Source organism: Triturus cristatus, chromosome 1_2 (genome assembly GCF_964204655.1).
Source record: "Triturus cristatus chromosome 1_2, aTriCri1.1, whole genome shotgun sequence".
Lineage (NCBI taxonomy): Eukaryota > Metazoa > Chordata > Amphibia > Caudata > Salamandridae > Triturus > Triturus cristatus.
This window is the reverse complement of record NC_140580.1, coordinates 1,141,955,775-1,142,532,490: the sequence shown is the minus strand read 5'-3', so window position 1 is coordinate 1,142,532,490 and position 576,716 is coordinate 1,141,955,775. Positions and strand designations below refer to the sequence as shown.

General features: G+C 49.0%; 2 protein-coding genes across 10 annotated transcripts; one reads left to right on the top strand and one right to left on the bottom strand.

Annotated features, from left to right (window-relative positions):
* Window positions 1–37,591: 37,591 nt before the first annotated feature.
* LOC146868871 (bile salt-activated lipase-like) lies at window positions 37,592–112,888 on the top strand. The gene is made up of 11 exons (XM_085613897.1): window positions 37,592–37,705; window positions 44,152–44,305; window positions 61,300–61,422; window positions 62,524–62,721; window positions 75,255–75,385; window positions 90,523–90,630; window positions 92,714–92,831; window positions 96,134–96,320; window positions 97,509–97,712; window positions 102,337–102,534; window positions 112,540–112,888. The coding sequence occupies exons 1-11, from the start codon at window positions 37,640–37,642 to the stop codon at window positions 112,730–112,732; spliced, it is 1,680 nt and encodes a 559-aa protein (XP_085470023.1). The 5' UTR covers window positions 37,592–37,639; the 3' UTR covers window positions 112,733–112,888.
* Window positions 112,889–170,408: 57,520 nt separating this feature from the next.
* On the bottom strand, window positions 170,409–570,498 carry RALGDS (ral guanine nucleotide dissociation stimulator). Of its 9 annotated transcripts, none has more exons than XM_085613896.1 (18): window positions 570,362–570,498; window positions 207,368–207,478; window positions 203,614–203,807; window positions 202,167–202,241; window positions 201,762–201,955; window positions 200,365–200,486; window positions 199,145–199,360; window positions 193,241–193,344; window positions 191,318–191,402; window positions 188,484–188,561; window positions 186,322–186,408; window positions 184,727–184,759; window positions 183,895–184,016; window positions 178,372–178,467; window positions 176,036–176,297; window positions 175,241–175,486; window positions 174,744–174,858; window positions 170,409–173,365 (listed from the first exon to the last, which is right to left on the bottom strand). In XM_085613896.1, the coding sequence occupies exons 1-18, from the start codon at window positions 570,377–570,379 to the stop codon at window positions 173,190–173,192; spliced, it is 2,334 nt and encodes a 777-aa protein (XP_085470022.1). In that variant the 5' UTR covers window positions 570,380–570,498; the 3' UTR covers window positions 170,409–173,189. The 9 variants fall into 9 exon arrangements, with proteins under 9 accessions (XP_085470022.1, XP_085470020.1, XP_085470018.1 ...); XM_085613894.1 differs by lacking the exon at window positions 570,362–570,498 and adding an exon at window positions 454,929–455,429 and having other exon boundaries at window positions 176,096–176,297; XM_085613892.1 differs by lacking the exon at window positions 570,362–570,498 and adding an exon at window positions 454,929–455,114.
* Window positions 570,499–576,716: the final 6,218 nt, after the last annotated feature.

The following is a 576,716-nucleotide window of genomic DNA, read 5'->3' as shown; positions in this document are numbered from 1 at the left end:
TTCAGAGAGGGAACATTGCCTCTTTGCCAGCAGGAGTTTTATCAGCCCTGTGACTTGGATTCTTCACTCTGCCCACACAGCCCTCTCATTGCCTCTTTCTCTCTGACCTCCAGCAGATGCTCTGCTTTGGTGATGGTTTAAATAGAGTCTGATTGTTGGATCTGCACATCTGGGACTTTTCATGGTGGTAGAAATGAGTATAGGATGTGACCTCGTTACGGACCTCTGTTCATGATCACACTTCATGCCCTCCATCACCACCCTCTTTAACTTCACCCACCTGTACCAGCCACACTGCTTTGTGCCAGTGCTGCTGCAAGGACGCTGGTCCCGGTGCTGCTGATTTTTTCATCCTTTTGCAGCCTGAAGCATATCATCCATCGCAACGACGGCGTGGAGGCCGAATGCACCGAGCGCGATGGCTGGTGTCTCCCGAAGACGAGTGACGAGCTGAGAGACAACATGTCCTCCATGATCAGACAGATTATACGATCCAAGCGGGAGGGTGAGCACAGCATGGTGTGCCCGAGCCCACTTCAGCTGGGCAAGAATTCAGGAGAGAGAACTCTTTCTGAGCCAAGGGGCGATGGCACGCAGGTGGCCGCCTCCAACTCCCCTTAACTCAGGCACTTGGTATCTGAGTTATAAATGCATAGGAGCTTCGGGAGTCTGAGCCAAGGGGCGATGGCGCGCAGGTGGCCGCCTCCAACTCCCCTTAACTCAGGCACCGAGTACCTGAGTTATAAATACATAAGAGCTTCGAGAGTCTGAGCCAAGGGGCGATGGCGTGCAGGTGGCTGCCTCCAACTCCCCTGAACTCAGGCACTTGGTATCTGAGTTATAAATGCATAGGAGCTTCGGGAGTCTGAGCCAAGGGGCGATGGCGCGCAGGTGGCCGCCTCCAACTCCCCTTAACTCAGGCACTTGGTATCTGAGTTATAAATGCATAGGAGCTTCGAGACTCTGAGCCAAGGGGCGATGGCGTGCAGGTGGCCGCCTCCAACTCCCCTTAACTCAGGCACTTGGTATCTGAGTTATAAATGCATAGGAGCTTCGGGAGTCTGAGCCAAGGGGCGATGGTGCGCAGGTGGCCGCCTCCAACTCCCCTTAACTCAGGCACTTGGTATCTGAGTTATAAATGCATAGGAGGTTCGGGAGTCTGCGCCAAGGGGCGATGGCGCGCAGGTGGCCGCCTCCAACTCCCCTTAACTCAGGCACTTGGTATCTGAGTTATAAATGCATAGGAGCTTCGGGAGTCTGAGCCAAGGGGCGATGGCGCACAGGTGGCCGCCTCCAACTCCCCTTAACTAAGGCACTTGGTATCTGAGTTATAAATGCATAGGAGCTTCGGGAGTCTGAGCAAAGGGTCGATGGCGCGCAGGTGGCCGCCTCTAACTCCCCTTAACTCAGGCACTTGGTATCTGAGTTATAAATGCATAGGAGCTTCGGGAGTCTGAGCCAAGGGGCGATGGTGCGCAGGTGGCCGCCTCCAACTCCCCTTAACTCAGGCACTTGGTATCTGAGTTATAAATGCATAGGAGCTTCGGGAGTCTGAGCCAAGGGGCGATGGCGCGCAGGTGGCCGCCTCCAACTCCCCTTAACTCAGGCACCGAGTACCTGAGTTATAAATGCATAAGAGCTTCGAGAGTCTGAGCCAAGGGGCGATGGCGCACAGGTGGCCGCCTCCAACTCCCCTTAACTCAGGCACAGAGTACCTGAGTTATAAATGCATAAGAGCTTCGAGAGTCTGAGCCAAGGAGCGATGGCGCGCAGGTGGCCGCCTCCAACTCCCCTTAACTCAGGCACTTGGTATCTGAGTTATAAATGCATAGGAGCTTCAAGACTCTGAGCCAAGGGGGATGGCGTGCAGGTGGCCGCCTCCAACTCCCCTTAACTCAGGCACTTGGTATCTGAGTTATAAATGCATAGGAGCTTCGAGACTCTGAGCCAAGGGGCGATGGCGTGCAGGTGGCCGCCTCCAACTCCCCTTAACTCAGGCACTTGGTATCTGAGTTATAAATGCATAGGAGCTTCGGGAGTCTGAGCCAAGGGGCGATGGCGCGCAGGTGGCCGCCTCCAACTCCCCTTAACTCAGGCACTTGGTATCTGAGTTATAAATGCATAGGAGCTTCGAGACTCTGAGCCAAGGGGCAATGGCGCGCAGGTGGCCGCCTCCAACTCCCCTTAACTCAGGCACTTGGTATCTGAGTTATAAATGCATAGGAGCTTTGAGACTCTGAGCCAAGGGGCGATGGCGCGCAGGTGGCCGCCTCCAACTCCCCTTATCTCAGGCACTTGGTATCTGAGTTATAAATGCATAGGAGCTTCGAGACTCTGAGCCAAGGGGCGATGGCGTGCAGGTGGCCGCCTCCAACTCCCCTTAACTCAGGCACATGGTATCTGAGTTATAAATGCATAGGAGCTTCGAGACTCTGAGCCAAGGGGCGATGGCGTGCAGGTGGCCGCCTCCAACTCCCCTTAACTCAGGCACTTGGTATCTGAGTTATAAATGCATAGGAGCTTCGGGAGTCTGAGCCAAGGGGCGATGGCGCGCAGGTGGCCGCCTCCAACTCCCCTTAACTCAGGCACTTGGTATCTGAGTTATAAATGCATAGGAGCTTCGGGAGTCTGAGCCAAGGGGCGATGGCGTGCAGGTGGCCGCCTCCAACTCCCCTTAACTCAGGCACTTGGTATCTGAGTTATAAATTCATAGGAGCTTCCAGACTCTGAGCCAAGGGGCGATGGCACGCAGGTGGCCGCCTCCAACTCCCCTTAACTCAGGCACTTGGTATCTGAGTTATAAATGCATAGGAGCTTCGAGACTCTGAGCAAAGGGGCGATGGCGTGCAGGTGGCCGCCTCCAACTCCCCTTAACTCAGGCACTTGGTATCTGAGTTATAAATGCATAGGAGCTTAGGGAGTCTGAGCCAAGGGGCGATGGCGCGCAGGTGGCTGCCTCCAACTCCCCTTAACTCAGGCACTTGGTATCTGAGTTATAAATGCATAAGAGCTTCGAGACTCTGAGCCAAGGGGCGATGGCGCGCAGATGGCCGCCTCCAACTCCCCTTAACTCAGGCACTTGATATCTGAGTTATAAATGCATAGGAGCTTCGGGAGTCTGAGCCAAGGGGCGATTGCGCGCAGGTGGCCGCCTCCAACTCCCCTTAACTCAGGCACTTGGTATCTGAGTTATAAATGCATAGGAGCTTCGGGAGTCTGAGCCAAGGGGCGATTGCGCGCAGGTGGCCGCCTCCAACTCCCCTTAACTCAGGCACTTGGTATCTGAGTTATAAATGCATAGGAGCTTCGAGACTCTGAGCCAAGGGGCGATGGCGCGCAGATGGCAAGCTGTTGACAATAGGATTTGATGTCTAAGCGTTGGTTTTAATTTAGCCACCTCCAACTCCCCTTAACTCAGGCACTGGGTGCTCGAGTTAAGCGGATAAAGTAGGCCCTGCTAAAGATATGCATAGGAGCTTCGGGAGTCAGAGCCAAGGGGAGACATCATGCACAATAGTGGATATGACAACAGGGTCGGGTGGGTCTGTCTCTGCCAAGGGGAAATAAATATACTTTCCAATTCAGTGGGTGTTTGTGTGTGGGGGGAAGACTAGCGCTGCTGAGGATGCGAGAGAACGCTGTCTATGTGCAGTGAGTCAGAGGGCCTGTCAGGAGCATAGAGTCAGAGGGCCTGTCGAAAGCACAGAGTCAGAGGGCCTGTCGGGAGCATAGAGTCAGAGGGCCTGTCGGGAGCATAGAGTCAGAGGACTTGTCAGGAGCATAGAGTCAGAGGGCCTGTCGGGAGCATAGAGTCAGAGGGCCTGTCGGGAGCACAGAGATAGGGTCAGAGGGCCTGTCAGTAGTACAGAGACAGAGGGCCTGACAGTGGCATAGAGTCAGAGGGCCTGTCGGGAGCACAGAGTCAGAGGGCCTGTCGGGAGCACAGAGTCAGAGGCCCTGTCGGGAGCATAGAGTCAGAGGGCCTGACAGTGGCATAGAGTCAGAGGGCCTCTCGGGAGCACAGAGTCAGAGGGCCTGTTGGGAGCACAGAGTCAGAGGGCCTGTCAGGAGCATAGAGTCAGAGGGCCTGTCGAAAGCACAGAGTCAGAGGGCCTGTCGGGAGCATAGAGTCAGAGGGCCTGTCAGTAGCACAGAGACAGAGGGCCTGTCGGGAGCATAGAGTCAGAGGGCCTGTCGGGAGCATAGAGTCAGAGGACTTGTCAGGAGCATAGAGTCAGAGGGCCTGTCGGGAGCATAGAGTCAGAGGGCCTGTCGGGAGCACAGAGATAGGGTCAGAGGGCCTGTCAGTAGTACAGAGACAGAGGGCCTGACAGTGGCATAGAGTCAGAGGGCCTGTCGGGAGCACAGAGTCAGAGGGCCTGTCGGGAGCACAGAGTCAGAGGCCCTGTCGGGAGCATAGAGTCAGAGGGCCTGACAGTGGCATAGAGTCAGAGGGCCTCTCGGGAGCACAGAGTCAGAGGGCCTGTTGGGAGCACAGAGTCAGAGGGCCTGTCAGGAGCATAGAGTCAGAGGGCCTGTCGGGAGCACAGAGTCAGAGGGCTTGTCGGGAGCATAGAGTCAGAGGGCCTGTCGGGAGCTTAGAGACAGAGTCAGAGGGCCTGTCGTGAGCACAGAGTCAGAGAGCCTGTCGGGAGCATAGAGTCAGAGGGCCTGTCAGGAGCACAGAGACAGAGTCAGAGGGCCTGTCGGGAGCACAGAGTCAGAGGGCCTGTCGGGAGCACAGAGTCAGAGGGCCTGTCGGGAGCATAGAGTCAAAGGGCTTGTCGGGAGCATAGAGTCAGGGGGCCTGTCGGGAGCATAGAGTCAGAGGGCCTGCCGGGAGCACAGAGTCAGAGGGCCTGTCGGAAGCATAGAGTCAGAGGGCCTGTCGGAAGCATAGAGTCAGAGGGCCTGTCGGAAGCATAGTCAGAGGGCCTGTGGGTAGCACAGAGTCAGAGGGCCTGTCGGGAGCACAGAGTCAGAGGGCCTGTCGGGAGCATAGAGTCAGAGGGTCTGTCGGAAGCACAGAGTCAGAGGGCCTGTCGGTAGCACAGAGACAGAGTCAGAGGGCCTGTCGGGAGCATAGAGTCAGAGGGCTTGTCAGGATCACAGAGTCAGAGGGCCTGTCGGGAGCACAGAGTCAGAGGACCTGTCGGGAGCATAGAGTCAGAGGGCTTGTCGGGAGCACAGAGTCAGAGGGCCTGTCGGGAGCATGTGTGGAGGACACTGTATGCAAGGGCCAGCGGGGGCCCTGCAAGGAGCATCATACAGTGCACTGAGTGCCCAAGGTCACTTGAGACGCAGCCACTACCAATAACAAGGCTGACATCCTGAAGCGACCCAGTCCACAGGTCGAGAACAGCCAAGTGTCTCAGCAAGAACAAAGTGGTCCAAACCCAGGCGAGGGGCACTCAGGGCACAAGAACTGGCAACAGAGCCCACCACGAGAAGGCAGGAGATGCTAGAACTTTACCAGCATTGAGTTCTTGAAGATGGCATAAGAGGAGGCTATGGGAAGGACTTTGTGTGTCGAGGACTCCAGCATGGGTCTGGGTAAGAACACCGCGTGCCTGGGACCACCCGCAGAAGGGCACCTGGAAGGGACAGGTTGTGTCCAGGTGATGCAGTTATGGTGCCCCTACTGATAGTGTCTGAGTGATGGCATTACTTTAGGTTCTTTAGATGCCATTTCCTGATGGCTTGAGTTTGGGTTCTAGGCATAGATTCTGGTGCCAGGATGGGAGGTTGGTTCCATCCATAAATTAATAGATTTTGCTGATCACATAACATTTATTCTAGCTATAAATTCTGGTGATGGCTTGGGCGGTTGAATTATTGGTGTAAACTGATTGTGGCACGTGGTTCATTTCTAGATACTCCTTCTGCTTGCTGATGGCACGTGGACTTGGTTGTAGGTCCAGAGCTTTTGAAGGCATGATCCGCGGGCAGTGTTGATAGATTCTGTTGGCTGCACGGAAGTTGAGTCCTAGATACAGATCATTTAGATGGCATGGGAGGCTAAGCTCTAGGTGTGGATTCTCCTAGTAACATGGTGTAGGAAAGTGGCTCTGTATATACTGTTCCCAAATAGGTACAGTGTACACAGAGTCCACAGCCCCCAGAGGTTTGGCAGAGGCGAAAGTTATATATAACCTTACTCTCTAAAGTGGTAGCTTGGTCGAGCAGTAAGGCAGTATCAGAGGACAGTGTTACGCATTTGTTGTACACACTCAGTCAGCAAATGGTCTCACACACTCAAGAACTGAACTCTAGGCCAATGGTTTGTATAAAAAATATATGGTTGTTTTATTTTAGAACCAACAATAGGTATCACAATATACTTTCTCAGAATGAGATGCTTTAGATAAATACTTTCAATAGGCAATAGACTTTTGAATGCAATAGTTACAGTTGTTGCAATTGGCAACACAATTCAAACACAATCATAACATTGAGCTCAATGGGACTTTTTAAGTAAATGCAATTTTAGTTACTTTACGAATGATTTTCGTACTCGGGTTGGATCCTGGATTCAACCCAGGTGCATTTCCTGTAAATAGTTGAAAGAAATTGTTTTTGTTACACAGGCGATTTTTAAAGAATATTTGTAAGTTTGAAAAATCGACACAGAAGAATTTCTGGCAAAAACCAGGAAATGTTATCCTATGGAGGAAAATCAGGTTATAGGTAAGTATGGTTGTAATTACTTTTCAGGGTCAGTGCTGGGCACCAAGATCCAGCACTGGGATCTCTCCTGATAGCAGGTGAGTAATTTTGTTTTCGTTGATCGGCTGATTTTTAGTGAATATTTTAAAGTTTCAAAACTCGACACTTGGAAGAATTTCCAAGTGAAACCAGTCAATGTTACCCTATGGAAGAAAAGTGAGTTATCGGCTTTTGGGTAAGTACTCGACTGGCAGAGTTAAGGTTCTGGGCATAGACTCAGGGGTCTCCCAGGGTCAGGTAGGTACAGTTGATACACCCTCAGCGGCACAGGGGCAGCCGGGTGCAGAGAGAGTTAGGCCCAATGTTATCCTATGGGAGGCAGGGGGCCTTTGGTTGGTGGCTGCTGGCAAGCAGGCCACGCGGTTGTGGGAGCTGGGCTCCTGGTCTCTTACTCAGGGCAAGTGGGGAAGTAGATTAGGATAGATGTTGCACTGCCAGGGGCACTCAGGTGGCTGGGTGCAGGGTGCTTTTGAGCCGTCGGGCGCTCAATGGATTTCAATGGAGAAGCTCAGTGACGAACAAAGGCTGCAAGCTCGGGGACGAAGATTCTTCAGGTGCGACCACCACTTCGAGAGGTAAGTTGGGAAGCTGTGGGTTAGGTTGGCACCCAGGAGCTAGGCACAGGGGGCCGCAGTGCGCTGGGTGCTGGGGTGTCTTTTCGCGTCGGGAAATCTTACCCTCAGCTGGTCGTGGTTGGGGGGTCTCTGGTTTTGAGGCTGCAGGCGTTGTCAGGAGCGTCGAGGAGGGTCCATGGGTGCTGGATTCAGGGTCAAAGTCACCAGGGGGACGTCCTCGTGGTCTTTGTCCACTCCAGCACAGGCCAGGCTTGGCGGGTGCAGAGTGTGCAGGAGTCACGGTTCCAGGCTGATGCCAGGGGCTTGTTACTTGCTTTGAGCAGAACCACTGCTCGTGGAGGTCCCAGTTGTTTAGAGTCACAAGGCAGTCAGGTCCTCCGGGGTTTGTGAGGTTGCTGACCACTGGAGACACCGGGGTATTAGCAGGAGCAGGTTCGAGGGTCGACAGACCTGTAGGGCTGGGGCCAAATCAGTTGGTGTCTTCTTCTTGTTAGCAGCTGCACAGCAGGTCTTCTTTCTTCTTGTTCTTCCTGCTTGTTTCGGAATCTGGATCTGAGGAAGGAAGGTTCAGGATGCCCCTAAATACTAAATTTAGGGGCGTTACAGGTAGGTAAAGGGCAAGGACCAATGGGTCCCTTCCCTGGGGTGGGTACACCCCCTATCCTGCCACTCTCCTGTGGGAGGTGGCAGTAGTCTAGTCCTGATTGGGCAGGGCTCCCCATCTTCAAGATGGCGAGAGCCCGTAGTTGTGCTTCACCTCGTCTCCCCCACCTGAGGGGTGGGGTTGGCAGAGGCTGGCACACCCCCTTTCCTCCCTTGGGGTTTCCCGCCAGTCTTCCTGCCACAGTGGGGGTCAGAACCGGTGGGGACCAGTTGCTGAGTACAGCAAGTGGCCTGGAGAAGCTTACAAAGGCGGCATGCCTTTGAAGCTTCCCCTGCCCATCCTGGGGGAAGAGACCTAGAACCTCGCCCAGGATGTGCATTGTTGCAGGCCCAGGAGAGCAGATGGCTCTCTACCCAGGGGTCCAGCAACATGTCTGCTATGCGGCAGCCTAGGCAGCCCCTCAGACAGGACGTGGATTGTAGGTTAGGTTCAGGGGGCAACTCTAAGTTGCCCTCTGTCGTGCATCTTACAATAAATCCCACACTGGCATCAGTGCAGGTTTAATGTGCTGAGAAGTTTGATACCAAACTTCTCAGTCTTCAGTGTAGCCATCATGGTGCTGTGGAGTTCGTGTTGACGATCTCCCAGCACTATATACTCTTAAATGGCAGCACTGCACTTACAGTGCCCAGGAATGGACCTGGGTACTGTAGGGGCACAGGGCTCATGCACCTGTACCCACACCACTGGCATAGGACACCCAGCTAGAGGGGTGACTGAGGTATGCCAGGGCAGTGTGTGTTGTGGGCATGGCACACAGGGATGTGTGCCATGTCGACTCTGTTTTGTTCTGCACCAAGACACTCAGCCTGCAAAGGCAGTGTGTGTGTGTCAGGGTACAGGGCCTATAAGGGTGGCACAATAAGTGCTGCAGCTCTTAGGGGCCTTCTCTGGTCACAAGGCCCTGGGTACCTAGGGTACCATTTACCAGGGGCTGACATGTGGCCAGAGATGCCAATTGGGTTTAGGCTTCATGCAGTTTTAGGGAAGGAACATAGACCATGGGTACCTGATTGGCAGGAGCCCAGGGCACACCCAGTCAAAGTACATCAGCAATTCAGCAAAAAGTGGGGGCATACCATGCAAGAAAGATGGCACTTTCTCACACATGGGTTCCAGGTGCACATACTCCTGATGGCAGCGGGTGATGGATTGAGGCTATGGTTCTGGCGAGGAATTTGAGGCTAGATGCTCTGTTTATATTTTTCTGATGCACAAGAGGTTAGATTTCATTTATAGATTCTTCTGATGGTATGAGAAGTTTAATCCCGCTATAGAGTCTTTTGATAGGACAAGAGGGTAGATTCACTGTGTAGAGTTTTTTTTATTACGTAAGAGGTTAGATTTCATCATGGATTCCTCTGATGGCGTGTGATGTTAGGTTGTCTGTATGGGCTCTTCTAATGGCATCAGAGGCTAGATCACTGGTACAGATTATTTTCAATAATAAGAGGGTAAATTCTCCTCATAGGATGTTGAGATGATTGAAAGGTTAGATGCTCTCTACAGATTCTTCTAATGTATAAGAGGTTATAGTTTCTATATAGGCTATTCTGATGAGATGAAATATTAGCTTATCTGTTTGGATTCGTTAGATGCTGTCAGAGGTTGCAGTATAGGTTCTTCTGATGTCATGAGACATTAGACTTTTGGCCCTGGATCTGGTTAGCAGTAGCGCCAAGAAACCGCAGGTGTACGAGCGCTTTACAAGTATTTTAAAACTCAAACTTAGATTCTGTTGAGAGATTCTGAGTTATGGCATTGGTGGTGGAGGCCAGAAATAGAGGCTGCTGGTGATCTAGGGTGGAGGCTAGCATTAGAGGCTGCTCGTAATCTAGGGTGGAGGCTAGCAATAGAGGCTGTTGGTGATCTAGGGTGGAGGTTAGTGATCGAGGCTGCTGGTGATCTATGGTGGAGGCTAGTGATTGAAGCTGCTGGTGATCTAGAGTGGAGGCTAGTGAAAGAGGCTGCTGGTGATCTAGGGTGGAGGCTAGCAATAGAGGATGTTGGTGATCTAGAGTGGAGGCTAGTAATCAAGGCTGCTGGTGATCTAGGGTGGAGGCCAGCAATAGAGGCTGCTGGTGATCTAGGGTGGAGGCTAGCGATAGAGGCTGCTGGTGATCTAGGGTGGAGACTAGCAAAAGAGGCTGCTGGTGATCTAGGATGGAAGTCAGCGATAGAGATTACTGGTGATCTAGGGTGTAGGCCATCGATAGAGGCTGCTGGTGATCTAGGGTGGAAGCAAGCAATGGAGGCTGCTGGTGATCTAGGGTGGAGGCTAGCGAAAGAGGCTGTTGGTGATCTAGGGTGGAGACTAGCAATAGAGGATGTTGGTGATCGAGAGTGGAGGCTAGTAATCAAGGCTGTTGGTGATCTAGGGTGGAGGCTAGCGAAAGAGGCTGCTGATGATTCAGGGTGGAGCCTAGCAATAGAGGCTGCTGGTGATATAGGGTGGAGGCTAGAGATAGAGGCTGCTGGTTATCCAGGATGGAGGTCAGCAATAGAGGCTGCTGGTGATCTAGGATGGAGGTCAGCGATCGAGGCCGCTGATAATCTAGGGTGGAGGCTAGCGATAGAGGCTGCTGGTGATCTAGGGTGTAGGCTAGCGATTGTGACTGCTGGTGATTGAGGTTGGAGGGCAGCACTAGAGGCTGCTGCGATCTAGGTTCGCGGCCAGCAATAGAGGCTGCTGGTGATCTAGGGTGCAGGCTAGTGAAAGAGGCTGCTGATGATTCAGGGTGGGGGCTACTGATAGAGGCTGCTGGTGATCTAGGGTGAAGGCTAGTGATAGAGGCTGCTGGTGATCTAAGATGGATGCTAGCGATAGAGGCTTCTGGTGATCTAAGATGGATGCTAGTGATAGAGGCTGCTGGTGATCTTGGGTGGAGGCTAGCGATAGAGGCTTTTGGTGATCTAGGGTGGAGTCTAGTGATCAAGGCTGCTGGTGATCTATGGCGGAGGCCTGTGCTGGAGGCTGCTGGTGATCCAGGGTCGAGGCTAGTGATCGAAGCTGCTGGTGATGTAGGGTGGAGGCTAGCAATAGAGACTGCTGGTGATGTAGGGTGGAGGCTTGCAGAAGAGGCTGCTGGTGATCTAGGCTGGAGGCTAGCAAAAGAGGCTGCTGGAACTCTAGGGTGGAGGCAAGCAAAAGAGGCTGCTGGTGATCTAGGGTGGAGGCTAGTTATAGAGGCTGTTGGTGATCTAGGGTGGAGGCCAGCGATAGAGGCTGCTGGTGATCTAGGGTGGAGACGAGCCATAGAGGCTGCTGGTGATATAGGTTGGAGGCTAGCGATAGAGGCTGTTGGTGATCTAGGGTGGAGGCTAGCGATAGAGACTGCTGGTGATCTAGGGTGGAGGCCAGCGATAAAGGCTGCTGGTGATCTAGGGTGGAGGCTAGTAATAGAGGCTGCTGGTAATCTAGGTTGGAGGCTAGTGATCGAGGCTGCTGGTGATCTAGGGTATAGGCCAGCAATAGAGTCTGCTGGTGATCTAGGGTGGAGGCTAGTGATAAAGGCTGCCGGTGACCTAGGGTGGAGACTACCAATAGAGGCTGCTGATGAGCTAGAGTGGAGACTAGCAATAGAGGCTGCTGATGATCTAGGGTGGAGGCTAGCGATAGAGGCTGCCAGAAATATAGGTTGGAGGCTTACGTAGAGGCTGCTGGTGATCTAGGGTGGAGGCTAGAGATAGAGACTGTTGGTGATCTAGGGTGGAGGCTAGCGATCGAAGATGCTTGTGAGATAAGGTGGAGGATAGCGATAGAGGCTGCTGGTGATTTAGGTTGAAGTCTAGCGATAGAGGCTGCTGGTGATCTAGGGTTGAGGCTAGTGATAGAGACTGCTGGTGATCTAGGGTGGAGGCTAGCAATTGAGGCTGCTGGTGAGCCTGGATGGAGGCTAGCGATAGAGTGTGCTGGTGATATAGATTGGAGACTAGTGATCAAGGCTGCTGATGATTTAGGGTGGAGGCTAGCGATAGAGGCTGCTGGTGATCTAGGGAGGAGGCTAGTGATAGAGGCTGCTGGTGATCTAGGTTGGAGGCTAGTGATCGAGGCTGCTGGTGATCTCGGGTAGAGGCCAGCAATAGAGTCTGCTGGTGATCTACGGTGGAGGCTAGTGATAGAGGCTGCCGGTGATCTAGGGTGGAGACTATCGATAGAGGCTGCTGGTGATATAGGTTGGAGGCCAGTGATTGAGGCTGCTGGTGATCTAAGGTGGAGGCTAGCGATCAAGGCTGCTGGTGATCTAGGGTGGAAGCTAGCGATCAATGCTGCTGGTGATCTAGGGTGGAGGTTGGCAATCAAGGCTGTTGGTGGTCAAGGGTGGAGGCTAGCAATCGAGGTTGCTGGTGAACTAGGGTCGAGGCTAGCGATCAAGGTTGGTGGTGATCTAGTGTGGAGGCTAGTGATCGAGGTTGCTGGTGATCTAGGGTGGGGACTATCGATAGAGGCTGCTGGTGATATAGGTTGGAGGCCAGTGATTGAGGCTGCTGGTGATCTAAGGTGGAGGCTAGCGATCAAGGCTGCTGGTGATCTAGGGTGGAAGCTAGCGATCAAGGCTGCTGGTGATCTAGGGTGGAGGTTGGCAATCAAGGCTGTTGGTGATCAAGGGTGGAGGCTAGCGATCGAGGTTGCTGGTGAACTAGGGTCGAGGCTAGCGATCAAGGTTGCTGGTGATCTAGGGTGGAGGCTAGCGATCGAGGTTGCTGGTGATCTAGGGTGGAGGCCAGCGATCAAGGCTGCTGGTGATCTAGGGTGGAGGCTAGCGATCAAGGTTGCTGGTGATCCAGGGTGGAGGCCAGCGATCGAGGCTGCTGGTGATCTAGGGTGGAGGCTAGCGATCGAGGCTGCTGGTGATCTAGGGTGGAGGCTAGCGATCGAGGCTGCTGGTGATCTAGGGATCTATAGACTCTTTCCATGCATGAGAGTTTATAGCAATGCTCTTCAAGCTGTTTAATGCTGCACACCCCTTGCCTACAAAAACCAATTTTCAAAGCCTCCAAAATCACAAACTTATTTTCTCTTAATTAATCTATAAACCTGGCTGCTCTGAACAGATTTAGCAATCTAAACATACACTGCAGTTATGCTGTTATGCCTTCTTCAGATGCATTCATATCTTGCCTGCCTTGGATAGTGGCAGCCTGAACTCTCTAAAAGAGTAAAATTAATAATATGATGATCCTTCATCAGAAATTAACTGTGAGGGTTGTTTGGAGTCCCCCATTTTGCCCACCCAACTTTGACACCTACTCCCAGCCAGCACAAGTGTAAAAAGACATTCCACATTGCCTTTTGTTCTACTAAAGGCACAGCACTCTTTTAAGCATAAAGATTGTCCCTGTCCCCGAGGGGGCATAATGAATACTCCTCTTGTCTAGGGCCTGGCGCCCCTCCTGGGATACATTCTGACCCCTCCTGCGCTCAGAGGTGTGGGGCTAGGAGCCGTGGGGGTTGTGAGCCTAGTATGAAACCCTTTGGATTGCAGTCTCCATGTAGACTCTCACTAGAGATAGGTCAGATATATGAGAGGCCAAGTCCTCCATGTCGATTCGTCTCTGCGTGGTCTCTGCTCATAGCATTGAGTCTAGGCGCTACCCTTGGCTTGAAAGGTTGGCTTCTGCCAAAAGATTCTGAACGATGGCATTACAGTGGGTTCTTGGGATAGTCATCTGTTGGTACTGGGCTAGGAATTGACTAATCTTGAGTCATGGCGAGGATGGGACCTAGGTGTGGGTTTTGGGATTGGCAGAACAGAAAGATTCAGTGGTACAGTGAGAAGTTTGGTGCCAGGCTGAGACTCTGAGAATGCCTCTAGAGATTGCCTTTGTGGAATGGTTTCCTCTGGTGCATTTTCTAACCCTGTTTCTCTCTTGGCTAGCCCTGTTTTCCAGCACCCCTGAGGCTGCTAGCACTGCCAGCAAGGAGCCGCAAGCATACGAGTCAGGGATGAGGATGGTGAAGAAGAAGGGGAAGACGAGGTTGTATTCCAGCCTTCGGTTGGCAGCGACACTGAAATGGAAACAGAGATCTCTGCCTATGCATGAAGGGTGTGTTGCCTACAACCTGAATTGCGGCAGCAGGACTTTTACAGACGGTCAGGAGATGACGCAGACATTGACCAGTGCATTCCTGATGCTGCCCACGGTTACTCAGCATCCATTCAGCCATCCATCCAACGTGCGTTTTTTATGCAAGAAACCCGTCAGCGCATCCCCCACCCCACAAATGTTTGTTTTCAAGACTGATTTGAATAACCTCCTTTGGTGTCCTGATCAGTGTGTTCCATACTTAGTTTACGCTCTTTTTGTTCTTTCTCTGTAGCGGTGCATATCAAGAGCATGTCTGGCTGCCTGAGTTATGACCTCAAGAAGTGCTGGGTAAGTAAGATAATGTTGGGTCAACTAAACCACACTCATACTCATGTGTCTGCCTTTTCAGGAATTTAAGGCAAAGAGTAAATTATTTTGTCACCCTCAGCCCGTTACTAAAGGCATGTCCAAAAAACACATCTGGATACAGGCTTACCACAGTACTCTGGATTCATGTTACGGATTCCTGACCTGACTTCAACTAGTTAATTTCTCTTTAATAAAAATGTGGCATGTTGAGTGTCACATGCAAGAGTGGAAGAAACGTCCAACACGTTTGCCATATTGGCACAAGTTAATAGGAATTCTGCTCTGTTAGTGCAACCGGAAGTTCTGTGTTCATGAAAGATCTAGGGGCATATTTACTAGCCCCTATCGCCACCACAACGTTACTTTTCTTGACGTTGCGGTGGCGATAGGAGCTTTCCCTTATTCAAAAGGCGGCATTAAGCCACTTTATGTGTCTTAACGCCGCCTTGTGATTAAGGCACCCTTTCACGCTATACTTAGCAAGAAAGAGGCGGGCAATGGGTGTTGTAGTGGGCATTCCACTGCAACACCCATTGGTTTTGACGCTGTCCCATATTTACAAGGGTGGCGTAAATAGGAGGCAGCGCCAAAATGAAGACCCAGGGAAAACCTGGTCTTACCCTGGCACAACAAGGAGAAATGTTTAATTTTTCCTCATTTTTGCTGTTTCCATGTGCTCTACGTTGTACAGCACACATAGAAACAGCAAAACGTCATGGATTGTTTATGTGCAGGAAGCCTGCACATAAACAATCAATGGTATGTTGCTGTTTCAAGTGTGCTGCGCAACGTAGCGCTCACTCGCCTCAACGCAGGCACCCTTGCACTCTGGTGCAAAGGTGCCTGCATTGGCACTAGGCAGCTAAATTTAAAACCTGCGCAGGGGGAAATGCTGGACTGCACCGTCTTCTTGTAAATACGGTGCAGCTCTGCGTTTCAGAAGTGGCAGAGCGTGGCGTTAAGCCAAGGAGGCTAACGCCACGCTCCGCCACTTCCTTGTAAATATGCCCCTAGTGAGCTTAATATATCTACCCTGTGCACATGCTCACATGGCAGTCTGGGGCCTGAGGCCAGATGTATCAGGGCCTCGGCCTTCAAACAGCGACAGAGGCAGCGTGTAGTAAAGTTCAGCAAGGTAAATCTATGCCACGTTCATTGAGGTACCACCCTCGTGCCATGGCTGTCTGCTCTGTTGACCTGTTCTGAAATCATGAGATGTCTCAGCTGCAGGGCTCTGACACTGACCTGTCACAACACAGGCTGCTCCTGTGGGTTTTATAAAGACCTGTGGGGAGAGGTTAGATTGCCTCGTTGGAACCAGTTTGGACAACTAGACATCGTCGTCTCCCTGCCGGCTGCCATGAATATCTACACCTCCCTTAGGCGCTTCTGCTCCTCGGTGTCTACATCATGACTGTTTTAATGAATTATTTTAAAATAATTGGCCCTGAGATGTGCAGTTATAGGTGCCCTTGTACAGAGGAATTGCCAGAGTATTGAGTTTGAAAATCGTTTGTAATTTTCAGGTTCACTCCCCCCGCATGCGGTGTGTGATGGGCTTTGTCCTTCCACGCCTGGCTGTACTGTCAGAAGGTTGACATTTTTAAATTGGCAAAAGTCTAAAGCCAGAAAAAATAGCTTTTTCATCTGTGGCCACATGCATTGGACATGTCAACAAACACCAAACACCTTTCGGCCATATGGAATGGATGCCACTGGCATTGCGCCGTACGCGCTGGTCGTGGTGGCGCGCCAGGTCAGAGAGTTCTGCAGACGGTAGAGCTGCCAGGTACTGACTGACGCCAAAGACCATGCTAGGTGAAGGACGGGGGAGTCCAGGTGACTTGTTCCCATTGGCAGACAAGTGCGGGGCGTGGACATTATCAGTGAGCCTCATTGGCTGCTTCATATCACTGTTAAGCGCTGCTTTCTGGACATTAATCGTTCCATTGCAGCAAGTGAATAGATACAAACTGCTCCTGTTCATTTTTTCTGACATTTTCAAAAGAAATGTAATAAAGTATTTATTTTAAAGAAAAACCATTTCCTCTTGTTTACAATGCATTTTTTAATTGGCCTGCCTCAGATAAAGTGCGAGGTAAATATTCCTGTCAAATACTTTCCAAGACCCATGCTCCCCAGATTCCTGGCTACAGTGGTGTTGAAAATATACTTTTAATTCTACACCGCATTATCTTGACACATCTTCCGACTGATCCTGGAAACTAAGAACCGCCCCACCCCCAACAGCTTTTCAACTGTTCCCCCATTTACCCCAGAGCGTGTTGCTGTTACTAACACGGACATTTTGGGACAATCTGTTAGGAGCCTTCGCTGAGTTCAGGACAAGGCACGGTGGGGCTGCTTGTTCTATCCGAGGTCAGAGGCTTTCTACAGAAGGAGTTGAATATAAACAGGAGAGTATCCGAAGGGTGGGAGGAAAGCTGGACAACATCCGGCGAGAACAAGCAATGGACAGGAGATTGGAAGTCTGCAGGGGAAACTATGACGTTAACGCCAGGACAAACAACAGAAAGGGGAAATCGGGAAGACAATGGACAAGCGGTCAAAAGTGATAGTTTGTCTCCTGCCCCTCGGGTGTGATCTCCCTGCGAGGTGCAAAAGATCGTGCACGAGGCAAGGAGCAGATTACTCTCACAGGGTTCGAGAGACACCCCCAGTTCCCTTAGAGAAGGAGTCCTGGGTGCTTCTCTGTGCTAAAGGTACACGCCTTGGAGTCAGACTGGCAGCCTTGGGAACAACGAAGCAGGAAAAGAAGATAAACACGCAGGAGACAAAACAAAGCAGTGGAGGGGATTCAGAAATAGGAACTGGGCTCTGGGAAAATATGCAATGGAATAAGGGTCTGGAACAGGAGTGGAATACAAAAAACTGGATGCACCGGAAACCTGCACACTAACTAGGACAGGAGTATGCAGTCACAACAGGAAGACATAAATACGAGACAAGGAATCTGCATATGGAAGACAGGTCTGGATGTATGCTGTCAGAACTGAAAACAAGGCGAACACAGGAACCAGGAGGCAGGATAAAGAAGAAAAAGGCAACAGACAACAACTAATGGGAATAGGAACATGGAATCAAACAACAATGAAAACAGAAATCAAAAGGCAAGCCTGTAACAGTAGGAGGATCAAACAGAGCGCAGAGAGACTCGGCAGGAGGGCGAGTTGCGAGCCGAGCCGCTGCACCCTGGGCTCACCAGGCAGAAATAGCAGGAGGCCCAGGAGAGGAGCACAGGACAGGGAGAGAGACAGATGCAAGGAACCAACCAGGTGCAAAGAACCAGGGAACCACAGATGAAGGGAAGAAGAACTGGGACTTGGAAAGGGAAAGACCAGAGGAACCAGCAGAAACAAGACAGGACATGGGAAATCCAGGAATGGATTATGGATCAGAGGCAAGAGAGAGAACAGTTCAGAAGGCAGATGTAAAGAGGTCAGAAAAGCCATAGGATCCAGGAATGAAGACAGATAATAAAGTACCACCACCAGGGTGTGATTGGGGCAGGGCATGGAGAAAAGGCAGAGACTATGATGCATTAGGAAGGTGGTGCAGAACCCTGGACTGGAATGTGAAGTGTATCTGGAAATACATGTATGCAATCTTATTCAGGGCTAAAGGAAGAACCCCAGAGGACCTTGAGCACCACCTAGAGGCCAGGTTGTAAACTCCTAACAGTTAAGTACTTTGGCTGGAGCTGACATAACTTAACAAAAAAATGTTTAAACTATTAAAATGATTAGCTGAGGCATTAATAGAATCCACACTCCAAGCTCCTGTTTTATGCTGTATCTAAAACAACATGATGCTCATTCAGGAAACTACAAACGCACTAAACCCACTGTACGAAACAGAGCCTTCCAGCCATGAGTTTTAGTCTCACACCAATCTGTGTGGGCATCTGCAGAAATGTGTAATTGTTCAGTGGTACTCAGTGTTCAGATACAGATGTTAATATTTCCTGACCCTAAAGTTCACCAAGATAGCTTTGCAAATTTGTTTCCCATTCTCAAGGAAGCTGATGAGTAGTTGATGGTATCATGGGTTCACTTAAACCTGCCCGCCTCCTTCCGAAAGACCTCTCCAGGCAGGCCCCCAACTGACCTCAGTCAAGCTGCGGCTGCTGTCAAGGCGAGAAGCCCCTTGGACCGGTGAACCCCACAGAGCAGAACAGGTCTGGGTGTGAATTGTTTGGAGGTGATGCCAGGAGCCAAGATTGTTCGATGTCTTTTGGGTGTGCTCATATTTTTTGGGGGTGCTTACGGAGATAGCACCTATTGGTATAGTTGAATTTAGGATGTCGATCCTGCAGCGGTTTGAGGATAGTAAGCCCACCGGTGGCTTGATTCAGTGCTGTGGGTGAACACAGTTTGATTAGAAGTTGATCTTAAGAAGCCCAGTCAATGTCTATGCGTTTTGGATCGATTTATTAAAACATGCACCTAGAAATAACACCATAATCAGAATAGACAGTTAGACCAACATCAAAAGGGGGAGGCAGAGGGAAAATGATGACTCATCCTCAAAATGCATGTTGTAGTACCCAAAAAGGAGTTACTCTTTCTCAGATATACATATTCTCAAAACCTCGTATTGGATTTTTTTTTTTTTACGTATAATAAACCCCCACTCCTATACACTTTTGCCATATGGATACGTACAAATCTACCAGTGCTCCCATGTATCCATCGGTCACAGCACGCCCCTTTCTGTAGAGGGTTAGGGAAGAACCCGATGAAGCATGCCACCAAGGGGCAACCCTAGTGGGTGAGGGTTATTTAAATAATTTTTTTTACAAACCCTGTGCACTGCTGGAACTCCACTTTTTGTGATGTTCCAGTGGCGCACGGGGCTTAGCCATATCTGCAAGGCCACATAAAGCCACCCTGCATGGCCTTTTGTGGCTTTGTAGATATTGAGTGAGGCCATGCAGTGCAGCGCAAGGCGTTGCTTTGCCCCGCACTGAAATTTTGGAGGCATCCCATGGGCGTTACGGTGGGTGTTCCCATGTAACACCCATGGCATTTGATACATTCCCAGATTTACAACAAGGTGTAAGCCTGTGAATGCTTCAAAAGACTACGCCTCCCCCCCCCCACCAGGAGTGGCATAGGGGGTAAACAGTCAAAATATCGAAAATAAAATTTCGACCTACACTAATATCGAGTTTTAAATATCGAAGGGACAGAATATCGATGTCAATATCATCTATGGACAGAATATCGACCCTAAGGTAAGTATTTTTATATCGATGTTAGTAATATCGAAGTTAGTAATATCGATATCAAATATATCGATGTTACTAATCTTGATGTTACTAATATCGATATTTATATTATTGTTATGTATTTTATTATGTATTTAATATGCATGTGTTATATGTTTTTTGTTAAGTGTTTTACTGGTTTTAAAATATATGTATACAATTTGTATATGTTAATAATGTTTTTTTAAGTCAATTTCGTGTTTTAGTACTGTAGCGGGTTGTGGGTTTATAGGGGAATAGGGTGGGAAGTAATTTAATTATATGAAATTAATTATACATTTTTAGGAATTATAAATTAATTTTAAATAATTTTTACGTTTAAGTTCTGTAGCGGGTTGTGGGTTTATAGGGGAATAGGGTGGGAAGTAATTTAATTGTAATTAAGTAATAATTTATTGTCATTTATTGGTATTGATAATTATATTATTGTTAATTAAGTATTAATTGGTAATTAATTTGTATTAATTGGTAATTAGTTTTTATTAATTGATTAATTGCTAATTATGTTAAGTGTATTATTTTATTATTGTTGTGTGTTGTGCGTTTATAGGGGAATAGTCTTGGAAGTAATTGAAATCTTATTAAGTAATTATTAAATTTGTTGTTGGGTGTTGATAATTAATTAATTGGACATTAATTATTAATTGGTAAATATTTTAAATTATAAAATTTTGGTTATGAAAAATAATTTGTTGTTGATCAATCATTAATTGTGAATTAAATATGATTAAATATAGAGTATTGATATTTCTAATTAATATATGAATAAGTGATTATTAATTGGTAATTAATGTTTCATTATTATTTTGTGGTATAAGTTTTATTAATTGTTCTTTTTTTTTTTTTACATTTTTTTTTATTGAAACTGAAAGGTGTCATACAACATTAAAGTTCAATACAGAAAATATAAAATTACAAAAACCAAACATCTCTCATACAACGAACCAACGTCCATCTAAAATAACAAGAACAGTTTTAAAATACCATAAGTGAAAAGAGGGTCAAAAAAAGTTTCCCCAAATTTTTTCACATTTTCTCCCCCCTCCAATCCTCGCCGCGTAGTTACACTCACTAATCTTAACTCTTCGCATTTTACGTAGCCATTCATGGAAAGATGGTGTCTGAATAGTACGCCAATTCTGGAGTAACAATGATCTGGCCACTGCCATGCAGATGAATAGCAATTTAGCGAGTGAGACAGAAAGATTAAGATTCTGATCAAAGCCATAAAGCATCAATTTAACATTTATAGATATCTGGATATGAAAGATAAAACATAAGAAACCAAAAATGTCTGCCCAGAACTCTTTGACCATACTGCATTCAACTATGACGTGTGTCCAATTAGCTGGGGCGAAATTTCGACAACGAAAGCAGATCGGTATATAATTACTGAACATTTTAGCGATTGCCGCCGGGGTATAATACAGGAGCCATTTTCCAAAAAATAGCATTCTGCGCCAATTGGCTCCCCTTAATGTGGAAAAATTAAATTTATTAATAGTCTGCCACGTCGTTAATGATAAAACATGTTTTTCTTGTTCCCACCATTTTTTGACTGCTTTGAAACCTAGATCGTCTTGTTTAGACTGGGCAAGATGACGTTTCCACTCACCAGGTTTCCTTATTAAAGTACTGTTGAAAAAAAGATTGTTATTTAAAGGGGAAGTCTGAGTAAAGGAAGTGGGAGCATACTGCTGCAAAAGTTTATAAATTATATTATAAGACCCGGCTAACAAAACATTTCCTGAAATTAGTAAACGCATCTCGGGCGGAGTTAACCACCTGGAATAATGTAAAAAATCGCCCACTTTGCTAAAGCCGGCCTTAATCCAATAGCTCATTAAATCCGAGCTTACCCCCTGCCCTCTTGATGAGAGTAAATTAGTCAGCAAGGAGGAGGTATTAAAAAGAGAGAGAGAGTATCTGCTAATCATGGCCGAACGCTTCCTAAAAAACCATGCTATTATTTTATACCTGACCAATTTTGGAGATTTAGGTACTTGAAGAGGGGAAGGTATTTGACTCTCTGAAAAAATTAAGTCGAAGAAAAAACTAATATAATCATTTGGGTTCGGAGTTGGGACCTTGAATCGAGTCAGGTACTGAGCAAAATAGGCATTATAATAATCTCTAATGTTTGGAAGTGCAAGGCCACCATTATCTAAACCATCATAAAGAGTAGTCATCGCAATACGAGGCTTTTTATGTGACCACAGAAAGCTTGAAAATAAGGATTCTATTTTCGAAAAATATGAACCTTGAAGAAAACACGGAATTGTAGAGAACAAAAAATTAAATAATGGTAAAATAGACATTTTAATCAGGGCGACTCTACCCAAAATTGATAAAGGTAATTTGTTCCAGAGAGTTAGCATTGAGCGAACCCTTTGAAGAAGGGGAACAAAATTCAAACCGAAAAGATCTTTAACTGAAGATGAAAAAAACACCCCCAAATATCTTTTAGGTTTATTATTAATACAGCCACGTAAATCCGGATATAATTCGGGAATGTGATTGCCACAAATCAGTATTTCGGTCTTTTTTTTATTGATCCGGTAACCCCCAAAAGTCTCAAATTGCTCAAAAATCTGAAATGCCTGAGCTTGAGACTGCAAATCGGATTTGATAAGTAACATAATATCATCTGCATAAAGTTTTATCTTCGACATAAATAGAATCGGGGGTGAGATCTCTGCAGACTTCCGAATAGCTATTGCGAGGGGTTCGATAAAAAAAGCAAAGAGAATCGGTGATAAGGGACAGCCCTGACGGGTTCCGCGATTGACTGAAACTGATCCAACCGAATGTGAATTAATAATAATATTAGCTTTAGCACCCGAATAAAGATTACGAATAAAGTTAATAATGTTAGATGGAATATGAAAGTGCTGCAAAATAATAAAAAGTGTCTCCCAAACCACCAAATCAAAAGCTTTTTCCGCATCAAATAACAAAATAAGTGCAGGGATCCTCTGTGTCTCAAAGTAATCCAAAGCTTCTGCCAGATAATGAGTATTAGTCATGAGCTGTCTACCGGTAATAAAACCGTTTTGGTCTTTATGAATCAGATCCGAAGAAATTCGATTAAATCGAATAGCCAATAATTTAGTGACGATCTTGTAATCCGCATTCAAGAGAGTAATGGGACGATATGAATTAGGATCGGTAGCATCTTTCCCCTTCTTCAAAAAGCTAACCACAGTGCCCTCGCGGAAAGAGTCTGGAATTGAGGCTCCTGCCAACATACAGTTAAGCAATAATAGAAACAAATTTGAAAAAGAGGGAAAAAAAACTTTAAAAAACTCTGCGGGTAGCCCATCCAGACCGGAGGCTTTCCCTGATGGAAGATCTTTCACCACCGCCTCTATCTCTTCCAAAGAAAATCCATCTGCCATGGTTAATTCTTCGGAGTGGAAAAGAGAAGGGATCACAGCCTGCCGCAAAAAAGAATTTAATTTGGACTGGTTAATTTTAAGCTGATGAGAATATATATTTTGATAATGACAATGCATTATCTCACCTATCTTATCTGGATCAGTTGTAGATTGATGCGAGACCGGACATTTTAACTCCCGAATTAAATTGGATGCTGCTTGTTCCTTAGCCTGCCAGGCCAAGAATCTCCCAGTAAAATTACTTTCTTTGTATATTTTCTGATATTGAATACGAAAAAATGCCTCGCCCTGCTCATATAAAAATGTGGTGTATTTTTGTTTAGCTTCGTTTAATTGATCTTTAACCAATCGTGAGGGATTTTGTTGCCTTTGAACACTAAGTGTATGTATACAAAATTCCAATAGTTTTATTTCAGCCCTAGATGCAGTTAAAATGGCCGCATCTTTCCCTATGATGATTCCGCGAATATAGGCCTTTAAAGCATCCCAAATAATACTTATAGAGGCAGTGCCAGTATTAAGAGTTATAAAGTATTTGATCTCGTTTTTTAATTCAGAGACCCATTTATCGTCATTAAGAAGAGCTTTATTGAGAACCCATCTTTTAGGGGATCTTTTAGTATCCCCAAAAATGAATTCCCTAATAAGCATAGCATGGTCGGAAAATACGTTGAACACCGTATTGTGAAAGCCAAGCTTGAGGTTACGTGAAGCTAGAATAAAATCAATACGGGATGAGGATTTGAATCGACCAGCAAGTATATTCTCTTTTAGAGGGGTTATCTACCCGCCAATGATCGGAGAGATCGAATAGTTTGATATAATGTGAGATGGTTTGAAAAACTTTCGGTTTAAGTTGTTTTGATGATTGAGATGATGAATCCAAATGAGGATCCATCAGCACATTAAAATCCCCACCCATCACAATATCTCCTGACACCATTAATAGAGATTGAAACAAATCTTCATACAAACTAGCATCGTCTGTTAGAGGCCCATAACAACATACAAAAATAAAAGGTCTCTGCCTAGTTTTAACTCTACATGAGACCCAGCACCAACGTCCTGAGCCTCCCTGTTCTGATTGAATAATATCAGCGCATAAGTTCTTATTTAAGAATATTGCCACCCCTCGCTGAGATTCATCGCCTGATGCAAAACACCGAAACGAAGCCCAAGATTTGAGCATTGAAAACCCATCTAACTTGGAAGAGGGAATATGAGTCTCCTGTAGCAAAATAACAGAGGGATTCTCAGCCTTTAACCAAACTTCCATAGCACGCTTTTTCTTAAGATTGTTTAAGCCATTGACATTGAGAGAAAGCAACTTCAGACTCTCCTTATTAGACATTGAGATCTAAATTAAATTGACTGAAGAGAATTATCACCAAACCACTCCTTACCCCTTGAATACATTGAATACATTGAATACATACTGACAAATAGAAAAATAATTGAAAATAATCAGACACCATCAATTTCTTTTTTGTTTCAACCCACCCACCACCACCAACAGCCCAACCCACCTCAGCACCACCCCCACCACCCCCCCGAACCCCACCCTCCAATGGCCCAGCTACCTCCCTCCACGCTGACCATAGGATCCTGACCAACTTCATTGGGGCGACCTGTTAACACCCCCTAGGCCGCCTGAGTTGCGGACTCCCGCAGGCTCATCTGACCCCCCCCAGCCCCCAGACCCACTTCTAGGATAAGACTATTAGCATCCGGGGCGCAAATAGACACCCCCTACAAAACAAAGAAAAGGGGAAAAAAAACTTAATTTAGGAGGGTGAAATCTCCTTAAGCAGATCCTGTGCCGCACATATATCGGAAATCATAAAAAATTTGCCTTTAACTAACACTTTAAGCTTGGACTGCTGTGCTATCGTAGCTTGTGCCCCTTTAGCTTTAAACAGCCCCAACATTTGAACAAACTCTTTTCTTCTCCGAGCAGCGGAGGCAGACATATCTGAAAAAATACGACATTTGACAGTCTCAGTAACAAAAAATTGTCTTTTCTGAATTGCCGTTGAAAGAATAGTCTCTTTGACCCGTATATCCGAAAAATTAAGTAACATTGTTTGAGGAAGGGAGGAATTTGGAAAGGGCTGAGCAGGAACGCGGTGAGCACGTGTAATAGTTAAATCGCCTTCATAGTTGGGGATCACTTTAGATTTTAAAAAGGATGTTGCCCATTGCAGCGTATTAGAGCCTTCAAGGCCTTCTGGAACCCCCACAATCCGAAGGTTCGCTCTGCGATTATAGTTTTCCAAATCATCCAATTTATTTTCAAACGAACGTGTACACACAGAAAGATGTTTTACATCTTTTTTGACCTCCGTCATTTGATCCTCCAAACTTGAAATACGCGTTTCGGCCTCTTGGAGACGAACCGGGAATGTAGAAAAGAGAGCCTCCATTGTCTCCAGTCGTTGCTTAATCGAAGCTAGCTCTGCCCTTTGAACCCTCTTTAATTCTCGAACTTCATCAAGAATTAGATTTAGCATGTCTTTAACTGACATCTGGATCTCCCCTACAGTCTTGGTGTCGAGATCTAGCAAGGGACTAAAGGAACTAGGGGGACTCACATTAGAGACAAAATCAGCAGGAGTGTCTAGCAGCTTGTCGGTCAATAATGGAGCTGTAGCCGTACTTTCCAAAGGAATAGCCTCTTTCAGACTATCTTTATGAGGGTGCGTCGAAGAGTTCTCTTTCTCTTTCAATAAGGATGATGAAAATGTTGAAAGTGCTGAAGGATTGAGCTTATTCGGCAAATCTGAGGATTGAGAAGAGGAAGTTTGGAATATAGTATCTAAAGAAAGCACTGGATTTTTTTTGTCGAAAAGAGGAAATGGTTTGGTCCCCTTTAACACATCCGTGGCTCTATCTTGCTTATCTTGCTTAGATATACGGTCTTGAATGAGGGTTAAAGGAGCCTCCTCTGCACTATGCGCGAGCTCTGCATCCAGTGTCAAAGATTCCACCAAAGATGCCTCCAACTCCTCTGAGCTCCCAGAGCTGTTAATTTTCTCCCTTGCATCCCCCTCATCAAAACTTACACTTTTATCAGCACTATTGCTCAATAATTTGGCTGCGTTTTTGGCTTCTCTAGCCTGGAGGTGGAGAACTTTTGCCTTGCGTGTGTTGAGTAGTTTTCCCATATTGAGCGAAGGAAGACGGCAAAAAAAAAAAAAGAAAAAGAATTTAAAGAATGAAACCAGCTAGAGTTCAGCTAGAGTTAGGGGTCCGCTCTTTCTGCCCTCCTCTCCCGAAATGAAAATCCCCGAAAGTCTCTGAATCCAAAGGATAAAGTACCGTGGATGACGCCTTCCCCCGGCAGGGCTACTTCCCAGCAACAAGCCACGAACCAGCTGCGCTAACTATCCAAAAAACAGGAATAATTCAAAGATGTCCAACTCACCACGTGCTTTTGTTAATTGTTCGATATTTTTTAATTGGTAATTACTTTTTAATAATTCATATGTTTTTAGTTATGAAAAATATTTTAGTGTTTAATATTTATTATTGGGTAATTAATATTTATTAGTTATTTTTATTGGTATTTATTATTAATTTATTGTTAATTAATTATTACTTCGTAGTTATGTTTGTAATCATAATTTATTGGTATTTGTAAATAATTTTGAGTTATTTAATAATTAAAGCACTAATTATTTTAAATAATTATGTTATTTATAAGTATGTTATTTTTAACTTCTACGCTATCCAACACTTTCCCTACTGTTGCACTCTCTGGAGTTGGAATAGTAATTTTTATCCCTACGCTATCCAGCACTTTCTGTACTGTTGCACTCTCTGGAGTTGAAATAGTAATTTTGACCCTTACGCTATCCAACACTTTCCCTACTGTTGCACTCTCTGGAGTTGGAATAGTAATTTTTACCCCAACGCTATCCAACACTTTCCCTAATGTTGCACTCTCTGGAGTGGGAATAGTAATTTTTACCCCTACGCTATCCAACACTTTCTCTACTGTTGCACTCTCTGGAGTTGGAATAGTAATTTTTCCCCCTACGCTATCCCCCTTGCTATCCAACATTTTCCTTACTTTAGTTTTTTTTGGAGCTGGAGTAGTAGTTTTATTGTCTGTGCTATTTAATATTTTTTGTATTATTTTAGCTAATGTAATATATAATTAATTTTAACAATATTCAAATTAAATGTATGGAGTCTGAAAGCAGTCGGAAATCACGGCTGGCAGCTACTTAGAACGGACAGTGAGTATACTATCACCGCCACCGTGGGGATTAACTCAAGTAAGACGCTGAGAGTTTAGCGCTTTCATGTGACGGACATTCTCAGCTTCAGACTTCGTTCTTGTACCTGTTTCAGATAACGAAACACTTTGGAATCTTCTGTAATTTGGAAACCGCGTTATCAGCACGCAACCGGAGAAAGTCAAATACGAGCTCGAAAAGCCTCGAGCTATTTATTTTGTGTTTGTTTTTTTTTCTCCTTTAGTCAAGTACGGAGTACACGGAAAACGCGTGGTGGACTTCTACGTTTCTTGAGACAGGAAGGACAGAAATAACAGCGGCGCTTCTTGTTCAGTTAATTGGAAGCATCTTTAACCCTGCACCACGGAACTTGTACTTTCATTTTTGATTATTTGAGGAGTCCTTGTTTCTGTTCCTTATTTTTTACATATTCGAGAGACCAAAAGACTTTAGCCCTCAAACCACTTTCCCAATATTCTCGGATAAGCAATCTGTTCTCTTCTTAAAGGGACATACACCTTCTTGTGTCTTGAGGAACATTCAAGTATACATCATCCTACTCCTCTATTATTCCATGCTGACTATTCCCCTGACGTCAGTGCCTATACTCGATGATGTTTATTCATACTCAATCCTGATTGCTTCTTGCCTGGGATTGCTGGGATCGCTGTGCCCTGTGGACTGCGCATTCGGGGAGGTCGCTGCTTGACATCGCTATCCGGGACTGCGAGGACCAGGGTGCTCGTTGGTCTTTGATCGAGCACACCTGTGAACTCTTCGTGCTCCTCCCCCTTTCTTAACATTTGCACAGCATAAGAGCCCCGCCCCTACGCGCCAGCGGAACGCGTCCGGAGCGAAGACCGGGCAAAGAGCGGGCCCTCTGAGGCACGAGGAGACCGGACCGGGGGAACCCCTTCTTCCTGCCAGTAATCGTGAGTTCCGATTCAGTTGATTGCATTATTCATCATGGCCGAGACTCTGTCCACAAACACGCCCATAATTACTGGTGGTATAAACAAAGGTACACTGGACGATTATTTTATTAAGGCTGCTGCGGCCATTGGAAAGGAGACTATGTTAGCTGAACGGAGGGCTGAGCGACGTCGGTCCATAGAATGTATAAAAAATAGGATGCCTATGGATAACCTGCTTCCTACTACCCCTCTTGAGCTAAGTCCTCCCACTCTTACTCAGGAGGCATTAGCCATTGACAATGTTCCTATGTTGCTCCGAGACACTGAATCTCCACCTGATAAACTTAACTGTCCGTATGTTTCCACTGATTTACTTCCCTCTAGCACTTCTACTAAGGAAACCGATACGATCATTGTCCCTTCTCAATCCGGGGTTAAAGTCACTAAAAAGAAGGTGGGGAGGGTTGCGGTGCCTAAGGCTCCAAGGCCCCCTCCCACCAAAAGAAGAAAGAGGTTAGGTGATCCGCCAAGGGATAAGATTAATCATTCTGATTTTGGCAAAGGACCCATTCATACTCAAGAATCTGTATCCTTGCCAAAGGTAACATCCATTTTATCCACAGCACACACCATGGCCGCAAGTACCTCTACTTTATCGGTACCTTCCTTTTCTGACCCGATCTGTCCCCCGCATTGCCTAACCAACGAAGGTTCGATGGTAGCCCCTCTTCAGGGCATCGAACAACTGATAAGGTCACTCGTTTTACCTTTAATTGAAAGATTAAAAAATATTGAGCAACGCCTAGGGGATTTAGAATCGGCTATCACTAAACACGCGGGGGTATTCAAAGACTACGTACACCCAGTCCTGCCCCCCCCCGCGGTACCAGCGTCACCCTCTATCTATATCAGGAAAAACGATTTGGTTGGTCTTGATAGCCAGTCTATGGCCAAATCTTCTAATGTAGCCCATTATCACCAAGTACAAAATGATGCGGGTGAAACGATAAAGGAAGTACCAGACCCTACCCCAGGAATGATTCCAAATGTTAGGGGTGGTATTCATCCTCTAGTTAGGGCAAGAGATGGACCAAGGCATCAAGTTGACTTACCCCCAGAAGCAGTCCCATATGTGGTAGTGCTCACGAGAGTCCCGCTTCTGGCAAAGGGTAAAAAGGAAGGCTTCCATGAGGTTAAAAATAAAACCATGCATTGGCTCATGCTAAATAGGCCCCTTCCCCTTAACGTCAACGGGGAGATATTACATGTCCGGAGACTCCCTTGGTTGGGTTGTAGAACTAAGGATATCGAGGGGGACATAATTATCATTAATTTTAGAGACCCCAGAGCAGTTACCCACATCCTTGATTATCCACTGGGTAATACTTGTGGGCCCATTAAACCCCGGGAACTGTCATACTTTTATCCAAGACCTCCAGTCTTTCACAACGCACATCCCAGGGCCCTGGCCCGAATGCCGACATACCCCCTTGCATTCTCTGTACCCTTTGTTAACCATCATTATACTTATGCACCCATTCCCGCGGTCCACGAAAACGTACCAGATTGGGTTACAGTGCCGCTCGGGAGCCATCGTCATGGCCCTAGGAGGGTCAACTACAGTTCACCATTTACCCCCCTGGAAGTCGTAAACAGATTCGATGCCCTATCAGGAGTTGATGATTGCGATTGACAGAGGAGTCTCTCTAATAACAGGTCCAGTACTGTGGAGCACCAGGTTGTGGATACTGATCTGACTCCCCCACTGCAGATTGCTTCCCCGCAACAATCTACTCCCTCTGGGCTAGCTCTACTTTCACCTGACCCCTATGTATTGCCCCATGAACATGTTTCTGTGTTAGCAGAGGGACCAGCTACAAATCTACCCAGTCCCGTATTCGGGGGGGAGAGGAAAAATGCGGTGGGTGGGCGCTTACTAAGACAGATCCTCCCGACACAGGTTGTCCCAGCCAGGGAACGCTCTGATACCGAGGTTCGGGCCCCCTCAGGGCCAGCACAAAGTATTCCTGACGAGATTGTTATAAGTACACCTAAGGATCTGAGGTCGCTAGAAATCCTATCTTGGAACATTGCTGGGTTACCCAACAAGTTAGATTGCGGTGAATGGGCAACCTTCATAAAGAAATATGATATATGCATGTTCCAGGAGACGTGGGCTAGAGAGAACTATTGCTACCCTGGGTTTGCAACCTTCAATGTCTTAGCCAGATGGGGAGGGAAGGGACGCCCGTCCGGTGGCTTGTCAATATGGATTGGCTCCCATCTTGGCTGCAAGGCCGAGATTGTAGAAACCAATTCAGTTGACATCTTGTGTGTGGCTTTACGTTGGCCCACTGGGATGGGCCTAACACTGGTAAACGTATATTCCAGACCGGTTGGAGTTGCGGGCACTTCAGGGACAATGGAGGACTTGGTGACATTCCTTGATTCTCTCTCTAGTTCAGTAACACTCCTGGTTGGAGGTGACTTCAACACCCAGTACGAACCATTCCCGACTCATTTAGATGGGGTTAGTAGCGAGGAGGATGATCTCTGGGATATTCCAAGTATTGCGGGTCCGCCGGTTAGGTCATGCTCACCACTCCTACTCCAAATAATAACAATGACCCTTGCAAACTCACTTAGAGCTTGCAATGGCAGGTTCAAAGGGGACACACCTCCGCAACCAACCTTCAACAGATTAGGCCAGGAGTCCCGGATAGATTATATATTGATCAAACTTCAGGACTGGAAACTAGTTCTAGATTTCAAAATAGCCCCCAGGCTGGACAGTGACCACAATGGCCTGACCCTCTCCCTGGCTGCTGACGGTTTTCTAAATGCTGCTGCCGCAGAAAATAGAGTATTCGCTCCAAGTCTATCCTTATCTAGCAATAGGCGAAGAATAAGGTGGGACAAACTCCTAGAAAAACCAAACTGCATTAGGACTATCTATGAGCTAGTGGCATCAGCTCTTGAAAAGGTGGGAAGACTTCTCCCACTACTGCCCTCGCCCGATGGGTGCCTCTCTCTTGGGGACATTCATCTGAACCTGTGCAATAACCTCGCTGAGGTATTGAATCCTGTGGCCCGGGACAGGAAAGTGAGGAGAGAAAGAGCCTCATGGTTCAATGCTAGCTGTAGGAAAGCTAAGGCAGACCTTCTCCAGGCATTTAAAAGTAAGGAGGCCTCATTGGTGATTAGGGAAAAGCGGGCTGCTTACAAGCTCCTTCTTGAAAATGCAAAAATAGATTGGGATTGGGAGAATTGGTCAGAAATGATATCTGCACTCAATGTCAGAGACCCCAGGAAATTCTGGCAAATAGTCAAACATGGCTCAGTCGAGCCTGTTATGGCTATAGAGGGAAACATCGCGCCTGAAGTGTGGGAGGAACATTTTTCATCGCTCTACAGTGCAGCTGGGCTGGATCACCTAGGAACTCAGGCTGGGGCAATAGACTCCTTAACCACTGACAACCCTTCAGCGATGGGAGACTTCAATATGGAGGAATTGGAAATGGCAATTACTCGCCTTTCCTCGGGAAAAGCGCCAGGTCTTGATAAGCTCCCAGGCGACCTTCTAAAGCACGAGGTTAGAATCTGGGCCCCCTACCTCCTGGTATTGTTCAATGCCATCGCCCACGGTATGGCGGTCCCCCCCACTTGGCTTGGGGCGGAGATCGTGCCTATTTTTAAAAGGGGCTCACCTCTACTCCCGGTTAATTATAGACCGATCAGTCTGATAGACGTCCCTCAGAAGCTTTTTGCAAGGCTTCTGTTGGATCGTCTCTTGGACTGGAACGAAGATAGGGACATTTTGAGCCCCCTCCAGGCCGGGTTTCGGCAAAAGACTTCTACCATAGACCAGGTCTTCAGGCTGTCCCTTTTATATTGGAAAACAATACAGTTGGAGGGTGGCAGCCTCTATACTGTATTTGTGGACCTAAGGGCGGCCTTCGACCTGGTTCCACGTGGTAAGCTGTGGGAAGTGCTGGCTAGAGCCGGGGTGCCAGGTGATCTTCTGTCAATGATCATCCGTCTCCATACCAACACCTATGCTCAAGTGAGGTGTGGTAGGCATGGTGCCTTATCAAACAAGTTTCCCGTTGACAGAGGGGTAAGACAGGGGTGTGTACTTGCACCGACCCTGTTCTGCCTCTTTGTCAACGGGGTCATTGATCACCTTAACGAGGTCCCCAATTCCGACGTCCCAAAGCTGGCGGGAAGGAGGGTTCCTGCAATTATGTTTGCGGACGATACCCTCCTCCTCTCCAAGTCGCCGATGGGAATTCAGCGTGTGCTAGATGGCTTTGGGGACTTCTGTAGAGAGCACGGTTTGGAGATTAACACTCTAAAGACCAAATTTATGGCCTTCAATCCGCCACCCAGGTTTCACCGTATCCCACGCATAGGGAATAACATGCTAGAACGAGTTAACACCTTTGAATATCTTGGTGTAACCCTTAATGAGAAAATGGGGTGGGGTTCGCACCAGGAGAAAGCAAGGCTGAAACTAGCGCAACACGTGGGTGGGATACTAAGGTTGGCGGGGAAGAATAGGTCGACCCTCAAACCCATAGGCCCTCCACTCCACATTTACAGGGTGCAAGCCAGAGGAGCCGTTATTTATGGCAGCGAACTATGGGGTCATAAAGTCTTGCCAAGTCTGACAAAAGAGGAGAATAGGTTTCTTAGGTGCCTAGTAGCCCTCCCACCCAGCACACCCCTAGTGCCATTAAGACTCGACCTAGGCATTAGATCCCTGGAAGAAGAACTGGCGCTCCGCCCTCTGATCTACTGGCGTAGATTGTGGGCGGTGCCCGAATTGATTCACTATAGACAGGGCTTGCAGGAAGTCCTTAGTCTTCCAAATTCGGGGAACATCGCCTGGTTCAAATTTGTAAGGAACAGTCTGGTGGGCTTAGGCCTTGATGCTCTCTGGAACGACCCCCTGGACGCTTGTCCTAGGCTCTCAAAAAAGGTCCTAACTAAATTGCACTACAACTCCAAGGCTCCCATATCCCGACCTTCCACAACCCTAGGGACCCTAACGGATCAATTTCTCTGTATTAAAAATGTCTACAGTTTGGAACTAACTCTAGACAATATTTACCCTGTATTAATTAGGAAGCTCTATCTACAATGGAGGCACGGGTCCCTGCCAATACGTGCACTCACTAGTCATTGGTCTGCGCCTACACCCAGCACTTGCCCGGCATGCAGAGTAAGCGACGAAACTGAGCTGCACATTATATTTTTTTGTCCGGGCTACAGTGAGGCGCGCAGAAAATGGATCATTCCCATTTGTAGGAATTTGGGTTTTACCAGGTGTCATGAAGCCTTCAGAATCCTTAAGAGTGAAATGGCTGCTCACATTGTGTTTGCTGTGGCCAAATTTCTGGGGGCTTTCTGGCATACGAGAAAACGGTACCTGAAAATGCTTACCTGATCAAACTTGCACTGGGCTAAATTGCACATGATTTTTTTGTATTTAGTGGACATATAGCAATCCTGGTGTTTTTAATGTTGCAATCATCTTTTAACTATCCAATGTCTGTTTTTAAACGTTTTATATTCTTATCTTATGTACCTTTTATGGAGACTTTCTCCGAAATAAAGTTTTTTTGACTGATTTGAAATGTAATTTTTTAAATGTGTTATATATAATTATTTAATTTTTATTCATGTTATTGTTTTATGTGTATGATGTATTTGTAATTTATAATAATTGTTAATAATTTATAAGTTATTAAAACAATTATTAAAACTGATGAAGTATATATATTATATATGATATGTATATGTTTAATTAATGTTTTATTAAATTATATATATAAATTATTAATTTTAAACATTATAAAATATATTTGATTATGTTTATTTTATTTATAAGTATTATTTGGTTTATTTAACATATTTTTTTTAAACAAAAAAATACCCTATATTTTTAAAAACTATATTTTTGACATTCGATATTTTATTTTCGATATTTTTGTACTTACCATGTTGTAGATAGAATGTCGATATTCTTGACATCGATATTTTAGCTCCGATATTTTTGTAGGTCGATTTTTTGACCTTCGATATTTTGTCAGTGATCCGCATAGGGGAGGTGCAATGCAGAGCAATAACATTATTTCTTCTTGTTTTTTTCTGCAGTACACATAGAAAGAGGAAATCACCTCCATTGATTGTTTTTGTGCAAGTAGGTGTCCCTTCCTGCACAAAAACAATTATCCCTTACATCGCAGAAACCCTTGCCCCATGGTGCAAGGGTGCTGCGTTGGCACACTGCAGCCCATTGAGCGCCAGTGCAGGGAAAGAGGACAAGAATGATAGATACGGTGCACTCCTGCCCTTTTCCTTTGCAGCAGGGCAGTGCAGCACGAAGGCTCGTGGTGCTGCTGTACGGCAAAATATTGTAAATAAGACCATTCATGTTTTTCCACATCCTTCTGACAATTAATATTTACATTTATTAAGGTTGTCTGATTAACAGGTAGTGGTATCCTTAAAATCATTAAATGCATACAGTGTGTTATTTTACCAGGTTGACTTGTAACCCCTCTGAGAAGAGAAAGTATGAGCCTTTTGCTTTGGGGGCAAGTTATTCAGTTAAAGGTTTTACCCAAACCAAGTCCATAGACCACCTGTCTCTTCCCATCAACTCAAAGTAGAAGTCTGTACATGTGAGGATCTGGATGCAGTATATGTAATGGTTGTTGGGCCTTATCGTGGAGTACACTCACAGATACCGTCCTGGATCCAGTCAATATAATTTACTTAACCTTAGCTCAACCCTGGGTAGCTGTGGCTATGAGCAGTAAGGCTTGGCAAGAGAATTTAGTGCAAACAATTTAACAGCACCAAACAAAAGAATAAAAAAATCACACACCAATAAAGAGACACGCCAACAATTTATAAAAATAGAGCATATTTTAATGAATTTTTACAGACCTTGCTAACCAACATCCACTGAAGGAGGGTTCTTGAGACACAGATTTTAAAAGTTTTTATCACTTTTAAATGCAACAACAAACAAGCATTGGTCAATAAAGAGTTTGTAAACTTTTCAAAAGTTTGAAAGAGTTAGTGCGAGTACTCCGGCTCAGGTTGGGTGACAGACTTCAACAGGGAAAAGAACTACAGGGTCAGAAAGGATACTTTGGACAGTTACCTGGCCACCTGAGGGTTTTTGAAGCAAGTTTAAAACTTTAAAGGATGACCGCCATAGACATCAATGGAGTGGGCCTGATACTGAGGATACAGGCAAAAATGATCAATTGCTATGGGTGTGGTACGGCCAACAGGGGTGTCTCTGAGGAACTTCCTCGGTCCACAGGTAATGTGGGATGACTTGGACCACAGAGATTGGGGTCCCTTGAAGTCCCCTATGTTGCAGTAGTCAAACAGCCTATGCTGCACTACTGGTCTTGTTGCACCGCAGATGCAGTCAAACACTTTCTGGGGTCTTTCGAATATGATGAATCTGGACTTGGATAACACTCCTGGGTCCGACAGACATGGATGCAACTTTTGGCTATCTCAGATTTGTCTCTTGTTGCGCCCTGCGACTGGTAGTGGTAAAACGTCTGTGGTGGCTACAAGCATGTCGGTTTGGGCTCTTTCAGCTCTTGTAACCCTGCTGGTTACTGGAGATAAGCTGAATGATCCTTGGAGTCACTGCTGTGAGTGAAGGTGGGAAATCAACTTTTGCCCGTGTCAGGAGCTGCGGGCACAGCTCCAATCTCACTAGCCCAAAGGTTCAGCAGGTACAGTCCTCTCAATGGTGCAGCCTCTATTCGTGAGGGTTAAGAGCAGTAGGGTGGTCCTTCTTCAGTCCTGTCTTTGGTTCCAGTATGAACTGAGGGGCAAGGTGCCAGGGGTGCCATATTTATTTCAGGATGCCATCACAAGCCAATTGGCTACTGAGACACCTCCAAACTAGTGATGAGTTTCCTGTGATGTGTAACATCTAGCTATCCCGGAGTGCCCCATTCTTGCCCCTTTTAAAATGGAGCAACCCTTCCTTGGTTGTAAGGAGCACGGTACCCCACCCTAGAGGTGTGGCTACCAGTGGGCTTCCCTGACTCTGTCTCGTAATTGGCTGCAGGAACAAAAGGCATCCTGCTCAGGGGTCTTGTCGCAGTCGGCCCTTCAAAAGCTGATCCCCTTTGAAGCTCGCCTTTTGGGCTAGCACCCTGAGTGCCATCCTGGGACAGGAGGTCTCACCCTGCTGTGCGGCAACTGCCTATGTTTCTGGGCCTGGGAGTTGTTCACACATATCCCTAGGTGCTCAGAAATCTGTCTATGTGTCACGGCCTTTGTGATGCCACTGGAACAGCTGCAGTGCAGAGTGGCAACTTTCTTAAAGTTGATAACTTTAATAAAGATTTTAAAACTCGTCTGGGCATCAGGTCGGATTTAAGGCCATGATTAGTTTGATAACTAACTCAACCTTGTCAGGCAGTCCCATTCAGAGGATAGCCACGCTGAGATGCCAGACGGCAACTCTGTGTTAGTCTATGGGGCTACTAACCTTTCCACAGCAAATTTACTATTTGGAAGTGCTGCTGATAAGACATATACAATTCATATGTCCTACTTAATAATATATAGCTAGCTGCCATCGGGGTTCATAGGCCTTCCTCAGGGGGGACTTCCATTAATCGTTAAGGGAAGTGCTGGCTTTGTCATTAGGTGTAATGGCAAAGTTGGACTAGCAGTGTAAACGCTGCCCTTTCAGTCTGCAGTGGCGGGCAGGGGTCCTGTTTGTCTTTGTCACATGCAGGGTGGCAGAAACCGTGCTGCAGCCCTGGGTGAACACCTGGCCTTACATGCCCTGGGTACCAAATACTAGGGACCTATAAGTAAGTTGTTGCCAATTGGATGTATCCGATTTAACATACTATTCTATAGGGTTAGAACACTGGCACTGAGGTCTGGTTAGCAGCCTCAGTGCACTCTTAGAGTCAAAAAACCTTCAGCATCAGTCCAGAAATGTGGGGTGAACATGCAAAAAGAGGCATTTCCTTCCAGTACAGATTTACCCTAACTCCCCCCTCAACTTCCCTCCCCATACGGATTTCCATTTCAAAAGAAGTTCTTCCAGCGTTTGTTGTGAACAGTAATACTCCTCCCGCCAATGGGATGCCAAGTGTTGGTAATAGAAGTGGTTCAAAATAGACCTGGCTTCCTCTGGACAAGAACTTGGCCCGCCGCCTCCAATAACTGAAACGGCAGCAGCTGGCGGCCTCCTGGGATCTTCCCAGCCCTGAGATTGATGGACGGCTCCAGATAGGTAAATCGCGAGCCCTATTTATCTGGAGTGGGCGTGGTTATTTCCCCGATGATGCTAAGCGTAAGCCGTGGAAGTGTATAAAAGTGTCGTCTGTAGGTCACATCTTGGGAGTTGGTTGTCAAGCAGTCGTCATGGTCACCTGGGGGATGCGAGCTGTGGCACTAGCCTGCTGCCTGGCAGCAGTGCAGGCCACCACGGTAAGTCTATGGAAGGGGCTCCACACAGAGTTGATTTGTTCTCAGGGGTCTTTGGGTGTCCATGGCACAAGCCTGTAGAATTTGCAAAGCCAGCTGGGCAGGGTGCCTTGGATTGACTGGTTACTCCTGCATTCCTGTGCCACTTCCAAATCTAGAAGGACAGCACGAGTTGGGTAGGTAAGGGAAGAAGAAACGGGTCATGAGGTGTCATTGGGGTTGAGCATCAGCCACCCTACGTTTGAAGCCCTTGATCCCAACTAACTTACGATTGCATATGATTGGATGCTTCCTATCAGTGGGTGAGGGCCACTCGCCCCCACCTCACTCTACCATATCCCAATAATTCCCGGTTCCAGGGGTTACTGCCGATGGCACAGAGGTTAGAAGGCAAACGCTTCACTACGTCAGAAAAAGTCTAGAGTCCACTTGGTGTCACTTGAGTGTTTACTCGACTGGCAGGACCTTTTCGATTCGCTAAAGCTACTCTTACATGTGGAGTACTTAGCGCACGTTGTTTTGTCAGTTCTCTCTAATGTATGTCCTGACTCACTAATCCCAGCCTACATTCCAAGTCCACATACAGACATATGTAGCTGGCGCTCTGTTTACATTTGACCAGTACAGGGAGTAAGATCTTCATTGTACTGGAGCAATGTGTAGCCCCATGCAGTATTGTACAAACCTAGGCCCCTATTTACAAAATATTCATGCAACGCAATGCAGCAAGCCACCTTGCTGTGCTGTGTGACGGAGAAAGAGCAGGAATGCACTGTATTTGCCATTATCTGGTGCATTCCTGTCCTTTCCTAGCACTGGCATACTTTTGGCTGCATAGTGCCAATGTAAGTACCCTTGTGTCATGTTGCAAGGGTGCCTGTGTTGCAGACAGGACTGGTTATGTACAGGAAGGGGCACCTTGCTGCACAAAAACAACCCTGAGAGGAATGTTCCTCTCTCTGCCTGTGCTGCAGAATGCAGCACACTAAGATAGAGGAAACAACAATGAGAAATGAAAATATTTCTTCTCGTTGCGCCTCAGGTGGGGAGGCGTACCATTGTGACGCATTCTCAAGTCTTCAAGTGTTGGTAAATCTGGGAATGTATCAGAATCCATTGGTGGATGTGTGGGAACACCCACGCTCCACCCATGGAACGCCTCTCAAGGGCAGAGTAATGCAAGGCAGCGATTGGTGTCTTGTGTTCCTCTAGATTTATCAAGCCACGTAGGGCCACCCAAGGTGGCGTTGCGTGGCTTGATAAATCTCATTTAAGTATTACGTTGCCCTTGTGCCCCTTGCGTGGTGCAAGGGCATTGCAAAACCTTGATAAATCTGCCCCCTAGACTGGCTGCCCATACACAATAATAAGCCTGAACTCACGTTCTATAGCCACAAGGGCCTTCAGTCCTTCTCCGTTGTTTGTTAATCTCTTCTTCAATCTCTGAGGCAGGTGACAACTTGTAGCTCGTCTTAGGTACAGACATGTCTCTTCCTCTAGATTGGAGCCGTCGCATCTAGTTGTGGTTTCCAGCTCCGCAAGTCAAGGTGGACCCTTCTTTTCCCATCTAAATCCTACAAGGTGTTGGAATTGGGCAGCATTGCATGCTAGCGCTTAGACTATTGCTACTCTCTCTAGTCTGGTTTGTGTATGCACCTTAGGCAGGAACTGCTGCAAACCCAGGATGCTGCAGTTTGGAAGCCGTTCTAATGAAAGATGTACACTAGATCCAAATTTAGGAGGGTCCAAAGGGCTTGCAACTTACTAAAGCGGACATCCTTAGCAGGAGCACATTCTCACTCTGGCTAGAGACCATTCATCGCCACAGACCTGAACCAGACTCCTGTCTGTGAGCAAATCCAGAGCCACTCCACACAATCCAGAACAGACCACATACATGGTGAAAGTCGCAGAATATATGTTTTTTCAGGATGGCCACCTCACAAGCACGTCTACTTTCTCCGTGTCCAAATCGTGAGCAAGTATCCTTCAGTGCAGCGTCTTCTTATGAGGAGTCAAAAAGGATCACCACTGCAGGGGGTCTTTCCTCTTCTCAGAAGATCTCCCCTGTCTCAACCTCTTCAGCCCCCTCTGCCTCTCACAGTTGCTGCTCTCATGCCCAGGCCATGCATTCCCCCAAACAACCACATGTTGAGTTGCTGTAGACACACAAACACCAATCAGGGGCCAGGGATTACCATAATCCAATCACCCAGCCACACCAGTTTACACCTGGACAGGACAGAGCTTACGTCAGCGTCTTCCATGTGCTCATGCAGCTTCTGAGATCGGGATTTACACATCCGTTGTACACCCACCCCACACGGACTACCCTCCAGAGGTAACCCGTGACAGTAAAATTATAAGCACAACTTATTTAGGCTTCCAGGCGAGCACACCAATAATGGTTTATTTTTATAATCACTGAATGAATAACAGGAACAAAATAGAATAACATTAAAGAAGCTGCCACAGAGAAAACTCACTCTAAGACCATGCATTGTGGATGGAGGGGGCATGCAGCCACCCCACACCTTGGTACCCGCCAGCAGGATATTGGGGCCATTCGTGGAACCAGCGCCTTCAGCACTACTTAAAGAACCCTAGTCAGCCAACACCAGCAGGACATTGACGGTCAATCTTTCATGCTCCCCTTGCAAAGGAAGATCTTCCTCTCAAACCTCCTTTGTGGACCCAGAAATCTCTGCAGAATAATAAGTATCCCCTGACCCAGAAACGTCTCAAAAGCGTCATTGAATCCTTCCACAACAGAGACCTGCTCCTCCACAGCCTTCCCTCCTCCACATTCCACAGACCCACCACCCCAAAACCTCTCTAAACACCACCTTTTCCGCACAGCAGACCCTCTCTAGCAGGTGTTGGCACCTTGGTCATCAAACCAACCTGACAGGCGGCACCCTCTCGCTCTTTTTTTACACAGGAATAAACCACTCTGCCTGCTTCTTTATATAAACTAACAGCTCACCAAAGCCACAACCAGCAAGAACAAGCCTTCCTCAGTTGTGCTAAGCTCATGCAGCACACTTCGCATCACAGATGTAGATTAAACTCCAAAACACCCAGAGCCACAAGAATATATCTTGGACTGGCTGTGGCCCGGACCACCTCCTCCCCGTCTACCTGTTTCCAGATCCTAAGAATATGACAGCATCCCTTCTGGACTCATCCAATGATGTCCAGAGGGGATATTGCCATCTACTTACTGTTTATACTCAGACCCTACTTTAACTTACTGGGTTACCCTTGATTTTCGCCCTTTTTTTAAATCGCCTCTAAACCATATAGTTGGTAAAGCGTCAGCAGCAAATTCAACCCACCAGACGAGCTGACTCCCTTAAGCCACCAGCAGTAAACTAATGGCAACATGTCGCTCTCCGGCAGCACAAAAAACAAACCCAAACCCTTACAGAATGGCCCCGTGACCCTGTGACCTGGAAGCACTGGACTCTTACACATAGCACTGTCAGGCTCCTTAACACCTGTGATTCAAACAAACACACCAGAGACCCAGAGATATATCTCAAGACCTCAGTACCACAAACACAACAGAATGCATGAACCCCACCAACACCGCCTACTCATGCAAGCATCGGAGCAAAACACCACACCCCACTCATCCTGATGGAACTCCATTGGCTCCCCTTGCGGCCCGCACCATCTTCAAGACCAGCTGCATCATTTACAAAGCCATCGTGACCTGCACCCCGCTTATCTTACAGACCATCTCCCCATATGTGGTGGTTCTTGGCACACCGCAGCCAGGCACCATCAGGCTGCAGACGAAGATGTGTAAAAAATTTAAAAACAAGACAACAGTTGTTTTTCTTCTATACACCCCAGATCCTGAACAACATCGCCATACCCATCAAGACCGCCCCAACGCTGCTCCAACTTGGGAAAATTGAAGATTCACCTCTTTAAAGGACAGTACATCACAATGCATCAGCCGTCTACAAACCAGCTACCTCTCCTATCACTCGCCGACTTTAGACTTATCTTTGCCCCTGAACAGGCTCCGCCACCTTTTGGCTAGGTTGGCTCTAGAAGTTCCGTATAGATTCATGCATTCAGTATTGTGGAGTGAGGGGGGTTGGCAGTGTGTTTGCTGTCATTACTTTCTTCTTTGGGGTTATTTCCCACAAAGGCAATGATTGGAGTTAGGAATTTTAAATTTACTTTTATTTGGTTTTATTCCCTATTGAAAGAGAATTGACAAGCTTTTTTCAGGTGGGTAAGAGATGGTATGGCACGTGAAAGTATGGCCACTCTGCTCTACTTCACAATATCTACTACTCATATAAGTTTTAGTTTCTCCAAGTCCCACTGGCTGGCCTGCTCTGCTCTCAGATGCCTCTTGTTTGGTGCCACTTCATGCTCTGATTGCTAAATGGACTGTTCCATTCTTGTGGGGGTGGTTGTGTGTTCCCCCTGGGGGACTCCTATTCATTGAGGCCATTGTGAGCCCTGTATGTCCTGGCTCAGATGTGAATAGGACTACCTTTTCTCCAGCTTGCAGGGGTGATAAACCTAAACACCCATAACAAATTCCATCTTTTTAAGGGCTTCCCTACATTTTGAAGTATTTGGTCCAAAAGAGGCAAAGCTTTATTCGGATTGCAGCGTGTTGGACACTGCAAAGGCATGTTTTGGGCAGTTCACTGCACTGTGTCTCATGACTGCCCCATCCCTCAAAATGATAGGCAGCAGTATCACTGTCACCCATCCAGATATTCCCCCAGTTCATCAAGTGGTTTCTCTGGTTGTATGACGGAACAACGCACGGAAATACTCTGCACGCCTTTACCACACATTTTTTTCCCCACATTTTTTTGGAACGCACATTCTTTTACAACGAATGCTTTTACCACGCATTGTTTATATATATATTTATATGCAGCTCGCATGTGAGCAAGGCCACTGTCAGTGGCCGAAACGTGCATGGACATAAGTCAAGACAAGTAATAAACACCTATACACCATAATATCTTGGTGTCTGTGCTCGGTTTACTGGAGAGACGGTTTCGGGATTTGCTATTCTATACATATTTATATATATAAACAATGCATTTTTGGGGGGAGACCCCCCAAACTTACCATAAATGTGTGGTAAAAGCATACGTTAGAAAAGCATATGCGTTCTAAAAATATTCGTGGTAAAAAATGCGTGGTAAAGGTACAACATGGTAAAAACCACGTTGTAAAGAGTATTTCCCAGTTTCTCCCTACACCTCCCCTTCAGATTGCTGCTCATCAGGACCCCCCTTAAATACACCCACTCATCTGGTCACTGCTCCACTCTCATCATATATATACAGCTCTCTCAGCTACTACTGCTTCTTTTAAATGCACACCGATGCCTTTGCTGAATATGCACAGCTCATTATGTTAGCACCCACTGCACAGACAGCTACAGCTCATCAGGTCTCTTCAAATGCACCCTGTTATTTAGGCTAATTTGGGTGTTGGAAGTCCTGGGATTATTATTCTGAAGATGGTGGCCTAGTGCCTGGAATTGAAAGTCAGTTCCAGAAGATTTACAGATCAGGGCTAGGAATAATCAAACACTTCCGAATGGGAGGAAGCCAAGAAGTGGAATTGGGTGTAGGAAGGATGGCATTGACTCTAGTGTAAGCAAGGGGAATTGGCCACTGACCCATCTTTAGGTAGTAAACTACAGCAGTAATCATATTTCAATTGGTCTCTCTGGGCCCTGGTGCCAATGCACTTGCTGCACCATTGATGGCTAACCCCTAAGCACGGACCACCGGAAACATTCCATTGTGTGTCCAGGATGAAGTAATGGGGAATATTTAAAATGAGTGATGGTGTCATCCAACCTTTTGATTGTTGTTTTTGGCTTCCCCCTGCAATTGTAGCCTTCAGAAATATATGAAGAGTCCAGAATGTGTGTGGAACGTTGGACTTTAAATAGGACAGGGATCCAACATAGGTCAAAAGCGTTGGATCCATGCCACGTTTTTAAGGTATCCACATAAGTTACCCACCCCTCATTCCCAGCCTGGCATGTCCTTCTTGGGAGGGTGTTGGTTAACAGTGGGTGGATGGAGGTGGAACTGTGAGGCAAACACTGAACTGCAATAAGTTATTACAGTAGAGAAGGGGTGTCCTTTTCTCCTCAAAGGTGAGTAGCAATGTCACAACTAAACGTTAACAAGGAATTGTGTGCAGGTCTTAGCACGTGTATTTCCAACATTTATGTTTAATAATAAGGATTTTTATATTATCAACAATAATACACATTTGAGAGGGAGTTGTCTGCTTCCATCCTGCAGCATGAAGTCCCATCACTGCCGCCTGATACTACTCTAGGGGCTGGTGTATCAAAGTGGCTCACCCAATCTGTGACCATGGGAAAATGTGTTAGTACACATGGGTCTAAATCTCTCTTTTCCGCCCACTGTACTTAGCTTGGAGTCGTATACACTGAAGGAGGCATGGTCGAGGGGACCAACAAGAAGCTCGGACTCCTATTCGCCGACTACGTTGATATTTTTAAAGGAATTCCCTTTGCTGCTCCTACTAAGACCTTTGAGAAGCCGGAGCCGCACCCTGGCTGGCAAGGTAAGAAATTCCCACCTACCTGACATATTATCCAGGGCTTAGCCCCTTTTCACCTTCTCCTCAAAGCTGCACCCTAGCTGGAAAGGTAAACAGACCCCAATCTGTCGACACCTTCTAAAGGGTTGATCCCTTTTTGTAGTCTCTTACATGGGAACATCCCAGCTGGAAAGGTAAGAGCCGGCCACCAACCCAGCACCTTCCCCGGGGCATGGGTTCCTGTTCACTGTCTCCTCAGACCTGCAGCCCAGCTAGAAAGGTAAGAAATGCCCACCTACCTAGCACCTTCCCCAGGGCATGGGTTCCTGTTCACTGACTCCTCAGACCTGCAGCCTAGCTAGAAAGGTAAGAAATGCCCACCTACCCAGCACCTTCCCCGGGGCATGGGTTCCTGTTCACAGTCTCCTCAGACCTGCAGCCCAGCTAGAAAGGTAAGGAATGCCCACCTACCCAGCACGTTCCCCCGGGGCATGGGTTCCTGTTCACTGACTCCTCAGACCTGCAGCCCAGCTAGAAAGGTAAGAGATGACCACATATAAAGCACCTTCCCCAGGGTATGGGTTCCTGTTCCCCACTCTCCTCAGCTGCAGCACAGCTAGAAAGGTAAGAAATACCCGCCTATCTAGCACCTTCTCCAGGGCTTGGCCCCTTTTTTCCATCTCCTTAGACTTGCCACCCAGTTGAAAAATAAGAGATGCCAGTCTAATTAGCACCTTCTCCTTGGCCTGGTCTCCTCTCGCCCTCTCAACTCCTGTGAGCTTCATTCTGGCTGGAAAAGTAAGAGATGTCCTTCTAATTAGGGCTTTCTCCTCGACCTGGCACCGTTTCCCCTTCTCAGAGCCCTTTGCTTTATTGTTCGGTGGATATAGTCGACATTTGTCAGGCTCCCAAGAGGATGGCAGCATTCACTTAAAACTAAATGTGGAGAATAAAAATATGAGGCCCAGAAATGACCAACTCTTTGTGTAAGGTGACAGCTACAAAATATTTGACTCTGGTGGATTTTATATTAGCGCATGGATCTTGGTGACACGTCTCCCTCACATTCTAAACTCTCTGGCTGGCATCCTTCCGTGGAGGCTTGGCTCTAGGTCCATCAAGTTCTTTCTTGCCAAATCTCTCCACCCCACAACACTGAACTTTCACTGCCTTCATTCTTAGGTGGAGCCTTGATTCGCAATGTCCTAGAGTTCCCCTCTACCCACCCCATGACTTCTAAATATCTTCTGCCTGAAGTCCCCTGATGGCTCCATTATCTCTACTCGCTTTCCCTTATTTTAATCACGAATATAAGGATCTAAATTTGCTGAACTGAAAACTCGACGAATATCTCCTATACTTGGCTGGAGTGTCTTGCTTTATCCCTATAGTTTTCCCGCTTGTAGTGTCCTCCAGGTGTGGCTCTCAAGTGTCTGAGTTGCCTCTGTTCCACTCAAAAACTCTATCTCGGAACCCTATGAAATTCCCTAACATAACTCACTCATTCCTAAGAGACCTGATGCGCAGTGTTGGCTGCTAGGAAATGGTGGTGGGTTAGATTACTTACTTGCTGGTCGCCAGTCGACTCCTCTTCTCTGTTCTCCCTGTGTTCCTGGCTCTCTGCAGCTCCTAGACTCCCCTAAGCCAATCACAACGCTGCTATCACCAGAATGACAGCAGCGTCATGATTGGTCTGAACGACCTGTTGGGCTGCTCAGGCAGTGCCTGGGACAGTTCTCCACTAGCTGTGCAGCACAGCCAGGTGGAGGAATGGTAAGTGCGCATGACGGTTTGGCTGGCCCAAGACGGCCGGCCAAACCACCATGCGCACTTAGAGAGTGCCCACCACTCGTCCTCCCTCTAACAAGAACCCAGCCCAGCCCCGCCCAAACCTGGCTTCATACTCAAAATAAAATGATAATAATGCTGTGTTGTCATTTTATTTTTCCTTTGACGCTTCTCTTTCTTAGCGGAGCAGCCGGACGCTGCATGCACCAAGGAAAGACCAGCATAGAGAACAAGTCAATGCGAGCAGACGTAAAGCCTCTTTGTGCATTAGGTTCTCTCTGCTGCAGTTTTATGCAGAAAATCACAACTGCATCAAAATGAAAGGAAGGTGAAAAAGGGCCGGTCCATGCTAAGAATGTTTAGAAGAGCTTAACTCCAGCGAGAGAAGGTCCCCCCTTCCACAGTGAAGCCGCCGCCCCGTCAAGGTCTCCAGAAGGATTTGGAAGCAGCAGCAGTCGCATGCTCAGGGCTGACACTAACACCCCCTTGTTTAGCAGAGACCCTAGAGACATCCAGCAAACGTCACGTGAGGACCGGGGCTTTCAAGAGTAGAAATCAGGGGGCAAGAACCCCCATGAATGAAAGAAAGTGATATGTTGTTACAATGAAAGTCCAGTAACCATGGCGTAGGTTATAGGTGATGACTTCTTGGCCTTATTTGCTGGTAAGAATATTTATAGCTTCTTAGCTTAGTCCTTAAGATAGCTCCACCAGGAGCAGCCTCCCTGCTGCTCAGCCCATACTCCAACAGGCACCCGAGCAGTCCATTGTATCACAATGCACAGCAGCATTCCACGCAGCACATTCACACTGGCTGAGCGGCAAGCACCAGAGCACCAGGGAACATGCATAGTAAAGTTCCCAAGACATAACACATGTGCAGGAGCATAGAATGTGGCCAAGTCGGGAGTCAAAATCAGACACCACCGGCCATGAAGCCTCCTCTCGAGCACGCGCCGACCCCCAAGCGATCTGCTCACAGACCAGATGCCACTGTCCCACAAAGTGCACCAATCACTGATGCCGGATGAGGGCGCAGTGCTTCCAAGGAAGGCCTTATAGGAGACTCTTGAGTGCCATCTCCACCCAAGGACTTCAGCGTTATTTTCACACAGGGCGAGTCTGTAGTTTAATAATAACAAAGGATGTTCCTATAGTTCCTCAGAGATAGAGTAATATCAACACGAAGGCTGTGGTGGATTAATGCACCATATAGACCTTAAAGAAAATCCATATGTCGGATTTAAATGCCCTCACACACCCTTGCAGGTGTCATGCTTCATCATTTGGGCTGCTCCTCGCCGGGCCGGCGGTGCAATGCCTAGCGGGCTCCCTAAAAAGTGGCACTTTAGCGGAGATCTTTTATCCGACTGCCGTATAGGTGAAGTGCGGGTGTGGGGCCTGGTTAATGTAGATATAGAGCAGTGAGATTAAAATAAGGTTGGGAGTACCTGGTGAAAGTGAGTTTTATTCTGACGGCCTCCTATCTTAATTTAAAAACGTGTGTACATGGCACTTATACGAGTGTAATGTCTCATGTTAAGGTGGCATGTAATTTACAAAAGTTGGTCAACATGTTTCTCGCTTGGAGCAATTATGCTCGCGATTCTTCAGGACCTTAATGAAAAAAAGACTATCTACATTCAAAAACCTACTTAGGTTAGGGTTATATGTCAATCTACGTCTTTGCGTCCAGATTCAATACCTGTTAGTGTCAGGAGCTACCCTAATCAGTCACTATCCTGGCATCAACAGTACTCGGTGGGCTTATACACGAGTCGGACTTCCTCAAATTAATAGGAACGTCTTCTCCCCGTGTATCGTAAGTCGACCTACCCTCTCCACCGAGTCCGGTCCTGAAGAATCGCGAGCATAATTGCTCCAAGCGAGAAACATGTTGACCAACTTTTGTAAATTACATGCCACCTTAACATGAGACATTACACTCGTATAAGTGCCATGTACACACGTTTTTAAATTAAGATAGGAGGCCGTCAGAATAAAACTCACTTTCACCAGGCACTCCTAACCTTATTTTAATCTCACTGTTTTATATCTACATTAACCAAGCCCCACACCCGCACTTCACCTATACGGCAGTCGGATAAAAGATCTCTGCTAAAGTGCCCCTTTTTAGGGAGCCTGCTAGGCATTGCACCGCCGGCCCGGCGAGGAGCAGCCCAAATGATGAAGCATGACACCTGCAAGGGTGTGTGAGGGCACTTAAATCCGACATATGGATTTTCTTTAAGGTCTATATGGTGCATTAATCCACCACAGCCTTCGTGTTGATATTACTCTATCTCTGAGGAACTATAGGAACATCCTTTGTTATTATTGTACTAGGGGCCCTTGTTCCTACTGGACCTCCCATTCCTTTGTGAGTGGAAAACGGCCTCGTCAGTCCCTCCTTTTGTCTCTTCGAGTCTGAAGTTTACACACAGGGAGTAGGGAATAGCACAGCCTTTATGTATTAACCACAATATGTGGCTTGAGGCTGGCTACCTGCCAGGGTTTGTTTACCACTCCCTTCCTTCTCCACACCGCTTCCCTTCGAGAGGGACTGTGCCGAGAGGGAGCACTCCTGGGCTGAGGGAGTACCAGCAGGCACAGGCACCTCCGTGCTCCTCTGACCGCCTTCTCTCTCCCTCCAGACACCCCCTCTTATACATAGGGTATACCCTGCCCCCCCCCCTCGCTTCGGATAGGATGCATAACGCAGCGATGCACAGCCGCGGCCCCGGCAAACATTGCTCTTTCATTCCCAAGAGAGCACCAGACCTTCTTTGCAACCCTACAACTTGTCCAAATATTATTAACGTAAGAGATTGTTCACTGACAAATTAATAAAACAAAGCATTTGCTAACAGATGATGATTGCCTTTAAAATGCCAGTAGGGTTCCCAACAGGGAGGGACGTCCATCAACTGGCTTGCAAAGTAGTTTGCTGGCCAGGAGCGTCAGTGCACCCTGGGCTGCCCCCGCTGACGTAGAGATATGTTGGTGCGCACGCGCACCACTCCTCCCCTACCTACTAAGGGGCATATCAACAACAACCGGCGATAATTATCTCTAAGCGCACTTAGCGCTAGGATAATTATCGCCGGCTAGCGTGGATTTTTATTGCTAAGATAGCGTGCTATTAGCAACGCTTATCTCAATAGCGATAAAAATCCTCACGCTAAGTGGCTAACGTGAGATTATCGCTGGAAACCCAGCGATAATCTCACGTTAGCTTGTTGATAGGGACAGGCAAACTTAGCCATGATATCCTCCTTCCATAGGATATCATGGCTAAGTCAGAAAAATACCAGACGTAAAAAAGCAGCGTTAACCACGGTTAGCGCTGCTTTTTTTGTCTCTAACAGGATTAGCGATATTCTTGATAATAGGAGAAATGTCGCTTAGCAACATTTCTCCTATTATTTTACTCTGTAATGCCCCCTTTGCATCTCATTAGAGATGCAAGGGGAAGCGTAGAGTAAAAGGGTGCTAACATGCGAATTTGCATGTTAGCACCCTGTTGTTGATAGGGTGCTGTAATGTGCTGGGTGCCTGGCTATATGTAGCTTTCCCCCAAAGACTCGCAGGAAACGTTCTGCAGGTAGGAAGAACCTTTATTACACATTTGGATCACTTTCCGAGAGAGCGCCGGGCAACACGCTCCGATCGCGTCTCTCGCTCGTGCGCTATGGCTCGCGCATGCGCAGTAGCGTCCAAACGGCCGCTACGCTCATCCCCGTCACCACGTAGTGCACGCGTCCACTAGACCGCGACACTACATATCTCCCCCTTTTCATATCACACACTCACAGTCCCCGACCCGGAGGTCAGTCCATTTCAAAGTCTCTGAACTTGGATGGTCTCACCACTGCTCTTCCCCCCCGGGTGTGTCTTACCGGAGTGGAATGTCCTTCTCGGCTTCCCTCTGCGACCGGGCCTCCGTCGGTACCTTTCAGAGTGCCCTGGCTCTCTCTCTCTTTTACCTCGCCATCTTCTCTAGTGGTCTCCCCCAAGGGTCTTCCCCCAGAGTTGTCTCTCTCTCTCTCTTGTTCACCGCTCATGTTCTCTCCGTGGCCTCCCTCGGATGAGTCTGTGTCCTTTATCGGCCCTTCTGCCGGGGTTTCCCCTTCCGTGTACTCTCGGGGCCACTGTAAGATCTCATTGCATTTGGCCATGCGCTCGTGTGACCACACGTTACCGTCGCTGAGCAGTGCCGCCCGGTCATACACTTCTTCTACTCTGAGGGGTGGGGAGTACTTGCTTTCTCCTTTCCGCTTAAGGACTGCCAGCTTCACTCTGACCCACTCCCCTTTTTCCAACGCCGTCTCTTTTGTCCTCTTGTGGCGGTTGTAGTGTTCTGTATAGATGCGTTGTGCCTTCTGCAGGTTGTGCTGCACCACTGCTGGAGACCATTTGCTGGTGATGGTCTTCTCCTGCCACGCCACATTGTCTCTGGTGAAGGGTTGCCTTCCCCGTAAGATCTGGAAGGGACTGTACCCCGTACCGGTGGGGGTGATGCGGTACGCCCATATCGTGCTGAGCACTTCTTTCTCCCAGTCTTTGCCTCTTGTGATGGCCGCCTGTATGGAGCCCATCAGCACCCTGTTAAACCTCTCTACTTGTCCATTGCTGGATGGGTGGTATATCGAGGTGTGTCTGAGTATTATGCCGTTCCTGTTTGCAAGCGTGACCCATTTGTCGGAGATGAACTGGGGGCCATTGTCGCTGATAATGCTCCTGGGTATGCCTTCCCGGAGGAACACCGCCTTGAGGAAGCGTAGTATCTCATCCGTGTCCATGATCTCGTTGATGTGTACTTCTGGCCATTTCGAGTATTTATCCACTAGTACACATAGGTATTTGGGGATCCCCTGGTCGTCCAGTATTGGCCCCAGGATGTCCACTGCTACCTCTTCCCATGGGTTGCTGGGGTTTGTGAATTTCCCTAAGGGTGGTCTCATGGGTTTGAGTGTCTTGTCCGCCCCTAGGCACTGCGCACAGTCTCTCACGTGCCTCTCTACATGCGTGTCCATCCCTGGCCACCAGTAGGTTTGTTTTGTCCTGGCCTTTGTCTTCACAATTCCCAGGTGGCCTTCGTGCAGTATGGCTAGCAGGGTAGGTACGATGTTCTCCGGTGGCACCACCCTGTCACCTCTGTAGACAAACACTCCATCGTTGCCCACCGACAGCTCTTCTCTGACTTCGTAAAACTGCCTGATTTTTGATCTTTGTCTCCTTCTTTCTGGCCATCCCCGCACGATGTACGCCTTGATGTCCTCCATGTCACCATCCGCCTCATACGCGTTTTTCCATTCCTGCCTGCTGATGGCTTTTTCCGGATCGTCCGTCAGGGCCACCATCTCATCCCCGTCTTCCCTGTCATTGGAGGCGCTGTCCATCGCAGATGCCCTGCTGAGGTAGTCCGCTATTTTGTTTCTGGAGCCCGGGATGTACTCCACGTCGTACCTGTACTCAAGGAGTTTCAGTGTCATTTTCGCAATCCGGGGCGTGGCGCTGGCATGGCAGTCCGATGTCAGTACCTTCACGAGAGGCTTGTGATCTGTCTTCACCTGGAATCTGGTTCCCCACAGGAACTGACGGTACTTTGCCATGGCCCACACTACCGCTAGCATCTCTTTCTCAATCACACTGAACTTTTGTTCCGACGCTGTCAGCGTCCGGGACGCGAAGCTGATCGTCTCCGTTCCGCCTTCTGGTCTTTCCTGCATGAGCACCGCTCCCAGCCCCTTTTCACTCGCGTCCGTCATCAATATTGACTGCCCCTGGGGATCGAATCCTTGCAACGGGATCGCTCCGCCAATTTCCCGTTTCACTGTGTCGAACTCCTCTTGCGTCTCCTCTGTCCATATGAACGCCGTCTTGTCCCTCGTGAGTTGCCTCATGTGGTGGGTTTTTGTGGCAAAGTGGTGGACGAATTTACTATAGTACTCTGCCATCCCTAGAAATGACCGTACTTCTTCCTTGGAGGTGGGCGGCGGTGCTTCGCAGATGGCCTTCACGTTCCCTCTCTTCGGCGTTATTCCTTGCGCCCCTATCTCGTGCCCCAGGTAGGTGACTGACGTCATTCCAAAATGACACTTCTCCCACTCTGCTGTTAGGCCCTTCTCTTCCAGGATCTTCAATACTGCAGACAGCTTCCTGTCATGGTCCTCCAGCTCCGTCCCCATCACTAGGATGTCGTCCTGGAAGTATTGCACTCCCTCAATGTCCTTGAATAGGCGGGCCATTAGCTTCTGGAACACCGCCGCTGCCGAGGCGAGACCAAAGGGCATGCGGCAGAATTGGTAGCAGCCGAACGGCGTGATGAACGACGTCAATTTTTTGCTTGTCGGATGTAGCGCTACCTGGTGGTATGCCGATTGCAAGTCAATGGTGGAGAACCATTTCACTCCTTTCGTGCGGGCCAACATTTCCTCTATGCGTGGCAAGGGGAACCTTTCCACCACTATGCACTTGTTCAACTCCCTGAGGTCCACACAGAGGCGCACTTTGCCTGACGGTTTCATGGCCACCACCAAAGGCGCCAACCACTCCGCACTGTCGATGGGCTCGATGATTCCCCCTTCTTCCAGTCGGAGGAGTTCCTGTTGCACCGCCTCCCTCACCGCAATTGGGATGTTCCGTACCTTGTGCGCTACCGGCCGGGCGTTTTCTTTGAGGACGATTTTGTGGGAGAACTTCTCCAGTCTCCCAATCTTCCCGCCGAAGACCTTCGGGTGCCCGCTCCGCCATTTTTCTGCCGTCGACTCCTCTCCGTCCAGAGTCACCATCACCTGGGTGTCCCCTCCTGGGTTCAGCTGTATTCCCAACACTCCTTGGTCCATCCAGCCCAGGACTGACGGTCCCTTCTCCGCGACGTACAGCTTGCAGAGCGCACTCCGCTCCTTGAACTGGAACTTCATTGTCTTGAACCCTACCATCGGGATTGGGTCCCCTGTGTAGGTGACGGGTCGAATGTCGGGGGGTTCTAGTTGTGCGCCCCACGTGGGTCTGAACCTCTCGTTCCATACTGAACGTTGAATGATCGTGTAAGGAGATCCTGAGTCCGCCACGATGGTGATGGGTATTCCTCCTATGATCATGTCGCACTGGGGTTTGCGCATTCTTCTCCCCTCTATGCCCAGTACCTGGTCTTCAATACACAGGACTTCTTCGTCTTCTTCACGGCCTTCTACTTCTTCCCCCTCGTCCTGTGCCACGAACTTCACCGCCTGCTGTCTTCCTTTTCTGCGGCATACTTTTTCGTAATGACCAACTAGGCCGCAGAACGCACACTTGGCTCTGAATGCGGGGCACCGTTTGTCGTGCGCTGCATGGTTCGAGCTTCCGCACCTGTAGCATCTCATGGCCTCGCCTTTTTCTTGTTTCCATGTCTGTCCGGGTCTTGGCTTCCCTTTGGCCGCTCCTCTGTACTCCCCCGTCGTTTGTTTTCCCCGCGTCTGGTGGTCCGCGTCGTCCACCTTGTTGACTGTGAGTCTGGGGGCCGGTTCTCTCTTGGCCGCTTCCGCACAGTGTTTTGTTAGCTCCGCTCTTTTCACTATGGCGATCACCTCGTTCAGCGTCGCATCTCCATTCGCCCATAGTTTGTCCTGTACTGACTTGCTTGTCGTGTGCATGACGATCTGGTCCTTGATGAATTCGTCCTGCAGTCCGCCATATCTGCACGTCATCGCCAGTTTCCGCAGCGCCGCCACGTAGTCATCTACGGATTCCCCCGCTTCTTGCTTCCTCTGCTGGAAGTTATAGCGGTCGATGGAGGTGCACACTGCTGGCCGATAGTGGTTGTCCAAATCTTCTATGGCGTGGGTGAACACGTCTGTGTCCCCTACTGGTCTGGTGGTCGGTGTGAGATTTTGAAACACCCGTATCCCTTCTGGTCCTAGGTTGTGTAGAAGTATCCTCTTCCTCCTGGCACTAGAGAACGCCTCCTCGTTCTCATCTTCTAGCGCTTCCAGGTAGTTTTTGAAGTACTCCCTCCAGTCTTCCCACTTCATTATGGGTTCTCCCGGGCGTGGTAGGAATGGAATCGGTGTCGTCAGAGTCGATGACTGTGCACTCATTTTGGCGTCCACTTGCTTCCTTGGGCTACCTGGTGCGTCTGTCCCCGCTCCCCTGCTTCGGGTACCTGGGACTGCGTTCGAGCTGGCTGCTCCGTCGTCCCCTGACTCCGCCAGGATCTCCTCTGCGGTTCCGCTGTCCGCCTGCGATATCCTCTACCTCGTGGCTGGCTCCTCTGCTGCCCACGTGCCACTCCCCGGCTTCTATCTGCCTCTGCCGCGCTCTCCCGGTGTGTAGGTGTCTGCCCTCGGCCCCTCCGGTCTTCTTACCGCGTAGGGTGGTATCTCTCCTGGTGGGCTTCTTCTCTGATGCAGGTTGGGGGGCACCTTCCACCTGTTGCACATAGGGTTCTCCTTGTCCCAGTCTCGTCGCCACTGTAATGTGCTGGGTGCCTGGCTATATGTAGCTTTCCCCCAAAGACTCGCAGGAAACGTTCTGCAGGTAGGAAGAACCTTTATTACACATTTGGATCACTTTCCGAGAGAGCGCCGGGCAACACTCTCCGATCGCGTCTCTCGCTCGTGCGCTATGGCTCGCGCATGCGCAGTAGCGTCCAAACGGCCGCTACGCTCATCCCCGTCACCACGTAGTGCGCACGTCCACTAGACTGCGACACTACAGGTGCTAGTTTTATCTCTGCTTTTTTGGCTTTTAAAGCCAAAAAAGCAGAGATAAAGCCCTTGTTGATATGGCCCTAAGTTCGGGGCTCCCTTCTCGAAACTTCGTAGTCTGGTTAAAGGCAGCGCCAGGCACATGTCAGGCAGTCAGTGACAGCCTCCTCACTCTGTTCCATTTTCAGAGACACTCAGAAAATCTTTACAACAAAAAAAACACTTTCGTCAGCGGTACAGCTTAAATTAGTGCACGCACACCTTCTGGAAGATTCTGTGGCCTGTGAACTGTTTTCCTTCCAATGTTCACCTGTATGCTCCAGACCAGAGAAATGCCATTGGTCAGAGCCCTGGAGTCAATACTGTCCTAGTACAACTATAAGAATTATTTAGCAATGTCAACAAAAAATGTATAAATGTAATTTGGAAAGTCCAACACATTTCCAAAACAATGCCTAGACGGAATAACCTCAAGGATCTATCCACCACTAAAACAAGCATTAGCAATGTCAACGCGTCTGGCTTGCATTGCAATGTGTGCCTGTAATGCTCACAGGCACAGGGTGGCGCCATTGTTCTATGCATGCAAAACTGTGACAGAGACAACGACTGTAGGAACCTCTTGGACCGTGAGTAAATATCTGTGATGTTCTATTGCCCTGTATTGGTAACATTAGCACTCGCAGATGACAGCCAAAGCAGTTTGAGGCCAGACTCCGAAAAGGGGGCATCCCCCACAGTAGTGTCCTGTACTAAGAAATAATCATAAGGGCAAGAGAGTGGGGCTTTCCCCAATCTGTTCATGGGACTGCACACCAATGGCAGGTGTAAATGCCTGGCGACCACAGCACGTGCGCTAGTCAAGAGTGACTGTAGTGTCTGCCTGTCTGTCTCTCTTCCTGGACACGTCATTCACTCCAAGCAGCTGCCTCTGTGAGGATGTATTCCCAATGTGTAGAGGCGGCCAGGACACCAGAACAAGGGCTGCTTTTCTAATAACCCCAATTGCTGCAAATTGTACACATTACACTGCCATAGTTTTCTTTTTATGCTGTAAATTTTTTTTAATCTGCCCAGCCTCATCTTGGAGGGGCCCAAAAAATGAAAACAAAATCGACAGCCAAATGGTGACATAGCTGCAGTGGAAAGATATTGCAAAATTGAAATCTTCTAGTCACGTTTTCAATTGTATCTAGGGGTGGGCGGAATTTGCGTAGTTGCCAAATTATCGCAAAATTGCTCAAAATCTCCGCGAGCACGCAGAACTTTCGCGAAGACGCGGAGATTGCTTTTCCCGCCGGCGAATGCAGGGATCCGGTTAGTCGCTACGGCGCGCGCTAGAATGCATTTTTAAAGCGCGAACAAGAAAATACTTCCGCTTTCGCAGCGGATCGCGGAAGTTTCGACATCTCCGCGTTCTCTGCGGAATGCGGAAATGCCAAAACTTTGCAACTTCCGCGAGCGGAACAAAAATTTTCGCCCAGGCCTAATCGTGATAGACACGAGTGTTTCACTTGTCTTCGGTAGGAGGGGGTCCGGTCTGTTCTGTTGTGTCCTGGTCAGTCTACCATGAGGGATGCACCCAGCATGGTCTCAGGCTTGGCCTAGTGTCCCCTCCACTCCTCTTGGGCCCCTCCTCAGGTCCTCACCAACCTATAGGGACCCTTCCAAGGCCAGGGACACCCCACAAGGTGCCTCTTACTGGCCCTGCTAAAGGCGGCTGCACGCTCCAGTTCCAAACTAACCTATTCTCACCAGAACATACAATACAAAGTATTTTATTGCATTACAAGACAGCCAAGTAATCCCAAAGTAATCATGTAATATACGTTAACTATTACCCTGCGTCCAGCAGCAGTGGATTCAGTTTCTAGGCTGCGTTGAAGCCATGTTTTACGCACGGTGTCTTTTTTGGTGACATGCACCATTGCGCTTTGCTTTCATAAGCATTGTGGTTCAGTGGGCTTCTGGGAGCCCCGCGCGCCCACCTGGCCAATACATCACTCACTAGGCACATTGGGCGGCCAAGCCCTGCTCAGTGTCGGACTGGGACAGACAATAGTCCAGGAATTTAAATAAAAAGAGGCCTCAGCTTGTGAGTCGAGTAGTCACACTAGTGGCCACACTTGAAAATCGAGGCAACTCTGAATGTTTCAGGCATGTTGTTGAGATGGCCTGTGAGGAGGGAACCCCAAGCACTAGTGGTAACATTAGGGACATACAGTAGTGACATTCACTATTCTCTGTGTTGTATTTATCCGGTTACTTACTGCCTAGCTGCTCAGCCAGTGTGAATGTGATGCATGGAATGTAGGTGGGAGAGCCTTTAGTGGAACGTTTGGGTGCCTGGATGCTTGAGTGTGGCAGTTGGAGTATAGGGCTGAGCAGCAGGCAGACTGCTCCTGGCGGGATTGTATCTCTACTACCTATCTACCTGTAACTGGTCTCAATAAATCTACCTAAAACTACATCCTGGCTGTGGACTTCATCACTACAGAATTTTGGCGACGATTCTTGAAACAAATCTACGCGTGTTTTAAAAAAACGAAGGACTCTGAAACAAGAAATCTCTAAAGGAAACCTACTGAAACTAAGAATAAATCTCTACTTAGAAATATAAGGGACGCCAGCCACACCAGTGTCTTTTTCATCAGACAGCCAATTCCTGCTTGTACTTCATTGTGTCAAATGGTTGGTTTTCCTTCTACTTTGACAGCTGGTGTGATCCTCAGTACCTGTCAGCGTACTGCCCGGTCTGGACATGCTCCTTAGGTTTAATTGAATTGTTCTATGCTAGTGAACGCTTACTAAAATGAAATGTCAGCTACAAGATACAGTTTTCCACTATGGAGCATCTGTGCGTGAAGAGAGCGCAAAGTGGTTGCACAGAATAGATTATGGATACATTTTACTTTTCCTAGTGGAAAGTTACACTCTCAGTTTGAGGACGTCAATGGAGCCACACAAGAGTGTAAGCATGTTTATTTCATCTCTTTAAAGTCTGCACCATTGGTACAATGACTGTCAAGCTCGAGGGTCTGTAACTTTTTATTTTCTGGCAACCCATGGAGTACGGAAGCGCTGGGGTTACAGAGTGTCCGAGGTGAGACATATTTGGTTCATTCCTGTATTTTAACTTTGAACCCTGTCTCTAGTGTGGGCCGTTTGGTGCACGTACTGTACTTTCAAAAGGTGCTACAAGTCAGTTACAGCACGCGCAATCTTACCTGCACCTTGTAGCCGCGCGATCCATCTCGAGGATTTTCTATTACGGAGTGTACCAATGACGTATCCAACCTCTCCCAAGGGACGCTCTTCAGCTCAGACGCGCCTAGAGCCATCCAGCACTGCGTCTATTACGTGACGCCATTTTCTTTGTTGTGACAGCTCCTAGTTCTCGGGGCTGCGCTGTGCTCCGCTTCGTTCGGCTGGTTGGTGGTTTGTTCGGCCAGTCCACGAGTAGTGTGGTCAGCTGGGACTTGCATCGACTACTTGCTGGGAGACCCAGATTTCAGGTGACTGGGTGCAGACTTTGTTGGGAAAGATTCTTCACCAGTCCTCACTACAGCTCGAGCCTGGAGCTAGGTGAGAATTAATGTTTTGTGTGCCTTGCGTTCCTATGCTACCAAGCTGCAGCGTAAGGGATATTTATCTTGTACAAGCCGCAGGACACGCATCATTGGACGCCCGGTGCCGGATCTTCTCATTCTCTCACTTTTGGTTGGGAGCTTGCTGCCACACTGCCCCGCATTTGTATTTGATGAAGCATTTTTTACGACTCGTAGGTCTCACTCAAACTCTGTGTTCCTGGGAAAAACTGCAGCAACATGGCGGTGTTGTGCACTCTTCGTGTCCTATTGTGTGTTCATCTCTCTCATGGTTGATCATTGCAAGTTGTTCGCGTGAGACGTCGCTCACAGGTGGTTTTGCTGGTTTTGGTCTGACTACAGTTTAAAAAAAAAAATAACTCAAGAAACAAAGTTAATGTGTTTACATATTTTGGTTAGAGTTCTTATTGGTGTTTTAGTCATCAATTGCATGTGTTTTAGTGATGTGTAAGTACTACAAGTTTCTTACGTCAATGTTTATGGCGAAACACCAATTCAACAAATGTTCAACAATTTTACATGTTACACTATGCATGATTTTAGTATGTCATATTTTCAAGTTTTTGCTACAGGTATGTTGACATTAGGGATCACGTAATGGATGTTGGTAGCCAACAAGACTAGGGTGTTCCCATGGTAGTAAAACATGGGTTAGAGGCCGCACACCGGCAAAGGGTCAGTTTAAAGGATTGTAATACGAGAGACATAGACAGTTACGGCCTTATTTACAAGCCTCTTGCGCCGCCAGTGCGTCACTTTTAATATGGGGAAAAGTGACGTACCTGCGGCGCAAGGGGCTTGTAAATAAGCCCGTTAGTCTTTACTCTTGCATCAAGGGTGTTTTAAGGGGTGTCTCTCCCTTTTCAATGTTGATGGGTTTTGTCCCTTTCAACTATGGTGTAGTCACCTTTGGCTTCACACTTTGTTTTTGTAGTAGGTGTCAGTCCCATCTACGCAGTCTATAGTGGGTCTTAGTCCCATCTACTTAGTTCTTATGGGTACAAGTCCCATGTTTTGTAGTGGGTTTTAGTCCCATCTACGCAATTTGTAGTGGGTTTTAGTCCCATCTACGTGTTTCTAATGGGTACGAGTCCCATGTGTTATATTGTTCTGTGCAGGGGTTCTAATGGGTACTAGTCCCACGTGTTTTTGTGTTCTGTGCACGTAAATAACCTCCACACAGGGGTTCTAATGGGTTTGAGTCACATGTGTTCAATTATATGTTTACACCACTTACCTTCACATAGTGGTTCTAATGGTGTCTAGTCCCATGTGTTTTATTGTTCATTACCTTTTCTAACCTTCATTTAGAGGTTCTAATGGGTTTGAGTCCCATGTGTTTCATTGTTTGTGTGTACTTTGTGTACACTCATTGGTTGTCTGCCTCTAGGCCTGATTAGCTGTATGGTTGGCAGTCAGTTTGGGTGTCAGTCACCCATTTCTATTGTTTCTTTAAAATAAAATTTTGGAGGATGATGGGTGGGTGATATATATATTATGTATATTTATCTTTGCATCTCCCTCTACTTTGTTTATTCTTATTTCTCCTGTACTTACTCTTGCTTATTCTTTGGTGATTTTCTTCTTTGCTCACACTTGATTTTCTTGGTATCTTTGCTATGATCTCTTCACATTTGGGTTCACTTTCTTCTTGCTTTTTCTCTACTTTTCCATTTTTCTATTTCCTGGGGTTCTCCTTGTTTGAAACTTCCTCTTCTTGGAGGTTGCTATTTTTATTTTGTAGAAGAAGGGAAGGTATGTAGTAACCTGTGTTATATGTATCTGGTTACTTACTCCCTAGCTGCTCAGTCAGTGTGACTGAGATGCATGGAATGTTGGTGTGAGAGTCTTGAGTGGAATGCTTGGGTGCCTGGATGCTTGAGTGTGTCAGTTGGAGTATGGGCTGAGCAGCAGGCAGACTGCTCCTGGTGGGGCTGTATCTCTACTACCTATCTACATGTAACTGGTCTCAATAAATCTACGTAAAACTACATCCTGGCTGTGGACTTCCTCACTACACATTGCCTGCACTGTGCCGTCTGCTGCTGCATTCTAGTTATTATAAAGAGCTGTGCAGAACAGTCACAGAACTGGCCCTTCACACCATAAAACTGGCCCCTGCTCATCCTCAAAAGTGGCCCACAGACTCCCTGGTCACACAGGTCCTTCTCCCACTGCCAGACTGACCTATAGGCTAGTCTGAGCCTGGCATTCCTTAGCAGGCCCTTTTGACTACGGGTGTACACATAATTCTGCACCACTGATGGAGTTAGCGGAGTTTTGTCCACTCCGCGTTCCGCTTGGAACGCTGGGTTCCAGCAGAACTCCACCAACTGCTGTGTGACAGAGTTTTTCTTGCTCACGGCTCACTAACTTAAGGTTGGCAATCGCGAGCGAGAATTTGCATCCCCTAGCATTTTTGGGTGCTAGGACACCTACCGGTAAAACTTCTCAACGCGGGTGGTTGCGGCAGGCTGCGACCTTTTGCGTTGAAAAAGCTGCTGCTCAAGTATAAAATCTACTTGAACGACAGAAGGACTCAACATCCTCTGGCGCACCATGTGGTGCCATTCGCGCTGATGACACAGCGTGGAACAAGCACCTGCTGCTATCAATCAGTGCAAGTAAAGCGAAGTGCCAAATTTTACCTTCTCACCGAACTCTGCGGAATCTCGCAGAGTTTTTATGTAACAACGCTACTTCTTACCTCCTTCACGTACCTACCAGTAGCCTCAGCCCAGATGTGAAATGAACAGCAGCACCCTACAGAGACCACAGGGAGCAGAGACTATGGGTTTTTGTACGGACTGGGGTGGAGTCAATCACAAGTTTTTCAGCCTGGAAACATTGGATGAAGGGACATGGAAAGAGGTCTTTAAAAGTGTAGTCGTCGTTTTCATTTGTCCTTGTCTTTTTGTTCTTTTTTCAGGAACACTGAAGACCCAGAAATTCAAACCCCGCTGTTTGCAGGCTAAGATAGACCAGTCCGATGCGTTTGGGAGCACCGACTGCCTGTACCTGAACATCTGGATCCCACAGTCCAGAAAAGGAAGTAAGTGGGGGATGGGGATCACCTGGCAAGGACTATGGCCCCTGGATCCAGGCCTTTAAAGACCACTGCCTCTATCTCTATGCTGGGAAGGACTCCAGAGTCCAGGCTGACACCGGATGTGGCTTCCCGATTCAGAGCCCATGCTCTCTGGATCCAGACTCACACAGCCCATGTTCTCGGGCTCCAGGCTCACACAGCCCATGTTCTCTGCATGGTTCATGGCAAGCTAGCTTTCTCATGATATATTATGGTATGACAGATTGTAGCACCAAGTAGGTGTGAAGTGTATTTGAGGATGCAGAGCGTGTGAAGTCGCCACACCCTGCAGTCATTGTATTATGTGGAATCAGGGAGTCGGGTCCTTGGTCCTGAAGAGAGCCACGGGGAAGGGCGACTTGAAACATGTAGACCTTATAGAGGGAAGAGTCATTAAACCCTCAAATTCCTTCTATTTTTCTTCCCTTTTTAATCATACGGTCTGGAGGATGTAACAAAGCATAGCTGTAGTACCCGGCAGGTATTTTAACGCACTACAAATTAAGCCCCTGCAACGCCTATCTATTCATCATTTGGTATTTACCGTTCATTGCGCCTGTGTCTTCCACCGGTAGCAGCATGTCCTGTTTTGCATCAGGACCGGATGAAGCATGCCACCAAGGGGTAACCCTGGTGGGTGAGGGCTTTACTAAAAAGCCTTGCACTTTTCCCATCTGTACGAGGTTTAGCACTAAGCAACGTGTAGGGAACATCTTCTGTTCTCTCCCACAGTCTACACCCTCATGCCCCACCTGCAGGGGGCGCTGGCACATACTCTTCTCTCCCGCAGCCTGCACCCTCATGCCCCACCTCTAGGGGGAGCTGGCACATACTCTTCTCTCCCACAGTCTCTCTGCACATGCCCCACCTGCAGGGGGTGCTGGCTGCGTCTCTTCCACAATCTCCACCCACATGCCCCACCTGCAGGGGGCGCTGGCTCCTCCTCCCCCACAGTCTCCACGCACATGCCCCACCTGCAGGGGGCGCTGGCTCCTTCTCCCCCACAGTCTCCATGCACATGCCCTAAGTGCAGGGGGCACTGACACCTTCTCTTCTCTCCTACAGTTTCCACCCACATGCCCGTCATGGTCTGGATCTATGGGGGAGCCTTCATCCTGGGGGCGAGTCAGGGAGCCAACTTCTTGGACAACTACTTGTACGACGGTGAAGAGCTGGCAGTGCGCGGCAACGTCATCGTGGTGACCTTCAACTACCGCGTGGGTCCCCTGGGGTTCTTGAGCACCGGAGATGCTAACGCTCCAGGTAAGGGTCACCGTTCACAGTGTACCACAACGCGTGCGACAGTCACTACTGATGCCTGTGGGGAGTGAAGGCTGGGAGATGCTGGGGTGTGGGTGTGGGGGGGCAGAGCAGGTATTGGACAGCTGGAGGAAAGTCCAAGACACCTGCCACCTCTGCAGCATTGATCTCTGGTGGTTCTCGCCTCTAAATAAATTCATGAAACGCTGCAGGAGTGATGGATCTTGAAGGTGCAGCATCATGAACTGCAAAGCACCCTGGAAGCTGCCTCAAAGCGCTGAACTGTTGTCTGGCGCGAGCAAGTGCGGGCAGAGCCTTGTAGACAGAATGATCTTCCTCAAATGATAGTCTTCACAGACTGAGCTAAAGTGCTTTGTGGGTATTTACAGCCGGCCACAGGCATCTGGTTCACAAGTTAAGGGAGCGGAGAGGCAAGTAGAGACCATGGGCGAGGAACACAGGAACGAGAGAGGTGAGAACATAGATATCAGAAAGAGGAGACATCTGAGGGACCAGGCTGGCCGGGATGTGGAAGATCACAGTAACCTGTGGGAGAGATACTGGTGCACCACAGAAGGAGCTCCTCTTCTCCCACAAAGCCTGCAGTTGTCCTCTTTCATTCTACCTCCCCCTGTTAGACGCATTTACCCCTGACTCACAGCATGGACCTCAATAAAGAGTGACCAGGGGTAGTGGCTGCTGCCCCAGGTAGCCCTTTAGTGCCCCTGGGATAGCCCCTGGCTTAGCCATTGCTACTCCTGGCAAGAAGATTTAACTCAGCACTATGTACATGCATATATCACTTAAGTCCTTTGACAATCCCATCGTACGCATGCTCAATTAATATTTTGATTGCGGCTACAATCAAAATCAATTTTACATGAATCCTAGATGCATAGAGGGTTTACATATGAACCAAATATTGGACTATTGCATACTTTCTTAACTGAAGGTGCATATGATGTTATTGTCAAGGTACTTAAGTGAGATATGCCTTATCTGTGCGGTTTATTGCTATTCTGCACCAGCCATGGTTTGTAAATTGGTGGCTACCCCTGGCCTCCGGACTCATGAAGGCAGTGGCATGAACCAGAAGTAAACACAGCTGTAAGAACCACACTTAAGTTTCTGTAGTTTCACTCCCAGTCTTTCCCCTGAGCAATTCAGCACCTTTCTGATGGCGAACGGTCACGACAGCCCGCGACCGCCTGCATTGCGGGAATCTCGCCAGGTGCACTTCTAGTCACTAAAATTGCACTAGGGGACGCCAAATTTCGCTCGCACCCACCAACTTACTGATGGCAAGCTGCACACGAGAAAATACTGTGCCATGCCGTGTCTGTAACACTGAGTGGCCAAACTCTGCCATCAGGGCTAAATTTATCGCCCACCCCTAACCTAAACGTACTACTAAAAGATGACTCCTCAACCAACGACCTTTATCTATAGCTATGCACAAACGTAGTAACTATTACTGGACCAATTGGATAGCACTTTGCGGTTTCATCAAGAGGTGGGAAGGTGTTTTAGAAATGCTACATTACACTAGGTTGCCCAGGTACCCGCTTGGGTGCATAATAGCTCGTGCATGTCAAGTTCTGGGTTGTACATTTAGTGTACACGATGTCAAAGGAAACACACTCATGTCTGTTTCACTTAAAGATGCGCAGGACGACAGGTCTTGATTTTTGTGGCCTGCGGCCATGGCACAGTAATGCAGAGCCTGGCTTTGGTAGATATATCTCATGCTTCATCTCCAGGCGCAAACCCAATACTGCTTGGGCAGCGCTTCACCCCTCCCCTTTCGCATAAGGAACATGTTCACCTGCTGCCTAGGGATCTCCTGCTGTCCAGGCCTCCCGAAAACTCTCTCGGGCTTGCCTTGGCAGCCTCTTGCAGAAGAGCAGCCCCCTCACACCCTGTGCACATAAGGAACATGTTCACCTGCTGCCTAGGGATCTCCTGCCTGTCTATGCCTCCCGAAAACTCTCCCAGGCGTTCGCAAAAGAGCAGCCCCCGTCACGCCCTGTGCACGTAAGGAACCTTCTCACCTACTGCCTACTACCTGTCCATGCCTCCAAAGGACTCTCCTAGTCTGCCTTGGAAACCTCTCACAGGAGAGCAGGCCCACCCTGAAGTGGGATGGCAGAGGGGCTGGGCATAATTTAGGGATCAGTGGGGGTAGGCTGCAGGGGCAGCTCCTCCATGTGGGCGGAGGAGCGTCCCCCCACTGCTTTCTCGCAGTGCGAGAAGACGAAACATAAAATGGCATTATAAATACCATTTTATGTTTCTGCTTCTCACACTGCGAGAAAGGAAAAGGGTTTGGTTGGGGCGGGCGGGTGGGTGGGTCTAAGCAAGGGCAGGGGAGGAGTGGCTTGCCCAATGCTGTGGTCCCTGACTGTTCACAACCAGTCATGCGCACTCTCCATTTTCTCCATGTCGGCTGCATGCAGCCCTCATGGATAAAATGATACCAAAGGGGATGATGGACGGAGCGTTAGAGCAAATCAAATCAGAGAGGACCTGACCTGGCAGTTCGGGCTGGACTGTTCCCATTGGGCACAGGGTCAAGACTGATTTGCATAAGGCTGGGTCCAAACTGGAATGGCCTGGTGAGCAAAAAAACGATGGATTTAGGCCCAGATCTCTGTACTGGGGTGCATGTATGACATTGTTCTGCATTCTGTCCATCAATAGTTCTTTTTGCAAAACATGGATACAATGGCCTCCCCATAAAAGCCTGTATGGTCAGCATCCCGACCAATCACAACGCTGCCATTGCAGCGTTGTGATTGGCTTAGGGGAGGGGAGGGAGGCTGTCTGCTTCCTGTTCCTGTGGAGGCAGGAAAGCAGGTGAAAACGCGGGTCCCGGGTAAGGTATGTTTTATTTTTATTATTTATATTATTTAATCGCCTCCTCTTCCCCACGTGATCCCCCCCTTCCCTCGCGACCACTTGCTGGTCCCCTGCAACCACTTGCCTGTACTCCCAGCCCGCGCGACCTGCACCCCTCCCCCCGTGAGCCATGCCGGCCGCAACTGGTGGGCAGGACAGCAAATGGAGCTGGGGTTATCTGGGCTGTTGAGTTTGTCCTCAGAGGAGTGTTTCATTGTCAAGGCTAACAGGTCAGGGAGTGAGGGGAGGGCCTGCTTAGATCGGTGGGGGAGGGGTTAGTGGTGAATTGAGATGTCGGGTACAGGGGCAGCACGTACCCTTCTGGAAGGGGCAGGTAAGGCAGAATCATGACGGGTTGAGGTTAGTTTAAGAGTTTAGAGAACAACAGGCACCTTATAATAATCAGCACTGTCAGGCTTCCAAAGAGCATCAGACACCCCAACAAAAGTAACACTATTAATACCAATAAACAGAGAGCAACAAAAACCACCAGAGACCCGGAGGTTTTGACACCAGACGTCACCCATAGGTGATGAACACTATCTGACACCCAGACAAAAGTAACACTGTCAGCTACCAATAGACAGAGAGTAACAGACATAACTAGAGATCCGGGGAGGTTAACACCTGAAGTCACTAAGAGATAATAAACACAGTCAGACACCCAGAGATAATTAACACTGTCAGACACCCTGAGATAATGATCACTGTTAGACACCCAGAAATAATGCACACTATCAGGCACCCAGAGACAATGAGCACTGTCAGACCGAAGAGATAATGAACACATTCAGACACCCAGGTATAAAGAACACTAATAAACACCCAAAGATAATGAACAGTGTCAGACACTCAGAGATAATGAACAATGTCAGACACCAAGAGATAATGCACACTATCAGACACCCAGAGATAATGAACACTGTCAGATACCCAGAGATAATGAACACTGTCAGACACCCAGAGATAATTAACACTGTCAGACACCCTGAGATAATGATCACTGTTAGACACCCAGAAATAATGCACACTATCAGGCACCCTGAGACAATGAGAACTGTCAGACAGAAGAGATAATGAACACATTCAGACACCCAGGTATAAAGAACACTAATAAACACCCAAAGATAATGAACAGTGTCAGACACTCAGAGATAATGAACAATGTCAGACACCCAGAGATAATGCACACTATCAGACACCCAGAGATAATTAACACTGTCAGATACCCAGAGATAATGAACACTGTCAGACACCCAGAGATAATTAACACTGTCAGACACCCTGAGATAATGATCACTGTTAGACACCCAGAAATAATGCACACTATCAGGCACCCTGAGACAATGAGCACTGTCAGACCGAAGAGATAATGAACACAGTCAGACACCCAGGTATCAAGAACACTAATAAAAACCCAAAGATAATGAACAGTGTCAGACACTCAGAGATAATGAACAATGTCAGACACCCAGAGATAACGCACACTATCAGACACCCAGAGATAATGCACACTTTCAGACACCAGAGATCAACATAGAGACAAATATAATGATGGGAATCAGACACTTGTGCCACCGTAGTGTCACTTTTTTTGATGCTCCGGCAGCGCACACCTCTCAATCATATCTATGAGGCCTCGCAAAGCAACTTTGTGTGGCTTCGCGTGGTGTCATTGATATGGAGTAAGACAAAGCAGTACAAGTCGCTGTGTTGCCTCCCTCTGTGCTCGGGCGGTGTTCCATGAGAGTTGTGGTGGGTTTTCCCATGCAACACCCGTGGATTTTAATGCTGTCCCGCATTTACTTAATCACGTAAACCTGGGGCAGCACCAAAACCTTATCCCTCCCCAGAGCAGGCGTAACGAGGAGAAATATTTTTATTTATCCTTGTTTTTTCCTCTTTCCATGTGTGACACATTCTGCAGCGCACATGGAAAGAGGAAAATGGCTCTGAGAAAGGCGCACTTTCCTGCACGAAAACAATCCTGCATGTAACGCAGACATTCTTGCACAATGGTGCAATGGTGCCTGTGTTGGCGCTAGGCAGCAAATTGTGCACCAACGCAGGGGGAAAGGACAAAAATGCATCATATTTCATAAATACGGTATATTCCTGGACTTTCTAATTGGTGTAGGGCAGCGCAGCAAGAAGCCTTGTGAAGCTGCCTTTCGCCAATTGCCCAACAATGAAGGCCTTAGGGGCTTGTTTATCAAAGCCCTGCATCACTTTAGCACCACGTAAAGTGGTACATGCATGATGCAGGGCTCTCCTACGCGGTTCTGGAGGAGACCAAGACGATGAGCCGGCCCACAGTTAGACCACGGGTGGTTAACAGCGCAAGGGAGAATGGGGGGATCGTAAGCACAACCGTAGGAGAGGAAGATGGGGGGCAGGGGGAGAGAAGCTGAGCAATTGCAAGAGTGCGCAGAGAACACACACCTATAGATCAAGGCTCATTGAGATTAATGACTGGGGGGGGAGCACACTGGTGGGGAGGGTAGGGGTGGGTAGAAATAGTAGTTCTGGATTTCGGCAGGGTTGTGGGGAAAAGGGCGTAAGGGGGATAGTAGCGCGGAAGTTGGCGAATAATAGGCAACGAGACCGTGGGTACTAATGTAAATCATTGTGATTGCATAATCTGACAGCTATGTGGGGATGAAGGGTGGAGCACAATCTTCCTGAATGATGCCTACAACAACTGTGTAATAGATGATGAGAAGATGGAAATGGAAAATAATAAAAAATGTATTTCTAAAAAAAAAAAAAATGATGCAGGGCTCTCCTAAAGATTTATGAAGCCATGGAAAGATGTCTTGTGTGGCTTTGAGAGGCCTCACAAATCATGAGGAAGGTAACGTGGCGCAAATCGCTGCATCCCCTTACTCTGCACCTGGGAGGAGTTGTGGTGGGTTTTCTCATGCAACACCCATGGAATTTGATGCTGCCCCAGATTTACAAAGTGATGTAAATGCATACGCCTCCCGGGGTGAGGCGTAACAAGGAGAAATATGTTTATTTCTCCTCGTTTTTTCCTCTTTCCATGTGTGCTGCATTCCGCAGCAAACTTGGAAATGGGAAAACGCCTCTTAGGATTGTTTTTGTGTCGGAAGGTGCCCCTTCCTGCGCAAAAACAATCCTGCCGTCAACGGACGAACCCTTGCACTATGGTACAAGGATGCCTGCATTGGTGCTAGGCTGGCAGAAAGGACAGAAACGCACCGTATTGCTTAAATACAGTGCATTCCTGCCTTTCGCGTTGGCATAGGGCAGTGCAGCAAGGTGCCTTTCTGCAGTGCCCTACGCCAAAATGCCGACAACAGAGAGCAGCTCCACTGCGGAATATTTTAGTTGCATTTGCAAACAACCACACATGTGTTGAGGACACAAACAGTTGCACACCATGCAGGCCAGTTCGTAACTTGAGTCAGGGGACGGTGGCATTGGTTCCCATCAGTCAAACTGGTAGCTACTGGGGGTGATGGTGAAACTATGGCTTTGGTGCTTTTGGGCCTTGCAGTGACCTTGGACACAGTAGCCCATCAGCTGTTACTCATCCGACTTACACATACGGTCACCTGTGATATACTTCAAGGACCTCATTTACTAGTTTTTGACGCAGGACAGCAGGGCAGCTTCAAGCACTGCCCATCTTTTTAATTGGTTCCTCTTACTGTCCGTCGTAAATTCTGGCCTTTGTTTGGTGAAATAGTTTACTAGTCCCTCCTTTTGGACTTTTGTAACCTCCCATATGGACTTACCCTGTTACATGTGCTCTTACTTTTCATGATATTTACGATACTTTCAGAGCACTCTTTTTTGTTACTTTTTCGTAGCTCGTTTGCGAGCTATGAGAATAACGCACATCCCACTTAATGCACACCCACTCACACCAAAGGGGATCAACAGCCGCCATGCAGCAGAAACATCATGTGACCCACGATCTCCTTGCAACATGCACACAACTCCGTTCCAGGCGCCATTACAAACAGAAGCATTTCTTACTTTCCCTCGTGCGCCACTGCTCAGGCGCCTCTCACTGCCTGCAAGCAGGCTCCTCCAGCGGAAGCATGCAAATCTCAGCCCCAGTTAACCATGGGAGATGCAGCAACCGCCGCCGCTGCTCAGGCACTTCTCCCCACCCGCAAGCAGGCTCCTCCAGCGGAAGCATGCGACTCCGAGCCCCAGTGAACCATTGGTGCTGGGGGACGCTGCAGCCACCGCCACTGCTCAGGTGCCTCTACCCGCCCGTAAGAGGCTCCTCCAGTGGCAGAATGCAAATCCGAGCCGTGTTTACAGGTCACCTGTGTGCTTTCTTATCCAGATGATTACTAATTATATTATAAATAAATACTTGACACGTGACATTCTGTCCATTTGGCCGGCCTCTCTTTGTGGTGCTTTCACTTACATAAACTGTTTGAAACTAAATGGCAACTGATCTCACATTTAGTTGTAAAGCAAAATGTTTTTAGGGTTGTGATTCTGTTTTGTCTGTTCAGTTTCTCCTGTTACTGTTAAGTTAAGCGTAAAACTTACATAATAGATGTGTCACAGGTTTCTTTCATGTGTACATTCAGATTCTTCAGCTTGTCTGCAATTTACGTTGCATGGTTGCTTGCGCATACAAAATTCAACCTTAAACTAAATGGTGATTGGTTACATATGTAGTTGTGAATGTTGATGTAACACTAGTTGGGTAATTTTTGGATGTTTGGGGCACAGAACATGCAAATCTATTATCCTCTCTGCAAGTATGCTCAATTTCTAGGGTATGCTGGTGCTGCATAAGTGTTATGGAGGCAGGCTCCTCTCCTAGTACGTCACAAATAGTGCACTAGCAACGGCATAAACACAACTCCGCGTCAGCATGCTCATCAGACTGAAACTATACGTTACAGGTTTCACTATTTTGCTCATGTATTTATCTTTTTAAAATCACATAAGGAGACATAATATACAAAGTTCTTCCGCTTTTGTCCATAGAGTGCCATCAAACAGTAGTTACGACACTTACTATGTCCAGGTTGGATTACTATAATAGTCTATATCTCAACATCCAGGAAGGAATAATGAATAAACTGCAATTATTGCAGAATGCCGCTGCTAGGCTTATATCAGGGATCCCCAAGTATGCCTCAGTCTCAAATGAGATACGGAGGCTTCATTGGCTCCCTATAAGAAAACGCACCCAATTTAAGGCATTATGTTTGGTGTTTAAAGCGGTTCACGGAACAGGTTCAGCATACTTAAAAGAGCGATGAGTATGGTATATTCCTGCCCGAACGCTTAGGTCAGGTGCCGCAAAACTAGTCTGTGTTCCTCGTGCTAAAAAAGCCTCCTGGGGGGCAGAAGCTTTGTAGTGAACGCATCCAAAGCGTGGAATAAGCTCCCCCTACACGTAAGAGAGCTCACTAATCTCTTGGCTTTTCGTAAAGCCTGAAAAACGTGACTATTTGCGGAATAATCTCTCCTGTCTGATGCTGAGTCTCTTTGTTGTATTTTACACAGCACCAGGACACCCTCGGGTAACCGCAGCGCTTTTTAAGTGTTAAAAATAAATAATAAATAAATCACACCTGCTGTTGAAACCTATGTTTATGCTGCAAGCCACTAATTTGTGTCAAGACTCTCTGGTCTAGTGGAGCTCTCAGTACCTTCAAATCTAGGTATGTGTGCGCTGAGCATGGACTTGGAAGTCCTAGTGCTGACTATTCAGATACAAGGCTGTTCAGCTTCACGTCTGCAGAATAGTTAAGGTGGCCGCCTGCTTCCAGGAGACTATACTTCCGTATAGATGACAGAAATATAGCGACCACTGCCTGTTACCAGCACCACTGTTAGAAGCTACTGATACCCTGGTGGAGACAAATAACCTTAACATTAGAACAGGCTAAATATTTTGTAATTTTTTTAAAATCAATTTATAAGCACAAAACTTCAAGCGCACACACTTAAAAAATTGTCCAGCGCAACTTTTGCTGTTACACAAAATGTGACAGGTTGCTCTGTCTATTTTATAATCTTTAAAAACTCTCAGTTTGTGTGTTGTATGGCTAAATACATATAAGGCCCTAAAGACGAGACCTATTGGCTATGCCAATGCTTGTTTGAAGTTTGCTGACAGCACCCACTTTTTTAGAGGTTCCTCGTAGCAATCAAAGGAGGGTGTTTAAAAATTGATTAATATCAAACCTCAGCAAAAATAGAAATGCTGCTCTCACCAAGTCTCACCACTCTGCTCTCCTCATTTCCGGGCTGGCTCCTTTCCACCTGACACCATTGACATCCCTGGGGTACCCATTGAGGCCTCAGTTCTGTTGCAGGGCCCTGCTTCTGTTTTCAGCTCATTCTGAAAGGGGGCCTGCACTTGTTTGCTCATCACATCAGTTTCATTTGCCAATGCCTTCATTTCACCTCTGTTTGACTACTTTAAAGCAGTTTACGTAGGTTTGTCCAAGAAATTCATAATTAGGTCTCCCGGTTTTATGGTATTTATTTTTTCAACATTTCCGTCATATTTATCCATGTTTATGTTTTGCTCAGTATTTCTGTATTTATCCATTTTTATTTGATGTTTTCTGTATAAATGGAGCTGCAATGTGTATTTTCCCACATTTATTTAACTGATAAGTGTATACTCGCATTTGAATGTCAAAAAGGTTTTAGCAGTAAACAGTGCAATAGTGTTATCTGAAAACACTTGCATTGCAGAATAGCATAAATAACTGTAGATCTGCACTTAATTGAGCTTAATTAGGAAACCTATTATCTTTTTTCATCTCTCCTACCTCTCAGTCTGAACACCTACTGACCTGGCACTCATGACTGACAGTAGAAAAAAATCATTCAAAGAAGCCCTATTTCCTGTATTTTTCTGTATTTAAAAATAAATACAGACAGGAAAATAAATAGTTTTCTGTCTGTATTTATCTGTAAAAATCAGTAAAAATGGAAAACAGGGAGCCCTATTCATAATGCTTCTTGCAGAGTATACTGAGTTTTAAGAAAGCCTGACTATTCCAGATAGGGGCTGCAGGCCCCTGCCGAGCTGGGGGGCGCACCTTTCAGGGGCCCCAATCATCCCAAGTCCTATGAGTAGTAGTGAGATAGAGCGTCCTCCCCAGAAAGACCCACATCACACCCCACCTCAAGAAGCTTCACTGGCTCCTGATCAAGAAAAGAATCCAGTTCAAGATGTTGTCCCGTGCGTACAAAGCCCGGCACAATGAAGGACGAGCACACATCAACAAATGCATGACCTTCCACCAACCGGCCAGACACCTACTATCCGCCTCCCTCTTCCTCGCAGATCCCCCCGGATCCGCCGTGCCGACAGCAGAGGACGCTCCTTCTCGCACCTGGTGGCCAAAGTTTGGAACAACCTTCCCCTGCACCTCAGGACGGCCCCACGCTCCTGTCATTCAGGAAAGGACTCAAGACCTGGCTGTCCAAATGAACAAATCACCAGGCAGCAGATAGCAAATCGAGCGCCTTGAAACCCACACTGGTGATTTGTTGTGCTTTATAAATATTTGATTTATACTCTTATTTCCTGAAATAACATGAGGCAGCCACACAGACCTGCGAGTTTTTAGTTAAATGAGCAACTTCAAAAGCAACAAGAATATTTGAATTGCTCGTTTGGGCTACTTGCTCCAGTATTTATCTTCGAAAATCTCACTTGTAAGCTTGTGCTCCAAGGCTGGCCTGGCCCCATGGGACACAAGCTGGGCGAGAAGAGATCTGTTAGTGAGGACACCGAGGAAAGAGAGTTTGCAAAGTCAAGTAGTGAGTTTATGAGAATTCACATCAATGGTGATTGGTATTTCAGGGTGCGGGGGTGAAAGGCATCGTGAGAGGAGGATGTGATAGGGGTTTCCACACTTCTCCAAGCTAGCCCCACCAAAGCAGGAAACAACACAAGAGTGACCCGCTGAAGCTTGTATTGAAAGGTTGTCCCACGGTGAAAGGTAAGGTGGAGGGAGTGTGGGGTGCAGCACAGACAGGTCAGCACTGCGCATGCGGGCCTTTACCATGGTAAGTAAACAGACACTACCTCTAACATCGTATGAGTGATGAGGCGAAACGTTAGTACATGTGGGCCATTAATTTCATATATCACAAGCCATTCAGGCGAGGTCTGTAATACGTCATCTTGATGGTGATTTTGTCCATGTGTCATCAGCAGCCAGAGATATGAGGATGTGGTCGCTGATCAGACAAGGGGCGAAATTAGATATGAAGACATACAAGTGACAGGAAACATGTAGGAGGAACACTGTTACTTGACTGGACACAGACCAGGGTGGTGTCCGTTTGCTTGAGCGGTTTTCTAGAAAGGAGGTGACTTATAAGAGAGTGTAGCCGGTCCGATGTCTGCCTATCGAGGCAGCCACATGAGGTCGATAGTTTCATATGTGGCTCTAGGGCTCGCTAGGAGACATGCGGCACTCTTGTAAGAAGCTTTGAAGTCATTTCAGATTTTGAGCACGGCGGTCTCATTTGATTGTTGTAGCGGAGGCCTTAAGTAGGGACTAAAAGAGAGAGGGGCCTCTTTAGGAGAATGTCACTCAGTGCAGTGCAGTGCCTGCGTGATCAGCAAGGGGCAGGAATGCACTGTATTTAAGGCAATCTGGCACATTCCTGCCTTGCACTGGTGCCCTTTTGACAACCTAGCGCCAACACAGGCACCGTTGCACCATGATGCAGGGGTACCTGCGTTGCATGCAGGATTGTTTGCATGCAGGAAGGCACGCCTTCCTGCACAAAAACAATCCTGATCGGCATATTCCTCTATCTGTGCTGCAGAATGCAGCACACAGAAAAAGAGGAAGGCATGAGGAGAAATAAAGATGTTTCTCCTTGTTACGCCTCTCCTGGGCGGTGTCTCTTTTTGGAACATTCCCAAGTCTTCCAGTTCTGTTAAGTCTGGGAATGCGTCAGAATCCATGGGAGTCGCGAGGGATCACCCACGCAACACCCATGGAACGCCTTCCCAGGGCAGAGTAAGGCAACGCAGCAATTTGCGCTGTGCGGCCTTACTCCAGATTTATGGAGTCACTCAGCGGCCTTCCGTGTCTTCATAAATCACATTTATGGTTTGTATCGGTCTTGCACCATGACGCAAACCCACTCATAAATAGCCCCAGAGTGTGAACACTGAAAAAGGACTGGAGTTGATCTACCAAAGTTTGCTCCAGAACATTCAACGTTTCAAGTCGATTGGAGAATTTTGAGTAAAGGAGTGAAAATAGCTCATTGAAGTGAGGCCCAGCAAGTCCAGTATTTCAAAGTCTTTTTTCAATAAAGTTCATGACAGGTGGGGATAGCATGCCAGTGCCCGGTTTGATGATTCTTCTGTTGTGGTAAGATCATGAAGATGGCCAAGGTTGCGCCTGCAAGAATTGGGGCTTCTTCAGGGCAGGTGCAAAGCTGGAGGTGAAAAGTCTCTCAGTAGATGTGATCTACTGCTTTCAGTGCCTGTCTCTTCTAGTTTTCCTAGTGAGGAGGGGCCGGACTGTAACGTAATAAGGTGTTTATTTTTTCTCAGTCAGACCAGTGCTTTTGAAAGTCTGGTCAGGTTGGGCTGAGGCACTCCTGTTTTCGAGTTTGAAATACCTTTGTTTTTTAATCAGGTAACTATGGACTGTGGGACCAGCACATGGCCATTTCCTGGGTGAAGAGAAACATTGTAGCCTTTGGGGGTGATCCGGATAACATCACCCTCTTCGGGGAGTCTGCTGGGGGAGCCAGTGTCAGTCTACAGGTAAGAAATCTGCGGATTCCTTCCACTGGCGATAGACCTGATAGGAATGAGTCGTGACGAGCTTCCTCCGTTGCCATTTGAAAGCCGAGTACACTACTGGGGTGTGGTGTAAAGAGTACACTACGGTGGTGTGGTGTAAAGAGTACACTACTGTGGTGTGGTATAAAGAGTACTCTATGGTGATGTGGTGTAAAGAGTACACTACTGCGGTGTGGTGTAAAGAGTACTCTAAGGTGATGTGGTGTAAAGAGTACACTACGGTGGTGTGGTGTAAAGAGTACACTACTGTGGTGTGGTGTAAACAGTACTCTACGGTGATGTGGTGTAAAGAGTACATTACTGTGGTGTGGTGTAAAGAGTACACTACTGTGGTGTGGTGTAAAGAGTACTCTACTGTGGTGTGGTGTAAAGAGTACACTACGGTGGTGTGGTGTAAAGAGTACACTACTGTGGCGTGTTGTAAAGAGTACACTACTGTGGCGTGGTGTAAAGAGTACACTACTGTGGCGAGGTGTAAAGAGTACACTACTGTGGCGTGGTGTAAAGAGTACTCTACTGTGGCGTGGTGTAAAGAGTACACTACTGTGGCGTGGTGTAAAGAGTACACTACTGTGGCGTGGTGTAAAGAGTACACTACTGTGGCGTGGTGTAAAGCGTACTCTACTGTGGCGTGGTGTAAAGAGTACACTACGGTGGTGTGGTGTAAAGAGTACACTGCTGTGGTGTGGTGTAAAGAGTACACTACTGTGGTGTGGTGTAAAGAGTACACTACTGTGGTGTGGTGTAAAGAGTACTCTACCGTGGTGTAAAGAGTACTCTACTGTGGCATGGTGTAAAGAGTACACTACTGTGGCGTGGTGTAAAGAGTACTCTACTGTGGCGTGGTGTAAAGAGTACACTACGGTGGTGTGGTGTAAAGAGTACACTGCTGTGGTGTGGTGTAAAGAGTACACTACTGTGGTGTTGTGGTGTGTTGTAAAGAGTACACTACTGTGGTGTGGTGTAAAGAGTACTCTTCTGTGGCGTGGTGTAAAGAGTACTCTACTGTGGCGTGGTGTAAAGAGTACACTACTGTGGTGTGGTGTAAAGAGTACACTACTGTGGCGTGGTGTAAAGAGTACACTACTGTGGCGTGGTGTAAAGAGTACTCTACTGTGGAGTGGTGTAAAGAGTACACTACGATGGTGTGGTGTAAAGAGTACACTGCTGTGGTGTGGTGTAAAGAGTACTCTACTGTGGTGTGGTGTAAAGAGTACACAACTGTGGTGTGGTGTAAAGAGTACTCTACGGTGGTGTGGTGTAAAGAGTACACTGCTGTGGTGTGGTGTGAGACGTGAAGGTCAAGCGGTGCTTGTAGGGCATCAATTCTCCAAAATGCCAGGGGTCGCGGAAATGACATCACACACTTTACTTTACTTTGTCTCACACACACACACATGCTTAAACATACACTCACATTTACACACACTCTCAGATAAGCACACTTACCTACAGGCATACATACAGCATACATTTGAAAGCATTTTTTTCTTACCTTAGTTGTCAGATAGGGTCAATTTTCAGCTAATTATACTCCATTTTTATTACAATAATAGAATAAAAATTTGACAGCAAACCATGAAACTGGAGCTCCAAACGACGTCCATAAGGTAGAGCTGCTCCTGTGTTCCAGGCACTGATTTTGCCACCTCTGAGGCCAGGGGTCACAAAGGTAGTGCCAGGGGTAGCAAAGGGAACGTGAGGGGTCGCAGCTGCAACCCCTGGCGACCCTTAAATGACGTCCATGGGTTCTTGTATGTATGTTTAAGTATACATAGGTATTTGTTGAATGCAAGCGTACCTGGAAAGCAACAGAGCGCACTGAACAAGGGCGGGAGCCCTCAGTGGTGGTTCAGGGGTGTCTACAATGAAGCCGGATGTTTGTAGGCGGGGATTCCTATCAAGCTGAGCTGTGTTGTTCTCTGAAGCAGCAGTGGATGTTCAGCTCCTTCTGAGCTGCAGTGGGGCTGGTGACGTTTTGATGGTGATTGATATGTTGACTCGGATCCCAGGAGCACAGATGGAGAAGTCTTGTCTTTTGGCTTTCCCTATTTTTTGCAGTGTTTTCTGTCTAGTCTGGTGATGTCCTGGTTTCTAGCTTGGCGCTGTAAAGCTACCTCAGCAGAGCTGGAACAATGCTCTGTGGTCCTGGCTGATGCCAGGCTCTCAATCAAACATTCATTTCTGGATTTCTCGTCCTTTGTTGTACCTGAGCGGTTACTGGTTCTCCTGCGAATGAGGATCAGTTTGATGGGAACCTATCTGCAGGCAGCACCTGTGGATAGTATGTACACCAGCACCCGCCCATTACACCTGCTGGCAGGAACCAATCACGGGTTCACAAGCTGTGCGCTTCCGGGCCAGCCAAGATGGCGCCCACACTGGCGAGCTGCGCCTTTTCAACTGTAGCGGGGCCAGCCGGGTCTTACTTTTCTGTAGCGGCCGAGAAAGAAGTTTCATTCACAAAGAATTATGATTTGGCTAGATTCTGGACTGAAAGACACCAGAGCAGCCAGAAAATACACACCTGACCCTATTTCCAAGCACATACAGAATGCTTCAGGTCGATAAATATATGGAAAGAGACAGAGTGCTGGGTGGTTGGAATTATATAGAATGGGGATCAGGGCTTTAAGTGGGAAAAAGTCGCAGATCCCCAAAAGGGGCGTAGCCTATGTAATTGTGGGCGTGTCTTAAACATGTAAAGTAAAAATCTATGCTTTGCTGGTGGTTTGGTGCCTCTCTGGGCTTTCTGTTATTGCGTCCAGATACATAACACAACTGACATACACTTAAAACAAGGCAGGGCTATTGGCTTTGTTAGCTGTTTAAGTTAAATAAGTAACAACAATGATTTTATTGTAAATGATTAATATTTAAACTGTTTCAATTTTGAAATGATGAGACTGGTAATAAACCATTACTAAGGTCTGTGGAAGGGTATTCAGTGCGTCTCAGTCATTCTTGTCACTCCCTTCACACGACTGTCTTCTGCAGTCTGTCACTCTCTTACACACACAAGCCTTTTTTCTCCCACTAACTATCTGAAACCTCAGTTTGCAAATCTCACAGCTCATCTCTTTCACCTTCACACCCTAGTTTGGATTTTCTTGAATCCCTTCCTCTTATCTTAGGAAGTGTATACCTCATTCACACACAGGGCAGAGTTTAGAGCATTTCTGGTTTCGAGAAGACTTCCGGTCCCATTCGTTGGCATTCGTCGATGACAATCAGCGTACTCGCTGGGTCAGAATTGCCCTGAAGTGGTTATATCAAAGGGTCTTCATTCGAGACCTTTTGCCACCCCATGAACCCTCAGCTCACCGACACAGCTGGGACGGAATTAGAACTGGTTTTGAGTGAAGCACACACTTGCCTCCACCACAGGGACCCACACTCAGGACCCTTGATTCTTGCGGATTACATCCATTCCTTTCGACAAGCCGGTAACGGAAGTACAACCGGCTTGGAGTATCAAGATATCTTCTTGATATTGCCTCATAGCCCTGAAGAAGTCTTGGGGTACTTTCCCAGACGAAACACGTGTTGGCTGGGCAACCGTTCGGCAGTAAAAGAAGAACACAACACTCAAGATTGTTCAGGTTGTCTTTATTTTCTTTCGACTATACAGTGATTGTTGAATTATTAAGTCTTGAAAGAAGGAGTACTTACTCTGCACTTTACTTTGACACGTGAACAGGCCTGCAGCAACTCATTCACACACATTTGCATAGAATCCAAACTGTAACTAGCATGCATGCTCATTCCTCTGAGCACTTTACAGAGAGGCCAAAGATTGGATGACCAATTATTCTGAACACCTTTTTGAACCACTGACTGGCACTGCAAGGAACTCGCACTGCCTTCAGCCTCAGTTTTAGAGCTCTTAATTGTGGCCTGGTATAAATACTTGGAAGTGACGCAATTCGAAGTAAGAGTAATATACTGCCCGAAAAAGAAGAAAAATCATAACAAAACTTCCTGGAGAAAGTAAACACTGTTAGGGAATCCAAGATTAAGTAAAACATGAAATATGAACAGGAGTGACACAGAATACCCTAACCAGGAGAACGACCTTTACAACGCGGTCGTTACACCGCAGTATGTTTACAACGCGGGCATTACAACGCAAGTCGTTACAATGACTTGCGCTGGATGGCGCTCTAAGCTAAGGAATAGTATGATTTACTATTCCAGCACCTTCCGAACTGTAACGTAGGCTGGAGTTGGAATAGTAAATCAGACTATTCCTAAGTCCAGCGCTCTCCAGCGCAAGTCGTTGTAACGACTTGGGTTGTAACGAACGCGATGTAAAATACCGCGTTGGTAATGTATGCGTTGTAACATACATTCTTCTAACCATCTTTTTTTCCCAAGCTTTATTTACCATTAGTACATCATAGCGATACAGGTATAGTTGTTCACTGTCATTGTCATTACAATTGAGAAAGGTAATATGGAGCATAGAACGTCAATACACCAGTCGACACAACATGCCTGCTAGCCCCCCAGACCAATCTGATAAGGTGTGAACGCAGCGTCAAAAAGAAACTGTTCGGGAGGGGTACGGGAATGTTGTTAAAAAGATATAAACATTTGGGGAGAACCACCATCTTAATAACCGCAATTCTGCAGGCGATAGACAATGGCAACCGCAACCATCTTTCCACTTGAGCTTCGAGGGCGCGGATTGCTTGCCCATAATTGAGGCAAAGGATCTGGGCAGTATCAAGATGGATGTGAATGCCCAAATACTTAAGGGAGTCAGAGCACCATTCGAGGGGGAATTCACATTCCCATGGAGTCGTACTGGAGGTTAAGGGGAAAATAACCGACTTGTGCCATTTGATGCCCAGGCCGGAGTGTTGACCAAATCGGAGAATCTCTCTAATGAACGGCTCTAAGTTCACCTGGGGTTCTCTGACATAGAGGATGGTGTCGTCTGCGTAGAGCGAGACCAGGAGGGGCCATTGTTGAATTGTAGGCCTCTCTGCAGATGCCTTTCCTGGAAATGTCGAATTAAGGAGTCCATGGCAAGGAGGAACAATAAGGGGGACAGATGAGAGCCCTGTCGGGTGCCGCGGGATAGAGAGAAGGGTCGGTAGAGTGTGCTGTTCAGGCGAAGTCTCGCCGTGGGGCCACAATATAATAGTGTGGTGGTGGCAATGAATCCCACAGGCATTCCCATACGGTGCATAACCGACATGAAAAAAGGTCACTCTAACGAATCAAAGGCCTTCTCAGTGTCCAATAGGATTGCGGCGGTGGGGACCTCGGGATTAATCCTGTGGAGGACCGAAAAGAGCGTCCTGAGATTCAATGAGGTCGATCGACGGGGAACAAAGCCGGATTGGGCCGGCAAGATAATAAATTCCATCAATTGGGACAGGCGATTGGCGATGATCTTAGCTAGAATTTTATCATCCAAATTAAGTAGGGACAAAGGTCTGTAGGACCCACATAACAATGGGTCTTTGCCCGGTTTGAGGAAGAGTATGACGACCGATTCACGAAGTGTGGCGGGAAGAATTTGTTTCTCGAGGGCCTCTGCATACACTTCAATTAGCTGCGGCGCCAGTAGATTTTTGTACGCCTTGTAAAACTCCCTCGTAAAGCCATCTAGCCCAAGGGCAGAAGAGCATCGAATGGTGCCAATGGTTCCGAGGACATCGGCCTTGGAGATTGGCTCCGCTAAAAAGTCCTGCATATTTTTTTCCAGTTAGACCAATGCGATCTCAGTTAAATAAGATTCCTGCGCCGTGGGATTGCTTCCTACTTTGGAGGTGTAGAGAGATGTAAAAAAATCAAGGAATTTGTCGTGAATCTCCGAGATACCGGTGAGCACCTGGTTTGTGGAAGTACGCAGCTTGGTAACATAGGCTTTGCTGTATGGGGCCCGAAGCATCTGAGCCAGCACCCGGCCAGGACGCTCGCCTTCGCCGTATCGCCGAGCGGTTTGATATTTTCCTAAAAAAAGTATCTCGCGATCTGCATTATCCCTGTATTTGGTGAGGAGGGCAAAACGTTTCCCCGTCGTATCAAGGTTAGAAGTCTGTGTCATTGCGTTGTCCAGTTCTGCCAGGTCGCGTTCTAAGCGTGAGAGCGTGTTACAGAGATCCTTGAGCACCCCAGCAAGCTTGGTAACGCAAACGCCCCTGATGTATGCCTTGCAACCCTCTCACAGAACCGCCTAAGTGTCGACCGAGCCAGTATTGATGATGAAGTATTTTTCAATTCAGTGTGGAAAAGGTCATCTTTGAGGGTGCGACTTGGGAGGCGCCATTGCCGTTCGAACCCTTCAGGTAGGGGAATCCTAAGGAGAAGCTTAACAGGGGAGTGGTCAGAGTATGTTCTCGGTAGAGTCACGAGTGAATGGAACCAGCTGGAGATGCCAGAGGAAACAAGCCAATAATCGATTCTAGTCCAGGTGTTGTGTTGGCCATCATAATGCATGTATTCCGTGTGGGATGGGTTGCTCATGCGCCAGATGTCTAGGAGAGATAATTGCTCGCAAAGATCAAGAAGAGCTTGATGCGCGCGCGTGCGGTTTAGTGCCGGGGGAGTCGGCGATGCCATCTAATGCGGGATTGAGGAGCAGATTGAAATTCCCCCCCACCAATAATAGGATAGGATCTATCTTTGAAAGCTGGGCATGCAGGGTATGAAAGAATTCTGGGGCGTCAGTGTTTGGGTCGTATATACACACCAAAGCTGCACTGTGACCCATTAGTGACCAGTGACAATGAGGTATCTACCCTCGCTGTCCTTTACAACTGAGCGGACGCAGAAGGGGACCCTTTTGTGAATAAGAATGGCCATGCCCCTAGCATAATTGGCGAAGTTGGTAAAATACCTGTGCGTGCCCCAGCTTAAAGCGAAACGAGCGGAGTCGGATTTAGGTAAATGCGTTTCCTGCAGAAAGGCAATGTCCATGTTGTGTCGAATTAGATAATGGACAATATGTCTTCTCTTACGATTATCATTGAGACCCCTGACATTCCAGGACATCAAGGACAGGCCAAAGGGACCTTCAATATTACCCAGCTGAGCCATCTGTTAGTCGTGGCATGGATGACAAACACAAGCTCCAACAGTTAAATGCTAACCGTGACAGTGTACCAAACAGAAAATAACCACAAGTGGCAATACAATAGCAGTTGTCCCTCCCCCTTCCACCCTCACTACGAAAAAAGCAAGGCAGACCCATAACAGATAACAATATGTGAAGTACCAATTGGCTTTACAGTGGAATGAGAAAACCCTGGAAATGGTACATTCGTGTAACCAGAAAGAAACCCAAGGTGTACACCATGAGGGGTGGCAACGCCACGTCAGTTGATCAGCTTCTTGAAACATTTTGGTTTGATGAATAACATTATCCCAATACAGTCCTGCTAGAATGGAGAAGGAACAACGTGGCAGCGTCAGCCAGTCCCGGCACCAGAAGAGTTCCATGCTTGCGTCGGAGCCACTGTGTGGAGGAGAGGGCCTACCACCGTCTGGACCCGCCTGAGTGTTGGTCTGCTTATATGCATGGCAGAATTCCTGTACCTCAGAGGGGTTATCAAAAATGCGAGGTCGGCCATTAACATCACTTCTCAATCTGGCAGGGTATAACATACTGTATTTCAAACCGAAGTTCCTGAGGGTGGCCTTGACCCCATTATATTTGCGACGGACCTCTTGCACCATGATGGTAAAGTCCCGGTAGAAGGAAAGTTTGGAGCCCTGCCACGTAGTGTCTCCGTGTTCTCTGGCGAGGCGTAGTGCAGTGTCACTGTTCTGAAAGTTCATGATGGTGGCGATAATAGATCTTAGAGGGCAGAACAGGTTGGGCCAGGGTCCCAAGGTTCAGTTAGCGCGCCACACTACAAATCTGGGGGGAAAGGATTCTTTCCCAAACATGTCGGCCAGTAAAGTCTCAACAAAGAGGTCAAGGCGGCCCGTGGAGGTGGTCTCCGGAACTCCCAGTATACGGATGTTGTTGTGCCTGCTGCGCTCTTCGAGGTCCTCGCCACATCCTTGCGGATGTGCTCCACACGCTCTAGCCTTTTAAGGGACTGCACAGTTGCATCCTCAATGTCCGAGATGTGTGCCTCAGCCACGGCCAGGTGTCTGTCGTGAACTTGAATTTTGGCCCCCAAGCTCGCAAGTCTCTTGTCTAGGGTGTCAAACCGCCCATCCAGTGCTCTGAAGCCCGCTCTCATCTCCTGCAACAGAGATGTGGATGGGGCAGAGTGTCAGAGTACGCTCCACGGAATCCAGCGGCGGCAGAAAAAAGGCTCCACCTCCTGATATCACCAACACCCTGGAGCAATAAACAGGGTGTTCGAGGGATCAGGCGAGGGAAGGGTAAGGGAAGGAACAGCAAGGGAGTTAGGATCTGCAACAACAAAAACAACAAAGAAACAATGGCATTAGACAAGTACGTACATCCCTACTCTCATGAATTCTCGCTAAAGGATATTCGTGATACCTGGAATGATGAAAGAAGAAAACTCCCCCATGAAGTCTTCAGGGCCTTTATACCGTTCTGTAACACAATAGCACAAGCATTAAGGGTATTCTCTTCCCCACCTTCAGACACTCTGCACCAGCACTGTTTTACACCACACGTACCACAGGCAAAGACCTCCTATGCCTTGCTTGGGGGAAATGCATGTTCCTTGTAAACTCAGGAAAAACAAAAGAAAGGTGTAGCATCCATGAAGTCCCCTCCTGGGGTTCTAAGAGTCAATACAGGTGTTGTACCCGCAAATCACAGTTCACATGGGTTCATAGGGGTTCAGTCCGAGCTCCTTGTATCCCAAAGGTATCCAAACCCTGATAAAACAAATGTCACGAAATTCAACACACACGGTAGCGAGCAGTCGAACTCACCGCCCCGCTCCGCTGCGCTTCCCAACTCCAAGAAAAAAACACAACAAACAAAAGTCTCTGCTTCCTAATACCCCAGACGTAGAACCGGAACCTTACTTCGGATTCCGTTACCCAGGGGTTTCCAAAGTAAACCAAGTCCCGAAACCGCGAGAGCTAACCTGCTCTGTTGCGGTACTCACGATTTGCAGCTAATCCGGCCTTGAAAGTCCTCGCCGGTGCTCCTCACAACCAACCTCCTCCGAAAGCAGCGCTGGCGTCCTCGCCGGACACAACGGAAGCAAGAAGCAGAATTACGCGCGCCGGCTCTCGTCATCCAAGCGCCTTTATTCACATTTCCGCATTGGCCTCATGGGAAATGTAGTTTTTGCCTCGGGAATCAGCGAGGTAGGCGCCGCTGTGCCCGATTCCTGACACAGAGGGGTCGTCGATATGGTCTGCACCCTTCCCACACTCTGCCATGCTGGCGCAGTCCTCTGGGATCTTTTCCACAAGCTTCTCGAATGGGAGGGTTTTCTTCTTAGGATCTTTGCGGCCCATGCCGCAGCACAACGAAACAAACGAAGCGGAAGTAGAGCGATCCCTGTAGTTGGTTGCGGAAAGAGTACAGGTCAAGGCCAGGAACCATTAGTTGAAAGAGAGGAGGGATCAGCGCACAGGACCCTGGGTGTTGATGGAGCAGACGATATTCACCCCTGGCCAGCTCGGCATTAAAAATTGCGGGCGCCCCAGGAAGCGAGCACGTAGGTTGGGACGTCCAGATGCAATGCAATGTGCAGGTGCAAGGTTTGGCATTAGGGGAGGAAGAAGCCCCTGTGGAGGCGTGCACAGGGCCAGCGGCAGATGGTACAAGGGGCGCAAGCAAAAGTTCCCAGGGAGCTAGCGCGCAGGACAGGACGCCCAAGTGCGGTACAATGTCCAGGCTCACAGCGAGGCGTGTAGGGGTGATGGAGCCCCTATGGAGGCTTGTAGGGTGACGGTGGCAGGCAATGTGTGGGGCGCTGATACTTGAATGGAGGCCCCGGCACCAGAGTGGATGCTTGCCTTCGCTTCCAAGAGATACGGGGGCGGTGGCAGCAATTTACGGGTCCCCCGCTGTAGGTGATGGCAAAGCGTTGGGCCCTATGGCCCAGGCCTCGTGCAGGGCAGGCTACGAGGAGGCAGAATTTACGCTGGAATGCAACCGGGCGCAGGGAACAACGGGCCGTCTCCAGCTCCCCCCTGCTCCCCGCCTCTCAGCGACCGGGTGGCTGCCGCCCACGCTCACCCGCAGGCCCTGTCCCCGCGGGGCCTCAGGGAAGTAGCGGGAGCATGTAATGCGGACCGGGGAAGCCAGGCACGGCCGTGACCCAACCGAACTGCAAAGGCCTGATGGGGGGAGAGCTCACAAGCAGACCCTCGCCCGGTGCACTCACCGCTACGATGGATCTCCTCTCCAGTCGGGCGCCAGCCGCCGTTTGTCTCCGCTCCCTCGCCGCACCGAGTGGAAGGGGTTCAGGCCGCCGCCGCCACACGTTCAGCCACTCAGTTCAACGGCTACCGGGCACCCACTACGGAGACACCACTCCGCGATCAAGACCGATCGCCATGATCAGCACATATACGGCGATTTAGCGGCGTTGAGCTCGGGGTGACTACTGCCATGTATGTATGGGGGTTAAGCTCAGGAGGGGAGCGGTCTGTGTGGTGTTCTTGGTGGTTTATCGGCCACCTTGGGCGTCGTCTGACTTCCCCACTCTCTTTGTAAGACTGGTCCAGGACCTGTGTACAAGATATGATAAAATGGTGATCGTTGGGGACTTCAACTATCATTGGGAAAAATCCCCTAAAGAAGGACAAGCACTACAGATCGAGGAGGCGGTCTCCTCCTTAGGTCTTACCCAACAGGTCAAGGGACCGACACATGAGAAAGGTCATGTGCTCGACTTAGTCTGGACCACCATGCCAGCCCAGGGTATCACGGAAATTCTTCCCTGTGCTTGGTCTGACCATTTTCTAATAAAGGGTAGACTTATATTGAGGGGCCCCCTGTCCAAACCTGGGGAGGGCTGGAAAACGGCCCGTAAATGGAGAAACCTTGATGGGGAAAAACTGGTCCACCTCTTAGAACACCACCCTTCAGCCAAAGAGCAGGATGCCAACGTTGATGCTCTATGTGGACACCTCCAGCATCAACTGGGAAGTGCCATTGATGTGGTGGCACCTCTTCGCAGGATGAAGAAGGTGGCGAGAGGAGCCGGGGCGCCTTGGTATAATGATTCCCTTAGGGAGATGAAACGCGGGGTGAGGAAGAAAGAACGGGCATGGCGTAAAAAATACGACGCCATCTCCAAACAAGAATATGTTTCATCCTTAGCCCAGTACAAACTAGCCATACAATCAAGGAAGGCTGCTTTCTTTGAGGAAAGAATAACTACTGCAAGAAATCCGCAAAAAGAAATTTTTCGGGTCCTGGCGGAGCTCAGGGTGAACAAGGAGCAAAGTCCCGAGTTCACCCAGGAGGACTGTCAGAGGTTCCAGGATTTCTTCGTAAAGAAGATATCTGATATCTTGGACGAAATTGCGGAAACCGCACCCCTCGAATGTCCGCGCATACCGGACCTTATTGCCCCGCTAAACATTCCACCATTAGCTGAGTTATCCCCTATTTCCAAACAGGAATTACTTAAAATCACAGGCCGAGTTAAATCAGGTTCCTTAGTGGACCCTTGCCCTCCTGACATATTCAAGATGGCAATGCCAGGAATAGAGGAAGAGGTTCTGCACCTATTGAACACCTCTCTTCATACAGGACAGATCCCTTTAGTTTTTAAAGAGGCTCGCCTGATCCCCTTACTGAAGAAACCTGGAGCAGACACAAAATGTCTGAAAAATTTCCGGCCCATCTCCCAGCTGCCTTTCCTTGCTAAGGTACTTGAGCAGCACGTGTTAGCTCTATTATCGGGCCATCTAGAGAGTAACAACCTGCTGGAGACCAATCAGGCAGGGTTCCGTGCTAATCACAGCACGGAACTAGTTATGTTATCCATTCTAGATGAGCTAAGGATGCGAGCTGACGTAAAAACACCGAGCGCCCTGGTACTACTGGATCTCTCCGCGGCGTTTGACACCGTGTGTCATAAACAGCTTCTGTCGCGGTTGAGATCCTTTGGCGTCGTGGGTACAGCACATGCATGGCTCACATCATTTTTGCAGGGTAGGACACAACGAGTGCAGCTGGGGGATCTTTTTTCCACCCCTGCTCCAATCACCTGCGGGGTCCCACAGGGCTCTGCCTTGTCCCCCCTACTTTTCAACATCTACCTGCAGCCACTAATTGCTCTCCTGAACAGGATGGACTGCCTACTGTACAACTATGCCGATGACACCCAGATAATCATCCGGCTGGATGATGGTCCAGGAGCATCCACTAGGTTACAGGACATATTGAAAACTACAGTCAATTGGATGTCCGAGAACTCCTTGAAAGTTAATCCGGATAAGACGGAAGTATTGCCCATTTCCATCTCGGGTAACCCTTGGAGTGAGAAATTTTGGCCTAGGGAGCTGGGCGCACCACCAAAACCGGCAGCTGCAGTCAAAAGCTTAGGCCTATATGTGGATAATAAATTATCCATGGAAAAACAAGTTGCCACTGTAGTAGGCACCAGTATAGGCCTCTTAAGACAACTAAGGAAGATCTCTGCCCTACTCTCATTCCCTACTTTGAGACACGTGGTCTCAGCCACAATTCTGGCTAGGCTGGACTACGGGAACTCCCTTTATTTAGGTTTGCCACAGCGGCTGCTGGACAAACTACAGGGAGTTATGAACGATGCAGCTAGGCTGATATTTAAAAAACCCAGGACTGCCCATGCCTCTCCCCTGATGCAGGAGCTGCACTGGCTGCCAATTCGTCAGAGAATTGTCTTCAAAGGACTGTGTATCGCTCACAAGGCTCAGTATGGCAAAGCACCAAAATACCTGAAATCCCGACTATCCCCCTACACACCGGGTAGGACTTTGCGTTCGTCGGTCGCCACTCTTCTGTCTCAGTCCCGCTTTAAATTGACCACGGTGGGGGGCCGTGCTTTTTCCAACACGCTCCCAGCTTTATGGAACAAATTGGATCCAGAGCTCAGGAAGGAAAGTAACTTACTTTCCTTCAGAAAAAAACTAAAAACGGTACTGTTCAAACAAGCATGGAGCAGATCTTAGGTGCACAGCTGGTTTCAAGTGAATGTAACATCTTTCACGTAAATCTGGTCAGACAGCGCTTAGAGACCCCTGTGGTTATAACGCGCCATATAAATTAAATAAATAAATAAATAAATAAGTATGTAGGGGATATTAAAGCATAGCTGGGACAGCTGGCGGAGCTTCAATGCCGCGCGGCCAGCTTGGTCGGCAGCTTGGCCACGCCCCCTTCCCCTAACCATCTTTAAAATCATTGCTCAGCAATCGATCTGTGTTTTTGTGCTAAGGAGATGAATACAGGGCCTGAAAACAACACAATTCAATGTCCGTTTTTAATTACTACCGGGACTGAGACCCGGAGAGACCCGGCCCATTTAAAGCCCTGATGGAAACCGTCACTAGTATGTTTTGAAAATGTCCTCATATGGATGTTCTTTTGGGGATCCAAATAACTTTTTGTTGCCTTGAAGTTCGGTTTTCTTTGGTAACAAAATTTGTCTGTTAGCTGCATTAAGTCTGAATAAATCAACCGCTGTCCAGAAATAAGTGCGGGGGACGCTTCCCCAGCATGGACAAGTAGGTGGACGCGTTTTATTTTTTTAGTGGCACCAGAGCCGTGGGTCACAGCTGCTTGTAATTGGGGAATTTGTGTGGGAATAATCTTTCTGCAAAGTTTATCAGATATCTTTGTCGTTACTGGTGGCAGACCGACACATTATGTCCATGTTGTGATGTGACATCACAGATATGGAGGCATTGACATCGCATTATTCCAAATCAGTGATTCTTAACCTTTTGACTTCTGTGGACCCCCACTTAATCACTACTGGCTCTGGGACCCCCATTGAATCATTATTGGAATTCAAGGACCCCCAGTGAATCATCACTGGAAGCCGGAGACCCCCACTGAGTTATTACTGGAAGCATCGGGACTCCCACTGAGTTATTACTGGAAGCCGGGGAACCCCACTGAGTCATTACTGGAGGCCGTAGACCTCCACTGACTCATTTCTGGAAGCCGGGCACCCCCACTGAGTCATTAATGGAAGCTGGGGACCCCACTGAGTCCTTACTGGAAGCCGGGGACCCCCACTGAGTCATTACTGGAAGCCGGGGACCCCCACTGAGTCATTACTGGAATCATCAGGACCCCCACTGAGTCATACCTAGAAGACGGGGACCGCAGCCTGCGCATTTTGCCATGATTTGAGCTGCAAAACAACACACATAAAATACAGACACAAGAATTCATCAAACAAATACACAAATGATGCATTTTTTAATAAATTCACAAATAAATATAAAAAATCAAATGTTTAATTTTAGTGGGAAGGTTGGAGCTTTTCTAAATTCAATCGAGGCCTCTCATCGCCCGTTCTGTATCTTGTTTGATGCACATTCACTGCTCTCACGAACCAATCTGAGGCTACTAACTTCATTTTTGGCCTCAAATTTTACATTTTGTATCTTTATTTATATACACCTTATTTATCTGTTAATGTTATTTAATTTTCTAAGCAGTCACAGACCCCCTGTGTAGGCTTTGCAGGTCCCAGGGGTCCCCGGACTAGGCCCATATTCAGAAAGAATGACACCCCCTCTGCTGCTCCGAGTCTGGTCTGAATGTCCCGGGCTAGCCTTCCTGACTCCTGGGCACTTGTCCTCATGCTGCAGAGCCATGGCAGATCAGAGATAGCTCAAGCGTACTGCAGTGTGGGCGTTTGAAGGATGCCAAGCCATGCCCCTCAGAAACTGAACACACCCCACAATGTGACCAGAAATGTTCTTATTGGGAGCCTTTTCAGTAGGTGGAGTCTTCTGGGATGAGACACTTTGGTCAAAAATAAGTCTTTGCAAGAAAAAAACAGAAATTTTGAAAGTAGGGTAATAATCAAAAAAGACCAAAGGCAAACATGGCGAAATGAGATGACTAAACACTTTATTGTCTTTAAAAGGGACCATATTTCTGTGTTTTGTAGGATGAGCAGAGAAATACTTACAATCCGTAAACACTCTTGTCTTTTGTCCCTCTCTGGACGCCGTAGACACTGACACCATACAACGTGGGCAAGTTCAAGCGAGCCATCAGCCAGAGCGGCGTCGGCGTGTGCCCCTTTGCCATCCAAAAGGACCCTCTTTTCTGGGCTACAAAGGTAAAGACACACTAAGTCAAGCGGTTTGGGCCATGCAAGTGGTAAGAAAGTGCTGTGTAAATACCAACACAATGTTACACCAGGAGCGGAGACCAATAGTTTGTCAAATAAAGCAGGCCAGATATGTGGGTGTTAAGTGTTGCGGTCCTTCCCCGTGCTGGCTCAGTATGTGACATGTGTGAAGCTCCTGCTTGAAAAGTGTCATTTTCAGGTTTTTAAAAAGTCTGGAGTTGTTTGAGTTATTCGTCTAGGATTATTTAACTACAAGATATCTGCAGGGGGGCAGGGTTGTGGCAACCCTAAGATGACACTTGGACCCGAGCCCTAGTTGGACTGATGCACGGTACACAGGGCTTTGGTCTGGAATCCATGTGTAACCAGGAGCTGGTGTGTTTTATTCCCCATTCCATTCCACGTGTTTGTGCTTTTTTTCAGTTGATGCTCATTGTGGCGGATTGTTTTGACAAAACAAGTGTGAAAATGGCATTCACACTTCCGATATTTTGTCGATATTCCTGTATCAATTGAACCACAGGAACGTTGTAACTGTCTCTTTACGCAGTCATCACCATTAAAAGTCATACATTTGTGTTTTACTCCATTTATTAACCGTGGGGCCTGTTCGCAGACTGAACTTTGACATACCTCTAGTCATACTACAATACTACTACAAAATGCTATTCACAAACCTACAAGTGTAAATCTCCTGTCCTATCTGTGGGGAGATCCTCACACATGTAAGTTTACTACTTAGTACATGTGGGAGTGGCTGGAAAAAGGGGCACACTTACTACTAAACGGGAGGGGATTTTGGAGTAGTAAGGAGTAGTTTAAGGATTGGTAGGGAGGTGTTTACGGAGAGGCATGCACCCTCCCATAAAAGAGTAAGCACAAACTGCACTTTTAAAGTTACTACAGTGAAAAAGGGACCCAAAACAGTTGTAAATTACTCCAGCTCAGAGCTGAAGTAAGTCCAGCATCACACATGACCAACCTCTGGTAGTACAACACCGTCCCATAGAAAATAATGGAGGTAGTGCCTTACAATTTTTTTTAAAACATGGAAAATAATGCTAAATTACGTTCATTAAAATAGTTTGAAATATTAATAATTATAACTGAATGTTAAAAATATCTAACTATGAAAACATATTTATTAATTGATTATGAAAATATTTCAACAACCTTTTTTGAATCTATAAATGTAACATTAATTTCAAAATATCATTACATTACTTTTAACTAATTATTTACATCACTTGCAATAATAAATGCATACTAAATAAAAAAATAGTTTTCTTTTAGGTTAGGTGGGAAATTACCTTTTAATTTAAACTTCAGACAAATATTTTTTGTTTAGTTTAATGTATTTAAATTAATTAAAGATGTAATTAAAAGTAAGTTAATTATGTTGAAGATCTTTTATTTTGTTCTACAATTAAAATAAATATCTATTATTAATTTATGTTAATATTTCTTATAAATTATTTTTTCACATTTATTTCAACTGAAACGTTTTTTTTACTGTTGCCTACACTTTACCATAGGGCGACTCTACTCCCTCCCTATGGTAAAATATAGTGAAAATTTAAAAAGTTTATTCAACCTTTTAATAAATCAGTAAAATATTTTAATATTAAAGTAATGTAAACATTATTTTCAATTGGGTTTCATTTTGAATCCCTATCTCTATTATTTTCTATAGAATGGTTTTGAAGTATTAGTGGCTGACCATGTGTGATGCAAGACTTACTACTGGTTCTGTTTTTGCAGTAGTAACTCACACTCATTAATTTGTCTCCATCCCATTTTTCAGGGGGCGAAGAAGGGTTAGTTTAGAGTTTTGAGTAACTTTATACTCAGATTTTGTGAATAGCCAAAATCAGTAAAGTTATTTGAAAGTGTAAGAGTATATTACATATGTAAATTACTCACAAGTGTACGTAACCTTTGTGAGTGGCTCAAACGTGTTTAGTCGCCTCATCAAATGAACAAAAAAATAGACTACCTCTCTATAGTGACACACCAGTGCAAGACCACCATGCCTTTGACTTGTCTGTGACATGTTTTTTGCTATTTTCAGCTAGCAGAGAAAGTGGGGTGCCCAGTGAGCGACAACGAGGCCATGGTGAACTGCATAAAGTCCATAGACCCACGAGCCATCACCATGGCGTACCATCTGGTCCTTGTTGGCCTGCAGTGTAAGTCTCTCCTCCCAAACCATCTCCTTGGTTTAGAAGAACATGCCTATTTCACGCATGTGGTTAGTTTATATCCCTACTTTCTTCCTTTGACACTTTTTTCCTATTTTCCTTTTTCTCGATCTTTCTTCCTTTTATGCTCCCTCCCTCACGCTGTCTCTCTCTGTCTGTCTTGCTCTGGATTAATCTCTCATGATGAAACATTAATCCTGCTCCCCCAAAATGAGCGTCAGTCCGCCCCAACGGCAACCACCAGCACAAATGAAGCCATGGGAGACAAGTGAGTGTGGCCGTGAGTTGCCTAACGGAGGCCGACATGGTCAGATGTGCACTTATTTCATTCAGTGGGTGGAGCTACTTCTGTTAGTAAAGTGGAGCCAGATATAGAGGGAAGCTGCAAGTTTAGTAGGTCAGGGAACTCTGTGCTTGCATAAAACCCCAGGCTAAAATCACAGAGGGCATCCTTCCGTCATGAAGACGCTGCTCAACTGATTATGAGTACATTGGGCAATCATGAGCCACCTGGAGCCAAGAGCACAATTGGGGTTAACACCTGTTTCTGTTCTCTAAAGGCAGTTTTGTATGTAGTATCAGTAGAAAATGAAATGCCTGCACAGTGGCAAAGGGCGTTATCAACATGGAGGGGGGGGGAGGGGTGACAACATGCAAATGAGGGCACCCTTTCTGCTTGTGCGCTTGTTCCATGATATAAAGTGAGCGCAGAAACAAAAAGCCTACCGTGGATTCGCTTAATGTGTGTAAATTAGCCTACCACCAACTCTTCACCCGTCCCCCCCTGTCCTTATGGAGGGGCAAGGATGGTTCCAGAAACCCTCACTCGGGTGTCCTTCCCACAGAGGTCAGAGTGGGCGGGATTGGACGGGCACGACGTGCCCATACTTTTTTTAAATTAAGTAAAACAGTTCCCCTACTTTTTGTGAAAAGATACCTCTCCTGGGCTGTTAATTCTGACTGTTGAAATGGTTCAGCTGCAGTGTAAGGCAGAGAGTCTCCTGTGTTGTGAAACCGTGGGAGGGGCAGACAGCTAAACAAGCCTTCTTGCCAGGGTGCCTGCTGCCTGAAAGAAATGTAAATGTGCGCAACTGGTCAGTCTGCAAGTGTAATGGGTGCTCAGAAACTGGTATTGGCTTTAAAATTGATGGAAGCACCTGAAGCTTCCTGATGACATAGAATTATTCTTTTTGAGTGGTATTACAAGGGAGTTACTAGCTGAGCTGAGAAGTATGTGCTTTTAATGGATATATACATATTTTTTACTATGTACACTCTGGGTATTACTAAAATCTATATTTTTGCAAACCCTTTTTTATCTTAAGCCTTTTTGAGCATTTTTGTGCAGCCTATCTTCGACTGTGTGTAATGTAAGTTTAATATAAGGCCTTGCATACTCCCAGTGCTTTCTGTCACAGACTGGGACCTCGTAGCACTAAACGTACACAAGTCACTATTCTAAAGCCAAAAACTCCAAAGAGCCAACGGCGGACCTCAGATCCTGCACCTCTTTCCACGTTAGCAAAAATTTGAGGTCCCGTGCACTGCAATTCCTGTAACTGCCATTGATCGATACCTCTGCTGCGCAGATAGAAGATACTTATTGGAATGAATGGTGCACCGGGAAAATATCTCATTTTCCAATAAACTTCAAGACGATGTATCCTTGTGGTAACAAGTTCATTCGTTTATTTTCTCCATTGTTATAAACATATATGCACAAAAGTCGACAATCCAACGTGTTTCGTTCAGGAAAAAGAGTTTCCTGAACTTCCTCAGGGCTCTTCAATATCCATTAAATTACTCAAATTGACGCATAATCCGTGGGGAATATTATCCCATCCAATCCGCCCGTAATGTGCAATTCACCCTCCACGGGATTCCGAATATACGCGCATGGGTCTGGGAGAGAATAAAGGAATTAATTTGTTACCACAAGGATACGTCATCTTGAATTTTATTGGAAAGTGAGATATTTTCCCAGTGCAGCATTCCATTCCAATAAGTACAAGTCACTATTCTCTACTGCACCAGCCAGGATTCAGTTCTGTGGCTCTCTGGTTACAGACACAGACCTCTGCACTGCACCAACTAATAGTGGTTTCATGATGCATGATAGTGCATTTCCCACTGATTAACTTAACTTGCATTTATTTTTAATTTAAGGTGTGCTTTATTTTATATGAACTTACTGGAAGGTGAAAGACCGAAAAAAAGATGCAGAATATTTAGTTTTTTTTAGCTACGCCTTTGACCCCGCGACCATGCTCAACCCGCTCCCATTTATGTGCAGCATCACGGCCCATACTTGTTTTAATGCACTTCGACCGGTGCCTTTGCAAAGGGTCTCAGGCTGAGCTCTCTCAGAAGGTTCTTGGTCCCCTTCAAGAGGACTGGAGGTCCCTTGAGCAGAGACGTCGGTATCTGCGCGGCTTCTAAGGGGGTGTGGCTAAGAAGACCACCACAGTAGTGGGTGCAGCCTTTTAAACCACTCACCCACGTGGCATCCTTCAGTGGGCCCCTTATTGGTTTGGGGTTCAGCACACAAACATTAAGCGGTGGGTGTGTTTCTGTGCTCCACTGGGTTCTGCCCACATGCAAACTCCTTGAGTAGCACATGCTGTGAGTTGGACTTTGGCTCTCCTGAGCAAAATGCACACAAAAAAGTTTGCTTCCCCCCTCTATTAATAATCGAATTATGTGTTTAACAGCACAACCAAGGTTTGAGACTTGGGCAACAACTGCTATTTAAAAAGTAAGTTAATGTTCTGTTAATGCAGGAATACTTACTAATTTCTTTTTTTTAAATGGTTTCCCGTTGTCTTTAAAAATCGCAAACCAGCTATTCATCAAACTCAACAGGAGTTACAAAGCTTGGTATACTTGCCACTAGTAACAGCAAAAAGGCCCCACCTCTCCTTAAATCCACCATTTAACTTACCTCTCTCTTTCTTTGTGTTCATTGTCAGCTGGCATTCTAAAAACAAGCACAACTTCCTGTGAAAAGACGCTAAATAGGGGAAAAAAAATAAGCCCAATTGAATTATCACACATTTGAGTAGTAAAGAGGGGAGTGAGCATGAAATGACGATTTTTTTGCTATAAACCCATTGACACCCTTAGCGGCAGCCGAGGGAGCGGGGTAATAAGCTAATAGGCTATACTAAGGTTTAACACTGCCAAAGCGTTGAACCAAGTTAAGCCAATCGCTTTACCAAGTTCCAGTGTTTCTTTCTGGCCTTCTTCTATTTACCCCCCTCACCCCTGCTCCTGGTATTTCTTTCCGGCAGATCCCATGATATATTATATGGCCTTCTCCCCTGTCATCGATGGCGACTTCATCCCCGCGGAGCCAGAGACCCTCTTCAAGAACGCAGCCAATGTGGACTACTTGGCGGGAGTGAACAACATGGACGGCCACCTCTTCGCCGGCATCGACGTGCCTCAAATTAACCAGCCCCTTCAGAAGATCAACCCGTAAGGAGATGAACCCGTGTGCGGGTGGGGGAGGTACTGTCACCCTAAGGATTTTGGGGCCCTGGGCAAGACACATTTTTGGGGGCCCCTGTATGGTACTAATTATTTTTACCCATTCCATCCTAATTCAAGCCTGCATGATGCCAAACTATTACAAATAATAGGTTAAACTTTAACAGGCTCGCAGAAAAACAGTTGTAATATGTCTTGCCCAGGACCCTAAAAATCCTTAAAATGACACTAGAGAGAGTCAGAGGTAGATACGTGGAGAGAGTGAGAGGTTTAGATAAAGGAATATGATAGTGGGTGGTCAAATAAAGAGAAAGTTCTCTTTCTCAGGGGCCCCTGTGGAAAGATGGGGCCCTGGGTACTTGCCCACTTTGCCTATGACTTAAAACATCTCTGGTGGGATGTACTATGCGTGCCACAGCATCTAGGTGCGCAGTGTGGTCCCAAGAGAGGGCGCTGCCATGTCAGAGGTAGCATTTTTAATTCAGGTAATGTGCAAAGGTGAAGTAAGGGCCCTGTGGCCTGTGCATATCAGTTTCTGATGCATGGCTACCTTTATTTACTATCCGCTGCACAGAATCACAAGTCTGGCCCATCAAGTCTGACAAATGTATTGCAATACTATAGACTCTACTTATCCGCACATCTCGCTTTAGAGGCAAACTCCAGTTTGCGCCTAAAACAGGATTACAAATTGGGCACAAAATGCACCTGAATCAAGGATTTGTCGCTGCAATTTGCAGCGGGAAAACATCTGCTGGAAATCAAGGGAGCAACGTGTGCAAAACCGCGCTTTGCACACACAGCAGTGGGTGGATTCATGCACAAATCTAGCATGATTTCCAACTCCTTGGATGTGCAAACTGTAATCTGGCACAAATTTGAGCACCCCGTGCTAACACAATCCAGCAGGTATACAGTTTGCACCTGTATTTTGGGGCTCATTGCAGTCAGGGGCTGTGTGTGGTGCTGTTTGCTGGTACAATAGAGGGACTCAAAGGATTATACGGTTACTATAGACACTAAAGTTTCCATTCGACTATTACAAAATGGGTTACTCATTTGTCACCCTCTTATAAATATGTACCCTGAGGGCATCTGTTCTGTTTGAAATGACTCTTAGGCGCCCACTCCCAACAGCACCCATTTCCGTGTTTTACTCTCTCTTTATGTTTGCAGGGACACTGTGTTAAAGCTGGTGGAAGGGCTGACAATAGAGAAGGGGGTTCAGGGTGCCAATATGGCCTACAACTTGTACACTCAGGCCTGGCCCGTGTCACCCGACCAGGAGACCATGAAAAGGACTGTTGTGGACGTGGAAACTGACTATATGTTCCTGGTTCCGACCCAAAAAGCCCTGGCCCTGCACCACCGCAACGCCCAGTGAGTATCAAGTTATTCATAAAGGTCGATTGTGTACGTCATGTGAATGTGAATGTATGTCTGTGCTTTTGCCAGATCCAGTGAGTTGTAGGGGGCATCTTTTTGTAATCCTGGAGTAATCTGAGTAATTTCTCTTTACTCTTGTAATGTGAAATTAACAATGATGTGATTACACACTCCTGCCTGTGTAATTCAGAATAATTTGGGACATAAATGGCTACCGTAAGAGCACAGGAACATTTAGCTCTATTTTCTCAGCACAAAATGCCTCCCCTGGTCCCTTTTGCATGCAAGGGTGCATTTTGCTCTAAGGAAATAGCAATAAATGCTGGGTTACGTTCTTCGTGTAATTCTGAATAATCTAGCATAATTTCGCTGTAATTTCGCATTGCTCCGAAGCAAATGGTGCAAGTTACCCCCACTCTTAGATTTTTCCACTGGCACATGGTTAAGCACAACATGTTTACTCTGACTCAAGTAAAAATACCCCCTGCTGCACTTTTCCTCCTCTGTGCTCCTTCCCTCACATTCATGTACAACTTTTCTCTCTCTCCATTGCCTTCTCGCCTTTTCTTGGTCACTCCTGCTCTTCCCTAAAACCTTCTTCCACTATCTCATACTCATCAACTTTCTTAGGCTTCATGGCTTAGGAATTCAAAGCCCGGTCCTGCTGTGGGTTACATCCTACTGCTCTGAACAGGTGCCTCACTACGAGTCTTCACCCCTTTTCCTTTGCAGCGTTGAATCCCTTCAATGGGTATTTCTCAACACTCAATCATGACTCCGTTACTGTCCAACATCTTCCTTATTCAACCACCTTGCTTGAAACTCTCCTTTAATCTCAACCCCTGTAACTACGCTGATGAAACGCAAATCATTCCAAACTTCTTCTGATCTTGGTACCACGCTACATGGAAATTCCAAAAAGCAATGATCTCATGATGTTTGGAACCACCTCAAGGGCAAAAAAATGGAGATTCCAACCTGTGACCCCTGGACGGACCACCATATAAAGTAGGCAACACTGCAGCTGTGCAAGGAAAAACTTTATTGAGGACAACATAACGTGTGTCTGGCACAAACCCTGCCATACAATCAATGACCGTTAACCGTCTGTCCCCACTTCCACCATCAAAACTTCCAACCAACTATTGTCTTGTGCAGAGTACTGCATGGAGACAACAACCACACTTCTCCTACCTTTACACCGCACAAAACTAAACAAGTTAACTACAGCTAAATAATCTTACTCCTACATGAATTATACATATAACTCCATTCAATATTCTATAACTAAACAGTACAAGAGCTATTGTGCATACAACAAAACTCTTCAGCATACACATAAGATGAACATTCCATGATTAAATATTCAGCTTACAACAAAATTCTTCAATTTCTCTGGTGGTACAAGTGCTCTCCCACTTCTGGTAACCTTTCTTGGGGGAATAGATTTATGACCTACAGCATTATTCATGTCAAAACACTTGGAAATCTCCTCCTGTCCCAACCTCAGACACAGCTTCCTCTAGTACATCAACAATGCTTTCACTCTCACTTCTTAATGCCACTCTATCTATCAGACACAAATTTCAGACCCTTATCACTCAGCAATACTTCCCTTCTCTAAGGAAAACCTTCTCCAGAAAAGATATCGCAGCTTGGAATCCATGTTAGACCAAGTCTATTTCTGGTCACTACGAAAACAAATCAACTAGTGCCACTAAATACTTAGGAGTAATATAGAAATCTAAAACAGGTCCCAGAATGTCAACAGGCAGAAACTCCCATGGACCTTTCAGACACTCCATAAGACAAAGTGGCAGTCTTCACACGTTTCAGCTTTTGTCTGCATTGGTACGTCGAATACAATCAAACACAAACCTCTCTATCTCAAGGTCAAGATCAGGCTACCAATATGAAGCCTTAGCCCTCAATTTGGATTTGATTACTCCAAGATGCCCCTTGTGTATTAAATTTAAAATCTCAACGTTCAGACTGCAACGTGGACCTGTCCTTCCACCTCTTAAAATAAAACCACGTTTATCCAAAGAAAGTTAATTACTCCCTTCCCAGAATTTCTAAAAATCCCCATCCATTAAACTTTTCTTAGGCCACCAAACTCTGATGTACCCTTTAATTTTATTCAAAACATGGTTGTCATTATACTCTACATTCCAATGTTCTTCCAAAATTGCACTTGCAACAGAATAGCTGACATCCAACAATGCCACACCGTGCTCATCTCATCCATTATGCGCATTCTGTTCCATGGGCACCAGAGACCTACTCAGGAAATCTGCAAACTAGTTGTATGTTCCTGGATTATACTCAACAGCATAGTTACCTCCAAGCAACATAAATGACATCCTTGCTATGCCTGGAGATGCTTTAAAAATACCAGAAGTTTTGAGTGTCTTGGTGAGTGGTTTATGATCTGTGTGCAGTGTGAATTCCAAACCCCACACATACTGTCTGAATATCCATAGTCCACACGCATGCAAACATTTCCTGCTCAATTACTGAAAATCTCTCTTTGGAAGGGGAAATGAGATCGTGAAGCAATGGACAGGGTGCATTCCTCACCATTTTCCATAACATGCGAAAGCAAAGCACCCAACCCCTTTCCACTGGCATCAGTCAAAATCACTGAGTGCGCAGAACAGTCAGCATATTGCGAGGGACTAGCCTACCCAATGTCATTTTTGATAGACTCAAACTCCTTTTGTAATATCTCATCCCACTGGAATACTTGTTGATGCTTGATTAACTGCCTTAGCCCATAAGTCTTGCTAGCAAGGTCCTTCACAAACTTAACTCTGCCAACACAAAAAAAGATCTAATTTCATCTTTACTCGTGGGGGATGAAGCTTTTCTTATAGAGTTGAAAGTCTCCATCTTGGGTTTAATGCCCAATTCACTTACATCATGGCCAAGATACGTGACAGACTTTACAGCAAATTTGCAGTTTTTAACTTCTGTATTCGACCCTCTCTCCTTTGGAATACCCAAAACGCTCCTTAAGTTTCTGTCATGATTTTCCTTGCTCTTTCCCATAACAAGTATATCATCCTGGAAAAAGAATACCCCTTTAACTTCATTGAATAGTTTGAACATCATGCCCTGGAATGCCGCTGCTGTGGAGGCTAACCCAAAGGGCATCTGTACAAATCTAAAGTAACCAAAAGAGGTAACAAAGACAGTAAGACTTCTACTTTTGGCATGTAGAACTATCTGATTGAATGGCGAGGTCAGATCTATTGTGGAAATCATTTCACACCACTGGTCTCTGCCAACATCTCATTTATCTTAGGCAGTAAACTTGTCAATGATAATATTCCTATTAAGGTCTCTAAGATTAACGTATAACCTCATCTGTCCACTCGCTTTGCAGACAACAACCAAAGGGGCCAACCATTCTGTACTATTTACAGACTCTATAATACCTTTCTTCAACAATTTGTTTAATTTCGACTGAACCATTTCTAACACCCTCTGATACATCCATTCCAACACAGATGGTCCATATTCAGATACATACAAGTTATACCTACGCGGGCTACTGTTAAATACAACCTTTTTAACTAATTGTTTGCACAAACATGGAGAATTTACAACTACTGCCAATTGTGGAAAGCATTGAAACATGGCCATATACAAAGAATAAGCAGAATATGAAATACAGACCTTGGGATGTATCTACTCACAGAGTTGTCTCTCTTACTACTCTCCCTATCACAGAACACTAATGCATTGCATATGTGGAACATAGCTTTAAACTTCAAGTAACCCAGTCCACAACTCCCCCAAGGAACATACTGAATCCAATATTCTACCAACCATTCCCTCTGAAAAGGGTGCTCAGGAACCCGTGGAAATCAGAATGTTTTGTAAGCAACAGGTTATTTACCAAAAGTTTGCTGCTTGATGCACAGCAGATGAATCTAGATAAAGTGCATTCTGTTAAATAATTGGGACTCCTACAGGTGTGGCTCTTTTATCTAGAAGGATGGGTACTTCCACCCCAGCTGCCCCTAATCCTAAATATTCTATTGCATCATTTCTATAGTGCTTTTCTACCCCTGTTAAGGCCTCACAGCTTTCTGGGAGTACATGTAAAGGAGCTGCTCAGTTTGCTGTGCATGGCTGGTAGAGTGTTGGCTTCCGGTATGATCTGGGAGTAGAATTCTTTACTGTAGTGTGTAAGGTCCCTAGGTGTGCTCCACCATGTCGCAGCGTGTGTTTGGATGCACCAGAGAGGGGGTAAGGTCCGTATTGCCTGTACATTGGTAACCAGCTGCCTGATGCTTGTGTTCTACAGAAACAGTACGGTCTTTATGCGTTTGTGGAATTCTAGATAGATGTGGATTATCCCGATTTCTGATGGGAGGATGTTTTAAAACTCTGCGGTTTGTACATAGAAAGGTCTTACCTCCCCACACTCCAATCTCCAAGTGATTTTTTCACAATTTTAATCCTAAATTGCAGTTCAAAGAAGATCATTTGGCAACAGCTTTGTCATCGCCTCAGATTGATGCAGACATGGTGCTCATAATTAATGTTTTTGATGATGTTGAACCCTGTGTTTGATTCTGTTCTCAGTTCCTCTTAAACTTTATTATAGGAACGCTAAGACCTACAGTTACCTGTTCTCCCACGCCTCGCGAATGCCCATCTATCCCAGCTGGATAGGGGCGGACCACGCAGATGATCTCCAGTACATCTACGGCAAGCCCTTCACCACCCCCCTTGCCTACCGGCCTAAGGACCGAGATGTCGCAAAATACATGATCGCATACTGGACGAACTTTGCAAAAACGGGGTAAGTACGCAGACCACTGCTCAAGCTCCCGGACATCAGGGAGCTGCTACCTTAGGGCAAGTGTAAAAAAACTCCGTCTACATGCACTGACCTTCTACTGTATGTGAATCAGTAATCCTGTAGTGCATATATATGTATATCTATGGAATGGCATGGAATGACATTTATAAAGCGCGATGGCTACCCGTAGGCCTCCCAGCACTGTGAACAGACAGGCAAACAACAGTAGACAAAGAAGAAAACTATGACAGCCAAGTTTTTAATAGCCTGCGGAAAGATAGAACGTTAGATTCTCTCCGTAGTTTAAGCAGAAGAGCATTCCAACCAGTGGCACCATTATATGAAAACGATCGGCCACAACATCTGGCCCTCCTTATTCTGGGTTGAAGGGCAAGAAAAGATGCAGATGACCGAAGGTCTCTCTTCGGATGATAAGGGGTAATCAACGACTGAAGAATGGGAGGGTCATTCTTCCAGAAAGCTTTGTGGACCAAACACATAGCTTTAAACTGGATCCTTTCTTTGATAGGCAGCCAGTGCAAGCTCTTTAATGCCTGTTTGGCAGAATGCCAACGGGGAATCTGAAGAAGTCTACGGGCAGCACAATTCTGAATAACTTGGAGCTTAATAATGGTATACTGCGGGGCTCCCAGATATAAAGCATTTCCATAATCCAGGCGAGAGAGGATCAGGGCTTGTACCATGATCCTTCTAGCGTGGAAAGGGAGAAGGGGAAGAATCTTATGCAGCATCCTTAGTAGCCCGAAGCAGGTTGCAGAGAGTTTTGCTGCCTGGTGACTGAACGTAAGGGAATGATCAATCCAGATGCCCAGGCTCTTGATTTGATCTTTAGGGGCCGGAGCCGGGCCTAGGCAGTCTGGCCAGAGAAAGGCCGGACCGGAGACAGGAGAGTTGCCCAGGAGCATAAGCTCCGTATTATCCCCATTAAGTTTAAGGCACGTCCGTTCCATCCACTTGGCAACCTCCTCTATCTATCTATCTATCTATCTATCTATCTATCTATCTATCTATCTATCTATCTATCTATGTGTATATCTATATAGATATATCATATATATATGATATATATATATATATATATATATATATATATATATATATATATATATATTCACTGAAAAAACCATAGGTTTCACACACGTTATAGTTACGAATTAGAATTTAAAAAACCTTGCAAATTCACTTAAAAAACCATAAGTTTCACACATGTTATAGTTAGCTGGACATTTCGCTTGTAAAAAAACAATGAAATTCCCCCGTTATAGTTACTGCAGGCAACTATAACTCACGCGACCGCAATCCTCTTCTGATGACGCCAGATATTACATCACTGTATTTAGACACTTATTTACCCATGTCTTCTTCCATTAATCTTTAGCTATACATATATTACAAATATTTATTTTTCATAAAGACACATATGTCATCAGTGATGTAATATCTGACGTCATCAGCAGAGGATTGCGGTCGCGTGAGTTATAGTTGCCAGCACTAACTATAACGGGGCAATTTCATTGGTTTTTTATCAGTAAAATTTCCGCTAACTATAACATGTGTGAAACCTATGGTTTTTTCAGTGAATTTGCAAGGTTTTTTAAATGCTAATTCCTAACTATAACGTGTGTGAAACCTATGGTTTTTTCAGTGAATATATATATATATATATATGATGCAGAAAAATAAATATAAATATGAAGATATAGATATTTATATATATGATGCAGAGAAAATAAATGTGGCCAATAACATGGTATTTAGAGCACCTGTATCAATAAACACTTTCACTCTATTGCTACCACAATGCAAACTCCAAATTTTAGTTTATTGACAAAGTAGAGCAAACTTCACATGAGAAAATAGCGTATTACATTCTGTGCACCAACATACAGGGCCAGATTTACCAATTGCTCACGCACCGCAGTGCAGCAGCCGTATATGCTGTGCTGCGCGAGGAGAGAGCAGGAGAGTGCTATACTTACTGAAATATGGCACTCTCTTCCCCTCTCCCTAGCTCCGGGGCTAAAATTAGCTGCCATGTGCCACAGAGATACCTTTGTGCGATAGTGCAAGGGTGTCTCCGTGAGTCAAGCATAGGTTTTGTACTGGAAGCTAAACCCTGTCTACTTTATTTAATAAATTGTGTTTAGCGTCAGAAACCTGGGGTGGTTGCATGGGAATGCCCATGCACCACCCATGGTACTTCCCCTTGGCTCTAAGTAATGCAAAATTTGCGTTACTTTCACAATATTTCCAGCACTAAGCAAGTTTAGCGCTTGAAAGAAACTCGGACAAAAAGATTTTGTGCCGATTTGCATCATTTTAGTGGCCCAAACATGGCGTAAAACCTTAGTAAATTTGCCTCATAATATTTATGCTGTGGTATTTTTCCATGTTTGCTTTTAAAAAGATAATTAACCAAAGCCAGGGCGCAATGGATTCAATTAGTACAGTAACGTAAACTCATATTTAACAGGTCACTTGACCATAATGAGAGTTATTTTCATGTGCAAAGCAATTACAATATACAATCGATGAGGCAGTAAATAGTGATTTATAAATATTGTTGAGGGAGGAGAGGGGCATCAGGACCCACTCAAGACTTTGCGTCTCGTGAGTCATGGCCCCTCCCTATCAGAGGCGGCAGTCACCGATTGGGGGTGGCGAGGCAGAGACGAGGGGGGTGTAAAACAATGAATAAATAAATAAATAACTTCCCTTATTGCCGTTGCATCCCTCCTCCGTGTCAGGACTCCGCCAAACAGGAACCACGAAGCACCCAGGATCCCCATACCAATCACAACGGTGCAATGCAGCATTGTGATTGGTCTGAGCGCCGTGGTTCGGCGCTCTGACGGAGACTGGGGGCCTGGGCATGTTCTCCACTCAGGCTGTAATGCAGTCTGGGTGGGGAATATGCAAAGTGTGCATGACTGTTTGGCCGGCCCCAGAGGTCCAGCCAGTCATTGCGCACTTTGAGTGGACAAACCACTCTTCCCTTGCTCTGATCCGAGAGCAGAGCTGCCCCACCCACCTGCCCGCCCGCAAACCAACAGGAAACATAAAATTATAATAACTTTGTGATTATCATTTTATGTTTCCTTTTTACACTGCTTAAAAGCAGTGAGGAGGAACCGCCACTGCTCCCTATGCTCCACAATGGTAGTAAATAGCATATTGCGCTCTGTGTATGACAATATGATAACCATTGTATAGTTATGGTCCGGTCAGGGCTCCCATTGAAAGGCATTTTAGGATTCCTTCCTTACTTTTGCAACATCTGATGAATCTGCACAAAACTCTGGTTCGGTGAACTTCCTATAACTCATGCACCATCCACTCACTGCTCAGGAGCCCACATCTGCTTCCACTGGTGACGTTAAATGGCATCAGTGTGACGTGATTGATGACCTCATCAATAATGACCTATCAATATATTAACTTTTGGTTAAGAAACTTATTATGATATAACTAACATTGACTGTGCTATTCCAATATCCAAACTAATCACGCATTCATTGCAGAAAGATGACACCACATAACCTGCCTGTCAATGCACCGCATAATAAAACAAGCACTGCTACACAAACATAATTCTTTCATGCATGAATACACCTACATTCATATTAAAAATTATTTCTAATAAAACACATACAACATTTTAAGTAATAGAGCAAGAGTTATTATAAACCACTCTATAAAAGTCAGCAGACACCGACTATTACTGCCAATACATCCACCGTCTCAACATGAAATAAATCATATACCACTAAATTACTGTAACAATTAAAACACTTCTTATACAACTTCAACGCACCTACCATACTATACCAACACAGCCAAGTAATACAACCATACCGCCATATTCACTGTGGAATTCAACCACAAAAAACAACAGGGAGACATTCAAGTACCTGCATGAACAGCCAGAGAGACAGTACCACCGTCTAACAGAGTCACACACCTGCTGCCATACAGCCTCCAAGGTGCTGACATAGACCCGCTCAATCACAGAAACAAATGATCTCACAATGCATATAACTACAATTTAAAAGGTTTCTTGCAGCTTTCTTTTCTGCATATTATGTGTTTATTGGTAATGTATGGTCCACCGCATGGGGGCACTGGGGTAGAGGGCACCTGGAGTCGGGTATGTCTAGGGAATCTCGAGAGGGGGAAATCAAGAGTCAGACATGAAAGGAAAGACATAAAATGATGTCTTGCCAACATGGGGACAATGTGATAGGAGCACGTAGAAATTAAATCCAGAATTGGAACACGTTCCTTTGCAGACTATTTCAAAACTTGTCAGTGGTGCTTCATTCCCTGTAAACAGCCTTACATCTGTTCTGCTATTTTTCTAAAGAAGAAATGCACCAAAACCAGTAGTTCCCCATCAACTGCTGAGTTACTCAAGCGAACAAATTAAAAGAAATTGGAGTAAAGAAATTCAAACAAGCATTGATATAGCCAGTACATATCACCCATGACACCGGGTGGCAGATTTATTGGACTTAACAACCTCTTTTTAGTTTGGCCCTTGTTTACTATGGCAGGATCCATTGTAAACCATTGTAAGATGGTCACCCATTTGTGCGTATGCACGGTGCCCATCTAATAATGTTTTTTCTTAAAGCAAAAGAAAATTAATATAGCCAATCATATGCGCACACACCGAGTCCACCCTGAAACCTTGAAAACTTTTTACACAAAAAGAAAAAGAATTCCAAGATGGCCCCCATGAGCATGTATAGACATAGGGGCCATCTTTGAATGGTTGAAAAAAAACATTCTGTGATGGCCACCCGCCGATATAGCAGTTGGCAGCGGGCTCAGCATAGACTAAAAGAGAGGGTGGAGGATCAAACGGGTGCTGGGTGAGACAATTATTTAAATGCAGCGAGGTTTGGGAAAGGGGATGTGGAACATGTAGGGCAAAGAGTGTGAGAGGAAATAGTCCCTCGTGCAGTTCATTGCAAGAACTTGACTTCAGTGGTGGAATGATGCAACTCCTCCAATCAAAACAACGAGACTGGAACACTCTTTGGACGGAACAAACACTAGAATACAGAGGAAATCAATTGAGTCAGAAGCAGAGAACTGAGACAGAAGAATAGAATTGAATCATTGGCTAGCAACAGACCCCAAGACCGACCCCTCTAAGTCTGTAACGAACATAAGAGGTCTATTGCCAACAGGCAGCTGAAGTGGTCTGTAGGCAAGACCTAAAAAGCAAAACACATTCTTTAGGGGTATCTTTCTTATAGTGGACGGTGCATTAAATGGAAATTGAAAAGTGTAGGTACTTTCTACTGAGAAATGTTGGTACTCTTCCATTAAAAGCATTGCCCCTCCTCTGAGAAGTGCAGGTACTCGCCCCTTCAGATTAAAGTGGTGCTAGTACTCAGCACCTGCCCACTTAAACCACTGCACTGATGGTGGAGTAAAACATCTCAAAACGTTGTCTGAGGTGGAGTTTAACTTCACCGACCCATATCCCTTACACCTGCATTGTTTCATCCAGGAGGGACAGTAATTCAAGAAGCAAGGAAATAGCTGCTGAACAGAAGCAGAGGCGAGTAGGTGCCTTGCGGCAGCCGCTTTCACACCATCCCCTGCAGCCAGACCTCTAGGTGGGGTTGGGAGGGAAGAGGTGTAAACTTCTGGAACCCGGGAACCGAGCTGTCATGGAAGACAGAATTCGATAGTTGAATGTAAGTAGCAGTTGCGACACACTTTCTGCCCTGAGGAGAAAGATCATTATGCTCTCTCCCGCACGACCTATTTTCTTTTAGGACTTGGTGTTGCAAAGTCATCCTGTGCTGTGGGCACCCCCAAACCTATGCTGACTGGTACTGGTGGTAACTGACTCTGACTGACCCTGGGCTCTGCCTAACCAGGCCCAGGGCCAGTGCTATGCTGAAAGAGACACATTTAGAATACAGTGAAAACACCTACATATACTAGGGGAACACTATGGTGTGGGGTACCCCTGTGATTGGCATGACCTACCCCATAGGGCCCTAGTACACAATAGGACAGGGGGATTGAAACTACATCTAAGTCCCTAGTATATAATAGGGCATGGCAGTTTAGAGGCCTGCAGCCCTTTCTGCACTTTCATGCGTGCACTGCTGAAGCCTGAGGTCAGTTTGAAAGCAGCGCTGGGTGGCAGGACTGCTTTTAAAAAACGTAAATTGTGCCCAAACTCGACTTTGGTGTCTGGGGCACTTAGAAATGTATAACCTACAATGTTTGGGCATATTCGGTACCCCCAATGTCTCCCCTAGGTGTCCCAGGGGTGGGGGTCAGGTACTTATAAGGAGGACCTTATAAAATGACTAGTATATGCCCTGGGTTAAGTGAAATTGCACCTTTGTCTCCCCACATTGTGATAAAGTGCTGCACAAAATCGATAAATCCAACAATATGATATAGTTGAATTTCTCCTAAAATAAGAAGTTATAAGATTTTCGTGTCTGTAAGCCCAGATTCAGCCTTCCAGTGGTCTGTCCTGATTGGTCAGAGTTGGGTGGATTAGCCAGGCTGCCTTGAAGAGGTGATAAAGAGCCCCTGGGGTTAAGCAGCTCTGCTGGGCGGGCAGTGTTCTGTTGCACAGGAATGCCAGAGCAGGGGGAGGAGCAGTAAACAATGGACTTCAAGAGAAGGGGAAGACACCAGTGTCATTTACAACTATACTCTTTTGAACCCAGCCAGATGCTAGGCTTAAGGAAGGAATTAGCTGATGCAAGGGGAGAGAGACTATGGAGATTAGCCATCCTTGGGGTCTGTTTAGCCAGCTCTTCTATCCCTGCTGGAAAATCAGCCATGATGAATTTGGAAGAATTGGTGCACTCTAGGACAAAATAGTGCCACGCTATGCAGGATGTGGTCATACCTTGGGGTGTTACCCTGCCCTCCATTGGACAAGAGTACCCTCCTGCTTGACCCAGAGAACTTGGAATAAGTATCTGAAAGGAGCATAGCCGCTCAGATCTGCTGCTTGAAACCTACGAAAGCAAGAAGGGCCATGCTGAGAAGTTTGATGGGCATTGCCGAAGGCCTGCACTCTGAAGACTGCGCTTTCTGAACCATCTAGAACTACAGCCCTGTGAACTACCTTGTTTTAAAAGGACTAAAGAGTGGACTCCCTGCAAGCTACAGGTTAACAGAGCTCACCCAGAACATCACCACCAAGAATCCTCAACCTGGAGCACTACCAGTGGGTTTGTAGGGGTTTTGTCCAAGTGGATTGTAGGAACTGAAATCCTCAACTTTCAAGGACCATCTTGTAGCTTCCAGACCCTTGGAGCAAGTTTGAAACACTTTGGGACCCTTTGGGGAACTTCAAGAAGATGTTCCAAGAGTTTGGAACAACTTTGGAAAAAAGCTCCGTAAGTGGACCGACTCAACCTGGCCAGCCAAGCCGCCTGCCTTCAACTGCGAGTCGGCCTGCCATCCAGGTTCGTCCCGCTGAAAAGCTCCATAGGTCTGACTTCCAGAGTTTGACCGGGAGTATGCGAAATCCGAGGCCAACGAACCCTCACCGAATCCGGCCTGGTGAAGAGCATCGAGGGACCCTGCAAGAAAAAGCTCCGTAAAAGTTTCTAAGTCCGAACCAAGAAAAGGTGACCGGTAGCAATCGCGAGACCAAGCAGCCTGCTTTCAGCCATGAGCTGGCCTGGATCCTTGGTTCGTCCCGCTGGAACGCTCCGGAGGTCGGACTTCCATAAGTTAAGGTAATCCGGCGAACCCTCACCAAATCCTGACTGGCTGAGAGCTTCGAGAGACCCCGTGAAGAAAAGCTCCAGAAAAGTTTCTAAGTCAGAAGGTAAAAACTTTGACCGAGACCTACCGTGAGGTGTAGCCGCGCAGGGCTCCATCGCGGTCAGCCTGAAACTTTGTCTTTGACCCAGTCTATCATGACCTGATGTCTCGATAAGGCGCTATAGGTTTCTATGTGCTATATGATGCTAAATCTTTAAAAAATCATATCTCCGGTTTCCTATATTGGATTTTTGTTGTTTTGGTGTCATTTTAAAGATATAAATATTTCCTATTTTTTTAAATTGGTGTTGGAATTTTATTGTGCATTGTGTCTTAATTATTTACTGAATTGGTGTTTTTAAATGCTTTACATACTTGTCTTTGAAGTTAAGCCTGCCTGCTCGCAGCCAAGTTACCAAGGGTTGGGCATGGGAATAATTAAGTCCTATTCTGAGCCCTATACTGTTAGTGGCCTTATTGCCAGTGGCAGATATGCATCTGCCCCTACTAATAATCCACTTGCCAACACTTGGCTAGACATAGCATGCATTGTCTCACAGAGACAAGTCGTTTTCAATCTGTGGGCTTCAGCCTGCCCATAGGCTTACCATTTGCTCGCTCCATTGTCACTCTCATTACCTTGGTCCTCTTTTGTCCATGGCATGCATGCTTCATGCCTTTTCTTGTTGTTATCCCTCCACCTGAGCATAAATGTAAATGTAAATTTGATACTTGTATAGCGCACTCCTCACCCGCAAGGGTCTCAAGGCGATTGTACGAATACCGCTGGGGAACCCATCCTGGCTTTCCCTGTGAGGCGTCCACTCCTGGGCAGCCCCCAAGGTGGAGGCCAGGCATCCTTAGCGTTGTGGGGGCCGTTGTGGAGATTAAGCAAGCTATTGCCCAGAGTTGCAGAGTGGGACTCCATGATTGGAATAGGCACCGAGGCGAGAATTATCAGGTCCGTGGAATTTTTGAGCCCAAGACCCGCCGAGGCGGGGAATTGAACCCTGGTCCCGGGCTAGACCTCTGCATCAGGGTCTGCCGCTCTAATCATTGAGCCACACTTCTCCATAGACCAAGTACCTGTGTCCATCCACTGCTCCCTTTTTAAGAGCTACTTTTTTCTGTGTTTGAGGGCTCCACACCAGTGCTCGTGTTTATACAAGCTCCGTCTCTTCTCATCAGGACTTCATTTAAACTGCTCCTGTGTTAAGAGCTACTATTTTCTTTGTGTGTGAGTACTCCACACAAGTGCTTGTGTTTTTGCAAGCTTTGTCTCCTCCACCTGGGCTTCATTTTGAACAAAACAGTTATTAGGAATCTGAGCACAAAGGCTCCTTTAAAAAGGAAGGAATGATTAAACACTCTGCTGTTGATCAGTTTAAATAACTTTGCGCAAAGATAGTTTTCAAAGGATTTTTTTTGGCTGAGATGTCGAAGCATCATTTTAAACATGCATGAAGGGGCATTATGCCGCTCTGTCATTTCAATTCGAGGTTAGTTTTACAGTGTGGTGGGTCCCCCTAGCGTTCGAAAACAGAATATCTCTTCACATTCTATTTGCGTTATACAGTGCAGGCTGGGTCATGGCGCTTTTGTACATGAGTTTCAGCCATGCTGAACAGCGACCGTGCTGCTATTCAACATGGCTAAAAGACATTGACAACGCCAATAACTCTCGGATTGCTGAGACCTATTGGCGTTGCTTGTTTTTACTTTGCAAGCTGTGCGCTACACAAAACTAGCAAAGCTTTAAAAAAGAATTTGCAAAGTTGGGACGAATTGAACTGCACACATTCCAAAACTTGCTGCACAGCGTCATCATCTTGAACTCTGATACTTTGTCAAGGGGAGAAGGTGGCCACAAAGGCAGAACACATGGGCTCAGGGATAGTTCACAGGTCCTAGCCACAGGTACAAACTGTGTAAAATGAAAGCAAGAAAGCAAATACCACGCACACATGGGATGTCTGCAAAGTAGAGGTGCGGGGTAACAAATATCAGTAATCTGAGAATAAAAAAAAATGATTCTCATACAGTTGTTGTGCATCTTCCCACATCTGTGCCGCTGGTCTGGATATCCCATTTTTTTACTTGAGTTTCAAAGAGATACACCCCTTTGGCATTGATCATGGCGCACTGCACTCTGCGAATGTTCATAACTGCTCACCTGACTCCTCTTCCCACCTAACCTGTAGTCTTTCTTCATTCTTACAGCGACCCCAACAAGGGAGATTCCAAGGTTCCGACGCCTTGGCTGCCATACTCCCCAGAGTACCAGCAATATTTAGAAATCACTCACAAAATCAACCTGCAGTCCATGAAGCAGAACCTGAGAAAGGACTTTGTGCATTTCTGGGCACAATCCTACCAGAACCTGCCCAGCGCGTCCACGCCAGAACCCTACTAAAAATCACCCACAAAATCAACCACCAATCAATGAAGCAGAACCTGAGGAGGGACTTTGTGAGGTTCTGGGTGCAACCCTACCAGAACCTGCCCAGCGCGTCCTAGCCAGGACCATACTAATGTTAGATACAAAGCTTCAATAAAGGCATTTAAGGCACCAACGCTCTCTTGCGGTTTATTCCCTCCAGAGTGCCGGGCAGACACAGGGAACTTTGAAATATTCCTTCTGTGATGTATCTCTTGTGATATGTTTCCTCGCGACTGCCGCGAGGACATGGCAGGTTTGAAATATCCCTTCTGTGATGCACCATGGGGAAGAAAGGGGTGAGGTACTTGTGCCCTGGTCATTAATATGTAGATACGTGGCACGCAGTGCACTGGCAGCAGGGGGTGCTGGAGGCCAGGGTCTACACTGGCAGAGCTCGCTTCAGGTCAGGAGCACTGGCGTAACGAAACTCAAGGGGCCTCCCTGCAAGGCACATGGAGGGGCCCCCTCCGGGCTCAATCAGGAGCTCTGCAGCCCGAGTGCTGTGCTGAGTAGACCCCCTGGAGCTTGGGGGCCCCTCTGCACTGTGGGGGCTCCGCGGGGGCTCCGCGGGCCTGTGTTACACCACTGGTCAGGAGCATCGGCTGTACTGTGTGCAAGGGAGTAACCAGAATATCAAAATACCCCTAATTCGAACCAAAGCTCTTATGGCACCAAGCAGACAACGCAAGTCTTCACGATCCTCCCCAGAAGAGCTCTCCTGTGTCTTCCATCCGAGTATCTATCCATTTATCCTTCCATCCTTCCATCCACCTGCTGATATCCACAATTTCACCTTTACATTCAACCATCCAATCACTCTTTCATCTATCATTCAGACTTGCACCATTCTGTCTGTCCTCACATCCATATGCAAATCTATCCATCAAACATTTCCATCCATCGAGTGGCGTGGCTACGACTACATTGGATGAAGACCTGTTTGGGTAGAGCTCTGCCAGAGGCTCCTCAGAACAGGCCCTGCTCTACGTATGTAGCCGCTTGTAGAGACTCTCACCAAGTGCAGCCCGGACGAGATGACATCCTGAAGCGCCGCTGCCGATTTCATGTTGATAGCGCCCTGCTGCGCGAACCCGCTCGGGCGGCCTGCCCAACGCGCGAATCCTGGATGGCCGGCTTTAACCACGCGAGCCCGGGGCTCAGCTCCGCCCACTGGGCCGCACAAGATGGCGCAGCGGTAATAAGCTGCCGGCGGTGGACTGCGGTTGTGTCCCTCGCTGCGGCCCAGCTACGCAACTCCTGCAGGAAGACGTGGTGGGGTTGAAGCCCCCGCTGCCTCGCTCTCTGCTATTTGGACCTCGCTGTTTGCAGACTGTAGCGGCGGGCGGAAGCGGCTTCTGCCTGGGCTGCTGCCTCCATGAATGCGGGGCCGCGACTGAGCGCCTTGTTCTGATGCGCTCACCCACTGGAGGGCGGCGACCCCCGCAGGACTGCCAGGACCTCTCTCGGTGGTGATGCCCCCCAGACTGACTGTGGCTGACACAGAGGATGCTGCCTGGACTGCATATGCCCCTGCAGCAGGATCGTGGTGAGTGAGCCCCCTGCTGCTATCACTGAACTGTAGCTGCATGCTATGCAAATGTCCCTATGAACACCTACTGATGGAGGTCTAGACATGTCCGGGCCCCCTAATGAAGCATTAATGGTGACAAGGTGACGTAAATAGGTGAGGCCGCTTCCTTGGCAGCCAGCACCGCCAATGCCCACGCAGCACGATTTGAACGGAGTGGGCCCCCTAATGTGAGACTGCTTGCTGTACACTACAGGATCTTGTCCAACGCTGTCTGATACACTGAAGACCACGGTGAGGGCGCACTCAATATTATCTGTGGCTGGGTGACATAAAGCGGACTGCCGGTACTTTTGTGTAAGCTGAGTGGCAAACCAAGAGTGCAACCCAAACCTATCCCGTCTGCTGCCTGAAACCTGTGAAGTTGGTGGTCTCCCAGAGCTGACGCTACCTATATATGGCGAAGGAGCCCTACATTTGCTGATGCCTTGAGCAGTATCGAGGCTCTAGACTGCGACCAGCTGACGTTGCAGTGAATTGGGCTGGGGCGCTCATGCCCTAGTGATGACACGTTTGGGGGTTTTTACCACTGGCGACACGACGCGGAGGTACAGACGCAGCGACCCATGTCGGGAGGTACCCGGGTACGGACTGGAACGGGGTGGGGGACACAGGTTGTGCCGACACCCTCCAAGCCTAAAGCAGACAAAATGGCGAAACAGGGCCACTTGGACCAAACCGCAAACAAACTGGACGCGGTGCTTGCTGCGGTGGAACGGCTGGAGGAAACCATCAATCAGACCCGCACCTCTCTGGAATCGAAAATTGATAAGGTGGCCATAGATCTCACCCACCTGCATGCAGATCATCGGAAGCTGACGGATCGCACCACTGTCCTGGAATCCTCGCTCACTGAAATTAAACCGCAGGTGGCTAAGGCAGACAAACTTGTACGAGAATTGCAGAACCGTGTGGAGCTCCTAGAAGACAGAGCTGAGGATGCTGAAGGGCGAGCTCGACGCAACAATATGCGCATAGTGGGTGTACTGGAACAATGGGAAGGAAGGGAACCTACCCTGCACATGGAAAAATGGCTTAGAGATCTACTGCCCGAGGGTTCCCTCTCCTCGCACTTTGTCATAGAGAGCGCACATAGAGTTCCAGCAAGACCCCCTCCCACAGGGACGAACCCGTGGCCCTTGCTTCTTTGGCTCCTCAATTACCGAGACAGAGACTCCATCCTGCTGGAAAACAGAAAGCTGCAAGATATACATATAGACAATCATAAAATAATGTTTTGCCCGGATTATACCATCCAGGTGCAGAGGCAGAGATTTTCTTTCATGGCGGTGAAAATACGCCTTCGGCAAAACAACCTGAAATATTCTCTGCTCTTCCCAGCACGCCTGCGTGTGGTTGCGAGTGACAAGACACACTTCTTTACCACACCGGAAGAAGCGGAGGACTGGTTAGACACCTTTGGTACTGCGAGACCCCGAGAAGTGGCTGTGGTGGCAGTATTCCCGAAATTGAGGGGTCCATTCCGCCGCCGACGGAGGGAGCGTAGGTTGACGGAGGTACGCACACCACCTTCGCCGAATATGGGACTGGACTCGGATCTGATTCTCAGCGGGCAACAAGATGCACTGCAGGCAGTGGCGGAGATCAGCGGCTCTTTGGTGGCTGAAGATGCATCCACTTCCAGTCAGCGTGACGTATCTAGCGATGATGAGCAAATATATGGCCTACAGAACTCACAAGACTCTACTGAACAGCCAGATGTCACCCCTCAGACGGCCGATATTATAATATGAACATTGCGAGACCCTTCCTCTAATTGGACTGCAGTTTGAGGTATTGTGACGTATAAATGGGAGTGTGCGGCAGTTAATAGTTTAACCATATGGGATAGACACTGCTAGACGTTATGCACCTACACGAGGTCGGGGGGGGTCGCTGTGCTGTGGGGAGGGAAGGGAGGGGTCTGATCATGCGCATCATTATCAAAATGTGAGAATTAGCATATATTATTTACTTGGTGGGTGTTCTTGAATTGAAGTGCACAGATTGCCTTTTGACTTTCGTTGGTTGCCTGCAGATGGGGAGCCTCTGAGACACTGAGTACGTGTACTGTAGACTACTTAAAAGTTACACGCAGGGCACCCCCAGCTCATAGCTTATTTTGCACTGTTATCTCTAATGAGAGTTTGGACGATTGCTAGTTGCATTTTCGCCCTTTTGGTATTGCTTATGATTATGTTTTTAATCTGGTTATATTGCGAGATATCATTTATAGTGTGTCGTTTCGTACAGCATAATATGCCTCGAGTTAGGATGCCAGTGAAGCCATGTACTGCCAGGTCATATATACCGTATTTGTCTGCTAGGCCGTTGCAAACATATGGCCATTCAGCTTGTAGCAGGAAGAATGTCAGCATTTAAAATTGGTACGTGGAATGTAAGGGGTATACATTCACCATCGCGAAGATACCAGGTATATTCCTACCTCAAACGGCACCATGTACAAATGGCATTACTGCAAGAGACACATTTGGCCAAAACAGAAGTTCAGCGTCTGCACCGCCGCTGGTGAGGTCAATTACATGCCACTGGATACTCGGCCTTTGCGAGAGGTGCGCTAATCTTGGTACGACCAGGGGTCCCATTCAAAATTGCACAAACACTAGTAGACACGGAAGGCAGATATGTTATAGTTAAGGGCATACTGGATGGCAGGCTGATTATCCTTGCGTCGCTATATGCTCCCAACACAGAACAGGTTGCCTTTTTTGACTGTATCTCACGCATCCTGGCGCCGTGGCATGGTGTGCCTGTGATCCTAGGGGGAGATTATAATGGTGTACTTGACATAGCCTTAGATCGCTCCTTTCCGCCCCTGCCGGGCACGGGCACACATAACGCAATGAAAGCGTTAACCAACTGGGCAACACAATGGCGTCTGAAGGACGCCTGTAGGCATCGTCATCCCCGGGATAGGGTATATTCCTATTACTCCGGTGCTCATAATTTGCATGTATGGTTGGACCGCTATATGCTCTCGGAGGAGCTGCTCCCGCATGTAGCTGCAGTTTATTACTTAGGCAGAACACACTCAGATCATAAACCACATATATTAGAAATGCTATGGGAGCAGCCCCGCCCGCCAATTCCAACCTGGCGGCTGCAACCAGACGTGCTGCTGGACGCGCCCTTTCGTGATCTACTAGCAACTAACATCACTCAATACTTTGCGGAAAACGCTGTCACGGCTACGACGCCTCAGGTAGAATGGGATGCGTTTAAGGTGGTGATCAGGGGCGATTGCCTTTGTGTGCAAGCGGGTATGCGGAGACAGTTAGAGGCCGACATCACACGTCTTGAAAGCGAATTGCTTCAAAGGGAGGGCGATGCGTTAGGGGGCAATACCAGAACCTTAGAGCAAAGCAGAGAAGAACACACCAGATTGTTATACCGACTCCGTAATCTGAACTACTTAGCACACTCAGCGCGCACTCATCAGACAGGGGACAAGCCCGGTAAACTGTTGTCATGGCTGATACAGCAAGATACAGTTGTTACGCCCGTAACATCCATACAGAATGCACAGGGAGTAACGGTACATACCCAGAGTGACATACACCATGCTTTTGTGGAATATTATTCCATAATGTACAGGTCTTGCTTGCTAGTCACAGATACAGTAATACAGGAATTTCTAGCGGCCCTGACACTGCCGCGATTGGCAGAACATCAACAGGACAACTTGGGGGCTCCTCTATTGCCAGAGGAAATAAGGGACAGTATTTTCTCCCTCTCCAATGGTAAATCTCCGGGTCCAGACGGACTACCGGCAGAATTTTACAAGGCCTATTCGGATATATTGATACCGGAACTGTTACGGGTATATGCGGCAGCTCTCGATGACTCAATGCTCACAGCCACGCAAAATGAAGCAATGCTGATTTCCCTGTTAAAAACCGGGTAGAGACCCTGAACTCCTGGGGTCCTACCGTCCATTGGCCCTGTTGAACACAGACTGTAAAATACTTGCCTCCACCCTAGCTCAGCGTATAGCCCCATTGGTGCCATACATACTGATAAAAACGGATTTGTCCCAGCTAGGAGCACCTCTCTTAATATTCGGAGATTTTTCAGAATTCATAAATACGCAACGAAGATATGGCCACGATCTGGCTGTCTGGTGTTGGATCTGGAGAAGGCCTTTAATTCACTGGAATGGCCCTATCTCGTGGCTGTTCTACGCAAGTATGAGCTAGGGGACGGATATTTGCAACTGGTACAACTATTGTATCGGCGCCCCACAATACGGGCTCGCACAGGGAGGATTATCTCTGATACAATTAGAGTTCGACGAGGAACCAGACAAGGATGCCCCTTGTCTCCACTGCTCTTTTCCCTTGCAATGGAGCCCTTGGCGGTTCTCCTCCGTGAGAGCGGAACTGAATGGGGTATCCCATTGAATGATGGACTCCACGCAGTGTCTTTGTATGCAGATGACTTACTACTGTACATAAGAGACTTGCACGCTGTACCGCCAGCCATATCTGCACTGTTCCAAAGTTTCGAAGACGTGTCCGGCCTAAAGGTAAACTGGGCTAAATCAGGCACTTACTCTTTTCACGAAGACGTGGCGGAAACGGATATAGCTATTAATGGGACTGCACTTACTTGGTATCCGACTACGTTCAGATATCTAGGATTATACATTTACAGATCCCCGACAGATATATTGGAAGGCAACTTAATGCGTGCCATTTCTTCCATAAGGGCGCAGGAGCACTTCTGGAGGACTCTGCCGCACAACGTGATGAGCCGTATTACCTTAACCAAAATGATAGTGCTGCCAAGGCTGCTGTATTATTTCGCCAACCTTCCGATTTACGTTCCAGTAAGATTATTTAGGGAACTGGAAGGATTGACCCGAAGCCTGATCTGGAATGCAGGGAGACCTAGGATAGCATTGCAGAAACTGTATGCGCCATCGGAATGCGGAGGCTTGGCAGTCCCTCACTTGGAATGATATTACTTGGCTGCGCAGCTACAATGGGTCACCAAGTGGCTGAGTGGTAGGAGTCTGGCAGACACGGCGACCGAGGCGTCCACATGGACACAGACGCAGATTTTTAGCTTGTTTTATCCGTTGGCGAAACTTCCCCGCCCGACGCAGATACATATTGAACTAGCGCACAGATGTTACAAAAGGAGACTTCAGCTCACGAAAGATACGGTCCCCTATGCCCCAATATTGCCACTAATCGGGATGCCTAGAGGTAGAAATACTTTAACAGAGGTGACACTCATGTCCTGGACTGAGGCCGGGGTAGAGACGCTGGGAGACTTATATGCCGATGGTGCCCTCCTACCTTTTGCGACTTTGACGGCTGAAAATGGCTTGCCAGTGGGCCAGTTCCTTATGCATGCAGCTTTTATACGAACACTGACGCTAGCGTGGGGGGACGTGACAAATGAGCCGCCGACACATCAGCTAATGCAGTATTTGCATGTAATGGGAGACGGGTCACACATAATCCACTGGTTGGTACAGGCCCTGCTCTCTCAGGTGTTAAAGCCGCTGCAGAGCCTCCGCGTGCATTGGACTACAGACAGAGGTCATCCCTGGACCGATAAGGAATGGGAACGTGTCCTAGCCAGTGCCACGCATATACCACGCAATTCCCGGTTTAAACTTAAACAAATATATATATTGCACAGGGCTTATCTCTCACCGGACAAATATAATAAATATTTTAACATCGACACCTCCGAATGTCCGAGATGCCTCCTCCCTGGTGCTGACTTATTACATATGTTATGGTCCTGCCCCCTGCTTTTACCCTATTGGCGCACGGTCACAGAAACACTCACGAATTGCACCAACACTGAAGTGCCAGCTACATGGGAGGTCTGTATCCTGGGGTTTTATAAACAAACCAAAGCTAACAAGGTCAGCTCTAGATTTAATGACCTAGGCTTCATAACCGCAAAACGATTGATTACAAAGAGGTGGAAACATACAGACCCTCCAGCAGCACACTGTAGTACATGTTCTGGGTTTTTCTCCTTGTTGAGCATTCTCTGGGCTTGTGGAATGTTCCTATCACTATGTTCTATGTTGCTTCATGGTTCTGTGTTCTCTCCGTTGGCAGTTGCGTTTGGCTTCTGCTGTGGAGAGTCCGCTCTTGTGTTTCCTGTGTAACTTAATAAAGCAACTTAAGAAGAAAGCCGTTGTGGACCTCCTTCTATCTACAACAATTTTGGCGACGATTTCTTTCATCAACCCACGCTTGGCACTACTGCCTTCAAGTCTTCATTACAAGAGCGGAACATCTCTACACTTCCACCCTCCAATATCGATCCTACTGTGCTGCCGTTTGGCTTGGTGAATACTAACAGATGAGCTTTCCTGCGCGATCAGCTCTCCGCCTTCGTTAGTCAACCCACGGATCGTTTTACGCGTCAAGCGCGAGGGAGAGCCAAACCTGTAAGAAACGATTCGCTTTGGAGAAGGTATGCACTGAGTCTAACTTGTGTAGAAACACTCGCGACTCACCTTTGGGCCTGGTTCTGGTTGCGGTGACCATCGGCGTGGGAGTGACAGTTGGTGCGGCAGGAGCTCCGCTACTTGCGAAGGTTGCCCTCCTCTGATGACATCATGGAATCTTCGACGCTGAGTGGTTCACGGCAAGAATCCTCTGACTCACAGTAGAAGTTTCCTGCTTTGCTCAGCTGTCGTCAAGCGTCTAGTTACGCTCCCACGTCTCTGCGTCATCGGCGTGGCGGCCATCTTTGTTTAGTACTGTTTCCATGACAACACCTTCTCTGTCAGCCACCGAGCTACGGAACTCGGTTTTCATGCGGATTTGGCCAGCGTTTTGTTCCAAGAAGTGACGCACATGTCGTGTGACCCATCCTACTTTCCACTTACCTGGTGTGCTCAGGATTTGCTCTGATTCAGGTACTGTCTTGCTGCCTTGCAGTGTTTTTCTCTCTCTTTACAGACTTCAGTTCATCTAGCCGAACTCTCTGTTTTTGTAGAGGGCTCAGTGCGGACAGCCATGACAAATGAGAATCCCTCCATAGTTCTCCCTCCTAGGTTTTTGGCCCTTCCAGGACAACCTAGCATCTCTTGGGATGATTGGTTTCCGATGTTCGACAACTATTTAGATGCTTTAGATGCGCAAGAATATTCTGCAAAACGGAAAAAAGCACTCTTACTGGGTTCTTTGGGCAAAGAAGGTCAACGCATTTTTCGCTATTTACCTCAAGCACTACAAGCTAATGGGCAACCTGTTCCTGACGAGTATAAAGAGGCCATTTGTAGGCTTGAGGTAAGATATGCGAAGGAGGAGAACTTAGTCATGAATAGATACAGATTCTACACAAAGAGCCAGAGAACAGGAGAATCAATCGATGACTTTGTTGCCAGGTTGAGAGAGATGTCAGTGAAATGCAAGTTTGGTGGAATGACGGATGAACTTATTAGGGATCAACTTATTGTACAGTGCAATAACAAGAAGATCCAAGAACGTCTTTGGGCGGCGAAAAATCCTAACCTACCGACAGCAATAGAATTAGCTAAAATTGTAGAGGAGTCTCAAGGGTGTATGAAGGAACTTGAAAAGAAGAGTTCTGGTGACGTCAATGAAATTTCCTGTCAAGAATGCTCAGAACAAACTTACTCTTCTGGAGAGCAGGTTGACATAGCTGCGGTGAAAAACAAGAAGTTTGTCAAAAAAGTTCCTTTCGTCAAAAATCCCACTACACAGAAGTCGCCTGTAACGCGCATGTGCAATAGGTGCGGCAGCACTGTTCATCCTTCAGACTCCAAGTTTTGTTTTGCAGCTTAACAAGAATGTTTGAAGTGTGGTCGGGTGGGCCACTATGCGAGAGTTTGTCGTAGCAAACCTCGTTCTTCTGTAGCTTCTGTGGACAATAGTGTATTATTGGATGAAGAAGGCCACAAAATTCTGGTCGTTGATGGTGACTCATCTATGGTGTTGAGTGACAAACGCAAAGTCAGGCCTAAGGCACTTTTCACCATAGATGGCAAAGAAATTCACTTAATGGTGGATACAGGCTCAAGGTACACCATTATCCCACATGATCTTTTCTTCCTCAATTGGGGTACTAGGCATCTTTTACCTAAAGACATTTCCCCGGGTGGATATCAGGGCGAGACCATTGATATTTTGGGGTACTTCAATGCATACATTGTTTTCTCTTACAGGAACATACAAGGAAAAATTTATGTTTCTAGGTCTGGCCCGGCAATTCTGGGTTGGGTTCACCAGTATGACTTGGCAATTATTGTCAACCCCCGTGCTTCACCACAGGTGATGATAATTGAAGATAATGAGTTGGAGAAGATTTTGGGGGATGCTAGTGCTGTATTTAGGGAAAGCTTAGGTCAACTCAGAGGTATTCTCATCGAATTGTTCTGAGGGAGCATTCCATCCCAGTGCAGCACAAGGTCAGGCGAGTCCCAATCGTTGTTAGACAAGAGATTAAGAACATGATCGATGAGATGTTAGCTTCTGGAGTAATTGAACCAGTTGAAGCCTCACCCTGGGTTTCTCCCATAGTCGTCACAAAGAAATCGGACGGCAAGCTCCGTTTTTGTGTTGATTTGAGGTCTTTGAATGATTGTGTGGTTGCGGACACCTTTCCCCTTCCCAACATATCTGAGTTGGTCACTACTCTACATGGCGCTAAAGTATTTTCTAAGTTGGATCTCAGAAGTGCTTACCACCAGATTAACTTACATAAGGACTCTAAGCATTTAACTGCCTTCATTACACCTTTTGGCACGTTTCAATTTACCCGCTTGCCTTTTAGGCTCAATTCAGCTGCCAGTGTATTTCAAAGGATGGTCTCCGACCTCCTTGAGGGAGTAGGAAATACTGTCTACTTTCAAGATGACATTTTGATCTATGGGCAATCAGTGGAGCAACATAATGTCACTCTTAAGATAGTGTTAGACAGGCTTTTGGTGGCTGGTTTGACATTGTGCAAAGATAAATGCAAATTTTTGTCAGAGCGTGTAGACTACTTAGGGTACACCATTAGTGCAAGTGGGGTGAGTCCGAAAGAGGATCTGTGTAGGGCGATTCGCTCTGCTCCACAATCTCGGGATAAAGATCAGTTGCGGTCCTTCATGGGGCTTATCGAATATTATGCTAAGTTTGTCAAGAATTTTTCCGACAAGACTTCATGCTTGAGGTCACTGTTGAAGAGAGGTGTTGGCTTTGTGTGGTCTACTGAGGTACAAGAATCTTTCGAAGCTATTAAAAGAGAGATTTGTGAGGCAAAGGTTCTTACCCCGTTTGACATTAAGAAGAGTTCTGTGGTGACGGTGGATGCCAGTGCCACCGGTCTAGGGGCTATGCTTTCGCAAATCTCTGGTCAGGATGAGCGTACTGTTGCTTTTGCGTCACGAACTTTAACCGAGGCTGAGAAGAATTACTCAGTTATCGAAAGGGAGGCTCTGGCAGCTTCATGGGCAGTCGAACATTTTCGAACCTACCTGTGGGGCTTAAAGTTCGTGCTCAAAACCGACCACAAGCCTCTCATTAAGATTCTCTCTCCGGGGGGGACGGGTAAAGGCTCGGCTAGATTAGCTAGGCTTGCTTCCAAGCTTCAGGAATTCCAATACACTGTCCAATATATTCAGGGATGGAGGAACACACAGGCTGATTGCCTTTCGAGGTTGTCGCTTGATTGGAAGACTGTGGGAGCTCCGCCCTCAACTGAGGATGATATTGCGGTTGCTTCTATTGAAGATGCTGTGTTTGTCGGGGAAGGCGTTTTTCAGGCTGTTGATTGGGAGCGTGAAATGTCTGCTGATGTTACGTTACAAGAAGTCATTAAGCTTATCAAGCTTGGTTCTAGGAGGGAGAGTACTGTTTCAGTTTCGGTACGTCCTTTTCTAAAAGTTTTGGAGGATCTTTCTCTTATTACGGATAATTTAATTGTCAAAGGCGAAAGGTTTGTACCTCCCGGTGGTTTTTAGAAGGAAGTTGTTGGCTCTGGCCCATGAGGGCCATTTGGGCCAAACTCTCACACAACGTCGGTTGAGAGATAATTTCTGGTGGCCGGGTATGGATGCACAGGTGGTGGACTGGGTGGTGAATTGTTCTACTTGTAAGGAGGGCGAAAAGAGACTTAAGGTTGGTCCCAGCTCCTCACAAACTCACATACAAAACCCTGGTTCACCGTGGCACAGTATTTGTTTGGACTTTATTGGTCCAATGGGTGAACTTCATGAGAAGGACAGGTATGCCATTGTGGTTGTTGATGTGTACTCAAAGTGGTTGGTGGTGGAATTCACTAACAACATTACTACTGAAAGGACTATTGGATTTTTGGGTGGTTTGTTTAGAGATGAGGGTCTTCCGTCGGTGCTCATCACGGACAATGGTACCCAACTCACCTCTTTGGAAATGCAGTCTTTCCTTAAGGGTTGCGGTATTGCTCATCATCGTACCTCCTTGTACAACCCTCAGGGCAATGGGATTTGTGAAAGGGCTAACAGAGTGGTGAAGGGCATTATTCAAATGGCTTCTTCTGAGGGTCTCATTGTAAGGAAGATGGTTGATGAGATGTTGTGGGCCTATCGCACTACATCCTTGGTAGAGGGGCATCAGTCACCTTTCCAACTGATGAGAGGGCGCACGCCTGGTTCCAAACTTGTTCCTGCTTGGATGAAGCGGGTGGTGTCTTTGCAAAAGAACCCCTCTTCTGTTGTTTCTTCGTTCACTCGGCGTCCTTTCCGGGTGGGTGATTTGGTTACGGTCAAGAGTGGTAGAATTGCAAGAGGGTTGTCTAAGTTCAAGGGGCCTTTTACTGTGAAGAAGGTCTTGGATCATTGTGTCATCCTGAACAATGGGGAGTGCTGGAACTTTAGACGAGAAGCTCTTTATGAGAGGGGGGTGTCTCTGGCCAGCGGGTGTGAACCTTCTTCAGCGGAAGATAACAGTGGTTATCTTTTGGCGCCCTTGCCACACGAATCTAGCTCGGTGCCTCCTGCTTCCCATGTGGTTGGTGGGTGGGGGGATTCAAGATGTTCCGGTGTTCACTCTGCTCCAGATTCTATTCCTCTTCCTTTGCCTTTGCCACAGAGTCGGGTTCAAAGGTTTAGAAGGGCTCCAGCATATTTGCAAGATTTTGTGTGTTGAGGTGTTTTTTTTTTCTTTTTATTAGAAAGAAAGAAGATGTGTAGTACATGTTCTGGGTTTTTCTCCTTGTTGAGCATTCTCTGGGCTTGTGGAATGTTCCTATCACTATGTTCTATGTTGCTTCATGGTTCTGTGTTCTCTCTGTTGGCAGTTGCGTTTGGCTTCTGCTGTGGAGAGTCCGCTCTTGTGTTTCCTGTGTAACTTAATAAAGCAACTTAAGAAGAAAGCCGTTGTGGACCTCCTTCTATCTACAACACACACCACTGGTTGAAATCCTTGGAGGTCTGGGCACGGGCTGAAAGCACAATCCTACATAGTGAAGAAACAGCGGGGTTGCGGAAATATCCCATAGCACAGCCCTGGGACGATGGCCCTCAAAGCACTGGTGCAGTCTAGTGCCCCATTGGACACACCCCCTGGGCAACAGGCGGTTAACACTACCTGATAAGTCTCTTGAGCAGAGCTGGCACGCTGCGCTTGCAGAGCACCTTGGCCACGGCAGTTGGGTTGGATAATGACCTAGCATTCCTTATACACAGTTAAAGAACACGACTCCTACAATAAGATACACTAGTGTCCATACACCAATACATAGGACAGATACGGCAACTCGCATTCACTACGGTTATACAAACATAGGCGTGACTGAACTCGGATGGCATTATACACACTGGCTACATATTCCAATTGATAATTGATGTCTTTTTATTTTTTTATTTTTTTATTTTGGTGAGTTCCCACTGGTTGTGGTTTAATGTTTGTAGACATAAAAAAAAATATATAATAAAAATAAAAATAAAAATAAAAACAGGGAACAGGGGAAAACACATAAGAGACGAAAAATAGCAGAAAAGACAGAAAAGAAGAAACGAAATGTACGTAACTGGTAAACAGGTCGCGGTACTCACACACTTTCCTGTTCAGAAATAACTGTGTGAAGATTTCACTGTTGGAGCTGAGGCAGACAAGCTAAAGTACTATAGATTGCAATACGGAACGGGCGCATTTGACTGATATGTCCAGCTACTTAATGCTGAGACGGCAGGACAGGGGGGCAGATACTGCCTATGATACTTTACAAACGCACGACAATCCCTGCGAAGTTAACATGCACTATGTCATAATTCTGTGATTGAAATAATTGGATTGATGTAACTGCGACATAATATCAAGGATGTTGTTATAAATGGAATATGTGCTGATACTTAGTACCTATGTAACAGGAAAGATAAAAATGCAATAAAGATATTTTAAAAAAATAAAAATCAAACGTTTCCATCCATCTTCCTACCGATTTATCCACCCTATCACGCATTCTTCCATCCTTTCGGTCATTCACCCATCCATTAAGCCACCCTTTCATTCCATCCATCTATGTATCCACCCTTTCACTCCATCCATTCATCCTCCCTTTCACTCTTCCATCTATCCATCCAGTTACCTTTTCACTAATCCTTCCAACCTTCTACCCATCTTCCACTCACTCACCCATCCATCCTTTCACTCATCCATCTGTCCATCTTCCCTTTCACTTATCTCATCCACCCTTTCTTTCACTCAGCTATCCATCCACTCAGCTGTCCATCCTTCCCCTCATTCATCAATCTATCTACCCCTCCACGCTTTCACTCACCCATTCACCCTTTCATTCACACATCCATCCATCCGTCCTTTTACTCACTCAACCGTTTCATATTATTTATGTATTTGTCTGCCGAGCTGCAGACAGAAGAGGCCCATGAAGAACTCTACCCCCCCTGTAGCTGCTAAAGCGGCGGAGAGAGGGGGGGGGGGGTGGTTGATGACGCCCATGTACCTCTAATACCGGTGGAATACCACGGGGTGTTGCTGGCCAGGGTTGAACTGCCAGCGGTGTGAGGAAGTATAAACTGTGGGTCCTAAAGAAATCATGAAAAGACCCCCCAACCCGTTAGCCCCCCCCCCCCCCCCTCAGAATCCCTAAGCTCACACCCCCTCTCATCAGTGTCCCACATTACAATCTGCGAATTTTGAATAAAGGGGGCAAAAGAGTGCTTTTTACAGCACAATGTGTCAGAGAAATGGGCAAACGGTCGTGGTATTACTGGCAGTTCAAAAGCAGCAGCCATGACATATGTTATTGCATGTTTTATGGCTGGGAACCTACTTGGAAAGATTGGCAGGATTGGAAAGGTAAAGCTCGCTCAGATCCTGCAAGGTGAGGCCTTCGAGAACAGAGCCTGGGCTTGACAGGCAGACCAGGCAGCACAGGCAGCAGGCACAGCCCTTAAATTACACCCGTTTCACAGGCAGGGTAGGGACAGCAGAGATACCATGCAAAGCAGGTCATAAAAGGCATCGGTAAAGGCCCTGAAAGGCTCCATAGACTCATGAACTGACCACCACACCAGGTACAAAGTTTTACTGGGCTGCCAGGGAGAGAGTCCAGACCATCAGGAGTGAGTGTCCCCCTCTGAATGAATTACTCGTGCCAGCAGAAATATTTTGGAAGTCCACTAATTTAGTCCCAAACAAAACAGTTTTTCAGTTTCAGTAAATGCGCTCAATTTGTCAAGTGGCAGCTTTTCATTTTCGGTATATAACCTCTTGGAACCATGCATAGTTCCATGTGTCTGGTTCGCGGAAACTACTAGTTAGTTTCCTGGACCACTCGATTTTGCAGTGTGAACTTCTTCTAGATTTACGTGTTGCTTTATTCCGCCATCTAGTGGTTGGGTCTGGAAATCCTGAGTTAGTGTAAAGTTTTTTAGGTCTCGCCTACGCAGCGCGCAAGCGCTTCATAGGAGGGGACCTCTTGAAATCGATCACCACTTTTGTCTAAACGCGTGCATGTTTTGCATTGCTTTGTATTGCAACGCGTGCACGTTTGGCATTTTCCTTGCAGGAGCGAGCAGCAGCGCCATCTGTTAGCAATTATCGCCCTGCCGCTGCCTGCTCCTGTAAGGTAAACGCCAAACGTGCACGATTGGCAAAACAACCCATTGCAAGACATGCACGCGTTTAAGCAAAAGTAAACGCTGTGCGTGTCTGGTCCCTGTTACCATGCAGAGACTGCTTGTTTCTTTTCTTTGTGAGCCACTCTCACTGCAGGCACAACGTGCTTTTTTTTATTAACGGAGCATTGCGCTTTAATGCGCTTACATTTTTTTTTATTAACGGAGCATTGTGCTTTAATGCGCTTTAAATTTTAAATGCACTACTGGGCTGTACAGAGCCCTCATTGCTCCGCGCGCGCTACATGAACGGATATAATACGCTCTTGCTCTACAGGGTCTGCTGGCTGTTTGTTTAGCAAATTCATACAGCTCAAACTGAACTCAAGCGTGGTAGAGACCTTTACAAGACACCCAGTTACATTACATGAGCAACTCTCACTGAAGGCACGGCGTGTTTTTTTTTATTAACGGAGCCTTGCGTTTCAATGCGCTTTAAATTTTAAATGCAGTACTGGGCTGTACAGAGCGATCATCATGTGTGATTAATTAATTCATCTCCCCATGGTCCCCCTGTTTACTAAAAACGGGGTGCTAAGGAACATTCACATGCGCTATAAGAAGGGACCAGCCCGTTAAATCTGTTTCGTGGTCTATCTACTTGCTGTTTTTTGTTTCTAATATTTAGCCTCTTTCTGCTCTCCCATGTGCCCCTTCGAGATCCTCCTCTCCTTCCGCATTCTGCCAGCACCCTCCTACCCAATAGTCGTCCACCACCACGTCCACCACCACCACATCTACCACCACCATGTCCACCACCACCACTATGTCCACCACCACCACCACATCCACCACCACCACCACGTCCACCACCACCACCACGTCCACCATGTCCACCACCACCATCATGTCCACCATGCCCACCACCACATCCACCACCACCACGTCCACCACCAACACCACCACCACGTCCACCACCACCACATCCACCACCACCACCACCACCATGTCCACCACCACCACCATGTCCACCACCACCACCCCCACGTCCACCAACACCACATACACCACCACCACATCCACCGCCAACACCACCTCGGCCGCCACCAACACCACCTCGGCCGCCACCACCATGTCCACCACGTCCACCACCACGTCCACCACCACCATGTCCACTACCACGTCCACCACCACCATGTCCACCACCACCATGTCTACCACCACATTCACCACCACCACATCCACCACCATGTCCACCATCACCACGTCCACCACCACCACCAAATCCACCACCACCATGTCCACCACCACCACCATGTCCACCACCACCACCACATCCACCACCACCACCTCCACCATGTCCACCACCACCACGTCCACCAACCACCGCATCCACCACCACCACGTCCACATCCACCACCACCACATTCACCACCACCACGTGCACCACCACCATGTGCACCACCACCATGTCCACCACCACCACGTCCACCACCACCACGTCCACCACCACCACATCCACCACCATGTCCACCACCACCACCTCCACCACCACCACCTCCACCACCACCACATCCACCACCACCACACCCACCATGTCCACCACCACATCCACCACCACGTCTACCACCACCACCACCATGTCACCACATCCTCCACCACCAACACATCCACCACCACCACCACCACGTCCACCACCACCACATCCACCACCACCATGTCCACCATGTCCACCATGTCCATCACCACCACCACCACGTCCACCACCACCACCACCACGTCCACCACCACCACCACCACCACCACCACTTCCACCACCACCATGTCCACCACCACCATGCCCACCACCACCATGTCCACCACCACCACGTCCACCACCACCACATCCACCACCACGGTCACCACCACCAAGTCCATCACCAACACATCCATCACCACCACCACCACCATGTCAACCACCCCCACCACGTCTACCATCACCATGTCCATGTCCACCACCACCACCACATCCACCATGTCCACCACCACCACCACCACCATGTCCACAACCACCACCACCACCACCACCATGTCCACAACCACCACCACATCCACCACTACCACCACCACCATGTCCACCATCACCACATCCACCACCACCACCAAGTCCACCACCACCAAGTCCACCACCACCATGTCCACCACCACCAGGTCCACCACCACCACACCCACCACCACGTCCACCACCACCACCACCACCATGTCCACCACCACCACCACCACGTCCACCACCACCACCACCACCACCACCACCACCACCACGTCCACCACCACCACCACCACGTCCACCACCACATCCACCACCACCCGTGACAGGTAAAGTGTCACTGGAGGGCAGGGGTAATAGGAGTGTCCACCCCGGCTGAACATGGGACATTTAAGGATGCATTGGGTGTGAGAAGACGGGAATAGGGGCTAGAAGTATTACACCAGACCCAAGATACATTTTGAAAGAGGCACAATGTCACAGGGGCTCCTGTAAAAGCACTCGCAGCATCTTTAACTCACATTGGGCATACCTGCACGAGCCACTCACTCAAAACAAGCATTGGCATAGCCAATAGGTCTCGCTTTTGGGACCTTATAAGTATTTAGCCATGCAACACTTGATGCTGTTGCACCAAAGATATTGCGCTGGATAACTAAACACTTATAAAGTCCCAAAGGCGAGACCTATTGGCTATGCCAATGCTTGTTCTTTTTGGGCATGGACAGTAGGCGGTGTGTAGACCGTCAAGCGAAAGCCCAAGGGGCTCCGGTGAGTTGTCTTCTTTTTCTACTTATTTTTTCTTCTTCAGATACGAGTTTTATTACCTGGCCCCTTCACCAGGGAGAGGTGGGGGTGGGATAACTTTCTAGAAAAGGTCCATGCTGTGTAAATATTTCCACAGGCAAGTTAATCGTTTCTTATATATCGAAAACTCTAGAGGGGGTTACCATTTTTTTGCATCCAACATAGGGCTGCAAGCAAAGTTGCTGCTTTACTGTGTGTAAAAAGAAGAGAGGAGAAATGTTCCTTATTTACAAATATATGGAGCCTTTCTGCTCTCTCCTTGGGCTGCCTAGGACCAATGCAAGCACCTTTGCACCATGGTACTTGTGTGTCTGCGTTACGTGCAGGATTGTGCTTGTGCAGTAACAGTAAGGGATACCTTCCTGCACCAAATTAATCCTTAAAGGCTGTGCGCTGTCTTGCGTTACTTTTTGGAAAAAATCCCACGCAAAGCCACACAAATCTGATTTGCGTTGCTTTGTAAGTCACAACTTTTTTGCGTCGTGGCTGCATCAAAAGAGTGGTGCAACCATGGCACAAAGTGTTAGTAAGTCAGGGCCTAGATGCACAGACTTTGTGTAGTTTATTCAGCAGATTCCCCTCCTCAGCGAGGTGCCTGTGAAGGGCGATGTGCGTCATCGCTGATTGTCCCATGTGCTCACCTTCCTTGCCTGGATGCCTACACAATAATGTGTGTAAAGGTGTGTGCGGAAGACCATGTTGCTGCAGTGCAATTATCTATTAACAAGATTTCCCATGTACCCCTGCGCTGCTCTTTCTTCCTTGTAGAATGTGCTACTGGTTTAAACTCAAATGTTTTCTTGACATTGAGTAGCACGGTTGTCCTATCCATCAGGCTAAAGAAACACTGGTTGCTCCTTTGCTTGGGTTTTCCTAATGCACTTTGTAGCTGATACTTAAAACAAGATGGCTCTCCTGATGCCTAGTGTGGAATAACTTTTCTGCCTGCATTTTGGGGTTTTGGAAATACCCTGGCACTTGGCTGTTTTGGTTAACGTGAAAGCTGGACCCTACTTTGGGCGTGGCTTTAGTGTTTGTTCTCATCACAATATTGTCTTTGTCTACCTCAGGACACGGATATTGTATGGTCATGGCTTTTATCTCCCTTGCGCTTCTGAATGGGGAGATTGCTACCAGAAAGGCTGTTTTTAGTGTCAGGTTTTTTAAGTCTGCCTGAAGCAGGGGTTCCAAGCGTTGTTTTAGCAGTTGAGTTAGAACCTTTGGTGTTGGGCTAGACCTTGGTGGGTTTCTTTTCTTTGCCACTTCTAGAAATCATTTACTGGCTGGTGTTTGTTTTTAAATTATTTGCTATCCTGACCCCTTGTGCATTCTACTGTTGTCAACAAATGGCCCTTCCGCGGTGTGTGCCCTACTTTGCCATCCAGCTGCTGCGTTAAGTAGCATCTGATGTTACTCTTACTAGACTGGCCATCTGTGTGTTTTTTCTGTTGATTCCAGTTGAGAAGCCGTAGCCATGTCACTGCAGTGCGCTTGCGCAGTCTCTTTGCTCCTTAGTGACTGGCTGACACCTTTCTGGGATAAAAAGGAGGGTGAACTAAGCCTTTAGGAGTCAAACCAGGAGGTATCATTGGTCTGGCTAGAATGTCTTCCCTCCCCTCTCGTTGATCACAGGTTTCAGAGTTTTGGTAGACGTCAGACGGTCCCGTGGACATTGGTATTAAGTGGAAGAAGCGTGATTGTCTTGCTCACATTAAGGCTATGATAGGTGTTCTTTCTCTTCTGAAGATGAAGATGGCTTCTCAGACTTGGTTCAGTCCCACATGGGATATGCCTCTCTGCTTAGTCTGTCTGCTTCCTTCCAGGGGTGTAACATAGGCCGCTGCAGCACAAGAGGGTTGGGGTGGATGGGCATACCTCCAAAAGGCCCCCAATCCTTCATAAGGCACCCCCATTCAGCCCAAAGAAAATGTATATCTGTGTGATAAGGGTGGCTACAGGGTCCCTCATCACATTCTGCGGGGGGCGGGCATCATTTTGCATTATGCCACTGTTTCTTTATTTATCTGTCCAGTGCTTAATTTGTGAAAAGAATAATTGCCGGGCCCTCGTCAGGAGACCACCGCAGATTGCGCCAAACATTGCCACTGTACTTACACTACGAACCATCACACGCTACAAGTGTGACAATTCAGATTGTTAGAGCCCACCAAAGCTTTAAGAATTGCGTGGTTGGCAGGTATTAGTTGTTTTTAATGTTTATTGAATTAACAATCAGCTGTTTTTCTGCTCATCTTTAAATTGCACAGACAGCGCCACCATGTGGCAGCTATCATAAGTGAAGGTTCTACGGTAAAGTGCTGGTGCCGAGCACAGGAAACCACCGGCTCAAATTAAGCACTGCATCCGTCCCACCACAGTGACGACTGTGATCTCCTGTGCTAGCTTTGCAAGGGTGTGTCATTTTGTTTCTCTTTGTTGATTTAGAAAGAACATGACTGTAGTGCTAACTGCATTAATGGTTCCTTGCCTTTGGAAATTTTTTGCTCTAGGAAGATGGTCTAACTCTAATATGTTTATATGTGGGACCACTTCCTCCATGCTCCGCTAGCCACTTATCTGGAGTGTTTTCATGTAGGCACCCCACCATGTGGGTGATGCATCCGTTCTTACAGAGGGAGGTGGTGCCCTGAAAGGCCTGCTTCTTACTATATTCTCAGTCGTTCTGTGGTGTAACATTAACCCCCACAGCCCCGCGGTGCAGGGGGCCCAAGCTCCAGGGGGCCTAATCACCACAATACACTGACTGGGTCTGGGACCAAACTAGTAGGTGTTGAGCCGGGGGGTGGAGGGGTGGGACTCCATGTACTTTTCGGGGGGGGGGGGCTCATGTTTTGTTACGTTACTGCTCTCGTTCACCACTTTAGCGCTTTGAATTTGCATTTTGACAACCACTAGATCATCCCACTTCCCTCTGTTTTGTGATCATGGACTCGCTAACCACGCCTGCAGTGTCCCCGTATGCAGTCTGGCATGGAGTATAATACCCGTGCTGGTGCTTGTCTGGCATTGGAGGAAGGGATTCTCCCTCCATAACCAGGCATCCAGATAGGGGCTAGGATGTTCAGAGAAGCTATCTTATCTCCGAGATGAGCTACAACTACTACAAGACATTTTGTGGACACGCTTGGGGTAGGGCACTGACTCTGTAATGATTTCTCCCAAGAACACATGAGGTATTTGTGATGGTGTTTCATTGGTATGCGACAGCAGGCGTGTTTTAAGTCTGACAATTGGAAGGTGGTCTCCGTTCTCCATCAAGCGAATGACGGCCTCTAACATTGTTTTAAACATTTGTGCTTTTATGAATTTGTTTAGCAGCCTGGGGTCTTGGATCAGCCTCCGTGCCCGGTCTTGTTCCTGTGAGGAGGTAAGTGCCGTGACTGTGGCACTGCCTCTGGTATTCTTTTCTACAAGGTCTTGCACTTCTTCTGTGAGTGCTTCTCTTTGTTTCTGGTTGTAGTTCTCTCTCTTTGGCACACATGGTCTTGGTGTACCTTCTAGTTCTATGCAGAATCACTGGTAGAAAATATTTTAAACCCATTTGTCAGTTGTGCTTCTTCCCCTTTCTTGAAGGACATCTTGGGGTCTGCACCCTACCGCTGTTAGATGCTCTGCGGGCGGCCAGATCCAGTCACGGTGTGCACTTCTTGCGGTGGAACCCCCTCTACCTCTCACTCTAACCTAAAAGGAGTGACGTGCAGGTGAACTTTGCTGCCTTTGAGTGCTGTGCATTTGGTTCTGCACTGATTGTGACTGCGTGACGAGGGTGTACTGCCTCCCTTTCCTCTCCTGGAGCATGATCTCCTCTACGGAGGCCCCCCCCCCGTCATTGGAAGGCTCCCACGACCCAAGCAGTATCTGTTTACACTTACATTTTCTCCAAGGCTTCGTCTACACTGTTCCCTACATTACCTGTGTGCTAAATGGGTTGTTAATGACGGATGTTTGCACCTCTGGTTTGAGTTCCAAGATTCTGACCCCTCACAGGAGCACGCTCCTACACCGTGCCTATCGGTGATATCTGCTGAATCCAGGGACGAGTCATGGTCTCACCCTCTGCTATGATGCTCTCTGTCCTTTTATGAAATTGTTCAGAGACTTGTTGCATGAGCGATTCAAGTTTGGGCTACTGCTAGTAGGAGCACTGTAGGGGTTGCATCACAGTTTGAGATCTTAAATTGTGCCGATGCCGCTCTTCTCTCCCGCTACATCTGGGGTGATACAGGCCCTGCATGGTGGTGGTCCAGGAGTGGCTGTATTACTTTCCTTTGATTGATTCTTGGTGCAGGTCAGTGTAGAGGTGCATCGTAAGTGTCCTGTGATGGATGCTCGGTGCAGGTCAGTATAGAGGTGCATCGTAAGTGTCCTGTGATGGATGCTTGGTGCAGGTCAGTATAGAGGTGCATCGTGAGTGTCCTGTGATGGATGCTCGGTGCAGGTCAGTATAGAGGTGCATCGTGAGTGTCCTTTGATTGATTCTTGGTGCAGGTCAGTATAGAGGTGCATCTGAGTGTCCTGTGATCGATGCTTGGTGCAGGTCAGTACAGAGGTGCATCGTGAGTGTCTTCTGATCGATGCTTGGTGCAGGTCAGTATAGAGGTGCATCGTAAGTGTCCTGTGATGGATGCTTGGTGCAGGTCAGTATAGAGGTGCATCTGAGTGTCCTGTGATCGATGCTTGGTGCAGGTCAGTACAGAGGTGCATCGTGTGTGTCCTTTGATCAATGCTTGGTGCAGGTCAGTATAGAGGTGCATCGCGAGTGTCCTGTGATGGATGCTTGGTGCAGGTCAGTATAGAGGTGCATCGTGAGTGTGCTGTGATCAATGCTTGGTGCAGGTCAGTACAGAGGTGCATCGTGTGTGTCCTTTGATCAATGCTTGGTGCAGGTCAGTACAGAGGTGCATCGTGTGTGTCCTTTGATCAATGCTTGGTGTAGGTCAGTACAGAGGTGTATTGTGAGTGTCCTGTAAATGTCACAGTGATAGTATATCGATCAAGTGTGGACAGTGAACTCTACTCTGCCTGCAGAGTATGCAGAGTTTTGCCCATTCCACGCTCCACTGGTATCATGGAGTTGGGCAAAAAAACTCTGATTCCACCGCGTGACGGAGTGTGCACCCACCACCCACCCCTACTGTGTACATAGTGCCTTGCTGGCAGTGTCTAGAGCCTGCCTGGTACCCTTACCCTGTCTATGGGCCTCCAAGGGTGCTTATGTGATTGGTACATATTGGCCTAAAGGCACGAAGATCAGGCACAATACAGTGTTCTTCAAACGTCAATCTCTACCTGACCTAAAGATGGCCGCGGCTAGCGAGCCAGTCCAGCACTGCCACTTTTAAGGTCAGGCAGAGACGGAGCACCGCGATAGGTGCGCGGATGATCTCTGGTTATTTGGCAGGAGGTGGGAGAGCACAGAGTGCCTTCCTGTGTCTGGACAAGGTCAGGGACCGTTTGGCTACTCCAGTCAAAATTTAGCTCTGGCACGGGGGTGGACCCAGAGCACACCCTGATCCAGGGAGTGAGTGCACTTCTGTGCTACCTATGCCTCGCAGAGTTGCCTGATCCCTGCACTGGGATTGGGAATGTAATCCCTTCTGGAGGCTCCATGAAGACAAATTCCCACAAACTGGCAGCAGAGCGCACAGAGATGTCCATAGGAAGAAGCGCAACCCCCGGCTGATCAAGCGTGAGTACCTGCCCACGCCGGGGGTGCCTGGGGCTGGGAGGAGAGAAGTTAGTGCACCCTGTAAACAAGTAGGATAGGACAGCATTAATAAAGTGCACTTATACCCAAGGGTGTCAAGGGGCAAAGCGAACAGGGAGAGTGAGAACACCAACATCCAGCTAGGAGGCAAATAACCAGGTCTGCAAAAGTTTCCTGAAGACCGGAAGCGAGTCCGCCTAAAAAGTAAAACGTACCTGCTCCTCAGGATATGGTCTATTGGGAGTGAGGTCAGTGCATGGTTTGGGGGCAGAGGGTCGGTGCATGGGGTGGGGGAAGGTAAGTTGGTGCATGGAGTGGGAGGGAAACATGTAGGGTACGCTATAGGGAATTGTGGAGTTTGCTCTTTAAACAGTGAACTATATCACACGTTCTCGGTTGTTGCAATCAATTTATATTCATTCTGGTGGCATACTAATATAATATTCGATAATCACGCATTTATATAGGAGTTACATGCCACTGGAATAGCCTCAGTGTGCAGGAGCGCTTGTGCAAACCCTCTCCCTTTGTTCCTTATCGTGGCATCAGCCAAGGGTGATAAACTAGGCGTGCTTCAGAAGCACAATGTATTATTGTAGGGCAGAGCAAAACTCCACAGAATTCCACGGAGTTTTTATGCAACTCTGCGGAATTCCACGGAGTTTTTATGCACTTCTGTGCAATTCTGTGTAGTGCAACTCTGCAAACTCTGCCCACCCCTAATATTGATGCTTGGTGCAGGTCAGTATAGAGGTGCATCATTAGTGTCCTGTGATCGATGCTTGGTGCAGGTCAGTATAGAGGTGCATCATTAGTGTCTGTGATCGATGCTTGGTGCAGGTCAGTATAGAGGTGCATTGTGAGTGTCCTGTGATGGATGCTTGGTGCAGGTCAGTATAGATGTGCATCGTCAGCATCCTGTGATCGATGCTTAGTGCAGGTCAGTATAGAGGTGCATCGTGAGTGTCCTGTGATCGATGCTTGGTGCAGGTCAGTACAGAGGTGCATCGTGAGTGTCCTGTGATGGATGCTTGGTGCAGGTCAGTATAGAGGTGCATCGTGAGTGTGCTGTGATCGATGGTTGGTGCAGGTCAGTATAGAGGTGCATCGTGAGTGTCCTGTGATCGATGCTTGGTGCAGGTAAGTATTGAGGTGCATCGCAAGTGTCCTGTGATCGATGCTTGGTGCAGGTCAGTACAGAGGTGCATCGTGAGTGTCCTGTGATCGATGCTTGGTGCAGGTCAGTACAGAGGCGCATCGTGAGTGTCCTGTGATCGATGCTTAGTGCAGGTCAGTATAGAGGTGCATCATTAGTGTCCTGTGATCGATGCTTGGTGCAGGTCAGTACAGAGGTGCATCGTGAGTGTCCTGTGATAGATGCTTAGTGCAGGTCAGTACAGAGGTGCATCGTGAGTGTCCTGTGATCGATGCTTGGTTCAGGTCAGTATAGAGGTGCACCGTGAGTGTCCTGTGATCGATGCTTGGTGCAGGTCAGTACAGAGGTGCATCGTCAGTGTCCTGTGATCGATGCTTGGTGCAGGTCAGTACAGAGGTGCATTGCGAGTGTCCTGTGATGGATGCTTGGTGCAGGTCAGTATAGAGGTGCATCATTAGTGTCCTGTGATGGATGCTTGGTGCAGGTCAGTATAGAGGTGCATCATGAGTGTGCTGTGATCGATGCTCGGTGCAGGTCAGTATAGAGGTGCATTGTGAGCATCCTTTGATTGATTCTTGGTGCAGGTCAGTGTAGAGGTGCACCGTATGTGTCCTTTGATCAATGCTGGTGCAGGTCAGTATAGAGGTGCATCGTGAGTGTGCTGTGATCGATGGTTGGTGCAGGTCAGTATAGAGGTGCATCGTGAGTGTCCTGTGATCGATGCTTGGTGCAGGTCAGTACAGAGGCGCATCATTAGTGTCCTGTGATCGATGCTTGGTGCAGGTCAGTACAGAGGCGCATCATTAGTGTCCTGTGATCGATGCTTGGTGCAGGTCAGTATAGAGGTGCATCATTAGTGTCCTGTGATCGATGCTTGGTGCAGGTCAGTACAGAGGTGCATCGTGAGTGTCCTGTGATAGATGCTTAGTGCAGGTCAGTACAGAGGTGCATCGTGAGTGTCCTGTGATCGATGCTTGGTTCAGGTCAGTATAGAGGTGCATTGTGAGTGTCCTGTGATCGATGCTTGGTGCAGGTCAGTACAGAGGTGCATTGCGAGTGTCCTGTGATGGATGCTTGGTGCAGGTCAGTATAGAGGTGCATCATTAGTGTCCTGTGATGGATGCTTGGTGCAGGTCAGTATAGAGGTGCATCATGAGTGTGCTGTGATCGATGCTCGGTGCAGGTCAGTATAGAGGTGCATCATTAGTGTCCTGTGATCGATGCTTGGTGCAGGTCAGTACAGAGGTGCATTGTGAGTGTGCTGTGATCAATGGTTGGTGCAGGTCAGTAATGAGGTGCATCGCGAGTGTCCTGTGATGGATGCTTGGTGCAGGTCAGTATAGAGGTGCACCGCGAGTGTCCTGTGATCGATGCTTGGTGCAGGTCAGTACAGAGGTGCATCGTGAGTGTCCTGTGATCAATGCTTAGTGCAGGTCAGTATAGAGGTGCACCGCGAGTGTCCTGTGATCGATGGTTGGTGCAGGTCAGTATAGAGGTGCATCATTAGTGTCCTGTGATCGATGCTTGGTGCAGGTCAGTATAGAGGTGCATCGTCAGCGTCCTGTGATCGATGCTTAGTGCAGGTCAGTATAGAGGTGCATCGTGAGTGTCCTGTGATGGATACTTGGTGCAGGTCAGTACAGAGGTGCATCGTGAGTGTCCTGTGATGGATGCTTGGTGCAGGTCAGTACAGAGGTGCACCGTGAGTGTCCTGTGATCGATGCTTGGTGCAGGTCAGTACAGAGGTGCATCGTCAGTGTCCTGTGATCGATGCTTGGTGCAGGTCAGTACAGAGGTGCATCGTGAGTGTCCTGTGATGGATGCTTGGTGCAGGTCAGTACCGAGGTGCACCGTGAGTGTCCTGTGATGGATGCTTGGTGCAGGTCAGTACAGAGGTGCATCGTGAGTGTCCTGTGATGGATGCTTGGTGCAGGTCAGTATAGAGGTGCACCGCGAGTGTCCTGTGATCGATGCTTGGTGCAGGTCAGTACAGAGGTGCATCGTGAGTGTCCTGTGATCAATGCTTAGTGCAGGTCAGTATAGAGGTGCACCGCGAGTGTCCTGTGATCGATGGTTGGTGCAGGTCAGTATAGAGGTGCATCATTAGTGTCCTGTGATCGATGCTTGGTGCAGGTCAGTATAGAGGTGCATCGTCAGCGTCCTGTGATCGATGCTTAGTGCAGGTCAGTATAGAGGTGCATCGTGAGTGTCCTGTGATGGATACTTGGTGCAGGTCAGTACAGAGGTGCATCGTGAGTGTCCTGTGATGGATGCTTGGTGCAGGTCAGTACAGAGGTGCACCGTGAGTGTCCTGTGATCGATGCTTGGTGCAGGTCAGTATAGAGGTGCATTGTGAGCATCCTTTGATTGATTCTTGGTGCAGGTCAGTGTAGAGGTGCACCGTATGTGTCCTTTGATCAATGCTGGTGCAGGTCAGTATAGAGGTTCATCATGTGTCCTGTGATGGATGCTTGGTGCAGGTCAGTATAGAGGTGCACCGTATGTGTCCTGTGATGGATGCTTGGTGCAGGTCAGTATAGAGGAGCATCGTGAATGTCCTGTGACTCTCCCAGTGATGGAATATCGATGATGCTGCAGGTCTACAGCAGTGCCTCGAGAGAATCTTGTGAATGTCTCAGCACTGGGCTATCAGTGTAAGGAGTGAGCTAGAAAACAGGGGTATTTGACGAGCTGCCTGTACGGTGCCTCAGTGCTGGGCACCAAAGACTGCAGAGGGGCATTGTGAAAGCTTGGTGGATGCCATTGGGTGAAGATCAGGGTAGGAGAACATGTGCTTCCTGTGTACTTTAGATTTAAACGCCATCCTGTGAATGATGTCACAATAGGACTTACCTCCCAACCAGATATCAAACAAAGGGACATTCTGGAACCCCAGTTGTTGGTGATTGCTGATGAGGTAAGATTGGGTAAGTGGACTAGGTTTTTTATTTTCACCGGATGGTCCCTTTAAACCAGGAATATGACTATTCATGAGGACAAGACAGCCAGAGGTGAACAGGAGTTGGTGTTTTAATCTCTGAAAATCCATCAAGCCACCTTCTCTTTCAGAGCAACTCAACCCACACTCATGACACATTGATGACTCACAAGGCACCCACAATTCTGGCTTTTAATAGACACCAAAGGAATGTCAACAATCCCAGGAGATCATTTTGAGTCACTTTTGGGGGGCAGGGCACTTCCTATCACACTTGCCACTGCTCCTCAAAGGCAGTGAGTGGATAGGGTTGCAGCTCTGTTTTTATTAACATTGGCACTTTATTTAATTCAAGGCCTGAATAAAATGAAAAAGATGAGTAGGAATTTATGCTTATTTTTCTTCAAAATATAATCTTACAGATAATACAAGACAGATATTGGAAATGTATCTTATAGTTGTCTGAGCGCAGCTTAAACATGTTACTTACTTTGTAAGCTTCTGTTCGTAGCATGCAGGGCTGAAGAGTCACATGATTTGCATACTCCTGCCCTCTAGCGTTGGGTCCGGACATTACAAGTTGGTTTCCTTCAAAGAAGTCACAGTCACAAGGTGTTCTGTGACTCTTAACTTTTCCGCAATGCACATGGGCCTCGGTGCAACCCTTAGACCGCTTTCTGTCCAGCGGGGTCAAAAGGATAGTGAGCAAGAATGTAAATGAACATAGGTACTTATAGGTGGATACCCATGCATTGTAAGGGTTACATAATAGAGAAAAAACATATGCAGACACTGCCCACGTATGGGGTGTTGAGAAGGTGCATGCGAATGTACAGCACAACAGATGCGTGCAGGGTAAGTAACCTATTAAGTTTGTAGCGTGAGTTGCTGTCGCGACACACCATTTGCATAGACGGTAAAGCTGCCTTCTCTATACAGTTGTGACAGCCATAGCTCGCTGTTGTGCTACTATAGCCACACACTGAGGGTTAGTGAAGGTGTGCAGTGTTGACCATGTTGCTGCCTTACATCTGTCCACCATGAGATTGTGATCTACAAAGGCCATAGCAGGGCCCTTTTTATGTGTTGATGGTATCCAGAGCACTTTGTTTGCTTATGCATAACATGTTTGAATACAATTTACCATCCATCTTGCAGTCCCGGCAGTCTTGAAGCTGCATGCCCTCTCTGTGGTGTTGCATATGCAACAAACCGCCAGTCAGTCTTCCTGAATGCTTATGTCCTATCAAAGTAGTACATAAGCACTCTCTTAACACCCAACCTATGCAAAGCTCTTTATGCCACAGAATCTGGTTGGGGAAAACACTTGTAATTCTATTGACTGATTTAAATGAAATGGAGAGATTACTTTTGGTATTTAAACTTTGGTTTCATTTTTAAAACCACCCAATCTTTATAAACTTGAATTAAAGCTTCTTCAATACTGAGGGTGCACAGCTCACAGACTCTTCTTAAAGAGGTAATAACCACTAAGAAGAGAATCTTCCTTGTTAAAAATTGAAAATCCAGAGTGTAAAGGTTCAAATGGTCAGCCCGTAAATCGTGCGAGTACTATAAGTTCTACACTGGGCTGGAGGCGAACTAGGTGGTATTATCTATTTAAGGCCCTCCATAAAGCATTTATTACTGGTGTTGAAGTTAGCAACAAACTTTCAGTATATATGCTGCTATAGCTGCCAGGAGTCGTATAGATGTGTATGCTAACTCTGCATTTTGTATGTGCAGGAAGTAGGCGACTAGGTCTTACACTGTTACCTAAATGGCTTGAGGTCGTTATTGAGACAATAGCCAATGAAACGCTTTCATTAATCAGCATAGCATGCACCCCCCCCCCCCCCCAAAGGACTGCCATGCATGCATCTGAAAGTGTTCAGTAACTGCACTTTAAGACCTCAGTTGCCAAACTGCAAGATTGAACTCTCTGCTGCGTGAGAAGATGCACTCTGAGTGGAAGTCTCGAGAGGCGAGATGGACATCGGTAGTAGAGTTGAGTAACCAGTGGGCCTCACCAAGTTGGTGCCAGTAGAATAAGCCTCATTGTGTGTTGTTGCATCTTCCTGACTCCATATGGGATGAGTGGGAGGGACAAAAATCCATATGAAAATATTCCTGTCCAACTCATCCATTGTGCATTGCCTATGGACTGTGGGTGTGGACACAGGAGGTGAAGGTGTGATCTTTAGCATTTTCCATGGTTACAAAAAGGTCTACTGTTGGGAGTACCCCCTTTTTGAAAGTACGTGTGTAACACTCGAGGGTGTAGTTCCCACACATATACTTGTTGGTGCATTCTGCTTCCGAGGTCTGAAGATTCACAGTCTGCTCCTGGGAGGTGCATGTTGAGGAATAGCCTAATGCCACATCTGTTGGGCTAGTTTGGAGAGCGGAAGGTCACACGCGTTCGCCCCTTTTTGTAAATATAACACATTGCAGTCATGTTGTCGGTTTTGATCAGGACTGTGCTGTTCACAATCATTGCGCAGACGGCTTTGAGTGCTAGTGAGGTGGCTACGCGCTCTCGATAGATGATACGTTTGGGCTCTTGTGATGAATTCCATTGACCGGGTACAGTTTAGTTCCAAAGGTGCGCGTCCCATCCCGTTGGAGAGACGAGTCTGTGGTAATGGTTACCCGAGGAAGAGGAGCCATAAAAGCCCTGCCCAGTAACAGGTTGTTAGTGCACCACCAGGGCAGAGCACATCGTGCGCTGGCCTTTATGTTATGTTATGTTAGGAGCTTTTATATTGCGCACAGCTGCCCCAGCTAAGGGGCGTCCTGGCGCATGACCGGCAAAACACAACTAACACTGAACAGAAATAAAAATAGAGCCGAAAAAGGGGAGCGGTATTTAAAACAAGAGCGTTTTTATAGCTTTCCGAAACAGAAAGATCATCCATCACACGAATCTCAAGCGGAAGCGAGTTCCAGAGCACCGCTGCTTTTACCCTAAAGGCTCGGCCACCAACTCGACTGAGCTTAAATCTTGGAACTACAGCCAGCGCTTGGCCCATTGATCTTAAAGAACGGGTCAGAGTGTAACAGGTTAAAAGACTCGAAAGGATCTGGGGGGCTAATCCCCTCATAATCTTAAAAGCAAGGCATAAGACTTTGAATTGGATTCTAGATTTGACCGGCAACCAGTGTAGCGATCGAAGAGTGCTTGAGACCGAGCAGGATCTAGGCAAGCCAACTACGGCTCTTGCTGCGGCATTTTGAACTCGCTGAAGGCGGATGATTTCTGCCTGGTTTGTCCCTATCAGGAGCGCGGTGGCATAGTCCAGACGAGATATGACTGTTGCCTGAACCACCAGCTGCCTGGTAGGGGGGTCGAAAAACTTCAGGATAGGTCTTAAACCCCGAAGGACCCCGAAGCAACACGCTGCAGTTTTCTTGGTATGCCCAGCAAAGCTCAAAGAGGAGTCCAACCACACTCCCAAATTTCGCAACTCCGTAACCGGAGTTGGAGACGGCCCAAGTTCCGGAGGCCACCATCTCTCCCCCCAGAGTTCCTTATCCCTCCCTACCACCATGACCTCAGTATTCTTCGCGTTGAGCTGGAGAGAGTTGGCATTCAACCAGTTTGCCACCGCTCTCAGACCATTCTGGAACCGAGGGGCGTCCACATCCGCATCCCCGCTGATAGTAACCGCCAGCTGAGTGTCGTCCGCATATGAAACCATATACATGCCCCACTGCTTGGCGACATCAGCCAGCGGTCTCACGTAAAGATTGAATAACGTGGGACTCAGCGAGGAACCCTGCGGCACCCCTAGGTCCAGAGGATGGAATTTGGACTGATACGGAGGTATAGCAACGCAGAAAGACCGGTCGGCAAGAAAGGAACGGAACCACTGAAGGGCTAGCCCACCAATGCCAATCTCCTTCAGGCGATGTAAAAGGATACGGTGGGAGACAGTATCGAAGGCATCGCTCAGATCTAATAATACTAGCGCCGCCGTCTGTCCCCCATCCAATACCGAGCGCAGATGTTCAACCATGGCAAGGAGGGCTGTCTCCGTGCTGTGCCCAGCTCGGAACCCATTCTGGGTAGCATCCAGAATATTAGCACGGGTGAGATGGTCTGCCAGAACCTGGTTGACATGGGCCTCCACCAGTTTTGCCGGCCAAGGAAGCAAAGAAATGGGCCGGTAGCTCTCCAGCCTTAACGGATCCAAAGATGGTTTCTTCAGGATAGGAGAGACTACTGCACGCTTCCATTTAGCAGGAACGATACCCGTAGCCAGCGAGATGTTAATCAGAGCGCAAATCGAGGACCGACCCACAAAAGACTGATCCCTAAAAAGGGCAGAACTTGCCTGGTCCAGAGGAGATCCAGATTTAACCTTCTGGGCCAATTTATCAAAAACCTCAGGGAGGAGCGGAGGAAAAGAATCCAACAAATGAGAGGCGGGAGTAGTGACCAACGACTCCGGGGGAGACTCCGTGCAGCGAAAGGCCTAATAAATGCCCTGCACTTTTTCCAAGAAAAAGGATGCCAAAGCCTCACAGTGAGAAATAGAAGCTATAACCGGAGAAGAAATTCGTTTTGACAGAAGATCTTTAAGAGCCTTGAATATGGTTTTAGATGGATTCATGCTGTTGCGGAATTCCAAAGAGTAGAACGCCGCACGAGCTCTGCAGATGGCACGATGATAGATCTTCACGGAGGCCAAATACACCGCTTTCTTAGCCGTGTCATAAGACTTCCGGCATTCCCTCTCAGCCCGCCTGCAATTCCCCTTCAAAGCACGTAAGGCGCTGTCATACCAGGGATTCGACCTTCTAGGGCTCAATTTACTTGTAGTGATCGGAATCAAAGAGTCAAGCGCCCTGGTCAGCCATTGACAAAACCGGTCATAACCCACTTCAGCGTCATCCAGGGATCCTAGCGGATCGATAGCCAAAAGATGGTGCAGGTCCTCTAACCTGAGTTTACTCCAATGCCTTCTAGGGACTGATCTAACCAGAGGAGTGAAGGGACTAACAGGCAAGGAGGCCCGAATTTCCACAAGGAAATGATCAGTCCATCCTACAGGTGAAATGGAGAAGACTGTGGCTTCAGTTAGATTCGTAAAAAAGGGGTCCAGTGTATGGCCTCCTATATGGGTAGCTTGTGCTACTTTTTGAACCAACTGAAAGGCCTCGAGATCCGCTAGGAAAGTAGAGACCGCCGGGGAACTATGAGTATCAAAGTGGAGATTAAGATCTCCCAGGATTGAGAAATTAGCACAGCCACAAACCAGGGAACTTACGGCATCAGGGAAGGCGTCTCTAAACGCAGCATCGTTGCCTGGAGGTCGATATACCACCATCCCTGAAATCGAGAATTGAGGGCTGATCCTGATGTTAAAAGAGGCACTTTCGCACCCAACGATACTTAAAACATTCCAGCTGCAGGGAAAAGTAGATTTGACAGCAAGGGCAATGCCCCCTCCTCTAGTAGATCGATTAAGCGTGAAGATGGAATATTCAGAGGGAAATGCCAGATTGATAATGGCTGCATCATCCTCCTGCAGCCAGGTTTCCGTGATGGCGAATACATCAGGGGACTCAGCCTGCAAAAGGTCCAAGATGTCTTGATGGTGTTGCACCAAGGACCTAACATTCAGGCTAAATATTCGAAGAGTACGCTCCGAGCCTTTACTTCTGGCACCGAGAGATGAAGGCTTCTGCCGGGTATGGGCCGGAGAGGCAAGAGCCCAACGTTTGCAGGCACACCGATATGGGCCGCTTAAGGGATAGATATTTACCTGATCACAAGTAGGAATGGACAGGCCAATGGTCCGCAGCGTCTCGTTGGTGTATACAATCATCGCGTCACAAAGACAGAAAGTGCAAACAGAGCAACCCGCTGCGCCCCGAGCGACCTAAGCGCGGACGGGCGCAGACGGGCAGGACTCTGGCACGACTCCGGCTAAGCGACGGCGTCCCGCTGCGCGGGAGAGAGCGACTTTAAGTAGGCGTCCCGCGAGGCAAAGCGAGCGTAATCACGCTCAAAATAGCGCCCGCCGGAGGAAACAGTGCCCAAGCCAAGATGGCGCCCAAACTAAAGAACCCTCGAGACCCGGACCCACCTAAATGGCTTGAGGTCGTTATTGAGACAATAGCCAATGAAACGCTTTCATTAATCAGCATAGCATGCCCATGTGGTAGGTCTTTGCACTTCCCAAGGACTGCCATGCATGCATCTGAAAGTGTTCAGTAACTGCACTTTAAGACCTCAGTTGCCAAACTGCAAGATTGAACTCTCTGCTGCGTGAGAAGATGCACTCTGAGTGGAAGTCTCGAGAGGCGAGATGGACATCGGTAGTAGAGTTGAGTAACCAGTGGGCCTCACCAAGTTGGTGCCAGTAGAATAAGCCTCATTGTGTGTTGTTGCATCTTCCTGACTCCATATGGGATGAGTGGGAGGGACAAAAATCCATATGAAAATATTCCTGTCCAACTCATCCATTGTGCATTGCCTATGGACTGTGGGTGTGGACACAGGAGGTGAAGGTGTGATCTTTAGCATTTTCCATGGTCTACTGTTGGGAGTACCCCCTTTTTGAAAGTACGTGTGTAACACTCGAGGGTGTAGTTCCCACACATATACTTGTTGGTGCATTCTGCTTCCGAGGTCTGAAGATTCACAGTCTGCTCCTGGGAGGTGCATGTTGAGGAATAGCCTAATGCCATCTCTGTTGGGCTAGTTTGGAGAGCGGAAGGGCACACGCGTTCGCCCCTTTTTGTAAATATAACACATTGCAGTCATGTTGTCGGTTTTGATCAGGACTGTGCTGTTCACAATCATGGGAGGCAGCCCATCTGTCTGGACGTCGGCATGGTGGCCACCTTGTCTAGGTGAGGCCCCCACACCTCGGAAAGAAGTCAGAAATCTCGGGGTCTGGCTAGATATCGATCTGTCTTTCGGACCACAGATCAACAGGGTGACGGGCATTTGCTTCAGTATTCTAAAAACTCTGCGGAAGGTCTTAACTTTTCTTCCTACGACCGCCCGCAGAACACTGGTGCATGCCCTTGTCACCTCACGCCTAGACTTTGGCAACCTACTGTATCTAGGAGCTACCTGTAAAGCGATAAATCGACTTCAGGTGCTACAGAATGCTGCAGCCCGCCTTATCTTAAACCTCCCAAAAAGATCTAACTCCAAGGACGCCCTCCAGACACTCCACTGGTTGCCGGTGAGGAGCAGAGTTGAATTTAAGTCCCTCTGCACCTGCCATCGTATCCTCGCTAAGAAGGCGCCAGCACCACTCCTGAACCTCATCTCAAGGTATGCACCAACCCGTGCATTGCGCTCCTCGCAAGGAGGCTTGCTTAAGGTTCCTAAGGTGAAAAAGGCCCGTATGGGAGGTAGATCCTTCCGATACCTGGCGGCAAAAAGCTGGAACAACTTACCTCTTAACCTCCGACTGGACCCCTCCGAATCCAGTTTCCGGAGAAAATTAAAAACCTACCTCTTCTCAAAATAGTGGGCTCCTCCCCTACTTCTCTCTCGGAGTGTTTCAGTTCAGCGCGGGGACACGCAGTTTGCGTAACCAGGCGCTCTATAAATGCCCCTTAATAATAATAATAAATCATTGCGCAGACGGCTTTGAGTGCTAGTGAGGTGGCTACGAGCTCTCGATAGATGATACGTTTGGTCTCTTGCGATGAATTCCATTGACCGGGTACAGGTTAGTTTCAAAGGTGCGCGTCCCATCCCGTTGGAGAGACGAGTCTGTGGTAATGGTTACCCGAGGAAGAGGAGCCATAAAAGCCCTGCCCAGTAACAGGTTGTTAGTGCACCACCAGGGCAGAGCACATCGTGCGCTGGCCTTTATCAACACTAGATGTTTGAGCTGACCCTCCGCTTGCGACCACTGACTGGCCAAGCATTGCTGGAGCGGGCGCAAGTCCAATCTAGTGTGTGGGCCATCATTCCAAGCAGTCTCATTCCAGTTCTCACTGGTCTTGGGCGAGTAGACAGAGAGGTGATAGCTGCTGAAAGGACATCACGCTCTGCTCATTGGAGGGTGCGTCCCCGTGACAGCATAAAGTGCAGATATAAGAAACGACCATGTATTTTGAGGATGGAGGTGAGACTTTACACTAACCTGAGTTATAAACTGGGTGCCGCTAAGCGTGTCCTAAGCATTGCTGTTCTGTTTCCTTACCTACAGCTGTGTAAGTAAGGAAACATGTGGATGCCCCCTCTTCTGAGGAGAGCAGCAACCACTGATACCATTGTTTAAAGACCCTTGGGGTATTGTGACCCCAAAAGGGGATACTGTGAACTGGTAGTGTTGACACTTATCATGAATCTTTGGAATCAATAACAAGCAGGATGAATAGGCTTATCAAAGTATGCGTCTTTGAAATGCAACACCATCATGAAATCGCCCCCGCGACTCGTGTTCAGTGCCTTCAGAGGGGTGGGGAAGTTTGGGGGCAGGACGTGATGCATCTGAGCTTGGTGTTCCCTTGGGGAAACTCTCTTTTCTCCTTCCACTGGTACCTCAATAACTTACCCTTGAAAAACTCCTGGGGCCGAAATACGAATACCGCGTACTTTCCTTCTTTGCAGCACGGTGCACCTTTCAGAAGGTGCGCTCTGATCAAGGTAAGAAAGTGCCCCATATTAAAATGAATGTGCTGCCCTTAGGGCAGTCGTGAACTCGTGCTGCCCCAGGGGTGGCGCATTTAGGTGAAATACAGAGCAACTGTTTAACAGCTGCTCCGTGTTTCACTTGGCAAGTGGCAACCTATCTGTACTTTTAAGGGGCATTATAGATCCCCATGCAGACAGACGCAGTGAGTGACTACAGCTGGCTGCAGGGGGATGTCTGAGGTGTCCATGACACCCTCTTTCTCCCCCCTCCCCAGACAGCTGCATTTAGGAGGCACACACTTTTGTTGTGCCTCTTAAATGCATGTTTGTTTCTGTGCCCACATTGGTAAAATGGCACAGAGGCAAAGTGATTCCCTCATTTGCATGGGCCAGGCCCCTATGCAGATGAGGGAGTGCCCTCTCATCATAATGCTGGCGCAAATGTGCACCAGCGCTATCTGTATTATAGAAGGGGAGGCACAAGCGTCTGTGGCTCCTTCTGTAATACCATTGCGCCCCTGGGGTGCTCAAAGCAGCCGCACACATCCATTGCGCCCCAGGGCACAATGTACAATATGGGCCCTAGTGTTTCTAGATGCTGAAATGCTTGTAGTTTCCTTTGATAGGTGTAGGTACACAAGCTTTGACCTGCTTTGTGTGAGCCTTTTGGGTATGGCCTACGAAACCAAGACTGAGGTGATTTCTCTTCTGCCACAAATGCTACTTACCAGTATGCATCTGTTCTTGGCATGTAGAGCTGCAGAGATTCACAATCTGTGCATAGATTGCCATCTGGTGTTGGGCTCGGATGCTTGCACCTTGTTGTCCTGGAAGAAGTCTTTTGTAGTCACAAGATAGGTGACGCCTCCCTTGGACAATAGTGCGTATGGGAGTCTTTTCACCTTTTCCAAATGGATTATGTTATATACCTTGAAGCCAATGCCACAGAACTGGAGATGCACCAGCGGGTTGATGCACCTACAGTAACTTTTTTGCCTAATGCATCTATACACTTGCTCTCTTTATCCAGGGGTGCTGCATATTCGGTTATTTGTATAGATATCCACTTCCTGGCTCTATGTACCACTACAGAGCCAGGCAGAACCTACAACCATACACAAATAGGTTCTTCTAGGCAAGTGTTTGTTTTCTACCCGTGGTGTAACTGCTCTGACCCTGAATGGTATTTTAAAGTTATAAGGAGCATACATCAGCCCCTTTAACATTACTAGAAAATGGAACACTACGCTCAGTTTTTGATAGGGTCTCTATGATGGAGTATGTTATTTACTTTGTAAGCATCTATTCGTAGCATGTAGTGCTGCAGAGTCACATGCTATGCACACTCCTAACATCTAGTGTTGGGTTCGGACTCTACAACTTGTTTTTCTCAAAGAGTCTTTTGTTGCTGACGTGGCACCAAGGCTCCTCCTCTTCGAAAGAATGCACATGCTCAACAGCTCCATTGTTCGATTGTTCATTTTTTCCCAACATTATGGTGAGTGAGGATGGAGCTACTAAAATTATGGAAAATATCAAGCACTATATGTGTAAGACTAAAATATATGTGCATATCTGCATATTCAATGTATTATACATTAAATCTGACACCAGTGAACGCCTGCCAGGGAGGTGGGAGAGTCTGCAGCACTACAAGCTATGAATCGATGCTTACAAGGTAAGTAACATACTCCATGCGTAGCATGTGTTGGATGCAGATACACATGCATGTAAAGCAGTTCTCTCGCTGTGGCTCTAGGCATGAGATGGTGAAGATGTCTGGAATAATGTTCTTAATACTGTTTGTCCAACAAGAGCTTGTTGTCTTGGACATCCACACAATAATGTTTAGTAAAAGTGTGTCGATTTGTCGTTTCAGTTGTCTAGCAAGTGTCAGCTAAATGAACATTACCAAGAAAAGCCATAGAAGCATCTTTCTTCTTAGTAAAATGTGTCCATGGGACTGTGGTTAATGTTCTTTTGGCTTTAATATAGCATATTTGTTTACATAGGACTATCCAGCTAGCAATGCCTACTTTGGGAATTGTGTTTCATTTTCTAGGATTGGTAAAGACCAACTGCTGTGTTTTCCTACACGATTTAGTCCTGTCGATATAATACATTACCACTCTTTTGGCATCAAGCATATTAAGTGTTCTTTCTCTGGCTGTGGAATGAAGACTGGCAGATCAATTGTCTGGTTAAGGTGAAAAGTCTTTAAGAAGAAACTTTGGGCCTTTCCTCAGTCGTACCTTTTTTAGGTAAAACTCGAACGCAAGTTTTTTACCGTAAGAGGATGTATTTTACTAACCCTTCTAAGCGAAGTGATAGCTACAAGGGAAACAAACTTAAGTGATAACAATAGTAATGGACAGGAATGTAATGGCTCTAAGGGCATTAATATTAGCCTGACGAGTATAATATGTAAATTCCATGACTGGACCGGTGGTGCTTTTGGAGGAATTATCCTTTTAACTCTTCCATAAAGGCTTTAATGACTGGTAAATGGAAAAGGGGCCGGAGTTTTCCGTTTTGCAATAGCGGTGAGATCAGGCCTAGGCATAGCTCATGGAGTTTTGCTACGCAGAACTCTGTGAAGTTACAAAAAAAAACTCCGTGGAGTTCCGCAAGTGGCGGCGTGCAGTGTGAACTGTCATTCGCACTGGTCTTCCTGCTGCTTGGGTAGAAATGGAATGAGTTGGCAAAACGGAAACGCTTAGGCAAATATCCCTGATCATTCATCCATAGCACATTGCCCATGGACTCTGGGTGTTGATATCTGTAGGCAAAGTTCTGGCATTTTGCATTTTCTGCAGCGGCAAAGAAGTCCACACCCGGCATTTCCAGATGCCGGAAACAGCAATGGAGGACTCCGATGCAGTCCCTACTCATGGACTTGTTGCTGTGTCATGCTGGACGGGTCTGCCACAGACTTGTTCTCTCTGGGCAGATATTCTGACAGGAGGAGGATGTGATGACGCGTTGGCTAGGTCCAGATCTCTTGTGCTAACTAAGACAGCTGGGTAGAGTGTGTCTCCCCGCTTCGGAGTGTAATGCATGGCAGTCATGTTGTCTGTTTTGAGGAGGACGACCTTGTGGGAAATGTTTGCACTAAAGCCTTCACAGCTAACGGAATTGCCATGAGCGCTAACACATTGATGTGTAGTATTTGTTGGTGACTGGTACACAAACCCTGAACCATCATGTCTCCCACCTGCACTCCCCCATCCAGCGAGTGTTGCACCTGGAGTGATAATCACCTGCGGAATTGGGTCCATAAATGGTCTGCCTTTGTGGGGATTGTCTGTGCCCCACCATTGTGACGAGTGATGAACCGTGGGTGAAATCAACACTAGATCCTCTAAATAGCACACTGCTTGTGACCACTGAGATGCCAGACACTACTGCAGTGAGCACATGTGATGCTGGACATGTGGGACAATAACTATGCATGAAACTTTCATGCCCAGGAAACGCATCGCCATTCTAACTTGCAAGTGATGGTGTTGCTGAAAAAGAGCCAGTCGGTTCTGGAGATTGAGAACCCTGCGTATTGGGGTACACTTCATGACAGAATTCAGAGTTGCTCTCAGATATGGCTGAATCAGGAGAGGCTACAAGTGGAATTTGGTGGCATCGATTGTGAATCCCAAATTGTGTAACAGAATGATGGTGGTTTTCGAGTCCTGTATACACCTATGTCTATAATAATATAATAACCACAAAACAACCTGGGTCTGTGCAGAATCAAAAAGATAAAACAGGAGACAATACTCACAGCTGTTCTGACATCTCTTTAGGAGAGAAACCCTTCTAGAACAGGACCCATCATTCACAGAAGGTGATTATTTGTCATCATTTGGGTCTGTGATTCTCAGAGTGACGAACCTAGTCTAGACATATTGACCAGGGAGCGCACAGAGAGAACGCAAAAAAGGGGGTTGCTGTCAGATCTCAATATGTGTCAAAACGACAGTGTACCCAAAGGTTGTGAAGGGGATCCTAGAAAAAGCAGCCCTAAATAATAATTGGTGAAGATAAAAATGACTAGAGGAAATCAAATGTTCTTTATTAGCAGAGTGCCCCTGTCATAATTAAAAAGCAGTATGGCAACTTAGCAAAAATTCTTTATCATTATGCTATTGTCCATCTCCACTTTTTTTGGTTTACACCCATGTCTGCCTGGAATCTCCATCGGCCCGTCCTCCGGGTACGGGAAGACATGAATGTTGGGTCTTCTTAAATGTGTGGCCATGACTGCCAGACATTTGGTAAATATACCCATGGTGCTGTTGTCACCCCCAAACGGCAAAACCTTGAACTGGTAATGACGTCCATTTAACACCAACTTCTGGTAACGGCGATTGTCTAGATGTGAAAGCAAGCGTCCTTTAAGTCAAGCGCCACCATGAAGTCGCCTTCCTGTAGCAGTGGAACCACATCCTGCGTGCTACCACGTGGAAGTATTTTGACAAAATGGAATAGTCGAAGAACTAGTATCGGCCTCAGTGCCCCATCCTTTTTTGGTATTGGAACGTAAGGGCATATACCCCTCTGCCCTGGTGATACTTTGGAATTGGCTCTATGGCTCCTTTTAAAATCAGCGTTTTACCTTCTCTTTGAGAAGATGGAGGTGGTGAAGGCGGAGGCTCTGTCAGCGTGGAGGTATGTTTAGAGGGTTTGACAGTATCTTTGCTGAACATTGGACAGCACACACTGATCCGAAGTTATTTCTGGAAATTGATGGTGAAACTGCTGTAGTCTCCTCTCAAAAGGGGTTTTGTGACTGGGGGAGAATTGTGAAGCGAGTCACTGCTTTGAGGCAGCGGGTCCCTTTCCCGAGGTACCTCTACCTTCAACTCTCTGGTTTCCACCCTTGTATACTCTCCTGTAATAACCCTTTCCTCCCTGTTGGTTTTAGGTTCGGGGTTGCCTCTGGTAGGACTGGTTGTCAGTAGGAGCAGTTTTGGCTGCACTTATGACCCAATTCCCACGAAAAGCCTGCTGCCTAGGGGCTGTTGCCTGCAATGCACCCATGGAGTGCGCGGTCTCAATGTGGTTTATGATCTTTTGCATCTGCCTCCGTGCCAACGAGGCGTCCTCATCAAACAGGGCATTGGGGAGGAGTCGTCGCAACTCCGGTTTAATCCCGGCAATATGCAGCCAAGCGCGCCTGCGTAATTGAATGGCGTTATTAGTCCCTCATGCAGGGATGTCGGCCTTGTCCTGGCACATCTAATGGTGGTGTTTGAGATGTGTTTACCCTCATTCATCAGGTCTGCTCTACGTTTCCTCTGTTGTTCAGGAGGGTGCTGTAGCAGCTGTTCTGTATTATCCCAGGTAGCTTTATTGTAATGGGAGAGCAAGCCCGCCGAACTGGCAACGTGCCAATGATTAGCATGGACAACTGCCAGGCACTTGCCCGCCATGTCAACACGCTGGCTTTCTTCATCTGTGGGAGGGGCCTCACCTGCACTCAGGGAAACTGCCCTTCTAGCTGTGATGGCCACTAAGGAACCCGCTACAGGATGTCCCCCAACGTAAAGGGGATCAGTAGGGGAAGGCTTACATTTGTGCTAAATACAGGGAGTACCCTTGGCTTGACTGGCGCTTTGAACATCTCAGTCAAGACTTTCAGCATTGACATGATGACGGGTAAGTATTGGGCTGCGGCCACAAGTAGAGGTTGCAGACATCATGTTGGTCTGAATAGGGATTTTCTGTTCTGCAGTGTGGGCAATTTCTGAAAAGTCTCTCCTTCCCTTCCATCACCTGGAGCCGTGCATCCTTGTTGATAGAGGAGGGAAGGTGTGCACACAAGGTGGTCACTTTGATCAAGGAAGTGGAATTTGCTTGAAAAGTTGGACAGTCGATGTTAAGTAAGTACCGGGAGGTATAAATGGCTCCGTGTTTGTTCTGCGTCGAGAAGATGTAAGAGCACCGAAGTCTCACAGAGCTCGGGTACTATCCTTCTGAACCTGATGGCACAAAAAAACAATCTAAGGATGGAGCCATTGATCATTCACATTCACAAAGAGGAGGAATGTCGACACCATGTCAGCAATAAAAGACTAAGAAAAACTAATTGTAGCATCCAAGCCCAACATTAGATGACAGGAGTGTTCATACCATGTGTATCGGCAACCAACTCATTCTACAAATCTAGTTTTTATCTTCCATAACATGCATAGAGACATTGTGTCATCGAGCCACTCTCTGAATTACAGCATCGTATGTGGTTGGATCATCCAAATGTACTGGGTAAGGCTCAACGTCCTGATTCTCGGGGAGATGTAGGTTTTAGTCCTTCCTTAAATCATGCCCCGCTCCAACTGGCTGATCACACAGGCTTCCCTTCCCCATATGTCCGACTCAGAGAAGGCATGAGTAGATCCTTCCAGAGACTGTGAGGGAGGCAGTGGTGGAAGAGGCGGTGAGGTTTGTGGTGGTGGTGATGATGATGAAGGAGGTGGCAATGTGCAGATGGTGGTGTTGGCTTTGGTGTGGTAGGTGGAGGAACAGGCTCCTTCTGCCTCTTATGTCATGAATGTGGAGGAGCATCGTATTCCAGTTCTTCCTTGAACGTGAGCTTCCTTTTCTTCGCGATAAGCAGAAGCTTGGAGATTGGTGATTTTTTTGTGAAGGTTTTCTCAGGATTTTACCTGTGTCCAAATGAAAGAAAAGACATTCTCATGAGCATCGAGCTCTTCCACTAATCTTTCCAAGTTAGTGTCTCCGAAGTGGGCATCGAAAGTCCCTTTCATTTCTACACAGAGAAGCCTTGTTTCGGCTTCAAAGTCAATGGTGCTGGTTTTGACATGAAAGGCAGAGATTTTTGGCTCTCTGGGAGTGTTGGTGCCCTGGGCCTGAGAGTCTGAAGTTCTGACTGCACTTGCATTTATTTTCTTACCTGCAGTGGTATAACATAATCGGATGGCTTGGACTATCCATTGTGAAATGTTCGCTTTTGTGACAGGCGTCCCTGTTTTTGTATGTGCGTAAGCAACAGACAGCTGTTTGCGAGTTTGTTCTGTTCTCTGTAGATAGTACAGTAGAGCTCTCCTTACATCCAGGGTATGGCGACTTCTTTTCCCTCTGGTTTGTGGGTCTTTGAAAAAGACTGGGAGGAGAATGCTTTGATTCAGGTGATACTTGGATACAGTCATTATTCGTCTCTTGAGTACCATGTTTTTCTGGCCAATTGTGGAGCAATGAGAATTAGGTTTGTCCCCGGCTGTCTTGCTTTTTCTAGTCCTCTTTGGATTAGGGGTATTGGTGGAAAAGCGTATGCAAATGTCCCTGACCAATTTAGTGACCGGGCGTTCCCCTTCGACAGGTGGTGAGGAAACCTCGAAGCAAAGAACTGGCATTTCTTGTTCTGTATTATTGGAAACAGGTCTATCACTGGTGTTGCCCAAGTAATTGATGTGTTTTATGGAGTCTTGGTCGTTCCACTGGCCTTGTACTTTCAGTTGTTTGAATTGCGCTCCCCATCCGTTGAGGCATGCATCTGTATGGATTGTCACAGAAGGAGTTGAATTTTTGAAAGGTTTACCTTGTGTTATGTTCTTAGATGCCCACCATTGTATTGCTGCTTGCAGATTGTGATTAACAACCACCAGATCCTCCCAACTTCCAGGGGCCTGTGACCAGTTGTTGGAAGGCCTTTCCTGGAAGCGGCACATATGTAGACGGGCATGTGGAATACATCATGCCCATTAGTTTCATGACTCTCCTCACTTTCAGAGATTGACTCTTCTGGTGAAGACCCCTCTCTTGCTTGATGGCTTGTACCTCTTTAGCGTTGGGTAAGCACATGCGAGTTTTGAGTGGAGTCTTGTACCTGAGAAGGATTTTCTCTTTCTGGCTTTGTCGAGGATTTATTAAGAAACCTAATTTTGGAGTGTGGGGATCACTGTTTGACCATGGCTGAGACATTTTTGTTTTGTGTCTGCTCTTATAAGCCAGTCGTCTAGGTAAGGGTAGACATGTATTCCATCTTTTCACAGGTGCACTGCGACAGCAGCTAGGCACTTGAAGACACGTGGTGCTGATTTTATTCCGAAAGGGAGCACTTTGAACTGGTAGTGTGTTCCCTTGTGTAGGAACGAATAGTTTACCTGTCGGTGTAGTTTTGCAGCGTGAATCTTTCTGGATTGACTATGCTGTGCATTATTCCGCGATCTTGTGGTTGGGTCCGGATTCGTAGTCTTTTTTTTTTGTAGCCCAGGTGGGCGGTGACGACCACCATTTGGTGCACCTTCCGTGACGTCGTCGTGCTTCCTGCGGAAGTCCCACCTTTGGGGCGCCATCTTCGGGTTCTTTTTTCCTTTCCCTTTTTTTTTTTTTAACCCTAGGCGATTGATTAATCCTTCTTGTCCATTTCTCTGTACGTTTTCATTTCTTTGATCTTCTCCATTTCACCCTTCTTCCTCCAGCCTCATCTTCCTGGCGGAGGTGGGTGGGTTCGCTAGTGAATCCAGAAAGATCTTCAAGCTGCAAAACTACACCGACAGGTAAGAAACTATTCGTTTTGCAGCGTGAATCTTTCTGGATTCACTATGCTGTGCATAGATTTTGTAGCGGTTTTCCTAATTTTGTGGCGGCTGGGTGGAAGATGCGCGTTGGTCGTTGAAAATGTGTTGAAGCACCTTCTGTCCAACCTGTGCTTCCTTATTCATCTGAATGTCCACGCAGTAGTGTTTCGTGAACGTGTGCACAGATGCCCAAGTTGCCGCGAGACAAATGTCCTTGATGGGCGTGTTCGCCAGGAAGGCAACGGTGGCCCCCTTCTTCCTTGTGGAGTGAGCTTGGGGCCCCTCCGCTAGCTCCTGTCCAGCCTGTTTGTGGCAGAATTGAATAGTGAGGGCAATCCACCTTGCGATGGTGCCCTTAGTCACTGGTCTACCCATGAAGCTAGTAGCAAAGGACACAAACAGCTGCTTCGACTTCCTGAGTTCCTTGGTTCTCTCAATGTAGTGCATCACCGCTCTTCTGGCATCGAGGGTGTGCAGGCCTTTTCTGCGTTTGAAGTCGGGTTTTGGAAGAAACTTGGTATCTGGATACTCTGATTCATGTGGAACGCCGACACCACCTTGGGCATGAAGTGTGGGTCCGTCCTCAGGACTACCCTGTCCTTGTGAATCTGAATGTAGGGTTCCTGTAGCGTTAGTGCTTGAAGCTCGCTCACCCTGCGTAGTGAGGTTATGGCCACTAGAAAGGCCGTTTTCATCGTCAACATTTGCAGTGTGGCCTTGTGAATGGGTTCAAACGGCGCCTTCATGAGCTCCGTCAGAACCACGTTTAGATTCCATGCCGGCGGCGGCAACCTTTTCGGAGGGGCCATTCTTTTGGCTCCTTCCATGAATCTCTTCACCACCTGCGAAGTGAAGAAACTTCCACCCTTTTCACCTCTGGTGTAGGCAACGATCGCCGCTAGGTGTACCCTTAGGGAGCTTGAGCAGAGGTTACTCTTTAGAAGGTGTGTGAGAGGTACCTCAGCACTGTTGAGTCTCTTGTCATTCTGTTTTGCAGGCCTTTTTTCCTGCACCACACAGTGAATCTCCTCCATTTTGCGCTGTAGCATTTACGTGTAGTTGGCTTCCTCGCCTCCCGTAGCACTCGCATAGTGCTCTGGGGCAATCTTAGGTGTGCGAACTCTAGGTCTTCAGGAGCCATGCCGCCAGGATGAGGGTCTCTGGCTCTGGGTGCAGGACCTCTCCGTTTTGCATTGAGAGCAGGTCTTTTCTCCTCTCGAACCTGTATGGATTGCCTTGTGCCATTTCTTGAATTTGTGAGAACCATGTCTGCCTTGCCCACTGCGGAGCCACTAGGATCAGAGTCATGTTGCTGGTTCTGCACTTGTCGAGCACTCTGTGCAACAGGGGTATCGGTGGAAAGGCGTAGGCAAATGTCCTCGACCAGCTTATCCATAGGGCATTTCCCTGGGACTGCTGGTCTGGTTGCCTGGATACGAAGCTTTGGCATTTCGCATTTTGGCATGTTGCAAATAGGTCTATTGTGGGAGTTCCCCATCTGGGGAAAAGCTTCTCCGTTTCCTGGCCATTGAGCTCCCACTCATGCGATGCAGAGGTCTGCCTGCTTAGCCAGTCTGCCTCCACATTGTCCTTCCCCGGTAGGTGAATTGCCGGTAGATCTATCCTGAGAGGTATGGCCCATCTCCAAATCTCCTGAGCCAGAGAGGAGAGAGGGAACGAATGTGTCCCCCCTTGTTTGTTGATGTAGAACATTGCCGTGGTGTTGTCTGTTTGAACCAACACCCTCTGGTTGTACAGGTGCCTCTGGAATGCCTTCAGGGCTAGCAGGATTGTCTTCAACTCGAGGTAATTGATATGGCGAACCGCATCTGCTGGAGCCCACAGACCCCTCACTCTGAGGTTGTCCATGTGTGCTCCCCATCCTTTCTGCGATGCGTCCGTGGTAATGGTCATTGTTGGGTTTGGTGGTGTCAGGCTTCTCCCTGCTGTCATGTTGTCTCTGATCCACCAAGCTATCTCCTCCTGCACTGCGTGCGTAACAACCACTAGATCCTCCCAACTTCCGTTTGCTTGTGACCATTGCTGTTGTAGCCATTCCTGGAATGGTCTCATGTGCAGGCGTACATTCGGCACCAGCTGGATACACGACGCCATCATCCCCATTATCTTGCTCACTGACCTCACTGTCAGAGCTCGCCCCTTCTGGTAGAGCCGCGTCTCCTTCAGTAGGGCATCTGTCCTCCTGTCGCTGGGCACTACTGTACTGTTGAGGGAGTTGATTTTTGCCCCCAGGAAAATCTTCACCTGCTCCGGTTCCAGCGACGACTTCCCCCAGTGAATTGAGAACCCCAGGTTCGTGAGAGTGTCTGTTACGCGTTTTGCGTGCCTCTCGCACTTCTCGCGTGAGTTTGCCTTGACCAGCCAGTCGTCTAAGTAGGGGTAGACGTGTATCCCTTGCCTTCGTAGGTGGGCCGCGACCGCCGACAGGCATTTTGTAAAAACCCTTGGCGCTGATTTTAATCCAAAGGCCAGGGTTGTGAACTGGTAGTGTTCCTGGTCGATGTTGAACCTTAGAAGTCCCTTGTGTCTTCTGTTTATTGGGATGTGCAGGTAGGCATCCCTGAGGTCCACGGTGACCATGAAGTCCCCGTGTCTTATTTGGGGCAGTACCTCCTGCAGCGAAGTCATTTTGAACCTTTGTGTTCTGATGAACTTGTTTAGGTATCGCAGGCCCAGGATGGGTCTGAGGTTTCCGTCTACTTTCGGGACCACGAAGTAGTTTGAGTAGACCCCCTTGTTGCGTTCTCTGAACGGCACTGCCTCTATGGCTCTCTTTTCTAGAAGTTCCCGTGTTTCTTCTCTGAGTAGGGTCAGTTCTTGAGCCGATCTTAGCCTTCCCTTGGGCTTCCTGTTTGGCGGTTTTTTCTCCAAATCTACGCAGTATCCGTACTGCATGATGTTTAGTATCCACTTGTCTGTGGTTATACACCACCACTCGTGAAGGTAGAACCTCAGCCTTCCGCCTACTGGAGTTGTATGCTCGTAGGCTTTGATCCTTCTCTCCCCCCTGATGTTACTGTTTTGCGCCTCACCCTTGGGGGCACGTCGAGGGTAGGCGTCCTCTTGCGTGCTGAGTCACTTTGTGAGGGCTGGTCTCCCCCTCTCCTTCTCTGGCCACGTCCGTTCCCTCTCCCGCGAAAGGACTGGCCCCGAGGTTGGTACTGCCAGTTTTGCTTCTGTTGACCTTGTCCGTGACCTTCACCCTGCTGACCCTGCTGGAATGTCTGGTGCGACGCCCCCTGCTGGTTTCCTCCCCTACCGTAGGGTCTCCTCGAGGGATTGCCTCGCCTCATTCCCGTCAGCTGTAGGGCCCCCATGGACCTCGCCGTTTCGTTTTCTTTTTTCAGCTGGGTGAGCTTCTCGTCAACTGTTGCTCCAAACAGTGTCTCTCCGTTGAAGGGGGTGCTAAGGATGTTGTTCTGCACCTCCGGTTTGAATCCCGAGATTCTTAGCCATGCATGCCTTCTCTCAGTGACCCCTATGGCCATGAGTCTTGCTGAAGTCTCTGCCCCGTCCAATGCCGTCTTTATACAGGAGTTGGCGATGTTTTTGCCTTCATCTACCAGGTGTGAGGCTCTCTGGTGGTATTCTTCGGGGAGGTGCTTTACTAGCTCCCCCATCTCGTCCCACTGCTGGTACTGGTGTCTATTGAGGAGTGCATTGGAATTCGCCATGCGCCAGTGCATTGCGGCGTTCCTCTCGACCTTTCTTCCTGTGAGGTCTATCCTCCTGCTCTCTTTATCAGGTGGTGGGCCTGAGGTTGCTGGTACATTGGCCCTTCTACTGGCCGTGGAAGCTATGATGGAGTCGGCGGTCACGCTACCTTTGATGTAAGGGGGGTCCAGGGAAGAGTGCTTATACTTCTTCTCAGTCCTGGGCGTGATCGACCGGCAGGTCGCTGGTTCCTTGAAGGCTTCTCTCCCCTGATTCATCACACTTTGTAGCATGGGGAGGAACTGGCTCCTCGTCTGGATGGGGAGCAGGGTCTCGAGGAGAAAATTGGCTTTCGGCTTCTCTTCGTCGAGTTTGACGCCAAAGGCTGTCGCTGCGCTCCTGACCACCATATTGTACACCCCGATGTCGTCGGGTGGCGAAGGCCTCGAAGGGTACGTGTCCACGGGCTCCTCCGGGTTTTCGGTGTCGAGATCATGCCATTCGATCTCGTGGCTGGTAGATGGTGCCGAGCCGTAGACCGACTGTTGGTCTTCTTCCTCGTCATAATAGGTCTCGTCTTCCTCTTCGAGATCCCTCGTCAGGCCCTCTGTGTCGAATTCGTCCTCGACCTCGACGACGTCCGTCAATGAAACCGTTGGAATCTTGAATTCCTTTATCTTGGCGTCGAACTCCTTCTTCCTTTGAAGGATGTTCTCCATTTCGGCCTCGAGCCGCCTCTTCTTTTTCTCCATCTCGGAGATGCTTTCGGCGTCGACCGCGGGTCTTTTTGCCGAAACTTGCGTCGACGTCGACCGTTCTTTCTGCGTCGATCGCCCCGATTCCTGGGTTGTCCTTGACGACCCTTGCTTTTCGGCGTCTTTCGGCACCAGGGAGTCCTTTTCGAAGGATCCGCTCGGCCTCTTGTCCATGGTTCCCCCTTTGGTCGTCGAAGTTTTCGGCGCCGGGGCTCCCTTCGTGGACTTTGACTCTGATTTTTTCGAGTCACCCTCGTGTTTGAGGTATTTTCTGTTTTGCGCTCGACGATTCTCTTACCTAGTCTTCTTTTTTCTTGTCGGTCTCTACGACCGCGAAGTTTTCGGCTGTCTCGGCGATGTTGTCCTCATCGTCCGTGGAGAGGCCCAGGTCGTAGAGAGACGGGGCCTTACCCTTGCCATCCATGCTGGCGTTGGCTCTTCTCTGCCGCTCCCTCACCCGGAGCGTCTTCGGCGCGAAGGCTGAGCAGGCGTTGCAGTCCTTACTCTGGTGTTCGACTGGCAGGCAGAGGTTGCAGACTGGATGCTGGTCCTTCTGCGCGAACTTGTGGTGGCAGTTTGGGCAGAACTTGAATGGCGTCTTGTCCATTGCGCTCAGGGCCTCTGAGTGCGCATTCTCCAAGGTCGTCGAAGAAAAGGGCGCTGAACCTCCTTTCTTCGCGCTCCTGATGAAATATCTTCCTTTCCTGTGATATCTCTAGTATTTTTCGACGAAACTCGCTTTTCTTTCTTCTTCCTTCGGTTGTAACTCTGGAGCTTCTCGATGACGATCCAGACCCAACGGCGGAAAAAAGAATCTGAAGATGGCGCCCCAAAGGTGGGACTTCCGCAGGAAGCACGACGACGTCACGGAAGGTGCACCAAATGGTGGTGGTCGCCGCCCACCTGGGCTACAAAAAAAACAAAAAAAAAACAAAGAAAAGACTACGAATCCGGACCCAACCACAAGATCGCGGAATAATGCACAGTATAGTGAATCCAGAAAGATTCACGCTGCAAAACCGCAGATATTTTCAGTGGCTCTTGTTCATGGGAATGTGTAAATAGGCATCTTTTAGATCTATTGTTGCCATGTAATCTCCCTTTTGAATATGGGGTATTACTTCTTGGGAGTGTAGTCATCTTGAAATGTTGAGTCAGAATGAATTTGTTTATGAACCTTAGGCCTAGGGTTGGTCTTAGCGAGAGGTGCTTCTTGGGGACTAGGAAATATGGGGAGTAGTTTCCTTTGAAAAGCTGTTTTGGTACCAATTCTAGTGCCTGTTTTTGAAGAAGTGCTCTGATTTCTGAATTTAACTGAATGAGTTCTGATTTGAGGAACCTTCTTATCTATGGGGGATTTGTTGGTGGGGTCTGTCAGTTCTATGCCATACCCGTATATTATCAACTTTAATATCCAACTGTCTGTGGTAATATTTTCCACTGTTGAAGGTATTGTGATATTCTGCCACCTACTGGTGTTGGGTGTGGGTCTTTTTCTGTGCAGAAGTCAATTTGAGCCATTTCCTCTTCCTCTAGAGGATTGCCCTCTGCCTTTGGCTCTCCCTCGATAGGGTTGCTTTGGCTGCTGTTGCCAGGTTTGGTATCCTGCTTGTTGGTTTGTTTGTTGGCTGCTGTTGCCAGTTTTGGTATCCTGCTTGTTGGTTTGTTTGTTGGCCATTCCCCTTGCCCTGTTGATGAAACATTTGCTGTCCTTGAACAAAGGCTACTCATCTTGTGGGTTTTCTCCCGTTAAACCCTCCTCTTTTGAAGGATACCCTCTCTGTTGAAGGGCCCCCATGGCTTTTGCAGTTTCGCTGTCTTTTTTAATTTGCTGGAGAGATTCATCTAGCTCCTTTCCAAATAGTGCCTCCCCTGTAAATGGCCTGTTAATGATGGAGGTTTGCACCTCTTGTTTAAAACCAGATATTCTAAGCCAGGCTTGCCGCCTTAGTGTGGTACCTGTGCCCATTTGTCAGCTGGCCGTGTCTGCAGCGTTGAGTGCTAATTTAAGGCATGAGTTAGCGATCTTCTTGGACAATAGATTTTGCCCTTTTCTGGTCTTTTTCTGTTAGCTTGTTGATGACCTCCTCGATGTGATCCTCCTGTTCTGCCGGGCATTAGAGTTTGCGGAGCCCCATTGTGTTGCTGCTTCTTTTTTCATTTTTCTGCCTGCCATATCCATCCGTTTGCTCTCCTTTTCTGGCGGTGGTCCAGTGTTAGAGGGGGCGTTTGCTCTACTCCTGGCCGTGGTGACAATGATGGAGTCAGGCACTGTGTTGCCCTGGATATATTTTGGGTCCTAGGAATAGGGTTTGTACTTCTTTTTGACCCTTTGTGTTACACCCTTGCTTGAGGCTGGCTCTTTGAAGGCTCCTTTGCCTTGATCTAGGATGCTTGGTAGCATAGTTAGATATTGTGTCCCCTTGTTGGCTGGGGCTAGTGTCTCTAAGAGGAAGCATGTGTGCTCTTTCTCCTCGTCGAGGGCAACTCCAAGGGCGTCTGCTGCTCTCTTCACCAGGCCGTTGTAGAAGGCTGTCATCTGGTGTTGAAGCCTTCGAAGGATAACAGCATATCTCCCCCTCTGTGTTTTCTGGGTTGAAGTCATTCTATTGGTCCTTGAATGTTTGAGGCTTACTCATCTTCGGGTGCCTCAATGTATTCAAGGTCTTCATCGCGTGGTTCGGATGTTGGAGGTGACTGGAGGATCTCCTCTACTTCTCCCTCAGTGCTTCTGTCCCTCCGGCGACAGGAATTTTAGGAATCCGGACTTCCTTGAGTGAAGCGTCGAACTCTTTTTCCGGAGAAGCATTGCCATTTCGAGTTTGAGTCATTTCATTCACTTCAAGAGCCCTCTCGGTGCCAGAGACCAGGGATTTTCTTTTCTTGTTCGCACTTGCTTGTGTCCTCGAGGGTGGCGTAGTTCCCTTCGAGGGTTTGTGTTCGACCCTTGATTTAGGCGCCTTAGGCGATCTTCCCTCGTCGGCATCCCTTGGTGGGGTTCCGTGGGGTTCTTTGGATCACGGCTGGCTCTCAATCAGCTTTTTCTTCAGCGTTGGGGCTGCCTTGTGCTGTGCCTTATCATCGTGGCCCTTCGGTGCCAGCGGTTGGTATGGTGTCTTACCTTATCGGTCTTCTTCTCAAAGTCCTTTACCATCTTCTTATGGGTGTGTGTTTTTCGGAGTCTCTGTCCATAATTTCGATGTCCAATCCTTTGTACGTCGAGTCTGCGGGATCTCTTCGGTCTTCTTCACTGCTGGAGAGGCCTAGGTCCTTCAAGGAAGGTTTCTTCTGTGCCTAGGACATTGTTGCGTATTAGGCCTCTCTATGATTTCGGCGTGTCCTGAGGGTTTTCAGCAGGAACACCGTGCAGGCCTCACAGTCCTAGTCCTTGGGCAGGCAGAGGTTGCACACGTCATGTCGGTTGCGTTGTGTGAATTTGTGGAGGCACTCGGGCAGAATTTGAAAGGGGTATTTTCCATGGCCCCTACCTCACCATTTGTCGACCCTTGATGTTCTTGGTATTGGAGGCGTTGGTCCCGGGGTGAAGTTGTGTTCTCCGGTTGCGAGGTCGATGTTCAATGCTTGTTTTTATTCAAAATCAAGCTTTTTTTTTTTCCAGTCCAGGGACCCAATGGCAGAAAAAATAATCTGAAGATGGCTACCATGCACAACAAGCCCCAGGGCACCGTCTGACGTCACCCAATGGTGGTCGACGCCTCCCAAAAAGAATAAAAAAAACAAAGACTATTCCGGATCCAACCACTAGATAGCAGAATAATGCACAGCACGAGAATACAGAAAAGGATTCACGCTGCAAAACTGCACTTTGACTCCTTGTGGTTTGGAGAGCGGCAGAGGTTACAAACGTCGTGCCTGTCGAAGTAGGGATACTTGTAATAACAATATGGGCAGAAACAAAACATAGTCTGTCCATCTGACTATATTCTCTAAGTCCTCAGTATTTTGTATGATCTGTTTCAGTTGAAGTCACCGCTAATAAGAATCTGACATAGTTGATCGTAGAACTCCCCTGGAATCAATGAAGCTAAGCAGGGTCCGAATGAATAACATATTTATTGTTACCCAACTCAATGGTACTCATTTTATTAACCTCACATGGATGAAAGGCTGAGTGGACCCGCCGGGATTTGAACCTGTGACTATGAGGTGAAACACAGGCCCCTGCAGTGGATGCATTAGTCCACTGAGCCACCAGACCCGGCAACAATCTGAGCATGGAGCGGAGGCCCATGCGCAAAGTGGAAGAAAAGATGAGTCACTCTAACCCTTATGGCTTGTCACTTCCCAGAAGAAAAACTGCTTGTAATGTCCGGACACAACACTAGATGGCTGGAGATTGCAAAGCATGTGCATCTACAACACCACATGCTCCGCACATTATTATATGTTAGTGCTGAATTGCTGTTAATAAAGACTGCAGAGGAATGCTCCTGTCCCTTCCAGAATCCTTAAACAAGTGGCTGCTATTTTTGCAGAGAAAGGTGACAACCCTATTGGAGTGGAGCTGCAGAGCTTGGGCTGACACTAATCACAATGCTGATGTAAGCTTGTGGCCAAGTATGCAGCATCAGGGGGTTCTCACTAGTTTAATCAGTGTCCCCAGGAATAAGAAGGTGGGGGAAGAGGGGTGGAGGGCAAGAGGCTGTCCTGACTGAGATTGAGCAGTGTGGGGCATCGTAGTGCAAAAGCAGAGGGTATAGAAAGCCAATGACGGAGACAAACTGCCAAAGACTGGTCTGGAAAAGCAGGGTCAGCTGGGAAGGATGTGTGCAGTGCAATGGGAGAGTTGTGTGGCCCATTACTGGAATAGCAGGGGTGCAGTGGTTCAGGGCTGACGTGCACTGGAAGAGTTGTGTGGCCCATTACTGGAATAGCAGGGGCTGCAGTGGTTGAGGTGCGCTGGAAGAGCAATGCCGAGTAGCCGGTCTGCATCGCTCCTGAATAGAACAGTTGTGAGCAATCCATAGTTACCAATATCACAATAAATTGAAGAACAAATGACGGTGACAGAAGAACAACACACACACAGCAGCGTTGAAAGTGTTGGGATTTATTGCCAATACCAGTGACAGATCATTGAATGTGCAGCTTTTTACAGCATTGGCCTGCCTACGAGCCAGGCCGTGAAATCGGACATCCCTCCAGACACGCACACTGCTCTCACACATGTGTACACACACACACACACACCTCTTAACGGCCATACAACAGCACACCTATACATGCATTCCAATACAGACTCAGCCTTACTGCGCCACGTCCAGAGGGGACACCATAGTGAACGTACATACATGTGACAGTGCAGGCTCATTGCACAGAGATGTGTGACTGCAAACCCACTCAGATTACATACCAGCCATCAAAGCACCAAGTGCATACACACACACAAAAACTGAACACCATCAATCAAATTGTTCTTAAGAGGAAAAAAATAGAACTGGCTCTTTGTAGAACGAACACCAATAGGAGCTGAATGCTGGAATGATAAAATTCTCATCAATTAAACTCAAAGGCTGTCTGGTGAAATGCAGAGTGGCGGTCTGCAGAAGGCCTCATAGTGTTGCTCATTTGCCTACGATAGCAGTCAAATAATTCTGGTGCAAAATAATTCCGGGGCCTTCTTTACATGCACCTGGTCATTTCACACACTAAACTGCATGACTGAGCTGCAGCTGTGCAGACACTGCACAGCCAACAGACCATTCTCGGTGTTGGGGAGAGCCGACGAGTCGGGGTAGGCCACCATCTGGGACAACCGATGAGTCGAGAATGAATGCCATCAATGGAAGCAGACGAGTCAAGACTGACCACCATCTCAGACATTCGAAGTCATCCAGGCTGACCCCCCCCTCCGCTGTCTGGGACAGACGACGAGACCACCCCCCTCTGGGACGGCCAACGAGTACAGACTGGCCCCATCTGGGACAGCCAACCTGTCTACACTGCCTCCTGTCTGGGATGGCAGAGTCTAGACTGCCCCCCCCTGTCTGGGATGGCCAATGAGTCTAGACTGCTCCCTGTCTAAGACAGCAGAGTCTAGACTGAATACCATCAGTGGAAGCAGACGAGTCGAGATTGACCACCATCTCAGACAGCCATAGTCATCCAGACTGACCCCCGTTTGGGACAGCGGTAGAGTCCACACTGGCTGCCATCTCTGCCAGCTGATTTGGGACTGTCCACTGTCTGGGGCAGCAGAGAAATCCAGATTCACTGTCCTATCGGGCATCCGACAGCTGTCTGGGGCAGCTGATGACTTGTGACAGACCACAGTGCGGGTCAGCCGAGGAGTCCTGGCTGACCACCAACTCAGAAAGCCGAGTTGTTCAGACAGACTGTCATCCTGGACAGCAGAGTCAGACAGGGTACCAGGTAGGAGAGATGCCTGCTTAGCAGCCTTGTCGCTTTTGCCTTAGTGTTTCCATTTTCTCTTTACAAAAAAGCTTCACATGTAAACACATTTAATACTGATAGGAGCCCTGCAACTTTTGGTAGTGTTTAGTATGAACCCGAGGGACGATTGACAGAGAAAATACGGGTCAAGGCTGCAGCCACATATCAGTCAGTAACTAAAGTCTGAAACCCTCCCTCGAGTAGTGCCATTTTGGGGGCAGAGAGCCCTCCAGAGAGGGAGTGGGTGCTGGGAGGGGGCTTGAGAGGACTTGGAGGGTCTCACATTGCCCATTCACAGAGTATCACCAACAGGCGATTCCTCAAGGACAACGCCCATCTCACCCTCCTAGGCCGTAGAGGACCCCCCTCAAATCTCTAAGGGCTGCAGCAACTGGAAAATTCATGCCAAAAACCCGGTTTGAATTGGGATTAAAAAATGCGAAATCAACATGTTATTACAGGGGCGCACCCTGTGTCCTAACTCTTGTTGGCAAGGAACTAGAAATTCTAAGCAGAGGACTCAAAACACAAACACACAGAGCACAAAACACACATCACACCCTTCAGATTAGGCCAACCAGACTGGCTGCCGTCACAATGTTGCAGACGCCATTCGCCAGGAGCAGGTCCATGAAAAAAGGACAAAGAAACTGAAAATAAGCCAATGCCACGATCAACACTGTCCAGAGCACGCCAATCCACGAGCAACCAGACAGAGTCAAGGCAGGCTGGACAGACCCCACACGACTTGCCACAATAGTGTCCTAGCCACGGATGCAGCTGGTGCACTAGCAACCAAGGTCCAAAGCTCCTCACTTGTGCTCGCTCACGCGACAGAGTGGAGGCCCTGCACCACCAGGGGCTGCGCTCTGTATCATCTTCAGACCGTCTTCACGGGATTTGGAATCAAGGTCCAAAGATGGCAGAGGATACCCCTCTTTGTTCAAGCTGCGGCAGGATCATGGGGTGATGTAAACATATGTTTTCATTATTTCTTTTTACCCCAGTGTGCCTCTCCCTTAAGGAAGGCAGGAGTGGAAATAAGGGAAGAAGTGGGGGTAGTCCTGAGACGTTTGCAACTAGAAAGCAACGAATGAGCCAGTCAAACACCGCCAAAGCCTAAATACGGGTGAAGTTTCGAAATATTGCAGTGGAGCAAGAGGTGTCTGGCAAATTCAGGAACAGACTTGCTCCTGTTTTAATTAATATTTAGAGACAGCACAACTGTATTACAAGGGATACTTAAGGGTCCTAGCATCTTTCAAGGAGAAGAGGTATGGACAGAGAGAATGACAAGCAGACCACAAAGTATTTTGGTTCCACAAAGCCATCCCCCAGTTCAATTTTTTTTTTTTTTTTTTTACTTTTGTTTAGAACCTTTAAATTATTTTACAAAACCTTTTGGTGGAGAATGAAGGTCTTAAAAATGCATAATTATCCCTCATTAAAACAGGACACCGAGAAGGACCACTGAATATTTCAACGTATGCACAGGGTCCGCCAAGCTTGCTTGAAGAAATAGGCTATTGCTTCTTTCGAATGGTTTGCTCCGTCATATTGACCGGGAGAGGGAAGGGGCTTGCTGGCTCATACAAACTGGTTCCAGAGCAAAATTAGATTTCTTGAGCAGTAGCGGCTGGTGTCAGGGTAGAGTGGCAGGGCTGGGGGGGGGGGGGGAATCAGCCTGAGCACCCTGGATTTGCACTCCTAGATAGCCTAGGAGCCTGTGCCTGCGGTCTTCAACCCAGAAACGCAGCTCAGGTTGGAGACATCTCAGTGCGCATGTCGGTGTGGCAGTCCTAAGACGTCCAAACGGACATGCGCACTGACAGCAGTGCCAACCACTCCCCCTCAGTGACTGTAAACAGGTTGGTGGACGGGGCTTGAAAAGACAGAACTTTGACTGTATGAAGGTTTATCACGTGCAGGGTTAAACTTCGACACTAATTAGATTTCATGAATTCGAATAAGAGACCCTAGAAGACATTACGGTATGGAGGGCACATGATTGTTAAAGAGTCACAATGGACGATTGCTCTAGACTGCATCCTGTCGTGCTCAAATTGAATTTGGTAGATTTGGAAGATTTGGTTTTTAGTTTTATTTTGAGAAGTTTGAAAATGGCCATTAATTCGGAGGCCGCCTCTTCCCTACATTACACTACAAAATCCTTCTCAATGTTGAATATTTGGAGATTTTTTGTTTTTATTCAATGAGTTTAGGGTTTCATTCAGTTTTTTTGTCCTTTTTCAGTGACATTGCTCCCCTTACAAAACAAGTACAACTGAAAACACAAAAAGCAAACGAGACACCAGCAGGCATGACCAACACTTTAAATAAGAAAAACAGGAAAAAATACAGCGTTCGGTTGTTCAACTGACGAAGCAGGGGTGACCTGGTAACTGTACACGTAGGCTTTCGAAGGTAGTCTATTTACAACTAATAAATATTGAAAAAAAGTTAAAAACGTTTGTACAAAAACCGAAAATCATACGTTTTCTTCTCCAACCCCGTTCAACGTTGTAGTAAAAAGCATTCTTTTTCACAGTCATCCTTAAAGGTGAGAAGTTTTTTTTTTTCATTATAAATCAAAGGCTTTCTGTTTTCAAAGAGGGGTGTGTGTGTGTGACATTTTGCATATTTACAACAGCCACCCCACTCTTCATTCAAGACGCACAAATGTCCGTCCACCCCCTCCACACAAAAAAACACCTCACGAATATGAATTTTGCATGTAGTTGGGGACTGTCGCCAGATCTGGGCAGCCCTGAGGCCCGTCAATATCTTTCCACCTGTATGCTGGAGTTCCTATTTGTCTTTTTAAGGATCTTTGGTGTAGTTTGGAAAGCTGGGCACGATTGCCCACTCCAGGGCTACGAGCTGGCTAGCATTTGACCAAAAAAATGTAGTGCGGGTGAACAGTGGGGCTGGCAAGGGTGAAAGAATGACCTCTCAAGCCCGCTGCACCCACCATTCTTGCCAATCAATATTCAAAATTAACCACCCTCCCCCCCAAAAAAATGGAGAAAAAAAAAGTGCTTGCATTACATTTGTTACAAAAAAGGGAGAGGGAGCGGGGGGGGGGGGAATACCCCTAGGAAAGTCTTGTGAAAGGTTTCACGATTCCAAAATCTGAGTTTTAGGGAACTTCATAGTATTTCATTACACTTTTTCCAGTTTTTTTTCCCCCCACTTGTAAGATTGTGTGGGGGTAAGGGTGATGAAAGTGCAGCACATCACAGGGATGGGATTCGGGGTGGCATCCCAAACAAATGTCCGCCTCTACCCTCACACATGCCACCCAAGGCCTTTAGGTGTCCAAAACATTACAGTGAGAGCTTGGCAACGGGTGGCGCCTGCAGCCCACACGGACCACTTCTCTTCCAGTCTTCGGACATAATACTGGCTTCACCTCCTTCCTGCCACCACCTGGCCAACAGCCTGCCGAAGACCTCTTCAACAGTGGTAGTACGCCGCCACCTTGAGTAACCCTGTATGGGTCGCAGCGGTGTCATTCTGGCTGGGCTAGGGGCGGTTTGGCAGTGAGAAATTGGCATAGTCCTGTCTTGGAACAAAGCCCTCTGGAAGGGTACCAAAAGGCACTGAGACGATGGGGGGAGTATCCCGGCAACCGAATGAAAAGTCCAAGGCCTGGGACACCTTCAACCAGGCAACAGTGAAGAAGGACTGCCCGGTACTTTCGGAGGCAGTGCAGGCTTGAGTCCACATGGAAAGTGGTTTCGACTGGGCAAGGCCTCGTGAGGCCTGGCATCTCGACCTCTCCAGAGGGAGGTAAAGGCGGCCCCAGGGACATCCCAGCAAGTGTTGACATTTCCGCCTTGTCCGTCCTCATGGTTAGTGTGATTGACGCATCACCCTCCGATTGGCCGCATGTTCGGATTCCCGCCGATTGTCCAATCCAAGGGCATAGCAGTCACCTTGCGCCACTGGAGACCAGGCCTTAAGTGCTATCGGAGGGTCCACCATGAGATCTGCCCACCGCCCTGGTGGCAGGGGGCGGGCCTTCCTTGGCCAAGAAGGGGATTCTGTTGCAGTTGCCCCCTTCGTAGAGCTGTTGGCATGTTGCCCCTGCTAGTCCTCCACAACTGGCAGAAATTGGGGTCTCAGAAAATGCCCTTCGCTATCTTCAGTCCTTTCTGTTTCATGCGTGGCAGCGTGGAGCTTGAGCCGTGCTTCACTTTTGCCACTTTGGGGAAGCCGCGCTTCTTCAGCACAAAGTCATAGTTGGCACCAGAGTTCATGGCATAGAAGACGTTGGCATTGTCTGGGATTTTCAATTCTGAAATAAAAAAAGAGTTTGAAAGTTAGGGCATTTCAGTAAGGTTAAATTATGCCACCCTCCCGCCACACTGCACCAGTGAGGGTCATTCTCTCAAAACCTTCAGCTCTTTAGAGGGGTGCGTATATAAATAGGTCTATGCCCCGATTGTGCTAAAGACTGGTCACAGTTTGTGACCAGTATTTTTTTGGTCATTGTAGTATTTTGCAAACCAACCCATGTACTAATAGGTCGTAAGAAAAACATGGAATCCTAATTGCTCACAATTCGACCTACCTCTTGAATATTAATGAGGTAGGTCCCAAATTTTGACCCAGTAGGATTTGCTTCCACCATAGAGATGGTGGTCTGCTGGGGTCAGCAGACGACCATGTTGGCAATTGTTTTTAAATAAAGCATACTTTTTAAAACAAACAATTATATATATGTATCCTGTTTGTCTTCGAGGAAAATGGAATGCATTAAAAAATACAAAAATTAAATAGTTCAACATTTTGCCTACTCTTTAAAAATGGGTTTCTCAGAATTGGGAAGGGGTTACCAGGGGACCCTTTTTCGTTATAGGGTGGTATCCCACTAACTTTCAGTAGCCAGTAAAATATTAATGTTTCGCAACCAGATTTCATTTGTTAAACGTGAACACATCCATTTCGAATCGCTATTTGGAGGAGATTCCCTAAACATGCCCCCTTTCAAATACCGATTCGGTGTGTAACGTTCTACTGAATATCAATTTGAGTTCGGTACAGGCAAAGAGACTATTCTGGGGTTGCAAATGCTCTGATTTTGTGAATTGGACTCTTGGCGACCACAAAAAGCCTTCGTAAAGGTGGCCCTATGCGCTGCCATCACTGCTTAGAGGGCGTGTTGGGGGGGGGGGGCTATGGAGAGATGGGAGAATTTTTAAATCCTCCCCATCTGTGTATTTAGCTGCCCTGGGACTGAGTACTGAAGCTTCTGGTGGCAGATGACGGCTCTTCTATTCAGTCCACTCAGTGGATGCTGGTGGGCAGTTCTCCTAACACCTTAAACCTGCCAGCGGTTGATACGTTTCCTCACCCAAGTCCTACAAGTGGTGGGGTTTGAAAAAGACTTTAGCTGCTGGTCCGCTATATCTAGTGGGCAGAGTCTTGATTCTGGTCCCGTAGAGAGGGAGCAGTGGGCAGAGCATCTCCTCTGAGTAGGTAGTTGTTAGTAGACTGTCTCTATAATTGTCCCGCTGCTTATGGCAGATTGAGGGATTCCAGATTGATCATCGTGAGATGACGCTGATACCTAGATGGTCAGTGATGGTGGTCGGTAAAGTCGAAGTAATAAAGTGACGCAAGGAACAGAGGCTGCGGATCTAGGGAAGGGCTGGTAGAGCAAGATCACACACCTCTCTCTTCAGACAATATCTGTACAAGTTCATACTCCTCAGGGCGGTCGCTGTCCAGGTTGTGCTTGGCCATCGCTTTCCGAATCACAACCGGTGTCTTGTCTTGACTCGTGACCTGCAAAGAACGCACCCATCATTATTAGCTTAGGCACAGGAATCCAACTCAAGAAGCGATCGTAAACAGACAGAAAGGAATAACGAGAGGGTGCAAAAGAGAAAGCAGAGCGTGAACTGCTTCCAGAGGGAGGCAGGAAAGGAAGGATGTCATGAAGTAGGTTAAACCCTAGGAGTAGGAGGAAGAGGAGACAGAGAAGCATGCCTGGTGAGAAGGAAGGAAGGATGCTGTAACCTGTACAGAACTCACTCACAAACGAAAACTGCCAACAGTGTAAGACTCATTCAAAAGGATCTGCCCCACTCCACCCATCCAAGGTGCACAGCCGCATCTACCGTCTCGCTTCTCAAACCCAGGTCTCCGCCACTGCAGTCTCACTCACCAGAATGCTTTTGTACATGTTGCCGTTGTCAACGTCCAAGCTGACCCGGATGATGCAACAGTCCCCGATCTGCTGGTTGTAGAGGGGCAAGGAGAGGGAAGAGTAGCTGGAGATGCCGGACACAGACCGCTTGTGGCTGCGTGATGCCGAGACAGGAGTGGACGACACAGACGACGAAGAGGCGCTGCTGGAGCCGGAGCCGATCCCTGATGTGTCGAGTGAAGACAGTGACGTGGACTCCCAGAACTGGCAAGAGAGTAGAGGATGAAAAATCTAGAACCAACGAATATTTAACGTCGCAGCTTCAGAACCCAGACAGTCATGCGACCCAAGAACTACTCAAAAAACCCATTGCAAATTAACCACACACGGGCTCTGTTTCCACATTCAGAGCTCTACAACCAGCTCAGAAGCAGATGACAGGCAGCTTCCAATAACACAGCACTTTGGGCTCTGGAACCACCTAGAAGGATTCATTGGAGCTTGACCGAAAGCACTTTCCTTTCTGTTAGAGTGGTTAGATACCAGCATACAATATCAGAACTCCACAACTATTACTGGTCCAGACCAAAGTTTTGGGGATTCACACCCTAAGCAGTGTGTGTAACTTTTTTTTATCATAATGGCTCCATCATGAGCCTGACGTTCCACAATAAGTAACATTTTTCACTAACTTGGAAACACAAGAATAATTTGTCAATTTGATTAGAGTTTTTTGCCACCGCCCCATTTCTGACCAGTCACGCCACGCTATATGCATTCGAAAACAGAAGGGCCAAAAAGCAGCGCACTGACCCCATCACGAAAGCTGCGTTCGTTTGTCCGCCGCCACGACTGCGCTGGCGCCCCGCGTACCTTCTTCTCCTGGCAGTCCGGGGACTCTGGAATGAAGCTGATGTTGATCTCTTCCACGTCGGAGCTGCTGGAGCCGGCCGAGGTGACGCTCACGGAGTCCGTGGTGTCCGCGCTGCCCAGGTAAGGGCTGCACTTGAGCTGGTCGAAGGATTTGGAGTGAGAGCTACCCGTGGCACAAGGGTCGGAGCTCGGCACCTGCCTGCTGCAAAACCAGATAAGATACAGAGAGGTTAAATGCAACACCCTTAACAGTGTAGAAACATAACTTACTTCGAACCGGTCATCTAACAGTTTCCAGCAATCGTTTCTCAGTGAGGGTGTTTAATGACGCTGCAGAACCAGAGGGGCTCAGAGGGACTTTGAGAAGTGTAAACATAAGCCGAAGAGTCTCTTTTGAAGGTAAACTACCCTTTCATAGCTTAGCACATCTTCCCAATATCTCCACTAATTCTCCTATAAAATATAGTGACATCACACGCTTGTAGTGTCAAAAGTCCAATGTAGTACGATTATTTGTTAAATGCGCCTTTTGGGGGTAGCAAATTTGCACAGTAACTCATTCAAGATTTATTTAGAGATGCAGTAAAAAAAAAAAAAAAAAACTCTTTACAACCAGGTGGTTTCCTTAGTAAAATGAGACAGACAGTGATTATGTGTACACACTGGAAGTACACGCATTAACTGACAGCACCGCCATGTTACATGATGTGCGAGTCAAGTTTACCAAACTCTGTCAAACTCATCATTCAACCCTGCACAGAAAAAAAAAATTACTTCATGTTTAAAAAATACAAGTTGTGGTTTCTAAAAGAAGCAAGGTGATGTGTGTTAGAGAGTGAAACTGGATAGGCTCTGTAGAACATAGGCAGGGGGTGGAATTTACAGCAGTGCCAAATGGGAGGGAAATTTGGCAATATTGAGATAAGAAAAATTTAGATAGCACCTAAATTCATTTCTAGGAGAACAGAGAAGATCAGAGAGTCCACAAACACTGAGCTAGGCGGGTAGGGGGATGTGCAGCACAAAAATACAGCTAAAGGGGTTGAGTGAAAAAAAGACATGAAAGCTATGAAACGGCAGTAAGAGAGACAATGTGCAAAAAGTAAGGATGTGCGTGGGAGGGGAAAATAATCTGAAAAAGAAAAGCCAGAAAAAGCCATAGATTAGCTTGGGGAGGACAAAGAGTAACATGGAGCACACATGGCGGCAGGTAACGGAGGTGGAAAGGAGAACACGAGGAAGGGTCAGAAAGTGCACATACATACACACGCGTGGAAATCAGAGTTAAAAAGAAAAAAGTAGTTCCCTGAATGTGAGCAGTGGAAGAATACAAGTCATCCTATCAAAAGGATAGTAATGAAGCTACGCTCATGCTGAGGGACAAATACAAGAAGGGGAAAGAACGACTGAGTTTGAAACAAGCAAACGAGGATGACAAGACGATCAGCCAATGGTAAGCAATGGGCAAGCTGTAAACATTTCTGGTATGTCTATAAGAGGCCCTCCGACAAACCGCTAAACGCAGTCTGAAGGCGAGACCTAAGAACTGAGGTACAAGGGAGAGCAAAAAAAATGCAAGAGTAATCTCACATCAAAAGAATTGGGGATTAGTCATCCTTTCTATGTCCCTTTAAATTAAAGCAGGTGCACCTTCATGCACTGCTGTGCATTGACAGACTGATTGCGAAGCTTCCAGAGGGAAGACAGTAACACAAGATCCCAAGGAGAAGGGACATGGGGCTCAGATCAGTTTTCTGATGATGTATCCAGCATCACACACACGGAAATACACAATAAATTGATTGATTAAACTCTGTAGATCGATCGGGAGTGTTCACCCAGGAATTGAGTCGCGATGCACAGATATGCTGCGTTTCTTTGGCAAACCGTCATTTTTGTTTCTCTAGCCCAGGGTCAAAATTTAGAAGAACTTCAGGAAATAACAGGGCAGTCTTTAAAAACAAAAATGCATACGCGACCCTTCGGATTGTGCTTCAATCCTGGGGTAAAAATGTGCGCTACAAGTTGATTTAGGGTGGTGAGTGAGCACGATTTTGAAGGCCTCACTGATTCATGGAAAGGTGGAGGTCTGGGCTCTCCTTTTCAAAGTTGCCAAAGGAACAAGATAGCTGTATATTGTGTCCCTTGGTGACAAGAAGTACCAACACCAGCGTCCATGAGGTAAAGCAGCAGTTTTGGACCGGGGTGGTCCACAGACTGCAGACCACTTTAGTATTTTCTGTGGGACTGAGTGAAAAGATGGCTTCTAGACTTACTCGCTCCAGCGTTTGATGATGGCCGTGTTCTTCTTGGCTTTCAAGGTGTTGCTGGCAGACTCGGACAGAGGTTCAATCTCACACGAGAAGTTATAACTGAAATCAGAAGAACAGAGTTTATTATCAAAAAGCAGAAAACAACCGCCCTGCACTCTAGATGAAATGACCCGACTACGTGCCAACTAAGACAGCCAAGAAGCCCGTTACGAGTATCTTTGGCTTTGCACACATTACAGCTTTATGCGGCCATCTCCCCTCCAAGGCAAGATGGCCGCTGCAGGGTCAGGATGACCTCAGACACACCCATCCGGAGGACTGTGGGGCCTGTTCTGTGGGGCCCGGGGCTTTTCAGGAGGGGGCAGAAGCAGCACCTTTGATTGGCTTTTCTGAGCCAGGTTAATTATTGGTTCTGATAAAAGATACGCCGAGTTCATTGATGATTGCTGCAATGTGTTTATCAACTGACTAAAATTGTCAGGTATTTACATCACGTGTTTATAGGTCCTTTATGTATGAAGTAAAATGTTTTGCATGCATAAACTGTAACAATATTTCATAGTATTGAATGCACTGCAGCTGTAGTTGGTCCACAACAGGGTCCTTTCTGGGTTTGCTCTTGTGCACATCCCAGTGAGGTGATGTGCACAAGCGCTTTCTCACTGGTGATGTCAAACGCTTGTTACTGGTACTGAAATGTGCTTAAATGGCGCACTGCTTGACGGATGCTCGTAAAGGCTCTCAGGCACGTATCAAGCACGTATCTGGCACCTCTTTGAGCGTTAGTGTCTCTATAAAGACTACTGAAAGCCACATTCCTTTTAAGTGCAATTTAAAAGTGGTTTGTTTCTCCCAGTTTACATTCACAGATTACATGCCAATGCAAAACAATTCCACCGGTTACATCCCTGAAACCGTGAATGAAAAGTTGAATTGGACTTAAACTTTCAACTTCTCTCCCATATGTTTTTTGAACGCCCCTCTCCTTCCCTTCTATGTGCCTCTTGTGTATGTGACTGCTCTAAATCGCATGCCTGTCTTAATCTCTTCCTTCGAAACCATATGCTTCCAACCCAACACTAATTATGCATTCCATCAACCATCTGCTTCTCACAGAACTCCCTCCAATGATCACCCCCAAGTCACTAATGTACCAGAAATAAATGGAGGTAGATTCTTGGAGTGGTTTCTTTGAGAGCACAAGACTAATTCCGATAACCTATAGATTGCCCACTAACTTTGGGCTTCAGGGTGGCGTGCTGCTCATTGTAAAGTGCTTCAACTATTCATCACGGGTAGTAGGCTCTATAGAAACGGCATTTCAATTCAATATCTATGCGTTGCATTCTTGCGCCATCTAGTGGTTTGTTAGAAAAGTGCAAGGTGAAAGTGTTTTCCTCTGTGGCTGTCGGTCAGTAAGTATGCATGCACCGAGACTTTCCACAGAGAACGGACAAGGGCTTCACAAGCCCCACGCCTGCGGGTTCTTGAATATAGAGAAGAAAACTAAGTTCTAATGTTCCACATCAGGGCAAAGGAGGCCACGCTGCTGGTGGATTGGAGCCAGGTCTCCAAGCTGCAGTTGTAATTGGTACAAGTCACTTCTCTATTGTAGCATGGACCCTTCTAGAATCACATACCTTACATAGCAAGTAGCATTTACGCCGGGATAGCAATGCTTCTTGGCTTCCCGCGACCCCGTCTTGGAGTGCCAGACTGATTTCCAAATCCTTGTTGTACAGACACAAATACAAGTTGCGGCTTCTCATTTACACGACAGAGGAGCGCTTTTCGTGCAAAATAGTTGTTGCACGTTGAGGCCTAGAGATTGTGCTCCACGTTTGACTAGTAATGTCTGACATGCCTTCTCGGAGCTTGTCTAGATGCGGTGAATAATCCTTCTGGATAAGACGGTCTTGCAGACTGTGCTGCATTATTCTTGTTTTCATGAGATACGAGCAATGTTTGGTCATTTGTCGGTTTTTAAAAGATTTAAATAACAGATCAAAGCCCTGTGGACATCCAATGGGTGGAGGGATTGCTCTGGCTGATGAATGCGTTGATTGGCATGTAATGGGGGATCACTTTCGGTAAGACTCAGTGATGTGGATGGGGGGGTGAGGGGGGGAAGGCGTACCACGTTTATCTGAAGGGGTGACTGATCTACAACTAGTCAACATCGTAAGTCATACTTACTCCCCCCTGTGTTGGGCAAACGAAACCAGTTACCTTTCAACAGGATTTTCTGGACCCAACAAGTAGATGGCGGTAAATTGTACATGTGAATCATGAATCCAAAATGAACAGCGTGAGTTCAAAGTGTGAAGGGTGTGAATCGCGAACCCAAGACGTAGGGTGTGAATCGTGAATCCAAGATGCAGTGTGTGAATAGAGTCTAGGACTGTATATTTCAATCAAAAATAGGGAAGTAGAAGAAGCTGTGATCCCGTCGGCTTCCGGCTAGTCAGTTATAATCAAAGGGAATGGATCACTTGTAGCTGGCACCAGGGTTCGGGTGATTGTTTCCGATATTTGGTAAAAAACCCTCATTCACGTAAGGCAGTTCGTGGGCGGTATATCTTGATTCTCCGCCTTGATATCTAAATACGTGACAGCATCATCATTGGGTTTTTCCCATGCTTCCTCCAACCCGGAGGGAACCACTGGATGTTCCAGTAGTGATCAGGGAAAAAAAAAAAAAATAGAAAAGTGAGAAGTGCTCAAGTGAGGTGATTGGATATGATAAAAAATTCCTCGAGCTACCTATATTCAAATTTTTTTTTTCTATTAGATGCAGGGAAAAAGTTAAAAACAGCTAATTGCAGAGTGGACATATGATGAATCCACTGCAGTGTTAATCTAAGTGGTCGGTCGACATGTTTCAGCCCCAAGAGTGCCCAAAAGGGTCGGGGGGCTTTCTTCAGGACCTCAGGTGAAAAATGAAGTGAAATTGGGATATTGTCCAATGTCAAATGGAAGTTCCAATAGTATTCACAAGAACTTCATCAAGGGTAGTACCTTCGGTGCTCCAACTTAGAAGTCCGTACGGCAGATAAGTCAGCGGTATTACGCGATTCCTGTGCAGCTACGACTTGTGCTGAACCGGAAGACAGTGCCAGCACAAGTCGTAGCTGCACAGGAATCGCGTAATACCGCTGACTTGTCCGCCGTACGGAGTTCTAAGTTGGAGCACCGAAGGTACTACCCTTGATGAAGTTCTTGTGAATAGTATTGGAACTTCCATTTGACATTGGACAATATCCCAATTTCACTTCATTTTTCACCTGAGGTCCTGAAGAAAGCCCCCAGACCCTTTTGGGCACTCTTAGGGCTGAAACACGTCGACCGACCACTTAGATTAACACTGCAGTGGATTCATCATATGTCCACTCTGCAATTAGCTGTTTTTAACTTTTTCCCTGCACCTAATAGAATAAAAAAAAATTTGAATATAGGTAGCTCGAGGAATTTTTTATCATATCCAATCACCTCACTTGAGCACTTCTCACTTTTCTATTTTATTATTTTTTTTCCCTGTTCACTACTGGAACATCCAGTGGTTCCCTCCGGGTTGGAGGAAGCATGGGGAAAAACCCAATGATGATGCTGTCACGTATTTAGATATCAAGGCGGAGAATCAAGATATACCGCCCACGAACTGCCTTACGTGAATGAGGGTTTTTTACCAAATATCGGAAACAATCACCCGAACCCTGGTGCCAGCTACAAGTGATCCATTCCCTTTGATTATAACAAATAGAGTCTAGGACTGGACAGAACTCTGCTGTACCAGAGCCGAGACTCTGCCAGGCGAGTGCTGCTCGCGCTTCGACCAAGAACTCGTCCTCCTCCATGGCAAGCTCAATGTTCCGCGGTTCCGCCTGCAAGGTTCCCTGATTTCCAGAGGTTGTTCCATCTCCACGGAGGCTTCGCCTCCATCGTGGTCCCCTCTGGTCTCCATTAAACGTCTTAACCGAGCTCCCTACTCTAGAAGCACCATAGCTCTTCTTCCATGTCCAGGTAACTTTAGGACCGTGCAGCCTAATTTGAGGTCTAGATGCAGCTGGTCTCTTCATTCTCCTCAAGAGTTCTTCTAGGATCGAAACCCCATGGAGAGGATTCTAGACCTTCGTCTGAAGTCATTTTGGCCTTTCTCGGCTTCAGATGTAACTATTGCCTTTTGGGGACGATTCCACCCCAAGTGCTTGGGTGTAGTTCGAGGTAGGAAAGCTTTGCGTGGTCACAGTGCCCTTGTTCTCAAACTGAGAGAAGCACCCTATCTCTGGCAACAGGGACTCTTGCTACCAGAACTGCCTGCATCTTGGAGTACGTCTTCTTTTGGGAGCTGCTGAATCTTTGAGGGCTTAGATTTCAGAGTCTTCCACCGAGCAGAAGATCCCTCTGACTGTAGCTGCATCGACTCCAACATTTCTGTGGGGCGACTGATGGGGCTCTACTCAACCAGGACAAGCTGCAGTCACTTTAAAGAAACGTACAAGTTTCTGTGCTATAGCATGCGACATGTATCCCTCACGGTAAATGTTAAGATCCAGGGTGCGACAACCTCATCGCTGTGATTCACCACTCAGGCAGAGCCTACAGTACGCATGTGCACACAGTCACATCGAAGTCTATAAGACCCCTCCCCGAACACTTCAAAATTACACGATCACAGATATAATACTCGCCGAAACGGCATGCCTGTATCTCCCCGAAACCTGCCCGCACCAAGATGGTGGACTGTGCAGTCATGAAACTCTGGCTATTGAATATGTGACCACTGTGCCAACACCACTAGCAGATTTAAAAAAAAAATCAAATCCTACAGGCAGACTAAGAATTTGTGACTGAGGCACAAATCAACAGCACAAATTCTTCTTTCAAGAAAACCTGGGAAGTAAAAATAAATGGAATTTGAGGAGATGGCATGTTAGATTTGGGAACTGGGCATAGAGGTGCTGCCCCGAATCTTTCCTCCCATCTTCGCTGCTTGGCATCAATGGGCGGTGGGCACAGGCGTTTTATTGCAAGGGGAAAGATGGGCTATTGCCCAGGGCCCCCACCTTCGAAAGGGCCCCCGTGCAATACGTTTATCTCTGTTTGACCTCTGTCTATTCTATTCCATCTCTCTCTCTCTCTCTAATCTTCTCTCCATCTGCCATCCTCTTCCCCTGACTCAGTCTCTCTACCCACTGTCATCCTAAGGAGTTTTGGGTCCCAGGCAAGACATATTACAACTATCGTATGACACTGATGAAGTTAATCATATAATTTGGTACTTTTTGGCATCACGGAGAGCATGAATTATCAGGAAATCGGTAAAAAAATTTATATCTGTTCCACACAGGGGTCCCCAAAAAATGCCCTGTTTGAGGGGTCCCCAAAGTCCTTGAAATTATACTGGTGGGGGATAGGCGGGATGGGAGGAGGTGGCAATCTGGAGTTTTTGATGTTGCAGTCTCAGGGCAGAGGACTCACTTCATTGGTGTAAACGTCACAGGTCAAAACTTGCCCAAGAGCACTCACCTCTCTGCCTCGCTGAGCCGCTCCACGCTGTGGAACCACTCCACGAACGGGGTCTCCTGCTTGAAGCTGTAGTTGTTGCACGCGGACTGCAGCAGCTTAATCTGAGCGATGACCTCAAACTCCTGATGGGAACAAGATGGGGGGACCAGACATGGTGAGAAGGAGCATACTCTGCAATGCACACCTCTTCTCGCACTGTGATGTCACTTCCTGTCGAGGGTACAAGCTCTTTCCCAGTAATGAATAACATCGCCCTCCCGGCTCCCTCTCCCAAACACTGAAACCCTTCAGTTGAACTTCTGCTAAATGTAAACGACTGAGGAGGCTTAATCTAGTTGACTATTTTCAAATATTTAGTTTGAAATCAATGAGTGAGAAAACTTTAGTTTGAAACTGTAAATGGAGCATGTATTTTACAGCCAGCTTAGAAACTAGTAGTTAAAAAAATTTTGAAAAAATATCTCCAACCTTATGCAGTGTTTATGTTGTCGTGCCTTTAATTTAACCGGGTAGGTTTACCATACCAACGTGAATGCTAACCAGTCCGAGCTCTGGAGCCCAACCATAGGTAGTAATGGAAAACAACTTCCTAGTGAAACTTCTTTTCCAAAATGAATGCCTTTTAAAGAGTTTTTCAAACTAAAAATGTTATACTAAGTGCTTTCCCAGCTTCAATGTGTTAAGCTATTTGACTTAAACTCCTTTCTATACTAACAAAGGGCCGTGAAATTGGCTATAGAAAAGCTAGCCACCTTCCTTAGCCCGATCAGTGTCTTCAAAGCCACAAACCAACTTATCATAAGTTTCCGTTGGGACAACCGTGCAAACTCACCTTCCGTCTCTTCTCAAAGTTGATCAAACCTCCCTGGAAGAAAACAAAAACAGCCAGAGTTGAATCACCATATGCAGTGGAATCTATGAAAACACCAGAGCAAGTGAGTCCCTTAGACCAGCCGCCACTTTGGAAAGAAAAATACCGCTGGGCATAAACCAGGGCGCCAGTTCCAAGAGGGCTCAGAGCAGCCTCTTGCTCTGTCAGAGGGCAGGGATGGCAAAGAGGGGCATGCAAACACTTGCACATAATGAGAGAAAAATACAGTCTCTAGTGACAGTACAGACTAGTGACAGAGAAGCAAGTGAGAGAAAAAGGGTGAAAGGCAAAGGAGAAAAAAGGATGCGAGAGGCACAACAGGAAAAGAGACCAGTGGGAAAAAACATAAGGTAAAAAACTGGAAGAGAAACAAAGAAAGATTTGTGAGCAAGTGAGAATAAAAACCATGAAGAGTGTATGTGAGTGCACGACCAAATGATCGATGCACAAAAGAAAGGAGAAAAAGTCGAGTATCATCTCCTCAAAGGACAAGGATAATAAAGCCACAAGCAGCAATCAACTACCCCCCAAAGAACAGAAGCGCAACTCCACAATCAACTACCCCCCAAAGAACAGAAGCGTACCTCCACAATCAACAACCCCCAAAGAGCAGAAGCGTACCTGCACAACCAACAACCCCCAAAGAACAGAAGCGTACCTCCACAATCAACAACCCCCAAAGAGCAGAAGCGTACCTGCACAACCAACAACCCCCAAAGAGCAGCAGAGTACCTCCACAATCAACCCCCAAACAGAAACGTACCACCACAATCAACAACCCCGAAAGAACAGAAGCGTACCTGCACAATCAACCACCCCCGAACAGAAGCGCACCTGCACAATCAACAACCCCCAAAGAACAGAAGCGCACCTCCACAATCAACAATCCCAAAGAGCAGAAGCGTACCTCCACAATCAACAACCCCCAAAGAACAGAAGCGCACCTCCACAATCAACAATCCCAAAGAGCAGAAGCGTACCTCCACAATCAACAACCCCCAAAGAGCAGAAGCGCACCTGCACAATCAACAACCCCCAAAGAACAGAAGCGTACCTGCACAATCAACAACCCCCAAAGAACAGAAGCGTACCTCCACAATCAACAATCCCAAAGAACAGAAGCGTACCTCCACAATCAACCCCCAAACAGAAGCGTACCTGCACAATCAACAACCCCCAAAGAACAGAAGCGTACCTCCACAATCAACCCCCAAACAGAAGCGCACCTGCACAATCAACAACCCCCGAACAGAAGCGCACCTGCACAATCAACAACCCCCAAAGAGCAGAAGCGTACCTCCACAATCAACAACCCCCAAAGAGCAGAAGCATACCTCCACAATCAACAACCCCCAAAGAGCAGAAGCGTACCTCCACAATCAACAACCCTCAAACAGCAGAAGCGTACCTGCACAATCAACAACCCCCAAAGAGCAGAAGCGTACCTCCACAATCAACAACCCCCAAAGAGCAGAAGTGTACCTCCACAATCAACAACCCCCAAAGAGCAGAAGCGTACCTCCACAATCAACAACCCCCAAAGAGCAGAAGCGTACCTCCAAGTAATCCTTCATGGCCGTGTCCAGCATCACCAGGTCTGTGAGGAAGGTCCCCAGGTAGGGGATCGTCCCTTGCATCACCCCCTAAAAAAAGAGGAAAAGACAAGATTAAAGACACCTCCCCTGCCCACCTGCACATTGCGCGTATTGGACGCTTCCACGCGACACAGTGGTCACCGCCTCACCACAGCCCATCTATACATGCAGAGTAGTCACCGCCTCCCCCAGCCCACCTCTTGACAGCAGAGCGGTCACCATCTCCTCACTGCATGCCTCCACACAGTGCAGAATCATCACTGACACCCCCCCAGCCCACCTCCACACTGCAGAATTGTCACCGCTTTCTCACAGCCCATCTTCTCACAGCCCACCAACACCCAGCCCCCCTTCTCACAGCCCACCTCCACACTGCAGAGTGATCACTGCCTCCCCCCAGCCGGCTCCTCACAGCCCACCCCTACACTGCAGTGGTCACTGCCTCCTCACTGTTCTTTGCCACACTGCAGAATATTCACCGCCTCCTCACCGCACTGCAGTGATGACTGCCACCTCGGAGCCCACCTCCACACAGCAGAGTGGTCAGTGCCTCGGCACCGTCCACCCCCTAACTGCAGTGGTCACTGCCTCCTCACTGTTTTTCGCCACACTGCAGAACAGTCACTGCCTCTCCACTGCAGTGGTAGCTGCCTTCTGACCGCATGACTTCACTGCAGTGTGATCATCGCCGCCCCACTGTGTGTTTTCACACTGCAGGTGCATGGTGGGCTAGCCAATGATCCCCAAGGTGGGCCATCTAGCAAGACACTCAAACCTTCACTGGCACCTGCTCACCAACTGTATGAGGAACTTACTGAGTCCTCAAAACCACGGTACAGACAGACTCGTTAGCACCAGGAGACAGCAACCAACCTCCTTAGATCACAAGAAAGTTCAGAGCCCCTTACAAGAGAGACAGTCGACGCCCTGGTGTCGCGGTGACTCCATTTATACTCCACCCCCCCACCCCCTCCTTGCAAAGGATTCATGCTTTGCCTTAGCGGATGGCAGGTCAAGCGCTATGGCAGGACACTGGAAACATTTCTCTGGTGACGTTATTTCACCCATAAGACTGTTGAATATATTCAGTAGGCCTGGGCAGTGAACTTCGCTCCGTTCGCGGAATTTTCTGCACTCCGCGGAGCGCAGAAATCTCCGCCTCACGTTGTGCAGCGGAGTGCAAAATAGTCCGCTTCGTGTTGTGCAGTGGAGTGTTTTCCCCCACTCGTGAGAGCGCGAGCTCCCGCTCGTGTAGAATTTCTACCCGAGCGGCAGGAATACCCGCACAAACTGCAGTTCGCACTGTACTCTGCCTCTCGCGGAACTTCGCTGAGTTTTTTTGTAATTTCGCGGAGTTCTGCATAGCAAAACTCTGCGTACTACACCCAGGCCTATGTTCAGTAGGCATTGCCACCTCAGGTGTTCCAACTCCCCGTGACCACCAGAGGGCACCTCTTACCCATGATACAATCCCATTCACACTCCCCAACAGAGCTCGATCGTCATTCACAGCATGCTTCCGTCATTCACAGCATGCTTCCGTCATTCACAGCATGCTTCCATCACCCCCAGAGAGAGCCCTCCCTTTGGAAAGACTCCCATCTGCTAAGACTGCTAGAGAGGCCCAATATGTTTCCGCCATCACCATAGGGTGTATGACATCTATTCAACCCCTTGTGCGCTCATGACTGAACCACGCCGTCATGAGCCACGGGCGGCGTGTGCTCATGACGGCGTGGTTCCGTCATGCTGCGGCCGTTGGCGGCCGCATCTCCCACGCGGCACTAATTCCCCGCCTGTGCGTGCGAATTAGACAGTGGGCGGAGTCGTGACGGAACCACGCCGTCATGAGCACAGCTCGCCCGTGACTCATGACGGCGTGGTTCCGTCATGAGCATGGCGGTGCCGCGCTCACCCCTCACCCCCCCCCCCAGCGCTGCGGCGGAATTCGCGCCGCAGTGAGGGGGTTAAGAGTGCAATTGCCCGCCACCACTAGAGGGCAGTATACACCTGTGATACTCACTCATCATTACCAACAGGGGGCGCCTCTCACTCACAAGATTACCCCTCACCGCCAGAGGGCGCCCCAGGCTGCGCTGTCCTTCTTTGCCCATCGCACTCACCAGTTCCCGCTGTTGCTGCTGCCTCTTCTGTGCCCTTTTCGGGTTGATTTCCAACGTGGCAAATTTCGAGGTCCCTTCCTGCGCGAGAGGGAAGAGGTGCATTAGATGGAGCCCAAGGGGGACAGCGCCAACTGAAAGGACCAGGTACCCCAGCGCAGTACGTGCGTCATATCCGTGCGAGGGGATGTATTCTCACACAAAGATGTGTCGCACGCCACACATTCACGCACATGCTCGCCCCCTCACGTTTACATTGTTTGCCCTGCCCTCCCCGGGGTTATTATTCGCGTGCTCCCCCTCTCCCCTACACCGAATTCAATAAATTAATTTTATGAAAATTAATCAATTGCAAAGTTAAATGGTCTCCTATGGCGCCTAATTTGTATGTGATCCGGGGGACAGACAGGAAGATGGAGCGATCCGCCCAGGATCACAAAACAAGTCATAAGTGAATCTGTACATTCAAGAACACGCAACACATACAAGGAGTCCACGACTGAAAAGTCCACTCCTCGGTTTGCATCAAACCGCGTTGGTCTTTGAGATAGTGAGGGGTGTTGGGAGGGTGAGATCTGCTTCACGCAGGCAGGTAAGGCAGAGGGATTCCCTCTGCTATCTCACTCCCTCCGGCTGGGGGGGGGGGGGGGGGGGGAGGGAACAGAGAGATCGATCGAAGCAGATCTCACCCCTCCCAACTCCCCCTCACACAGGCAGATGAGGCCGAGGGACTCCCTCTGCTGTCTCACACCATCCGGGGTGAAAGGGGGGGGGGGGGGGGGGACAGGAAAGGAAGAGAGAGTGAGTTGGGAAGGTGAGATCTGCTTCACACAGGCAGATGAGGCCTCACACCCTCCGGCTCGGGGGTGGGGGGGGGGCGGAAACAGAGAGATCGAAGCAGATCTCACCCCTCCCAACTCCCCCTCACACAGGCAGATGAGGCCGAGGGATTCCCGCTGCTGTCTCACACGGGGGCGGGGAGGGGGCAAGGAAGAGAGTCTGAGAGTGAGGTGGGAGGGTGAGATCTGCTTCACACAGGCAGATAAGGCCGAGGGATTCCCTCTGCTGCCTCACACCCTCCGGTTCCGAGGGCCCCCTGGCTTTATCTGCAGCCCGCAGAGGGGGTTTCCTGGCAGGGCAGCGGAGGACCCGCCCGCGGCTGCTGGGAGTGGAAACTTCTGAGTCACGCTTGTTCGAGACGTCCCGAGGCAGGAGAGGAGCTGCCGGGGTCCTCCCTTCCAAAGAAGAGCGGCTCAGCAGTGTAAACAAACATGAACCCTGACAGCAGGCACTAGCATAGCGCCACGAGGCGCCGTTTCCACCAGTGGACGAGCGCTATCGGAATAAGTGGTGAAACTACAAGCCTCGAGAGCAATTTAGAACTAGAGGGGCCAGGGTTTGGGGGGGGGGGGGGGGGGGTGGAGGGGGTCAGGAGGCAAAGATGGGGCACCAGAGCAGAATCTCTTGAGGTGTACATAAAAAAGGGTCACGAAATTAGATCGAAGACAGGCGGAGGGGCGTGGGTGGCGGGGCGTTTAGAGGATCAGGTCGCCTGCCTGCAGGGGACTTAGCAGTAACATTTATAGGATGAAACTGAATGAGGGCCGGGGGGGGGGGGGGGGGGACGGGGGAGGGGCTGGAGGGTAAGAACATGAGGCTGCAGGGGGCTCTGCAGTAACATGTCATACGATGAGACTGAAGGCAGGCGAGGGTGGGCGTCGGAGTAAGATCACACTGTGAGCTGGAGCGGGTGTAACACATTAGAATGGACCAATATTAAACCATATTAACCTGCAGGAGGTATGGGTCTGCAGTAAGGGCTCACAGTACCCCGGGTACAGAGGTGCCCACAGTGGGGTTTCCTGCATCTGGCTGGAGAAGAGAATTAAAGTCCATATTAAACCCTCTGAGCGCTCAGTCAAGGTCTAAAGTGCAAGGAGGAGCGCGTTACTTGTCCACCGAAACATACCGAGCGCCTCAGTAGGGGTAGGAAGCGCTATATAAAAACAACTGCAATAAAACAAAAGTGGTCCTGGCCCCTGGAGCTTGACGTCAGACCTCTACTGGGGCCTGGAGGACCAGAGGGTAAAGACCCGGATATGACACCGACTCAGGACCTCTCCTGATATAATGTAGTGACCTTAATGCTGAGCCCCTGTCCACGTTCATAACAGGAGGCTTGAGGGGGCCTGAAGGTAGGAAGCAAGCAAGGCAAGGGGGAGAGAAGCAAGCAAGGCAAGGAAGGAGGAGAGAAGCAAGCAAGGCAAGGAAGGAAGAGAGAAGCAAGCAAGGCAAGGACGGAAGAGAGAAGCAAGCAAAGCAAGGAAGGAGGAGAGAAGCAAGCAAGGCAAGGAAGGAGGAGAGAAGCAAGCAAGGCAAGGAAGGAGGAGAGAAGCAAGCAAGGCAAGGAAGGAGGAGAGAAGCAAGCAAGGCAAGGAAGGAGGAGAGAAGCAAGCAAGGCAAGGAAGGAGGAGAGAAGCAAGCAAGGCAAGGAAGGAGGAGAGAAGCAAGCAAGGCAAGGAAGGAGGAGAGAAGCAAGCAAGGCAAGGAAGGAGGAGAGAAGCAAGCAAGGCAAGGAAGGAGGAGAGAAGCAAGCAAGGCAAGGAGGAGAGAAGCAGGAGAAAAGCAAGTAAGGAAAGGAGGAGAGAAGCAAGTAAGGCAAGGAGGAAAGAAGCAAGTAAGGCAAGGAGGAGAGAAGCAGGAGAAAAGCAAGTTCTGAAAGGAGGAGAGAAGCAAGTAAAGAGGAAAGAAGTAATGGAGCAAAGAAGCAAAGGATGAAGGAAGCAAGTAACCGAATGCCCGGGGAAGGGGGTACAAGGACTCTGCCATGTCAGTACCTTGATCAGCAGCTCGCGGCTCAGGGAGTGGTTGTTTTCATCCGAGAAGATCTCCGACAGTTCCATGAAGATCCGGAAGCTCTCCCTGTTGGAGGTAAACAATGAACAGATCTTAGTATTGAAAATAACCGCGCGTGCCACGCCCAGTCCTTCCATCACAGAGGCTGAACACGAGTGGCCCCAGTACAGTGCTTCCGCGTGCGCCACTACCGTGCCCTTGGTACCAAGACATCTGGAGTTGTGAAACATCTGCAAGAATCGGTGTTTTTGTGCAAATGCCCGTATTCTACCCAACGCCCCCCCTCCCCCTTGCAATTTATAACCAGAATTTCGACAGGATGTTTTTGGAAATGCCCCATATGTGCTGGTCCTGCCGGACTTGGAATGCCAATAGCATCTGAAACTGGTTAACCGGCCAACTCGTGCTGTGTGCCACCTCCCCACAGCTTCAGCCGGAGTACAGACCACCCAGTGACCCTAGGCCTCCTGTAGACTCTCCCTCCATAGTCAGGGTGCATGTCCGGCACAGAGGTACTACACCGTCTCAGGGTTCCAATGCATCAAACACTATCTCTGTTCCAGTCTTCTAAGCGCTTCAGGGTCAGTAAGACGCCTGAGTAGCACTGGACTCCTAGAACCAGCTATCCCTCACACTTTAAAGTTAGAACAGTGAAGGAGTCTCATAAAGGCGTGCAACGCCCATTGGGCTCAAAGGGCTTCAGCCCCCCCGCCCCCTTCGTGTGTGGCAGCCCGGGATGAGACAGCTTCCCGGGCACACGCACAGCCGCACTCTAGTACTTCACAGGTCTTTAAAAGACCATGTGCTTGTTAATGAGGCTTCGTTGTGTTTTCTCCCATTCTTAGAGACCCGGAATCTCCACTCTGCCTATTGCTGGAAGAATTAGCCCCTCCCCCGAAATTTTTTCTGAGTCCCCCAAAAATAAGGCTCTAGTTGCCCCTCTGGTTTCATATATAAGGAGGGTCAGGGACGCATCAACAGAGAAGAATGAGTGAGCGAATGAAGGTGTGGGAAAGGGCAGGAGGAGTGGTGACGTGTTCGAGTGGCACACGGGTCCAGGTAGCCAGGCTGTGGCTTTTAGGGTGGTCATCTTCCCCAGAGAAAAATTCTAGCCAATTGGCCCAGACAGGACATCCACACAGCATTTTATATATAGTCGTCCGTGTCCATTTTTAACATCACTTTGCTGTCTTTCTATGTTTTAAAATACCAGTTATGAATCATTAAATCATCTCTAGAGAACATTTTAGAGGGATTTATTAAAGTGTTTAAAGTGTGAACCGAGAAGAGGACATAAATATAGGGTTTTAAAAGGTTTCCTATTTTTTTTAACTGGCTGGAAGGTTGAAATACTGTTCACACCAGTATAAAAAAAACTAGCCAGGTGACTATCGAGTGACAAGTAAGAGTAAGACTGACACGGACACAAGGACGCCGGAGATTTAAAATCAAATTTCACCACAAACGTGGGCATATTGAAGGAGGAAAAAGCTTTTTCCAGAGTAAGGTACCAGAGGAATCCATGACACCAGAAGTTGGAAGAGTTCCCTTCAAAATCATAATCCAGTGTTAGTCTCAATGAGTCCACTAAAACTCCCAGAACCACCTATTAAATGTAGGCCACGGCTGGAAGCGGGTTCCAGTGACACGGAATAGTCTGGGTCGCCCTGCTTCAGACGTCATTAGTGCCTTTGTAGGCAGTGACATCGCTAGAGATTGTAGCGTTTCCAGGATCGTCCAGTAGGTGGCAGGAGAGACACACATGAGTGTATTACAAGCACGATGCCGTGCCAAGGAGGTGAGGGTTTCCATTGGGTACGTGATGGGACGGCCAGACCAGGTCCTGTGTGGGACAGAGGGGGGCTGTGAAAGGAGGTGTAGGGGTCCGAGAGGGAGGCGCTTACCTGGACACCTCGTCCCACGTCTTCTTCAGCCGGTGCACCGCGTTGCACTGTAGCGCCGAGAGAATGGCCCGCAGCGAGGAGAAGTTTTTCAAGATCCGACACTCCTGATGGGAGACAACAGGCAGTTCAGTGAATGTTTAGGCAAAGGTGTCCAAAAGTCAGACTTCGGATCAGTGGTCAGCTGTTTACATTCTCCTCTCCCCCTCCCCCAAACATTTGTGACCATGTAAGATCCGTAGAGGTGTGCTGTGTAATGCAAGTACCTGCGAGATGGTGCAGTCTGAGGTCGCTGTGCTGGGTGTGAACCCAGACTGAGGATTCTTTGCTCCTGGGGGAGGGCGGAGAGACTGGGTTGTGTGCCCCCCCAGACTGTGGGTTCTTTGCTCCTGGGGGAGGGCGGAGAGGCTGTGTTGTGTGTGCCCCCAGACGGAGGATTCTTTGCTCCTGGGGGAGGGTGGAGAGGCTGGGTTGTGTGTGCCCCCAGACTGAGGGTTCTTTGCTCCTGGGGGAGGGCGGGGAGGCTGTGTTGTGTGTGCCCCCAGACTGAGGGTTCTTTGCTCCTGGGGGAGGACGGAGAGGCTGTGTTGTGTGTACCCCCAGACGGAGGGTTCTTTGCTCCTGGGGGAGGGCGGAGAGGCTGGGTTGTGTGTGCCCCCAGACTGAGGGTTCTTTGCTCCTGGGGGAGGGCGGGGAGGCTGTGTTGTGTGTGCCCCCAGACTGAGGGTTCTTTGCTCCTGGGGGAGGGCGGAGAGCCTGTGTTGTGTGTGCCCCCAGACTGAGGGTTCTTTGCTCCTCGGGGAGGGCGGAGGGGCTGGGTGTGTGCCCCCCCAGACTGAGGGTTCTTTGCTCCTGGGGGAGGGTGGAGAGGCTGTGTTGTGTGCCCCCAGACTGAGGGTTCTTTGCTCCTGGGGGAGGGCGGAGTGGCTGTTTTGTGTGTGCCCCCAGACTGAGGGTTCTTTGCTCCTGGGGGAGGGCGGAGAGGCTGTGTTGTGTGTGCCCCCAGACTGAGGGTTCTTTGCTCCTGGGGGAGGGCGGAGAGGCTGTGTTGTGTGTGCCCCCTGACTGAGGGTTCTTTGCTCCTGGGGGAGGACGGAGAGGCTGTGTTGTGTGTGCCCCCAGACTGAGGGTTCTTTGCTCCTGGGGGAGGGCGGAGAGGCTGTGTTGTGCGTGCCCCCAGACTGAGAGTTCTTTGCTCCTGGGGGAGGGCGGAGAGGCTGTGTTGTGTGTTCCCCAGACTGAGGGTTCTTTGCTCCTGGGGGAGGGCGGAGAGGCTGTGTTGTGTGTGCCCCCAGACGGAGGGTTCTTTGCACCTGGGGAGGGCGGAGAGGCTGGGTTGTGTGTGCCCCCAGACTGAGGGTTCTTTGCTCCTGGGGGAGGGCGGAGAGGCTGTGTTGTGTGTGTCAACCCAGACTGAGGGTTCTTTGCTCCTGGGGGAGGGCGGAGAGGCTGTGTTGTGTGTGCCCCCAGACTGAGGGTTCTTTGCTCCTGGGGGAGGGCGGAGAGGCTGTGTTGTGTGTGCCCCCAGACTGAGGGTTCTTTGCTCCTGGGGGAGGGCGGAGAGGCTGTGTTGTGTGTGCCCCCAGACTGAGTGTTCTTTGCTCCTGGGGGAGGGTGTAGAGGCTGTGTTGTGTGTGTGCCCCCAGACTGAGGGTTCTTTGCTCCTGGGGGAGGGCGGAGAGGCTGTGTTGTGTGTGCCCCCAGACTGAGGGTTCTTTGCTCCTGGGGGAGGGCGGAGAGGCTGTGTTGTGTGTGCCCCCAGACTGAGGGTTCTTTGCTCCTGGGGGAGGGCGGAGAGGCTGTGTTGTGTGTGCCCCCAGACTGAGGGTTCTTTGCTCCTGGGGGAGGGCGGAGAGGCTGTGTTGTATGTGCCCCCAGACTGAGGGTTCTTTGCTCCTGGGGGAGGGCGGAGAGGCTGTGTTGTGTGCCCCCCCAGACTGTGGGTTCTTTGCTCCTGGGGGAGGGCGGAGAGGCTGTGTTGTGTGTGCCCCCAGATGGAGGATTCTTTGCTCCTGGGGGAGGGCGGAGAGGCTGTGTTGTGTGCCCCCCCAGACTGTGGGTTCTTTGCTCCTGGGGGAGGGCGGAGAGGCTGTGTTGTGTGTGCCCCCAGACGGAGGATTCTTTGCTCCTGGGGGAGGGTGGAGAGGCTGGGTTGTGTGTGCCCCTGGACTGAGGGTTCTTTGCTCCTGGGGGGAGGGCGGGGAGGCTGTGTTGTGTGTGCCCCCAGACTGAGCGTTCTTTGCTCCTGGGGGAGGGCGGAGAGGCTGTGTTGTGTGTGCCCCCAGACGGAGGGTTCTTTGCTCCTGGGGGAGGGCGGAGAGGCTGTGTTGTGTGTGCCCCCAGACTGAGGGTTCTTTGCTCCTGGGGGAGGGCGGAGAGGCTGTGTGTGCGCGCCCCCAGACGGAGGATTCTTTGCTCCTGGGGGAGGGCGGAGAGGCTGTGTTGTGTGTGCCCCCAGACTGAGTGTTCTTTGCTCCTGGGGGAGGGCGGAGAGGCTGTGTTGTGTGTGCCCCCAGACTGAGTGTTCTTTGCTCCTGGGGGAGGGCGGAGAGGCTGTGTTGTGTGTGCCCCCAGACTGAGTGTTCTTTGCTCCTGGGGGAGGGCGGAGAGGCTGTGTTGTGTGTGCCCCCAGACTGAGGGTTCTTTGCTCCTGGGGGAGGGCGGAGAGGCTGGGTTGTGTGTGCCCCCAGACTGAGGGTTCTTTGCTCCTGGGGGAGGGCGGAGAGGCTGTGTGTGTGCCCCCAGACTGAGGGTTCTTTGCTCCTGGGGGAGGGCGGAGAGGCTGTGTTGTGTGTGCCCCCAGACTGAGGGTTCTTTGCTCCTGGGGGAGGGCGGAGAGGCTGTGTGTGTGCCCCCAGACTGAGGGTTCTTTGCTCCTGGGGGAGGGCGGAGAGGCTGTGTTGTGTGTGCCCCCAGACTGAGGGTTCTTTGCTCCTGGGGGAGGGCGGAGAGGCTGTGTTGTGTGTGCCCCCAGACTGAGGGTTCTTTGCTCCCGGGGGAGGGCGGAGAGGCTGTGTTGTGTGTGCCCCCAGACTGAGGGTTCTTTGCTCCTGGGGGAGGGCGGAGAGGCTGTGTTGTGTGTGCCCCCAGACTGAGGGTTCTTTGCTCCTGGGGGAGGGCGGAGAGGCTGTGTTGTGTGTGCCCCCAGACTGAGGGTTCTTTGCACCTGGGGGAGGGCGGAGAGGCTGTGTGTGCGCGCCCCCAGACTGAGGGTTCTTTGCTCCTGGGGGTGGCTGCGCTGTGTGGCCCCAGAATGGGGGTGATCTGCCACTTGGGCGGGGGGCTGTGCTGCGTGTGACCCCAGATTCAGGGTTCTTTGCCGTGGGGGGGGGGGGGGGGGGTGCGAGGGGGGTTGTGGGCTGTGCTGTGAGTGGGCAGAGATTGTGGGTTCTCTGGTATCTCGACCACTAATAGAAAGCCATAAGAACAGCAAACGCATCACGCACATGCAACACAGCACAGCCATGTCTCCTGGTGGCCACCACACCGCTCCCAATAACACACAAACACCACAAGTATGCCATATAGGGGTCTGTGAGAGTACACAACGTCATCCAACCATGATACACTCATGCAACAGACAGAACTCACTGCACACAGCCAGCAAAGGCCAAATATTCCCAAAAAACAGCTGCATGGCGCCCAACAGCACTTCACACCAAGCAAAGCCACGCACAATAGATCTCTCTCGCACAAGTGTGCGCGCGCGCCCACACACACATCCCACAACAACACATACCAGTTAAACACAACACCACACAAAAACCTAGCATACCCCAAACCCAGCACAACAGTCTCGGCAACACAGAATAATCATTAATAACCGGTAATGACCGCTGGCCTCACCTCCAGGCACCACTCGTGCCCCAAAGCACACGATGAGGGCCCAAGACCCCCGAGTAGACCCTAAACCCAAGCACCGTGAATAGGACCACCATGACCCCAGGAGGGGCACCAGTCCAGAAAACCTCACAATAAGTCCCCCTCCGACAGGTCTCTATGCTGGCGCGTAGCCAGGCGGCAGCCGCATCAAATACTGAAACTTGGTTTCAATCCGTGGAATTGGGGCCCCCCACTACAAAGCCTCGATGTAGGCGTTGGATTACTAAAATCAAGCCCGAGGTGTCATTTCAGGATGGTTACAGGTAGTAACTGAAAGAAAGGGGTGTGTGGGATGCAGCTGCAACAACCTCTTGCTTTTTAAGCTAGTTTTAACATACCCGCCTGCTAAGATGCCAGCGTTTGACACCGCGGGCCTGTGCCTGCTAACATACCAGCGTTTGACACCGCGGGCCTGTGCCTGCTAAGATGCCAGCGTTTGACACCGCGGGCCTGTGCCTGCTAACATACCAGCGTTTGACACCGCGGGCCTGTGCCTGCTAAGATGCCAGCGTTTGACACCGTGGGCCTGTGCCTGCTAACATACCAGCGTTTGACACCGTGGGCCTGTGCCTGCTAACATACCAGCGTTTGACACCGTGGGCCTGTGCCTGCTAAGATGCCAGCGTTTGACACCGCGGGCCTGTGCCTGCTAAGATGCCAGCGTTTGAACCGCGGGCCTGTGCCTGCTAAGATGCCAGCGTTTGACACCGCGGGCCTGTGCCTGCTAAGATGCCAGCGTTTGAACCGTGGGCCTGTGCAACGCTCCGCTCTTGGTTTACTTGGAGCGATGGAGCCTTTCGCTGGGGACAGTAATTTGCCTGACATCACACAACGCGTCAAAGTGAATACGGACTTCAGTCAACAAATCCCAGTTCCGACTTGGAGGCTTAGCCAGGCGCTGCACCTGCTGCCTCTGAACAGCTGTGCTGTTTCTGTCCAAGCCAGGAATGCGCACCAGGCGCACATTTGACTGTGCTTCACTGCCCTAAAAATGTACGGCTCTTGGCACATGCCACATCTCCTAAGCCGCTTTCATCCTTCCACATATTTGGACTTGAAAGCACCATGCCTTGCATAAAATATCTCCCCCTGCAGTTCTCCACATCCCCACCCACCAGTCCCCCAACACCACTCTCTCTTCGCCAAGGTCTGAAACTTGTTCCAGCGTGCAGAAGAGGGGTCTTGCTGGGCTGGTGCAGGGTGACCAGGAAGGGGCTCATTACAACATGGCTGCCGTGGCATGGTAATATCCTTTGCAATATGGACGCCAGGCACCCCTTACATCAAGCTCACACCTCATTAGGATGTCCTCTATTACAACATGGCTGCCATGGCACGGTGACGTCTTTTATAGTATGTCGGCTACGCACCTGAATGGCGATTGCCCACGCTCACCCCATGCCTTTCATGCTCACATCTCATTGGGACAGCATCTATTACAATATGGCTGCCGTGGCATGTTGATATTCGATACAATATGGCTGCCACACGCGCTCTGTTATACTGAGCCTTCCAAGCTCACATCTAATTAGGACGCCGTTTATTACACCCGGATTGCCATCCATGCCCTCGAGTAGTAAAAGTGCCTTTCCAGTTTAGCTGTCACGCTCCCACCAGGGCTGCCGTACTGTATTTCTACTGCCCACTCAAGCGTGTGTAGGTGTTTTGGCAGTGGACTATAGAAAGCATGGCACTCACGCATGGGTAGCATAATCTCTTGGTACAACATCACCATGCCCACAGGGGCAGAAGCAAACTCAAACATGCGCCCTCCTTCAAAATATACAGCTTCAAAACATGGCTGCCCTCAAACACAAAGTTAGGAATGACTGTTACAATGTGACTGTAATGCTTAGATAGAAGACCTCTCTTGCAACATGCGTTCCATATTGAAACATGTCCAGATGGCCTCCATTACAACATGGCCGCCATGTTTGCACGAGGTAGGCAACAATTGCTGCTTGTAACACTCTGTACCTTCTAAGCAGAATAGCTAAACCAACAGTAAGTTCCACCCAGACTCACCCTGGCCACATCGATCCACCTCTCCACCACCTTGGCTCTCTGGTGAGGCTTCATGCAGCGGTCACTCAGGCACGAGGCGATGACGCAGTTGGTGACGCTGTTGAACTGGGAGACGGTGGCTCGGATGGTCGGGGCCAGGTGCTCCTTGCCCTTCTTGTCCCGCTGCGACCAGATGCAGCCCAAGCAGTGGTAGGGCACTACTTTCTTAAAGAGGTCCTGTGGAGCAGGGAGACAGCGCACAGAGGTTATTCAATCCCATGGAGGAGCTACAAGGGCAAGCGTTTTAGGGCTGCTGCGCCACAGACTTAAACATATTTTGGAGTGAAAAGAGGCTACAACTATAAATTAAACTATGTATGGGCTGAGACGGCCGTTTCTCCTTATTTACCACTTACAAATGTCAAGTGATTGAAATGAAATATACCAGTGAGAAGGGGCAACCTATGTTTGAGGGATGAAAGGTGAAGAAAATTTTAAATAAAAAAAAAAAAAAAGAAGAGAAAGGTAATTATAGAAAATTGAGGCAGGCATGATAGTCGAAGTAATGGGGAGGAAAGATGTAGGCAGGGAGGGGGATAATGGAAAGAATAAGAAACACTGGAGATGGGGTGGACCACCAGACATGTGGGGCGGGGGGGGGGGGGGGGGGGGGGTGATGATGATTATTTCTTGCAGTGAAAAATGAGTGCCATGGCAAAGACAGGTTTCATTGAAACCCAGGACTTTCATCAATGGCGGGATTTAGCACGAGCTAATAGGAACAAGAGTTAATATATGTAAATAAATATTACATTTAAAAAAAATGACTAATGCCTGCCACCCAAGCAATGATATCTTCGGGGACCAGTAATGCTCTGAATTGTCACACTTGTGCAGTGTGATGGTTCGTAGTTGTGTTAGGATTCTTCTGGGCACCACTGGCAGGGAAAATGGGTGGTGCAAGTTCCAGTGGCTTCTGACAGGGCCCTGGCACTTATTCTGTTACAAATTAAGCCCTGCTGTACAGTTATCTAGACAATGCTACTTTTCCATTAGATTGAAAAAATATATATAATAAACTAAAAAGAGAAAATATTAGATCTAAAGAAATAGCCTCGAGAGAAGAACATGGCAGGAGAGGAGAGAAGAGGGGGAAACACCCAGGAGAAGGTCACAGAGGAGAGGTGAAGTTGGGGGAACAAAACGAGACAACTACGGTCACCAGACGAGACCCTACTCACAGCATCCATGACAGTAAACTGCTCGGCCACCATCTCCTGTGAGAACTGCAGGAAGTCGGATCTGCCCTCGCAGAGGCCGTTCTCCTCCACGATCCGGACTGTGAAGCTGGAGTGATCTAGAACTGAGAAGAGGGAGAGGACTGGGTCAAGATGTGCACCATCGTGGTGCCAGCCGGACTGGGTCAAGACGTGCACCATCGTGGTGCCAGCCAGACTGGGTCAAGATGTGCACCATCGTGGTGCCAGCCAGACTGGGTCAAGACGTGCACCATCGTGGTGCCAGCCGGACTGGGTCAAGAGGTGAGACGCGCACCATCGTGGTGCCAGCCGGACTGGGTCAAGAGGTGAGAAGCGCACCATCGTGGTGCCAGCCGGACTGGGTCAAGAGGTGAGACGCGCACCATCGTGGTGCCAGCCGGACTGGGTCAAGAGGTGAGACGCGCACCATCGTGGTGCCAGCCGGACTGGGTCAAGAGGTGAGACGCGCACCATCGTGGTGCCAGCCGGACTGGGTCAAGAGGTGAGACGCGCACCATCGTGGTGCCAGCCGGACTGGGTCAAGGCGTGCACCATCGTGGTGCCAGCCGGACTGGGTCAAGAGGCGAGACGCGCACCATCATGGTGTCAGTCTCAACTCTCCACGCAAGCTGCCTACTGGTGGCCTTGGTTATCCACACTGAAGGCCGTGCACTGCACCCCCATACCTCTGCACTCACACTCGTTACATGCACACCGTGTGTGCTTCTGCACTACATGCTAGCCCTAATCTGGCCAACAGACCCCCACCGTGGCACCCTCATCTCACTACTAGGACTGTTAGTTCCACTCTCTCCAACCTACCGTCCTCTGGTCCTTCTACGCCCCCAACCACGATTCCCCTTTCTTTGGGCCCACCCCTCACGGTTCAACCCCCATTCCGTTGGTGCACCAAATCCCTTTAGTTGGGCTGTGAGTGCTCTATGTTATCAACCCGCTCTAAAATCTCATGGCCTGCGCCACATGTGCCCTTCCTTGAGTGTCAGATGTAGTTTCTTCCGTATCCCCGCCCAATGCCCATCAACAACCATCAGCGGGCACTGGACATGCCATGCTGTCACCACCACCACCTACTATACATCTAGCTTGGTTGCCCCTGTCCTCCAAGTTGCTTTTTACCTTCCCTTCCCTCCACCCCTTTCGTCCTGTGGGGGTGGGGAAGGGCAAGGAGAAGTAAGAAAACCCCTCACTCCTGGAGGTGCAGGGCAGGAACGAGTGTGGGGTTGGGTGTTAGAGGACCTCTTCCATAAGGAGGGATAGATGCCCTTGTACGCTGGGCTGTGGGGATGTATAAGAGAAAGAGACTATTCTACCCGAGTGTGGGGTGGGGGCTTCCATCCTGGTGGGGTGGGATCCCTTACCGTCCTGCTCAGCCTCCAGCGCCTGCTGTCTCTGGAACTGGTCCAGCAGCAGCCGAGCGCGACGCTCCAGGTCAGAGCCGGGGATGTAGTGATGGACGTACGAGATGAGCTGTCGCAGGCACGAGAAGTCCGGGGGGTTCCGGAAGTCCTCGGAGTACTGGTCCAGCCAGGCGCCCAGGATGGAGGAGATGGTGCTGTTGGTGGGAAACACAAGTGGATTAACAGTGTACACCACCCCACATGGGTCCACCCACATCTTGGGTCTCTCCAACCACAGCTCTCTATAACTCCCATTCCAGAGCCATTTTGGGTCCATGGCTTGATGTTTGTTACCCCAACCAGTGCTCTGTACCAGGGGTCTTCAAATAACCTCCCCACCCCCTCTTGCGGAACATCCCTACTCACTTCTTGAGCTCCAAGCGGTCTTCCACTGTGTGGCGTGAGTGGTCGCCATTCGTGTGAGCATGGAATCTGCCATACCTGAGGGTAACAAAAACAGGGGTGGGGGTTAGAGGAACCCAATATACTAAATTTTAAGCAATTGCACGCAGTGCGACACCTCAAGAGTCCCACCACACTCACTGGCACCACAGTGAACTCTCGGGGGCTCTTCCCTCATGGGCCCCACACTCACTGGCACCACAGTGAACTCTCAGGGACTCCTCCTCTGACTCCCGTCTCATGGGCCCCATGCTCATTTGCACCATTCAGTGCTCTCGGGGACTTCTCTCCATGCGCCCCACACTCACTAGCATCACTCAGTAATGGGGACTCGTGGCCCTACATTCACTGGCATCAATCATGCTGCACTCTGCGACTCCCGCCTCGTGGGCCCCACACTCCCTGGCATCAAACCGTGCTCTCTCCAGGGATGGAGTTTTGAAAAATGTGTACAAGTTGTCCCAATGTGGACCCGAAGTGAAAAAGCGCCCCGCACACATTCAAGACTCATTGAGATAAATGCCTCACTGCCTTGTGGAGTTGCTGTGTTGTGTAAGTTGCTAAGTTGGGTGACGAATGACGTCTCCAGGGAGCAGAGAGGTTATCTAAGCTGCCTGAGAAGGCACGCAATAACCCCGAGGCTGTCGGACACAGTAACAGAACCAGCACAGGGGGTGTGACGGTGACACAGGACACCCAGTGTGACAAAGGGAAGCTACAGGCATGTGCGTCAGGTGTTCTCCTGATGCACGCAACACGACAGAGGGCTCAAAGACGAGCAAGGAGCATCTCCCGAGGGCACAGGGATGGGCGAGGTGTGCCTACTGCCGCTCCAGGCACTACAAACAGCCCTCCCGATCCAGGGCACCACATACCTTCAGGGTATAACACCCGTTCCGCCCACAGGTCACATACCTACTGCTTTGCTACGACACCCGCCTCATCAACTCTAGAACACCACAAACACGCACCCTACCACCAGCATTCACACATACAACCTACCGCAGCAGCTCTACAACTCCTTTCAAATAGGTGCACGTACACCGCAGAGCCGTGGTCTGCCTCCACACGCCCACTCCGTGTCCCAACATACCCCTCTGTGTATGAAGATGGCTTGCATACGTGAGGAATGTGTGTGACTCCATCACAGTGTATGAGAGTAGCGAGACAGAATGCGCGAGAGACTCCACTCTGTGAACCTAGAGGGGCACAGGCCCTTTTGATGTGCGTGAGGTGAGTACCGTGGGAATGAGTGAGACTAGTGTAATGTAAGACAAGTGATGAGGAGCAGTGTGTGGCGGCTGCAAAACGGGACATTTACGCAACAGGCGTCAAGGCGCCCACCCCACGTGGCTTCTTTTGGCTCCTGCCCCACGTGGCTTCCTTTTGGCGCGCCCCCGCGTCCAATCACCTGTTGAGCAGCAGGTCTAGCACTTGCTTGGTGGTGGCGAAGGCTCGGTAGGTGCACAGGAAGATGGTGACGTAGGTGGAGTCGTTGCCCCGGAAGGCTTGAACCAGGTACTCTACCAGCTTCTCCAGCGTGCCCGCCTTGATGGTGCGCACCTTGCACGTCTCGTACAGGTTCAGGGCCGACTCGTTCTCGAACTAGGGGGAGAAGAAAGGAGCAGTGAGGAGAGTGCAGCCTGAAAGGGGGGGTGGGGGGGGGGGGAATACAAGCAGAGGTCCAATAGCGCCCTGGGCATTAACACATTTGCCGCCCTCGGGACTGCTAGTGAATAAAGTGAGGCCGCAGCCCCTGTTCACAGGCCAATCCCTGGCTGACTGCATCCCGGGATGTGGAATTCCTATAGCCCGACGCCCGGGCAACAAGTTTTCGGGCAGCAAGTTCTTGTGTGTATTTTGTCCTTGGGACAAGTAGGCCCAACCCCTACACCACAAACCCTTTGGCTGCCAGTTTACATTACCTCATTATGGATCAGGGAAAGATATTGCTTGCAGTTAAGGCAATATTTGTGTCCATGTATTAATGCTGTTCAAACCTGTATTTATGGTTCATTAATGCAAAGCCTTTATTAGGGTGAGTGCTCTACGTAAATGCTATAAGCTCCGACTGCACAGACAGTGGTTCCAGTATGAAAATGTATACACACGTTTTCAATGTTTAGCAATATGAGGCCATGTATACTGCTTCCAGAATGCTGCGATTAGATGCAAATATTTGCAGAAGCTTGAAAGCAAGATTGAGGATTCTTTGCTTTCAAAATAAAATGTTCACAAAAAAATGCAAAAACATTTCACTCAACTACTGTAAACCTTTAGGTACCATTTCTTTGCAGCACATTTATTAAAATGTGTTGATGTATGCAAGTATTTACCAAAAAAATTCATAATGGAAAATCAATATAACCAGTTTTAATAACAATATGGGAAATATCAAAATAAAAAAGCATTGGTAAAGCCAGTAGGTCTGAAATTGTTGGTCAGCTTTTTGTTTTTTGTCAATGCGTGACTTGTTTTGGCATGGTTTTTGTAAATCCTTATTTGTGTGGGAGCTGCCAGGCCCTCACCATCATAACAAACATTGGCAAAATCAAACATTGTTTTTGGTCTCAAAAAGCACACATTGCCACAGTTGTTCCTGGCACTGAACAAAATGACTGTGTAGATCTGCTCCTTGTGAAAGAACAGAATGCTGCCACTCACAGTAAAGCTAGCCGATAGACAGAATTTAATAAACACAAAATGTCATGGTTAACACCCGACCTAATTATGGGACCAATTATTAAATAAAGTCTCAAAAGTGCCTCCATGTCCTTGCATTAAGTGCAGCTATACGGCTTTCCTGAATTCACAAGACTTTACAGAAGTAGGCCAAGAAATAGTACTCCTAGAAAAAATGTGTCAGCTGCATTGTAGCAAGAGCAATATGCAGGTGTAGATTTTCTCATGCGAAAATCTCAGTGTTTGCAACTCCACTTTCACTCAACCACTTTTTTCTCAACCCTGCAAATAGTTTTGCCATTGTCATGAGTAAATTTCCAACCTTTCCTAGTATGGGAATAAATTACAGGAGAGTTGGTGAAAACCCTTAAAACATGCAAGTTAGTAGGTTTGCACAGACGCAGAAGGGCTTTCAAACCACTATTGCTCATCATTACCTTCAGCCTCAGTATGCAGATCTGCGGAAACGTGACCACATAAGGCAATTGCTAGTATTCAAACCCTTCCATGGTAGGAGCCCTGGCGTAATCAGAGAGGCTTTATCAGAGCTTTTATATAATGAGATTGCTGCCACAATTTGCCGCCGCATTACATGGCACAAAAGGGACAAGTGGATTTTGTTACAGGACAAGTAGATTTATGAAGCAACCTGCCCGGGGACAAGTAGATATTTCATTAAATTCCACACCCCTGCTGCATCAAAGAGGCACTTACTCGAGGCACTCCTCCCCCGGATCACCTGAATCACACGCAACTTAGCTCCCCTACACTGGTTCCATGTGGTTTGTTAGGGGGCTGTTTAGGTGTACTAGCAGGGGGTTAGAGATGGGGGACAAAATAGGGGGCTAAAAACAGCAACTACGGCACATTAAAATCAATTAGAAGCGCTTTAACTGGAATCCCTGGAGCCGAGGGAGAGGCGCTGCTGTTTGCAGGCCCTGTATGCAGACAGTTCTCTTCACCCCAGTAAATATTGGCGCCCTGGGCCTGTGCACAGCTCGTGCATGCCAAAAGCCAGCCCTGGGTACAAGGCACGAGCCTGGGAAAAATGTGGGGCCGGGGGTACAAGGGAACACGGAAATAATTGGAACCGGTGTACAATGGACCGCAAAATTGTAACTGGACCATAGCAAAGGGGAAATCCAGGGTCCAATGCCAAACGAATCAGAAATAGAAGCGAACGCGGGTTGCAACCTTGGAGGCCACCCCCGAGACACCCACCGGAAGCCACCCCCGAGACACCCCCCCCCCCCGAGACACCCACCGCCACCGAGACAACCCCCCCCCCCGCCCTTTGTCTTACCCCCAGCCATTGCTGGCCCGTGTCTTACCCCCCCCCCCCAGCCATTGCTGGCCCGTGTCTTACCCCACCCCCAGCCATTGCTGGCCCGTGTCTTACCCCCCCCCAGCCATTGCTGGCCCGTGTCTTACCCCCCCAGCCATCGCTGGCCCGTGTCTTACCCCCCAAGCCATTGCTGGCCCGTGTCTTACCCCCCCCCAGCCACCGCTGCCCCGTGTCTTACCCCCCCCCAGCCACCGCTGCCCCGTGTCTTACCCCCCCCAGCCACCGCTGCCCCGTGTCTTACCCCCCCAGCCACCGCTGCCCCATGTCTTACCCCCAGCCACCGCGGCCCCGTGTCTCACCGCGGCCCCGTGTCTCACCGCGGCCCCGTGTCTCACCGCGGCCCCGTGTCTCACCCCAGCCACTGCTGCCCCATGTCTCACCCCAGCCACTGCTGCCCCGTGTCTCACCCCAGCCACTGCTGCCCCGTGTCTCACCCCAGCCACTGCTGCCCCGTGTCTCACCCCAGCCACTGCTGCCCCGTGTCTCACCCCAGCCACTGCTGCCCCGTGTCTCACCCCAGCCACTGCTGCCCCGTGTCTCACCCCAGCCACTGCTGCCCCGTGTCTCACCCCAGCCACTGCTGCCCCGTGTCTCACCCCAGCCACCGCTGCCCCGTGTCTCACCCCAGCCACCGCTGCCCCGTGTCTCACCCCAGCCACCGCTGCCCCGTGTCTCACCCCAGCCACCGCCGCCCCGTGTCTCACCCCCAGCCACCGCTGCCCCGTTTCTTACCCCCAGCCACCGCTGCCCCGTTTCTTACCCCCAGCCACCGCTGCCCCGTTTCTTACCCCCAGCCACCGCTGCCCCGTGTCTCACCCCAGCCACCGCTGCCCCGTGTCTCACCCCAGCCACCGCTGCCCTGTTTTACCCCCAGCCACCGCTGCCCCGTGTCTCACCGCTGCCCCGTGTCTCACCCCAGCCACCGCTGCCCCGTGTCTCATCCCCAGCCACCGCTGCCCCGTGTCTCATCCCCAGCCACCGCTGCCCCGTGTCTCATCCCCAGCCACCGCTGCCCCGTGTCTCATCCCCAGCCACCGCTGCCCCGTGTCTCATCCCAAGCCACCGCTGCCCCGTGTCTCATCCCCAGCCACCGCTGCCCAGTGTCTTACCCCCCAGCGATCGCTGCCTTGTTTCTTACCCCCAGCCACCGCTGCCCCTTGTTGGCCGTGTGATGAAGCTGCACCTTCCGCAGGGAAATGCTGTACACGACGCCATCTTCCACCTCTTCTCCGATCTCCTGGGTGGAGCTCTGCCAAGAAAACACAAGGAGTTCGTGAGTGCCACCCGGCTGCAAGTAAAGTGCTCTTACCCCAAACACCCACAGGCACACAAAAGCAAAGCCTCGGCACCAGCCTCCATGGTCAGAGGCATGTGTGCCACCAGTGCTAGTGCAAGGGCCCCGGCAGGGAAGAACAATGGGTACATATTAGTCGGCCGTGCCAGAGATGGGGATGTGCTTGGGAGCAGCCAGCTACTCTCAAGGCCTGTTGCGCTCCTTTGCCCCGGGCTATTGAGACAGAATGTACCATTGTGTGATGTCATAGTGCACATGAAGCTCCTCTACCCCTCCCTGAGACAGAATGTACCATTGTGTGAGGTCATAGTGCACATGAAGCTCCTCTGCCCCTCCCTGAGACAGAATGTACCATTGTGTGAGGTCATAGTGCACATGAAGCTCCTCTGCCCCTCCCTGAGACAGAATGTACCTTTGTGTGATGTCATAGTGCACATGAAGCTCCTCCCCCTATTGAGACAGAATGCACCATTGTGTGAGGTCATAGTGCACATGAAGGTCCTCTGCCCCTCCCCGAGACAGAAGGTACCATTGTGTGATGTCATAGTGCACATGAAGCTCCTCTCCCTATTGGACAGAATGTGTCTTTGTGTGATGCCATAGAGCACATGAAGCTCCTCTGCCCCTCCCTGAGACAGAATGTATCATTGTGTGATGTCATAGTGCACATGAAGATCCTCCCCCTATTGAGACAGAATGAACCATTGTGTGAGGTCATAGTGCACATGAAGCTCCTCTACCCCTCCCCGAGACAGAATGTACCATTGTGTGATGTCATAGTGCACATGAAGATCCTCCCCCTTTTTGACAGAATGTGTCTTTGTGTGATGTCATAGTGCACATGAAGCTCCTCTCCCTATTGGACAGAATGTATCATTGTGTGAGGTCATAGTGCACATGAAGCTCCTCCCCCTATTGAGACAGAATGTACCATTGTGTGATGTCATAGTGCACATGAAGCTCCTCTGCCCCTCCCCGAGACAGAATGTACCATTGTGTGATGTCATAGTGCACATGAAGCTCCTCAGCCCCTCCCCGAGACAGAATGTACCATTGTGTGATGTGAATGTTCCTGTGAGTGACTTTCCGTGCTGCCAACCAGGACTGCTGCGCCAGTACATATGAGAGAATAGTTTTTAAATCTACATGCGGACAGTGTCCTATAATGTGATAATGTTTTTACAGGATTGCAGTGTTTTAAAATACGTGGCTATTCAGGGTCACAAACGCAAACATCAAAGCGTGAGCGCACGTTTATCAGGTAAATGCACGTAGAAGGATAGTAGTTGCTGCATTACTTTTTAGCCAATAAAAAATTAAAACGTAAAAATACTATCACTTAAGAAAAATAAATATGGATAAATTCAAGCAGGAATGAAAACGCAATCGACACCATAAAACTGATATACCACACACAATGCTCTTCTGCGCTGCCTTTTTCGGGCAGGACAGCTCAGTGGGTTATGAAGGTCTCCTGTGCCTCTCTATTCAATGTTTCACTGAGTGAGGTCATAATGGCACTAGACCGGTTATCCTGCGAATCCTACCTTGATAAACAGACCTCAAAGGAACATTCTGGAATGCTTATTGTTGGCGTTTGCTAGGTGAGGCGGGCCGAGTTAAAGGAACTAATTCAGTGTAAAGAAAAAGACCGTGCTCGTTACCAGGGCTCGAGTCGGGGTACCACGCGGGTGGACGGCGTCCCCCCACTTATTATACCAGGAGCTTGATAAATGGAGCCACACATTCACTCTTTGGCCTCTCTGGGTGAGATCGGAGCTCCTTCAGAACGCTGCTCACGCGCTGGCTTCTCTGATGCGATCACATCTAAGGGGTGAGCGAGGGGAGGCAATGTGTCAGATGGTGCAAGCCACCTTTCGTGACGTCACTTCCTGTCGTGACGTCAGCGTCCCCCCACTTCTTTTTTTAGGACTTGTGCCCTGCTCGTTACCCTGTCATGCATCTCCACCAATCAGCGTTCTAGAAGGCTGCTTTGTTTGACGCCATCTTGGGACAGGAGGCCTATCGTGACATTGTTCACCCGATGGCACCCAGAAGCTGCTCTGCTCGTTCAGTAAACACAGGCTGTCGCACAGTATGACGTCATCATATACATTAAGCTCCTCCCTGTTCAGACAGAATGCATCTTTGTATGATCTGACCGCACGCTGCGTCATCTCTTGAGCCCACCCCTTCCCTCGGAATCCAGCCATGGCCATCCTGCAATCCCTACAAACACTCAGGGAAAGGAGGTCTTACCCTCTTCCTCCTGGGGATACCCTCTGACCCCTCCTTACCATTGCAAAACCAAAGGGGGTGATGGACGGAGTGTTGAACATTGCAAGCACTCACACCCCCCCCCCCCCCCCCCCCCCCCCTCAACTGATCTGGGTTTAATCCATCATCATTCTGTACCTCCTTACCACCGTCAATGCCGCCCTCACTCGAGATCTTCTGTGAAGGGGCCTTGAGTGAGGGCCCGATCTTCCAGAAAAAAACCTGAACCAGACCCGGATGACCTCACCGATGGCTGCAGCCGGCTCTCTCTAAAGAAAGTGAAACTATGGTCCAGAAAGTGACCAGAGCAGCTGAAGCAGTCTACTCCCACATCTGGCTGGTGGACTCCCAGGCACCACTTAAAGGCATCCTACACGCAACAGTATGTCTCATCCAGGGCCTGAAGGAATATGATCACTTCTCCCCCATCTGAGGGCGCTCCGCGGACTCCCGTACCCAGCCTGCACCATCTGCAAAAGCAGCGGCATCATTTACAAACCCCTCACGATCAGCATCGCTGCAGACAAGCTCACCATCTCTGGTGGCTCTCAGCACCCCCTCAGCCAGAGCACCATCACCCTGCACATTAGTGTAAAGTAAGAAGTGCATTTAAATACATTTAAAAAAAAAAAAAAAAAAAAAAAAAAGACAAGGCAGCAGGCCTCCTCCAACCACGCACCTTGGCTCCGTAACATCCCTGTATCCATCAAGACCAGCCAACGCTGCTCCAATTTAGGAAAGCCTTTCAGACGGGGCTCTTAAGAGAACACATCACGACCCTCGTTGAATTTAGGCTGGTCTTGACCCTCGCAGCGCTTAGTGCCTTGAGGCTAGGTTCCAGCCAGACAAATGCCACATGCATACGTCACACTACACATGCAGCTCCCGTGTCCTCTTCTACGTGAGGTAAGAGGGTTTGTTTGCTAAAACCACGTGTTCTACATTCCGATTGGCTGAGCCGGATCTGACGATGGGTGATTTCTTCTTAAAGAGCTCGTCACGTGGTTTCTAGCTGCATCTTGGTTTCTAGGCAACGCAGACCGTGTGTGGACACACCCCGGTGACCAAGGGGCTGCACAGACTTCGATTCACCAGAAGGTGCTAACCAATGGGAAGGCAGCTTGAGGAGCAGAGTATGACAGCTCGCGTCTAGGCGCTGCTGAAGTGCCTACGCGCCTATAAACACTCCCTGCCCGCGGCGGCGCCGGCGGCCGGCTCTCCGGGATAATGCGCGCGATGCAGGGCACACGGGAGGCAGTGGGACGGCGGCACGTGGCGCCTGAGCCCATAAACCCTCGACAGCCGCCATATGGCACCGAATAAGTGGCAGATTAGAGCCTAAACCGGTTACTGAATCAGACCAGTTTAGCTATGTACCAGCCCGTCTCACCCTCTCCCAAGCCGTGTTTATACACACCAGCGGGCACTATCAGGACACGATACCCCCGTGACCCTCCCCAGCCCGTCTGACCCTCCCCCAGGCCGTGTTTACACTCACCAGCGGGCACTATCAGGACACGATACCCCGTGACCCTCCCCAGCCCGTCTCACCCTCCTCCAGGCCGTGTTTACACTCACCAGCGGGCACTATCAGGACACGATACCCCGTGACCCTCCCCAGCCAGGCCCTAGTCCGTCTCACCCTCTGCAGGCCGTGTTTACACACCAGTGGGCACTATCAGGACGCGATACTCCGTGACCCTCACCAGCCAGGTCCTAGGTCCGTCTCACCCTCACCCTCACCCTCCTCCGGGCCTTGTGTACACACCAGCGGGCACCATCAGGACACGATACCCCGTGGCCCTCTCCAGCCGTCTCACCCTCTCCTCCCAGGCCGTGTTTACACTTACCAGGACACGATACCCCGTGGCCCTCTCCAGCCCGTCTCACCCTCTCCTCCCAGGCCGTGTTTACACCCACCAGCGGACACTACCAGGACACGATACCCCCGTGGCCCTCTCCAGCCCATCTCACCCTCTCCTCCCAGGCCGTGTTTACACACACCAGCGGGCACTATCAGGACACGATACCCCGTGGCCCTCTCCACCCAGGCCCCAGCCCGTCTCACCCTCTGCAGGCCGTGTTTACACACCAGCGGGCACTATCTGAAAACGATACCCCGTGGCCTCCCCAAGTAAACACGAGGGCAGATCGCAGTGGTAAACACACTGTGCAGTCCCAAAACACAAAACAAACACGCTGAACAAACACGAGAACTGCCAGGTAATCACGGAGCACAGGTCCAGACACCATCAGACATCCGCGCAGATACCACAAGCACACACACAGGCAGGAAAATACACAAGAGTGCCAATCACCAACCCACACACAACACGCCAAGCAGTGCCAGGCAAACTCAGAGTACAGGCCCAAACACCGCCAAACGTGACCCTGGATCACACAAGTAAACAAACCGAACCAATCACCAACATACACTCAAAAGACAAACAGCAAGTGCCAGCCGGTAACATGGCTCTACAGCAGTTGTTTTCAAACTTTTTAAGGCTGCCCCCCCCCCATAAAAAAAGAACACTCCTCGGGCCCCCCCTCAATTGTTTTACAACTATACCGCTAAATTGGCACCGTTTAAATATGTCTAAACATATTTAAACATTAAAGTCAAGCTCCGTTACCCCTTTTTACGCATACTCCCAGTCAGGAAAAAAATGACAAAAGTGGTTAGTGATGGTCCATTACAGGGTGGCTTTCTTCCGCTCATGTTCTTAACACTTAAAACAAAGCATGATGCTTCTCTTCGTCATATAGACTTGTGCCCCTCTTAAATCACTGAAGCCCCCTCCCCCGCTTCCCCCAGTTTGAACATCTCTGCTCTACAGGGTGGGAGGTCTGCAGCACTATCTGGCATGGACACACGAGGGAGATCACAGGGCCACACAGTACAGTAGAGTCAGAGGTCATGTCTGCCGGCGCCCGTACCCAAGAAAACGTGGGAGGACAGATGTGTTTGAGAAGGTCCACAGAAGTGTGGTGGTCTCGCTGTGAAGGAACCATACACAGCGTCAAATACTGCAAAAAGAAGTGTCACTTTGTGCGAAAACCGTGCAAAAAGAAGGGTGGAGGCAGAGTCTGTGCCAGAACCGTGCAAAAAATGGAGGGTGGAGGTAAAAAATTCTGTGCTAGAACTGTGCAAAGAAAAGGGTGGAGGCAAAATAGTCTGTGCTAGAACCGTGCAAAGAGAAGAGTGGAGGCAAAGTATGTTCCAGAACCGTGCAAAGAGAAGGGTGGAGGCAAAGTCTGTGCCAGAACCGTGCAAAGAGAAGGGTGGAGGCAAGGCCATCATCCACCGGAATACCCTCAGAATTTCGACCACCACAGAGGACACCCTCAGCATCGCCGAACACCTGCACTTCCAGATCCCCATCGATCCCAACACCACCCTCAGAGGAACCCTCGTCTACAGACCCCCCCTGTACTCCGGCTACAGTTCAGCGACTCCATCACCGACGTCATCAGCACGCACGCCCTTGCATCCACAGAAAACATCCTCCTCGGAGACCTGAACTTCCACCCCGAGAACGCCAACAACTCCACCACCCTGCTCGACAACCTAGCCACCCTCTGACTCAAACAGCTCGCCACCCACCCACCCCGCTTCACCTTCAGCCACACCACCGAACTCCACTGGACTGACCACCGCTGCACCCACTTCTCCTTTGAGAAACACACCACGCATAACCACCCGCAACGAATCCCCCACCGCAGCTGGAACAAGGTCACTGAAGACCTGCTAATCACCACCCTCGCACCAAATCCACCTACTGACCCCACCGACACAGCCGCCCGCAGCCTCAGGCAACGGATTGACAACTGCGCCAACACTCTCGCTCCGATCAAGAAATCCTCAAAAAGACGCACCAACATAAGGGCTAGCTGGTTCACCACCGACCTCCAGGCATCCAAGCAGACCTGCCGAAGACTTAAGTGGCGCCACGAACAGACCCCGAACAACCACGCAGCCCTCAAGAACACCAGCCGCAAGCACCACCAACTCATTCGAACCGCCAAAAGGACCTCCTTCAAGGAACGCATCAACAACAACCCGCACAACAGCAAAGCGCTCTTCAACATCATGAAGGAACTCGCCAACCCCAGCTCCAACAACATCCCGCCATCGCAAGACCTCTGCGACTCCCTAGCCAACTTCTTTTACCGCAGGATCGCAGACATCCACGACTGCTTCAACACCCAGATTCTCCCCCCCCCCCCCCCCCCCCCCCCAACAGCCACCGACCCCTCCGACTCACCACATCTAGCCACACCGGCCTCCTGCTCTCCTGGAGCCACGTCAACAACACCATCAAAATCATGAACACCATCCGCTCCGACTCACCATCTGACCCCTGTCCTCACCACATCTTCAACAAAGCGAGCTCCATCATTGCACCCCAACTCCGGAAGATGCTGAACAACTCCTTCGAGACTGCCACCTTCCCGGAGAGCTGGAAAGACGCCAAGATAAACGCCCTACTCAAGAAACCCAAGGCAGACCCAAAGGACCTCAAGAACTTCCGGCCAATCTCCCTGCTCCCGTTCCCGGCGAAAGTCATCGAGAAGATTGTCAACAGGCAACTGACCCGCTTCCTCGAGGAGAACACCACCCTGGACTCGTCCCAATCTGGATTCCGCAGCAACCACAGCACCAAAACCGCCCTCATTGCCGCCACCGACGACATCAGGACCCTGCTGGACACCCTACGCACACACCTCCATGACGCAGGGATCTGCGACAAAGCCCTGGACTGGATCCCCTCCTTCACCGATAGAACCCAGAGAGTCCGCCTCCCCCCATTCCGATCTGAAGCCACCAAGATCACCTGCGGCATACCCCAAGGATCATCCCTCAGCCCAACCCTTTTTTAACATCTACATGGCACCGCTCACCAGCGTCGTCCGAGCGCACGACCTCAACATAGTCTCATACGCTGATGACACCCAGCTGATCCTCTCCCTCACCAAGGACCCCGCCACCGCCAAAACCAACCTCCACGAAGGATTGAAGGCAGTCGCCGAATGGATGAAGAACAGTCACCTGAAACTGAACTCAGACAAGACGGAGGTCCTCATCCTCGGCTCCACCACCCCCGCCTGGGACGACTTCTGGTGGCCGGCAACGCTGGGAGCTGCACCGACACCCACTGACCACGCACGCAACATGTGGTTCATCCTGGAGTCATCACTATCAATGACCCAGCAGGTCAATGCCGTCTCCGCCTCCTGCTTCAACACCCTCCGCTTTATTCGCAAGATCAACAGATGGATCCCCACCGAAACCAGGACAGTCATCCAGGCCCTCGTCAGTAGCAGGATGGACTACGGCAACGCCCTCTATGCAGGAACTGCGGCCAAACTCCAGAAAAGACTTCAGGGCATACAGAACGCCTACGCACGCCTCATCCTCGACATCTCCCACCACAGCCACATCACACCCCACCTGCGAGACCTGCACTGGCTCCCAGTCAACAAGAGGATCACCCTCACACAAAGCACTCCACAACACCGGACCAGCATACCTCAACGAACGACACCTTCTACACCCCGAACGCCCGGCTTCGCTCCGCTGACCTCGCGCTCATCACAGTCCCACGCATCCGCAGAACAACCACCGGTGGCAGATCATTCTCCCACCTCGCCGCCAAGACATGGAACAACCTCCCCACCCACCTGCGACAAACCCAGGACCTGCTGACCTTCAGGAGACTTCTCAAGACCTGGCTGTTCGAGCAGTAGCAGCACCCCCCATCCCTTACCCCCCCCAGCGCCTTGAGACCCTCACGGGTGAGTAGTGCACTCTACAAATGCTCTGATTGATTGATCTGTGCCAGAACCGTGCAAAGAGAAGGGTGGAGGCAAAGTCTGTGCCTGAACCGTGCAAAGAGAAGGGTGGAGGCAAAGTCTGTACCAGAACCGTGCAAACAAGGGGGGAGGCAAAGTCTGTGCCAGAACTGTGCAAGGAGAAGGGTGGAGGCAAAGTCTGTACCAGAACCGTGCAAACAAGGGCGGAGGCAAAGTCTGTGCCAGAACCGTGCAAGGAGAAGGGTGGAGGCAAAGTCTGTGCCAGAACCGTGCAAAGAGAAGAGTGGTGGCAAAGTCTGTACCAGAACCGTGCAAACAAGGGGGGAGGCAAAGTCTGTGCCAGAACTGTGCAAGGAGAAGGGTGGAGGCAAAGTCTGTGCCAGAACCGTGCAAGGAGAAGGGCGGAGGCAAAGTCTGTGACAGAACTGTGCAAGGAGAAGGGTGGAGGCAAAGTCTGTGCCAGAACCGTGCAAGGAGAAGGGTGGAGGCAAAGTCTGTGCCAGAACTGTGCAAGGAGAAGGGTGGAGGCAAAGTCTGTACCAGAACCATGCAAACAAGGGCGGAGGCAAAATCTGTGCCAGAACCGTGCAAGGAGAAGGGTGGAGGCAAAGTCTGTGCCTGAACCAGGCAAAGAGAAGGGTGGAGGCAAAGTCTGTGCCAGAACCGTGCAAGGAGAAGGGCGGAGGCAAAGTCTGTGCCAGAACCCATGCAAACAGAAAGGCGGAGGCAAAGTCTGTGCCTGAACCGTGCAAAGAGAAGGGTGGAGGCAAAGTCTGTACCAGAACCGTGCAAACAAGGGGGGAGGCAAAGTCTGTGCCAGAACTGTGCAAGGAGAAGGGTGGAGGCAAAGTCTGTACCAGAACCGTGCAAACAAGGGCGGAGGCAAAGTCTGTGCCAGAACCGTGCAAGGAGAAGGGTGGAGGCAAAGTCTGTGCCAGAACCGTGCAAAGAGAAGAGTGGTGGCAAAGTCTGTACCAGAACCGTGCAAACAAGGGGGGAGGCAAAGTCTGTGCCAGAACTGTGCAAGGAGAAGGGTGGAGGCAAAGTCTGTGCCAGAACCGTGCAAGGAGAAGGGCGGAGGCAAAGTCTGTGACAGAACTGTGCAAGGAGAAGGGTGGAGGCAAAGTCTGTGCCAGAACCGTGCAAGGAGAAGGGTGGAGGCAAAGTCTGTGCCAGAACTGTGCAAGGAGAAGGGTGGAGGCAAAGTCTGTGCCAGAACCGTGCAAAGAGAAGGGCGGAGGCAAAGTCTGTACCAGAACCATGCAAACAAGGGCGGAGGCAAAATCTGTGCCAGAACCGTGCAAGGAGAAGGGTGGAGGCAAAGTCTGTGCCTGAACCAGGCAAAGAGAAGGGTGGAGGCAAAGTCTGTGCCAGAACCGTGCAAGGAGAAGGGCGGAGGCAAAGTCTCTGCCAGAACCCATGCAAACAGAAAGGCGGAGGCAAAGTCTGTGCCAGAACAGTGCAAGGAGAAGGGTGGAGGCAAAGTCTGTGCCAGAACCGTGCAAAGAGAAGGGCGGAGGCAAAATCTGTGCCAGAACCGTGCAAACAAGGGCGGAGGCAAAATCTGTGCCAGAACCGTGCAAGGAGAAGGGTGGAGGCAAAGTCTGTGCCTGAACCAGGCAAAGAGAAGGGTGGAGGCAAAGTCTGTGCCAGAACCGTGCAAGGAGAAGGGCGGAGGCAAAGTCTGTGCCAGAACCCATGCAAACAGAAGGGCGGAGGCAAAGTCTGTGCCAGAACAGTGCAAGGAGAAGGGTGGAGGCAAAGTCTGTGCCAGAACCATGCAAAGAGAAGGGTGGAGGCAAAGTCTGTGCCAGAACCGTGCAAGGAGAAGAGTGGAGGCAAAGTCTGTGCCAGAACCGTGCAAGGAGAAGAGTGGAGGCAAAGTCTGTGCCAGAACCATGCACAGAGAAGGGTGGAGGCAAAGTCTGTGCCAGAACCGGGCAAGGAGAAGGGTGGAGGCAAAGTCTGTGCCAGAACCGTGCAAGGAGAAGGGCGGAGGCAAAGTCTGTGCCAGAACCGTGCAAGGAGAAGGGTGGAGGCAAAGTCTGTGCCAGAACCATGCAAAGAGAAGGGTGGAGGCAAAGTCTGTGCCAGAACCGTGCAAGGAGAAGGGTGGAGGCAAAGTCTGTGCCAGAACCGTGCAAGGAGAAGGGTGGAGGCAAAGTCTGTGCCAGAACCGTGCAAGGAGAAGGGCGGAGGCAAAGTCTGTGCCAGAACCGTGCAAGGAGAAGGGTGGAGGCAAAGTCTGTGCCAGAACCGTGCAAAGAGAAGGGTGGAGGCAAAGTCTGTGCCAGAACCGTGCAAGGAGAAGGGTGGAGGCAAAGTCTGTGCCAGAACCGTGCAAGGAGAAGGGTGGAGGCAAAGTCTGTGCCTGAACCGTGCAAGGAGAAGGGTGGAGGCAAATTCTGTGCCCGAACCGTGCAAGGAGAAGGGTGGAGGCAAATTCTGTGCCAGAACCGTGCAAGGGAAAGGGTGGAGGCAGAGTCTGTGCCAGAACCGTGCAAGGAGAAGGGTGGAGGCAAAGTCTGTGCCACATCTACTAAAAATATAAACGGTCATAATGACATTGTAATATTCAAATCGTAAAACATCACAACAATTGATCCTTCGAGCTGGCAGTACCCCCCCCCCCCCTCGTTTAATGGCCCCTGAGCAGCACTCGGGTCACTTTCTATCCCATTCTGTCCAGAGCCCACCTGGGACCACCTGCATCCCTGAAGGGTGCTCCCCGACCTCACCCCACCGAACGCCTGTTGTGAACCACCTCCTCCCCACCACCAGGTAACAAGGGGGGGGGGGGGGTATTGCAAGCCATGTGACCAGGAGCTACAACCCTGCGTCCTACACTGCTGAGTGGGACGGGCAGTCTACCCTCCAACCCTATCACTGTTCGGACCCTCCGACCCGGTGTGAAAGGTTCTTGCAGAATGACCCCGTCTGACCCCCTCCGTGCACAAGAGGAGACAACATTCAAATCAGCTGCTGGAGTGACCGGCTGGTCCACGGCGGGCCCACGTGCCAGCACAACTAAACCTGGCTCTCATTCCTAAATGAAGGGTATGGAAGGGTGGGTGTTCGCACTAGCGGGTGCCCACCTGAGCTTGGGGTGCATTGGTCGTAAGACCGAGGACAGTGCGCTAAAGATGGCAACTACCAAAACATGCACGGCTACAGCTCTCCTCGTGAGCCTCACTGGCTCGGGGCGAAGAAACGCATCCAATGTAAGGCCTTGTCTTCAAAGCAGGGGCAGGAGATACACACCCCCCCCCCCCCCACACACACACACACCCACCATACTACTGGCCTGATAAAACCTCATCAGGCTGCGCGCTCTCTGCACTCCTGCAACCTCTCTCTGTGCCCTGTTCCTAGGACCAACCCGACTGGTTCCTCGACTCCAAGCTCTCGAACACTTTACCGGAACACCTGAGATTCTGTGCTTCACTGACCCACTCTCACAGGGGCACCCGAGATTGTGCTTCACTGACCCACTCCCACAGGGACACCCGAGATTCTGTGCTTCACTGACCCGCTCCCACCAGGACACCTGAGATTATGTGCTTCACTGACCCGCTCCCACCAGGACAACTGACATTCTGTGCTTCACTGACCCACTCCCACCGGGACAACTGAGATTCTGTGCTTCACTGACCCACTCCCACCGGGACACCTGAGATTCTGTGCTTCACTGACACGCTCCCACCGGGACACCTGAGATTCTGTGCTTCACTGACCCGCTCCCACCGGGACACCTGAGATTATGTGCTTCACTGACCCGCTCCCACCAGGACAACTGATTCTGTGCTTCACTGACCTGCTCCCACAGGAACACCGGAGATTCTGTGCTTCACTGACACGCTCCCACCGGGACACCTGAGATTCTGTGCTTCACTGACCCGCTCCCACCGGGACACCTGAGATTATGTGCTTCACTGACCGGCTCCCACCAGAACACCTGATTCTGTGCTTCACTGACCTGCTCCCACAGGAACACCGGAGATTCTGTGCTTCACTGACCAGCTTCCACCAGGACACCAGAGATTGTGCTTCACTGACCCACTCCCACAGGGACACTTGAGATTCTGTACTTCACTGACCCGCTCCCACAGGGACACTTGAGATTCTGTGCTTCACTGACCCGCTCCCACAGGGACACTTGAGATTCTGTGCTTCACTGACCCGCTCCCACAGGGACACCCGAGATTCTGTGCTTCACTGACCTGCTCCCACAGGGACACCTGAGATTCTGTGCTTCACTGACCCGCTCCCACAGGAACACCTGAGATTCTGTGCTTCACTGACCAGCTCCCACGGGACCACCTGAGATTCTGTGCTTCACTGACCCGCTCCCACAGGAACACCTGAGATTCTGTGCTTCACTGACCAGCTCCCACGGGAACACCTGAGATTCTGTGCTTCACTGACCCGCTTCCCACCGGGACAACTGAGATTCTGTGCTTCATTGACCGGCTCCCACAGGAACACCTGATTCTGTGCTTCACTGACCCGCTCCCACCGGGACACCTGAGATTCTGTGCTTCACTGACCCGCTCCCACCGGAACACCTGAGATTCTGTGCTTCACTGACCAGCTTTCACCAGGACAACTGAGATTCTGTGCTTCACTGACCCGCTCCCACCGGAACAACTGAGATTATGTGCTTCACTGACCCGCTCCCACAGGGACACCAGAGATTCTGTGCTTCACTAACCCGCTCCCACAGGGACACTCTAGATTCTGTACTTCACTGACCCGCTCCCACAGGAACACCTGAGATTCTGTGCTTCACTGACCCGCTCCCACAGGAACACCTGAGATTCTGTGCTTCACTGACCCGCTCCCACCGGGACACCTGAGATTCTGTGCTTCAACGACCCGCTCCCACCGGGACACCTGAGATTCTGTGCTTCACTGACCAGCTTTCACCAGGACACCTGAGATTCTGTGCTTCACTGACCCGCTTCCACCAGGACACCTGAGATTCTGTGCTTAACTGACCAGCTCCCACCGGAACACCCGATTCTGTGCTTCACTGACCCGCTCCCACAGGAACACCTGAGATTCTGTGCTTCACTGACCCGCTCCCACCAGGACACCTGAGATTCTGTGCTTCAACGACCCGCTCCCACCGGGACACCTGAGATTCTGTGCTTCACTGACCAGCTTTCACCAGGACACCTGAGATTCTGTGCTTCACTGACCCGCTTCCACCAGGACACCTGAGATTCTGTGCTTAACTGACCCACTTCCTCCGAGATTCTGTGCTACACTTACCCTCTCCCACCGGGACACCTGAGATTGTGCTTCACTGACCCGCTCCCACCGGGACACCTGAGATTCTGTGCTTCACTGACCAGCTTTCACCAGGACACCTGAGATTCTGTGCTTCACTGACCCGCTCCCACCGGGACAACTGAGATGCTGTGCTTCACTGACCAGCTTTCACCAGGACACCTGAGATTCTGTGCTTCACTGACCCACTTCCTCCGAGATTCTGTGCTACACTTACCCTCTCCCACCGGGACACCGGAGATTGTGCTTCACTGACCCGCTCCCACCGGGACACCTGAGATTCTGTGCTTCACTGACCAGCTTTCACCAAGACACCTGAGATTCTGTGCTTCACTGACCCGCTCCCACCGGGACAACTGAGATGCTGTGCTTCACTGACCAGCTTTCACCAGGACACCTGAGATTCTGTGCTTCACTGACCCACTTCCTCCGAGATTCTGTGCTTCACTAACCAGCTTCCACCGGGACACCCGAGATACTGTGATTCACTGACCCGCTCCCACCGGGACACCTGAGATTCTGTGCTTCACTGACCAGCTTTCACCAGGACACCTGAGATTCTGTGCTTCACTGACCCGCTCCCACCGGGACAACTGAGATGCTGTGCTTCACTGACCAGCTTTCACCAGGACACCTGAGATTCTGTGCTTCACTGACCCACTTCCTCCGAGATTCTGTGCTTCACTAACCAGCTTCCACCGGGACACCCGAGATACTGTGCTTCACTGACCCGCTCCCACCGGAACAACTGAGATTCTGGGCTTCACTGACCAGCTTCCACCGGGACACCCGAGATACTGTGCTTCACTGACCCGCTCCTACCGGAACACCCAATTCTGTGCTTCACTGACCCGCTCCCACAGGAACACCTGAGATTCTGTGCTTCACTGACCCGCTCCCACCGGGACACCCGAGATTCTGTGATTCACTGACCCGCTCCCACCGGGACACCCGAGATTCTGTGATTCACTGACCCGCTTCCACCAGGACACCTGAGATTCTGTGCTTAACTGACCCACTTCCTCCGAGATTCTGTGCTTCACTTACCCTCTCCCACCGGGACACCTGAGATTGTGCTTCACTGACCCGCTCCCACCGGGACACCTAAGAGTCTGTGCTTCACTGACCAGCTTTCACCAGGACACCTGAGATTCTGTGCTTCACTGACCCGCTCCCACCGGAACAACTGAGATTCTGTGCTTCACTGACCAGCTTCCACCGGGACACCCGAGATACTGTGCTTCACTGACCCGCTCCTACCAGAACAACTGAGATTCTGTGCTTCACTGACCCGCTTCCACAGGCGACTAAAGACTTGGATGGTCTGAAATTGCTGGGGCTGGACGAACCTTACCTGTTGCCAAAAGCGCCGGAAACCCTCACACTATATAAGCATCTTAACAATCCCATAGAAACCCCTCAGCTCCTGTGACAACAGGGCCCTCTAGGACACGCGCATAGTCACACACATCAACCAACCCTCCCTCCCTCCCTCCCGTCCAACCCTCCGTCCCACTCACTCACTCCCATCACCCCCATGAGTAACTAATTCCCACTCCCTGGCCTCTTACGCTGCAGTGGAGTCTCACTTACTCCTCATCAATGACCTCTGCACCTCAGTGGAGTCTCACTTACTCCGTGTCACTGGCCTCTTACACTGCAGTGGAGTCTCGCTTACTCCGTGTCGCTGGCCCCTACACCTCCGTGGACTAAGGCCAAGCACGTGAATAAGTCTTGCGAGTCATGACGTGGAAGCAGCATGGACGCGGATTAGTCAACTTACCTCTATGTGAGCTGGGGAGCAGATCACCCCCATGCTGTGGCTGGAGCGCGCGCACCACGCCGAAGGGCCACAGAGCTGCAGCCAAAGCCCTCGGATTCCAGAACCAGTCACGTCCACGCCAAGGGCCGTCCGGGGCTTGGAAGGGACGCAAGACCCCAGGAAGGTTTCCCACATCAGTCCAGTGACTCCGGTAACTGGTCGATGGGACCAGGGCACCACAGTGAGCTGAAGTCCACCATGGGTGGGGGGGGGGGGGGGGGGGTTTGAGAGTTGGGGACCACAGCAGTGTCAACAGGGCACCACAGTGAGGTGAAAGGCCACTATGGCTGGGAACCGATTAGGGGGTCAGCCACAGCAGTCTTACCGAAGAGGGGAGCTACCAAGCGAGGTGGGCTTTATCCGGGAGGTGGCATGGCCCTCCTGAGGCGGGGAGCGGCCCACTGAGGTGGGGTACACTTTGGGCCAGGACTGTTTTTGTCTTCACGTACGCCCCCCAGAGGTGCCGTCCAGCATAGCCCCAGTGGTGCCCTGGGGGCGTGTGGGGGTCACCCCACGCTCCACGTGCAGGAGGCGCTGACCACGGTACCCCAGGTCCAGGATTGAGGCAGGCGATGAGCAGAGTTTCGCCTCAGTGTAGAGCGGCTTCAGGCTTCGTACGTTTGGAGGCGGAGTTCGGGCACAATACAAGTCTTGTAGAGGCAAACACTAGCCCCCGCCTACTAGAGGAGTGTCAGGCGAGGAGGGAGGCAAAGCGATAAGGCAAGAGTGAAGGGTCATTTAAATATTTACCTGGATAGAAACCAAACAGAAACCAAGCGCTTCCAGAATGGCAGGAATGCCACCCAACCAGACTCGGAACGCAAGGTGGCCAAGGGCCGGGAGCCTGGTGCCGGGCTTCAGTGCGCTTCCATCGGCCAGTCAGTCCACGCTTTGGACCGGCGCCCCCTGTCGACGAACACCGACACATACCTGCCAGATACCGCATAACCTCGGGGTTCAGAGGTAAGCTGCAAATATGTTGTCAAGTTATGGGATCGGGGGTACATGATTTCCAGTTGGGGACCCCTCAAAAGACACCCCATATCTTAATCACACAGCTCCTACTGAGGCACTGAACCAGCGGTCTGGAGCAAACCTCCACTCCAAACCACCCACTTCCGACTGAATCTACACCATCATGGACCATAGCGACTTCTCCGTCAACAGGCGCTTCGAAAACTGCATCCAGCACGAAGCACCACACTAGGCGCTACAGTAAGATCGGGGTAGGCAGACGGCTCGTGGCAAGCCCCGTTCACCAGCAGCCACGCGACTGCGCAGTACTCTGTAGCAGAGACCACTTCCTCCCATGACCCTCCCCCCCCCCCCCAACCACCAGCCGGACACGTGAAGGGGGCCAGGCCAGCCTGTGCCTTTATTAAGTCCCATTTCACCACCAGTCACGCGCCGGGGGTGCCCGCGCTGACTCCACAGTGCCCGCGAGTGCCCTCCCTGGCGCACCCTGACCACTTCCCTGGTCACCACTTTTTTGTGTCATACACAAATAATCACAATTTCTTTTAGCCCCGTGGTTTCCTCTTTTCATCCGGTTATTGCTGATGCGCCAATGTTGTGGTAGCGCGCGTGCCTCGCCGCGGCCTCCTGGCACCGAGATGGAACAGGAGCCGGACTGGAAACCAGAAATCTGCCCACGCTGCCAGGCACCCCCAGCGGAAAATTATTATATTTTGAGAGGGCGGAAGAGCGGGGGCTTGGATAGAGGCGATCTGTATAAAAAACGGAAAGAGGTGGGTTGACGTGGCGCTGAAGCGAAACCACCGCCGTGGGGGTTCCCCTCGGACTCCGACACCGAGTCTCGATTCTTGCAACTACTGGTATTTCTCAAAAGTGTAAAAACTTTCCCCAAGATAGTATGTAATACGTGCAACACAAAGGTAACCACAAATGAGGCGGCTAAAAGTCCACATCTTGATGCGAAAGATACTATTGTGACGCATGAGCACAGAAGGTGGAAAATCTATTTTGGATGTTGAGCAAAGTGGCTACTGGTTGCCTTAAATCCACAAGTTCGCGTCTAGGCGCTAATGTCCGCGGATCTTGGAGCCGGTTCTCAATGGAACAAGGGGCGGTCTAGCATGGATGCCATCAACTTGTGGGGTGGAGGGGGTATGTGGTGGGGTGGAGGGGGTATGTGGGGAAGTGGGGAGTTGGTACCCCTTCAGAGGGAATAGGGTGGGCACACAAAGCATAGAAGCTGTCGGAGAGGCTTTAGTGACAAGCTGGAAGGCCGAGTGGGTCGATTTAAAAAAAAGAAAAAAAAAAAAAAGTGTATGGATTTTTTTTAATTGAGTTTACTTGTACTTTTATGATCTTAATACATAAGTATCGAATACAAGTGAATTGACAGACTGACTGACTAACTCCAGAGTACCAACTGCAGTGTCCAGGGCAGCACTTCTAGGAAGTGTACATTTACTGTTCCTAACCCCACATCTACCACGCTGGAGTCACGGACATGTCCAGGTAAGAGTGAGGAGTAAATCTATGCTTTCTATACATACTTGCCTTGATGGTACAGTGGTCGTCTATACTTTTGAGTCGAGGTTTATGCGGGCGAGGTTTTTGGAGTCGAGGTTTATGCGGGCGAGGTTTTTGACCTCGATGTTCTGACATATAGCAGAGCGCTTCGAGGTTACGTTCAAGGCACACTAATGCTCATCTCTCACTTAGTGTGCGGATCTCTTGACATTTTGGGGCGCAATAGAACCTGTTCCTAGGTTTTCAGCTCCGGCCTGGGGTATAGATAGGGGAGTGGGGTTTTACAGATATTCTGCACACTGAACCCCAATGTAAGGTTTTAAAAAGTGGTGAGTAGGAGGACGCACTGGTTCTGTGCTCCCCACAAACTCTCATCCAACCATCACATAGTGCCTTGAAGGCTGGAGAGACATGGCTGAAGCCGACAAGTTAAGGTGTGGAAGCTGGAGAGCACCCCATGAGTCGATTGCACCAAGGATGGCCTCTCATGGGATCATGACCTGCAGTTTAATACCACAGGGTCAGTTCAAGAGATGGACAGGTCAGTATCAAACAAAACCCCTGGGTTTTAACAACTGGGCTTGTGGTGTATTTTTAAAGCTCATGTTCACCCCGAAGGGCATCTTGGCACTGAATAACACATGTTAATTGCTACCCAATTCAATGGTACTCATTTTATCGACCTCAGAAGGATGAAGGCTGAGTGGACCCGCAGAATTTTGAACCTGTGCCCATCAGGTCAAACACAGGCCCCTAGAGTGGATGCATTAGTCCACTCAACCACCAGACCCGGCCTCCAGTTCACGTTGCCACCTTGAGAGCTTCAGCATTTCATCCCTTTGGGAATACAAAGGTCTCTTCACCTAAAATATAATTTGCAGCAGATAGTGGTTTGGCGCAGGGCTTGGGCCAAGCCCCACTCCCACATGAGTTTGAGGATTATCGATGGACCACTGTTGGTGTGGCCTTTGTAGATCGTGAACTGCGAAGACCACAAGGGTCTGTGGAGGGTTTCGCATCGGAGGAGTCTGGTCGACCCTGGTCTGACTGACAGTGAACCCATGACAGTAAGGTACCACCCATGCCCACTTCTTGTTGCATGCCACATTCCACAGGATAGATTGGGGGAGGACCACTGTCGCACGATTGAGCCTCAATGTGGTCTTGAAGTGACCTTGTGTCCTGCTGGGTAATGGTCGATTCCAGATCAGGCGGCGATAAGGTGCTCTTCTCAGTTTAAGGTTCTAGAATGGGGGCGTTACTATAGTGGGCTTCAGCATCTATGGGACAGACCATTACAGTATGAACTATTTTAAAGTCCGTTTAGGTCTGGCAAAACCATCTAAGGAATCACCGAGAAATTAATGGCAGACATTTAATATTAAGTCTACTGCAACATATCATATCTTACTTGAGTTTGTACCTTTTGGTGGGTTTATCAATCATATCTGCTGCACTCGGATACCCTTGGGTCACGTTTGCGCTTTATATAACACCTAAAATAAAATAAAGGCAGACTGGCACAGTGATGGGGAGCTTGAAGACTTTCACGCTCCTTCCGGCCAGAATAACCTGCAGTGATCGCATACCTGGCAACTGCGATTATGCTCAGCCTGGAGGCCGGCTGATGGGAGGGTTGGTAGAGACACGGATGGAAGGTCAATTTTTGGAAAATTTAGCTTTGAACAAAGTACTCCGGTGGGCAGGGCCAACGTGCTACGATAAAAGTATTTTCTGGCAAATCTAGTTCCATCACTTTGATTGACGGCCCAAATAGTCAAGGATGTGAAATACAACATTACGCCAACTATGTCACTCTACGATGACTTCAAATACCACGCAAGTGCAATCCTGGGGTCACGGTCAGGTGAGAGTGGAAGATCTACCAATCAATCTCATGGGAACCGGTGCAGAACGCGCACTCAAACCTACAGATCGTGGGGTTGGGATCAAGAGCTATAGGGTAGACCCCTATGCACGTCACATGCATGAGGCTCACGACATGAGCCAGTGCTTAAACCAGTACAGGCCTTTGAAAGCCACATGCCTTTGTGTTAACCGTGCTTTAGACGTGGACCTATAAGGCCAGGAGTTCCCATCAAAAGAGAGAAATAATGAAGTATCCCTTTTGTTAGACAACTCTGGGCAATTTGTACGCCTCCCCCCAATGTAACATCTGTAAAAACAAACTGCTGGGATCCAACCTTATGTGATGAACGTGGACCCTTACCATGAGGATTCTCGGAGGGTCCACCATGGTAGAGAAGACCAGCCGCCTCTCAAGAGCACTAAACGGGTTCTGGATTGAACAGGATTTTTGATTTGCGACTTGGACCCACAAGGCTCTGTGCATAGTTTACACAAAACAGACAGAGCCGGCAATGCCAGATAATTTAGGTCAAACCATCACTGGTGGCTAAACAGGTCACAGGTAAGGAATTAAAGTGCATGGCGAGCAAAGGCAGACTGGAGATTAAGAATCCAGAACCAAGTGAAGATGCAGCTAGATAAGAGATTTTTAGAACCCGCTAGAAAGTGCTTGGTCAAAGAGATTCTGATGGGGCCAGACCTCGAACGTAAACCAGAGGCCGTTATTGGCAAAGCTAGGACTCCGACGTACAATTGGATGTTGGGAGGTCCAGATACTGGTGTCAGTAGTGCCGGGACACAAGGTTCTAATCCTGGTGGGATGGACAATCTGGAACCCAAAGCTGGCCGAGCAGCCTTTTGGTTAGGAGATAGGTTTTGGCAGAAGTGATTTGAAAGGGGGTTTGAGATTTGGTTTATAACAGGCTAACAGGGCTTTGATTGGTGTCCTGGCACCAGGCCGGAACTTTTGTACCCAAAAAGAGAATCCTGTAGCTGTGGAGAAGTGTAGCTCACTGGTTAGAGGAGGCATACCCTGAAGCAGTGATCAGGCCCGGGACCTGGGTTCGATTCCCGACGCGGCAGGGTCCAGAACCCAATTGTCCACGGACTCGATAATTCTCGCTTCGGTGCCCACTCTAAGCACGAGTTTACACTATGCAGCTCTGGGCAACAAGCCTGCTTAATCTCCACAACGGCCCCACGCGGCGGGATGCCTGGCTTTCACCTTGGGGATGCCCAGTACGGGTTATCTTACAGGGAAAAACCAGGACGGGTTCCCAATGCAAGCGCCAAGATGCCCGTAGGGTGATAGTTGCGCTCTATAAGTACCCCAATCAATCTAAGGTTCCAGCGCCTCAATGCCCTCACAGAAGACAAGTAGCGCTCTACACTACAAATCTACTGATTGATTGTCCCTACAACTGTTGAATGAAACGGTCTTTCGCTTTCTCAGCTCAACTTGGGGGGCGCATTCTCAAAACCAAGAGCGCATTGTGACTGACCATCGCCCGCCTCCCGTCCCTCAGTGGCTGAAGCGCCTCACGTCACCCAAGCAGGCAGAGACGGCAGAGCAGAAGTTATGTAAACACACAGCACCCTGGAAACGGCGGTTTCAGATGTTGAGCGCGAGTGTGTGTGTATTTTTGAAGCATATCCTAATCCTAGGCTGTGGTTTTCGCATCCAAGCCTCTTCCGGCATTTGCATACTTTGAGTTTCTGGACACAGCATTCAATTCGAACACTTTAAGAACAATATAGATTTCGTGTAAAACCTGTGTCCACAAAAGCGGCTTAATCAATACAAGGTAATCATTGACAAAGCGAGGAGCCGAGTTATACCATTGGCTGAGCGGAGAAAGGCAGCGCGAGGCGTCTAAAATGAACGTCTCCCCGGACTGCTAACCCACGGACCTAACTAGCGATTAAGGAGAGTTATCCGGTTGTTCATCCAATGCCAAGATACCGTCCAGAACGGGGGAGGGAATGCCAGCTGGGCAGAGGGGACAGGCTGCCTCGGGTCACGGTGCACAAAACTACAGGGGCATGCGCGGACTGTGCTGGACGCCTGCGTACACACGACCGGCGCATGCGCAGACCCCAATGGAGGTAGCAGCTGCTCGAGCTGTGCCAGCACAGGTGCCAGCTCCGCAAGAGCAGACGAGTGACACTGCAGGACCGGGAAGGAACTATTGGCTCAAGCGAGAGACAGGCCCACCTGTTTGGGAAATGCACTGAATGCTGTAGGAGTGACCGCACCTCCTGCAGAGTGAATGAGGTAGTGTAACCCCAGGGCTTTACGTGGGGAAAAAACGGGGTGCTCTAAAAGGGGCGGGGCAAATCTCTTAAAGGGGTGTGGTCTATCCAAGTAAGGGCGTGGCCTAAAGCGAGATAACTAGCATGGTGTGCTGAAGAAAATCCCCTTCAATTATCCTACCTTCGGATTTCCCTTCCTCCCACAATGCGGTTCACCTAGCACAAGTCGCCACTTCTCAGTAATGAGCATGCGCACATCGATGTGCATGCTCTCACTCCAGCCCAATAAAAAAAAAAAAAAAGAAAACTGACTACCTTTGCGAGGCCTGAAAACAGAGCCCGATAGAGACCCGTTTCGAGGCCCCTGAAAATAACTGCCGGTGCTCAGACCCAGCCCACTTAAAGTCCTGCATCCATCCATCCATCCTAAGCACCTCGCCATCCAACAATCTTTCAATCCATCCATACATTCCTACCTACATGCATACACACATACATACATCTGTCCTTGCACCTACCCTAAGCATCTATCAGCCCACACGCCTATCCTAAGTACTGATCCATCCATCCATCCATCCATCCATCCATCCATCCATGGACCTATCCTAAGCATCTATCAGCCCACCCACCTATTCTAAGCACTGTGCCATCCATCCATCCACTCGCCCTTTATTCACCTATCCGTACTTCTTTCCGTGCATCCTCCGCCCCCGATCCTAAACACCCCGTATTATACTCATCCACCCAGCCTCTTAATGGGTCGAAAAGGCTGGTGATAACCATTGACAGGCAGATGTTTCTGATAAAGAACAAGAAAGCTTTCAGTTGCTCTTTGTGGACCATAGTCCACCCTTCTCTGCTGGGGTTTTAAACAAAGGTTGATCCAGCGAAAGGAATGTTAACCAGCTATTCAGTATAAGACGCTAATTCAGAAACAAACTTGTGTCCGTTTCTATATAGGAACACTGCTTTAAATTGGCCGTGACTGACAGATACTGAATACCTGTAGTTCTTACATTTGAGAGAGTATACCAAACAGCTAATTTGGGGTGGTGAGAGCCTGCCCTTCTATATTTCCAGGTGAAGCACAGTATAGGAATATAAAAGTAATTCCAATGCTACTATCTTCATATTAAAGAGGGGGTGTGAGAACTAAGCAAGTCAGGCAAAGCGTGTGTAGCACTAAAACAAGACACTGTAGAAGGTCAGAGCAGGGTCGCGCTTGAGTTGGCTGCCTGTGGTCATCTCCAGAGGCACAACTAGAGCTAAAATTCAGGGGAGGCTAATTCTTCCAGCAATAGGCAGAGTGGAGTTGCAGGGGGGTCTAAAAAGGGGTGAAAAACTACAGAGCCTCATTTACAATCAAATGGTCTTTTAAAGACCTGTGAAGTACTCGGGTACGGCTGTGTGCGCGCCCGGGAAGCAGTCTCAGCCCGGGGCAATGGGCGTTGCGCGCCTGGTCGTCTCTCTCCTAATCATCCCACGATGATGTTGCTCCTGCGCTGTAAAAAGAGAAGGGAAATCTTGAGAGAAAATGGCTCTCTTTAAAGTATTTCCCTTCCCCTACAACTTGGCTCACCTGGCATGACGTCTCCACTTCTCAGTAGTGAGCGATGTGCATGCTCTCACTGCAGGCCAATTAAAAAGAAGAAAACGGACTACCTTTCCGAGGCCCGAAAATAGAGCCAGATATAGACCTGTTTCGAGGCCCCTTGAAAATAACTGCTGGTGCTCAGACCCGGACAGACCCGGCCCACTTAAAGCCCTGGGTTACCGTATCTGGCCGACGCTGGGCACCTCAAAACTCTCAAAATACTACAGGAGGTGAACCTGCTCTTTTCCCCACAGACCTCGGACAGACTCCAAGCACTTTTTGAAAAAGCACCAACTGTAACCTAGCTATTGGGACTCTGGGTAACAACAGCTTCTGGCAGTTAAACACCTCCACTGAGGAAATATAGGGTCTACTTCTATGTGCTATAGGGGTATACCCAAGCAAGTCTCATGGGGGTGCAGCTTAATTTACAGACCACCCCCAGGAGAACATGCAGACCGTCTACGCCATTGCAGGGGGATAAGCGGGCAGCTCTCAGGGTGGAGAAGGATTTATTTAGAGGGTTAAAAAGATGATGAATGGAATATCGGATTTAATCTAAACCACCGGCAATTGTTCGCTCACCATTCCAGTCAATCTTTTTTAGCTGCCAATCCCACTCTACGCAGAGACGCTCCATATGTAACACAGGCATAGCCCTGGCCTGCTCCAATAGGTACAGTCAGTGCTTACTTTGTAACAGGACAAGAGATGGTGCCCAGAACTCTGCTCTGAAACCTGCGGCCAGTGCAAATAAATGTCGGGCCCCAAATTCCACTTTAATCTACTTCCAGACACTGTCTTCACCTCCCTCTTACAGGCTCCTGCTGTCTCCCTTTATAACAGTTTTCTAAATAAGTGCCAGTCCCCAAAAATAAGTGCTGTGGCCCCCCCCATTGGCTCAAATTCGTTATTGTACACAGTCCAATCCAAGCTGACCCCCAAGGTGCCCTCCAGACGTGAAAACACGCGCACACCAAGGAATACGAGCAACTCTACTCCAACCACTGCCTGTTTGGGCCAGTTCATTTGGGTGCAGCTCGAGTCCAATGGCACAGTGAGCACGGGACATGTCACTTAGGGCATCTAAAAGTGTCATGGGTCAAATGCTTGCTAGAGCTCGGCGCGCAATGAGGCCGCCCGGTCCAGAGCTCGGCGCGCAACGAGGCCGCCCGGTCCAGAGCTCGGCGCGCAACGAGGCCGCCCGGTCCAGAGCTCGGCGCGCAACGAGGCCGCCCGGTCCAGAGCTCGGCGCTCAACGAGGCCGCCCGGTCCAGAGCTCGGCGCGCAATGAGGCCGCCCGGTCCAGAGCTCAGCGCGCAATGAGGCAGCCCGGTCCAGAGCTCAGCGCGCAATGAGGCTGCGCGGTCCAGAGCTCAGCGCGCAATGAGGCTGCACTGACAAAGCTAACAAGGCTGAAACTGGTTTGGGTTTCTCCCATCTAAAAAGGGCATGACTGGGCTGTTTGGACCAACTGTTCCACCTGGAGCGGGACTAAGTGTGCTTTGCATAGGGCTGGTCATGCCGGACCCCTCGAGACCGGGAGGCAAGCCTGTAGCGCACTTTGGTGAAGCGACAGGCGTGCCTCCTCACCAACTGGTCCCGGCCCGGGGGCGTGACCCGGAAGTGATTGGAATCACTTCCGGGTCGCACGACGGGCCAGCGCCAGGCCGGTTAGAACTGGTCTGGCATGAAAATGGATAAAAGACTAGGGAGCACAGGAGTCAGTCTCTTCGCTCCTTGCTCCCCAGCCTGCCACACCAGCCTCTCTGGGAGGCTGTAATTGAATTTTACCACCCACCGTCCCCTATAAGCAAGTTTTGTTGTTATGCTTATGTGTGAGTATTACTGGTTTGTATATATATGGGTCATAGAATGTATATCATGATTGTGTTCATATCAACTTGTTACGTCCACAGGTCATCAATCGTCGTATTGAAGGCTATTCTTTGGTCAGGCGGTAAGGTCATGATTGGTGAGCAGTAAATTTAAGGTCCTTAGAGGGCGGCGGCATTCTTGAATGGGGTCACCCAAGTGGGAGGGACAAGTCGTCTCTCCTAGAACTCCAGGGGCAGTTGGGTGCGGGGGGGGAAGAGGGAGTCACGCTTTCTCTAGGCTGGTTGGTCACACCGCACGTGTACAACGGCGCCAGTAACTGGCACACAGCTGCAAGGGCTCCTTTTATGGAGATAATGTACAGAGCGTACAGGGGTAACTCCGGCTGGAGGGCGTGGTTAAGTCGATAAGGATCTGACACCAGTTAGTGACCTTGCCGTAGGCCCAATTAGGTACGCAGAAAATAAATACTGTAATGATTATTAAAGATATGTTAGATATGGATAGGAAACCTTTGTATTAGAGTTATGTTAAGGTTAGCCATCTGACATCTGTACTGATCAATTTAATCAATGTAATGCATAATTTTCTGGGGGGAAATTTGTAAAATTTGTAAATTGATAATATTTATTAATTTTTGTTTAATAAACACGGCCGGGGGGGGGGGTTAAAGCTCCCCACATCCAAACACCTCTCATGTCACTTTCTGGGTCTGGTTAAAGGGAGGAGGGGGTGTAGGTAGTGCCTGGCCATACTGTCTGGAGTGACCTGGTGGACAAAAAAACGATGGACCGGGATGGGGCTCGCTGTAATTACTAGTGGCTGAGATTAACTCATGCAGACTAGGCTGCACGTGACTTCCTTCGTTTTCTTCGTTTTGCTGTGGGTGTCGATAGAATGTTTTTTAAGTCCGACTACAGAAAGCTTCAGCGGTCTCAAGGACCTATTGTTAGCACAGAACACATGCACACACACCAAACACATACTCAGAAAGGGGCTTTTTTCCTGATGGGGAAACGAAACCCTGGGCCTGCAGCCTCAAGCAATGCAGGCGGAGACAAATCCTCAATGAAAGATCAAGCTGCACACAGTTTAATTCACAGTGCCAACTTTTCACGGAAAGGAAAGCGCCGAGAGGCATTGAAGTTAGAACTGTACGCTGTGCAAGATACACGGTGGCCTTCCTGGTGTCACACAAGAGCATCCGGGAAATGGAAATACAGTCACAAACGTCAGTCTCGAGACAACGGGTCGCGCGTGGTTTCGTTACTGAACTCACACCTCCAGCCCCATGGCAGATCTCGGGGCTGCCTCTGTGCAGAGTGCGGCAGTTCAACTGTTTGTATCTGGGCGGTGCAAGATGCAGCCAATAAGAGCGCCCCTCAGTGGTTCTTCCGCCCAAGGAATGGCCTCTTTCACACCGTGTCCCTTTGCACTGTGTGACAAGACACTCGCGAGGAATGTAAAGCCTCTAGCCTCATCGAAACTGGAGGGCTCAAGGTGTGCGCACACCCATTGCGCATGTGCAAGACTCTGCGTGACGCACGGAGGTGTCAACATGGTGCATTCCATAACACTCAATTACCAGTATGGGACCACATATGTAAAAACACAACACAAACTCAACCAAGCACATGTTTTGATTAATTACCCCACAATTAGTACGAATACAAATCAGATGCAATAGCTTACCGCCATTTCCCGTTTTTTGCGGAATCTTTGTGCACTGAAGACAAGATACCAACCACATTTTTAAATAATGGTTTGTCGCAGACTCACCATCGTCCTACTAAAGCAATACAGGTGAGAGACCGCGGCCAGATGCTCGGCTTCAAAGCTGCTGGGACCCACCCTTTGCCAAGTGACTTTCTGCTGCCCCCAACATGTTAAAGGTGCTGGTCACCACCTCAGAACACGCTTCTAGCCGCCTGGTCATTCTGCCGAGCTGCTGGGCCGCACGCCGAGCCATCCAGACTGCTTTTAGCGAAATCATGGTCCTCAAAGCGGCTGGGAAGCACTCAATCACAAGGCTTCTAGGCGCCTCGCCATCATCCTATCTGTTGCCTAGATAGAGGCAAGATGTTCTCAGCAGAGGGGAAGGGCCGGAGGGTCAGGCACTCTAAATTGAGGGAGAGTTTCGAGGGTCCAGTCAGGAGGCCTGAGAGCACAACAGCCTTCATCACCTGCCCCTCACAATAGAATGATCGACCCGCAATCAGTGCTCTAAGCGCTATGGTGATGGATGCGGTGGGCATGGCAACGTGCAGCCTTTCTATTGATTACGTCACCTCTCGTCGGGTTCTCCTGTTCTCATTCAACGAATCATGAACTCGATTTAGGGTCAGAGTTCAGCGGCTTGGGCGCTTGCTACCGGGCGTAGAAGACCCGCCTCCCACGTTCACGTGCCGGAGCGGAACCAGCCTGGCTAACGCTGATAAATTAAGTACCAGTGGCAAACTGAATAACTAGCTGGGCTGCCCTAAAGCTGGATTGCACTACTTTTTAGGTGGATGCGCACAATTCATCAGGTCAAATGACCTGACACACCACCAAGCTAGACAGAGTGAGTGAGCTCTATGAACTGGCGGGTGGAAGGAAAATATGAATTACAGTTGAACTGACCAATGGATGAAGAGGGCTGCCCCAAAGCCCCTCTTCACGTGTATGTAGCATTATGAACTATTGTAGGAAAGTGAGGCTGGCAGGAAAGATGCCGCTGTCTCTTTACCAGACTTTCACTTTCATTCTGCCGCCCACAACATTTGGAAGGAACCAATCCTCCCATTTTAAACCACTGGCGCTCTTCGCGGCGGTTTACATTCTTAAGAGCCGTCCAGTGCCACAACTGGCGGGTCAATACTGGACTCCGCCAGTGCTTTTTCTTTACATTCCTTACATCATACTAGTGCGTCTTCTGAAATTACAGTGGATCTAGGCACGGGTACAGTTTTCTGTACTACTGCCGATTTTCTTTGTGCCAATAAAAGCGTACTTTCTGTGACGTGCATTAGAGATAAAAGGGGAATTGATACCTCTAAGGACACCTGTCCGCTAGGACTTCCATTCCATCCTATCAAAACGATGTGTTTTTTTTTGTAATATTTTTATTGCAAGCAAATGGTCCTACGTTTAGGCAGCGGCATGCTTGCTTTATTTTTTATTCTTTTTATTTTATGCTTGGCTTTGTCACTGTTCTTTTGAGATGGTGGTATTATGTTAAGCACAGGGACTGGTTCGTTAGATTTTTGTACGCAATGTCATTACATGAATTTTATAAACTTGCTGTATTTGTTTTATTTGTACCTTGCTTTTATGGATGTGCCTTGCTTCCGAATAAAGCTTTTATTGATTGATTGATTGATTGGTTAAGCACAGTATTTTATTACATACCCATTTTGCGATGATCCCTTAAAGGTATAAAATGACACCAAATCCTTTCCCCTCCCTCCCCCACCCCTGGAACTAGTCCCACCGCAGCGTCCTTACGACGACCCAAACACGATTCCGTTTTCCTGTTCCACTCACTGGTGGCCACTCAGCTGGGGTAGATATTTCGGCAAGAATGGGCCGTGCCCGCCACCCACACACCACGCACAAGCGTCGTGCGTTGCACGGTTCTGCCTCACAACCGCTGGCGCCAGAACTCACTAAAGTCACAGAAAAAGGGCTGACAGGCGGGGAAAGAAAAGCTGACAAGGGCAGCTCTGGGTGGGAGGTTTGTTTTTACCGATTCATTTACCAGAAGAAGAAAAAAAGTTCCCACTCAAGGGCCCAGCCCTCCCCAAAACAGGCACGTGACATTCCCACACAGTGAATCAGGGGCTGAGACGGGATTACAGTTTAAACCCGTTAGTTCCAACCAGGAGACAGCAAAGACGCCCTTCAAGTCCCCTATTGTTTCCAAGACACTTATCAAAAGCACCCCAGCCCCCACCCAAACCCACTGAACCGCCGCCCCCACAAAGCACTTTCTCCAATTGTACTTTCTGGTCCTTTTCACTGGTCCCTGCTCGGTGAGTGACGTGCGCGCGCCCGCTTGGTATATGTAAACAGTGGTCCCGGGGGTTTAACGCATAGAATTCTGAAATACGGTGAATGCTGCAAAGGTTAAAAAATAAACCACGCGAGTAGACAAAAAAAAAAAAAAAAAAACGCTTCATGCTGTAGCAAAAAAAAATACAGTTTTAATAAACGGAGGGCCACGAACAGATATCTGAAAAAAACAGCAGAAAAAGCTAATTCGTATAAAATGGGTGAGAGAAAACTACTGTCACCAGCACGCGACCCCGAGCTGCTTGCAGCCCCCTTAGTGCAGAGCTTTGTATTATAGCTACTAGTTTAGCCACCTGACGGACCCCTCAAATATCGCAGCCACATGGGGCATGCTGGAATTGAAGGCTTACAGTACAACGCAAAAAGAGAAACTACAAGTCCCAGAATGCAACGTGCTCATGGCACAGCTAGGCCCGAACGAAGGAGTCGCCGAGCGCGAGGTATCTTGATAGTACAGAGACCTGCATTTGTGCACAGACATGGAAATGTGCAGACAGGGGAAGTGGGGGTTGGGGCGGGGGTGCAGGCACTCAGCACAGATACTGGGAACATTCTAGAAAAGAAGCAGAAGGGATAACACCCATGGCACTCTCAATGGGGAGAGGGGAGGGGAGGCTTCCGGGCTCCGGAGGTTTCCCAGAAATCGAGAGACTGGTGCCAGACTTTAAACCTGAAGAGATTACAGCGCGGAGCTAAACAAGTCGAAACAACAAGGGAAAGCAGACGGCGCTAGACGCTGTGTGTACCCCAACTTTACAGGATTAGAAACCACAGGCCACCCAGTACCTGAACACCTCACATGCCCAGGAGGGGCGTGCGTGATCACAAGCCACCCGGTGCGTGATAATTTCACCAGCCAGGCAAGGGACCTGCGTGATCACAAGCCACCCGGTGCGCGAACACCTCACATGCCCGACGAGGGGCGTGAGTGATCACAAGCCACACAGTGCGCGAACACATCACCTGCCCAGCGAGGGGCGTGAGTGATCACAAGCCACACAGTGCTGAGACCTCCTGTGCCCAGCGAGGGACGTGCAGGGGAGTCACAAGCCACACAGTCCTGAGACCTCACCTGCCCAGCACGATGCAAGCGGGAGTCACAAGCCACCTAGTGCGTGAACATTCCACCTGAGGCACTTCAATAAATGTAACCAGCACTTACAAACGCCTACAGTCGCACAGCCAGCAAGGATGAAGGCCGATAGCTTCCGACTCCAGCCTACAGGCCAAACCAGTCATGAAACATTCAAGGAGGCAGCGCTAGGCCCCGTTCTAAAGTGACTTCCGTGCACAGAACCAGAAGTCATACAAGACCAAAACTTGTGTTTGAGATAGTTCTCTTGTTTTTATTTGAAGTTGCTTGATAAAACACAGGCACACAGCCAACGCGTTTCGTTCCCTAGTGCCTTGGGAACTTCATCAGGGCTGTAATGATTATAAAAAACTCACATAAATACACATGTATAATACATACATATATCACAATACACTCAAGTTATTCTTCCCACCTTTAGATCTTGCACTGTGGCTATTTGCTACACTCTCCTGTACAAAGTAATATATATGCGTTTGTCTTTATATGTATATTCTGATTTTAATAAGATTTTGATTTTGTGGTCACAGGTTTATTCCTTGTTAATTTTTGTATTGATTCTGGGTTAATCTTTTCAGATTTTTTGTTGTTGGTGTCTATTTATTTGCTTATTGTGTATTGTGATATATATTTATATGTATTACACGTGTATTTATGTGAGTTTTTTATAATCATTACAGCCCTGATGAAGTTCCCAAGGCACTAGGGAACGAAACGCGTTGGCTGTGTGCCTGTGTTTCATCAAGCAACTTCAAATAAAAAGACGAAAACTATCTCAACAACAAGTTTTGGTCTTGTATGACTTCTGATAGTGCACCTTCCTTTCTTTGTGGACTTTTATGTTAAACTAGTATCTTTCAACAGCAGATACTGGGAGAGGTTGGACTTGCTAGTCAATTTATATGATTAATGGAATTTAAGTGCTTGACCAAGGTCAGCTGTTGGTTGCTTTGTTATCTAAAGTGACTTCTGCCCTTCTTCGTTAGTGTCAGCACCTCGTCACCTCATCGAGTGGACCGAAGTGCACCATGGGAGGTGAAGGAGCAGGGGGTCAAACCCCGGTCTAGATACCTCCACCAACCAGTCAAGCAGGCCCGGTCCCGCGGACACTTCAGGGTTAAACAAACAGCCAGACTCCTGCCATGGAAAAAACGCAGAGGGGTGAAAAGGAGGGAAAAATGTGGAGTTTCCACTGAGAGCAGCAGCTCAGCTGAGGACCAAAAGTATGTCACTTTCCAGCCAAAAGCGCACCCGACGCCGAGCGCCGGCCCCGTCCTGGCCCCGGAGCTGCGCTTCCCTCCCAGGAGCGACGCCCATTTGACCCCGGTGATCGGAAACCACGCGAACCACAAACACGCAAAGGAAACCCGCAGTTTCAACCGCTAGAGGGCAACAGCACCGGCCTCTGCCCCAAACCCCAGCCCTCCTGTAACAACGAAATTCACCCGGAAAAACTCAGAGAGCACTGCGGTTAGAAGTTATACATAAACATCTCAGCACTACATTCAAATAAACAAACGCGCAGACTGCATCAGAACATCGAGGTTAAATAAAGGCGACTCATGTGCGTCAGAGGGTCGATGTTATTAAAGGTGGGGTAAATGACACTTGTCCCCTCACAATCGCTGTTCCTTCATTACAATGCACTAGTAATGGCGTCTCTCTGCCACCGATGACGTCACTGGCCTTCATGGAAGGCAGCCACGTGGTCTGGGCGAGTTGTGCACTGTGGAAGTAGAAGGCCGGCCGTGCATATATGTGCGGACTTGGGGAAACGGCCTCGTTTACGATGCACGAACACTTCCTTCCCAACGGGGGCAGAGAGAAAACAAGCATTGGCACTCGTTTGTATGCCATCAACCTGATCTCTTAACCATGGTGTCAAAGAGACAGGCCGTGATGACGTCAACAGATATACTAGTCTTCGGACCACCTTAAACGGGTTCATTAGTTATAAGCCACGAGGCCAGGATACACCAATGTAAGAGGAAGGGCACTGCTACGTGTTCACTGCACCATACACAGGCACATTACTGAACATTAGGGCTCCCAGTTTTATGGTATATATATTTTTTTTTTAACATTTCCATCTGTATTCGTCCATATTTATTTTTGCCCATCTTATTAGTATTTATTTTGTGTTTCGTGAATATATGGAGTCATAAAATTGTATATTTACACATTTAACTGATAAAAAGAGTTTGCTGCCTGTTGCGTTTTAGCAAATTAAGCAGCTACATATAGCAAAACACTAGACCTTCAGGTAAATAGGAGCATTATATATTATAATACACATGTTACCATACACCTGCATTTAGGGAAATAGCAACCTATTTTTAACTTCCCATGCTACCATCTGCTCAGCATAGAGAGTCACCCACCAGAAACACTTTATGCATTTTTTCGCTTTTAAAAATAAATACAGACAGGAAACACTTTGTTTTCTGTCTGTAATCACCTGTGAAAATGGAAAACCGGGAGCCTTACTTAAAATTCACAAGTGCAGGATACACTGCAGTGTAGGAGAAGTACCACCATTGTATCTTCAGTGTATTAGACACAGGCACACTACTTAGAAGCCACGAGGACAGGATAAACGAGTGTAAGGGATGGAGTCAGGGCTTTAAGTGGGCCGTGTCTCACCGGTGCTGACCACCAGCAGTTTTTTTTAAACGGGGCCTCAAAAAGGGTCTTTATCGGGCTCTGTTTTTTGCCCTGGCCACGGCTGTCCATTTTTTCCAGACTGCAGTGACAGCAGACACATCGATGTGCCTGTGCTCACACTGCTCACTTCTCACTGGTGGAGAAGTTACGGCATGACGTCATGCCAGGTGAGCGTTGTAGGGGGAAGGGTAATTTTCTCTCTGGATTTCTCTTCTCTTTTTGAAACTCAGGAGCAGCAACATTGTCTGGTGTCACCAGGGCTTTAAGTGGAAGCTTTTACAAAATTATATTCAAGCCATAGTTGCTGCTTATTTATCTTATGCAACTAACAACCATTGACAAAGCCAATAGTCCTGACTTGTTGTAGGTATTATGTTCATCATCATCTCTTTATTCGGTCATTTGTAAAAACCATCAAAGTAGGTATTATGTTACTTGTTGTATCATATCTGGATGCAATTACAGAAACAGCAAAATACAAGTCAAGCGGCACACTATGCTAAGCAAAGATTTTTAGCTTATGTGTTTTAAGCCACGCCCTTAATTACATTGGCCACGCCCCTTTGAGAGACCCACCAGTTTTTTCATCCCACTTAAAGCCCTGGCTGGAGTACCGCTGCATTTCAGTGCCGGAGCACTGTATGCAGTATAGGATACACTGCAGTGCGAGGGCTGGAGTACCGCTGCATCTTCATTGCCTGTGCACTGTATGCAGTATAGGATACACCGCAGTGCGAGGGCAGGGGTACCGCTGCATTTCAGTGCCGGAGCACTGTATGCAGTATAGGATACACCGCAGTGCGAGGGCTGGAGTACCGCTGCATCTTCAGTGCCTGTGCACTGTATGCAGTATAGGATACACCGCAGTGCGAGGGCAGGAGTACCGCTGCATTTCAGTGCCGGAGCACTGTATGCAGTATAGGATACACCGCAGTGTGAGGGCAGGAGTAGCGCTGCATTTCAGTGCCGGAGCACTGTATGCAGTATAGGATACACCGCAGTGCGAGGGTTGGAGTACTGCTCCATCTTCAGTGCCTGTGCACTGTATACATTATAGGATACACCGCAGTGCGAGGGCTGGGCTACCGCTGCATCTTCAGTGCCTGTGCACTGTATGCAGTATAGGATACACCGCAGTGCAAGGGCTGGAGTACCGCTGCATTTCAGTGCCGGAGCACTGTATGCAGTATAGGATACACCGCAGTGTGAGGGCAGGAGTACTGCTGCATTTCAGTGCCGGAGCACTGTATGCAGTATAGGATACACCGCAGTGCGAGGGCTGGAGTACCGCTGCATCTTCAGTGCCTGTGCACTGTATGCATTATAGGATACACCGCAGTGCGAGGGCTGGAGTACCGCTGCATCTTCAGTGCATGTGCAGTGTATGCAGTATAGAATACAACGCATTGCAAGGGCTGGAGTACCGCTGCATCTTCAGTGCCTGTGCACTGTATGCAGTATAGGATACACCGCAGTGCAAGGGCTGGAGTGCCGCTGCATCTTCAGTGCCTGTGCACTGTATAGGATACACCGCAGTGTAAGGGCTGGAGTGCCGCTGCGTTTCAGTGCCGGAGCACCATGCGCAGGTACATTGCCTTGAAGCCACTAGTATCAGATACACCTCGGTGTAAGGGCTGGAGTACCGCTGCATCTTCAGTGCCTGTGCACTGTATGCAGTATAGGATACACCGCAGTGCAAGGGCTGGAGTACCGCTGCATCTTCAGTGCCTGTGCACTGTATGCAGTATAGGATACACCGCAGTGCAAGGGCTGGAGTACCGCTGCATTTCAGTGCCGGAGCACTGTATGCAGTATAGGATACACCGCAGTGCAAGGGCTGGAGTGCCGCTGCATCTTCAGTGCCTGTGCACTGTATGCAGAATAAGATACAATGTAGTGCAAGGGCTGGAGTACCGCTGCGTTTCAGTGCCGGAGCACCGTGCGCAGGTACATTACCTTGAAGCCACTAGCATCAGATGCACCTCGGTGTAAGGGCTGGAGTACCGCTGCATCTCCATTCAGCGCCTCGGTATGTCTTCCCACAGGTCGTTGCCAAGCGATGTTGTCCAGGAGATACAAGACCCCGGGGAGGGTATAACGCATCTCCTCTTCAGTAGTGTCGACACAGCGGAGGGCCGGCCCACAAGCATCCTCCTCCCGGAGCCTGTACCCAAGTTTACCCCACTGTGTATTTCTAATGAGTTTTTCTGTACTGTGAAAAACTGACTTGATTTTTGCACCATAAGTAATAAACGTGTGAATGTGTGCTTGCTAATACAGTTCTAAAAATATTATTGGCCACATTGATTTTTACTCCCATCACAAATAGCGTAATAAGTCATGTATTAACGATGTTGAGGTTCGGGGCCTGGACTCGCGATGAATCTTTAAGAAACTGTGGTGGCCTAAAGTGTTTCCCACTGTCCTACAGTCTGCGCTGTACATGAATCAATGACGCTACTATATGGTTGGCTTACATTATGACAGATTAAAATATAAGGCACCATTGTTTGAATATTTTGTCTCAAAGCTATTTTTTTCATTCACAACTTTATTCCTTCAAAAAAGACAAGTGCTCTGAAGCAAGCTCTCTGGAAATACTACCACAATCTAGGACTCCCTCTCTTCCGCTGCCACCACGGTCAATGCACCTCCCCCCAGGGCCCCCTGGCAATGAGGCCCAATCTGTGATGAGACAATTGTAAAAGAGAGCTGTAAGCCTGCCTCTCCAGAGACAATCCCTGCTGTGGCTGGACAGTTGGTGGTCAATAGATGCAGTCAGTGCTTGATATACATACATGCCAATACTTGAGAAGAGGACATTAGGAGATTTTAATGAAAAAATAAGGGAATGTGTTTCTCCCATTAAATTTTATAAAAGCAGAGGCCGTTTCAGGCAGAAGACAGACAAAATAAATGCTCTTCTGGCTTCAAAAATCGGGAGTATCCCGTCTCAGTCGGGTGAAATGGCATATGCGTTATGCGTCGCCGCGTGCTCTGCTGCACCCCTGGCTGCTGATTTTTATTGTGTAAACATGCACATTAATAATCCTAAAGTCCGTCTACTTCAACTGCTTTTCCCCACCAGACCCAATCCCACTCGACGTGGCTTTTCACTAATTTAGCCACTTGGTTCGGAATACGAGCAACTCTCCCCAAATGAATCCGTGCCCCCCCCCCCCCCCCCCCCTTACTGAACTACCGGTGACTGGAGGGGCGCCTCCCCCGGCGAGCACACGCACGGACACACGCACCCAGGCACGGACACTCGCACGCCGCATATTCCCATCAGCTTGCAGTCAAGGTGACTTACTCCATAAAGGCGGCCACGGCGCCCATATATCGAATTAAAAAAATCAATAACAATACAGAGCCAATAAATTATGCGGCACTTGCGAGCTGCCGCGACCTCTCCGAAGGATAGGTGCGTCCCGTGACAACGTGCATTATTAATGCCCCCCGCCGCCCTAAGAGTCCAGGGCGATGGATTCGGAAAGAGCGCAGAGGGCGCCCCCTAGGCACAGCTCGATGGTGGGGCCCACAGCACAGACCCTTCTGGAGGAGGCGCCGTCGACTAGGGGTACTATGAGACTGTACCCTCAGGCGCAGGGTGGAGGCGGGCTGCGAGCTTTCCGACCCCCATGGCAAGACTCACTTCAGGTTGGGCCCCTACCCTTGGCACCAGAGCACCCCTAGAATGAATCTTGGCGAGGTTAGACAGAGGAGGGCGGACAGCGCCCAGAGTGGCCCCGCCCCCCGAGTCCCTGAAGGGCACTACGTCATACTGCACCCCACTGACCTGGCCCAATAAGGCAAGAATCACAGCCGCTCTCGCTCACAGCTAAGCGGGGTCCCTAAAAAGGCCCCGTGCTCAAAGCACCGCCCCCACAACTGGAGGCGAAGGAGGCACGCAGCATACACGTGCTAGAAGTCAATGTCTGCAGGAGCTCGTCCACTGGCGGCTCACGGCTGGTTGATGGTCTTCATTCTTAGGTCTGGCCTAAAAACAGCTTCAGCCTTCTGGAGAGCCTCGTGTGTTCCAAAGAAATCATAAACACACAACCGGAAGCAGACTGAGTCAGCCGGTCAGCCACTGGTCTGTTCAAGTGTCATTCACTCTTTGGTTCTACCCACCTCAACATAAAGGATGGGCAACAGGATCAGCCCACTCATTCATTGGCTGTAACACTGAGTGACGTATGTCACCTGATCTCGTGCAAAGAGCCCCAAGAGAGAGCGCCTTTTGGTGCCTCAAGTTTTACATGTTTGCAATGTATTATTTTATTTTGCATACGTTCGCAACAGACCTATTTGCCTTGCCAATGCTTGTAATTGTAGGCTCTTGACTTCCTATATGCAGCGTTCATGATGACGCGCTCCCGCTTCCAGCGCCTGGGGTTTAGATCCAGCATTACAGATTAACATGAGTTTCTCATTCCAAGTGCTGCCTTTCACATTTCATTGACACTACTTTATTTATAGCGCATTCTATATGCACTGTGTCCTAGTGGTATTTGATCATCTTTGTGCCCCCCCACCCCCTTTGTGCATCACCACCCCCTTAATTCCTATACTGTCCCACCCCAGTCTTTCCATATCACCTCCCTTTATCCCCCATACCAAGTCCATACTTCGCTCCCCGAAAAGCCTGCACCTACATTCATTCATCCACCCATCCATATAGGGCTTGCATCTAGCTCCAGCCTCCATCCTTTAATATATAGGACCCGCAGTTACCCCCATCCATCTTGAATACAAAGGTTCGGCAGCTGCCTCCATCCATGTAGGGCCTGCACCTACATCGATCCATGTAGGGCCTGCACCTACATCGATCAATACAGGGCCTACAGCTACATCCATCCATCCATATAGGACCGAGGCTACCTCCATCCGTATTTAATACAAAGGCCTTGCAGCTAAATCCATCCGCCTAGGGCCGGTAGCTTCATCCATCTATATAGGGCCAGCAGCTACGTCCATCCATATGCACCTGTAGCTACCTTTATCAATATATAGGGACTTCAGCCAAACATATAGTGCCTTTAGCTCCCTCCAACCATAAATATATAGGGCCTACACTGACCCCCCATCCATCCATGTAGGACCTGCAGTTACCTCCATCTACCCACCCTTTAATATAAAGTGCCTTTACCTACCTTCATCCGTCCATAGGGCCTGCAGCTACCCTCATCCATCCATAAATATATACGGCCCGCACATCTATCCATCCATATAGACCTGTAGCTACCGCCCTCCGTCCGAAGCAGCGACCACCTCTGGAATTCCCTCTCCAGCAGAGACAAGCCTCGGCCGCGGCCTCCCACGCCGCCCCCTCCCCGAGCCCGCTCAGCTGGCATGGAGTCCCGGGGCTGGTTCCCTGGCAACGGCGCGCCTGACTGGATGCACGGGTGATGGCGAATAAAAGTGGCATTTTCCAGTGCGTTTCCCCCCGCAAAGAAAACACAATCGTATTGGATGGGTTTGCGTTCACCCACGCATTGTCAGCCTCGAGACCTGGGGGTAATTCTGGCTTTTAGGGGGGCCCTGGCGGGGCTCCGAAGTCATTCCAATCAGATCACGGTCCGCGATTTTAATTAGTGGGCCTCGGGAGGATGTTTGATCAAAGGACAGTAATGGAAAGGCCCGGCCCTCGGCATGTATTGATGCTCTGTTGGGGGGGGGGGGGGGGCGCTCTCCCCTCCCCATTAATACATCGCCGATTTGTTGACACCACCGATGAACTGGAGAAAGACATTCTACTAAGGGCTTTCTTCGCCTATAGCGCTTACTGTCAACTTTGCCCTTACAAGTTTGTAGCGCTTCAACCACACATTTGTGTTCAATACCCAGCAGCGCTAGTTATGTGGTCTGGAGGTCTCAGTTCTTGTGTCCGTGATACGCGGGGGGGAGGAAGATATTTGCATAATTTCTGTAGGAGCTAATGCATTCTGGGAGCTGTGGTGTTTTTTTGGCAACATTAGTCGAGGTACTAGATTAGACTTTTTGGGGGGAGTGTGTACCACATTCTGCCAGTTCTGTTTACCCAATGAACAGGGTGCCCGCCACAGCCAGGGATCATTTAAATCCAAAAACCCGTGAACTGCTTGTGCTCGTCACGCGAGGGTCCGCTTTTGTTTCCCTTCTACAATAGGATGCAGTGACAACGCAAAGGAGGGTCTTCACAACCAACATGTCTACCTGGACGTCCGTTGGGACTAGTGAGGGGTCGCAGCTGAGACCTCTAGCTCGCTCTCAGGCCAGGGGTCGCAATGGAAGTGCCGGGAGGAGCCAACGGTCACAGCCGACCACCTCCCAATATACAAGCCCTTCACCCGTCTCCTTCCGCTTCCGACGAGTTTGCAAATCGAGCGCCCTCGCACCTCGGGGGTCACTGTACAAGGGCCCAGGGCCCTCGGAATGGCACTGGCCGCACATCAGACAGATCGAGCCGTTCCCGTCAGAACGACCCCATGCATCCAAGTGAGCATGGCCAGAGGTGGCAGGCCGCCATGAAGCCTCTGTTCGCATAAAGCCGAGAGGCGCTTTACATCAGAGAAAACGCGTCCTACGCGGAAAGCTCTATGAGGCTTCCATGATATCTACGGCACAACGCGACATCCCGCGGCGCCCTTGCGACCCACACTCTGCTCTGCGGCACGACCCCTCTTAGATACTCTGGACACGGCAGCCAAGGGTGGGCAGGGCACACCCCCCCGTGACTGGTACCTCGCATTTACACCTACCCCCACCCCCCCAGTCCAGCTCAGGAAAAAAAAAACCTACAAAAATCCGTGTATTCTACCACTAGCGAGTCTCGGCTCTTAGTGGCTGTGCAGGGTAGGGTTTGTTCCAGGGAGCGCCCCTTTACGACCCCAAACAGGCGCGTGCAGTTCAGGCCTATCTGGGTTTTCGGCCCGGCAGCCTCCACGGCGTCATGTTTGGGGGACCCCCAAAACGGCATACGAGTTCGGGGGTGTGGGATACTGTGCTGCTGGTTAAGGGCGTCATTGGTAAACGAGGCCTGTCGCTTGTGTCTAGTAAATGACGTGCCGGAAGCAGGGGGCTTCCCTCGGAGGGTGGGGGCGGGGCGCAGGGGTCCAGCTGTATTATTTCACGTGTGGGGCGGAAGCCAAGGTCAGCGGCACGCAGCCCCGCGGGACCCTCCGGGGACGGAGGGGGGGGGGGGGTGGGAGTGGAGCTCACATACCAGGGAGGTAAAGTTGGAAGGGGGGACGCACTAAGCTGCAGACCGCTTTCCACTCGAGAACAAAACCTGCTCAGATGGCTCCGTTTTCGTACCCTGAACGGGTGTATCCGGCACCCCCTGCAAGGCCACCAGAATGTATCTTTTCTGAGATGCATTTATGGGAAATTACTGTAGGAACCGGACTGTGCAGGCATTCCGCGGGTCGACCCTGTATGGATAGGGGGTGGGGCGGGGATTTCTTGCATTCCTTCCTAGTGAGTCTTCACTGGAAGCCCTGAGAAGAGACAGCCGGGTACCAAGCGCCCTTCACTCATGAGGTCAAGCTGTCCCTTCCGAGAGAGCAGAGTCAAGCATCAACAACCGGCAATGCAGCACCTGAACCGGTTGAGTACCCACTGCAGAGGGTCAGACAGTGCGACGTGCACGTCCTCAGCACTCCACAGGGCCATCCTAACTACCCGCCTCTAGTGCCCATGTGTCTCATCCTGGGGGGAGCAGACGGACAATGTGCAGTACCCCATCCCCGGAGCGTAGTTCAGACGATTGGTAATCACCTGTGGAGAGTTTAAGGGGTTCGAGATCAGCAAACACCGCCCTGGGACAGCATACGCTGCAGACACAACGTGTTCTCTTCGCAGCCCCAAAACAACCCGCCTGCGTGCTCAGCACAAACAGACCCCACGAGGACCCAGGACACTTCCCCCACATCCATGTAGCACACCCGAGTTGCCTTCTCAATAAATTTGAGGAGAATAAGTTTGGGGGGGGGGGGGGGGGGAGGGGGCTGGAGGTGTGAACGGCCACAGGGGCGGTTCTTTTCACTGAAAGCCCCCGTGTGCGGGAGAGGTTTATGCTCCCGCGAGGAGACCGGCGTACCCCTGGGGTACGGCTCTGTGTGAATACAACCAGACGAAGCTCTTAGAGACCCGGCGGTGAGACACCCCGTTTCCAGGCACTGACGTGCTCAGAGCCCCACAGCTCTCGGAAGTGACGGAATGGGTGTCCGGCTGCACGTGGGCAGGAGCAAAATGAAACTGCAGGCCGGCGTGACCTCTAGGCAGGCAGGCCACTGGGATTGGGTTATTAGAAGCCTCCTGCAGTTTCGGCGCAAAAATGGACTCCCCAATTTTGCCACACAATCCATCCTCTCTGAATAATCTGAGATTCTAACAACAAAAATGATTTTTTTCTAGATCAAACGATGAAAAGTTACTTAACACGTGGCAACGCGTGTTGCTGCGCAGTAGAAGGCCCTTCCCAATGGCCGACTGGTCACCTTTCTATTATTGGCATTTTTGGGTGTCATGCTTGCACTAACGGGGTGAAACCTTTGCTCAGATAGTGCCAACATGTAAAAATGACAAAATAATGAAGTAATACTATAGCACCATGTGCCACATTTTACCGCATCATATGGCTTTCTTGCAGCATAATTTAGTTAACTCTAACGCATTTTTTCTGAGACTCTGTCTAGAAGGCAATCTGCCTGTGCCCGACGTGATGGTCGGACAGGTCCGTATGTGAGCCGTTTCTTTGGGTAGCTGATTCTGGACTTGATTTGAGGTATAGTCGGCCAGTTTTTAGAGTTGATTTCCATTATATCAGCAAAAACATTGCCTGCAATAAGCACATATGCCTGCTGTCTCCCATAACTTCCAAAATACAGATGTGATATGTCTTCACTAGTTCAAGACTGCCTCAATCTGCAAATTTAGCGCCTCAGCAGGGGTAGTAAGCACTATATAAATCCAATTCAAAATGTGGGTCATTAGGTCAAGCCTGGGCAGTGCATGCACTGCTCTGAGAGGCATGTTGTATTCAGGTATGACTTGAAGCTCCGCCCACTCTCCGCCCATATTTTCAATTGGCTGCTGCGACTGTCCTTTCTAAATGTTGGCTTTTTAATTTGAACATTTTTACTCAGTCCTTACTGTATAGCTTGCATTAGCCCTTCAGGAGAACACTTTGCTTAATTAATCCAAAAGCTGCTGTTTGAACTGGGAAATAGCGATTATCAGGGTTAAGTGGACCACCTACGCCCCTGACACCTAGATCGGAAGCATCATTAGGCCAGAACGTGCAAAAGCGCCAATGAACAACTGCGGGAACTTCCGTGCTGGGCGCTATCCGAAATCTGATCATGGGGACGTAGTATCCCCAGGTGAAGGGCACCTGGGCAGGGAATGGCTGCCCCTTGTACGCGAATCCCCGAGCTCGGAAGCCAGCACGGGGCAGACTTTGGACAGCCCGACTGTCTGGGCATTTTATTTAAAGCCAGCCAATGTGTTGTGCAATGTGCTGACAAGTCAAATCCCCTTCATCCACGGAGCGCCCTATGCCCCGGTGGCAGCTGCACATCAGCTTGGAAATTTACAACAGAAGTAAAGTCCTCGTGCATTGAAGTGACCGCGCATGCGCAACCTGTGGCCCACTGGGCTGCGGAAAGAGGCCTCTGCCCAGACTCACAACACTGTCAGCAACAGCGCCGGGAACCAACAGTCGCAAAGGTTTCTATCCACCAGGCCAGGCTTCAAGTGGAGGCGATTGCAATCTCCTCACAGGGCATGCCTGGTGCGGGAACCATGCGAAGCAGGGGTGGCACCGTCAGAAGGAAGCAGGGGTGGCACTGTCAGAAGGAAGCAAGGGAGTACCACCTCCCCTCTTCTCAAAACCACAACAAGAATGCCCGTGTAGGCGGCGCTCCCATAAGGACCCTCCCCATCAGTGGTATTCTGCCTGCCCCCGGGCCTCTGTGAGGTCTGCTCTGTGCCAGGGCACTGGGCTGGTGCCAGGAGTGATGGTGAAAGTCCGAGCTCCCCGCCTGACACAACGTGTGAGCTTTTTGTTCAATGGTTTTTCCTCCTGGGGCACTACATTTCCTTTCAGGAACTCCTTTCGCCACGGACTGGAGTTAATGTCACAAGGCCCTCCCATGTTTGCGCGTTGTATTTTCAATGCGCCGTGGGGGCCCTACTCCAGCAAAGAACTAGGGTTGACTCGGCTCCACCACGGCCACTGCATGTGATCCCGAGATAACAAAGAGATTCTTTCGTTTAGTTATTAACTTTTTAAAGCGGGAGATCTTCGATGCTTCGCCTAAGGGGCGTGGTGCAAAGAATGAAAGAACTTTACATGGCGGAGTCCGGGGAGGGAACCCGCAGCGCAGCTGCTAAACTCTGCGCCGTGAACGAATACTGTCCCCCTCCCCCACTGCGGCCTGGTTTCCTCCCTTCTCATCTTTCTCCTGCGGTATCTGTGCCAAGAGGGCGGCCTTTCCAAACACAGGCCGGAGAGGGAGTTCCCTGTCAGACAGTCCATGCAGCACAGGCCCCCCTGCGCCCACCTCCAGGCGAGAGAGGGATGAAGCAGGCTGTGACCTCTCCCCGGGGACCCCCTGGGCGGAACCTCACACTCCAGCGGAGACCTTAAAAAAACAGGAGACGTCTGTTGGGACTTACAGTACGGACAGCGTGAACCTCTACCTCAAAGAGGCCGCCCGGCTCAGCTACGGAAAGTGAACCAAACAAAACACACTTAATCCTGCTGGGAAGGCTCACCTCGCAGCCAGAGCACGAGACAAAACAACAACAAAACACAGCGCCGCAGGTTCCCACACGGGCATCAAGGCGCGCAGGTGACGGGCCACCTCCAGTGCGAGTGGCACCGAGCTGCACGCTGCCTTTAAACAAGAGTGGGGTGTTCTGCGACACTTGTCACAGATGTATGAAGGGCAACGAAACCTGAAGAAAAAAACGAAGTGCTTCGCATACATTCCGTGCGCAAGGCACTACAAACCCGAGTCAGTACGTTCACGCTGTTCTGCACCGCCCACCTCTCAGCCAAACACTGAACAGCCTTCAAGCCTCACACTACCAAACCAAACCCGACCAATAACAGCTGCTTGGCGGCATCCCCAGGCTCGCAAGAAGAGGTGCAGGGTGCGCTACAATGCCAAAGCCATGGTAGCAAGCACTATACATAAGGTGTTCACGTCAGAGAGATGCCTCACCTGGCTTGTGGAAGAGGACAAGCCCGGAACAGCCCATCTGTTCCAGTACAGTGCGCAAGATAGAGTCCTTTCACGCAGAACCCCAAACCTTATGTCAGTGCACCCCAGAACAACGTTCTGGAGACCTTCGCGCCTGGGGGCGGCCATTTCTGACACGGCCATTTAGAAGTTGGGATCAGGGTTGCACCCGGACGCGTCAAGTCTTGGCGCCCTGCAGGGCATGCAGTGTGATTCCATGCAGGTAGCACCCGCGGCAGTGCAATGACTCGGGGTGGTCTCCACGTCTTCGAGGCGCCTCCAGGGTTGGGTGCCAGTGGCGGCTCAGAGCAGCAGTCATTCACCACACGTGCACCACAGTCCCTGCTGAGGTCACCACAGCTGACAGCAGAGCCGTCGGAGCTCACAAGAGCCGGCTCCGCGCGCAGCTGTCGGCGGGCGGGTGGATGCCAGAGCCCCCACCGGACACATTCTCTGTAGTACAGCCTGGGGGCTGCTTCCAAAGCAGCCGCAGCCCCGGGCGCCGGTTTACACCACAGTCGCGTCAGGGTGCACGCATCGGCCTAACAGTGAAACATGGCACCTCTGTACCAGGACAGGGACCACCCGGCCTGTCAGAGCCCCTCTCGGTGACCCACAGCAGCCAAGAGTGGGGTGCCAAGCGCAGCTCTGTTAAACTACCCCACCCTAACCCAAAGCACACATACCCTGGAGGGTACCATACAAGCTCTGCCCATGCACCTCGGTTCTAGCCAGCTGGAGGCATCCGACAATCCGCCCCGTCAGTGCACCTCTGCCCGGAGCACCGCACTCAGGAACCAGACAATCCGCTCTGCCAGGGCACTTCAGCCAGGAGAACCGCCGTTTTGCCAATGTGCAACATTCCGTCCATCATCTTGTGTGTTTTGCTGTTCGCCCTATGTGGGAAGGGTATGCCCAGACTTGGGTCCCCTGCTCACTAGCCACTGGAGTCGAGCTATCCTGGCTGAAGAGGGGTGAACCCCTGAAACCGGTCCCAGGATGCTTGTTTACAGTCTAGGGACATGGCCTGGCAGTTCGGGCTGGACTGTTCCCATGAGGCACAGGGTCAAGACTGATTTGCATATGGCCATGTCTGAACTGGGGTGGCGTGGTGAGCAAAATAATGATGGATTAAACCCAGATCTGTGACTGGGGGAGAATGTTTTGCCAATGTGCAACATTCCGTCCATCATCTTGTTTGTTTTGGTGGAATTGGACCCTGGCACCCGACAATGCGCCCCACCAGTGCACGTCTGCCCGGAGCACCGTGGAACCGGACTCAGGAACCAGACAATGCACCCCGCCAGAGCCCTGTGCCCTGGCCGTCTCCACCCGCTTTTATATGCCAGTGTAAAGGACCTAATTTAATGCTACGCCGCGCGCTGCCTGCACCTCAAGGTGAAGTGTCGGGCACCCCACCCCTACAGGTCCCCAGCCTGGCTTCTGGAGAGTCCATGCCCGTCTGCACATAGTATTTCATCATCAAGGGCACAGGGGGTAGAAGTTGCCAGATGTACATGGCACTGCTTGTCACCCCTGTGGGCGAGATGCCATGTTCTAACTGGCACAACAGAATCTGCCCAAAATGCCCGTCTCCTTCTCCCACAAGGGCACTGTTTTGGGAACAAGGGCCGTTCCAAGCAGCTTCTGGGGCCAGAATTCAGGCGATGTAAACCAGTCGCTGTGGCGCTCTGGGTGGTGGAACCCTGGCTGGTCTGGGCACAGAGGGCTCTCTCGGGCACCGGACATCCCCACAAGGCCTGAGAGTACGAATACCACCCCCCAGGCACTAAATGCGTGTACAGGAGGAGAGGGGTCCATACAGGTGTAATATGTATATAGGGGTTCCGTTGTTCAGTGTATATCAATGCGGACCAATTGCTGAACAGTTTTTACAAGCCAGGAACCCATAGGTCGAGCCTCAGATCGGCGCTCCCAGAGACCAATATTGGGCGCTACATAAAATGCAACCACCAACAGCTGCGGAGCGGCCTGCTCCAAGGCCTCGGTGTCTGAACTAGGCAGCCGAAGCCGTCTCTAGCCAGACCTTACAGCGAGCCTTTACTGCTGCTGCGTCTGGCTCCACTTTGAGGATTTAGGGTGGAGAGCCCACAGCGTGGCGAACGGTCCCAGGTGAGTGACGTGGCTCAGAGGTAAGAGCAGACATACCTGTGTCGCTGGGACCCTCACACCAGAGGTGAAAGGTAAGCGGGCGAGATAAGCGAGTGACAAGCCCAGTGAGGAATGCGTCTGGCAAACTCAAACAGCTCTGCTGCCACTCTGCCCTGCTGGGACCAAAGGTGAGAGGTCACAGGTGCAAGAAAGGACATGCCTGCTATTGCTCGCCCACCCACCCACCGATCTAAGAGCCCCTTCTAAAGAGAGACTTTGCTTTTCCATTTCTAATGAGTTTACTGCGCGCCAAACACAATCTGCAGGGCCGAGGGCGCGATGCTCAGAGACCCAAAGCGCACAGTTTTCATCTTTTAAACCCGAGAAGGGAAAATAAAGGGCGCCGTGAAGTCCAAGGCGTGGACGTGTTCCGTCACGCTGGGCTAGAAATCTGCGGCACGTCCACTACATCGGAAGACCCAAAGAGGACCTCCGTTTTAACCCACCTTCCCAGCTCCATCCTTGTGTTTTGTTGCACCCCGATAAGTGGCACGGCTAAATAAAGGTGTGCATGGGACGAGAGATGTCAGAGGTGGCAGTGCAGTTCAGTCCACCAGGGCGCAGAAACATACTTCACCGGCACGTTAATAAAATTAAAAAAAAGAACACTAAGGTTAGTGACTGGGCCTGGAGAAGATACTCTTGAAAAATAGATTAAATGTAGTTGGGAGGGTGTCCGCGTATTTAGACCCTAAAATGCCCTCTCCCCCCACCACCCCCAAATATCGCTCCCTAGGTGCTCTACTTAGAAAGAGAATCCGCTTGCACATCAATCAACCTGTCGCTAGCCAAGGACAAGGGCTTATCATGTCCTTGTTTACTTTGCATTCTGGGACTTGCAGTTTTCCTTCACCCGTTGTACCCAGGCACCAGAATGTAAAGAGAGACCCGGATTAGACTCGCACCGGATTAATCCTGGGCTCTGCAGCCCCGGGTCTCGATGGTCACAAAGCAGAGCATTCTATGCGCAGCTGAAAACAAACAAACAGGCCAACCCCAAACTCATCTGAGTCAAGGGCACGAGGACAGTCCGCCCACTGCGCGTGGTCACATGAATAAACAAGTAAACCAGAAAATTCTGGGATACTGGAGCGCGCGCGTGGTGTTTGAAGACTAGACAGTGTAAGGTTGGATACGCAGGTATCTTCGAAGTCTGCACCTCTTTTTCCCTGAACACAGGGCTCCGAAGACTTTCTTTTTACCACTCTCCACAAGTAAAATCCGGTCACTAGTTTGTGATAATCGCAACATGTAAAGCTAGGATAGTCATGTATGTGTGATGACCAACTCTTTCTAAACGAGGTCTATTTAGAATTAACTGGCCAACCCAGTACTACTCGGATGACATCCATAAGCCAAGCAACATGTTTCGGCTCGCTTTTTGAGCATGAAAGCCCCTTCCTTCATCAGCATCTGAGCTATGCCAGTCAGAGGAGATGGCTATTTTCAGAGACAAAAACTAAGATGGATCAGTGTGAACAGCATTGGTCAGAATTCAGGAAACCCATAAAAGAAGAAAGCAGGACAAGGCTGTCGCTGTGAACACAAGAAGCACAACAAGGCTGCCACCACAAGGTGTGCAGAGTCCACCTGACAGAAACGACTTTTGTTTTATTAAAGAAGAAAACTTGTCAATTACATTCTATTCATATGGGTCTGTTTCTAATTTAGAAATGTAAAAAGTAGTTTTCTGAACCATAACAAAGACAAATCTATTTTGTGGGTACATACAGCAAACCTAAGTTGAACGAGACAGAACGCCGTACAGCACACGTGTTTTTATAGGGGCCTCTTGTTTTAGTGGTGTGGCGGGCATAGGAGCACAGAATTTTCAACAAATACCAGTTGTAATGCCACCAATTTGTGGGATAGAAACCTAGGCGGGTCCTGGCTTTCTGTGCCATCAGCCACTGCAGCCGGGGGCTTTGTGGTAGAGCGACTCAGAGGCGTTAGTCGATATAGCCGTGGCATATCGGCTGCAGAAGCGCAGGAGTGCGCTTCCTGGGGTGGCAGCCTCAGTGGAAGGGGGTATAACTAGTCACAGACATTTATTTATTGGGGGGGGGGTTCACCAGAGCAGTGGATAGTTTTGAAGGCAAGTGACCTGAAGCAGTTGATAGTTCCCTGGGCTAGCAGCCAAAGTGGCTCATTGTTTCAGTGGAATATTAACCGCACTAGGTGAGGGGTTTGGACAAAGTACAGCAGTAGCTGCATCCCATTGCTTTGGTTGGATGAGCAGCCAGAATGGCCCATGGCATTGGTTGGATGAGCCGCCACAGAGGGCCCATGGCACTGGTTGGATGGGCCGCCACAGAGGGCCCATGGCACTGGTTGGATGGGCCGCCACAGAGGGCCCATGGCACTGGTTGGATGGGCCGCCACAGAGGGCCCATGGCACTGGTTGGATGGGCCGCCACAGAGGGCCCATGGCACTGGTTGGATGGGCCGCCACAGAGGGCCCATGGCATTGGTTGGATGGGCCGCCACAGAGGCCCATGGCATTGGGTTGATGAGCCGCCACAGAGGCCCATGGTTTTGATTGGCTATTATCCTCAAGAGTTCATGAATTTTGTGGGATGTGCCCTCAGGAGCTCATGGTTTACCTGCCAGAGTAGGTGAGATTAGGCACAAGGGGCACGGGTATCAGTGAGGCCCTCTGTAATGGGCCTTCAATGACACATCTTGTCATTTATATGCTGGCTGGGAGTAGGAGTCAAAAGGGGAGGGGCTCCGAAGGTTCCTTAAACCCCCCCCCCCCCCCCCACTACTGACTTGTCAGCAGATTGGCTGGTTAGCGGCAAAAAACAGCTCCGTGCAAACTACTTTATTGTGGTGCAAACTAATAAACAATGTACAGTTTCAAGAACCCACCACGGGCGCTGAACAGATATGTACCCAAAAGGAACACCAACCTCCCCTCAAACTCCACTGCTGCAGACGCTCCTCAGCCCCTGGCAGACACTCTTCAGCCCTCCCCTGACAGACACTCTTCAACCCCCCCCCCCCCCCCCTCCGACAGACACTCCTCCTCCTCTGGCAGAAACCCTTCAGCCCCTGGCAGACACTCTTCAGCCCCTGGCAGACACTCTTCAGCCCTCCCCTGACAGACACTCTTCAACACCCCCCCCCCCCCCCCCCTCCGACAGACACTCTTCAGCCCCTGACAGACACTCTTCAGCCCCTGGCAGACACTCTTCAGCCCTCCCCTGACAGACACTCTTCAACCCCCCCTCCCCCCCTCCGACAGACACTCCTCCTCCTCTGGCAGACACCCTTCAGCCCCTGGCAGACACCCTTCAGCCCCTGGCAGACACCCTTCAGCCCCTGGCAGACACTCTTTAGCCCCTGGAATAGACAGACGAATTACACCCCCTTTCTCAAAACTCTCACCCATCGAGAGTGGAAAGGGCATTATGTGCCGTCAGCACCCGATTGTCATCAGTATGACAGTGCTAACATGTATAGGATCACTAGTGACTAGCACTCAATGGACTGGAGACTAGCCGTCTCTAAATTCACTAAACACCAGCCTCTTAGCTACAGATCCCATCAGCCAACCACCCAAATTCTGGGTAGACTCCTGCCCAAAGATTCACCTTTGCACAATAAATAAATGTGACAAATGGTGAATGGCGGGGGTGGCGACTGTCTCCAGGGTGGTGGAAGAAGGGGCGGGGGGGGGAGGGTGGTTGGCGGAGCGTGCGCTGAGGGATGGGACGGAGGCCGGGTTGGGCATTTGAATAATGTTAGTTTATCTTAAGACCGCTGCGGGGTCCGCGCAGAGTGTATTCTGGGGGCGAGGAGAGGGTAGGAGGCGCTGAAGTGGCGGGGGGCACCCCTCTTACCTCCAGAGAGGGCAGGTCCGGATCCAGCTGCGTGAAGCTGCTCAGCACCACGGGCCCCTCGGCCTCCACCTCCATGCGCACCCCGTCCCACAGGCTCCGCATGCTCCGCGAGCCCTCGAACATCTTCTGGAGGCTCTCGGGGGGTTCATGGCAGAGCCTGGCGGGGGGCGTCAGATGCACCATGGGTGGGCCGGGGCATCCTCACCCGAGCAGCGCCATCGGGGGTTCCAGCGCAGGGCAGTCCTGGCGGGTAGTGGGGTCCTTATCTGTTCCGGAGGTCCGAGTACAGAGGGGGTTCGCGGATCCGGGGGTCCTCGGGTCCCGGTGGTGAGAGGTGTGGGGGGGGTCCTTAGTTCGCCTGGACTGCGCGTGGGTCAGATGGCATCAGGACCCTGGTTGAACAGCTTCGGGGTGCACAGGTCCTTCGGTGATCACTAAAAGGGGGGCAACAGGTTTCGGGCGCGCAGCTCTCCGGGAAGTCGCACAGTTTAGGGGTGCGCGGACCGTTACAGTTTTAGGAGCGTCGGTCTTCGGAGACTGCAGTATTTTGGGGCTGCCCAGGTCCTCGGGAGACCGGCGTTGCGAAGGATCCCGGGACGCTGCAGTATTAGGGGTGCGCTGGTCTCCAAGGAGTCTTCGGGTGTATTTTAGAAGGGGGGCGGTGCAGGGCTGAGGATCCCAGGAGGCTGCCGCTGGAATCCCGCCTCCCTCACCCTCAGCTCGCTCAGGTCTGACCCCAACTCGGTCTGGGCTTTCCATTCACCGGCCGAGGCCCCGCCCCCTCTGGCGTCACCTCTGTTGACAAGGGCGGGGGGACGGATGCCGGCTGGAGGAGAGTGTATGACGGCGAGAAGCAAAACACGTCCTGGAGCCAAGGAAAACACGAAAAGGAGCAAAACCAGGACGGGAGCCAAGCGAAATACGGAACGGGGACTTCAAACTCCGACAAGGATTTAAACTAAGAAAAACAAGGGGCTTGTCCAAAACCGGGCCCGCCACAAATTAACCACGGTGTCAACAACCGATGTTAACCTGCTGCCACTCACCACACTACAGAGTTATGCACAATAATTAATAAAAGAAAGCAACACAGGGCGAACGATACGGAGGCACCTAACCACGATATGAATTATTTTTACAATTTTATAGTTCCAAACTTACCTGAACTGCGCCCTCAGGGCAGCAGTGGGCGTGGCGGACACTGGAAGGTCAGAATTACGATTCAAACTCCGGTCCTAGAATATTGGGGAAAGAGCACCTTTCCTTCAAATATTTCCAGAGGTTTATTTAGTATTCCAAACTCCAGTCCAGGAATATTTTAGGGGAAGTTATAAATTCACCAAGTTTTTTTTAGGAATGGTATAAAGTAGTGATTTTGAATGGCAGACAGTGCGGCCCTGAGAGCGCAGCTCAGGGCAAAAACCTAGCAACATCGGCCAAAAGCGGGGCGTTAAGTGGGATGAATAAAAGAGGGGGGGTCTCCTAAAAGGGCAGTGTAATTAATAAGGCTGTGGCTTAAACATGTAAACTCCGGGCCAGATTTAGAGCACGGTGGATGTGTTTTGTCATTTTTACACTTGTTAACACTGTCTGGGCTTTGGTTGTACCCCATCAGGATCAGTTTAACATCTAAATATAGCAAAGAACGCAAGAGAACGGCGCCCAGTCTACCTTCACAAAGGGCCTTCCTCTGCGCTGCAACACGTCGCAGCGCTTTAGCAACTTTTGAACCATGGCAGCTTGAAGCAATTTTTGGGGTTAAAAGATTATGCAGCAGATGATGGATTATTTGGCACATATATAATTATGCAGAAAACGCTGCAGCCACATAGTCGCATAATTCCAGTGAACCACATTATATATCTTGTAAAACGGCGGACAGGATATCCGTCATGTTTGTGACGGAGTAACCCATCCGGCAAACTCCAGATCAGGCCATACATTTCTGAATTCCACCGCGTGCCACCCAACCAGTAATTCTAAGGCCCCTCTGAGCTTTCGGTTATTGCCTCCAGATATATACCTCAGCCGACATACATCTAAAATGGGAAACAACCTTTAAAACACAGTCATTACATCGCACCACCTTTACAACGCAGTCATTACAACACAACATCCTTTACATTGCATGCCATTAGAACACAGCCATTACATTGCATGTAACTACAATGCATGTCATTACAACGCACGTCACTACAACGCATGCCATTACAACGCAACATAAGGTAAGTAACGGGGGATAGTAATTTTTACCCCTACACTATCCAACACTTACCCTACTGCTGTCCTAAAAGTAATATGCGTTGTAATGGTATGCATTCTAATGGAATGCGTTGTAAATGTAGTTTCTAAAAATGCGTTGTGATGGCATGCGATGTAAAATCATGCCTTATAATGGATGTTGCAATGTAAAAACTGTGAAGGCATGCGTTGTAAATGTTTGCGTTGTATTGTCATACAACCATCTAAAAGCAGCCAGGGCTATTGAAACCGTCAATAGTTTTTAGCTTTTTCAGATAATATTGAAAATGTTTTCCTGCTGAAATTATGAGCCTGGGAATGAAACATTACTGAGGCCTGTTGAAGGGCTGGTGGTCTTCAGAGGGTCTCAATCACTCTTGCTAAGTTCACTCTGTTTGGCATGCTTACCCTTTTTCTCCCCACATCTCTTCCATCTGCGCATATTGCACCTCATCTCTTTCCTTTTCATCACCCTCTTTTCACTCTCTCCCGAATGCACTTCTTTGCATTTTCTCCACTTTACCACCCTCCAAATACCCAACGCACTCACTCGCCTGTACTCACCGCGTTTTCTTTTGCTCTCGCGGTGTCAGTATTTTGTCAGCTGTGTACTTCCTTCATGCACCTTTGTACTGAATCACAACTATAATTTGAAATTCATGACCAGTGCACTGTGCATTCTGCAGAGAGGCCAAGGATAGGATGACCATGAATTTTGAACACTCTGTTCAGCCTCAACTCCAGAGTTCTCAATCATGGCTGTTATGAACCCCCGGAGGGGATTCCGTGTGAAGTACACACAATACAAGAGTAATATGCTACACACAACAAATACGCACAGCGTCCTGGAAGTAGCTAACACTGAGGGAATGCACGAATAAATAAAACCTGAAATATAAACATGAACTAAATCGCTGCCTTGGAGTACTTTGAAGTTTTGTACATTTATTGTCCAGAAATTGATCAATGTTTCTGCCAGCATAGTTAAAGACATGAATACAGGGCCTGTTAGGGACTTGTTTCAATATCCGCTTTTAATTACTGCCGTGTAGTGACAAGGACCGATTAAAGCTCTAGTCCAAAGGCATTAGTGCGCTATACATTAGAACCAGATATTTTACAAGAGGCTTCCTTGATACTTTCCTATTTTTTTCTAGACACCAGGAGGTCAAATTATTTGCCAGAATCACAAGACACGGAGCCAAAGCCAGATTCAAACCTTGCTCACTTTCAAACTTGGTTCTACACTTCCAAAGTATGAGTTAATTATCAAAACATAAATAAAAGGCATTGTCATTTACAATGCCAATAGCTTAAACTCTCGCAAGTGCGAGACGTTTTGCATTGCAAATGCTTGTTTTTTGTTGTTGTTGCAGTTTTATATAGTGCGAACTCGACCCGAAGGTATTGGAACGCTTTACATGAGCACCAGTTATTACACAAGGACACATTTATTTTTGGAAGGCACGGGGTGATTAAGTGATTTGCCCGTAATCACAGGGTTCTGAGCCTACGCAGAGACTGGAACCTGGGTCCCCAGCTACAAAGTCGACACTCTGGCCGTTACACCACATCCTCTCCCCTTTACTGACGGCTGGCGTTCGTCACTGACCTCTCTACAAGTCTCACTGATACATTTTCTTTGTGAACCATAATTAAAATCCTCTATTGGTATAATCGCTTATAGCGCACACTTTTGTGACGCCGTAGCAAGCACTATGTAAATGTCACAGGGCATTAATCAGTATTTTTCAGTACATACTTCAGGTAGTACCAGATAGGATTACAGGCTGGGTGGGAGGGTGGACGAGTGCGCGTCACGCCTCTCGTTATCCACATATATTGACATGTGGTGACTTTAAAAATTCTATTTATGGCGCTACCTACGAACTTTGTATGCGTGCGGGGGTCGTCCCCATGCGTCTTCTCATGTGTTGCCAAGTGGTCACTTTGTTCAGTCACTCACTCTCAGACAGCCAAAACCCCGGTGAAGGGTCACACCCCAAAACCCCACATCCCCAACACCACCTTTGTTTAAGGCCGTTACTCGACTTTCGAGGCAATACTTTGTGGTTTAGGGGCTGAAGATGGTGTGTGTGTTCCTTTAAAACAATGACCAGGACTTCAATGCACTCGCCAAAGGGAGACCCAGAGATCAACTCGCACTGATGCAGATGGAGCAGCCCTGTACCCCTCTACCCTCCTGTGACATGGAGAAGGTTTCTGCCATCCGGCGTGGGGGGGTGGGCTTTGCAGGTAATGGCGGAGGACGGGTGGATGGGACCAGATGGAGAATCTTATCTTCCAATGTCTATCCTGGCATTGGGCATCCTTCAGGCTTCATGGCACTCAGAAAAGAATATGTAACATCCGTGCCCCTTTGAGATGCTTTCTTGTCATGGGCACCATCTTCTAGTCTCATGGCTGCGATTTGCAGCTAAGTCTTCACCTGGAAGAAAATGGTCAAACATAATCCACCGGACTTGACCTGTTGAAGGACTGTGTGCCAGACAACTGTCTGGGCCGAAACACTACAAACCAGGCCTCCTGCCCATCAGATGCTCACTCATGTAGTAAAGCCCAAAACACTAGTGGTCCTGCTTGGAAAAACACAGACTTCCACTGCCAAGCATCATTGGCACCTGGAGCAGGTCCACGTGGCACCAGCGCTCTTCAAGCTGCACGGCTGCCCATCACCGATTGGCTTCAAACTTCGCACCTTGACCCACAAGATGGCCAGTATAAGGACCCCTACCCACCTTTGCCCATAATATCAACACATTGAGGTTAGGTCTTCACCATTACAAACAAAAGCCCTTCTGATGCCCAGCATCAGGAGGAAGGGCACAGAAGAGGTATTGCCATACCCGGACCCTAAAAAAAGGGGGTGGAGTTTACCACGCTGTGCTTGGAGGCAACCTTATGGTGTCGAAAAGAAGTGTGTGAACAATGTAAGCAGCATAATGTAGAAATACAGCGGCCTTTGGACGCTGAAAGACAGTCAGTAGCGCCCTACAAAATCGCGTCATAAAATAAATACTCCAGCGGGATCAATAAACTCAGACGGATTCTGTGTTTGCGTCGCTCCGCAAGCGTCAGGCTGTGCTAGAGCTTGGATACCACAGTTTAAGCGCTATACAAATGCTTGGATAACTATGCAAACACAAATATTTGTCCGTGAATAGATAGCGACGCACAGTGCTTATCAAGAAGGACTTATCTGCAGCGTTTGAGTAGGGATGGTGACGTTGACGAAGTAGGAATGCTTAAGCTGAGCAAACGTTGTAAAACAACGGTAACTTCACGAAAGAAGTAAAGTAAAAACATGGAGGCAAGAAAATTACCTTTAGAAAAATGTTATGTGAAAGAGAACATATAATTGTAGGGGAATTCTTACAACAAAAACAAGTATTTGTGGGGAGAAACACCTGAAAAACCTTTTAATCGCCGCATACCCAACCCCCAAGTGAACTTTTGCAAAGGAGAGAGACTTTGTTAGTGGAATTATTGTGTCACACACTCATCCTTTTGAAAGGCAAGAACTTGTGTCTTTGAGGAAACACCAGCTGCACAGGTCGGCCACACACTGCCCAAAGAAAGGGCGGCCGCTCCTCGTAGTCAAGGTGCCACTCTGCACTGGACATAGACAACCTCAAGCTCCCTTATATAGGAGTAGAACAGGAAATGACATCACTGGAAAATGACTGAACGCCATCTTGGACAGGGAAGTGCTGGCAGCACAAATTAAGACGATGGCTATCATGGCTAGCATTGAATATAAACCTAACTACACCCACCATCCCTGGAACATGCACGGTCCTTGTATGACCGGTTCAAGAAGGAGAGTGACTGTTCAACAACCTGCATCCATCCATCAGGAAGCTCTGGTCCACCTACCCTCATAAAACTTCCTTCAAACTCTCAGCCCGACATCCTGAACCACACGCAGAGAAACCAACCACCAGCTGAACCCGTCAGGACTAGCGAAGCCACAGACACTGCAAGGGCGGCCTGTTGTCCATGGCAAAGGAGACAGGGAGCCCTCCAAGAACATCCATGGAACCCAGGCCCTTCTCTGGTGTGTTCCGTCTGATGATGTAATGTACCCCCAAATCCCGAGGAAGGGGGGATGGGGTGATGGGGGTCCGCCCTCCTTTGCTTTCACCATCTTCTCCAATGTTTCCCATCACTGGGCGTGCAGGCGTATCCGTGTATAAACCGCTGTACATAAAGATGTTCATGGCATAGGCAGGTCCCTCGAATGGAGCTGCGAACGGCACATCAATAACACAGTTTCATTTTGCAATTTTTCAGGACAGGGTCAGTGCATCCGTAATCCTCACACATCCTCCCTGGAGTTACGGAATACCCACTCTTTCCCCCTCTTGGCCCTTTACACCCTTTCAGGGTGCAAAGTGCATTTTCCTACATGCAGGAACCACAGAGATTCGTAGATTCATTGCATAATGGTGGCCTCAAGGGCAGCCGATGAGGTCACTCGGGTCCAACGTAGAACAGCAGATTCTGCAAGGACTGGAAAAAGGAGATGTTTTTTCTCCTTTTCGATCAGGTTTGAACATGTTTCAATATTATCATCCTTGAATCATCTTTAGAATGGGGTCTTTGGATAGAATGTGAACAGAATGACAATATATGTATCAATATTGGTGTAACACACATAAAGGACATGTTGTGATTAGTTCTACGTCTGTGCTCACCAAGTTTGGTGAAGCTCTGTTCAGAGGACTTTGCTATAGCAGAGAACAAAAAATCTCGTGAAACTTAAATTGCAAAATGCTGCCCGCCCCCCCCACCCCAAAGCTTTGTCACCCAGTGACTGATGAACAAGAACACCAGAAATGGAAAAACGAAGCCGGACGCGACAAACAGCTGCCCACTTCCATGCAGCTTCATCAAACAGGACCTAAGTTAGTAGCAAACCCCAAATACCATTTCCTACAAAAAGTGCAGCTCAACCATAGCTACAGAGTCACTTCCCTAACCCTTAAGGGTGGTTCGGTTTGAATAATGGTGTCCTATGAGGAAAAATGTCACATGGGGTTCGGGCGACCCGGTAATAGGACAGAAGGCCAAAGGCCGAGCACTTTGTATGGGTCCTATTTGTTGAAACCTGAACTTCAGTTTCCCTCCGAGGCACAAGTCCATTTCAGATAAACAAGTCACGAATAGACGCAATTTATGTCATTCATACACGTTTCTTGCTTCTTCATACGCGTTTCTTGCTTCTTCATATGCGTTTCTTGCTTCTTCATACGCGTTTCTTGCTTCTTCATACGCGTTTCTTGCTTCTTCATACGCGTTTCTTGCTTCTTCATACGCGTTTCTTGCTTCTTCATACGCGTTTCTTGCTTCTTCATACACGTTTCTTGCTTCTTCATACGCGTTTCTTGCTTCTTCATACGCGTTTCTTGCTTCTTCATACGCGTTTCTTGCTTCTTCATACGCGTTTCTTGCTTCTTCATACACGTTTCTTGCTTCTTCATACGCGTTTCTTGCTTCTTCATACGCGTTTCTTGCTTCTTCATACGCGTTTCTTGCTTCTTCATACACGTTTCTTGCTTCTTCATACGCGTTTCTTGCTTCTTCATACGCGTTTCTTGCTTCTTCATACGCGTTTCTTGCTTCTTCATACGCGTTTCTTGCTTCTTCATACGCGTTTCTTGCTTCTTCATACGCGTTTCTTGCTTCTTCATACGCGTTTCTTGCTTCTTCATACACGTTTCTTGCTTCTTCATACACGTTTCTTGCTTCTTCATATGCGTTTCTTGCTTCTTCATACACGTTTCTTGCTTCTTCATACACGTTTCTTCGCTTCCACCGAATAGAGGCTTCAGCACGCGATTTTGCTCGTGGTTACGCGGTAAATGAACTGATGGACATACTCACTGAGTTACAAAACTTTAGGTGCTGGCGCAGAACAAATGAGAAGCCATTCGGGGGGTCTGAGAGGGACCGGTAAGGGCCACTGGGAACCTGCGTGCAAATTCGACCAACAATCTTTTTACTTGTTGACGCATCAACATACTTAATCTGCGCACTTTAATTATGCATCGTCCTGATGAAGGGAACGAAGAGAGCCACAAAATGTTCACCCTATGCCTGGCTGAGTCAGAAATATCATATATACAAATTACCTCCCTGTATCGTTTCACTGAATAAATAATGGATTTAGATTGGAGGGTAATATGACACCAGCAGTCATTTCACCCACAGGTTTTGAGAGAAACAGGAAGACTTCCATGCAATAATTAATTACACGCTTATCGTGTTAGAGATTGGTGTGAATCGAATTAACTACGACATTTTTTATCTATTTTTGATCTATACACCTTTTTATATGCTTTTGTGATATGAGATTTTCCTTTTGCAATGTTCAGTTTGAATTTTATATAGAAGTCCCCCAGAAGTACAGGAGTAGTATCTGTAGGTCAATAAAATGAGAAAGCAAATCCTTGAAACTGAATTTTGAATTCTCATTGTGCAAAACTCAGCACTAACCAGCTGTAGTCTTCTATATAACAAAATCCTATTACGTCTTTTTTAATCCACACCTGCTGTGCTGATACCAAAAACACATCAACTGGGCGGCCTTGCATAAATTCAAAGCTGATTCCTAAAGTCTCTCAATCGATCAATCAATCAGGAGTTTCTATAGCGTGTAAGTGCTGGGGGTGGGGGCTGCTGATCCGTCTCGATATGGAGGTTCAGTCGAAGAGCCAGGTCTTGACGTCCTTCCTGAAGTGGGTCACCAACGAGGATTCCCTGAGGTGGAGGGCAGGGTGTTTCAGGTCTTGCCGGCGAGGTAGGAGAACAAAATTCGTCCGGTTCGGGTCTTGTGGACCCTGGGACGGAGGCCAGGGCAAGTTGGGAGAATGGCAGCTGTCTGGTGGGTACGTGGAATGAGAGGCGGTGGTTCCTGGTCCCCCGTTGTGGAGGGCCTTGTATGCATTTGTGAGGAGTTTGAAGGGGATTCCCTTGTTAACTGGGAGCCAGTGGAGTTGTTGGAAGTGTTGCACGCTGCGGCTGCGGCGGGGGATGTAGAGGACCAGTCTGGATGTGGCATTTTGGATGTTCTGTACTTTCCTGAGCTGTCTCTGGGTGACACCGGCGTGGAGTGCCTTGCTGTAGTCGAGTCTGCTGAAGAGGAGTGCGTGGGTGACTGTCTTTCTGGATTCTGTAAAGATCCATCTAAATGTCTTTCAAACCAGGTCGAGCGCGTGGAAGCAGGATGAGTACAGCATTGATCTGGCAGTTCACTGAGAGTGAGGAGTCCTGTATTGTATCGAGGTTGTGTGGGTGGTCTGTGGGGTGGGAGGGGTTCCCCGTGCGGCGGGCCACCAGGAGTCGTTCTGGGCTGAGGGGGCTGGTCCCAGGATGAGTACTTCGCTCTTTTCCGAGTTGAACTTGAGACAGCTATGTTTCATCGAGGTGGTGACAGCCTCCATCCCGTTGTGAAAGTTGATTCTGGTGGCTGTGGGTTCGTTGGTGAGGGAGAGAATCAGCTGGGCGTCATCGGAGTACGAGACGATGTGGAGTTCGTGGTTTCTGACTATGGCCACGAGGGGGGCCATGTAGACGTTGAAGAGGGTGGGGCCCAGGTAGGAGCCCTAGGGCACTCCGAAGCTGATCTCTGTAGGTTCTGGGAGGAACAGAGGTAGTCTGACTCACTGTGTTCGGCCGGTCAGGAAGGTGTGGATCCAATCAAGGGCCTTGTCATGGATGGAGTCTCGTGATTAGAGTGGGGGGAGACAGTATCAAACGGTGGTGAGTGGTCCAGTCGGACGAGGACTTCTGTTTCACCCTGGTCGAGGAGGGAGAGGATGTCGTCGGTGGCAGCGAGGAGTGCGGTCTGGGTGCTGTGGTTACTTTCGACTCAATGTCATCAAGGTCTTCTTTTAGGCCAGGCACCATACTAGAGTCCATAAATAACAGGCAAAACCACTTTGGCGTGATACATCTCTCACATCTAGAGAAGTAATTGACCACCATTTTCAACGAGTGCGTACATTGACATTTCTGTCATTTTGCCACTCTGACGTACTTCCAAGTGTATTAATGTCATTCAAGTAAATCTTCAAGATAGGATTTTCTCACAAAACATTTTTTGTAGGAAAATCCTCCAGCAACAAACAAAGGTTTTTGAGGGGACTTTCTTCTGTAAAACAATTTTGTGTCGCTCGATTGCTAGTAATTAAACACCTTTGTCATTAGCTCAAAGTTTATTAACTTGGCAACTGTGTTGCCCAGAGGAGATCCACCATAACTTACGTTCCCTTCTTCTGGTCACCAATTCTACCTACCAACCAAAGGAAGTATTTTGGCAACCAAATCATGTATTTGTTTTGTTGACTTTTTTCGTTGTGTTTTTTCCGTCCCTTTCGATGAAGTTCACGCCAGAATATTCTTCTATACCAATAATACAGTTCAGCCAGCCATCTTGGTATGGTCCATCAACATTCTGTCATTGCCATAGTGAATATAGGGAGGTGGTCTTGTTTAAGCTTTGGGTAATTGAATTAGGTTCTTTTCTATTTGTTTGGTGATTCTGCAGCATAAAGATTCGAAAGTAGGGAAGCGGCTTAACCCACCCTACGCAACTACTCCGGAAGGAGGCATTCTATTGGACAACCCTGGAGGGATTCAATTCTTGTTCAAAAGAACCGCAACCTAGCTTTGTAACAGAACCAAGGAATCCAAACCCATCGGGTGAATACGTTTCACCATACAGACGACCATGGTGAACATAAGAGGCAATTGGAAAAACTATCAACACGCTGAACGGAGGTACCACTGATTTCGGCACGGCACAGCTGGCGAATTACACGATCGTCAGATCTCCATGAGGTGTCAAGGACTTCTGGCGGAAGCCTGTCTGCATCATGGCAAGGATTTAGACAAAAATCTTGCCAATATTATTAAAGATATGCATTGAGTTCATCTCTGTGCACTTTTTTATTCACACTTTGCCCCCAACTGTTAAAGTATTTCTAGAGGAGTGAGACTTAGGTTGGGAGGGCAGGTAATACATGCTTCATGCTTTACTCCTTCATAGAGTATTGATGTAAGCAAGGTAAAGTGATACTTGTCTATCCAGGTTAATGTTGCCGCCCTCTGATTGGCTGGTTTTGTATTGTATATATATCTCCATAAGTCCTCTCACATGAATGTAATTTCTTTTGTAGCGCCACTCATACCTCTGTAGGATGTCACAGCACTTTATATCCCACGCACACTATATAGAGGCAATGAATCAGACATGTAAATCAAGGTACAGGAAGTGTTACATAAGACAGAGGACTACAAGGTGCAGCAGTCGCGTCATCCATACCTGTCGGCAGTATATTTTAAGAGGACTTCACCTGGAGAAGCACAAACTCAGGATTTAAAATGTCACACAGAGGTTGGGATTTACTCTACGAATAAGAATGTATTTCTACTCAAAGGAACAACATTCTAACCTATACCATCAGTTTGCACACAGCTCTTTGACGCCAGTTCATGGCTCCCTGTCCTATATTAAAGGGATTGTGACTTATGAACTGTAGTAACAAAAGCAACAACTCACTGAGCTATCTACATAAAACACAGTTGCGTGATATACATGTCACACGTGCCTTGCAGCAGGCACGTTAACCTTCTGCACTGCTCATGAGGAGTCATAACCGCCACTAGACAATCCTCAGATCTCTCTAGCAGGTACATTAATCACCAGAGCTACCTTGACGTTTTCATTATTGCCTGAAAATGGCTTCACAAACCAGAAATCCTGCAGTGGGTGCTTTTAACTTTAAAAGATACTTCAGTATGCTGATCCTGGGCGTGGAGCCTGGTGCGAGGGCACGGGGCGCACCGTCCTAAAGCCAGCACTGTGAGAATCTCCAGAGGACAGGTCGGAGGAGAGAGATACTGTTTGGTACAGTCAATAAATCCGAATTGAGAGACCCTGTCAACGGTGCGACTTTCAGGGACGCCTCTGGGGAGGGTACTGAAAAAGATGCGAGGGAGATGGGCCCTGGCAGTGGGGTACCCACCCATCTCTGAGGCGAGGCTCCACCCGGGCTGGACTCGAAAGCCTACAAGGGACCTCTTAGCCGCGGTTTGGATAGACGTCTGGTGCACCCCTGCTGCTGACGCTCAGTAGAGCCTGGAAGCGACTCAATTTACACTGAGCGCTTAGCGTTCTCCTCTCACTTGCCTCGCGCTTCTGCTAGGACTGTTTGCCAGGGCTCCCTGGTGCTTTGCCCAGTGCCACCCATCATTTGATGCGTCTGGAAATAGTTAGACAAATAGCCAGGGGCATGTTCGGGTGGGGCCCCGGGCAGGTGTGAAGTGTAAGTAATTAAATTTATCAAGCTATTTCTAGAGGGTGCCAAGGGCAGGCAGTCCGCCCACATTAGCATAATTGGAGCTATTTTAGAAGACAGCAGATTGCACGTCATTGCGGTGGAGAAAGCCATCGTGGGCACGCGGAAGCACTGTGATAAATTCTGCACCATGAAATCGAGGTGTCTCTGCGGCAGGGACCTGTGTTCCCTATAATTTAGGGGCGTCTCAGGAGCATTCTCAGGGTTGGGGCCCTTCCACTACCAGAAATGAGTTGAGGTGCTCCTGACATCTTTCCTTCAAGGACTTGTCTTGGTCAAGCTGCTTTTGGGGTACCCCCTAGCATCTCTGCCCCCTTTGGGGTCCTCACTCTGCCCGTCCTCTTTGGGCTGTCAGACGCTCCTTCTCTTTGTGTCTCTTACACTGCCAGGGTGGTTTTGGGGTCTGCCTGGCTGTCACTGGCACCTTCTTCCCTTTGGAGCCTCGCTTCTGCCAGGCTGGTCTTAGGGTGTCCCTGGCACCTCTTTCCCTAGGAGCCCCGCCTCTGCCAGGCTGGTCTTGGGGTGTCACTGGCACTTCTTTCCTCTGGAGCCCCTACTTTGCCACGCTGGTCCAGGGGTGGCCCCACCATGTCTTTCCTTTGGAGTCCCACTTCCACCAGGCTGGTCTTGGGGTGGCCCTGGCCCTTCTTTCCTCTGGAGCCCCTACTTTGCCAGGCTGGTCCAGGGGTGTCCCCACATCTTTCCTTTGGAGTCCCACCTCCACCAGGCTGGTCTTGGGGTGTCCCTGGTGCTTCTATCCTCTGGAGCCCCTACTTTGCCAGGCTGGTCCAGGGGTGTCCCCACCACCTCTTTACTTTGGAGCCCCGCATCTGCCAGGCTGGCCTTGGGGTGTTCCTGGCACCTCTTTCATCTGGAGCCCGGACTCTGCCAAGCTGGTCTTGGGATGTCCCCACCACCTTTTTCCTTTGGGGCCCCGACTTTGCCAGGCTGGTCCTGGGGTGTCCCCGGCACCTCTTTCCTTTGGAGTCCTGCCTCCACCGGGCTGGTCTTGGGATGTACCTGGCAACTCTTTCCTCCTGCCTCTGCCAGGCTGGTCTTGGGGTGTCCCCGCCACCTCTTTCCTTTGGAGCCCACCTCTGTCAGGCTGGTCTTGGGGTGTCCCAGGGAGTGAATGTATGATGCTTCAATGCATACATGCTCAACGCATGGATTTACAACACGGTCTTAACAACGACCGCATTGTTACCACGCGTACCATTATATCGCAAATCGTATCAACGACTTGCTGTAGGGGGCGCGCTGGACTTAGGAAGAGTATTAATTGCTATTCCTACTCCAGTTTGTGCAACAGCAGCGAAGGTTTTGGATTTAAAATCCAACACGTTCCCTGGTGTTGCACGCCCCCTACAGCAAGTCGTTGATACGACGTGCGATGTAATGGCCGCGTGGTAACAACGTGGTTGTTGTAACGACTGCGCTGTAAAGCCATGCGTTGAGGAAACAGCGTTGTAAACGCTGTTTCCCCTGGGAGTCTCTGCTCCTTGGGGGGTCTTGCTCTCTCAAGCCCGAGGTTTAGCAGACCTTGGCATCAGGTAGGTGGGCAGTGCGGTGTACCTACAGACCAGTGGTATTCAAACTTTTTAATGCCATGACTGCCCAGGGGGAAAAAAAAACATCCCCCACCCCTCAGAATTTTTCACAATGATTTTATTAAATTGGCAATGTTTAAATAGCTCTGTACATATTTAAACATTGCAGTTAAGTTCTGTTACTGTTTTAAACATGCATTCATATACATGATTGCCAAAATACTATATTGGTCAGGCAGGCAGGCCTTAAACACATAAAGGTATCGACAGTGTGACTATTAGAAGTGGGAGTGGGGGTTTTGAAGAATATTTGGAGACCCTTTCCCTTTTGACACCATCTCCAGCCAGGATAGAAATGGCAAACGATGTTAGTGACGGCCCGTGACAGACCCGCCGGGTGCGGCTCATTTTTACATCTTAAACAAAACACTTATCAGTATTATGCTTCTTTTTAGTCCGAGCACTGCGCCCCACCTGAGATCACTTGAGGCCCCCCGAGGGGGGCACGCCCCAGTTTGAAGACCCCTGCCATAGACTGACCCTTTACCATGGAGAACCATTTCTAAGTGGGTTCACATGGGAGGTGGCAAAGGATACTCCCCCCACACATAAGTTGCATATATGGGGGCATCGCCGGTGTACCAGACGTGTATTTGTAAAGCGCACGTTGACCCCCAAAGGGGCATCTTGGCGCTGAATAACAGATGTTTATTGTTACCCAATTCAATGGTACTCATTTTATCGACCTCAGATGGATGAAAGGTTGAGTGGACCCGCAGGGATTTGAACCTGTGACCCGGAGGTCGGACACAGGTCCCTGCAGTGGATGCATTAGTCCACTGAGCCACCAGACCCGGAAATGCACCTGTGGGCAGGGGCGTAACACAGGCCCCCCCTATCCCCTGCGGTGCGGGGGGCCCAGAACTGCAGGGGCCCCCTCAGCACAGTATTTAAACCTGAGCGCTCCGTATTCAATTAGGAGGGGGGGCCCTCCGTGTAGATTGCATGGGGGGGGCTTAAACTTTCGCTACCCCACTGCCAGTGGGATTACACGTTAGTGGGTACATGCCTCCCCCTCTTTCTCTCAGACATACAGTGGAGGGGCACAGAGCTAGCCCAGGGATGGGGAACATGCGAGTACATGACATACTTACTTGTTCCCCATCCCTGGGCTGACCCTGGTCATGACATACTTGGAGAAAGTTGGGGCCGGAGTTCCCCTCCGAGCTCCGGTTCTTCCCTCGGCACAGGTTCCTCCCGCAGCTGCGGGCAGCGCTCAGGTACGTGGCAGGCTTCCAACCTGTCCTTTCCTTCTTCACCTGTTTGGGTTTCTTTGGCTCGCCCGCCCACGCAGGTGATTTCCCGCCGACTGCAGAGCGCGCTCGGCCCAGCTCGGATCCGCGGATGCCGCTCGTGTTTATTGTCCTCTTTCTGCGGTCTCTGGGGCGGCGCCAAGGTATTTCTTTTTTCACCGACAAAGAGTTCCTCATTTCGTGCTTTGCAGAGTTCCCCACTTTACCTACATCCGCGTGGAATTTCCTGTGCATTACCAGTTCGTGTTCACTGCCGCCGCGCTTCCCTTTCCCCCAACGCGCGCGCAGACCTCTTCTCCGCAGGTTCAGCCGTGCTCAAGTGCATTGCCCGGAGCACTCTTTCTATCACTAAATATATTTTTCACAATCTTTTGTTAGTGCTGGAAGGGATCACACAGTCTAACAACAGTGACGATTTCCACTCAAATCCAGCAAAAGAAAGAACAAAGAGGCGTCGGGGCACCTGCCAGGTGCTCCCGAGAACCCACCGAAGGTTGCAAGCTTGGCACCCACGCGTAGCCGGACTTTACAACTTTTCTATAGAAAAACAGCATGTTTAAGTTGGACGTCTACGGGACATAAAGATGAACGACCCTCGTTGCCTTCAAGAGAACCAATGCCAAGCCCTCCTACGTCCAAGGCACCCCCTCCAGCCACGATGCTGCAGTGGCGGCCTGGGAATGGCCAGGGTGGGCCAGACAAACTTGGAAATCTATTAAAACAGCAATTCTGCCGTCTCCTTCCGGTTGCAAACTCTCGTGTGCATCTCCCAACAAAGGTGGCATCCAGTCTGTCTTCGCTGCACCTGCGGGGCGTGTTACAGGGCGGGTGGAGGGGCATCAGCAGTGCAGGTGGGCGAGCCACTGAAAGCTCGAGCCAGGCTCGAGCCTGAAGCCTGGCTCCGGCTCAGCTCGAGGTTCTGTTGGAACCTCGAGCCCATAACGAGCCGAGCTTTCATGTGGCGTCAGCCTGCTGTCCTCCAGCTTCCAAGGATGTGGTGTAACGGCCAAAGCTGCAGATTATGAAACTGGGGAACCGGGTTCAAGTCTCAGCGTCCCTCAACATCATGTGATTCTGAGCAAATCACTAAATCTGCTTGTGTCTGAGAAGTGCTGGTACGCTCCAATTAAAAGTATTACGTCTCTCTTGAGAAGTGCCGGTACGCTCCAATTAAAAGTATTACGTCTCTCTTGAGAAGTGCCGGTACTCTCCAATTAAAAGTATTACGTCTCTCTTGAGAAGTGCCGGTACTCTCCAATTAAAAGTATTACGTCTCTCTTGAGAAGTGCCGGTACTCTCCAATTAAAAGTATTACGTCTCTCTTGAGAAGTGCCGGTACGCTCCAATTAAAAGTATTACGTCTCTCTTGAGAAGTGCCGGTACGCTCCAATTAAAAGTATTACGTCTCTCTTGAGAAGTGCCGGTACTCTCCAATTAAAAGTATTACGTCTCTCTTGAGAAGTGGCGGTACTCTCCAATTAAAAGTATTACGTCTCTCTTGAGAAGTGGCGGTACTCTCCAATTAAAAGTATTACGTCCCTCTTGAGAAGTGCTGGTACTCTCCAATTAAAAGTATTACGTCTCTCTTGAGAAGTGCCGGTACTCTCCAATTAAAAATATTACGTCTCTCTTGAGAAGTGCCGGTATTCTCCAATTAAAAGTATTACGTCTCTCTTGAGAAGTGCCGGTACTCTCCAATTAAAAGTATTACGTCTCTCTTGAGAAGTGGCAGTACTCTCCAATTAAAAGTATTACGTCTCTCTTGAGAAGTGGCGGTACTCTCCAATTAAAAGTATTACGTCTCTCTTGAGAAGTGCTGGTACTCTCCAATTAAAAGTATTACGTCTCTCTTGAGAAGTGCCGTTAATCTCCAATTAAAAGTATTACGTCTCTCTTGAGAAGTGCCGTTAATCTCCAATTAAAAGTATTACATTTCTCTTGAGAAGTGCCAGGGCTCTCCCTTTGAAAATAAAAAAGTGCTGGCACTCCGTACTGGACAGTACCGGCCCATTGATTTAAAGCACTGCCAGCACCGAACAGCAGAAGCTGCTACCGGTCAGAAGTGAGGTGCACTGCAGGAGCTGTGCATCTTGAGGTGCACTGCAGGAGCTGTGCATCTTGAGGTGCACTGCAGGAGCTGTGCATCTTGAGGTGCACTGCAGGAACTGTGCATCTTGAGGTGCACTGCAGGAACTGTGCCTCTTGAGGTGCACTGCAGGAGCTGTGCCTCTTGAGGTGCACTGCAGGAGCTGTGCCTCTTGAGGTGCACTGCAGGAGCTGTGCCTCTTGAGGTGCACTGCAGGAGCTGTGCCTCTTGAGGTGCACTGCAGGAGCTGTGCACAGGTTGCTAAAGGCCATGGTGAGATACACCGGCAGGGCAGAGCAGGGACTAGGACCCCCAAGGCCCCCCTAGGACGGAATGTTCCCTCTTCCTTTCATATGCAAACGAGCAGCGCTTGCATCGTGATCTGCAAGTCCCACAAGTGCTGCCAGACCCGGCACATGGAACTGATTCCAGTCTCTGGAAGGGGAGGAGGGCCAGGGCCTAATCTGCATAATGTGTTCTTCCCAGAGTGCAGCGCTCTCATGGAGTCATGACGCAACTGCATCGTTCTTATAGAGATGTATAATGAGCAGCAACAATTACAAGTGGGGTAAAAAATTGGGAAAGTCACCCAGGATAATGTGCTGTAGCAAATATGCAGACGGCGCAGATTCACCCCTCCCACCCCCCACCCCCCAATCACCTCACCGCTCTTTGGAAGAAGTAGAAGCTGTAGGCAGATAAAACGTCACTGCGTCCGCCCTTCAGCTCGAAGAGACTTAGGGGCAGCCCAGGTCAGTGCGTAGTTTGAACACTCGCAGGGCAACATATATATTGGCAGTAAGAATACTCCGTCGCCACAAAGCATCCTGACCACCAATATAATGGTTCCCTGACAAATTTATATGCCGGTGGACCATAGTTTGAGAATGGTGGAGACTACTCCGACTCCACTGTGGCCAAACTTCTCCAACAGCCCGATGGAGTGAGCGGTAGTAGGCAGTAACAAGCATTTGCAATGCAATAGGTCTCGCATTCACACGAGTTTGAGCTATTGGCATTGTAAATAACAATGCCTTTTATTTATGTTTTGGTTTTTAAAACTTAAATAAAAGGCATTGTCATTTACAATGTCAGTAGCTTAAACTCGCGTAAATGCGAGACCTATTGCATTGCAAATGCTTGTTACTGATGGTGCAGCACTTATGTCCAGAAGCATCGCCAGAGGACCTTAGTAGCACTGACTTCCTAAAGCAATACTTCCCAGATGATCTTGTATGGCGCCTCTGTGGTGTTATTGTAGCTAACTCTCCGGCCAGTTGCCGATTCGTCGGCGAAGACGAAGCGCTGCCCTTTACCACTGGTTGTTTATAGTTACAATTGGACGTTTGGGCAGCGAAGAGGCATGCAAATTATTGTGGTAGGTTATCAAATGTGCAATATTGTATGGGCTTTCTTCCAGGCGCTGACACAACAAAGTATTCTGATGCTGACATCACTTCCCGTCCTGGATGGGAGAGTCATTTATGGGTCCGGGGACAGGTGCTTGAGAGGGGGGTCAGCGCAGATGACTGAGTGGCGGAGCAATGGAGGAAAGGAGGTAGCGGTGGGGGTGGGAGAGATGCAAATGTTAGAGAAAGGCAGAGGCAAAGTGCAGGAGAGGTACAGAGGCACTGGGTGGAGAGGTACTGTGGCGCTGGGAGGAGAGGTACTGTGGCACTGGGAGGAGAGGTACTGTGGCGCTCGGAGGAGAGGTACTGTGGCGCTGGGAGGAGAGGTACTGTGGCGTTGGGAGGAGAGGTACTGTTGCGTTGGGAGGAGAGGTACTGTGGCGTTGGGTGGAGAGGTACAGAGCGCTGGGTGGAGAGGTACAGAGCGCTGGGTGGAGAGGTACAGAGGTGCTGGGTGGAGAGGTACAGAGGTGCTGGGTGGAGAGGTACAGAGGTGCTGGGTGGAGAGGTACAGAGGTGCTGGGTGGAGAGGTACAGAGGTGCTGGGTGGAGAGGGTACAGAGCGCTGGGTAGAGAGTTACAGGGCACTAGGTGGAGAGGTACAGAGGCGCTGGGTGGAAAGGTACAGAGGCGCTGGGTGAAGAGGTACATAGCACTGGGTGGAGAGTTACAGAGCACTGGGTGGAGAGTTACAGAGCACTGGGTGGAGAGTTACAGAGCACTGGGTGGAGAGGTACAGAGGCGCTAGGTGGAGAGGTTGGTGACTGACAGAAGAGAACGTGGGAAGGGCATCCATGTGTCCACATAGAGGCACTTTGCGGGCTCGCACGCATAAACAGAACAAGCAGGGCTGAGGCCAGGGGCCTGGACAGGGCGGGCATGAGGTGTGGGTACCCGGTGGACACAGAATGCGAGGAGAGGAGTCAGGCATCGGAGAGAGGCAAGGACTGGTGAAATAATGGCTGAAGAGGAGACAGGCACTGGAGACAGACGGGGAATGAGAAGAAACCGGGATGTAAGCTTTGATAGAAGAAGAAAGACGACCTCTAAAGAGATAATGTGCCTTGAGAGGCAGACAGGGTTAATCTATGGGGGAGACAGGCAGGCAGAGGAATGCATTGAACAAGGCGGAAGAGACGCTGCATCGCAGGCGAGACCTAAAAATGGAAAAATGCCTACTCTCCCTGGGAGATAACTCCCAAGGCAAGCGGAGCATTGTTTTTTTAATTCTCAAATAGAAAATCCCACCTCAGGATTTTCTTTTTGAAAGAAAAAAAATGACAGACGACTCCATCTTGGTGACAGAGTTATGTGTCAAACAAAGTATTGAGAGTTCTAGGGCACTGGCCTGCTTTGGGGCCATTTCTAAATTTGGTGGGTAAGGATTCTGTCAGGTTGTCAGAGTAATTTAATCTGTTACACTACGGACTTCTCTCGTCCGCCAAAATATGAATTTAGCCCCTAGGTGTCCGCAACTTTCCCTAAATCTTCTGCATGCTACAATTACTCTCCATGGTTCACAAAACTTTGTTTGTGGAATTTTCATCTTATATGCGAGCCTTAGTGCCCTCTTTTAAGTTTTTGGAATAAAAACAAGCATTGGCAAAGCAAATTTGTCTGGTGTAGGCTTTCAGTAGGTGTAGGCTTTGTCAATGCTTGTTTTGTGTTGTCCTAGCTTTTAAGAAAACACTTGTGAGGGGTTGCTGGGCCCTTGCCAATATACAACAAAATGGAATAAAAGCAAATTTATTTCTTGGGCGTCATAAAGCACACATTACAATGGGAGTCCTAGGCACTGAAAGGAACGACTTTGTGAGCGGATGTGTGTTTTGTGAAAGAGCAGACTGTAGCCATTCAGAGTGAAGTGAGCCAATGGCTAAAGGGGGCTGACCCATTTCCCCATGCTCTATTCAGAAGTGGGTGGAAGAAGAATATGAATGACAGACCAATAGACCAATGGATGAAGAGGACTGGCTGAAGGCGCTCGTAACTATATTATATCATTTTACTAAAATCGAAAGGTCTTGTCGCACACCAAACCTTAAAAGATCAACATTCCTCCGGTTTTATAAGACTGCACTAGTAAAAGTAATGGTGAGAAAATACAACATCTATTTTCAGTCCCAACAAGAAGCCGGAGTAAACATTTGCATAAGCAGTGAGACATTACCAGTTTGTGAGGACCGACCGCACGAGTGTGTAGATGTACGTAAAGTAAGACACTCAGTAAAGTACAAGTGGGCCAATAATCATTAATGGTACAAGACTATGCTTGGGTAATAAGAACCTTCACTGAAAGTCAACTCACTTTAAAGATGACTTGGTCAGGCAAAGTCCAACACCCAAGAGACCATCAACAATAACAGACATATTGTGCCCTGTTGGTGGGTCACCAGTGTTAAACGGTTGACGTGATTTGAGAGCAATGACTCCCAAAGCGCACATTAGAGACACTTTTCCCTGGTGTAATAAACCTGGCTCATCCACTCTGCTCCATTTTGCTGGTCTTGTAATATGGATTGGAGCGGACAGTCCGCATTACAGAAAGTCCTCAGAGGTGGGAACATGGACTTTGGAACCGTTGCTAGACATATAGAACCGACCCTTGTATCTATTGTAATTTAATTACAAGCGACTTGAAGGGAGAAATGTTGCTCCAACACCAACCTTCATGGGGCGAACAGAGTGAACTGCTTTTGAGTTGCTTCAATCTTCGCTACTTTTGTAGGAAACAATTGCAACAAAAGAATGTTGTCTTATTTTCCCAATAAACAGTATTCTCTCTGCTGATGCTGTGGGTGACGTTAATACAAATGCCAGTTGATCCCTTACCTCTTACATACACACAAGCAGCAGAAAAGGTGCACATGGATTTCCCTTACTCTTTACGCCGTGCCCACCAGACAGCACAGCTATCTGGTTGGAGAGACCTACTGTGGGCTTATCAGTAATTTACAGGGGCTTACAGCCCGCCCACTTCTTACCATTGGTTGTCTTAATTGCATTTTGCTTCTTATTCGATGGCTTGCCTGTCCATCTTATGTGTGTCCCTCCCCAGGAGCACAGCCTCTTTACCATCTCTCTGCCTCGCAAGCGCACACCCTCCCACTGTTCACTTTTAGGTAACTATTTTTTTTTGCTTTTGCATTTCATGAGAGTGCGTGTGTTTTCCAGATTTCTCCCTCCTCGGATTCTCCCTCCTGCCAAGTACTCACCCCACGCTTCATGTTGCGGTCTCCTCCATGCTGCAAACTGTCTCTCAGGTGCTCCTCCCATCACCAAACCCGCTCTCTCCCTCCACCTTGTTTTTGCTTTTATTTTATTTTCTCCATGCTGTAACAGCAACATCAAAAGCGGTCCTCATGGCCAAACCTGTTGGTTTTGCTAATGCTTGTTCATTATATGTCAAGGCCTCACAACCAGAGATTTAGGAGGCATTGGATTTAATTTCAAGATATACATATCGCCTTCATATTTATTTCCATCGCGTGCCAGCAGGTTAAAACTCACAGGCGGCTACTTTTGGTGCCTTCTTAAAACAAAATGCATTTGTTCTTATATTTTATTAGATTGCTATCTATTTTGCAGCTGTTGCGCCATTATGATAAACCTATTTTTTTAAATTAAATATGGCACCTTATCGCAAGAACTTGAAACTATGTTAATAGTTGAAAGAGAACTAGGGACGTGGCAATAGCGCTCGGACCTAATTACTAGCCCTTAATTACTGTTATCGAGTAATGTACAAAAAGATTAAAATGTTTGCTTTGTGCTATGCTTTTATATAAAAAATAACGCTGTGATTCAATTGATGTATTTACCATATTTGTAAGACTGTGGTCTAAATAAACATTTATTTGAATTCAATTAAAGTGACTTCTAGAACTAAACCAGGAAAGTCTCACAATAAAGGTCAGTTTTTGCTTTCCGCCTCTCCTGTCCTCTAAACCATCAAATCCTCCAATGACCGCCATTTTCTCTACAGACCTCCATTTTCTGTATACTATATTTCCTTTACAGACCCCATCTTCCATTATTCTTACTTCCTTAATGCCCCGAATACTTTCCAAATTTTTTCCAAATGTGTACCCCGCTAGAACACAGTGTGTGACGTTAAATTGCAGTGCTTAACTTGAGCTGGTGGTTTCAGGTGCTCAGCACCTCAGCTGTCAACACCAGTACTTCTGATAGTCTGCCACATGGTGATGCGGTTTGTCTAAATTAGGGCTGAGTACAACAGTTATTTATTAATTCCATATGAATTAAAAATGACTAATACCTGCCGCCCAAGCCATTCTTACAGATTTTGGGGCCTTGAATAGTCTGAATTGTCGCACAGTTGATGGTTAGTAGTTGTGTTGGCTCGGTCATTGGTGGCGCTGCCAGGGGCAGTCTGCCGTGCCACCTGACGAGGGCCCTGGCACTTCGGATTTTTTTTTACAAGTGAATCACTGGTTGAATGCGTTAACCATGTAATCCTAATTGAAAAACTTTATAGATTTGCAGGGTCAAAAACTCCCTGCCAAATTAATACCTTAAAATAAATAACGTTTAAAATCCTTCCGGTGGTGCTTAAGGGCCCAAAATGAAATGTATAATTTCTTGCTCAGTTTCCCCTCCTTCTGCTTCGGTCTGAGGGCACCTCCTCTCTCTTCCAAACTACGCCTTCACGTTTCAAACTCTGGCTGTTCTGCCCCAGGTCACACATATTGTGCAGTAATAGCCAAGGCTAACGCAGGGACCCGCACGCCGGACAGAATCAGTAATTGGCGGCAGGGTCAGGGTGTCTTTGTAGGTGCTTTTCACAAACACAACAGTCTGTTTTTTAGCAGCAGCCTGGATAACGGTTTAAAAACTGGATGTAAAAATGTAGATTTCCGCCAGGTGTGGCCGTAGCCTGTCAATTGCGGTGTTTCTACGCATGTTACTGGGTCTGACGCAGATGCCATTTCTCTGACAGCCATTTTCTCTCCAGACCCCCATATTCTGTATACTGTTGTACTTTCTTTACAGGCCCCTTCTTCCATCACTTTTACGTCTTTGATTCCCTGAATATGTTTCCTGATTTTCTAAATGTGTACCCTGCTAAAAAACGAGTGGCATGTTAAATGATCAGAGCTTAATTTGAGGCAGTGGTTTCCTGGGCTCAGCACCAGCACTTAACTGTCAATGACAGCATTTATGATACTCTGCCACATGGTGGCGCTGTTTGTCGAAATTAGCAGAAGCAACCTTCTTGATCTACAACAATGGGACAATCCTCATCCAATCCTCAGATCATAACCTAGAGTTATTTGAGGAAATATTCCCCCTTATCAAAACAGCTGCAACCACAAATGTGCCCTCCTCCTTCCATGTCCTTTCTAACCAGGAACGCAATATGTACTCGCCTACATCTCCAAGAGGATCAGAGCCCACCTCTATCAATCGCAGCGCCACACCTCACCCACACCTAGCGCAACTAACTCTGAGACACATAGACTTGAAAATCACGTACTACCCACCCATTCTGCTGAACCCATCATTTTTTTTTCTTTTCAGACACAAGCATACCATTAGGTATCGTATACTAATGCATTATTAGTTGCATTCTCACTTATTTTTATAGTCATTCAAATAAGTACACGTTATCTATACAGGAGGGATCTTTGTCTTGTCCTGATGAAGATGCCTTGCTGCATCGAAACATGTTGACATACTAGGAGTAACCTAACATTACGCAGGACATCTCCGCACCAATTTCTTTTAACAGTACCAGCCTCCTTTGACCTATTAAAGTTTTTTACGTCTAAAGAGGGCAGGTCCTTTTTAGGTCTCGGCTCGAAGGCTGCGCTTGCGCAGTCTCGATCCGAGATTTAATGACTTGGAGAAGAGGGGCTTGAACCCGCCCCTCTTCTCCCCTGTTCTCCATTGGCTGGCCTCTTGAATGCTGGCCAGCCATTGGAGAAGAGGTCCGTCACTCCGATCAGGCCCCGTCCTTTTCGGATTCGGGGGCGTGTTTTTTTCAACAAATCTAATTATCTCCTCCAGCCAATGGCAAGAGGAGAGTAAAGGAAAACACGCCCCCGAATTCGAAACCGCCACTGCGTTTCTCCGAGGCATTTCTGCTCTGCCTCGGAGAAAGGCAGTGGTGTGCTTGCCTTTTGCTCTGCCTTGTTTTTGCCTTTATCTGTTTGACTTCTAAGAACTTCCTTTTCACGCCCAAAGGTAAAGCTGCTCCGACGCCGCTCTCGCTCTCAATGTTGCCAGGTAAATCTGGGAGTAGCTAAACCAGTCCGCTGTCCCCCTCTGCATTCTGAGCCTCGTAGTCTTTGTTCAATAATGAGCTAAACAAGGCTACAGGTTCCTGACAATAAAAAATAGTCGGACTGAATGAGCGGTTCGTTGGAAATAGCTGAGAAGCGCGAGAGCTCGGCGCCAGTTATTTTCACATGCTGGAGGGGCGTTTAATCCCTTTAGAGCTGATAAAATTGACAAACTGGGTGGATAAATGCAAGGGGGCCGCAGGTGTCCCAGCAGGGGCCTAGACAGAGCTCTATGAACGCGGCAGGCCCGTCCTTGAATGCCCCCAGTGGAGACCAGCCTTCACGGGACCCCTGCGCCCTCCCCCGCTGCATGACAATGGCTTCCTGCGCAGCCCTTAACAAGCCAAATGTCTGCATTTAAACACGTACATTTCAAACGTTTCCGGCAGGGAATATTGGGGGTTGCAGCTTTGGAAAGGTTTCAGAATTGTAGATAAGTGGGGTGGGGTTTATTTGTTGGCAAAATTGCAGTAAAATGAGTGGCCCAGTCTGGCGAACTCCCAAGATTTGCTATCGGTTGGTCGTACACAGTTTGTGAAAGAGATCAGATTCCAGCGAGTACACTGCTTGTTGTGTACTTTGGAGAGCTGGCTCATATGACCAGGGTCTCCTCACTTGACCGCACGGTGTTTTCCTCTGCAAATTAATTTGTGACCGTTTGTTACACTCGAACTGGACAATGGATGTTGGGGGTGCAGATGCGCACGCTGCCCCCGCAGTATTACTGCTGCCGCCGGGCACTATTTAGCAGTTTATATAACTCGTGATTTTAAGCACAAGTGACATGCCCTGTAAATGCCTGCACGCGTACTGCTCCCGCTCATGGATCTTCAAGTCTGCAGAGCAAAGCTGTGTACAAACTAAAAGCAAGCGCTATAATTAAACAAGCATTTACAATGCAACGGTCTCGGCATTGTTAAAGTTAGAGCTATTGGCATTGCTCATGACAATGCCGTTTCTTTAAATGTTTTAAAAACAAAAACAAACAAAAATAATGTCATGAACAATGCCAATAGCTCTAATTTTACCAATGCCGAGACCATTGCATTGTAAATGCTTGTTAAATACACTTACCCACATTCACTTCAGACCCTCCCTTTGCATCACACATAGCACTTTATCATCAGTGCTCCCGCGTAGTCGCAGGTCGTAGCACGCCCCGTCCTGCAGCGGGGCGGGAAGACCCCTATGATGAAGCATGACACCAAGGGCAATTCTGGTGTGTGAGGGGTATTTAAACAAACAGTGTGTGTCCAACCATAGTGGGATACACACACATCCCCACCTTAGTGATCTGAACCCAGGTCTTTATTCCCCCCCCCCTCTTCCCCGAGAGGGGGGTCTTTATGTTTTATAACGAACCCATGCTACAACCCGTAGTATCTCCAATGGCTAAACCTAATAGCTCACTCACCAATTTGTCATTGACTCCTCCTCCCTCACTGTACCTGTACTCCGCGCCACCCAATAGGTATCTCTCTGCCACCTCCGAATCCATGCCCTACTCTCACATCCCTCTGGCCAACAGCAATACATCTCCACAGGACTCAACACCCCACCATCTACACTCCCCACATCCCCGCTGGCCAACAATACTCTACTACCACAGACGTCAAAACCCTATCACCCCCTTTCCCCACATTCCAAGACTCTACTACATCCTCGTACATCCTACTAGCATTCAGGCTGGATGAGATCTCGCAAACCCTACATCAACTTAAAGCAGACTTGCAAAGCCTTATATATCGCTACTAAATTGACGATTCACGGGCCAATCAGGATTCTTAGTTCGACTACACAGGAGCATGACCAACCTAACATCTATCCTACCTTACCTCCAACTCACCCCACAAAGAATCCGATTTCATCCCTCCTGAAACGCCCTCAGTTAAGATGGCAAACCCTCCCCTCTACAAACTCACCCTCTAGACCCACTAGATTTACTGACTCAGACTCATTATCGGACGAAGATAGCCACACCATCCTACGATCACACAACTCCCTTTGCCCTGAGAGCATCGACAATCAGAGTCAAATCCAACCCATCTCTGCAAGCCCACACAGAGAATCTAAAGCCAGAGTGATAAACAAACAACCTCGAGAGAGTTTCCCTTACCTGGACTTACACGGGTATAACTAAATCCTTTCTGAAATGTATTCTCCTCAATTGTAGATTGGCTGCAAGACATGCCACGGACCTTGCGGATCTCATCCTAGTACATGAACCTCCTTATCCTGACAGAAACGTGGCTAAATGATTCCTCTGCACCGATGCTTGACATACTAGTCCCTCCTAGTTACATCACCAGACTAGACAGACCCACCAGACCAAGTGGAGGCGATGCTCGTATTCACCGTAACAGCCTTTCAGTTACACAGTCAGTCGCCTGCTCTATCATCATGTGAATATCTATGCATTGACTTTGCCTGCAACAACAAACCTCTTTGCAAACGACACACGTTCTATCATCCGCCTGATGATAACCTTTCCTTCGTAGAACAAATTATGGATATCACCACAACAAATACCGGTTATCATAGCTCCCAAATATTCATCGGCGACTTAAACCTCCACGGGAGTGATCTTAATGACCATATAGTTAACAGCCTGAAAACATTTTTTACTGACCTCAACTTGATACAAATCTGTGCCCCACACATATCAAGGGAGGGATCCTAGATCTTGTCATCGCAAAAGATAACGCTATCCAACTGGAATCTATCCCCCCCTGTGACTCGTGTGACCCCCCCCCCCCTGTGACTCGCGTGACCATCAACGCATCACCTTCCTCATCACTATATCCCTGAGAACTACCACTCTACAAGTACTCAAACCAAAAATGTGGAAAAGAAATACCAGAAATATCAACCTTACATCCCTCAGCGATAACATCCTAGTAACCCCTGAAGACATTGAAGACATGCTAAATGTACAAGATCTCACTAAACACTATATTAGCTCCATGAATAACATTCTTGACTCAACCACACCCGAACAACTAAAAATACTATTCACCAAAGACTCACAACCTCGGTACAATGATACCCTCAACACCGAAAGGCGTAACCTGAAACTAGCCGAACGAAAATGGAGAGCCTCTTCATCTCTTGAACGCCTCAGACATCTAAGATCTCTTAGGAATACCCATCACAAAAGCAGCCTAAATGGCAAAGCACACTTCAGAAACCAACTGGATCATGCCAATAATCGTCCCCAAAAATTATTTGATCTGGTTAAGCATCAATCAAATGGCCTACCCAATCTCTCCCCAAAGGGATCCAGCCGAATAACTAACTGTGAAGAATTTGCCGCCTTCTTCTTTGAAAAAGACAGACAATATGAAAACTGACCTTCAGATAACACAGGAGCAAAGTCCTCACTTGCTTGACACTAGAGTCTTCCTCACATTGTTACGGCAGCCCACTTACATTCCAGAGCATATTCTCAAAAATAATGCTTCCTGGAGCTTTTTCGAACAATTGATCAAAACGCAATTCTCAAAATTCTAACAGATTTTAAACCCTCAAACCCCTTCATCGATCTACTTCGCCCTCAACCTCTTCGATGAAATCAAAATTTCTATAGTCCCACTCTGGACTTAGATTGTAAATGCATCACTACTACAGGGCAAAATCCCGGACTGCCAAAAATCGGGGCAGGTCACCCCCACCCTAAAAAGACCCATGGCCGATCCAACCTACCTTAACAACTTTCGGCCCATTTCCAACATTCCGACTTGGACGAAGATTGCTCGAAAAATGTGTTCACGTCCAACTTGGTAACCACATTGAGCAATTCCGCCTTTTCGTCTGATTGCAATCTGGTTTCCATCCCAGGCACAGCACAGAATCGGTTCCGACACATATAGTGGCTGATGCTTTAAAAATGTTGGATCAAAAAGAATCCTGCCTGTTAACCCTCTTGGACCTATCCTCTGCATTCAATATGGTTAAGCAGGACTACCTCCTTGACTTACTAGAGCACAGGATGGGAGTCTTAGGGTCCGCCCTAAACCAGTTCACCTAATTTCTTCAAAATAGAATGCAAAAAGTGAAGGCAAATCAGTCCCTCTCTAAGATTGCTGCGGTCTCTCTTGCGGTCCCGCAAGGTTCCTCCCTCTCACCCACTATCTTTAAGGTATTCACGGAGCGACTAACAGAAATCCTAAAGACATCGACTACCATTTGTACGCGGATGATATCCAGCTCTACCCTGAAAATCTCCTCCCCTGAAGACATCCGGTCTCTCGATCCTATTCTTCAAAATACCCCAAACTGCATCTCATGAAACCACCTCAAACTGAACACTCTATAAACTGAATTCCTCCTAATCACCCCGCCCGATCAGTTGCACACTATTAATGAATTGATAAAACAACTAACAGCATTCAACTGTACTCCACAAATTTTTGATTCAGCATGATCACTGGGAATCACTCTTGACAAAAACCTTAACATGCAGAAGCACGTTAGTGCCGCCACTAGAGGAGCAAACCTCCAAATGAACATACTAAGAAAACTAAAACCCTTCCTCCTTCAAATGGACTTCAAGTCTGCCGTGCCAGCCCTCGTGATTCCCAGATTGGACGATGGGAGCGCAATCCTCTCCTGCCTGCTCAGATCCAATACAACCCCATTAAGGACCTCCCTTAACTCGGCCGCAAGACTCCTCACAGGATCAAAAAGGAACAATCGCATCTCTCCGGGCCTGAAATACCTCAACTGGCTCCCCTATGAAGCAAGAGTTCAACTGAAAATAGCATGTGTGACGCACACTCTACACTTCACTACCCCCAGCTATCTCGACAAGAAGCTTGATCTCTCTGGAGCCTCAATATCCTCAAGAAGCTCCTACACCTTACTGCTGAAACCACAGAGATTCTCCAGGACGAAGACCTACTACAGTTGAGCCTTCTCTGGCATCGCGCTGAGAATTTGGAACGCTCTCCCCCCCGAAATAAAAATTATCGGCTCAACCGCATCTTTCAGGAAAGAAGTAAAACTTATATTTATGAACACATTTCTAGAATAGGCCTTCAGGATTCTATTTTATGACCAAACTGTTCTCTTATCCTGCACCCATCAGACAGTGTTTATTGATTTATATGTTTTTCCCTCATTCACTTGTAAAGCGCTCTGATACCCGCGAGTGTCACGTTTGCGCTATATAAAACTGTTCAAATAAATACAAATAAAATTAAGTTATTTATTAATTCAATATGCTTTTAAAAAATGACTAATCCCTGCCGCCCAAGCCATTCTTCCAGATTCTGAATTGTCTGAATTGTCGCACACGTGATGGTCAGTAGTGGTGTTGGTTCTGTCATTGGTGGCGCTGCCAGGGGCAGTCTGCCGTGCCTCCTGACGAGGGCCCTGGCACTTCAGATTTTTTCCAAATGAATCACTGGTTGAATGCGTTAACCATGTAATCGTAATTGGAAAGCTTGGTAGATGTTAGGGGCCATGAATGAATGAAATAATTTTATAGAGCGCGCAATACCCGGAGGTGTCTTAGCGCTAGACGGATCAACAACCAGGAGAGCCTTCAACCCGAGGACCCACCTCTGGCCGAGGTAAATACACCTATTGAGACAACAACCCGGTCTTCAACTGTTTTCGGAGTTGCGGGCGCAAGGCAAGGGGCGGAGTTCCATAGTTTCCCTCCACGGTGCGAGAGCATTCTTTCACCCCATTTTCCTTTGCTAATTCTTGTGACTATTCGCGCAGAACTCGATATAAGGTTCTTACAGGAAATATACAAGGAGAATCGATCCTGAAAAAAGGTCGGAGCAGCTCTCGTAGAGGGACTTGTGAACTATGCACACAGCCTTAAATGAAATCCTCTTTTCCACTGGCAACCAATGCTCCCTGCCCCATGAACACCTTAAAATAAATAAAGTTTGAAATCCTTCCTATGGTACAGAAGGACCCAAAACGAAATGCATAATTAATTTCTTGCTCAGTTCAACCCTCATACCTCGGTCTGAAGGAACCTCCCTCTCTTCCAAACAATGTCTTTACGTTTCAAACTCTGCCTGTTCTGCCCCAGGTCACACATATTGGCATAATAGCCACGGCTGACGCAGGGACCCGCACGCCGGACAGAATCAGTAATTGGCGGCGGGCTCAGGGTGTCTTTGAAGGTGCGTTTCACAAACACAACAGTCTGTTGTTTAGCAGCAGCCTGGAGGACGTTCCAAAACTGAATGTGGAGTAGATTTCTGCCTGGTGTGGCCGCAGACTATCAATCAACCTTTGGGGACGTATTTCAGCGCTTGTGTCTGACGCGGATGACGATTTTCTGAATTTGTTTCACTACCTCGGTTCGTGACCTCGTCGCACACAGGCCAGGTTCACACGTCCAGTTGTAATACACAAGTGTTGACACGCACCTCCTTTTCCTAATGTCACGTCGTATTATTGATTTAGAATCTGGCGTTATTTCATTTTTGCGCGCCTTTTCCGACTGTGATTTTTTTTTTTTTTTACCAAGGAACCTGTGTTTTGCATATCAAATGTATGGATCCGCGTAAATCGGAGTTTTAATACGGTAGTTTAATGACCATTAACAGATTTTCTATACAAAACCTTGTTTTTTTAAAGCACTCCTAAGTGCTTCTGCGCTTCTAGGCACCAGCAGCTCCTCCCACGCCCCCCACCACGAAGGTTGGGGAAGACTATTTAACGATTCGATTACCGCTGAGAAGTTGGTAGAACGATACACTATGTTTGGAGACCACGACTCATGACTGGAAAAAATAACACCCAGAGAGGGAACTTTATTAGGGCTGCTAAACTATCATGATCGACTCTGGGGGCCGCAAGACATGATGTGTGATTTAATACTTATACACAGTATAATGTATATAGAAGGGTCTTTTACCGCTTTGTCCCTGTGGCGCCAAGGGGACTTACAGTGAGAATGTGTTGTGAGTCATAGGATGCTCTGTGTTTTTAGGTCTCGGCTGGCGTAGGCTGCGCAGACATGCGCAGTCTCGCTGGCGAGATTTAGTGTTAACATGTATTTTTCTGTAAGGGGCATTAAGCCCCACCCCTCTTTTCCATTGGCTGGCGTCACCGTTAATGCTAAACGTTGGCCAGCCATTGGAAAAGAGGTGTCTGACGTATTTGCTTTGCTTTTTCAGCCGTCCCATTTGGATGGCCTCGCCTGCTTTGCGTTCGTCGCAAAAGACAAGGCCGTCCAAGTGGGACGGCAGAAAAAAAGCGAAACGAAAACATCATGGGAGCGCTTGTTACATGTTGCTGTGACAAGCAAAAGCAGATTGCAATAGTTTATGCAGGCTTGTGTGTGCCTTTTCAGCGTACGTCCACCCTGGCTCCACCTGATGTACCATTCCATGCCAGTGTTTACCCAACCACAGACCAGCAGCAACTGTACTGCTCGGGACCATAGTGGCAGCTGAGGCGCACTGTAGTGCCGTGAGCCACCTGGTCAAAGGGAGGACCGAAAGCCGCCGCCATCCCGGAAACACGCACCATACCAAATACACCCCAAAGCGCGCCCCAAGCAGGCCCGGAATGGGGCTTAAGTAGCGCGAGAGACTCACGAGAAGCGCGCGGAGCCGGGCTGAGAGCAACGCGAGGCCACGGCTTCAGAGACTTCCCGGTGAGCGACCCGGTGGGGAAGGGCCGCCAGGAGGTGAGGGAGAGAGCCCCTGGGGTGAGGACCGTCTGTAGGGGAGAAGGAGGTGAAGTGGCAAGGGAGAGCGCAGGCCTCTGGCAGGACGAGGAGAGGCCGGGCGGTGGAGGCAGAAGGGGTGCGAGGCTCAGCCGCCCAGGGACCCCCTCTCCCCTCTTTGTGACATCGTTAGCTACTCCTATGTGTAAGCCAGCAGAAGTGACATCCTTAGCTACTCCTATGTGTAAGCCAGCAGAACTGCGAGTGCTGAGAGAGATACTGAAGCTTGCGGTGAGAAAACTACAAGTCCCAGAATGCATTGTGCTCTTGGCTAAGATACCAGACTGGTGAGTCGTTGGTAGATGCAAGGTGCGTGAAATAGGGGAAAGCAGGGGTACAGGGAAGGGACAGACGGGGGTGTGAGAAAGCAGGGGGCAGCGGTGGACAGTGGGTCATTATTTTTGCAGTTTTATAAAGCGCAACTCAACCCGAATGAATTGAAGGACTTAACATGAGCATCATTCATTGTCGCACATGGCTGCCAAGTGGTTGTCATTGCCCCTGCTGGTATTTTCAACAAGTGTTGCACGTTCTGGAAACTGTAGTTTCGTTTTCACTAGTATTAGCAGAAGCTTAGAAACGTAAATGTGCAAACGGAAAAACAGGACGTCCTCAAAGTGTCACAAAGTTTATTCACTTGGCAGCAATGGGTGAAAGAGTAGGACTGGAAAGAAGTCCGATCAAAGTAAAGGCACAGTAATGAACTTGGGTGTGGGGAGGTGAACAGGTACGGAATGGGGATAAAGGGGTAGATAGTTGCACTGGGGTAGGTCACATAAGAAGGCAGATGTTTGAAAAGGAGGATGGTGGTCTCAAGGGAGAGGAGCTGGTAGCCCTCGATGACAACAGCTGGAAGTTTGACACAGTACAGAATAAAATGCCCTTTGCCAGGAAGCTGTTTTGAAAGAAGGTTCTGTAGAGACGGGCGTCTTTGAAGAGGGACATACATACAAGCGCCTGGAGAAATGAGGACGATGGGACATCTATGTCCCGCTATTAATGAGAAAAGTGACTGAAGACCAACAGGTAGTTGTCAACTCACCCATATTTGGCAGGTGTCACCTTCTTTTTACTTCGGTTCACCCGCCTCACAAACCTTAGCGTGTAATAGGGTCACCTGCTTTTCAAATCAATATTACCCTCCAAAGAAACGTTTAATTTGGCATTCACCTTAATGGGATTACCCCTTAAATGCCTGACTTCACTTGCATTTTTCGTCAAGTGGTTGACAGTTGTTACATCAAACAGTGACTTTGAAGTCTAATTGAGTGTCCAGTCTGACACTGTAGACTGGATATGTATGTACACGCAGGATCCCTACTGACCTACTGCAGGAGCTGTGATATTTCACGGACACTAAACAATGTGTGCTTAGTTGGGTTGCTGTATAAACCAGCGTGACCCTGTAGTTGTACTAATCAACATCACACAGATGTTTGCTTGGAATTTGACCTTTCCACTGTCCCTGCAGACTTAAAGACGAATAAACCTGTTCCTGTGGAACCCTCAAACTGGTCCTGAAATTGGGTAATTCAGTGATTTTCCCCGAAGTATTGCTGTGAGCCCCACAAACATGTCCTGAAGTTATTTGACTGTCCCTTGTAACATGGCACCTGTGAGCCCCCCCACAAAGGTCCTGTATTTAGTTTGTTCAGTAATCTTCTCTGATGTATAGCCTCAGGGCCCGCAGAATGTCCTGAAATTGGGCTGTTCAACAATACCCTCTAATTCTCGCCGTTTTGCACACCAGAAAGGTCCTGAAGTTTAGTTATTCAGCAGCCCTCTTCTGATGTATCTTCTGTGGTCCCCACATATCCTGACATTAGGTTAGTCAGTCATCCTCTTTGTTATTGTGCTTGTGGGCGCTCCTTCCCCAAGATAGGCCATGGCGTTAGTGTATTCAGTGACCACAACCTACTTTGTTAAATGAATTCCATCTCCTCATATGAATTGCCTGTGGGCGCCACCGATGTGCCTTTAAATTAGGTTCAATCCCCTCTGATGTATTGCTTGTTGTCCCCCTAAATGTGCTCCTGATGTCAGCTATTCAGTGATTTCCTCTGTGAAGTATTGCCTGTGGGTCCGTAAGATATATCTTTAAGGTAGGTCTGATCCCCTCTGATGTGTCAGTTTTTGGGTCCCACAGACATAACCTGACATGCGGTTAGTCAATGATATGTGGGCCCCACAGAAATGCCTTTAAGTTATTTAATCCACCAATTTATCCCTTGTGGGCCCCACATGCATGTTCTGAAGTTTGGTCAGGCAGTGATCTACACTGATATTTCTTTGTCTGCGGGCTCCACTTGCAACTAGCGAAATAAGGTTAGTTGATTAGTCCAGCTAATGTATGGCAGAAGTTGTTTTATTCTATGGCCTCATGGAAATAATGCTAGAATGTCCTTTCATGTGCCCCCCCCCCCCCCAATAATTGAAGCCATTATTTCAGTCTTTAGTTGACAACTACTCTTGTGCTGTGTTTTTGCTGTGACTACTACTTTTTGTTGTATACTTAATTTTACTGTACAATACCATTAGCAAAGCAAATGGCTTTAACTTAATCAAAGGCGAGACCTATTGCATTTTCAATGCTTGTTAATTCAGCCAGCGAAGGAAAGTCTGTGCTTTTAAGAAGAGCCTGGGCAGCGCACGTGCTCCTCTGCGAGGCATGCTGTATTGAGGTACTGCATAGAAGCTCCGCCCAGCTTTTCAATTGGCAGCGGTTACTGTCCTTGCAAAATTGTTGCTTTTTATTTGTGAATCGTCCCTCCTTGGTACCGCCTTGTCAGCATTTGTAACCTCCCATAGCGACTGGACTTTTTACTTGTGTTGTTACGTGGTCTGCGTTATATCGTCGGTGAGCACTATTTTCTTTAATGATCTTTCCCTATTCCACCCACGACATTGCCTTTTATATTATTAGTAATGTATTTATTTAAATTACAGCGCGTCCGCTTTAACTAAAGCGCCCACACTTATTTATTTCACGTACAGCTCAGGCCGCTTTCACTATAGCGCCCACACTTATTTATCTCACTTACAGCTCAGGCCGCTTTCACTATAGCGTTCACACTTCTTTATCTCACTTACAGCTCAGGCCACTTTCACTATAGCGTTCACACTTATTTATTTCACGTACAGCTCAGGTCGCTTTCACTATAGCGCCCACACTTATTTATCTCACTTACAGCTCAGGCCGCTTTCACTATAGCGTTCACACTTCTTTATCTCACTTACAGCTCAGGCCACTTTCACTATAGCGTTCACACTTATTTATTTCACGTACAGCTCAGGTCGCTTTCACTATAGCGCCCACACTTATTTATCTCACTTACAGCTCAGGCCGCTTTCACTATAGCGTTCACACTTCTTTATCTCACTTACAGCTCAGGCCACTTTCACTATAGCGTTCACACTTATTTATTTCACGTACAGCTCAGGTCGCTTTCACTATAGCGCCCACACTTATTTATCTCACTTACAGCTCAGGCCGCTTTCACTATAGCGTTCACACTTATTTATTTCACTTACAGCTCAGGCCGCTTTCACTTTAACGGCTGCACTTATTTTTTTATTTTTTTATTATTATTATTATTTTTTTGCTTTGGGTGAAAGCACACCATACTCGCTTTCTCTTTAATGTTAGCTGTGCCCCTTTCTTTAGATGCTGCTCACTATAACCTTAATACAGCGAGCAGAGTCTAAAGAAAGGTGCGCTGCCACGATTAAAGTGGTCTCGCATTTGCCCGAGATAGAGCCAATGGCATTAGAAATAACAATGCCTTTTATATATGTGTTTCTTCTAAAAACAGAAATAAAACACATTGTCGTTTACAATGCCAATAGCTTAAACGCTCGCAAATGCGAGACCAGTTGCATTGCAAATGCTTGTTCACTTTGTGGGGGCTGCCCTGCCCTGCCACAGTCTGCGTAGAGCACCGGTGTCCGCTGTACAAACAGGGGGTACGGATGATCCACAGATTGGGGCTGGCATCAACTCACTTTCATGGGCCCCGGCTCCCCAATATACGGCGGGGGATCTGCAAATCCTAGCGCCACACCTGTCCTACGAGTCGGGATCTCGCAGACAAGTAGTCAACATAGTATAAGTGACCACAGGTGCCCACCCAGACAGTGGCTTGTGTAAATGATGCTTATTTTCAGCCACAGAATCTCGTCATAACCTCAGGAGAGGTGGTCACCCTCTTACGTGCCATCTGGGAGATGCAAAGTATACCCAGTCCGCTTGTTTGGGTGGGATGTTCCATTCGTAGAGGTGAGGGGGAGGGGGGGGTGGCACTCTTGAAACCCTCTATTCATTCAACTCCTTTGCGGGGACTATCCAGCATAAAAGTGCCACGGGTCGTTTAAAGGAGCCAATCAGAATCGAGAAGCAGCCCTAGCAGTCACCATCAATAGCCGTTCTAGAATGTTTGCTCGGTTAGGTCAGGTGGGGTTTTGAGACCTTTTGTGACATCATTCGCAGGGTGTCCACTTTAAGAGCGGTGGTGACGGCCGCCACCATCCAGGCAATGAACTTCCGGGTGAGCAAAGGGAGTTCGGACCTCATCCCGAGGGGTCACAGGTGGGGCAATGGGCCTTGAAGAAGTAGGGTTTGACCCAGTGCTTGAAAAGGATACATAGAAGTGCAGGTACTGTGTCGCAGAGCACCTGTTCGTTTCTGAGAAGTGCCGGTCCTCTCCAATGAAAAAAATATAGCATTTCTCAAACTTCAACTCGTGTCTTTAAAATCCTGGCTGATTGCGTCATGTTCTGCCTTCAGGTGTTTCGGACTCGAAGGGGGCGGGGGGCACCTTTCCAGTTGTGAACAGCACAGCAGCCTTGTGGGCCTGTAAGATATCAGTGACTGTATTGCGCTCTCTCCCTGGTGTTTGACACCACCTCGGCACAGCATCTTTACTGGAAATTATAAGGAATAAATAAATGCCCCTGTACAGCTTCTAGAAATGTGTTCGGGCATAGCTTCGTGTGACTGCACCCGAGAGAGGCCGACTGACCATACACTCAAATATTCTTTTCCCAGAACGGACCATTCCCTTTCTTGAAAGAACTATGAATGACGCTGTCCCAGCCCTACCGGCTGCTCACCCTTCAGAGCCCGGGCTTGTTACAAAATGTCCCAGTTACCTACATGCCAGCCCGCCTCTGCCACCCTGTAGCTGTGAAAATAAAGATGGTGCCAGCTGCGGAGATGTGTTTATGTAACCCAGTGAGGGCTTTTCCTCATCTGTGGGAGGGTAAATGTAGATGCCACACTCGGGCCTGTCCTCCAGAAGGCGTGAATGCTCCCTGAGCGGTGCCAGGCTGATGTAACTACACGCCAGCGAGGCCTCACTAATGTGCCACCCGCTAATTACAGAGTCGGAAATACCATAGCGCCTGTTACATCACATTATGAGTGCTATAATTAGACGTCCCTGTTCTGCTTCGAGGCGCAGCCGTGAAACCTGCATCTGCCGAGGAAGTTACATCACAGCTGTCACCCACCTTTGAAGGCGCCCCTCCCTTCAAGTGTCACCCTGGCCGCGCCTGGTGCATACCAAGGGTGGTGGTAAGAGGCCACGCGGGCGCAGCAACACAACAGTGGCGCGCGGCCAATGTGCATCGTTGTTGCATTGTATGAGCAAAGCAACAACATTCTGACAAAGCCTTAGTAATATCTCAAAGTGTTTATTTCAGACCGGATACATGGAGGAAATCATCACGCATGTACACACGTGCGTCATGACGCTACAGCACCGCAGCGCGATGACCTATGCATCTCCTTGACATCACACGTGCACCTGCATAGGTCATGAAGCAGTGCCAACGGTTCCAACTGCATCACCTCGAGATGGCAGACACCCTTGGAGCCACACAGGAAATGCAAGAAAAATAAAAAAAAGAAGCAGAATAAGTGGCTTTTTGCTGCCAACCCCTCCGGAAAAAATAAAAATAAAAACACCAAAACAACTAGGGACTGATGTGGGGAAAGAGAGGGGCTCTTTGGAGAGCCCGCAGACGTTGCTGCTGGTTCACGTTTACAGAAAAGAATTAGTTTCCTAAATATGATCAAAGGAAAAACACCCACCAGCAGGTAATAAGCAATGCGCAGTAAACATAAATGCGCGTGCGTATTCCCCTGAACGCACGTGCCTGGCCGATCGATTATCGTTTCCTGGTGTACTGACAATGAAATGGTGTCATCTCGGTAATACCGCGATCTTTTATTGCAGTGCAAGCCATGCATATAGACCAGCCGGATACCATCTCCCGACCATGGTATTTTATTTATAAAGTCTAATAAAATATTTTTAAATAAATAAAGGATTGTAAAGGTGCCCTGCTCCAGGCAGAAAGGAAGGAAAGACTTCGAAGACAAAGCAAGCAAAGGAGATTGACAAGAAAGCCAACCAATGATAAGCAAGGGGCGGGCCCAAAGCCCACTGTAAGGATTGCTATTGTTCCTCAATAGGTCTATCAACAAAAACCAGCTAAAGCTGCAGTGGGCCGGACCTATAAATCCCGCTGTGAGTGGAGCACCGGGCACTGGTGGTTACATTGTCACATTACCATGGCACTGGCGAATACAATGTTTCGCTTTTCATTTCAGCAAAACATGCTACCCCTTGTTGTTTACTTGTTCAAGGTGAGGCGAGCAGAGAGCAAGGAAGGCGCATCGTAAGGGGGGGGTGGGAGGGGTGCTTGTTCTATGAATGCCCAACAAAGCCCCCCTTGGGCAAACAATGCGAGTCCAGTGTCTATTTATGGTTGGTAGGGCTGGGTCAAAGTCACTGAACATGTCAGAGTGCTACCTTGACAACCAGCAAAAGACACACAAATGATGGACAGAATGCAGAACACATAAAAACATTCACCCCCAGTCAAGAGATCTGGGTTAAATCCAACATTCTTTTGCTCACCATGCCACCCCAGTATTAGACCCAGCCATATGCAAATCAGTCTTGACCCTGTGCCTCATGGGAACAATCCAGCCCAAACTGCTAAGCCAGGTCCTCCTTGGACCGGAAACAAGCATCATGGGACCAGTTTTGGGGCATCACCCCTCATCAGCCAGACTAGCTTGAATCAAGTGGCTAAGTGAGCAAGGGACCCACGTCTGGGCATACCCGTCTCACTTAGGGTGAGACAGCAAAAGACACACAATTGATGGACGGACTGCAGAACAAATCAAAACATTCACCCCCAGTCGAGAGATCTGGGTTTAATCAATCATTCTTTTGCTCACTACGACACCCCAGTTTAGATCCAGCCATATGCAAATCAGTCTTGGCCCTGCTCCTTGTGGGAACAGTCCAGCCCGAACTGGGTCAGAGTCACTGAACGTCTCAAAGTGCTTTTCTAGACTAGTCAGCCGGCCTGGAGAAGAGTGTGTAAAGTTTGACAATCACTGTTGTAAAGATGATTGGGATGACTGAGCCAGACAGATGCCAGGCAGGTATATTTGAAAGGGCCGTACGGTTGGGATCGATTCTGTCTTGTTATAAGCCAGTGCCTCAAAAGTCAGTGGGCCTGGTGTAGAGTCAGTGACATGAGTGGCTGGTGTTCTGAAAATCAAAGCTGGGGTAGAGCGAGTCAGATGTGAGGTATGGGTTTTGAAAAGCTGATAGGGCTGGATAGAGCAGTGCTTAATTTGAACCAGTGGTTTCCAGTGCTCAGCACCGGCACTTATAGCGTAAACTTGACCCAAAGGTATTGGAGCGCTTTTTATGAGTAACAATTAAGGACACATTCATTTTTTGTAGGCACGGGGAGATTAAGTGATTTGCCCAGAATCACAGGATGTTGAGCCTACGCGGAGACTCAAACCTGGTTTCCCAGCTCAAAGGTCGGCAGCTCTGTCCATTACGTTACATCCTCTCCCCACGTGTAGGGTTTCATGACTATAGGAGGTGCTAATAGGAACTATGGGCTAGTGCAAGCTCCCTCCTGACGAGAGCCCCGGCACTTCTTTTTTCACTAACAAACCACTGGGATAAAGTCAGACACATGCAAGGAAGCGGTCCACAAAAAATGGACATACCTGTGGGGTGGGTACCACACTCGCTGTTCAATAGGGCTCACGCTAAACTGCACCATTGAGGTCGAAAGAGGCAAAAATTGGTCTAGGGTGGCTTGTGTTTCCATCTGTAGAGTGCCTGGCAGCTGACCTGGACTGTTCTATAGCAACAGGCTCAAGACTTGGAAGTAGAGTGGCATAACGGGAAATAATGAGGGACTGAAATGTGGCTTGAGCTACTGCTGAGATCAGTTCAAGAATTCCCCATCACATTTATAGGTCCCGCCAAGGAAGCGCTTGCGCTGTCTCTTCGAGACATGCTGTATTCAGCTATTGACTTTAAGCTCCTCTCATTGTCTGCCCACCTATACAATTGGCTTCTCTTCCTGCCCTTTGTAAATGATGGCTTTTTATTCGTTAATATGCTTGGTAGTCCATCCTTAGTACCTCCCTCTCTTCTATTGTTACCTCCCATAAGGACAGCCCCTGTTACACGCGTCCCGACACTCTAGCTATCATTAGAAGCATTAGCACTATTTACGTAATTTATGTCTTGCTGAAGCAAGCACGACTGAGCGCATAGCAATGGCCCCTTCTGGTTTGTACTTGAAGGGTGCAATGCACGCTTTCACTTTAATAATGGCTGCTGCTTATTTTAGCTGCAGCCCCACAAAGCACTCGCGAGATGCCGGCATCGGCAATGGCTGCCGCTTGTTTGTATTTGCAGCGCGCCATGCTTGCTTTCATTTTAACAATACCTGCAGCCCCACACAGCCTCACTTTCTTGATGTGAAAGCGTGCAGAAAATACAAACAAGCGGCCGCCATTGCTGAACAGACCGGGAGCGCAAAACAACGGAACACCGGCTTCGGCAGTGGCTGCCGTCCCACAGAGCACTCGCTGGATGCCGGCTTCAGCAAGGACGGCCGCTTGTTTGTATTTGCAGCGTGCCAGTTGCGTTTTCACTTTAACAATAGTGGCCGCCCCCACTCAGCACTCGTGTCTTAAAGTGAAAGGTCGCATGGCGCGCTGCAAATACAAACAAGCGTCTACCATTGTCGAAGCCAGCGTCCCACCGGCTCAACAGATGGGTAGTGCAAAACAACAGAACACCAGCTTCAGCAATGGCGGCCACTTGTTTTCTTGGTTTGCTGCTAGTGTTACCATCTGCCTGTGCTCAGCAAACACTAGGCTGTATTGTCCTTTACAAACTGCGGTCAAAGCAAAAAATATGAAATGGCTTATTTATGTGCCCTGAAGCACATGACCCGACATGGGAGAAGCAACTAATGCTCATCCGATCATGGGCAAAAGCCTCTTCAGTGGTATTTAGCTGCGATTCAACTTTCGGTTTGGTTTCTACTAGTACGACTGCTGGGCCGTACCAATGCAAGGGTACCATGGGGGGAACCGCCAGACGGAAGCTCTGTTACTGTTAAACATTTCGTATATTCACGTATGTCATACTACGCTACATAGACACAGTGCTCCTGACAACGCACACAAAGCACCAAGAGAGTAGCTACTCCCTAAGCAGAGTTTACACATAGGGGAGGAAAAACTCCACCAGGTAACTGCCTCACGGGGAGAGTCCATTATTGCTGCTCACCATGCTGCACCGGGATGCTGCAGGGTCTGAGAACAATTTTGCAGATAGGTGATATTAAAAAAGAAGCGCCTTGAAGTGATTGGTTTTGCAGTGCTGCTCAACATGAGATCCTTGTTCATTCATTCATCCATAGAGGACAATTCCGGGGTTACGAGCGCTGAGAGCTCCCTCGTCGAGGTGGAGAAGGGCCAGCTGGTCGTGATCCTCTGGCGGTGCCGGGCATGTCCTTCGCAACGCTAGCTGGAGCCACCCTGATCTTGGCGCTGCTTTTCTTCAAAGTAATTGCCTCGCCGCACAGCTCGCCAAAGCACGCAAGTTATTTTTCGTGTTATTCAACTTAGCTTTATTCTTGGTCTCAATTCCAAAGAGAGTCAGGACTAAAATTGTTGAAAACCTTTATTCATTGGGGTTGTCTGAGACGGACCTGGGAGTTATGTGTTTGACATAGAATGACAATCACGTGCCAGGACTTAGGAGTGATGTGACAGCTATACTTATAAATTCTTTTACTCTACGAAGGATTCTACTTTTTGACACATTTGGTTAGATTTGTGTGGGGTTTGTGCAAACAGAATGTGCCGTAAAGGCCTGAGCTGCTGGCTTTTGAACTGGGGATCCAGGTTTGAGTCTCGGCGTCAGCTCAACACCCTGTGATTCTGGGTAAATCCCTTAATCTTTCAGTGCCTACCAAAAATGAATGTATCCTTGTGTAACGTAACTGGTGCTCATGTAAAACACTTTACTACCTTTGGGTCGAGTTTGAGCAATATAAACCTGCAAACAAAAAACACAAGTTTTGCAATGCAATAGTTCTCACATTTGGGAGAGTTGAAGCTATTGGCATTGTAAATGCCTTTTAATTATGTGTCTTGAAAACCTACTAGTGGTGCGTAAACACGCACTTTGTACTAGTCCTGGCTTATGAAAAGCAAGGTTGGCAGTAAAAGAGGCACAGTTACTGCCAGCCTTGCTTATCGTAAGCAACGACTATAAGTACAAAGTGCGTGTTTATGTTTATGAAATTTGTAGCGCGCACAGCTACTCAAAAAGTGTGCCGGCGCAAACCTGGTGGGGAAGGGTGGAAAGGGCAACTAGGTAAAAAGAAACCTCTTGCGTCTCTCCCTGAAGAGCTTGGGGTCCTGAATGCTGCAGAGGTCCAAGGGAAGAAGATTCCAGGCTGAAGGCGCCCTAAAAGCAAGAGAGCTCCCTCCAGCTTAAGGCGAAATCTCGGGACGTGGCCAAGAAGCGGCGTGGCTGAACGCAGCTGTCTGGAAGGAAGATAAAACCTGAAGTGCTTTCTCAGGTAGGCAGGACCGTGTCCGTATAGAGCTGAGTGTGCCAGGGCAAGGGATTTAAACGTAACTCTTTCTGTTACAGGTCGCCAGTGGAGATAGCGCAAGTGTTGCCTCACGCTGGTCTTTATAGGGATATTGAGAAGAGTCCTGGCAGCGGCATTCTGGACTACCTGCAGTCTGTTCAAGAGATAGCCCGGCAGGCCCACGTACAGGGCATTAGCATAATCAATGTGTGATGATATCAAAGCCCGGGTAACCGTTTCCCTTGCTGACCTGGGGAGGAAAGGTAGAAACTTTCTAAGGGATTTTAGTGTACCGAAGCACTGACCTGCAAGCTTCTAGATCGGAGTAGAGAAGTTCAACTTCTCGTCAAACCATATCCCTAGGTGTGAGAAGTTGGGCCTGCTCTCCACAGCTACCACTAGGATAGCTTTCTTTAAAAAGGTTGTCTTTAAACCTATCTACCAAGAATCGAATTGGACTGGTGCAAGGTGGCCACTATAACTAGTGACCAGCATATGCCAGGCCAGCTTCTCACACTAGGTTTTTGGTTTGGTTGACCTTCAGAAGTTAGCATGGGATATTAATTTGGCCAAAGCGATTTCCGGGAACTGAGGGGGGAAGCTCCCAAAAAGAAGGATCTCAGTTTTCTCCTTGTTGCACTTTAACCGTGCCGAGGAGAGGCATTGAAAGACGGCCGTCAGACAGGATTCAGCTAGAGAGGCAGAGGAATCATTTTTTTTCCATGTGAAGAGGAGCTCGGTGCCATCTGCATAAGCGATGATCTTGGCTCCAAGCTCCTCAGCCGTCTGTGTAAGGGGAGTAACATATATATTAAAAAGAAGGGGCTCAGAGTGGACCCCTGAGGCACTCCCGTGGTCACGGTCTGGGGGGAGGAAGAGAGAGGGGGAGCCAGACTTGTTGTGTTCTGCCCTCCAGAAAGGACTTCAACCATCTCCAGGCATATCCCGAAATTCCAATTTGCTGGAGAGGGTCCAGAAGCAAGGAATGTGGCGCAGTGTCGAGTGCCACTGAGAGGTCCAACAGAATCAAGGCCGCCCTACCGCCCGAGTCCAGAGTTTCCTGAATGGCTTCAGCAACTTCGACCAAAGCCATCTCAGTGCTGTACGTGGCTCTGAAGCCCTATTGAGCCGGGTGGAGCAGGCCGTGAAGTTCGACATAGTTGGACAATTGTTTGTTTACCACTTTTTCACATACTTTCGCCACACCAGGAAGGAAAGAAATAGGGTGATAGCTGGAAGGGATAGAGGAATCCGGAGTTGTTTTTTTTAATAGTGGCATGATTTTGGCCTGTTTCCAGGCTATAGACACCGTGGCTTCCGAGAAAGGCCAGGTTGAGTACTCTATTTACCACGGGATTGACCATTTCTACGACCGAGGACAACAATCTAGCCGGACAGAGTTCTGTCGGTGATCCGGATTTAAGAGACTTGAGAACTATCAATGAGCCTAACAGAGCAATAGGTGTAAAAGCCCCGACGCAGGGGACGGTGGCAACGCTGAAGTCAGCCTGTTCAGGCGCATGTTCCCTACAGAGAGGCCATCTCTGATGTTGAAATTAGCTTGGATCTTATCAATGAACAAACTAGAGAGTTCTTCACACCGTGCAGACGAGGCAGGATGAGCAACAGCCTCCGCCCTGGGAGACAGGAAGCTTTGAACGATGTTAAAAATGTCCTAAGTATTGTTCCCGGCGAGAGCGATGCGTTCAGGATAGTGGAGGCTTTTTGCTTGTGTAATTGAAGCAGAATAGGCCTTCTGAGCCTTTCTGAGGGCCATCCCAGCCATCAGGCAATATTCCCGTCTCCAACTGCGTTCCAATTTTTTGCACAGTTGCATCTGGACTTTAAGCGCAGTTGAAAACCAAGGTTTAGTAGGGGAATCCCTGGTGCGCCTATGATAAGTAGTTGGAGACAAACGCACCACCTGCAGGTTTTCAAAACACATAAATAAAAGAAATTGTCATTTACAATGCCAACAGCTCAAACTCTCCCAAATGGGATACCAATTGCATTGCAAATGCTTGTTGTTCTTGTAAGTGATGCGTTTAACAGTCCAGTCCCATGTTCGGTTTGTCCGGCATGGCTTCACGGAGGATATTATATGTTTTAATTTGATTTATTACCGAAGAAATACAAAGTGCAAATCTCACAATAGGTGTGAACCCCCAGTGCTCTGAAGGCCTGCCCCTAAACGTCATTGAGGGGCGGGGCATTCCTGAGCAGGTGGTCTTCGCTCCTACTGTGTGTAGGGCACCTGTCCAGCCTTGTTTGACACATTAAAATGAGGCCGCCCCAGAGACATGCGGTTATATACATAGCTCCCAGAGTGCGGTCTCTCTAGGCACCCGTGAGCGTAGGGAATCCCTTGGTAATATGCGAAGAATGACAATTGCCTTTGGGGGAGGGGTGGGTGGGGTTCATTCCTGCCGAGTGCGAGGGAAAACCGGAGTCGCGGGAGGGGGCGGGAGGATGCATCACTATGCTGTGTGCACAGCGGAGCACAAGGTCACACAGCCACGCATACCTCTGCAGATATGCCAGGAATAGGCGTGCTTCTTGCCCGGGAACATCCCCAGCTCGCTGCGCAGCTTACTCAGCACTTACTGCATGCACGGTTTATGGTTTCACAGATCACATAGAAACGGGCAGTGTTTATTTAAAGATGCTCTGGTGGAAGGCACGGGGGCGTGGCCATCCGCCGAAGGACTGCGAGAACACACACGCAAAACCAGAACTCTGACTTTTTTTTAAAGAATGTTGCTTTAAAAAGTCACGGTATGGCAGCAAAAATCCACTGGGAGTTTTGAAAAATATGATATAATTCCTTTCCTCCGGAGCAATATCAAGCGATGCGCCTTTCAGCACACGGAGAAAACTGTAGCGCTGGAAAACGCGCCAGCGACGCTAAGCGCAATATGGGCGCCCCAGGCCCTGCAGCCAATGAATCCAGAGGGGTGTGCCAACTAATAAAAGAAGGAATTGTAAGAGGGTCGACTCCGTATCACGGAAACTCTACACTGGTGCAATAAAATGTAAATACTGCACAATTCTTGAAAGTTGTGTAATACAGAACAGGGCAGCTATTTACTGTAATTTGTGTAGTTTTTATAGCGCCTCTTCTAACACAGCTTCAAAGCACTGACATGGAAAGGAAGGAGGACAAAGGATGAGGGAGGGAGAGCTCTGTGGATAGAAAGAGCTTGGCCAACACCCTGGCACCCCCATACTGGCTGGCAGAGTGTGGTGCACACACGTCAAACTTGGCCACAAAGTAGTACGTGCACCAAAGAAAACATGGAGCACAGAGGGGGTTTGCTCTTTACATTGAATGTGGATAAAATACTTCATGTCTACTTTCAAAAAGTGAAATAAGAGGAAGACGGCCTGACATATCAGAGGGTCTTCGAGGCAACACTACGTTGATATTGGTTTTATTACACAAATACATAAATAGTGCAAAATGTAAACAAAAAATGTAAGTAGCTGCACCCCCCGACTCTCAGACCACCAGCTTTCCCTCCATTCAGTCTATCCTTGCCTTTGAACCCTCCTTTGACCCAGCTCTGCTGCCTGTTGGTGAGGTTTGTGTTGTACAAATACCACATACAAACACAAAAGCATTATTTCTGCACTTGTAGTTATAGCTTCACCTTGAAAATCAACTTTGCCCATTTTTGTCAAAAGTTAAATTGCTACGACACTTTATGGTCAATGCATCCCTTTTATTATAACATTTAAGAATTAGACAGCCGACACGTTTCGCCCAAGATAGCAATAGGCCCAAGGCCTTTCTCATGGCATGCATCGCTTAATACACTACAGAATCATGTCCAAGTCCGTTGGCATCGGGGAGCCACTGTGCATCAGTGTGTATAAGGCTGGGTACATGGACATAGTCACAGTCGCTCTTCTCGGTGTAGGGATGATAGTGCATAGTAGGCTTGGTCCACACAGCAGCGGTGGGGCAGGCACACAGGATGAGGGGCCCTATAGTCATAGGCTGAGACCCACCCTCGTCTCGGGGTCCACAGTCCCCCAGGTCAGCTGCCCATCGAACCTCGGTGTTAGGGAAGACAGTAGGAGAGAGCAGCTCTACCCCTCTCACTACCTATGTCTGGGCACTGCCAGAGCAACACCCACCGCAGCCAGTGCCACCCATCAGGGCAGGAGTGAGGCCCAGGGGTTGGTAGAGTATCTGCTGTTCTTAAAGCCAGGCTAGAGCACTACACAGACGTATCTGGAAATCACTGGTGTGAGGCAGCCTGACACTGTTCACTTCTAGCTGAGGAACCCATGTGAGGGCCCGGCCTCCATACTCTAGCTCAGGAACCCATGTGAGGGCCCGGCCTCCATACTCTAGCTCAGGAACCCATGTGAGGGCCCGGCCTCCATACTCTAGCTCAGGAACCCATGTGAGGGCCCGGCCTCCATACTCTAGCTGAGGAACCCATGTGAGGGCCCGGCCTCCATACTCTAGCTGAGGAACCCATGTGAGGGCCCGGCCTCCATACTCTAGCTGAGGAACCCATGTGAGGGCCCGGCCTCCATACTCTAGCTGAGGAACCCATGTGAGGGCCCGGCCTCCATACTCTAGCTGAGGAACCCATGTGAGGGCCCGGCCTCCATACTCTAGCTGAGGAACCCATGTGAGGGCCCGGCCTCCATACTCTAGCTGAGGAACCCATGTGAGGGCCCGGCCTCCATACTCTAGCTGAGGAACCCATGTGAGGGCCCGGCCTCCATACTCTAGCTCAGGAACCCATGTGAGGGCCCGGCCTCCATACTCTAGCTGAGGAACCCATGTGAGGGCCCGGCCTCCATACTCTAGCTCAGGAACCCATGTGAGGGCCCGGCCTCCATACTCTAGCTCAGGAACCCATGTGAGGGCCCGGCCTCCATACTCTAGCTCAGGAACCCATGTGAGGGCCCGGCCTCCATACTCTAGCTCAGGAACCCATGTGAGGGCCCGGCCTCCATACTCTAGCTCAGGAACCCATGTGAGGGCCCGGCCTCCATACTCTAGCTCAGGAACCCATGTGAGGGCCCGGCCTCCATACTCTAGCTCAGGAACCCATGTGAGGGCCCGGCCTCCATACTCTAGCTCAGGAACCCATGTGAGGGCCCGGCCTCCATACTCTAGCTCAGGAACCCATGTGAGGGCCCGGCCTCCATACTCTAGCTGAGGAACCCATGTGAGGGCCCGGCCTCCATACTCTAGCTCAGGAACCCATGTGAGGGCCCGGCCTCCATACTCTAGCTCAGGAACCCATGTGAGGGCCCGGCCTCCATACTCTAGCTCAGGAACCCATGTGAGGGCCCGGCCTCCATACTCTAGCTCAGGAACCCATGTGAGGGCCCGGCCTCCATACTCTAGCTCAGGAACCCATGTGAGGGCCCGGCCTCCATACTCTAGCTCAGGAACCCATGTGAGGGCCCGGCCTCCATACTCTAGCTCAGGAACCCATGTGAGGGCCCGGCCTCCATACTCTAGCTCAGGAACCCATGTGAGGGCCCGGCCTCCATACTCTAGCTCAGGAACCCATGTGAGGGCCCGGCCTCCATACTCTAGCTCAGGAACCCATGTGAGGGCCCGGCCTCCATACTACACAGAATTCTAGTAGTGGCCTCATCACGGAGCTCTCCCGGGGCTTACTGAAGCACACCACTAGTCTCCGTCCCTTCTCACATCCTCCACGTCTTTCATGTTCCCAGCAGTGCTTTGAGATACTTTAAGGCAGAGTCTTCAAACTTTTTGATGCCGAAACGCCCCTATTAAAAATATTTAGGCGCAAGGACCCCCTCCTGACAAAAAGGTCTAGAACTTGGTACTGCCCATCATTGGCAACTATCGACAACCATAAAAGCCCCAATTCCCACAGCAAATCATGTTTAAAGTGGGGAAATATTATTAAACCGGGTTTATCAAACGAAAGGTCAGTGCGTGTGGGGCGTTGTCAAGGGTGTGGCTAAAAACAAAAGGCCTCATTTATGAGGAATTGGCGAAGGGCAGCGCCGCACGTCTTCTCGCTGCACTGCCCTATGCCAATGTGAAAGGGCAGGCATGCACCTTATTTATGAAATATGGTGCTTTCATGTCCTTTCCCGCTGCGTTGGCGCACAAATTGCTGCCTGGCGCCAATGTAGGAAGGATTGTTTTTTGTGCAGGAAGGTGCCCCGAGGGTTTTCCGCTTTCTTTGCAGCACACATGGAAAGTGGAAAGAAATACGAGGAGACATGAAAACACAGTGCGTGCGCCCAACACAGCGTGCGACCAACACAGCGTGCGACCAAAACACCCAACACAGCAAGCACCCAATGCAGCGTTCACCCAATTCAGAATTAGCCAAACACAATCTGCTCAACACAGCATGCAACCAAAGCAGCCCACTCCCAACGCAGCACACAACTAATACAGCACGCATCCAACACAGCATACATCAGATAAAGCAAAAGCCCAACACAGCGCACACGCACCACAGCATGCACCCAACGCAGCATGCACACAACACAGCATGCACACAGCACGCACACAACACGCACCCAACACAGCACGCACCCAACGCAGCACGCACCCAACGCAGCACGCACACAACGCAGCATGCACCCAACGCAGCATGCACCCAACGCAGCATGCACACAACACAGCATGCACACAGCACGCACACAACACAGCATGCACCCAACACAGCACGCACCCAACACAGCACGCACCCAACGCAGCACGCACACAATACAGCACGCACACAACACAGCATGCACACAACACAGCATGCACCCAACGCAGCATGCACCCAACGCAGCATGCACACAGCACGCACACAACACAGCACTCACCCAACACAGCACTCACCCAACACAGCATGCACCCAACACAGCATGCACACACCACAGCATGCACACACCACAGCACGCACCCAACACAGCACGCACCCAACACAGCACGCACCCAACACAGCACGCACCCAACACAGCACGCACCCAACACAGCACGCACCCAACACAGCACGCACCCAACGCAGCACGCACCCAACGCAGCACGCACACAACGCAGCACGCACACAACGCAGCACGCACACAACGCAGCATGCACCCAACGCAGCATGCACCCAACGCAGCATGCACACAACACAGCATGCACACAACACAGCATGCACACAGCACGCACACAACACAGCATGCACCCAACACAGCACGCACCCAACGCAGCACGCACCCAACGCAGCACGCACACAATACAGCACGCACACAATACAGCACGCACACAACACAGCATGCACACAACACAGCATGCACCCAACGCAGCATGCACCCAACGCAGCATGCACACAGCACGCACACAACACAGCACTCACCCAACACAGCACTCACCCAACACAGCATGCACCCAACACAGCATGCACACACCACAGCATGCACACACCACAGCACGCACCCAACACAGCACGCACCCAACACAGCACGCACCCAACACAGCACGCACCCAACACAGCACGCACCCAACACAGCACGCACCCAACACAGCACGCCCCCAACACAGCACGCACCCAATGCAGTATGCGCTCAGACACAATCACAACACTGATATCAGCAGCGTCATAATTGGCCAGGGGAGTCTAGAAGCCTGGGTGCTTCCTGTTCCTGCTTCCTGCCCCTGGAGTCCTGGAAGTGGGCGAAGAGGAGCTAGAGGTGGCGGCTGGAAGGCAGGTAAGTGAGTGAAAATATTATTTTTTTCATTCCCTCCCCACTCTCTCCCACACCTCGCGGCCCGCTGTTAAGTAACAGCCACGACTGAAAGGAACTGGTCAACACTGCGCAGTACAAAAACCATAACATAACTCAATGTATAGCATAAGGCAAGATGTAACTTTACTAACGGGCTTTGAACTATGCTATGTAGCTGAGCCAGCTATGTTAATGTGTTCCCATTCTAGCCGCATTATGTTGCCAAGTGTAGAACTGTGTGACTGAGCGAACACCATGATTGAGCTACCGCTGCTACCCACATAACTCGGGTACCGACAACTGCAGCAACCCAGGACTACTTCACGCGCTCCGAAGCCTGCTCAGCGGTAGTAGCACTAGATAAATGCAATTTCAATACAACAATAACAGGAACCACAAAACAACACAATGAGTGTAACTGTGACGTGCCTGACTATACCAATTGAGTAACTGCATAACGAGGATGCCACCCGTCCTAAGCCACTGACCTAATAATGTAACTGTGCGAACTATGCAACGCTGCAGCTGGGTCACGGAGATCACATCATTCGACAAACTGTGCGGCTAGACAAACCTTGGACCTGGGGCTCCAAGAAGGAAAGACTGGAATTGCTATTTGCATGAGAGCTAAATTCTGTGGCATGAAGTGGCCTATATTCTGCGGTAGTTTTTGCATAACGATCGGCTTCCGCATCTTGTTTGGCGCGCGCGCGTTGCTGGTACACGGTTGTTGCAACCTTTCAGTGAGAAGCGCTAGTGAAAGTGACACATCGGTGATGTAACAGATCCATTTATAAATATCCCGAGGTACATTGGGTATTACTGAAACTTGGCAACAGCAAACAAACCAAAACAAGGCCTTTCTGAAGAGTTTCTAGCACCAGCCAGTCACAAGGTTTGTGTTTTGTATAACAACAAACCCCTCCCATCTGTGTCAAAGGGGGTTAGGGACGCCCCTGCCCCTCCCATTAGGTATGCGTGGGCAGTACATCTACACCTGGCATCTGCTGAGTGTGCCAGTCTATACACGTGGGGGCAGGCTCCTCTGATGTAGACATGTATCCCTTCCACCTCCCAGGACATCTGCACTTCCAGATGGGGTCCCGGGTAGACTAATCAGTAATCCATACCTTTGAGTCTGGCTAGAAGACCCTTCCCGACTCTAGCTTGAGTCACAAGTGGTATTAACATTACCGCTACATCCCTCGTCCTCACCTATGAGGTTAATCACCCAATCCCAGGACTGGACACAAGGCAGGAAATGCTACCCAAACCCACCTCATGGGTGAGGACTGAGTCGAGGACGAACAGGACTTAGAGTAATGAAGATTACAGGTAAGTTATCGAAGAAATACTGTACATGCGAAGCAACAACACAGCTCGTCAGCCCACCAATCAAAGCCCAGACAGGCCGAACCAGACGCTGTGGCTCTCTATAGCCACTAGTGGTAGCCCCGTTCAACACACTCACATAACAGACCGGTAACAAACAGCAGCTAAACACTTAACAAGACCTCAATTCACACCCCGTGAACTTCAAAACCCGTCCAAGTATCAAAACAGAACCACAAACACTACTTTGCAGCCAATAAACCTCATCTGACCAAGATAGCGCTGCAAGGCCACATAAATGGCAGAATGGGCGCTTTTAGGATGCACCTACCAGAGTGTAGCCCCTCACAGCACCCTAACGTGGTATCTGGGAAGAGAAGGGAAGGCGGCCTGCTTCTTTTTGGTCTGATTGAACCCTACTGTGCAGGGGCACAAGCAGCCACTATGGCCCAGATAACACCACATTTGAACTGGATGTTTGTTTGAATGAGTGTATTACATGGCACTGACATGCCACATAGAGGTGCTTCAGAGCGCTCTGAGGCACAGGAATCAAATACCAAATTCAGGGCCCAGATTTAGTAACATTTGGAGCAACGCAGCAGTACAACGTGCTGTGCAGAGGTGCGTCAAATGAAGAGGGTGTGTATACGCTATAGTTACTAACATACAGTGCATGCCTGGTACCTCTCTGCGCTGACACACTTGTGGCTGCCAAGCGCCAATGCAGGCACTGTTACGCCATGGTGCAAGGGTGCCTGCGTTACAGCCAGGATTGTTTCTGTGCAGGAAAATCTTACTTAGGGCTTGCGTTACAACGCCTTGTGCGACGCATGGGCAACGCACGCCCTTGAGACATGTGGGCCCCGGAGGCATCCAGTCAGTCGCAGTGAGCATCCGCCATCAAGACCTACACCCTGGAAACTAAGGTTCTCTCCATGGTGGACCCTGAATCCCTCCTGGTGGCCCCCAGAAGGCTCAGGACAGCCATAAACATCTAGTTCTGTGTGCAAGGGATCTGAACGAGACTAGAGCAGTGCTTCCCAAACTGGGGGTCACGCATCAGCTGATTTTTGTTGGCCGTGAAAGTGCAAGCGATAAACAAAGATGCCTTTGAATTCTGTATTTATCTGGTCACAGAGACAGAGGTCAGACGTCAGGCTAAGTCTTCTGACAAACTGCTGCTTTTTAGGTCTCGGCTCGAAGGCTGTGCTTGTGCAGTCTCGCTCCGAGATTTAATGTTAGGAGTTGGGCTTTAACCCGCCCCTTTTTTTTTTACCTCTTCTCCATTGGCTGGCCTCTGAAATACTGGTCAGCCATTGGAGAAGAGCATTGTCTCTCCAAACAAGCAGCGTCTTTTTCGGATTCGGGGGCGTGTTTTTTACTTTCTTTCTCTCCTCTGGAATGTAAACATTCCAGCCAATTGCAAGAGGAGAGAAAGAAAAACACGCCCCCAAATCCGAAAACGCCGCTGCGTTTCTCCGAGGCATTTCTGCTTGACCTCGTAGAAAGGCGGTGGTGTTAATGGCGTCCTCTCCCCCTGCTCTCGGCTCCCGTGTTCGGCACATATCTTGTTAAGGATTGACATACCAATATCATCCTATTTCCTGAATCCGGGCAAGTGCCCTACAACTTTTAGTTGCCTGCCTACATACAGTGGGATTTTAGGAGTCAACCTGTTATCCTGTTCTGCTGAAGTTTGTTCCACAGCGTGGTTACTATTTTGGTGGCTGGATCGGTGTGTGGTGGCGGCTTGCTCTTGGAGTGCATGCGCCTTTCCTTGTGGTCCAGGTGTGTGGTGATCTGTTGTGAATGGCGGTTCCTTGCTTTGTGTGTATGCCGAGTCATTCACTATATGAAGCGATGCTGCCTCATATGAGGCAGTGCAGTGCCCCTTCATAAGTTAATGTCTGGAGTGTCCTCAGTGCGGTTTGTGTGGTTCCCCCGCCCATAATATTGAACTGGTGATCTGAACTGTTCCGCTGAGGAGTCTTTGTGGGAGTGTGGCATGGGGTATTTTGTAATATATGTATGAGAGGCTACCCTTGGCGGGGACTGGAGCTCTGCAGGAAGCCCAGACATCGGATTTATGGCAGGGATTGGGGTCGGGCACGGCTGGAGGCATTTGCCAGCAGTGGTTCCCATGAATCTCATTCCTGACGGTCTGCGCTGCTGTACAAAGGTGAAAGGTCAGCAGACCACTGAGGATATGCAACAGAGCGAACAACCGTGACGTGTCTGTACTGTAGTCATAAGAATCCCCTGCGAGAATGGCCGCCCGCTGTTGGTTGGACTGTGGGACATATCGGCTTATTTTAAGAATTGACAAAACCAGCGGAAGCAGCCAGGTTTGTTTTTTATGTCAAGACGCAGCGCTCAAAGAACCTGCAGTGAAAGAGATAATAATGCCTTGCAAGCAGACATTGCGTCTCCAGTTTAATTTGAAGAAAATGTTGAACAATTAGTATTTTTGGAGGCCGAGGGCTGCACGCTTTGGAAATCTTGGCATTTAAACGACGACGATAGAAAAATGTACTGTTTGCGAGAGTCTCATGAATTAATGGCGCCCAAGGACCGAAAAGAAATTATTATCACCGCCGCACCTTAAAAATACGGCAAGGACCACTGTTGAACTCTTAAAGGATTTTATAGTTCCGAAATTTACGGGTTTGCGAGCAGTGAGTACAAACACATAACGATGTATTTCACTCGAAGGGGGTAGTATTTTCTCAAATTTTATGTGCTTGTAAGCACGTGGGGATTATTTAAGCTGTGATAAAACAAGGCTTTTTTGAGTTGACAAAGGCTGCATGTACAGCCGAAACGCGTTCCTGTGAAGGAGTGCTGAATAAATGAAATTCCCAAAAGGAATCGAGTACGGGCCTTCTCTTTATTAAGAGGATATGCTGTGTGTGTATATATATATATATTACCTACTGGCGGTCGCCAGTAGGTAGTTATAGTTAGGACCACGTTTCCATAGGAAATCCGCAACATTCTATTTGGAATAACTTTTGCGCCGGTTGACGAATCCTCGCGAAATTTTCAAAATAGGTGGGGCGCTATGCTCCGCTCCTTCCCTGAAAGTCTCGGGGGGATTCGTCAAGCGGGGGCTGAGAAAAAAGGGGGGTCCCAAAACGCGTTTTTCCCATGCATTTTTCCATAGGACCTTTAGACACAGCTACAGCCCGAACGGCTGAACAGAGTTACTTGAAATTTGGCAGAGAGGTAGTCCTCAGGTCAAGGAAGTGCCTTTTGTAGGTCTGGTGTAAATCTGTTCAGTAGTTCCTGAGAAAATAGCATTTAAATCAATATATATATCTGAGCCAGCTTACGGTGCGCTTACCGTGCGCTTACCGTACGCGTACGGTGCCGTGCGCGAGCGCGATTCTGATTTGCTGTTAGATCTTAGTAAACATTCGAATCGTTCGAAACCAGGAAGCGGCGGCCGCCATTTTCTCTCTCGCACTCAGCGGGGGGGAGTAAAAACAAAGGGAAAAATCTTGTCAAGAGAGCGGTTAGACAAGTCCTAACCACCTAGCCTTTGTGAATATGTCCCCCAAGAACCCCCAAGAGCAAAAATTCATTTTTAATTTTTTACGAAAAATCGCCGATTACGCTTACCGTACGCGTACGGTAAAAACTATTTAAAAAAAAAAATTATCCACAATCTCCCCACCCCATGTGCAAAAGGTGCCCGTAGGTCACCATTTGTGCATGGCATATGCATGCTTACATTACCAAAAATAAAATGTCAAAGCTCACCTTTCACCACGAAGCGCATAATATGTCCTCCATGTGCGCACGGTGCGTGAAGCGCATCGTGCGTACATGGCCCATCTAGCGTAACGTGGGCACGCGGTGCGCGTAGCGCACCGCGTGCCCACCGTGCGTGCACGCCACTAACTGCGTAAAGTGGGCGCGCGGTGCGCGAAGCGCACCGCGTGCTCACTGTGCACGCACGGTGCGCGAAGCGCACCGTGCGCGCACGGAATGAACTGCGTTAAGTGGGCGCGCACGCCACGAATGGCGTAAAGTAACTTAGCATTTAAAAAAACGTACAAATTCACTGAAAAAACCATAGGTTTCACACACGTTATAGTTAGGAATTAGCATTTAAAAAACCTTGCAAATTCAGTGAAAAAACCATAGGTTTCACACATGTTATAGTTAGCTGGACATTTTACTGATAAAAAACCAATGAAATTCCCCCGTTATAGTTAGTGCAGGCAACTATAACTCACGCGACCGCAATCCTCTGCTGATGACATATGTGTCTTTATGAAAAAAAAATATTTGTAATATATGTATAGCTAAAATTTAATGGAAGAAGACATGGGCAAATAAGTGTCTAAATACAGTATTAGCATCAGCAGAGGATTGCGGTCGCGTGAGTTATAGTTGCCTGCACTAACTATAACGGGGGAATTTCATTGGTTTTTTATCAGTAAAATGTCCAGCTAACTATAACATGTGTGAAACCTATGGTTTTTTCACTGAATATATATATATATATATATATATATATATATATATATATATATATATATATATATGTGAACAAGGATTCTGTGTTATCCGAAACGCGTCGAAAGCTGCAAACTCAAATAAGACCTGACCTTGCCACGGAGAAAACTGGTGTCCGTGACTCTCTCTTCGCTGTTTGCCGGATGGGAAGCGGGAAGAGTTGGGAAAGTGCTTCTGATATATATATATATATATCAGCACCACAAGAAATCACTGCATTAAATAAATTCATTCTGGCATCAGCCATATTGAGAGTCCGTGTTCCTGCTTTGTGCTCGATAGCACTTGGGAAAAAACACACACACATGCACTCACTCACTCTGTCACTCACTCACTCACTCACTCACTCACTCACTTAGCCAAATTACACCATGTGGCCCAATTTTTTATGAACAATAACAGGCATGTAGCCACTTGGCTGTCATCTGTTGAACAGTGTGCTTTTATGGAATAACATTGTGTGACTGAATGTTTTTATGAACAATAATCTCTTTTGCACAATGTATTTTTCGTTATACCACTTTGTGTGAAACCAATGTACTGGCTGCTTTATCCTCACATTCAGGCAGAATAAATGTGCAACGAATAAGATCTTTCCACACAAGCAGTTGCAAATGGTACATGTTTGTGAATTAAGTAGACATCTTGTTAAAACGATGTGGTGTAAGGAGATAAGAGTTTGACACAGTCCTCTGAGGATTTTACAGTAAGACTTAGTGGGCTACTGCGCATGTGTGTGTGGGTGGCTCTATTTGTGTGTGGGTTGCTCTATGTGAGTGCCTCTGTGGGTGGCTCTGTGTGTGGGTGGCTTTGTGTGTGGCTCTGTGTGTGGGTGCAAATGCAATAGGTCTCGCATTTGAGAGTGATTAAGCTATTGACATTGTAAATAACAATGCAGTTTCTTTAAATGTTTTAAAAACAAAAACATAAACAAAAATAATGTCAAGAGCAATGCCAATAGCTCTAACTTTAACAATGCCGAGACCATTGCATTGTAAATGCTTGTTTAACACGGGGATTGGTGTTTACAAACTCCTCTCACTTTGCAGTCAGAGAAAGAAAATAAAGTGAATTATGTGACAATCTTGCAGGGGTATACAGAGCGTGAAAGGGGTACAGAGAGCATGAAAGGGGTGTAGAGAGCGTGAAAGTGGTACAGAGAGTGTGAAAGGAAAGGCTGTTGGATGTAATTTCTTTGTAGTACATAATAAAATGTCAATACTCGTAAATGAACTGTGCACATTCACCAGTTAGGAAACCAAGAATGAAGTACATTTTTTGTAAACCTTTAGTGTGATGGAAGCAAATATTTTAATAGGAACAAAACAATTCAAGACCCTTTCCTTGGTGGGGCGCATAAGATAAACAATCACTAAAGCTGAATTTCCACACGTCATCGTGTGTGCGCAATATCATTGTATCAGTAAAACTGTATGTTTACGCAAACGTAGTGGCCCTTGAAATGGAAAATGTTCTGTCTGTAAATGCCAGTGTGCTGCCACGCGACGCTTCAGTGGCATCAAGAAATCGCCCACCCCACGTCCAATGAAGCTAGGAGGGTTGACAAAGATTGTTGTTCTAAAAATTGGGCCCTGGCACTAAAACGTGTGGGAACCCCTGGACTAGAGGCACATTCAGACGAGGGCGAGCTTAGCTCAGCGGGCCATCTGGTCGGTGCATGGGTACCTCAAGGTGAGACTTTTGGGGTGACTATGGGAAAGGGGGAGTGGTTAGTCTGAGGCCAGAATTGGGCTCCTATGAAAGTATTCAAAGACGCCTTCTGGGTCTTCCCCTGTGCTGTAGTAGCAACCTTCTGTTGAAAAGGGGCCCAGGGTGGCCCCTATGATATACCTGCAGCTGCGCTGCAACCAGGTTATGGGACTTAAAACCCCACTGAGCACACATGGGATCGGTCCATAGCAGGCGGCATTTACAGCCGATGCCTACGCTCCGCATGGCTCCCATGGCCCACACGCCTCGCGTCCATAGGAGCAGGGGCGGCGGCTACTCTTGGCGCCTAGGCCCTGGAGGGGCCTCCACCCCCGAACAGCTCCCACCTTACAAGAATTCAGCAAAGGCCTGAAAACATGGCTTTTGAACTAACACATCATCAGAAGATTCAAAGTATCCCCCCCCCCCTGCGCCTGGATACCCTCACCAGTGACAAGCAGCACTATACAAATCCAGTTTGACTGATTGACAGCCAGGGACACTGAAATAGAAAAGGGACAACCGAGCACTGCTACTTCCAGCCGGGTGCATCAAAATAGAAAAGGAACAAACCAACAACAGCCAGGAGAGTGTCCCTATGCTTAGCTGCCACTAACTCCCGTTGGACAATTAAATAACAAAACCAAAAATTCGAAAATAAAAGATAACCGAGAAGGCAAAAACAGTTACTTTGAAAGCTAGTCACAAAACAATACAATCGCAGATTAAAGAGACAGGGAAGACACAAGGTAATGGCTGAAGCCAGGAAAGAGGCAACGCAATAATCCAAAACTGCAATTTAACCCTTGACCCTGCAGAGAAGCACTCACCCTGTGCTGCCTGATCCCAGTCGCTGCACATGGCGCAGGGGTTGGCACCCACCCTGCGCTGCCTGATCCCAGTCGCTGCACATGGCGCAGGGGTTGGCACCCACCCTGTGCTGCCTGATCGCAGTCGCTGCACATGGCGCAGGGGTTGGTACCCACCCTGCGCTGCCTGAACGCAGTCGCTGCACATGGCGCAGGGGTTGGCACCCACCCTGCGCTGCCTGATCCCAGTCTCTGCACATGGCGCAGGGGTTGGCACCCACCCTGCGCTGCCTGATCGCAGTCGCTGCACATGGCGCAGGGGTTGGCACCCACCCTGCGCTGCCTGATCCCCAGTCTCTGCACATGGCGCAGGGGTTGGTACCCACGCTGCTCTGCCTGATCCCAGTCTCTGCACATGGCGCAGGGGTTGGTACCCACCCTGCGCTGCCTGATCGCAGTCGCTGCACATGGCGCAGGGGTTGGCACCCACCCTGCGCTGCCTGATCCCAGTCTCTGCACATGGCGCAGGGGTTGGTACCCACCCTGCGCTGCCTGATCGCAGTCGCTGCACATGGCGCAGGGGTTGGCACCCACCCTGCGCTGCCTGATCCCAGTCTCTGCATATGGCGCAGGGGTTGGCACCCACCCTGCGCTGCCTGATCCCAGTCCATGGCGCAGGGGTTGGCACCCACCCTGTGCTGCCTGATCGCAGTCGCTGCACATGGCGCAGGGGTTGGCACCCACCCTGCGCTGCCTGATCCCAGTCTCTGCACATGGCGCAGGGGTTGGTACCCACCCTGCGCTGCCTGATCGCAGTCGCTGCACATGGCGCAGGGGTTGGCACCCACCCTGCGCTGCCTGATCCCAGTCTCTGCATATGGCGCAGGGGTTGGCACCCACCCTGCGCTGCCTGATCCCAGTCCATGGCGCAGGGGTTGGCACCCACCCTGCGCTGCCTGATCCCAGTCCATGGCGCAGGGGTTGGCACCCACCCTGCGCTGCCTGATCCCAGTCTCTGCACATGGCGCAGGGGTTGACAGTTCTGCAATAAACCACTATGTCGATAAGTGCCCAGTAAGAGGAAAGAAAGATTTGTATTGTTCTGCATACGTCTTTATATAGCGCTTACCCCTAAGGAGGCGCTGAAGGATGCATTACTAAAGAACACCCCAGAAGCGCCGCCAGCGGAAGCCCACCAGCCAAACACGACAGGAAAGCACCCACCGGCCCACCACCCACCAACGGACACACCAAGGCCTGAGAGGAGAGTGTGACGAGCCCTTGCACTGAAGGGGGGGGGGGGTGCTGAAAAGAGGAGTCGGTATGTCCAGGCACTAAAACAGCTATTGGGAAACAGGAAATGGCTAAAAACCTAAAGGAATTCGAAACGACCTACGAGAACCTCAGGGAGACAAGAGGGAAGAGAAGCAAAACACAACCACAGCACAAGGAACAGGAAGGGAGAAGGAATGAGTGGAAGCAACTCGAGAGAACAAGAGGTGTAAAACAGAGGTCACAACGAGAGAAAGGTGCAAACTGGTGAAAAGGGCCTCAAAAAGAGACCGTTCTCGACACCGACTCAGCACCGTCATCAACCACTCTCAATGCAAAGAATAACCCCTTCTAAGCAGCAGCATTACGTTCCCAGGCAAGCACCAAAGGGTAGAAAGACCCATCAAAACGCCCAACATTGACCCCTCCCCAACAGACAATGACGCATGTCAAAGTCAGCGACTCTTTTATGGTTGGGGGGTGGAGGACACCTAAAGATTTAAAGGGCGTAAGAAATATTCACCGTATGTATTAACAAATCACAGGTGGGAAGATGCACATGCTTAAGTAAGTCGACTCCATGGGGCGAGTTAGCGACGGCAGGGTAGACCAGGGGATGGTTCTCTCGCTCGTGAGGGAGTCTGTCTCGCAGTTCCACCCCGGATGCTGTCAGGGTCTTCACCGATCACTCTCCATCCATGGGTCCAGTCACATGTCAGCCAGCTTCAGCCTGAAGACATCTGGGCCAGACGAATCCATAGAGTAAATCAATAGAGTGAATGAAACAAAGGGCACTGCCCGGAGGGGGCAACACCCAGAAACAACTCACAGGAGGGTAGAGAAACCCCTTATCATAGTCTGCCCTGGACACCAGTCACAGTCACCGCTTCTCAAAGACAAAAGACCACAACAGAGGCCTAAAATGTTGGAGCGGGCTTACAGCTTGAGGAGGGAGGGAACGAGCTTGGATTGGTTGTTGCAATACTCCCACAAACACACGGCTGCTCGCTTTTCCTATCGCAGACCTTGTCAATGCACCCCTGAAGAGCAGGACGGTGTCCCAACGTCTTGAAGCAAGTTGTAGCCATCCCACGCCTGAAAAAGTTGGTTGATCCTGAAGTCTCAGCCAACTGCAGGCCAACTTGAAATCTTCGCCAATATAGTAAAGTTACTGAAAGAGAAGACAACCTCTGGAACACAAAGAAAAGCCCGATGACCAATCAATTCAATCAGGATTCATGTCTTAAAAGTACAGAGGCCAACATCAGGGGAGACCTTCTCCTGGATGTAGATCCGTACCACGAAAACTAGATTAACCAACATCAGAGGCGACCTTCTCCTGAAGATGTACAAGACTACATTAATCAACATCAGAGGCGACCTTCTCCTGAAGATGTACAAGACCACATTAACCAACATCAGGGGAGACCTTCTTCTGGATGTAGATCCGTACCACGAAAACTATATTAACCAACATCAGAGGCGACCTTCTCCTGAAGATGTACAAGACCACATTAATCAACATCAGAGGCGACCTCCTGAAGATGTACAAGACCACATTAACCAACATCAGAGGCGACCTTCTCCTGAAGATGTACAAGACCACATTAACCAACATCAGAGGCGACCTTCTCCTGAAGATGTACAAGACCACATTAACCAACATCAGAGGCGACCTTCTCCTGAAGATGTACAAGACCACATTAACCAACATCAGAGGCGACCTTCTCCTGAAGATGTAGAAGACCACATTAACCAACATCAGGGGAGACCTTCTCCTGAAGATGTACAAGACCAAAACCACATTAGCCAACATCACAGGAGACCTTCTGGCTGTAGATTCATACGACCAACACCATATGAACCAACATCAGAGAAGACCTTCTCCTGGCTGTAGATCTACAAGAACAAAACCATATGAACCAACATCAGAGGAGACCTTCCCCTGGCTGTACATCTCCAAGGCCAAACCCACATTAATCAGAATACAGCCTGCTTGCCCGATCCTCCACCAATACTCTTACACATACGTGTGCTGCCGGCTTGCAATGGCAAGGACTAAGTGTATAAACCACTTCCATCACCGGAAGAGGGAAAGGCTTTCATGCTTAAATAGCGCCAATACCGGAACTCTCCCACAGGATGACAAAGCACTACAATCCCCTGCTTTGGTGATTTAGTAAAGTGTGGTAACAACAGCAGTATCATATAGTGGGTTTTATGCACACGTAAATAACATGATGTAGGAACAAGGAGAGGCGGTGATGACGAGGACTGAGAGCTACGAGTTTCAGTGCGATCTTCCTTCAGGTGACTGGCGTGTAGGTTCGTAGGTCAGCGCAGAGTGAGCGCCACTGAAAGGGACCAGGAAGCCGAAAGATCAGAGCCTGGACGCACCATAGGATGGTTTGGGGTGCTGACTCACCGGTGGATGTGAGGGCAATGGTTGGAGGGAGGCTGCAGATACTTCCAAGACTTGAGTGAGTAGGACTTCGCAAGAGCAAGGTTGGGGAGATCATAGCGCGTACCCGGGTTGAAATGTATCACTTTGTCAAAGGGGAAGAAGGTGCACCATGTCAGACCAACCGTGAGGCGGGAATAACAAGGTACTTATTCGTAAGTAATGGGGATTGCTGAGGAAGACAGACTCAGGGCGCATGTGGGAGTTGAGGTTTAGGCCAAGCGGTCTGGTCAAGGGAGGAGTCAGGGTGTCAAGGTGGAAGTAGATGCGTTTGTGAGGGGCGGTGGTTGCATGAAGGTACACTGTATCCGATTGGAGAAGTCAAGCATGAGTGAGCAGAAAGTCAACCAATAGCGAACAATCAGAAATCTGCTTCTGGGGGTAGCGAAGAATGATGGGAAAGGAACAAAATATGTTGTCTGCGTTGAGGTGTTAGTAAAAGTTAGCAAAAGTTAAATGAGGACTTGAGGTCACTGCGGATAGAGGGAGAAAAGTATCTGATACCTTCAGGGGGTTTAGAGCAGAAAGGGAGGAGAGAGGCGAGAGATCTACGGGAGATGGATGAGATTTCTGGAGCAGTGGAGGGATGGCAGACATTTTTACAGTGATTCTGTAAACCTCACATAAGTGCATTTGCACGCGCTCTGAAGAGGATTCCGTTTACATCCACATGCCCACCTGACAAAGTATTTTATAGAAACAGCCCAAAATGTCTTCTGTGATAAATTACTCATACCTGACTATTTAGATGCATGAGTAAATTCGAGTTTGGTGTTAAAAGAAACACAAGCACACTAAATATGTCAGAAGATCATTTTCGGCAGGGGGTGGATCTTTGGAATGCCGCGCCTTAGCTTCTGAGGGTCGAAGGGAATCTATTCAAGTTTCAGAAAACTTCGAGGCGAGAAGACTGGTTCTAGTCAGCGCCCCTGTAATTATTCGGCATGGGAGGACTGATTAAGAGGCAGGACTGACTAAAGTATGCAGCAGGAAAAGGCAAACTTTGTGGCTTAATGTGGCACTTTGTATGTTAGTATTATGTCACTATTTTGGAATTTCTACATGTATTATTAATAACCGGGACAAGGTTTCACCTCATTAGTACAAAGTAGATGCCCAAATACAGAGATAAGCAGCAGACAGGTGACCAATCAACCTTCGGAAGGGCCTTCCATCTCAAGGCAGCCCGAGACTGTGTTTTTAGTCGACTTTCATCAATTTGAGATAGAAACATGTTTGGTTTTCCTCTCTTCATATTATACAGTAGATCACGGATTATGAGGAAAATGTGGCAACTCTGTAATTATGTGGAAAACACGAATCACACATTCCCAGTGGCCCTGGATATAGTTTGCTCTGTAGCCCTGCATTGCACTGATCTACGCTGTTTGACTCAAGACTCCCAGTATAGCGCCATAAGTCTGTTGTAATAACAACAGAGCGCCCTACAAGGAAACCTAAATAAATACATCCATGGAGGTAAGAGCCAAGGGTTAGGTGGCTTGTGTGGCGAAGGGTCAGGCGATCCAGGAGGTGGGGTGACGGACCCAAGGATAAGGATTCTCCACCAAAGCATCCTCTAGGCAGAGGCCCTACAGGTTCCCAGTAGGGCTCAAAGGACCCTACAGGCATACTTAGGCATACTTGTGCGTACGTCGCACGCGCTCTCTGCGCTGTGGCGGCGTACGTACTCCCGTACTCCCATACTGTTATCGCTTCCCTTAGGCATGGCTGCCACCTCTCACGCCAGGGCGCGTTGTCTTCTTAAACTATTATCGGAGTTATTATGCACGTGCGCACAGTAATGAGAAAATTACTGAAACGTTCCATTTAAAAAGCAATTATCACTTTCCTGGGATTAGGAAGATGTTCTGGGCGGGAAGTGCTGCTGCAGCGCCCCTCCCAGGTGATTCCACAGGTATTACAGCACAAGGGTTATGTCAGCCATCTCAGCTCAGAGGTTACATTATGTGCAAGTTCCAACAAAGGGGGTTCATGAGGGTGGGGGCAGCAGTATGGGGAGGTATGCGCATCCGGCTGGGGCCTGGAGGAAGGAGGTGTGTTCAGAGTACATCGGTAAGCCGGATCCGTGGTGCTGTGCTTAGACCTGGAGGCCTACACCCGGTGCTGTGTCCAGGTCCGGAGATCGCTCGCCGCATATTGGGCGGACATTCAGAGGCCACAGCGGCAGTGTCTGTAGTGCTGTACGTTTGTTCTGAAGGCCTGGCCGATAGAACTTTATCTACAATATGCTGGCTGGGTCCAGAAACCACATCTGGAGTATTGGGCCCAGTTCTGGAAGCCGCATCTAGAGTAAAGGGTCTAGCGCGGGAAATCACATCTGGAGTATTGGGCCCAGTTCTGGAAACCACATCTGGAGTATTGGGCCCAGTTCTGGAAGCCGCTTCTGGAGTATTGGGCTCAGTTCTGGAAACCACATCTGGAGTATTGGGCTCAGTTCTGGAAACCACATCTGGAGTATTGGGCCCGGTTCTGGAAACCACATCTGGAGTATTGGGCCCAGTTCTGGAAACCACATCTGGAGTATTGGGCCCAGTTCTGGAAACCACATCTGGAGTATTGAGCCCAGTTCTGGAAGCCGCTTCTGGAGTACTGTGTTCAGTTCTGGATTACAGGGTCCAGTTCACTTCTGCTATTCTGAAGCATTGTGTGCAATTCTGGAAACCACATCTGGAGTATTGTGCCCAGTTTGGAAAACCACTTCTGGAGCCAGTTCCGCAAACCACATCTGGAGTATAGAGTCCAGTTCTGGGTCCTCATCTGCAATACTGTACACAATTCTAAACCTTTTTTTGGGATTACTGCGTCCAGTCATTCCTGAAGCTAGAGTAAGTAGTGTGCTCAGTTCGGAGTCATCTGGAGCTCAGTTGCAGCCTCCGCCGGGCCTCGCGCAGCCTGAGCTATTGGGAACAGTGCAACCTGAGAGAGGCGATGTCCCAGCTGCCTGAGCCAAGTAACCTGAGAGATAGCTCTGCGGTCTGAGGCAGGAGCCAGCGAGAGATGTGTGAGGTTTGAGTGCTGTCTGATGCCTGGGAGATCTCTGTAACCTGAGGGATAGCTCTGCGGTCTGAGGCAGAAGCCAGCGAGAGATGTGTGAGGTTTGAGTGCTGTCTGATGCCTGGGAGATCTCTAACCTGAGGGATAGCTCTGCTGTCTGATGCCCAAGAGAACCCAGTAACCAGAGGTACAGCTTTGCTGTCCGAGGCTTGGGGTCTGTGTAACCAGCTAGATGGATATGGTCTCTCGGGCTACTGCTTGTCTGAGCTGTGTAACACGAGGGATAGCACTGCTGTCTGAGGCCTGTCAGAAGAAGTGATCATGGGGCAGCTGTGTTTTCTGAGGCTGGACCCTGTAAGAGTTGACCTAAGACTAGATCCTGTGAGAGTTGACCTAAGACTAGATCCTGTGAGAGCTCAACTAAGACTAGATCCTGTGAGAGTTGAGCAATAAAGAGGGGTAGCTCAGCCTCCTGGGTCTGCGTCCTACGTGAGTGAGCAGGAGGATCGGTGTACCCAGGGGATAAGCTTGCTTCTAATGCCTCAGCCTGTGAGAGCAACGCAAACCGACTGCCTGACGCTTCCGGGTGTGAGAGTTGAACAGCAGCAGCAGGGCTAACTTAGCGGCATTGGGCCTGAGACTGTCCGAGCTGCTATGAGGATTCACCTATAACAAGCACTGCAATGGGACTTCAGGTAAAGTAGAACAATAACTGCTATGAGAATTCACCTATGGCAAGCACTGCTAAGGGGCTTCTCACAGACCAAGGACTGCAATGGGGCTTCACACAGAGCAAGAACTGCTATGAGGATTCGCCTATAGCAAGCACTGCTATGGGACTTCAGGTAGAGTAGAACAAGAACTGCTATGTAAAATCACCTATAGCAAGTGCTACCATGGGGATTTAACTAGAGCAAGAACTGAGCAGTGCTTGCCATAGGCAAATCCTCATATAAGGGGCTTCTCACAGAGCAAGAACTGCTATGAGGATTCCCCTTTAGCAGGTATAGCTGTGGGGCTTCAGGTACAGTAGAACAAGAACTGCGAGATTCACCTACAGCAAGCGCTACCATGGGGCTTTAACTAGAACAAGAACTGCTATGAGGATTCGCCTATAGCAAGCACTGCTATGGGACTTAAGATAGAGTAGAACAAGTACTGCTATGAGGATTCAATTACAACAAGAACTGCTATGTGGCTTCACACAGAGCAAGAACTGCTATGAGGATTCGCCTATAACAAGCACTACCATGGGACGTCAGGTAGAGTAGAACAAGTACTGCTATGAGGATTGAACTAGAAAAAGAACTGCTATGGGGCTTTACATAGAGCAAGAACTGCTAGGAGGACTCGCCTATAGCAAGTACTGCTATGGGGCTTCAGCTAGAGTAGAACAAGAACTGCTAAGAGAAATCACCTATAGCAAGCGCTGCCTCGGGCTTTAACTAGAGCAAGAACTGCTATGAGGATTCCCCTTTAGCAGGTATAGCTGTGGGGCTTCAGGTACAGTAGAACAAGAACTGCGAGATTCGCCTACAGCAAGCGCTACCATGGGGCTTTAACTAGAACAGGAACTGCTATGAGGATTCGCCTATAGCAAGCACTGCTATGGGACTTAAGGTAGAGTAGAACAAGTACTGCTATGAGGATTCAATTACAACAAGAACTGCTATGTGGCTTCACACAGAGCAAGAACTGCTATGAGGATTCGCCTATAGCAAGTACTGCTATGGGACTTCAGGTAGAGTAGAACAAGAACTGCTATGTGAAATCACCTATAGCAAGTGCTACCATGGGGCTTTAACTAGAGCAAGAACTGAGCAGTGCTTGCCATAGGCAAATCCTCAAATAAGGGGCTTCTCACAGAGCAAGCACTGCTATGGGGCTTCACACAGAGCAAGAACTGCTATGAGCATTCGCCTATAGCAAGTACTGCTGTGGGGCTTCAGGTAGAGTAGAACAAGAACTGCGAGATTCACCTACAGCAAGCGCTGCCTCGGGCTTTAACTAGAGCAAGAACTGCTATGAGGATTCGCCTATAACGAGCACTGCAATGGGACTTCAGGTAGAGTAGAACAAGTACTGCTATGAGGATTGTACTAGAACAAGAACTGCTATGTGGCTTCACACAGAGCAAGAACTGCTAGGAGGACTCGCCTATAGCAAGTACTGCTATGGGGCTTCAGCTAGAGTAGAACAAGAACTGCTAAGAGAAATCACCTACAGCAAGCGCTGCCTCGGGCTTTAACTAGAGCAAGAACTGCTATGAGGATTCGCCTATAACAAGCACTGCAATGGGACTTCAGGTAGAGTAGAACAAGTACTGCTATGAGGATTCAATTACAACAAGAACTGCTATGTGGCTTCACACAGAGCAAGAACTGCTATGAGGATTCGCCTATAACAAGCACTACCATGAGACGTCAGGTAGAGTAGAACAAGTACTGCTATGAGGATTGTACTAGAACAAGAACTGCTATGGGGCTTTACATAGAGCAAGAACTGCTAGGAGGACTCGCCTATAGCAAGTACTGCTATGGGGCTTCAGCTAGAGTAGAACAAGAACTGCTAAGAGAAATCACCTACAGCAAGCGCTGCCTCGGGCTTTAACTAGAGCAAGAACTGCTATGAAGATTCGCCTATAACAAGCACTGCAATGGGACTTCAGGTAGAGTAGAACAAGTACTGCTATGAGGATTCAAAAACAACAAGAACTGCTATGTGGCTTCACACAGAGCAAGAACTGCTATGAGTATTCGCCTATAACAAGCACTACTATGGGACCTCAGGTAGAGTAGAACAAGCACTGCTATGAGGATTTGCCTATAGCAAGTACTGCTATGAGACTTCAGGTAGAGTAGAATAAGAACTGCGAGATTCATCTACAGCAAGCGCTACCATGGGGCTTTAACTAGAACAAGAACTGCTATGAGGTTTCGCCTATAACAAGCACTGTTACAAGGTTTCACACAGAGCAAGAATTGCCATCAGGAATCACATATAGCAAGCACTGCTATGGGTCTTCACACAGTGCATAAACTGCTATGAGGATTCACATATAGCAAGCACTGCTATGGGTCTTCACACCGTGCATAAACTGCGATGAGGATTCATATATATAGCAAGCACTGCTATGGGTCTTCACACCGTGCATAAACTGCTATGCGGGTTCACATATAGCAAGCACTGCTATGGGTCTTCACACCGTGCATAAACTGCTATGAGGGTTCACATATAGCAAGCACTGCTATGGGTCTTCACACAGTGCATAAACTGCGATGAGGGTTCACATATAGCAAGCACTGCTATGGGTCTTCACACAGTGCATAAACTGCTATGAGGATTCACATATAGCAAGCACTTCTATGGGTCTTCACACAGTGCATAAACTGCTATGAGGGTTCACATATAGCAAGCACTGCTATGGGTCTTCATACAGTGCATAAACTGCCATGAGGATTTATATATATAACAAGCACTGCTATGGGGCATCAAGTAGATTAGAACAAGAGCTGCGATGAGCATTCATCCATATTGAATGTGCTTTAGGAGTTGATCAAAGTTGTGTTATTTGGAGTTAACTAGGTTTTGTCCCTTTGCTTCAAACTGTAAATAGGGGAAACTTCAGTTGATGTGAAAAATCTGAACTGGGGCCAGGCCGCTTACGTGTTCCTATTACCTTTAGATCACTTTGTGATTACAGCCAGGTCCCATTATAAGTTCTGCACCTCATCTTTAAATAGGCCTGTATTAGTAACTATGTTCTTTGTAAAGCACTTTCCTGCTTCTAGGAGCTAAGCCCGTCCTCTGCCACACATCAGATATCATAAATGCATGAAATATGTTGTAGCCCAGACAAAGCTCTGCTGTTTAAAGCCCCAGATTGTGAGGTCTGAACGAAGCGAAACCTACAATGTGCAAGCCCCAAAAAGTTATTTTCACATGTTCACGTTTTGTGATGAAGATAAAACATGCACCACATGCCAGGTGAGCACTAGGTTTCAGATCCTGCAAACAGAGGAGACTCTTACGGAATATTGTCTTTGCTGGATGGGCGCTGGAAGATGAGGACTCAAACTAAACCTGTAAACAATAATTCAGACTAGACAGCACCGCAATCCAGTAAAGAAAAGTGGCTGCAAGAAGAGCCCCTCTGTGCACAACAGAACCTGGCAAGCAGTGCTTAATTTGAGCCGGTGGTTTCCGGTGCTCGGCATCGGCACTTAATTGTCAACACCGGCCCTTGGGACAGTGCCACAAGGTGGCGCTCTCAGACCAATTTAGAGATGACCACAACAATAGTTAATTATTAATTCAATATACATTAAAAATAACTATTTTACCTGCTGCCCAATCCATTCTTATAGCTTTGAGGGCCTGAAGTAGTCCGAATTGTCATCACGTGTGATGGTCAGTAGTAGTTGTGTTGTTACTATCATTGGCGGCGCTGCGAGGAGCAATATATGGTGCAAGCTACAGTGGCCTCCTGACGAGAGCCCCGGCACTTATTCCTTTACAAATTAAGCACCATGGCCAGCCTGGTTTTCCCAGACAGCTGTGAAATCACAGCGGCACCTTGAAACTAATACAAGGATTTCTCGCCGGAATCCAGTGTTTTTTCCACCAGACCAGGGCTGGGTGTCCGATTACGTCATTGTTTATGCCCGAGGCACACGAGTAATGCAGTTAAACAAACCATCTCTGTGTGACTGGGTCTCGGCCTTCACGCTCGTCGGTTTGAATCGCATTGAAAATGTTCAAGGCTCGGGTTTCATAAGTTACAAAACAAAGAGAAGAAATCTATCCGAGCCCTGCGATTGGGCGACCAGAATTCAAGTTTCAATCCACTTTTAAGGAAGCAAAGACAGCTCCGTTTCTGCTTTAAAGGGCTTCGAATGTCTACTCTGACAAAGGGTGATTTTGTGTTCTTGCGAATGACCGGATTATCGTGAATTTAATTGTGAATCATATTTAGTTCGACCAGACGAATGAACTAACAAGTCAGTTGTCATGTGCACCCTGCATCTGATCAAAATTCTTCTTAAACATGGAGCATAACTACAACCTATTAGATATAAGGGATTTTTGTACGGTCAACATCCTGAACTCACTATTTCAAGGTCCTCGCATATGTAATAATGAAGAAAAGTCGGCAAAATAAAATATGTGCCCAGGATCAGACAATGTGTTTAACAAGTGAATCTGAGATTGAGTCCAGGCTTTCTAGTTTCACATTGTGCATTTCAGCCACTAGACTGATATGTCTTTCTCTTTCCTGATTTACATGATACATGGGGAATTGCTTGTCATCTCTACAGAGAAAGCGAACTTGCTGATCCAAGACGTGATGGACCCTCCCCCCCCCCCCTCACATGGACGGCCGCCCTTCCATCGTACAGAATACCAAATCTTGGGGATTCACCCTCGACTGACGTCTTAACCTCTAAAACCACCTCTTCTCCTTGGCTAGGAGTGCCTCCTTGGCTAGGAGTGCCTCCTTGCCTGGCTAGGAGTGCCTCCTTGGCTAGGAGTGCCTCCTTGGCTAGGAGTGCCTGCTTGGCTAGGAGTGCCTGCTTGGCTAGGAGTGCCTGCTTGGCTAGGAGTGCCTCCTTGCCTGGCTAGAAGTGCCTCCTTGCCTGGCTAGAAGTGCCTCCTTGCCTGGCTAGGAGTGCCTCCTTGGCTAGGAGTGCCTGCTTGGCTAGGAGTGCCTCCTTGGCAAGAAGTGCCTCCTTGGCTGGCTAGGAGGGCCTGCTTGGCTAGAAGTGCCTCCTTGCCTGGCTAGGAGTGCCTCCTCTGAGCAGGTGGTTTCCGGTGCTCAGCACCGGCACTTAATTGTCAACACCACACTGATGACACTCTGCCACACGGGGGCGCTGCTCATTTAATTTAGAGAGGAGCATAACAGAGGTTTACAAATACAATATACATTCCAAATTACTAACACCTGCCTCCCCAGCCTTTCCTTTAGCTTTGTGGACCTGGAATAGTCTGAAATGTCGCACTTGCAGGAGAAAGGTGGTTAGACCTACAGACCCATCTCCGTGCTCCCGTTCCCAGCGAAAGTCACTGAGAAAGCCATCAACAGCCACCTCGCCACATTCATCAAAGAGCACAACATTCGACACCTGGTGGCCCCCCGCCCTCGGAAGCCCACCCACCCCCACGGACGCAACCTGGGAATCATCCTGGACTCAGAGCTCAAAATGGACCGCCAGATCAACTCCATCTCGTACTCCTGCTTCCACACCCTCCGCCTCCTACGTAAGACCTTCAAATGGATCACCCTCGAACACAGAAAGACCATCACTCACGCCCTGGTTACCAGCAAGCTCGACTACGGCAACGCACTCTACGCCGGAATAAACAAAAACCTCACCCGCAAGCTACAGAACATCCAAAACGCCTCTGCAAGACTGGTCCTCAGCCTGCCAAGACACTGCCACATCTCCCAGCACCTGCGCACACACCACTGGCTCCCCATCGAAGCTAGAGTCACCTTCAAGATGCTAACCCACGCTCACAAGGCGCTCCACGACACCGGAGCAGCATACCTGAATAGCCAACTCAAATTCCACGCACTCCAAAGGACCCTACAATCAGCCCAGCTCTCCTACGCCGTTGTCCCCTGCACCAGAAAGACCAGATCGGGAGGCCGCTCCTTCTCCTTCCGCGCGGCCAGAGCCTGAAACGACCTTCCGCTCCACCTCAGACAGACATCGCTCCCCATCTTCCCAAGAAACGAAACCTGGCTCTTCGACAGACTCCCTCCTTGATGGACTGGACCCTGCGACCCCCCCACCCTCCAGTGCCTTAAGACCCTTACGGGTGAGTAGTCGCACTTAAACACCCGATTGATTATTTGTTTTGGTACCGTCATTGGCAGCGACGACGGGGCAATGGGTGATGCCAGCTCCAGTGGGCTCCTGGTCAGGGCCCTGGCGCTCATTATTTTACAAACTAAGTACTGCCGGGACTCACAAATGTGACACGTGAACCAATCCTCCGCAGTAAGTGCCACAAGAGTACAGAACTCTCTGGCAGAGCCGCCGCCCGACCACGTCATGTCACCTTCCAAAAAGATCTCAAAGCCCTTCTCTGAACGACACCTGCCTTACCCGCTCCTACCCCTCACCCTCCCGCCAAGGGCAGACCAACGGCTACCATCAGGAACAACTGATGGCCATTCCGTGGTACTCTAGCACGTGCCTGTCACTGCTTTACTCTACCTCACGGGTATATGTATATTTTCTATTTGTTATTGATAAGTTTATTCTTTACTGTAAAGCGCTCTGATGCCTACGGGCGATGTCCTGATATATAAAATAACATATTAACCCATCATTTATTTATTTATGTGAACTTGAGTTCTCGGTGCATGAGCATACACCGTGGCGGCAGGCAGAAGCCACACAAAAGTTCGGCTCTTTAGGTCCAGGATCCAGGAGGCTCTCGAGCCGAGCCAGAGCCAGGCCACTGGCTCGAACTTTCAGTGACTCACCTACCGCATAACACGTGATTGGGCATTGCTGGATGTTTACAAGGCGGAGAACTCCTTACACCTGCGACTGGAGACGAGGCCTGGAGCGACAGCGAACAGCAAACTGGCAGCTGTCATTACAGCAGAGTGAACGTGTGGGGGCGTCGCTTCACTTTGGGAGTTGACATCACTACCCTGGAAGCACAGTGAAGGTGGGAGGATGTGACATTACACCAGGAGCGGCCCTTACTGCAGAAACATCACGAAGCGGGGGCGGTGGGATGTGACATCACACTAGGAACTGTACTTACTGCAGGAGCTGCACCGTGAAAGTGGGAGGATGTGACATCACAGCACGAGCTGCCCTTACAGCAGAAGCAGTACAGTGAAGGTGGGAGGATGTGACATCACAGCACGAGCTGCCCTTACAGCAGAAGCAGTACAGTGAAGGTGGGAGGATGTGACATCACAGCACGAGCTGCCCTTACAGCAGAAGCAGTACAGTGAAGGTGGGAGGATGTGACATCACAGCAGGAGCTGCATTTGCACGGAGCACGGGGGAGGATGTGACATCACACCAAGAGGTACCCTTACTGCAGTAGCAGCACAGTGGAGGTGGGGGGATGTGACATCACACCAGGTGCTGCACTTGCACAGAGCATGGGGGAGGATGTGACATCACACCGGGAGGTACGCTTACTGCAGCAGCATCGTAGTGGAGGTGGGAAGAAGTGATATCAGGTTTGGAGGTGCCCTTACTGTAGGAAATCACAGGTTTAGATAATGCAATTCAAATGAAAATAGAATAAAGAGAATGTAAATACACATATAACAAAGATCACACTAACTGTCCCAGAAGAGACACGTCATAAAACTAAAGATAGACATGGAATAGAAAAAACGCATACACAAATGTTATAGGCATATTCCACTGTCTGTATAGATCTATTAGCGAAAGAGGCAGGGAGGGCTTCTCTAACCAAAGGAAGCCTGGTCTGAGAACCAAACTAACCAGAAGTGACTGTTTTCAAACAACATGGCCGCCAGCCGTCCTTCCCGAGACCAACGCGTCAATGTTTTGTTAACACTCTACAATTCATTTGTGGGTAAAAGACGGTGCTTAATTTGGGCCGGTGGTTTCTGGTGATCAGCACTGGCGCTTAATTGTCAGCACCGGCTCTTATGGTGGCGCGGTTTATCTAATTTACAGATCAGCAGAAGAACAGTTGTTTATTAATTCAATGTACATTAAAAATGGCTAACACATCACCCAAGCAATTCTTATAGCTTTGGGGCCTTGAACAGTCTACAACAGGCTTCTCCAATGAGTAGCTCGTGAGCTACTGGTAGCTCTCCTGTGTGCTGCTCAGCCTACAAAATTAGAAGCTTTTATTTGGCTTAATTAATAAATTCATACCAAAATTGAAAAGCATTATTTTTCAGAACTCATAAGCTGATGTTTGGAAAAAAAAGCTTTTACTTGGCTGAATATATTTATTACAAAATTGAAAAGTGTTTATTCAAGACCAAAATGTGTGCATCGTCAAAACTCCTAAGATATTTCGAGGAAAATGCTTGAATTTCCAAACCATTTGATAAATCATGTATTGGTGGAGAGACTTATTAATAATATTATTACCTTGATGCCACGAGAACAGCAGCTACGGCTGTAGTCACCCCAGATTGACAAAACCTATTTTTCACACTTCTGCTGACAACCCTTCCTCATGCCCGGAGGTGATCACTGCTGGTAATCTAGCATTGTGCGGCCACTAAAGTAATCTTGTCTTGTGTGTTTACTATTACAACACTAATAATATTAGTATCTCAGGACAATTTCTGTTGAACAAAAGTAGCTCTTCTTACAGAAAAGGTTTGAGACCCCTGGTCTAAAATGTCACACTTGTAGGGTGTGATGGTTAGTAGTAGTGTTGATACCGTCATTGGCACGCTGGCAGGGGCAATGGGCGGTGCAAGCTGCTGTGACCTCCTAACGAGGGCCCCGGCACATATTCATTTACAAACTAAGCACCGGAGAAAGAATAAATACATTACATGTTAGGGCTACTGCGGAAGGTCTCTGGCCCAACCCATCTAGCTGGCCACGCTCTAGATCTCGAGCTCACTACTTTCAGCTTCGAGGTGCAGACCCTTCCCAGCCTTTACTTTGGACTGGTCATTATGCCATCAGCTTTCATTTTCGAGGTTTGCCGGGCCCAGTGGACATATGAGGGTCGGCAGAAGAACTGGAAGGCATTGGAAATGAGTTTCCCACGTCCTCTGTAAGTGCCTTTCAGTCAACAGAGATAAAGCATAGCCGTGATATAAATACTGCCTTAACAGAGTGCCATAACGCCCTTTCACATGCCTTTGAGACGGTCACCCCCCCCCCCTCCCCCCCCCCCCCACGAAACCTGGCTCATCCAACTCCCTCAGACCTCTGGGCCTGGTGGCTCAGTGGACTAATGTATTCAGTGTAGGGGCCTGTATTGGACCTCATGGTCACAGTTTCAATTTCCGGTGGGTTCACTCAGCCTTTCATCCTTCTGAGGTCGATACACTGGGTACCATTGAGTTGTGTAACAATAAACATCTGTTATTCAGCGCCAAGGTACCCTTCTGGGTGAACGTGTACTGTACAAATGCACATGTTATGTTATCACGCCCCTTTGGTACTCAATGGGTTGGAGGATCGTGAAAATGACCAGTACCAGACTGGAAAGGAGAGGCTGTATGGACTAAATCCCTCTCAGACAAAAATGCTTACAAACCAGCGCTTGCTTCTTATCACAGGAAAATTAGAGAAGCGTGCAGACTTTACCATTAATAGTATTCATCTGGCTGGCATTTCTGCCATAGAGCGATTCAGGGTGCCAAACGAATTCACCAAGCCACAGGCCTGTATTTCCACTATTCCAGCTTCACAAGGATTGTGTGACTGTCTAGCTGATCACTTCGAGCGGAAATTCACTAAGATCTACCAGAACCTTTCTATTATGTCTCCAGAAGCTCCAGACGCATCCGTTTATAACCCTCCAGCGTCTAATTCCCCGCATTACTGGAGAGGTTTGTGGTCCTCGCTCAATAGCAAGTGCAGGAGATGCTGGACAAAGACGCATCTGGCCTCCTTTGGACCCTTGCCCCCCGCATCACGGCCAGCCAGTCAGACATGTTAGCACCGCCTATCACATCTCTCTTTAATCTGTCCTTAGTCAGCGAAACTGCCGTGGGATTGGACATCCATGCAGGTCACCCCTATTTTAAAGAAAATCAACATGAACCCCATCGATCTGGCCTATTATCGACCCATCTCGCTTTAGGCAAGGGCTTGGAGGGTCTTGTCAATAAACAACTCTCTTCCTATTTGGAGGATAATGGCTTGTGGACCCCTTTCAATCTGGCTTCAGAGCTTTCCGCAGTGCAGAAACCACACTGGTGGTTGTAGTGGACTGTATTCGACTTTCACTGGACGCCGACACTCCGACTAGGCTGGTATTACTCGATCTATCGGCCGCTTTTGATACGGTCTCTCATTCCATTCTGGTTCGGAGGCTTTAGGAGTCCGGCATCTATGGAAAGGCCTTGCACTGGTCCATAGTTTAAGGATAACAGGACCTAGACGATTTCACTTGACTCCTTTAAATCCCGAACCATGTCAATGAATAAGGGGGTCCCCCAGGGCTCCTCTTTGAGCCCTACTTTGTTTAACATCTATGTGCCCCCCCCCCGTGCTCAGATTGTCAAATCCTGTGGCTTTGATATTATATCCCATGCAGACAACACGCAGTTAATCATCTCATTTGGGCACGATCCAGATAACATGAAAATCTGATTTACCGACTGCATGAGAAAGATGGCCGCTTGGATGACGCACAACTGTTTACAGCTCAATGGGGCCAAAACTGAGATTCTGTTGTTTGGGAAGGCACAGGCCTTCTGGTCTGACGGTGGGCAGCATCTGAGCTGGGCTCAGCCCCCTGCCCTAGGAGGGCAGTTAAACATCTCAGCCTTATGGACGATGAGAACCTCTCCAAGGAAGAACATGTTCGGACTGTTTGTGGTACCCGTTTCGCTCCCAGGCGTTGAGGTCCCGGAGAACACGAATTCAAGCCCTGCCTTTGAGTCGCTTGGACTACGGGAACGCCCTATTGGTTGCTGCCAATGAAGAACTGGTTTCCAAACTACAGGTTGTAGAAAATACAGCGCCGCGTTTGGTCTGTAATCTTCCCCCGGTACTGCTTCGGTTCCCACCCTGAAGGCTCCTCATTGGCTGCCGGTCCCTCTTCAAGGTCCCTGTCTTATTCGTAAGTCTCTGTCTGTCAGGCGAGGGCCCCGTTTTCCTACGTAGGAAGCTCACTGCCCCAGCAGAAACCTCAGATCCAAGCACAAAGCTTTGGTACGTTCCTGCCATACCCGAGCCTCGAGATATAAGGGCTGGTGTTTCCCTTACCTTGCCCTCCATCATTGGAATAAACTTCCTTTCTACATTCGATCTTGTACTAACTGACAGATTTAAAAAACTTTTGAAGACCTGGCTATGTTAATTGGTCACCAGTCTTGATTCAGGAAAGCTTCGGCAGTGAGTCGTTCACACTACATTAAGTTCTTATAACATAACATAACATAAATAAAGAAAGCTATGCATATCTGCGGTCTTAATCACCTTTAAGGCACAACCTGGCTATGACAAATGGCTTCAAGGAGGTGTAGAACCGATGAGTTTTTTGTGTGTTTTGTTCTGGGGGCCTCGGGAGCGGACGCCATTGGAAGCGGTTCCAGAGCTGCGGTCTTTGAACTGAAACCCCTCGCTTCTCCCCGCCTCCATCTCCTTTCAAGCTACTTAAAGCACAGAGCGGGCTCGCCGCTGCATTACCAGTACAAAATAAATGTATTGAGATGTGTTGAAAAAACATCCATAAATAGACTTAACCAATGTACAATGAAACGCTTTCATCCACGAATGTTTAGAGAAATGCCCATTAGCCAATCAAACTTCAGGCGCTTATAGTAACTCACAAAACATAATTTAGTTTAGAATGGGCATAAAAATGGCTCCAGCCTGCACTGGGCTGCCATATTCTAGATGCAAACAGCTGCACACGGCGCGCACACAGTGCTCTTGGACTCTGTGGGGCAGAATCTCGAATGCTTGTGTGTCTTTTCATCCCCACAGGTTGCTGGAAGCTGACCTGGCACCAGGACCTGGCAGGAGGGGTCGAGCACCGAACCCCAAAGTGAAGGCGTGATCCTCGCACGCGACCTGTCACAGAATCAAGTTATTCCCACTGCCGACCACAGTCCACCTGGTCTAATTCCGCCCTTAAATCAATTGTGAATAAGTATCTCAATTGGCCAATCAGACGCCAATCCCTCAATCGATAGCTTCCTTCTGCAGAATGCTTTACAAGAGGCGTGTGAACTCCGAGCATTCATTAAGGCCTTGGTGAAGGGCACGGTTTACCGCTTCAGTCCAAAATGTGTTTGTTTGTAATATGAGTAAACCTGTTCTAAGAGAAACACATTTTGGACTAAAGAGTAAACCGTGTCAGCAAGGCCTTACTGGAGGCCAGGAGTTGACGGGCCTCTTGTCAAACATGAAGGTATCAATTGAGGGATTCGGCAATCTTCGATTATGAAACAAGAACCCTTAATTGGGTATGCTAGGTCTATACCAGCCAAGTGTTTCACTACCAGAGATATAACATTCTATAATCTAATGTATATAAAATAAAACAACACAATAATAATGTGACTGGGATATTCAAGTTGTCAAATGTTTCGCCTCCTGGCGGATTTCCTCACAAGCTTTGCTTGCCAGGGCTCTTTCTAGAATGCATTGTGAGGTCACAAATATAAGCATGAAGATCTTTTATAGCAACGCCCCCCCCCCCCGCCCTATGGCTGGCGCCGCCTGCACCCCCTCTAAGCGCCTTCTTACAATGACTGCGGGGAAGGGAAACTCTCCCCATCTTAGAGTTTGCAAACATTGCTATGTGCGCGTCACTGTTAAATGTCGACAATATCGGACCTATTTTCAACTTCTACTCCTTGTGTGTGAAAACAACGGTTCAGAGGAGAATCTTTTTTTGCGGTCTAAATGCATCGAAACCCTTGCCATTTCTACCATACATTTGCTTTGCCGTCTGACTACCATATATGCAGTATATTTACCAGAGTAGTCATAAGGGCCAGGCCAGCTCAACCAGGATGTGTGTAACAGTCAGAACTGCTGACTTTGGAGCTGGGGTACCGGGTTCGAGTCTCGGCGACGGTTCAACATTCTGTGATAATCACGTCATCTCCCCGCGCCTACGAAAAATGAAGGTGCCTTGTGTAACGTAACTGGTGCCAATGTAAAGCGCTCCAAAACCTTGGGGTCAACTTTGTGCGATATAAAACGGCAAAAAGCAAGCTCTGGGGCCAGCAGCCAGTCAGTGCTTCCCGCAGAGCAGCCTGGGCGCCGAGAGCTTTGCACGACGCTTGTGAAGTGTGTTGTGACCATAAAAGCAGACATTACTCTAGTCTAGAAGAACATTACAGGCTCCAATAAACGACAAGTACAGTGAGTTATGTGCTCTGTGGGATTTGTTGGGGGTGACTCTTGTCTTGAAGGATGTGGAGTCCTCAGCCAACCATGGGTGGCACGCTCCATCACTTGTGCCACTCCTGGCTCGCGCAAGGTCTGGGGAAACACGGGGGGGGGGGGGTTGGGCTGTGATGTAAAGCTATGAATCATTTTTTTCTACACCCTGCAACAGGCCCAACACACTGCGCAGACACCACACAGGTGTCAGGGCTGGGGTGGGGGGGGGGGGGGGGTGTTTGGGGTACTACACCCCCGAATTAATGTATTTCGGGTGAATAGTTGGGCACAGCTGCTGTCAGTCAGATATGGTGAAGTGTCTGTTGGACTTCACCTGGATTTTTGCATGCCCACACTGACAGACACACACACACACCTCTGTTTTAAAAGGCCGAAAATGTTGATGATTTTACAAAATATGGTTTCCTCTCAGTACCCCAAGAAATCAGCCCTCCTCTCTCTTTCCGCTGCCCCTTAAGCCCCTCTCATGTCCCCTGCTTGTCATATCACTTATTTTAACAAGATGCGCTTGCGTGATTGTTGGGAAATCCGAAGCCCTCCCCCCCCCTCCCAATCATACTGACCACGCTCCGGCCCTGCACACACGGATCACTAGAGAGCGGCCCGTACACTGCATTGCACTGTCCTGCGGAGGGAGGAGTAAAACTGCAAACACCAGAATACACAAAACTAAGACACAAACAACCGAGACTGCAGGGGCTCTGCCACCGGGGCTGGGGAACCTTGAGGTAGAGCGCGGATACCTTGAGGTAGAGCGCGGATACCTTGAGGTAGAGCGCGGATACCTTGAGGTAGAGCGCGGATACCTTGAGGAAGAGCGCAGATACCTTGAAGTAGAGCGCAGATACCTTGAGGTAGAGCGCGGATACCTTGAGGTAGAGCGCGGATACCTTGAGGTAGAGCGCGGATACCTTGAGGTAGAGAGCTCATACCTTGAGGTAGAGAGCGCATACCTTGAGGTAGAGAGCGCATACCTTGAGGTAGAGAGCAGATACCTTGAGGTAGAGAGCAGATACCTTGAGGTAGAGAGCGCATACCTTGAGCTAGAGAGCGCATACCTTGAGGTAGAGAGCTCATACCTTGAGGTAGAGAGCTCATACCTTGAGGTAGAGAGCTCATACCTTGAGGTAGAGAGCTCATACCTTGAGGTAGAGAGCTCATACCTTGAGGTAGAGAGTGCATACCTTGAGGTAGAGAGCGCATACCTTGAGGTAGAGAGCGCATACCTTGAGGTAGAGAGCGCATACCTTGAGGTAGAGAGCAGATACCTTGAGGAAGAGAGCAGATACCTTGAGGTAGAGAGCGCATACCTTGAGGTAGAGAGCGCATACCTTGAGGTAGAGAGCAGATACCTTGAGGTAGAGAGCAGATACCTTGAGGTAGAGAGCAGATACCTTGAGGTAGAGAGCGCATACCTTGAGGTAGAGAGCGCATACCTTGAGGTAGAGAGCGCATACCTTGAGGTAGAGAGCGCATACCTTGAGGTAGAGAGCGCATACCTTGAGGTAGAGAGCGCAGATACCTTGAGGTAGAGCGCAGATACCTTGAGGTAGAGCGCAGATACCTGGAGGTAGAGCGCAGATACCTGGAGGTAGAGCGCAGATACCTGGAGGTAGAGCGCAGATACCTGGAGGTAGAGCGCAGATACCTGGAGGTAGAGCGCAGATACCTGGAGGTAGAGCGCAGATACCTGGAGGTAGAGCGCAGATACCTGGAGGTAGAGCGCAGATACCTGGAGGTAGAGAGCAGATACCTTGAGGTAGAGAGCAGATACCTTGAGGTAGAGAGCAGATACCTTGAGGTAGAGAGCAGATACCTGGAGGTAGAGCGCAGATACCTGGAGGTAGAGCGCAGATACCTTGAGGTAGAGAGCAGATACCTTGAGGTAGAGAGCAGATACCTGGAGGTAGAGCGCAGATACCTGGAGGTAGAGCGCAGATACCTTGAGGTAGAGAGCAGATACCTTGAGGTAGAGAGCGCATACCTTGAGGTAGAGAGCGGATACCTTGAGGTAGAGAGCGGATACCTTGAGGTAGAGCGCAGATACCTTGAGGTAGAGAGCGGGGATTCAATTCCTCGGTTATGGCGTTTCGCTAAGCCTTGGTTATCTCTACTTCGTGACCAATAAGCACAGACAAAGCCAACAGGTTTGGCAGCGAGACAAGTCTGCAGTATTTACCTTATAAATCGATGCAACAGGCATTGAAAGTGCAAACATGATAGAAAATAAAAGACTGCCTCTAACAGAAGGCAGGGGCATGTTTTACAAAAAATAAGTGCAAACTGACCAACTGCAAAAATAAATTAAAAAAACATTAAATGAAACTGAAGAGGAATACCTATGGGTGAAATATTATTGACCCCTGCTATATACTCCGGGGGAGGGGGGTAGAGGCGAAAAGGGAATGATCCTTTAACCACAATTTCTGGAAGGTGGTGGTCGTGAAGGGGGCTGGGGGTTGCTTCTTAAATAGTCCCTACAGTTCACAGAGTGAGTGGTTGGAAAGTGTCTCGGTGCGGGTACATCTGCCTCCGGCCTCGCTGGCTCACCCCCACTGGTCGGGGGAAGAGTGGCACAGATTCCCCTCCTTCCGCTGTGAGTGAAAGTCGTATGTGTCACGTGCTGCCCCTCCGGCCCCTGCGCCACACTCCCCCATATACAAACAGCGTCAGTCAAAGCTCTGATTTGGCTGCAGGAGTCCCCAGATCTGAATCACTGCCCTTCTCCACTGACATTATGTGTGATCTTGGGCAGATATGTATGTGTGTGTGTGTGTGTGTGTCGCCATCCAAAAACACAAACACATGCAGAGTGACGCACCCATGCACACCGCAATGAAGCCCCTTGCGCAATAACTTGGGTAACGGAACGCAAACCTTTTTTGCTCACGATACAAGGAGTTTTTGCAGACGACAGATCGTGACATTCAAACACAGCTTGTTTATACGTCGAAAAACAAGAATAGCTTATTCCGCTCAGGCGCTCCTGGCACAGCCTTGTGGCGCTAGAGCACTGTGGACAATAGTGGTTGTTGTTGCCCCCAACACTGGGACTTGTTTTTGGTTGACGTCGGCAGAATGAAATGCTGAGCTGTCCCTGTTGGGGTTCGTGTAACTTGTAAGCTGCACACACCGATCTGCAGCAGGCACACTGACGCAGACAGACAGACGGACAGACAGGGCCTTGCCTTCATTAGAAGCTCCGGGTGTCGGGGGCCGCTGTCCCAGGCTGGAGAGCGGCAGGGAGCTCCCGTGAGGTCCAACATTCAGGTTGGTGGGTGAGTGCGAGTGGTGGCTGTCACGGGGGTCGCGGTGGCATCGGTCACCCCTCGTGGTCGTCCTCAAGCCCTGCGCCGTCTCTCTCCTCCAAGCCCTAACCAGCTCCCGATCTCCTCCGACAACGACCAGCACTGCCTCTCCCCTCCAACCCGGACCCGGCCAGCACCGCCTCTCGCCCAGGCCCCTCCGAGCTCCTCTCTTCCACCCACACACAGCAGCAGAGACGGGAGGCACTGGGTTTAACCCCCTCGGGCCCCCGGGGCAGCGTCGGACACAGCGCCCAGGACTCGGCGTCTCCCTCCCACAGCCCTCCCGACCTCGAACTAGTGACAATCCAAGGGTGGCTGGACAAGGCGTGCGGCTCCGAATCTCATCCTCGGAGCTGAAAACTATGAATAGGCCGAAGAAGCGAGCTGCGTGCAGCGAGGGGGCAGCTGCTGGGAGCAGAGGAGGAATTCCATAGCAGACTTCTCCCAGCACGAGGCCAGGGCTGCTAACCCTTTGGTCACCATCTCGGGACAGCCAGAGAGCGCACAGGCTGGAGGGTGTGGGGGCAGGGGTCCTTGACATGGGGGTGGTGGGGACACTAGAGGGCTCAGATCCTCGCCTTCAACTCTTGGTCCAATCCACGGGTTAAACGCCCCCCCCCCCCTCAAGCTGCTGTCAACTTTTACAACCATTATATTCAATACCGCATAGCACGGTGGGTTGAGCAGTTGCTGCAGGGATCTACGAGTGTGCTGCAACCCACAAGCGGGAAACAGGCTGGGCTGCCTGAGGTTTTATCCTTATAATGTTGACAAAAAATGAGTTGCTTTTTGCAATAGAAGTAATCAATGACAGTGGGCAGTTTAGCATCAACTGTTATTCGAGTTTTGTGACACACACACACACACACCTCTGCCACTGTGACTACTGAGGCTCACAGACCGCTCCCTCAATACACCTCAGTCCTGATCCGTAGACACCTGCTGTGTGTGGGACCCACACACAGCTCCTGGCCTGCAAAACCTGTAGTGCTCCAGAACAGGAGAGCACGGTGAGCTCTGCCAATGCACCTCACTGGAGTCCAGAACCCCCCTGCAGGTCAAGAACTGGCACCCACCGACAGCTCTGGCAATGCACCTCACTGGAGTCCAGAAGCACCCCCTGCTGTTTAACTGGCACCCACCTATAGCTCTACCAATGCACCTCAATTGTGTTCAGAAGCACCCTCTGCTGGTCAAGAACAGGCACCGTGAGCCCTGCCAATGCACCTCGCTTGTGTCCAGAAGCACCCCCTGCTGTTTAACTGGCACCCACCTACAGCTCTGACAATGCACTTCAAATGTGACCAGAAGCACCCCCTGCATGTCAAGAACTGGCACCCACCTACAGCTCTGCCAATGCACCTCACTGGAGTCCAAAAGCACCCCCTGCTGTTCAACTGGCACCCACCTACAGCTCTGCCACTGCACCTCGCTTGAGTCCAGAAGCCCCCCTGCAGGTCAAGAACTGACACCCACCGACAGCTCTGCCAATGCACCTCACTGGAGTCCAGAAGCACCCCCTGCTGTTCAACTGGTGCCCACCGACAGCTCTACCAATGCACCTCAATCGTGTTCAGAAGCACCCCCTGCTGATCAAGAACTGGCACCCACCGACAGCTCTGCCAATGCACCTCACTGGAGTCCAGAAGCCCCCCCTGCACTTCAAGAACTGGCACCCACGACAGCTCTGTGAATGCACCTCACTGGAGTCCAGAAGCCCCCCTGCAGGTCAAGAACTGGCACCCACCGACAGCTCTGCCAATGCACCTCACTGGAGTCCAGAAGCCCCCCTGCAGGTCACGAACTGACACCCACCGACAGCTCTGCCAATGCACCTCACTTGAGTCCAGAAGCACCCCTGCAGGTCAAGAACTGGGACCCACCGACAGCTCTGCCAATGCACCTCACTTGAGACCACAAGCACCCCCTGCTGTTCAACTGGTGCCCACCAACAGCTCTACCAATGCACCTCACTGGAGTCCAGAAGCCCCCCTTCAGGTCAAGAACTGGCACCCACCGACAGCTCTGCCAATGCACCTCGCTTGAGTCCAGAAGCCCCCCTGCAGGTCAAGATCTGGCACCCACCGACAGCTCTGCCAATGCACCTCACTGGAGTCCAGAAGCCCCCCCTGCACTTCAAGAACTGGCACCCACGACGGCTCTGCCAATGCACCTCACTGGAGTTCAGAAGCCCCCCTGCAGGTCAAGAACTGGCACCCACCGACAGTTCTGTCAATGCACCTCACTTGTGACCAGAACAGGGGTCTCCAACCAGTAGCTCAGGAGCTACGGTAGCTCTCCAGACCCCGGCGAGGGGAGTGAACCCTCCAGCACAGGCCGAGCACACAGCCTGGTGGGGAGATCCGTTCTTTGGGCTTACTGCTTCTTCCGAAATCGGAGGACTTCCAATGCCCTCTACTCTTTTGTTTTTATTCTGTCATAAATGTTGGAAAAAAGACCCCAAAGGCGCCCAAGGTCTCCCTCTGCCAGTAGTGAGATGTGATAAGACACACGAGGTCCAAGAACGGCGGGGCCGGCATCGGCCACGCCAAAAGTATGGCAGTCGTGCCGGCCCCCTTCGGACATCGAGACACGACTGTCGCGCTCCTTGGTGACGCGACAGGCGTGTCTTTCGATCGATTGGTCCCGGGCCCGGGGAGTGACCCGGAAGTGATCTGAATCACCTCCGGGTCACGCGATGGGCTAACGCCAGGCCGGTTAGAACCGGTCTAGCATGAAAACCCCTGATAAAAGGCTGGGGAGCGCAGGAGTCGGTCTCTTCGCTCCTCGCTCCCCAGCCTGCTACACCAGCCTCGCTAGGAGGCTGTAATTGGCTAGCTTGGTTGGGTGGCTTCAGAAGTAGGGCATGACCTCCTAGTGAGCGCAGGGGGGGGGGCAGATAGTTGGTTAACTATGCTGGCCTGTGGCGGTAAGGTCATGATTGGTGAGCAGTACATTTAAGGTCCTTAGAGGGCGGCGCCATTCTTGAATGGTGTCGCCCAAGTGGGAGGGACAAGTCGTCTCTCCTAGAACTCCAGGGGCAGTTGGGTGCGGGGGGGAAGAGGGAGTCACCTTTCTCTAGGCTGGTTGGCCACCCCGCACGTGCACAACGGCGCCAGTAAATGGCCCAGAACTGCAAGGGCCCCTTTTATGGAGATAATATTCAGAGCGTACGGGGCTAACCGGGGAAGGGGGGGGGGGGGAGAAGTACCCTCACGGTAAACGGGCCCTCTGCGCATGCGCACTCCGGCAGGAGGGCGTGGTTAAATTGATAAGGATCTGACACCAGTTAGTGACCTTGCCGTAGGCCCAGATAGGATACGCAGAAAAGTAAATGCTGTGATGGTTATTAAAGATAGGTTAGATTCGGATAGGAAACCTTTGTATTAGAGTTATGCTAAGGTTAGCCATCTGTTCGTATCAATTGTAATCAATGTAATGCATAATTTTTTGCGTAACGTTTGTAAATATTGTATATATTAATAATGTTTATTAATTTTGTTTATTAAATACGGCCGGGGGGTTTTACGCCCCCGAATCCAAAACTCCTCTCATGTCATTATATGGGTCTGGTTAAGGGAGGAGGGGGTGTAGGTAGTACCTGGCCATATAGAAAGGGCCTGTGTGCGCAGTGCACAGCATGTTGGCGCTATATAGGAGTGTGTGACACGCTATAGTACCAACCCAGGTGAGTCCACAAGGAGGCATGGGATGAACACCAGCGTCACCCTCGCGCCAGAGCTGTGCACAGAGTACAGCCAGTGACCCCACTGACACGCCCCAAACAGAAAGGAAATGTGGGAGTGACATACACCTGAGAAGTCACTGTATGCATGTAGTGTCCGTGGGAAGAGTCTATGCAGCATGGGCAGGCTCCGGCATAGGCACTCAGCACCCTCACCCAAAGGCGGGCTCTGCTCCAATGGCGCCCTGCTTCTGACACTAACCCTCATCTCACTTTGGTCCAAAGTAACCCTAACTAAAACCCTAACTAACTTTTACTCTCCCCCTAACCCCAAGCCTAACCCTAACCATTTCCTTAATGCTAACACTACCTTTACGCTTTCCCTTTCTAAAATTAAACTTACTAAACATGTTTTCGTGTAAATATCTTTTAGGTTTCAAATCCTTTTCACACTCTCCCTTTATTTTTAGGATTGACTAGTAATGGCAGAACACAGACACTCCAAGGGGCTTTTCCACAGCCTCCTTCCGCCATTGGCTTTGCTGGCTGGGGAACCTTCAACCATTGGCTTGAGACATTGTCAATCACATCTTCAAACAGTCCATAGGAGTATTTTAATCTCCCCTCTTTATTGGTTATCGGGATGCAGGTTTCCACCTCCAGTGGAATGCTGGAGGAACTATTTCACATGTAAAAAGTGTAGCCTGTCCTTGCACGTGTAGGTCCAGATTATAAAGCTTTGATGTAAAGCAGGGCAGCAAGGAAAGCTGCTGTGCTGTGTTGCGCCAGTTGGAGCGGGCAGAACTGTGCCCGGTCTACAAAGAACTGATGCAGCTCCGATCTGTATCTGCACTGGCGCAGTTACTGCAGCCATGCACCAGCGTAGGCACCCTTCCTCCACAGTGCAAGGGTTTCTGTGTCGTGGTCAGCATAGAAGGAGTCTCTTACTGCACAAAAACGATGCTAAAAGGCAATTTCCTCCTCTTTGTGTGTGTGAAGCAGACGGCAGAACATGCACACAGAGGACACGCATTGGCAACGCCAATAGGCCTCACCCATGCAAAAACTTTTGACTTTGCCAAAGTCTTTTAGACATGTTGTACAGCAACGTGTCTGTGCAGCATGGCTAAAAGTAAAGTAAGAAAATAATCGCTTTAATGCAGCCAGCACTGGTGCCACATCATGTTCCTTTATTCAGGCAGGACGGGCAACCAAGGATGGGGAAAGGGGCTGAGGGTACGTGCAAACAACGACGACGGAAAGGGGGGTGGGAACAACAGAGCAACGCAAACACAAGGAGATGATGGACGGAGCGCTGAAACTTTTCAGGCACTCGACCCCAATCACAGATCTGGGTTGAATCCATCATCGTTCTTTAGCTCACTTCGCCACCCCAGTTCAGACACAGTCATATGCAAATCAGTCTTGACCCTGTGCCTCATGGGAACAGTCCAGCCCGAACTGTCAAGCCATGTCTTCCCTGGACCGGAAACAAGCATCCTGGGGCCAGTTTCGGGCTAACAGCCCTCAACAGCCAGGCTAGCTTGAATCCAGTGGCAAAGTGAGCAAGAGACCCACATCTTGGCACGACCGTATCCGGAGTATCCGTCAGAGCAGGGAGGCCGATATCCAACAAACAGGCCGCAAATCTGGTGTCTTCACCCACACACATAGAAGTCAGGACCAGTCAAATCAAATAACGGGGTAGAGATGACAAATTCCTACGTTAATGGTCCTGTTACAATATAGATTTTCCCATATAAAGAAATCTATATTAATAATATATCCCACTTTATACAATACGGTGGCTCCAACGGATACAAGAAAAGGATCCATACATCTATAGAGGCTCCCTTAGTGTGATCCGAGCGGAGGCGAGAGATATTTCCACTTCCACAGATTATGTAAATGATCAGACATAATCCCTCGCTACATTCAGATTGAAAGTTTTATTGTCCTGAAGAAGGTGAAAATATTGAACAAACACCGAAACGCTGCGTCGACTTTTAATGCTTTTAAGAACTTTGATCTTTGAGATGTTTTTAGTCTTCCGATATGCTCAGATTGTAACCTATATTGGGAGGAAGATTACCATTGATTTATGATTGACTATGCAATATCTTTGTTTGGAATAAAATTGTCTTTTGGAATATACTCATGATCAAATTGAATGAGTTTCTTTGTGCAAACGTATGCTGTACTATGTTACTGTGATTAGTAGGTTTTTTATTAAGTTCTATAAGGTTTTGTTCATAGAGGCACATAGTGAATAAGGATCACTGCTAGATCTTTTAGCATCTGATAATTCTTTGGTTTAGATAGAGGTATATTCTCTTCTACTTATCACTACATAGGGACTTCTTGTTTTTTTAGCTCAAAGTGAGCAAGGGACCCACGTCTGAGTATATCCTGTCAACTTAGGGCGAACAAAGCAAACACAAGGAGATGATGGATGGAACGCTGACACTTTTCAGACACTCACCCCCAGTCACAGATCTGGGTTGACTCCATCATCGCTCTTTAGCCCACTTTGCCACCCCAGTTCAGAAACAGCTATATGCAAATCAGCCTCATGGGAACAGTCCAGCCCGAACTGCCAAGCCATGTCTTCCCTGGACTGGAAACAAGCTTCCTAGGACCGGTTTCAGGCTAACAGCCCTCATCAGCCAGGCTAGCTTGAATCCAGTGGCGTAGTGAGCAAGAGACCAAAGTCGGGGTATACCCTGCCAACTTAGGGCGAACAAAGCAAACACAAGGAGATGATGGACGGAGCACTAAAACTTATCAGACACTCACCCCCAGTCAAAGAAGAAGAAGCAACAAGGAGAAGGGGTGGGTGGGAGGGAGGGAGGGAGGGAGGGAAGAAGAAACAAGGAAAAGGGGTGGGTGGAGGGAGGGAAGAAGCAACAAGGAAAAGGGGTGGGTGGGAGGGAGGGAAGAAGCAACAAGGAAAAGGGGTGGGTGGGAGGGAGGGAAGAAGCAACAAGGAAAAGGGGTGGGTGGGAGGGAGGGAAGAAGCAACAAGGAAAAGGGGTGGGTGGGAGGGGAGAAGCAACAAGGAAAAGGGGTGGGTGGGAGGGGAGAAGCAACAAGGAAAAGGGGTGGGTGGGAGGGGAGAAGCAACAAGGAAAAGGGGTGGGTGGGAGGGGAGAAGCAACAAGGAAAAGGGGTGGGTGGGAGGGGAGAAGCAACATGGAGAAGGGGTAGGAGAGGGAATAAGCAACTCAAAGAAGGGGCGGGTGGGAGAGGGAAGAAGCAGCATGAAGAAAGGGCGGGTGGGAGGAGGAAGAAGCAACACGGAGAAGGGGTGGGGGAAAAGAAACATGGAGAAGGGGTGTGTGGGTGGAGAAAGAAGCAACATGGAGAAGGGGTGTGTGGGTGGAGAAAGAAGCAACATGGAGAAGGGGTGTGTGGGTGGAGAAAGAAGCAACATGGAGAAGGGGTGGGAGAGGGGAAAGATGCAACATGGAGAAGGGATGGGGGAGAAGCAACATGGAGAAAGGGTGGGTTGGAGGGGGAAGAAGCAACACGGAGAAAGGGTGGGTGGGAGGGAGGGGGAAGAAGCAGCATGGAGAAGGGGTGGGTGGGAGGGAGTAGAAGCAACGCAGAAGGGATGGGTGGGAGGGGTAGAAGCAACACGGAGAAGGGGTGGGTTGGAGGGGGAAGAAGCAACATGGAGAAAGGGTGGGAGGGAGGGAGAAGAAGCAGCACGGAGAAGGGGTGGGTGGGAGGGGGAAGAAGCAACATGGAGAAGGGGTGGGTGGGAGGGGGAGAAGCAACATGGAGAAGGGATGGGTGGGAGTGGAGAAGAGGTGGGTGGGAGGGGGGAGAAGCAAAATGGAGAAGGGTTGGGTGGGAGGGGAGAAGCAACATGGAGAAGGGGTGGGTGGGAGGGGAGAAGCAACATGAAGAAGTGGGGAGAAGCAACATGAAGGGTGGGTGGGTGGGGAGAAGCGCCAGGTGGGTGGGGAGAAGCACCACAGGAAAGGGGGAGCGGCAGAGGAAGAGGAAGCAATCTGTACTTAATCGATGCTCCACAGAAACAAAAGGTAGTGATGGTCAGCACACGCAGGCCCATTAGGAGGAAGCAAACAAGAGTGACAATAAAGCCAACAAATTGTAAGCAATGGGCGGGCACCAAGCCCTTTATTCTAAACAATACCCCTGACTGCAACAGCACATGTGCTGTCGACGAGACCAAAAAAACGAGGAGAAAGAAAAATATTTCTCCTTGTTACACCAGCCTGTGAGACGCACACTGCATGGGTGGATACAGAGGAATGCCCATGCGCCACCCATGGAACGCCTCCTTGACACAAAGTAATGCGAGGCAGCGCGTTGCACCGTGCTGTTTTACTTCTGGGTACAAACAAACGGAAGTCTCCATTTGCAATGGTTTGTAAATACCAACCTTGATTTTGCGACTGGTAAACAAGTAATGTAAACCCGACACAAAGTCTTTGTAAATATTGGCTGGAATGCTTTATCTCTCCAATGAACTAAATACACAAAGCAATGCTTTCTTTTGGAATTGTTTTGCACTGGAGAAAACATTTTTAATTGCTTTTGTCTACACTAAGCGCCAGCATCAAACCCATTCACTTTGCCAGTACTTTTTTATGGCTATTTAACAACATTATGTTTTCTAATGTTTTTTTCCCAGATTTTAAAGTTTCACACTTGTGGTATTTCAAACCTTTAAAACACTTTTGTTGACCCTTTACCTATAGAGACTCCTTACAAGTGGGTAAAGCAGCCAGCCGCCACCTCTCTGCCGGAGCAGGAGTTCTGTGGACCACCCCGTGTAACCCCGACACTTGCCACAGACAAGAAGCCCCAGCCATAGGACCACTGCTTATCATTTTAAACTGGGGATTGGTGCTTACAAGCTCCTCTCACTTTGCACTCATAGAAAAAAAAAAGTAAAGTGAATCACGTGACAATCGTGTAAAGAATGGCTGTACAATTTTTTTGGGGGGTAACAAAAAATGAGAATACCTATGAAATGTGAACTGCACACGTTCAGCACTTCGGGAGGGAAAATGAAACTCTTTTTTGAAGTTCTGAACTGTGATGGAAACAAAGATTATAATAGGATCTAAAACAAATCAAGACACTACTCAGTGAAGCACAAACTGAACCCTAAATTGCACAGATTATAACTTGTGTGCAATGTGGTTTTATCAGTGAAAGTGCCTGTCTGTGCAGCGCGTGGCCTTTTCAGTGGAGAAAGTGCCGTGTGGCAGAGTGCTGCCACGTGATGCTCTAGTTACATTTAAAGCCCGCCTGCCTCGTGGCCATTAAAGCTTGCGTGTTCTACACATTGGGCCATGAGTCTAAAAGGTTTGGGAAGGACTGCGGTATATGATCATTCTGTCAAATGATTCCCTGCACAGCGCTCTGAAACCCTAACAGCGCTAAAGAGGACAGGTGTTCAGTACATAAACACAGTGTGAAGCTGCCCAGGTGAGGAACAGTAAGGAGGGCAGTCTGAGGGTCACAGGCACGCTCTTCTTGCCAACCAAGCAGGCCAGGCCTTGTGGGGGAGCGAAGGCCTCCTTTGCAAGGCTGCGTGGCCTCCCGGTGTCGCTCTGTGTGATCTTGGGCATGCCTCTGTGAGTCTCCCTGCGCCTTCTTCGTCGATTATTCTTCAGAGGTGCTTAGAACCGATGTCGGGAGTTGTATACCGATAGGCGCCCGCTCCATGACCCTCGTCACTTCCCCAGGTCCTGCCACGTGTCTCTGGGAGCACCCGGAATGCAGAAGAGCGGCTTCAGGGCTGACGCACCTGGAGTCCTCGTGAGGGCGGAGGGCTGCCAGCGGGCGTCCGATGATCCACAGGTAAGGTATTCTTGGCACGACCTAAAGCCGAGCCCGGGGAATACCACACTGGCGCTGGCACGGAGGGAGGCCTGCCCAGTGTCATTTCTGAAGTAACTCATTCATGTGTCGCCAGCTCGTCCCTGCACTGCCCGGATGCTCGGACTCACTCCGGACATCCGTTGGCAGAGGGCTCCAGCCTCAGCGTCTATGTAGTGTCTTGAAGACGAGGAGGTCAGTGAGCTGTGGAAGCCTCTATTTATCCCATCCTCTGACAACACGTGTGACGTCACCTCGGTGGTTCAAACATCTCTGCAGCTTTTCACCCTTTCTCTCGCTCTCGCGAGTCTTGAACTCCAGAGACCCTGGGGACTTTAGTGCAGCGCCAGCTGTGTGCCTTGGTACTTAAATGTAACAAGCACTGGTAAAGCCAATAGGTGTCGTCTTTCAATGGCGGTACCCGATCTTTTGGCTTTGCCTATGCTTAGTGCTCATGCGGTTCTGCAGCATAAAACAAAAGAAAAAGATGGATACCTGCAGCTGCAAAGCAGAATCGATATTGAAATAATAATAATCAGTGCGAATGCGGCATGACACTTCAATACTCCTACGTCACTAGACTCGCATCATGACACAGCAGCCATTTTGTTTATTTACTTTTGGGAAATTTTAATGTATGAATTGGGTCGTACCCTTTATTTGTGCTTTTATGGCCATAAAGGCAGAAATAAAAAACTCTTGAATTGAATTTTGTTTCTTGATTTAATTTACAGTTCCAAGATGGCAGACGTGATAAATAAAAAATATACAGAACGCCCCACAGACAAGAGAGGCCTGGGAGCAAACTGCAGCTATAAAGTTTTAGTTACTGATTTATACATTTTTTTAAAGAACGATAGGGTAATGAAGGAACAACAGTGCCATGGAAGCTTCGGGTGCGCGACAGAGCTAGCTGCATGGGGAAGTGCACACATATGAGTAAACGGGCAAAACGGGGAGTGGTGGGGAAGAAATGGATGAGAACAGTGTAGAAGTGAAAGCAAGTGGCGAGGGGCAGGAACTTCAGAGGTAAAGTGTCTTGTGATGGCGCAAGTAAGAAAATACATGCACTCGCATAGAGGGTTGAAGAGAAAGGTTGTTCCCAGAATACAAGCAGGAAGGATACAAGTCATCCAATCAAAGGTATGGTAAAGAGACACTGTCCAGGGAAGGGACAAACAGAAGAAGGGCACTGAGTAAGACGCGAGTGAATGAGTGACGAGAAAGCCAACCAATACAAAGCAATGGGCGGGCCCAAATCCCATCATAAGCTTTCGTATTGTATACAACAGCTCTTCGACAACAGAAAGCTAAAACCGGTCTGTAGACAAGACTAAAAATTGACTCCCATCTGTCTTGGAGGTTCCACCTCTTACCACATAATTAACTGGTAGACCTAATCCCACCTTACCACAAGCCCCCGCTCCCCCTATCTGGGCATGGAAAGGATTTTTCTTTGTGATGACTTTCGTGACCATTAAGTACCGAAATAAAGCAGCTTACAAGAAAAGTTCGAGGAACATCTTTGTGTTTTTGGAAGTATAGTGACATGTTAAGGATAAGAATCTTTACTTTCTGTTTGTAGACTTTTTGAGGTCCTCTTAGAACGTTACTTGGGTTATTTCAACGCTCCATCCGATGATTGCAAAATTCGCAGCTCCATGTTGGATTTTTGCTTGCATTAGAGACTCCCACCACACCTGGGCTGGGGGCGTGGCACCAAGGCTTCAGGTGAAATTCAGGGTTCCATGGGCGTGGCCTCACTAGAGTCTAAGGAGATATAAGCTCGAATCTGGAGGCGTGTCAATATTTCCAACCAGTGTGAGGTGCTGTCTTCTGCCTCACTTATAGACTTCTCCAGCCATGATTTTTTTTAACCTTCTCTATCATTTATCTGCGTCTAGGGTGTCCACTACAGGCCCAGGCAGGCAAGATCTGTCCCAGAAGTTTATGACAGAGACATGAGATAATTTTACATACTATGAATCCACATTTTGGGGCAGTGGGACCAGCGTTTATACAAAACTGAAGCTGAATATGGCCTTCATACATATGTCCAGAGACCGCTCTCGCTGTGAGGGACTCGTAAGGCAACCATAAGCTGAGGAGTAACCGGGCAGGAGGTATGACGGGTCCTGGTGGTGACGCAACAGGTCATCACATGTGGCATCGCCACCAGGATTCGTCAAACCTCCTGCTCATACGACAAATAGTCCTCTCGTCTCAGCCTTTACCACAAACATGGCCACGCTGTCCAGCTCGTTTGATACTTGAGGCTGTAGGGACCATCAAGTAGAATATAAGGAGAGGTTGTAAGTGCGCCCTGCTGCCAGGCCGCTAAGTACTGGGTCTCCAACTCCTCTGTGACGCTCCCTGGTAGCGTGGACATGCAGTGCAAGTCTGGCTCATGGGTGTTGGAATACAGCTTGGGCAGATACACAATAACACAGTTGTTACACACAGTCAAAACAAAAGGTCCTGGAGGGTGCATTACTTGTCAAAAACAACATCCCCCCACGTGCACCTACACTTCAGAGAAGAACTGAAGACCCATCTCTTCAGAGAACAGCTGGCCCACCACCACTGGTGCCTTCCGCCCTCTCCGCCGACACTCGGGCGTGACTCAGCCGCTCGGCTGTCAAGCTTCCGACCACAATCTAGGGTCACCTCACCACACTGTACACCACTCTGCTGCTCTCCACCAAGGTGAGCATCTTTGCAAATACCACTGGAGCACAGTACACGCCTTCATGTCGCGGGAGAGGAGGTTACCATGACACCCCAAGCGGGGCTCACAAGTGCTTGGGTGCCAGTCAGTGAGTTTGTGGGGCATCTGTGCAGCCATTCTCCTGCTGCCAGGGTGCGAGCTGTGGGTTACTCCAGCTCTCCTGGAACACAAGGGAAAAGTAATCCCCTTTGAAGAGTTCCTCTTGACAGTGTTGAACAGAGTCCGCCGTTTCTTGCTGAATCTTCCTGAAGGAGCGAATACGCTAAAGAGGGGGCACTCAACGAGTCCCAACTGCATCGCATTTGTTCGAAGAACTGATCCTTCTAAGCCAATCAGGAGAGGAACTTCTTCCGTCGATGCATGTCAAGACATAAGGGATTCACTGCTTGTCCTCAACTCTTAGAAAATATATTTTTTATTGTAATTCCAAGTTAAAAAAAGATAAACAGCAGCCCAGGCTTCGAATTTACTCAAAATATCTCTTGATTCTCTAATCTATGCCGGTAGGATTACATGCATAAAACTTTAAGAAACGGACACGTTCAGAAAGTTGTCCTGTGAGCCGATCTCAGAAATTATGGGTCGTCTAAGAAATAATGTGCTCGGTTTATGAATTTTTCGTAGAACGTAATAAATGCAAATGAGTCAATATTTAGATATCTGTATTCTGATTCATTTATGAGACAATTTCCTTCTAGAGACTTAATTTTGATTAATCCACTTTTCAATTCCAGTTGAGGGGTTCCAGGGCAGTTTCTTGTAGCATTGGCCATCACTTTCTGATGTGGCGGCTAAGAAGGTGAGCTTGAGCACACTTCTAAGAGTAAGAGGACAGAAGGGAAGGGGTTGGCAGCCCCATGACCACCAATGTCATGCCCCCCTAAACCCACTGGCTTAATGTAAAATGATCGGGCCCTCCTGCAGAACGTGAAGAGGGGCCCCTGAGCCTCACCGATCTCACAGATATTTATTGACCTTGGGCTCAATGTGGGCCCCTTGAAGGGTTGGGGGGCCCTAAAGTTTGGGAGCCCCAATGTGCAGCAGAGGCCTGCGTTACACCCTTCCCCTTGCCACAGGGACACAGATACAGCCCACAGCTTCTCACACACTTCACAGTTTGGAAGGAGTCCCATTTAGGGGGCAGAGGAGGTACCAGGATGGTGGGAATGGAAGGCCTGGACTCTGCAGGACACGTTCTAGTGTTTGGCAGGCTATGACATTCCCAGCCACTCCCTTGAGGGCTGGGCACCCTCGCACTTCCACCCATCCATCACAGGTGCACGAGTGACGTGGCCCGACAATAAAATGGCCCGGGTGCACGTGCTCGTGGCCAGTTACTGTACCATAACCCCTGGTGTCTGTGTCCGTCCTTGCCATCATGTGGGCCTGAGTCCCAACACCACATTGGCGACGAGGCGGGTTGCTAACCCCTCATGCCTGCTGCTCAACGCTTCCTCGTAGGGAGGGAATGGGCCTGATATGCGGCGGCCCCCCTGTCGTGCTGTTCTCGGCCACCGGTGCCTGCGGAGAGGATTGAGCAGCTCGTGCCACCCGGTTGCTGTGCCCCCGCCCCCCCAGGCCCTGGTAGATCGGTGTAGCCTGCCGGGAGGCTCGCACATGCCTGTTTGCCAGCACGTCGGCTGAGGCCGTGCTGAGGGGGAAGGAGGAGGTCACCCAGTGCTCAAATCGGTACCACAGATGCCCACATCCTGCAGCCACCGCAGCCCATACCAGCCAGCCCGACTGCGAGAGGTCAGTGAGAGAAACGGAAAACGGTTGCACAAGGAGGTGCCATGGCTAGCGCCGAGCAGGAGGCGGCTCTGCTTCTGGACCCTCGAAGTCACCCTGCCCTGAGGCGCCCGCGGGCTATTCTGCCTGCCGCTCCTACACCCGGAGATGAGAAACGCCGTCCAGACATGGAGCGATACGCCTGGTCCCTGCACCGGCACTCACCTCTACACCCCACCCCCAACGCGAGAGTAGAAGGTAACATGGCACCGTGGCCTGGTGGGACGGGAGCGCTCTGATGCACCCCTGGCAGTGACAACGGGGCCTGCAGCCTGGAAGAAGTGAAAGATTTGCGCCCAGCTGTACCGGCCCAGTCAGAGCACCGGCAAGAGTCTGCTTTCCCTGCACCCACACCCCGGAAGCCTGCCACACCAGCAGCGCTGCTCCAGTCAGTGCTCCCCCCGCAAGAGCTCACAGTTCTGGGGTAAGAGAGAAAACCGTCTTACCTTCCCCGTACAGCTCACACCGCAAGCAAAGTCCCGGACACCTGCCTACATGATGCCCCTGAGACAGCATGGCGCCCAGCCACTCCCTTGAGGGCTGGGCACACTAGCGCTTCCACCCATCCATCACGGGTGTCACGAGTGACGTGGCCCCATCAATAAAAGGGCCCGGGTGCACGTGCTTGTGGCCAGTTACTGTACCACAACCCCTGGTGTCTGTGTCCGTCCTTGCCATCATGTGGGTACTGAGACCCGACACCACAGCATCCTGGGTGCAGCCCCTCTCTGCACCAAAACTTTCACTCCACTGCCATCAGCCAGAACTGCCCTGGGTGCCCCCAGAACTACACGCAATGGGCCCATCTGGGATTCGCGTCCTTGCTAGCAGCGACAGGGTGCACTTTGGGGGGAACTCAGGGGTTGGGTTGGGCATTGCACAGAACAAAAAATAAAGGAAACATCCTAAGGAAGCAAAGAAGCCCCGGATCAGACAGCTGGTGCCAGTACAAACAGCTGTAGACTTTCATCCCTAGCAAGCCAGCAGGTCATCAGCAAGCCCCGCCCCTCCTCCAGCTATTAATTAATAACTGCTTGCGATTAATTAACAGCCCGAGGCCCAGGCAGAAGAGCGCCAGAGAGGTCTCGGGAGACCAGAGGAGCCTGTTTTCTTACCACAATCTTCAGGGTTCCCTCTAAAGACTGCGCAGCGCGGGTTCCTTCCCTCTGTGAGACCTCAACCCCAACACACCATTCAGAGGGGTCCCCAGGGTTGAACTGGGACTGAAAATAGGCCCATGCACCAAAATAAAAGTGGTCCCAATTAGTGAAATAGATAGATAGAAAAGGGGCCCATGTTTAGAAATAAGGACTGTTTTGAACTTGTAAAGGCTTGTATAGAGGTTTTCCAAGGTACGAGAGACCGCATAAATTTGAGCTTGCTGCAGACAATGTTTGTTTAATATCAGGGAAATCAACACTAAAAACCGGCCTAGCAGACCATAAACAGGACCACAAAGAGCCAAAAAACGGCCCGCACACTGATCAGGGAGAGGGTGTGGCGCAGCAGCCAGAGCTGCTGACTCGGGAGCTGAGAATACGGGTTCGAGTCCCTGCATCGGCGCAACATTCTGCTATTCTGGGCAAATCACTTAATCTCCCTGAGCCCATAGACAGTGCCTGGATATCCTCATGGATGATAAGCCGTGCTATATAAATCTATAAACTTAACCTTTCAGACCAGCCGGTTGGACACTGCCTGATTGCCCTATAGGCCAGTCCGTCCCTACAGATGCCTGCTTATTAGTGGGCGGAGGGCGCTCCTTCAATTGTAATTGTAGCATTTATAGAGCGCGTTAAACCAGGAGGCATCAAAGCGCTCTAAAGACATGTGTACTCCAACACAGCTTTTAGGGGATCTCTGCTTGTGAGAAGTTGGCCTGATGTATGATGTCACTAGTTCTAGTGTACACCTTATATCAGTCCAAATACCCTTATGGTGATTGGTTGTAAAGTCAACCTTATAGACCAGCTATCCTAGTGGTAGCATGGACAAGAGCAGTCTTAGGCTAAACTCTGAATGGCATGTGAAGCCAGCTGTGATACCATATATAATCCCTTGAATACCAAATGAAAGGACACCACAACAGATATATATAAAATAAAGTGTATTTATTCTAGACAAACCCTCAGCACTCTTTATGAGATTAGAGGTAAGTAGAACACAGCCTTATTTATGCATACATTAAGTCACACAGGTAAGTAATACAGTTAGGCCCTAGGGGCCACGCAAACCATATACTAAGTAAGTGGTATAAGGACCACTGTCACGGAAATAGGATAGGCCTAGGCCTAGGGAATCGCTGGGGCTATACTATACTACCAAAGGTTAGGAAGTGGGAGGCCCACGGGATTCAGGTGCAGAGTGGAAACACTCACGCGTAATGCGTAAAAGTCACTAGCAATAGTACAGTTTAGAAATAGGTAGATTTAGAACACTTCCGGAGTAGCTAGGAAGTCGAGACTTGAAAACTAGACACTAGGATAGTCACTATCCTGATGAGCACCGGAGTACCCAAGTTACCTAGCCCACAGGCTGCGGGTGCATAGGGGTGAAGTTGCGTCGGGTTTCGTCGTCGACTCCTATGGATGCCTGAAGAAAGATGCTGACAGGCAGGCAGTGAAGAGTGTCCGGTGGATCCCAAGGCTGGGATCAAGAAGAGAGGAGACCTGCAAGCAGAAGGGACAGAGTCAAGGTCACTAGCCAGTGACCACGTGGAACCAGGAAGGAACCAGGCGATGTCGTGAAGATTGCAGGTGAAGGTGAAGCTTGTCGCTGCAGCCACGAGGACCAGGAAGCGTCGAGGACGACCAGGACCAGGAGGCGAGCTGTCCCACGAAGGCTCTTGCTGTCGGCGGCGTCGAAGTTGGACTAGGACTCACCAAGCCTTGGCAAGCGGAACCCACGCAGAATGAAGGACTTGCTTCTGGTGCAGACCAGGAAGGTCTGGGGTGCTTCTCTTTTTCAAAGAAGCAGGAGCCAGTCTGGAGGAGCCAAACCAGCGGTGAAGATTACAGGATGCGTCGTCACAAAGGCCACTAGCCAGCGGGCAGGCAACCGGACAGACGCGGCAAGCAGGAAAATGCTGAAGGGCCCCACGCAGGACTCGTGGAGTGTGGGGGGCTGATCTTCGGTGCAGATGGTGCTTGGGGCTTCTCAATCCCCGGTGCACAACTTCGAGGGTGCCTCAGAAGCTGCGCTTGAAGATACTAGCCACTTTTCCCAGGTAGCCGGTCCCACGTCGCTCGTCGCCTCCACGGATCTCAGCTCTGCTGTGGATGTGGATCAGGGTCTGAGAAGTCTGGAAGTCAAGGCTCTGGTCGGGCTCTGCAGTCGGTTCCTCGTAGAACTTGGGCAAAGCAAAGGGTAGTCTCTTGATGGTGCCTGTTTGCACAGGGTAGCCACTCCTTGGCCACGAGGGAGATTCTTCAGTCTTCTTCTTTCGTCGAATGTCGAAGGTCCAGAGTTTCTGTTCAAGTTGCAGGTTCAGGATAATCTAAAGTCTTGAGGCCCAACTCCCACTCTTATACTAATCTGGGGGGCTGGGATACCTGCTAGGTCACGCCTTATGGGTGGGACCTGGGAGGGGGTGGTTACACCCACTTCCCTTTGTCCAGTTTCGCCCCAGAGCTGGGTCTGGAGTGCCCCAGCACCGGTTTGAAGTGGACTATGCAAGGAACACCTTGTGTGCCCCAGGCATGTCTCATTCCTTTCAGCCCACCCTGCCCCAATACACTAAAGGCTGTCTGGGGAGGTGCTAGCACCTCCCCAAGCAGGAAACCTATTGTCCAGGCCTCCCTGGCTGGGATCACTCCCAGCAGCAGGAGGTCAGACTTGTGTCGAGGCAGCAGCATCCATTTTGTGATGCTGAGGCTTTGGTCAGAGGCTAACAGTGAAGTATGATTTTAACATGTCTTTCCCTCTAGAAGGGGGAATAATATCCTCATGTCCAGAAATGGTATGGGGGTATTATTCCACAGTGTTAGACACCTTACACGACATGTTTTGATAAAGCCAAACCATAGTTACCATAACCGTTTAAGATTATAAGGCACTTTAAGAGTATATGGTAGGCTATATCATAGAACAGCTATAAGGACATGGTTCCGCAAGCTGCAGACAGGCTCAGCTCATGCTAGAGCACCATCTCACATGTTACCAAGCACTCTGACTCCAGGATTGTTAAGGCCTGCCATAGGAGTGACTGATAGGTACACATGTGTCTATATGTAAACTAGGTATAGGAATACTACACCTAAGCAAGGGGTGATTACACGACCTTGCCCCAGTTGAGTGATCAGCCAGTTGTGTCAAAATGGAAGGCCAGGCCAGGGGTGGCATAATGCATGCTGCAGCCCCTGGCAGGCCTAGGGTACACCTATGCCCTGGGTACCTAGGGTACACTGTACAGGGTCCAATAAGGTGATCCTATCCAAATGGGTTATGCACCTAAAGTACATAGTATTAATTTAGAGAGAGAACAGCAGGGCTGTGGGTCTGATTAGCAGGCCCACAGCCACATCTAAGTCGAAAACCAGTAAAGCAAAAGCAAAAAGTGGGGGTGAACATAGAAAGCAGACCCTACTCTCCTACACTGCTCATGTGGGGTAGAGGGGCAGTAGGCTAGCAAGGATGTCATAGACGCTGGTGCACAGAAGGAAAATGGTCCCTTTGGCCGATGTTGGCAGTAGTAAAATTGGCAGAGTTCAATGGGCCCTCAGGCCTTTGGGCCACGGTGCTACTGCACCTGCTTGCACCAATAGTAGCTACACCCCTGGAGAGGGGCACACCAAGGGGCGCCTCATCACTACAGACCCATTCCGACAGCGTTCACGAAGTTCCCTTCTTATTTAAGGGGAGCCCCTCATCATGACAGACCTACCCCCACACAGCATTCAGGGCGACCCCCGATTACCTAGAGGAGCACCCTCGCAAGGGCAAGTACTCAATACAGCATCCAGGAAAATCTCTGTTTATCCGGGGGAGATGGGCACCTCCTCACCGCAGACCTGTCCCAACACAACATTCTGGGGTCCCCTGCATATCTGAAAGATCACACCCTCAAAGACAGACCTACATGATCACAGAGTTCCTGGGCACCCCTGCATATCTCAAGGAGCTCACCCGAAACAACAACCTACCCAAACACAATGTTCGGGGGACCCTTGCTTATAATAATGGAGCACTCCATGACAGACCTGCCCAGACTCCACATCCAGAGGGACCCCTGATTGTCTAGGGGAGCACTCCAGCAAGAGCAAAAGTACGCTACACAGCATTGAGGGGATCCCTGCTTATCAGCGAGACGGGCACCCCATCCCGACCCAGCATTCAGGGGAGAACCCCATCATGACAGACTTACGCCTACACAGCATTTAGGGGGACCCTGGATTATCTCAGGGAACACACCTGCAGCTACACAAATACACTGGGAAAAAAAAAATCACACAACGTGCTTACATACATACATACATATACACACATATATATATAGAAGTGTTCTTTTCAGCAGGCTGCATCTATTGGTCCGTTGAATCGTCATCATCATTTTACTTGTGCATACTGCATCATACAACATGAGTCACTGGTCCACAACTGCCAGTGACTCCACAAAGTTTGCGCAAACACAAGGAGATGATGGATGGAGTGCTGAAACTTTTCAGACACTGACCCCCAGTCACAGATCTGGGTTGAATCCATCATCGTTCTTTGGCCCACTTCGCCACCCCAATTCAGACCTAGCTATATGAAAATCAGTCTTGACCCTATGCCTCATGGGAACAGTCCAGCCCGAACTGTGAAGCCAGGTCTTCCCTGGACCGGAAACAAGAATCCGGAGAATGGTTTCGGGGTAACACCCCTCTTCAGGCAGGCTAGCTTGAATCCAGTGGTGCAGCAAGCAAGGGACCCACCCACATCTGGGCATACCCATAGCCACTTAGGGCGCACATAACATCACAAAATAAAATGATGGATGGAGTGTTGAAACGTTTAAGACACTCACCCCCAGTCACTATTAGATCTGGGTTGAACCCATCATCGTTCTTTTGCTCACTTCCCCACCCCACTTTAGACCTGGCCATATGCAAATCAGTATTGACCCTGTTCCTCATGGAAACAGTCCAGTCCCAACTGCCAAGCCAGGTCTTCCCTGGACCGGAAACAAGCATCCTGCGACCGGTTTCGGGGCAACACCCCTCATCAGGCAGGCTAGCTTGAATGCAGTGGCACAGTGAGCACAGTACCCACGTCTGGGCATACCCTGCCAACTTAGTGCAAACAAAGCAAACACAAGGAGATGGACGGAGCGTTGAAGCTTGTGCCTATGGTTCATATACCTTAAAAATAGTTCCTTTCTCTCCAGTAATAAGGCTCTTCAAATTGTACTTTTCAAATATTTTTTTATATATTATATCTTAAATAATGGCTATTAATTTTGCTTCCCTTTAGGTGCCCCATTAGATGGTGATATATTTTCTGTTTTCTTTTTAGGTCTGGAGTTACCCAACACCTTTTGATTCTACTAAAATTCTATAAATAATATACTTACTACTCAGGGCTTTCAGCCACCTCTGTTCATCCACTGGTCTGCTGCTGTGTCATTCACATTTTACTTCCACCCACCACAGCATATACCAAGGGCAGTGGATCAGCCCACTTCAATCATTGGTCAGCTTCACTGTGAGTGACAGCATTCTGCCCCTTCACAGGAGCATATCCACACACAAACTAGTTCCCTTAATTGTTAGGAACTATTACGGCAATTAGTGGTTTTTGAAAGAAAAAATCTCTTTACTTGGCCAATATTTTTTAGATTGATTATGAGCTTCCCCAACAAGGGTTTTTAAAAACCAAGAGAATACGTTGACAAAACCAGAAGGCTGGCAGACAGCGCCAGAGCTACTGGCTTTACCAATGCTTGTTAAAGTTGTTTGAAAATTTTTAAGTGACATTGCGTCATTGTATGTGGCTGCAATTGGAGTGCTTGACTGAGTGATGATTTCTTCTTGTTGCGGTGACAAAAACTGGTAATATGAATGGCACGGCTAAAAAGCTTTAAATAAAAATCACTACTTGTAAAACTGCCACATAAGCAAATTATTTTGTCAATTTAACACTGTTATTGCAAGTATTTCGTGGCCACATTCTGTTTTCTTTAGCATTTCTTTTTGTGGCTTATTCTTGCAATAAAAAATGTAAAAAAAGAAAACATAAACCTTTACACCAGCATGCCAAGGCCAGACCTATTGGCTTGGCCAACGTTTGTCTCTTTTTCTTTGGTTATTCAATTTACTCTTCAAAAATGAATGTTGGTCAGCTTGGAAAGGTAAATTAAACTTGCACAAAAAAATGCCTAAATGGCCACCAGTTTGTGTTTATTTAATTTAACATTTTTATTTCAAACATTTGGTGCCACATTTAGGTGGCAGTCTGTCTTCTTTTTCTTTTCTGGCTTATTCTTAAAAAAATCGAATAATTTTTTTTTACCTTTGCACCAGCATGCGAAGGCTTTGCTATTGGCATTGCCAATACTGTTTTCTTTTCCTTTCTGTCCTCCATGGGAGTTCATGTGGTTTTCCCTAGATCTCCCAAATGGCCAGCGAGTTAAGATGTATGTGCAGACATTGTGACATCACAGCACGTGTATGCACTGGTGGCCATCTTGGGATGTTTTTTCTTTCAAAATTGCCACCATGCGTGTTCTTGCATCGTTCATGACGCACCACCAGCCATCTTGAAACCGGCTTTTTTCTTTTCAATTTTTTTCTTTTTTTAATTATTTTGTCAAAGGGAAACAAACCTTATAGTCTTTTTACAATTTTAAAACATTTTCAGAGCACACAGAATAAAGAAAAAGAAAAAATAAATAAATAAATATTCTCATCAGCGTAACACATAATAAGAATCAATACATATGCTATAAGGAAGAAAGAAGCAGAAAGGGGTAGGGGTGGAAAAAGAAGAGAGAGAGAAGGGAGAGCTATCTAACTCATAACCAGTCATGTAATTCAAGCGAATCTATTCCATATGCGACCAAACTTCCGCAATGAGCGCAGTCCTCTAGGTCTAGCCAGCGCCCTTTCCCTCTTGTGAATCTCTCATGATGGCCCACCATTCTGCTGCTGCAGGGGGTTTGGCGAGATCCGTGCCCTTGCTACACAAAGTCGAGCAGCCACTAAGATAATCGAAAAGAAAGACCTAAAACCAAAGTTAGCTTCCACTTTGTAACCCAACAGGATCTCCTTTTCTGTGGGAGAGAAATCCAACCCTAGGCGACTGCTGGTGACATGACATCGTTCCAGAATATTTCGAGCTCAGGACAGGTTCCAAACATAAGTAAAATATTTGCGGCCGCCACTCCACATTTCGGGCAAAGCCGCCATCTCCCCCATCTCCCCGTCCGGTTTGGGCCCATTTCACAATTCTATCGGGCGTATAGTATAACACACAAATAGTGCAGAACTGCTGCAGCTTTGAGGTAGAGGGTACTGCCCCATCCAAAGTATCTAATGCAGACGTTAACTCTATACGAGCAATATCTACCCCTAAAGTCTGCCTCTACTTAGCAGCACGCCTCTAGCGATCATCAGTCCTGTATTGACAGAGCTGTGAATACATTGTGTTAATTTGTGATTTCTTAGATGTGTCGTATAGACAGGTCTATAAATCAGAATTCTACTGAATTTTTATCCTTTGCTGTCTTACAAAATAGTCTCTAATCTGTAGATATTTATAAAATAGTTGTTGCGGAAGTTCATACGAAGTTGTCGATTAGCAAATGTTCGGAATCCATTAAGATCATACAATTGCCCAAGCCGCTCAACTCTATAGCTTGCCCAGCGTCGGCCGGCTGCATCATGAAATACTTCCGGGAGATTAAGGTTAAAGTTAAAGTGATTACGGTACAGAGAGCAGTAGCCTAAGATTTCTCCCCATATCCCTGATCGTCTTAAATCAAACTCTCTTAAAATAGTTGGGGTCATTGATTTTGTACAAGAACATGCAACGATCTGATCCAACTGCAAGGTAGAAGCAAAAGCGTGGATTCTTAGTGGACAGAAGACTTCTTAGGCGTCCTAAAAACGCGGCTCAATTGTAGAATTTAAAGTTGGAAAGTTGCATCACTCCCTGATTATAGGGGAATTTAAGAGATCGTATAGCACGGCGTGTTTGCTTGTACCCCCACATGAAGCTACCTATTGCTCCTTCTAGTTTCGTTAAAAAAAGTTGGGAACAGGCAAGGGAATGGCCCGAAACAGGGATAAAAACTTGGGTAGCACTGTCATTTCGATATTGTTGCATCCTCCATTTATGCTAATTGAGAGTTTATGCCAGTTTGAATTATAGATTGCAACAATGTTTCTTAGTTTAGCCTCCATATCTGCCGAGCATTGGGGGAGATGCGTACCCCAAGGTAGTAGTTGTCGAGCAGGCACCCGAAATCGGTCTCTCAGGGCGAATATTGAGAAGGGCTGGAGGGTTATTAACAGTCAGCCTATAGCCGGAAAAATGACAGAATGTTTTTGCTTCGTCCTGAATTAAAGCAAGCGCTGTCGCCGGGTCGGAAGAGTAGACGGCTATGTCATCTGCATATGCGGTGAGCTTTAACTTGCGTGGCCTGATGCTAAATGGTAAAATAGGAGTGTTCGAATTAAGTGACCTTATAAACGACTCGATATATAGTGCAAATAGCAATGGGGAGAGGGGGTACCCCTGCCGGGTACCTTGATGTATTCGAAAAGGGGCAGAGTGTAGGTTAGTATAAATTAATTTAGCCTGTGGGTTAATATATAAGGCACGTATCCATTTGCTATATCAGACCCCAAGACCATTAGCCAAAAGTGTTGACCATAAGCAGTCCCATACAACACGGTCAAAAGCCTTTTCGGCATCTAGAAGTACCATCCCCATATTAAGCGCAGCCTTCCTTGCTATATCAAAGGCAACGATAGCAATGTTGACATGAGCTGTAGTATCTCTCCCTGCTATAAACCCATGCTGCTAACTCGAAACTAATCCAGGCGGGGGGGGCGAATCGATTTGCCAAGACTCTGGCAAAGGTTTTGTTTATGAGGGATATAGGACGGTAAGCTCAGGTGGCGTACCCTTTTTTAAAAGAAAACATTATTATTCATATCCCCAGAGTGAGGTACCTCCAAACAAATCCCTATCTGATGTATAACCGCACTTAGCAACGGTAAAATGAGTTTCTTGAAAGTTTCATAGAACTCAATTGGCAGGGAGCGATCCCCGCAGCCTGGCCCGAGGGTAGAGGAACCCGCTTTATTCAAAGGACAAAACAGTCCTAGATCATCGACAGTGCATCCGGACATGATGCACTGCTGGCCATGTTGAAACAGTTGTATGGATTTTTCATTACTCTTCGCAAACAAGCACTGGCAAAGTCAATCTCTTTGCCCCCTCATTTCAAAATCAAGACCTATTGGCTTACCAGTGTTATGTTATGATATGTTAACAGAGCTTGTAAAGAGCATGTACGCCAAACGGTTTCATGGCGCTAGAGTCCAGGGCGTGCTGCAACAGTGAGGGGTTTAGTCATATGCCTGGCGGAACAGCCAGGTCTTTAACTGTTTTCTAAACTGCGCGTAAGAGGTCAGTGATCTAATCTCCACAGGGAGAGAGTTCCAGAATTGAGGGGCAAAGACCGCAAATCTTAGTCCCCCATTCCAGTACTTGTTTGAGCAGCAGCTAAATGCTTAGAAAAGTGATGAAAACAGTGGTATGTTATCTTTTAAAAAATAGACCTCTGCACTCTACGAGTTGCCCTAAAGGGTAGTGAAAAACAACTTCGAAACAAAACAAGTCCGGACCCTGTGGGAAACTGAGACATACACCCAGCGCTTAATTTGAGCCGGTGGTTTCTGGTGCTTGGCACCGGCAAATTGTCAACACAGGTGCTTGTGACAGTCTGCCACAAGGTGGCTCTGTCTGGCTAATTTAGAGATGACCACAACAACAGTTAAATATTTATTCAATATACATTAAAATGATTATTACCTGTCGCCCAAGTCATTCTTATAGCTTTGGGGGCCTAAAATAGTCTGAATTGTCCCACCTGGAGGAGTGTGATGGTTGGTAGTTGTGTTGATGCGGTCATAGGCAGCGCTGGCAGCGGTAATATGTGGTGCAAGTTGCAGTGGCCTCAGCACGGCTATGAATATATATATTTTTTTACAAATGAAGCTCTGCAAACACCTATGAAGGTGCCTCTCTGAAAGGGTGGGTAGGGCTGGGGCACCGTCTATGCCATTCAAGACATGCAGTACTGACGAGGGCAAGAGACATCCTGGCGGGTCAGATAGCCTCTGACAAGGCTTGGAGGGCGGGTCCCATTGTCCCGGGTTTGCTGCAGTGCTTGGTGGAAAATAGAAGTGCCGGTACTCTGTACCAGAGTGCCTGCTTGTTTCTGAGAAGTGCCGGTACTTTCCCTCTCACAATAAAAAAGAGCCGGGACTCCGTACCGGCCCATTTAAAGCGCTGGTTTGGTGTATCCATGAGTGACAACCTTTTGCTTTCTGCAGCGCAGGAGTGGGCGATCTAAGGATCCGTCACAAGGACACAACAGTTCACCGCGAATGTTTGCACCGTGGAAGAACAGGGTGGACATGAGGGCGCGAGAGCCGCCCACACAAGATGAGTCATACCTGTGAATTCAGCATCATGGCACGTGCCCACGCCCGCTGCCAGCCGCCACAAGAGGCCCTTTCTCTTACCCCTCCGGTACTTGGCACCCCCGGCGCATTCCTGATGATTGGGAAACTGGGCTTGCACCGCAGAGCGTTCCGGCACCTCTGGGGGGTGCAGGCCCCGCGCTCCTTCCTGGCCATGACGGTGCCGAGGGAGAAAACAGAGCGGGAGTTCCCCTTGTAGGGCCCTTGGGAAGGAGATGACCCAGGGGGGGTGAGGGCAGCCTGCTTACTCGGACGCGTCTCCTGTCCACCCATGGACTCTTCAAAGGTCCGTCTGCTCTGAGGACCTTAGCTCTCAGAGGCTGGAGCCCCTCAGAGATGTCCAAGAGACTGGAAGTTTATGTGATGTAGGAAGCAGCTCTCTCAATATGGGGGGCGATGAAGGACCCGGATGTTCTAATAAGGTAGCTCCAGGTTACTTGGACACTTCTCGTGTCCACCCACAGATTCATGAAAGAAGTGGCTGGCCCTAGGACCTTGGCTTTCAGAGGATGGAACCCCACAGAGATGTGTGAGAGAGTAAAACGTCATGCTATGTAGGAAGGAGACCCTCTCAACATGGAGGGAATAAAGGACCCGGGTGTTCTAAGCCGGTACATCCAGGTTACTCGGACGCGTCTCCTGTCCGCCCACAGATTCTTCAAAGGTTCGTCTGGTCTAAGAACCTTGGCTTTCAGGGGCTGGAGCACCTCAGAGATGTCTAAGAGATTGGAAGTTAGTGTTATGTGGGAAGCAGTCCTATCGGTATGTGGGAGATGAGGGACCCAGTTCTAATCAGGTACCTCCAGGCTACTCGGACGCATCTCCTGTCCACCCACAGATTCATGAAAGAAGGGGCTGACCGTAGGACCTTGGCTTTCAGAGGATGGAACCCCTCAGAGGTTTCTAAGAGATGAAACTTCATGTTACATAGGAAGCAGACCCTCTTAACATGGAAGGAATAAAGGACCCGGATGTTCTAACCAGGTACCTCTTGGTTCATCATACACATACATCCACCCTCCCAGAGGACATTGGCTTTCAGAGGATGGAACCCACCATAGATGTCTAAGAGATCTTATGTAGGCAGCGGACCCTCTCAAATATGGAGGGAATAAAGGGTACGGATATTCTAAGTATTCAGAATCAAGGTTCGTGGTTCTTATGATTGCCTACCCTTTACTTCATTCTTTGCTTTTATAATCGCTTTTCTTCATTTCTTTCACTCACATTTTCTCTTTTTTTCTTCTCTCATTTCTGTGTTTCTTTCCAAATTCCATTATTTTGTCACCCTTTCTCGGTCACTGTGTTTGCCCTCTTGTTATGCAATAGGCCATGCCCTTCAGTCCTGCACGAGCTTCTGTGTAATGTCAAGAAGGCCATACATAGTAGGTAAATCATTTATTGTGACAAAACAGTGGTCCTGGAGAAATTCTCTTCCCTCACAGCAGCTGCAAAAGTGGGAGGTTCAGTACTACACACAGCCTCATCTTTTATAGACAGGAGAACCCCAAGCTCCTATAGGGCAGTCACACCTGGTGGAGGTCAAGTGAAAAGTGCCCTCTGCCGGGTCCGCCCCTTAAGAGCCTTTTCAAAATGTGCTGCGCGCTGACGTCATTACTCAGTGACGCTAATTTATAATATCAGGCTCGCGGATATTCCAACCATGCGATCTTCCTACGGACCCCCCCCCCCCCCCTCCTCCACCTCCCCATCTCACACAGACACAGGGGTTCCCTTTCTCCACCTGTTAAGAAATCTAAAGCGAGATTTCAACGTATGTGTTAAGGTCAGTGCACATCCCTTAACTGAGCTCCGAAGAGGTCTCTCAGCACTTGGGGCGGGTGCGTGATGGTGGGGGTGGGGGGGGGGGGGGGGCGGGGCTACCACAGAAATACATATTTAGTGGGGAGAGCGGGTGAAACACACAGAGCCCCCGAATCTTCAAATTACCAGTGCTTCTCAGAGTCCCTCCCTGGCCAGAGTATATGGTTGTCATGGAAACGAGCTGAGCTTGCACCAAATGTATCATGTCCACCGAAGGGGTTAAAAGAGAAACCACGTCACATAAAAATGTGGAAACCATCATTTCTATGTCTCCAAGAGGAGGGGAGGTTTGGAGGGGGCTACCGCCCCTCCCGTCGAACAAACCCATCGATGGGGATGTGCAGGGGAGCACGTGACCTTCACGAGGGGCGGGGCTTATTTCTTGTATCCTGTAGCAAACAATAATATATGAAGCCAATTGATGAAGTAATATCACAGGGACAGGGAAAGAACACAAACAAATGTAAACTGTTACAGGCACCAACCAGAACCGTCGCCCGCGGGAGCCGTCTCTGCGTGGGTGTCTAGAAAAATGGAACACTGTTTCCAGAGAAATCTCTCCTGTTCCGCGGTTTTAGCATCGCAGCATATTCTCATCAATGGCGTCCATTGTTTTCATAAGCATGTTTCACATCCGCATAGATCTCCCAGCCCCCTGAGTCAGACCCATGACTGGCCGCTGTATCTGGAAGGATAAACGCCTTTCCAGGGCCCTGGTGGTGGTATTGCCTAACTCAATGCCACTTAACTTATCGACCTCGGTAAAATAAAAGGCTACAGACGGCACTGTATCTGTGTATATATGCACATCAACACCTCACTAACGCATGTCCAGGATCACACAGTGATGTTGAATGCAGCAGCCGGGGTTATGTCCCATGTCTCCCGATTATATGGAAACAAGATCTCAACCACTTGATTAAGCCCCATCTCCTGGACCCTCTGTAACAATCCTTAGGCCACAAACTCAATACAGGGCTCGCTACTTGGGCTCCATCCGAACAGTTCACGGTTACCGAGCATGAAGAAAGCATTCCATCATGGCTGGTGACAGTTATGCCCCTTACAGGAAAGTCAATACAGTCAGAAACCACAAAGCTCATCGCTGGCTCTCTGAAGATTTAAAACAAAACAAACTTGCTCTTCGTCGCGCCAAACGCACTCGGAGACGAAACTGTTCCTTAGAAAAAAAAGAGAACGACATCTAATCCTACTCAAACAGTATAAATATGCCATTTTACAAACTAAGCCAGCTTATTTTTCCAATAAAATACTGAACTTCACCAATAAACCTAAGGACATCTTCGCTATTGTTGCCGAGCTATCCAATCCGGATAGAGTCACAGCGAAACTCGCCCCCGCTCAAGCACTATGTGACTCACTCCACACTTATTCCATTAATAAAATTATAACCGTCAAAACTAGTATTCCTGCTTCCTCTCCCCCTAACGCTCAGGAACCCTCATTCTCTGGAGCAGTTCCCTCCCATCACCAGAGAAGCCTTTTCGAGCATACTAATGAAGGTCAGATCCGGCTCCCTGGTGGACTGTTGCCCCCGCACATCTTAAGGGAAGTTATCCTCTCATGTCCCGACACTCCCCTTACGCTATTGAACAACTCCCTTACTCAGGGGACAGTCCCCAAGGCATTTAAAGAAGCGGACATTTTCCCCATTCTGAAGAAGGTAGGGGCTGATCCTCTGGCCCTCACAAACTGCCGCCTTATCTCCTTACTTCCCTTCTTATCCAAGATCCTGGAAGCTCATGTTGCAAACTGCCTCTACTCTTTCATTGAACAACCCCCCATCAGACGGGTTTCCGACCTTCTCACTCCACTGAGGCTGTTATCTTGACGGTCCTAGACAAATTAAGGAATGGGGCAGACAAGGGCATCACGCAGGCCAGGCCCTGGTGCTTCTCGATCTCTCTGCTGCTTTTGACACGTTCAACCACGAACTCCTGGTCGACCGGGTCAGTGATGCAAGGATACAGGGTATGGCCCTCACGTGGCTCACATCCTTTCTTGAGGATCGCTCGCAAGCGGTACGCATCACTCAATTCCATTCCTTTAAAGTCAAATTGACATGTGGGGTGCCGCAGGGCTCCTCCCTTTCGCCGCACCTCTTTAATTTATATTTGTATCCCCTTATTCAATCCCTGGGTGAAAAGAAGGCTTGCGCCTTCAACTATGCTGATGAGCTCCAACTGATCTTTGACATTGACAAATTGTCCGCCTCCGTCTCTAATGCGATACATTAGTAACTGGATGACCGGCAATCACTTGAAGCTGAATCCAGATAGAACTGAATTGAGCCTTGTCGGAGGGCCCTCAAACCCCTGGAACTCCAATTTCTGGCCGCCAGAGTTGGGAACCCTCAGTTCCTTCCGTCTGAATCTATCAAAAGCTTCGGCATCATTATTGACAGCGACCTGTCGATGAAATCCCAGATTGGGATAGTGGCTTCTGCCGGCTTCTTTCAGCTCTGGAGGAACAGGAAGATGAGCAGATTTCTTACCATTGATGGTCTGACCCAAGTAGTACTGGCCTTGGTCATATTGACTATGCCAACTCTTTACTTTGGTATACCAGCTTATCAATCCAAAAGACTGCAACGGGTGCAAAATCAAGCCGCTAGATTTATTTATCACCTGCCGAGATGGCACCATGTCTCCCCGATTATGAAAAAGTCACGCTGGCTCCCGGTTGCTAAACACAGTGCATTGATTTTGGGATGCATCATATTTAAAGCGCTCCATGGCAAATGCCCAGTGTTTGTTTCTTCTCGGGTACAGAGATACTCCCCTACTCGGAATCTTAGGTCTTCCCACCTCAAACTCTTAGTTACTACTAGAAACTGGGGGGGGGGGTCTAAGATTCGCGGCCCTGGCCCCAAAATTCTGCAATTCTCTTCCTCCTGATATTAGATCCACGACTTCGTATCCTCAATTCAGGAAGCTCTTAAAGACCTGGCTTTTTTTGCCAGGCGTACGAATAAACCACTTAGCGGCAGCCCTCCCTGGATCTTAGCGCCATGAACCCGTATAGTGTACGTGTGCTCAAATAATACCTTTAAGATAACATTAACATGGCTGCGACCCCAAATATCCTATTATGACGCCTGGTCATCTGTACTACAATGCCTGTGTTCTGATAACCTGGCCGCGCTTTTAAGCAGGGACACTAGCCCTCCATGCTGCACAAACTAGGATGCAGATTATGCTATGTAATGGGGGCTTTTAAGACTGCTAAGCTATTGGCTTTGTCAAAACTTGTTTAAAATATTGTTAAAAAATCATAATACTGGAGGAAAAGAAAACACTTACCTTATGCCATCTCCAAACTGAACATCAGTATTTTAAATCTTTGTAAATGGTTTACTTTTCAAATTTCATTCACAAAACTCTGAACAGAATTAAAAAAAGTTTATTACACATGATCCAGTTAAAAAAAACGTAGAGGGCTAGTTGTCATTTACTTTCCAAGAGACTAGGAAATGGAATAAATGCTCCAACCATTTGATGCTCTGCAGTAGCCCAGGGAGCAGACTTCCTGACCTCTGGGAGAAGAGACACTTTCCAGTCAGTGTTGTACCTCAAACACAAGCTGAGTGAGGGGCGCAGCCTGCACCGCCCCATACCCCTTATCTTCTACAACTTGTAGAAGACGGAAGAAAAACAACCTTATAAAGTCTTTTCTTAAGCAAAACCTGGAAAAAATATACCTGTTGCTGCTTTCTTAAAGAGGAGCTGGGAGGGGTGTGGACCAACACGGAGAGAGAAGATGGCACTGATGTGATAGGAAATCACCATATGGGGAGAGAGCAGGAAAACACATGCAAGCCCATAGATTAAAGGTAGTTAACTACTGTGAGCCATGGACGGATTCAAGTCATCCATTGAAAGGATGGTAAGGAAGCTATGCTCCAGGGGAGGGGCAAACACACACAAAGGAATGAAAGCCATCAAATAAGAAGCAGGCAAATTAAATTGACAAGAAGGTCAACCAATTATAAGCAGTGGGTCCACCTGAGCTAACTAAGGCCCCAAGTACGAGTTGAAGTGCTATTTTTCGCACCTGATAAATAACAATGCCACAGGGTATGTTATTTATCAGCTGCTATAAAGAACACAGTACGAGTTGGTGAGAAATAACATGCAGATTTTGGTGTTTAACGCACTAAAATCCACATAATACTGTAAATACTGCATGCTTTTAGGTTTGACCTGCGGAAATTTAACGTAAGTTGAGTTATTTAACGCATCTGATAAATATTGGATGTGTTAAATACTTTCAAACTCGTAATTTGACTCGTGCGTAGACAGGTGTTTACGCACAGGTCAGCATATACCAATCCACTCACAATCAGGCCCGCGGTCTTCACCAGCAGCCAGTTAAAGGCTCTGTCTGCAAGAACTACAAAGGCACAGGTAGCAGAAGTGGCATCATGCACACCCTTTGACCCTTCCCTGCTGACATCACAGAGTTCACCCGCTTGTCCTACCTCCATTCCCTTAACCTGTTTGCTGCTGAAGGCCTAGTGAGAAACCAGGGTGTGGGAACTAAAGAAAGCAAAGATGGGTCTTAGAGCTCTGGCTGCTGAGTTCCTGCCCTTAAGAGTCGGAATACAAGGGGCGCGCAAGGAGTAGAGCCGGGCAAGCAGTAGGCAGGCCTACAAGGGGCGCGCAAGGAGTAGAGCCGGGCAAGCAGTAGGCAGGCCTACAAGGGAAGCGCAAGGAGTAGGCAGGCCAACAAGGGAAGCGCAAGGAGTAGAGCAGGCCTACAAGGGAAGCGCAAGCAGTAGGCAGGCCTACAAGGGAAGCGCAAGCAGTAGGCAGGCCTACAAGGGAAGCGCAAGGAGAAGGCAGGCCTACAAGGGAAGCGCAAGCAGTAGGCAGGCCTACAAGGGAAGCGCAAGCAGTAGGCAGGCCTACAAGGGAAGCGCAAGGAGTAGAGCAGGCCTACAAGGGAAGCGCAAGGAGTAGAGCAGGCCTACAAGGGAAGCGCAAGGAGTAGAGCAGGCCTACTAGGGAAGCGCAAGGAGTAGGCAGGCCTACAAGGGAAGCGCAAGGAGTAGGCAGGCCAACAAGGGAAGCGCAAGGAGTAGAGCAGGCCTACAAGGGAAGCGCAAGCAGTAGGCAGGCCTACAAGGGAAGCGCAAGGAGTAGGCAGGCCTACAAGGGAAGCGCAAAGAATAGAGCATGGCTACAAGGGAAGCACAAGGAGTAGGCAGGCCTACAAGGGCAGCGCTAGGAGTAGAGCAGGCCTACAAGGGAAGCACAAGGAGTAGGCAGGCCTACAAGGGCAGCGCTAGGAGTAGAGCAGGCCTACAAGGGAAGCGCAAGGAGTAGAGCAGGCCTACAAGGGAAGCGCAAGGAGTAGGTAGGCCTACAAGGGAAGCGCAAGGAGTAGGCAGGCCTACAAGGGCAGCGCTAGGAGTAGAGCAGGCCTACAAGGGAAGCACAAGGAGTAGAGCAGGCCTACAAGGGCAGCGCAAGGAGTAGAGCAGGCCTACAAGGGCAGCGCTAGGAGTAGAGCAGGCCTACAAGGGAAGCGCAAGGAGTAGAGCAGGCCTACAAGGGCAGCGCAAGGAGTAGAGAAGGCCTACAAGGGCAGCGCTAGGAGTAGAGCATGCCTACAAGGGAAGCGCAAGGAGTAGAGCAGGCCTACAAGGGAAGCACAAGGAGTAGAGCAGGCCTACAAGGGAAGCACAAGGAGTAGGCAGGCCTACAAGGGAAGCACAAGGAGTAGAGCAGGCCTACAAGGGAAGCACAAGGAGTAGAGCAGGCCTACAAGGGAAGCGCAAGGAGTAGAGCAGGCCTACAAGGGAAGCACAAGCAGGCAGGCCTACAAGGGAAGCGCAAGGAGTAGAGCAGGCCTACAAGGGAAGCACAAGCAGTAGGCAGGCCTACAAGGGAAGCGCAAGGAGTAGAGCAGTCCTACAAGGGCAGTGCTAGGAGTACAGTAGGCCTATAAGGGCAGTGTCAGGAGTCACACATGCCTATATGGGCAGTGCTAGGAGTACAGCAGGCCTACAAGGGCAGTGCTAGGAGTACAGTAGGCCTATAAGGGCAGTGTCAGGAGTCACACATGCCTACATGGGCAGTGCTAGGAGTACAGCAGGCCTACAAGGGCAGTGCTAGGAGTACAGTAGGCCTATAAGGGCAGTGTCAGGAGTCACACATGCCTACATGGGCAGTGCTAGGAGTACAGCAGGCCTACAAGGGCAGTGCTAGGAGTACAGTAGGTCTATAAGGGCAGTGCTAGAAGTAGAGGAGGCCTACAAGGGCAGTGTCAGGAGTCACACATGCCTACAAGGGCAGTGCTAGGAGTGCAGCATGCCTACAAGGGCAGTGCTAGGAGTAGTGCTCGCCTACAAGGGCAGTGTCAGGAGTCACACATGCCTACAAGGGCAGAGTCAGGAGTCACACATACCTAGAAGGGCAGCGCTAGGAGTGCAGCAGGCCTACAGTGACAGCTCTGCATTGAGTTCCCAGTATCCCTCGAGGCGGGAGTCTTGGGTGCCAGATAATCATTCCGCGCCTTCCAAGACTCCCGCGGCTCAGGCGGAGCAAAGACCACTTTCCCCGCGTGCAATAATCTCCCTTCCCCGCCAGGAGCGCGCCATCCTTCATTCGACAACATCACAAGACCGGAGGGGCCCGGGCCCTCCCTCCTCCCTGCCCAAAGGAGCTTAGGTGACTGGTGTAATCTGGGCTCAGTGGAGCGTGCTTGTCCTCGCGCCCCAGCCAGCAAGGTAAGTAATGGGGCATATTATGGTGGGGGCGAGGGGAGGCAACCAGGGCCCCATGATATAAAATCCTCTTTGTGGCCGATACATCCCCCCTCTTCTATAGAACCCGCAGTGATTATAGGACTACTCACTGGGTCCATAGCGCCTGGCCAACACTGAAATGTCCATCAGCACTTTACATTCTAAGTGCTGTTATATTTTGATACTATGATCTACAGCTCCAGCAGGTGCACACCTTAAGTCTCCCCAAATTCTACAAATTCTCCCCATTTAACTAAGACCGTCCCCACTTCTTGAGATTGATGCTAAATTGGGGTGGGGTAGATTGGAGTAGACGGAGTTGTGTGGAGTAGAGTGGGGTGGGGTAGGAGATATTGGATTGAGGTAGATTGGAGTGGGGTAGATTAAATTGAGGTGGAGTGGAGTGGAGTAGATTGCAGTGGAGAGGGGTAGATTGGAGTGGACTGAGGTAGATTGGAGTGGAATAGATTGGAGTGACTTTGGGGTAGATTGGGGTAGAGTGGAGTGAGGTAAATCGGGGTAGACTGGAGTGGAGTAGATTGGAGTGGGGTAAATTAGAGTGGAGTGGGGTAGATTGGAGTGGAGTGGGGTGGGGTAGATTGAAATGGAGTGAGGTAGATTGTAGTAAAGTAGAGTGGGGCAGATTGGAGTGGGGTTGGTTAGATATGATGGGGTAGATTGAAATGGATTGAAGTGGACTGGGTAGACTGGCGTTCAGTGGAGTAGACTGGAGTGGAGTGGGATAGATTGCAGTAGAGTGGAGTAGGGTAGATTGAATGGAGTGGGGTAGATTGAGTGGAGTAGATTGAAGTTGAGTATAGTAAATTGGAGTGGGGTAGAGTGGGGTGGGGTAGATTGGAGTGGAATAAGGTAGATTGTAGTAAAGTGGGGTAGAGTGGGTAGATTGGAGTGGGGTAAATTAGAGTGGAGTGGGGTAGATTGGAGTGGAATGGAGTGAGGTAGATTGTAGTAAAGTAGAGTGGGGCAGATTGGAGTGGGGTTGGTTAGAGAGGATGGGGTAGATTGAAATGGATTGAAGTGGACTGGGTAGACTGGAGTTCAGTGGAGTAGACTGGAGTGGAGTGGAGTGGGATAGACTGCAGTAGAGTGGAGTAGGGTAGATTGAATGGAGTGGGGTAGATTGAGTGGAGTAGAGTGGAGTATAGTAAATTGGAGTGGGGTAGAGTGGGGTGGGGTAGATTGGAGTGGAATGAGGTAGATTGTAGTAAAGTGGGGTAGAGTGGGTAGATTGGAGTGGGGTAAGTGGTGTGGAGGGGCGATGATCAGAATGGCGTAGTGTAGAGTGACTTGGCATGTCAGTGTCAGAGTGGAGGGGTGGAGGGTCGGGTGGGGTGGCTCGTTGTAGAGTGCGGTGTTGTGGAGCAGAATGATGTGTAGTTTTGTAGAAGGGAATGGCATGTCGTGGAGTGGAGTATTGTAGAATGGAATGGCTTTGTGCAGAGTGGAGGGGCGTGGATTGCTGTGGGCTTGGAGTGGTGCAGTGTCGACCATGCATGGTGCGGTAGTGCACGGTCGTTACAGACTACACATTTTCAACTGAAATGGCCGTTATTTTTGCAGACATATAGTTTTACTGATAAAACTATACAGCGCACAAATGATGTGTGGGACTGTCATCACTATGGGGTATATTTATCACTCTTTCACGCAGCGCAGCAAGCCACCTTGCTGCGCTGCATGAAAGGGAAAGAGCAGGAATGTGCGGTATTTAATATTATACGGCGCATTCCTGGCCTTTTTCTAGAGCTGGCGCTCGTAGGCATCCTTGTGTCATGGTGCAAAGGTGCCTGCGTTGCTGGCAGGATTATTTTTCTGCCGGAAGGGGCACTTCCCTACACAAAAACAACCCTGAGAGGCATTTTCCTCTTTCTATGTGTGCTGCAGAATACAGCACACGTAGAAAGAGGAAAAAACGAGAAGAAATAAAGATTTTCCCTCGTTACGCCTCACCTGGGGAGGCGTAGCATTCTAAAGCATTGCCAGGTCTACCACTAATAGTAAATCTGGGAATGTGCCAAATCCAGGGGAGGAGGTGTTCGGAACGCCTCCGTGCCTCGAAGAAATCCATTGCAGCGATTTCTGCTGCCTTAAATTACTCTGGATTATTAAACCACGCAGAGCCACGCAAGGTGGCCTTGCGTGGCTTGATAAATCTCACGTAGGTTTTGTGTCGCCCTTGAGCCCCTCTGCGTGGCAGAAAGGCGGCGTAAGCCCTTGATGAATATGCCCCCTAGTGTATTGTTGCGTTTTGTCTGGATTCAAATATTTGTTTCTCCCACACTTCAGAATGACAAACACTGTGCTTAACTTGTAGTTTCCTAATTCTGATATAATCTGAAATATCAGCTCAGTTTATTTTTGTTGTGTGCTAGAAGAAAGCTTTTCATTTCACAGTAAGCGTGTCACATACATTCTCTCACTTTGAAGTCAGAGAAAGAAATGTAAACACCAAGCTCCCTCTGAAGACAGCGCCTGACATTTGACCTCGGTATTTGAATGCACAGCAAATGTGACACGATAAGGACAAGTTTTAAAGGCTTGTTTACAGAAAGCGATTACTTGGAAGGGTATAGTAAAGATGCTATGCTCTACGGGAGGGTCGAATTCAACATGGACAGCCTTAAAGAAATAAAGCCAGCAAACAGAAAGCAAGCAACTGTGAGTTACAAACCAATGGTAAGCAATGGGCACCATGCATGCCCAGGGAAGCTTTTTAATGCCCACAAGAAGTCATTAGCAAAGCAGACAGCTGTGCAGTCTCGCAGGTTTCGACCTAATAAGTGTCGGTCCCCACAAATAAGTGCCAGTGACACCCACCGGCACCCATCGTCTCAAATCAAGCACTGGATAGCCTCCCTGAAGTTGCTCCCCACAGGGGGTGGCTATTACTTTTCATCTCCTTGAGAGGCAGGTGGAATGGTCCCTTTTGGGGGCTCAGTCATACCCCTGATGTACTGAGCTGAGCCGGGTGGGCCCCTTTCTCCCAACGTCTGCATTTTACAGATGTATTGTCAAGGGTCCGAAACAATAACCCTCTCCAGGCCCCTATGGTCTGCTCCCCGGCCCCCAGGAGGGTTAGTGGAAGATGAACAACGGATAGGGCTGTAGTTGCCACTTACCTTATATTAGGAAAACAAAAGTGACATTTTGATAGGGCGCTACAAAGACAATGCGGAAGGAAAACACAAAGGCCAATATTTTGCTCCTTTTTTCAAAATTTGGAAATAGCAGGGAATATTGATTTTCGAAACAACTCCAAAAGTGATGCCAAAGTCTCCAGATGTTTCAACGTAAGCATGACCACTCCGGAGCCAACACGCCACCCATGGTCCTAAGAGATAGTATGGGACCATACTGCAGTGACAGAACAGGCTTACGATCATATCCCATCCATCACAGCGCGTACCACAGCAGCGCCAAGCTACGCGTAGACTTCCTATTCTTAGCTCCACATCTACCTACTAAGACTTATATCGCAACGCAGCTGCTAGTTCTAGGTAGTGTTGTCACGTGATCTAACACATGCGATATAAGAGCTTATTCTGCCTGGGAGCGGTACAGGACACTTTATAAAGAAGACATTGAAGGGAGTTATTGAAATGGGTGATACAACTCCAGTACTACATGCACCGCTACAACATCACAACCGGAACAGCGATGCTTCAAGGAAAAGAACAATACTGTGACATGACAACACGACAGATACATTTAAATCACAACACGTCCAACTCTACACAACTAAATAAAATGACAGAACAGCAACAGCAAAAGTACCACTCCAGTGCTATTTGCACAGCTACAATATCACAACTGGAACAGCAACGCTTCAAGTAGTAGGACTACACTGTGACATGACAAGACTACAGACAACACTATAGATAAAACTAAATCACTACATGTCCAACTCTAGTAAACAACAACACTTCAAGCAGAAGTAGAACACTGTGACATGACAACAGTACACGCAAACATAAATAACTACACGTACAACTCTATACAACTAACAAAAAAACTACAGAACAGCAACAACAAAATTACAACTCCAGTACGACATGCATAGCTACCACATCACAAGTGATACAACTCTACACAAGCAAGAATATAAGTAAAACTACAGCATTACAAGTACAGCTAATGCTGTGCAGGCACAGCTGTTCACACTACAAGCACTTCACAACTGCAACCACTCAAGCACAACTACAATCCTATCACATAGTGCAACATGTACAACTACAATAATATAGTCTGATCACACTAAATGCACAACCACATTAAATGTAATTACTGCTGTAAAAGTACAGCGAAAACACTATACAAAAATCTACACAACTGTAATGCAACTCGCACAACTACAAAACTATCTAATGGCAAAATCACATGTACAACAACAACAACAACATACGGCATGACTACACTACAGCAATAATGCTACAAGAACTACAGCTCTGCCAATAGAAGCAGAAAACTGTGCATATCATTTTTTTAAACTAAAAACAACACAACTGCCTCACTACATGCATCAATACAATAGCAGCCAACTAAAACACGTCACAACTATAACAAGGAACTACCAACCTACAATTATAACACTGCAACTACAATTCTACATCAATACAATGGCAAACTTACAAATCCAACTACAACATTACAAAGGCAACAGCTACAAGGACATAAATATCATAACTACAGTGACATGACAACATGTGCACCTTCACTCCTACGACAACTGGCTTGCTGTTGGTTAGTTGTTTCGTAAGGCTGCACATACGTACTCCATGTAAGGGTGTGACGCTTACACAAAGCCAGAGCTATTGCTTCTGTGCCAAGGACCCCTGAGGAAATCTATACATCGGCAGGACAGTACAGAGGCCGATATAGAGGAATATCACTCTCATTATAAAAAACACGGATTGTGGTGCGTTTTATGCTGAATAAGGATGCGCAGCTATTTCGAACTACACAAAAATATTCGGCGACCACAAAATAGCACGCGAGGAGCCAAAGTGCCAGTTTAAAGGGCATGGTCGGCCATCCTGCACAGAAGGCACGGTTAAAGGTCCTTACTGGTGTCCAGAAAGGGCATGGTCGGCCATCCGGCACAGAAAGCACGGTTAAAGATCCTTACTGGTGTCCAGAAAGGGCATGGTCGGCAATCCGGCACAGAAAGCACGGTTAAAGATCCTTACTGGTGTCCAGAAAGGGCATGGTCGCCCATCCTGCACAGAACGCACGGTTAAAGATCCTTACTGGCGTCCAGGCTTGGTGTGTTTATTGCAGGTTTATACAGCACAAACTTGGAGAGCTTTGCAGGAGCACCAGGTACATTACACAAGGACACATTCATTTTTTGTTGTTGCTTTTTTAGGCCTGTGGAGATGGAGTGATTTGCCCAGAATCACAGGATGTTGAGCCGACACAGAGACTCAAACGTGGTTCCGCAGTTTCAAAGTCAGCAGCTCTGGCCGTTACACACCTTCTCTCTCCTAATTATGGGAGTTCAGTATTATTAGGATTACCTAAATCAAGCACGGCACCTATCAAAACAAACCCTAATGCCGCTCCGAGGCTGGTAACAGGAACAAGACATGTCGACCACATCACTGTCTCTTAAGTTCCTCGATTGACTCCCTGACGAAGTAAAGATCCGGTTAAAGATGCTCGACCCACAACGAACCGCACCACCATGAACCTAGATAGCTTAGAAATTAGCTCGGGATCTTCGGAGGCAGCCGCTCCCTTCGTAGGAGACGTCCTGAGACTATGGAGCTCTCTCCCATCGAAGACTCAATATCCACAAGCCGCTTCAGAAAGAGTCAAAGGGAGTCCACAAACCAGATCCGTAAACGAATGCTTGCGGGTGTCGCTTGAGCTGGGACCATCTACACCTGGGTGTACCTCGCCGAGATGAAGGCACTCCTCTTCGACACCAGGACGGGGCTCCTCAACAACCGATATTTTAGTTCCAGAACTCTAGGATGTATGCTACGAAATATCCCAAGTTCCTCGATCGACTCCCTGGTGAAGTAAAGATCCGGTTAAAGATGCTCGACCCACAACGCCCCGCACCACCATGAACCTAGATAGCTTACAAATAAGCTCAGGATCTTCGGAGGCAGCCGCTCCCTTCGTAGGAGACGTCCTGAGACTATGGAGCTCTCTCCCATCGAAGACTCAATATCCACAAGCCGCTTCAGAAAGAGTCAAAGGGAGTCCACAAACCAGATCCGTAAACGAATGCTTGCGGGTGTCGCTTGAGCTGGGACCATCTACACCTGGGTGTACCTCGCCGAGATGAAGGCACTCCTCTTCGACACCAGGACGGGGCTCCTCAACAACCCATATTTTAGTTCCAGAACTCTAGGATGAATGCTACGAAATATCACTTTGACATAAAACGCATGATTGCTTGAACTTTCTCTATCCTGTGCTTTCTAATGTATGCCATGGATATCTATATATAATATAACAGATGTATGTGTTTTTTCTCTGTGCAGTGCTCCGATACCTTTGGGTCATGTTTGTGCTATATAGGATTCTCAAAATAGAATAAATTAAATAGAATGGGTGGGCAAACTGGATAACGGGTTTGGATGGGCACCGCACACAGACAGCATGGATGGGTTGACCGGTTAAAAAGCATGGTTGGCCATCGTGCACAGGGAGCATGTCAGACAGACCGGTTAAAAGGCATGGTTGGCCATCGTGCACAGGGAGCAAGGATGTGCAGACAGGTTAAGGTGCATGGGTGAGCACAGAGATTGTAGCACATAGGTTGGCATTCAACGCAGAGCGAGGTTCAACACAGTTTAAAGGGCCAGGCTGGGCACAGTCTGAATGGTGCGGTTTAGTATGGTGTTTAAAGGGTGTGGTTGGCCATAGAGTTTAAAGAGCCTAACTGGGCGTCATTTATAAAGCGGGTGGTTGGGTGGAGAGGTTTGACTGAATGGGTGGCACTGTGGAAGGAGAGCATGGTTGGGCACTGAGGTTATAGGTTATGGGTGGTCGCAAAGGGCATGGTTCATACCACTTTAAAATTCCATGGTAGGGTCCAAAGAGTAAAGTGCATGGCACTGTGGTGAACAGGCGCGGGTAGGCTCCGGGGTTGAACAGGATGGTGGTGCAGAGAGTTTAGTGAGTCTCGATGGTAACCGGGTTTAAAAGGCAGAATTGGCCACAGGGTCGCTGCGCTTCTGACCGGCGCAATGAAGGAAACGGGCCCTTGGCTGCTGTGAATTATAAAATACAACACTCAGAGTTCAGTGGGCCCCTCAGGACTGAGAGTCCCAGTGCCACTGCACCTGCTGCACCAGTAGAAGCCACTCCTGCTTCTGTCGTGCTTGGATAGAAGTATGGTAGGCGGGGCGGGCGGGGCCATGTGATGACGTGCTGCTGCCCTAAAGTGAGACACTGGCTCGGAGGTGAAGTGTGTAGGGTTTGGAGACACTCGTGACAGAACACACCGATCTGTGGTCACATTACTGGACTGCACCGGTGTCGGGCATGGCCAGAAGTTGTTGAAAGTGAGCGTCAGGCACCTGTAGTGACCCTCACAAGATGTCTAGGGGTTCGAGGTGTGCTGCAACTCAGCTGGTGCAGTGCTTCACAACTTCTGCCTCACTATGTCCTGGGGTGTAGCTTGGTTAGTAAGATGGCAGTGGCGTAATAAAAGCCCCCACAGCGCCCGCGGTTCGGGGGACCCGAGCCCACCCCCTGGCCTCAGAGCTCGGAGCGTGGGGGGGAGGGGAGAGGCAACATGTACTTGGCAGGGGGCACCCTCAAGTTTCGTCAAGCCACTGTAAGATCGGTTCGGTGCACTGCAGAATTCCCAACAATCAGGCTGGCACATAATGTTAAAATGGATTATTCGACTAGCAGGGGCATGAGAGGGGCTCAGGGGCAGTCGAAGGTAGTGGAATGCAGATTAGCAGATTGCGTTTACAATACAGATTGCGTTTCAGAGTGAGAGGAACACAATATTTGGTCAAATAACCAACATTTTTTAGGACTTTCAAAACAGAGATGAGAGAGGGCGTGTGTCTTTGTCAATGTGTGCATGCAACAATCCGAAGGGAACCCCGACAGACACCTCACCACACCCGACTGAAAGCACTCGTACCCAACTTCATCACAAAGTACATTCAGAGCCAGCGGTTCTGATGCATAATGGGCAGCAGTGCTTTCATCCATTGCCCCCTCGTCGTTCACTGTGCCCTAAACATTTCAGTGTGGAGCCAGTGTTGCCCACCTTTTACTCCCGCCTAGAGGACTGTTTATAGCACACAGGGCAATGCACTAGTACTGAGTGGTGGCCAGAAGTAGTGCAATGCACCGGTGCTTAGTCAAATGCACAGAGTGCGTGTATATAAAACCGTGCAATGCACTAGCGCTGAGATGTCCAGAACCAGTGCAATGCACTGGCGCTTAGTTAGATGCACAGTGTGAGTGTACATAAAACAGTGCAATGCACTAGTGCTGAGATGTCCAGAACCAGTGCAATGCACTGGGGCTTAGTCAGATGCACAGCGTGCGTGTATATAAAACCGTGCAATGCACTAGTGCTGAGATGTCCAGAAGCAGTGCAATGCACTGGAGCTTAGTCAGATGCACAGAGTGCATGTATATAAACCGTGCAATGCACGAGTGCTGAGGACATGTCCAGAAGCAGTGCAGTGGAGCTTAGTCAGATGCACAGAGTGTGTGTATATAAAACAGTGCAATGCACTAGTGCTGAGTGGTGGCCAGAAGCAGTGCACTGCACTGGCGCTTAGTCAAATGCACAGAGTGCGTGTACATAAAACAGTGCAATACAATAGTGCTGAGATGTCCAGAAGAAGTGCAAATCTGGCGCTTAATTAGATGTACAGTGTGACTGTACATAAAACAGTACAATTCACTAGTCCCGAGTCATGCCCAGAAGCAGTGCCGTGGTTCTTCATCAGATGAAGTATGTGTGTACATAAAATAGTGCAATGCACTAGTGTCGAGTCGTGGCCAGAAGCAGTGCAATGCACTGGTGTTTAGTTCAGTGCTTTATTTGTTTTTAAAAAAATAAGTCCCAGGACCCTCGTCATGAGGCCACTGCAGTTTGCACCACTCATTGCCAGTGTATTTACACTACTAACCATCACACTGCTACAAGTGTGGCAATTCAGACTGTTTGAGGCCACCAAAGCTTTACATATGGTGTGGTTGGATGGTATTGAATTAACAAACAACTGTTTTTCTGCAAATCTTTAATTTACACAAACAGCACCACATTGTGGCAGCTATCATAAGTTCAGGTTACAGCAATTAAGTGTCAGGTTCCGAGGACTGGAAAACACCGGATCATATTAAGCACTGGTTTAGTCAGATACGCAGAGTACGTGTTCATAAAACAGTGCAATGCACTAGTGCGGAGTCGTGCCAAGAAACAGTGCAAAGCATTGGAGCTTAGTCAGATGCACAAAGAGTGAGTGCATGTACATAAAACAGTGTAATGCACTGGTGCAGAGCGAGACTGCAGAGAACCTGCATGTCTATATGATGGTGCATAGTCATGCCTAAAGACTGTGTGCATATTAAAGAGTGCAGTGCACTGCTGCTGAGTCACACGCTTACCTTATCTGTGCACATATATCTGTGCTACACTCTAGTGCTGACTCATGAGCTCAGAAAACCTAAACAAAGCACTTCAATGTACTAGTGCTATGGTATGAGCCCTGCAGAGAACCCATGTACATAACACAGTGCAATGCAGTAGTGCAAAGTTAAGAACTAAAAACAACAAGTGCAGACCCATTACCTCAGATACTCTGTGTACATATAACAGTCCACTGTACTAGTCTGAGGTCATGGGACCAGAATCTCTGTATGAATATAACCGTGCAATGCACTAGTACAGAGTTATGAATGCTAGCTGACACTGCAATGCTAAGTTATGACACTTTGTGTACATGAAACAATGTATTGCACTAGTGCAGAACCATGAGCTAAGAGACCCTGAGTACATATATAACAGTCCCCTAGACTAGAGTCATGTCATGGGATCAGAATCGCTGTATGAATATAACCGTGCAATGCACTAGTACAGAGTTATGAATGCTAGCTGACACTGTAATGCTAAGTTATGACACTTTGTGTACATGAAACAATGTATTGCACTAGTGCAGAACCATGAGCTAAGAGACCCTGAGTTCATATATAACAGTCCCCTAGACTAGAGTCATGTCATGGGATCAGAATCTCTGTATGAATATAACCGTGCAATGTAATAGTTCAGAGTTCTGAGTGCAAGTCTAACACTGTAGTGCTCAGTCATTACACTTTGTGTACACGAAACGTGGCAATGCACTAGATGCACTAGTTAAAAGTCATGTGCACACAGAACCCTGTGCATACACAAGTGGAGCGCACTAATGCAGAGTTATGAGCTCGTACTCCATGCACAAACCACAGTGCAATGCACATGGGCAACTCCACATGTTCAGACTCTCTGCACATCTCACAAGATAGTGCTTAGACACACAAGACGTGTGACTTCTCGCAGTGCAATACATTTCAGTTGAATCTCTCGCTCTGAGTATGTGGTTTTCTCATAAGTGCGGAGTCACAAGTAGGTCTTCTGTGTACATGTCACAGTGTAAGTCACTAGTGCGCCGTGAGAGACAAAGACTCTGCCCTTCATACTGAGTGCATTGTTAACCACTATTGGGTAAAAAATTGGAGTTGCCCATTGGTCGAAGGCAGGGGGTCTACTGTGCTATAAAACCAAGAGAGGGCCAGACAGCTAAACAAGCCTTCTCACCACGCTGCCTCCTTTCCTGAGACAAATGTAAATGTGTCCAACTGTCAGTCTGCAAATGTAAAGGATGCTTATATTGGCTTAAATTAACAGATTTTTTTTAGAGGTATTGTAGGGGAACCTGCCAGTAAAACTGTTAAGTGTGCACTTTTAAATGACAGTTTAAATATAAATTTGTGTTACGTACAGTCTGGGTATTTCTAAAACCTAGATTTTGGAAGCACTATTTTATCTTTAACCTTTTTGCACCTTTTGTAGCAGCCTTTCTTATACTGTGTGTAATGCAAGCTAAAATAATGACATATGTTTACAGTGTTTTCTGCCACAGGCTAGGACCTCGTAGCACTTAACAAACACAAGTCACTATTCTCCACTGCACCAACCAGGAATGAATTCTGTGGCAGGCTGGTGCAGTGCATTAACTAACAGAAGTTTCATAATGTACAATAGTGCATTTCCCAACTTACTTGCATTTAATTTTCTTTTACACTGTGCTTTATTTTACATGTAGTTACCTGAGGGAAAGACCGAAAACAGTTACAGAACATTTTGTTTTATTAGCCACGCCTTTGACCACGCCCCCATGCTGACTCACCCCTCCTTCATTGCTTGCAGCATCACAGCTCCCATACTTTTGTTAATGCACACTGATCACTGGAATTACCAGTGCCCATGGAATTATAAGATGTGGTGTTAGCAGAAGCCGAAATCTCCGGATGAAACACTGGAAGAAAAACCATCTAGGGATCAACACTAAAACCCTGTTTTCCCCAATGGATTCCTTCAAATGTGTATTAGGGAATTATGCCATTCTGCAGCCAAAGCTTTTATCGCATAATTATGCATTTGCCACATAATCCATCACCTGCTCCACACTGTAGATTTTTACAAAGGATCTGTTTATTGCTCAAAGAGATCAAAAGTTACTAAGAAGTGGTACTAATGAGGTGAAATATTTGCCCAGTCTTACCATGAGTAAACATTACACAATAATGAAGAAATACTATAACAAAATGAGCCGCATTTAACAGTATCATTTGCCTTTTCTTTCCTCATAATTTAGTCAACCCTGGCATATAACTTGGTCCTCCACTGCCGCATAATTCCAGTGGCCCTGTCCGAACTGGTATTTTCCTTCCCTCTGCACTCCCTCAGAGTACTGATGCCCCTGGTAGTGAACTCCAGGGCGGGGAGAGGTCGACCACTGGTCCGCATAGTACTGAGCTCAAGTGAAGCCCTCTCTGAACAGCTCACTCTGTGATGCACAAGTTGCCTCACAATCCCGGATTCCCAGTGAATCTCTCTGTGCAAACTGTCCGCCCTCTTCTCCGGGTCCTGGAGCAGCCAGTGCTTACTCGGCGGTCCTCTGAGGAGCATCGGTCACTCACCAGTGATGCCCCCGGGCCTTGGGGCCACCGTACAGCTCACTGGATGCCAAGTACCCCGAATCTACTTGGATTGGACCTATGTTTTTGTAAAGAGCCCAGCCTGGGAAAGCTTTTTTAGGTAGCCATGCACTTTACAAATCACATATATTAATAATATTGGGAGATTGACTCTCTGAAGCGTACATGGGGGAGGAGTCAAGGCAGCGTGACACACAATAACCCCAGGCGCGTCCCTGCATCATTTACATACTGGACAATTAAACTTTAAAACATGATGTGGCATCAGTCTAACTGCGCTTTGTATGTTTTTCATCCAAGGAAACATATTTCCCACTGGAAGCAACCCTTTCCCTACACCCACCCCAGCAGTTTAAGAGGTCCTGCCTTTTAAATGCTGCCCTGGAAATGACTTTACTAGCCCTTTGGCTGGAGTGAATCTCTGCTTCCAGCAGGAGAATGTTCAGGACACGCATGTCAACAAACACACGCTTGTGGGTGTGCACAAGCTTTTCCGGCCTCCTTGAAAGAATAAAGTAAACATATATATTGCAACTCATAAGGTGGACTTTATGTCAATAATTGTTTAACATTAGCTGTTTGCACACTAGTGTAAAAGGGTGCATTAAGTCGACACACTTTGACTTCTGAATAACCTGTAATTTGACAGATGTGAACTCCTGGAAGCACATTTATTCATGGGCGACACCACCATAGTGACCTCAGTAAATCATTTCACAAATACAAGTTTACGTTCTGTGGATTTTGAAAATGAAAGTGCACTAGTAAATCACACTAGTTTAACTCACACCAGTGAATGGCTTTGCGAACGGGGTTAAAGCGCAAAGAAACCCTTTATTCACACACCAGGGGTGAGGCAAGTGCGGATTTCATAACATAAGTATTTGTAAAGCGCACATTCACCCAGAAGGGGATCTTGGCACTGAATAATAGAGGTTTATTGTTCCCCAACTCAATGGTACTCATTTTATCGACTGCAGATGAATGAAAGGCTGAGTAGACCTGGCGGGATCTGATCCTGTCCAGCACAGGTCCCTCTGCTGGACATTAGTCCACTAAGCCACCTGCCCACTAAGCCACCAGACCCGACAGGTCGGTCAAACCGCTGGCACTCAGCCGGATTCTTTTAGCATTTCAAACCCCTGTGGTTAACGGGGTTGTTCGCCAAATGCTAAGTTACACTAAATTAAAAAACTCTTTGTGAGAAATAAACTAAATTGATGCTGGAAATAAGAAGCATAAAAATATATGGAAGATACATTTCTGAAGTGCTCTGGGGCTTTTTATAAACTGCATCATTCTTTACGCCTGCAGGTTTAGTTCTGTTCACATATATATTGAAACTAATATCGACATTTCTTTGAAATTGAACAAGGACTTTTTTAATATGAAATTTAAAGTACAGTGTTCGGGGAGTTCTACCAAGTTTGCTTGGATGAAATATCAGCCTGCAAAAATATTGCACCCCTTCTATCTACGATCGCTATATCGTGAAGAGAAGCAGATGTGGAGCTAAGAACAGTTCATGTACAGAGTGAGGGAAAATAGCAGTGGCTGAGATTAATTCAATATTTCCATCCATTACTTTTTTTTCCCGGCATTATGTCATCATGCAAAGGTAATTTCACAAGTTACGTGGCGAGTATGCCACTACTGCTATGGCTTCGCAGGCACGCCACAGGAAGCCCACCTAACAAATGAAACTGGTTTTGGGCACCAACTGACTGGCAGGCCAAAGGAAACGGTCAGCGACAAGGATATTGCCTTTTCCAGGGGTAAGGGGCACTACGTGCAGGTTATTTTCGTCCAAGAGAGGGCACTGTCAGCCAGTGGCGCTGTCTGCAGGTCACTTTAGCACCAGTAGAGGTCACTGTCAGCAAGTGGCGCTGTCTGCAATTCACTTTAACACCAGCAGAGGGCACCGTCAGCAAGTGGCGCAGTCTGCAGTTCACTTTAGCACCAGCAGAGGTAACTGTCAGCAAAGTGTTCTTCTTGCAGGCCACTTTATGAGGCAGCGCAAGCTGTCCATAAAAGGCAACGACTCTTTGACCCTTGTTGGCAATATGTGCAAGCAATGTCATCAGGGGGCAATGCCTGCACATACTTTAGCACATGAGGGAGAGAGCTGGAAAACACATGTACTCCCATGGAATGCTTAAAGAAATAGAAAGAAGTATTTCTCTAAAGGCGAGCAGTGGAAGGACACAAGTCAGCCAATCAAAAGAATAGTAAAGAGGCTATGCTCCAAGGGCGGGACAAGATTAAGAAGAGGAAGCTAAGCCACTAAATGAGCAAGCAAATGAGAGTGACAATAAAACCAACCAATGGTAAGCAAAGGGCCCACTGTAAGCATTCCGTATGGTCCACAAGAGGTCTTATGCAAACAAACAGATAACAGCTGTCTGTAGCTGAACTCAAATAACCAATTCCAATGAAATGTAAAGGCTTGGCACCGACTGGAATATTGCTTGACCAGGCCCAGTGTGTATTGTGGGAGATGTAAGGGAAGCAAAGGCTGAGGCATGTGTGAGGTGTGAGGTGTGAGGCCAGGTGCTGCTGCTCAGACTTTACCATCTGTGGCATCCTGTGACCTGGACATCCACTACCCTAACAGTGGTACAGTCCAGGATTGTGTGTGTCAATCTGTGGGCAAACCCCGAGGCGTGGTACGGTCCAGGATTGTGTGTGCCACTCTGTGGGCAGTACCTGAGGTGTGGTACGGTCCAGGATTGTGTGTGCCACTCTGTGGGCACTACCTGAGGCGTGGTACAGTCCAGGATTGTGTGTGCCACTCTGTGGGCACATCCTGAGGCGTGGTACAGTCCAGGATTGGGTGTGCCACTCTGTGGGCACTACCCGAGCAGTGGTATGGTCCACGATTGTGTGTGCCACTCTGTGGGCACCTCACGGAGTTAGTAGCTATGCCTGCAGGATGCTGCAAGCATCCCACGTTACCCCAGAGGGAGTAATTGCACCAGAACAAAGATGGCAGTGTTCTGTCCAAATGGGGACAAAGGACAGTTACAGTAAATGTTGACAACTGTACGCTATTGTGTGGAGCTTGTCGGGTGCACTGTACCGCCCCTCCCCCTCCCCCGCCCCCACAGAGACTTCGAGGGAAGCACAGCACGATGCATGGCATGCTTCTGATGTGCACAACGGGCCCATTCATGGAAGTACATTCGGTCCCAAATCTACATTTCACAAGAAATTTACCTCTTTTACACCTGCCAGGAATTCACAAACGGATTCCTGGTAGACGTAAACCAATTTACAAGAGTGACGATCTCAGTCATGGCTGCAGAGTTCAACACAGTCGTAAAATCCACTTAGGGGTGAGAGGTGGGCAGCCATGGGGTGATTTGCTTGGAAGTTTGGGAGCACCCACAAACCTGTAGATTTGTGGGCATTTCCAAACTCCTACTAAAACCTTCACCAGCACAGAAATGGCCAGAGATTACTGCAGCCAAGGGCTAGAGCAATTCCTTTTACAGGGTGGGAGGTGGGAAGCCCACCCAAGATTTGCTTGCAGAGGCAGGACTTTCTCCTTGGGCAACATAGTTGTCCCATCGATAAAAAAAATTGTTTAACATTTGCACAGGGGACCTATTTCAATAACAATGTATTCGTGAAAGGTAAACAAAACCTAAACTTTCTCATTCCAATAAATGCACATTTCTAGCTGCCCCTTGAAGAGAACAGTTTCCTCACCTTCTCCCTTCAACAGGCAGAATGTGTTTTTAACAGCGCAAAGGGTATTTTTCAATCCTACCCCTTTAGCTACATAACTAAGTATTATTCTCATCTTTTTATTACAGACATACAAAGAACGTAGTCGGGTTTAAATAATTATTTTGAAACATTTGGGTATTTCAAAAAACACCTTTTCTAAGCCATCTTCTGAAATACAAATAAGTAAAAAAAAACTAATAGAGGGTGACATGTAAGCTTGTCTGATGTTGCCCTCTCGGGGTTCTGGCAACATTTACAATCTACTTGGCCTTTGACCTCATTATTTATGATGACACCAGAAGCGCTCTAAGCCAATCCTGGACCCTGTATTACATGGTTATCCGTTATGTATCCAATACGAAGCAAGTGAATGAGAGTGACAATAAAGCCGACCAATGGTAAACAGCGCAGGTGCGAGGGAGTAGTTCTAAGCCTGTTGCAAGATTTTGGTGTAGTTCACATGAGGTCTATCAACAACTAACAGATATAAGCTGCATGTAGGCAAGTCCTAAAAAAACAGGGAAAATGAACTTTACAGAACAATTTACACACACATTGGCTGAGAATCCAGAGTTTGATGCAGCACTAATGGAATATTTCACTGTAGTATTGGCGACCCAGGCAAGCCAGGTCTGTCCCAGGATGTTGTGGCTCATCTTAGACAAGAAACTTTGAAAACGTTTATAAAACAGAGGATTCTTCAGCGCAAGTGCCACCAAAAGGGGGCTATAGAGCTACTATCCTAAGGACGTTAGAGAGGCATCCTGCTTGAAACTAGGTTCATACCACCCGATTCTATGGATGGTCTCCTGAGCATTAACACCCATTCCACGACAGAGCTGCGTGCTCTATTACTCAAAGTGAAACCCGGCTCACCGACTGACCCAGCCTCGCCCATGGGATTGGAGCATGTGATGGAGGTGATTTTACCTGGGCTATGCGATCTGCTTAACCTGTCCTTCACGACGGGCCGGATTCCTTCGAAGTGGAAACACTCCACTGTCCGATCTCTGAAAAACCCACAATGGATCCAGCTACGCCAAAAGACTTATTTAATCTCTACACGCACCCTATAGCTGATGTGATCGAGCACCATGGCTTCAATATTGTGTCATACGCTGATAACACAACTCATTATTACCTTGATGCAGGAGGAAGGAGTCTCAGTGGTTCGTTTTAAGTCTTGCCTGGTTGGATTAGCAGAATGGATGGATCACAGCGGTCTCATGCTGAACACCAAGAAAACTGAGGTTCAGGTTCTGGGAGAACAGCCATATATCTGGTCCACTGCATAGAGACCAGAAGCTCTAGGACTGGTACCAATTCAAAAGCAGAAAGTGAAGAACCTCGGTATCTGATTTGACACTAATCTTACCTTCGATAGTCCGATAACCAGTCTTGCAGAGATTTGTGTTGGCGTCTTAAAAACTCTGCACAAGATTTTGGGTCTCCTCCCAGAAGCCACCAAGAAAACACAAGTCCAGGCTCTGGTCACTTCCAGACTGGACTACTGCGATGTGCTATATCTTGGTGCCACTCAAGGAAGATTCAGGACGCTCCAAAGGGTGCAGAACACCGCAGCACGTTTGCTATTGAACATCCCTAGATACTCTCCCATGGGTCCAGTCCTTGCTAAACTTTACTGGCTCCCGACGAGAACGAGAGTGTCTTTCAAAGCCTTATGCTTTTACCACAAAATCTTGGATGATAAAGACCCCCGCTAGCCACACTCGCCGGTCAAGCCTCATCGACCTAGCAGAGGTCTTAGATCTGCAGAAGCAGCGGTCACAGTGGTCCCGAGGATGGACAGAGCATGCACGGGAGACCGCTTCCTTAGCTTCCAGGGGCTGCATTTGCCGCATTATACGTGCAGCGCATATTCCTTCATTGCACTGGGTGCAACTTTTAAAATGTGCGCCCAGCACAATGAAGGAAAATTAGCCTAATTATGATAAATGCACAGCCCTCAGGGCAGCCATGAACTTGCGCTGCCCCTGGGGCAGCACATTCATGTGAAAAACAGAGCGGCTGCTTTGAAGCCGCTCCGTGTTTTCTTTGCGCAAGCGGCAACCCGCCTGCACTTTTAAAGGGGATTAGAGATCCCGTTGCAGACAGGGGGTGCAGTCAGTGACTGCACCCGCCTGCAAGGGGATGTCTTGGGGGTCCATAGGACCACCTTTTCCCCCTGCAAAGAACTGCCAACGGGGGTGCACTGACAATGCACCTCCTGAGAGCTTCTTTGCTTCTGCGCCCAAGTCTGTGATGATGATGAGTTAAACCCAGATCAGTTGACTGGGGGTGAGTGCTTGCAATGTTCAACACACCCGTCCATCGTCCCCTTTGGTTTTGCTTTGTTTGCCCTAAGTTGGCAGGGTATGCCCAGACGTGGGTCCCTTTCTCACTTTGCCACTGGGTTCAAGCAAGCCTGGCTGAAGACGGCTGAAATGCCAGAAACCGGTCCTAGGAAGCTTGTTTCCGGTCCAGGGAAGGCATGGCTTGGCAGTTCGGGCTGGACTGTTCCCATGAGGCACAGGGTCAGACTGATTTGCATATGGCCATGTCGGAACTGGGGTGGCGGAGTGAGCAAAAGAATGATGATGGATTAAACCCAGATCAGTTGACTGGGGGTGAGTACTTACATTGTTCAACACTCAAGTCTGTCACATGCACTGTAGCTCTAGGCTGGCCGGGTAGCACTTTTTGGAGCCCTCTCAAAAAGTCTCGCCAGACCAGCGCATGCGCTGGGTCAGGCGAGACCTAAAAAGCTTCCCGCCTCACCCCCCAACCCAACATAGATGATTTCTCAAATATAAGCTTAATATATATTCTAGAAATGTAATCATTTTGATGGTAGCATCAGTTAGACAATTTTTGAAATTCCTGAAAATACAGACATTCCACCTTGAGATACCAAGATTCATTTTTGACAAATAAGTTCATAATTTTCATCAGAGCAGCATTTCACCCTGTAATGCCAGCTGTTCATTTTTAGTGACCATGGTCGGTTCCCAAACATCAGCTTCTCATTGGCAATAACAAGTACTAATGTGACACATGGCAGATCCTGCCATTCATCATTCTCATATCCAAGGGATGTCCATAAAGGGGCAAAGATTTGTCACCAACATGCCATAATTATGAAAAGAATGGCACGGTGTGTCACCTACAATGCCCGCTCTACATCAAGATTGACCCCTACTCTGTCAGGGATAAACAGAATGCCACAAAGAATGCCCACAGTGTTACGGATGGGCACTGTTGTGCCAGGGTTCGCCACAATGTCATCATGAGTGGCCACAATATGTCAAGGAAAGGCTCATGTGGTGCCACAGATAGTGAAATGGCCCTAAGGATGCCCACAATGCATCAAGCAAGTGGAATACTGTACCACAAGGTTGTCGAAATGCACACAAGATGTTGACTATGTGCCCCATTAAACCAGGGTGAGCCAAACCACAACCAGATACTCACCCTCTCAATGTCCCTCCCTCACCCCTCAAAAACACACAAAGAAAAACCTGCATCTACTCACATGAACATACACACTAACAGGCACACATACAAACAGACATGCATGCACTTACACAAACAGGCATGAACTCACGCAGACATGCAGGCACACACACACAAACAGACATGCATGCACTCCCAGCAACAGGGGAAATGAAACTTGAGCGGTCCCCCCTGCTAAGGAACGTGGAGTGGCCCCTTCCGGACTCCATCAGGACCTCTCTGGCCAGAGTACTGTGCTGAGGGGGCTCCTGGAGCTTGCCCCCACCGCATTGCAGGGGCTGCGTTATGCCACTGACTTAAAGGCGCACACACAAACAGGCATGCATGCATGCACACACAAACAGGCGTGCATGCACTCACAGGTGCACACACAAACATGCATGCACTCACAGGCACACTGGCTCTTTGTTCACGCCCCAACTCTCTCTCTTACATGGGGCTCCACTGCTGTCAGCCCTACTCATGTTCCCTAAGGCTGGGAGGCATTTGAGACTTCGAGGCCGGTGAGGGGTGAGGCTGCTGTGATATAGACAGCTCGGGCTTGTCTCACCAATGCCCTTGCTTCCTCTGCCACCATACAGGAGATGAAGAGAGCAGTGGAGGTCCTTGCCCGAGTGACGTCTCGTGGTCTCACTACTCACACGCCCACTGCTCTGTATTCACTACGCACGTGCAGAGTGCCATTTCCAAACCTGGCCCCTCAAGCCCTCAGCTTACTCTAGGACTCATTGAGTGGTGGGTGGGCAGAGTAAGTGCGCCGTACACCATATCCTAAAGCAGTGCTCTTCAAACGTCTTAATGCTGTGCCCCCCTGTGTAAAAAAAAAATATATAATAATCATTGCCCCCCCCCCCAGAATTTTTAAATTGACAATGTTTAAATATGTCTAGAGTTATTTAAACATTTCAGTTAGGTTCTGTTACCCCTTTTAAAAATGAAATTGAATACATGATTGCCAAACATACTATTGTGGTCAGGCAGGACTGTGACAATATCCACATTGGGATATTTGGAGTCCTTCCCTATTGACCCCTCCCAGAGGCGCAACTAGAGCCAAATTTCGAGGGGGGGGGGGGACTGGGGGGGGAATGGGGGGGTGCGAGGTTAAGAACATTTTTCAGGGGGGCTAAATCTTTAAGCAATAGGCAGAGTGGAGCTGCAGGGGCTCTTAGAAGGGGTGAAACAACAGCGAGGCCTCATTAACATGCAAATGGTCTTTTAAAGACCTGTGAAGTGCTTGGGTGCAGCTGTGTGTGTGCCTGGGAAGCGGTCTCATCCCGGGCTGCCACACACGACAGGGGGGGGGGGGGGGTCTGAAGCCCTTTGAGTCCAATGGGTGTTGTGCACCTGACCCCTCCTCCCAGTCCCTTCCCTTTTGACCCCTCCTCCCAGTCCATTCCCTTTTGACCCCTCCTCCTAGTCCCTTCCCTTTTGACCCCTCCTCCCAGTCCCTTGCCTTTGGACACCTCCTCCTAGTCCCTTCCCTTTTGACCCCTCCTCCTAGTCCCTTCCCTTTTGACCCCTCCTCCTACTCCCTTCCATATTGACCCGTCCTCCCAGTCCCTTCCCTATTGACCCCTCCTCCTAGTCCCTTCCCTTTTGACACCTCCTCCCAGTCCCTTCCCTATTGACCCTCCCCCAGTCCCTTCCCTATTGACCCTCCCCCAGTCCCTTCCCTATTGACCCCTCCTCCCAGTCCCTTGCCTTCCAACACCTCCACCCAGTCCCTTCCGACACCTCCCCCCAATTCCCTCCTTTCTGACACCTCTGCCCAATCCCTTCCCTATTGACCCCTCCTCCCAGTCCCTTCCCTTTTGACCCCTCCTCCCAGTCCCTTCCCTTTTGTCCCCTCCTCCCAGTCCCTTCCCTTTTGTCCCCTCCTCCCAGTCCCTTCCCTATGGATCCCCCTCCCAGTCCCTTCCCTTTTGACACCTCCTCCCACTCCCTTCCCTATTGACCCCTCCTCCCAGCCCCTTCCCTATTGACCCTCCCCCAGTCCCTTCCCTATTGACCCCCCATCCCAGTCCCTTCCCTTTTGACACCTCCTCCCAGTCCCTTCCCTATTGACCCCTCCTCCTAGTCCCTTCCCTATTGACCCCTCCTCCTAGTCCCTTCTCTTTCCGACACCTCCGCCCAGTCCCTTCCCTTTTGACCCCTCCTCCCAGTCCCTTCCCTATTGACCCCTCCTCCCAGTCCCTTCCCTATTGACCCCTCCTCCTAGTCCCTTCCCTTCCGCCACCTCCGTCCAGTCCCTTCCCTTTTGACACCTCCTCCTAGTCCCTTCCCCATTGACCCCTCCTCCCAGTCCCTTCCCTATTGACCGCTCCTCCCAGTCCCTTCCCTTCCGACACCTCCTCCCAGTCCCTTCCCTTTTGACCCCTCCTCCTAGTACCTTCCCTTTTGACCCCTCCTCCTAGTCCCTTCCCTTTTGATCCCTCCTCCTAGTCCCTTCCCCATTGACCCCTCCTCCCAGTACCTTCCCTATTGACCGCTCCTCCCAGTCCCTTCCCTTCCGACACCTCCTCCCAGTCCCTTCCCTTTTGATCCCTCCTCCCAGTCCCTTCCCTTTTGACCCCTCCTCCCAGTCCCTTCCCTTTTGACCCCTCCTCCCAGTCCCTTCCCTTTTGACCCCTCTTCCCAGTCCCTTCCCTTCCGACACCTCCGTCCAGTCCCTTCCCTTTTGACACCTCCTCCTACTCCCTTCCCCATAGACCCCTCCTCCCAGTACCTTCCCTATTGACCGCTCCTCCCAGTCCCTTCCCTTTTGATCCCTCCTCCTAGTCCCTTCCCTTTTGACCCCTCCTCCTAGTCCCTTCCCTTTTGACACCTCCTCCTAGTCCCTTCCCTTTTGACCCCTCCTCCCAGTCCCTTCCCTTTTGACCCCTCCTCCCAGTCCCTTCCCTTTTGACCCCTCCTCCCAGTCCCTTCCCTTTTGACACCTCCTCCCAGTCCCTTGCCTTTGGACACCTCCTCCTAGTCCCTTTCCTTTTGACCCCTCCTCCTAGTCCCTTCCCTTTTGACTCCTCCTCCCAGTCCCTTCCCTTTTGACCCCTCCTCCTAGTCCCTTATCCTCTTGACCCCTCCTCCCAGTCCCTTCCCTTTTGACCCCTCCTCCCAGTCCCTTGCCTTTTGATCCCTCCTCCCAGTCCCTTCCCTTTGGACACCTCCTCCTAGTCCCTTCCCTTTTGACCCCTCCTCCCAGTCCCTTCCCTTTTGACCCCTCCTCCCAGTCCCTTCCCTATTGACCCCCCTCCCAGTCCCTTCCCTATTGACACCTCCTCCCAGTCCCTTCCCTATTGACCCCCCCTTCCAGTCCCTTCCCTATGGTCCCCCCTCCCAGTCCCTTCCCTATTGACCCCCCTCCCAGTCCCTTCCCTATTGACCCCCCCTCCCAGTCCCTTCCCTATTGACCCCCCCCTCCCAGTCCCTTCCCTATTGACCCCCCCTCCCAGTCCCTTCCCTTTGGACACCTCCTCCCAGTCCCTTCCCTTTGGACACCTCCTCCTAGTCCCTTCCCTACTGACCCCTCCTCCTAGTCCCTTCCCTATTGACCCCTCCTCCCAGTCCCTTCCATATTGACCTGTCCTCCCAGTCCCGTCCCTATTGACCCCTCCTCCCAGTCCCTTCCCTTTTGACCCCTCCTCCTAGTCCCTTCCCTTTTGACCCCTCCTCCCAGTCCCTTCCCTTTTGACCCCTCCTCCCAGTCCCTTCCCTTTTGACCCCTCCTCCCAGTCCCTTCCCTTTTGACCCCTCCTCCCAGTCCCTTCCCTTTTGACCCCTCCTCCCAGTCCCTTCCCTTTTGACCCCTCCTCCCAGTCCCTTCCCTTTTGACCCCTCCTCCCAGTCCCTTCCCTTCCGACACCTCCTCCCAGTCCCTTGCCTTTTGACCCCTCCTCCTAGTCCCTTCCCTTTGGACCCCTCCTCCCAGTCCCTTCCCTTTGGACACCTCCTCCTAGTCCCTTCCCTTTTGACCCCTCCTCCCAGTCCCTTCCCTCCCGACACCTCCTCCCAGTCCCTTCCCTATTGATCCCTCCTCCTAGTCCCCTTCCCTATTGACCCCTCCTCCTAGTCCCTTCCATTTTGACCCCTCCTCCCAGTCCCTTCCCTATGGACCCCTCCTCCCAGTCCCTTCCCTATGGACCCCACCTCCCAGTCCCTTCCCTTCCGACCCCTCCTCCCAGTCCCTTCCCTTTTGACCCCTCCTCCCAGCCAGGACATAAGTGACACAGGATGTTAGTGATGGCCCTTTACAGAGCAGCTTTCTGCTGATCATGTGTTTCAGCTTAAAACAAAGCACTAGCAGCATGATGCTTCCTTAACTAGAGCCTGGACCCCCATCGCCCCCTCAGTTAAGACCCCCCTAGGTAGTGCCGTGCCCCAGTTTGAAGACCTCTGCTAAGGACAGTTCGGATGAGTGCACACAGCTCTCCGACAGATGTAAATAGGAGCACGGATACAGATGGAACCCTCCCATTGACCTGCAGGTGCCATCATGAGGGCTCCACGCACGCGCACACACAACACTTCCTGAACCGCCCTTTCTACATGCATGAGCAGTGGAGGGGTGCGCTAAAACCGCAGGGTTAAGGAAACTCCCTCAGAAACCCACACTGAATGAGGAATGACATTCGAAAACGGGCGCCACCGCAAGCATTTCCACATGAGATTTGCAATTTTCTTCCTAATTTCAGAGCCAAATGTCGTTAAATTTAACCTATAGCATTTCCCCCCTTTTTACATTCAGAATTAGCACATATTGAATTACCAGGTTACTTGTAATATCTAGGTAGGTAGAAACTCCTATTTCCACTCCAGATTGGGATTAAAAGCGGCCCTAGTGTGAGGCTTTCCTCTGTTTCTGCTTTTTCCACAACGTGTGATTTTAGGCATATTAAGGCTCTCTTATGGTCTTGTTTGGTCCAGCGGTTCTGCAGGCCCTGCTTTCTGAGGCACTCCAGCTGTTTGGCCGAGTTCTATACATTAATGACACCCCGCCCCTCCTGTCAAAGGATGATTCCTAGGGCCTGGCACTGGATGAAAGGAAATGTTATAGAGAAAGTACAAAAACAAAACTCTGACCCTTCCCCACTCAGGGGAAAATGGCTGCAGGCCTCTGGTGTCTAAATGAACTGCAGTGAGCAGTGTGCGCGCTTTCTGTACCCCCTCTCCCCCTCCCCCCCCCCCCCACCGGAAGTCACCCACACCTCATACGAGCAACTCACAAACTCTTCTATGTTCAAACACCGTCTCACACCTCAAACCACCCAGACACTCTCTCAGCTCTGCGCTGTCTCCAAGAGAGAGAGCACAGTGGGTTCTGCGCCTGCTGCACAAATGTATCTGCTTAATTTGAAGGTGGTTGCAGGGGTGCCCACCCTAGCTCTCTCCAGGGGACCGGGACTTATTCTTAAACTTCGGACTTCGATTCAGAGCAAGAAGGAGAAGGCGGCAGAGAAGAAGGAGAAGGACGGGAGAGACGGAAAAACACTGACAAAAGGAGAAAGCAGTTATGAAAAAGAACCTGTAAGAGCGGTTAAAGAGGCAGAGAGTGTGTTAGTGAGAGAGGTACGGCTCCTCCGCAATGGCGGCGGAGTATCGCCCCACTGCCTGGCTCAGAGCCAGCAAATGAAAAACAAAAGTATGTTCTTGCATCATTTTAATTTGCATTTGCTGGTTCGGAGCGCGCGCTGTAGGGAGGGGTGGGGCTGAGGCAGGGGAGGGGTTAGGAGGAGTGCTACGTGCACTCCCAAGTGCTCATGTGTGTTTGGCCGGCGTCTCAGACCGACCAAAGCACACATGCCCACTTAGGTTTTCTCCAGCCCGGCTGCAGTGAGAAGCCAGGCTGGAGAAACCCCCGCAGAGGCAGAGAGTGTGTTAGTGGCCTGGCCTGAGGGGAGCGTCTTTCTAGCCCGCTCAGGCCATAGAGCAGCAGGGGGACTGGATGGGAATCTGTCCCAGGGGCTGCTTGGACCAGGCAGGATGAGGAGAGGCGATGTGACGCTGGAGGCAGCCGGCAGCTGAAGGTATGTTTTTTTTCTTTTTTATATAGAGAATTTTTAACACCCTCCCTATGCAAACCCCCCTCCTGCCCCGCCACTCCTCACGCTTTCCCTCCACCCGCCCACCACCCTTTGTTTGTTGCAGCCACCACAGACGAGATGAAATCAACATTATACATGTTGCATTGAACAACCACGACATGCGGCAGAGGCGCCGGCAGGCAGCTGAGTTCAAATATGGGTCCTCGCACTTATTCTTTGACAAATTAAGCCTTGCTTCCAGCGATCTTTCTTCAGCGCATTACACGTGTGGTAACCTTGCTAAGAAGTATCGGTACGGTCCATTAAACATATGGGACGTTGCTGAGAAGTGATGGTACAGTCCATAAAAAGCATGGCACCCCTTCTGAGAAGTGTTCGAGCAGTCCATAAAAAGTATGGAACCCCCTCTGAGGTATCGTGGTACAGTCCATAACAAGTATGGAAGCCCTTCTGAGAGATGTTGGTACAGTCCATAAAAAGAATGGCATCCCTTTTAAGAAGTGTTGGTACAGTCCATAAAAAGTGTTGTGGTGTGTTGGTACAGTCAACAAAAAGCATGGCGGCCCTTCTGAAAAGTGTTGGAACAGTCCACAAAAAGAACAGCAGCCCTTTTAAGAAGTGCCGGTACAGTCCATAAAAAGTAAAGCAGCCATGTTGAGGTGTGTTGGTACAGTCCATAAAAAGTAAGGCAGCCATGTTGAGGTGTGTTGGTACTGTGCATGAAATGTCCGATGCTTGAATGGGTACTGACATGATAGGTTCTGAACGTAAAGGTCAGTGAGACTCCTATTGGCTGCCTGATCCCAAGATGTCTCAGCTCTGTCCCAACAGCCTGATCCTATCTACAGTTTGTTCCCAGAGAAGGTGTTTTCGTGTATTTGAGCAGCTAACAATTATTCTCTCTATGATCACACATTACCAGGGCCCCTGGACTTATGTGAATTCCATGGCCGCTGCATGTTCTGCACCATGATAGATTTGCCTTAAATGCACCATTATTTCGTATAGACCCAAGGCATGAGGTGGGCCGGGTCCCACCGGGTCTGAGCACCGGCAGTTTTTTTTAGAGGGCCCTTGAAACGGGTCTCTGTCGGAATCGGTTTTGTGCCCTGGCACAGGTGGTCTGTTTTTTCCCGGACTGCAGTGACAGCAGGCACATCCATTTGCGCTGCTCACACTGCTCTTCTGACTAGTGGAGAAGTTACGTCATGCCAGGTGAGCGTTGTATAGGAAGGAAAATCCTTTAAAGAGAGTCATTTTCTCTCTGGGTTTCCCTTCTCTTTTTGAAACTCAGGAGCAGCAACATTGTCTGGTGTCAACGGGGCTTTAAGTGGAAGCTTTTTCAATATTATATTCAAGCCATAGTTTCTGCTTATTTATCTTATGCAACTAACAACCATTGACAAAGCCAATAGTCCTGACTGTAGGTATGATGTGACTTGTATCATATCTGGATGCAATGACAGAAACAGCAAAATACAAGTCAGGCGGCACACTATGCTAAGCACAGATTTTTAGCTTATGTGTTTTTAAGCGACGCCCTTAATTACATTGGCCACGCCCCTTTGAGAGACCCCAGTTTTTTCATTCCACTTAAAGCCCTGTATAGACCGCATAACTACAACTTAACTGGAACTTTAATTAAACACAGAGCACCCTGTAGCTGTGCCTAGTATCAGGCCCGTGCAAAAAAATAAAAAGATCACAGTTAAGCAGTTGGTTGCTGTAGCCAGATGTTAAACTAGTACTGACAAGGTACAACTTCCTGGGTAGCAGAAACTGTTGTTAAAATGAGGAAATGCCAAACTCGTAATGCCACCGATTGCGCTGCATTATGCCGCATAAACTGCCTTTTTTTGCAGTACAGTTTTGTCAACTCTACCACATAATTTGGTCATCCGCTGCTGTATAGTTACCATGAGGCACAGGGTCAAGACTGATTTGCATATGGCCAATGATCATCTATGCATCTTAAAATTAATACAAATATTTAAACCATGAAATCACACAATATTGTGCATTTTTTTCAGGGAAATTTGAGGTGATGGGGCTTACAAAGACGCTTTCTCCGTCCCCAAAGCCTCTTTTACGTTGTTTTTGTGGGGTCACAAACACACATCCTTCTGTCTATGGCACATGAGTGGGGGCCGTCCCAGAGAGAGCTGAAAACCCTTTTCCTTCGCAGTCCCCTCCAGCCAAACTATGTTTTTTCCCTAAATCTTCTGAATTGAGCAATCTCTCTTTCTGGAGGAAGCTGGCAGCCCCCGGCCTGGCTGCTGGGAAGTTTGTGGAATTCTGCAGATTGGGAAATGTCCCGGCTGGGCCCCTCTGGAGCAGGGGCGCGCGCTGCCAGGAATGTGCGTTCTCAATCCCAGATGTGGAGAGGGGTGAGATGTCACTTTCCAGATGTGGCGGCGGCTTGTTTATCATTTCTGGGGCACTGGGGGACGCTCCGCTTCAAAATATCCTCTTTCTACCCCCCCCCCAGTAAACTGTTCGAAGCGGGTCTGAGTGAGAGAAACGAAACGACGTCGAGGAAGTGCCGAGAAGCCCTATCTATCTAGCAGCATTAGTGTGGCCAGCAGGCTTGGGGCCTGGTGGGGGCAAGGGAGAGACCCTTGGACTGCAGCCGGCACAGTCCAGCACTGTACAGCGTTCAATGGATCCATCAGGGTCCCGGTGCCACTGCACCTGCTGTAGTAGCCATGCCCCTCTCTGTCAGCTCTGTCAGAGCATCTCAGACCTGAGCAGCAACGGCTGCTAAGGTACTGGGGGTCTCCAGCCAGGTCATATTTATCCGGGACAGCAGAGCCTCCTGCTGTTCATTAACTTGGACTCACACAGCTCTGCCAAAGCCACCGCCCCCCCCCCCCGACCGTCCAGTACCGGGACCAACCAGTGCACCGTGGTCTTCAACTGCAGCACCCTCTTCTAGTACTGAGGATCGCAGGCCTCCTCTCTCTGCCGAAGCCCCTCAACCCAGACGAGCAGAAGACCCCGGCTCTCCTACTACTGGGGACCCCCGGCCCTCCTAGCACTGGGGACCCTCGGATCTCCTAATGCTGGGGCTCCTCTGTCTCCTAGCACTGGGGGCCCCCGGCTCTCCTACTACTGGGGACCCCCGGCCCTCCTAGTGCTGGGGGCCCCCGGCTCTCCTAGTGCTGGGGGCCCCCGGCTCTCCTAGTGCTGGGGGCCCCCGGCTCTCCTAGTGCTGGGGGCCCCCGGCTCTCCTAGTGCTGGGGCTCCTCTGCTCTCCTAGCACTGGGGGCCCCCGGCTCTCCTAGCACTGCGGTCCCTCGGCTCTCCTAGCACAGGGGGCCCCCAGTTCTCCTAGCACTGGGGGCCCTCGGCTTTAACTGGGGTCACCCAGCTCTCCTAGAACTGGGGACTCCCGGCTCTCCTAGTACTGGGGACTCCCGGCTCTCCTAGTACTGGGGACTCCCGGCTCTCCTAGTACTGGGGACTCCCGGCTCTCCTAGTACTGGGGACTCCCGGCTCTCCTAGTACTGGGGACCCTCGGCTCTCCTAGCACCGGGGCCCCCCGGCTCTCCTAGCACCGGGGCCCCCCGGCTCTCCTAGCGCTGGGGCCCCCCGGCTCTCCTAGCGCTGGGGCCCCCCGGCTCTCCTAGTGCTGGGGCTCCTCTGCTCTCCTAGCACTGGGGGCCCTCGGCTCTCCTAGTACTGGGGACCCTCGGCTCTCCTAGTACTGGGGACCCTCGGCTCTCCTAGTACTGGGGACCCTCGGCTCTCCTAGTACTGGGGACCCCCGGCTCTCCTAGTACTGGGGGCCCCCGGCTCTCCTAGTACTGGGGGCCCTCGGCTCTCCTAGTACTGGGGGCCCCGGATCTCCTAGTACTGGGGGTCACACGCATCCTCTCTCTGCCAAAGCCCCTCAATCCTGACGGGCAGAAGACCCCGGCTCTTTCAGTACTGGAACCCCACACACAGCCTCCGTTCCAGCTCCAAGCTCTCACTGTTAAACCAGTCTTTTCAGCACTTGCAGCTCAAGCGAAGCACCTGAACCATCATCTGGGGCACCCCCTGTCAGGGTCACTGTTGTAACCCCACCATCTGCCAATGTACCTCCAGCCAGCCCGGCAGCATCCTCTGCCATTCAAGTCCTGGGCACTTTATGTATAGTTGTGATTTTATATAGCGCTTACATGGCCCAGGTGGCATCAGAAAGATACCCAGGGCACGAGTCGGGGGTACATGCGGTTGGACGGCGTCCACCCACTGTTTTCACAGGGTGAACACCGTCCACCCTGCCAAGAATTTGGGCCCCACTGAATAATGTGCCAAACACCAGGACACTTTCAGCTGCACCTGCACATTGTCTGCTGTCCATCTGCAACAAGCAGCAATGGTGCAGGAGCGGACATAGCTTCCTTATTTTAGACTCCAGCTGGGCCCATAACAAGGGCCGAGTCTGAGGGGTCATCAGGCCTCTTTTTGTTGGAGTCTCTTGGTTGGGAGCAGTCAGGATCCTCACACCTGATGCAAATGAAGCGGAGGGGAAACATAGGCTCACACCTTGTTAGCGCTTCACACATAATCATTGAAAAAACACAGTGTGGCTGACCATGGTTAGGCAATTCAATTTCAAAATTAGTTCACAAGTCCTTGGTTTGTGCACGATACGTCGAGAGCTCGCCACACATCTGCTCCACTGAAGACACAGATTCCAAACTATTTAGGGACAAGGACGGTGCACCAAGAAGCAAAATTCAGAGAACTTCCAATCTTATCAAAATTAAGTCCTTTATTCTTTTTGACATCTAAAAAGGCTCAGCCAACGCGTTTCGTTCCAACGGAACTTCGTCAGGGCTCAATATTCTCTTTATGGGTTCGGATCACAGATCAACGAGGTGCATATAAAGATTTCCAAAATGTTTTCGGTTCTCAGTCTTAAAAATCCTATTGCTCCATATTCAGAGCAACATTTGAAGACGTGACATATTTCAAGTCTCGTTTTTTAATATTAATAATCCAAAAACTGCACGAAGACGGTCTGTGCTCCTACAAATACAATGGGGTATGAATAACCCAAAATATGGGGCAACCGAGCGTCCTGCCCGTCTACATGCGTCTTGCCTGGGGAATTCTCCCACGTGCTTCGGTACGAATCGAACCGTAAACTGCTTCCACAAATTCGTTGAAACGAAACGCGTTGGCTGAGCCTTTTTAGATGTCAAAAATAATAAAGGACTTAATTTTGATAAGATTGGAAGTTCTCTGAATTTTGCTTCTTGGTGCACCGTCCTTGTCCCTAAATAGCGCTTCACACATACCTAAGAGAGGCAGCTTTTCACTTTGTTCAGTCCCTGTTTAGGAGAAACGCATGCACTGTAAGAATATCAGATGTGTTGGTCTTTCCCAGGATTTACACAAAACAAATTGCGTTTATACAGTGCTTACTACCCCTGAGGAGGCCTTATAATAATTTAAGTACCCCTATTTTTTCTTGTATAGCCCTACTCATTCCAATGCAGGGTGTCAGAGCGCTTTATATCAACAAATGCATATTACATGTACAATAAATGATATGTTTGTAAATGAATGTACAGGATGTGTTACAGCAAACTGGGGGGTTGCAAGGTGTAGAAGTCACATATCATCTTCCATAGCTCACTGTGCGATTATCCTCGCAATGCGCTCAAACGTACACGACAGACATGCTGAACATATATGTGTGAGGGCTTTAGATCTGATGTCACTTCCTGTAAAGTCGTGGCTTGTGATGCCACTTTCTAAGATGTCAATTCCTGTGATGTCATGCTCCGTGATGTCTTGCGCCCCATTGTCGCGCGCCCTCATGTCACTTGCATACTGCCTAACTAGGTTAGTCCCCCACTTCTGTTTTTTAGGACTTGTGCCCTGGAGACCACCTTTTAACGAAGCGACCTCCAGTCGAGGCGGATATGTTCTGCTGAACGAGCTCTCCTTCCAGCGAGTGAGAGCACCTCCAGAGGGGGCGCTACCTTCAAGGTGTTGGACAAATGTAGCGGGTAAGCCCACCATCCAGAGAGTGCGACCACCTTGCAGCAAGTGAGACCTACTTCAAATGAGTGAGACCACCTTCTAGTGAGTGAGACCTTTCATTGAGTGACGCCTTTTCTAGCGGGCGAGACTACTTTGTAATGAATGACGCCTCTTTCATTGGTTGAGGCCGCCCACCTCTGATGAGTGAAACAACTAGGCAGCTCCCCCCAGCCCATCCTCCATGAGTGACTCGGGGTGCCGGCCTCAGTCCCTCTCGATGGATGGATGCACGCGTGAATCGATGAATCCTGACCCCCTCCTTCACGCCCCTCAGGACAGAAATAGCTCTCCTTTCAGCAACACAGCCGGGTTTTGCTGACAAATGCCATTCTTGGCCGCCCGGAGCGCGCTCACTCTCTCATCCGGGGGAGACTCGCTCCTGCTCCCACCAGAATTAATGAAGACCCCTCCTCCCCCCCTCCCGGCAGAGAGATGAGCTCATCCCTTCGTGAAGCAGCTCTCTGTGGGGCTGCTTGTAATTAGGGGTCCTGGGGGGCGGCTGGATTAGGGGGGAGATGAAGGGGGTTGTACACTGGGGAGGAGGCGCCAGAGAGCGAGGGAGCTCAAAATTGGGGGCAGTGTGACTGATATTAGTGTAGGGGGGGCACGTGGGGTCTGAGAAGCCCAGTGCACCCGCTAAGTGCAGTGAAGGGGTTAGCACACCCTGAGGCCAAGCTTGTGGGCCGGTAGAGAGACCCTTTATTTATTTAATTATTTAATTGTTTGTATATAGCGCGGATTGTGCCCAAAGGCGCTACAGCGCTTTACAACGGACATAGATCATTACAGAAGGTGAAAACTTACACCATCCGAGGATGTAGACACAGTTAATACCACGGACACTGGGGGGCAGTATTAATTGCAGCACCCGGAAGAACCCTCTGAAAGGCGAGGCAGTGGGAACCTGGGACCTTTTCTCACGAAAAGATTGTCGAGATGTGGGCAGCCATGAGGAGGGGGAGGGGTGAGACTACTGTGACAACAACACTGCCAGCAGGGGTTCTACAGCGACACTGATGATGTAGCCCGTGTCATTGGCCACAGAAAGAGCAACGGTCACCTCACGTGCACAAAAAGGGAGGGCGGGACCCGAGTTTAATATTAAAAAGACTCGCACTCAGGTAAACACACTACAGAAACACTACTCGCCGCCATCATCTTTTAAACTGTGCTCGACGACATCCTCAGCCTGCTACTGAGAAGGGTTCAGCGATTAAAACCCAGCTCTGCTGCTTGTGAAAAAATACTCCTGGGGCAAGGTAGAGGGCATTCGACCCTCACCTTTTTATGCCCATTACATCGGCTCCATCCCTGCCCCAGTCAGTAGAAGAGCGGGTTTCTATGCCAGCAGTGGGGAGCCCTTGGGAGTGGGCAGCACGAGGGGGTGGTACGGCCTCGCGCTCTTACGGGGCTGTGCATGGAGACCCCGTTGGCTAAGGTACATGTCTAACCTGTTCAGTTTAACTGAAGCAGGAATACAACTCCCAGAATGCACTAGTTCGTGAGCCTGCCACACAGGTTCATCGTGGTTTATCGCGGTAACTCAGATGCCTTTGTCCACATCCTTCTGCTGTCATGGAAACCAAACACGGGCTAGGACCGGTTCCAGCAGGTGAGACCCCGCTGCGGGGGGGGGGGGGTTCAGGTAAGACCGCGAGCCAACAGAACGAGCGCTTTCAGGCGCACAACGCCCATTGGACTCAAAGGGTTTCAGCGCCCCCCCCCCCCCTCCCCCGTCGTGTTTGGCCACCCGGGATGAGAGGGCTTCCCGGGCATACACACAGCCGCACCCGAGTACTTCACAGGTCTTTAAAAGACCTTTTGCTTGTTAACGAGGCTTTGATGGTTTTCACCCCTGCTCAGAGCCCCTGCAGCTCCACTCTGCCTTTTGCTTGAAGAATCAGCCCCCCCCCGAATTTTTTTCTTAGCCCCCCCACCCGAAATTTTACTAGTTGCGCCTCTGAGCGCTTTGCTGCAATAAATACTGCTTCCAGGCGCTTCTGTTTTTTTCAGAATATTCAGCGCAATCCCCAAACTAACCCTCTCTTTAGGAAAGATGTCAGTCAGCCTGGATTCGAAGCACCCCCTGTCGGGCAGCAGGAGAACTACAACACCAGCTGCGGCGTAGCGGTCATTTGTACAGCAGGTGCAGTAGCTACCGGGTGACAGGGGTCCACTGCACCCAAATAATTACTGCACGCTGAAGATACAGTATAAACGCTCAAAAAATGACTACAAGATAAATAAAATTATAAAGTGGAAAAAGCACCGTCTAGATCAAGTTTTATCTGACGAGTCATGGGAGTGAAGTGCACGGCTTCTTAGGCTGATGGGCACAGTTGAGGAGGCTGAAAGCTGCCCTGATAGGAATAGACTGGCCCCTTCTCCGAGGCGGTGGTGGGCGGGAGCAACACGTGAAAGACAGTTGTACAGACCAATTAAGGAAGGCGGCCGACGTAATCCACTCAACTGATGTTTATAAATATGGATTATGATTCTGTCTTATTGCATGACGCTGGCAGAAACTAAAGCTGTCTCTGGGCCAGACCTAAAAGAAAAGGAGGGGGGGGGGCAGAGAGGTGAAGGAGAGATGCAAGGGGCAGATTCCACGCCTGCCCCGGTGCGGACTGCCACTGAGTCACCCCGGCATGGCTCACCCGCTGACGGGAAGGGCATGACATGCCTTCTCTTCCAAGGATGGTTCTTCTCTGCCCTCTTCCCAGCACCACCCCTCCCCCGCCCCTCTTCCCACGAGGCTCTCACTCTGTCTGGAGTCGCTGTCTGTGGCTAATTAATATAATGACGCCTCGGGGCTAGAATGACAGCTCTGTTGGGGTGCATTTAGGAAGGACAGGGCGGATATTGGCTCCTGCTTTCTCCAGTCATTGGAGCGCGCCAAGCGTTGACGGAGAGAGGTGCCCCTAGCACTGGTGAATTCTTAACAGATCGGGACATAACCTTGGAGCAAGCTGTATAGACCCCGGGACTTGGAACCCTCTCAGGCTGGGATATTTGCCTGCAGTACAGGAACGCACAGAAACAAAGGCCGGTCGCAGACATCCCGATCCATATCGCAGGACTTGGATACATGTGCTCATATATTCAGGAATCGCGGAATACCAAGGGGACGCAGCCTTTTAAAGATTATCAGACTCTGTGCCCTTGTGTGTGCCCGGTACACTGTTCTACGGGGTGCTGGGAGCAGACACCCTTGGATCTTAGCCTTGAAAAAGTCCTGCTGGACGAAACACGTGTCGGCTGCCAGTGTGTTTTTGTATTTGAATCTTTGCTAAGAAGAAAATAAATATCGAATGGACTTATTCCGATTACCATCTGGGCTACTTCCTACTTCTCTTTTTGGACTGGTTGTGTGCGCCTCGGCATTGGTGCGTTCCATTTGGGAACTCGACGGGAACGTTCTTCCATAGGGTTTGTTTTTGTCTCTCGGAGGGTGGAGAGAGACTCGTTGCTTGGACAGCACCACCCTATACTCACAGGAGTGTCAATTTCCGCCAGACGGATTACGAAGATGAGCGTTCGTCATTGGGCATTGCCACCTTTGAGCTATTATTGAATGACTTGAATGAAGGATTTAACCCAGATCTCGAGACTGGGGGTGAATGTTTTCATTTGTTCTGCATTCCGTCCATCAATTGAGAGTCTTTTACATTTTCCTTAGCAGCACCAGCGAGACTGGTTACCTGTTGTAATTTGGGGGGCAGATGGTTTGTTGACTGGGCTCCTAGTCGGCTTCTAGGACTAGTCGACTGCTGTGGTCACTAGTTCCTTGGGCGTCAGCCCGTATCATTCCGTTTTGAAGACTGTCCTGCAGCTGATTGGAGTTTGTTCCCAGGGTTGGTTTGGATCAGTGATAGTACGGCCCGGGTGCCGCTTGCGGCCTCTTGACCTTTACATGCAGTCCCTCTGGTGAACAGTAGCACGAGCTGCTGTTTACTTGCTGAGCAAGAATATTCAGAAAAAAATAAATAAACAGGCAATAATTTATTTGCAGGTAAAATAAAGTAACTACTGTGGTGTCCTGCACCCCTTAACTTCAATTAACCTGCAAATAAATGATTGCCCATTCATATAACATTTTTTTAGATGTCCTTACGCAATCTCTGACTCACCCAGGACCCCTACCACCATAGTACCGCCCTCAGTCACACTACATGTCATACTTTGTGGCCCCATGGCAAATGTTTACGAGTACCTGTTAGACATGGGGGTCTCTAGTTGGCAATGGCTGGCCACTGTCCAAGTAGGGACCCTTCTTCCTAGGTCAGAGTAAGAGGGCTACACCCTTTGATAACCCCTGCTCAACCCTGTGGTAACATAGCACGAGTAGCTAGGCTTATCCCACAGGCAGTGTGTGAAGCATTTATGACCATACACAGTAACACAGCGAGGAACACTACAAAGTAGTTATAAAAAAATAAGTATCTTTATATATATATATAGACTTAACACAACACCAATAGCGATAAAAAGCCACAATACTGTGAAATAGGATTACTCTTGAAATGCTGCAAAAATAGTTCAAAGTGTGCAAAGAAGAGTTCAGTTCAAAGCAGTGGTCTCTGCGACCCTTTCACTTACAAAGTACCTGGATTTCGTAGCAAAACCAACAAAATGTCACAAAGAAGCTGTAGCGATGATTTACTGCACGCGAGGTCGTTGATACGATGACTCCTTGCCACGAGGGAGGAGACGAGGTGACGATATGCGGATACGTGCTGGGACAAGGCAACAAACTTCTGCACGCTAGGCCGTTGATGCGATGACTCCTAGCCGCGAGGGAGGAGACGAGGTGACGATATGCTGATACGTGCTGGGACAAGGCGACAAACTTCTGCACGCGAGGCCGTTGATGCGATGACTCCTTGCCGCGAGGGAGGAGACGAGGTGACGATCTGCTGATACGTGCTGGGACAAGGCGACAAACTTCTGCACGCTAGGCCGTTGATGCGATGACTCCTTGCCGCGAGGGAGGAGACGAGGTGACGATATGTGGATACGTGCTGGGACAAGGCGACAAACTTCTGCACGCTAGGCCGTTGATGCGATGACTCCTTGCCGCGAGGGAGGAGACGAGGCAACGCTCCTGTTCCGTGTGCGATCGGGTTGCGATGTGAAGAAATGGCGCTCCGCGAGGGAGTGACGATCCTGATGCGATGCGATGAAAATGGCAGACGCCCGGTGTCCGTGCTGCGATGTCACGATGCGAAGATCTCGATGTGATGATCTGTGGGGTTAGCGAGCAGTTGGCAGCCCGCAAACGTGCGATGATCTTTGGTTTTAGTGAGCACTTGGCAGCCCGCAAACGTGCGATGATCTTCAGTTGCGAGCACTCAGCGACAGCAGCGCAATGATTTTCCAGTGCGCTTTCAGCTGCAGCGGCTCGCAAACGGGCGTTAGTGAGGATTTCAGCACTCTCTTCTCTGTAGAACTAGAGGCCCTGGAACTCACAGGAGCCTCACCTGCAGATAGAAATCCTCGCTGGGAGGAATAAGGAGGCTGGTGGTAAAGTCTGATGTGCCTGAGACTTCAACAGGAGGCTAGCTCTCTCCTAGCCCTTGGGTGATTGAGAGAACTTTTATTAATCTTGCAACAGCAAAGTCCTTTTCCCTCTTCTTCCAAGTCCAGTAGTAACCACTGCAGGCCAGTGTAAGAAACAGCACACAAGCACAAGGACCGTCCTCTCCTGCAGATTCCTTCAGTTACACGGGCAGAGGTTTGTCTTGTTGTCCAGGAGCAATACAAATTGTAGGGGTTTCAGCACAGATATTTATACCCCAAAAGTCTTTGTTCTGAAAAGCTACAAGTCACTGAACCCAGCCAGAACCAGTTCTGCCCAGCCCTGGAGCGCTTTGTTTACCAGGCTGCATCCTTCCTTTCAGAAAGAGGGACTCTGCCATCAGACGCACAGTGGGAGGTGGAGCCAGCATTCACCTTGCCAGGCACAGCCCTATTCAGGTCAAGGAGCTACCCCTCCCCATACTCCAATGCAGATCTCTCTATTCAACCCAGGTCTGACTCAGCCTGCCCTGTCCCTCCAAAACCAGACAGCCAATACATATAACAGCAGAGCACACTGGAAGGCTTAGGCAAGAAAATACTTACTTTCTAAAAGTGGTATTTTCAAACACAGAATATAAAAATAAACTTCACTAAAATATGTATTTTAATATTCTGAGCTCAGGCATACTAAATTCGTTTTTCTACCATGTTCTATTGGTCAGTTAGGACTATAGAATGTAATAGCCAAACCTCCCATTCTGGCCTATGGAGAATAGGTAGCCTTACAGTAGTGAAAAACGAAATTGGGTGTAATTCACTACCAGGACATGTTACACACATCAGAGCATGTCCTACCTTACACATACAATGCACCCTACCATAGGGGTGGCTTACATGATGCCAAGGGAAGGTTCAGGGGCTGGGAAGTGGGTGTTCTTCACAGCCAAGGAGGCAGTTCTGGACTGCACACAGACACTGCAGTGGCAGGTCTGAGACACTTTACAAGCTGCTTCTGTGGATGGCGCAAGCCAGCGCTGCAGGCCCACCAGCAGCATTTGGTTTACCAGCCCTGGGCACACACAGGCCACGCTACTAGGGACTAACAGGTAAACCAAATAAGCCAATCAGGGATATACCAATTCACATGTCATATTTACACAGGGAGCATTCGCGCTGTGGCACTGAATGGCAGTGGCACAGCGCCCAGAGCATCTAATACCAGCAAAAACAGAGGCGACAACAGCGAAAAATGGAAGGGAGACCCACGCCAATGGTGCCAGGTCTAACAGTACCCCTGGTTTAGAGTGTCACAGGCCTGTGGGACATGAACTGAGAGTGCCCAGCCCAGGGACGCAGTGACAGAGTGTGCAGCAGGCGCAGTGCCTCTGGGGCCCGGAACCCTGTTTCTCGTTGTGTTTATTAGCCATCCAGCAGTAAGGGAGCCCATCTGCCATGCTGGCCCCAGTGCGTACTTTGTAAACAAAATAAGTGCCTCGTCAGGAGGCCTCCGCAGCTCGCACCACCCATTACCACTGCCAGAGCTGCCGATGATAATAGCTACACAAATACTAACCAGCACGCTGCTACGAGTGTGACGATTCAGACCATTTCAGGCCCCCAAAGCTATAACAATGGTTTGGGGGGGCTGGTATTACTTGTTTTCAATGCATAGTGAATTAATAAACAACCGCTGACACGGCGACTGCAAGGTAAGTGGTTTTATTTATTTTTTATTTTACTTACCCTATCCCCTGGTGTGTCCACTTCCTACCCCGCCCCGCCGCTGTTACCTGTGCCTGCCGCGCCTGCTGCCACATGGTGGCGCTGATTGTCAAACTTAGAGAGGAGCAAAATTACACTTGCTTAATAACTGAATCTACATTAAAAACGATTAAAACCCCGGCTATTGTTCTAACCTTGGGTGGCCCGGAATAGTCTGAAAAGTACGGCTGTAGGACTGTGATGGTCAGTTGTATTGTTGGTTCGGTCATCGGCTGCACTGGCAGGGGCTGCAGCGGACTCCTGACGAGGGCCCTGGCACTTGTTTCCCCCCCCACAAATTAAGCGTTGTAATGATGCGGTAATTTTGCCGGGATGGTGTTAGTAACCCCAATGAATGCACATGTAGGAAACACTACTGTCTGCAGCAGGAAAGATTAGAGGCTAGAGTACATATTTCAATATATTTCAAAAGGGCAGAAAGGTTAAATCACTGGATCCATCCACATTTACATGAGTCCTGAAAGCAGCGGTCATTTCCAGGACTATTCATACGGAAAATGTAGAATTAAGTGAAGTCGCTAACGTTCAATATTTTTGAAAGATGATAGGCATGAATCTAGAAGTGCTTTATAATGAGATACTTTGACAGCACATACTGAACATAGAAATCTGTTCCACAGGCTGTGTCTTGTGGGAGAAGCGGACACTCCGATAATGCCAGCTTTGACCCGCTCGCGCTCTCTCTTCTTGTGCGGCCCAGCAAGCGCAATTAGAAACTTTTGCGTGGTTGAATGAATATATGTATTCCAAAATTAAAAAGATGTGTATTCGAGGTGAAAATGTGTGTATTTTCAGAAATTTCCGAAATATATTTAACGTTGGTTTTTCAATGATAAACCATGTAGCATTGAGGGAACCATTAGTAACATAGTAAGACTTTGATCGTATTACCTCGGGCCAGGGCACTGCCGCAGTGGCTGGTCTACGTTACCATTGGCGAGCCATTCCGAATCGATAAAACCTTGTTTTACATTACTGGGGCAATCCCGCACGGAGGGGATCACGGGCGGTAATCTTGCATAGGCGTCACTAATGCAGTCTTGTCTGATGTGTAATATTAATAGCTCGGGATACCTTTCAGTGGACAGGAGTAGCTCTTGCCACAGACAAGGTTGGAGACCAAACAGGTCACTGAATGGTAGATTAGTAAAAATCATGTACATGTTCATGTGCATGCTCCGGACCCCTGAGACCAGAGGACGGGAGGCGGGTCATCTTTCATTCCCCCTCAGATATACCCTGCCGTCTAGGTGGATTTAAGATGGTATTTTATTGTGGTAATGTTTCCATTTAGCGATTTTAATAGCAGGCGCGTTTCCTCTCTTTTGCCATGGTGGCACCATGTTTGAGCTGTTATTAGTTAACATGCTTTGCAGTTCAAATCCCCCCGATGAACACGATTTGCATGAAGGCCACTCTTGCAACGATGGTCAGCGGGAGGCCATGCCACCCGTCCAGCGGTGCCTTAGTTTTGGAACAGGTCGCCTTGTAATCCAAATCAAATAATTGAGAGTACCAGGCGATACATAGGGACCAAGTATCTGACAGTCGTGGAGGCGCTCATTGAGACTGGAGATTATGAGGGAGCTCCTTTCAAGAGGTATTAAACAAAGGAGCTTCGTCTTTGCTTAGTTTACTTTATAACCTCCGACTCCAGGGAACTCTACAGTTGCAGCAAACTTATTGTGAATATTCGCCAAGATTTGTGGAAGATATAAAATAAAATCAGCAAAAAGCTTGATTTTAGGCATCCCAGTTATTAGGGAAATGATTGTCGCGTCGCTTCGGATCTTAATAGCTCTTGGCTCAATAAATAGCGTAAATAGCACAGGGGTCGGAGGCCGCCTTGATGCGCGCCCCAGTTAGTTTTAATCCGCCCTGCGGTCTTCGCATCTGTAATCACTTTAGCTGTTGCCCCTTGATAAAGATTCAATCGCATTACTAAAAATCGACCTCAAATCCAAATTTTCTTAAGATAAAAAAGAATGCACTTAAATTTACACGGTGAAATGCCTTCCCCACATCCATTATAAAATTAGTCAATTGCTTGGGTTAAAAAACTAGTATTGGCTGAAATGCGCCAACCTGGTAAAAATCCGCATTGATCACTAAGCATTAGCCCACTAGCGACCGTTATGAGGCGAGCGGCCCACATTTTTGTAAACAGTTTATAATGGGAGTTTAGCAAGCCGATTGGCCTATAAGAGTTAACATCAGCAGCATTCTTAACTTTTTTAGGGACGCTTACGATAATGGACTCCTCAAAAGATTGCAGAATGGGTTACCCAGTTCTAAACGGATTTAATAACTTTACAAGATATGGTTCGTGTTTGGAAACAAAACCTTAAGACCTTCCGCGGGGATGTCCTCGCCACCGCCCGCCCTACCATTCGACATATTTAGCAGAGCAAGAGAGACCTCGGGTCTCAAATCTCTTCGGACATTGCAATATTTCGCTCCCTTGCTGCCTGCGGCAGTAGGACAGAGTTAGAGAACTGTTCTAGTTTATTACCAGCACCCTCCTGAGTTTCCTCGTACAGATGGGGATAGTGTCGTAGAAAGGCTTCAGCAATCTCGGTATTTTTATCCAATATAGAATGTGTTTCTGGAGTTTACATTTTGTCAATTACCTGCTTGTTTTTCCGTAGACTTGACAAGAAACCTTCCAATATGTGGACTCCCCTCATACACTTTTTGTTGATAAGCCTGATGGCTGCTTATATCTTCGGTTATAAAAAAAATCCTGCATTATTCTTTGGCTATAGCCAGCTCTCCATTCGTTACTTCGGAATTGCCTATAGGCCTCTGCATGTTGCTTGCTTACCTTGAGCACTCTGCAACGCATGGACCCGTGGGCTCTGTTCTTTATTTTTAAAAGCCTGATAGCCTATTGCATAGCCTCGGGAGGCAGCTTTAAATGCCCCCCCCCCCCCCAAGATTATAATATCAGGAGTACCAGAGTTAATTTTTAAAACTCCTCAATAAACGCTCTTGTTCTCTCCAACGAAATGGCTCCTGGGAGTAATGTTGGAGTGAAGCGGCCTCTCGGTCGTTGCTTTATTTCGGCCCTTAGCTGAATTTGAAGTCGCTTTAATACGACACTGAAGTGACCAGGTTACCCGAAAAAAGTCTATACGAGATGCCGAGGAGAACTGCTGTGAATACCACGTATACTCCTTCGGCACGCGATACTGCAAGCGCCATGGGTCTGTCAATCCGAAGCCATGCTTTTTTAAAGCGGTTACAATACTGAGGCCAACAGGCTTCAGTGGCTTTTTTGACCTCTTCGGTGCATCTAGACTAAGATTTTGAATAAAGTTAAAGTCCCCCCCCCCCACCCCGATTATTGGACCTACCGCCGTCATTGCCAAATTATGTATTTGAGTTCATGGCTTTGTGTCATCAGTGACAGGGCCATAAGAGTTACCCAGAATTAGTTTGTTCCCAGTAATAGCCACTTTTACCAATAGCCAATGCCCCTTACTATCCCTAAAACATCACAGATTTGCCAGTCACTGTATTGGACAAAAGAACAGCTACTCCTATTATGGCTGACCCCGACGCGGCAAAAAAAAAAGTACAAATATTTTTTTTTGGAATGAAGGATTGGGGAAGATTATCTTAAAAATAGGTTTCTTGTAGGAAGATCGCTTCCGGTTTAAATGTTGTCAGCCAATTCCCCATTTTGCGTGCTTTTTGTTTATTAAGAAATCCATTAATGTTGCAGGAAATAATATTATCTTTTTGGATCACGGGATCCCCAGGACACGTGCTCCCCATCCTAGGAGATGCCCTCTCGCCTCTGCCTCGGACATGACTCACCCGACTTTGTTTATTCTCATATCATAGACTCTTGATTACACATCTGCCCATTTTTCCGCAAACCTCAGGTGCCCCCCCCCCGTCCGACCTCCCCTCCACCCCCACCCCCACCCCAGCTCATCTGAGGAAGAGGAGAGCCCTTCACCCTTTCCCTCAGCCCCCCCCCCCCCCACCCCCCTGTATATTGTGGTGCCCTGACATGGCACCTGGTCACAGTCACACTCTCTGGTCTCCACCCCCTATGCTGTTCCATAATACTGCAAGATGGGACTTCAAAGTGCCCAGTGCCGCTCCCACCGAACAACGTGAGAGTTTGTATTCAATGCCATATACAGTAATGCACGGTTGGAAACGTGAAGCGCACCCCCCGACATCGAACCCTTGCACGGATCCCGCATCACTAGAGCTACAAGAATTGTAAAAGCAGATGGAAAAGGTGCATAATGCAGAAAGGACTTGCAAAAAATGCACATAAAATGCATTCAGCCATGTGAAGCCCCCATTTAGGGCCTTTCAAGGTTCCCATCTCATTTGGGCTGGAGAGTCCATCCCCCAAGCCCCGACACGAGTGCAGAACACAGCATTCAAAGTGCACGGTACTGATGCGAGAAGGTAACGTTGCTAAGTGACGGGAGCTCACGTGCAAGAGACCTGCTCACTATTCTGATCCTAATATCGCGAGAGTTTGCAATACTGAGCAAGATGAGTGGAAAAGTGACTGAGGAAAGAGTGGCCAGTGCGGGATATGAAGGAATCATTTCACATATAGGGGAGAGGAGTTGGCCTAACGGCTAGAGCACATATAGGGGAGAGGAGTTGGCCTAGCGGCTAGGGCACATATAGGGGAGGGGAGTTGGCCTAGCAGCTAGGGCACATATAGGGGAGAGGAGTTGGCCTAACAGCTAGGGCACATATAGGGGAGAGGAGTTGGCCTAACGGCTAGAGCACATATAGGGGAGAGGAGTTGGCCTAACGGCTAGGGCACATATAGGGGAGAAGAGTTGGCCTAGCGGCTAGGGCACATATAGGGGAGGGGAGTTGGCCTAGCAGCTAGGGCACATATAGGGGAGAGGAGTTGGCCTAACGGCTAGGGCACATATAGGGGAGAGGAGTTGGCCTAACGGCTAGGGCACATATAGGGGAGAAGAGTTGGCCTAGCGGCTAGGGCACATATAGGGGAGGGGAGTTGGCCTAGCAGCTAGGGCACATATAGGGGAGAGAAGTTGGCCTAGCGGCTAGGGCACATATAGGGGAGAGGAGTTGGCCTAGCGGCTAGGACACATATAGGGGAGAGGAGTTGGCCTAGCGTCTAGGACACATATAGGGGAGAGGAGTTGGCCTAGCGGCTGAGAGGAGTTGGCCTAGCGGCTAGGGCACATATAGGGGAGAGGAGTTGGCCTAACGGCTAGGACACATAGGGGAGAGGAGTTGGCCTAACGGCTGAGAGGAGTTGGCCTAGCGGCTAGGGCACATATAGGGGAGAGGAGTTGGCCTAGCGGCTAGGGCACATATAGGGGAGAGGAGTTGGCCTAGCGGCTAGGGCACATAAAGGGGAGATGAGTTGGCCTAGCGGCTAGGGCACATATAGGGGAGATGAGTTGGCCTAGCGGCTAGGGCACATATAGGGGAGAGGAGTTGGCCTAGCGGCTAGGACACATAGGGGAGAGGAGTTGGCCTAGCGGCTAGGGCACATATAGGGGAGAGGAGTTGGCCTAGCAGCTAGGGCATATATAGGGGAGAGGAGTTGGCCTAACGGCTAGGGCACATATAGGGGAGAGGAGTTGGCCTAACGGCTGAGAGGAGTTGGCCTAGTGGCTAGGGCACATATAGGGGAGAGGAGTTGGCCTAACGGCTAGGGCACATATAGGGGAAAGGAGTTGGCCTAGTGGCTAGGGCACATATAGGGGAGAGGAGTTGGCCTAACGGCTAGGACACATATAGGGGAGAGGAGTTGGCCTAACGGCTGAGAGGAGTTGGCCTAGCGGCTAGGGCGCATATAGGGGAGAGGAGTTGGCCCAACGGCTAGGACACATAGGGGAGAGGAGTTGGCCTAACGGCTGAGAGGAGCTGGCCTAGCGGCTAGGGCACATATAGGGGAGAGGAGTTGGCCTAGCGGCTAGGGCACATATAGGGGAGAGGAGTTGGCCTAACGGCTAGGACACATATAAGGGAGAGGAGTTGGCCTAGCGGCTAGGGCACATATAGGGGAGAGAAGTTGGCCTAGCGGCTAGGGCACATATAGGGGAGAGGAGTTGGCCTAACGGCTAGGGCACATATAGGGGAGAGGAGTTGGCCTAACGGCTAGGGCACATATAGGGGAGAGGAGTTGGCCTAACGGCTGAGAGGAGTTGGCCTAGTGGCTAGGGCACATATAGGGGAGAGGAGTTGGCCTAACGGCTAGGGCACATATAGGGGAAAGGAGCTGGCCTAGTGGCTAGGGCACATATAGGGGAGAGGAGTTGGCCTAACGGCTAGGACACATATAGGGGAGAGGAGTTGGCCTAACGGCTGAGGAGTTGGCCTAGCGGCTAGGGCGCATATAGGGGAGAGGAGTTGGCCCAACGGCTAGGACACATAGGGGAGAGGAGTTGGCCTAACGGCTGAGAGGAGCTGGCCTAGCGGCTAGGGCACATATAGGGGAGAGGAGTTGGCCTAACGGCTGAGGAGTTGGCCTAGCGGCTAGGGCACATATAGGGGAGAGGAGTTGGCCTAGCGGCTAGGGCACATATAGGGGAGAGGAGTTGGCCTAGCGGCTAGGGCACATATAAGGGAGAGGAGTTGGCCTAGCGGCTAGGGCACATATAGGGGAGAGGAGTTGGCCTAGCGGCTAGGGCACATATAGGGGAGAGGAGTTGGCCTAGCGGCTAGGGCACATATAGGGGAGAGGAGTTGGCCTAACGGCTAGGACACATATAAGGGAGAGGAGTTGGCCTAGCGGCTAGGGCACATATAGGGGAGAGGAGTTGGCCTAGCGGCTAGGGCACATATAGGGGAGAGGAGTTGGCCTAACGGCTAGGGCGGTCGACCTCGAATCTGTAGAACTTGTTTCGAGTTTCGACAATGACACTGATCATCCTGTGATTCTTGGCAAATCACTTAATCTCCCTGTAACAATAATGTAACGTAACTGGTGCTATGTAGAGCGCTCTGATACACGATTCGGGTTAGCGCTATATAAAACTCTGAAAAAAAAAAAAAATAACATAATACAAACTTTCCATTTCCTTTGAAGGGATAACCATGGCAATTCTCCCATTAGCTCCTTTTCTTTTCACTACGCTTCCCATTACCTTTAGTAAATCATACAATAGTGAAAGACGCCCAAAGAGGGAAGAGACAAGCCTACGCGCAGGGGTGCGAGCCAGAACCTGGCATTTAGTGGGCAACAGATCATATGTTCCCTTTCCCCCCCCCCCCCCATACTGCTTCAAACTCTGGAGTGTATGTGCGGAGGCACCGGTTATACAAGAGTCGCTTAACAGGCGTAGGGAATGAGCGCAGGGAATGAGGGCGGGGCCTTCCGGAACAGCATGAAGAGGGCTCTGGATGAGGCTCAGTTGATGGAAACCAATCCTTCCCCTGGCTCTTCAATCGCCAAAGGAGAATGGACGTATATCTCGGAATTGGGTTTCAGATCCCTGAGGGCCGCAAACGTCAATAGAAAGGGGTTTCTGTCCAGGTGTGCAGCCTATTACACCCCATAGATGCATGGCATGACTGCAGCGGGGCGACCAGTGCTTTCGCTGCCAGCTCGATGGGCAGGAGACGGGGGCCAAACTTTAATCACAGGCCCGGTACGCCAAGATTTTGGGGAGAACATTTTTCAGAAGTTTACAGAGATTACGCAGGCCCAGCCCTGCCGGAACCCACACTTGCTTTGTGTGTGTGGCTCCTCGTATGTAACTCGAAGGGCCACAAAAAGCGTCCAGGGTTTGCTGTATATGGTACTGCTATCACACGCAGCTTAATACGTCAGAAGGGGAGAACTGAGGCGGTGCCTTCTGTGAGGCACCGGCAGGCAAACATGCAAAAATGCAAAGAACTGACATGTCTGAGGAGGCCCATGCTAAAGGGGCGGGCCGGCGACTATGTAAAGTTTGAAATATTTGGGGTAGAATACAGTTTGACTTGTATAAGCCGGACAGGTAGGGGTACTAGGTATAGGCTAAAATGAACAGCATAAGTTGCAAAGTGCCGTACTGGTCAGGAAATATAGGACTAAAGGTGAACAAGAGATCCCATGTTTCACATTAGCTATACACGTAAAGTAGAATGAAAGCTTACATTTAGAAGTCGATTGTCTATTTCTTTTCTGGGTATTTTCTTGCACTTTAGATAGCACATAGCACTTTCTTGTCAGCACTTGATAATGAAAATGTGTTATCTTGCAATATGAATCATTTAGGTCTATTCATGTGGTTTTACGTTTGTATCAAACAAGGATATTTTTGTTCCTATGTATCAAGCTTCGCAAAGTAATTTTTATGCACTGTTCAAATAAAATAAAATTTGAACACAGTTTTTATAGGTGTGTGGTTCTTCATCCTATGCCGACGGTACAGCATGTTTTGGCTTTTCTTAGCCAAAATATACAGCCATTCAAACTGCCATGCTGTACACCATGGATCCTTTTAAGTGGACTGGTTTCGCTGGCATCTTGCCTTCTGATATAGTCACAGCGGCACCTTACACATCATCTCATGCTTTATAGCACATTTGAATTTTACATGAGACCTTTTAGCTTTTGTACTAGGCTGCCTTTTCGTCGTGGCGCTGTTTTTAATATATTTTCGTCTCACTTGTAAATGTATTTCTTAACCATGCAAAAAATTAATTAAAAACACAGTGTATAGTATCAGTTGCTAAAACATGTAACGGAGCTACGCCTTCCAGAGGGACCCTCGGGTGATTATAAAAAAAGAAGACAAAGAAAGAAAGAAAGAAAGAAAAAAGCATTGGCAAAGTCAATACATCTGGTTTGCTTTTGAGTCCAGAATAAAACATTTTAAACAACCAGCTTCAGAGAAAAACACCCAAAAATGTTTTCTGTATTCAATGCATCTATGAGGCCCATTATTTAAGTTATGATAATACAGAGAACTTATGATAGGTGGAAAGCCCCCTGTGCAATGCAATGCAAGCATTTCGCTGTTCTGCAGAGAGTCTTGCCCTGATGACCTTGAATAATTCTTAATCAGATTGTTTTAAATACCCTTTTCCTTTAATTTATTTTAAATATGGTGACGTGTAAGAGTTTATAACAGACATTTTGCAGTGAAATGTTGTGTTTATGTTTCATGCAACATCCATAAAAAAGGTTCTTTTAGCTCAAAACAGAACCTCACGAGTGAGAAATGGGAGGGCGTCACAGAGATTATTTGCTATGTTACAATATTGAGTACACGTCTCTATCTGTAAACACATTTAGAATGTGGGCACTGTCAGTGATTTGGCCAAAGTGGGCATGAAAGAGATGGAACTGGACCATACATTCAAAGATGTTTCCAACAGGGGCCCCCAAATCCTTAAGGTGTCGTTGACAGCCAAAATCCACTCGATGCATATTTGAAACAATAGGTTTGGGAGGCCGCTGCCCTGGCGTTCCAGATGTAAAAAGGAATTCCTCGCATTTCCTACCCTTGGGAATGAGACACACACACACACACACACACACACACACACACACCAATTACTGTGACACAAACACCATTACAACACAATCTGAAACTGTCGCCTAACAAAGACAGGGAGAATCACCCTCTTATAAAGCAACATAAATACATGTCAAGCGTTTGTCCTCACTCAGAGGCACTGAGTATACAAAAAGTGATGGATGGAATACTTAATTAATCTCAGTCGCTGAGATTAGGTAGTTACTCGGGCCACATCCCAGTCCATCGACCACCACGCCACCTCAGTTTGGACCAACAATTTGCCAACCAGTCTTGGCCCTGCTCCAATAGGAACAGTCGAGCCCGAGCTGCCAGGCCCCACTTCTTAGGCAGACTAACACAACTACTGCCCACTCAAAAGCTTACGCAGCGTCAAACCAACATCTGGGCGGGGACAAAGACGCTTGCTTCTAAACACTCTTTATCTGGTGGCCACATAAGGTCTAGCAACAGATGCTCTGTTAAGCCAGATCTTAAAAAAAAAAAAAAATTAAAGCTAAAAATCAATTACAAAAGTCAACAAACATTTTGGGGGGGGGGGGGGGAGTCAATATTTATTTAAAAAAATATATGCTTTGGTCACAATAAGAGAAAAGATAGGGAACTTTTCTTATAGAAGATATTTTGGAAAGCAAATTTCAGCAAAAGATGTCAAGGGAAGATATTTTAACACATTAAATGCTTCCCACATGTAATTGACATTGTGCATGAACTTTCCATTTTGAGTTTAAAGTAGCCCTGTTTCTGCGCCTGTTATATGTCAAATTAGTGTCTCTTTTCTGTCTCAGGGACCTGTCATGGCCTTAGTTTGGAAAATATGGTCACCATGTTCAAAGGGAACATGCATGTGAACCCAGGTGCAATGTCAGGTCTAAACACCTAAATCATACATGAAGAGAACCAGGTCAGAGGCCCGTGGCTGGGAAGTAAATTGATTTTTATGGGCAGATGAAATCACAGCATCCTCTGAAGCAGGGCTCCAGCCCAACACAAACCACTTGGAACACTGCTGCAAGACATGGGCTGTGACACAAAGCAAGCATTGGCAAAGCCAAAAGATTCCATCTCGGTTAGGTCTGCAACATTTTATTTTTTAAACATATGCCCTAAGCATTACAAGTTTAAAAGTGATAAAAAGTTAACATGTCATTATGTCCTGCAGATGTTTGCAAATTTTTTTTTTTAAATTGACACATGGCAATAGCAACTTAAAGAAAACATGAAATGAAAGTAGAGTTGAAAGCGGAGAAAAAGGGAAATGAAAGCGAAGTTTGATCCGCTGCCTCCTGCTGTAGGCAGCTGTGATCAGAAGCGTATAGTGAACGACACTTGAATGGGCCAATGCATGAAGACGGCTGAATGCAAGTTGCCTATAAATGTATTTATCATGATTTTTTAGGGGGAAACATTAGGCTAGCGAAAAAGCTAAAGCGATCTCTGGGTCAGATCTAAAAATCAGAGTATTCAGAAATAAAAAATGAACCCCCCCCCCCACATGAACTTCACACCTTCTGCGACGGACAGCGGCTGAGCACAGTATAGCGTTGGCTAATAATAACAGCGGTAAGTCGTTTCATAAAGCGCTGCAAGCCACTGGTGTGCTGCTGTGCTGTAAATAAATGTCACATTATCCAATTTAATGGCGCTCAAAATTATTAATGGCGGCAAATCAACTCACACGAGAGTTTTAAATTCGAATAAAAACTACTGAAGAAAATAAGTAGAGCCCTTGAAACCTCTAATTCCTGAATACTGTCATCTCCCGACCCCACCCCATGGGAGCAGAACCTGGGACCCAGCATGAAGCAGGAAGTACGGAGACTGGGGCATAAAACCCCATAGGATGCCCACCCCGGCTCTTTAAACAGGGACAAGTGTTCACAAAAACTGACCGGCACCACACTGGGCGCACCACACTGGGCGCACCTCCCAGGAGGGCACTGATGCAATTCAGTGCCACATTAGTGGACCCAGGTGCCCTCCACGGCCAAGACCTCGCAGCCAATCCCACCGGAGGTTAGCTAGGATCCTGTGCCCCACTGGCGCCCCCTGGAGTGCCATCGGCCAGCATCACCCTTCTGGTACCTTCTAACAAGAAGAGGAATCTCTCAGGCCCAAGGAAGCCGCTCCACAGCCAGGCAACCCTTAAGATTATCGAACACTTGCAACACACCTCGAAGAGACGGAAGTTCCGCTGCGATTACTGACTCAGTCTCTACCAGCCCATGCATGCGCTTAGATCCTTGAACCAAGCGTTTCTAAAAAATTCATCGCAGTCGCACCTCCAGACTTGGGGGCAGATCCAGCTCTCATCTGGCCCCACTCCTTTGGAACAAGCTTCCTTTGCAAATTCGAATGTGCCAGGATCTCTCTACAGTTAAACAACTTTTATAAACAATAGTTATTCTAATGGGTCTACGTGCACTTGCCATTTTCTGGTTGCTAGCGTTGAGACTCACCTCCGGGTGCGAGTCGTTTAGTGCTATATCAAATGCCTTTAACATAACATAACAAAGCAAACCAAAGGCAACCATGCCCAGGCTGAGTGACCATTCACTGCGATCAGAGAGCAAGTGGCCAACACAGAAAGCAAGCAGAGACCCAGAAAGGCCAGAGTCTGGCAATAGAGGTATGTATGACCAGCACAGTGCGAGAAACACTTTCTCCTCCTGCTCCACCCCATGCATGTATTAAGACCCCCCACTAGCAGCAGTCCGCAAGGAAAAAGACTTCTAAAGGAACACAGAAGAGACGACGCAAGGCCTTGTCCATGGGCTAATACTGAAACCAGAGGCAAAGTCCAGAAATGCAATGGTAAACATGTCACTAGAAGCAAAACTCACCAACTGAAGGGAACAGTCTGCAAAGACAATGTACAATAATGCTGTTTGCGGCTCACTTTATGTATCCTGTGCACGCCCCTTGGCGAAACCTGCCTGAACAGTCATGCTAATGGATCATTTGGCATTTTGTTATATTGTTTTGTAAAGCATATGCCGTCCAGAGAGCAGCCAGCCTGTGACTATACCTGTGAATAACAAGAAAATGCCACTAATCGCTCGTAATAAGTAACTACAGGCGAGGAATGGCGTAAATCTCCTCCCAATGCCCTGCAAGCCCTTGGTTTCTGATCTTCCCTCACACTCTTCCGCGACCTCAGCCACGAAAGGAAGGACCCGGTCATATAGGTTGATGGTATCGCACCGGGCAAGTGGCGCTGCCATGTGTCCACCCACACGGCTGTCTCCTGCCTCTCCCACATACAGGACACCAGTTGCTAAGCCTGGCTGGTCAATGGGTACGCCTAGCTGGCCAATGGCTAGACAATGCCACTCCTATCTGGTCAATGGCTAGACGATGCCCAGCCTAGCTGGTCAATGGGCAGACCATCCCCAGCCTAGTTGGTCAGTGGGTATACGGTGCCACATCTAGCTGATCATGGGGTAGACAGTGCCACACCTAGTTGGTCAATGGGTAGACAGTACCGCGCCTAGCTGGTCAATGGGTAGACAGTACCGCGCCTAGCTGGTCAATGGGTAGACAGTGACGCACCTTGTTGGTTAATGGGTAGACAGTACCACGCCTAGCTGTTCAATGGGTAGACATTGCCAAGCCTGGCTGGTCGATGGGTAGATGGTGACACACCTAGCTGGTCAATGGCTAGATGATGCCCAGCCTAGCTGGCCAATGGCTAGACAATGCCCAGCCTAGCTGGCCAATGGCTAGACAATGCCGAGCCTAGATGGTCAATGGGTAGACAATGCCCAGACCTAGCTGGTCAATGGGTAGACAATGCCCAGACCTAGCTGGTCAATGGGTAGACGGTGCCACGCATAGCTGGTCAATCAGTAGACAAGGCCAAGCCTAGGTGGTGAATAGGCAAACGGTGCATGATTCTGAATTTGTCATGAGAGAGGAATCACCTTTTCAGCTTTGCAGAGGTCCTGACACAGTATTACACCGCTGGACTCGTCAATCCACTTTGCAGACACAGGCTCCCAGCCTGCCGTGCGGCCAATCGTGGCACTGCTCTCACAGCATAAGAGCAGCGTCAGGATTGGCCTGAGCACCCTCGATTTGTGCTCCGAGGGAGACTGGGAGCCTGTGCCTGCTCTCTCCAACCCGGCAACGCAGCTGGGGTAGGAGACCGCTTCTGTGCACATGATGTTTGGCCAGCAGCAGACGGCCGGCCAAACCCACAGGCGCACTGAAGGCCGTGCCCACCACTCCCCCTCAGTGCCTGTCATCCCGTGGCACCACCCCCAAGACTACAAGGTAAGAGAAAAAGAAAACAATAACGTGGTTTATTGCAGCTCTTTTTCAAGTTTTGCAGCTACTGCTGCCGGCGGGGGGCCCGCCCTCCACCATAGCGGGGGAGCCGCTGCAGGCCAACTCCCAGAATCTTACACAGAAAAACAGAACTGGATGAAATACTCGGACCGTGAAACAGCAGATAAGCTCTTTTTGGGGAGATCGGAGAATTGGGAAGACCCACCTATTATATGGAATAAAGTACCCCCAAGTGTACATACTCGATTATGGCATTACTCAGCCCTTGCCTGTGAGTCATAAATGGTAATGGAAGCCCTTGGTGAGTGGGACCATCCTTATAACGAGGAGCAGAGGGTACATTTTCATGTATGTAAGGCCCTGGACAGACTAAATTATCTCTGGCTAGTTCTACAAATACCAAAGCAGCCGCGCCCTTAGAGCGGATTGGTTCTTTGCGCCCCATTAATGCCTGCGATCTGAGCCAGTCCACCTCTGAACACCAGAGCTGAGCCCTGCGCACGTGCCCGGGATCCCTGGTGCCTACAGCATAATCTGACAGAAATAAAAGGCCCTCTACGCACTAGAGCCTGGCAGCGCCTGGAAGTGAAGGCTCTCGGCTCACTAAAGTCAGCTTGTGGCCGGTGGCAGCTTTAGGCATCTGCACCTGTGCGCACTGGGTCTTTCAGAAACCTTTCCCTTGTTTCCTTTTGTCTCTGTTTCAGTTCACTTCTGCCCCCCCCACCCCCAGTCAGAGTCCGCCCCATCCAGACTAGAGAACACAATCTCTCACTGATCATCAACAACTTAGAGTCTTTCTCCCTCTCTCTTCTCTTTCTCTAGCCCCTCCCTCTCTCTCTCTCTCTCTCCCCCTTCCTCTGGGCTTCTTCACGGAACTACAGGGAGTCCTTTATCCTCTGTGGTCTGGTCCGGCCCCTTCTGCCATCCCCAGTGCACCACTCATCCCTCCCGTAGCATGATCTACAGGGCCGGACTGGCTGTAGCAGGCACCAGGCATTTACCCAGTGGGCCGCCAGGGTGGGGGCCGGTTTTTGACCCTTGGGGAGCCAGTCTTATCGCCCCCCCCCCCCTGTAACTAAAGCAGCTGCAGTGTTTTCCTTGTGAAACCCCTCCCCCACCCATGCGGCCGGTCCAACTCAATTGCCAAGGCTTGTTTGTATTCCCGTTCCGGCCATGCTGATCTACCTGCCTGGGCACTGGTGAACATCCATTGTGAGCCGACACAGGTGACCCGGCAGTTACTGCAACCAGCCCCAAGGCCTGCGGAGCAGAAAAAGACCCCCATGAAACCTCATTTGTAGGAAATTCGTTTAGCGAATGGAATTGGATGAAATGTTCTGTTTTGAGGCCTGTTAGTGCACCCTGTGTGACGTCTGCAAGAATGCTGTTTTGCTTTCAGTAAGGGTGTGTTATTGTCACTCGTCTCTGTGGCGCCGATTATGAGTGGGCTCGTATTTTCCAATTACAAATCGGGTGCTAGTTACTGCATTTGATAGTTACCCAGAATATTAAATATCCCACCGTGTATAATAATAATATCACTTATAAAGTGCCCGGTTACACCAACTGGTGTAGTCCCGCGCTTTGACCTATCTTCCGAAAAGGGATAAGGTGCCGGGGCACGGGAAACAAGGGAGGTAAGAAACAGCAACAAAAACCCACAGGTCGAACCTGCTGGAATTCAACAGGGGAAAAGTATATGGTATTTACTGTACCATGCAGTTTCTGGTGCTATAAGCAGGTAAATGTGCATGTTATTCCCCAGAAACTCGTAATAGGTGCTATTTATCACAGCCGATGAAAGCACGTACCCCAGGGAATCGTTATTTGTCTGAGGTGATAAAAATGTCCCTGGATGCCGGCAAACTCGGGCTCGGGCCGTATCTTTTTGTTTTTTTGCAGGTTCAGCTGACTTCCAGTTAGTGTGTGGTTCGCGGCTTTGCCTCACTTTTCCTAATAGATCGTCTCCGCTCTTCCTGGATAGCATACTCCTGCCTGCTGCGACAGGCCCTCATTGCAACTTCAGGCCTAACATCATATCCGGTGCAAACCGCCATTGCCACAGCGATCGGAATTAGGGATTGTGTGATATTTATTATAGATTCACAGTTATGGGAATAAGGCCCGTAAGAAAGGACAAGCATGTCAAATTCAATGTGTTAACTACGATTCTGCATGTTATACCTCATTTTCAAGAACATAACTCAGAATTGTAAGGGTTCACCTCACCTGATGAATACCTCACGCAGGCATGACGGTATTCCCCAGGTGTGCTACCCTAGCTTATTCCTCCTAACTTGCAATCCGGGCCACCGTGTTGGTCCCATGTCTGCACAGGGAGTATGTACCCCTTAAGGCATCGCTCTGGTTGCTTGAGCTGTGCTTCTGTCACTCCAGGGTGGCCTCAATGTAGCATTCTCTGGATGCTTAACTGAGCTGCTATGAGCTGGACAGGTGTCACCCTAGAGTGGTCTTTTTATAGCATTCTCTGGATGCCTAGCTGAGCTGGACAGGTGTCACCCTAGAGTGGTCTTTTTATAGCATTCTCTGGATGCCTAGCTGAGCTGGACAGGTGTCACTCTAGACTGGTCTTTTTATAGCATTCTCTGGATGCCTAGCTGAGCTGCTGGGAGCTGGACAGGTGTCACTCGAGAGTGGTCTTTTTATAGCATTCTCTGGATGCCTAGCTGAGCTGCTGGGAGCTGGACAGGTGTCACCCTAGAGTGGTCTTTTTATAGTATTCTCTGGATGCCTAGCTGAGCTGGACAGGTGTCACTCTAGACTGGTCTTTTTATAGCATTCTCTGGATGCCTAGCTGAGCTGCTGGGAGCTGGACAGGTGTCACTCTAGAGAGTAGGCTTTTTGTAGCATTCTCTGGATGCCTAGCTGAGCTGGACAGGTGTCACCCTAGAGTGGTCTTTTTATAGCATTCTCTGGATGCCTAGCTGAGCTGGACAGGTGTCACTCTAGACTGGTCTTTTTATAGCATTCTCTGGATGCCTAGCTGAGCTGCTGGGAGCTGGACAGGTGTCACTCTAGACTGGTCTTTTTATAGCATTCTCTGGATGCCTAGCTGAGCTGGACAGGTGTCACCCTAGAGTGGTCTTTTTATAGCATTCTCTGGATGCCTAGCTGAGCTGGACAGGTGTCACTCTAGACTGGTCTTTTTATAGCATTCTCTGGATGCCTAGCTGAGCTGCTGGGAGCTGGACAGGTGTCACTCGAGAGTGGTCTTTTTATAGCATTCTCTGGATGCCTAGCTGAGCTGCTGGGAGCTGGACAGGTGTCACCCTAGAGTGGTCTTTTTATAGTATTCTCTGGATGCCTAGCTGAGCTGGACAGGTGTCACTCTAGACTGGTCTTTTTATAGCATTCTCTGGATGCCTAGCTGAGCTGCTGGGAGCTGGACAGGTGTCACTCTAGAGAGTAGGCTTTTTGTAGCATTCTCTGGATGCCTAGCTGAGCTGGACAGGTGTCACCCTAGAGTGGTCTTTTTATAGCATTCTCTGGATGCCTAGCTGAGCTGGACAGGTGTCACTCTAGACTGGTCTTTTTATAGCATTCTCTGGATGCCTAGCTGAGCTGCTGGGAGCTGGACAGGTGTCACTCTAGACTGGTCTTTTTATAGCATTCTCTGGATGCCTAGCTGAGCTGGACAGGTGTCACCCTAGAGTGGTCTTTTTATAGTATTCTCTGGATGCCTAGCTGAGCTGGACAGGTGTCACTCTAGACTGGTCTTTTTATAGCATTCTCTGGATGCCTAGCTGAGCTGCTAGGAGCTGGACAGGTGTTACTCTAGAGTGGGCTTTTTGTAGCATTCTCTGGATGCCTAGCTGAGCTGGACAGGTGTAACTCTAGGCTGGTCTTTTTATAGCATTCTCTGGATGCTTACCTGAGCTGCTGGGAGCTGGACAGGTGTCACTCGAGAGTGGTCTTTTTATAGCAACCTCTGGATGCTTAACTGAGCTGCTGGGAGCTGGACAGGTGTCACTCAAGAGTGGGCTTTTTATAGCATTCTCTGAATGCCTAACTGAGCTGCTAGGAGCTGGACAGGTGTCACTCGAGAGTGGTCTTTTTATAGCATTCTCTGGCTGCTTAACTGAGCTGCTAGGAGCTGGACAGGTGTCACCCTAGAGTGGTCTTTTTATAGCATTATCTGGATGCTTTACTGAGCTGGACAGGTGTCACTCTAGACTGGTCTTTTTATAGCATTCTCTGGATGCCTAGCTGAGCTGCTAGGAGCTGGACAGGTGTTACTCTAGAGTGGGCTTTTTGTAGCATTCTCTGGATGCCTAGCTGAGCTGGACAGGTGTCACTCTAGACTGGTCTTTTTATAGCATTCTCTGGATGCTTAACTGAGCTGCTGGGAGCTGGACAGGTGTCGCTCGAGAGTGGTCTTTTTATAGCAACATCTGGATGCTTAACTGAGCTGCTGGGAGCTGGACAGGTGTCACTCAAGAGTGGGCTTTTTATAGCATTCTCTGGATGCCTAACAGCTGCTAGGAGCTGGACAGGTGTCACTCTAGAGTGGTCTTTTTATAGCATTCTCTGGATGCCTAACTGAGCTGCTAGGAGCTGGACAGGTGTCACTCTAGACTGGTCTTTTTATAGCATTCTCTGGTTGCTTAACTGAGCTGCTGGGAGCTGGACAGGTGTCACTCGAGAGTGGTCTTTTTATAGCATTCTCTGAATGCCTAACTGAGCTGCTAGGAGCTGGACAGGTGTCACTCGAGAGTGGTCTTTTCATAGCATTCTCTGAATGCCTAACTGAGCTGCTAGGAGCTGGACAGGTGTCACTCGAGAGTGGTCTTTTTATAGCATTCTCTGGATGTCTAACTGAGCTGCTAGGAGCTGGACAGGTGTCACTCTAGACTGGTCTTTTTATAGCATTCTCTGGCTGCTTAACTGAGCTGCTGGGAGCTGGACAGGTGTCACTCGAGAGTGGTCTTTTTATAGCATTCTCTGGCTGCTTAACTGAGCTGCTAGGAGCCGGACAGGTGTCACTCTAGACTGGTCTTTTTATAGCATTCTCTGGATGCCTAACTGAGCTGCTATGAGCTGGACAGGTGTCCCCCTAGAGTGGTCTTTTTATAGCATTCTCTGGATGCCTAGCTGAGCTGGACAGGTGTCACTCTAGAGTGGTCTTTTTATAGCATTCTCTGGATGCCTAGCTGAGCTGGACAGGTGTCACTCTAGACTGGTCTTTTTATAGCATTCTCTGGATGCCTAACTGAGCTGCTGGGAGCTGGACAGGTGTCACCCTAGAGTGGTCTTTTTATAGCATTCTCTGGATGCCTAGCTGAGCTGGACAGGTGTCACTCTAGACTGGTCTTTTTATAGCATTCTCTGGATGCCTACCTGAGCTGCTAGGAGCTGGACAGGTGTCACTCTAGAGTGGGCTTTTTGTAGCATTCTCCGGATGCCTAGCTGAGCTGGACAGGTGTCACTCTAGACTGGTCTTTTTATAGCATTCTCTGGATGCTTAACTGAGCTGCTAGGAGCTGGACAGGTGTCACTCTAGACTGGTCTTTTTATAGCATTCTCTGGCTGCTTAACTGAGCTGCTGGGAGCTGGACAGGTGTCACTCGAGAGTGGTCTTTTTATAGCATTCTCTGGCTGCTTAACTGAGCTGCTAGGAGCCGGACAGGTGTCACTCTAGACTGGTCTTTTTATAGCATTCTCTGGATGCCTAACTGAGCTGCTATGAGCTGGACAGGTGTCCCCCTAGAGTGGTCTTTTTATAGCATTCTCTGGATGCCTAGCTGAGCTGGACAGGTGTCACTCTAGAGTGGTCTTTTTATAGCATTCTCTGGATGCCTAGCTGAGCTGGACAGGTGTCACTCTAGACTGGTCTTTTTATAGCATTCTCTGGATGCCTAACTGAGCTGCTGGGAGCTGGACAGGTGTCACCCTAGAGTGGTCTTTTTATAGCATTCTCTGGATGCCTAGCTGAGCTGGACAGGTGTCACTCTAGACTGGTCTTTTTATAGCATTCTCTGGATGCTTAACTGAGCTGCTGGGAGCTGGACAGATGTCACTCTAGACTGGTCTTTTTATAGCATTCTCTGGATGCCTAACTGAGCTGGACAGGTGTCACTCGAGAGTGGTCTTTTTGTAGCATTCTCTGGATGCCTAACTGAGCTGCTGGGAGCTGGACAGGCGTCACTCGAGAGTGCTCTTTTTATAGCATTCTCTGGATGCCTAGCTGAGCTGGACAGGTGTCACTCTAGACTGGTCTTTTTATAGCATTCTCTGGATGCCTAACTGAGCTGCTAGGAGCTGGACAGGTGTCACTCGAAGGTGTTTTTTTTATAGCATTCTCTGGATGCCTAACTGAGCTGCTAGGAGCTGGCCAGGTGTCACTCTAGAGCGGTCTTTTTATAGAATTCTCTGGATGCCTAACTGAGCTGCTGGGAGCTGGACAGGCGTCACTCGAGAGTGCTCTTTTTATAGCATTCTCTGGATGCCTAGCTGAGCTGGACAGGTGTCACTCTAGACTGGTCTTTTTATAGCATTCTCTGGATGCCTAACTGAGCTGCTAGGAGCTGGACAGGTGTCACTCGAAGGTGTTTTTTTTATAGCATTCTCTGGATGCCTAACTGAGCTGCTAGGAGCTGGACAGGCGTCACTCGAGAGTGTTTTTTTATAGCATTCTCTGGATGCCTAACTGAGCTGCTAGGAGCTGGACAGGCGTCACTCGAGAGTGGTCTTTATATGGCATGCTTCTAATGCTTTACTGAGCCACCAGGAATGGGTCTGGTCTCCAGGGTGGTGTCAATTCCCTGGGTGCTTGACTAAACACTCAAAATCAAAGGGGGAGAGAAGAGCAAAATGTTTTTCCGAGGTCCTAAACTCAAGCTCCTACCTGGGGGGGGGGCGGGTTAAATAGGTATCAGTATCAAGAAAGGGTTAGTTCCTCCTTCGCCAAGGGAGGCCACTGAGGGTTGACCCGAATGGCTAATAATCCTGTTAGACTTGATGGTCAGATCTTGGTGCCTCACACACCTGTAAGGGTGTCATGTTTCATCACTGGGCGCGCCTCGTCAAGCCGGTGCTGCAATGCCCGACGGACCTAGGGGCTTTTTGACTGAGATCTTTTAGATCTCAGGACGCCGTATATATGAGTGCAAGTGAGGGGGCTACCTAACCTTATAACTAGGGAAGTGAGTGAGTGCTGGCTAAAATAGGCTCTGGTATCTAATGTACGGTTTTAATAGAGAATGGATATCAGGTGTAACTAAAAACAGTGGCGCTATCATGTGGTCTACAAAGTACCAGGATAGCTTCTAGTGTGAAGTGGTCAACATGTTTCGTGCCTCAAGTGCCTATGGTTCGGGCGGCACTTCGTCAGGACCAAAGGTTGATGAGGTATGCCCCTGCCTGGGACTACTGGTCTCCCACTAATAGGGGATGACCCGACGAGGTTGATAGGCTTACCCCCCCGAGTGTATACCGGTCTATTGTTCCACCTCGTAAGAGAAAGAAAAATGCTCCTTAGGATAACGGAGGGTCCCGGTCAGTTGGAGGGACACTTGTGGGTTGTCAGGACACAGTGGTCTCACCTGCCCTCCTCCTCCGTTTTAATTAGTGGGAGAGGACGAGTGGTTAGGGAATCAGAAACGTTGTGTTTTAATTCACGTCTAAATGTCTCTTAGCCCTGCCGTCACCACTCAGCACAAGGCTGAGTATAACTATAGCAGCTGGGGAGTTCGAGTATCAATAGGTCACAGCAGGGAGGACCTTTGACGAAAGTGTGACTATAAGGCCTCCCTCCAGCGCTCCGCTGGGAATCCTTTGCCCTAAGGTGTTGGGGTAATTCCTCATGCAGAACAGTGGCACGCATTAGGCTTGTTCCATTTTTTAACACTTGGTAGTGCTTGAGACAAATAGTTTACTCACGTCTTTAGGGGAAATAACTTCATTGTGTCCCACCCTGACGAAAGCCCAGGACCTATTTAGGCCAGATAGGAAGGGCTGAAACATGTTGGCGCTGAATTTACAGTCATAGGACCATCACATCCTAAACCCCCATTTGTATATAGTTTAACCTTCCCTCCCACTCCATTATTAAAGAATTATTTAGGAGTGGGTGGGGAATGTTATCTTTAATAGTACGCTCCCATACACAATATTTTAAGTGCTCCCTGAAACACGGTTGAGCCCACCCCGACTTTTAGCAGTCGGGTGAGCCCTATGATGAAGCATGTAACTTCTAGAGTGAGCGAGGGCTATTAAAAGAAAAGGGTCTCTTTCCCATCCACCCGTGAGAACGGGTAGGTTATACTTACAAAACCTCTCGAGATCTTTGCTCTGGAGAGTACCACCACCACACACTTAGGAACCCCCCACCCACTGTTGGTTGCCTTTTTGTTGCTATAACCTAGTTTTAGAGGAAGCAACAACTATACCATGGAAAGGGCATTCTTTTGGTATTGGGCATTCTATTGGCTATAGCAGGCCTACCCTACTGTTGAGCACAGTCAGGGCCGGACTGGCCGTAGCGGGCACCGGGCAATCCCCCGGTGCGCCGCACAGGTGGGGGCCGGTTTTGGGCCCCTGGGGGCCGTTTTTGTTACAGGGCCGTTTTTGTAGCAGAACTACGAAATCAGACCTGTAACAAAATCCGCCGAAAACCGGCCCTGACAAAGAGCTCGGCGGCACCCCCAAGCCCAGGTGGGCCAGCCGAGCACTTTGCCAGGGCCGGTTTTGGTTCCCAGTCCGGCCCTGAGCACAGTATGCATTTCATACCCCCTCCCCTGCAAACACACACGGCCCTCTCACATGGGCCCTCGTACCCTCCGCTTCCCTGAGGGTGGCTGAGAGTGCGTTAAAGCCCAGACCTCTCTAGCCAGCTCACACAGACTTATTCATCCCAAACCCCATACCAGTACTATGATCTCCAAAATAACCCCTACTCCACCCCTCCTTGCATCATCTCATACCTCTTTTTACTATTCCGATCCCCAAAACAAGCCTTTCTAAACCCTCCCTCTGATGCTTCCCCCTCCACCTCCCTTTTACTCATCCCAAGCCTCCTCCTACTGGTTTGAGGTACAAATCAAACAAAAGTAATTCTAAATCCCTCCTTTCTACCCCTTTGCTATCCTTCTCAATCCAAATAACTGACTAACATGTCCACCACTCAAATTACTTCCATATTTTCACTATACTAATTCACCAATAATCCTCTATGGGTCCCGGAGTAGCGTGCTACTCGCTGGAAAAGTGCTTCAACGCCTCGTCAGGGGTACTAAGCGCTATATAAATGCAATTACAGTAGGGGTGACGCTGCTCCTTTAAGGAAAGGGGGCACCTGCAGCACAGGGTAAGATGGGGGAGGGCTGCTTTATCTCTTGGTCTCCCGTAGGAGTCCGACCTATGAGAAGTCCAGGCTGCACGCGCGGCCACGCTCACCCGAGTGGCCGCCTGCGGCACTTGAGCGTGCACCAAGCTCACTTTCCTGGGAATACAGCCCGTGGCCCATGCAGTCACTAACATACAGAACATGGCCCCTGGCGTCTCTTTGGACTGAGTCACGCCTGGGCCACTGCCGTCCGCCAGGCACTCCCCTGATGCGCGACTTTTACTTAAAGTGCCTCAAAGCGCTCAGAAGTGGCCCTAAGCTTGCATGGCAGCGCTATGGAAAACATAAGCGTAAACTATAGCTCGTGTTGTTCTGTTAATAGCAGTACTAGGAGGCTGGCCCGTTTCTGACCATGAGGCCTCCCTGAAAGGAACAAGCGGGCTCAGATGAAGGGCTCTGCTAAGCACGAGATGAGCTCATGGCCACGCCCACTCGCGAGGAGCCGGGCACAGCGCCATCGTTGGCTGAGTTCATTGTATTCACTGTTCTTTCATTTACAGCAAATAGATATGAGCAAGGGGGGAGGGGGCTGGCGGTGGGGGCAAGTAATAACATTTCAAACTGATTTCAGTTATATATGCAGAGCAAGTCAGTGGAAGATTGCAGTATGTGTTTTACCTCAGTAAACACATTCACAGGTTTTCACTGAGAGCCCCCTTCCTGTTTACATGAACTGTGACCCTAGATCTTGGCTCTGAGGTAGGGAGAGCATGGACACGGTCCATTTCTGGCACACAGAGTGGCTACGGCGCTCTCCCGCCAGTCTGTGGTGGCCTGAGTGACGCAGCATGAATCTATAGAGAGGGGTACATTTCTGTCACAGAGAGTGGCTACGGCTTTCTCCCGCCACCTGTGGTGGCCTGAGTGGCGCAGCATGAATCTATAGAGAGGGGTACATTTCTGTCACACAGAGTGGCTACGGCTTTCTCCCGCCACCTGTGGTGGCCTGAGTGGCGCAGCATGAATCTATAGAGAGTGGTACATTTCTGTCACAGAGAGTGGCTATGGCCCTCTACCGCCAGACTGTGGTGGCCTGAGTGGCACAGCATAAATCTATAGAGAGGGGCACATTTCTGTCACAGAGAGTGGCTATGGCTTTCTTCCGCCAGTCTGTGATGGCCTGAGTATCGCAGCATGAATCTATAGAGAGTGGCACATTTCTGTCACAGAGAGTGGCTACGGCTTTCTCCCGCCAGTCTGTGGTGGCCTGAGTGGCGCAGCATGAATCTATAGAGAGGGGTACATTTCTGTCACAGAGAGTGGCTATGGAGCTCTCCTGCCAGTCTGTGGTGGCCTGAGTGGCGCAGGATGAATCTATAGAGAGGGGTACATTTCTGTCACAGAGTGGCTACGGTGCTCTACCGCCAGTCTGGGGTGGCCTGAGTGGCGCAGCATGAATCTATAGAGAGGGGTACATTTCTGTCACAGAGAGTGGCTACGGAGCTCTCCTGCCAGTCTGTGGTGGCCTGAGTGGCGCAGCATGAATATATAGAGAGGGATACATTTCTGTCACAGAGAGTGGCTACGGCTTTCTCCCACCACCTGTGGTGGCCTGAGTGGCGCAGCATAAATCTATAGAGAGGGGTACATTTCTGTCACAGAGAGTGGCTACGGCTTTCTCCCGCCACCTGTGGTGGCCTGAGTGGCGCAGCATGAATCTATAGAGAGGGGTACATTTCTGTCACAGAGAGTGGCTACGGAGCTCTCCTGCCAGTCTGTGGTGGCCTGAGTGGCGCAACATGAATCTATAGAGAGGGGTACATTTCTGTCAGAGAGAGTGGCTACGTGGCTCTCCCGCCAGTCTGTAGTGGCCTGAGTGGCGCAGCACGAATCTATAGAGAGAGGTACAATTCTGTCACAGCGAGTGGCTATGGCCTTCTTTCGCCAGTCTGTGGTGGCCTGAGTGGCGCAGCATGAATCTATAGAGAGGGGTACATTTCTGCCACAGAGAGTGGCTACGGCGCTCTCCCGCCAGTCTGTAGTGGCCTGAGTGGCGCAGCATGAATCTATAGAGAGAGGTACAATTCTGTCACAGAGAGTGGCTACGTGGCTCTCCCGCCAGTCTGTAGTGGCCTGAGTGGCGCAGCATGAATCTATAGAGAGGGGCACATTTCTGTCACAGAGACTGGCTATGGCCTTCTTTCGCCAGTCTGTGGTGGCCTGAGTGGCGCAGCATGAATCTATAGAGAGAGGTACAATTCTGTCACAGAGAGTGGCTACGTGGCTCTCCCGCCAGTCTGTAGTGGCCTGAGTGGCGCAGCATGAATCTATAGAGAGGGGTACATTTCTGCCACAGAGAGTGGCTACGGCGCTCTCCCGCCAGTCTGTAGTGGCCTGAGTGGCGCAGCATGAATCTATAGAGAGAGGTACAATTCTGTCACAGAGAGTGGCTACGTGGCTCTCCCGCCAGTCTGTAGTGGCCTGAGTGGCGCAGCATAAATCTATAGAGAGGGGTACATTTCTGTCACAGAGACTGGCTATGGCCTTCTTTCGCCAGTCTGTGGTGGCCTGAGTGGCGCAGCATGAATCTATAGAGAGGGGTACATCTCTGTCACGGAGAGTGGCTACGGCGCTCTCCCGCCAGTGTGTGGTGGCCTGAGTGGCGCAGCATGAATCTATAGAGAGGGGTACATTTCTGTCACGGAGAGTGGCTACGGCTTTCTCCCGCCACCTGTGGTGGCCTGAGTGGCGCAGCATAAATCTATAGAGAGGGGTACATTTCTGTCACAGAGAGTGGCTACGGAGCTCTCCTGCCAGTCTGTGGTGGCCTGAGTGGCGCAGCATAAATCTATAGAGAGGGGTACATTTCTGTCACAGAGAGTGGCTACGTGGCTCTCCCGCCAGTATGTGGTGGCCTGAGTGGCGCAGCATGAATCTATAGAGAGGGGTACATTTCTGTCACGGAGAGTGGCTACGGCGCTCTCCCGCCAGTGTGTGGTGGCCTGAGTGGCGCAGCATGAATCTATAGAGAGGGGTACATTTCTGTCACGGAGAGTGGCTACGGCTTTCTCCCGCCACCTGTGGTGGCCTGAGTGGCGCAGCATAAATCTATAGAGAGGGGTACATTTCTGTCACAGAGAGTGGCTACGGCGCTCTCCTGCCAGTCTGTAGTGGCCTGAGTGGCGCAGCATGAATATATAGAGAGGGGTACATTTCTGTCACAGAGAGTTGCTACGGAGCTCTCCTGCCAGTCTGTGGTGGCCTTAGTGGCGCAGCATGAATATATAGAGAGGGGTACATTTCTGTCACGGAGAGTGGCTACGGCGCTCTCCCGCCAGTATGTGGTGGCCTGAGTGGCACAGCATGAATCTATAGAGAGGGGTACATTTCTGTCACAGAGAGTGGCTACGGCGCTCTCCCGCCACCTGTGGTGGCCTGAGTGGCGCAGCATGAATCTATAGAGAGGGGTACATTTCTGTCACAGAGAGTGGCTACGTGGCTCTCCCACCAGTCTGTAGTGGCCTGAGTGGCGCAGCATGAATCTATAGAGAGGGGCACATTTCTGTCATGGAGAGTGGCTACGGCGCTCTCCCGCCAGTGTGTGGTGGCCTGAGTGGCGCAGCATGAATCTATAGAGAGGGGTACATTTCTGTCACGGAGAGTGGCTACGGCTTTCTCCCGCCACCTGTGGTGGCCTGAGTGGCGCAGCATGAATCTATAGAGAGGGGTACTTTTCTTTCACAGAGAGTGGTACGTCCCTCTAGTGCCAGTCTGTGGTGGCCTGAGAGGCGCGGCAGTATGAATTTATAGAGAGCGGTACATTTCTGGCACAGAGAGTGGCTAAGGCGCTCTCCCGCCAGTCTGAGGTAGTCTGAGAGGTGCGATAGGTGGCATCTATAGTGAGTGGCGCCCACAGCCCCTGGGAGGAGTTTGCCCTTCAGCTGCCTCCTGGTAAAGTCCAGGCGGTCTCCCTCACCTGAGTTCCTGTTGCATCTCTCAAGCCTGGGATAGGTGTGTGGAGAGTGTGTTCACTGGGTATGCGTGGCTTGGTGAGCCACTGAGGTTAATGCAAACTGAGCTGGTATCTGTTCTGCTGGACGTCCCAGCTCCCCATCACATGCCCTCATTCTTGCAGACGCTTGGCGAGCTGGGGAAAGAACCAGCTCAACCTGTGTTCAGCTCAGACTTTCCCGCTGCTGGGATGGCCCTTCCATTCCCTGGGTGATGGTCATTCTCCTGTGGCCAGGACCCTTGGTCTGAAGTTAATTGACATTCCTCCCTTGTCCATAGTACACATGCCAAGAGTGGTGGAGGGGAGCAGCAGGCTCTCCCCGAGCAATGACCACCAACGCCCCCACCCCTAGGAAACATGCCTCCAGGATTGGAGAGGCACCCAGAAATTCAAAAGTAGCTGATCCCCTGGTATGATCAACCCAGGAGTGGGATCCCAGAATAGGGTCAGGACTGCAGAAGGTGTTTCTGTGACTGAGGTTAGAGTGTGGAATGGAATTTACCAATGTGATGGAAGAGGCTGGGTTTCAGCTCACTTTGCACCAGGGTAGCATGGAACCAGCTGCCTGTAAGGACCAGGGAGGCCGTCTGCGGAAGGACAACCACTGACACACAAGGAGACTCCAGGCCGCCACTCAAGATAGGGAAACTTGCTGCACATCAACAGGGAGGGAAAGGGAGAGAGCTCCTTACTGTCATTGAAGGGGAGACAGCATCCTCCCTGTGCAGTGGGAACCTGTGGCTGCTTCCACTAACCCTCTCTAGCCAGAGGAGATTTCCAGGTGGAGGAATTGACCATTTTATCTCTGAATCCCTGTGCAGGAGTCGCTTAGTCTCTAGCCAGGCTCTCGCCTGTTCTGCACACACAGCGCCTCTCGCCTGGTCTGCACACACAGCGCCTCTCGTCTGGTCTGCACACACAGCGCCTCTCGCCTGGTCTGCACACACAGCGCCTCCCGCCTGGTCTGCACACACAGCGCCTCCCGCCTGGTCTGCACACACAGCGCCTCCCGCCTGGTCTGCGCACACGGCGCCTCCCGCCTGGTCTGCGCACACGGCGCCTCCCGCCTGGTCTGCGCACACGGCGCCTCCCGCCTGGTCTGCGCACACGGCGCCTCTCGCCTGGTCTGCGCACACGGCGCCTCTCACCTGGTCTGCGCACACGGCGCCTCTCGCCTGGTCTGCGCACACGGCGCCTCTCGTCTGGTCTGCGCACACGGCGCCTCTCGCCTGGTCTGCGCACACGGCGCCTCTCGCCTGGTCTGCGCACACGGCGCCTCTCGCCTGGTCTGCGCACACGGCGCCTCTCGCCTGGTCTGCGCACACGGCGCCTCTGCACACATAGCAAGCACCAGGGCACTATTAGAAACTCCTTTCTGTGTGATCTGGAGGCTATCAGAGTATATGTCGCCTTCACCTGCCATTATCCTCCCACAGGTCGCCCAGGGGCTACTGGACTAGTGGCACTCCAGTAACTGTGCCTAGACATCATGCACACCTAACCGGGCCCTTGACATCGGCAGAGGTGCATCCTCGTCAGGGTAGGGTGGGCACCTCGGTTGCTTTGGGTGGTGGGACAGAGGGTGTATTTGAGTTGATAGCAACTGCTGAATCAGTCCAGTCGAGTATCGGTAAGGTTGCTCTAGCTTTGAAGAATAACCCTGTGTAACTTGGTCTGTATTTTCCAAATGTTACTGTTTTATAGTGCTTAGTGCCTTGGCGCTATAATTCTGTTCGTGGTCAGAACTACGGCCCAGAGGGGCATTAAGACGTCTGGTTTTCACCTTATGTTTTAGTTTTATGTGTAGCATATTTTTCTTGTGTGTATCGAAGTACTTTCTATTTGTAAAGTAAACACTTACTGGACATTGATCCAGTGGCATGGCTAGCCGTACTGCCACCCGGGGCACCGCTAAGTTTGCCGCCCGGCTTCAGGTAGAAGATGGGGGGGCTGCTGACAGACTACTCGTTCCGGGTGTGGCCGCTGACAGCTGACTTGTTCTCGGGTCGGTGGGAGGGGGGTGCTAGTCAACAGATACGACACCCGTCACCCTGAAAAACAGTGCTTGCCGGGGCAAACCACCCCTCCCCTCCAATCTACGCCACTGCAATAAGCTTGTTTGCTGGAATTACGGTGTACACTGTATTCTGAATGTCTCACCTACCTCAAAGCCATGAGTAAACTTTGAACTTCTCTGTCTCACTACCATCAGAGAGTCCCCGTGGTGAATGAATCTAACTGATGTAACTGGAACCTAAGAGCCCCTGACGAGCTAGGTGCTTTAGGAAACCGTTCACCACAACAGCTATTGTCATTTCAGATGCACTATTAGCAGAATTCTATAGCTAAAAAGCTCAAGTATTTACACAGATACGTAGTATTGCTACTGTTTCATTTCTTCATTAACAGTAACAGTAACATGCAGTGATCGGCCCCCAGTAGTATGAACCTTGCCAGGTATTTGATGAGTCTGCTTTGATGGCCGAGCTTACATGTCTAGTCTGTGGATTGGATGCCATGGCTCGCATGGTAAGCAAATGCCATCCAGGAAGGAACTTGTGCACAAGGAATACGGTTTTGAACTGGACCCTTTCCGGGGTTGGGAGTCCATGGTTACAGATCAGAGCTGGAGAAACGTGGCCAGTGAAATTCAGGCCAGCGATAAGGTGGCTTACGTACGTTTGCGCTCTCTGGAGCTTGGCCATTCTTTTAGCCAGAAGGTCCATATATTACAGTAAACTTACCTGGAGACGTCATCATGGAATGCACTATTGCAACGTTGTTTACACTATGCTTTCCAACACAAGTCATAAAGGCTAGCAAACCAGCTAGCCAGAATGAGCCTGAACCTAGATAAATGGGATCAGATCTGCTCTGAAAGTATCGAATTCCAGGATCTCTGCACCAATCACAAAGCCTTCCTGAGAAAAGTCCAAAACTACCTGCAGAAAGAAGCCCTACGCTACACCCCATCTTGAACCACCAAGGTGGATAAAACAAGGAAGCTGATTCCTGGGAATTGAAGACCAAGACTGAAAATGTTCTTAACCCCTTTTCGAGATCTGATCCCAAACACATTCATTTCAGGCAACTCCTGAAAACTGAATTGTTAAGACAAACTTTATAATAGCTCTTTTGGGGGTTTGTGGGCGACAATAGCTGAAAATCACCTATGGGTGCCCACTCTACCCGATTGGACTCATCTACCCTATCACCGCTTTATTGAGCTCACGGGACATTCTATTTCTTATCCTGTGATCAGAAATAACTGACGGCACCACAGTGCACTATTTGAAATAGCATTGTTTTTGGCAATTGTCCAATCTAGAGCTCACCAGAGTGAGCAGAGGGGCCATCCTTTGGGCAGAGGTAGCAGGAGAGGGTTCATCGAAAGGTCTGTAATGGCGACGAGGTTCACCTATGGAACTATTGACAGATTGTGGAATAGAATGACGCCCAGGCTATGCACACGTTAACAAGGGTTGTCAGGTCCCTAGAGGGGGGGCCTGGGGTGATCACTGGAACCAATCCTTGGATGCAGTAAGACAGGACAGGTTCTGGAGCACCAGTTCTAGATACATAACGAGCAGTCCATGACTTGCTGAATATCACCTACACCGCTAGGATCTCCGATGTGTACTTCAGTCTTGTGATAGGGAAACCCACGTTGAAGCGTGCAATGGGTATTTGTAAGCTCTATTGTGAGACACTAAGGTTCGGACAGAGGGCTGACTCCTGGGGAGACTAGAGGTGGTGACCATGGCGAGGATATGTAGCAGGCTCAACTGTGTCGATCTAGTAGGTAGTGGAGAGATACAACAAGCAAATTAGGAGAACTAACCCCTCTCGAAATACGCCTTAGTACCCCGAGCACGTAGATCTATAAATCCCTCGTGCACTGCCACCCGCATTCGGTATCCTGGGTACACTGGCACATTATGTTTAGGTTTGCCGGCCATATTGGCACCTGCAGCAAGAAATCTCGAGGACACTTCTTGTTGTATCCAAGTACACTGGCACAGGCAATAAAGCCATGCTTGGCACATTGGTCCCTGAAGCAAGGTGTTCTGGGCACACTGGCACAAGCAGTCAGATACAGTCACACTGATATATGGTTTCAGGAATGTCTAGCACACTGCACCAAGGAATGTGGCACTTGCAGTCAATAATCTTGCGCAAACTGGCGCATTATGCCAGGAATCCAGGACACGCTGTTAATTGCACCTGGGCGCCGCCGCACACCTTGGCACATGCTTGCATGTACCGTGGCACAAACGCACATGCATCTAGGCATGATTGACGTCTGCAGCAGAGTATCCGTGCCAACTGGAATATGTATTCAGACAAGTCAGGCACACCAGCGCCTTCACCCATGTAAGCTGGGCATAGAGTAACGTGTAGTCCAGTGTATCTGGCACACTGACCCCTGCAGCTATGTACCATGGCACATACAATAAGACATACCTGGTACACCTGAAACCAAGGGCCATGGGCATAGGTATTCCTGTAGTCATGGTACCTGGGCACACTAGCAAGTGCAGTTCAGTGCCCAGGGCACACTGACACGTGCAGTCAGGAGTTCTGCACTCACTGGCTCATGTTTACATTATCAACGTGGCATCTACATAGTGTACTCTCTGCCTGAAGTGGGCATCACCAGAAAAGTTTCCGTAATATTTTTACAAGTCCTCGGTCTAGCATTGTGCACCTTCATGTGTTATGTTAAACATCTAGTACTTGCCAGCGGGCATATAAACTTTACCCTCTGCTCTCTGGGAGCCTCCCTGGTATGAGTCCTCACAAGCTGCCAGGTGCGGTTAGAGCTGCAGACATGTCATCAGCAGTCAGGGAAGCTGGGCAGGCTTGGGCATGCAGGCAGGGCTCGAGACGGGCACCTGAGCAACTACAGGCGGCGTGTCGAATTCACCCAAACACATCCTGCGTCTGCGCCCTTATCCATCTCCGCCAAAGCAAAATGTGTGGGGGAAGCGTCTGAGCCAGGACAGGTGGTCACCCTGCCTTTGCAAACCTCTCCAGGGGACGGAGGCTCGGCTGCCGCGGTGGCAAATAATGCAATCCAGGGGGGGCCGAGGGACTTCCAAGGCCCATGAAGAGTCGCATGCTGCGTTTAACCCCCAATCCTATCCAATTCAGGTCTCATCACCCGCAGTGTTTAGATTTCCAGAGTGGACTAACGCACCCCCTTAACCTTACCTTGGCGGCGGCAAAGAACGAAAATGAAAATATTTTGAATTAAAAAGAACTGGTTCCGGGGGGCGTGGCTGACGCCTTACGAAGATGGCGGCTCTTCCCTGACGCTCCCGGAGTCGGGAGAACAACGCCGATTTTTTCTCTCGTAATTACGAGTACGAGGATGCCACAAAGTTGGGACAAGCTGTCTGAACATCTGGAGCACTGAATTTTGCAGTCGCTATGTCAGTAAGCTGCATGTAATCCTCTTTAATTCCCTCGGAGGCTCCGTTTTTGGAACGGCCGCCATTTTGTTTTTTCGTCTGAGGTGAATGTAAGCTGATGACCTGAAGAAACATGCTGCAAAAGTGATTTTTCTTCCCTTTTGGCTATTATTCTGCTCAACTCTGGCTTTTGTCTTCATTTCTTCACCAACTTTGGATATTCTCAATGACATATTCTTGGAAAAAATACGTGAGGTGCGTAGTTTGTGCAGCGTCCGATTCAGCCGCCATTTTATGTACGCACTTTTTTTCTCTGCACTGTTCTCCTCCGATAATACAGATCTTCCTCACTCATGGCTGTTCTTGACGGGGATTCTTACCTCAGATATTGAAATAGTTTGATGGAACTGCCTCATCTCCACGGATACGTCAATTCAATGACTCCTTCTCCAACTCAGCTCGAACACGCTCTTCAATGAGACTTCCTGATAATTGCTGGATCTGACAGTGATGTTAATCATCTGACTAGTGAAACTCTCCCTCTGCCCTTCTCGCTTACCTGGACTGTTGGTCTTGCCTCTTATGGGGAGAACGAAAGGCGCACTTGCTAAACACCCTACGCCCAAGTACACCCTTATCAAAAATTCAAAAGTTTTCACTGCCTTCTCTAAACTAGAGGATTCACTGTTATCCTCACAAGACCCCGCGGAGAAAATGGACCCCTCTCCCTCGCCAGTACCTGCTGTGAAGTCTGTCACCAAACGTCTAAAGCACAACCCCCCTTCTCCTCCTAAACCTAACTCGCCTATTTCTATGGAAACACTACTGGAGGAAATCAGGGCCCTTCGTCCCTTTATGGAGGAAACAAATAATAAACTACAAGTCCTCACTGACTCTTGGGCTCAACTTGATACACGAATTACCGCAGTGGAAAGTCACATGTCTTCCTTTACGGACACTAACACTAATGTCTCTCACCTTCAATCTCAAGTGTCTGTCCTCCAACGCCAGGTCGAAGATCTTGAAAACCGTAATAGACGGAATAACCTGCGTATTTATGGTCTGGTGGAGGGATCAGAGGGATCGGACCCTCCTACTTTCTTTAAATCTTTTCTGCCCAAGATTCTCCACATGCCAGAAGGCACCGCTCTCAACATTCAGCGAGCCCATAGGTTAGGACGTCTTCCATCGAGTACATCTCCTTCACAGAGGCCGAGAGGTGTCATTCTGTACTTTTTGGAGTACACAGACTTGCTAAAGGTTTTATCAGCGGCCAAATCCTCTCAACGAGTCACCTGGTCCGGTGCCACCTTGTTTTTTGCTCAAGACTATGCTAAGTCCACAGCCAACAGACGTAAGGTCTTTCTCGATATGAGACCTACTCTTCGTACCATGGGAGCACGTTATGGTCTTTTTCACCCCTGCCTCTTCAAGGTCACGTTTAATAACAAGACAACATCCTATGAAGATCCGCAGCAGTTACAGAGTTTCATAAACTCTCACAGGACGGACATCATGGAAGCTTCGGGACCTTCGTCGTCAAATATTACTTGATGTTCTGATGATTCTTCTTATGGTTCTTTCACTTATTGTTTCTCTTTATCACCGTCCCTCATGTATTCTTTGGTGTTCTTTGTAGTCTGGATAGTCTTCTTAGTCTAATTTGAGTTGGTACCTAATCGTTTTGCTCTTTTTGAACCCCCTATTCCTCATCGCTTACTGTGCTAAATGGTTCTGAACGTTTTTGTCTTTTGTTCCCTCTCGCATCCGTAGATATCCCATTTTTATTGGCGTGTTCCCCCTCGTCCTCCGTCTGGTCAGCCTGGATGGGCTGTCTGTCTCGTGTGGCTTCTTCCCCTCCCCCTTGTTCTCTTGGATCTTCTTCATGTAAGTATGCCTTTTGTTCATATTTTACTTCTATGCTTTCTGTGCTGTTCTCTATCACTGTTTCTCTTCTCCTCTTTTTCTTTTTTTCTTCTCCTTTTCTTTTCTTCCCGCTTCCACCTCCCTCATTCCACCCCCTTCTCCCCTTCTTTGGTCATTTGCAATTCCATATCCCTTGCTTCTGTTCCTTATCCTTTATCGAATTTCTTAATGCCATTGTTCTCAATCTCTCCCCCTCTTATCTCCTTCTTTGTACACTTCTGAGCTCTCATTTCTCTACTTTTTTCAATTTCAACCCTATTTATTGCATTGTATGTCCATGGTTTCTGAATTCAATCTTATCCAGCCAAGTTCAGAGTTGTCACATGGAATGTTAAAGGACTGAACAATCCCATTAAAAGACAACGAGTTCTTTCCCACTTGGCAAAGTTAAAAACTGATGTTGCTTTCCTTCAGGAAACTCACCTTCCTGAGGCTGAGGCGGCTAAATTAAAAAGATGTTGGGTAGGTAATGTGTTTTCTTCTCCAGCTTTAGGTAAGAAAAATGGTGTTCTTATTCTCACTCATAAAAAGTTTAATGTATCGGTGATTTCTCAGGAAACTGATTCTGAAGGTCGTTGGTTAATTGTTAAATTACTTATTGACAAAATACCAGTGGTTTTCTTCAACGTTTATGCTCCAGTTTCAGTTGACAATGTTTTTTGGTTGCATATTTCTGACAAGTTGCTCTCCCTTACAGATGATTATATTGTTTTTGGGGGTGATTGTAATCAAGTTTCTGACCCCGTTTTCGATAGGAATTCCCCAGTCAAATTTGTAAACAACAAAATGCACTCACAATTTGCTTCCATCATCCGTCAAAAGTCTTTAGTTGACATTTGGAGACTATGTCACCCTGAACTCCGTGAATATAGCTTTTTCTCCCCCCCACACAAATCACAATCCCGTATTGACTACCTCTTTTTAAGTAAACCTCTAACGCAACACGTACTTCATTCAGAAATAGGGTCCATTTTAATTTCAGACCACGCACCGGTTTCTGTTGATTTTGACCTTCTCCCTCACACCCCAGGCGCTGGACGTTGGCGTTTTAATAATTCATTACTTACAGATCCTAATTTTTCCAGCCAGTTCAGTTCTTTCGCGTCGGAATTCTTTGTCATAAACACTACCCATGATTCCTCCCCTGCTATGATTTGGGATTCTTTTAAAGCAGCTGCCAGGGGCTTTATTATTAACTTTGTTTCTCGGAAGAAAAAAGCTTTTGAGAAACAAGCGGCTCAATTGCTTGCCAAAATTAAAAAATTAGAATACGCATACTACCACTCGTACTCTGAAGCTTCTTTAAAAGATCTTATCACTGCCAAAATTACCTTCAACAAAGCATCCACGGAAGCGGCTTCGTCTTATCTCCTGAAATGTAGTACTCGTTACTATGGTGGTCAGAATAAAATGGGGAAATTACTGGCCAACTATCTAAAATCTCGACGAGATAGAACCAGGATAGAGTCTTTGAAAAATTCCAATGGTGACACTCTTCTCAAGGATGAAGATATCTTAAATGAGTTTGTCTCCTTTTATAAAACTCTCTACACCCCGGAGACCCAACCTCTTCAATCTGACCTTTCCTCCTACTTTCAATCCATCCCTTCTCCTCCCTCGCAACATATTGATTTTGATTCACTGCAGTCAGATATCTCGCTAGCAGAAATTTCTCATGCCGTATCGGTTTTGAGACGAGGGAAGACCCCTGGTCCGGACGGTTTTACCATTGAATTCTACGAACACTTTTCGAAACTCCTCCTCCCACAACTTCTTCTTTTGTTTACTTCTTTTATCGCAAACGGATCATCCCAAGGTACCTTCCAAGATGCTATGATCTGCCTAATCCCCAAAGAGGGCAAGGATTCCTCTCTCTGTAAAAACTATTGCCCGATATCTTTAGTGAACACGGATTATAAAATTTTTGCTAAAATTCTTGCCTTACGTATTGACCCAATCTTACCTGAGCTTCTTGGCCCGGAACAATCGGGCTTTGTAAAAGGGCGCTTATCCTCTGATAACTCCAGAGTCTTTTTTAACATCCTTAGCAAGGCCTCTTCCTTAGACTATCCGCTTGCTGCCATAGCTTTAGACGCCGAAAAGGCTTTCGATAGGATTGGCTGGGACTTTATGTTCCGTGCTCTTCAATGGATAGGGTTTCCCTCTAAGTTAATTTCCTTTATTTCTCTCTTATACTCTGGTCCTAAAGCGTCTATTTTTGCTAATGGTAAAGTCTCCGATTATTTTTCTCTTTCAAGAGGTGTACGGCAGGGTTGCCCCCTATCCCCTCTCCTATTTGTAGTGGCACTAGAGCCTTTCCTTACCAAAATTAGGCAGGACCCCCTAATTACAGGATTCCATTTGAGTTCCCAACAAGTCAAAATGTCTGTTTATGCAGACGATATTCTGTTATACTGCTCTAATCCCGATACTTCCCTTCCTCCTTTCCTTTCCCAAGTAGATGCGTTTTCAAAACTCTCAGGATACCGCCTAAATCGTGATAAATGTGAAGTCTTACCCCTCAATGTTCTGTGTCTTAAACACTTTTTTGATCATACCGGTTTTTCCTGGCAATCCTCTAAATTAAAATATTTAGGATTATGGTTTTCCCCGTCTATCTCCGAAACCCTCAAACACAATTTTGACTACATTACTAAGAAGCTAAAGGACTCTATTACTAAGTGGCACCCTCTTTTCCTCTCCTGGTGGGGTAGGTTAGACTCCATTAAGATGATGCTTGCTCCCGTCGTTTTATATTCTCTCTCAATGATTCCTGTACACATCCCAGATTATTACTTTAAGACATTAGACCGCACTTTACTAAAATTCCTCTGGAAAGGTAAACCCCCTCGGATAGCCTTATCTACTCTCAAAAAAGATAAATTAAATGGTGGGCTTAAGTTTCCTGACTTTAAATCTTATCACCACGCATTTTCCCTAAAACAAGCCTCTTCGTGGCTTTCTTCGGACCTTCCTACCTATCCTCCAATTTGGCTTCGCATCGAGGAGTTTTTTACTTCCCCTTTTACCTTCTTGGAATCCCTTGCCTTCTCTGCGCACACTTCTTCTTTGCGTCATCCTGTTATCTCTCACACGCGAAAACTTTTATCTCCTCTCTTACCACCCTCTTATCCCTCACGCGATTCACTCTCTCAACAACCTATTTGGCATAATAAGTTACTACGTATTAAAAATCGTGCTTTCTACTGGAGGATATGGTACTCCAAGGGCTTGAAATGGATTTCTCAACTCTTAATGGATGGTACACCTCTTCCTTTCTCAGTTCTCAAATCTGACTTTGCCCTTCCTAATTCATGTAAAAAGCAATATGACCTTCTGCTTCCCTCTCTTCACCAATATCTCTCATCGCTCCCACCTTTTCCAAATCTTCCTACAACCTGCTCTACTTTGTTCCCTTTAATAAACGCTTCCCCTTCTGCATCTTCCCTCTACAATGGTCTCTTATCTTTGGCAACGCGGTCCAAAACAAAGACTGAACTGGCATGGGAAAAAGATTTACTACATTCCTGGCCTGTCCCTTTGTGGGATAAGCTGTGGTTAAAGATTCATAAAACTTCACGGGCGGCCAACACCACTCAGACTCTTTATTTTGTATATCACCGAGCATTGTACTCACCCGCTCAGTTGGCTTCCTTTTCTTCCACCACTTCATCACACTGCTGGTCCTGCCCTTGTTTAACGGCTGACTTAAAACACATGCTATTTGATTGCCCTAACATTGCTAAATTCTGGCTCTTAGTTTGGTCTCAAATTAACAAGTTATTTAACACTAGAGTTCCTTTTTCCCTTTCAAATATATTTCTCGGTTCCCTATCCCCCTCATGGCCTCATCCTTCACCACATTGTCAATTAATAGATTTGCTAATCGCTATAGCCTTACATCTAATCACCTTGAATTGGAAACACGCGGATAACGTCACTTACAGAGCCTGGTGGAACGCCATCTGTTTTAACCACAGACTTGATACCAACTATGTTACCCCTATATCACTAGCAATTAAAAGGGATTTGTTATGGCTCCCTCTCACTACATATTTATCTGCTTCCCCCCCTCCGAATACTGTCGCTACTGTCATTGTGAGAACATCGGACGATGTCCGCAAACCGCCTTGATTTAATTTCGTTGTCTTTTGTTTGAATAATTATAATTGTTCTTGTATACTGTACTTATCCCATTACATCATTATATGCGTTTTAGAGTTTCACAATGCATGCAATGTAATGCTTCATTTTACCTCTTTTGCTACCCTTGATTGCTCTGTACTCTCCCCAACGAAATTCTTTTTGCTTCCTCCCTCTCTCCCCCTCTTTTCTTTTTCCCTCCCCCTTTCTCTTTTCTAGGTCACCATGTTTATTGCACCCTTTATGCTTAATATCCTTTATTGTTTATATCATAAGTACTTATGTTCTCTGATCGGTTTTTCATTGTGTATTGTATTTTCTTATTGGGCTCAATAAACTTAAACTTAAAAAAAAAAAGAACTGGTTCCGTCAAAATACTGCATCCTTTAAAGGGTTAAGAAGGGAGGGCTACACATCATCCTTCCATTGCACCCCATGAATATTCCAATTCAGGTTAACTCATTGCACACCGCTAACAGACACCATTTCCCTCATCCGCCCCCGCACCCCATCCCCCAGGCCAGCATGGCAAATAGAACACTTATTGGCAAAGCTGGCCACTGCCCGGCACACATCGCCCCCTCGGCTGCAGAGGGCGATCGTATCCTGACACCCCCGGTGCGGTTTAACCCTGTGCAACCCCCATCGGATAAAGACATCACTTCCCGCCCATGATAAGGTCGAGATGGAAAAATCCATCGCTAGTCCGTCCCCCCCCCCCCCCTTCCACCCGTTATCCCAAACTCCCTAATCAACCAAGACTAGGAACAGCAGCAAGCTGTGCGCCTAGAGACCACTCAGTCTGTGACGTGGGCGCAACAAACGAGTTGAACAATTAGTTAATAAATATACAAATCCCTTATCAGACCCTTTTACACCCCCCCCCCCCCCGCCAAAACGGATACCAAATACCACAGTGACCCTTCCGCATCCCCAAACATCGGGCCCCTGTAGACGGTTTACTCACAGCGCGCGCAAAAAATCAGTAGGAATAAAAATCACATTTATGAGCCAAGCCCGGTGCCCCCGCTGCTGGGACCTGTTGCTGCGTCTGGAGGTGGCGGCGGCGCCCATCGCGGCGGAGGGGGCGCCCTGGCATGAGGGGGGGCACCCTTGCATGGCGGGGGGAGGGGGGACCCACCTGCTCGTCCTGCAGCGTCAGCGACACGTCCAGCATGCACATCCGCACCGGCTGCATAAGCGCCTTCTGCAGGTGCAGCAGCGGCTTCGCTTCCATCTTGCTGGGCTGCGTTCCCTCCTCTGCGCCTTAACTCGCCGCGCTGCCGTCCAGGTCACTCCCTCCACCACCTGCTTCCGGCTGGATATGGGCTCCTCTGGGGGGGGGGGGTCCTGGGTGGTGGAGAGGGCGGGACCCCTTATTCCTCTGGTGGGGGGCTGGCCACCGTTTGAACCCCGTTTGCTCACAGGAAACGGCCCCAGGCTGGTGCCATGTGCGGTGGGTGTGTTTACCCTTCTTCGGCCATGAAGGCACCCGCCTGAGCCCTCTGCTCCTGGGCACACGCCCCCTGGGAGCTAGGTGTCCGCTTGCCTGCAGCGGGCCGGAGGGGCTGGGGGGGTCAGTGGGGATTTCCTGGGAGCGTGTGTGTGTGTGTGACTGGCACACAGACAGACTGCATGATATGTCTGCGAGGCAGCGTGCCACAGCACGTGTGAAAAGGCGGGCGCAGCCAGAACGGTGCAGGTGGGGCCCCGACGAGGGCCACGCCTCGGCCTAACAGCTCACACCTCGTCTCAGAAGTCCCTGGAGGGGAACATTCTTAGAGACGCACATGTTGCATGTTTTTAATGCGCTGTTTTCATTTGTGTCTCCTGCAGTGGCCGAAGTGGGGGTACTGTGGGCGGAGAATCAGAGGGCGGGAATAACCCGTGGATTGGGTCAGGGGGCGGAGTCGGAGGTGTGGCCAGAAAAACCAAAACATCCCAATTTCTAGTATTTGTTTGGCATTTCACTGACCAGTTACAGCTTGTTACGTAATTCAATCCAACCAATGAATACACATGTTTATTTAAGGTTTAATATGAGTTATTGACATTACAATACATTCACAAGGTAGGATACGTTTCCAATCAGACAATGTCCCACATACGCTTAGAAGTGGACTCACAGGCCACTTCTCTCCGAGCCATGCCGCTTCTGTCATCAGCACTTCCCCTTCCTTATTCCACAAGAGCAGTTCAAACATGAATGGCAGATATTCTAGTTTGCAAATGTTTTTCATATAATTATGGCTTTGCCATATTTGCCACATAATACATCATCTGCTGCATAATCTGATGATTTTAACAAAAAAATTGTTTGTAGCTCAAACGGATCAAAAGTTATTAAAAATTGTGACTTGTGTTGCTGCGAAGTGGGCGGCCCTTGGCAAAGGTTGCCTGGGCACCTTCCTCAAGGCTGTATTTGCATATTACACTGGTACTAGTGAGGGAACATTTTTGCAGCAACTGTTAGTATGTGTAAACATGTGAAAATAATAAAGTATCAGAAAATGTACCGCATTAGGGTGCAGTATTTTTGTTTTTCATCATAATTTAGTCAACACTGTGACATCATTTTGTCCTCCAATGCAGCATAATTTCAGTGGCCTCACAGCAGGCAGCACATGTTAAAGGTGCCAGTGCATGAAGAAGAGACCGTGAAGTATGAGAACTTGGTTTGGTGTGAGTGCAAATCCTGCTTTGCCAATCCATGGTGAGTTGCAGGTACTAATGCTGAAACCAGGCCAATGGAGGTACCAACGGGTGAGGCGGACTGGCCTTAAGGGTCCTGTGACCTCAGTGACAGAGTCACTGTTACTCTAGGGTGTGCTGCTTCATAGACCTGCCCGCTAGACTGGCGGTGAACTTCAGTGTGGATTGTGGTGGACAGGCCTTCAAGGTTAACCCACACTTGCCACCGCTAGGGTCCACCTGCTGGTGCGAAGACACCAGGGCTTCTAAGGTCTAGCGCAGCCTTCTAAGGTCTAGCATGGGAATGTGCTCCCTCAGGAGAGTGGTCTGGTGGACTGTACACGAATGCTGAAACTGGTTCACCAGTTCCACTTCAGCAGCTCTGACCATAGCACCACATCCTCTCCCCCACTGAACACCATACTGCCCACTGAGAGAAACTCGCACTGCCTTCAGCTACAACCCAATAGTGCCCTGCTATAAACACCTGAATGTGACTCAATTCAAATTATGCACAAGACAAGCGTAATACACTGCCTGAAAAAAAAGTAACAACATCATGGAAAAATCAAGCGCGCATAGGAAATGCAAGATTAAGTAAAGCATTTGAAATGTATGTGGGAACAACATGGTTACCTTATCGCTTGTACACTCACTGTTTAGAAATCAGTGAGTGCTTTTGCCTGAAAAGTTAAGAACATGACTACAGGGCTGGAAAGGACCTGTTTCAATGTCCATTGCTTATATCGTTACAAAACGTAAGCAGTCTGGTGTAAAAAGACCACATCCCTGAACACGGAGCTGCTGCACACATTTTATAATCTAAAATAAGGAAAACAGCTGATAAGGATCACATTAAACATTTTCCCCTGCATGCATCAACCAGGTATTTCCGTTCCTCTAGGAACTGTGCACTCCCCACCCGGGGAAAACAATGCTCTTCAAAGAAAGACGAGAAAACAAAAGTAGTGCTTCACTGGTAAACTCTGTAAAGTGGCGGTAATGGGTTTGGGTGTGAATAAAACCACTCTGGACAGTTTGTGACCACTCTGGCTTGCTTTATTTAAATACTTATTTAATTTTTGTATTTTTAACCTTTATTTTTGTTCTCTGTCTCAAGGCTGCACTTTGGAATAGAAAAATGTCAGAAAAGACAACATTTCCAGCAAAAGTGTTTCTTTCTTTTTTGGATCCATTTCACAGGGGAAAGAATGATCGAAAGGTGAGAAACCAGAGGGTAAGAGACGATTATTGAAGTCACGATTTTCAGCAAGTGAGAAGCAAGACAGAGACAGAAAGAGAGGGAATATGAGGAAGAGAGAGGGGATGGGGCTGCTGTCAGCGGCAGAGCAGAAGGGGACACTGTCCGTGCTTCTCTGGCCAAGAAGGAAGAGACAGAGTCCACCCCCCCCCCTTCCCGAACAGCCACTAACGGCCAAGCCTTAGCTATAGGCCTTAGCTATTTTTACCGTCCTGGGACGCATTTTTATCACAAAAAAATAGGGGAACAGATTCTATTAAACTTAAAAAGTAGGGGCACGCCGGGCTCTGCTGATCCCCCTCACTACGACCACTGGTCTCCTGCAAATCACTTTCTTGGTATTCTTTTTAGCCTGTCCCTCCTGTCACCCAGCCTGTCCATGCAGTGATCAGTCTGTTCCCTCTGTGAGCCAGCCTGCTTCTCTTGACCCCAGCCTGTCCCTTCTGTCACCCAGCCTGTCCATGCAGTGATCAGTCTGTTCCCTCTGTGAGCCAGCCTACTTCTCTTGATTTCCGGCCTGTCCCTCCTGTAACCCAGCCTGTCCATGCAGTGATCGGTCTGTTCCCTCTGCGACCCAGACTGCTTCTCTTGACCCCAGCCTGTCCCTCCTGTCACCCAGCCTGTCCATGCAGTGATCTGTCTGTTCCCTCTGCGACCCAGACTGCTTCTCTTGACCCCAGCCTGTCCCTCCTGTCACCCAGCCTGTCCATGCAGTGATCAGTCTGTTCCCTCTGTGAGCCAGCCTGTTTCTCTTGACCCCAGCCTGTCCCTCCTGTCACCCAGCCTGTCCATGCAGTGATCAATCTGTTCCCTCTGTGAGCCAGACTGCTTCTCTTGACCCCAGCCTGTTCCTCCTGTCACCCAGCCTGTCCATGCAGTGATCAATCTGTTCCCTCTGTGAGCCAGACTGCTTCTCTTGACCCCAGCCAGTCCCTCCTGTCACCCAGCCTGTCCATGCAGTGATCATGGAGAGGTGTGGCTCACTGGTTAGAGGCGGCAGATCCGCAAGCAGAGAATCGGCCAGGGACCAGGGTTCAATTCCCGACGCGGCAGGGTCGTGGACCAGGGTCAAAACGGACTTGATAATTCTCGCCTCGGTACCTACTCTAACCAGGAACACACTCGGCAACTCTGGGCATTAGCTTGCCTCATCTCCACAACGGCCCCCCACATTCGCCGGGGATGCCTGGTTTCACCTTGGAGATACCCAGGAGGGACCATCTCACAGGGATAGCCAGGACGGGTTCCCCAGCGGTCTACAGCGCCACGACGCCTCAGGGCAGCAGTGCGCTTTACAAGACACATACATTTACATACATTTACATCAGTCTGTTCCCTCTGCGACCCAGACTGCTTCTCTTGACCCCAGCCTGTCCCTCCTGTCACCCAGCCTGTCCATGCAGTGATCAGTCTGTTCCCTCTGCGACCCAGACTGCTTCTCTTGACCCCAGCCTGTCCCTCCTGTCACCCAGCCTGTCCATGCAGTGATCAGTCTGTTCCCTCTGTGAGCCAGCCTGCTTCTCTTGATTTCCAGCCTGTCCCTCCTGTAACCCAGCCTGTCCACGCGGTGACCTGTCTGTTCCCCTTGCAACTCCGCCTTCTACTCTTCATGTCTGGCCAGTTTTTGATCAGTGGGGTCCGCTTTTGTTACAGGGGGCCGGTTTTGCAACAGTGCTGCAATATTGGCCCCCTGTAACTAATGCGCCCCCCCCCCCCCCCCCCACCGGCCGGTCGAGCGGAACTGCCAGGGCTCGTTTCTGGTCCCAGTCCGGTTGTGGGTGAGAGAGGGTTGCCTTGTCTTTGAGCCTCTGGGGGAAGTGTTTCCATGGCATGCGTGATGACCACCACGGTGCAGCGGTGAGATGGGATGCATCGCTTGATGGTACGACGGAGGAGGAAATGGGAGGGATAGACACATATTTTTCTATAATTTGTGCTATCCTGACTGCAGGTCTCTTCCTTTTGTAAGTCATGTATTTTTCGTGTTCGGAACTGCTATTTCCTATGCTGGCCGTGGCAGGAGCTCCAACTCTGCAACCTCATGAACCGCAGGAGCGGGCTTTGTTGTCCTGTTTAGGTCTCGCCTGATCCAGTCTGGCGAGACATTTTGTGAAGGCTCAAAAAAGTGCGACCATGGCCAGCCTAGAGCTACAGTGCATGTGCGCGGGCGCGCGCGCCTGGCTTGATCGCGATCACTATCTTGGCCGCACGGCCGCTTTGATGTTTGATCGCGATCACTTTCGCGGCCGCACGGCCGCTTTGATGTTTGATCGTGATCACTTTCGCGGCCGCACGGCCGCTTTGATGTTCTCCGTGAGCCAATGGACAACGTATATTCTTCCGCTGCTCACATGTAGGGAACAGCTTTTTTCTTTTTACATACAATGAGTGTGCACTTGTTTTCCAGCTCTATCCTCTGTGTGCTGCTTCCACCACCCACAAACAACTCCCTCACCTATGTGCTCCGTCTTGCTCCCATATCCCACTTAACATGCGCTGCTTAGCGTTCCCCACCCTACCGGCTTTAATTAGATATATTTTTTGTCCTCTCCAGGGCCCAGCTTCAGGTACCTCAGTTGCTTCTTCGCACCCCACCCACTCTAGTTACTTCTCTCGACCACTCCTGGAGAAGTGTGGCTCACTGGTAGAGTAGGCAGACCTGGAAGCAGAGGTCAGCCCGGGACCAGGGTTCAATTCCCGGCTCGGCTGGGTCTTGAGTCCATAAATTGTCCATGGACTCGATAATTCTCGCTCCAGTGCATACTCGATTCATGGGTACACACTCTGCGACTCTGGGCAATAGCTTGCTTAATCTCCACAATGGCCCCTCGCGGCGGGATGCCTGGCTTTCACCTTGTGGATGCCCTGCTGGGTTATCTCACAGGGGAATACCAGGACGGGTTCCCTAAGCAAGCGCTTAGAGACCGGTTGGTGATTTGCGCTATATAAATATCTTTACATTTACATTTTACTCCTCCAGTGGTGTCCTAACCTCTCTCAGGCTATTTAAAAAAAATAGATTTTTTAAGTAGGCCAGGATGCTGCCATGGGCTGTCAGCCATTACGCAGTGTAAAAGGCACATTCACACAACTAAAATTACATATTTTTAGGAACAGATACAGCCGTGTCTCGGTGACAGCACATGCATTTATTCACCACCAAGTGCATTCTACAGCATTTGTGTTCATGGGGTGATGTCAGTGACCTGAAAACTCGTCTTTATGCAGGCAGATGCTGCCTGTACCCTGCCAAGATCACGGGTCCTGTGCTTCATGTTGAAACTAATAGCCCAATCTAAACACATGCACAGAAACACACGGCAGACTCGCACATGAGCTGCTGGTTAATTCATCTCTTCCTGCACTTTTAAGTATTTAGAGAAGAAAAGTGGTGTGATAATCTTCTCGACTTTGCCCATTTATTATTGCTTTATTTGGCCTGGAGTTCGTCAAGACCTTTTGATTCCTAAATGTATGCATAAGCATGCCGACTTCATTCATTGGTCTTTTGTTCTCTCACTCATAGTTTTCTTCCCCTCCTTACAACTTCCAGCACGTGGCATTGGATCCGCCCACTTCATCCATTGGATAACTTCCCTGTGAGCAATGCCATTCTTCCTTTTCACTAGGATCACATCCACACACATTGCAAGTACAAAAACATTCGAAGAAATGATTTTTATGTTAAATCTTTTTTTATTAGTCATTCAGCTGTACATATTGTCTACTTGGTTATATATAAGGTAACAAAAATGCTTATAGCACTTTTTTGTTATGACTTTTCAACATGCTGCACAGCAGCCACGCTGCTCTGTGAAAGCCTAAAGACATTGGAAAAGCCAATAGCTCTGGCTAAACAGTTATAAGGTCCCAAAAGCGAGACCTATTGGCAATGCCAATGCTTGTTGTTATTATAAGACGTCCCTGCAGTTTCTGACTACTTTGGACCTGGCAGCCTCTCTGGTTAGCACAGAGCTTAATTTGCAAAAACATAAGTGCCAGGGCCCTCGTCAAGAGGCCGCTGCAGCTTGCACCACGCCTTGCCCCTGCCAGCGCTGCCAATAACAGTACCGACACAACCACTAACCATCACACTCCTTTAAGCGTGAGCGTTCAGACTATTCACACCCCTAAGGCTACAAGAATGGCTTGGGTGGCAGGTATTAGCAGCCCAGCCATGTTTACCAGGTCCATGCATGATGTGCTTCTCCAGTGGGGTTTTTTCTTTGGTTTCTCTTATTTGTAGTCTTGTTTATTCCATTACAAAGCAGGACTACAAGTCCCAAAATTCGAAGGAAAACACTTGGACCGGAGAAGCACATCGTGCATGGACCTGGGCAACGTGGCAGCTATGTATAAGTCATTTTCAATTTATACTGAAATTATAATCAACTGCTGTTGTGCTCATCTCTAAAACTGACCAACAGTGCCACCATGTGGGAGACTATCATAAGCCCTGGTGTTGCCATTTAAGTGCCGGTGCTGAGCAATGAAAACCACTGGCTCAAATTAAGTACTGGGTTAGCACTGAACAGATATATAAAGCGAGCTGGCACTGGTTGTTTCTGTTCCCAAAATTAATAAAAAATCAAGACATTGAAATCTTAACCAAAGTAGATTACTGCTTTGAAGAGAGTTAAACCTCTCTGTAGTCCAGCTTACGTTTATTTTAAAAAAAGGAAGTGGATGCAATCTTTGGCCAGCCCACTCCTCTCTCTCCATCCATGATTTATGTGTCTACAGCCTGCACCTGGCCCATCCAGCTGCCAACAAGGTTCCACAGTTCCTTTTATACATTATATGCTGATCCCGTTGGCAACGAGGGATCAGGCAACAAACTGGTGTCGGATATTCTGTGGTGAGATGGATCATATCTCTTGCACCTGGGAGCCGACCGTCATGGAGACTAGATAGGATATAATGGTATTTATATTCTACCGGACAGGATATCCATCCCCGTTGTGACGGAGTAACCCGTCTGCCAAGATCTGAATCAGGACCTAAGCGACCGCCACCTTATGGTTAGAGTAGGCGCACTGTACAATGTCTATGAAGTCTTGGGGTGGGCGTACTATGATTAGAGCCACATATGTCATATGCAGGGTGCAGGTCTTTGGGTGCAGAATGATAGTGGGCAGTTCTAGTGTCGATTGAAGAAGCGTATTTTTATTCCATCTGTATGTCGAGTTCGTTGTGTGGTGCTATTGAGTGCAGCTCACCAATTTTGAATGCCTGTGTCTGTACTCGAGGTATGGTGTGCTGGTCCATGCTGTTCTGTAGCTCTCACCATGATTATTTATATACAAGGATTATCATTCTGCGTTCTATTCCTCTGGTCAGCAGTTTATGTAATTATCTTTGGAACAACCATGTTTTAACCCCTCTTATGAACTTTAAAGGATTGTGGATGACTCCAAACTTGGCAGGCAACAAGTTCCATAGTTTTGTGGCGTCTACTAAGAAACAGTTCTTAATTTGTATATGAAAGAGTGCCGGTGCCTGAAGCTCCTGTTCAGAAGTCTGTTGCTGGCACAATTAAATGTTGGCCTCTTTAGTTCACTACCAGTTACTCACTGTGCTTTTATCTGACCCTTGCACATTCCTGCTTTCTTCCTCTGTGATGGCTTTTCCATCTTTGTCTTCCTCTTTCTTTATGATGTGTGTGTTTTTCCCTCTACTGCTCTTGGGGAATATCAGATGCGGAAAAATAAGTGCCGGTCCCCAAAAATAAGTACCGGTGGCCCGCACCGGCAACCACCGGCTCAAATTAAGCACTGCCAACTAATCAAAAACTCCTATGGATTCTTTTATTATGAGGTAACGCGATGACCTGCTCTGCTAGCTTGTAGCACAGTGTCCTATTTTATTTTTATTGTTTAAATTTAATGTGCAGGTATAATGTTTTCGTCCTCAGGAGGCAGTGTGGCTGGTGCAAAGTGCTTCGAGCATTGAATGTCGAGCTTCCGGTAGCAGTGAGTGTTTGCAGGACGGGCATCGTGTTCTCCAGATTGGAGGTGAAGGAGGAGTCTTGCTGCAGCATTGTTGATTGGTTGAACTTTGTGTCTCTTGAAGTCGACGGCTCCAAGATGTACTAGGCGTTTGGCATAGCCAAGCTTAGTGATCAGAAGATTGAAGGTAGCTTGTAGTTTATGTTGGTACGCGAGGTATTGGAAGATCCGTCACAGTGTTTTTATTGTGTCGAAGGTGTTCTTTGTGATCTCGTTGGCAAGTAGCACCAGGGAGGGATCAGAATCAATGGTTGAACCTAAGTTTCTTACTTCTCATGATATCCGCATGGATATGAAGTTCCTTGGCCTCTAGGTCCATAGGCTCGAGCGTGTCTGTCTCTCTTTATGGCGTTGAGCTTTAGGTGGCTACTCGTCATTACGGCATAAATCGCCACGCTGTGTCTAGTGGCGGTCTTCCGGGTTATCCGTTTAAAGGATGGTTTGTGTTTCTCTTGCACATTAGTCGCATGTAAGGTTGAACGATCCCATCAGGTTGAATATGAGACGAGAGACGTTGACCCCTGTGGGATGCCACAATGTTGGGTGTGGGGGTCAGACATCAAAGGTGTCATGTACACCAAGCTTTGTCTGTCTTTCATGTACGACGCAATCCATTTTATGGTGACTTGACATATCCTGAGATAACGGAGCTTGTGTAGTAGCGTTTGGTGGTGGACAGTGTCAAATGCTGCTGATAAGTCCAGAATACGTACAGTAGCTGCTCCGCTCTTGTCCGCTGTGAGTTTTACATCATCCAATCTGGGTTTGAGGGCTGACTTTGTGCCTCTGCCTGGTCTGTATCCATATTATTAATCCAACATCGTTATTTCCTCAGTAAAATCAGAGAGTTGAGTAAAAACTGCTCCTTTCTAATAGCTTTCTTAGCCGCAGCGTTGGCGATTGGTCTTTTATTTTCTGATTAAATAAGTCAAGAGTCTTCTACTTTAGGGGTGGAGTAAAGTAAAAGCCTTTTAGGTTTGGTGGGAAAGATCCTAATTCAGAGACTGGTTTACGAAGTGTCTAGCTATCTCCTCTGGATCGATTGGGCAAAAGATCTCCTTGAAGATTTTCAGGGGGTGGCTGAGTTTGAGTTGGGTTGTATTGATAATATAGCAGAATTGTTTTCAGAGAGGGCTTTGAAGGTGCTGAGAGATGCTAGTTTGGTGTTATCCATCCGCAGGGTGGTGCTGTCATGCATTCGTGACGCGTTAGCCATTCTGCTTTTAAGGTCATTTTCTATCTTTTCAGTTTTCGAGATCAGTTCCATGGCAGTTTCGTCTCAGGAGGCTTGTGATCATGGGGTCTCTGGATTGTGGCACTACACTGCACAAATCTACTAGAATCTTGAGGCGTTAGTGGACAGGCAGTCACCAGCCTGTCGATATAGATAGACCGAGCCAGGTCCCTCTTGTGTCCCGCCTGTCTCATGTAAACCAACCTGTCCTGCTTGGTACCCACCCTGCTCCCTCTTGTGACCAAGCCTATACCTCAGACACCAAGCCTGGCCTTCTGTGCCAGGCATGTCCCTTATTGTGACCTAGCTGTCCCATTTGACCCAGCCTGTCCCTCTTTGGGACTGTGGGTCCGTCAGAGACCCATCCTATCCCTTTGAGACACAGTCTGTCCCTCATGTGACCCACCAACCCTCGCTCCTAACATCTAGAATGCACCAGTTGTGATCAAAGCATCTTCTTTGTGACCCAGTCGGCCCCTCTGAGACCAATCCCGTGCCTCCGTTGCCTAGCGTGTACTCCTTAGTGACCCAGTCGGTCCCTCTGAGACCCAACCCGTTCCTATGTTACCTAGCCTGTACTCCTTAGTGACCCAGTCGGTCCCTCTGAGACCTATCCCGTTCCTCTGTTACCTAGTCTGTACTCCTTAGTGACCCAGTCGGTCCCTCTGAGAACCATCCCGTTCCTCTGTTACCTAGCCTGTACTCCTTCGTGACCCAGTGGGTCCCTCTGAGACCCATCCCGTTCCTCCATTACCTAGTCTGTACTCCTTAGTGACCCAGGGGGTCCCTCTGAGACCCATCCCGTTCCTCCGTTACCTAGTCTGTACTCCTTAGTGACCCAGTCGGTCCCTCTGAGACCCATCCCGTTCCTCCGTTACCTAGTCTGTACTCCTTAGTGACCCAGTCGGTCCCTCTGAGACTGTAGGAAGGTGGAATCTAACTAATGGTTGCCCCCAACTTTTTGCCTGGTATTTGAGTGGTTTTTGACTAGTCTGGCTAGGATCCTGCACCACCTATCTGCTTTCTCCCTAAAACTAATGTGAAGTACCCTAGGTACAAACCAATTGGATACTGAGGACACCCTGACAGTCCCTTGTAGATGGTACCCTAGGTACCCAGGGCATGGGTCCCTCAGGAGGCCTACCAGGGCTGCAGCACTTGTTGTGCCACCCTGGGACAGCCACCCTAACTGACACCACCAGACCACTACTGTAGTCTGGGTAAGGTGGTGCTAGCACCCCTTACAGGGATATAGGTACCCTATATCCCACCCCATTACAACACATATACTCTCATAGGTCACCCCTATAGCAGGCCTTGGTAATCCTACAAGGCAGGGTGCTGAGGCATGTGTGAGGGGGGACCCCTACCTGAGTAGGGCCCCTCTGCAACCTTCGTAAAACCATTGCTGGGTTGTTTGTAGTGTAGCCATACCATATACTCTTAACCGCATTATAAGTCTATCGCGATAACGCGATAACTTGAGAATGGCTACACAGATGTGTCAACAAAGAGAGGGATAGGTGGGTAAGATTAACGAGGTCCAGTGTACATACCCAAACGACTGATGAGACAAAAAGGGTACAAAGTTCCTCAGGTCAGAGAAGAAAAAGTTATGGTTTCAGCAAAAAATGTCGTATGTCATGGATAGGGGGAAACCCTTTAGTTGGAACTAGGGCCCTCACACACCCAGCAAGCTAGGTGTCATGCTTCATCATTTGAGCCTGCCCCTCGTCAGGTCGGCGCTGCAATTCCTGACGGGCTCCCAATAATGGGGCTCTTTAGCGGGGATCTTCTGTTCCTGCCGAAGGGTGCCGTGGGGGTAAGGGGCCCTAGAATGTGTAGATGTGGTGTAAGGATAAAATAGGTACTGTTAGTCCACAAAAAAAATGTATTTAATAGAGTGGTAAACAGCCTAATTAAAAGAAATGAGAAAAGTGAGGTGGGGATAGCTACTAGTGGTTATGACGCTAGTTGTGTATGCCCTACTCTCAAAGGGATCAACATGTTTCTTGCCTATAAAGCCAGTAAGTGGTCACGGCAATTCGTCAGGATCAAAAAACATAAACTATCTACAACAAAGGTATGTGTGTTTTACATACCCGAGAGGTGCTCAGGAGTAACCTATGGAAAGAATGGAGACAGAAAAAACATGACAAAATACTGCATGGTAAACAATACACACATAACATAATGAGCTGAAATCATCGAGAGTCTCCTGGGGAGAAGCTCCCAGGGCGGGTACTAAAAGGTCACAAAGGACGGGACCAATCAAAGAGACAGGACTCGGGGCGGAGACAGAGGGGAGGTGCAGAACTCACCTCTTGTATTAGCAAGGCAATCTTGCAGCAGTCTCCGGCGGGTAAAAAGGACTCCCAACGTGGGTCCTGGGATAAAAAACCGGGAAGAGCGATTATAAAAACCAAACATAGACCAAAATCTACAGTGGCATGATCGTCCCGGCAATCCAAGCGGTAAGTAAGGTGTTGGAGGGTGATGACAGCCTTATATTTCAAAAGGTACTAACATGAGCGATAAGGTGTGCAGCCGTGGTAACCCTCATGCTCAGGGGCCAAGGTGTGCCGCCGCCCAAAATGGTCAATGAGGTCAATAACCGGGTTGTTACGGAAGGCTCATGAGCAAAGAGGGGGCGACCGCCATAGCCCCTGGTAGCGGATGGGTCAGAGCAGGACGTTCTCGCTCGAGGTGCCATTGAAGTCATGGAGGCGCCAAAAAGCCCCCGAAATGTAGCCAAACTCACCTTATGGAAATTAGAGCGGCGGAACCCGATGCACTCACCTGCGTCGTTCGACGCGTGGGATGAAAGACCTACCCCTACCGCCGGACCTGGGATGGGTCCCGTCCAGTGTCGGTCTTGGCCAGATAAGGATAACGAGAGACGGCAGTTACGTCACGTGACCACGGTTGTCTCAATCCCATTGGTCGGGGAATAGATAGAGGGACGGCCATGTTGGAACGGGTAGAGTGAATAACTATCGGTATCCGGTATGGGTCAGGAAGTGATTCTACATGGATAGATATGCTAGAAAAACAGGTTGCCATAGCGATATAGATTAAAACAAGGCAAAAGGTGAGTGACCAGGCTCAGTCCCAAAAAGAAAGTCGGGATAGTGGTGGCGGTCGCGGGGGCCATGATGAAGTTTCAATGACCTATAGAATCTACGGGGGTATAACCCGTGAATAGGGGTCTAAAAACAGAGCGGCAACTATCCGCATGGGAGACAGACACACAAAAAAACAAACAAACAAACAGAGGGAGGCAGAAGAAGATAAAATCAGATACAAGTATTGTGTATCTATTTACTGCAGTGAAAAAAGGGATCTAGATGGTTTGTGATCTCTTCATGGTGTATTCTCAGCTATCATCACTGCTAGGGAGGTGAGGTCCGCATGAAAGTTAACAGGATTGGCCAAGGTGGTCGTAAGAGTGACAGACACACATCGTGTATTAAGGAAGGGTCACAGGTCCTATTAAGGAGCATGCTTACCCAATGAGTGTGGACCATGGGATGTCATCGTTCAGACCAGTCAGATGTGAAGACAGTCTAAGAACCCATCTTTGCTCAAGTTTAAACAATGCATTTTGAGAGATCTGAGGATGTGCTTCTAGGACCACCCAGTTGATGGAGTCTGTCTGATGTTGCATTGTTTTCTTCTCTGACCTGAGGAACTTTGTACCCTTTTTGTCTCATCAATGGCTACACAGAACCATATCGTGTTTGGTGTCAAACATGTAGGAATCATACCCCCAGTCCAGCCATGGGCATGAGGGCACGATTCCCCCCTGCTAGAAGGGCGATATGGGAAAAGCGGCAGAATTTAGACACCAATTTAAAAGTGCACACGTAGTACAAAATGGCTACTACCCGCCACCCACACGACTCTGGCTGGCTGTTGCTGGGGAAAACCCCAGCCTTGCCAGCTGGACAATAGGGCTCCTGTGGCAGGGAGGTGCTAGCATCTCCCCAGACAGGATATGTGGATTGGAACAGGGTGGGTGCACCAAATGTCCTTTCAGAGTTGCACGTAGGCAGCTACAGCGCCTGCATTTTGCACACACTGCTTGGAACCTAGCCTGTACTTCTCTGTCAATCAACCGGTCCCACTGCCCCACCGGTGTTACCTGCACGGACCACGGCTGCTGTTACCTAGCCTGTACTCCTTAGTGACCCAGTCGGTCCCTCTGAGACCCATCCTGTTCCTCTGTTACCTAGCCCGTACTCATTCCCACCCTGTTCCTCCGTTACCTAGCCTGTACTTCTTTACGATCCACCCTGTTCCTCTTTGTGATTTAGCGGCTTTGTAACTCAACCTGTACATCTTTGAATGTATCCAAAGGAAGTTCATGACAGTTCCAAGAGGTCCCTATCTTTTCTCTCTCTCTCTCTCTCTCTCTCTCTCTCTCTTTATTTCTATGTCTCTCACGCGCACTTTTCTCTTTGTGTTTATTAGTATCCATCAATCCATCCATCATCCCTCTCTGTCTCTTCTGTCTCTTATTCCTTCTCTTCTCCTCTTTGTCCCTCTAATTCTCCTTGGCTCCAAGCCCCTCTCTCAATGCCCCTCTTGCCATCTAAGTCTTTGTCAAACGAACTACACTGGCAAAGGAATTTTACGAAATGTGGGTGGTCACTGGTCAACGGCCCACTCAAGCAACTTGAAGCAGGCGCGAGGGGATAGCTGAGGGTGACTGGAAGGCTCAGAGGAGGACTAAGCTAAGCTGACCCGTGAAATGGAAAGTTAGCTTCGGCCAACTGAAGAATGCTATGATGTGGGCGGAGACGAGAGGTCCCAAGCAACAGTGTCTTCAGAAGGGGTTCATAGAGGCACCCTCAACCATGCACACTGAGGATGAACCAGCAAAGCAGTGCGACTCGTTGGTGGATCCTGCAATGTTTCGATGTCTCTGTCGCTGAAAAGCCTACTCGGAAGAGCAATGCACTGCTAGGACCAGTGCTTCCTGGTGGTGTTTTATGAGGGGGTAAGCCAACAGGCAAACACTTCCATCTCAAATGAAAACTGAAAGTCCACTTGAGTCAGGCTATGACTATTGTTCCTGTAAGGAAAGATTATTGTCCTCAACCAGACGCCTGGATGTCTCTCTCTGAAAACCCATCCAGTAAGACTCGAACACCCATCCAATGGGAGTAAAAAACCCATCCAATAAGAGCCAAAACCCCATCCAGTGAGACTCGAAAACCCATCCAATGGAAGTAAAAAACCCATCCAATAAGAGTCAAAAACCCATCCAATGGGAGTAAAAAACCCATCCAATAAGAGTCAAAAACCCATCCAATAAGAGTCAAAAACCCATCCAATGGGAGTCAAATACCCATTTATTGAGAGTCAAAAACCCGCCCATTGGGAGTTGAAAAACCCTCCAATGGGAGCAGAAAACTGATCCAAAGGGAGTCGAAAACCCATCCACCTGGAATCTGGCTTACTAGATTCTAAGTAAATCTTGCCACCAAAATAAATAACCAATTTTTGGTGGAATGGTCCAGTAATCTGTGATAAATGCTCCTTGGGAGACCTCTGACCCCTGGTCAGGGACCTGCCTCCTCCCAGGTCTGCTAGCCGCTGTTGCCTGTTGCCTGGTTCTGTACTTGTGCCTCTCGGTAGGTTCTTTCTCTTCTGTGCCCGTTTCCTGTCTCTGTGCCACTCTGTTGCCTCTGTCTCGTCTGTGCCGGTTTTCTGTCTCTGTGCCACTCTGTTGCCTCTGTCTCTTCTGTGCCCGTTTTCTGTCTCTGTGCCTTCCTTCTCTGCTTTTTGTGCCCTTGCCTGTCTTTGCGCCTTTTTGTGATATTCTGATTAATTTTCCCCCTCGTGCCCACTTCTGCCCATCTCTGTCCCCCGCCGCTGCTGACCCCGTGGCCCCTCCCCACCTGCCGGTTCCTTCTTCCTGCCTCCCAGCTGCGCTGCGCTTCCCTCCCCTACTTAATGGCGGCCGCTGTGCAGCCGCGCCGCTGGCCCGCCAAAGGTGTGCCAAAGGAAAGCCCGTCTGCACCCGTCTGCGCCTGTCCGTGACCCGACAGCGCCAAGGGCCAGGAACCCTAGTTCTCCGGTCACCCACCGCTGCGACTGCTGCCCTCCGCGCACTCAACAACAAGTGCCAGAGATCGACGCCAAACACCATCCATGGCCAGTTCTCCTGCTGACACTGCCAACAATCCTTCACCATCAACAGCCCCCCAACATCTCCGGAGCCTACCCCGGACACCTGCACCACCGAAGCCCTGACGTGCATCCTCCTCAATGTGCGCTCCTTCCACAGGCGCGCCACGGAGATCTGGGACCTGCCCAACACCCTCTCGCCAGATGTCGCCTTCTTCATGGAAACATGGACCAACGCCACCGCCGCCCTCGACATCGCCACCGCCATCCCGACGGATACGAGATCCAAAGAAAAGACCGCCCCCACCATCCAGGAGGAGGACTCGCCATCGCACACAAGAGCTCCCTCCGACTCTCCACCTCCAGCACGACCTAACCCCTCTTCAATACAGAGCATCTCCACTTCCAGATCCATACCATCCCCAGAACCATGCTGCGCGAGACCCTCATCTACAGACCCCCGGGCCTCGCGCCTCTTCCGCCACCACCATTGCCGACCTCGTCGCACCCCATGCCATCGCCTCCATGGACAACATCCTCATCGGAAACCTGAACTTCCACCTCGACAACCGCAGCGACCCCGACTCCACCAACCTCCGCCACAACCTCGCCAACCTAGGACTGAAGCAGCTCGTCACCACCCCCACCCACAAAGCCAGACACACCCTCGACCCCATCTTCGCAGGAGGGACAAACATCCACTTCAACCACACCACGCAGCCCCTCTGGACAGACCACCACTGCTTACACTTCACCTTCAACACTGCCACCGCACGCAAGCCCGCCCCATGCCGACCACGAAGGAACTGGAGCAAGATCATAGAGGAACACCTCAACACCACCCTCCTCCACGACCCACCCTCCGCCATGACCGACGCCAACTTTGCAGCCAAAGAACTACACCACTGGATATCCAGCTGCGCGGACAAGCTCGCACCACGTCACCAAACAGCACCCCCTGAAGGCTGCCTGGTTCAACACCGACCTCCAAGAAGCCAGGTGCTCCTGCAGACGTCTTGAGAAGCTTTAGCAGAACAGGAAAATTACCGAAGACAAAAACAACTACAGGTACGCTATGAATGAATACCACCAGCGTATAAGAGCCACCAAGCAGACCTTTATCAAGATCAAAATCCACACCAACTCAAGTAAAGCGAAAGAACTCTTCAAAGTCATACAGCAGTTCACCAAACCCCCCAGCGAAGCCACGGACGTCACACCATCTCAGGACCTCTGCAACCAGCTCAGCTCCTACTTCCACCTAAAAATCAAGACCCTCTATGACAACTTCAGCGAACAGACTCCAGACACCACCCCCCTCCACACCACCGACAACCAGCCGACCATCCCCACCTGGAAACCTGCCACCACCGAAGACACCTCCACGACCATGAAGAACACCCACTCAGGAGCCTCCACGGACCCTGGCCCACCACACATCTACCACAAAGCCGCCGCAGCCATAGCACCAGAACTAGGCCTGACCATCAACTCCTCCCTCGAATCCAGCATCTTCCCCGACGACTGGAAGCAGGCAGAGGTCAAGCCCCTCCTCAAGAAACACTTGGCCGATCCGACGGACCTAAAAAACTACCGGCCCATCTCTCTCCTTCCCTTCACAGCCAAAGACACCGAAAGATTCATCAACGCCCAGCTGACCACCTTCATTGAAGAAAACGCCATCCTCGACTCCTCCCTGTCCGGTTTTCGCAGCAACCACAGCACCCAGACCGCCCTCCTCGCCACCACCAATGACATCCGCATGCTACTCGACCAGGGCCACGCTGCAGCCCTCATCCTACTAGACCTCTCTGCAGCCTTTGACACCGTCTCACACTACACTCTCGCAGCCAGACTCCATGACGCCGGTATACGAGGAACCACCCTCGACTGGATCCGCTCCTTTCTCTCTGGCAGAACCCAACGGATCAGAGTCCCTCCCTTCCTCTCCGAACCTACAGAGAACAACTGTGGAATACCCCAATGATCTTCGCTTAGCCCCACACTCTTCAACATCTACATGGCCCCCCTCGCCACCATCGTCAGACGGCATGGGCTCAGCATAGTATCTTACGCTGACGACACCCAGCTCATCCTCTCTCTCACGAAGAACCCCAAAGACACCAGACTCAGCTTCCACGATGGAATGAAAGACATCGCAGCCTGGATGAGCGACAGGTGCCTAAAACTGAACTCGGAGAAGACAGAGGTCCTCGTCCTCAGACCCTCACCCACCGCGTGGGACAGCTCCTGGTGGCCCCCTGCCCTTGGTAGCCCACCCACCCTGCCGGACTATGCCCGGAACCTCAGCATCATTCTAGACTCCTCCCTCACCCTGACCCACCAGATCAATGCTGTTGCCTCCACCAGCTTCAACTCCCTCCCCATCCTCCGCAAGACCTTCAAGTGGATTCCCCCCCCGAATGCAGCAAAGACTTGGAACGAGCTCCCAGTCAACATCACACGCTCCCCCCTCCCTGCACACCTTCAGGAAGAGCCTCAAGACCTGGCTCTTCGACTGATCCGGAGCTGCACCCCACCCCCCCCCCAGCACCTTGAGACCCTCATGGGTGAGTAGCAAGCTTTATAAACCCCTGATTGATTGATTGATTAATTAGGAACTGACAAACCTACGTCTGTCCGGGTTTCAGTATGGCGCCTTCCCAAGCCGCTGACGGTGAAACGCTTATGGCTAAAAGCAGATTGAGGTTCAGGTGTGGAGAAAGATGGAAGGAAGAAGGTCAGTGAATTCAAGGAATAGCATAATAATTCCCTTAGGTTTTAGAGGAATGAGGGTGAGAACAGCCTAGGAGATGTGCATGCTGGATGTTGAGAAGAGGATAGGAGGATCAAGAAGATCAAGAAGAAATCCCTTCAAAAAGTCAAGAAAGTTAGGACAACTGTGAGAGAGCACACATGCACAAGTACTGTACATGTGGTACTACGGAGGAAGCCTAGTCTATGCACAGATTTATGACAAATAACATAGTCTATGTACCGCCTGGGTACCCTCACAGGTTGCAAGAAGCATTACACTAATCTACTGACTGATTAATGTTTCAGCTGGTGCCATTCAATGCATGATCTAAATAATTTCATTAAACCAAGATGGCTGCGACTTGTTGGCAGTGCAAGGCCCCTTGATAGAGACAAAGCATCTGGGTTGTTGGGCAAACTATTACAAATGGAAATAAAAGGGGCAGCCAGGTCCAGCCATTGGCTAACTTCACTGTAAGTGGCAGCATTCCTCCCTTTCACAAGGAGCACATCCACACACAAAGTAGTTCCCTTTAGTGCCAGGGACTGCATGCCAATGTGTCCCTTCTGAGCATGGATCCAGTCCCACAACCCTGCCTGAAGTCTGCTTGAAAGAGTCTCTGCTGCCAGGAAATCTTGCTGCTAGTGGGAAATGTCAATGCCAAAAAACGTAGTTGATTGTGAAAGGACAGAGAAGTGCTGACAATTCCTGGTTTCTCTAGAGCGCATTGAGTTTTTATTTTTATTTTTTAGCGTGGGGCTTCTCTTGCCCTCTTGAGCTCTGCAGGAAATTGACCTGCGTGTCAAGATGCAGCAAGCAATGTTCTGATCCCAGGATCACTGATTCAGTGGTTGTTTCAGGGTGTCACTGGGAAGAGTGGCGCTCCATGTGTTCCTCACCAGGACAACTGTCCCCTTCACCGTCAGTGCAGCAGCATCTCTACTCAGGCTGCTAGAGGCCGGCGGGCCCCGCCTGCTGAGCACCGCTGGCAGGGATCATTCTGGAGAAGCAGATCCCTAATATTCCAGATTTAATTTGAAATAATTCTGATATTTCTGTCATGAATCTTGAAAGGTGGAACAATGGAACTGGCTGGTTAAGGCAGAGAGTTCCTTATAGATTTAAATACTCCTTTGTGTGGGGGGGATGTTTAAGGAGAAATTGATTCTCCCGGCAAACAGCATGCCTTCGCTTCTGCGGACATCTGCCTGAACTTCCTTGGTGGTACCTGAAGCTGAGCTCCGCCACCAGCCCATACTCTGAGCATCGCTGATGCTCCAGGCTGTTTTAGGGTCTGTGCACGCATGCTCTGGGCGTTATTCGCCCTTTTAACGTGCAACAGTATGAGGGGTCAAGAACCATTGTATCCCAGGTGATGAAAGCATCAAGGACGCGTGCACGCCAATCGGGGGGATATGGGGGCAGAATCTGGCAGGAGTAAGGAGCACATGGTGTCTCGTCCACGCAAGGCTCGAGAGGGAGCCCTGACCTGGACATCGGCTCTGTCTTCAGGGAGTCAATTTAATGATGGCTAAATTTAATCTAGTCAGGGTATGGGCGAGGAGAACAGATCTTGACCTGATCATCGCAAGCGAATGCTAAATTGAACATGTGTCGCCAACCTGCCAGCCCTGGTGGCATCAAGGGGATCCGGAAGAGCCTTCACCCCAAACCTGGAATCCTACGCCCCTGCCCGTGTAGGAGCTCCATAGAATAATCAGAAATGAGTATTTGATGCTCAGCCCAAGGCAAGACAAGTCCAATAACTCCCTGGTATCATTCTGATGTCATCTAACGACCCCTCCCACCTCCGCTTGGATCTCGAGTCTGGCGTCATGTGATGCATCTGTAGTATGTCTACTGGGAGAACTTTGCCAGGGGCGTAGCTTCGCGGGGGCGCGAGGGGGGGGGGGGTGTAACACCCCTCCAGTAAATGTATTTTATGAAAAATAGTCGGGTACAGGTGCTTTCAGTCAAGTATGGTGAGGTGTTTGTCAGATTTCTCCAGGAATTTCTCCCTCTGTTTTGAAAGTCTTCAACAACGCTGGTTGGGGTATTCTCTCAGTTGGTAATCTACCAATGCCCTGTCTCCCCCTCTCCACTGCCCCTGGGGCCCCTCCCATGCGCCCTGCTTGTTGTATAATACATTTTAAGGTTATGTACGCGTGATTGTTAGGAAATCTGAAGGTGCCCCCCCCCATATGTGATGCTCCCCACTACGGGAGGACCACAGATTACTCCAGGCCAGGGGTGAGGCTGTAGCAGTATCCACACCTCACGCTGGCCGATGAGAAAAGGCCGGAGTCGGAAAGGCCAGGCATAGGAATGGATCGACTGACGTTGGTAGGGCTGGGAGGCCGTCAGTCACCTGTCAAGCCCACCTGCCGGTCTCTACATCACCCCCTGTTACTACCCCCTTGGCATCTTAAAAGTCAGGGATGGGGGCTTTGCTACACCTCCCCTCAGCCCTCACCCCCCTCGCCCTCCCCCAGACGATGTGAAGATACCACCTTTACACGCCATCTCCATAGATTTGTATACTGAGCTGCAGGCCGAGTGTGAGGGCGCGCAGACAACTGATGGTGACAAGGGGAGATGGCCTGCCGCAGAGAGAATTGTACAGCGCCACGCCGCGAGTTAATAACCTCCAGGCGCACAGTCAGGCTGAACAGATCGATGAAGTTTGAAAAAAGACGTGAAACGTGTTTTCACTCTGTGCTATGCGCTCTGAGCTTTAGTAAAGGCTGGGGAAGTAATGTGTGCAGCTTCACACAATTTGTGAAACTAGCACCTTGCTTGGGTCTCTCCTCGTTTGAAAGTCGTCAGTCGAAGCATCAGCTTGCATCTCCCCAGCCCTCCCTCCCCCTACAAACTAACTTCCTTGCTGCTGTGGCACGCGGCCAGCTCTGAGGATCCATCATGGATGACAGCACCAGGGCTGGGCCAGAGCTCTTCCAGGCGGTAAAAATGTCAAACAGGGAAATAAATGGCTGCGCAGGAGCCAGGGAGATGAGAACGGTGAAGAGGGGAGGGCAGAGAGCGCAGGAAGGAGAAGGGAGAAGCATAAGAGGACCACAGGCTCCGAACAGCAGCCCCTTCCAAGCCCGGCCTGCGGATGACAAGCAATTGGGCTACGGCTAGCAGAAATTCAGAATAAGAGAGCTGTACCATTCTATACCAGAGGTGTCAGTGTATATAACCAATGCCACAAACTGCACCCCCCTATTGGGGCTGAGAATGGACCAGGCTACCAAATCTTCAGAATAAGAGAGCTGCACCACTCTACACCAGAGGGGGCAGTGTAGATCACAAATTCCAGAAACTGCGCCCTCCTCTTGGAGCTGATAATGGGCCAGGCTACCAGACCTTCAGAATAAGAGAGCTCCACCACTCTACACCAGAGGGGGCATTGTATATCACCAATTCCACAAACTGCACCCCCCTCTTGGAGCTGATAATGGACCAGGCTACCAGACCTTCAGAATAAGCGAGCTGCAGCACTCTACAGCAGAGGGGGCAGAGTATATCAACAATTCCACAAATGCACCCTCCAATGCCCCGTCCACCCCCTTTGAGATGATATTGGACAAGGCTACCAGAGTTTCAGAATAAGAAAACTGTCCTCTATCCCAAAGGGGACAGTTTATATCAACAATTCCACAAACTGCACCCCCTCCCATTGTGGCTGATATTGGACCAGACAGCCAGAGCTTCAAAATAAGAGAGCTCCCCTCTACATCAAAGGAACAGTGTATATCAACCAATCCACAAACTGCACCCTCCTTAGGGATGGTAATGGACCAGGCTGCCAGAGATTCAAAGTAAGTGAGCTGCCATCTACACCAAAGGGATCATCCGGTATTTGTAAAGCGCAAACTAATCACCCCACGCGGCCACGCTCCAGAGTCAGACGCCCTGGCCGCTACACCACACCTCTCCTCAGGGGGCAGAGTATATCAAACATTCCACAAACTGCACCCCCCAGCCCCCGCCCCCTCTTAGCACTGATAAAGGAACAAGCTGCCATAGCTTCAAAGTAATAGAGTACCCTCTACACTGGCTGTTCTACGCCAGGCGAGAGTGCAGGCCTAGGCCAGGGAAGTGAGGTATGCTATCGCCTCTACTGGGGGCACGCTGTCCTAGTCCAGTCAAAAGTGCAGGCCTAGTCCAGGGGAGTAAGGTATGCTAGCCCCTCTACTGGGGGCACGCTGTTCTGTGCCAGGCAAGAGTGCAGTCCTAGACCAGCCTCATACCCAGACCCCTGCCAGCCTCAAATTCAGACCCCTGCCAGCCTCATACCCAGGCCCCGCCAGCCTCATACCCAGACGCCTGCCAGCCTCATACCTGGACCCCTGCCAGCCTCATATGCAGCCCCCATCCAGCCTCACATCCACACTCCTGCCAGCCTCATATCCAGACTACTGCCAGCCTCATACCCAGATCCCTGCCAGCAACATATCCAGAACAGCCTCATTTCCAGACTCCTGCCAGCCTCATACCCATCTTCATATCCAGACACCTGCCAGCCTCATCTCCAGACCCCTGCCAGCCTCTTATCCGGATCCCTGCCAGCCTCATACCCAGACCCCTGCCAGCCTCATTTCCAGACCACAACCAGCCTCATCTCCAGACCCCTGCCACCCTCTTATCTGGACCCCTGCCAGCCTCATACCCAGACCCCAGCCAGCCTCATCTCCAAGGCCAGCCAGCATCATACCCGGACCCCTGCCAGCCTCATACCCAGCCCCTGTACAGCCACACTCCTGCCAGCTACATATCCAGACCCCTGCCAGCCTCATACCCAGGCCCCGCCAGCCTCATACCCAGACGCCTGCCAGCCTCATACCTGGACCCCTGCCAGCCTCATACGCAGCCCCCATCCAGCCTCACATCCACACTCCTGCCAGCCTCATATCCAGACTACTGCCAGCCTCATACCCAGAACCCTACCAGCCTCATACCCAGAACCCTGCCAGCAACATATCCAGAACATCCACATATCCAGACTCCTGCCAGCCTCATACCCATCCTCATATCCAGACACCTGCCATCCTCATACGCAGACCCCTGCCAGCCTCATCTCCAGACCCCTGCCAGCCTCTTATCCGGATCCCTGCCAGCCTCATACCCAGACCCCTGCCAGCCTCATTTCCAGACCACAACCAGCCTCATCGCCAGACCCCTGCCACCCTCTTATCTGGACCCCTGCCAGCCTCATACCCAGACCCCAGCCAGCCTCATCTCCAAGGCCAGTCAGCATCATACCCGGACTCCTGCCAGCCTCATACCCAGCCCCTGTACAGCCACACTCCTGCCAGCTTCATATCCAGACTACTGCCAGCCTCATACCCAGACCCCTACCAGCCTCATACCCAGAACCCTGCCAGCAACATATCCAGAACATCCACATATCCAGACTCCTGACACCCTCATACCCAGATCCCATCCAGCCTCATATCCAGAAGCATGCCAGCCTCATACCCAGACCCCTGCCAGCCTCATACCGAGACCCCTGCCAACTTCATCTCAAGACCTCTGCCAGCCTCTTATCCGGACCCCTGCCAGCCTCATCTCCAGACCCCAGGCAACCTCATCTCCAGACCCCTGCCAGCCTCATACCAAGACCCCTGCCAGGCTCATACCCAGACCCCTTCCAGCCCCCTATCCATACCCCTGCCAGCCTCCTATGCAGACCCCTGCCAGCCTCATCTTCAGACCCCAGCCAGCCTCATGTCCGGAACCCTGCCAGCCTCATATCTAGACCCCTGCCAGCCTCATATCTAGACCCCTGCCAGCCTCTTGTCCAGACCCCTGCCAGCCCCATATCCGGACCCCTGCCAGCCTAGTATCAATGTTATGTTATGTTATCTTAGAAATGTGTTAAGCACCTGGTTACTCCAGTACGGAGTGTCCCCGCGCTTGGTTTACTCCTAATAGTAATCTATTCAGAAAGCCAGCCATGGCAATTAGATAACCCTCGATTACCTGAAGAACCAGGGGGCATATTTACAAGGCGGCGATAAAAAATTATCGCCGCTTTTGCGGCCGTTTTCGGCCGAAAAGCGGCGATAATTGTATCGCCTAATTAGCAAGGCCACGCTAACGCGTGAAACCTTGCTTTAGCGTCGGGATTCCTAACGCCCAGCTTTGCACCTCTAATGAGATGCAAAGTGGGCGTTCCTGACCTAACATGACAGGAGAAATGTCGCTAAGCGACATTTCTCCTATCATCAAGCCCCACGCTATGAAGCATAGCATCAGGAAAAGTAGCGATAACCCCTGTTATCGCTACTTTCCTTACGCCTGCTTCAGGACTGACTTAGCCATGATATCCTATGGAAGGTGGATATCATGGCTACATTTGTGAGTCCCTATCGGCAAGCTAATGCCACACTGCGTGAGATTATCGCTGGGTATCCAGCAATAATCTCACGTTAGGCAGTTAGCGTGAGGATTATTATCGCTGAAGAGATAAGCGTTGCTAATAGCACGCTATCTCAGCGATAAAAATCCACGTTACCCGGCGATAATTATCCTCACGCTAAGAGCGCTGAGCGATCATTATCGCCGGGTGTTGCTGATATGCCCCTAGGTCTTTAACTTTCTACAAAACCACATTTTTGAAGGTTGCATTCCAAGGTCCAGAGGAAGGAGATTCCACATCTTTGCGGCTAGGTGACCGAAGGAGCTACCACCCTTACGAGCTCTGTGCGTTTGGGTATCATAAGCCTGGCCGTTCCAGACGACCCGAGGCAGCGATTTGGCAGATAGCGTTTGATAAGCGGACACAGAAATCGAGGACCCTTGAGATTTAAAATTCTGTGGCAGAAGCATAGAGCTTGAAGAGCTGCTCTGGCTGAATAGGAAGCCAATGGAGGAAAGCAAGGGCAGGGCCCAAAGAGGGACATCTAGGGATATTCAGAAGCATTCGAACTGTCGTGTTCTGCCAGCCCCGTATCCAAACCCCTGCCAGCCTTGTATCCAGACCCCTGCAAGCCGCATACCCAGACCCCTGCCAACAACATATCCAGACCCCATGCTAGCCTCATACCCAGACCCTTGCAGCCTCATATGCAGACCCCTGCCAGCCTTGTATCCAGACCCCTGCCAACAACATATCCAGACCCCATGCTAGCCTCATACCCAGACCCTTGCAGCCTCATTTGCAGACCCCTGCCAGCCTCATACCCAGACCCCTGCCAGTCTCATATGCAGACCCCTGCCAGCCTTGTATCCAGACCCCTGCCAACAACATATCCAGACCCCTGCAAACCTCATACCCAGACTCTTGCCAGCCTCATTTGCAGACCCCTGCCAGCCTCATACCCAGACCCCTGCCACCAACATATCCAGACCCATGCTAGCCTCATAACCACACCCTTGCCAGACTCATATGCAGATCCCTGCCAGCCTCATACCCAGACCCCTGCCAGTCTCATATCCAGACTCCTGCCAGTCTCATATGCAGACTTCTACCAGTCCCATATTCAGACCCCTGGCAGCCTCATACCCATGCCAGCCTTTTATCCAGACCCTGCCAGCACCATACCCAGACCCTTGCCAGCCTCATATCCAGATCCCTGCCAGCCGCATACCCAGACCTTGCCAGTCTCATATCCAGACCCCTGCCAGCCCCATATTCAGACTCCTGCCAGCCTCATATCCAGACCCCTTCTAGCCTCGTATCCAGACCGATGGCAGCCTCATACCCAGACCCCTGGCAGCCTCGTATCCAGGATCCTGCCAGCCTCCTATCCAGATCGATGGCAGCCTCATACCCAGACCCCTGGCAGCCACATACCCAGACCTCTACCAGCCTCATACCCAGACCCCTGGCAGCCTCATACCCAGACCCCTGGCAGCCTCATACCATGACCCCTGGCAGCCTCATACCCAGACCCCTGGCAGCCTCATACCCAGACCCGCCAGCTTCATATCCAAATCCCTGCAGCCTCATATCAAGAACCGTGCCAGTCTCTTATCCAGACCCTGCCAGCCTCCTATTCAGACCCCTGCCAGCCTCATATCCAGACCCCTGCCAGACCCTTATGCAGACTCCTGACAACCTCATATCCAGACCCCTGCCAGCCCCTTATGCCGATCCCTGCCAGCCTCATACCCAGACCTCTGTCAGCCCCTTATGCAGACCCCTGCCAGCCTCATATCCAGACCCCTACCAATCCAGACCCCTGCAAGCCTCTTACCCAGAGCGCTGCCAGCCTCAGGCCCAGACTCTTGCCAGCAACATATCCAGACCCATGCCAGCCTCATACCCTCACCCCTACCAGCCCCATATCCAGACCCATGGCAAGCCATATTCAAACCCATGGCCCCAGACCCTTGCCAGTCTCATCCCCAGACCCCTTCCAGCCTCATATCCAGACTCCTTCCAGCCTCGTAGCCAGACTAATGGCACCCTCATATCCAGACCCCTTCCAGTCTCTTATTCAGACGCCTGCCAGCCTCATATCCAGACGCTGCCAGCCCCTTATGCAGACCCCTGCCAGTCTCATCCCCAGACCCCTTCCAGCCTCATATCCAGACCCCTGGCAGCCTCATATCCAGAACCATGCCAGCTTCGTTTCCAGACCCTTGCCAGCCTCGTGTCCAGACTCCTACCAACCCCTTATGCAGACCCCTGCCTACCAGTAGCTGTTCCGCTGGAACATCCGAATGCATAATTTACACACAGGAGTTATTTTTTAGCACATCTCACACGACTTCCTGCCGCCTATTTCCATAGCATCGCTTCGTTTCCAAATGTAGTGCATTCCTACCTTTTGTTTGGGAATGTTTACCTGTGCCCTCGAACACTTTCCACGACTCAAAGGCAATAAACACGAAGCACCTCGAGGCGTCGCGCGCTCAAAGAGGGCGAGGCCTGCAGTGTGTAGGAACATTCACACATGTTCACCGGTGGAAAGAGTAGTGAATGCACGGAGCAGGCCCCCGGGGGGAGAGGTGGAAACAAAAACAGGCAGTGAAAGTGAAGTCAAAGTGGGCCGGGGCGCGTGCAGGAGAGCCCCCCCCTCCCCCCCCCCCCCCCCCTTTGCCGGATATACGAAGGGCAGAGCCGGAGACCCCGGGAGCTGTGTGCCCAGGACATGCGGTGAAAGGGCAGAGTAAACAAACTACTCGGCATCTGCTCCCGCATTCGAGAACATTCTATTTTGGTCCATCAGCAATTGCACCGGAACAGCTTCCGTGCTGCACAAAAAGCTTAATTTATTTTTAATTTGGAATTCATGATGCTTCAGTAGCTCTTGTTAATAAGCCATCAGTTCTGAATGAATCGTTGATGAGCGCCGAGGACGGCCCTCCCCTCACAGCCACAGAACAATCCACTCTAGTCTGTACTCGAAGTGCTTCCGCTGAACATGTAAGTGCCTGTTATATTAAAGTAATGCCGCTGCGGGTGCGTTTTGTAGCCCAGCCACGCCCCCTGTGCAGGACATTCTATTGCACTGGAGACCTGGACGTCCACTGGGGGCTTTGCAGGGGTGGCTGCCCTACTCCGGCCTTGCCCTTTGATCCCTGGCACTGCCACAGCTCTGGTCTCAGCGCCATGAATCCTCTGAAAGTGTTCTGGAAGTGCTGGGTCTTGTTTACTTTTTGAAACCCTCCATCAGAAAACCAAACAGGATGCAGGGCAGAGGGTCAGATAAGGGGCTCGTCCTGGGACGTCACTGAGGGCGATAGGGTATATGATGTCACGTCCCCTGTCCGTAGCACTTTGGTGAATTTACTTCCATAAAAGTGCCAGTACTCCTTCCACAGACCTCAAAAATGTTTCATGCACAATTTCAGAATGGAAACAGTTCCAAAGTCAAAAAAATGTATAAGGAGTCATTAATGCTACTCATTTACTCATTCATCTTGAACAGCAAACAACCATTGACAAAGCCAATAATACTGGCAGGTTTAACTTGTATGTCAGTTGTTGTGCGTTATATCTGGATGCAATAACACCTCAGAAAGAAACTAAAACACCAGTCAGGTGGCACGCTTTGGGAGTCAACGAAATGCCTTTTTCATGTTCCTTTTCAGAGACCCTCCACTCTTTTCATCCCACATATGTCTATTTGACTGATAGCAGCCCGGAGCGGTGGGTGCATCCCAAGGCCTGGATAGAGCATTTTCTTCCAAAGTTGATGCCGCATGCAGTGCAGGACACGGGCAAGCACACACTTTAAAGGGCTGAAGTTGTCGCTCTGTACAATTTTCAAATGAAGTAACTACACAAATGGCGAGGCACAAAAAGAAGTCCAAAACAGTGCAACTGGCTTTAGCCGCTCAAGCATCACGCAAGAAGTCCATACAACGGTCTTGGTTTTTCTTTGTATATCCTTTATTCCACATCAAGCACGATTTCCATATCATCCGAAACAGGCAGCTGACACGTGTTTCGTCTGAAAGGACTTTCTCAAGGCTAAACAAAATAGTGGATCATTATGTACTTTAGAGTCTCGTTGCCCATTGCCCCGATGTTAATGCCTTTAACATCGGGACTACGCGCAACGAGACTGTTCACTGCTGCAGGTTCATCAAGACCTTTGATCGTGTACGGAAGTGTAGTGAGAGAGGATACTTTCGACTCTCTATGCTACAGCCGTCACACCTTCAACGCAGGTGGTACACGTTTTAACATGTTCTCCTGTGCACACATACAATTCAAATTGCATAGATGCAACTTAAACATCAGTAATACATATAGAGTTCTTCAAATAATGCTGAATGTTCTTTATTCTTATACAAGACGCAACCAGCCGACACGTGTTTCGTCGGGGAAGAATGACCCCACGACTCTTCAGGGCTGATAAAAGTAGAAAGAATGTATTAAATCTACAAAACACAAACAAAAGAGGGATAACAATGTCCCAAATCCGGGTATCAGAGCAGGCCTGTGTATTGACTTGTAAGGGTAATCTATACGGCGTGCCGGTGATAATTCCAACCCTGCCGCAGACACAAATCCAAAGTACAAAAAACCGAGTCTTGAAGAAGAAAGCTTGGTCAGAAAACGTCCCTTATGTAAAGGTGCCGCAAATGAAAAGTATTGATAGAACCCAGAATCGTTTATTGGGATCCTATGTGGACGAAATCCAACCAGTATGCGGTTCACAGTACATGTCACCATGCTAATGGTTAGACGGCAGAACACGGGTGCGTGTTCTCCTTTCTTGTAGTGAAAAGCAAGGACGAATGTACGTATTGACAGCACCTCCTTCCACCCGTGTTCTGCCGTCTAACCATTAGCATTGTGACATGTACTGTGAACCGCATACTGGTTGGATTTCGTCCACATAGGATCCCAATAAACGATTCTGGGTTCTATCAATACTTTTCATTTGCGGCACCTTTACATAAGGGATGTTTTCTGACCAAGCTTTCCTCTTCAAGACTCGTTTTTTTGTACTTTGGATTTGTGTCTGCGGCAGGGTTGGAATTATCACCGGCACGCCGTATAGATTACCCTTACAAGTCAATACACAGGCCTGCTCTGATACCCCGATTTGGGACATTGTTATCCCTCTTTTGTTTGTGTTTTGTAGATTTAATACATTCTTTCTACTTTTATCAGCCCTGAAGAGTCGTGGGGTCATTCTTCCCCGACGAAACACGCGTCGGCTGGCTGCGTCTTTTAAAAGAATAAAGAACATTCAGCATTACCTAAGAACTCTATATTTATTACTGGTGTTTAAGTTGCATCTACGCATTTTGAATTGTATGTGTGCACAGGAGAATATTGTATCAATTTTGCTGTAAGGTTTTCCCTACACATACTAAGGGGTTAGAAGGGTTTCCCCTTCCTGTATAGCACCATACCCACTTGCCCATTCATACATACCACACTCATATCTGCTGAGCGCCATTACTTCTTATATTCTAAAACCCTGAATGTAGTTGTCTATCACACGTTTTAACATGGACTAAGAAGTCTAAAGTCACCGGCCGCCACTGATGAGAGGAACAAACACTAGCCACGCTGTTTCCGGAATCCATTCTATTGCCCCGAAGCTGTTTTCAGAAATAAAACGTTGGCACACAACCACAGCAGTGAACACACGAACACCATTTTGAATCCCGGCAGCCACCTCCACAGAAGTGAGCAGAACTGATGGGAGGGGGGGAGAGCGGGGGTGCGTGCGTGCGCGTGTGTGTGTATGTTTTGGGACGGATGGGCCGGACAGAAGCACCCCTGGGACCTAGATAAAATATCTAACCATGTCCCGGTGGCGCCCCGAGCCAATCCGCCGGCTCAAGATAAGATGAAGCGGATAAGGCCGTGGGAACAAAAGAACTGCAGGCAGCTAGAGGGTGACGTGTGTGGTCGAAGACACGACCACCCACGGCCCTCTGATGCCCCCCTCTGGGCCAGAATGTGAAGCCAGGTGAGTCCTTTCACTAAGTTTCATGTTTCAGGCATTAATGATGGGGCCAGGGGTCCAATTACCTGTGGCAGCAGGACCTCAGTGGTTGCTGCAGGCAATTGAAATCTGGAAAAATATGTGGAGATCGGCACAAATATTTTCGAGTAAAATCGCTTAGAAGGACTACTAAAGAACATATTAATGTGTCTTAAACCAGAGCCAAAAATAATGAGTCATAATCTGTCCACCGCATTTATTTTCAACATTTCTAAATCTTTAAAAAATAGATTCATTATAATTACTTGTTTAAACATTTATTAGTTTAATAAAAAGGTTTTATAAAGCACGAATTTGAGAAACAAAACCCGGGAGAGGTCAGACATAAAAGTAGGACTAAAGCCTTTATCCTTACTTGTATATCTGGCCTGTCCCGGTTTTTTGCCATAGCCACATATATGCATGTACACACACAATAGGTTTGTAAATGTGAGTTTGTATATGTGTATGTATTACCTACTGGCGGTCGCCAGTAGGTAGTTATAGTTAGGACCACGTTTCCATAGGAAATCCGCAACATTCTATTTTGAATAACTTTGGCACCGGTTGACGAATCCTCGCGAATTTTTCAAAATAGGTGGGGCGCTACGCTCCGCTCCTACCCTGAAAGTCTCGGGGGGATTCGTCAAGCGGGGGCTGAGATAAAAGGGGGGTCCCAAAACGCGTTTTTCCCATGCATTTTTCCATAGGACCTTTAGACACAGCTACAGCCCGAACGGCTGAACAGAATTACTTGAAATTTGGCAGAGAGGTAGTCCTCAGGTCAAGGAAGTGCCTTTTGTAGGTTTGGTGTAAATCTGTTCAGTAGATTCTGAGAAAATAGCCTTTAAATCAATATATATATCTGAGCCAGCTTACGGTGCGCTTACCGTACGCGTACGGTGGCGTGCGCGAGCGCGATTCTGATTGGCCCTTAGATCTTAGTAAACATTCGAATCGGTCGAAACCAAGAAGCGGCGGCCGCCATTTTCTCTCTCGCACTCTGACAGGGGGTTGAAAAACAAAGTGCAAATCATGTAAAGGGGCTGTTTACACAGCTCCCAAGCACCTAGGCATTTCGAGGGAGTCCCCAACGATCCCCCAAGTGAAAAAAGGCAATTTTAATTTTTTCGAAAATTTCGCCGATTACGCTTACCGTACGCGTACGGTAAGAAATAATAATAATAAAAAAAAATATCCACATTCTCCCCACCCCGTGTGCAAAAGGTGCCCGAAGTGCACCTTTTGTGCATGGCTCATCAGTGATAAACAAAACCTATATTTTACCTGTCACAACGATGCTCATCATATGACCTCCATGTGCGCACGGTGCGCGAAGCGCATCGTGCGTTCATGGCCCATCTAGCGTAACGTGAGCACGCGGTGCGCGCACGGAACGAACTGCGTTAAGTGGGCGCGCATGCCACAAATGGCGTAAAGTAACTTAGCATTTAAAAAACCGTACAAATTCACTGAAAAAAACATAGGTTTCACACACGTTATAGTTAGGAATTAGCATTTAAAAAACCTTGCAAATTCACTGAAAAAACCATAGGTTTCACACATGTTATAGTTAGCTGGACATTTTACTGATAAAAAACCAATGAAATTCCCCCGTTATAGTTACTGTAGGCAACTATAACTCACGCGACCGTAATCCTCTGCTGATGACATATGTGTCTTTATGAAAAAAAAATATTTGTAATATATGTATAGCTAACATTTAATGGAAGAAGACATGGGCAAATAAGTGTCTAAATACAGTATTAGCATCAGCAGAGGATTACGGTCGCGTGAGTTATAGTTGCCTACAGTAACTTTAACGGGGGAATTTCATTGTTTTTTTATCAGTAAAATGTCCAGCTAACTATAACATGTGTGAAACCTATGGTTTTTTCAGTGAATATATATATATATATGTGTATATGTATATATGTGCGTGTTTATATACAGACACACACCCCCCACTCTGTCTCTGCTGGCAGCAGGCAGCCGCCCCCCTACTGCGCTTCATGACAGAAATAGATCATTTAACGTGAATAGAGGTATAACTTTCTGTTCTGCTTTGCAGAATGTCCTGACCTTTGTCCCAAAAACCGAGACATTCACCTAAAATTGAGAAAGCTGTCGGGATACCGGGACAGTGGGTAGGACCAGTTTAAAGAGATCTCCTGAACCGAGTGGAGCTGGGTTTGGATCACAGGGTCAGAGTGGGTGCTCCCAGAGTGCAGGCCTCGGCTCCAGTGAGTTTATTCTGTGTTTGCTCTTCTCGAAAGTGCTTTGGTTGGTGCAACGGGTGAGCACTGGGTGAGGGACACATTGGTTGGGGTGTCGTGCGGTGGCAGTTACCGAGGGCCTGCTTCACAAAGAGCCTCTGCACTTGTGGCGGAGGCTCCACAGTCGTGGGAAGACCTCCCCACTCGTGGCAGACGCTATACAGTCGTGGCCAAATCTCCCCACTCGTTGCGGGATCTTCCCACTCATGGCAGGATCTCCCCACATATGGCTGGAACTCCCAAATCGTTGCGAGAACTCCCCACTCGTGGGATAGCTCTCCACTCGTGGCAGAGGCTCCACAGTTGTGGCAGAATCAATCTCCCCACTCATGCCGGGATCTCCCCACTCGTGGCAGAGGCGCCACAGTCATGGTGGGATCCCCCACTCATGGCAGGATTTCCCCACTCATGGCAGAGGCTCCACTGTCATGGCAGGACCTCCCCACTTGTAGTGGGATCTCCCCACCCATGGTGGGATCTTCCCACTCGTCGCGGGATCTCCCAACTTGTGGCAGAGGCTCCACAGTCATGGTGGAATCTCCCCATTCATGGTGGGATCTCCCCACTCGTGGCAGAATCTCCCCACTGGTGGCAGATTCTCCCTATTCATGGTGGGATCTCCCCACTCAAGATGGGATATACCAACTTGTGGCAGAGGCTCCACAGTCGTGGTGGAATCTTTCCACTCGTGGCTGAATCTCCCCATTTGTGGTGGAATCTCCCCACTCATGGTGGGATCTCCCCACTTTTGGCAGAGGCTCCACAGCCGTGGCAGGATCTACCCACTCATGGCAGAGGCTCCACAGTCATGGTGGGATCTCCTTACTAAAGGCGGGATCACCACACTCATGGCAGAGGCTCCACAGTTATGGCGGGATCCATCCACTCGTGGTGGGATCTCCCCACTCATAGCAGGATCTATTCACTTGTGTCAGAGGCTTCACAGTCATAGCAGGATCTCCCCACTCATGGCGGAGGCTCCACAGTCATGGCAGGATCTCCCCACTTGTGGTGGAGACTCATGACGGAGGCACCACAGTTGGGGGTGGATCTTCCTACTCATGGCAGAGGTGCCACAATCATGGCAGAATCTCCCCAATCATGGCAGAATCTCCCCATTCATAGTGGGATCTTCCCACTCGTGGTGGGATCTCACAACTTGTGGCAGAGGCTCCACAGTCGTGGTGGGATCTTTCCACTTGTGGCAGAATCTTCCCATTCATGGTGGGATCTTTCCACTTGTGGCAGGATCTCCCGACTCATGGCGGAGGCTCCACAGTTGTGGCAGGATCTTCCCACTCATGGAAGAGGTGCCACAGTCATGGCGGGATCTCCACACTTGTGGTGGAGACTCATGACGGAGGCTCCACAGTTGTGGCGGGATCTTCCCACTCATGGAAGAGGTGCCACAATCATGGCAGGATCTCCTCACTCATGGAAGGATCTCCACACTTGTGGTGGGTCTTCCCACTTGTGACAGACGCTCCACAGTCATGGCTGGAGAGACAAGATTAACAAAAATAAGTTTAGATACCTGTCTATCTGATCTTAGCATAAAACATGACATAGTCCATATACAGTCTGTTTTACCCGTGTGTTCGTAAGTCGAGCTTACTACTGTCTGTTGCAAGACACATTGTGACTTCCTAAGAACATCCAGAGGCTTGAAGCCCGCCTATTGCTTACCATTGGTTGACTTTCCTTGTCACTCTAATTTGCCTGCTTCTTATTCATGTCCCAGCTTGTCAGTCTTGTGTTTGTCCCTCCCCTAGAGCACTGCCTCTTCACCATCTCTTTGACTGGCTGGCATCGCTGCTTCCACTGCTCGCTTTTCAAGCACTACATTTTTGTATGTGAAGCACTCCATTAGGAGGTGTGTGCTTTCGGGAAGTCTACTTCGTGTACGTCCCTCTCCCTGCACTCGGTGCTACTCTCTGTAATGTGTAACCTTTTTCAAGACCTCACCACACTGATGGTTAACTGTCTAGCATCAGACACGGTATCACCAATCGTTTAACAAACCTGACAAGCTCCGCTCAAATCGCTTGGCCCTTGAATCACCAAGTGACCATCCTCAGTCTGATGAACAAAAAAGAGAATTATTGAGACTGTTGAACAAAGTTTTATGTCCCATCCTACTCAATTTCAGTGTAAGTGGGCCACTTGGGCGTCACTCAAGGGGTATATTGTATACAGCTATCCCTTCCGAAGTAGTTGAAATGTGTTTCACAAATTCACATCTGAAGGGTCGCTGGGTCAATACAGAATGTGTGTTGGTGCACAGTGAAACGCTCACACATTTGATCTTACACAACATTTTATTTTTGCAAATAAATAACTCATGTAAATTCATAAAAACAATGCAATATCGCATCCTGTTACAAGCACGCATGGTTAAATTATGAATTAACTGGCACCACAACAGTACAGTGACTCGTCGAGAGAAAATGCCACCAAATGATGAGCCACATTCATAAAGAGAAATAGTTCACCATTACACATATTATAAATCCTTACTGCAATCAGCACCATAAGCGATATCACATACAAGGGATCTTGGAGGCCTGCTGTCCTTGAAAAGAGTTCTTCAGCATTTAGCGGCTTCCGGAGACCTTCGAGGCTGCAAACCCGCATCCAGCCTTCCTCTTCCCGCTTTTGTTTTCCTCTTTCTGCGTTTGTTTTCCTCTTCCCGCTTTTGTTTTCCTCGTCATGATGAAAAGTTCAGTGATCTCCGAGGCCGTTGAAACATGACTCCTGATTGGCCCGGACTGTCAACAGACGTCATAGGGGGACTCTGAGCAGGACATGGCCTCTTCCGGCTCACAGCGGGCGGGCCCCAGGCATGAAACAATTTATGATAAGTTATTGAATAAACTACTAGTGGAAAGTAAATGTGCCGGCTCACCTGATGACCTGTCGCCTCCTGCTGCCTGTGACAGGGTTCACTGGACCCCCAGATACTGGAGTAATGAAGAATAATTGAAATCATCGTTGGCATTGGGAAGGGAAGTACCAGCCGCCTACGCCATGTTTTTCCTTCACCATAACAGGAGAGAGTGACCTTTTCCGACAAGTGAATAGTTTGGACTCAACTTAAAACACTCACATCCCCTACTTACAGCCCCTACTCCTGCAAACCATTCTGTTATTGCCTCTGAGGTGTCACAAAGAACACTGAAGCAGTCGGCAGAGTGACTGGGCGCTACAAAAAAATTATATTTAATGTAAAAAACGAACATATTGAGATTCGGTTCAGCCTGCCAAATTACAGTCAGTTTCCAATTTGACTCAACCCTCCAAATTCACAGAAGAGTTGAATTATAAGAGCGCATTCCCTTGGAGGGCCATCCGCTAGGCTTTGGCGCAGAGTGGCGTGGAGTCGGTTCAGAAGCTGTGCTCTGCCATTGGACAGAGAGGTTTCAGGGCCCGAGTATGGCTGGATCACTTAGTAAATGTGCATGTAAATCCAGTATTTGTAAAGCGCAAACAGCTACCCGAAGGCATCCCGGTGCTGGGGGCCGTCGGGAAGATGAAGCAAGCTATTGCCCAGAGTCACATGGTGCTGGGTTGATCTGCCGCCGGTGCCAGGGATTGAACCGTAGGCCCCAGATTCCAGCGTCAGTCACCCTGGCCGCGGTGCCACACCTCTTCCCTTGGGAGTCAACAGATATGAGGAGAAACAGGCTGTAGCCTGGGAGTCAACAGATATGCAGTGAAGCAGGCTGTAGCCTGGGAGTCAACAGATATGCAGTGAAGCAGGCTGCAGTCTGAGCGTCAACGGATATGCAGTGAAGCAGGCTGCAGTCTGAGCGTCAACGGATATGCAGTGAAGCAGGCTGCAGCCTGAGGGTCAACGGATATGAAGTGAAGCAGGCTGTAGCCTGGGAGTCAACAGATATGAAGTGAAGCAGGCTGCAGTCTGAGCGTCAACGGATATGCAGTGAAGCAGGCTGCAGCCTGAGGGTCAACGGATATGCAGTGAAGCAGGCTGCAGCCTGAGGGTCAACGGATATGCAGTGAAGCAGGCTGTAGCCTGGGAGTCAACAGATATGCAGTGAAGCAGGCTGCAGCCTGAGGGTCAACGGATATGAAGTGAAGCAGGCTGCAGCCTGAGGGTCAACGGATATGAAGTGAAGCAGGCTATAGCCTGGGAGTCAACAGATATGAAGTGAAGCCTGCGACAGCCTGAGGGTCAACGGATATGAGGAGAAGCAGGCTGCAGTCTGAGGGTCAACGGATATGAAGTGAAGCAGGCTGCAGCCTGAGGGTCAACGGATATGAGGAGAAGCAGGCTGCAGTCTGAGGGTCAACGGATATGAAGTGAAGCAGGCTGCAGCCTGAGGGTCAACGGATATGAGGAGAAGCAGGCTGTAGCCTGGGAGTCAACAGATATGAAGTGAAGCAGGCTGCAGTCTGAGGGTCAACGGATATGAGGAGAAGCAGGCTGCAGCCTGAGGGTCAACGGATATGCAGTGAAGCAGGCTGCAGCCTGAGGGTCAACGGATATGAAGTGAAGCCTGCGACAGCCTGAGGGTCAGCTGATATAAATGTAAATCCAGGATTTGTAAAGCGTGAAGAGTTACCCGGAGGCATCCCGGCGCTGGAGGCCGTCGGGAAGATTAAGCAAGCTATTGGCAGAGTCACATGGTGCTGGGCTGACCTGCCGCAGGTGATCGAACCGTGAGCCTCAGATTCCAGCGTCAGTTGCCCTGACCGCAGCGCCACACCTCTTCCCTCGTCGAGCCTCAGATGCAGCTAGCCACCTGGTTCTGCTAGTCAGGCTGAAATAGATCCTTTTTAAAGACCTTACACATAACCAATGCAAACCTTTCTTTGGGCGAGTGATGCCCACCGACCAGCAGCCATCTAGAACCGCTTGTCTGATGGTGCATTGTGGGCCGCCACCGGTTTTGCCCTGTCAAGACTCCTTTGAACGTCTATCTGTTCTCATTACTACAATAACTCATGCCTCTAGTTTAATTTTTTTCAGTTATGCAAACAACACTCAAGTCATTGTCTCACTCCAAACCCTCAAGACCCAGGCAGCTTTGCCAACTGCTTGTTTGCTGCCGACAAAGCTTGGGGCAAAGCAGGTTGAAGCTGAACCCAGTTAAGATGGAGACCCTGGTGCCCGGTCCTCAGCCCCTCTCCAAACTCCAGGCTTGCAGGATGCCTTCTCTTGGCCAACGCCCAACACACCACCTTGTGGTAGACACACAGATTTATTTTATTTTATTTTAGGTTTTTATAGAGCGCATAGTCACCCTTGAGTATCCCAGCGCTGAACTTCGTACTCCTAAAGGGGGGGGCAAGGAAGACTTCGAGTAGATCAAGGAAAGAGGAGGGTTTTGAGGGATTTCCTGAATCTTAAAAGGTTTGGTTCCGCTCTGAGGTTTGGGGGAAGTGCGTTCCATTTTCTGGCTGTGTTCACAGAGAATCTGCGGCCGCCAACGCGGGTTTTCTTCACCCTGGGGACCACAATAAGGTTTCCCTGTTCAGACCGGAGCGCTCTCGGTGGTTTGTATGGGGTGATCCATGTGCTCAGAATGGGAGGGCCAGCGTTGTGCAGGGTCTTGTGGGCCAAGCAAAGGGCTTTGAATGCGACTCTTTCCCTCACGGGGAGCCAATGAAGTTTCCTCAACGCTGGTTTGGCCGATGTTCTAGATGGGGTGTTTGTGAGCAGGCGGGCTGCAGCATTTTGGGTTTTTTGTAAGATCTGGTAGGTGGCTTCCGGTGCGCCGAGGTAAATGGCGTTGCTATAATCTAGCCTTGCTAGCACTAGGCCTTGGATTAGCAGGAGGCGAGATTTGAATGGTAGTAGGGGCAGTACCTTTCTGCATGATCTTAGAAGCCCATAGCAGATACCGGCAGTTTTCCTAGCCTGGGTCCTGAAAGTGAGGTCTGTCTCAAGCCACACTCCTAGACTCTTGACCTCTGTTTTGGGGGAGGGGGGGTCACCCATACAGGCGGGCCAGATGTCAGGTGGGAGACTCGGGGATTTGTGGCCGAGGAGCAGGATCTCTGTTTTTGACCCGTTGAGCTTTAGGTCAGAGTCGCTCATCCATTGGTGGACGGTGGAGAGACAGTCACGCAGGTTGGAGGGTTTTAGCTTGGGGTGTGAGAGAGTCACCACTAGCTGGGTGTCGTCAGCGTAGCTGACGATCGTCACTCCGAATGGGGCGACCAATTCCTCCAGTGGGGCCATATACACGTTGAAAAGCGTGGGGCTCAGTGAGGAGCCCTGGGGCACTCCACACCGGAGGGGAATTGGGGAGGAGCGGCTTTCTCCTTCCCAGACTTGGAAGGAGCGTTGTGAGAGGAAAGATGTGAGCCATCTCAGAGCACGGTCTTGTATACCTATGTTGTCTAGGCGCTGGGCTAGGACCTGATGGTTGACAGTGTCAAATGCCGCGCTGAGGTCCAGGAGGACCACTGCCACTGATCCTCCTGTGTCAATGATCTCTCTCGCTTTCTCTACGGCCGCCAGGAGGGCGGTGTCTGTCCCCTGACCTGGTCTGAAGCCGGTTTGGGAGTATTTTAAGAGAAGGTTAGCCTCCAGGAAGTGGGACAGTTGTTTATTTACCAGCTTCTCTGCCACCTTCCCTTTCCAGGGGAGGAGCGAGATGGGTCGATAGTTGGACAAGTCAATGGGGTCTAGCGACGGCTTCTTTAGTAATCCCTTGACCACAGCCTCCTTCCAGCTTAGAGGGACTTCTCCTTGGGAGATGGAGGTGTTAATGAGGGCCGTGAGTCTAGCTACGATGGTCCGAGCGATGCTTTTTGTGAACCGTACGGGCACTGAGTCGCTGGGGGCGCCGCTTTTCGTGGCTGCTAGGGTGGTTGCCACTTCTTCCTCTGTAAATGGTCCGAATGAGGCTAAACATGGAAGTTTAGAAGAGTCCGTGGGATTTCTTGAGGTGGGGGTACAATCCTTGGCTGATCCGGGGGAGGCCTGATTGGTGGTGGGTAGGGAGGAAAGGATTTTTTTTATTTTGTTATCAAAGAAAGTAGCCAGGTTGGTACATTTTTCCTCGGCTGCTTTGGGGTCCAGGGCTATCTGCGGGGGAGCTGGAACATGGAGGAGCTCTTTAAGGATGGAAAAAGTCTCCTTAGCAGAGCATGCTGAACTCTTTATTCTTTCTTCAAAGAAGGAGCTTTTTGTGCTATGGAGGGCTTGTTTGTATGCCTTCATGGTTGATTGGTAGGCGTTTTTATTCGTTACCGATTTATCTTTTCTCCAAGTCCGCTCCGTCCTTTTGCACTCCTTCCTGAGGAAGTTCAGGGCCGGAGTGTACCAGGGGGCGTGGTTAATCCGTTTTACGTGCTTGAGGGCGCTTGTAAGTGGGATGAGGCTGTCTAGGGAGTTGGTGAGCCAGCTGTTAAACTCCCTATCGGCGGAGTTGGGGTCAGTGGAGAGGGGACCGTCGGATTCCCTCAGCTTCCCTTCCCATTCTTCTGGTCTTAGTTTGTTCCAACGTCTAGTTAGAATCTTAGTTTTTTGTTTCGGAACCGTGGCGGGCTGATAGGACCAGTGCATGGGGACCAAAAAGTGGTCGGTCCATGGAAGAGGGGTCGGGTCATGTGTTTGGAGATTATTGATATTAGAGAAAACGGGGTCCAGAAGGTGCCCTTTCTCGTGCGTGGGTTTCGAGTTCAGCAGCAGGAGGTCAGCTGACAAGAGGTCTGCTTGGAGATTGGCGGCTATGTTATCTGCTTTATCTAAAAAGTGTAGGTTCAAGTCCCCTAAAAGAAGAAAATTGGGCGTTTCTAAAGTTTTCAAGAGGATGTGGTCCATCAGCGTGCTTTGAAAGTCACCTATCGCGCCTGGTGGTCGGTATATCAACAGACCCGACAGTGAAGTGGTGGGGGAGATCTGGAGGATAAAATTGCCGTTTTCACAGTCCTTGACCGTGCCCTCGCTGAGTCTGCAGCTAAAATTACTTTTATAGAGAATAGCGAGCCCGCCACCCCTTCCCACTGGTCTGTCAAGGCAGCAGATTTGATAGCCGGGGGGGGTAGCATTGACCAGGTCCGAGCCGTTGCTGGGGGTCAGCCAGGTTTCGGACAGGAACAAGGCATCTAGTGAGAGGGTTTGAGTGAGAAGGTTGATCTCATGTGAGTGTTTTGCTAGCGACCTGCAGTTCAGAAGGCCTAGTCGAAGCATATGGCAGGGTTCCATAGCTTTGTGGGTGTCGCAACAGGGACATCCTCTGAACGGGGTGTCATCCTGTAGGATGAAGTCGCAATGAGGACTTTTCTTAGAGTTCCAGAGACGGAGGGTGTCCGGGGTGTAGGATAGATGGGACTGAGCTTTGGGCATAGTGTCTGGTCCTAGGGCCGGCTGGGCCCGGACGGGCCCAGACGGGCTTGCCTTTGGCGCGCTGACGGCGCGCCCGCTGCGCCCGTCCGCTGCGCGTCCGGTAATTGCACATTTTTTAATAGGGGGGAAGGGGGCGGGTGTGCGTGGCCTCGGGGAAGGCGTGGCCTGTTTACCTCGCCGTCAATGGCGGCACAATAGTTACAATGCCGGTTCCTACGTTGCAGCGAAGGGTCGCTGTTCGGCGCTTCTGTCGCCTGATTCGTGCTGGCAGGGGGTGAGTGAATATTTTAAAAAGCAAATAATGCGCAAAGTGAGAATTCAATAAAACAATTTTTAAAAGTACAAGATGTCTCCCGGCTTCCGCCTCAGGAGAATTACAGGTTCTGCTTTAGGGCGCTGAAGGCAGCGTATTTATACTGTGGAGGGCGGGTGGGCGTGGCCTCGGGGAAGGCGTGGCCTGTTTACCTCGCCGTCAATGGCGGCACAATAGTTACAATGCCGGTTCCTACGTTGCAGCGAAGGGTCGCTGTTCGGCGCTTCTGTCGCCTGATTCGTGCTGGCAGGGGGTGAGTGAATATTTTATGATGGGGCCCAGTCTGTGTCTGCAGAGACTGCGGCTGGGGTCAAGACAGGACTTTACCTTTTGGAAATGATCTGGTGAGCCTGCTGTGCCCGGACCTCCCTTCTGCTGTCCAGTTAGTCACAGTAGTATCTCTATCAAGAGCAGGCAGTGCCCTTAAATTGAATGTAAAAGACACACAATTGATGGACGGAATGCAGAACAAATCAAAACATTCACCCCCAGTCAAGAGATCTGGGTTAAATCCATCATTCTTTTGCTCACCATGCCACCCCAGTTTAGACCCAGCCATATGCAAATCAGTCTTGACCCTGTGCCTCATGGGAACAATCCAGCCCAAACTGCCAAGCCAGGTCCTCCCTGGACCGGAAACTATCATCCTAGGACCGGTTTCAGGGTTTCACCCCTCTTCAGCCAGGATAGCTTGATTCCAGTTCTTTTTGCATGAATTGAATGTAGGCATCGCAGACCACCAGCGGAGACTGCATATTGTGGCATCATTTATTCCCACTGCAGCCTCACCTATCCAGCGGGTTACACCTGCCCCGCCATGCCTAGCCGCAATTGGATTCCATGGGCCAAGAGGAGGACCTTCCAAGCATCCTATAGGAGGACCGAGCCTTCGACAGCCTGGTGGCCACAATACCGTCCCAGCAGGAACGGCTACGTCTCCATGCTCTGAAGCGCTAAGAAGCACGGTGGACACTGAGTTCACGCCTTCCCCGTGGTGACTGTGGAGGCGGAGCCCAGATCTATGAACAACTGAGAAATACTTGAAACCTACAGGGTGAAGCAGGAAGCACCATCCACTCCAGCACTCAGCCTTAGGCCTGTCAAGGGCTGGCATAACATACACACATATGTACCTTACACACACACTTCACATAAACCTCACACACACACTTGAAATGCACACACACACACACACACACAGGCATGCCTATATGCACACAAGCGCACAAATACAAAATACATGCAAGTACATGCACACACCTGTAGACAGACAGGCATGCACGTATATGCACCAATGCACAAACACACACACACATCAGATGTGCATCCAGGACTTATCACAGTGCACAAAGCATGCATAGACGAGCAGCAACAGAACACAGAGGGTGCAAAAGCCGACATGTGGTTCAAATGTGCAGCAGTGACTGGTTCACACAGGCCCCACACACAAGCACAGACACACACAACACACACACACCTGTGCTGCCCTGTACCCTACTGACAATCCTCCTCAGGTCTTGATACCTTCTTGAATTCCTGACCTGAGTTTTGCAAGCGCTTCGAAGGCTCCTGTTGATGATGTTTACGCAATATAGCTCCTTTCTGACATTATGACATAATAACCACTCAAACAGACAAACTCCGGACAGACTGCGAATAATAACAGGTGACTCGTGCACATACAAGGTATTCCCCGCCTGCCTGCGAGTGCAGACACGCACCGATGACACCACCCCATGTAACACACGCACAGCTGCACAGCACTGAGGGGAATAGCTCACTGAAGACCAGCGCCGCCTGCACCTTCTACACAATCCCTCTGACACTGCTCAAGGTGAACATCAACAGACAGCGGTTGAGGTTACAAAGTGTTGAGGAATCAAAGGGTCTAGACAAGTTTTGCTGAAGTAAATCTCCTTTATTTAAATTAATCGAAAACTCATCCATATATAAGATATAGGAAAGCAACGTAGGAATTCACCACTTCTAGTGTTACAATTGGTCGCTTCCTCCTGTCCATGAAATTCTTATTTTTTTTTATAATTCATATGTAGATGAGTAAAACGGCGGATAAAGTATTAATAATGATACATAGTGAAACCACTTCCAGTCTACAGGAGTCGAAAGGTGTATCAGAGACTTAACAGGTCGCAGCTCGAACAGTTTGAGCCAAAGAATGGAAGTGTATTGATATTATTTCAATATAATCAGTCAAACACCTGGTTCTTGTAGTGATGAAACATTGTGAAATTCTAACAAAGCTGACATAAAAGTGTTTGGCTGGCGGGGTCGAAAATATTTTTTCATTTTATTTAGTAGCAACAGAAAGGAGATATAGCTGGCGAACCTGTAGCTGTTCTTGAGTACAAATGCCCATTCGGGCACGCGGTCCATAGCACACGGGGCCGGCGCAGTAAGGAAGAGAGGGCGAGGGTCAGGGCAATGCGCTCTAAATAGGCCCGCTGACCCTTCTCCCCCCCCCCATTACCGGCCCCGGCAGGAAGTGACGTCGGTGTTGACCCGGAAGTACTTCTCGCCTATCGCGGCGACCAATCACTCCGCCAGAAGCCACGAGGGTGTGGCCGGGATCCCGGGGGCCCGTATCCTAATGGCGCGCTGCCTTATAGTACGCGCTTTTCCAAATTCCCATTTGATTTCTGGAGAGAGGCTATGACAGCAATATTATAAATTAATCAACTCATACAAGGGGTGGGCGATAGATTTCGCTGCGCCTGAGAAATTTGCGGGATTTTGGCTACTCCGCGTTACTCTTGTAACAGGAAGTTCCGGACAAATTCCGCCAACCATCACATGGGTGTGTTTTTTTCTCACATATGGCTCGCAAACCATAAGTTGGTGAGCAAGATTTGGCATCCCCTATTGCGATTTTTGGTCACAAGGAGAGCACATGATTCGAGATTTCCCCAACGCAGCAAGTCACAGGCGGTCGCGGATGTTCGCTGTCAGAAAACTGCAGCTAAAGTAGAAATCCTGCTCGTTCAGCAGCAAAATCAAATTGAGAAGCTGTACCCTCTGGCATGCCGTTTGGTGCAGTTCGTTTGGATTTTTCAACGCGGAACAAGCTCTTGGCGCTTAATCGCGAGACGTGCCTATTTCTACCTGTTTATGGAATTCCGGTGAATCTCGCAAAGTTTTTTTGTAACTCACGGAATTCTGCAGAGTCAAACTCTGGGGCATATTAGCAAGACCGGCGATAAAATTATCGCCGTTTTAGCGGCAGGAAACTGCCGCTAAAACGGCAATAATGGGCTTGATAATATGCGTTATAGAAATCCAATAGAATCCCAGGTTAGAAGTGCAGGACATCTAACCTGGGCTTCTATTGGAATTCTATGACGCATATTAGCAAGCCCATTATCGCTAAAACTGCGATAATTTTATCGCCGGTCTTGCTAATATGCCCCTCTGTGGGTTCCACCCAGGCCTATACATCATCATTGGTCAAAGGAGTGATCTGTCATATCAACAAAAACCTTGATCTGCGATCTGTTCAGTCTCAGATATACAGGTCCATCCCACATATTAAAAAACTGCTCTTCAACAAGATGTTGGAACAAATCTTTTCCAGAGAAGCTTGGCTGGTCATATAGTTGAGCCAGTTATCAAAATATCATTTACATTTGTATTCCTACTATTTCTAGTATTTTTTGTAGGATGCGCTTGGCATTTGGCGTTGGTAAGGCTTTTTGTGATCCAACTTTTTTCTATGTTAATCTATCTCGTGGGGCCACATTTAGGAGTAATACTGCAAGTGTAAATGACAGAACTCTTGACTGCTGGACACAGCTAAATATATGACCCTAGCCCAGGTGATGTTGAGAGCGCTTGCATGTGCCCTGCCAACTCCTCTCACTCATGGATCCACATCATGTATAGAGTGCTCACATGTGTCCTGCCAATCTGTGTCATGGGCCCATGCCTTCTTCGTAGCACTTGCATGTGCGCTGCCAATCTCTGTCACTCATGGGCACGCGCCGCTTTGAAAGAGATTTAATATGTTCTGCCAATCCCTGTCACTCATGGATCCACATCATGTATAGAGTGCTCACATATCCTGCCAATCTGTGTCATGGGCCCATGTCTTCTTCGGAGCACTAGCATGTGTTCTGCCAATCCTTAACACTCATTGGTCAGCGTCTTGTTACAGCACTTGCATGTGTACTGACAATCCCTAACACTCATTGGTCAGCGTCTTGTTACAGCACTTGCATGTGTCCTGCCAATCCCTTTCACTCAGAGGCCTGCATCTGGTTGATAGGCTCACATGGTGTCCTGCTAATCTGTCTCCCGGGCACATGTCTCCTTCTGAGCACTTGCATGCCAATCCCTGTCACTCATGGACCCACGCCTCTTTGAAAGAGACTTCATGTGTCCTGCCAATCACTGTCACTCAGGGGCCCGCTTCTTGTTGAGAGTGCTTCAATGTGTCCTGCCTATCTGTGTCATGGGCTCATGTCTTCTGTGGCGCACTTGCATGTGTTCAGCCAATCCCTCATGCTCATAGGTCAGTGTCTTGTTACAGCACTTTTGTGTGTCCTCCCAATCTGTGTCGTTCATGGGTCCGTGTCTTGTTCAGAGCACTTGCATGTGTCCTGGCAATCCCTGTTTCTACAACCCTGAGCAACTTTCGTCTGGTGTCAAATATTCTCTTTCTGGCCAAATTGTTGGAAAAATATGTGCACAACCAATTGCAACAGACATCGATCAATTCAACCTACTCAAGAAATTTCAATCTGGACAGCAGAGAATCAGCCATTGTTCACATAAAGGATGGCACCCTTAAGATGACAGTTTACCACAAGAAGCCGCTCCTAGTGTGATAACCCAAACGAGTTACAGGAACGTCGTAGGTGTGGGCATCTCACAAAAAATTACGGACTGGTCTCACACACCACCTGGTGTCATGCTTCATCATTGACCAGTCCTCGCCCTCTAAAACCTTCGTTTGATAGAGGGCGGGCATACACTTGACGACAAGGATGCACTTTCTAAATGGCTGAGTGGGGGCCCGTGAAACTGTGAGTGAGGTTAAAAATCATTATAGTGGTCAAAAGTGATTTTAATATGATTGACAACTATATGATATTAAAAATTATGTGTGACGGTGCATGGGGTAGTTAGTGTCCCCTAACCGTCTTATGTGTGGTCAACATGTTTCTGCCGGAATGGCTCTGTTGGGTCTGTGGCATTCATCAGGACCTAATTATGAATGAGGGCTCCGTTCTTACCAGGTGTTGGTAAGACGCTACCACTGTGTGAGTGTAGCATAGGCCACACTTCACTTCCTATGGTGCTTCCAAAGGTGAAGCCTATGAGAGAAATGTGAGAAACAAGATTTATTTAGAACTTGTTGAATTGGACGTACCTGTAAAGGAAAGGGAGAGAGAAGAAATACAATGCATGCATTGAACTCTAAGAGTGAATAAAGTGTTTGTGACTTTGTGACACTCTATTTGTGTACACTTTTGTGAACAATTTCAGCCTGGGAGCAGTAAATACTGCTGCCAAACTTACCCTAATTGGTTGGACAACTTGTCCCAAGGGGGGAGGAGGGATGGGGGTAATCCACCGTTTTGTCACTTCTGTTGGAAGAGAAACACAGAACCTAGGTCTTCATCCAAACTTCAGATAAAATGCTGCACAGACAGAGAAAAGGGTCTATACAAAAGATCTATCATTGAGCGAATCCCAACAGAAATGGTGGGAAACATAGTAAGTAAAATGCTTTTATCGTGAGGGTTAAGTTGCACAATAATACACTCACACGCTCATTAGTCATTCGCACCACCCGTACTCTTACTGTGACACGACGCAGAATGTTCCTGTGTCCTAGGCGTCCGCTCGATCCTCCCGATAGCGAGGAATGGAGGGAGCGGGCGCCGTGTTAAATATGCAGTTTGATTGTATTAATCGGACGTAAAACAGAAATCAGGTGCGGGGATCCCGGTGTCGAGAGAGCGCCAAGCCTGTACTTAAGATGGCGGTAGTGCCGTAAATGAAAGGGGGAGCCCCATTCGTTGAAAGCCTGGGGGTGTGTGTCAGCCGTCCAGTTGTAATCGAAGGATCATAAAAGGAAGCCGGTCATAGGGCGCGCCTATGCCTGTCTGAAGAGTTCCGTGAAACGGGAAAGATTTCATTGGTGGTGAGGCTTGCCAGACGAGGGTTGTGATAGGTCTGTGCTCTATTGAATCGGAATACTTAAGGTGTTTTCGCAATTTTGGTCACGCGTCAATTGTTGGCACGGAGACGCCAAAATAAAACAAATTTATGCTAAGGCAGAAAATACACCTAGATTATCTAGTACGATCTTGGGCTAAATATAAAATAACGTACGCTCAGTTGTGTCCCGATTTTTGAAATTAAGTGGTGGCACATGTAGGCTAATGCAGAGTTATAAGTTGTTATACAAATTAAAATTTGACTAAAAAACTGGAGAGTTTTTTATATAATGTTTCCTTCCTGAGACACATATCTTTCCTGCTACCCCATCGTGCATTGGCACGGTGCAGAGTATCTGTGAGTATAGCGAGGAACACTTCTCCAGATAAACAAAGATACATTTGGCTAGCTCTGGCCGCTTTTTAACATCTATAGGGAGAAATATCGTGACAATAAACGGCTACAGTGTCGTGATATACTTATATGTGTCCAAATGAGCAATTGTATTGTATGTTAAGGCAAGGTTCTGTTTGCAACCCGGGTCAAGAAAGGAAAAAGAAAAAGAAAAAGAAAAAAGGTGTATGGTTTGGTAGTTGTACTGTCTAAATGGCTTATATCCAAATCATATCCCCTTCCATCAATTTGTCAGCTGCAGCCATGGAATGTCATCGTTAAGACCTTTTTCATGAGAGCGTAGGCGGTACACCCAACGTTGTTCTCTCACATGGAGAGCTTTTGTGAGGTCAAATTTCTTTTTCTTCATGACCTCCAGGATAGTCCAGCGTAGGTCTGAGTCTGTATGGTTTTTTTCGGTGAAATGTCGTGTTAGCTTGGTGTTAGTTTTTTTGCACCTGATTGTGCTACGGTGCTCATTGATTCGAATTCTTACTTTCCTTGTGGTCATCCCTACGTATTGGAGTTGGCAAGGGCATGTTAGTAAATATATCACGTTTTCCGAGTTGCAGTTGCTGAACGATTTGAGTTGCCATGGTTTGTTTGTCCCAATGTCCACTATCTTGGTGTTCTTTGTGAGATTACAAGATTGGCATCCGCCGCAGGAAAAATGGCCTACTGCGGGTGGTTGATCCCAAAGTCTAAGTTGTTCTATGTTCTCATTGGTGGTCATCTGGGCGTGGACCAGTTCGTCCCGGAGATTTTTATTGCGTTTGTACGCAAACAAGGGGGGTTCCCAATGTTTTCCAGCGCTGTTAAGTATGTGCCATCTTTTTTGGATAATTTTCTGAACTGAGTTTGATAATGGGGTGAAAGTAGTGACACAGACTGGTCTGTTGGTTTTGTCTTTCTCCACGTTTTCCAGAAGTGCATCCCTTGGGTTGTTTCTAGCTCTTTTGTTAGCCTTCCTCACCAGTTTTCTTGGATAATGGCGTTCAATCAGTTTCTTCTCGAGTTGTTCTGCCTGCTCTGTGTAAGTGTCTTTCTCGGAACAGTTTCTCCTGATACGGAGGAACTGGCCAACAGGTAAGTTCTGTTTGAGGGCCTTAGGATGATAACTCTCATACAAGAGTAGGCTATTTCTGTCGGTGGGTTTATTATGAACCTTGGTTGTTATCCCCTCATTTGTGAGTGTTATATCCAAGTCCAGAAAGATTGCGTGATTTTTATTGATGGTATGAGTAAATTTGAGATGACTGTCTTGTAGGTTAACCCAGTGGACGAAGGCTATTGCGTTCTCTTCTGTTCCATTCCATACGATAAGAACGTCATCTATGTAACGTTTCCAAATCTTTATGTGGTTTCGAAATGGGTTCACTGCGTTGTTGATGAAATCATCTTCAAATTGCTGGACGTATAGACAGGCCATGCTGGGAGCAAATGTGCTCCCCATCGAAGTGCCTGTTATTTGGTGATAGATGACCTGTTCGAATTCAAAGAAATTTTCTGTGAGGGCCAGTTCGGCACATTCCATGACAAAATGTTGGGGGGGTAACAAAATCCCACTCCCTTCGTAAGATGATATTTTCTACGACCTCCAATGTTCGTCGTTGCGGTATACTTGTGTACAGGGCTTCGATGTCCATCGTTATAAGCCAGTCATTTGTGGTATCAACCTCCAAATCTCTTAGGAGGCATAGGACGTCTTTTGTGTCCTTTAGGTATGATTGCGTTTCTTTAACAATGGGCCGTAAGAACCAATCGCAAAATTGGGACAAGGGTTCTAGCACCGATCCGATGCCAGAAACGATTGGTCTGCCTGGCGGTGGCATACGTCCCTTGTGGATCTTGGGTAGAATGTAGAAGCGCGGCATCCTTGGTTCTTCGTTGATTAAGAAGTCAGCTTCTTGCTTCGTTATCCAGTTGTTACTTAGGGCTTCTTCCACTATGTTCTTAATTTTGATCTTGATTGGGCCCGTAGGATCCGTTTGGTGTATGGCATAGCTGTTCGTATCCGCTAGCAGTCTTGTGCACTCGTCTCGGTACATCGTGAGGTCCATAAGGACAGTCGCGCCCCCTTTATCTGCTGGTTTGATAACGACATCATGGTTATTTTTGAGTGCTTGTAGGGCCATCCGTTCCTTCCCTGAGAGGTTGTTGAACCCTTTGGTGTTATGGAAGTCAATGTTTTCTATATCCCTAAGCACTGCCTGTTCAAATGTAAGTATTTGGCATGAAATGTTCTGATTTGGAGGTTGGAAGGTGGACTTCTTGCGCAGCCCGGTTGATTTCTTCTTATCATCATCAACTTCTGTTGTGTCTCCGAAGAAGTCTCGAAGCTTGAGTTTTCGAAAAAACTGGGCCAATTCCATATTGAGAGTGAAGGGGTCATTTCTGGGAGTGGGGACGAAACCTAAGCCTTTGTTAAGAATGGTTTCTTCATCAGGCGTTAGGATGTGTGTACTGATGTTAACGATGTTGGTTAGTCCCTGCTTGTTGAGGGCATCTCCGTTCTCCCTCTGCTCCTGGTTGTTACTCCTTGCGGTGGTTGTTGATCCTCCCACTGGACCCTTGTGTTTCTTCTTTTTTGTCTGCCCCGCCCTCTGCCTCTGCCCTGGAATAAAAAAGACGGTGGGCCTGGGTGATAACCAAAGCCCAGTGGAAAGTAGGGCTGTTGCCAATGGCCAAAGGGAGGACGTTGAGGTGGTTGTGGTTGAGGTACTTGCATCAGAGGTTGGTACCCAGACGGTTTTCCATAGTGTGGTCCTGAGCCTTCGTCACTGCTGGAGTCACTTCTCTCTTCTCCAGAGCTGAACGTCCAGTTTTGGGGAGTGGGTCGGAAGCGTTGTTTTCTCCCTGATTGTTGTGGAATTGGTTTATTGTAATGTTCATCCGTCACGTATGGGTAGACTGTTTCTTTACTGAACTTTTGTACATCTTTTTTCAATTTAGTCAGCTTGGATTGTGTTAGATATTCCTTATATTCTGAGTGTTCTTTATTAATTTCGTCCAATTTTTTTTTAAAGACTGAAAGTTTCACTGTAGTTTTCAGTTTACTTTCGCTCTGTTGGATGTCAACTAGGAGAGCATCTGCTAGTTGTCTTGCAGTGTTGATAATAAGGATGAGCCAATCTTTTGTGCATTTCCACGCAATGCTGGACCAATTAATTCTAAATTCCTTATTATTAAGGAATAATCTGGGTTCGTTAGTAACAATCAATCCCCTGGGTGCCGTGTTTTTGCGGAGATATTCCGTCATAAACGCCCCATGTAGGGCTGTGCAAATTTGTTCTTTTTTCTTTAAGGATAGTGCTTCCCACTCATCTGAATTCTGTACTGTTTGCGTCACTATAGTTTCTGCTAGTAGGGATGGTGTGTTTAAGATCTCTGCTAGGACTTCTTCCCCAAATGAGAGTTCGGTATCCATGCTGGATAGTTAGGGTAACGTTAAGGATAATCCTAAATCTATCCTTATTATTTTAAAGGACAGTATCAACAACAAAGGTGACTGTAGTAGTTCTTTTCTGTTTACATGAATTAGTATAACAGAACAAATCCCTTGTACTGGGATGGTGACCCCTTAGTTTGTTCCCACAGCCATCAGCTGTACGTAAGTTAACACACAAAAAGTCTCCACTGGATCTGTGGAGGGGGGAACTAGAGGCATGGGGGTACTAGGAGCTGGCAGCCTCCACTACAACTGTTTACCACAAGAAGCCGCTCCTAGTGTGATAACCCAAACGAGTTACAGGAACGTCGTAGGTGTGGGCATCTCACAAAAAATTACGGACTGGTCTCACACACCACCTGGTGTCATGCTTCATCATTGACCAGTCCTCGCCCTCTAAAACCTTCGTTTGATAGAGGGCGGGCATACACTTGACGACAAGGATGCACTTTCTAAATGGCTGAGTGGGGGCCCGTGAAACTGTGAGTGAGGTTAAAAATCATTATAGTGGTCAAAAGTGATTTTAATATGATTGACAACTATATGATATTAAAAATTATGTGTGACAGACAGCAATGATTCACACCTACTTGTGCTCCCAGACCTTTCTTCAGTGATGGACACGGTCAATAACAACAACCTACTACAATTGCTAGAAAACAGAATGGGACTATCCGGGAAAGTCTCTGCTCGTTCCCATCCTTCTTGCATAACTGCTCAAAATGAACCAAACTAGACAACTCATTCTCAGACTCTTCTGCAAGGAACAACCATTTACCCCGCACTCTTTAACCTATATCTGGAGCCGCTAATGGAAATCCTCAAACAATAGAACCTTACATACTACATGTATGCATCCGACACACAATTATACTTAAAGATATCCCCCCTAGACCCTGTCATCCAACTAAATAACACTGTAGTCAAATCTCAGTCATGGCTATCCCAAAACAACCTCAAGCTGAACTCTCTGAGAACAAAGGGGCATATTATCAAGGGATATTTCACCGCTTTTTCGGCACATAGCGCGAATAAGCGTCACATTTTTTATCGCACGATTTACAAGGACACGCTAACAAGCGTTAGCACGTGTTTCCTTGCTACTTTGCATGTCAGTGATCAATATCGCTAATGACATGCAAAGTAGGCGTTCCTCAGATAACATCATGGGGAAACCTCGCTACAACAGCTTTGCGGTATTTACAAGGTTGCCCCAGACCCGCAAAGCGATATTAGAAGTCGCGCTAAGGCCCCATTATCGCAGGATTTTAACTCCTGCTAAAAATAAGACTTAGCCATCAAATATGAGGTGGATTGCATGGCTGAGTCCAAACCTGCCTATTACCAAGGTTTTCTGTATCGCTGGTAAATTATCGCTGCTTTCATGCCGCTAAAGCATGTTCTCACCCTCTATCGCTGGATTTCACATCGCCCAAGTGAAAGCATTGATAATACGCCGGCAACCCAGCGCAGAAATCCAGCGATAGACGGCGATAATGATAAGCGCGATTTGCGATAATTATCGCATTTACTTGATAATATGCCCCTAAATTCCTACGTTTATCCCTCATAACAGCTCCACGCTTATCCAAGATTGGCTCAATCACCTAGGTGCCCCAATGCAAACCCACCATTATTGGTTCCACTAAATCCCTTGGAATGACTCTGGATAAGAATCTGAACATACAAGCGCATAGTGCCGCCACGGGCAGTGTGCCATTCCAACTCAAACTACTGGAGAAAGCGAAACCATTCCTACCACATCAGAACTCCACACAAGTGGTACAACCATTAGTGGTCTCCAGACTAGAATATGGATGTGCCACTAGACGCTTTGACCACATTACCCCCATCTCTTAGGTCTCTCAACTGGCTCCCTCTAGAGGCCAGAGCTCAACGCATAAAGGCTTACATTTTAACAAACCCAGGTACCTTGCAGAAAAGATTTGTATCTCAGGAGGCAGCCGCTCCCTCAGAAGAGCAAAGTCTCTCGGGCTAGAACCCTCCAGGTTCAGAAAACAAAAACCTAAACACACTCTCCTTTTCAGGACCGGAACTCCCTAACAACAAGGATCCATTCAAACCTATCGACCCACATTTTCAAAAAAGCGGTGAAAAAGATCCTAATAAGCAGATTCCTTTCATAAAGTCTAGGTGATCCTGTCCCCCAGCAGCACACCCTTCCAACTCTAACTCCACATAAACAATGTTCCCTCAGGCAACTGGAAAGGATCGTGATCAGATCCGACGCAGGAAGCCATCTGGCAGACTCTGCTACAACATACCATGTCCCACTGGAGTCTTCAGCATTTGATCTATGTTTTTGATAATGTGTCTATCTCTTTCTTTCTTGTTTTCAGTTATTTGCCTATGTTTATGTTTTTTCAATCATATGTACAGCGTCATGATCGCGCTTTATAAAACACCCTGAATAAAATAAATAAATTCAGGGGCCCGCATCTCGCTTAGAGTACTTGCATGTCTCCTGCCACTCCATGCCACTCCGTGCCCTTCTCGGCTTACATTTTGTTGAGAGCACTTGCATGTCTCCTGCCACTCTGGGCTTGCATCTTGTTGAGAGAACTTTCATGTCTCCTGCCACTCTGGGCCAATCCGTGCCACTCTCGTCATGCATCTTGTTGAGAGTACTTTCATGTCTCCTGCCACTCCGGGCCAATCCGTGCCACTCTCGTCATGCATCTTGTTGAGAGTACTTTCACGTCTCCTGCCACTCCATGCCAATCCGTGCCACTCTGGGCTTGCATCTTGTTGCGAGCACTTGCATGTCTCCTGCCACTCCATGCCAATCCGTGCCACTCTCGTCTTGCATCTTGTTGCGAGCACTTGCATGTCTCCTGCCACTCCGGGCCAATCCGTGCCACTCTCGTCATGCATCTTGTTGAGAGTACTTTCATGTCTCCTGCCACTCCGGGCCAATCCGTGCCACTCTCGTCTTGCATCCTGTTGAGAGCACTTCCATGTCTCCTGCCACTCCATGCCAATCCGTGCCCTTCTTGCCTTGCATTTTGTTGAGAGCACTTGCATGCCTCCTGCCACTCCATGCTAATCCGTGCCACTCTTGTCATACATCTTGTTGAGAGTACTTTCATGTCTCCTGTCACTCCGGGCCAATCTGTGCCACTCTCGTCTTGCATCCTGCTGAGAGCACTTGCATGTCTCCTACCACTCTGGGCTTGCATCTTGTTGAGAGCACTTGCATGCCTCCTGCCACTCCATGCCAATCCGTGCCCTTCTCGGCTTGCATTTTGTTGAGAGCACTTGCATGTCTCCTGCCACTCTGGGCTTGCATCTGGTTGAGAGCACTTGCATGCCTCCTGCCACTCCATGCCAATCCGTGCCCTTCTCGGCTTGCATTTTGTTGAGAGCACTTGCATGTCTCCTGCCACTCTGGGTTTGCATCTGGTTGAGAGTACTTGCATGCCTCCTGCCACTCCATGCCAATCCGTGCCACTCTGGGCTTGCATCTTGTTGAGAGTACTTGCATGAGTCCTGCCACTCCATGCCACTCCGTGCCACTCTCGGCTTGCATCTGGTTGAGAGTACTGGCATGCCTCCTGCCACTCCATGCCAATCCGTGCCACTCTGGGCTTGCATCTCATTAAGAATGCTTGCATGAGTCCTGCCAGTCCCCGTGAAGAGACCGCTTAAAAGGCACAAAAGATCGGATTTTATAACTTCCAGGCGGCGCCCCCTTTTCTCCATCACTCACCCGGCATCACCCAAAGTAGGCCCTACAAAAGACGACACCCAGGGCGTCTTAAAAACATTACACTGAGCTGAAGGGCATCCACAGACACAAAGACGAACAGACGGGGACACACAAACACCCACCCCGACCGACAACTATTATGAATACTCACTGCAAATACCGATACAAAGCAACTACAAACACCGACAAACCCCCGATTCACCAAATGCGCGCGCGCACACCCCCCCCCCCCCCGATAATAGGCAAACATTCATACACAAACAATAGAAAGAACAAATGAATAAACAACACACGCAATGACCACAGAGATAGTGTTGGAAACACGCAACTAAAGCAGATAAGCAGTCATACACCCTCGGGTAGTAAAGATGGGACAACAATTCCACACATCCACTGAGATACCCAAGCCAAGGACTCACAAGTAATACATACACAAAGTAATGACACAGAAAAAAATCTTCAAAACAGACCAGAAGGACTGACACATGACACGTCACTGATTCGAATCCTGAAACATACACAACCGTGGCACAAGTACAGTAGAATCCTGGCTATCCTGGTGGCACAATAATGTGTGAAGTGTGTCGGAATGTGCCGACACACCCAGCCCACCCCTTCACCCCCTGCAAGCCCCCAGTGGCCCGCACATACTGCACAGTGTGGAATCCAGGGTGGCGTCGCACACGCCCCCTAACCACAGCAGGCTTGCATGCCTGGGGGAATACCTGGCTGGGTCACACGAGGGCGTGACTCATCCTGCCCAGGAGGTCAGAATTGACAGAGAGGCCCCATAGCTACCACGTTGTTTACTGTGACACAAACAAACAGTATCGGTGCGCTGCTACACACGACTTACAACAACATTGATGGTTTCAACTGAAGGAGGCCAAGCACGCAGCTTCCACCAAATCAACAAATGACTGGATGAATGAATGAGCGAGTCAATTACAGGTTGTGTTTTTTTACATTTAATATAGCGCGAACTCGACCCGGAGGTATTGGAGCGCTTTACACGAGCACCAGTTACGTTACACAAGGACACATTCATTTTTGGAAGGCAGGGAGAGATTACGTAATTTGCCAAGAGCCACAGGATGCTGAGCCGGCGCTGAGGCTCGAACCTGGTTCCCCAGCTCCAAAGTCGGCAGCTCTGGCCGACAGGCCACGTCCTCTGAATGGATTAATGTGTAAATCAAAGCATACACTCTTATACACACGAGTGTACGTGTGATTGAAAAGATGAATAACAGGTATCCCGCTGCCCTCTCTAAGGGGCGTATTAACAAGGGCTTTACCTCTGCTTTTTTGGCTTTAAAAGCCAAAGAAGCGGAGATAAAAATAACGTCCTATCAACAACAGGGTGCTAACATGCAAAATCGCATGTTAGCACCCTTTTTCACTACGCTTCCCTTTAAGTGGGCGTTCCAGAGCAAAATAATAGGAGAAATGTCGCTAAGCTACATTTCTCCTTTTATCAAGCTTCACGCTAACCCTGTTAGAGACAAAAAAAGCAGCGCTAACCACGGTTAACGCTGCTTTTTTACATCTGCTAATTTTCAGATTTAGCCATGTAATCCAATGGGAGGTGGATTACGTGGCTAAGTCCCTATCCCTATCCTTGAAGATTTACCAGTGATAACCTCCCAAAATGCCGCTATCGCTGGATTTTTTATCACCTAGGCGGTTAGCGTGGTTAATAACGTGATAACCAGGCGATATTATCCAGCGATAGCGGGCGTTAAAAAAATTAACGCTGAGCGCCCTTAGCGTTAATTTTCCCTGTTCCTTGTTAATATGCCCCTAAATTCTATAAGCCATGACATCAGACTCCTTTGTCTGTGTCCTTCCTTCCGCCTGGCCAGGCATTGCCCCCAATGGCGGCCATATTTGGATCAGGCACATATCTAAGTTCATTCCACAGTCTGTTCTACGGGAAGTCTGATCTCCTGTCCCAGTGTTCCCTAAAACAATCTTGCTCAGAGCGTCCTTAGAGCATTTGCTCTGTCTAGCCCTGGTGAAGCCAGAGAGGGGCCAGAACGGCAAGATCTCTGCGTGATCTTTTCTAGAACTAATTCACCGACCCACAATCGACTAATACTCCCTGTACACTTCACCACTAGACTTGTAAATAATGTTTATTAACACGATATGTTACTTAAACGTGGAGTAAGGTCCTGTAATTACCACCCAGGCACAACAAATGCATACCCATAGTGTTTTTAATGTGCATAATCTGTAAAGGTAGACTGCCTCAGGCGTTATAAGACAGGAGTCAGTCTCTATCATTATTATGGGGTAAGTACATCACCCAGTACCAATGTGCACATTTATAACTACTACCACCCAGTACCAATGTGCACATTTGTAACTACTACCACCCAGTACCAATGTGCACATTTGTAACTACTACCACCCAGTACCGGCACTTCTCAGCACTGGTGCTGCACATTAAAGGGAGAGTACTGGCACTTCTCAGCATTGGTGCATTACATTAAAGGTAGAGTACCAGCACTTCTCAGCATTGGTGCATTACATTGAAGAGAGAGTACCTGCACTTCTCAGCACTGGTGCAGTATATTTTAAGGGAGAGCACCGGTACTACTCAGCATTGGTGGAGTACATTAAAGGGAGAGTACAGGCACTTCCCAGAACTGGTGCACTACATTGAAGGGAGAGTACAGCCACTTATCAGCACTGGTGCAGTACAATTAAAAGGAGAGCACCAACACTTCTCACCACTGGTGAAGTACATTAAAGAGAGAGTACCTGCATTTCTCAGCACTGGTGCAGTACATTAAAGGCAGAGTACTGGCACTTCTCAGCATTGGTGCACTACATTAAAGAGAGAGTACTGGCACTTCTCAGCATTGGTGCATTACATTAAAGAGAGAGTACTGGCACTTCTCAGCATTAGTGCATTACATTAAAGAGAGAGTACTGGCACTTCTCAGCATTGGTGCAGTACAATTAAAGGGAGAGTACCGACACTAATCAGCACTGGTGCAGTACATTTAAAGGGAGCGCACCGGTACCTCTCAGCACTGGTGCAGTACATTTTAAGTGAGAGCACCAGTCCTTCTCAGCACGGGTGCAGTACAATTAAAAGGAGAGTACCGACACTTCTCAGCACTGGTGCAGTACATTAAAGAGAGAGTACCTGTGTTAGACCTGTCAGCCCTTTGGGTGGTCCCTCCTCATCATTATTTATTTTGTCCCACTTTTGCCTCAAACCCTGTTTGAATTTTTCCTTTTTGGGAACCACCAGACTTTTTCGTGTTGCTACAGATTCAGGGAGCCATTTTAGCTACCCCTGAACCTTCTGTCTGAGGGCCTGAAGCACAAAATGGTGGCCTCCCATGACATCACCAGCATCCACTGGAACCTACCAGCACCTTCCAGAACATTCCAGGAGCTTCCAGAACCCTGTGACCGTTGGAGGCGGTTTAGAATGTTGGGAGGATAAGAGAGGCAGTTGGCAGTTGGCACCTGACTGGTGAAGAGAGAGGAGCACAACAGTGAAGGAGGAAGGAGTGAAGCAGCAGGGGTGGAAACTTGTGCCTGGAGTGGGGTCCATAAACCCACCCTTGATACTTGTCCCTACTGATGGATCCCAGCCTATAGCCCTGTGTGGGAAGAAGTCAGAAGAAAACCTTCCTAAGGACCTGGACAGCAGGAACAGGCCTTAGAACCAAGAAAGCAGCAAGATTCTGACCTGAGAACTGGTTTCCCTGGAGCCTGGCGTCGAGTAGCCGAAGACCTGGAGCCCGAGGTGGAGAAGCGGCGCTGACTGAGGTAGCAGACGTCGTACCCGGAGCCGCCTGAGGTCGTAAGAGGGCGCCGGCGGAGGTCGAGAGGAATACCAAGGGTCGAGAAGGAGGTGAACCGAGGTCGAGTGAGCGGCGTCATCGGAAGGGTGAAGTCCGCCCTCCGGAGTCGTCGGAGACCGAGGTAGAGGAGCACCGGAGGTCGGGAGTGAGGATCGCACTCCGGAGTCGCCCGGAACCTGTGAGGAAGAGCCCCGGAGGTCGGGGGTGAGGATCGCACCCCGGAGTCGCCGGAAGTCGACAGCGAGGCCAGGCCGGCCGACGTCATCGGAGCCGAGAGCGCCATCGGACCGGAGCCGCCCGAAGTCGACATCGTGAAGAGACTGCCCGACGCCATCGAATCGGAGGTCGAGATCGAACCGAGGCCACCGACATCGGACCGGAACCGCCTACCGGCGTCGACAAAGAACTGACACTGTGCCGAGGCCGCCGAGACCGAACCGGAACCGCCTCACGGCGTCGACACGACTCCAGCGGCGTCGGAACATCAGAAAAGGGCAGTAAGTGGAGTAGAGGGCGCCTAAGGCCCTGTGGAGACCTGAGAGACTACTCTAAGGGGCTAGGGAGGTGCTGAAACCCACCTGACTGTGCCTGGGGTGAACTGGGACTAACCTAGAGAGGTTGTGCGGAGAGGAAAGCCAGGGCATTGGAATTCCCCCCTTTGATCTACCTCAGTTTAGGCCTCAGCCTTTGCCTCAGCCAGGGAGTAGGACCCCCCCCAAGCCTTCCACACCCTACAAGCTGTGCCTGGGCCAAATCAGCCCTTAAGTATTGAAGTGTCATCTGATTCATGAGTGTTACTGTATACTTCTAATTATTTATTGGGGAAACTGTATTTATTAAGTTCTTATCTATTTAATACTGCACTGTATTTATAGGTCCACAGGACTTGTTGGTGTACAGTATTTATTGGTACAGTATTTATTGGTACAGTATTTATTACCTCAAAGTATTTAATTGTCTGTATATATTGCACTGGTATTTATGCCCTGTTATTTATGATCACCCCTATTTATTTCAGCAACAGCAAATATTTATTTGACCTGCTCTATTTAAGAATTTGTATATTGTGATTGTTATTTATTTTCCCAATCAGCAACTAAGAGAAAAAGATAAAGAAGAATATTTTCATAATTTTTACGGTGTAGAGTCGTTTTTGGAACGGATGCACGCATGGTTATTGTATGGGTATATTGTATGCTTAGCACTGCGCCTGTTTCCTGACCACTCGAGCCAAGCTACCCCATTGTGTCGGGAAGGCCCTCCACCACCCTGCGGAGTGGGAGTGGGGCTGTTTCCAACATAATTGGTGTTCAGTGGTGGGATAGAGCTGTGCCTACATATACTCAACAATAACTGTGGGTAGTCCATAGGCCTACACCGGGAGTTTTCTCACAGCGGCCTTCCAAATTGTGGGTTTTTGTTTTTTCCAAATTTACTCTGGTGGTGGGAGGAGGTATTATTAAAGGTACCCCCCTGCATTGTTACTGCACAAAACCTGTCCTCTAACCTGAGTGGGCAAGATGGAGTTTGTTCTTGAAAATCTAGACACGTACACTGTGGCCCAACTCAGGGAGTTTTGCCAGCGAGAGGGGGTGTACTGTCCCCCAGGAGCAAAGAAGGGTGCACTTCAAACCAGCTTAAGGGCTTGGGGGGAGGCACGCAGGGAAAGCAAGGCTGAGGAAGAAGACAGGGATGGAGAGCCTGACCCCGAGGGGGCTGAGATGTACCAACCTGAGGTGGGGAACCTGTCCGCAGGGCCCAGGACACTTTCTAGGGGGGGCAGCCGTGCCTCTAGCGGGGGCTTGTCTGAAGTGGAGTTAGCAGACCGGAGGGAGAAAAGACAGCTCACATGGGACTTAGCAAAGCTGGAGAAGGAAAAGGAGGAGCAGAGGATGGCCCATGAATTGCGCCTGAAAGAAATAGATCTTCAGATTTTGCGAATCGGGGCACAACCTGTTCCCAATGGTGGCAGCCAAAACCAAGAGTCCACCAGGGAATCCAAACCTTACCTGCCAAAGGACATTGTAGCGAGCTATGGGGCAGGTGACGACATCGCCAAGTGGCTAGCAGCCTATGAGGTCTCATTGAGGGCCCATGGGGTTCCAGCGAAGTATTGGGGAGGGGGACTGTATAAATACATGCCTCCAGCTGGTAGGGATGCTTTATTGGCCCTCGAAGAGGATGAGCAAACCCACTACCCCACCATGAAACTGGCGCTCATCAGGAAGTTTGGACTTACTCCGGAAAAGTACAGACAGAAGTTCAGGGGTAGTCACAAACTGGGCACACAGAATTGGGTGGACTTCCTGGACTATGCAAAGAAGGCACTGGAAGGTTGGATTCAGGGCAGTGAAGTAAGGAACTACGAGGAGCTGTTTGACCTAGTGTTGAAGGAACACCTACTCGAGAAATGTTTCCCTGAACTGCGGCAACACCTGGTGGATAGCAAGCTGACCAGTCCCCGGAAGCTTGCTGAGGAGGCGGACATTTGGGCTAGTACCCGGGTGTCCACAAGGGGGACTGGAGGGGATACTCAAAAGGCCGGACAGGGCGCCCCCCAGAAGAAAGAAGGAGGGGAAAAGAAAAAGGAGTTCTCCAAAGGCCCCCAAAATAACTTCCAAGGGAAGGGAACAGGATTCACCTCTAAGGCTAACCCACCCAGAAACCCTAATCCTGGCCAGAGTCAGCAGCCAAGGGTTGTCCATTGCTATGAGTGCGGTGGCGTTGGACACTATAAAGGAGATCCGAAGTGTCAGAAACGATCACCCCCTCCCACTGGAGGAAAGCCCCCCGGAGTAGCTAGTGTAGTGCTCGGGGAGGAGATGCCCTTAACTAAGGGAAGGGAGTGGGCGGGTGTCACTTTAGTGTCCCTGGGAGAACGGGAGATGGTTCCTAAGATCCAGGTGCCCGCAAATACTGCAAAGTATGGGCAGTGGATCACCATCAATGGCCAAAGAGGGGAGGCTCTGAGAGACACAGGAGCCAGTATGACTATGGTACGTAGCCAACTGGTGTCTCCAGAGCAAGTCATTCCCGATGTACTCCACCCAGTCGCGATGGCTGACGGCAGAACCGGCCACTATCCCGTGGCTGAGGTTCCCTTTGAATGGGGGGGGGTTGCAGGTTCACTTCGAGTTGCCGTAAGCCCTGCCGTGCCAGTCGATTGTCTGCTGGGCAATGACATGGAGCACAACGCTTGGAAGGAGGTGGAATACCGGACTCATACCGAGATGCTGGGTACACCTGACTGGGCCTGTGTTAGCACAAGGTCCGTGACTACCCGAAGAGGGAGTTCATTCCGGCTGGAGCCTGGAACAAAGGCCCAGCCAGCTGCCAGTCAAGGGAAGAACCGAGGACAGGAGGAGCCTGCCTCGGCGTCTCCACCCCGTAGGACGGATAGGCCACCGGAGGTGGTGGACCAGGAGTCTGCGGAGGGGGACGTTACCAACCTGGAGGACCTACCCATCCCGGCCGAGTGGCACGTGGAGGGAGGCCCGTCCAGGGAGGAATTCTGCCAGGGCCAGAGGGAGTGCCCTACCCTTGAGGGGCTGAGGCGACAGGCCGAAGCCCAGGCAGCAGGGAACGTTGAAGGGAACTACAGTGTTTACTGGGAGGATGGCCTCCTCTACAGTGAACCCAAGGCACCCCTACATGGATCGTCACGAGCCTTGGTAGTTCCTCAACGTTATCGAGCCTTCCTTCTGGAGTTGGCTCACGAGATACCATTGGCAGGACACTTGGGGCAAGACAAGACCTTCGCCCGTCTTGTCCCACACTTTTATTGGCCTCAGATGAAAGTGTCGTCCGATACCTACTGCCGGACATGTGTGTCTTGCCAAGCCAGTGGGAAAACAGGGGTGAAGCTGAAAGCTCCCCTGGAACCACTTCCTGTCGTTAGCACCCCCTTTGAAAGGGTGGGCATCGACTTTGTGGGTCCATTAGATCCGCCAACTACAGCTGGTCACCGGTTTATCCTGGTTCTGGTGGATCATGCCACACGGTACCCAGAGGCAATACCTCTGAGGACCATAACAGCACCTGTTGTGGCTAGGGCCCTGATGGGAATCTTTACCCGAGTGGGTTTTCCCAAGGAAGTTGTGTCCGACAGGGGGACCAACTTCATGTCAGCATATATGCGGGCAATGTGGAAGGAGTGTGGAGTGACCTACCGGTTCACCACTCCTTACCACCCCCAGACCAATGGTCTGGTGGAGAGGTTTAACAAAACCTTGAAAGGCATGATCAGAAGTCTGCCTGAAAGCCTGCGGAGGAAATGGGACGTCCTCCTACCCTGTTTACTTTTTTCTTACAGGGAAGTGCCACAGAAGGGAGTGGGCTTCAGCCCCTTCGAGCTTCTGTATGGGCACCCTGTACGTGGACCTCTTAACCTGGTGAGAGACGGATGGGAAAGAACTCCCAGAAAGCTTCCCCAGGATGTGGTGAGCTACATGCTGGCCTTCCGGAGCCAAATGGCTAAGTTGTGGAAGCAAGCTTCTGACAACTTGGAAGCCAGCCAAGCAGTAATGAAGGCGTGGTATGACCACAATGCTCACCCGGTGGAGTTGGAGCCTGGCCAGAAGGTGTGGGTGATCGAACCAGGAGAGCTTAGTGCCCTTCAGGATCGCTGGTCAGGACCCTTTGAGGTGTTGGAGAAGAAGGGTAAGGCTACCTACTTGGTGGACCTGAAGACCCCTCGTCAGCCCCTGCGGGTGCTGCATGCCAACCGCCTCAAACCCCACCACGAGAGGCCCGAAGTCATCTTGATGATGGTGACTGACGGAGGAGAGGACGTGGAAAGCGAGCCTCTCCCTGATCTGTTTGCGTCTCAGGAAAAGGATGGGTCGGTGGAGGGAGTGATTCTCTCCCCATCTCTAACTCCTGAACAGCAGGAGGACTGTCGCCAGGTTCTGGGGCAGTACTCCTCGTTGTTCTCCCTTGTCCCGGGTAGGACTCACCTGTGCGTCCATGACGTGGACACAGGGGACAGCCCACCTGTGAAGTCCAAGATCTACCGGATGTCAGACAAGGTGAAGGCCAGCATTCATAGTGAAGTCACTAAGATGCTGGAGCTAGGAGTGATTGAACCTTCTAGCAGCCCCTGGTCTAGTCCGGTGGTGTTAGTACCGAAAGCTGCACCACCGGGTGCCCAACCAGAACTGAGGTTCTGTGTGGACTACCGGGGACTGAATTCAGTGACAAAGACTGATGCACATCCGATCCCTAGGGCGGATGAATTGATTGACCGGCTGGGAGCTGCCCAATATCTAAGTACCTTTGACCTTACTTCAGGGTACTGGCAGATCTCGTTGACTGATGGAGCAAGGGAAAGGTCGGCCTTCTCCACGCCCAATGGCCACTACCAGTTCTGTGTGATGCCCTTTGGGCTCAAGAACGCACCTGCCACGTTTCAGCGCCTGGTAAACCAGATCCTCACCGGAATGGAGAGTTTCTCTGCTGCTTATCTGGATGACATAGCCGTCTTCAGTAACAGCTGGGAGGATCACTTGCGTCACCTGCAAGCTGTTCTCCAGGCCCTGAGACAAGCTGGATTGACGATCAAGGCCAGCAAGTGCCAGATCGGGCAGGGGTCGGTAGTGTACCTTGGACACTTGGTGGGTAGGGGAACGGTGCAACCCCTCCAGGCGAAGATCGAGGCCATCATGGCCTGGGAACCCCCCAAGACCCAGACTGAGGTCCGAGCCTTTTTGGGCCTCACGGGATACTATCGCCGCTTCGTGAAGGGGTACGGTACCATCGTAGCCCCTCTCACGGAGCTCACGTCCAAGAAACAACCTCGACGGGTAGTCTGGACGGAGGCTTGTCAGCAAGCCTTTGAGAGATTGAAGAAAGCCATGTGCGAGGCCCCGGTCTTAAGGGCCCCAGACTTTTCCAAGGAGTTCATTGTCCAGACAGATGCATCAGAACATGGCATTGGGGCAGTGTTATCGCAACTCAACGAAGAGGGTCTGGATCAACCCGTGGTCTTCCTATCCAGGAGACTACTTCCCAGGGAACAGAAGTGGAGTGCAATAGAGCGTGAAGCCTTTGCAGTGGTATGGGCTCTGAAGAAGTTGCGGCCATACCTGTTTGGCTCGCACTTCCTGGTTCAGACCGACCACCGACCCCTTCGTTGGCTGATGCAAATGAAGGGGGAGAATCCCAAGTTGTTGAGGTGGTCTATTTCCCTACAGGGGATGGACTTTCAGGTGGAACATCGGCCTGGAGTGGACCACGCCAATGCAGACGGTCTCTCAAGGTATTTCCGCCTTAGTGATGAGAACTCCCAAGGGGTTGGGTAGCTCTCCCCACTTTCAGCTGGGGGGGACGCGTGTTAGACCTGTCAGCCCTTTGGGTGGTCCCTCCTCATCATTATTTATTTTGTCCCACTTTTGCCTCAAACCCTGTTTGAATTTTTCCTTTTTGGGAACCACCAGACTTTTTCGTGTTGCTACAGATTCAGGGAGCCATTTTAGCTACCCCTGAACCTTCTGTCTGAGGGCCTGAAGCACAAAATGGTGGCCTCCCATGACATCACCAGCATCCACTGGAACCTACCAGCACCTTCCAGAACATTCCAGGAGCTTCCAGAACCCTGTGACCGTTGGAGGCGGTTTAGAATGTTGGGAGGATAAGAGAGGCAGTTGGCAGTTGGCACCTGACTGGTGAAGAGAGAGGAGCACAACAGTGAAGGAGGAAGGAGTGAAGCAGCAGGGGTGGAAACTTGTGCCTGGAGTGGGGTCCATAAACCCACCCTTGATACTTGTCCCTACTGATGGATCCCAGCCTATAGCCCTGTGTGGGAAGAAGTCAGAAGAAAACCTTCCTAAGGACCTGGACAGCAGGAACAGGCCTTAGAACCAAGAAAGCAGCAAGATTCTGACCTGAGAACTGGTTTCCCTGGAGCCTGGCGTCGAGTAGCCGAAGACCTGGAGCCCGAGGTGGAGAAGCGGCGCTGACTGAGGTAGCAGACGTCGTACCCGGAGCCGCCTGAGGTCGTAAGAGGGCGCCGGCGGAGGTCGAGAGGAATACCAAGGGTCGAGAAGGAGGTGAACCGAGGTCGAGTGAGCGGCGTCATCGGAAGGGTGAAGTCCGCCCTCCGGAGTCGTCGGAGACCGAGGTAGAGGAGCACCGGAGGTCGGGAGTGAGGATCGCACTCCGGAGTCGCCCGGAACCTGTGAGGAAGAGCCCCGGAGGTCGGGGGTGAGGATCGCACCCCGGAGTCGCCGGAAGTCGACAGCGAGGCCAGGCCGGCCGACGTCATCGGAGCCGAGAGCGCCATCGGACCGGAGCCGCCCGAAGTCGACATCGTGAAGAGACTGCCCGACGCCATCGAATCGGAGGTCGAGATCGAACCGAGGCCACCGACATCGGACCGGAACCGCCTACCGGCGTCGACAAAGAACTGACACTGTGCCGAGGCCGCCGAGACCGAACCGGAACCGCCTCACGGCGTCGACACGACTCCAGCGGCGTCGGAACATCAGAAAAGGGCAGTAAGTGGAGTAGAGGGCGCCTAAGGCCCTGTGGAGACCTGAGAGACTACTCTAAGGGGCTAGGGAGGTGCTGAAACCCACCTGACTGTGCCTGGGGTGAACTGGGACTAACCTAGAGAGGTTGTGCGGAGAGGAAAGCCAGGGCATTGGAATTCCCCCCTTTGATCTACCTCAGTTTAGGCCTCAGCCTTTGCCTCAGCCAGGGAGTAGGACCCCCCCCAAGCCTTCCACACCCTACAAGCTGTGCCTGGGCCAAATCAGCCCTTAAGTATTGAAGTGTCATCTGATTCATGAGTGTTACTGTATACTTCTAATTATTTATTGGGGAAACTGTATTTATTAAGTTCTTATCTATTTAATACTGCACTGTATTTATAGGTCCACAGGACTTGTTGGTGTACAGTATTTATTGGTACAGTATTTATTGGTACAGTATTTATTACCTCAAAGTATTTAATTGTCTGTATATATTGCACTGGTATTTATGCCCTGTTATTTATGATCACCCCTATTTATTTCAGCAACAGCAAATATTTATTTGACCTGCTCTATTTAAGAATTTGTATATTGTGATTGTTATTTATTTTCCCAATCAGCAACTAAGAGAAAAAGATAAAGAAGAATATTTTCATAATTTTTACGGTGTAGAGTCGTTTTTGGAACGGATGCACGCATGGTTATTGTATGGGTATATTGTATGCTTAGCACTGCGCCTGTTTCCTGACCACTCGAGCCAAGCTACCCCATTGTGTCGGGAAGGCCCTCCACCACCCTGCGGAGTGGGAGTGGGGCTGTTTCCAACAACCTGCATTTCTCAGTACTGGTGCAGTACATTTAAAGGGAGAGTACCAACACTTCTCAGCACTGGTGCAGTACATTTAAAGTGAGAGCACTGGTACTTCTCAGCACTGGTGCAGTACATTTAAAGTGAGAGCACTGGTACTTCTCAGCACTGGTGCAGTACATTTTAAGGGAGAATACCGACACTTCTCAGCATTGGTGCAGTACATTAAAGGTAGAGTACTAGCACTTCTCTGGATTGGTGCATTACATTAAAGAGAGAGTATCTGCACTTCTCAGCACTGGTGCAGTAAGTTTTAAGGGAGAACACCGGTAATTCTCAGCACTGGTGCAGTACATTGAAGGGAGAGTACCAGCACTTCTCAGCACTGGTGCAGTAAGTTTTAAGGGAGAACACCGGCACTTCTCAGCACTGGTGCAGTACATTTAAAGGGAGAGTACCAATACTTATCAGCAGTTGTGCACTGCATTTTAAGGGAGAGTACCGACACACCTCAGCATTGGTGCAGTACATTAAAGGTTGAGTACCAGCACTTCTCAGGATTGGTGCACTACATTAAAGAGAGAGTACCTGCACTTCTCAGCACTGGTGCAGTACATTTAAAGGGAGAGTACCTGCACTTCTCAGCACTGGTGCAGTACATTTAAAGGGAGAGTACCAGCACTTCTCAGCACTGGTGCAGTACATTTAAAGGGAGAGTACCTGCACTTCTCAGCACTGGTGCACTACATTAAAGAGAGAGTACCTGCACTTCTCAGCACTGGTGCAGTACATTTAAAGGGAGAGTACCTGCACTTCTCAGCACTGGTGCAGTACATTTAAAGGGAGAGTACCAGCACTTCTCAGCACTGGTGCAGTACATTTAAAGGGAGAGTACCTGCACTTCTCAGCACTGGTGCAGTACATTTAAAGGGAGAGTACCTGCACTTCTCAGCACTGGTGCAGTACATTTAAAGGGAGAGTACCAGCACTTCTCAGCACTGGTGCAGTACATTTAAAGGGAGAGTACCAGCACTTCTCAGCACTGGTGCAGTACATTTAAAGGGAGAGTACCGACACTTCTCAGCACTGATGCAGTACGTTTCAAGGGAGAGCACCGGTAATTTTCAGCACTGGTGCAGTACATTTAAAGGGAGAGTACCGGCACTTCTCAGGAACAAACAGACCATACAATAACACTGATGATTATCAATATTATTATTGAAAAATAACAAAAATAAGTAGCAATAATACTGAGCGTAATTCCTACCACTGCTACCTCTAATAATAATATTAATCATAATTATTATTATCATCATAAAAATGATAATCTATTTATTATTGCTATTATTCAATAGAAATAATGATCATCATTCGTGTTCTTGTTATCTGCATCCTCGTGGTCATCATCATTATTAGCATCTCACTCTCCATATTCATTGTTATTAGTATTATTAGCAGTATTTTCGCCCTGACGGTAACTCCAATAACTTCATAATGAATATTGCTCTTTAAGGTTGGTAGTAACGCTGGTATCATTCTAATCCTAAATGCAAACGTTTGCGTTGTTGTTGCTGTTATAGTTAATGGGAATTGGCTGTTTTGTTGGCATTAGATTAATATTGTGGTTGTTGCTGTGGTGTTAGTATTGGATTAGTATTGTGGTTGTTGCTGTGGTGTCAGTATTAGACTAGTATTGTGGCAGTTGTGGTGCTCTCAGTATTTTATTACTATTGTGGTTGTTGCTGTCATGTTAGTATTAGGTTACTATTGTGGTTGTTGATGTGGTGTTAGTATTAGATTACTATTGTGGTTGTTGCTGTGGTGTTAGTATTATATTACAGTTGTGGTTGTTGCGGTGGTGTTAGTATTAGAATACTATTGTGGTTGTTGCTGTGGTGTTAGTATTAGGCTACTATTGTGGTTGTTGCCGTGGTGTTAGTACTATATTAGTATTGTGGTTGTTGCTGTGGTGTTAGTATTAGATTAGTACTGTTGTTGTTGCTGTGGTGTTAGTATTAGATTAGTATTGTTGTTGTTGCTGTGGTATTAGTATTAGAGTAGTATTGTGGTTGTTGTGGTGGTGTTAGTATTATATTAGTATTGTGGTTGTTGCTGTCATGTTAGTATTAGTTTACTATTGTGGTTGTTGCTGTGGTGTTAGTATTAGATTACTAGTGTGGTTGTTGCCGTGGTGTTAGTATTAGATTATTATTGTGGGTGTTGCTGTGGTGTTAGTATTATATTACTGTTGTGGTTGTTGCGGTGGTGTTAGTATTAGATTACTATTGTGGTTGTTGCTGTTGTGTTAGTATTAGGCTACTATTGTGGTTGTTGCTGTGGTCTTAGTGGTAGATAAGTATTGTGGTTGTTGCCGTGGTGTTAGTACTATATTAGTATTGTGGTTGTTGCTGTGGTGTTAGTATTAGATTAGTAATGTTGTTGTTGCTGTGGTGTTAGTATTAGATTAGTAGTGTTGTTGTTGCTGTGGTGTTAGTATTAGAGTAGTATTGTGGTTGTTGTGGTGGTGTTAGTATTATATAAGTATTGTGGTTGTTGCTGTCATGTTAGTATTAGTTTAACATTGTGGTTGTTGCAGTGGTGTTAGTATTATGTTACTATTGTGATGTTGTAGTGGTGTAGTATTAGGTTACTATTGTGGTTGTTGCTGTGGTGTTAGCATTAACGTGCTCACGCCCGGACGGAAATGTAGCTATGGCAAGGGGACTGTCTCAGAGCCACAGAGCTAGAGTAGATCAAATCAATCAATCAATCAATGATTCAATCAATCAATCAGTCAACTAATCTCTCAATGAATGTAATATTCTTATTATTCTTGTTATTATACACACTGTTGTTATACAATAATAATGATAATAATGCCAACAACAATTAACCCCTTCGCAGCTAGGCCTCCCCCCCCCCCCCCCCCCCCCCCTTGGCTACTTGGAGTAGTTCGCGCTTAGGCCCTTGCAACGTTTTGACCACATAAGGTACGCACGCCAAATTTGCATCCTTTTCTTCCAACATAATGGGGATTCTAAAGGTACCCATGGTTTGTGGATTCCCCTGGAGGGGACCCAGAAATTAGCCAAAATACAGCTAAATTGTGGGTTTAAAAAAAATGGGCAAAAAGTGCTACAAATGAAAGCGTCTGTTTTTCTTCCTGCAAATGGTATCAGCAAAGTGTTTGTGGGGATGAAATCACAATTTTCCCAGCTTTCAGGGACTGACAGACTTTTGTCAGAACACCAACATTTTTTACACAGTTTTGGCACTTTACTAGGACATTGCCTATTTTTGCAAATGTTTGTGCTTTCAACCTTCTTCCAGTTAATGGTAGAAATGGGTATGAAAGCAATAAAGGATCCTGTAAAACTATACATTTTAAAAAAGTAGACAAAATTCTGAATTTAGCAAGAGGTCACTTGTGTAAATCCTTCAAGGTTTCTTTATAGAAACTAACAGTTGAAAATAGGAAAAATTGAAAATGAGTTGAAAAAAACAGCTATTTGTACCAACGTTTTCGCCTGTAATGTCTTCTAATTATGACAGATGTTTGAAAGCAAAATACCTCTACATCCGCTGGATGTTTCTGGTTGTGGGGATGTATAGGACTTGTAGGTTCACTAAGAACCCGACGAACCCAGAGTCAATAACTGGGCAGCGTCTTGCAATGTTTTGTTTTTTATATACCGGGTATATAGCAATTCATTTGGGAAAATATAAACAGTGAAAAATCAGGTTGAAAGACACCTATGTATTACTGAAATTGGAACACAATATAGACTTTAGAAACAGTAGCTATCTGCACATTTCTGAAATTGTGAGTACCCAAACTAGCATAAGAATTATAGGACATTTTTCAAAGTGACTTCTTTTTTACACATTGTCTTTCATTTGGAAGGGCAGAAATGCATCAAAAGTCAATAGGTAATAACAGTTGCTCTCCAATTCTGTGTTACCCTAAGTCTCCTGATAAAAATGGTACCTCACTTGTATGGGTAGGCCTAGTGCCCTCGACTGGAAACAGCCCAAAACGCAACGTGGACACACTTCCTTTTTACAGTGAAAACTGAGCCTTTTTTTGCAAAGTGCCTAGATGTAGATTTTGAACCCTAGCTCTGCCGGCACCATGGGAAACCTAGCAAACCTATACATTTTTTAAAACTAGACACCAAGGGGAATCCAGGATGGGGTGACTTGTCTGGCTCTCACCAGGTTGTGTTATCCAGAATCCCTTGCAAACCTCAAACTTTGTCAAACATCCACATTTTCCTCATATTTATGTGGTGGAAAGTTCTGGAATCTACGTGGATCCACAAAATTCTACCCACCCCGCATTTCTCAAAGTCTTCCGAGAAAAGTGGTACCTAACTTGTGTGGGTAGGCCTTGACCCCGCAACAGGAAACGGTCCAAAACGCAACGTGGACACACCACATCTTCACAGTGAAAACTGACCCTTTTTTTGCAAAGTGCCTAGCTGTAAATTTTGAACCCTAGCTCTGCCGGCACATAGGGAAAGCTAGCAAACTTAAATATTTTTGAAAACTAGACACCCAGGGGAATCTAGGATGGGGTGACTTGTGTGGCTCTCACCAGGTTCTGTTACCCAGAATCCCTTGCAAACCTGAAACTTTGTAAAAAGAAAAATACATTTTTCTCAAATTGCTGTGGTGGAAAGTTCTGGAATCTGCGTGGATCCCCGAAATTCCACCCACCTCACATTCCCCGAAGTCTTCCGAGAAAAATTGTATCTCACTTGTGTGGGTAGGCCTAGTGCCCACGACAGGAAACGGCCCAAAACTCAATGTGGACACACCACATTTTCACAGTGAAAACTGACCCCTTTTTAGGTCTCGCCTGAGCCAGCGCTGTAGCGCTGCCCTGGCGAGAGTTTTAGTAAGCGGGATTTGGAAGTGCAGACTAGTGGCTTTTCAGGCCTCCAACTACATTGTATGTGTGCCGGGCGCACGCACCATTTGTCAGCCTGCGCGATCACTTTCGCGGCCGCTTTGATGTTCTCAGTGAGCCGCGCAGCCACTGAGAACATCAAAGCGGCCGCGAAAGTGCACACCATTTGTTAGCCTGCGTGCCTCTCTCCGCCTACCCCCCTCTCTTATCCCACTTCCTGCTTGTTCAACAAATGCCGTGTGTAAACAAACTTTCTTTTGTTGCATGGCATACATTTCCAAACAAATATCTTGTGCAAACGAACTTTCTTTTGTTTCACAGTGACTCTTGCTAGAGCTGCCTGCCTATGCTCACATTCCCAAATAATTCTGGTTTGAAACGCCTGCACACAGCCCTCTCTCAATGGCCTGGGCATAATTAAAAAATGGTTGTACTAGAGGCGGCCAGTTACTTGAATATTACACAAAATATCAACAAGATGGGCACTGACTGAAGCAACAGAGCAAATTTTGTTTCCATACACTGACTGTCGCAGTTTTCTCAGATTGATGAGAACCAATGCCGCTTCCTCTCTGCTCTCCTGCTGCTGGTAACTTGCTGAACAAAATAAACTGTGCCATGTGCTGCGGGCCGCTGAAGTGACCGCTTTTGACTCACAAGTACCTCCTCTATTTTGAAATTGTGTCCTTGGCGGAAGGTCTAGGTATGTTTTTCTCCATTCCTGCATGTGCTCTAGCCTTGCTTACCACCAGGGCGGTAATTTTACATAAAACAAGCCATGTTTGCCGAGAGGTGATTCAGCTTTCACTAAAAGCATGAAAGTCATATGCAGACATATTTTATGCAAAATATGACTTGCACATCTCGTATACGATGAACATGTTTCAATGTTTGGTATACTGTTGCAATAAGGTACGCATGCGTGTGTAGAACTGCTGTACGTGAATTAAAAAAATAGGCAGGGTGTTGAGAAATGAGCGTAACTTGCTAGTTTTGTAATTTTAGCTATTTTATAGCACATTGTTTTTCTAAACTGGACTCGTTCCTGCTTTTGTGTTGGATACTTGAGTTTGCACTGTAATTTTGGTCTGACTCTAAACACTTTTAAATAGTTGGGGACCACGTGCTAGCACAAGAAACACAACACACCTCAACACACTCCGTCCGGAACATACAGAAAGGGGCTTTACAACAGTCCTTTTTAACCTTTGTCTTGTTTGGGTGAGCTCCATTCAAGCATTGGTTTGTCAGGTTGTCCATAATGTTTCGTGGCCAGCCTAGAGGATTTTGCATATGCTTACATCTCCCAATTTAGTTTTACATTGTGAATTGGTGATGCAGACATGCAAACCCTCCCGATTCAGGCGGGAGACTACCGATTTCAAGGCTAGTCTCCCGCCTCCCGATTCCTGCAAGCAAAAACCCGATTCCTAATTCTTCCAGCAATAGTCAGAGTGGCGATTCAGGGGCTCTAGAAGGGGTGAAAAACCAACAAAGCCCCATTAATTAACAAGCGAATGGTCTTTTAAAGACCTGTGAAGTACTAGGGGGCTGTGTGTGTGTCTGGGCTGCCACATGGGTGGAGGAGGAGGGGGGGGTTGGTATATGAACTGCCAGCAACCTGCCAGGCCAGTGAGTGCAGAACACTTGCATCACCCTCTCTCTGCCTGCCATTGTGCTCCATGCTTCTGAAAGGTAAGAAAAAAACGTGCATTTGCGTTTCAAATGTCCGATCCTGCAGCAGCACACTTCCAAAGCCCATATATGACAGTAACCCGATTCAAGGCCCCATTCTCCCGATTTTTTTTAAAGAATCTCCCACTTTGCTCTTCTGAAATGTTGGCATGTATGGTGATGCGTTGGACAGAAGTTCATGTTCGCATGCCCCTTTGCCACAACCCGCTGTTACCTGCATTCTAAACTGATTCTGACAAATCAACACCCTCTACCCATCTTGCACATCAGCAACACACTCATGCATGCCAACAGACCTGATTCAGGAGGGAGATCCCGATTTTTAAAGCCAAAAGTTGCTTTCTTTTTTGCTTTCTCCTAACTAAAATTACCTCCTCTTCAATGCACGTTAATGGGGAAATAAATTCCCCCGTTTTTTTTTTTTTTTAATCTATCTCTTTGTTATTGTGGCGTTTTATATAGCGCGAACTAGACCCTAAGGTATCGGAGCGCTTTACATGAGCACCAGTTACGTTGCAGACTAACACATTCATATTTGTTAATATTGATGCACAGACTCCAAAACAGCCGCATATATTTGTGTCTTTGAACATGGAAACTCTCAAGGTAATGGATACAGTTCATTCTTATGAAAGCAAATTGTTTTCCAACTAGATAGTATTTAGGTTTGCATTTGTTTAGTTGAATACTGCCATGAAATTTCACCACAGATTAACGGGAACTAAGCCCAATTCCTTATCCCTATAGTTGCAGACCTTGTGATTAACATGTTTTCACCTGACTAGTGATGCAGTCGCACACAGTGTTATAGTACTGTTGACTTGCATCAACGCACTTGTCTTTCTGTTGGTGTGTTAACAAGCCTTGGAATGTGTCTACAAATGTTTCCGGTGGCAAGCATGTATTCTTGAATTAGACTGCATGATCCAGCGTGTAGTAATTGTACAGATCATCAATCCCTAGTGGCACAGCACCCAGGATAATGTGCTGCATGGCTGAACACTTATAAATTCCCAAATGCGAGACCTATTGGCGATGCCAATGCTTGTTTGAAAAGTACCTACCTGTAGATTTTGAACCCTGGCTGTGCCGGCACCCAGGGAAACATAGCAAACCAATACATTTTTGAAAACTAGACCCCCAGGGGAATCCAGGATGGGGTGACTTGTCTGGGTCTCGCCAGGTTCTGTTACCCCGAATCCCTTGCAAACATCAAACTTTGTAAAAAAAAAAACTAATTTTTCTCACATTTCTGTGGTGGAAAGTTCTGGAATCTGTGTGGATCCACAAAATTCCACCCACCCCGCATTTCGCAAAGTCTTTCAAGAAAAATGGTACCTCACTTGTGTGGGTAGGCCTAGAGCCCGTGACAGGAAACAGTCCAAAACAAACGTGGACACACCACATTTTCATGGTGAAAACTGACCCTTTTTTTGCAAAGTGCCTAGCTGTAAATTTTGAACCCTAGCTCTGCCGGCACATAGGGAAAGCTAGCAAACTTAAATATTTTTGAAAACTAGACACCCAGGGGAATCTAGGATGGGGTGACTTGTGTGGCTCTCACCAGGTTCTGTTACCCAGAATCCCTTGCAAACCTGAAACTTTGTAAAAAGAAAAATACATTTTTCTCAAATTGCTGTGGTGGAAAGTTCTGGAATCTGCGTGGATCCCCGAAATTCCACCCACCTCACATTCCCCGAAGTCTTCCGAGAAAAATTGTATCTCACTTGTGTGGGTAGGCCTAGTGCCCACGACAGGAAACGGCCCAAAACTCAATGTGGACACACCACATTTTCACAGTGAAAACTGACCCCTTTTTAGGTCTCGCCTGAGCCAGCGCTGTAGCGCTGCCCTGGCGAGAGTTTTAGTAAGCGGGATTTGGAAGTGCAGACTAGTGGCTTTTCAGGCCTCCAACTACATTGTATGTGTGCCGGGCGCACGCACCATTTGTCAGCCTGCGCGATCACTTTCGCGGCCGCTTTGATGTTCTCAGTGAGCCGCGCAGCCACTGAGAACATCAAAGCGGCCGCGAAAGTGCACACCATTTGTTAGCCTGCGTGCCTCTCTCCGCCTACCCCCCTCTCTTATCCCACTTCCTGCTTGTTCAACAAATGCCGTGTGTAAACAAACTTTCTTTTGTTGCATGGCATACATTTCCAAACAAATATCTTGTGCAAACGAACTTTCTTTTGTTTCACAGTGACTCTTGCTAGAGCTGCCTGCCTATGCTCACATTCCCAAATAATTCTGGTTTGAAACGCCTGCACACAGCCCTCTCTCAATGGCCTGGGCATAATTAAAAAATGGTTGTACTAGAGGCGGCCAGTTACTTGAATATTACACAAAATATCAACAAGATGGGCACTGACTGAAGCAACAGAGCAAATTTTGTTTCCATACACTGACTGTCGCAGTTTTCTCAGATTGATGAGAACCAATGCCGCTTCCTCTCTGCTCTCCTGCTGCTGGTAACTTGCTGAACAAAATAAACTGTGCCATGCGCTGCGGGCCGCTGAAGTGACCGCTTTTGACTCACAAGTACCTCCTCTATTTTGAAATTGTGTCCTTGGCGGAAGGTCTAGGTATGTTTTTCTCCATTCCTGCATGTGCTCTAGCCTTGCTTACCACCAGGGCGGTAATTTTACATAAAACAAGCCATGTTTGCCGAGAGGTGATTCAGCTTTCACTAAAAGCATGAAAGTCATATGCAGACATATTTTATGCAAAATATGACTTGCACATCTCGTATACGATGAACATGTTTCAATGTTTGGTATACTGTTGCAATAAGGTACGCATGCGTGTGTAGAACTGCTGTACGTGAATTAAAAAAATAGGCAGGGTGTTGAGAAATGAGCGTAACTTGCTAGTTTTGTAATTTTAGCTATTTTATAGCACATTGTTTTTCTAAACTGGACTCGTTCCTGCTTTTGTGTTGGATACTTGAGTTTGCACTGTAATTTTGGTCTGACTCTAAACACTTTTAAATAGTTGGGGACCACGTGCTAGCACAAGAAACACAACACACCTCAACACACTCCGTCCGGAACATACAGAAAGGGGCTTTACAACAGTCCTTTTTAACCTTTGTCTTGTTTGGGTGAGCTCCATTCAAGCATTGGTTTGTCAGGTTGTCCATAATGTTTCGTGGCCAGCCTAGAGGATTTTGCATATGCTTACATCTCCCAATTTAGTTTTACATTGTGAATTGGTGATGCAGACATGCAAACCCTCCCGATTCAGGCGGGAGACTACCGATTTCAAGGCTAGTCTCCCGCCTCCCGATTCCTGCAAGCAAAAACCCGATTCCTAATTCTTCCAGCAATAGTCAGAGTGGCGATTCAGGGGCTCTAGAAGGGGTGAAAAACCAACAAAGCCCCATTAATTAACAAGCGAATGGTCTTTTAAAGACCTGTGAAGTACTAGGGGGCTGTGTGTGTGTCTGGGCTGCCACATGGGTGGAGGAGGAGGGGGGGGTTGGTATATGAACTGCCAGCAACCTGCCAGGCCAGTGAGTGCAGAACACTTGCATCACCCTCTCTCTGCCTGCCATTGTGCTCCATGCTTCTGAAAGGTAAGAAAACAGGATGGGGTGACTTGTCTGGCTCTCGCCAGGTTCTGTTACCCAGACTCCCTTGCAAACCACAAACTTTGTAAAAAAAAAAAAACATTTTCCTCACATTTCTGTGGTGGAAAGTTCTGGAATCTGCGTGGATCTACAAAAATCCACCCACCCCGCATTCCCCAAAGTCTTCTGAGAAAAATGGTACCTCACTTGTGTGGGTAGGCCTAGTGCCTGCGTCAGGAAACTGCCCAAAATCCAACGTGGACACACCACATTTTCACAGTGAAAACGGCCCATTTTTTGCAGAGTGCCTAGCTGTAGATTTTGAACCCTAGCTCTGCCGGCACCTAGGGAAACTTAGCAAACCTATACATTTTTTAAAACGAGACACACAGGGGAATCCAGGATGGGGTGACTTCTCTGGTTCTCACCAGGTTCTGTTACCCAGAATCACCTGCAAACCTCAAACTTTGCCAAAAAAACACATTTCCTCACTTTTCTGTGGTGAAAAGTTCTAGAATCTGCATGGATCCACATATCACCCAGCATTCCCCCTGGTCTCCCAATAAAAATGGTACCTCACTTGTGTGGGTGGGTCAAGTACCCACAACAGGCAAGGGCCCAAAACGTATTGAGGAGACATCAAAATTACCTGCCACAGGTGGGGGTGGGGGCATTGGCATACCCATTCTGGGCAGCCCCCATCCGAACTTTGTGGGAAAAAATCCCTGGTGCCTAGGGGGCTTTCTGCCCCCCACCCCCGGGGGCAGATAACCCCATACGCCTCCCAAGGGAGGGGGGCAGAAAGACTAACATTTTTTTGGGGTGGGAGCATTGGCATACCCAGTCTGGTCAGCCCTCACCCCTAAGTATATATATTTAAAAAATCCCTGGGGCCTAGAGGGCTATTGCCCCATCAGCCTCCTGGGGGGGGGGTGCAGAAAGTCTTATGCCTTCTTTGGGGGGGTAGGATGGAGGCCCCCACCCCTGACCTATAAAAAGAAATCCCTGGCATCTAGAGCGTTTCCCCCCCCCCCCCCGCCCCGGGGGGGGGAGAAAGGCTGTCTGGCAAAATGTAACGTTGGGGGCAAAGGCCCTTGCCCAAGGGGCCGCTCCCCCTCCCTGGTGGCTAGTGGGTGGATCCCTGCAGAGGGTTTTACTGCCCCTGTCCTCATGACGGAAGCATTCTGTCATGAGCACCGAAGGGGTTAAAAAAAAAAATAACAATATCATCAATAACTATAATAATAATAATACTATGAATAAGAACAATAATAATAATACCCACTGCTGTTGCTAATTTGAGGTAGGAGAACTGAGTACTCTAATACATCTGTGAAAACCTTGTACCGAGAACCTTGGTCTATTTAATATAAGTCCTCTTTCTATGTCTTTGCATGCTCTCTGACAGACTTCCTGTGTAAACAGAGACTTTTGGAAGTTCACCCAGTGGGAGGACACTGAGTGCAGGGGGCAGGAAGCACATTCGGTATTCCAAGAAACATAAATTTAGTGGAGAGCCCAGAGCGGAAGGTGTGCAAAGACAGCGAGGAAACTGTGGCTCCAGGAAGGCTGTGGATATGAGGGGGAGGAAGTATGTCCGAGGGCCTCCAGGAGACACAGCAGGGTCAGAGTCGCATGAGAGCACGCCACCTGAACCTTCCTGCCAGGCTGGCACGCGAGTGAAATCGCAGTTAGCCTAGCAGGGTGATGCCAAGTGTGTTATTGGACAACTGCCCACATACTTCCACCCAATCCCTGTCGTCACTGAAGCTGGAAAAGTAGAAAAACAGGAAGCACACCTCTGGCAGACAAGCATTTGCAATGCAATCGGTCTCGCCTTTGGGACCTCATATGTATTTAGCTATGCAGCACATTAGCCTGGGTGCTGAAACATCTACTGTTCTTTAACATGGAGGGAAAGTAAGCATCGAACTGCGTGACATGCCAGGTATGGGAACACATGGAGAGAAATGTTGCCTTTCAGTGGGAAAAATCTGTTTTTAATATAAAATCAGGGCCTTTTGTGTTCATTTCACTGAAAATACAAGATTTGAAAAAAATATTATTGTCTACCGGTGCTCGTGAAAGGCAATGTCTATGGACTGGAATCTAAAGAATGCTAAAGTGATTCTGATATTTTACTGACCTCTGCTAGTCGTTTTCTATCAAGACAATTAAATAGATGCAGATGAACAGAAAAAAAGTCCCTAAGCGGAAGCAGACAAGTAGGGCTGATCTCCAGAGCCCACAAAGTACATACACATATAAGTATATACTAAAGTATATACAAGAGGTCTCGTATGCTCTACCTAAAAAAGAGAGGGATCGGGACCAGGAGGCCACCATTCGGCAAGGGCTGGGATGGAGACACGGGGACTGACACCCTGCGAGGGCCTGGATGGAGGCACGGACGTGGTCATCCTGCGAGGGCCTTTATGGTGGCACGTGCTCAGCCACCCTGCAAAGGCCCGGACAGAGGCCTGGGCATGACCACACTGCGAGGGCCCGGACGGAGGCCAGGGCGCAGCCAGGCTGCAAGGGCCCGGAGAGGCCATGGTGTGGCCACCCTCCAAGGGCCGTGATCGAGACCCGGGGACCCACACCCTGCGAGGGCCCGGACGGAGGCTAGGGTGTGGCCACACAGCAAGGACCCAGATGGAGGCCAAGGCACGGCCACGCTGCGAGGGCCCGGACAGAGGCCAGGGCGTTGTCACCCTGCAGTGGCCCTGATTGAGACAAGAGGATCCCCACCCTGCGATGGCCCCAATGGAGGCCAGGGTGTGGCAAGTCACGGCGAGGACTGGGAGAAGGGCAAGTCAGTGAGGCATGAGTGAGTCAAGGCTATAGGGCAGGACTCACCCCGAGTGCAGCTCAAGTGTTCTACTGATGTGCCCGGTGCTGGGGGGCACAGCCGAACTCCACACTGCTGTAGCTCTATGCTTGCATGCTCTCCTGCAGTCTCACCGCTGAGAAACACCAGTGTCTGTTTCCAATCTTCCCTCTGCCCCTTCGTCTCTATTTATATCCCTCGGATATTCAAGTTTGTCCCTCTCAAATCCCCTGTCCGTCATTTCCTGTATATGTAACTCTTGGCTATGGAGAAAGTGAAATGACTTGTGTTTGTGCTTCATGCTGTTTTTGTATCACCCCGCAGAGCGCATTCATCCTGGTCTGTCTGTCGCGTTTCATGTCATTTCAGTGCATCAAAGCCATTGTATTCAGTGTTGTTCAGTTTCACGTTAGCTGCGTTGTGTAGGAAGTGTAGCCTCATATTGAGGAGTGTCACAGCAAACAGTAATGTTTAGAAAGCAGTGGAGCCATCTCTTATGTGTGTCTTCCGTATCTAGTCTTCAAGCACTTCCCACATTCTTTCTCGCGAGCGTGTCTTTTCGTAACAGCTTTGATCACGTGATCTCATTGTCATTCACTTGTACTTGGGAAACACTGCCTAAAAGTGCGTTCAGAATGTGTGGATCTTACAATTAAATCCTCCAAGTGATGGAGGGCGGAAGCTCTGGTCCAATGAGATGGCAGCTCTCACCCACTGCTTTGTTTGCATTCTGGTTATTTTTGCATTAATGGAACGTTTAGCCGTCCCCGAAGTATTGTGCTGTCCTTTACGGGTGTGTAAATATGTCCGCCATAGCGCCCACTCCTGTGTCTGTAACCCTGGGTATTTAAATCGATCAATCAAATCTTTCTTCTACCATTCTGTATTTATATTTATTGAATGTTTACAGGTCTCAGTTATATCTCCAAATGCCTTGCCTTGTGCATTCCTAACCCTAGAGCATTTAAAAGTTAAAATAAACTCTCTTCCCCTTCTGTAGTCATGGTGCAGAGGTGGTTTATGTCGCTGTCACACCTCCCCTCCCTCTTTTTTCAGACCATACCTATTTAGGTCCTTCCATGTGCTGCACCCGCCTCTCCCTCCAATGGTATGTCCCTTCTCATTGGTCTCTACTATTTTATTGGCATGGAAGTTAGGCCTCCAGAAGTGGACACAATACTCTCACGGTGTCCTCTAGAACTAGGCAGATGTGCACTTAAGAACCAGGCATGGTGTTTCAGATGTCACACCAAGAAATGGATTCAGTAGCCAAGTTCTGCCTCCAGAAATGAAACAAAACTACAGATGTGCCCCCTGAACTGAAACAACACTACAGATGTGTGCCACAGAACTGAAACAACACTGCAGATGTGCCCCCAGAACTGAAACAAAACTCCAGATGTGCCCCCCAGAACTGAAACAACACTATAGATGTGGTCTATGTTCCCTCCAGAACTGAAACAAAACTACAGACGTGGCCTCCAGAGCTGAAACAACACTAAAGATGTGCCCTGCAGAACTGAAACAACACTACAGATGTGCCCTCTAGAACTGAAAGAAAACTACAGATGTGCCCTCCAGAACTGACCCAACACTACAGATGTGCCATCCAGGACTGAAACAAATTCACAGATGTGGCCTTCAGAACTGAGTAGGCAGGGTATGCCCAGATGTGGATCTCTTGCTCACTTTACCACTGGATTCAAGCTAGTCTGGCTGATGAGGGGTATTACCCCAAACCAGTCCCAAGAATGATGCTTGTTCCTGGTTCAGGGAAGACCTGGCTTGGCACTTCAGGCTGGACTGTTCCCATAAGGCACAGGGTCAAGACTGATTTGCATATAGCTTGGTCTGAACTGAGGTGGCGAAGTGAGCTAAAGAACGATGATGGATTCAACCCAGATCTGTGACTGTGGGTGTGTCTGGAAAGGTTCTGTGGGTGAGTGCCTGAAAAGGTTCAGCGCTCCATCCATCATCTCCTTGTGTTTGCTCTGCTCACCCTAAGTTGACAGGGTATGCCCAGACGTGGGTCCCTTGCTCATTTTGCCACTGGATTCAAGCTAGCCTGGCTGATGAGGGGTGTTATCCCGAAACCGGTCCCAGGATGCTTGTTTCTGGTCCAGGGAAGACCTGGCGTGGTAGTTTGGGCTGGACTGTTCCCATGAGGCACAGGGTCAAGACTGATTTGTATATGGCTGGGTCTGAATTGGGGTGGCGAAGTGAGGTAAAAAACGATGGATTCAACCCAGATCTGTGACTGGGTGTGAGTGTCTGATAAGTTTCAGCGCTCCGTCTTTCATCTTCTTGTGTTTGCTTTGTTCGCCCTAGGTTGGCAGGGTATGCCCTGACATGGGTCCCTTGCTCATTTTGCCACTGGATTCAAGCTAGCCTGGCTGAAAAGGGGTGTTACTCCGAAACCAGTCCCAGGATGCTTGTTTCCAGTTCAGGGAAGACCTGGCTTTGCAGTTCTGGCTACACTGTTCCCATGAGGCACAGGGTCAAGACTGATTTGCATATAGCTGGGTCTGAACTGAGGTGCCAAAGTGAGCAAAAGAACGATGATGGATTCAACCTAGATCTGTGACCAGGAGTGAATGTCTGAAAAGTTTCAGTGCTCCGTCCATCATCTCCTTGTGTTTGCTTTGTTAGCCCTAAGTTGGCAAGGTATGCACAGACGTGGGTCCCTTGCTCACTTTGCCACTGGATTCAAGCTAGCCTGGCTGATGAGGTGTGTTACCCCAAAACCGGTCCCAGGATTCTTGTTTCTGGTTCAAGGCATACCTGGCTTGGCAGTTTGGGCTGGACTGTTCCCATGCGGCACAGGGCCAAGACTGATTTGCATATAGCTAGGTCTGAACTGAGGTGGGGAAGTGAGCTAAAGAACAATGATGGATTCAACCCAGATCTGTGATTGGGGGTGAGTGTTTGAAGCGTTTCAGTGCTCCGTCCATCATCTTGTGTTTGCCTTCAAAACTGAAACAACACTACAGATGTGCCCTCCTGAACTGAAACAACACTACAGATGTGCCCCCAGAACTGAAACAACACTGCAGATATGCCCTATATGCTCTCCAAGCCCCCTGCCCAGCAGCCTGTGCTTGAGGTCACATGCACCTTATTAAAGCTGCTATTAGACATTACATTTGTGCACCGATTGTTGGCTGCATATGGTGTTTCTATTGGGTTTATTGTTAATGTTCTGAATGAATGATAAGTCTAGGGTTCTGATTGGTCCCTTCGTCACTGATTCTATTGGCTCTATGTCTTAGGATTAGTGGTCTGATTGGTGGTAGGATTAGGGTTTTCTGTTTGGTTTCTGTGGCTAGGGATCTATTGGACCTAGGGCTTGAGGTTTGATTTCTGATGGCTGTTAGGACTATGGCTGTGATTGGCTGTAAGGGCCTTCTCTCTTTTCGGTTCTAAGGCTTAGGGCTAGTGGTGTGATTGGTTAGCGTTAGGGCTAGGGTTCCCATATGTAGATTCTACAAATGGGTATAAGTCTTTGGATGTACCGCCCAACGCTGTACATCTCACTCGATGAGGCCTCCAGAACAGGCATTCAGTCTTGGACACAAGCTGTCCCTCCAGCACGTGACAAAAGACAGAATGCTTCCAAAACTGAGCAAAAGATTGCATTAATGACAAGACACAATAACCTAGAAGTGGCCGCTAGATGTGAGCTCTAAACTCCACTCAGACCTCCAGGTCTGAATGCTACTCTCCAAGCAAGGGTCTTAAATTGAGTACTGCACTCCAGGTGTGGACTTTCAGTCTGGTCAGTAGACTCCAGGTGAGGACTTTGAATCTGGACACTGTTCTTCAGGTAATGCCTTCAGATCTGGATAATAAAGTTGTGGCCTCCTACACTGAGCACTATACTCCAGGTGTGGACTGTCAATCTGGACACTTACTGCCTTCAGATCTGGAACGATAAAGTTGTGGCCCCTAAACTGTACACAATACTCCAGGTGAGGTCACTCAATCTGGATATTGGTAGTGCCTTCAGAACTGGACGATAAAGTTGTGGCCTCCCATACTGAGCACCAGTCGTGGCCGGCAGAGATAAGAGCGGTGGTGTGGGGGAGGGGGGGGGGGGCAGGGAAGTCAACAAAGGACGGGACAAGTTAAATTAAATTTAAAAAATATATATATACTTATCTTGCACTCGCCGCATCGCCAAGTCAGCGATGCGGCAAGCGCAAGGTAAGTGGTTTTAATATATTTTTTAATGTAATTGACCTTATCCCGTCGAATGTCGTCTTCCCCACCCGGCCCCACCGCTCTTACCTGTGCCCGCCGCGACTGCTGAGCACTATAGTCCATGTGTAGACTCTCAGTCTGGACACGGGTAGTGCTTTCAGATCTGGAAGATAAAGTTGTGGCCTAATCTGCACAGTACAGAGCAGGTAACTCCTCAAGCTCCTGAACACGAAACTCAAGACCTGCACACCATACTCCAGTGAGGTCTGCAGGCATCAACCCTGTGCACTGTGCGCCCTCTACAACTGAGTACTAATCTCCAGGTAAATCCTCCAGGTATGAACCCTACATTTTCTGGTGACCCCCTCAGACGTTAACCTTATAAAGCAGGCAAGGCCCTCAATCAGACCACTTTTCTCCAAGTCAATCCTTCTAGCTGAACGCTCGTCCAGGTGGCTCTTCTAGGCGCTACCCTTGAGGCGAAACCCTCAGAACTGGATACGATCCTCGCACTGGGTTTCAGGATCCGAACAGTGTACTCCAGGGAAAGCCTACAGATGAGAACACAATACTTCTGATGAGGTCTGAGTATAAATACTGTACTCCAGGCAAGGCCACCAGAGCACTACTCCAGGTGAGGCCGCCAGAGCACTACTCCAGGTGAGGCCACCAGAGCACTACTCCAGGTGAGGCCACCAGAGCACTACTCCAGGCGAGGCCACCAGAGCACTACTCCAGGTGAGGCCACCAGAGCACTACTCCAGGTGAGGTCACCAGACCACTACTCTAGGCGAGGCCACCAGAGCACTACTCCAGGTGAGGTCACCAGACCACTACTCTAGGCGAGGCCACCAGATCACTACTCCAGGGGAGGCCACCAGAGCACTACTCCAGGCGAGGCCACCAGAGCACTACTCCAGGCGAGGTCATCAGACCACTTCTCCAGGCGAGGCCACCAGAGCACTACTCCAGGCTAGGCCACCAGAGCACTACTCCAGGCGAGGCCACCAGAGCACTACTCCAGGCGAGGCCACCGGAGCACTACTCCAGGCGAGGCTACCAGACCACTACTCCAGGTGAGGCCGCCAGACCATTACTCCAGGCGAGGCCACCGGAGCACTACTCCAGGTGAGGCCACCAGAGCACAACTCCAGGTGAGGCCACCAGACCACTACTCCAGGCGAGGCCACCAGAGCACTACTCCAGGTAAGGCCACTAGACCACTACTCCAGGCAAGGCCACCAGAGCACTACTCCAGGTGAGGCCACCAGACCACTACTCCAGGCGAGGCAACCAGACCACTACTCCAGACGAGACCACCGGACCACTACTCCAGGCGAGGCCACCAGACCACTACTCCAGGCGAGGCCACCAGAGCACTACTCCAGGTGAGGCCACCGGAGCACTACTCCAGGCGAGGCCACCGGAGCACTACTCCAGGCGAGGCCACCAGATCACTACTCCAGGTGAGGCCACCGGAGCACTACTCCAGGTGAGGCCACCAGAGCACTACTCCAGGTGAGGTCACCAGACCACTACTCTAGGCGAGGCCACCAGATCACTACTCCAGGGGAGGCCACCAGAGCACTACTCCAGGCGAGGCCACCAGAGCACTACTCCAGGCGAGGTCATCAGACCACTTCTCCAGGCGAGGCCACCAGAGCACTACTCCAGGCTAGGCCACCAGAGCACTACTCCAGGCGAGGCCACCAGAGCACTACTCCAGGCGAGGCCACCGGAGCACTACTCCAGGCGAGGCTACCAGACCACTACTCCAGGTGAGGCCGCCAGACCATTACTCCAGGCGAGGCCACCGGAGCACTACTCCAGGTGAGGCCACCAGAGCACAACTCCAGGTGAGGCCACCAGGCCACTACTCCAGGCGAGGCCACCAGAGCACTACTCCAGGTAAGGCCACTAGACCACTACTCCAGGCAAGGCCACCAGAGCACTACTCCAGGTGAGGCCACCAGACCACTACTCCAGGCGAGGCAACCAGACCACTACTCCAGACGAGACCACCGGACCACTACTCCAGGCGAGGCCACCAGACCACTACTCCAGGCGAGGCCACCGGAGCACTACTCCAGGCGAGGCCACCAGAGCACTACACCATGCGAGGCCACCAGACCACTACCCCAGGCGAGGCCACCGGAGCACTACTCCAGGCGAGGCCACCAGAGCACTACTCCAGGCGAGGCCACCAGAACACTACTCCAGGCGAGGCCACAGAGCACTACTCCAGGAAGAGCTGAAAGCCACGTCCCATGTGAGGCCTCTGAATCTCCACACTATGAGCCAGGTGAGGCCAAGTCAGTGTATGTGCAGCATGCGGTCATGACGAATTAATCCTGCCCATCGCTCCCGCCCCTTGACTTCTGCCAGCATCTCCAGTGCCAAGCTGACCTGGTATCAGGGCATCTGTCCAACTGCTATGGTGATTTTTAAAAAGTTAAAATTGAAAATGAAAAACCTACAAAATAATTTGTATGCTCGCCCCGCCCCTCGCCCAGCCTGCTGCATGAAGCAGTTGACGCAGTAAGCGCTATTTGACAGTTTCATGTTTTTTCAGTCCTGGCGCTACATCAAAGGTCACCTCTGCGCCTGATGATCGCCCCGGGCTGCGCCATCGCATCAAGTCACCCGGCTGCAGCTCAGTCTGTCGATAAAATGACTGAGTCTCCTGGGCAGGGTTGAGGGCACATCTGGGGGATCCCCCCACACCCTCGCTTTAGAAGCCCACCCCAACATGCTGAAGTTGAACAATTCAACAAAATCTTGGGGTGGGGGGTTATACATTCAGAGCCGTGGTTTGTGTCAGGTCTGCATTACAAATGTAAGGCAAACATGAAGCGAAATCTGAATGAATCTGATGTAAGTCTGATGTTATAAGTGTTTAGGTTTTCACTACACCTACATCCATGAATGTACCTTTTATTATCACGAATAGACTCTCATAGCAGACTAAGATGATACTCTAACACGAAGCCACACGTGACAAACACCAGGACATTCTTTTTTTAATGAAAGAAGGCGGTTCGAACAAGAAACCTTTTTTGTATTGCTAACATTTTTTTTTAAATGTGTTCTTTTTTTATATTTTTGAAGGGAATTCAACTTACTACTGGTGCAGGGGTGGTGCTGGGTGCAGCTGGAGGCCTTCAGATGGAGCACTGGTGCAGGGGTGGTGCTGGGTGCAGCTGGAGGCCTTCAGATGGAGCACTGGTGCAGGGGTGGTGTTGGGTGCAGCTGGAGGCCTTCAGGTGGAGCACTGGTGCAGGGGTGGTGTTGGGTGCAGCTGGAGGCCTTCAGGTGGAGCACTGGTGCAGGGGTGGTGTTGGGTGCAGCTGCAGGCCTTCAGATGGAGCACTGGTGCAGGGGTGGTGTTGGGTGCAGCTGGAGGCCTTCAGATGGAGCACTGGTGCAGGGGTGGTGTTGGGTGCAGCTGGAGGCCTTCAGATGGAGCACTGGTGCAGGGGTGGTGTTGGGTGCAGCTGGAGGCCTTCAGGTGGAGCACTGGTGCAGGGGTGGTGTTGGGTGCAGCTGGAGGCCTTCAGATGGAGCACTGGTGCAGGGGTGGTGTTGGGTGCAGCTGCAGGCCTTCAGATGGAGCACTGGTGCAGGGGTGGTGTTGTGTGCAGCTGGAGGCCTTCAGATGGAGCACTGGTGCAGGGGTGGTGTTGGGTGCAGCTGGAGGCCTTCAGATGGAGCACTGGTGCAGGGGTGGTGTTGGGTGCAGCTGGAGGCCTTCAGATGGAGCACTGGTGCAGGGGTGGTGTTGGGTGCAGCTGGAGGCCTTCAGATGGAGCACTGGTGCAGGGGTGGTGTTGGGTGCAGCTGGAGGCCTTCAGATGGAGCACTGGTGCAGGGGTGGTGTTGGGTGCAGCTGGAGGCCTTCAGGTGGAGCACTGGTGCAGGGGTGGTGTTGGGTGCAGCTGGAGGCCTTCAGATGGAGCACTGGTGCAGGGGTGGTGTTGGGTGCAGCTGGAGGCCTTCAGATGGAGCACTGGTGCAGGGGTGGTGTTGGGTGCAGCTGGAGGCCTTCAGATGGAGCACTGGTGCAGGGGTGGTGTTGGGTGCAGCTGGAGGCCTTCAGATGGAGCACTGGTGCAGGGGTGGTGTTGGGTGCAGCTGGAGGCCTTCAGATGGAGCACTGGTGCAGGGGTGGTGTTGGGTGCAGCTGGAGGCCTTCAGGTGGAGCACTGGTGCAGGGGTGGTGTTGGGTGCAGCTGGAGGCCTTCAGGTGGAGCACTGGTGCAGGGGTGGTGTTGGGTGCAGCTGAAGGCCTTCAGATGGAGCACTGGTGCAGGGGTGGTGTTGGGTGCAGCTGGAAGCCTTCAGATGGAGCACTGTCCCAGGCGCTACAGGTGGTCCTGACGCAGAGGTGAGCGCTTCTGTCATCGCCCCACTGCTCTGCTCTCTGCAGGCATGTGGGATGCCTGGACCGCATTTGTTTCCACACTCCTGATGTATGCAGCAGGCATCCATCTCAGCAGTCACCTTCTACCCTTAAGGGATAGTGAAGGACTGTCAGGCTAACGATGGCCTCACAGAGGTGGAAGCGGGTTCCTGCTCCTCTTAAAGATCTGTTCTCTCCTTTTGTATTGCTATTTTAAGAAGAATCCCCTCAAAATGTGTGAAATCACAAAAAACAAGAGGGCCCAGCCCAAGATGCCTCAAGGGCGAATCCCAAATGAAGTTAAAAGGATTGGGACGTGTTCTGAGTGGAGGAGACAGTGACTTCAGCCAATCACAGGCACTTTGGTGTGTGCCACAGGTCCTACTGCACTACCACAGTAGCCCCACAATACCCACGTGTGGCCCTTGACAACCAAAAACAACAAAAAACAAGGTATATTTGCAAAGAGACTCAAGAAATCCTCCTAAACGAGCTCGGTTAGAAAGACTGAAGGTTCAAACTTAAATGAAAAACACTTTTTCATACTAAATACAACTTTTTTAGCTTTTCAGTGGTCCCACAGTACTCCAGAGGGACTCGGAACAGGAAGTAAAACCCACATACAGCCCCTACGGGCCCCTCCCATTGGTTATAGGTATCCCGCAGAAGTACCGTGGGACCTGAGGAAAGTCAAAAAGAAAATAACAGGCATTAAATTGAAAAATGAAAGCACACTAATGAAAATTCAAAAGAAAAACTGGAGATAACGTCGAGTTTATACCTAACTATTGCAAGAATATTTTTCTTTATGTAAAAAAAAACCACCATAGATTCACTGAAAAAAACAAAAGTTTAAAGTGGCATATTTAGGTATGGTAATAACATCTTAATTTACCTGAAAAAGACACTGTTATTCACTGAAAAAAATGTTAAATAGGCAATATAGCTAGGTATAGAAAATAGTCCTCAAGTTACATTAACAAAAATCCTAGAAATTCACTGTAAAAAGCAAAGGTTAAAGGGACGTAACAGTTACGTGACAATATCAGTCATATTGTGATGTTATAAACCCCAAAAACACAGAATGTGCCAGTTTTAGTCCAGCAAGATAAGTATAGCTTGTGCCCCCTCCATGCACTGCTTTTGACCCCACTCATTTAATCACTCATGACGTTGAATGACATCACCAAAGGCGGTGTACGGCAGGGGTCAGTCGCTCACGGGGTTGGGAGTGGCCAGGCTCTGCTGTCGATCTGGCCTTGGAGGACACGAGGTACGCCTAGTTAAGTATGGTAATAAAATCTTACTTTAAGTTAAAAAGAAGACTAGAAATTCACAGAAAAAAAGGTTCAAGTGATGTTATAGTTAGGTAGAGTAATAAAATCTTACTTTCATTTTTTTGTAAAGCTGAGAAAATCACTGAAAAAAACTAAGGTTAAAGTGGCGTTAGAGTTTGGTGAAAATGTCAGCTAAAATGCTACATTTTAACCAAAAAAAAAACCCTGTAATTCCCCAGCTGCAGCGTACTGAAGTAACTATAACGCACGCCCTCCCCATGCACAGCTTATTATCTCACATATTGCATCACTCGCGACATGTTCAATAACACCATTTATAACATCAACGGGACATCTGAAATGACATAATTGATGACAAGACTGTGCGCGCGTGGCAAGGGCGCAAATTATAGTTACTTTAGTTAACTGTAACTTGTGTATTTCAGTGCTTTTTCAGGGGCAGTGAAATGGTGCAACAAGGGAGAATGAAATGATGCAACAAGGGAGAATGAAATGATGCAACAAGGGAGAATGAAATGATGCAACAAGGGAGAATGAAATGATGCAACAAGGGAGAATGAAGGGAGAATGAAATGATGCAACAAGGGAGAATGAAATGATGCAACAAGGGAGAATGAAATGATGCAACAAGGGAGAATGAAATGATGCAACAAGGGAGAATGAAATGATGCAACAAGGGAGAATGAAATGATGCAAGCGAGTCCACTAAATCATGCACTAAGAAAAGGCAAATGATTAGGAGTGTGAGTCGCTCGCGTAATTCAGTGTAGCGTAATTACGCAGAATTACATACAAATTCTGTGCGTTTGCTCTTGAAATACATGGGAGGAGTAATTCTGCATTTAGTGCTATTTCTAAAATGGACGAAGAATGCCTTTTGCACTAAGAAGCACTAAATGCAGCAGAACACAAGTGACGAGCGGCCACTCGCACCCCCTAAATGTGCTCTTGTGTTAAGATTTTTTCCCCCAAATTACTTTTAATTACGAAAGGAGGAGTAAGCGTCTGTTACTTAACAGTTTTGTATTTTTAGCCTAGTTTAAGTCTGTCTCAGGAAAGGTGTCATCTCGTTGGCACCAGTTTAACACCTGAACACAGCTTTCAGCAAATGAAAGTGACCAGTTCACCTTTGTTAGGGGGCGGGTACTGTGAGCCACCCCACGTGGTGCATGTTTAGTATGTTTTGATCATTCTCTATTTGAGATAGAAACACTTTTTGTTGAAATCTGCAAACTGCGCAACAGCTGGCCCGGTATGTGCCAAGTGGAGAAAAAACATCATAACGCAGAAACCATCCCAGTTTGCAGCGCGCATCACTCCAGGAGCCCTGGGCATCGGATGCCATTGTTGGTAACTGAGCAGGGCCATGAGGGCCATATTATTGTCAGGTTGTTTATTATCTGATTTAAGTATTGTACCCTTCTACTGTTTCTAAAACTGGCCCCCGCTGGAGCCGATGGCTGGAGCCAATGACTGTGAGGAGATTGTTGTAAACAATATTTAATGTATGATATTTATGTCGGATGATATTGATGTATAGGATATTCTGACATCACCAACACAGCACTCTCGCTCCTGGACAGATGCCCTGCAAGAATGACTTGTCAGGTAAGAATGCCACTCCCTATGGGCAGATATTCAGCTGATGCCACTCCCTATGGGCAGATGTTCGGCTGATGCCACTCCCTATGGGTAGACGTTCAGATGATGCCACTCCCTATGGGCAGACGTTCAGCTGATACGACTCCCTAGGGGCAGACGTTCAGGTGATGCCACTCGCTATGGGCAGACGTTCAGCTGATGCCACTCCCTATGGGCAGATGTTCGGCTGATGCCACTCCCTATGGGCAGATGTTCGGCTGATGCCACTCCCTATGGGCAGATGTTCAGCTGATGCCACTCCCTAAGGGCAGATGTTCGGCTGATGCCACTCCCTATGGACAGATGTTCGGCTGATGCCACTCCCTATGGGCAGATGTTCATCTGATGCCACTCCCTATGGGCAGATGTTCGGGTGATGCCACTCCCTATGGGCAGATGTTCATCTGATGCCACTCCCTAAGGGCAGATGTTCGGCTGATGCCACTCCCTATGGACAGATGTTCGGCTGATGCCACTCCCTATGGGCAGATGTTCATCTGATGCCACTCCCTATGGACAGATGTTCATCTGATGCCACTCCCTATGGGCAGATGTTCGGCTGATGCCACTCCCTATGGGCAGATGTTCGGCTGATGCCACTCCCTATGGGTAGACGTTCAACTGAGCAAAAACACCCAGAGTTCCCAACAGAATCGAGGTTCGAGTTGTCTGGGTGTCACTAGAAACCTGCAAGAGGACCACCCCTCCCCCCCCCCTTTAGCGACGGGCACCTATGGATCCTGACTTGTGTGCTCGCAGCCATTAACATTAGAAAGTGAAGGAGGACAATGAAGTGAGGACAGACGGTATCTCCTTGTGGGCTGTACAACCGTTGAGCCGCGGTGAATGATGGGAGACGAGAGCATCAAGGAGACCCAACGGCCCTTTGGGTTTGATGAGCGGTTCCATTTGGTCGCGAGTTTCGGGAAATGTTGCATGTGCGCGAGTTTAGAGCAGCCAGACGATGAGAGGCCTTTGGTCGAGCAGGAAAGCATTCGAGTGTGTTTGGACAGTTACATCCCTTGATGTACCCACTGCCTGCGTCATCACTGCATCACTGGGTGGTCGTCGTATCCGAGTGACTGCGTGTGATTCTGGGATGGAGACCAGACCACCACAAGGAGCAGGAGAGAGCGGAGCCAAGCCAGAGATGGGCCACCGAAATGTTGTCTGGAAGAAGCCCCGAGTCTTATGAGAAAGGGTCAGAAATGTAAACAGAGACAGAGAGCCTTGGGGAAATAAACAGAGTGTGTAAGCGAGCAGGGGGCTGCAATAACCACAGGCGGCATCGAGGCTGGGAGGTGGGTTGGGGGGGAGGGGGTATGATATGAGATATTATTTCACAGACAGGCTCCCGGCAGGCCTGTGTGTTATACCGTAGCTTTTGGATAGCGCTTCCCTACACTTGATGAGGCCCAGGGCCGGACTGGCCGTAGCGGGCACCGGGCAAACCCCCGGTGTGCCGCAAGGGTGGAGGCCGGTTTTGCCCCTGGGGGCCGTTTTTGTTACAGGGCCGTTTTTGCAGCATAGCTGCAAAATCGGCCCTGTAACAAAATCGGCTGAAAACCGGCCCTGGCAAAGAGTTCGGTGGCACCCCCAACCCCCGCGAGGGGGAGAGGGGGGCAGCCGAGCACTTTGCCAGGGCCAGTTTTGGTTCCCAGTCCGGCCCTGATGAGGCCCCAAAGCGCTTTCAAGGTAGCCTTCGGTAGCTACCCAAGTACAGAATAAAATAATTGTTTATTTATAAAAGGCTTGGGACAAAGACAGGAAAGACTTACTCCCCCGTAAACAAGGGTAGATCCACTACCACGTATGTCAAGAAAAGGGGGGGGTTGTGTTTATAGCGCTAATATGCTTCTTATCAGGTCAGTGCAGCTCTACAACCTACCACACAATTATAACAACCACAAAAATGATGGCTTTTTAAGACAACAACTATGACGCACAGCACAGTAAACAAAGTGCGCCCCCGGCGGCGGTATTCAATAGAGCTCTCACCATCATACTTAATGAACAATAAACTCAGGGGCATATCAGCAAGGGCCGGTGATAATTATCGCTCAGCGCTCTTAGCGTGAGGATAATTATCGCCGGCCAACTCTGAATTTTATCGCGGAGATAGCGTGCTATTAGCAACGCTTATCTCCAAAGCGATAAAATTCAGAGTGCAAGCTGCCAAATGTGCGATTATCGCTGGTAATCCAGCGATAATCACACAACTTTTGGCGATAGCTTGCTGATAGGGCCTCACATACTTAGCCATGATATCCACCTTCCATAGGATATCATGGCTAAGTCAGTTTCAAAGCAGGCGTAAGGAAAGTAGCGATAAGAGGTTATCGCTACTTTTCTTTTCGCTATGTTGCTTTGCGTGAGGCTTGATAATAGGAGAAATGTCGCTTAGCGACATTTCACCCGTTATCCTGGGGAGGAACGCCCACTTTGCATCTCATTAGAGATAAAAAGATGGGCGTTAAGAGAAATGGCGATAAGGCAAGGTTTCACGCAATAGCGTGACCTTGCTGATAAGGTGATAAAATTATCGCCGCTTTTCGTCCGAAAACGGACGCAAAAGCGGTGATAACTTTTTATCGCCTGCTTGCTGATATGCCCCTCAGTACTCAATAAAAACGGCTTTTACCACAGATTTCTGTTAGGAGGGGCCGCCCTTCCCCCTCCTCTTCCAGAAATTCACACCACAAGTCCTTCTAGGGGTCCCACACCCCCCTGGAACACTGAGGCGGCTTCTACATGGGGCTGGTGGGGAATCCAGACCACGGGATGGGAATGGGGGCTAGGATGAGATGGTAATAGGGTGGTGTAGAATGGGGTGGGATCGAAAAGGGGGATGGGAGAAGGTGTGGGTAGGGGTAGGAGGATGTTGTGTTATGTTATTTTATGTTATGTTGACTTGTATAGTGCATTAATCACCTGGGAGGGTATCCAGGCGCTTGGGCAGGTGTGTGGTCCCCAAGGTACTTATAAAATTATATAATTATTATACAATTATAAAAGAACTCAACCACACCATTTCCCCTTTCTGGACAAAAATCATCAACGCCTCTCTCACCTCAGGCTGTGTCCCAGACTCCCTTCAACTAGGACAAATCACACCCATTCTCAAGACACCAGGGGCCGACCCTAATGATCCTAACAACCTCAGACCTATCTCCAACCTCCCGTTCCTTGCAAAAACATTGGAGAAATGCGTTCTCCACCAACTCAACAAACACATTGATGAGTTCAACCTCCTCAACACCTTTCAATCAGGGTTCAGGAAGGGCTGTAGCACTGAAACAGCTGTGCTCAACATCTCTCACGATATTCACAGAGCTTTGGATGAAGGTGATGCCTGCCTACTCATCCTTATTGACCTATCTGCGGCATTTGATACAGTAAATCATCCAGCTCTTCTGGAGACCTTGTCAAAGCGCTCCGGCATCAATGGCACAGTACTAAAATGGTTCACCACCTTCCTTCAACACCGCTCGCAACAAATTAAAATCAACTCCTGTCTCTCGAAGCCAACAAAAGTCACACTTGGTGTCCCGCAAGGCTCGATCCTCTCCCCGTCCCTCTTCAATCTCTTCATGGAGCCCCTCACAATCATCTTGAAAAGAGCGGGAGTGAAGTACCACCTTTACGCTGATGACACCCAAATCTATTTCAAAATGAAGTCTCCCAGCGACATCCTGCACCTCAATGTCACTCTAACCGAGATCCAAACTTGGTTCAACGCTAACCACTTAAAGCTCAACCCAGATAAAACGGAACTAATCCTATTCTCTTCTAAAAGCAACCATCGACCAATCCAAGAGTGGCTCAGGAATCTGGTTCTTCTAAACTGCCCCATCGTCCTATCCGACTCAGTTAAGTCTCTAGGCATCACCCTTGACAAGAACTTATCAATGGAGGCCCACATCAAAAACTCTGCAAAAGGTGCTCTTTTCTCACTAAAACACCTCATGAAATTGAAACCTTTTCTTCCCCATGATGACCTCAAGATAGTAGTCCAATCCCTAGTTCTCTCTAAAATCGACTACGGGAACGCCATCCTAACAGGGACTCCAAAAGCTCACCTAACCCCACTAAGGGCAGTGCTGAACATGGCCGCTCGACTCCTATCTGGAGTGAAAAGATTTGAACACATCACTCCAGCTCTCAACTCCCTCAACTGGCTTCCCATGGAAGGGAGGTGTATTTACAAGCTGGCCTGCATCACACACAAAACCCTTCACTCTCCGGCCCCCAACTACCTGAACAACAAACTGGTAAGAGCAGGTCAATCCAGAACACTGAGAAGTTCCAACTCACTCCTTCTTATCCCTCTGTAAAAGAAAACCCCCCAATTCCGATCGTTTTCTGGCAACGCTCCCAGGATGTGGAACGCTCTCCCTAGAGTCCTCAGATGCAACCCCTCCTTCTCCTGTTTCAAAAGGGACCTGAAACTCCGTCTCCTTAACACATTCTTTCCTGACAAACGTCAACTAACCTAGACTTCAATATCCGAGTTGACTCCCCTCTCTCTGGACATTCAAGGATAGTGGTGACCGGACTGTGTTAACCACCTTTGTTTGTTTTCTCTCCCTCCGCTGCACTGTTTATCTGTTTTTCATGTTGTATTTTTTATCTCTGTTTTGCTTCCTTACTGCCTTCCTACTATGTAATGCAATTTCCTTTGGTTTTTACAGTGTGTATGTAAAGCGCTCTGATACCTACAGGTCTAGCTAGCGCTATGTAAAACTTTAAATAACTTATACTAAGAGCCGGGTCTTGAGCTTCTTGCACAACTCAAGAAGTGAGGAGGAGGCTCTGATGTGCTGAGGGAGGTCGTCCCATGTCTCGGGTGCGATGTAGGAGAATGAGCGACCTCCAGTTTTGATTTTGCGGATAGAGGGAATGTGTGAGAGTGAGGCAGAGCGTAGGTGTCTGGTGTGTTGGTGAAAGTGTATGAGGCTGTTCAGTATTCTGGCCCTGTGTTGTGTGGGGCTTTGTAGGTGTGCATGAGAAGTTTGAATTGGCTGCGCTTGTGAGTAGGGAGCTGGTGAAGCTTCCTGAGGTGCGTGGGATATGGGTGTGGCATGGGAGGTCAAGTATGAGTCCTGCAGCGGTGTTCTGGATGGTCTGGAGCCTGCGCAGTTGTTTGGAGACTCCAGCATAGAGTGTTGCCATTGTCGAGCCTGCCTGTGATAAGTGCTTGCATGACGGTCCGTCTGGTGTTCTGAGGCAACCACTTGAAGATCTCTTGCAGCATGCGTAGGATGTGGAAGCAGGAGGTGCACACAGCGTTGACCTGAGCCGCCATTTTGAGATGGGGATGGGTGGGATGAGATGGGAATAGAGTGGAATTTGATGAATTTAGATGTGAGTGAGGGGGTGGAGTGAGGTGGGGTGGAGTGAGATAGAAATGGGGTGAATGGGACGGAATGGGGTAGGGGATTGGTGACATGAGACAAGATGGGGAAAGCATGGATATGATGAGATGGGAATAGGGTAGGAAGGATGAAGTTAGATGCAATAGGGGCGGACAAGATAAGTATAGGGGTGGGATGAGAAGGGAATAGGGAATGGGGTGTGCGAGATGGCATATGAGAGGATGGGATGAGATGGGAATACAGTGGGTGGGGCAGATTTAGATGCAATAGGGACTGATGAGGTAAGTGTGGGGGTGGGATGAGAAAGGTGGGATGAGAAGGGACTGGAATGAGTGAGATGGGACATGGGAGAATGGGATGAGATGGGAATAGGACTGGTCAGGAGGGGAGATGCAATGCTGACTGGAGTGTACTGGATGGGATGTGAAGGGATGGAATGAAATGGGAAAACGGTGGGATGGGATAGGAAATGGGGAGGGAAAAGGGATGGGATGGGATAGGATGCAAGGGGACGGGATGAGATAAAGATAGGGTGGGAGGGTTTTGGGGCAATAGGGTAGTGGTTGGATGGGATGGGATGAAAGGTTGGTGGGCTGGGATTCGATGCAAATGGTCTGGGTGATGTGAGGAAAGGGATGAAATGTGAGGGGATGGGACGAGATGAGATAAGCAGGGTGGGTATGGTGGGATTTGGTTTGATGAGAAAGGGTAGGGTTGGGTAGCGAAAAGTAGGATGTGGTATAGGGTGGAACGGGAAGGAGTGGACTGAGGTAGAATGAGGTGTGATAGGAAGGCAGGGTACAGTGCCGTGAGGTAGTTGTTATTAAGGGTGGGCAACAATTTCCATTCCACTCGCGGAAATTGCGAAAATTCGACATTTTCGCGTTCCGCACGGAACGCGAAAATGTCGAAATTTCCGCGATCCGCGAGGGAACGGAAATTGTCGCCTAGGCAGGTGTGCTGCTGTCTCCCCATATCTACCATCAGCAATTTGCTGTCATCCTTGATGGAGCTCTGTGCATCCATGAGTTTCTTGAGCGCAATCCCCGTGTAGTTTCTGACTCCAGGAGGTACTGTCTCCTCATCTGCTGCTCTGATCCGTCTCTGGCCCTTTATAAACAAGAGGCATGTGAACTGCATGGAAGCCCCGCCCGTTTGGCCCCACACACCAGTGGTGTGCAATGTCTTCCCGCCCTTTCCCCCACTATGATGGACAGCTCACTCGAGGGACCCCGGCGCCCGTTGGCGCGGTGGCAACATTACAGACACACATGGTCACTGTAGACAACTCTTCAGGCCCTTTACGCAGCTGTAGTGTAGGAAAAGCACATACATTTACCCACCGAGGTAGCACTTACTGATTAGCCAGTAGAAAGTACTCCAGTTGAGTAGAGGTATTGCACAAAACGGTGGCATCTTCTTGGGCGCCCGTTGGCGTGGTGGCAACGTTACAGACACACATTGTCACTGCAGACAACTCTTCTGGCCCTTTACGCAGCTGTAGTGTAGGAAAAGCACATACATTTACCCAACGAGGTAGCACTTACTGATTAGCCAGTAGAAAGTACTCCAGTTGAGCAGAGGTATTGCACAAAACGGTGGCATCTTCTTGGATAAATATGCAGGGCAGGATTCCTTCTGGCACGATGCTCCTGTCACAAAAATTAAACCCCAACAGGAAGCACTTTTATATGACCTTCAACTCGGGCACCTGCTTTATTTATATCTGTAAGTCTTACAGATATAATTATAAATAAAGCAGGTGCCCGAGTTGAAGGTCAAATTCAGTAACGCATTAATCAGCACATCAAAATCTCCGCGATCACGCGAAATGTCGCGTGATCGCGGAGATTGTTTGCCATTTCGCGATATTTTGCGAAAGGCACTTTCGCTATTTCCGCCCACCCTTGTCTACTTCAATCCTGTGCACCAGAGCACTGAATGCAAGTGTGGTATACATAAAGAATGTGAGAACGGACAATTATAAGAGCACTTTTCAAAAACCTCAAATACATAACAACGATCTGCACCTGAAGCATTACTACAATAACATTGACTTGTTTATTTTGCATTTTAAATAACAGATGCTATTATTAGTCACAGAGTGCTCGGCTTATCGACCTCGTAAGGATGAAAGGCTAAGGCCGCTTTATTGTAGGCTACACTGGATGTCCTAACCTGCTGAGCCATCTTGCCGGCTGCTGACGTAGTCCCACTCCTCCACCCCTCCTACCACGTCGTAGTGCAGAGTGTGCACAATTTGAAGCATGACTAATCCGTCCAGATAGAAGCTCAGAGGTTTCACAGTCCAGCAGGTTTTAGATGACCAAAGCAGGGCGGGAGCATGGGTTGGCACCACCTCCAGGGGCTGGAGTCTGCGTGTGCTGCTTCATTAGCTGGGGTAGGGCGCCACCCAGTGGTCGTCAGAGATTCAACACCAATCTGAAATGGATTTGGATATTCCTGCCAAACAGGAAGTGGCGAGAAAGGGCTGCTCTACGAAGACACAGGCCTGCGCCACCAAAACAACTCAGAAATGCTGTGCTTTGACCTCACGGGCTGGCGGCGAGAAGGGCAAAAGTTAGAGTTCTAGTAATTCACAAAGGTTGCCTAATGAACGACGAGAAAATATCTGTGAATTTCGGTATGCGCAAATGCCTCAATATTTCCGCATGAATAAATTATACATCCTCTGACGATGTGCATAGTGAAATGCCTTTCCCGTGTGTGCAATGGCATTTTTTTTCTTCACCAACACACACACACACACATATATATATATATATATATATATATATATATATATATATATATATATATATATATATATATATATATATATATATATTCCTTGTGGAGAAACTCCTTCCCCTGCACCCCATCAATCTCTTCGGAGCTCCTTTCACACTCTGGAAAGGGGTTTCCTCCTTATGTTGACCGTAGTGAATCTTCAACTGTTTCGAGGACGGGAATGATTCAGGAAAAAATCTGTGAATACCCACAAAAATATGTTTGTGCGTATGCACATACTTTCATGGCATTATCGCCCCAGAACACCCTCTGACTATCTTTAAGAGCAGATTTACTCACAAAAAAGGTTTGTGTGAGTGAAGGTTTTTATAAGATTGCACCCACTTTTTATGAATTCCAAAAGGGGTTTTAGACTTACAGAAAAGGATGGTTCCGCTTGTAAGTTAACATACGCGCGTATATAGTTTTGTGAATTAGGCCTTCCATCTCAAGACCATATATTGACACTGCGGGATAAAGTGCCGGTGGAAGTGATCTACACAAATACACAGCAAACTTGCAAGTGCGCTTGCATGACGGCACTGAATGCGAAGACGGTGCAGCAACTAACGGGTCGCTGCCATGCCAGGCTCCAGGGCCACCATGTCCTCATGCATTCAATAAATCTTGAAGCATAAGTTTGTGCTTGAGCAAAGGTTTCATCTCATTGGTATCACTTTGACACCTAAGTACAGAAATAAGCAACATTAAGGGGAGCAGTCAACCACGGCATGGAAACACGCTGCTGCGTTTTTAGTAACCTTTCATCAAATTGAGCAAGAAACAACATTTGTTTTCACTGAAATTTGCAGCTTAAGAAGGAGATGACTGATTATGTGGCAAATGTGACAAATCCATAATTATGTGGAAAACAAAGCTGCAGAAGAATCGCATAATGCTCGTGGCCTTGTTTATAGGTCAGTCAAGCCCTCTGTTTATGACTGATGAGGCTGCTAGCCCGTTATACCATTGGATAGCGCCGGATGCTTGAGCTGCCATGTTTTCTCATTCCCTGGCTGGAGGATCTTTTTTTTCTTACAGATGTTTGTGCTCTACGGGGCTCCGCATTACATTTTTAAGGAGACATCGCAGGAACTTGCCTGATAACATTATACCATCAACACACCCCCATCGCCAGACCTGCCTACTCACTTAGTGCCACTGTATGCCACTCGATTTCAGCTCCCTTCAACCAATCACCCAGTGAGGAGTCGAAATCACATGGTGGTAGAGCAAACGAGGTGGAAACCACTGCACACAGAGGCTTTCCAACTTGCCTGTGGAAAGCTCAGAGCAGCTGATGTCCATTTAATGGTGTGAAAACACCCTAGGACATCGGCGACAGCTCGGGAATGACCCTTTGTTTTTTTTTTGTGGGCCCCAATCCCTCCACTTGGTAAAGGGTACAGTAGCTTTACAAACAAGGCCCTCATTCTCTTGGGCCCTAAACCCTCCTCACACAATGAAATACATTGCTAAGTTGTCAGGGCTGCATGGGAGACGTCTCCTCGGGTCCCTGCCTCGCAGCCTCCATTGTGTGATCGACAAACGTTTGCCCACAGAGACCCAGTTCACACTCCACTGCTATGAGCATCAGCTCCATACCTTTCATGCTCGGATAGTTCACTTTTTACGAACCGTAAAAATATTTCAAGAACTTATAGTGAACAGGCATCTTTGTACGCTCAAATGCTCTGAAAGAGCCCTTTTCCATAAAACAGACTGGATACCTTGAAAAGAAGGCAGCCATTTCACTGTTTTTTTTTTACAAAAAGAAATGAATGTGCAGATTTTTTTTTATAAGGCACCCACAAAGCTCGATAATGTTGCATTTCGCAAAGGAAGATTATATAATTCATTAAACCGGAAGGGCGTGATCAGAGGGACACTAGCATGAAGTGAACTTCAACCTGGCTCACGTAGGCCCTCTGGGGGGAGTGTACACCTTCAGTGCGCATACTTGCCTTTAAGTCTCATATCTGTCTGGAGTTCACAGAGGAGGAAAGGCGGATCATGAGAGGGCATGTCATAATTCCTTCTCTGCCCCCTCCTTGAAGCAAAAGCCAGCTGGACAGCAGTAAATGCCTGCATTCCCTAACCGCTAAATCACTTGAGATAGAATCTCTATTATAGTCCGCTACAGAGGGCTGTACAGGTTGTTAAAGGCCTGGAATCCAAGTTACAGCCCGAGCTGCAGGCAGGCTCCTATAACGAGGCAGAGGGCCAATAACAACCAGTATAGCCAGAAGCAGAAGGGCTATAAGGCTATTAGAGCATTCTGCCCTCTGAGGTTAGACTGTTAGGAATGGTATAAAGGGAGAAACAGAACGACAACTGTTTGAATGTCGGAGTAGAAGGCATGCCAGTCATCATAAGCCATGAGCCACTCCATGGTCTTCAAAGGCGCTCCCAACACTCAGAGGTTTTAAAGAAACAGTAGATGACTGTTCCCTTAATAACCAGCAGAGGGCAGCCTTGCCCATACACTCTCTTTTATTACCTTCATGCCCTCTCTCCTGCACACAGATATTATACAGATGTTATACCGACCCCTCATTCAAAGCTTTGAAGCCACGACGTGCCTTCTACTATTGCCATGAAATTCTTATTGTGGAATAACGCTGCACCGATAAAATAGATCAATATTGAATCTATTGGTTCTGAAGAAGGCTGTCATGTGTGCTGGAAGAAAGCATAGTTCTCATCATGGGTTTGGAAGCAGGGGTCAGGAAAACTGCTGAATTCACAAAGCACCGATACATCCTCTTTACAGCACGTACATGCGCAGTTTAATGTTTGATAACAGAACTTGCCCACAAGCGTACATGAGTGAGGGATGCGAAAGCATGAAACGCCTGCATGGGTTCCTCAGGGCAGAGGCCACTTACAGCAGTACGCGTGGAATAAGTATGTCATAGTCTGAGCATTCTTTCAAAATAGATGTATTAATAAAAAATATATACCACACTTTGCAGAATCATGCTGTTTGCTTGCCTGTAAGCTGTGACATCAATAATATCTAAGAGTTTCATTTGTATGTATGTATTATGTATGTAAGTATGTATTTATATGGCATTTCTATTGTGCATACCTAGCCAAAAGGCACAAATTCCATCTAAATAGAGAATGCCTGATACTAAAATACTGCACTGCGGCATGCCTGTATTAAAATATAGTAACCTTGTGTTGAGCCGCTGAACACCTACTAATGTCTATCATATTGAATGTAACAACAGTGCAAACCCCGAATAATGTACAGCATGCCCTGTCTTACAGAGCAGCACAGACTCAATAAAAGTAAATGCTGGTTTAATACAAAACGCGCCATCACTCCACTAACACAAAGGACACAAGTCAACTGAAGAAAGGCCAACAGCTTCTAAAATATAACACAAACATCACTGTAACGGAGCGTACTAGTCGCTGTCACGGCGCACATTTTATGCAAACTTCAATATAGAGGTGGGCGAGCCAAGAAATGTACAGGGAGGGCCGAGCCAGAGGCGAGCCAAGGATCTGGCTTGGTTGTTAGAGCCCGTGCACGAGCCGAGCCCTGAAAAAGTTTGCCATGTAAATCCAAAGCAAACACCATGTGAACTATGATAAGGTATATTGAAATTTAAAAAAAGTGTATTTCTGTATCATGTGGACGCTTTGACATTAAGATGTCACATGATAGCGCTGCACTGAGAAGTACATATTAAAAGTGACAGTTTTTAAACATGAACCTAGAACCATTCCTGCCCCATGCCCACCCTGGGGGCAGTGCCATCACTGAACTAAGAGGCGAGACAGCCGTCGTGTGAACCGTGGATCTGGCTCAGATTCTTATAGTACAACATTACAGTCTAATAAATCAAACGCAACAGGTTTTGTACAGCTGGTATTCTGAACTCATGTATTTGAACATGCTTTCATATGTATATATGAAGAAAAAGTAATTTTGATGACAGAAAAGATTTGCCTAATATCAAGCAATTTAAATGGGGAAGCCACAATTTATCCATGTTTTCTCGTTTCACTTTGCACAAATCAATCACTAAACGGTATCATTTTTCATTTTTGTGAATGCTTTGCTTTTACCTCCTTGTGCATTTTTCTGAGTTTTTATGTATAGCACCAACTCTCCCAAAGGTATTAAAGCGCTTTACATGAGCATCAGTTACATTAAACAAGGGCACATTCATGTTTTGTCAGGCAAGGAGAGATTAAGGGATTTGCCCAGAATCACAGGATGTTGAGCCGACGCCGAGACTGGAACCTGGTTCCCCAGTTCCACAGATGGCAGTTCTGGCCAAAAGGCCACATCCTGGGTAGTGCGAGGGTGGGAAGCAGAGGCAACATGAAAGCGCGGCACGTCATGGGCTCGAGGTTCAAATGGGACTTCAAGCTGAACCAGAGCCCGGCTTTAGGCTCGAGCCCAGTTTGAGCTTTCAGTGGCTCGCCCACCTACTTCAATACAACAACTAGTAAGATACAGAACACGCTCATCTTAAATGGAGCACACACAATATATAAATACAATGTGCCCTCTACTGAAATAGGGACCAGACTCTGCTGCAATATAGGGGATTTCCTGCTGAAATGCAATCCACCTTTTACTAAAATAGAGCATGCATTCTACTAAAATCGAATGCACACAATGTTGAGATACATTAGAACCAAAACCAAACAAACACTGGCACATTTATAAAGCCATTGACTTTCCCAATGCTTGTTTGTAAAGTATTGTTTAAAAAGTAAAAGAAAATAACATTTCAAAGTCCTGGATGAAAATCAAACATATATTCTAAAGTATCTTGAAACAGAAATTTGAATTCAATATTTTCAATCTTTATAAATGGGCAGGTTTATTTGACACATGAAACTGAACAGAATTTAAAAAGTCTGTTGCAGGTTTTCCAGCTTTCATAAAAGTGAGAGGACTCTTTGCAAATATTTACAAAAGTATGACAGCTGTCTGAGGAAGAGTCAGAGTTTAAAGGAAAATGCTTGTTGTTTACTTTCATGAATGAGAACTGGAACAAATGCTCCGGACATGTGATAGTCTGTAGCGTCCCGAATAGCAGAAAGATGGGCCTCAAGAATTGGCGACATCTTTCCAGTCCCTCTGAGTACACCTGCTGCCTCAAGCATTAGCTGAATGAGTACCGCGGCCTGACCCTCCCCAGCACCATAAATGCAGCCCTTGTTTGCCAAGCCCTTGCCTTTCATGCAATATGTGGAAGGCAGAAATAAAAAAAAAGTTAAAGTCTGCTCTTTAATTCCTCCTGCCCAATTGCAACTGTTGTTATGCTTTTTGCAGGTGAGCTGACAGAGAACGAACCTAAGCATGTTGGGGCGTGAGAATACGAGTGGGAAGCAGCACATGTGGTGATAGAGAAAGACAAAACATCAATGCTTAATTTGTAAAATTAAAAGTGCCAGGGCCCTGACCAGGCGGCCACTGCAGCGTGCTCCACCTATCGCCCCCGGCGTAGCTGTCAAAACAATTACTAACCATTTCTCTCGCCTGCAACTGCGACAGTTCAGATGATTCCAGGTTACCAAAGCTGAAGGAAAGTCTGGGGAGGCAGGTATTACTATTTTGTAATGTATATTGTATTCATAAACAACCGTTGTTCTGATAATCTCTAAATTAGATGAGCAGCGCCACCATGTGACAGACTGTCCTACGTGCGGTGTTCTCAATTACGTCCTGGTGCCAAGCACCAGAAATCAATTAAGTGGCGGTGCTAAGCACCTGAAACCACAGGCTCAAATTAAGCACTGCACAACATGCTCTTTCATGTGTTCTCAAAGAAAAAGAAAAAAAGCAGTTACATGACATGAGCAGTGGAAGGATACAAGTCATATAATCAAAATGGCAGTAAGGATGCAATGCTCCCGGGAAGTGACAAACACAAAAAGAGGAAGAAAAGCCATTGAAAAAAAAGCAAGCAAATGTTATTGACAGGAAAACCACCATATGATAAGCAATGGGCTGACTAAAGGTCCCCTCGAAGTATTGGTTTTGTACACAATAGGTCTTCAATAAGAGACTGCTAAAAGCCAAGACCTCAGAAGAAGACATTCTGCTAACTTACAGGTTACTTCCATGCCGGGGGCAGTGTCAAGAACTTCTCAAAGACCAACTGGGATCAGGAAGGGAAGATTCACTCCTTACTCTTCAGGCCAACCATTGGTGCAGTAAGTGTTTTAGGGGTCCCACTGCAAGCAATGGAATGCCCTCCCAGGACCATGAGTTGGGTGGTAAATATGTTGTGATTTAAGCTCAATGGGCCCCTCACATCTTTGACCCTGGGGCCACTTCAGCCAGTGCACCAACGATAGAAATGTCCTTCCGGCGACCAAGTTCCCGAACACCGCTCAGCATACGGCCGAACATCTGCACTGCCCTCACCGCTCTGGCATCCTCTAAGTCACACGGTGTGATGATTCACAAATAGACTCGACCACCAGGCATTAAGGGCAGTGGTGAGATCCCAGAATCCAGTGCAGAACGGAGGATCCCAAACCTGGGCTTGTTGATTACCGTGACGTCATGGAAAGGGGCAGTCAAGATGGGGCTGGACTGACGATATCAGCGTCCAAACTTCAGCCCATCAGGACACTTCTGATCAATACAGCCACGAACATAACAGAGCTCTCTCAGTAATAGAGCGCACATACCACTGCAGTGCAGGAGTACCTCTAGTAACACCTGGCTTGATACAGCACACCTTCTCCAGAAAACTCACACCGCGACCAAAATACAGCACATCTGCCATGAAAATACCACAACTCCTGTTAAATAACATCACACCCATTGCTGAAGTAAAGCAACCTCCAATAAATATCAGACACCAGCTCCTAAAATACAGTCCACTGGTGCATCGCATAACGCACCGTACAACGCACCGCAACGCACACTTCACTATTTTATAGGACGATCTATTTTATAACACACACAGGTGAAAAAAGCTCCCCCCCTTGTAAAATGCAGTGTAAACTACTAAAACTGAGCAACTACTAGTGATGCACAGCACACGCTCTAATAAGATGCAGAACACCTCAAATAAAAGGCAGTGGACTCACTACTAAAGTGCAAGACGTCCATCACGTACCTGTGGCGCACCTCTACCTGATACAGGGCAAGTACTACTAAACCACAGCGCAAGACATTCTATTCTATTCAAGGTACCGGCTACAAAGATGCAACAAGTACTAAACCACAGCACGTCTGCTACATCAATGCAAGACAACCACCCCTAACTGCAGCCCGCCTCTACCTGTAATGCAGTGCAACAAGTACTAAACCACAGCACGTCTGCTACATCAATGCAAGACAACCATCCCTAAACTGCAGGCCACCTCTACCTATAATGCAGTGCAAGAAGTACTAAACCACAGCACGTCTGCTACAAAGATGCAACACAATCATCACTAAACTGGGGCCCACCTCTACCTATAATGCAGTGCCACAAGTACTAAACCACAGCACGTCTGCTACATCAATGCAAGACAACGACCCCTAACTGCAGCCCACCTCTACCTATAATGCAGTGCAACAAGTACTAAACCACAGCACGTCTGCTACATCAATGCAAGACAATCATCACTAAACTGGGGCCCACCTCTACCTATAATGCAGTGCAACAAGTACTAAACCACAGCACGTCTGCTACATCAATGCAAGACAATCAACCCTAACTGCAGCCCACTTCTACCTATAATGCAGTGCAACAAGTACTAAACCACAGCACGTCTGCTACATCAATGCAAGACAATCAACCCTAACTGCAGCCCACTTCTACCTATAATGCAGTGCAACAAGTACTAAACCACAGCACGTCTGCTACATCAATGCAAGACAATCAACCCTAACTGCAGCCCACTTCTACCTATAATGCAGTGCAACAAGTACTAAACCACAGCACGTCTGCTACATCAATGCAAGACAACCATCACTAAACTGCAGGCCAACTCTACCTATAATGCAGTGCAACAAGTACTAAACCACAGCACGTCTGCTACATCAATGCAAGACAACCATCACTAAACTGCAGGCCACCTCTACCTATAATGCAGTGGAACAAGTACTAAATCACAGCACGTCTGCTACATCAATGCAAGACAACCATCACTAAACTGCAGGCCACCTCTACCTATAATGCAGTGCAAGAAGTACTAAACCACAGCACGTCTGCTACATCAATGCAAGACAACCATCACTAAACTGCAGGCCACCTCTACCTATAATGCAGTGCAACTACTACTAAACCACAGCACATCTGCTACAAAGATGCAACACAATCATCACTAAACTGGGGCCCACCTCTACCTATAATGCAGTGCCACAAGTACTAAACCACAGCACGTCTGCTACATCAATGCAAGACAACCACCCCTAACTGCAGCCCACCTCTACCTATAATGCAGTGCAACAAGTACTAAACCACAGCACGTCTGCTACATCAATGCAAGACAATCAACCCTAACTGCAGCCCACTTCTACCTATAATGCAGTGCAACAAGTACTAAACCACAGCACGTCTGCTACATCAATGCAAGACAATCAACCCTAACTGCAGCCCACTTCTACCTATAATGCAGTGCAACAAGTACTAAACCACAGCACGTCTGCTACATCAATGCAAGACAATCAACCCTAACTGCAGCCCACTTCTACCTATAATGCAGTGCAACAAGTACTAAACCACAGCACGTCTGCTACATCAATGCAAGACAACCATCACTAAACTGCAGGCCACCTCTACCTATAATGCAGTGCAACTACTACTAAACCACAGCACATCTGCTACAAAGATGCAACACAATCATCACTAAACTGGGGCCCACCTCTACCTATAATGCAGTGCCACAAGTACTAAACCACAGCACGTCTGCTACATCAATGCAAGACAACCATCACTAAACTGCAGGCCACCTCTACCTATAATGCAGTGCAACAAGTAGTAAACCACAGCACGTGTGCTACATCAATGCAAGACAACCATCACTAAACTGCAGGCCACCTCTACCTATAATGCAGTGCAACAAGTACTAAACCACAGCACGTCTGCTACATCAATGCAAGACAACCATCACTAAACTGCAGGCCACCTCTACCTATAATGCAGTGCAACTACTACTAAACCACAGCACATCTGCTACAAAGATGCAAGACAATCATCACTAAACTGGGGCCCACCTCTACCTATAATACAGTGCCACAAGTACTAAATCACAGCACATCTGCTCCAGAAATGCAAGACACCCATCAGTGAACTGTGGTGCGCCTCTACCTATAATGCAGTACAACAAGTACTAAACCACAGCACGTCTGCTACATCAATGCAAGACAATCATCACTAAACTGCAGGCCACCTCTACCTATAATGCAGTGGAACCACTACTAAATCACAGCACATCTGCTCCAGAAATGCAAGACACCCATCAGTGAACTGTGGTGCGCCTCTACATATAATGCAGTGGAACCACTACTAAATCACAGCACATCTGCTCCAGAAATGCAAGACACCCATCAGTGAACTGTGGCGCGCCTCTACATATAATGCAGTGGAACCACTACTAAATCACAGCACATCTGCTCCAGAAATGCAAGACACCCATCAGTGAACTGTGGTGCGCCTCTACATATAATGCAGTGGAACCACTACTAAATCACAGCACATCTGCTCCAGAAATGCAAGACACCCATCAGTGAACTGTGGTGCGCCTCTACATTTAATGCAGTGGAACCACTACTAAATCACAGCACATCTGCTCCAGAAATGCAAGACACCCATCAGTGAGCTGTGGTGCGCCTCTACATATAATGCAGTGGAACCACTACTAAACCACAGCACATCTACTACAGAAATGCAAGACACACATCGGTGAACTGTGGTGCGCCTCTACATATAATGCAGTGGAACCACTACTAAATCACAGCACATCTGCTCCAGAAATGCAAGACACCCATCAGTGAGCTGTGGTGCGCCTCTACATATAATGCAGTGGAACCACTACTAAACCACAGCACATCTACTACAGAAATGCACGACACCCATCAGTGAACTGTGGTGCGCCTCTACATACAATGCAGTGGAGCCACTACTAAATCACAGCACATCTGCTCCAGAAATGCAAGACACCCATCAGTGAACTGTGGTGCGCCTCTACATATAATGCAGTGGAACCACTACTAAATCACAGCACATCTGCAACAGGAATGCAAGACACCCATCAGTGAACTGTGGTGCGCCTCTACATATAATGCAGTTGAACCACTACTAAATCACAGCACATCTGCAACAGGAATGCAAGACACCCATCAGTGAACTGTGGTGCGCCTCTACATTTAATGCAGGGCAACAACTACTAAACCACAGCACGTCTGCTACAGAAATGCAAGACACCCATCAGTGAACTGTGGTGCGCCTCTACATATAATGCAGTGGAACCACTACTAAATCACAGCACATCTGCTCCAGAAATGCAAGACACCCATCAGTGAACTGTGGCGAACCACTATAACTCAGTGCAACTACTACTAAACCACAGCACATCTGCAAAATACCCCTATGACAAGGCACCAATAGAAAATACCCTCCAGTGCAGAAACACATCTGCAAAGAGAAAGCACAACACACATGCTTCTACAATTCAGCATGTCCAGGAAGGTATAGGCTCTCATAATAAAAACGAACATGCCTGCTTCTAAAACACAGCCCAAACTTCACTCTCTTACATCACCTCTGAACTAAAAGCTAGTGATGCGCCCTAAGATGGTCTACGCACCCTGAGAATGAGCGACAGACCCCTGAGTCCTCCGCCTGTGATGCACCCTAGGAGGGTCTATGCACCCTGAGCTTGAGAGACAGACCCCTGTGTTCTACGCCTGTGATGCGTCCTAAGAGGGTATAAATACCCTGAGAATTAGAGGCATTCCCCTGTGTCCTCCACCTCTGCTGCGCCCTACAAGGGTCTATGGACCCTGAGAATGAGAGACAGACCCCTGTGCCCTCTACCTCTGATGCACCCTAGGAGGGTCTATGGACCCTGAGAATGAGAGACAGACCCCTGAGTCCTCCGCCTGTGATGCACCCTATGAGGGTCTACGCACCCTGAGAATGAAAGACAGACTCCTGTGTCCTCCGCCTGTGATGCACCCTATGAGGGTCTAACACCCTGAGAATGAGAGACAGACTCCCGTGTCCTCCGCCTCTGATGCGTCCTATGAGGGTCTACGCACCTTGAGAATGAGAGGCAGACCCCTGAGTCCTCCACCTGTGATGCACCCTAGAAGGGTCTACACACCCTGAGAATGAGCGACAGACCCCTGAGTCCTCCACCTGTGATGCACCCTAGGAGGGTCTACGCACCCTGAGAATGAGAGGCAGACCCCTGAGTCCTCCACCTGTGATGCACCCTATGAGGGTCTACGCACCCTGAGAATGAGAGACAGACTCCTGTGTCCTCCACCTGCAATGTGCCGTAGGAGGGTCTACGCACCCTGAGATTGAGAGACAGACCCCTGTGTTCTCCGCCTGTGATGCGTCCTAAGAGGGTCTGAACACCCTGAGCATGAGAGGCAGACCCCTGTGTCCTCCGCCTCTGCTGCGCCCTACGAGGGTCTATGGACCCTGAGAATGAGAGACAGACCCCTGTGTCCTCTAGCTCTGATGCACCCTAGGAGGGTCTATGGACCCTGAGAATGAGAGACAGACCCCTGAGTCCTCCGCCTCTGCTGCGCCCTACGAGGGTCTAAACACCCTGAGAATGAGAGGCAGGCCCCTGAGTCCTCCACCTGTGATGCGTCCAGGAGGGTCTACGCACCCTGAGAATGAGAGGCAGACCCCTGAGTCCTCCACCTGTGATGCACCCTATGAGGGTCTACGCACCCTGAGAATGAGCGACATACTCCGGTGTCCTCCACCTGTAATGCGCCCAGGAGGGTCTTCGCAACCTGAGAATGAGAGGCAGACCCCTGAGTCCTCCACCTGTGATGCACCCTAGGTGGGTCTACGCACCCTGAGAATGAGAGGCAGACTCCTGTGTCCTCCGCCTGTGATGCACCCTATGAGGGTCTACACACCCTGAGAATGAGAGACAGACCCCTGTGTCCTTCGCATGTGATGCACCCTATGAAGTTCTAAGAAGGCTGAACATGAGAGGCAGACCCCTGTGCCTTCTGCCTCTGATACACGCCTTAGGAGGCTCTACACGCCCTGAGAATGAGAGGTAGACCCCTGTGATTCGCCCTAGGAAGGTCTATGCACCCTGAGAATGAGAGACAGACCCCTGTGCCCTCCGCCTCTGATGCGTCCAAGGAGGGTCTAAGCAAAATGAGCATAGGAGACAGACCCCCTGTGTCCTCTGCCTGTAATGCACACTAGGAGGATCTAAACACCCTGAGAATGAGAGACAGACCCTTAGGTCCTGCCTTGGTGATGCGCACCTGGAGGGTCTATGCACCCTGAGAATGAGAGGCAGACTGCTGTGTCCTCCGCCTCTGATGCGCCCTAGAATGATCTACGTACCCTGAGAATGAGACAGGCCTCTGTGTCCTCCGCCTCTGATGCACCCTAGAATGGCCTATGCACCCTGAGAATGAGAGACAGACCCCTTTGTCCTCCACCTCTGATGCGCCCTATGAGGGTCTACGCACCCAGAGAATGAGAGGCAGGCCCGTGTGTCCTCCACCTCTGGTGCACCCTAGAATGGTCTACGCACCCTGAGAATGTGAGGCAGACCCCTGAGTCCTCCGCCTGTGATGCCCCCCCCCCCCCCCCAAGGAGAGTCTATGCACTCTGAGAATGAGAGACAGATCCCTGTGTCCTCCGCCTGTGATGCGCACCTGGAGGGTCTATGTACCCTGAGAATGAGAGGCAGACTGCTGTGTCCTCTGCCTCTGATGCGCCCTAGAATGATCTACACACTCTGAGAATAAGACAGGTTCCTGTGTCCTCCGCCTCTGATGCACCCTAGAACGGTCTACGCACCCTGAGAATGAGAGACAGACCCCTGTGTCCTCCGCCTCTGATGCGCCCTATGACGGTCTGCGCACCCTGAGAATGAGAGACAGACCCCTTTGTCCTCCGCCTCTGATGCAATCTATGAGGGTCTATTCACCCTGAAAATGAGAGGCAGGCCCCTGTGTCCTCCGCCTGAGATACACCCTAGGAGGGTCTACGCACCCTGAGAATGAGGCAGACCCCTCAGTCCTCTACCTGTGATGCACCCCCAGAGGGTCTACGCACCCAGAGAATGAGAGGCAGACCCCTGAGTCCTCCGCCTGTTTTACACCCTAGGAGGGTCTACGCACCCTGAGAATGGGGCAGACCCCTCAGTCCTCTACCTGTGATGCACCCCCAGAGGGTCTACGCACCCTGAGAATGAGAGGCAGAACCCTGAGTCCTCCGCCTCTGATGCACCCCTAGAGGGTCTACGCACCCTGAGAATGAGAGGCAGAACCCTGAGTCCTCCGCCTGTGATGCACCCCCAGAGGGTCTACGCACCCTGAGAATGAGAGGCAGAACCCTGAGTCCTCCACCTGTGATGCACCCCCAGAGGGTCTACGCACCCTGAGAATGAGGCAGACCCCTCAGTCCTCCACCTGTGATGCACCCCCAGAGGGTCTACGCACCCTGAGAATGAGAGGCAGAACCCTGAGTCCTCCGCCTGTGATGCACCCCCAGAGGGTCTACGCACCCTGAGAATGAGGCAGACCCCTCAGTCCTCCACCTGTGATGCACCCCCAGAGGGTCTACGCACCCTGAGAATGAGAGGCAGGCCCCTCAGTCCTCCGCCTCTGATGCACCCTAGAATGGTCTACGCACCCTGAGAATGTGAGGCAGATCCCTGTGTCCTCCGCCTATGATGCGCCCTAAGAGGGTCTAAACACCCTGAGAATGAGAGACAGACCCCTGTGTCTTCCGCCTGTGATGCGCCCTAGGAGGGTCTACGCACCCTGATAATGAGGCAGACCCCTCAGTCCTCCACCTGTGATGCACTCTAGGAGGGTCTATGGACCCTGCGAATGAGGCAGACCCCTGAGTCCTCCGCCTGTGATGCGCCCTAAGAGGGTCTACACAACCTGAGAATGTGAGGCAGACCCCTAAATCCTCCGCCTGTGATGCATCCTAGGAGGGTCTACGCACCCTGCGAATGAGGCAGACCCCTGTGTCCCCCACCTCTGATGCGCCCTAAGAGGGTCTACGCACCCTGAGAATGAGAGATATACCCCTGTGCCCCCACCTCTGATGCGCCCTAAGAGTGTCTACGCACCCTGAGAATGGGAGATATACCCCTGTGCCCCCCACCTGTGATGCACCCTAGGAGGGTATACGCACCCTGAGAATGGGAGATATACCCCTGTGCCCTACATCTCTTATACGCCCTAAGAGGATCTACGCACCCTGAGAATGAGAGGCAGGCCCCTGTGTGGGCAGCTGAGTGGGCAGGGACCCGCGCTATACACGCTGATTGTGCCACCCCCGGCCCGCTCTGTACCGGCTCCAGCTGCCGCTCTGCACGCTCCGAGACACGAGTTACCACACACCAGTTGGCGCACCCCCACCACCCCACCTCCCCCCTCCCCCGCCCGTACACACACACCTACCTGCGTCTCGAGCATCATCCTCCCCCGGTCATCCTTTCGGGGGGGTCTCCTGATAGAATTGGGCTCCAGCGAGGGTCCCGCGTAGATGGGGGCTCCTGGCTGCCCGTCGGAAGGTTAGGGGGCGCCGTCTTGCCCTCAACGAGCGCGCAGTCCTAGTGGGTGAAGCGGTGCTCCTTGGGGTTCTCTGCCCATCCAGTCCTCCACGAATCCCCAGTTTTGTTGGTTTTGGGGTGCTCCTCAGGGTTCTCTGCCCACCCAGCCCTCTACGATCCCCCACTTTTGTTGGTTTTAGGGGTGCCCTTCTGCGCTAGAGGCCCACCTAGCCCTCCAAGACCCCGCACTCCTGTTGGGTTTAGGGGTGCCCTTCAGAGACGGCGGCCTCCCGCAGTCAGAGGGTGCGCCGGGCAGGGGGGAGGGGTGCTGCCCGCCCCAGGGGTGAAGTCATTGCTGCCGTAGAAGGCTGGGGGTGGGGAGTCCGTCTGAGACACCCCCTGCCCATGGCACTGGGAGGACCGTGGTGACAACAAAGCTGCAGGCTCCGGAGGCATGCAGTGGGCACTGGGCGAGGGCAGCCCGGGAAGAGCCCGGCTCCTTATCAGGGGCGGCTGGCACGTGTCCCCTCAATAAAATGTCATTTCAAGAGATTGATCCCTGGCGCTGGCACTGTGCCCCCGAAAATGTCGCGTTATTTCTGGAATGTGCTCCGGGGGAGGGGGCAGAGGGCATCCAGCAGGACAGGTAGGTGTCCCTCCGCGTGGGCAGGGGGCTGAGGGGGTCCAGAGTAAAGGGACGGTTCCCGGAGTGGGGGTCCTCGCAGTGGCTGTGGCGCCACGCTCCCTCTTCGGAGCAAAGGCGCGACAAAGGCATTCTCCGGCACCGGTCTCCTTCAGAGGGGCCCCCACCAGGAAGGCTCCCCAGGGATGCTCATCCCACCGTGAGCTGCTCCTATCCGGGGCCCCATGGCCGAGGAGGGGGTGGCAAGGAGCGGCCGGTGACCAGATTTATAACAAATACATTCACTATCGCGGGCCCCTGCCTGGGAATACAGATCCGGCTGCTCTGAGCTCAGCGAGACTGCTGCTGAGGCGGGGAGGGGCCTGGGGGGCAGGGAGAACTGCAGCAGCATCTCAGCTTACAGCAGCAGCGCTCATGCTGAGGATGGAGGGGCAGAAGGGGAAAGGGAGGGGTTGGAGGGGCAGGTGAAGGAGAGAGGGGCATCTACAGTTCATAGAAGATCCAGGGGGTGGGGTGGGGGGGTATGGAAGATCTGCAGCGTCTCAGCTCACAGCAGCAGCTCATGCTGGGGATGGAGGGGCAGGAGGCAAAAGGGAGGGGCTGGAGGGGCAGGGGAAGGAGAGAGGGGCATCTACAGCTCATAGAAGACCCAGGGGGTGGGCAGGAGGGGGTAGGAAGATCCGCAGCATCGTCTCAGAGCACAGAAGCAGCGCTGATGCTGGGGATGGAGGGGCAGAGGGGCAGGAGGGGCAGGAGGGAACCTGGTGGGGCTGCAGGGGCAGCTGAAGGAGAGAGGGGCATTTACAGCTCATGAAGGAGCGGAGGGAGTGGGAGGTGGCCGGCAGACGTGCAGTTTCATCTCAGCTCACAGCAGCAGAGCTCATGCTGAGGATGGAGGGGCAGGAGGCAAAAGGGAGGGGCAGGTGAAGGAGAGAGGGGCATTTACAGCTCATGGAGGACCCGGGGACGGGGGGGGGACTGGGGGCAGGGAGACGTGCAGTATCGTCTCAGCTCACAGCAGCAGAGCTCATGCTGGGGATGGAGGGGCAGAGGGGCGGGCGGAACAGGGTGGGGCTGGAGGGGCAGGTGAAGGAGTGAGAGGCACAACCAGCTCAGGGAGGGGCAGGGGGGCATTTCAGGACACCAACAGCACCATCGGAGCTTACTTCAGCAGCACTTACTCCAGCAGCACTTACTCTAGCAGCACTTACTTCAGCTGCACTTACTCGAGCAGCACTTACTTCAGCAGCACTTAAGTCAGTTAATGCAGGGGTGCAGTGGAAGCAGGGTGGACTGGGGAGATGGAAGGCAGAAAACATCTTCTGAGGGGCAGGGAAGAGAGGACTGTGAGCACTGCAGCTGCACTGTAGCTTACAACAGGGGCAGTATGATAAGAGGTGGGGTGGCTGGAAGAAGCAGGGGTGCACTGTATGGGCGGCGAGGACAGATGGGGGCGAGAACAAATCTAGCATAATTTAGCAGAAACAATTTATGGAGCAGTGGGGAGGCGGGGAGGCAGGGATGGGAAGTGAGAGACAATCAACAGAGTGGGACATGGAGAGGCAGATACCTGCACCAGCATCTGACCATCCCGTGGAATCAGGGTTGGGGGGGAGGGGTCGGGAGTGGGGCAGGAAAGGGTGGAGTGATAGAGAGGCAGGAAGTTGTATTTACATTCAGAGAGGGACGGGATAAGTCTGGAATACTCTAACACCCACTAAGCTTACACCAACAGCCTTTGTTGAGGGAAGGAAGGAAAAGAAGGGGCAGTTTGGACCAAGTAAAGGACAGATAGGGGCAGGGCAGTAATACCTGCACCATCTCAGCTTACACCATCAGCAGCCGGTGCTGAGGGCAGGAAGGAGAAGAGGGGCAATGAGTAGTGACTACAGGATAGAGGGGGGCAGGGTAGTCACACCTGCACCATTTTAGCCTATACCAGCAGCAGCCTGTGCGGAGGGCAGGAAGGAGAAGAGGGGCAGTGAGGACCGACTACAGGACAGAGAGGGGCAGGGCAGTAACACCTGCACCATCTCAGCTTACACCATCAGCAGCCGGTGCTGAGGGCAGGAAGGAGAAGAGGGGCAATGAGGAGTGACTACAGGACAGAGAGGGAAGTGGCACTTGCAACATTTGAGCTCACAGCATCAGCGCAGCCAAAGGTGAAGCGACAGGTGAGCTGGAAGGGCTAAGAGGGAAGAGAGCCTGCTGTAAGTTAGCGTTCAAAGTCATGAAACATTACTGCCACCCTGCACATGGAACAAAACACAGCTCCCAGCTCTTTGTAAAAGGTATTTGATCACCTTTCACATGTTTGCCCCATCCATGCTTTAGGGAACAGAGAATTTTGTCTCAAGAACCTTTATACCCCCAATTGATGGATTGTGGGAAAGCTGTTTGTGTGTATGAGGTAACAGGGACACTATACATTTAAATGTATTCAACATACAACCAGACATGTTCGTAAGAGGGCTTCTTTGAAATGTATACATTTTATTATGCTATTGGTACAGTTTTATGTTCACAATGTCATCTTATCAAAACAGGAGTTGCTCAAGAGGGCACTCTGAGTTCAGTAAGAAAACACATAATTCTAATCTTTAAGATCTGAAGTTTTGGACTTTCAGGTGTCTCCTATTAAAATGTTTACTTAATAAGTGTGTAATGTACAGTGATGTTCTGCAGGTATGTTTCTTGCTGTAAATAATTGTGTGCAGAGATCTGCTGATGTGAAGACAGAATAAACACAAAACTAATTGCCAGATTACTTGTTTTTAAACACGTCTGGGATGGCACGAGTTAAAGAGACACAACATTTGTCTTAGGATGCATGAACGTTTAGACTAGATTTCAGATAGGTGAAACAATGTTCTCTTTTCGCCAAGTAACTGTACTCTGGGAGGTAGAAAGAAGAATATTAAAATGGTACTTCTGTCCTTCCATGGAGCATAAAATCATTAATTGTTGGTGAACAACATTTTAAATACGATCTGGTGAATGCATATACTTTTTTAATATAAAACTATATATCTTCTACAGCATTGGGATTTATTTTGCATACATGTGTGGGATAATGCCATACTAGCAAGATAATAATATTACACAGTCTGGTCATAATATCCTTTTAATTACATGATGTGAAGCATCATTTTCATAGCCTTGCCGCATAACATAGTCAATCCTGCTGTTGGCCCTCTGTTATTACATAATTCCAGCGGCACTGAATATACAGTTCTGTTATTTTGCATCGTACTGTACTATTTTGTAATTATACTATACTTTTCTAATGCATATTAATGTAATGTATCGTGTTTTAAAATCTATTATAGACCATTGCGTTTTGTAGTATTGTAGTCTCCGTGCTTCTTTGCATTTGGATTGTACCATATTATATTATGCTGCAAATTTTTCAATGTACTACATTGTATTCTATTATATTGTATTGCATTATTCTGCATTGTAATATATTGCATTGTACTGCACTGAAATGTAACATATTGTTTTGTACTGTATCATGTCATGGATGAGTAAAAGACATCTAAAATTAGAGTGGGGCAAAATGGACATCCTGGCCCCTGAAGAGCATTGCCATTCAGTGAACTTTCCTATTGGACGTGAAGCCTTGGAATGAACCTACACCTGTGGAATGTGTTAAAATATGGCTGTTAAATTTGAATCCCTTCAATCACGTCTAATAAAATTGACTAGGTTGTAAATTTATGTTTTTCTGCATCTTGAGACAGATTCTCTATTTGTTTTCATTCACCCAGAAACTCCAAATTCGGGATGCATTTATTTCAGTAATATTGGAATACTGTAACACTCTGTTTGACTTGCCTTGTCTACAAAATCTGGAAAGAAGCTTCAGTGTCTGCGAAATCTATTGTCAAAGCTTATCTTCAATTTAAAATGATATGACTCCATTATGTCAGGGTTGGCTTCTATACACTGGCTTCCCATATACCCTGGGATTAATGTTAAATCCTTATGTCTAGTACATAAAGTTCTCAGTGCTTAGCATAACAAGCCTCTTTTTCACTTTTCTTGCTATGTTTCAAGAAGTTATTGAAGATCAGAATTGTCCTTTCTTTGATAGTGTCAAGTTCCAGTGCCACCTTGAGAGGCAGACTCTTCTCTGTTGCTGCAACCAAACTTAGGAACTCACTACTGTCTTATGTTTGTTTACAGTCCCCTTGACTGAATTTTGGGAAATCATCGAAGACTCTATCCACCATTGTAGTTTTTTAAATAAGATTCAGCATTTGGTTTTGACTGAGCAACTCACTTTAGACAATAGCGCAAAGGTACCTTCGGGTGCTCAACTGTGCTTTATAAATAGAACTGCAAATAAATATTGCAATATTGTATTGTAGCACATGGCCTTGTACTGTAATATATTGTATCACAATGCACTATACAGTATTGCACTGTATTGTAATAAACTATAATGTATTGGATTTCACCAAACCATTATGGATTCCATTGCACTGTTTTGTAGTGTACTATATTGTACTATATTGCATTGTACTATACTGTACTGTAGCATGTTGCACTGTGTTGTAGTGTACTATATACCGGGTCCGGTGGCTCAGTGGACTGATGCATCAATCTGAGGTTGATAAAATGAGTACCATTGAGTTGGGTAACAATAAACATCTGATATTCAGCGCCAAGATGCCTCCAGGTGAATGTGCGCTTTACAAATACACATGTTATGTTACTATATTGCATTGTACTACACTGTACTGTATCATGTTGCACTGTATTGTGGTGTACTATACTGTACCGTATCATGTTGTACTATATTGTAGTGTACTATAGTGTAACATATTGTATTGTACTATACTGTACTGTATCATGTTGCACTGTTTCGTAGTGTACTATATTGTACAATATTGCATTGTACTATATGGTACTGTATCATGTTGCACTGTATTATAGTGTACTATATTGCATTATACTATAGTGTACTGTATCATGTTGCACTGTATTGTAGTATACTATATTGTAACATATTGCATTGCAGTATACTGTACTGTACCATGTTGCACTGTATTGTAGTGTACTATATTGTACTATATTGTATTGCACTATACTGTACTGGATCATGTTGCACTGCATTGTAGTGTACTATATCATAACATATTGCATTGTAGTATACTGTACGGTATCATATTACACTGCTTTGTAGTGTACTATATTGTACTATATTGCGTTGTACTATACTATACAGTATCATGTTGCACTGTATTGTACTGTACTATATTGAACTAGATTTCATTGTACTATACTGTACTGTATCATGTTGCACTGTATTGTAGTTGACTATATACTGGGTCTGGTGGCTCAGTGGACTAATGCATCCACTGCAGGGGCCTGTGTTTGACCACATGGTCACAGGTTAAAATCCCAGCGGGTCCATTCAGCCTTTCATCTATCTGAGGACAATAAAATGAGTACCGTTGAGTAACAATAAACATTTGTTATTCAGTGCCAAGATGCCTCCAGGTGAACGTGCGGTTTACAAATACACATGTTATGTTACTATATTGCATTGTACTTTACTGTATTGTATCACGTTGCACTGTATTGTTGTGTACAATATATCAGGTCTGGTGGC

Bases quoted from the DNA above. Each gene is read 5' to 3' on its own strand.
- LOC146868871 (XM_085613897.1), top strand. From the start codon at position 37,640: ATGGTCACCTGGGGGATGCGAGCTGTGGCACTAGCCTGCTGCCTGGCA. The intron at 90,631-92,713 runs GTAAAGACACAC...TGCTATTTTCAG, and splicing joins CTCTTTTCTGGGCTACAAAG to CTAGCAGAGAAAGTGGGGTG. The intron at 97,713-102,336 runs GTGAGTATCAAG...ACTTTATTATAG, and splicing joins CTGCACCACCGCAACGCCCA to GAACGCTAAGACCTACAGTT.
- RALGDS (XM_085613887.1), bottom strand. From the start codon at position 258,023: ATGGTGCATCTGACGCCCCCCGCCAGGCTCTGCCATGAACCCCCCGAG. The intron at 203,808-207,367 runs GTAAGAAACAAG...TTCTCCCCCTAG, and splicing joins AGGGGCAGCGGTGGCTGGGG to TTCGAGAACGAGTCGGCCCT. The intron at 184,017-184,726 runs GTGAGTTTGCAC...TGTTCCCATCAG, and splicing joins ACTTTGAGAAGAGACGGAAG to GAGTTTGAGGTCATCGCTCA.